General features: G+C 45.9%; 6 protein-coding genes and 1 pseudogene across 8 annotated transcripts; 3 read left to right on the forward strand and 4 right to left on the reverse strand.

Annotated features, from left to right (window-relative positions):
* The first annotated feature begins 124,265 nt into the window (after positions 1-124,265).
* Baiap2l1 (BAR/IMD domain containing adaptor protein 2 like 1) lies at positions 124,266-226,046 on the forward strand. The gene is made up of 14 exons (XM_057764403.1): positions 124,266-124,563; positions 162,192-162,267; positions 167,832-167,918; positions 204,745-204,806; positions 204,906-204,977; positions 207,031-207,168; positions 208,211-208,363; positions 210,865-211,032; positions 211,860-212,007; positions 214,153-214,360; positions 214,846-214,923; positions 216,738-216,930; positions 223,723-223,760; positions 224,368-226,046. Exons 1-14 carry the CDS (start codon positions 124,513-124,515, stop codon positions 224,441-224,443), a joined length of 1,548 nt encoding a protein of 515 aa, XP_057620386.1. The 5' UTR covers positions 124,266-124,512; the 3' UTR covers positions 224,444-226,046.
* Positions 182,571-183,880, reverse strand: LOC130871143 (torsin-1A-interacting protein 2-like). Its single transcript, XM_057764404.1, has one exon. The coding sequence runs from the start codon at positions 183,229-183,231 to the stop codon at positions 182,836-182,838; it is 396 nt and encodes a 131-aa protein (XP_057620387.1). The 5' UTR covers positions 183,232-183,880; the 3' UTR covers positions 182,571-182,835.
* On the reverse strand, positions 226,027-249,111 carry Bri3 (brain protein I3). Of its 2 annotated transcripts, none has more exons than XM_057764407.1 (3): positions 248,985-249,111; positions 234,716-234,818; positions 226,027-226,433 (listed from the first exon to the last, which is right to left on the reverse strand). In XM_057764407.1, the coding sequence occupies exons 1-3, from the start codon at positions 249,109-249,111 to the stop codon at positions 226,301-226,303; spliced, it is 363 nt and encodes a 120-aa protein (XP_057620390.1). In that variant the 3' UTR covers positions 226,027-226,300. The 2 variants fall into 2 exon arrangements, with proteins under 2 accessions (XP_057620390.1, XP_057620388.1); XM_057764405.1 differs by lacking the exon at positions 248,985-249,111 and adding an exon at positions 235,109-235,414.
* A 25,106-nt stretch (positions 249,112-274,217) lies between these two features.
* Tecpr1 (tectonin beta-propeller repeat containing 1) lies at positions 274,218-304,626 on the forward strand. Its single transcript, XM_057764177.1, has 25 exons — positions 274,218-274,360; positions 278,267-278,501; positions 278,601-278,783; positions 278,993-279,115; positions 279,612-279,737; positions 281,668-281,842; positions 281,932-282,032; positions 283,642-283,743; positions 286,514-286,659; positions 288,652-289,157; positions 290,018-290,163; positions 291,146-291,301; positions 291,986-292,135; positions 292,225-292,382; positions 293,697-293,824; positions 294,897-294,999; positions 297,277-297,373; positions 297,496-297,575; positions 298,689-298,745; positions 299,418-299,598; positions 300,026-300,161; positions 301,057-301,149; positions 302,385-302,491; positions 302,609-302,728; positions 303,044-304,626. The coding sequence occupies exons 2-25, from the start codon at positions 278,277-278,279 to the stop codon at positions 303,143-303,145; spliced, it is 3,501 nt and encodes a 1,166-aa protein (XP_057620160.1). The 5' UTR covers positions 274,218-274,360; positions 278,267-278,276; the 3' UTR covers positions 303,146-304,626.
* Positions 304,627-307,285: 2,659 nt separating this feature from the next.
* Bhlha15 (basic helix-loop-helix family member a15) lies at positions 307,286-308,714 on the reverse strand. The gene is made up of 2 exons (XM_057765928.1): positions 308,612-308,714; positions 307,286-307,936 (listed from the first exon to the last, which is right to left on the reverse strand). Exon 2 carries the CDS (start codon positions 307,890-307,892, stop codon positions 307,299-307,301), a length of 594 nt encoding a protein of 197 aa, XP_057621911.1. The 5' UTR covers positions 307,893-307,936; positions 308,612-308,714; the 3' UTR covers positions 307,286-307,298.
* Positions 308,715-310,781: 2,067 nt separating this feature from the next.
* On the reverse strand, positions 310,782-405,200 carry Lmtk2 (lemur tyrosine kinase 2). Of its 2 annotated transcripts, none has more exons than XM_057764478.1 (14): positions 404,789-405,200; positions 377,428-377,552; positions 372,415-372,559; positions 361,471-361,541; positions 357,201-357,319; positions 356,091-356,178; positions 343,551-343,684; positions 335,351-335,435; positions 333,284-333,405; positions 327,546-327,695; positions 323,102-326,045; positions 316,204-316,336; positions 315,589-315,828; positions 310,782-314,290 (listed from the first exon to the last, which is right to left on the reverse strand). In XM_057764478.1, the coding sequence occupies exons 1-14, from the start codon at positions 404,889-404,891 to the stop codon at positions 314,262-314,264; spliced, it is 4,488 nt and encodes a 1,495-aa protein (XP_057620461.1). In that variant the 5' UTR covers positions 404,892-405,200; the 3' UTR covers positions 310,782-314,261. The 2 variants fall into 2 exon arrangements, with proteins under 2 accessions (XP_057620461.1, XP_057620460.1); XM_057764477.1 differs by having other exon boundaries at positions 361,471-361,544.
* Positions 405,201-410,755: 5,555 nt separating this feature from the next.
* LOC130871374 (elongation factor 1-gamma-like) lies at positions 410,756-439,085 on the forward strand (annotated as a pseudogene).
* The last annotated feature ends 8,956 nt before the right edge of the window (positions 439,086-448,041 follow it).

Raw genomic sequence — 448,041 nt, forward strand, 5'->3', positions numbered from 1 at the left:
AGCCGTCACCTGCTGAATACAGTGGCTCAGGGCTTTACTCCCAGCCTTCTGGAGGCTTGGGAGGAAGTTCCTGAGTTCAAGGTCAGCCTGAGCTACGGAGCAAGAGCCTATCTCAATGAAACCAAATAAAAGAGCCAAGGAAAGAGCAGCAGGTAATACTGTAGGACAGTGATTCTCCACCTTCCCAATGCTGTGGCACTTTAATACAGTTCCTCGTGTGCGGTGACCCCAACCATAAAACGATTTCACCACTACTTCACAACCGTCATTTTGCTGCTGTCGTGAATCGTAATGCAAATATCTGATATGTGACCTATGCTGGTCGTGACCGACAGGTTGAGAACCGCCGCTGGGAGCCTTCTTTAGACTGGCATTGAGTATTTCCTTTTCCTGTTCCTATTCCCAACCCTGCCAGCTACCCCCAACTTCCCATGCAGACTTCTGCTGGGTGCTGGCTCCTCTGAGCTTCTGCCTGCCAGGCCGGTTGGCACCAGTCCCACAAGCAATTACCAGTCCTTGCCACTTGCAGCCAGAGCCCCTATCAAGTCTCACCAATGACCACATTTCCAGGAAGCAGGGGGCAGCCCCCCAACCCCTGCCGCCTGGAATTTCACTTTGCTCCGGCGCCAAACTCGGAACTGCGTGGTGTCTGGGCACTAAAACCATTTGTGGGAAAAGGATCAGATGTACAAATGGCTGAGCTCCCTGTTAGGAGATATTTTTTCCCCAACTCGGTGAAAAGGTTTTTTTTTTCCTCCCCCTCCAATTGGCTGCGAGCTCCATTCAATAGCACAAAGACCATATTGTTCTGTGTCATACACACAGGGAGACTTTTCAAAGAGAAGGGTGTGGCTAAAGTGCTGGTTCCCTAAGCACAGGGGCCTGGAGGGTACTCAGCTCCCACGTAAAAAGCAGACCACAGCGGCATGCCTTTGTGATGACAGCGTGGGGGTGGGGGAGGGGTTCACCCAGTTGCTGGCCAGCCAGCCTAGCCTACTGAATGAACCTCGGGTCCCAGAGAGAGACCCTGTCTCAAAAAACAAGGTGGATGGAGCCTGAGGTTGACCTCTGACCTCCACACACATGTGAACCCTGAACACACCTGCATATATACACACCAGTGCTATGACAAAAAGGAAGGCCTGGCCAGTGAGGGGAGAGGAAAACCCTCTGGTGTGACACTGACAAGTCTAGACCTTTGCGGAAAGGCTAACATGAGGACCAGAGGTTACAGCTGTTCCGTCTACGAGCTAAGTAGGTGGGTAAAAGGATGAGACTGAGGAGGGGGAGGAAGGCTGAGGAAGCGAGGGAGTATTAGACCCCTGTGATGTGCTGGAAACAGGCCACTAAAGATAAGACAGACCAGATCCCTCCTCGCCCCAGACTTCCATTCCTGGTTGACATTGAAGGCAACAGGTGTTGAGGAGAATTGAAAAGAAAACAAGCAAAGGAGAGGAGGGAGCTGGATGAGGGGACCCAGGAAGAGCTGGATGAGTGGATCCGGGAAGAGCTGGATGAGTGGACCCGGGAAGAGCTGGATGAGTGGACACAGGAAGAGCTGGATGAGTGGACCTGGGAAGAGCTGGATGAGTGGACACAGGAAGGAGCTGGATGAGTGGACACAGGAAGAGCTGGATGAGTGGACCCGGGAAGAGCTGGATGAGTGGACACAGGAAGAGCTGGAAGAGTGGACCTGGGAAGAGCTGGATGAGTGGACACAGGAAGAGCTGGATGAGTGGACCCGGGAAGAGCTGGATGAGTGGACCCGGGAAGAGCTGGATGAGTGGACACAGGAAGAGCTGGATGAGTGGACCCGGGAAGAGCTGGATGAGTGGACACAGGAAGGAGCTGGATGAGTGGACACAGGAAGAGCTGGATGAGTGGACCCGGGAAGAGCTGGATGAGTGGACACAGGAAGGAGCTGGATGAGTGGACCCGGGAAGAGCTGGATGAGTGGACACAGGAAGGAGCTGGATGAATGGACACAGGAAGAGCTGGATGAGTGGACACAGGAAGAGCTGGATGAGTGGACCCAGGAAGAGCTGGATGAGTGGACACAGGAAGAGCTGGATGAGTGGACCCGGGAAGAGCTGGATGAGTGGACCCGGGAAGAGCTGGATGAGTGGACCCAGGAAGAGCTGGATGGGTGGACCCAGGAAGAGCTGGATGGGTGGACCCAGGAAGGAGCTGGCAGAGGAGGTGCAGGATGTTTGCCTGTCTGTGTCTGTCTGAGACTAGGGCTCACAAGAGAAAGGAGCAGAAAGAGAAGGAAGAAGAGGATGGTGAAGAGGATGAGAGGAAGGGGGAGGATAAGGAAGAGGAGGAAACAGGGAGGATAAGTACTCAGCATTTTGCTAAGAAAACAGCCATGAACATGGTCCAGCCACTGCCCGTCGGTCAATGTCCTTGGAGCTCACATGCCTTGAGACACAGGATGAGGTGATCAACGTGGTCCAGCCCCAGCATGGAAGTGTGAAAGGCTTTTACAAGTGATAATGATCAATTTGTAACAGGACAAGACAGTATGTATGTGTGTGTACATGTGTGTGTGTCTGTGTGTGTCCACAGTCAAAGAAAGAGGATGAGTGTCTACATGCTTCTTGCTTGTTTGTTTGAGCTCAGCTTGTTTTCCCCACTATAACACAGATCAGGACTCCTCGCCCAGCGAAGGGTGCTACTCACAGTAGGCTGAGTCTTCCCACATAAGTAGACTTGATTAATTAAGACAATCTTGCCCAAAAGTGCTCACAGTCCAACCCAGGGTAGGTAATTCTTTAATGAGCCTCTTTCCCCAGGTGATTCTAGCTTGTGTCATGCTGACAACTGAAGCTGACCATCATGATATGTGAGGTACTGAAGAAACTAGGAGTTATGGGCCAGGGCATGGAGCAGCCAGAACAGCATGTATAAAGGCAATGAGACAGGATAATCTTGCCTATGAGCCAGGGAGGCTGGTTTGTTTATTGCAGTAGCTAATGGCCAGGCAGGAGATGTTTCCGGTAAGGCTACGGGCAGGTGCCTACAGATCACAGAGGACCCTGGCCCCCAACACGGTATCTGTTTCATGGAGACATTGATATACTCAAAGCTTTTTTTTGTCAAGAGAACCCCATTCTGGGGCCAGGGTGGTAACTCGGTTGCTTTGCAAGTGTGAGGACCTGAGTTGTACCAGGAAACCATGGTTTTTTAAAACCAGGCATGGTTGCACATGCTTGCACATCTCAGTGCTGGTGGAAGCAGAAATGAGTGGATCCCTGCAGCTAGCTGGCCAGCCTTGGTGAGTTCCAGGTCAGGGAGAAACCCTGCCTCAAAGAAACAAGGTGGATGGTGTCTGAGGAACAACAGAGCAAGGTTGTCCTCCGGCCTCCACGAGTGTGAGCACACATGTGCATTTCTACCTGCACACACGAGTACATCACCACACACACACTCATATACACACACACACACGCCACCATCACCACCACCACCAACAACAACCCAAATACAATGCTTGTCCCACAGCCACGGACTGACAGACAGCATCTGGACTATGCTGGGAGGGAGTCATGCCCACAAGCTCCAATGCAACCAGGACCTTACCGGTGGGCCCTCCCTGCGAGACATGATGCAGTTGTGAGTGCCTAATCTCATGGCAGAGGATAGGAACCAACATGGAGCTTAAGGGCTGCCCCCCCACACACACTCAGCCAGGACCCACTCCTGACCCTGAACTTGTCTGTCATTCTCACTGAAGACAGCCTGTAACTACATGCCAAGTATGCTATTCGACAGGTCCAGAAAATGGTTCCATCTTTCCTGAAGAGACCAGGACTCACATGAACCTGGAAATTTCAAAGCATCTGTACTTGCTCAGAGACCCAAGGACTTGCCAGAATGGATGCAAATTTCCCTTCATTTCATACAATCAAGGAGAGAGTGGGTCCCCAGGCTTGCATTGAGTTCTGCTGCCCTGGGTCTTATGTTATTAAAACTTCATAGAATTCTTTCACAGCCTTCTCCCACGGGACCTTCCCACACTGGCGGGCGCACACTTCGGAATTTATGTTCTTTCTTCTCCCAAATTGAAGATTTCCTGTCTTTCCTTGCTGGGTCTCATTTGGGCCAGAGCAGAACAAATTACCTTGGTGGAATAAGTTCTTACTAACTGCAAGAAAGAAACTAAATCCGCACTTGAAATAAATCGAAGTGGTGTATTGTGGAGCTCATCTGGCTATAACAGGCCGGCGACTCAAGCCTTCAAGACGCTGAGCGGTGTGTGTGAGGGAACGCACCACCTTTCTTCCGCGGCTGGCTGGCCCAGGATGAGGACTCACTGCTTGGCATCCCTGGTTTGAGAAACTGAGGCAATGTTAAGGGGGGATGTCAAAGGCCCCAGGAAGCTAAAACCTAAAGAGGAAAGGCTGTCTTCAAGGAGGACCTTGGGGGATGCAGAGGAGTGGGCTGCTTTAACTCTTATTACCGGTGATTTGGGAAAAGGATTGTGAATTAATTCAGCCTGGGAATGTAGCTGAGTTGTAAAGGGGTTTCCCAGAATCTCGGTGAGGGGCTGGGAGCATGGCTCAGTGGCAGAGATCCTACCTAGCACCATGCGTATGACCAGGTTCAATTTCCAGCAAGACGTAAAAATCGAATTAATTTAAACCACTGGTTATTTCCTTCAAACTTTTCTACTTTCAGATAAAGTCCTACAAAGCAGCACAAGACCATGCTACAAAAGAAGTTGGGTTTCCCCTGAAACTAGGTTTGTCTGGTGGACATGACTTTGGATTCTTTTCATTTTTTCCATTTGACTTTATGTGTGGGTGTTTTGCCTGCATTTGTGTGTGTGTCACATGTATGCAGTGTCCAAGGGTGCCAGAAGAGGGTGTCAGATACCATGGAACTGGAATTTCAGATGGCTGTGAGCCACCATGTTGGTGCTGGGAATTGAATCCACGTTCATCTGGAAGAGCAACCAGTGTTCTTAATCACTGAGCCAACTCCCCAGCCCAAGTTCAGATTCTGAAATCACTCGTTCTTATGAAATGGCAGAAGGGAGGGCAGAGACAATCCCCGAGGCCAGAGAGACATTCCAGAATCCCCCACCTTAAAACTGAGAGTCACCTCCGGGAACTTTAATGTCCCAAAACATCTTCTCCTCAGTTTACCACCAAGACCGTGACCAAAGAGAAAACCAGCTCATCATAACATGCCCTGGACAGACAAGAAAACCAAGGGTGGACAACCTGAGGATCCTTATGAAGCCCCAGTCTCCCATGGAGGCTCAGGAGGAACTGAAGCACACACCCCTAATGCCAGGTTCTCCTTGGAGCCTCTCGGGTTCCTTGTGGCTCCCAGCTCAAGATCCAAAGCCTCATCTGCCAACAGAAGCATCATGGTGTGCCAACACCATCCTCTAGTCTGGATGTTCATAACCTCCCCCCGCCCCAACAGTGTAAAGAGTATATATGGAGCTGAGCATGGTGGCGAACACATGTAATACCAGTACTCAGAGGCTGAGTCAGGAAGACGGCAAGTTCGAGGCCAGCCTGGGCTACACAATGAACACCCTCTCTGAGGACAACAGTGAAAGTGCCTATCGCTTCTAAACTGCATATTTCACAGACGTCTTTCCCCAGTACTTCCTGTGAGCTATTTTGTCCTGGTTACAACTTTCCAATCTCCTGGAGATGGCTTGGCCGAATAAGGAGGTAATCTTTTTTGTTTGTTTGTTTTGTTTTTTTTGTTTTTGTTTTTGTTTTTCGAGACAGGGTTTCTCTGTGGTTTTGGTGCCCGTCCGGGAACTAGCTCTTGTAGACCAGGCTGGCCTCGAACTCCCAGAGATCCGCTTGTCTCTGCCTCCCGAGTGCTGGGATTAAAGGCTTGCACCACCACCGCCCGGCTTAAGGAGGTAATCTTATTGGAACTTGGGGGGCAATGAATCCACGGCAGCATGAGAAGCCTGCAAGTTCAGCCTTTACCAGGGTCCTTCTCTTGAGAGTCATGAGGACACATTATTGTGCCTTAGACACTCGGAGCTTGGCAGAGAGAAGTAGTGTCAGACTCTAGCCACAGTCCCCAGACTTACCAAAAGGTGTATCTTCACCCTTTTGGGAAACCCTAAAACACATAGAACCATAACCTGGGCAAGGTGGTTTATTTTTGTGATTCCAGAAGTTGAGAGGCTGAGATAAGAAGATCTTTAGTTCAAGGCTATCTTGGGTTGTATAGTGAGACTCTGTATCCCCTCCACCAAACAGACAAAGCCAAAAATCCAGGGGCTAAGGGTGCTTCAGAGTAGTAGAGCCCCTGCCTAGAATCCCCCAGTGAGGGGCTGGGGTGTGGCTCAGTGGTAGAGCCCCTGCCTAGAATCCCCCAGTGAGGGGCTGGGGTGAGCTCAGTGGTAGAGCCCCTGCCTAGAATCCCCCAGTGAGGGGCTGGGGTGAGCTCAGTGGTAGAGCCCCTGCCTAGAGTCCCCCAGTGAGGGGTCAGGGTGTGACTCAGTGGTAGAGCCCCTGCCTAGAATCCCCCAGTGAGGGGCTGGGGTGAGCTCAGTGGTAGAGCCCCTGCCTAGAATCCCCCAGTGAGGGGCTGGGGTGAGCTCAGTGGTAGAGCCCCTGCCTAGAATCCCCCAGTGAGGGGCTGGAGTGTGACTCAGTGGTAGAGCCCCTACCTAGAATCCCCCAGTGAGGGCTGGGGTGTGGCTCAGTGGTGGAACATTTGGTTAGGTCCTAGGTTCTGTCCTTGACAATGAATGAAAAAAGAAAGGGGGGGGGGAGAGGAAGAGAGGGAGGGAAGCAGGAAGGAAAGCAAGCATTATCTCTGCTTATAATTGGAGAAAATGAGGGGCAAAGGGAAAAGTGTAACAGCTCTGTCATGATTTATACTTATTCTGCTCTAAAATTACACTCGACCTAGCAAAGGAGTCGATCCACCGCATACCTCAGGAGCATGATTCAGCCTTCTCAATGCTAAAAGTGTCATTTTTCCTCTCCAACACCCTAAAACAAATGGATGTATTTATATCCTTCTCAATCTGTAAATTCTCAGGGTGTGAGTGGGTTGTTTACTTTAAAGACCAGACAGAAGTGAGAAGAATCACGACTGTTCTGCTCCAAAGGTTGAACACTCAGAGCAAGAAGACAAGAGCCTTCGTGCGTGCGTTGTATAACTCACTCTCTGGGAAGAAGGCGGTGGAGGGGGTGTGCTGAGGGGGACATAACCAAACTCCGTTACAGGTAAGTTCACAAGTATTTTGCTTTGCCCATATGAATATGGGCCATAGCCTTGCACTGGGTGCTCCTGCTATCTTTCAAACCTGTCCCCATAACTGGAGGTTTCTCTCCCATCTGCCAGTTCCCAAATATCCTCTCTGACACTTAATATTAATTCCAAACTGCTTGGCCTATTAGTTCAGGCTTTTTATTAACTAGTACTTACAGCTCGAATTAACTCATTTCTAATAGTCTCTATTTTACCATGAGGCTGTGGCTTGCACCTCACATCTTGCTTCTCTGGTGCTGCTGGCGTCTCCCTCGACTTCACCTTTTTTCTCCCTGTATTCAGTCTGGCTTTCCCGCCTAGCTATATTCTGCCCTGCCATAGGCCAAAGTAGCTTCTTTATTAATCAATGGTAATAAAACATGTTCACAGCATACAGAGGGGCATCCCACATCATCTCCCCCTGATGTTCAATTTTATTTCGAGGCCTGGAATTCACCACATAGACCCAGCTGGTCAGTGAGTGTGGATGGATTCCTGTCTCCATCTCCTGAGCAGGAATCCACAGCCTGCACCACCATGTCCAGCTTTTTCGCCTGAGTTCCAGGGACTGAACTCTCAACTCATGACCCTCCTGTTCCAGCCTGCAGATCACTGGCATGTCAGGTGTGCACCACCATGCCTGGTGACCCACGTTACTATCTTCTTAAAAACATAACATTTGATTAATTCTCACCCTTGCTTCTCCCCTTAACTTCTCCCATATCCATCCCAATATCTCACCCCAATATCCACCCATCACCCTCATATCTACCCCTCACTCCCATACATACCCCCTCATCCTCCATATACACCCCCTCACCCCTCATATACACCCCTCACCCACATATACACCCCCTCATCCCCATGTACACACCCTCACCCCATATCCACCCTTGACCCCTTATATACACCCCTTACACCGATATCCACCCCCTCACCTTCCATATCAACCTCTCACCCCTTATATACACCATCTCACCCCATATATACCCTCACCCCTATATACACCCCCCATATCCCCCTCTCACCCCATATCAACTCCATCACCCCCATATTCACCTCCTCACTCCTCCATATATACCCCTCATTTCCTATATACACCCCTCACCTCCCACATACACTCCTCACTCCCATATACACCCCTCACCTCCATATACACTCCCTCACCCCATATACACTCCTCACCTCCATATACACTCCCTCACCCCATATACACCCCTCACCTCCATATACACTCCCTCACCCCATATACACTTCTCACCCCCATATACACCTGTCATCTCCCTCCTATACTTTTTTTTAATAACCCACTTTTACAAGATGTCCACAGATGGACTGAGCTCAGAGGAAACGGTCTCTGCACAGCAAGGCTAGAGACACCCAGGTGTTGCAGGGCATAGATGCCCACAGCAATCAGCAAAGCAGACCCAACAGGCCCCACTTCCTGCGGGAGGCGACACTGAGCAACCTGATGGAGAATCAATGCCTGGTGTACTTCTGGACTGAATGAGTCACAGCCAGACATTAGTAAGAAAATACCTAAAGGCACATTTGGTTTCTAGCTGATTCTCTAGGTGTTGCCTGTTTTCTTTGCCAGGTGTTTGACCATATTATTCATTTTGGGAAGAATAGACTCATGACAACACTATACATACATACATACATACATACATACATACATACATACATACATACATACATATTATATATATAAATTTATTGCATTGTATTTATTTATGGGGTGCATGTCACAGTACTGTATGGAGATCAGAGGACAACGTGCAAGAGTCTACTCTCCTCTTCACCGTGTGGAACCAGGAGATTGAGCTTCAGGTCTCCAGTTTGACAGCAAGCATCTTCACCAGCTGAGCAACTCACCTGCCCACCCAGGTGGATTTTATTTTGTTTTATTGAGGCAGGGTTTCTCTTTGTAGACCTGGCTGTCCTGGAACTCACTCAGTAGACCAAGTTGTCCTTGAACTCACAGAGATCTGCCCACCTCTGCCTCCTGACTACTGGGATTAAAGGCGCGTGCCACCACTGCTCAGCCTGGTTTTTGTTCTTTGTTTTTTAACCACAATCAATTTGTATTGGGAGCCTGCTGTGTGTGTCACTTACACATGCAGCAATTTGCTTTGTTTTGTCTCGCCTAATTGCACCAAACACCTGGCACCTGGTGACAGTTGTTTTGTGTGGTACCAGGAACGTATATAGGCCTGGTGCTACTGACCAGAGATGCTGCTATGTGTGGTACCACGAAGACAGATAGACCTGGTGCTACTGCCAGAGCTACTGCTATGTGTGGTACCAGAAATGCAGATAGGCCTGGTGCTACTGCCAGAGATGCTGCTGTGTGTGGTACCAGGAACAGAGATAGGCCTGGTGCTACTGGCCAGGGGTACAGGTGCTATGAAAATGAGTCCTAACGCGTTCACACCTACCAACCAGCCCCGGGACAGAGTCTGAGCTCAGCAGGTGCTCATAAGCCTTTATCTGGCTGGGGAAGTAGCTCAGTTGGTAGAGCGCTTGGCTATCATGCACAAAGCCCTGGATGGGATTCCTAGCAGTACGTAAACCAGGCATGGTAGCACATACCTGTAATCACATCACTTGGGAGACAGGGGGTGGGAACCATTAATTTAAGGTCATCCTTGACTGTGAAATGAGTTTGAGGCTAGCCTGGGCTACATCCTGTCTCAAAAATATAATAAAAACAACCTTGGCTCAAATGGATAGACGAATGTGTCGGACAGACGGCAAGAACGTGAGTCTTTAACTGCAGCATGGATCAGAAGAGAATTGGAGCAGCAGAGGACAGAACATTCTATTTAATTTTAGATTCTATAGGATGCCTAGACAGGGTCACATGGGATCCAAGCCTAGAAGACTGACCTGTAAGGAGCGGACAAAGGGCTGGGCATGACCGTCTCTGTCTGTCATCCTAGCCCTCGGGAGGCTGGGGCAGGAGGATGAGTTCAAGGCAAGCCTGGGCTACATACTAAGACCACGTTGCAAAAAAAAAAAATGACAAAGTAACATAATGATCTAATGCAATTATAAAACTGGCAGGGGGCCGGGAAGATGGCTCGGTGGGTAAAGCTTGCGGTGCGTGAAGGAAGACCTGTGTTTGGGTCCCCAGCACCCAGGTACAAAGCTGGGTGCTACGGGAGGCAGAGATAGGAGGATACTGGAGGCTCACAGATGAACCGGCATGGCCAGGAAGTGAGCTCCAGTTTCAGAGGGAGATGCTGCCTCAAAAAAATCAGGTGGGCCGAGCGGTGGTGGCGCACGCCTTTAATCCCAGCACTCGGGAGGCAGAGTCAGGAGGATCTTTGTGAGTCTGAGGCCAGCCTGGTCTACAAGAGCTAGTTCCCGGACAGGCTCCGTAGCTACAGAGAAACCCTGTCTCAAAAAACCAAAAAAAAAAAAAAAAAGAATCAGGTGGATAACCAGGCTACAACCTACAACCCCTGAGAAGCTAGATTACAAAGAGGACCCTAAGAGAGACATGCATGGGTGCCCCTGGGAAGGGGAAATAGAGAATATCTGTAAATTGAGAGTGGGGGAGAGGTGAAGGGGAGCAGTAAGGAGAACAGGGGGGAATGGTATGGTTGAGTTGGGAGAGGGACAGAGAGGGAGAACAAGGAAAGAGATATCTTGATAGAGCAAGCTATTATGGGATTAGGGAGAAACCTAGTGCCAGGGAAACTCCCAGAAACTCACAAGGAAGACCCCAGCTAAGACTCCTAACAGTAGTGGAGAGGGTGCCTGAACTGGCCTTCTCCTATGATCAGATTGGTGACCACCCTAATTGTCATCATAGAACCTTCATCCAGTAACTGATGGAAGCAGATGCAGGGATCCACAGCTAGCACTGGACTGAGCTTCTGGAGTCCAGCAGTAGAGAGGGAGGGGCAATAATATGAGCAAAGGGTCAAGACCATGATGGGGAAACCCACAGAGACAACTGACCTGAGCTAGTGGGAGCTCACTGACTCTGGACTGACGGCTGGGGAACCTGCATAGGACTGAACGAGGCCCTCTGAATGTGGGTGACAGTTCTGGGCTTGAGCAGTCTGTGGGGCCACTGGCAGTGGGACTAGAATTTATCCCTAGTGCATGAACTGGCTTTTTGGAGCCCATGCCCTATGGAAGGATACATTGCGCAGTCTTGATACGGGGGGAGGAGCTTGGTCCTACCCCAACTTGTTATGCCAGACTTCGTTGATTCCCCATGGAAGGTCTTACCCTTCCTGAGGAGTGGATGGGGATTGGGGAGGGGTGAGAGAAAACTGTAGTTGGTACGTAAAATGGAAAAAAAAACTTTTAAATAAATATTTTTAAAAAATCAGGTGGAGAACCATAGACAGACTCTTCATCCCCTGGTGAGATGGCTGGGGGGTGCTTTTGAGAGCTTTTGAAGACAGCAGAGCCTTCCTGGGTGCTCAAGTGAAGACCCAGGGCCCCAGATTTTCTTTCTGGGAACCCTACCACCTCTGTTCTCTTTTCAGCCTAGCTGTCTTCCTCCACTGTAACATAAGTAGACACAAACAGGGCCTGTCCACGGACCATTCTAGACGGCTTTACGTAGACACAGGTAATTTGCTTTTAAATAGATAAGTGCCATTTGCATCCTTCTCAGCTTCCTGCAAAGTCTGGTGTTGTGAAAGGGTTCAAAGACAATGAAAGGCAGACAGCCTGTGCCGGCACGCAGTGGACAGACAGACACTCCAGTGTTGTTCTTTTTCGTTGTTGTTTCTGCATTATTACTATTGTGTGTTAATTATACATAACGCTGAATTTCATTATGACATTTTTGTGCTTCTGTACAGTATTTTGATGATATTCATGTCCCATCACCTTCGTTTGTCCCTCTACCCTCTTGATGACTCTCACCTTCCCAACTATCCCCCTTCTTTTTTTCATCTTCTTCGTGTATGTGTGTGTGCGCATGTGTATGTGCGTGTATATGTATGTATATGCATGTGTGTGCATATGTGTGCGCATGTATATGTGCATGTATGTGAGTGCATATGTGCGTGCGTGCATGTGTATGCGCATGTATGTGCATGTGTGCCCACACGTGTGTGTGTGTGCACTTAGGTGAGAGATTATTTACAGGAGTACTGGCAACTTGGCAATAGCCATATTACTGAATAATTAAAATCCAGTGACCTCTACCTACCCATAGATCCTCAGGGAAGGGTGTGGCCTTGAGAGTCCCCTCCCCGTTCATGCTGGACTGGTGGAGAACTCAACCTTGTGCAGGTGACCACAGCCACTGTGAGGCAAGTCAGGCTCAAAAGTCAGCAGCGCACAGCACTCCCCCGCCCCCTTTTCTAGCTCTTCTATCCTTCCTTTCTGCCCCACTCCTCCTCGATGTTCCCTGAGCGCCAGAGTCAGTGATGCAGATGTCCGGGCTTGAGCAGAGCACTCCGTGGTCAGCTATTCTCAGTCCACCCACTCCGCCCCCCTGGGAGACCAGCCGTTCCTCAGCCTTCCTAGTGCTGTGTCTCTTTAATACAGCTCCTCGTGTTGTGGTGACCCCCACACATAATAAAATTATTTTCATTGCTACTTCACTATAATTTTGCTACTGTTATGACTCTTAATGTAAATATCTGTGTTTTTCTGTGAGCATAGGGGACCCTGTGATTGGGTTGTTCTACCTCCCCAAAGGGGTTGTGACCCACAGGTTGAGAACCACTGTTTCCTATATGGGAGGGCCCTCCCTTCCATACAACACATGGCTCTCACCTAGCAACCAGCCCTTCCAGCTCCTGCATCATCATATTTTGACAGCTGCCAGGGCATTCCCAGCAGCATCAAAACAAACTTGTTTATCTCATCTAGAAAGAGAAAATGTATATATTGCTTTTCTTTAAGATCCCTTTTCCCCTGACAGCTTGTCTCTGTTCTTCTTTGCAGTGTGATGTTCTGCTGAGTATGGATTGCTTCCACGTTTCTCTCGTTCCATGCTCTCTCAAGCCCCCAGCTTACCCACCAGTCTCCAAGGATGTATGTAAGCTCTGCCTTAACAAAGCCCCATCACAGTGCCAGGGAGATGGTTCCTTGGTAAAGTGTTTGCCTTGCAAGCATGAGGACCGGAATTCAATCCCCCAGAACCCTTATTTTCAATAAAAAGCAGAGTGTGGCACTGTGTGTGTGGGGGGCACGGGGAGCAGAGACAGAAGGATTCCTGGAGCTCAGTGTCTTGACTATGTTAATTGAGGTGGAAAGACCTGCCCACTGTGGGCAGCGCCATTCCCTGAGCAAGAGATTGTGTAAGAGTAGAGGAACCGGGCTGAGCACTGGTGTGCACGCTTGGATTCACTCATTCCATTCTGCGCTTGACTGTGGAAATCATGTGACTAGATGCTGGATTTTAACTTGGAACTACGAGCCAAAATGAATCCTTTCTCCAGGTTGCCTTTGTTGGAGCATTTTATCACAGGCTCAGAAAGAGAAAGAAGATTCATGTAAAAAGTCAGGGATGGTGATGCCCCTACGATACTACTGCTGGAGGCTGTGGGCACAGAGACAGGAGGATCCTTGGAGCTCGCTGGCCAGCCATCCAAACCAAATGTATCAGTGAGTTCCAGGTACCAGTAAGACTCATGTCTCAAAAAGCAAGGCTTATGGCCCTTGCATCTTCCTCTGGCCTCCTCTGATCCCGTCTGCACCACAGCACTACGCCACGGCCCTGACCCTTCAGGAGGGACGTCTGCAGTTTGGGTAGATGAAGCAAGATGCTCAAGGTTGCTGGCTAGCAGGACACGAAACAAACATTCTAACTCGGGACCTTTCCACCCAAGCCCGGGGTTATCCGCTTTGGGGAAGGGAGTGGCGCGAGGCACCGAGAATTTTATCTCTAACACTTCTTCGTCCTTGTCCCCAAAAGCTCAACAACAGAGTTCCCAGGAATCTGAGGGCAGTCTGGAAGACCGAAGCTCATATTTTACCCAGAACGACAGAGCCCTGTCTCTGTGGGAGAATTTAATCTCAAAGCAGAATGCCCTTGTCGAAGACACCATCCGTCCAGGCAGCTGCAACCCAATAAGCCTCTGATTGAATTAGCCTCGTATGGCTGTGGTACCTAATGTGAAGCTTGGGGAGCGGCTGGCTGGTGCCTGAGCGGAGAAATCTCAGCCAGAAAGATGAAAGACAAGGAAGAAAAACAATATGAATAATATAGCAGAAGGGTCTGAAATGAGGGGATTAATTCACTCCAAGGAGTCTCTCTCTCTCTCTCTCTCTCTCTCTCTCTCTCTCTCTCTCTCTCTCTCTCTCGTTACAGAAACATCTTAAGGACGGATTGAAAATCTTTACCAGGGGTGGGGTGGGGGTAAGAGAAGTTTTCTTGGTAAAGAGATTAACCACAACCCAAGCATTTGGATCTCATGCACTCACAGAAAAAGCCAGGCCTGACAGCGCTTGCCTCTAACCCCAGCACTGAGTGGGTGGAGACAGAAAGATCCCTAGGGCTTGCTGGTCAGTCAGTTTCAGCTTAACTAATGAGCTCCAGGCTCAGTGAGAGACCCTGCCTCAAAAAGAAGATGAGGAATGATGGGGGAAAGATACCAGCCCTTGATCTCTGTCCTCCACACACATATGAACGGACACACTCACATATTCACCTACACCTATTTATTCACAAATGATATATATTACATATACTATGGAATGTTTTACACACACACAGAGAGAGAGAGAGAGAGAGAGAGAGAGAGAGAGAGAACTGGAAGCATCAGCACGGCCTGGGCTATATAGTCAGCAAACCTCCTCAGAAAACCTCACAAACCTCTGTACAAATCAGCCACAGACACTGTGAGCCCCTCAAAGATTGGAGGAGGAATCTACTTATCTCACCTTAGCTATGATGGGTTTGGAAGCTTAGCTAGAACTGGAAGGAGCTAAAGGGAGGGAGGATGAAGGGTAAGGGGATGGAAGAAGTCTGACCAGCCCTCCCAACCTCCAGATTCCTCAGCTCCCACTCACAACTTTCATACAAGATATTGCCCCCTGCTGGTCATGGGGAGTAAATGCTCCCCAGGATGTAGTCAGTCCAGGGTTTCCTTTAGCCCCTCCCCTTACCACGCTGCCCCACCATGACATAAGATTTGACTTGATGAGACAGGAACAAGTACTCATAAGCCCAGATAGTTTCATTTCAAAGCCCACTTTCGATCCTATAATAATGGTAGCCAGCCCTAAGTGGCCAACTCTAGAGTCCTTTCTTCCTGCCTAGGGATGGAACCCAGAGACCCTGAACAAGAAAGGGTTCTACCAGTGAACCCCCACCCACAAGTTTCCTTTTGCAAAACCTGGGCATGAGGTCCAGGCCCTCATGCATGCTAGCAAACGCTTTGACACTGAGCTACAATCCTAACCCTGAGCCTTTCACTTTGGAACTGTAGAATGTCCAAGGTCATAAGCCTCCTAGGCCCAAGGTCACCCAGGAGACCCCAAGAGCTGTTATGGGTGGGAAGCAAGAGCACTGGAGGCCATAAGGGCCATTGACCTGGGCCTTTAAGGACCTAAGCAGGCACACACACACATACACACACATACACACACACACATACACACACATACACACACATACATACACACACATACACACACATACACACACATACACACACATACACACACATACACACACACATACACACACACAGCACACTTACTTTACATCTTCTCGCACACACATGCTCAAGGATACACATGAGCTCAGACTTTCAGTTCATTTGCATACATGGCATCTCAGCCACACATCAACAGTGGCCATACACTCCCCAGCCCCCTGATAAAAGTGTTCACACTCCCACAACTATCACATGGCTGCCAGACTGGTCCTGCATTAGTCTCTCATCTGTTGATGAGACAAAAAATAAGGGAGAAAGAAAGGGTTTGTTTCCAGAAGCGACACAGTCCCTCATGGCGAGGAAGGCGAGGCAGCAGGAGCGTGAGGCAGATGCCTGCATTGCTTCTGTAGCCAGGAAACAGAGAGATGAAGACTTGCACCAGGCTTTTTCTTTGGGGCCACCAAACAGCTCCCAACTCATGACACAAACTTATTATTAGTTACGAATGCTCAGCTGAGCTTGGGCTCATTTCTGGCTAGCTCTTTTAAATTAACCTTCTCCTCTTTATCTACCTTCTGCCTCAGGGCACCTTAGCTTTTCTTTCTATATGCCCTACTTCTCCTGTCTCTTCCATGTCTGGCTTACTGGTGGCCGCCTGAATGGCTGGCCCCAGAAGTGTCCCTCTCTTTCTCCCTCATTCTCTTCTCCTTCTTCTCTCGTTCTTCTTCTTGAGCCTCAATTTCTCCTTCTATGTATTCACTCTGTCTGGCAGCCCTGCCTACCCTTTCTCTGCCTAGTTATTGGATGTTCAGCTCTTTATTAGACCAATCAGGTGCCTGGGGCAGGCAAGGGGAAACAGCAACACATCCTTACATCATTAAACAAATGCAGCATAAACAAATGTAACACACCTTTCCATAGTTAAAATGATATTCTACAACAAATGCTGGTACTCAGCTCACTTCTCCTTTTTACTTAATCTAAGGATGATGCCACCCACAGTTAGGGCAAATCTTCCCACTTCTGCTAATCTAATCTAGACTCTCCCTCACCAGAGCCCAGAGATTTGTCTCTGGGGTAGTTCTGGATCCTGACAAGTAGACATTACTAATGATCACACCCCTATCCATAAATGGACCTGAGGGCTTCAGAGGCTATGTACTGAGATATAGCCCAGTCTGATTCGAATACTCCTCCTAGCCCAGCTTCTGCAGCGCTGAGATTGCAGGCCTTTACCACCTGGCCTGGCTTGTGTTCCAAGAACCACTGCTCTGTGATCATATCTTATAGGACCTTTCCCTATCTACATATTTTTAGGTGGATCATAGTTTAGGTTGTTACTTCCAGTTTTATCCCTGGCTACACTTTATCCTTTTTTTAGTTCAATTAAAATCCTAATTAATATTCTTTGAGAGGAAATAATAATAAAAATAGAGCTGTGCCAGAGAGGCCCCCATCTGCAGAGCTGTGTTGATGAATTATCCACAAGTCCAGCATGGAGAGGTTCTGACTCCAGAGCACAGTTGGCAGCAGCCAGCCTGGGGCCGCTGGACTCCTATTGACTGTCAATCGCAAGACTCACTCAGCTTTTTGGTAATAGATTCCATCTACAAAGACTGATGTGGAACCTGGCACGGTGGCTTGTGCCTGTAAGCTCAGCACTTGGGAAACCCAGAGGCAGAAGGATCAGAAGTCCAAAGACATCATTAGCTACATATTAAGTTCAGGGCCAGTTTAACCTTGTCTCAGAAAACAAATGGTATCTCATACACACACACACACACACACACACACACACACACACGGTCTACACCTGTCAGGCAAGCACTTCATCACCATGCTACAGCTCCAGGCCTGAGTGAGAGCCTGGCCACCCTTCTGTACTCAGTGGTCTATTGTAGAAAATAGGATAACAGCGTCCAGTGAGATGGCTCAGTGGATAAAGTGCTGCTGCTCGAGCATCAGAAGCTAAGATCTGATCCCAAGAACCCTTGTAAAACCTGGGCACTGCAGTATCTCTGTCACCCCAATGCCGGGACAGCAGAGACAGGCAGATCCCTGGAGCTCAATGGCCTGTGCCCTAGCCGAATCAGTGAGCTCCAGGTTTGGTGAGAGACCCTGACTCAAAAAGCTAAGGTAAAGAGGAACTGAGGAAGGCATCCAACATCCACCCCCTGGTCTTCACACATATGTACATATACATGCAATTCATGCCTGTAACCACATGTACATGCACACACACACAAACACATATACACCATACACACATATACATATATATACCACACACAAACACACATATACACCATACACACATATATGCACATATATATATCGCACACAAACACACATATACACCATACATATATATATACCATACACACAAACACATATATACACCATACACACATATACATGTATATACCACACACAAACACACATATACACCATACACACATATATGTACATATATATACCACACACAAACACACATATACACCATACATATATATATACACCATACACACAAACACATATATACACCATACACATGTACACACAAGAAAGGAAATGATGTAACAACCTAACTATATTTGAGAAATGAAAATATTCTAAAGAGAGACCCTTATGTCCTCCTTTAGCTATTAGATTATAGAAACAATAGTCCCCAAGGAGGCAGAATTTCCCCCCAGGAGTCTCAGAATGGAGGAAGGAAAGGCTGAAGCCTTGGGCTAGTCGTAGACAGACCTTGTGAGCTAGGAAATCTCATCCTATGTTAGTGCCCAGAAGACGGACTTGCTAGGGTGCTACTATGCCTCTCTATTTGTTCCTCTTCTCAACAAAACCATACGGACTAAAATTCATTTCTCTGCTCTGCTGTGTGTGTGTGTGTGTGTGTGTGTGTGTGTGTGCTCAGATGTATGTGTCCATGTGTGTACATGCATGTAGAGACCAGAGAACACCTTGAATGTCTAAGGTACCATCCACCCTGTATTTTTTTAAGACAGGGTCCCTCACTATCCCTGAGCTTGCCCAGTAAGTGAGGCTCTCCCATCAGTAAGTTCCTGTCTCCTGACCCTGCCACTGAGGTTACAAGCGCTCACCGGTTCACTCGGCTCTTTCACACGGCTGGCTGTTAGGCATCCAAACGCAGGCCCTTTGCAAGCACTTTACCGGCTGAGCCACCCGACCCCCTCCCCACCCCTGTTTCTCACGATTATGTATCTCTTTAATCACCCTGTTGAGAATGGTAACAGAACCTGGCTTGATGGGGCAGCCAGGGCCCCGGGCTGTAACCTCCGGGGACCATTTAAAACTTTCATGGAACCTCAACAGACCTGGTGCTAGGAGTGGCCAGACACAGACACCACCTTTTCTGAAGAAGGCGATACACAGGTGGGTTTGCCCCACCCCCACCTCATCCTCACCATTTTAAAGACGACTCAATATTCCCCAAACTGCTCCCGGTTGAGCAATTGTGCTCAACCTGGGAGGAAGTTAAAGCTGGACGGAGTGGTCCGCAACAACTATAAAGGGAACCTGGGAGGCCCAGGTTGCCCATCATTAGACAATCGCGTCCAGATTCTGCAGACTGTCTGCTCAGGGTCAGCTCTGGCGGCCAGTCTCCAGCCTCCCTGGCACTGCAGCCTCTGGAGACCTGTTAAAACGGCTGATGTGATTTTCTCACCAAAAATGTAGACCAAGGAAATAAAGATAGAAGGCGCCGGGGCTGAGGAGATGGCTCCGCTGGTAAAGCGCTTCCTCTGAAAGCATGTGGGCAAAGTTCAATCCCCAGGATCCGTTTAAACCCCAGGGTAGTGTCACAGGATTGGGATCCCCGTGCTGGGAAGGTACAAACAGGAGGCTGCCATGTTTGTACTCACGTCCCATGATGCCTGCTTGTCAATTCCAGGCCCATAACCATGTATACATACACAAGCGCCGAGAGAGAGAGAGAGAGAGAGAGAGAGAGAGAGAGAGAGAGAGAGAGAGAGAGAGAGAATTGGACCATGTGGAAAAGTAAAGTCATAGTTAGAGGTGGTGCAAGGGACCATCTGGGCGCTCCCTCCAGATGGGCTGATGGAGGGCAGGCACAAGACCAGATTATGAAATCCCCACTTCTACCAGCCCCACCAGCCCCACCAGCCCCACAAGCCCCACAAGCCCCACAAGCCCCACAAGCCCCACAAGCCCCCTCCCCTCCCCTTGCACTAGCAGCTTGTGGAGGGTAAGACTGAACCCCAGGAGGACCACAGAGACTGAGGGGGAAAAGCATCAGTCTGGCCTGCCCATTCATGCCCCTCCAAGGGAAGGACAGAGCACCCCCACAAGATGCTCAAATGTCCCTGTTGTGTAACCTCTTCCTCTGAACTGGAATATTCCTTTAAGGTTTGGGAAGTTCCTTAAATTTACAAGATTCCCAAGGCGCCTCCCGAAGTTGTGCAAGCATTGGCAGTTGATGAGGAGATTCTGACCAGCTGCCTGCAGACTGTGCAGGAGACTGCAGGGATGCAACCTTTGCAGTCCTTCCAGGGAAAGGGTGGGCTTTGGGGTCTGCAGCTACCTCTGAGTCAGCCGTGCTCCTATAAGTAACCCCTCACCTGTAGTCTCTAAGTAAGCGCATACACTCACTGACTCACCGAGCTAGACGAGGGTAGAACGGCTTCTTTGGTTTGTCATAGCTGGGACAAGTCTTTTCATCCACAGGGGGAACTCACAAAAGACCAAAGTAGCAATCACACCAAAGTCCAACATGATGAACCAATGAATTTATTGGGGTGACTTACAAAAGCAGGGATGACTCAGAGGGATGACTGAAAGCCTCCTGGTGAGGGCTCACAAAAATCCCCAGAGCTCACTGCATGACCTGTAGGCAGCTCAACAGGTCAGAGCAGGTCTTTCAGGCAGCTTCACTAGCCAGAGTCTCCACAGCAATCTTTATTGCTTATATAACCTGGGAGAGAGGGGCTCCTGAATGTAGTCGGTTTCAGGCACTTCCTGAGATTTCTGAGTTGCTTACTTCCTGATTCTTGAGGAGCCTCCCTCAAGGGCTAAATGCTTCAGCTCCTAGGAGCCTGCTGCATAACAGTTCAGGTCTTTCCAGGAAAAGTCACACAATCCCTACCCAGAAAACAAGTCAAAAATGGCAAAGAACAGAAAGGTTACACACAGAGAGAGGAGGGAAGTTGGGAAAAAAGTGGAGAAGGACAACCACTTTCTTGTAACCTTCAGCAAGTGTCATTACTCCTAATTTGACAAGGGAAGAGACAGTTGTTGCTTAGCAACCCCACATAGTCCACCAAAAGACTTAGCTAAAACTTATTTAACAAATAAGTTAAATCACAAATGCCTCCCCACCCCACACCCTAGCTCACTCTCACACACCCTTCCCTCTCTGACTTTCTTTCCTCTCCAGTTCCCTGATAAAATACCCTGACAAGAGCAACACAGGAGAGGAAGCGACTATTTGTGTTGTATCTGCAGTCAAGAAACAGAAATAAAAGCTGACGCTCAGTTCACCTTGTCCTTCTCATTCAGTCTGGGACCCGAGCCCATGAACTGATACCACCCATGTTCAGGGTGGGTTTTCCCACCTCAGTTAACCGACTGAGAAAATTACTCACCGGACAGCCCAATCCATACAATTCCTCACTGAGACCACATTCCCACATTCTAGATCGTGTCGAGTTTAACAAGCACACACACTCTCTCTTCAGATCCTCCTTCTATGCCATCCCTGGAGCTATTTCTTCTACTCTGTCACTTTAAATTAAATTTCTTGATGTTTTTATAATGTCTGCAGTGTCCTCCCATCTTCCCGCCTTTCTGGAATATGCTGGTATATCGCTGCTGCTATAATACTCTGTAATCTAGTAACGTACCCTTGCAAAGATGCCCCGCCATGAATGCAAAGTCCAGAAATGCTTCTGAGATACTTACAGATGTCTCTAGAATGTTCTGTTTTGTTTTTGTGTTTATTTGTTTCAAGATGAAATCTTAAGGCAGCCTTGAACTCACAAGTAGTCCAAGCTGGTACTGAACTTGCAGTGATCCTCCTGCCTCAACTTCCAAGTATTGGAATTACAAGCATGAGTCACCACACTCAGCCTTGTGGTTTCCTTTCATCTTGTTTTTTTTTTTTTTAATAACAAAGTCTTTCTATGTAGCCCAGGCTGACCTCAAACCCACAATCCCCTTGCCTCAGCTTCCTGAGGGCCACCTGGGCACTACCATATCCAACCATATAATGGAATTTTGAACCACCACAGTCAGCTATGTTCTAGAATTTTCTTTGCATCTCACAGGTTAAATACCTATGTAACATGACAGGAACACAAGAAGGAAGACTGACAGACTCAAAACAAAATGTCAAAATTTTTTTTTAAATTGTATTCTAAAAGAAAATCTTTTATTAAAAAAATAATAGGAGAGACCAACGAGATGACTCAGAGGGTAAAGGCTCTTGCTGCCAAGTCTGACAACCTGAGTTTGTTTCCTCAGACCCACGTGGTGGAAGAACAGAACTAACTCCAGCAAACTATCCTTTGACCTATGCGCGTGCACGTGTGCGCGCGCACACACACACACACACACTGTGGCATGTGTGCACACCTACATGGGAAATAATGTATTTTAAAGGTATGAGTGCATATGTGCATATTTGCATGTGTGCAAGTGTGTATACATCGTGCATGCATGTGAGCATATGTGTGTACGTATGTGTCTGTGTGTGTGTGTGTGTGCATATGTGTAGGAATGTAATGTTAGAATCCAAACACAGCTCAGGCCATGGTATCTTGCAGCAGCCCCTTTCTCACTGACAAGCACCCTGCTGAGACATCCTCTGGGGCCCTAGTGAACAAGCTTGCAGGTGCCAAGATCTCCCATATGGGAGGTGAGTTTACATCAGGGGAGGCACTGGCCATATATCCCGTTCCCCACACACTTTTCCCATCTCCTGCCTGGGAATCTCAGAGTCTGGCCAAGGCTTGTGCTGAGAAAACTGCATCTTAGAAAGGTCTAAAAGGAGCACCCCCTTCTGCCGTGTGGCTCTGGTTCTTCTCTTCAGAGACCCCTCCACACTGTCTGTCTCTAGTACTGGGACCTGAACTCTCTGCAGAATTTTGGATAGTCTGTTGTCGATCTGTCGGGGATGTTAGGTCTTCTAACTTCTCTTAAACCCCCACTCAGCAACCTCCCAATGTGTATGTATGATGTGTGTAACATTATGTGTATCTGTAAGTGGATATATGAGCCTGTGCACTGTGTAGAAGCCAGAGGAGGGGGTGGACAGCCTGAACTATAAATCTCTCCACCTTAGCCTGGAGTCAGGTTGGTCTCTGCCCACTTGGCCTCACGGCCCTGGGGTTCCAAGCACACCTGGCCTGGCACAGCATTTTACACATGTACTGGCAGCTGAGCTCTGGTCTTCATGCTTTTCTGGCAAACTGTCTCACCCACTGAGCCGTCTCTCTGCCCCCATGACAGGGAAATCTTTTTTTTTTTTAATTGAAAGTAAGAGCTTTGGCCACTAACACAGGAGCAAGCATTCCCAGGTCTTCCTGATGAGCGCGTCCCAGCATCTTGGAGTGGCTGCCTGGACCGCAGGTGGTGCGTCTTATTTAATTAGCTAATGATTAGCTAAGTGAGACCGGGGCTGTAAGGAGTGTGGCGCTAATTGCCTTTCCTACACAGGCTCACATCCTGCTGTTTCACTTTTAGCGACATTCACACCTGTCACGAGGTGACCCTGGACCAGAAAGGCATGGCCTTCCTTTTCCTCATCCTGCCTGGCCCGCCTTTGCGAGGCACGACTTCCCTGCAGATGAAGGATGCCCAGCCAGACCCACCTTGAATACTGCACATCCAGAAAGTCAAGGTCAGTGCCTTCATGATCATAAGGCAGGGAAAAGGAAGATCTGTGGGTCAAGGACATGGACTTTCTGAGTGGTGGCCTCTTGCCCTGGGACATGTTTAAGATAGCCAGTATAGGATAAAACACCACACCAAACACTCTTGCTTTGGTTTAGATATGGCCTGAAAGCTTGGTCCTCAATGTGGTGATATTAAGGGGAGAGTTTTGCCCCACAAGACCCATGATTTAAACAAAGGTAGTCATGGTGACATACCCATGTATTCCCAATATTAAGGAGATGGAGACAGGTGGGTCTCTCGATTTTCTGGCAACCAGCCATATCTGCTTGGTCTAGTCTCAAGTGGCACAGTCTCAAGTGGCACAGTCTCAATGGCACAGTCTTAAGACACAAGATGGGGCCATCAAGATAGGTAAAGGTGAATGGGGCCAAGCTTAACAATCTAAATGACACCACGGGAACCCACATGGTAGTGGTCCTCCAGCCTCCACACATGTACCATGGCATGTGCATATTCACACATGTACCTACACCTGCACACAAAATAAGCAAACAAAGCATTTTGTTAAAAAGAAAAAGAGGGTTTGGAGAGATAGCTCAACACTGAAGGGCACTTTCTAGTCTTCCAGAGGATCCTAGTTAGGTTTCCAGCACCCATGTTGGGTGACTCACAACTTCCTATAATTCTAGCTCCAGGGGACTCAACACCCTCTTCTGGTCTCCACAGGCATGGGCATACATGTACACACACACAGAGGCACACACACACAGGTATGCACACACACAGGCATGCACACACACAAATATAAAATAAAAGTAAATATTTGTTTATGTATACAAGGAAAAATAAAAATGAATGTTTTATAAAAGGAGGTAGGACCTTTAAGACGTGGGACCTGATGGGAGGTAGTTTGATCATTAGGAACACGGCCCTGCCTGGGAGGAGATGAATGCAGTTCTCATGAGACCCTCACCAGTTCCTGTGAGAGTGGGTTAAAGATAGCCTGATGGGTGACTCTCTGGATTCTAGATCTCTTACACACAGGACCCCACCAATGTGATATCACAGACCATGAGGCCCTCATGACCGAAACAGATGGAGGCTGCCCAGTCTTAGACTTTAAGACTCCTAGGCTGTAAGCTTAAAAAAAAAAATCTCTTTTCTTTGGTTATAAAGTACTTGGGTGTTTGATTATAGCAACAGAAAATATATTAAGACAGAAATACATATATGCATATACATCTGGTGAAAATATTCATATTTAGATGAACATATCTATTTTTAAATACAAATGGCTTCAAGGGTGTGCACATGCATGCACACACACATGCGCGCCAGAAGACAACCTCATCTGTCAGTCTTCAAGTGCTGTCCATCTTGTTTTCTTGAGTACCTTCATGGGCCTATAACTCACCAAGCCCACTAGGCTATCTGCCCAGCCCCAGGGATCTGCCTAGTTCCATCTCCCCAGTGCTGGGATAACAGATGTGCACCAGTCAGCCTGCTTTTTTCTTACCTGGGTTCTCTGGGATTGAATTCAGGTACTCATGCTTGCAAGGCAAGCACTTTAACCAAATGAGACGTCTCTCAATCCGGCATCCTGTTTTGTTCCTTTGGGAAAACATTGCACACATAATTCCCTTATTGATTTCGTTAATGAACACTTCTGCAGGACTTGTTACAGACTAAGACCTTTACGAAAAGTAACCAAGGATTTCTAAATATGACCCATTTACTCATGTAAAGACATCTTGGGGCATGGACTTGGAAAACTTTCGAGAGTATATTGTTTAATTATGCATGTATTTGTGTGTGTGTGTGGGGGGGGGTATAGGTATGTCATAAGGTCACCTTACAATGATGGATTTACCGTGTTTAGCTGTGCATGAGGAGGTCGTCAGGTCCTGCACTATCACCCTCCACCTTATTCTCTTGGGGCAGAGTCTCTCCCTGAGCCCAGAGCGAGGCTTCTGGTCAACAATGATGCTAACCATCCTTCTGTCTCCACTCTCACCCCACAGCTCTGGGTTATAGGCTGCAGCCGTTCTCAGCTTTCTACCTGAGTCCTGGGGATTTGAACTCAGGTCCTCATGCTTGTGGAGCAAACCATCTCACCCATTGAGCCAGCTCCCCAGCCCTGGGCTCACTCTTTGCCAGAGCTGGCATGGCGTTCCCTGATAAGTCAGGAGCAAATCTGTTGCTTGCTTCCTGCTTTTCCTGTTAAGAATGAGGCCGGCCTGCTTTCCCAGAGTCCGTGGCTGTTTGTATGCATTTTCCCATAAACTCCCCACTCGCGTCCTTTGCCCACGTTTCTAGTGGGTTATTTTTTTCTCGGTGATTGATGTGAAGTCTTCATAAAGCAGTGAAATAATTGGCTCATCATGTGTGTCTACCGCAAATGTTGCAAACACATTTTTTTCCTGGTTTCTCGTCTGCCTCTTGGCTTTATGGTATGATCTGCTCCATCAAACAGACAAACAGAAATCTAAAAGATTTGCACTGTTTAGGTAGGAAAGAGCCCTTGTTGCTCTTTAGGATCAGAGTTTGGTTCCCAGCACCCATATCCCCCAGCCCACAACCACCTGTAACTACAGCTTCAGGGGATCCGACACCCTCTTCTGGCTTCTGAGGGTACTGAACCCATGAATACACACATACACATGCGCGCGCGCACACACACACACACACAAGCACACACACATCACACACAAAAAATAAATAAAAGCACTTTTATGTACTTCAAAATTATCAACTTTTCTCTAGTATTTTGAATGCATTTTGCTTGTGATGGCTTCCACAAGTCTGCATGTGCACCACAGAGGGCCTGTGGAGGCCAGAGGACAACATGCAGGAGCCATTTGTGTGTCCTGGGTATTGAACTCAGGTTGTAAGGTTTGGCAGCAAGCATTTTACCCACTAACAAGCCCACTGGCACTCCTCTAGAAGTGATAGGCCTTCTAAGCTAAGGCATCACAGGAACCTCTCATGTTGCTCTGCCCATGTCTTTGCCAGTGGTCCTGGCTTTAATAGCTGCAGTACAACATGAAAACCAAGCAGTTGGACTGGGGAGAGAGTTCAGCAGGTAAAGAGCTTGCTTTATAACTGCAAAGACCCGAGTTGGATCCCCAGGACCATGTGAGAAGTCAGCCAAGGTGGTACATTGGCACGTTCTTGGTACATTGGCACATTCTTGGTACAGCGATGGTGAATTGGGAACCTGAGACAGAAACTCAGATCTCTTCCTGTCCCCACCACCCCAGAGCTAGGCTACACAAGTGCTGTCTTCTGAACCATCTCACCAGCCCCATGAGGCCTCAGGGATACAAGGACAGCCCACTGGAGGCTTGCATGCTTGAAGTGCCTTGTTCTACATACAGGTCAGGTTCCCTGGGGAAAAGCAGACTTCCAAGCAAATGTATGCCAGCCAAGGAAGCAGTTGGGGTTCCTCTGTCAGAGGAACCCAGGGCAGAGGGACCCAGAGCTCTTAGATGTACTACAGACACCCACAGAAATGATTTTGCACTTAGCATCTTGTTTAAAATTCTTAGACTCCTGGGGCTGGAAAGGTGGCTGATTCCCAATATCTGCATTGGGTTCCTCACAGTCACCTGTCACTCCATTTCTGGGTGATCCAGTGTCCTCTTTTCACCTCCATGGCCACCTGCACTCAGATGCAAATAGTGTTGTCACACACGTCATATGAATGAAAATGAAATGTGTTTTAAAAATAATTTAAAGTTTATAGAGTTCTGATAGACACACCGCTTTACACTGCAAACCAATTCAATGCCCAGCACTTTACACGGATTATTCCTACACCCCGCGACAGCCCTGCATTGTTTCCATTGTACAGAATAGGAAGTTGAGGCTCAGCTGGTAAAGGACTTGTCTTGCAAGCCTGAGCACCTGAATCCAGACCCCAGAAGTCAAACATGACAGATGTGGTGGTGCCCTCTTGCAATCCCAGCTCTGAAGAGGCAAGGGCAGGGGAATTCATTCCTAATTGGTAAGCTCCAGGCCAGTGAGAACCCTGACTCAAAAGAAGTGAATGATATTGCTGAGAATGACAGCTGTGGTTATTGTCTGAGCACACATGTTCACACACACACACGCATGCATACATGCTAGAATACACACACATGCATCTGAACACACACATACACCACAATCACTGATTCTAATAGAGTCACTGTTTTGTACTGAGAATCAATTCAGTGTTAAGCATGTCACATAGACTATTTTGTTCCCCATGAAAGCCCTGCCCCCAGTATACGTAAAAGAAAACAGAAGACCTGCAAGAGGGCACAGCGGGTAAAGGACCTTGCCGCCAAGTCTGGTAACCTGAGTCTGATCCCTGAGACCCCTCAGGGAGGAAGGAAAGAACCAGCCCCTGCAAGTTGTTCTCTGACCTCCACACACTTGCCATGGCATGTGCATACCCTGTGCTCATGTGCACACACACACACACACACACACGTATACATACATGCAGACATAATAAATTAATAAATGTAATTTTTAGAAAGACAACAGAGGCTCAGATAACCTGCCCCAATCACAGCTAAGGAAGATGCAGGAAGAGACTTGATTAGGTTTGATTGGCTGCTCTGTCCTTCCCCTCAGCGCACATGGGACCCTCTGAGAGTTAAGCCTGGTGGTGTCACTGGACTGTGCATTGGCCATCTGACTCAAACTTAATCAATAAATTCCTGGCAACAGCTTCCATCCGCAGCTAGCAAGAATCCAAAGGCATTAATGTAATTCATCCAATCAGCATCAGGAAAAAGAGGCTCTTATCTCAGTGTTACTTGGGTAGAGATTTCCTCTTCTCTCCTGTGAATCCAAAGAGCCTAGTTTAAGCTCCTCTGAGCCTCTATTTGGTTGCAGAGTCATTAGTACTCTACAGAAGCCCTCCTGGGACATTTCTAGCCACCAGTCGCAGATAACAAGGAATTATGTCAGCAACTTCACTCTCAGATTGGGAACAAAATGCCACTCTTTCTGGCTATCACTATCCTGTCACTTCTACCACATGACCATAGCCAAACCACCCTGGTGGCTCAGAGCGAGACCTATGTATGAGAACTCAGGATTCAAGTCTCCACTTTTCAAATCATCAGCTGGATGAACTTGAGTGAACAGGCTATACCTCTCAGACCCCATTAGAAAAATGATATTCGTTTTGACTATACACGAAATGGCACATATTTAGATTTTCAGCTTTTCAAAGGTTTTATTTTTAATTATGTGCATATGTTTCTGGATGGGGTTGTATGCATGAGAGTGCAGTGCCCATGGAGGACAGAAGAGGGCGTTGGATCTCCTTGAGCTAGGTTTGAAGATGGTTAAAAGCTCTACAATGTGGGTAATTGGAGTCTGAACTCAGGTCTTCTGCAAGAATAGTATGTGCTCTTAATTGAGCCCCCACTTCATCATGGCATAATGTTTAGAACAGTGTCTCACTTGGAGAATGCTCCACGTGAAAGTAAACTATTGGTTGTCATTGTGTTTGTTACCACTGTTTCAGGGGCTGGGGCTATAGCTCAGCTGGTAGTGTGTTTGCCTAATGCAGTATTGTCAACTTGTCACAATGTAGAATTTCCTGGGAAAGGAGTCTGAATGAGAAACTGTTTAGATTGGGTTAGCCTAAAGTTATATTTTGAGGGCTGTGTATCTTAATTATGTTCATTGAGGTAATGCTCAACAGTTTCCTCCCAGACTGAAACATTCCATCCTGCAGGGAACTCCTTAAGCAGGAGGATAAACAACACAAAATAGCTTCAGGAAATCCCTGAAACTGACCTGAATCACTAGGCCCTTTCCGGCCAGAGTAATTAATAAAAGCTGAGAATCCCTTTGAGACTAGTGGACCAGAGCTGCAAAGAAGACTCTCTGACCAGCCAAGCTGCCTGGAGAAGGTCTGGACCAACTGAGCCACCTGGCAAGGGCACTCTTCCAACTTGTTTATCTCCTGTAGGCTGTGCAGTGCGCCCTAAGTTCCCAGTGTTGTGAGCTGTCACCCATACTGGGATGGGTTTTGGTGACGCTCCTGTAAGTAACCCCTCACCCATATACCAATAAAACTCATTGGTTCACCAAGTTGGTCTTTGATAGTACCGTGTTTTTGGTCTGTTGCAGGTTCCCTATCTGGGGTGAGTATTTGTGTGTTGTGTCTCGCCAGAAGAAGTTTTGTCACCCACCAGGTAGGAAGATCCAGACCACTGAGGATGACACCATTTCCTGGGCACAAGTTCCTGGACTGTATAAGGGTGGAGAGAGTGTGGGCACTGAGCGCTAGCGGGCATGCGTTAATTCATTGTTCTCTGCTCTTGACTGCTCTTGAAGCAAGTAGTTGCTCCGAATTCCTGCCTCCATGATTTCCCCACAATGATGGACTGTGACCTGAAATTTCTCCCTTCAGTTGCTTTTATAGGGTGTTTGGTCATAGCAACAGAAAATGAAACTAAGTCGCCAATGTATATGAAACTCCGAATTTGCTCCCCAGCACCACATAAAACCAAAGCATAGTGGCTCATGCCTGTAATCCCAGCACTTGTGAATTCTGGAGTCAGGAGAGTCAGGAGCAAGGTTATCCTGTTCAGGGCCAGCCTGGGCTACATGAGATCTTGCCTAAAAAAAAATTCATCTCACATATACTTGAGGGTCTAAGGGTTTGATTCAGTGGTAGAGCACCTGCCTAGAATCCCCCAGTGAGGGGCTGGGGTGTAGCTCAGTGGTAGAACCCCTGCCTAGAATCCCCCCGTGAGGGGCTGGGGTGTGACTCAGTGGTAGAGCCCCTGCCTAGAATCCCCCAGTGAGGGTCTGGTGTGTGACTGATTGGTAGATCACCTGCCTAGAATCCCCAGTGAGAGGCTGGGGTGTGGTTCAGTGGTAGAGCCCCTGCCTAGAATCCCCCAGTGAGGGGTTGGGGTGTGACTGAGTGGTAGAGCACCTGCCTAGAATCCCCCCCCCCCATTAGGGACTAAGGCTGTAGCTCAGCAGCAGAGCATTTGCGTAGCATTTGTGAGGCCTTTGGTTCAATTCCCAGTACAAGAAGTAAGTCCCAAACAATATAAACTACTCTATTGATTTAAGCAGGACCATGTTCCCACCCTCGTTTGAGTCACTAAAACACAGTACCACTGTCTCCAAAATATTTTACATAATCTAAACTGGTGTTGGTTAGGAGAGAACGGGACCTTGAGTTTCAGCTCTGAATAGTGCTGTCTAGAGAGAACAACATGACATTTGTACCACATACAATGTCCATCTGTGCCTGCTGATATATGCAGGATTTATTGTCTCCCCTGGAAGAGGTTGGGGAGGCAGCAGCTGTCCGCCATTATTCCAGAGACACAGAGAGAGCAGACATGTTGGTTTCTGAACAAGGGTGGGATAGTCACGGCTCACTGAGTCCAGATGAATGGGTTCCTGAATAATCTATGTTTCTCACAAGCTGCACACAGGTTTGGACTCTTTTCTTATCCCGGAGCTAGTTCATACTAGTCCAACAGGAACCCCCGTTCCCCACCATTGATCCATGTGAACCATGCAATGCCTGACTGCTGGTTTGCCATTTTAAAATGTGTGTGTGCGCGCGCGTGCGTGTGTGTGTGCGTGTGTGTATGTGTCTGCTAGTGTGCTCACTTTTGTGTATTCAGTGAGGCCAGAGATCTAAGTCAGGTGTCTCCCTTGATTGTTCTCTACCTTGTGTTTTGAGACAGAGACCCTGTCTTAGTTAAGGTTTCTATTGCTGTGAAGAGACACCATGACCACAGCAACTCTTATAAAGGAAAGCATTTCATCGGGGCTGCCTTACAGTTTCAGAGGTTTAGTCCATTGTCATCATGGCAGGGCACGGTGCCATGCGGGAGATGTGGTGCTGGAGAAGGAGCTGAGAGTCCTACCTCTTGATCCTCAGGCAACAGAAACAACCGTGACACTGGACATGGTTTGAGCGTGGGCGACCTCAGAGCCCACCCCCACAATAGCACACTTCCTTCAACAAGGCAACAAGGTCACACCTCCTAATGGTGCCACGCCCTGTGGAGGCTGTCTTCTTTCAAACCACCACACTCTCATTGACCCTGGAATTCACCATTTTGGCTAGACTTACTGACCAGTGAGCTTCAGGGACCCACCTGTCTCCTTTACCTCCCTCAAAGGTTTCAGGTCTGTCCCTGGACACCCAGCTTTTTACGTAGGTACCAAAGACCCAAACGCAGGTCCCCCTGTTTGCCTAGCAAGTACTTTACCCTCTGAGCCACTCCCTCAGATCCCCCTTTGGAAATTTTACGAGCAGATTTCAGGCAGTTCTGCCCTTTAGCAGAGCTGGTAGATGAGGCCTTCTGTCTCAATCAGATATCTTACTTAATGGAGCCTTTAGCCATGCCTTACACGGATCTTCTGTGCTCAGAGAGAGATAGAAATAGCAAAATATACTGGCACTAAAACCCTGGTGCCCATAATTTAATCTGGCTGTGATAAACACAAAGGCTCCCTAGGAATGTTGCTGCTGGAGGGTCATAATTGTGGGTATCAGTTCCTATTTGTGCGGTAGCTTTGCAGATCGGCCGGTTGATGGAGATTTCTGGTAAAGAGAAGGCTGCATTAACCATCGCTTGTGATCTATGCTTTCCGCTACCTCGAGAAGCCATGCCTACAAATGGAAACAGAATCTCCGACTGCACAGATATCTGTCTTAATGAAGTCACGCACTGTCCTATTTGTTCACCTTCATGGCCCCCAGTGCTTTCCTCTGTGTCCTCAACACACTGCTGATGGTGGAAGTACTACCAAGTGTTTCTGAGCTCAGCTTACATGAGATCTTGTGGGTGTGGCGGAGGGAGATGCATACTTACCAATACATGCCACAGTGCACATGTGACGGAGGAGATGCATACATACCAATACATGCCACAGTGCACATGTGACGGAGGAGATGCATACATGCCAATACATGCCACAGTGCACATGTGACGGAGGAGATGCATACATGCCAATACATGCCACAGTGCACATGTGACGGAGGAGATGCATACATGCCAATACATGCCACAGTGCACATGTGACGGAGGAGATGCATACATACCAATACATGCCACAGTGCACATGTGGCTATTAGAGGACAACCCCAGATGTTGTTGCTTTCTATGTTATTTGAGATAACGCGTCTTTGCTGTTTGCCTCTGCATACACAAGGCTAGCTAGCCCGTGAACATCTGGCGTTCTGTCTGTCTTTGTCTCCCATCTCACTGCAGCAGTCCTGGGAGTACAGGTGCATATTCTGACACCCAGCTTTAGAGAGGTTCTGGTGATTTGAACTTGGGTCCTCACCCTGTGTGGTAAGTACTTTACCCACTAAGTCATCCACCCCAACCCCTTAAACAAGATTTTTAGCTACATGTATCTCCTCCAGGCAGCCAGGTGTTTGAGAATCAGCAGCTGGCTATCCAGGTCATTCTGCTCTTGCCAACTCTGTGTTAAGTCACTTTTTATTGATGTGACAAAACCCACAAGACAATTTAAAAGAGAAAAGTCTTACCTGGGCTCATGGTTTCAGGGGTTCCAGTCCACGACAGGCTCCTTCTTGGCAATTCTTACTGCCTATGTAGAAACAGAGAGCCCTCAGGGACTTCCTGAGTCTTATGAGCTGCTCACTTCCTGAGTCATAAGGAACCTCCTTCTGCAACTCTCTGAATCTTTAGGAACTGCTCTCCAGGATGGAAAGTTTCAGTTCCAAGGAAATTGCTACATTGTGGCAGAGAGTGACCGTGAGATACAGTACACCAACCTCTAACCTCTATACATACATGTGCACATATGCATGTGAACACACCCATTTTCATTCTTCCATACACACCCAGGAAGAACCTTTCACAAGACAATACCCCCAAATCCTTCGACCAGGCCCCATCTCCAAGTAGCCTCTTGAGTCATGAATATTCATCAGTGGATTTATCCATCAAGGAAGTGCGCACCCTCATGATCCAACCGCCTTTCACAGAGCCAACTGGCAACCACATTTTTAACACCTTAAGGGAGGTGTTTCGATTCAAGTTGTGTCATAGATGGACAAGCTGCATCTTGTCCTTGTGCTTCGTCATCAAGCACAAATCTGCTTCATCAGGCCCCGTCCTTAGACCGCCATGCCGACACTGCAGACAAATACAGCCAGTTTTCAAACAAGCTTAAATTCATCTCACTGAGAAAGGAACATGATACGGCTCAAGACAATTTTAATATCAAGCAGGCACACTAAATTTTATTTTTATTATTCCATGTAGATTGATGTTCTCATTACGTACCACACTGGCATAGGACGAAAACACAAGCGGAAGAGTGTTCGTTTCCGATACTGGGGATCTCATAAAATGGATTAAGGGTGTGATCATCGTACTTACACGCTTTATAGTTAGTTGTTTTCTCCACAGCCAAAAGCACTTTCATTTAATATTAATAAAACAGATGTTTGGCAGAGTGTCACGTGGCTTTTATGTTTGTGAATGGCAGTACCTTCCTCTGAGACCTCCTCTAAGTGCTCACTATCTCCCCAGCCCAGAGGGACAGTCTGGGACAGACACCTGGGCGGGTTGCTGTAGTGCGGGCCTCTCTCATCTTTTCTCACATCCCTGAAGGATGGAGAACTAAGAAGAATAGAAATACTATTTTATCTTCAATGGAGTAAAAAGTTCTGGTGTGTTGTATTGCACAGAACGATTATGTACTGTGTGATTGGGGCCGTGGCTTAGCAGTGCTTGCCTAAAATCCCAGTGAGAGGCTGGGGTGTGACTCAGTGGTAGAGCCCCTGCCTAGAATCCCCAGTGAGGGGCTGGGGTGTGGCTCAGTGGTAGAGCACCTGCCTAGAATCCCCCAGTGAGGGGCTGGGGTGTGGCTCAGTGGTAGAGCACCTGCCTAGACTCCCCCAGTGAGGGGCTGGGGTGTGGCTCAGTGATAGATACTTTGCCTGGAATTCATTAGTGAGTGGCCACAGCTGTAGTTCAAAAATAGAACATTTGCACAGAATCCCCTAGTGAGGGCTGGGGTGTGGCTCAAGAGTAGAACACTTATCTAACAAATACAAATCCCTGAATCCCCACTCCTGGCACTACTAAATAAATAAATACATACATAAATAAAATTTAAGAATATATATGTACTGTAATATCTCCAAACCTATAAAAAGTTTTGTGTGCTTTGACCATAGGTGCCTTAAAGGATAGATGCCATTAATAAGCATATACCTACACACATGCAAATACTCATACACATACATGTGCTAATTAACTTCATTTTTTAAAAGTAGCCACAAAAAAAAAATGCCAGGCAGTGGTGGCACACGCCTTTAACCCCAGCACTTGGAAGCAGAGGCAGGTGGAGCTCTGTGAATTTGAGGCCAGCCTGGTCTACAGAGTAAATTCCAAGATAGCCAGAGCTACACAGAGAAACTCTGTCTCAAAATAAATAAATAAATAAATAAATAAAACCAAAACAAACAAAATTGAACTTAATTTGAATTTTTATGAAAGAGCTGCCGGTGCATGTCTGTAATCTAAGCATATGTGAGATGGGGGCAGAAGGATCAGGAATTTGACTCTCTCTCATCTCTCTACCATCATGCCCAGCTGATTATATACTTTTTAAAGATGAAAATGATCTTTCTTTGGAAAAAAATAACCTTTTAAAAATAAAATAATTTAATAATAAAATGAAAAAATTTAATTCCTTCAAAATCAATTACTTAGTGTCTTAAAGTTAAGAGGTGTGGGAGAAACACATCGCTGCTATATGTCTCTCCATTAAAACAAAGTTTCATTATGAAATGAAATACAGAAATATCCTTGGATCATAAAACTTTATCTCAAAAAATAAATTGTGTTCGCATTTGTAGAGACCCAGGCTGACATGTCGTGAGTGTTTTTTTTTTTTTAAATGAGTGGATGTTTGTGTAAGTTTATGCATGCACACACAGTGCCTGTGGAAGCCAAAGGCGCTGTTGGATCACCTGGAGTTAGAGGTACAGGTGATTGTGAGCTGCCCATATGGGTTCTGGGCCCTGAACTTGGATCTGGTACATGCTCTCAGCCAGAGATACCTCTCCAGCTCTGTCTTCTTTACAAAACAAATTCTACTGACCACTGAGCAGCATTCCAATTCAATCATCAACCTGGGTACTTTCTCTCTTGCCACTACAAAAAAAAAAAATGTTTTCTTTTCTAAAGCATCTGGTTGAATAAAATTCACTGCAGCGACTCTTTGCTCAGTGCTGTGTGATCCCCGCCCCCAGGAGATGAAACCCAAAAGTCTATTTGTCCCAGAGAGAGAACCCACAGCAGAGGAAAGTAACAATATACCAAAGTTCAACAAGTTTCCTGGGATGACTGACAGGAGCAGAGAAGAGTCAAAGGGAGCTGCATCACCAAATCCCACCCCAGATGAGTGACAGCTTATGAAAGCTGGGGACTTGGAGCTCACTGCACTGACCTTGACAGGTCAAAGAGTGTCCATCACAGGCAGCTCAGCAACTCTGAGTCCCCATAGAAGGCCTTACTGCTATACAACCTTAGGGAGGGAAGAGCCTGATGTGTCTAGTAAGTTTCAAGGACTTCCTGAGAATTCTGAGTTGCTCACTTCCTGTCTTAAGGGGCCTCCTTTTAGGACTTCTCGTGTGTTAAAAAGTCCTATTTAGGACAGGCACAGTCTTAGCAAGCTTCAATAGAAATTGCTACAAAACAGACTGAAGACTTTTGCCATGTGTGGGGATGCCTACACTATAATACTCCAGAAGATTTGACACTTGGTGCATCTCAGACGCACACTATAAATAAAAAGGAAAACCCCACACAAGTGACACTGAACTAGAGCTGTCTTGCCTTGGGGCACAGCAGGGCCTCATGGAGAACTCCAGCCAGTGCAAGTCGAAAAGAGATCAGAGTGAAGCAAAAGGACGTTGGGTTTATTTGCTGGCAGAACTGCCTTTCAGGTAACACGGGGAATGACGCAGGGCTAATAATGGGTTAGATTCTATCTGACTTTAAGAATCAGGTGTCTGCACCAGTGATCAGAAGAGGTTCCAGAGAATCTCAAGCCTCAAACCAAAACAACTTCCTCAGGACCTGGAGGCTCCCTCTGGAAGGTCAAGGTATGAGTAGGATTTCTTTGTAAATTTTTACTGCGTGTGTATGTACACAAACGTGTGCATGAGGCAGTGCATGTGTGAAAAGTCACAGGACAACTTTTCAGGAGTCGGTTCTCTCCTTCCACCCCTGGAGATGGAACTCGGGTCCTTGGGCTTGACGGCAGACACCCTACCAGATGAGCCACCTCAAACGCCTGATTTGCAATTACATTATTTATTGGTTTGTTTGGTGTACAGGGTGCACACATGCCGAGGTATAAGTATGGGCATCATAGGACAACTTTAGGAGTCAGCTCTGTTCCCCCACCATGTGGATGCTGGCGCTCGAACTCGGATCCTCGGGTTGGAAGCAGTTACCTCTTACCCAGGCGGTCATCCTCCGAGGCCCCAGGCGGCAGCTTTGATGGATGGCGTGGCTCCTTGGCAAGAAGCCACCGCAGAAAGCTTATTTTTGCAAGGGTCTGACCCCATTCCCATGTGTCACTCTGAACAAGGACTTCTGATCCACAGGGACTCAGACGCCTCTAATTACCCTGGTAACCCGGCCTTCAGTGGACAGACGACTGGGAATCTTTTCATTTGACGCGGAGCAGGGGGCCGGATGTGAGATGGGCGTTTCGGTAACACTCTTAATGAATGAAGGGATGGACAAATGAGCCGGAGCAAGGACACCTCCGCCTCCTTGAAGATGATAAATCGGTCCTCCAAGCAAGCCATAGGTACGGTCGCAGCTGCTTTGAAGGGCTAAGGAGAGAGCCCTGTGGTTGAACTGCCTGCCGCGTAGCATGAGGACCAGAGTTTAAACCCCCAGAGCCTGGAATGCAGAGTGGGTGGAGTGGCCTGCCTGGGATCTCAGCACTAGTTGTGGTTGTGAGACTCCGTGAACAAGGTAGAAGGGGGACCGGGGACCGTTCCTGTTACCACCTCCATGCACACAAGTTCACACATGCATTCACACGTATGCCTGCGCGTGCCCACACGTATGCAAATATGCATAGACATGTGTATATCACACACATACATGAAAATGGAACAAGAAAATAGCTGCCTTTTGAGAAAATCTTTAGATGGGTAAAAAAGGAAGATTTGCTGCTTCAGGGGGTGTTGTTCTCTATGGCCGCGCTCCCAAGCCCTATCACAGGCTCTGGATTGTCCCTTAAAAATGGTTCTCTCTCTCTCTCTCTCTCTCTCTCTCTCTCTCTCTCTCTCTCTCTCTCACTCTCTCTCTCTCTCTTTCTGTGTGTGTGTGCGTGTATGTGTGTGTGTGTGTGTAGAATAGATGGAGACAAGAGAGCACACTTGTACGTGATGCACAAGCGTTTCTACATGGGTGTGGAGGTCGGAGAACATCTTAGGTGACCTTCTGCAGGTGCCTTCCATCTATTGTTTGAGTTAGAGACTCTCATTGCCCTGGAGCTTTGCCATGCAGGCTGGACTATCCCAGCAAGCTCCCTCCCTGAGATTACAAATGCCTTTAACACACAGATCTGGGGATCTGAGCTCAGGTCCCCACCCTCTCCCCAGCACCAAAGGGCTGCCTTGCAGTTACCATAGGTTGTTATAACAAAGTGCACCAGGCTGGGAGGCTTAATTAAACATTAGAAATGTACTTTTCACAAGACTAGGGGCTACAAGTTTAAGGCCAAGGTGTTGATTACCAGGCTTGATGGTGCCTGCTTATAATCCCAGCAGTTGGGAGGCTACAGCACAAGGATCCTGAGTTCAAGACCAATCTCCATTACACAACGAGTTCAAAGCCAGCATGGGCTTCATAGTAAGACCAAGTCTTCAAAACCCAAAAATAATAACAATAAACAAACACGGTAGATCATGTTTGTAATCGCAGCACTTGGGGTGTGAACTCAGAATGATCATGAGTTCAGGGCCCATCTTCATCTACATAGAAAGTTCAAGACCCTGTCTCAAATCAATAAAACTAAAAACAGTAGCAAGAAATAAAAAAGACCAAGATGTCTATATAGATGGATGGTTCTGGGGAGGGGGATGGGCTCTCCTCCTGGCTTACAGATTCTCTCTCTCTCTCTCTCTCTCTCTCTCTCTCTCTCTCTCTCTCCTGCCCCGCCCACTCCCTCTCTCTGTCTCTCCTGTCCTCCCTCCCTTCCATCTCTCCTTCCCTTATTTTTAAATTGTTATTACATTTATTATTTAGTGTGTACACATGGGTGTGCATGCATTTACACACATGCCATGGTGCACACATGGAGGTCAGAGAACTCACAAGAGCCAGCTCTCTGCTTACACCACGTAGGTTTCTGGCTCTGAACCCAGGCCTTCAGGCAAGTCAGCCCGTTGTCTCATCTCTTGTGAGCTCCGATGTCATCCATGATGTCATTATGACCTAATCATCTCTCAAAGGCTCCACTCCTAGAACCATCTAGCTGGGAGTTAAGGCTTCTGTGGGAGAACATGAACATACAGTCTTTAGCAAGTCGAATCTCCATCCCCAGTAGGGCAGCCCCGTTTCCCTGGCTGCCCCCAGCAGATGGAGCAATGGATTGGCTCACATTCGTGGCCTCGCTCCACAAAGAAATCATCTTAAATACAGAAACCACACTGGCCAGCCAGAGACAAAAACACCCTCCCACCTCAAGCTGAAGGCCCGGGGCTCTCTCAGTTTGACTTAATATCCCCTCATCTGCTTTGCCCACCCTCTTGTTTGTATGCTATGCTCTGGTAATTAAATTCTGGGCATTTCCATGACTGCATGAATAGACTGCAAGGTTTGAATCCAACAGCTGTAAGCCTCCTTTACTCCAGGAATCGATCACCATGGCAGGCCCAGGGCACTGGGCACTCGTCCACTCTGACCGTGGAGTCTGCCAAGAGCCTCTCCCAGCTTCCACAGTGTGGAGTTAACAGGTAGTGTGGGAAGCCCGGAGCACTTCAAGGGAGGGAGTGGTGGGACACGATGCTTGCTTTCCAAAGGTAAAAATGGATTCCAGATGAATAATGGAATGGTCTTCAATAATCCATTGGTTTATATTAAAAATTGCAAAACTGATATAAAGTATGAAGGCATGGAAAATAGTGATGATATTTTGGAGGAAATTGAAATAGGTTGGAGGCAGCCCCCACCAGATCGCACCTCGTCAACCACGTGTGCTCCAGATTCTGCATTCACAGCACTGAGACCCCGTCCTGACCCTATTCTCTTTTCTCACCATTGCTCCACTTCTCTGCTCCAGTTCCTTCTCCTACCTCCTGTTTAAACACTCCCCATGGCCATCTTCCCCTCCCTCCCAAGGGGTTCATTCTAAGAACTCTAGGCTACGCCTGAAACCATGGATAGTCCCCACAGCATATACCAACTGACTTTTAGTCACATACACACACACATGAATATATATGGTAAAGCTTAATTTATTAGTTATGCAGGCAAAAGATTGAGAACAACAATAAAATAGATTATAACAATATCCCTCAATGAAAGTTAAATGAATGGCTGTCGTCTTTCTCTTCAAATACCACAGCGTCCTGAACTTGGCTTTCTCATGATGCTCTCAGTGATGCAGTCAATGCCTATAGGATGCGGGACGTGACATGATGGTACAGGTAGACACTGGGCACAAGCAGTGTGATGGCGCAGCAGCTGGTCTGATAACTGAGGTGGCTTCTGAGTGACCAATAGGAGAGTGGTGAAGGCAGCACAGATATGCCGCCCAACCCTTGGTCTGTAACTGGGAAGGTTAGTGAGTGACTAGGGGGAGGGTAGCATAGGCAGTATGGGTGTGCTGATGAAGAAATGGTTCCCATCTCAAGAAAGATAGGATGGACCAGTTCCAGAGGTCATCGGACTACTCAGGAGGACTTGAAGTTTAAGAAATATGAGTTATTCATTTATGGGATTTCTATTGTGATGTTTTCAGGTCGTATTTGAATGTCATTTTGGTTGGTTGCCCTTCCCGTATCAACTGCCCCATCAGCACCATTCCCCCTTAGCCCCTCCTCCCCACCTTTTCCAAAGTTCCCTTATCTCCTCCTGGCAGCTTCTTGAGATCCTTTTCTGTCTCTCCCTCTACCGCCTGATAAGTTGTTGACAAGTCAGCTACTCTTTTTTTTTTTTCCAACCCATGCAGAGGCTGTTTCATCTCTGTCTCACTCAAGGGTCTCAGCGAATCCAAACCAGGACTCCTGGCCTTCAGGGAAACTTAACTCAGCTCTGAGAGCAGCTGCTCCAAACACGATGGCTGTGCTGCGTTCTCCTCCCCCAACCCTTCTAACCCAGCAGGAATATGGGCTTCAAGTCTCACTACCTCCACATCTTAGCCCAGACCACCCTCCTCTCTCTTTTGGATGCTACGATACCTTAAGCGGTCTCTCCCTTTCTGCATGGGTCCCCACTAACATCCATTGTCAGCACATCAGCCAGAACAGTCCTGGGGAATCACACGACAGGGCAAACCAAATACATAACAGCAATTTCAACAGATCAACAGTTTTCTAGGGCAGAGGTTCTCAGCCTTCCTAATGCTGCGACCCATTAGAACAGTTCCTCATGTCATGGTCATACACACACACACACACAATTATTTCATTGCTATTTCGTAGCTGTAATTTAGCTACTGTTAACAAATCATATGTGATATGCAGGATATCTGATATGTGACCCTGACCCCCAAGGGTCACGACCCACAGGTTGAGAACCACTCGTCTAGCGTATCCACTCTTCAAACCGTCACTCAGTAGCTGTCTGTTGTTAGATTTACCGTTGTCCAGCATACCCTGGTACAATTTCAATGTGAAATGTCTGTCACCGGCTCATGTGTTTAAACACTTGGTTCCCAGCAGGTGGCGCTGTTTTGAGAAAGTTATACGTAGCAGTGGGTCACTGAGGAACACAGTAACTAATATGTATCCATATCACTTAGAGAAAAAAAAAAAACCCAAAGCCCATGTAAGGACTACCACTTGCTCCCTAGTCTGGGTACTGATTACCTCATAGAGCTTTCCTCTTTTCCCTGCCCCCAGCATGCTCACACTGCAGGCCCACACACCACTCTCTCTTGTGATGTCTCCTCCTGCCTCCGTGGCTCCTCCTTATCCCCTCCAAGCCTCTGTTCCAATGTTATTTGCCATGAAGATCCCCAGCCATTCTTTGAAAACTGCAGTTCACTTCGGGGACCGAAGCTCAGTAGTAAAGCATTGGCTCCATGTGTACAAGGTCCTGGGTCCAGTCCCTCGTGCTAGTAAATGGATAGATACAACACTAAAAATAAAAAAAATAAAAATAAATAAAAAATAAAATAAAATAAAATAAATAAATAAAAAAGGCTTCTTTTGGTTTTTGAGATTATAATATAATTGCATCACATCTCCCTTCACTTTCTTCCCTCTAACTCTTACCATATTCTCCTCCTTATTGTCTTTCAAAATCATGGACTCCTGTTTCATTAATTGCTGTTTTACACACACACACACAAAACTACAACATGCTCAGTTTGTATCACGTTACTTGTACGGGATGTTTTCAGTACTAATCCTTTAGTACTGGATGACCAATTGGCGTGCTCTTCCCTGGGGAAGGCTGTTTCTCCCGCTCTCAACACCCCTTAGTTACCTGTAGTTCTCTGTGCAGGGTCGAGGCCACATGGGAATAAACACAATTTAAAAATAAAAAATTAAAAAATGAGGAAATAAACTCAGGCACAGTGGTGCACACTATAATCCCAACACTCAGGAGGCTGAGGCAGGATAATCATAAATACCAGGCCTGAACCACAAACGTCTCAGACAAGCAAGCAGAAACTAAATGCTCAAAAGTGAGGAAAGGCCCACCCACGGATATCCACACGGTTTCCTGTAAAATAGGCATACTCGTTTATGAGGCAAGTAAATATTATTTCTGACTCCATGTCCCTCTGTGACTTAGCCTCAAACTAAGTTTCAGATCTGTTTAGCACGTCTGGGGAGCAGATACTGCTAAAATAAATCTCAAAAACGGCATGCCTGGTGGGGCTGGCAGCGGAACCAGAACCACTCAAATTCTGGGCCCCCTTCGTGAGAGCCACAGGGTGCACGGCTGTTCTGCACAGGAACGGCGAAACTTGCATGAGTTCCGGGTCGTCTCTGGTCGTAATAGGGGAGTTGATCTTTTCTATTGCTAGGGACGTTGACAGTCTTTTTATTTTTATTTTTATTTTAACCTCTTGCTGCTGTTGTGGACAGCAGAGTTGACGGATGTTGGGGACAGTAGGCTAGTACACTACCTAGGACCCTGTCCCCATCCTCTCTAAACCCTCACATACTCCTCCTGTGGCGAGCAAGGAGACTCCAAGCCCACTCTCCTTAGCAAATAAATCATGTCCAGAAGAGTATCTGCCCCAAAGACTCTGGTTTTCTTTTTCTTTCTTTATTTCTACCTTCCTTATGTTGCTTTGTACTGTGGGGCGGGGGCACATGTATGATGTACGTGCACACGATGTGTGGGCATGGATTATGTGAGGGGGTGCCAGGGACACAGCATGCATGTGGAAGTCCTCAGCCTCGGGTGCCAATCCTCACCTTCCACCTTGTGTGAGACAGGGTCCCTTTGTTTGCATCGGTGCCTTGAACACTGGGCTAGATGCCCCACGAGCTTCTGGAGAGTCCCGGTCACTACCCCCATCTCAGCGTATGCGCATTGGATTTACAGAAGCAGGCTACTTGCTCCTGGCGTCCTGTGGGTTCTCACAAGATGAGCGCTTTACCCACTGAATCATCTGCCTAGCCACCGTTTCTCATTTTTTGAATAGAGTCTCTCTCTGGTGGCTCAAGTAGCCCGTGAATGCGAGATCTTCCTGCCTCGGTGTCCTGCGCACTGGAATCATAGGTGTGCAACCATATCTGAGTCTCTGTCCCAGACGTATTGGATGTCTTTGCTTCTTTGCCTTGTTCTTCTCTCCTGCAGGGTGGTAAAGAACTTCTACAATTTGCTTATTTGTTTATTGTAGCACTAGGATTGAGCCCCTACCCGTAAGTCTCATCGCTCTCCCCTCACTGGGAAACTGTAGGCAGCTCTACCACTGAGCTGTGCCCCTCACCTTTCACTGGGGGATTCCACTGAGCAACACCCCAGCCCCTCACTGGGGGATTCTAGGCAGGGGCTCTACCACTGAGCCACACCCCAGCCCCTCACTGGGGGATTCTAGGCAGAGGCTCTACCACTGAGCCACACCCCAGCTCCTCACTGGGGGATTCTAGGCAGGGGCTCTACCACTGAGCCACACCCCATGTCCTCTAGCTACGTTATCTAATAACCATATTACCAGCCCTCTGTGATGACTGAGTGCTTGAAACGTGGCCAGCGTGACTGAGAACCAAATTGCAAATTTTCCTTAACATTAACCAGCCACACATGGTCCACAGCTGCCAGATGGATGAGCATCATTGACTCGACACTCTGTATCCTCTCTGTGTGCTGTGCATAAGCAATGAGCAACAGCCTCCTAACAAAAAGTACCGCGTGTAGGTGGGTCACTGGAACAGAGTAGAGGCGGCACTGGATGGGAGAGAGAGGCCTGCAGGCACCTACTGGCATCGTAGGTGACCCTGGGTGGTAATAAGAAGTCGGTCTTCAAATGGCAATAACTCCTCAGCTCTTTGTGAGGCACTGGGAGGGGCTCCTTCCTTCCTTCCCCCATACTCAAATGATTAACTCCTTTGATCTTGGGGAGATCTTGTGTGTGTGACCGCAACTGCCATGAGCTCATGCGCGTAAGAGATCTAGGTTATGTCTAGAGATTGGCTTCTCATAACACCCCCTTTTCTTTTCTTTTCTTTTCTTTTCTTTTTTTTTTGTTTGTTTGTTTTTTTCCAAGATAGGGTTTCTCTGTGTAGTACTGGCTGTCCTGGAACTCTCTCTGTAGACAAGACTGGTCTCGAAGTCAACAGAGATCTGCCTTCCTCTGCTTCCTAAGTGCTGGGACTAAAGGTGTGCACTACCACCTCTGGGAGTATCCTCTGGCTTTTAACATTCACTTCACAGCTGACAGCTGCTGAGCAAGGGAGAGTGATTTTTCTTTGATGGATGAGGCAACCACTGGTGGACTACCGGTGCCCGATGGGTGCCCCCATGACGTGTGCATAAAGACACGCTGATTGGTTATTTGGGCTTGGTTGTGATAGCTATTACTGGTTGTCAACTTCACTGCTTCCAGAACAACTGAAACCCAAAAATGGAGGGTGTACCTGTGAGGGATTTCTGCTCAATTTGAAGTGGGAAGGTTACTTCTAGTCTGGGTCTTTGAAGTAGGAAGACACCTTCAAACCAGGTCTTTAGTCCAGATCTAATCTGGTCCATGACTCCTGTCAGAAGCCCATATAAGGATGTGGAAGATGGAAGCTTTTTCTCTCTGCCTCTCTGCTCTCACCTTGCTAGCGAGTCCATCCCTTCACTGCCTTGGAGCCTACTGCTTCGAGATTCCAGTCGAGACATCCAGCCTTGTGGACTGAGCAAATTTTAGATTCTTGGATTTTATGTTCATAGGCAGACATTGTTGAATTAACTGGACCACAGCCCTCATATATATATATATCCTGACTAATACATTAGTACATTATACTTTTTTAAAAAAAAAAAAAAAGGCATGAAGTTGGGGCTGGAGAGATGGCTCAGTGGTTATAAGCACTGCTGCTCTTCCAGGGGTCCTGAGTTCAATTCCCAGGAATCACATGGTGGCTCACAACCATCTCTAATGGGATCTGATGCTCTCTTTTGGCAAAATGGTGTACATGCAGATAGAGCACTCAGCTCATAAGATAGAAAAGCACAGAGTTAGGAGGGGAATGGAGGGTATGATGGGGGAGGGAAAGCTAGATGAAAGGAGCTGAGGATGAACATGACCAGGACACATTGTGTATATGTGTAAATTTTTCAAAAAATAAAAATGATATCATTTTTTAAAAGTCATCCCTAGAGCTGGGGAAATAGCTTAGTGAGTAAAGTGCTTGCTACACACACATGAGGACCTGAGTTCGAATCCCCAGTACCCACATGAAAAGCTTGGTATGACTGCTTGCCTATGTAACCCACCAATGCCAGTCAATACACAATAACACCAATCATTGGAGCTCCCTGGCTAGCTCAGTTGAATTCATAGGCTCCAGGTTCAACGAGAGACCTGTCTTACAAAAACAAAAACAGGGTAGAGAGATGAGGAGACGGCCCCGTGGGGAGAGAACCAGGTGTCCAAGCACGAGGATTTGTGATTGGACCCCCAACACCTGTATTATGTACAGTAGTGCATGCCTGTGATCCCAGCATTTCTACAGAGAAAGCGCAGGCAGAGACAAGGATGTCACGAGACCATCACATGCCAGCTAGGACAGTGTGCACAGCAGAGAGCCAGAGTCCTCGTCTCAAACAAGGGGAAGGCCAGGACCAGCCCTCCGTCCCCCATGGACACTCCCGCACTCAAACACACGAAACGTGCACAAATGCATGGTGTACCATCGGAAGTACAGAATGTCAGAGCCAAGGAAGAGCACAGACAGCCTGTGGTAGCCGAGAAGATAGTTTTCCTTCTGCAGAAGGTGCATGGGAGCCTCGTAAGGAGGAGCAAGCACACCAGCCAGCCAGGCAGCTGGTCTTTATTCCTAAGGCAAGGGGAGCCTGACCCTCTGTTCTCACTGGCTGAGACCAAAGGTGCTCCCTTGAGTCGGGGAGTTGCAAAGTCCCTAGTTGTTTTTCCCTGTGAGACTGACTTCTGGAACCTTAATCTTAGATACAATCTAAACAGTTATTTCTCTGAAATAGAGGCCACCTAGTTTGAGAGAAAAGACATATGTCTCATGATACACAAACGCACACAAAACAGCGGAGGGAGGCTGAAGAAAACATCCGGAGTTGACCTCTTGGCAACACACACACACACGCACACACACACGCGAAGTCATCCCTGAAGAGGGAACCAAAACAAAATAGGGCCAAGATGCATTAAAATTTGGAGCTCCCAAATCCCAATATCCAGGCTCTTTGGGGTCTTTTGGGTCAGGTGGGAATATGCTCTCTGTGGCCCAGCACCACTCCCGGGAGCCACGGCTGACATGGACCTGCCTCTCCAGCAGCATCCTCACCACTCTGAAACCAGATTGGAATTTACATACAGAGTGGAGCTACTCAAGAGAGGGCAGCCAAGGGCTGCATCAATAATAAATGAGCAGCCGCAGTCTGCTCAGCGAGCCTTCTCGTCCTTCGAAGCACATACACAGTGTCCAAAATTCTAGGACCCGGAGAGACAGGCAATCCTTCCTCCCTCCTCCAGGCTGACAGGGACCCACCAGGCGGGCTTTTGCGTAGCATGGACCCTGCCTCCCAGGGGTAGCCTGCAAAATGGCTTCCTCTGCCTTCCTCATTGACTATCTCTGGCCCCAGATATGGGATCAAGATAGTAAGAGCCCTGTGGCCAACCCCTCTATGGCTTCTCACATCTCCACCCATGATGGGGACAGGCCAGCCTGTAACCATTTGACTCCCCAGTGGGGACAAGGAAGAGGTAGGAAATTGAACAAGGGGACTCAAAGTGAGAGATGGCACCTTAGAAACTGCCACGGCCTAAGAGCCCTTAGTGGGACCTGGGACTCACCTCAGTGGTCTATGAACTGTCCTAGGGACATTTGCGGAAGGACATATACAAATAACGTCCCTTGTTAGCAGGCCTTCCGTCTAGAGGGCACATCGCGGTGTGGCTTTTCTGGGGAAGATGTGTCAAATGTCTACTTCAGATAGGGTACCAAAGACAGAGTTTACCCAAGTCGAACTCAGCAAGCCAGTCAATTTATTGGGGTTTACATACAGAAGCATAGTAATCTAGTTTTGTTCTGCTGCTGTGACAAAACCCCACAACTAAAGCGACTTAGGGGAAGAGAGGGTTTCTTTGGCTTATGCTTCCAGGCCACAGTCCCTCATTGGAGGAGCTCTGTGCACAGTGTGTGTGCATACACAGAGCAAAGGCCATGGGAGGACACAGAGAAAAAGTGGCCATCCTCTGGGTGTGGTGACACAGGAACCTGAAGACAGCACAGAATTATCTCTGAGCATGGAATTCACTCAGAGCCAAGGAAACACAAGAGAGACCATGGAGGACCACTGCATGTTGGCTCACCCACAAGCTCATGCTGAGCTAGCTTTCTTATACAGTCCAGGGCCACTTGCCCAGGGAAAGGTGCCACCCACAAGGCTGGAGTCACCTACATCAGCCAACAGTTAGTCCCCACAGACATGCCCATAGCCTAATCTGATCTAGGCAATGTCTCAACTGATGCTCCTTTCTCGGGGGACTTTAAGATGTGTCAACCTGATGGTGAAAGCTAACTAGAACAACAGGTAATGGATGACTTGGAGGATCATGGGAGACAGCTGCATCACCAAGAATCCCACCCCAGCAGAGTGGGATTGGCCCATGAAAGCTTCATCCCCAGAATTCCTTGCACAACTTACAGAAAGTCTCCTTTCCCCAGCTGTTGCCTTCGCTGATATCACTATGGAAGAGCTTTGTAAATCTTCTAAGTTTCAGAGACTTCCTGAGATCTAGGTGTTGTGTTTGCCTCCTGGGCCTTAACAGACTGTTTCAACCCAGAGGAAATATCTACACAACTCCTCAGCACTCACTATCTTACAGTAGACTGGAGATATGGGCTCAGGGAACAGAAGTCATCTCCTGGGAGGTACTTCCATGAAGCTTATTGGGAAGATGAGTGGTAAAACAGAAGATGGGTTTTTGACTCAGTTTTGTTCCCCAAAAGTTTTCTGTTGAGGCCCTACCTCACAATATGACTCTATCTGGAGAAAGGACCTTTGGGAGGTAATTAAAGTTAAATGAGGTTGTATGGGTGGAGCCCTAAACTCACAGTATGAGTGTCCTTCTAAGAAGAAACACTGAAGCACTGAAGCACCTCCCCCCGTGTGTGTGTGTGTGTGTGTGTGTGTGTGTGTGTTATACAGAGTCAGTGTGTGAGCCTCCTGATATAGGCCCTGTTATCTGAACTCAGATTCTCTGCAAAAGAACAGCAAGTGCTCTTACCGACAGAGCCCTCACTCCACCCCCAAGAAATTTTAATGAGTGAACCGAGTAGAATCGAGGAAACCAAAGACCCACAAGAAAAGAAGTCAACCAGCACTGCCACAGAAGTGCAGTCGAGTCCGACCCTACCCACTAGCAGCTTCTGCCTCCAGTCCTGCTTTCTCCGGGGCGTAGGGTGAGTACCCGAACTGCTCCAGAGGACTCTGTGACCCGGGGTCCCCATGCAGAGAGAGACCATTTAAATCCATGCACTAGGAAATCTTTTCCAGGAAGCATAGTGAGAAGACCCTGACAGGTGACAACCCAACACCTGGAGAGGTGGAGGAGAGCACAGAAGAGGTACCCAGAGGTGAAGATTCTGACTTCACCCCTGGGCATCCGCTCATCACAAGGTCGAAGGACCAGCCAGAGCAGCTTCTGACTATGAAGCCCTGCCACCCAGCTTTTGTGGTCACAAGATTGCCTTACAAACTGGCACATTGTAATCTGGGTTAGTTACATTGTGTCCACTTGACACAACCTGGAACCGCTTGGGCATGTCTGTGAAGGAGGATTTGGATTACAACACCGTCTTGTGTACTGAGGTCCTGGACTGTCTGAAAGTGAGAAAATGAGTTGACCACCAACGTTCACCTCTCTCTGCTTCCTGATGGGCGTAGTGTGATCAGCTCCCTCGTGTTGCTGCTGCCGTGCCAGCATTATCCCAATGGACCAGCACACTGTGACTGAAATAAGATATTTTTTTCTTAAGTTCCTTTTGTCGGGTATTTTGTTACAGCAATGAGAAAAGTCACAGATTTCCTAAACCCTTTGCTATTGGTTTCCTTAGCAATAACCATGAAAGAGCATTTGACACACGATCCCGATACATCCAATCTACTCTCTTAAAGCTTCTGGGGCTTAAGAAGGTCTTTTGCCACAATGCAGTGGTTCTCAACCTGTGGGTCATGACCTTTTTGGGGATCAAATATCAGAGAGTCTGCATATCAGATATTTACTTTATTATTCATAATAGTAAAATTACAGTTATGAAGTAACAATAAAATTAATTTTCTGACTGGGGTCATCACAACATGAGGAACTGTATTAAAGGGTCACAGCATTAGGGAGGTTGGGAGCCTCTGTTCTAATGAGACCACTGTTGAAATGCGAGAGGGGCTCGACACCCAGTTTTCAAAGAATCATTAGAAGTAGAGGAGACAGTACAGTCAATAAAGTGCCAGGTCCCAAACTGTAGGCTTTGGAGAGCTGCCAGGTGCTGGAAGACATCCATTTGCTGGGCAGGAGGAGGTTACCTCCAGCCCCACGAAAATGGAAGCGCCTCCCCTAGAGACACTCTAGACCTCATCCTACACAGCCCTTCCTCCGTTAGAACATCTGCATCCTCTGTAACGCCCTGCTCATGGTAACCAAGTGAAAGACTTCTCTGAAATCCTGTGAGCTGCTCTAGCGTGATGGAACCAGAAGGAATTGTACAAGGCAGAAACGTGTGTGCGACAACCTGGAGCTTAGAAATGGCAACTGAATTTGGGGGATAAGAAGCAGCCTTTGGAGACAGAGCCCCAACCTGTTAGATTTCACACTACATGCAAGTAGACTGTGCTAGAGCTGACTGGAATTAGAAGATACTGTCCTGGTGACGGAAGGAGAATCAGTTGAATGAGGAGAGGCCCATGCCTTCTACTCATAGAACTATGCTGAGCAAACCAATGAAAGAAAAGGGAATATTTATGTGTGGGTAGTTTGGGGGTGGTGTGGGTGTGTGTGCGCGCGCACATGTGTGTGAGTCTGTGTATGTGCAGATACACAGTGAAATGCCATCTTCAGGACATGACAGGGCCATTGCACTCATAAACTCAGGACAACGTTTAACAAGGTTTTCAGTAAGGTGTGGATTCCCGCCTTTGAACCAGCTTTCGTTTTTACATGGGTTCTAGAGATGAAAGTCAAGTCTTTGTGCTTCTGTGGCAAGCACTTGACTGAGTCATCTCTCCACCCGCAGAATGCTTGTTTTTCTGATCCATAAATCACAAGCTCCTTGATCAGCCTTTCATTACCAGGACAATAGTTTCTGTGCCCTAAGCCTCCCCATGGCCATGTACCAGATACCCAGAAATCAGCTCTATATCCCAGAGTCCACCAGCATTGCTGAAACTTCCTGGTCTAACCTATCTCCCCCACCCTCCCTCACATTTGCTAGAAAAAAAAAAATACTACAAAGGCTTAGAAAGAGAGAGAAATATTAAATAATCCTCCTGCCCTAGTTCAGGAACACACCCTATAGACTTCATCTCTGCAAATTTTTATATAGTTTTTCAAATGGTTTTCAATTATGTATATGTATGTACGGGCACACCTGAATGCAGGCACCCTTGGAGCGAGAAGAGGTTTCCAAACTCTTGGAGAAAGTTACGGGCAGCTGTATGACACCTGACATGGATGCAGGGAACCAAACTTGGGTCCTCCCCAACAGAAGCAAGTGCCCTTAACCACTGGGCATTCTCCCAGGCCCACTTTCAGGTGCTTCGGGGAGACCACAGATAACACCTCTTCCATCTGGGAATGACAGGTAGATGCTCCTGCAGCCCTCCAATCGGTCTCCTTCTTAGGTAACTCCAAACCCCTTCCTCCACGCTGCAGTGCAGACCCCTGCCCTCTCCCTCCACACTCCACACTCCAGTGCAGACCCCTGCACTCTTCCTCCACAGAGCAGACTTGAGGTTCGGGTCCCCAGCTCCTCGTGCTTCACTGTCTCTTGAATCAGTGATTTCTCATTTACAAGACTTGTTTGGGGGATCTGCATGCTGCACAGCCTGAAAACCAGACTGATTCAGCAATAGCTTCAGTGTCTACCTCTCCCTCCTCCCAGCTGCCTCCTGACCCTGGTCTGGTGCTTCCCCATGTGACTGTGCCTGGGGAGCCCTGAATCTTGTTTCCAGGGCAACTGTGACTAATACTAAACTTTAAAAATAAATACTTTGAGACAAAGTCTCATGTAACCCAGGTTAGCCTCTCACTATGTAGTTGAGAATGGCCTTGAATTCCTGTCTCCACCTTCTGAGCACTGGATTAGAGGTGTGTGCCATGACTTCTGGTTTATGTGGTGGTGGGGATTGAACTCAGGGGTTCGTGCTGGGCAAGCACTCTACCAATTGAGCTACATCCCAGCCTGGCATTAGGCTTTTATTTCTTAACATTGCTCTCTTGGTGCCAGACTCAGACACCATTTATAAATGAAAACCTGAACAGTAATAATGAACCAAGACAAAGACAGTGGTCACAGCGGCTTAGAAAGTAAAGGCATCTTTGCAGAACGGTGGTAATGGTGGGGTGGGCTGGATGCCACCGAGTACCAAGTGAGGTGGCCAAAAGTACCTGGATTGGGCAACCCCGAGTTCAATGGTGGCTTTTCAGTCAGCACTTTGACTAAGACAACTGGCCACTTGGTCACTCATTGGACAACACATTCAGAAACTGCTGTGGAGGAGACCCCACCAAGGGGGCAGTCCAGGACAAGAAGGGAGGCCAAGACTGGCTGTTCAAAATGGAAGGTGTTCACACATCTTTTGTAGGTAGACAGGGAAGGTCTAAGAGGGAGAAGGTGCGAGATGCCCCTTCTGGCCCCTTCTCATGCAGGCTGCACCACTGCTTCCGGAAGTCAATGAATAAATGATTAAAGAAGATCAGCCTCGATCCCCAGGCTTGAGGCTTGTTTGGCTCTCATTCATATCTTTCTAAGGCTTACCCTGCATAGTTACCGGAGAGGCAACCCCTGTACCCCAACAAAAATAGCAGCTTCACTGGTGTCTTAGATGCTTTCTGGCCAATTTGTAGCGTTCCTTGCCAGCCACTAGTTCTCTTTCCCTTGCTGTAGGCATCAAGCACTCATGCCGTGGACTCTCCTCTTGTTTGGGAAGAGGCCCCGAAAGTCACTATATGAGAGGATGGGACAAAGGGTTGTCTTTGCAGTTACTCATTCTGACTGCCAAGAGCCTGCAGGGTCGGGGCTGGGGAGATGACTTGGTGTTTAATAGGGTTTGCTCTGTAAGCATGAGAACCTGAGTTCAAATTCCCAGCACCTGCATAAAAGCCAGGCATGGCTTCTAACACTTGTAACCACAGCACTGAGGGCCAGAGTCAAGTGTATCCTAGCGAATCACTGGTCATTCAGTCTACCTGAACCATGAGCTTCAACAGAGAGAGGTCCTGTATCAAGGAAATACGTCAGAGAGCTACTGAAGGAGATGCTCAGTGTCTTCCTCTGACCTCTGCATGTGTGCCCATGGAAACGCACGCACACACACACACACACACATATGCACGCACACACACACACACACACACACAAGGGATCTTGCAGGGAGAGGGATGGCAAAGACTGTGGTTTATCTGTCAACAGACAGCTATGTGTTCCAGAAAAACAGACAGCAGAGTCTCCAGAAAAACATTCTCTCTGAGAAGGTTCCTCTTCAGAAGCCAGAGCCCACATCTGAGACACTTTCCTCGGGTACTATGAGGCCGTAAATTCTCCAGTCTCCTTTCCACACTCTGTGAGTTACAGCAGTTTCCCCGACATTCACTATCCATCATTGTTACGGGGGGGCACATCCCGCTGTTGAATTCATTGTCTTCGAACGCTGACTTCATCCCATCTTTAAGTGCTCACCCAGCTGGAATTTCCTCTGACAAACTCCAGGTCCCACTCTGGAATTATCTTTCCCCAAACAGGCATGATCCATTTAGAACTTTATTAGAGTTCTCAGAGAAGGGCCCTTCAGAAGCAATCAAGAGCTCTGTGTATCACCCGTCATTTAGTGCACAGTGAAGACAAATGAACGTTAAATAAAGCTGCCTGTTCTCCCCGCGGTGGAGAAAACTCCGAGGAACCACCCCTGCAAGTTCCCACCATCTCGGCAGGCTCCGAAGGGACTCCTGCAGACCGCTGAATCTGAGGCTATACGGGACGGTGGGAGAGCCAACATCCTGAATCCCCATGTCAGCTCGGGCAGAGGGCTCCTCAGACCCCATGCAAGCCTCCTGCTGCTCCTGTCCAGGTGCTCACCCCCTCCTGTGCCATGTGTCTATACCATGCTCCCAGACACCCACCTAGGACCTCAGCCTTCATCAGCCCCCTCTGCTATAATGAGCTCAGCAGACACTAAAGAAGACGTATGTACTTGAGAGACTAAGACGGGAGGATCGCTATGTGTTCAAGGTCAGCCTGTATTAGTGAGCACGGAGCAAATCAGGGGTACATAGTAAAACTCACTTCAAAGGAATGAAAAAGAAAGGAATGGGGGGAGAATCACTACTTTGTCCTCCCTCCCTCGCTTCCTTTCACCCTCCCCACACTCTCTTCCCCCTCTCTTTTTTTTTCTTTCTAGCCAAGATCTCAATATGTAGCCCTGGCTGGCCTGGAATGTCCCCTCGTGTGTGTGTGTGTATGTGTGTGTGTGTGCCTATGTGTGTATGTATGTATGTATGTGAGTGTGTGTGTGTGTGTCTCGGTGTGCATGACACTGCCACAGAGTGTGTATGGAAGTCAGAGGACAACTTCATGGAGTCCATTCTCTCCTACCTTTAAGGTAGATCTAGAAGTGTAGATGCCAGGCTTGAGCGGTGAGTGTCTTTACCCACTGAGCCACCTCACCAGCCCCATCTTTTCCTTTTTCATCTTTTCTTTCTTTCCCTTCCCCTTCTTCCCTTTCTTCCCTCCTTCTCTCTCCTCTTTCTTCCCTCCTCCCCTCCCCCCTTTCTTCCTTCCTCCTCTCTCTCCCTCCCTGACCCACCAAGGGTTGAACCTAGGACCTCATAAATGCTTTGTCCCAAGCTACATCTCCAGTCTTCTTTGCACTTTTTGAGACAGTGTTTCAAGTTACCCAGGCTGATCTTAACATCAGTCTGTATCTCAGGCAGGCCTTGAACCTGCAAAACTCCAACCTTAGTCCACCGAGGAGCTAAGATTACAGGCCTTCACCCCTAGGCCTAGAAACACCTGCCCTATGCTTGGGATAGAAGGGGATTTGTGCATTCTGAGCAAACCTTCTACCACTCACCCCCACCCAACCCCACCATTCCATCCCTGATTTTCTCCAGGGTCTCTGTCTGGGTTAAAAAGAGAAAGATGCATCCACTCACTTTGTAGCCAGAATACATGAATCCATCAACACTGCATACAGATGTGCAAAGTGTGATTTTATTCCTCTATAAATAAGGCCTGTAAATAACTTGGTCTTCCTCCAAAGTCCCTACCCCATTTGTAGCTGGAAGTCAGAGGAGAAGGAGGCAAGATCTAGTCTAATGCTGCAAGCACAATCTCTTCCAGTGGCCTAACATACCTGCAGAGTGTGCGGTCCCCGGGGGGTCCTTAGCTTAATTTCCAGTACTTTTGGGGGTTGCTTATTTTTGCCATGGAATAAGTTACAACGTTTTCCCATTTGTAATATGCAGAAAATAGTCTCTGAGGTTCTCAGAACAGTAGCCCAACACACAACATTTACTACAGAGACTGAACATGGATGCCCTTTCAATATCGCAGGAGCAGATAATCGCTGTGTTACAGTCAATCGGCCACAAAACTACCATATCCCAAAGGGCCGCTTCAAGGAAGAGTATGAGTCCCTTCATTCAAATCTAAACATTGTCTGTCCAATAAACTGGGTGCTTCAAGATGTGCTGTAAACCCTCCTCATGATAATCCACTCTTCCCGATTCACCTACCAGGCAGCCGAACCGCAGCCTTATGAAATATGAAGCGAGTCTGCCTCTATAACCGGGCATCCATCTTCAAAATTCTTGGCATACAAGTCCCTCCAAGTTATTTTATTATTTCCAAGAAACTGTAACTGAGCCTTTTTATGTACCGTCTGTTGTCGACAGAGTGATCCCACATAAAGCATGTCAACCCGAGACGAGAGTGGCGTCCATCATCCTGTCCACTGTTTTGGGGAGACAGATGTTCTCTGACCATATTCACTGATCATCTTTTTATATCTAGCGTATTTATTTGACAGGGTCTCGTGTAGCCCAGGCTGACCTTGAACTCACTATGTAGCTAAGGATGACCTTGAACTCTCTGTGCACTTATCTCTGTGTGTGGTTATGCATACTCACATCCCATGTGGGAGGCCAGAGGCCCTAACTTGCAGAAATCTGTACTTTCTTTCTACCTTGTGTGCCCCAGGGTTGGAGCTCAGGTCGTCAGGGGATGGTGGGATTCCTGAGTCCTCTTCCTTTTGTACATTTTCTCTTCTTCATGGCTCACAAAGTGAGCAGTTTGGGGCCACCAGGTCCTTCCACCTCAGTGGGCTGCCTCATCTGACACCCAAAGCAGTGAGGTCATTGGATTTATGCTGGACCCAGAAGCCGAGGAGCCAGTTAGCCAACCTCAAAAACCATCAGCCAAGGGCCAGGAGTACAGCTCAGTTGGTCGAGTCCCTGAATTCCACTCCCAGGCCCTCATTAGACTGATGCATGGTTATTCGTAATTCTAACACTCAGGCAATTGAGGCAGGAGGAGCAACAGTCAATGTTATCCCTGATTCCATAGAGAGTTCAAGGCCAACCCGAACTGCACAAGATCCTGTCTCTCCCCATTACTAACCCTTTAAAAGTACAGAACCCTTTTTTCTTTATAAATTAATTGTCTCCTTGATTTGTCAGGGCAGATGAGATTGCAGCTCACCTCTCCGAGCCTTGGGGGTCTTAGTCTTTAAAACACAGAAGGAGAGAAACTGATAGGCATTTTCTGTGTGCATCCAAAAAGGACCAGAAAGGTGACGGAGATGGACAATCTCTGTGAATCACCTCAGGTAACCTGGTGGTTTGAAAGAAAATGGCTCCCAAAGGGAGTGGCACTATAAGGAGCTGCAGCCTTGTAGGAGTAGGTGTGGCTTTGTTGGAGGAAGGGTGTCACTGTGGGGGTGGGTTTTAAGGTCTCATATATGCTCAAGCCACACCCAGTGTCTCAGACCACTGTCTGTTGCCTGTGAGTCAAGATGCAGAACTCTCAGCTCCTTATCCAGCAATGTGTCTGCCTGCATGCCTCCTTGTTTACTGTCCTGATGATAATGCACTGAACCTCTGAACTGTAAGCCAGCCCCAATTAAATGTTTTCATTTGTCAGAGTTGCCATGGTCATGGTGTCTCTACACAGCAATAGAAACCCTAAGGCAGGTAATTATCCTTATTCTTCCTTTGTACCTGTGTGTCCCACAACTTCCTCCCTCTATCCACAGGTCTGAGGATTGCAGATAAACAGTGAATATTTGTCAACTAAGGTCCCCAAAGAGTCACCGCTTCCGTGAAAGGCTCAGCCCCACAGAAAATATTTATGAAATCAGTAGACACAGCCTGCCCCAAACACTCTCCCGCCCTCTAAAGAGGCATCTCCAAATCCTCCCAATGCTCTCAGAAGTAATTTTAAAATCATTGCTTTTGGAAACAAGAGGAGAAGGAAGACAAAGATGGTGATCTAAACCAAAAACAAAGACAGAGGGTGAGTGAGATGGCTCAGTCGGTAAAGGTGCCTACTGTCATGCCTGATGACCTAAGTTTGATCCCTTGAACCAAGATGGTGGAAGGAGAGAACTGATTCCTGTAAGTTGTCCTCTGACCTCTCCACACACATACCATGGCACACATACAAATAAATAGAAGAGATAGATAGATGATAGGTAGGTAGATAGATAGATAGATAGATAGATAGATAGATAGATAGATAGACAGACAGACAGATAGATAGGAGAAAAGATTAACCAGTCAATGAAATATGTTAATTTAAAAATTGGAAAAGACAAGATAGAAAAGGACTCTAAGGACCTTGGAGGTAGAGATGCAGACCATTACCCTAGTGAAAGAAGTGAGAGGTGGGGTCTCTGGCTAGGCTGAGCCCAGGCCTGATGTGGGATTCACCTCTGTATGCTATGAATGCCATTGGTTAATAAAGACATTGCTTTGGGCCTATTGCAGTGCAGAATAGGGCAAGGCAGGAATTCCAAGCAGATAGAGGAGGAAAGAGTAGATGGAGTCAGGGAGAAGCCGTGTAGCTGCCAAAAGAAAAAGACACCAGCGGGAGTCTGCTGGAATCTTGCCAGTAGGCCACAACCTCGTGATAATGCACAGATTAATAGAGATGGGTTAATTTAAGATATAAGAGCTAGCTAGCAATATGCCTAAGTGGTTGGCCAAGCAGTGTTTTAATTAATACAGTTTCTGTGTCATTATTTCAGGTCTGGGAAGCTGGGAACGAACAAGCAGCCTCTGACTACACAGACCTGCAAGGTGCATAGGTAACAGGGAGAGACTGTCATTGAGGAAGGCAATAAAGCGAAGAGTGACAAAGCAGCATGCCTAACGTCCTCCTCTGGCCTGTGTGAGTATGCATGGGTGTGCACACCCCCACATGTATGTTCACATATACTACTGAAACAGGGAGAGAGGAGAGTGAGCAGGGTACCTAACATCCTCCTCTGGCCTGTGTGAGTATGCATGGGTGTGCATGACCACATGTATATATGAACATACACCACAGAGAGAGAGGAGGGGGAGGGAGAGATGAGGGGACAGACAGAGGTTGAGAGAGTTCTTTGAGAAGGGAACTAAGAGAGAAGAGATAGGCATAGGTTTTGAAAACAGAAAAAAATCCACTATGCCTGTGGTAGTTTGAATGCAACTAGCCCCCATAAGCTCATAGGGAGTGGCACTATTAGGAGGTGTGGCTTTATTGGAGAAAGTGTGTCACTGTGGGGGCAGACTTTGAGGTCACCTATGCTCAAGCTACACTTGGTGTAGACTCAGTTTACTTCCTGTTGCCTGCCAAATAAGTTGTAGGGCTCTCAGCTCCTTCTCCAGCACCATGTCTGCCTGCATGCTGTCATATCCTGTCATAATGATAATGGACTGAACCTCTGCACTTTAAGCTAAATTCAGTTAAATTCTTTCCTTTATAAGAGTTGTTGTGGAGCCAGGAGGTGATGGTACACGTCTTTAATCCCAGCACTCAGGAGGCAGAGGCAGGCAGATCTCTGTGAGTTCAAAGCCAGCCTGGTCTACAAGAGCTAGTTCCAGGACAGGTTCCAAAGCTACAGAGAAATCCTGCCTCAAAAAACAAAACTAAACAAAACAACAAAAAAAAAAGTTGTTGTGATCATGGTGTTTCTTCACAGCAATAAAAACCCTGGCTAAGGCAATGCCATTCCTGGGTATCTCCCCCAAAGGCATCTAAGTCAATACATCAGAGAAGTGTTTGTGCATCAACATTTATAGTATCACTATTCACAATAGCTAAGTCATATAACCAGCCTAGATTTCCATCAACAGTCAACAGAGAAATGAAGAGAATATGGTGTATACCCAATGGAAATGTTTTCAGTCATGGAGAAAATAAAATTATGCCATTTGTAGAGAAATGGATACAACTGGAGACTATCATATTAAGTTGGTAATAGAAAGAAAAATATATGTTTTTCCTAGTTTGTGGCTTCTGTTTTTTTATAGTCATATGTCATACATGCATATGTTAAATAAAATTACAAGTTAAATTGTCTAAGGGAATGAAAGGGACTTACTGGAGGGGCAGGAAGTAAAAAGGGACAGTGAATAGAACAGAGCAGTGAGGTTGGAAAAAATATGTTCAACACTTTATATACCCTGGAAGAAATTTTATATATATATATAAATATATACATATATATATGCACACACAAATATCTATCTACATATACATAATATATATATTCATATACATGAAAAGATGACTCAGTGGTTAAAAACACTTGCCAAGCAAGCCTGATGACCTGAGTTTGAGTCCCGGACCCCACCTAAGAAACCAGATGTGGTAGTGCACATCTGTAATCCCAGCACTCCTATGATGAGCTGGGAGGTAGAGATAGGAGAATAACCTGGAAGCTTACAGGTCAGCTAGTCCTGGGTAAAAACTCTAGCAGCAAAAGCAAGAGAGCCCCTGCCTTGACATGGTAAAAGCAATAAATTCCTGAAAACTGCCCTTTATTCACATGCTGTGGCACACATGTATATACACATGTGCGCGCGCACACACACACACACACACACACACAAAGAAAACCCATCCAGGCTGCAGAGTGGAACAAGCTACTATGGCCATCTGAGTAAAACGCGGAGTTCAAGGACAAGGGAGGGAGGGAGGAAGTAAAAAAGGAGAGAGGAATACAAGTTTGGCATATTCAGACATTCTCATCAATAGTCTAGACAGACCTATATTTCTGGGATACGTTGCACTCAAATTCCATGCTGCCTGTGATAAACCAAAGCCCAGAACAGGGCAGTGGCTCCCCTACCTGGCTCCAATAAGGTGACCATTTCCTTGGGATTTCATACCGGCCTGGGTCTGACCCTCCCCTTGCAGGCATAGAAATCTAATTTTCCATTCACTCAGGTGCTATTTACTGAGCAGTGGCTCTGTACCAGATGTTGATTTTTCTGGGCACTGCAAAATGGTTCCATCTCTCTCAGAGGTGACCTGGCATGAACCAGGTTCAAAGCAACTGATGAATAGAAGCCACAGTGCCAATTTAATAAGTTACCCTGAGAAACAGAGCCACTGGGTATGTGAGGTAACAGACTAGTACTCTCTCTCCCAAAGGCAGGCTCTCAGGAGCATCAAGTGGACCATCAATCAGCTGGCCACTCTCTCAGACAGACTGTCTTGGAGACTAACTCAGCTTTCTTCCCCTTAAAAGAAAAGTTGTGTGTGTGTATGTGTGTGTGTGTGTGTGTGTGTATGCGTGCGTGCGTGTGTTCTTTTGTTGACAAGTTTACATGTGTGAGCAGGTACACATGCACATACATGCACACACATGTAGGGACCAGGTGAAAATTTTGGGTGATATTTCCCAGCGGTCATCTACCTTGTTTTTAAATACAGGGTCTCTTGTTGACCAGGAGCTCACAAATTTATCTAGGTTTTCTGGCATTGAGCCCCAGGACCCTCCTGTTTTTTTCTCCCCAGCTTGATGCCCTTGTGGAGGATCAGAGTTCAGTCCCCAGCATCCATGTTGAGCAACTCAAAACCATCTGCAGCTCCAGGTTGAGGAGATTTGCTGCCCTCTTCTGGACACCATGGGTACCTGTACTCACATGCACATACCCAGACAGAGACAATAATTAAAAATAAAGCAAATCTTACAAAATTATATATATGCCCCGTGTTTGGAGGATGCAGCCCTGGAACAGAGTTGGCATGATGGATGGAGAGATAGCCTGGACTCACAGTATGTAAGTTGTATGTGATAGAACATCTAACAGAACAACTAAAGAGGGGGCCAAGGAGATGTCTCAGTGGTTAAAAGCACTTACTGCTCTTCCAGAGGCCCTGAGTTCAATTCCCAGCACCCACCTCCAATGACTCACAACCACCTGTGACTCTAGCCCTGGGGTCATTCTTCATCCCTGGTCTCTGAGGACCCTGCACAGATCCACCAACACAGACCCACATAGAGAGACACAAAAACTGGGCCAGGTGCGGTAGCGCACACCTTTAATCCTAGCACTCAGGAGGCAGAGGCAGGCGGATCTTTATGAGTTTGAGGACAGCCTCATCTATAAAGTGAATTCCAGGACAGCCAGGGCTATGTAGAGACACTGTCTCAACACAAGCAAGCAAAAATATTTTAACCCTTTGGAAAAACAAACTTAAGAAAAGAAGGATTTATTTGGGCTTACAATTCCAGAGACATGGAATCCATCACACACTGGGGAAGACATGGTAGCAGGCAGGGAAGGGACGACAGCAGGAACAGGAAACAAGTTGATCACCTTGCATCCACACTTAGGAATCAGAGAAGAAATAGGAAGTGGAGTCAGCCTGAAAAACCTTAAAGCCTACCCCCCCAGTGATGTACTTACCCTAGCAAGGCTCCACCTCCAAAAGGTTCCACAACCTCCCCCCTAACAGCCCCACCAGTTGGGAACCAAATATTTAAACACATCAGCCTATGAGGGTTTTCTCCTATTCAAACCACCACAGAGGGACGGGCGTGGCAGAGGGTTACAACAGCGGCAATACCAAGAGTATTTCACGACACTGACTCACGTCTCAACACACCATGGAAGCAGAGAGAACTAGATAAGAGGCAAGGCCAACCCACAATTTTCAAATTCTGCTTCAGAACCCCAAGTTTGTCGGCTAAATCGTATGTCCTACAGCTTCCCCAAATCAGCACCTCCAGCTGGAGACCAAATGTGCAAACACAGAGCCGTGAGCCCCAAGGAACACTTCAAATTCAAAGCACAACACGTCTTCTGCATTTAAAACTATATACTGGTGCTGGAGAGAAGTGAGATGGCTCAATGGGAGCCTTTACTGCTTTTCTATTGCTGTGATGAAGGACTCTGACCAAGGTGACCTATAAAAGAACCTGTTTAATTTGACCTACAGTTTCAGAGGTGTAGAGTCCACGATGGCAGAGAAGGAACAACTGAGAGCTTGTATCCTAATCCATAAGCATTGTGGAGAGGGGGGACAGATCTCACAAGTCTTCTAAAGCCTCCTCCAACAAGGCCACACCTCTTAACCCTCCCCAAACAGTTCCACCAACGGGGACCAAGTGTTCAAATGTATGAGTTTTGAGAGCCACTATCATTCAAATCACCACCGTGGGTAAGAATTCTTGCAACCAACCCTGGTGACCCGAGTTCAGTTCCCCAGGACTCACAGGATGGAAGAAGGGAACTGACCCCAGCAAGTTGTCCTCTGACTTCCACATACTGTGGCCTCGGAGTTCATGTGCGTGAGTGCACTTGCACACACATGCTCAGATAGATAGATAGATAGATAGATAGATAGATAGATAGATAGATAGATAGATGATTGATAGATAGATGATAGATAGATAGATAAATAGATGATAGATAGATAGATAGATAGATAGATAGATAGATAGATAGATAGATAGATAGATAGATAGATAGATAGATAGATAACTTTAAAAGAAAAAAGAAGATACAGGGACTGTATCTCTGTTAATAGAATAGAATGTTTACCTAACATGCATGAGGCCCTGGGTTCAATCCCCAGCATCCCATAAAACAGATGTGGTGACACATGCCCTTAGTTCTAACACTCTAGTCCTTAGCTACATAGGGAGTTTGAAGCCAGTCTGGTGTACAAGGAGGAGGGGGTGAATAAGTTGCACTTATGAGATGTGAAGACCCTTCACTGTCACCTAGCTTTCCCCAAGCAGATCACTACCACTAAGGACACCCATTTGGTTGATATTGTCATGTCTTTCCTTCTTTTCAATAAAGAGAGAGACTTTCATCTTTTAATAACACATCTTCCCAGGGACATTTTTAACTTGAAAAAGAAAAAAAAAAAAGAACCCTCAAAACTTTGAAAAATCACATTAAACGTTGAATCATGAATCTCCGTGCCTCCCCCTCAAGATCAAAATACTGTATTTTTGCAAATGACAGAAATATCAAATGTCTTTCCTCAGTCATCTGTCGGTCTGACTGACACGTCTCAGAGACAGACGGCTACGCTGCTTAATTTTTGCCTTTGTATATTTTAATGGGCTATGTGCAATGATTTTGATCTACTAGGGAAGCTTCATACAGCCACACTGACATCATTTATAATTCGACTGATTGTGGCCACCCTACCCGGAGCATTTCTCTCTCATCTCACACTCTATTTTGTGTCCGTTGGTTCCCTTCCTGGCTCACTACTTTGTAAGTCAGGCTCAATATGGGGCCACCCTATTTTCCATTCAAATACAATCTGGTGTGTCTATGGACATGTATAGGAGGGCCTGTAGCTATGGCCCTGTTGCCATGGGAACTGGTGCTGGTTCTCTGGATTCTGTAAACTTCACCCCTACATATGTTTTATTATGTAGTGTGTGAGTGTGTGTGTGTGTGATATGAATGTGAATGTCAGTATTTGCAAGTCATAGTATACATATGGAGGTCATAAGAGAACTTTTTTATTTTCAAGAGTTTATTTTTAAAATGTACTTTTGTGCATATGTGTGGGTCCATGTATATGAATGTAGGTATCTTAGAAGGCCATAAAAGAATGTCAGTATTTCCTGGATCTGGATCTGGATCTGGATCTGGATCAGGTGGTTGTGAGCCACCTGAAGTGGGTGCTGGGAACCGAACCTGTGTCCTCTGTAAGAACCGTTTATGCTCTTCACTGCTATACAGCCCCAAGAGAAAACTTCTGGGAGTCCAAAAGCTGTTTTTCTCTCCTTCCACCTTGTTGAAGAAGCCTCTTTGTTGTTCCTGCCATGCAGGGCAATCCCCTGTCTCCACATCCCCTCTTGGAGTTACATATACATGCCACTGCATCCAGTGTTTATTATCCATGGGTTGGGAGATTGAACTCGAAGTGTCCGGCTTGCACACTTTAGTCCCCTGAGCCATCTTGCCAGTCTAAGCTTCGCCTCTAGGCACTGACCTCTGACACCTCTCGCTTACAAGACCAGGACCCTTCAGCGCCCACAGTAGACAGGACCTCTCCTTCCCTTTGCAAAAGCCACCACCTCCGTGTGCAGCAATCACAGGAACTAATGTATGATTCATGGGCTGCTCTTGGCCTGGGAGTGGGCGCCGGGGGAGAGGAGCAGGAGGCCCAGAGAAGCACTTTGGTTCAGGGAACATTCGTTCACCGATGCACATCTGTGCTGCCTGGAAGTGCATTAAAGAGAATGAAATGTGCTGCTACTTCTAAAATAGCTTTTGAATGTGCAAGTGCCCAGGGAGGGTGAGGAATGGCGGGAGTCTGATGAGGCCCAGGGCTGGGAGAGTGGGTTTCATTCCAGCTTTGTCTTTGAAGGAAAGCAAAAAGTACAGTGTGCACAGGAGTGGCCTCCCTGGCACTTTGGGGAGGAGAGAAGCCCATCTCAGCAACAGTAGGGCCACTAAGAACATGGAACCCCAGGGCTCCATTCTGTCACCAAGCAAGGTGAGGATTCTCTGAGAAACAAGAATGGCCTCATCACCCTGGCTTGTCAGAGCGAGCCCTGTAGCCTTCATCTGACAGCAACCAAGCGGCTCATAGCCTGTCTCGGTCTCAGCTCTGCCATGAATCACCCAAAGGGTCTCAGGGAAAGTCACAAATCCCGGTGACCTAGCTAGCTTTAACTGTCAACTTGACATAGCCTAGGGTCATGTAAGAGGAAAACCTCAGTTGAGAAATTGCCTAGATCAAATTGGTCTATGGGCTGTCTTGGGGGGACTGTCTTAATTGTTAATTGTTGCAGAAGGGCACACTGCGGGCAGCGTCATTCCCTAAGCAGGTGGTCCAGGACTGTATAAGAGAGCTAGAGGGTGAACCGGGATCAGTCAGAAAGCGGCGTTCTTCCAAGGCTTCTCCTTCACGTTTCTGCCTGGCTTCCCTGGGTGATAGACTATGATCTAGAGATAGAAACCAAATAAGCCCTTTCCTCCTCAAGTTCATTTTGGTCCATTTTATGGCAGCAGCAGCAAAGAAACCAAAGCAGCCGGGAGTTGGGGGAAGTGTGTGTTGTTGATTCCAGAACCACCAGACGGTTGTCCACCAGCCGTGATGGACTAAGTGTCAGCGCACATCCAGCACTGTGGAGCTCCCAGAGGACGGCTTCTCAGGGAGACCAGGCTTACAAGTGTATCCAAGGAGAAGCGAAGCAAGAAGGCAAGCAAGGATGAGAACTGGGTCCAAGAAACAGGTGTCCGTTGTCACTCCCAGGGGCGCAGTAGGAATTCCAGTGCAATTCCTCCTAAAGAGAGGAAGAGTCGGGGCTTGGCATGGAGAGCTGGTAGAGTGTTGTCCAGCATGCACAAAGCCCTGGATTTTACCTCCAGCTCTGCATAAACTAAGTGTGGTGGATTGTGTACACGTGTAACCCAGCATTCAGGAGGTAGAGGCAGGAGAATCAGAAGTGCAAGGCCATCAATGAATTGGAAGTCAGCATGAGATACATAAAATTCTGTCCCCTCCAAAAAAAAAAAAAAAAAAGCCTAGCAACACAGCACAGTTGGTAAAGTGCTTGCTACACAGCATGAGGACACACACATGGCTTTTGCATATGTGCTGATGGCAATCCCTTAATCAAATTAGCCCAGCTGAGCTGATAAACTCCTCCCACCATGAATGACAACTGTCTTCCCAGCCACGAGGGACAGAAACCCTCTGAAGCTGTGAGCCTAAACAAATCGTCCCCCTTAGGTGGCTCTGACGGGTATTTTGTCACAGGACATAAACACATACATAAATAAATACATACATACATGCATGCATGCAGACAGACGGACGGACGGACGGACGGACGGACGGACGGACATAAAACACAGACCTTCCTAAACAGCTTTCCCCCTGGGAGCCAACTTTAGTGGTGCCTGGCAGCTCTGCCTGAAGGGAGATCCCAGGGACCAAGCAGAAGCCTGGAGATCTGGCTACCCCTGAGAGCCACACTGCTGCCCTCAGTCACACCCTAAACAGTCCTCAGGGCAGCTCAGCCTCTCTGCAGGTGGGAAGGCCAGAGGCAGGCCCTCCACAGGTACAAAGGAGAGATCAAAGAGAATCCACAAGCACCCAGTGAAAGTGCGATTCTATAAGTAGCTACAGCGTTCCATTATTCATGTCTGCTTGCAGAGGAAGCTTCTAGAACCTGGGCTGAACTCTTTCTGGGCTAGCTGTGCCCAGGGCAGGCCTTGGGAACTCCCTGGGAGTTTGTCCTTTTATATTCTTCTATTTTTCTCCTGCCTGAGCTCCTGGTTGAAAACCTGTGGTTCTGCGCTGTCTCCCTCCTATTAGCTCCAGAGTCCTCCACACGACAGGGACGGCTCTTCTCTAAACCTGGGAGGAAAAGAGACACACGCGCGCGCACACACACACACACACGCACTCACCCACGCTCACACACACCTTTCACTTCCCTAAGTGGGTCAAAGCCCAGTCTAAATCTGCTGCTGTGTGCAGGTGTGTGTGCACACAAGCATGCCTTTGTGGGGAAGCAGGAGGGCAACTTTGGCTGTCATTCCCCAGGTATCCATCTTGTGGTGTGGTGTGGTGTGGTATGGGGTGGCATGTTTGTGTGTATCTGTGTCTGTATGTGTGCTCACACATGTGCATATGTGGAGGCCAGAGATCAACATCCGGTATCTTTCTCTATTGCCCTCCTTATTTTTAAATACATTTTATTAATTCTTTGAGAATTTCAAACATGTATGCAAAGCATTTTTACTATAACCACCCCACTCCTCCCTTTAACCCTTCCCATATCCACCCCCTTCAGGCCTTCTCCCAAATTCGTGTACATTTTGTTTGTTTTTATAACATACTGAGTTCAGTCAGCCCTGCCCATATAGTAGACAACTGTGGGGTGATCTACTGCAGCATCACCGGCCTGTCTCTCCGTCACCCAGCAGCCATTGACTATCAGCAGCTCCTCAGCTAGGGGGACCTGAACCCAGAATCTCACTGTTTCAAATAGACCGGCTGGTCAGCCAGGTTCCAAGATCCACCTACCTCCAGCCCAGCGCTGGGGATACAGACACATTCTGCCATATATAGCAAACCCACCCCCAGTGCTGGGGATACAGATATGCATTGCCACACATGGCTTTTTGTATTAATGCTGGGAATCCAAAATCGGGTCCTTAGATTTATACCACAAGTATTTTGCCTACTGAGCTGTTGTTTCCCAGGCCCCCATCTAGTTTTTATTCTTTTTAGACGGTCAGCCTCAGATCTCCTCTCCTAATGGTGTTAGTGTGGAAGATAGGCTTCCCTCTTGGGGTTCTTAGTCTCGTTAATAAAAGAATTTAGAAATAGATTCAAAATGAAGCTTAAAGATAATTTTATTAGCACCTGTGACATAGTGAAACTCACACCTCCTGTCAGGAGGTAAAATAAATTCAATCCTTTGAGAAAAGAAAAAGAGATGGTTTATTAAGAAAGGGGGGAGGTACCCCCCAAGAGTGAGCAGAGAAATGAGCCCCTAAAGTGTCCAGCCACCCGGCATACAGTCTTTTATAGTCCTCTCTCCTCCCATTTCTAGTGTGAAGGCATTGCTTTTTGTGCACACTCTGTCCATTAGACGAGGCCACTGAGGGAAGGGTTTCCAGGCTTTCTCACATATCAGTTGGGTCCAGCTTTTTCAGTTCCTACTTCCCTCTCAGAGTGGGGCCAGCTCTCCTCCACACCCTGCATCTGTGTCCCGATCACTCTGCATCTGGCCACTCCCCACTACTTCTGACATTAGATAACTTTTGAGTCCCCAGCAAGGATATGACCTGTAAATCATGTGATCTGACCGTGGATGGAAAAGGTCCTGGGGAGTTCATACATACACTCGTCTTTGAGGGCGATGGCACGGCTGGCCCTGAAATGACAGAGGCCTTGCATGCAACACTACATCACCACCATGGAACCGCTCCCCCCCCATACCCCATACCATGTCGACAGCACTACATCTTTTGTGGCCGATCTTGGGTGAGATAAATTCCTAGGATGGAGCTTCATATGGGTCTTTTTCCTACCCCCAACAAGGGCTTCTAACAGTGAGAATTCTGAAGGAAACACAGGCACTTGGCTACCACATGGCAGTACAAAGTTTAACTGTCCCAATGCGTGGCCCGCAGGTATGTACTTTCTTATGTTTGCGTGTGCATATCTGCATGCACAAGCCCGTGTGCACATGCTTGTGGAGGCCAGATGCCAGCTTCTTGTGTCATTCTTCAAGTGCAGTCCACCCAGGAACTGGGCAAGGCTGGCTGGCTGGCTCGTGAACCTCAGGGGTACCCTTTTCTCCACTCAGCAAGTGCCGGGTGTCCCACCCATGCCACCAAATCCAGCTCCTTCACGTGAGTTCCAAGGATCGCATTCGTGTCTCCATGTTTGTAAGATGGCGCTTTACCAACTTAACTATCTCCTCAGCCCCATTTTCTTTATTTCGAGGTGTTCATCAACAAATAAAAGCTAGGTCTTCGGGGACCAAAGAAATGACTCAGTGGGTAAAGTTGCCAACGACCAAATCTGTTTAACACCTGAGTTGGAGCCCAAGGATCCACATAGTGGAAGAAGAGAACCAACCCCTCCAGGTTGGCCTCTGTTGCGGGAGTTCCTTCTGCTCCTTCAGCCAATAGCTGCTGAGATACCAGCCCATTGGTGTGTGGTCTATGTCTCTCTTTAAAAAAGCAGCAACTGTCCTCTGCTGGCTCTCTGGCTTCCAGCGACTAGGCTCCCTTCCTGATTGCGCAGAGAGCTGTTGTCTGGGACGGTGATCTGTAAGTTTTTCCCCCTTAAATAAATAACCATTCTATTAATCATAATTCCAAACTGGTGTGGGATTGTTTGTGACTTATGCCTTCAGGCCTCTTTTCCCCGAACATATGCCACGACACATACATGCATGCACATGACACACATAAACATAAACAAATAAGTAGTTGCAATTCTTGTAAATCTCTGGCTCTTCTGGGTAAGAGAATCTTTCAGTAAAGAAACTGAGGCCCAAGACCAAACACACTGATGACAACTTATGCTGGAGAGGTTGTGGGGAAAAGGGAACACTCCTGCATTGCTGGTGGGAGTGCAAGCTGGTACAACCCCTTTGGATGTCAGTGTGGCCATTTCTCAGAAAATTAGAAAACAACCTTCCTCAATACCCAGCAATACCACTTTTGGGTATATATCCAAAGGATGCTCAACCGTGCCACGAGGACATGTGCTCAACTATGTTCATAGCAGCATTATTTGTCATAGCCAGAACCTGGAAACAACCTAAATGCCCCTCGATCAAAGAATGGATAAGAAAAATGTGGTACATTTACACAATGAAGTACTACACAGCAGGAAAAAAATGACATCTTAAAATTTGCAGGCAAATGAATAGAGCTAGAAAATCTCATTTTGAGTGAGGTAACCCAGACTCAGAAAGACAATTATCATATGTACTCACTCATAAGTGGTTTTTAAACATAAAGCAAAGAAAACCAGCCTACAAATCACAACCCCAGAGAACCTAGACAACAATACAGACGCTAAGAGAGACTTACATAGATCCAATCTACATGGGAAGTAGAAAAAGACAAGATTTCCTGAGTAAATTGGAAGCATGGGGACCTTGGGAGAGGGTTGAAAGGAAGAGGAGAGGCAGGGAGGGGAGCAGAGAAAGATGTAGAGCTCAATAAAAATCAATTATACACACACAAAAAAGAAAAGAAAAGAAAAGAAAAGAAAAGAAAAGAAAAGAAAAGAAAAGAAAAGAAAAGAAAAGAAGGCCTCGACTTCCAAAACCCCTCTCATCTGAACTCCCCAGGACTGGCACAGCCCCAGGAGATTTTTCTGACCAGGAAGTAGTGTCAGCCACCAGCACTTTTTCTCCACCCACATATGACCCTGGGCTCTTCAGTGGGCACCTCTCAAGGTAATGGCAAAATTTATTCTCCAGCCTTTGAATTCACAAAGTGTTTAGACTTCCTTGGTTTGGTGATGTTGTGTGAAAAGCTGGTCCTTCCCATCTGTACGTCCTCCCAAAATAGTAACTCCGATCTCAGTGTGTTCCTCACGATGCTGTCCCTTTGACACAGCTGATATTCTAAGCATGTGGATTTCCTCACTAGCACGACATGCATCAGCTAGGTAACATGTGTGGCACCTGCCACCAGGCACCAGGCCTGTCATGACACAGGGAAACCCTCAAGAGACGTTTCTTGGTTGGAAAAATAAACAGCAAGATGTGTTGTTCTCCTGGCTCTGCAGTTACTGCAAAGTACTTCTGACCACTCAGAGCTAGCACCAGGCTCCATGAGTTTAAGACACAACCTTCAGCAAGATTGTCCCTAACATCTGAAGTTCATGTGTGTCGGGGGGGGGGGGACAAACCTACTCTTCTGACCTGTGAACTCAAGTACAAATTCGGTTCATTGTTTTCCAGAATGACTCACAGAAAGAACTTCAGTAAACTCTATACTCACAATTTGTGTGTGCATGTGTGTATGCATGCATGTGTGTGTGCACACGTGTGTGTGTGTGTACAGGTGCAAATGCATACATGTCTGCACAGTGGAGATGTGGCTGTCTTCCTCGATCACTTTTCTCCTTATTTACTGACACATCATATCTCACTGAACCTGGAGCTTGCTGATCTGCCTTATGTGCTCTAGAGATCTCTGGTCTTCACCTCTTAGCTCTGGGATTACAGACTCATGCCATAGTATCCTTCTTGTTGTTTTTATTTTATTATTTATTTATTTGTTGTTTTGGTTTTTTGAGACAGGTTTTCTCTGTGTAACAGTCCTAGCTATCCTGGAACTAGCGCTGCAGACTAGGCTGACCTCGAATTCCTGGAGATCCACCTGCCTCTGCTTCCCAAGTGCTGGGATTGAAGGTGTGTGCCACCACGGCCCAGCCTGATGTTTTATTTTTTAAGTATCTTTTATTTATTCTTTGACAAGTTCATACATATATACACTGTATTTTAATCATAACCACCGTCTACTCTCTCCTCTCACCCCCCCCCGGATACATCCTCCTTCCACATTTATGTCCCAACCTTTCTTCTTTGTAACTCACTGGCTCCAATCAGCGTTGCTCGCTGGGATTCTGGTTGATCTCCTTAGTCTTAAGCAGATTTGGGGAGGTGGCTGCTGCTTCTGTGAGTTCATGAGCACAACAGCCACGTCACTTCTGGGAGACAGCAGTCCCCAGCGGTCCTCACCACGCTCTGGCTCTTGCGTTCTTTCTGGATCCTCTGCTGAAGCGGTCCCTGCGCCTTGGGAGGAGGGAGCTGATAGAAGTCCCACTCAGGACTGACCACTTCACTGTCTCTGATTCTCAGCACTTGGGGCATCAAGAATTTTTTATGAGGGCTGGAGAGATGGCTCAGAGGTTAAGAGCTCTGGCTGCTCTTCCAGAGGTCCTGAGTTCAATTCCCAGGAACCACATGGTGGCTCACAGTCATCTATAATGAGATCTGGTGCCCTCTTCTGGCGTGCAGGCATACATGGAGGCAGAATGTTGTATACAAAATAAATAAAGAAATCTTTAAAAAAAAAAAGAATTATTACATGGGTTCTGGGAGTGCAAAGTTGGGCCCTGCTTTCACAATGAACCCCTGAGCCATTGGTATTATGAAGGACACGAATCAGAACTGAACTAGCGAAAAATGAAAAAGAAAGAAAAGAAAAGAACAAACAAACAAAAACCACTGGGACCAGGCAGGGTTGGCATATGCCTTTCATCCCAGCACTCAGGAGCCAAAGGCAGGTAAATCTCTGTGAGTTCAAGGTCAGTCTGGTCTACAGAGTGAGTTCCAGGACAGCCAGGGCCACACAGAGAAATCCTGTCAAAAAAAAAAAAGAAAAGAAAGAAAGGAAGAAAAGAAAAGAAAGAAAAAAAAACACTGAACAAAGTATGAGAAGTTCTCGAATACAGAATTCCGTGCCTTACCCATGACATCTGGCACTCCTAGTGTCCACCTACCAGGAAGCTCTCTTTACAAAGTTAGTGTCCCAGGTTTTTACTAGGGTCATCTCATAGACAGACTTTTGGACTCAAATACACATGCTTGGACTCAGTCTCCAGCCAACTCCAGTCTGGTCTCTAGTTCACAGCCCCCCGCTACCCCAAGCCATCTCTTTCACATAAATTCAAGCTCTAACTGGGTTTAAGAATCCCATTTGAAGAGCGTGTGTGTCTGTCACTAGGGAAATTCCAGGAGTTTAGAAGTTTGGGGATGGGGAGGGAGCTCAGTACCAGATGAACAGGAGGACCTGAGTTCAGAGCTCAGAACCCCCATAAAAAACCAGGGGTGACGGCTACTGGCCAACCAGTGCTACCGAATCAGTAAGCTTCAGGTTCAGTAAGAGACCCTGTCTTAAAAACCAGATAGAGAGCAGTAGCGGCAAATCCCTGCTATCACTTCAGGCCTCCATATACACATACGTACAAACAAGTGCACATGCAAGCAATACACACACACACACACACACACTCCAAAAATTTAGCAGTTCTCTTCGGCAATTTTTCCAGACCCCACAAATACATTTTTCAAATTAACTAAAAGAAAAAATCTCCTGAGCCCGGCAGTGGTGGCACAGACCTTTAATCCCAGCACTCGGGAGGCAGAGACAGGCAGATCTCTGTGAGTTCGAGGCCAGCCTGGTCTACAGAGCTAGTTCCCCCACACAAAAAAAAGAAAAAGAAAAAGAAATCTCCCCACCTAACCCAGATGTTTTATGTTGCGTTGTTTAGGGTTGTTATTGCTGTTACTGCTGCTATTTGTGTTTTGTTTCAAGACAGGGTTTTGTATACAGTTCAGGCCAGCTTTGAACACCTTCATCCTCCTGCCTTGGTCTTCTGAGTGTTGAGATTGCAACTCTATATGACCATACCCAGCTTCTAACCTGAATTTTAGGGGACATCTGTTCACGTCTCTTCCAATAGCCAGCCTCCTGATGGGTGACAGCAACTCGTATTTGCAGTGGTTACCGTGCCAACATGCAAAGGCAGAGCAGCTCATTACTGTGAGCTTTACAACCTTCTTAGATGATCCAGACAGCACACGTTCCTCTCTCCTACCGTCACAGAGGAAGGCGCTGTAGCTCAGCACATGGCCTGCAGCCACCCAGACAAGCAGACATCAGAGCCAAACTCCAACCTGAGTCCTCTGACCCAGAGATCGGGACTCCTCAGAGGCCCTATGGAGAATTCACGTGGGAAACCCTGTCCCAGGTGGGCTGTGGCGATGCTTTAGTTGGTGGCGAGCTTGCCTGACAAGCACAGGGGTCCAGGTTCGATCCCTAGTTTCACATAAAAAAAACTGATGTGATGGAGTGCACTTCTAATTCCAGCACTGAGGAGGAGGCAGAGACAGGAGAATTCCAGTCTTGGTGAGCCAGTAAATGACTCTGTCTCAAGAAAAAAAAACCCATCCAATCCATACCTGAGGAATAATCTCTGAGATTGTGCTTTGGCTTCCATATCCATACACGCATGTTCACAGACTCGCTCATACGCACATACACACACACACACACACACACACACTGAGATGAGCCGCTGCCCCAGAAAGGCTCTTCAATTATTCAAATGAAGATGTCAGCACATTTATTCCACCCCATTTACCAAAATGGACATTTCCAGTCTGCATCTGGAAGCAGGGAAGCTGCGTTTCTACAATAACTATCACACAATAGCTCAGACCTGTCGCCCAAAGGGTTTCAGAGAAGCGCTCAGTAAAAGACACCCAGGCACCCCTGACCCCATGCCCATTTCCTGAGTGCTCTATATCTAAGGAGTAATTAGTACAATTTCCGCCCCTGAGTCTTTAACCATGCCAGGCACTCGTCATTTGCAACGAAGGCTACTGTTTGTGCCTGCCTGGTCTGATCACAAACAGCACCTCTCAGATAATGGAAAATCCTTTTAGACTTTCCAGATCATTCTCCTTCAAAGTTTAGCCCAAAAGCAAAAGCAGCCAAGGGTCCCTCTCCTACCTAGTGCCCCTCACAGAGACTTCAATATACTTATTGTACAATATGGACTTGGAGCATAGTTCAGCAGTAGAGCACCTGCCTGGAATCCCCCAGTGAGGGGCTGGGGTGTGGCTCAGTGGTAGAGCCCCTGCCTAGTATATATGAGACCAGAAATTTAACTCCAGCACACACAATTTTCTTCTTTTTTCTTTTTCTCTTTATTCTTTCCTTCCTTCCTTCATTCCTTTCTCTTTCTTTCTTCCTTTCTTCTTTCTTTCTTTATTTCTTTCTCCTTCCTCCCTTCCTTTCTTTCTTTCTTTGCTTTTAAAAGAGACCAACATAAAGAACAGCAATTCGAATGCAGTCTCTACAACAGCAACCAGTCACAATGGTGCACACACATAACCCTGTCATTTGAGAAGTAGTAGCAAGAGGATCAAGAGGTGGAGGTCACCCTTGGCTACATAGCCAATTCAAGGCCAGCCGGCTTATGTGAGATCCTCTCTTTAAATCAGTAAGTAAATGACAAGGAAACCCCTCCGGTACGCTGCCTCACTTTCTGAATGCTTCTTTGGCCCTCACATTCAAGAACAGCTTCTTTTCTCTAGCCCATTCTCTAGGCTGCAATGCGAATTTCATGCAGCAAAACACAGGCAAGCGGTCGCCATGCTTCAGGGTGCCCCTCTGGACCTTATTCAATTCCTTGATGAATATTTACTGGTACCCAGGACTAGTGTGAGGGCTCACCCCTCCCATGAGGTGAGCTTCTGGCCTTCTATGTCCCCATCCCCAATTCCAGTCAAAGCAGGCTCGTCCCTCTCTCACCGCTCAGTGGCGGCAATATGAGAAGGTTCCTCCAGCCGTTGATCATCCAAACCTTACTGTGAGGCTCAGACTTCCCAAGAGCTGAAGAGGAGCAGAATGAGAATTCTGTAATCCTGAGGATCCCATCCCATTCTGGGGTGCTGTATAGCAATTTCCTCTGAATTGGAAGGGGGAGGAGAGGCCTGTGAGACTCCAGGAGAAAACACAGAGGAAAGACAAAACTTGAAAAACTCAAGAGGGCCCTTTCCTAAGGGCGTGGGAGCGGTAAATAACTTCTGGGGAACTGTGACCATCGCAGCTGTCAAGAGGTTTTCTGACCTGTCCAGATGCCTACACAACAGGCAGAGCGACATGCTGAGAGCTCTGGGATGTAGTTTCTGTGAGTTGCCACCTGTGTTGGGGTGAGCTTTTCACTGATGCAGCTGCCTTTGAGTCACCCTGCTCTTATAAGTTGCCCCTCATTCATGGCACTGTAAGTAACCCCAAGAAAACATTGTTGCTTGCTGCTGGAGAGATGGCTCAGTAGTTAAGGGTGCTCAGGGCTACTGCAGAGGGCAAGTTGGTTCCTACCATCCACACGGATGACTCACAACCCACCTTTAACTCCAGACCCAGGGGATCTGTCTGGCACCCTCTTCTGGCATTTACAAGCACCTGCAATGCACATGTAAATACATATGTGCACATGCACACACACACGAGTATGCACACACTGCATGCACACACACAAACATACACATAATAGAAATAAAAAATAGATGTGCTCACCAAGTTGAAGTTTGGTAGAATTGTTGCTTTGGTCTGTTGTGGGATCTCTGTCTGGGGGGTGTGTGTGTGTGTGTGTGTCTGTGTCTGTGTGTGTGTGTGTGTGTCTCACCAGAAATCTCACACAACATGAGGGTTCTGAATGGGAGCCAGCACCTCCAATGCCCAACTGGGATCAATTTGGCAGAGCCACATGGAGTGTGAGAAAGTAATAAGGTCCATTCAGCTGGAAAGCCGGCAGTGCACAACTGTGTCCATTCTCGGCCCCCCAAGACATTTCACACCTTGACACCAATGAAGAGATTGCAGGAAAGAGGATTTAACATTAATTAGCCTTTCCAACCTTGAAGGGGCCACGTGAAAACGTCCCTTGTCTCTCATTGGCATGCCGGAGACGGTGGCACAGGAAAGGAAACCTCCCCGGGAAAACATCTCCAGGACAGCAAACTAAAATCGGTGTGCCTCAGAAGGACATTTGTACTCAGCGGTCACCATGTCCCGCTTGTTTCTGTCAGGATCTCAGTTGGGAGCCCAGGACCGCCTCCAACTCAGAATCCTTTTGCCGCGGCTTCCTAAGTGTTGGGACTGCAGACCTATACCACCATGCTCAGATCAGCAGTACCATTGGAAGGTAGGTCAAGAATGTTATCTCCAGATATAATTCAGTTTGCACTTCCTGACAAGCTCTGGGTGTTCACGATAAATGTTTGATGGCTGGCTGGCTGGATGAGGGAATGCATGTGCTATTCAATGGTCCCATCTGAAACCAACACCCATTAAAGTCTTCCTGGGTGAGGAAGAGTTGTTTATGGAAAAGGGCCAGAACCCAATTTGCAAAACCCCTCTGTTGGCTTCACAATAATTTATGCTCATCTGCGTCTAATAAAATATGGAAGCAATTTTACAAGAACATTTTGTGCTTTAGCGATTCATTTAACTATTTCCTCCTGGGGGCGAGGCATATATTCTCATCCAGATGTGTGGGGAGTTCCATGAATAAATCTGCAAATATCAAGATGAGATGCCCCCGCACCCCTGTTCCCACTATACCCACTCGGAGCCCGGCTTGTGGTTACTGAAAGCATAGGCCTACAGGATCCAGTCCATCCTCCCTTACGGTTTTAGGGGCTGACACGCTCCTCGTACCTAGTCTGCCCCCACCCCCACCCCTTCACGGCTGCGGTGACCTGAAACTGCTGAGAAGATGATGCTCTAAAGCTGTTTTCCTCGGAGAACTTTCCAGAACTTGTCAGGGCCTCAGAGAGATGAGCCACTTTCCACGTCTTCAGCCGTCAACCAGAGACTACTCACGTGCTAAAGCTGCTGCCCTTCGGCCCCGCAGGTACCACACGTGGTCCCTTCAGGAGACTGTGCCGCCTGCGCTAGCTGCCCCTCATCTCCCCACAGGGTTCCGAGCTGATGAATGCCAACTGAGTGGCACCTGCCCCAAGCTGCCTGCCACCCCATTCATAACTTGATTTTCTGGGTCACCAATTCTTTTAATTAAACTTTTCATTTTGAGATGATTGCAAATTCACAGTTGTAAGGAGGGGCTCTGAGAGCCCGTGGCTCCTGTTACCTGTTTGCTCCACAGTGGTGGTGTCTTGCAAAACTATAGTACAATATTGGGTCATTTGTGTGTGTGTGTGTGTGTGTGTGTGTGTGTGTGTGTGTGTGTGGTCATGGAGGGGTGAGTTACTTTTATGTGTGTGTGTGACCAAGGATCAGTGTCCAGTGTCTTCCTCAATCACTTGTCCACCTTTAAAAGAATGATTTATTTATTTTTATTTTATGTGTATGAGTGCTTCACCTACATATATGCACTGCAGTTACAAATGGTTGTGAGCCACCATGTGGGTGCTAGGAATGGAACCTGGGTCCTCTCTGAGAACAAGTGCCCTCAACTGCCGAGCGCTATGCTTAGTATTGTTCTTTCAGCATTCTCTCTGTCTCATAATGTTGATAGAAGTTATATTTTACCCAAACTGAGCTAGGTTTGGGGTTGGTTTCGTTTTGTTCTTGTTTGTTAGTTTTTTTGGGTTTTTTGTTTGTTTGTTTGTTTGTTTGTTTTGTGTTTTTGTTTTGTTTTGAGGCAGGATCGCCAGCCAAGTTGCCCAGACTGGCCGTTGAATTCATTCTTGTAGCCCAGACAAGCTTTTAGTCTGTGATGTTCCTGCTCAGCCTCCCGATAGCCGAGGCTTGTTCCCTGCGTCATGCTTCCTGTGTGCCCTTTACCCTGGGTGTAGCTGTGTGGTACCACTCTCGTGGATGGTTCCATGACTGTCCTTGTGTCACTAGGGAAACTGAGGTATAAGGAATTTAAGTAGCTCTCCCTGACTCACACAGTTTGTAACTAGTAAAGCCGTGGTTCAAATCCAGGCAGTCCAACATCACAGCCTATGTGGAGTGGGGTTAAAAATTGCTTGACAAACACGCGTGTCACAGTCAGTGAGTCTCTACTGAACAAATGAACACCTCAGAGATGTGTGAGGAGAGAAACCTAAGAAGTCCCTCTTATGTCTGCCCCTTACCCACTGAGCCACCCCACCACTGCCCCCCAAGGTCTGAGATCTAGAGATCTGAGGAAGGCTCAAAGCTGCACCACAGAAGGTTCTAGAAGAGTTTTCAAGCACTGTGGCTGCTCTGGATTTCTATGTCCCCTCAGTAAACCTCCCTACCTCTCTCAGCTGAGGCAGCCCTGAGCTCCTGGAAGGAAGGGTTTGCTGTCTCTCGGTAGCTCCCTCTTGCCAGGCTCTCTGGTCCCTACTGTGAGGATGCCTCTGCTTCCTACTCTGCCAGCCTGTGGTCATAGCTCACTTTCCTGTCCCCACAGATCCCAGCAGCATGCCTTGGCATACGGGACTCTTTCTCTATTGGGTTTTGCCTGCATATTTGATAAACATGAGCCGTGTGTTGCAGTGATCAACACTCCCAGGAACTAGAAAGATGAAGGGGGTGCATCAAGAAATCCTTTTTCAGGGAGGTGAGACAGGATTTCACGTAGCCCAGGCTGGCCTCAAAATGATGTAGCAGAGACAACCTTCAACTCCTGCCCCTCCCCCCTGCCCCCCCCCACGCCTCCACCTCTCAAGAGTTGTGATTACAGGCATGCACTAGCATGCCTAGCAAGAATGTATTTCTCTTAAAGGAAAGGGAATGTAACAACCAGTTACCCTCAGAGAGTTCCCAGAAAAAAAGCAATTAGAGGTTCCTGGGTTTGGTGGTCCCACCTGCAATCCCAGTGTATGGGTAGCTGAAGTAAGAGAGGCCAGCCTGGGCTTCTTTGTTGTTGTTGTTGTTGTTGTTCCTTTTTTTCATTTAACATACTTTTATTTATTTATTAAAAAATTTCCGGGAGGGGGCAATATGTGGGAGGATGGGAAGGGAAATGGGAAATGGGGAGCAGGTGGAAATTTTAATTAAAAAAGAATAAAAATAAATAAATAAATGAAAAAAATTTTCCACCTCCTTCCATTTCCCTCCCACTCCCCTCTTCCCCCTCCCCCTCCCCCTCCCTCTCCAGTTCTAAGAGCGGTCAGGGTTCCCTGCCCTGTGGGAAGTCCAAGGTCCTCCCCCCTCCATCCAGGTCTAGGAAGGTGAGCATCCAAACAGACTAGGCTCCCACAAGGCCAGTCCATGCAGTAGAATCAAAACCCAGTGCCATTGTCCTTGGCTTCTCAGTCAGCCCTCATTGTCAGTCACATTCAGAGAGTCCGGTTTGATCACATGCTCATTCAGTTCCAGTCCAGCTGGCCTTGGTGAGCTCCCATTAGATCAGCCCCACCATCTCAGTGGGTGGGTGCACCCCTCGCAGTCCTGACTTCCTTGCTCATGTTTTCCCTCCTTCTGCTCTTCATTTGGACCTTGGGAGCTCAGTCCAGTGCTCCAGTGTGGGTCTCTGTCTCTATCTCCATCCATCACCAGATGAAGGTTCTATGGTGATATGCAAGATATTCATCAGTGTGGTTATGGGATAAGGCCAGTTCAGGCACCCTTTCCTCTGCTGCCCAGGAACAAGCTGGGGACATCTCCTTGAACATCTGGGAACCCCTCTAGAGTCAAGTCTCTTGCCAACCCTAAAATGGCTCCCTTAATTAAGATATCTCGTTCCCTGCTCCCATATCCACCCTTCCTCCATTCCAACCATCCCATTCCCCCAAGCTCTCCCCAATCCTCCCCTTCTCCCTTCTCTCTCCCCATTTCACCTTACCCCCACCTCACCCCCGCCCCCGTGCTCCCAACTTTTGCCTGGCAATCTTGTCTACTTCCAATATCCAGGAGGATGACTTTATGTTTTTCTTTGGGTTCACCTTCTTTTTTTTGTTTGTTTTTTCGAGACAGGGTTTCTCTGTGGTTTTGGAGCCTGTCCTGGAACTAGCTCTGTAGACCAGGCTGGTCTCGAACTCACAGAGATCCACCTGCCTCTGCCTCCCAAGTGCTGGGATTAAAGGCGTGCGCCACCACCGCCCGGTTTGGGTTCACCTTCTTATTTAGCTTCTCTAGGATCACGAACTATAGGCTCAATGTCCTTCATTTATGGCTAGAATCCACTTATGAGTGAGTACATACCATAGTCATCTTTTTGGGTCTGGGTTAACTCACTCAGTAAAGTGTTTTCTATTTCCATCCCCTCAATAGAAGAATGGATAAAGAAGGTATGGCACATATACACCATAGAGTTTTATTCAGCGGTAAAAGACAATGACATCTTGAATTTTGCATGCAAATGGATGGAAATAGAAAACAGCCTGGGCTTCTTAAAAGGGAAGGAAAGGGCAGGAGGAAGGAAGAAGGGGAGAGGAGGGGAGGGAAGGAGAACAGAGGAGAGGCTAGGAGAGGAAGGGAAAAGAGAGGAAGAGAAAAGAGGGAAGAATAGGAGAAGAAAAGGAAGGGAGGGAGGAGCAATAGGCGGGAAGAAAATGAGAAAGAAATGGAGAAGGAAGGAAGGGAAAAGGGAGGGGAGTGGGGAGGACAGAAGGGAGGGAAGGACAAAGCGAAAGGGGGAGGGGAAAGGAAAGAAATTAAAGGAGAGAAAAGTCAGGAAAATGAGTGGGGAAAGGGGGAATTTGCAGGGAGAAGAAGCAAAACCCCTGCCGGGGCAGAAGTTGCTGGCTGGCGAGTGGGCTGCTGCCTAGCCCACTGTCTCTGTCCCTGGCCCGCTACCTCGGCTTTCTGGCCTGCGGCTCTCATCTTAACTCAAGGCCTCAGAGTCAGCTCCAACTTGTGATTCATCCATCGATGGATTTTTCCCTTCCTAGTTTAAAAAAAAAAAAAATGTATAGAATAACTCTGGTTTCTTCAGCAACCTCCTGCTCCCAGGCACTTCTCTCTGCCCCTAGAATGCTGTAAACACAGTTTATGGCTGCAACCCGGTCTGTGTTTGAAGCCTTAGGAGACTGCAGTTTGGTTTGTTGCTAGGTAGCATTGAAGGTGAGCTCTTGAGCGGAGAGCCGCCTCTGTCTCCAGAGGTATCAGATGCCTGTGATGCAATGCTAATGGCAGGAAGTTTTAGACAAATGATTCCATCTGTCTGGGCCATGGATACACTGCACCAGAAAAAAAGAAAACTCTCTCCTGGTTCAATCAAGGTGTGCAAGGAGGTCTACCAGTATCTCAAAAGTAGCTATCCCACCACAGGAAAAAGTTTCAATTGAAGAAATCTCCCTGGTATTATCATCCATTTTTCTTTTGGGCTCTTTTTAAGCTGAATCATTGGATGTGGTTCAGTGGCAGAGCCCCTGCCCAGAATCCCCCAGTGAGGGGCTGGGGTGTGACTCAGTGGTAGAGCCCCTGCCTAGAATCCCCCAGTGAGGGGCTGGGGTGTGGCTCAATGGTAGAGCACCTGCCTAGAATCCCCCAGTGAGGGGCTGGGGTGTGGCTCAGTATTAGAACACCTGCCTAGATCCCTCAATGACAAAGCTGAAGTGCAACTCAGTAGTAGAGCAAGTAGTTGGCTGGAACCCCCTATTGAGGGGCTTGTGGAGTGTGCCTCAATAATAGAACACCTAACTAAAATCCCCCAGAGAGGGGCTTCAGAGGTGGCTCAGTGGTAGTGTGCTGGTATAGCGTGTGGGGAGGCCCTGGATTCAATCATTAACATTAATAATAATTAACAATAACAACAACAATAATAATAATGAAGGCCATTGTCTACATTATTCTTTATGATTTATAAAGCTGTTTTCTAACCCCAGGCTGTGATAAGAGCAGTGAGAGGCATGGGTTCATCCTCAATGTCAAAATTGTTTTGGAGCGGTTGTATTCTTTTTTCTTTTTGTAGTGGCTGGATTGACCCCTAGGCCTTATGTGTGTCATATAAGTTGCTCTACCTCCGATCCATGCCCACAGCCCCTCACAGGGGGAGTCTAGGCTCTATTACTGATTGATACTCTCAGTCCTTGGCTTTTTAAGAAAGAGTCCTGTTATGTAACATCAGCTGGACTTGAACTAACGATCCTTCTGCCTCAGTTAGTTCTGCCTCCACCCCAGTTCCTCTCTGATTACATGTTAGGTCAGGCCTTCTATCCAAAGTCCCTACATCTGAGGAAATTGGGAACTCTGTGGGGTTCAGTTCAGACAATAAAGGCTCAGCACTAGGCTTGGAGAGCCAAGTTTAAAGTCACTTTCACTTAGGGACTTCTCAGAAACATTGAAAGGGCCACAGAAGGGCACTACTAGGTTTCCCATTGTAACAGCCAGGAAAGGTTGCGTTATCTGCAGTAACAAGTAGCATCAAAAATCCCAGTGGGAAAGAAATGAAGGAAGAGAGGGAAGGTAGGAGAGAGGGAGGGAGGGAAGAAGGGAGGAAGAGAGCAGGGAATGGAAGGAGGGAGAAAAGAGAGAGGAATGGAGGGAGGGAGGCTGGGGAGGCTCCCTGATGGTAAGAGTGCTTGCTGTACATGCATGAGGGCCGGATTCAAATTCTTAGCATGCACATAAAAAAGCTGGATGTGGCTGTACGCACACATGTAACTCCAGTACTCTGAGGAGTGGAGACAGGAGGATTGCTGGGACTTGCTGACAGTCAACCTAGCTCCAAGCTTGTAAGAGATCCCAGCTCAAGGGAGTGATAGCGTGGGATGCCCAATGTCCTCCTCTGGCGTCTGCACGAGTGCGCAGGTAATGGGCATGGCTCACATACGTGTATGTGCAAATATACCATAGCAGTCAGGTATAAAGTTTGAGAGAAATACGGGAGGAGGGGACAAGGCATAGGAGGAAGGAAAGATTCAAGGATGAGGAATTCAAGGGAGGAGAGAGGGAAGAAAGGACGGGGAAGGGGAGGAAGTATCCTGTTACCTTTGTTGCCTACTCCAGGCTAGCTAGAGATTTTCTCCCTCTTATCCTAGAACCAGGCCTCTTAGGAACATCCCCTGTTTGGAGCAAAGGTGTTAGCCCTAGCAGAACAAAACAATGGCTTGCAACAGAACAATAGTCAGTCTGCTTCCATTTCCCTCTCAAGGCCAAGTCTCTGGGGAAAGAAGCACAATTCTCCTCAGGGAGGGACAGAGGACTCTGTGGGAACCCAATTTACTGCCACCCCTGGCCACAGTGCCTAATCTCACGTGTGTCCCTGCCATCATAGAAGGGGACACCAAGGTGTGTATATCCAAGACAGTGTAATCCCAGCACTCCAAGAAGCTGAGACAGGAGGATCACAAATTCAATGTCAGCCTGGGCCACATAGTGTGGCCTTTCTATAAAAAGGGAAAGAGAAGAAAAGGAAGAGAGAGGAGAAAGACAATAGAAGCAAAGAAATAAGGGAGGGAGGGAACAGGAAGGAAGGAGGTACTGGTGAAGGGAGGGGAGAGGAGAGAGAGGAGGGAAGAGGAGAGAGGAGGGGAGAGGGGGAAGAGGAGGGGAGAGGGTGAAGAGGAGGGGAGAGGGGGAAGAGGAGGGGAGAGGAGGAAGAGGAGGGGAGAGGGGAAAGAGGAGGGGAGAAGAGAGAGAGGAGGGGAGAGGGGGAAGAGGAGGGGAGAGGGTGAAGAGGAGGGGAGAGGGGGAAGAGGAGGGGAGAGGAGGAAGAGGAGGGGAGAGGAGGAAGAGGAGGGGAGAAGAGAGACAGGAGGGGAGAGGGGGAAGAGGAGGGGAGAGGGGGAAGAGGGGGGGAGAGGGGAAAGAGGAGGGGAGAGGGGGAAGAGGAGAGGAGAGAGGAGGGGAGAGGAGGAAGAGGAGGGGAGAGGGGGAAGAGGAGGGGAGAGGGGGAAGAGGAGGGGAGAGGAGGGAGAGGAGGAAGAGGAGGGGAAAGGGGGAAGAGGAGGGGAGAGGAGGAAGAGGAGGGGAGAGGGGGAAGAGGAGGGGAGAGGAGGAAGAGGAGGGGAGAGGGGGAAGAGGAGGGGAGAGGAGGAAGAGGAGGGAAGAGGAGGAAGAGGAGGGGAGAGGAGAGAGAGGAGGGGAGAGGGGGAAGAGGAGAGGAGAGGGGGAAGAGGAGGGGAGAGGGGGAAGAGGAGGGGAGAGGAGAGAGAGGAGGGGAGGGGGGAAGAGGAGGGGAGAGGGGGACAAAGAATGAAAATGGAGGGAGAGAGAGGAGGAAAAGGGATGGGGAGGAAGGGAAAGGAAGAAAGAAGGATGGAAGAATCTTTTGCACAAATAATTGCTTGTGACTACTTGTCATTAAACGAAACACTTTGCAAGCGAACCATGAGAAGCACTTTAAAATGTCAATTTAAAAAAAAGAAACTAGGGCTGGAGAGATGGCTTTGTGGTTAAAGTGCTTGCTTGCCCTACAAGCCTGAAGAGCAGGGTTTGGGATCCCAGAGCCCACATCAATGCTGTGTGTGTGTGTGTGTGTGTGTGTGTGTGTGTGTGTGTGTGTGCTTGCACAGGCACACTCATGCCTGCCTGTAACTCCAACCTCAGGAGGTTGAGATAGGATTCCAGAGGAAGCTGGCTGTTGAGATTAGTCTCATCGGCAGTCTCTGGGTTTGATTGAGAGACCCTGTTTTAACGAGTCAGAGTGGTTCAAGGATGATTCCTGACACCAACCAGGGCTCCCACCCACACGCTTGTCTACGTATACACAAGCACACACAGTGAAAATGGGAGAAAAAGAAAAAGAACTGTTTCTACTTTCTCATTCAACTGGAATCCATTGAAATCCCAGCAAATCAGACAGTGCCCACCCTGAAACTAAGGCATGCTGGACCACGCATAGAGAGGAACAGAGTTCCTAAGGCTCTAGAAGGACCCACCTTATCCACACCTGGCAGTCCTCCTATTCTGCCTTACCAGCCGTGATGACTAATGTTAATTGTCAACTTGGCAGAATCTAGAATCATTTAGGAGCTGGGTCTGCAGGCACACCTGTGGGGAATTATCTAGATTATCTAGGATAGCCTCTGAGACTGTCTGGGAAGGGATGTCTCCTTGGGGATAAGCGGTATGAAGACCCACTGTGGGCGGCACCATCTCCCTGGCCGGGGATCCTGGAGGACAGAGGTTGTTGTTGGCTGTCTCCCGCCATGGTTCTTCACATTCCTTTGTGAGACAGAGTTTCTCACTGAGTCTGGAGCTCACTGATTGGCTAGAGTGACTGGTCAACGAGCCCCAAGGATCCTCCTGCTTATCCCTCCCCAGTATGGATGCTACAAGTGTGTGTGGCCATGCCCTGCTTCTTATGTGGGTTCCAGAGATCAAACTCGGGTCCTCACGTTTGCCCACGGAGAACTTTACTAATCACCGTGCTGATCTGTGAGGCCAGATTCTACTTTCCTCTCACCAGGCATGGTCTCCTCTTAATACCAAAAGTTTCCTCTGTCTTACTGTAATTTGCTTTGAGATGGCATCTCATCATGTAGCCCAGGCTGACCCACAGCTTGTGCCCCAGGCTCCTCAGTGTTGATGACCGGCGTATTTCCTCACTTTGAACCTTTCTTTCTTCCATCCTTTTCTCCGACTTGCCATCAGAACTGGCAAGTAGCACAATGGGAAAAGCCATTTAATTCACCAGATTAACCAAAAAAAGACCAGGGAATGCCTGTCTAGAGGTCAGATTTGTGCCCTCTTCTTGACCCAGAGCCTTCTATAGAGAGAATCGTGTGTGTTTCATCGTGAAAAGAAGAAAATGACAGTGTTTCGCTATAGTCCAGATTCATTCTGTGAAGAGATCTGACATCTGCCCCGCGGCTGTGGATCTGAAAGCATTCACCTGCACACCAATGTCTGCCCCATTCAAACTCCATCCCAATGAGGATGTCGGGCTCTGCCGTACCCACAAAGGGGAGGAAACCAGACCTGAACCTCATTTCTCTCACAGAGGATGGTCATCCCTCAACAGTTTCTTCAGAGCTAGCTCATCAGAAGGGTCGCTTCTTCATGAATTGTGCTTCCAGAAGGAGCACCCTCCCATCACTGGTCCCCACCAGCCATCTTTTCCTGTCACCTTCAGCAGATAATAAGCCGTGGTGGCCAGAACGCCAGGCTCTCAAGAGCTGACTGTGTTTCTCGTGACAACTCCACATTTGGTGGCATCATATTGGTAGCTTGGAGACAGCCGTGATGGGTGTGTCCATGTCACAGAGGTCCGTTGGATGCTAGAGATCTGGGTTTGAAGGGGTGTTGGTTCAGAAGAACACATCTGTGATGGTTGATATTGGTTGTCAGCTTGACAGACTCTGGAATCACCTTGGAGACAAACCTCTGTGAGGGACTGTCTAGATAGGGTTCAGTGAGGTAGAAGACTGTTGTAGAATATTAGTTAAAGATGTATTATTTATTTATTTAGTGTTTTTTGGTTTTTTTTTTGTTTTTTTTTTGAGAGAAGGTTTCACTGTAGCTTTGGAACCTATCCTGGAACTAGCTCTTGTAGACCAGACTGGTTTCAAACTCACAGAGATCCGCCTGCCTCTGCCTCCCGAGTGCTGGGATTAAAGCTGTGTGCTACCACCACTCACGTGTCACAATTTTTTATGCTATGGAATATTTGTTTAATGATGCAAAGATGTGCTGCATTCTTTCATGCTGCATTTGTTTAACTCTGTGGAGCTGTGTTACTTTGCCTGTCTAAAACACCTGATTGAGCTAATAAAGAGCTGAGTGGCCAATAGCAAGGCAGGAGAAAGGATAGGCGGGGCTGGCAGACAGAAAGGATAAATAGAGAAAAAGTGAGAGGCTAGAGGAGCAAGAAGAGGAGGAAGAGAGAGGACAGCAGGGACCAGCTACACAGTCACACCACCAGCTACAGAGTAGGAAGTAAAGAAAGGTTTATAGAATATAGAAAGATAAAAGCCCAGAGGCAAAAGGTGAATGGAGTAATTTAAGCTAAGAAAAGCTGCAAGAGCTGAGTGGTGGTGGCGCACGCCTTTAATCCCAGCACTCGGGAGGCAGAGGCGGGTGGATCTCTGTGAGTTCAAGGCCAACCTGGTCTACAGAGTGAATTACAGGACAGGCTCCCAAAACTACAGAGAAACCCTGTCTCAAAAATTCCAAAAAAAAAAGAAAGAAAGAAAGAAAGAAAGAAAGAAAGAAAGAAAGAAAGAAAGAAAGAGAAAAGCTGGCAAGAAGCAAGCCAAGCTAAGGCTGGGCATTTATAAGCAATAATAAGTTTCTGTGTGAGTATTTATTTGGGAGCTGGGTGGCGGGCCCCCAAAGAGCCAAAAGAGAGAGAAAAAAAAAACTACAAAAGACCTGTCCTTGTAACATGAGGGCCAGTTTGTTGAGGTTTATGTCCTGCCTGGTTTCTGTCCTCCCACCAGGTCTCACAGTCAGTAAGCCCCAAAGAAATTCACACAGAGAGTATGTATTAATGATAAACTGATTGGCCCATTACCTCAGGCTATGTATTAGCTCTTATAATGTATACAAGCCCATTATTCTAGTATATATTAGCCACATGGCTCAGTACCTTTTCAGCAGGGCAGGTCACATCCTGCTTCTTCCATGGTCTGGGAAGGACTGTGGTGTAGGAGGGTCTTCTTTCTATGTGTTGCTTTCATTGGTCAAATAAAGAAACTGCCTAGGCCTTTTGATAGGGCATAACTTAGATGGGTGTGGTAGACAGAACAGAATTCTGGGAGTAAGAAGGCAGTGTGGCAGACACCATGGCTCTCTTCTCTGAGATGGATGCTGGTTAAACTGATGCCAGTAAGCCACAGTCAAGTGGTGATACACATTAATAGAGATGGATTAAACTAATATGTGAGAGTTAGCCAATTAGGGGTTGGAGATAATGGGCCAGACAGTGTTTAAATGAATACAATTTGTGTGTTGTTATTTCGGGGGTTAAGCTAGCAGGGCACCAGGAACACAGCCCGCCACTCCTCATTACAACAGGAGTGGGGAGGAATGGGCTTCCTCCTTCTCAGTATTCTCCTGTTCTCATTGCCCTGCCTCTACTTCCTGTCTAGTTGACCTGCCTATACTTCCTGCTTGGCCAATCAGCATTTATTTAAAACATGATTGACAGAATACAGATAATTCTCCCGCACCATGTCCTAGATGCTATCAGCAACATCTCATTGCCTGGTGTCTCCGACCAAACATGAAGGAGAAGAGATCTGAGCACCAGTCTTCCTCTGTTTCCTGGCTGTGAATGTCATGAGACACGCCGCCTCAAGCTCCTGCCGCCATGTTTTCCAGCCGTGAACTGTACCCTCAACCTGGGGTCCCAAGCAAACCCTGTGGTTGTCAGAATAAGAATGTCCCTGCTTAGGCTCATATAGTTGAATGCTTAGTCACCAGGGGGTGGGACCTTTTGAAAGGATAAGAAGGATTAGGAGGTGTGGCCTTGGTGGAGAAAGTGTGTCACTGGAGGTAGGCTTTGAGATAAGCCCAGTCTCTCTCTCTCTCTCTCTCTCTCTCTCTCTCTCTCTCTCTCTGTGTGTGTGTGTGTGTGTGTGTCTGTCTGTCTGTCTGTCTGTCTGGAAATCAGGATGAAGCTCTCTACTACTTCTGTACCATGCGTGTCTACCTGCTACCATGCTCTCCGTCATGTTGACTAAATCTCTGAAACTGTAAGCCAGCCCCAATTAAATGCTTTCTCTTCTAAGAGTTGCCAAGGTCATGGTGTCTTTTCACAGCTATAGAACAGTGGCTAAGACAACAATGCTAGGGGATGGAACCCAGGACTTTATGCAAAGTAAGCAAACATTCCACTGAGTTACATCCCAAGAGACAGGCCTGTTCCCCAGGGTCAGCTGACCATCCAGCCCAGCCTAATCTTCAAGTCCCAGGTCTCAGTGCGAGGACACTCAGTGGGTGCCTCCATAGATATGTGTACACACACACGCACCCACACACATATTAATGTAAATACCCAAAACATACAAATATCCATAGCAACAACAAAATGAACCAGAGCAAGGAAAGAGTTATTCAGTGAAGATGGGGCCAGATAAAAGAGCTAGGACAAATGAGGCAAAAGAGGAAGCCGTCTGATGTATCTTTTACAGATGATGGCTGGACCTCGGATATATCCATGAGAAGAGCTAGCTGACTCGGAGTATGGAAAGGCCATCGGCAGTGTGGCTACCAGGTGAAAAGAAGCAAGGAATCAAACAGTGCATCCAGAAGAGACTAACCCAAGGGCAAGAGCAAGGGACAGCCAGGCACCAGATGAACTGGATGAATATGGAAGACTTCAAGCACCCAGTATGACCACCAGCTTAACCCGGGGGGAGTGGAGTTTGGTTTGGTTTTTATTGCTTTGTTTTGCTTGAGACAGGCTTTCATGTTTAGCCTCAAACTTTATATAGCCGAGGGTGACTTTAAACTCCTGGTCCTCCTGCCTCCACTTCCTGAGTGTGGGGGCTGCAGGCCTGTATCATCACACCTGGTTTAAATTTGTGCCAGGGATCAGGCCCAGGGGCCCATGTGAGCTTAGACAAGTATGTCATCAACCAAACTGAAGCCCAGGGGCCCATGTGAGCTTAGACAAGTATGTCATCAACCAAACTGAAGCCCAGGGGCCCATGTGAGCTTAGACAAGTATGTCATCGACCAAACTGAAGCCCAGGAGCCCATGTGAGCTTAGGCAAGTATGTCATCGACCAAACTGCACCCCTCGTCCATGGCTGGGTTGTTGTCGTTTTATGTCTGTGCATTTGTGTGTCTTTGGGATTGTTCGCCACGTGTGCGTTGGCACTCTCAGAGGCCGGACAAGGCTATTGGATCCATGGAACTGGTTACAGGTCGTTCTGAGTCACCTGACACAGGGGCTAAGGGCTGAGCCTGGGTCCTCTGGGAGAACAGCAAGTGCCCTTAATCACTGAGCCCTCTCTCCAACCCCATAGAAAAAAAAAAGGAAGACAGTGTCTTAGAAAGGATTGTGAGGTGCAGGGAAGATTGTTGGTCCTCCCTCAAATTATGCAGAATGTGGGGTACAGGAGGAAGGAGGGACGGGTCAAAGCTTGAAGACCTTGCCTCGAGGTTGGTTGATTTTGAAATCTGCAAGCTAACAGTGCCGTCTAGTGGACCTGGAGAAAGCTGAAGACTAAGCCCCGGATAAGCTAAGCTGAGTCCTACTGAGAATGGATGGAGAGGCTGTGGTGCAGCAGCCTGGTCCTTTGTGGGGATGGGAGTGTGACCGAATTAGCAAGTGCTGGTGAGGTATGGTGGAATAGCACTGGAAGACCCTCAGAGGGAGAGCCATTTCAACAGCTTGTCTGGTATGGGCACATCAGGTAACTGTGGAGTCCCTGCGCCTTCTGGTGGTCCAATTATGTCATGACAAGTAAAAATTCTGCCACCTCTGTCACCCAGAGATTGGGTGGCTGGGCAGCCAGGGTATCCTCTGACTGTGGCTTAACAGCACTAGTCACAAGAAGACAGCCTAGGTCTAACCCACAACTGTGGCCAGTGGAGAAATTCCAACTCACAAGTTTATTATGAAAAGAGTTAGCATGGGGGTTCACACGCTTGTCACCTCAGCATGCGAGAGGTAGAGAGGCAGGAGGGGCGGGAGTTCACCACCAGCCTCTGCTAAAGAAAGAGTTTGAGGCCTATCTGGGCTACATGAGATCCTGTTTCAACAAAACAAATGAAAAGAACACAGAGGCTTTGGGAATGGCTCAGACAGTAAAGAGCTCAATGTACAAGCATGAAGACCTGAGTTCAATACCCAAAACAATAGTTCAGACCAGAGAGATCACCCAGGAGACAAAGCGAATGGCATGCAAGGGTAAGGGCTTCCCAGAACCACATTAAAACAAAACAAGCAAGCGTGGAGACTACCCATAATTCCAGAACTGAGGAGGCAGAGACTGGAGTTTCCCTGGGGTTCACTGGCCAGTCAGCACGACCTAATCACCAAGCTCCAGGTTTACTGAGATATCCTGCCACAAAGATAAGGCAAGGAGTGACTGAGGACCACGGACTCATACGTGCACACATACACACATGCACACTTGAGCACACACTCCCACACGCACGCACACAAATCTTAAGTATTTATAAATTGATTGTAACATGCATTAGAAAAAGAACAAATCTATAAATGTATGTTTATCGTATGTGGTTTAAACTGCCTCCTCCATATTTAAGTTTAAACAAGGAATTGATTTGAACATTCAATATTAACAGATTAATAAAACAGCCTTGGGGGGGGTGTGGTAAAGTCATCTGAGGTCTGAGAAGCCCTGCTTCCTGGGATTCCGGGGGAAATGGAGCAGTGGAGACTCAAAGATGGTCTAAGCAGAAAGTCTTGAGCCGGTGAGAGGGCTCAGCAGGGGAAGGCGCTTGCTTCCACGCCTGATGACCTGAGTTTACTCCTGGGACCCCTGGTGAAAGGACAGTGGATTCTCACAAGTTGTCCTCTGACCTCTATGCACGCATTGTATGCACAAGTGACACACAATAAACATCTAAATAGAAAACTCACATTCTTTCCTTGAACGTTTTAAATGGTTATTCCAGGACATAAAAGGCAATATTCTGCACTTTCTTATCTTCTGAATTATATTGCATATTCTTCTCAATGTCTTACTGTAGCATTCTTAGTTCCTTTAAAATATGAGAATTTATAAAAATATTGCATTTTTGGAATGTGATTTTTTTTTAGAATGTTTGGGGACTAACGTTCTTTCTCCTAGAGGGACCTATCTTCAATTTTATAATGAAAGTCGGTTGGAATATGAAATTCTGCCTATGTAAAATTACCTTAGCGGCAAGTTTTCAATATCTTTTTATTTATAAATGAGTTGTGTTGTTATTAAAAAGCAATTTTATTCAATTATGTTTCTTTTTCATCCTGCCTCATTCCATATAGATTTGGGGAGGTTTAAAGACAGTTATGATAGAAATAAAAGTTGAAAAAGAAAAATTGAAGTGCTAAAAGTAAGAAGTTGCACAGGGCTTGGAAACCCGCGACTCTAACCCCAACCCTTGGTAAGTGGGAGGGGGTGGTCATGAGTTCAAGGTCATGCTCGACAGTTTAAGGCTGACCTGGGCTGTGTGAGACCCACCTCAGAACAAAGCTGCTTTTGTTGGAGTGGAGGAAAGTAAAAGTGAATGTACATGCTCCTCAAAACTGAACAACTAAGTTTCCAGCTCAGCTCTGAGCTCCCTAGCAGCCGAAGGAAAAAAAAGAGATACACAATTTTTCTTTTGAGACAGGGCTTCATTGTGTAGCCCAGCAGCCCTGGAACTAGCTCTGTAGACTGGACTGGCCTTGAACTCACAGAGATCCGCTTGCTTCTGCTTCCCAAATACTGAGATTAAAAGCGTGTGCCACCCTTTCCATACATACTCTTTACATATTTTTAAGATTTCTTTTATGTTTGTGTGTGCCTAAGTGTATATATGTATACCACGTGTGTGCAGTTGCCTACAGATCAGAAGAAGGTGTCAGATCCCCTGGAACAGAATGGTTCAAATCTGCCTGACTTTGGGTACTGGATACCTGCCAGAGTGGCAGGTGCTTTGCCTGATCCAGCTCCTTTTTGTGGATGTTTATAAAGATTTATTGTTGCTCCAATACCCCCATCCCATCCATCATACCCTGCAAGCTACAAGTCCCACTCCATCCCCAAACCCTCCTATCCCACCCCCTGCAACCTCAGTGGAATTCTGAAATACAGCCTGCTGATACACAGAGAGGACCAAGAGGTGAGTGACCACCCAGCCAGTGGGACACCCCACTCTATAGGCCTCCATACCGGGGCAAACCCCCCACCTGCCTCAGCTTCTCTAGTCAGCCAGCAGTGAGTTTCCATCAGGTAGGCTGCAACCACATGGAGAGGATCAAGAGAGGAATTCTGAAGCACAAGCTGAAACTGCACAGAACGGACTGACAGCAGGCCAAGAAAGCAGGCCAAGAGAGACCTCGGTGGTTCCCTGAGACACAGACAGCAACAGTACAGAGCAGACCAAGAACAGTTCCCAAAGACACAGACAGCCACAGCAAGGATTGGATAAAAAGCAAAGACACTGCTGGCACCAATTGGAGGAAGAGATGGGTAGGCGCCAATGCAAGAATTCATTCAACAATCTAAAAAGCAATATGATAACGCCAGAACCCAGTGGTCACACAACAGGAAGTTAATCATCCTAATCCAGAGAAGCAGAAGAAAACAATTTTAAATGTAACTTTATGAGGATAATGGAGACTTTTAAAGAGGAAATGAAAAATTCCCTTAAAGAAATGGAGGAAAAGACAAGCAAAAAAAAAAATGGAAGAAATCAATAAATATCTCAAAGAAAATCAAGGAAAAAAAACAATCAAACATGTGAAGCACACAGTAAAAAACAGTTCAAGACTTGAAGACTGAAATAGAGTCAATAAAGAAAACACAAACCAAGGGAATTCTGGATATTGAAAATCTGGATAAACAAACAGGAACTACAGAGGTAAGCATAACCAACAGAATACAAGACACAAAAGAGAGAATCTCAGGTGTTGAAGATAATATAGAGGAAATCAATTTATTGGTGAAAGAAAACATTAAATACAACAAATTCTTAACGCAAAACATCCAGGAAATCTGGGACACCATGAAAAGACCAAACCTAAGAATAATAGGGATAGAAGGAGAAGAACTCCAGCTCAAAGGTACAGAAAATATATTCAACAAAATTGTAGAAGAAAACTTTCCCAACTTAAAGAAGGATATCCCTATGAAGTACAAGAAGCTTACAGAACACCAAATAGACTGTACCCAAAAAAAGTTCCCTTTCCATACAATAATCAAAACATAAAACATACAGAATAAACAAAAATATTAATAGCTGCAAAGGAAAAGCGACAAGTAACATATAAAGGCACACCTATCAGAATTACACCTGTCTTCTCAATGGAAACCATGAAAGCCAGAAGGTCCTGGACAGATGTGCTGCAGACACTAAGAGATTATGGATGCAAGCCCAGACTACTATACCCAGCAAAGCTTTCAATCAACATCGATGGAGAAAACAAGATATTCCATGACAAAGTCAAGTTGAAGAGTGGGAGGAGTGAGCAAAGAGGTCAAGACCACGATGGGTACAGCCACTGGAACAGTCTACCTGAGCTAATGGGAGCTCACCAACTCCAGCCGGACAGGGAAGGAAACAGCACAGGTCCAAACTAGACCATCTGAATGTAGTTGACAGTTGTGTATATGACTGGGGCAGACTGAGGGGCCACTGGGAGTGGCATCAGAATTTATCTCTACTGCTTGTACTGGCTTTTTGAGAACCCATTCTCCTTGGATGGATACCTTGCTCAGCATATAGATAGGTAGATGGATGGGGGGTGGGGTGGAGGGATAGGTAAAGGGAATGGGAGGAGGGAAGGGAGAGAGAACTGGAATTGGTATGTAAAATGAAAAAGATAGTTTGTTTTCTTTCTTTAAAAAATTATTAAAAATATTTATTCTCATTTATTTGCACATGTTTGTGTCCAAGTGTGTGTGGAGAGTGCATGGGTATGGGGGTTTGAATAAGAATATTCTCGCCAGGCGGTGGTGGCGCACGCCTTTAATCCCAGCACTCGGGAGGCAGAGGCAGGCAGATCTCTGTGAGTTCGAGACCAGCCTGGTCTACAAGAGCTAGTTCCAGGACAGGCTCCAAAACCACAGAGAAACCCTGTCTCGAAAAACAAAACAAAACAAAAACAAAAACAAAAACAAAAAAAAGAGAATATTCTCATAGACTCATATATTTAAATGCTTAGTCACCAGAGAGTAGCACTATTTGAAAGGACTATAATGTTTAGGAGGTGTGGCCTTGTTGAAGGAAATGTGTCACTGGGGGTAAGGCTTTGAGATTTCAAAAGTCCATGCTAAGTTTAGAGTCTTTCTCTCTACCTACAGATCAGGATGTAGCTCTCAGCTACTACTCCAGTACCTGTCTGCCTGTGCCATGCTCCCCACCATGTTGATCATGGACTAAATCTCTGAAACTGTAAGCAAGCTCCCAATTAAACGCTTTCTATTATAAAAGTTGCCTTGGTCGTGGTGTCTTTTCACAGAACACAACAGGGACTAAAGATGGCATTGGATCACTTGGAGCCAGAGGTACAAGCATTTGCCAAATGTCCAGCTTGTTGCATGATGGTTGAGGTTCTGAATTCTGGCTCTCATAATTGCATGGCCACTGATCTCCCTCCCTCCCTCTCTCTCTCTCTCTCTCTCTCTCTCTCTCTCTCTCTCTCTCTCTCTCTCTCTCTCTCTCTCTCCTCTCTCTCTCCCTCTCCCTCTCCCTCTCCCTCTCCCTCTCCCTCTCCCTCTCTCTCCTCTCTCTCTCCCTCTCCCTCTCCCTCTCCCTCTCTCTCTCTCTCTCTCTCTCTCTCTCTCTCTCTCTCTCTCTCTCCCCTCAGCCTCCTGAGTGCTAGGATTCTCTTTTTGTAATTTTCTTTCTCAACATAGAGGAGGAAGCTTGTTGTTTGATTCCTTGAGGAAGAGCGAACTTTTGCAAGGACTTAACTAAAGAAAACAGATCAAAATAAAATGTCTTACTCAGAACTGAGGGACCATTGCTCAGTACAAAAGACAATGTTCCTGACATTCTGTGTGTGTGTTCGTGTGTATCCACGCGGTACACATGTGTATGGGGCGGAGGTCAACCACGGGTACATTTTTCTTTGTCACTCTCTATGTTATTGTTTTTTTTTTTTTGACACAGGCTCTCCTGCTGAATGTCTAGATTGAGGTCTGTCCAGTAAACCCCAGAGACCCTTTGCCCAAGCCTCCTTGGTGCTGAGATTACCAGTGCACCGCTGCGCCTGACATGTTTCTGAGGATCAGGTCCTCCTGCTCACACGGCAAGGACTTTACCGACTGAGCCCTGTCCTCAGCACACTCTGACATTCTTTTTTTTTTTTTTTTTTTGGCTTTTCGAGACAGGGTTTCTCTGTGGTTTTGGAGCCTGTCCTGGAACTAGCTCTTGTAGACCAGGCTGGTCTCGAACTCACAGAGATCCTCCTGTCTCTGCCTCCCAAGTGCTGGGATTAAAGGCGTGCACCACCACCTCCCGACACACTCTGACATTCTTAAAGCAAAGAGCAAATAGCGTCCCCGATGCCATCAAAGGCACTGATAGGCCAGCCACGTTGTTCTCCATAACCATCATTTGAACGTCTCAGAATCCTTCTTATGTATATTACTTAACTTTTGAAAGTCTCTCTTGTTTATTGACTTGTATGTTTGTGTTTATATGTGCACACAGGCTCACACATGTGAAGATCCAAGGACAAAATGGGTATTTAGTTCTTTCTTCTCCACATGGGTCTCGGAAATCGAACTCAGTTCATCAGACTTGATGGCAAGTTCCTTACCAGCTGCACCATCTCACCAGGCCCACCCCTCAGTCAGGAGTCGATGTAAGGGTCCATGACTAACATTTATGTTCCTCTCTCTTTTTAATAAAACGTTCGTGTGTGATATGTATATGTGTTCCTGCGTGTCCATGCAGGTCATGTGTACCACAGCGTGTGTGTGTACAGGTCAGAGAGCCTCTGGTGTCAGTGCTTGCTCTTCAACTAGGTGAGACAGGGTCTCATGTTTGACGCTGTGCACTACAGGCCAGATGATGGCTCAGGAGCTTCCGACAACTCTCCTGTCGCTGCTCACCATGTCTGCATGGGAACGCTGGGATTACAAACCGGTGCTGCCGTGTCTGGGTGGGTTTACACGGGGATCCAGACTCAGGTCCACACACTTGTGCAGCAAGCACTTTACCCACTGGGCCATCTACTGAGCACCAAATTTGCTATTTTTCATTAGCATGTCTTTCTTGTAGAAAATACTGACTCTGTTAGCCACATCAGTCTCCTCTCTACCCTTCCTCATCCACTCGTGTGCTTCCTCATCCACTACTGTCCTTCCTTCTTCCCAAACAGTACCCTTCTACTTTCATGTCTTACTTTAAAAAAGAATCACATTCCACATATGGCATTTGTCTTTCTTAGCCTGACTCATTTTACTTACCACAATAAATTTATCTCATCCATTCTCCTGCAAATGTCAAATTTCATTCTTTATGGCAGATTAATAGTCCATTAGATATATCTTTTTTGTTTGTTTGTTTTGTCTTTTGAGTCAGGGTTTCTCTGTGTAATCCTGGCTGTCCTAGAACTCACTCTGTAGACCGGGCTGGCTCCCAAGTGCTGGGATTAAAGGTGTGCACCACCACCCACCTGACATCATATTTTCTTTACCCATTCATCTGTGGATGAACATCTAGGCTAATTCCACAACTTGGCTCTTGTTAATAGAGTCACAACAAACATGGAAGTAAGGCATCAAACTTTCATGTTTTTTCATTTTTAATTATTGGGGGCTGAGGGTGTGGGTTTCAGAATGTGAGTGCAGTACCCAAAGAGGCCAGAAGAGGGCGGTGGACGCCCTGAAGCGGAAGTTACAGGCACTGCTGAGTCACTTGGCCTGTGTGCTGGGAGCTACCCTCTCGCTCATGGCAAGGGCAGTGCATGCTCTTGACTACTGAGCCATCTCTCCAGCCCCAGACCGTAAGTTTTTACTTCCATCTTTCTATTTGAGACTCCCATGTTTATATTTTTTGATCCCCAGACTTCCATGTCCAGCCCCTTTCCCCACACTGCCACCTCAAAACTAACAGACATTTAAATTCATCATAGCCAGATAGAACTGCTCTCTGCCCCCATAGCTCTAACCTGCTAACATCTAACCTCACTTCCCCCAGTCCCCTCAGCTGATGACAAGTCCATCCTGTCATTTGATGAGAACAAAAGCCTTGAGTTTAAGCCATTCTTTTCCTGATAAGTCCTGAAAAGTTTTGGTTCTATCTTGAAAATGTATTTTGAAATTGTTCCTCTGGTCATTTTTTGACCCTTTTTTGGTCATGTCACAGTGCCACTTGGTAGCTGACACCTGGAAGAAGCAGGACCTTCTTAGTCAGGTCCCCACTTCCATGTTGTCCTTTTCCAGCTTTTCCCAATTGGAACCCTTCAAAAATGCATACTGGGGCTGGGAATATAGCTCATAAATAGGGTATTAGTCTAGAATCCCCCCAGTGAGGGGCTGGGGTGTGGCTCAGTGGTAGAGCCTCTGCCTAAAATCCCCCAGTGAGGGGCTGGGGTGTGGCTCAGTGGTAGAGCCCCTGTCTAGAATCTCCCAGTAAGGGATTGGGTGTGGCTCAGTGGTAGAGTCCCTGCCTAGAATCTCCCAGTAAAGGACTGGGGTGTGGGTCAGTGGTAGAGCACCTGCCTAGAATCCCCCAGTGAGGGGCTAGGATGTGGCTCAATGGTAGAGCCTCTGCCTAGAATCCCCCAGTGAGGGGCTGGGGTGTGGCTCAGTGGTAGAGCCCCTGTCTAGAATCTCCCAGTAAGGGATTGGGTGTGGCTCAGTGGTAGAGTCCCTGCCTAGAATCTCCCAGTAAGGGACTGGGGTGTGGGTCAGTGGTAGAGCACCTGCCTAGAATCCCCCAGTGAGGGGCTGGGGTGTGGGTCAGTGGTAGAGCACCTGCCTAGAATCCCCCAGTGAGGGGCTGGGGTGTGGCTCAGTGGTAGAGCTTTGCTGAGCATGCACAAGGTCCTGAATTCCATCCCTAATACCATGAAAGGGTGGGGGACAGAGAGGCCACGTCATGTTTGTGCTGATGTCCTCACAGCATTCAGAGAGCACACCAAAGTCTTCACGTGGCCACAGGACTGCACAATACTTGGCCTTTGTCACTCTCTGATTTCACCTTCCCTCTGCCCCACTAACATCATCTCCTCGCTGTTCTTTGGACACAGAGATAGCCTTTGTCCTGGCTGCTCTCTTCGCACAGACACCTGTATGGCTGGCTTGTCTTTCCTAACAGCATTTTGTCAACAAAGCTACCTTGCCTTCCTCCGTTGAAAATTCCTTCTTGCCCTGTAGCCCCTTATTCCCCACGTCCTCGGCACTATTCAGCCCCATCACCCCCCCTCCCCGTGTGTGTGTGTGGTGTGATGTGGTGTATATGATGCATACACATCAATGCACACAGATATGCACATCTATGTACTTGAGGGTAGAGGACACTGGGTTCCTGCTCTGTCTCTCTCCACTTTATTCCCTTGAGACAGGATCTCTCACTGAGTCAGCTGGCAATCCCCAGTCATAGTCCTGTGGCTGTCCCAGCAGTACTGGGGTTACAAGGATGTGCGTGGCTAAGTCTAGCTTTTTATGTGAACTGTAGGGATTTGAACTCATATCTTGACCCCCTGAGTCATCCTCCTGCTCCCCTCAAATTTTTATTTTTCTTACTGTTCTGATATCCCTCTAGCCAGCCATATAATCACATGATATTATGTGTTAAATATTGTGTGAATCAGTTGGAGCAGATTAAGTTATTTTGAAGTAACAAATATGCCTTAAAATTGATTTTTAAAAAATGTTTGGCTGGGTGTAGTAGCTGAGGCCTATAATTTCAGCAATGGGGATGCTGAGACAGGAGGATCACTGAGAGGTTCAGGCCTTTGTGGACTTCACAGTCCACAATATTTACAGATGGTCCTCAGCTTATGCAGGTTTGACTCTATGATGGAGCAAAAGTGATATGCTGGGGGGCGGGGAACTGGGCAGTGGTGGCACACACCTTTAATCCCAGCACTTGGGAGGCAGAGGCAGGTGGATCTCTGTGAGTTTAAGGGCAGCGTGGCCTGGTCTACAAGATCTAGTTCCAGGACAGCTAGGGCTGTTACACAGAGAAACTTTGTCTCAAAAAAACAAAAACAAAAACAAAAAAGTGATATTCTGGGTCAGCAAGATGGCTCAGCAGGTAATGCTGCTAGCTGTGCAAGCCTGACAATGTCAGCTTGAGCTGAAAATCCCAAGGTGGAAGGAGAGAACTATCTTCGAAGATGAAGCTGTCCTCTGACCTCCACACATATGCCACTGCATACACTCCCCCCATGTCGCCATCATCACCAGCATCACCACCATGATCACCATCACCATCATCATCACCATCATCTCCACCATCAACATCACCATCATCATTATCATCACCATCATCATCATTATCACCATCATCACCATCATAATCACCATCATCTCCACCATCATCATCACCATCATCATTATCATCACCATCATCATCATCATCATTATCACCATCATCACCATCATAATCACCATCATCATCACCATCATCATTATCATCACCATCATCATCATCATTATCACCATCATCACCATCATCACCATCATAATCACCATCATCTCCACCATCATCATCACCATCATCATTATCATCACCATCATCATTATCATTACCATCATCATCACCATCATCATTATATCACCATCATCATCAACATCATCATTATCATCACCATCATCATCATCATCATTATCACCATCATCATTATCATCACCATCATCATCACCACCATGATCACCATCACCATCATAATCACCATCATCTCCACCACCACCATCATCATCATCATTATCACCATCATCACCATCATAATCACCATCATCTCCACCATCATCATCACCATCATCATTATCATCACCATCATCATCATCATCATTATCACCATCATCACCATCATAATCACCATCATCTCCACCATCATCATCACCATCATCATTATCATCACCATCATCATCATCATCATCATTATCACCATCATCACCATCATCACCATCATAATCACCATCATCTCCACCATCATCATCACCATCATCATTATCATAACCATCATCATTATCATCACCATCATCATCACCATCATCATTATATCACCATCATCATCAACATCTTCATTATCATCACCATCATCATCATCATTATCACCATCATCATTATCATCACCATCATCATCACCACCATAATCACCATCACCATCATAATCACCATCATCTCCACCATCATCATCACCATCATCACCACCATCATCACCACCATCACCACCACCACCATCATCATCATCAACAGGTACGACAGTAAGTAAAGATTTTTCTGCTTGAGGCAGGATCTGAGCCCAATTTGGGTGCTGGACACAGACAAATCAAGTTGGACCTGAGCTCGAAACTCCCTCCCTGCTTTCATAGAGACAAAAGGTGCTGTGGGGGACTAAGGTCACCAATGGCAACCCTGCAGCCAACCCTACATGGTACAATACCAACCTGCCAGGAAAGATATGCCCACTGGTGCCCCGGTAGCATAAAGGCTATGGAGGAAACCAACTGCTTTTGAACTGGACTTGGCCTGCTCTATGGGAAGAAATTCATGCCTAATATTGTCAAAGGTCAATGGCTTGGAAGGTCATAGGACCTAAGAAGGGACCTATCAGTGTTGTTTTGCTAAATGACATGCTATGAAACTGCTTTCTAAATGTGATTACTCCCATAGGTGAGTGCTGCCCTCAGCCTGGCCAGAGTAGCTTTACTCTGCAGTGGTTAGCAGTTAATGCGGACTCAGAACCAGTTCAAGTGAAGCAAACAAGTGGCTATCAAGTGCTCAGGCCTCCGTGGAACATCTATATCACACACCCCACCTCCAAGGCTCAGGGAACACCATGCAAAGGGGGTGGAAAGAACTGCAAAGTCAGATGATGGAGAAGGATGCTGCAGATGATGGAGTAGGATGCTGCAGGTGATGGAGAAGGATGCTGCAGGTGATGGAGAGGGATGCTGCAGGTGATGGAGAGGGATGCTGCAGGTAATGGAGAGGGATGCTGCAGGTGATGGAGAAGGATGCTGCAGGTGATGGAGAAGGATGCTGCAGGTGATGGAGAAGGATGCTGCAGATGATAGAGAAGGATGCTGCAGATGATGGAGAAGGATGCTGCAGATGATGGAGAAGGATGCTGCAGGTGATGGAGAAGGATGCTGCAAGTGATGGAGAAGGATGCTGCAGAATGCTGTCTCCTGGATATGACTTGGCCACCACAGCCAAGGTCACCTGCACGAGATCACTCAGTTTCCCATCAGGCAACACTACTTGAACTTAGTGAGTTGTTAACCAAAACTGGAGAAGACATGAAGAGAGGAGAGGAATGTGTTGCAAGTGTCCAGGAGAGAGGACACACACATAAACCCATCCCCCCACCATGCTCCACACACAAGTAAGTGGATAAGTGTGCAAGTGAATGAAGAATTTTTAAAAATACTTTTGAATGAACACGGGACTGGTAAGTTACATTAATATCTATAACAGAAAGCTCTGGGCTTAAGAAACAACCCAAAACCAAATGTGTATGAGAAAAACACATCAGACAGGCTCTGATGTCTCTTCCTCTCGAGACATATTAATTCCTTTCTTTTTTTCCAAAAAGGAGGTCCTATAATTTCCACCACACTTTCAAAGACACCAAAGACCAAGAACAATTGGTCTGGGGCAGTAAGTAGCTGAGTTGGTAGGATGCTTGCCTAGCATGCATGAAATCCTGGATTCTATTCCCAGCACTGCATAAAACCAGCCGTGATGGCATGTATCTGTAATCTCAGTACTCAGGAAGTGGAAGCCGGAGGATGGTGCTTTTCAGTCCCCTTTGAACTAAAATTATCATTGTCATCATCATCTTCTTCATCATCATCATCATCAAAGGGAGTTCAGATATGTCGCTCTAATACTAGAACCCAGAGGCAACATTAAGTACTAAAGAACAACAGTTAAGTAACCTCCGCATATCACACCCTTCTGTGTTTCTTCAATCTAGTCTTCAGAGCGGGTCACATAAACCCATTGCATAGCAAATTGGTCCCAAAGCTGCCTTGGTCTTGGCAGGTGTGCAGACACACATGCCTTTGCTGCCAGAGTGCCCTCTAGCGGCCGTATGGGGCAGTTCACACAGCACAGCATACACCTACCTCTCTGCTGGGTCCTAGGTGAGTGATAGCTGGGACTTAAAGGATGCTCAACTGCAGACTGGAGAGTAAAGCTGGGTTGGGGGCCTGTCCTTGAAGGCTGAAGGCCAGGCTGGACCTGCTCCTTCTGTGATAGTCCCCTCCCTCCGTCTACAACTCTGACATACTCACGACGTCTGGAGCAGGACTGGGAAGAAATAAGATTTGACAAGTGCCCAGCATAGTAGTGAAGCATACCTGTAATCCCAGGACTCCAGAGACAGGAGGTTTGAGAGTCCCAAAGAAGCCCGAGATATGTGGTGAGATCCTCTTCAGAAATAACCGAGGGCTGGGATATAGTTCAGTGGTTAGGTTCAAACTGCTTAGGTTCAAACGCTAGTATTGATGAGGGGGAGCTAAACAAGTGTGTCTAGGGAGCAACTGGCTTACAGTACCAAACAGTTCTGTCATCAGGAGACTTAACATGGGCCATTGAGATGGAAAGATACTTGTAGCCAAGCCTGATGACCTGAGTTCAGTTCCTGGGACCCACATAGTAGAAGGGAAGAACTGACTCCTGAAAATTGACCTCTCATTTTCACATGTACCATGGAACACATGTACACATGCACACATACAAACATGTGCGTGCACATATACACACAAATATTATTTTAAATCTCTTTTCAATTGTTATTATATGTATTTATGTGTGAAGGTGCGCAGGTAAGCGTGGATGTATATGTGTCAGGAATCAACCTCGTTAGGGACCATCCTGGGTTTTTTGGAACAGGATCTCTCAATGTACCTGGAGCTCACTAAACAGGCTAACAGGCCCCAAAGATTCGTCTCTCTCTACCTCCCCAGAGCTGGAATCACAAACTTGTGCCACCATCATCTTGTTACACGGATGCTGAGGGTCAAACTGTCAAACTCAAGTGTTCAATCTGTGCAGCAAGCAGATAACCAACTAACCTGGCTCCAGAGTCCCCTTCACATGATATCTTAACAAAACAAAGGTAATGCCAAATTTTCACAATGAACTAAGTATCCAGGGCCTAAATAAAGGTAAAACTCTGTAAGCCTCCACTTCCCATCAGGCTCCAACGGGGCTCACAGGTCATGCTACTCATTCTGGGCTCATCAGCCTGGCCCTGGAAGGACAAAAGAGCAGCTGGCACATCAGCCAGGCTGCCCAGGCTAGGCCAGCACTTGGGTCCAGCAGCACTGACAGCCAAAGTCCTAGGCACATCAATGGCATCCACCCATCCATTTCAATGATGGAACAGGGTGGACAGGGCCAGGTCCCTGATCATTCTTAGGCTCTTTCCACGGGATGCTTGCTGTTCCGTGGTAATGATACTGGACCTGTAAGATCTGGGACTTCAGACTGTAACTACACAAAGCTGATGAACACTTACTGGAGCTGCCCAAAGGCACCTTTGCCAACACCATGCAGCCCTGTTATCTTGTTTTAAAAAATTTTTAATTACATTTATTTATTTCAAGAAGGAGTCATGTGTGCCGCAGTGCCTTTGCAGAGGTCAGGCAACAACTCACAGGAGTAGATTTCTCTCCTTCCGTGTTGTGGATCCCAGGATGTAACTAAGTCATCAGGCTTGGCTGCAAGTGCCTTTACTGGCTGAGCCTCTTACTGCCCCCCTAGCTTGGTTTTATTATTGTTTATGCTGGGTTTTTCTGTTCTTGAAATAGAAGTGAAGCAAACCATTTGAAAGCACACAATTCAAGCTAGGTGTGGTGCTGGCCTCTAAAGGTGGAGGCAGAATTACAAATGTAAGGGCAGACTGGGCAATATCTTGAGCTACACACTCTGTCTCAAAAAATAAAAATAAATGGTTTGGGATCTAGCTCAAATGGGATATGTAGCATGCATAAACTCAGGGTTTGATCTCCAGCACTCCATAAGCAAGCCATGATGGGGTACCCCACTAATCCCAGAACCAATGAAAGAAACCACAAAAACAAAAGCAAACTCCCTGAGGTGGTGACTTCTTATTCCCAGAACAAGAAATGTCAGGAAGGCACAGGGGTAAGTAACTAGACAGGACCAACAGGGGGAAGGGAGGACCCACAAGCCCTATAAAATACTCAAGCCACTGTCTGTTCAACTTAATGGACTTCCAACTTTTTATTTCTCCCATCCCAAACATATGAAGCTATTTCTTTCCCATTTTCTGTAGTTTGGTCTTCTGTATTTCCAGGTTGCTCAATTCTTTGTTTCTGCCAGGGAATGAACTTGGCAATCCCCTAGATACTGCCATCACCCGGTTACACTGGGAGGTAGAGGCAGGAGGATCCGAATACTGTGTAGCAAGTTTGAGGCCCTTCTGAGATACATGAGACCCTGTCTCAAAAAGAGAAGTATGCTGGGACTGGAAAGATGGCTCTGTGGTTAAGAGTGCAATGTGGGGGGCTGGAGAGATGGCTCAGTGGTTAAGAGCATTGCCTGCTCTTCCAAAGGTCCTGAGTTCAATTCCCAGCAACCACATGGTGGCTCACAACCATCTGTAAAGAGGTCTGGCGCCCTCTTCTGGCCTTCAGGCATACACACAGACAGAATATTGTATACATAATAAATAATTTAAAAAAAAAAGAGTGCAATGTGAACCAGATGGTGTTGGCGCACGCCTTTAATTCCAGCACTCGTGGTGGGGAGGCAGAAGCAGGTGGATCTCTATGAATTTGAGGCCAGCCTGGTCTACAGAGTGAGTTCCAGGACAGCTAGGACTGTCACACAAAACAGTGAAACCGTATTCAAAGAAGCCCTGTCTTGAAAAAAAAGCGCAGTGTGTGCTGCCCTTGTAGAGGACCCGAGTTTGAGTCCCTGCACTCGTGTCCCGCACCTCACAGCGACCTGTAACTCCAGTTCAAGGGGAACGACACTTCTGGTTCCAATAAGCACCTGCATTCACCTGCACAAACCCACAGAGACACATAGATATACTCATAATTAAAACTAAGCACGAAGCTGGAAAAGTGGGGAAGAGGGAAACGTGCCAGTCATGCGTGTCTAGTATAACCCCAGTGTTGTGCAAACCTCACCTTGAACTTGTCCGAAAACCCTTTTGACATCCAGAAGGGAAACTCCATTCTCTCCCCTGTTGCATAACAAAGAATTATATAATCCTGATGTAAATTGCAGAACCCAGGTCTGATAGGGACTCTTGGTTGGCAAAGGAGAGAATATTGGTTTGAACTGTACCCAAGGACAGAGGCAGGCAGAAATCTAAGGGCCAAAGGTACCCATTAGCTGAGCAGTTGGCTTTGTCTCGTTTTTTGGTTGTTTGTTTATGCTATGGTCTCCTTATGTAGCCCAGATGGCATCAAACTCTTGATCCTGCCCCTTCCCTGAATAGTGGAATTACAGGTGTGCACCACCACGCACTTCCTGCTTACTGGTGTGGCTAACCTTCGTTGTCAACTTGACTTGATTTATAATCACCATGGAAACACAGGTCTGGGTGTGTCTGTGAGGACATTACCAGTCGTGCTGGACTGAAGAAGGAAGTTACTCACCCTGAATGCGAGTAACACTCTCAAGGACTGGAGTGGCTGACTGGCCCACAAGCTTCCAGAGGTCTTCCTTCTTAGTCTCTTCTGGATAAAATGGAGAAATTGAGGGGCTGGAGAGATGGCTCAGTGGTTAAGAACACTGGCTGCTCTGCCAGAGGACCTGGATTCAAATCCTAGCACCCACATGGCAGCTCACAACCGTCTGTAACTCCAGGTCCAGTAAATCCAATGCCTTCGTTTGGCCTCCTTGGACACCAAATAAGGACATGGTGTACAAATATATGCAGGCAAACACCTATATAAGTAAAACAAATCTATTTATTTGTTCATTTGTTTGTTTGACCTCCACGGGTGTGCTGCTATGCCCATATTCACACACACGCATACATCTGACATAAATACATATACGCACAAACATATGTATGTCTACATAGATACATATATGCGCACGAATATAAATGATAGCATCCCAGGGGAGATAGGGCATTGTGCACAGAACAGCAAATCAGTTAATAGACGAGCCACTGCTGAAAGTCCTGTTCCTGCTGTAACCTAGACACGCCTTTTCGCTCATGATTACTGTAGCAGAGCAGCAAGCTGGTCCCGAAGGACTTTTCTTACTCTCTCTTTCCTTGGCTGCTTTGCTGACACATCATCCCATAAAGTTAACTAACACTCACAGATCCGGTGTCCTTCACCTGCCATGTAAGGGGCCAAGCCAGAGACATTTATCTCCAAGGCAAATAGAACTGTGCCCAAATCTGTAACTGGCTGTATTTGTTGATGATGTCATATCTGTCCCAGGCTTTCTGATCAATGTGACTCAAGGGTGACTGGCTGGCTGGTCAAGGTGAGTAATGTGTTGACCCACCCAAACTGGCAAGAATGTGACTCCAGGGTGACCTGGTCCTTGGGGAGCTAAGCTGAGGTGAACCTTACAGTGGAGACTAGGTTGTTGGTTCTAAGAAGTGCCAATAAAGGGATTTTTAGTGTCCCCCAGTCTCACACAACAACACCCCAACAATTCCACATGGGTGAAGCTTATAGTATCTCACTACACTTGGAAAATAGATAAAGTTCTGGTTGTCAGATGGACGGTAGTGGCCCTCACCTCTAAACTCAGTTCTCAGGAGGCAGAGGCAGGTGGATCTTTGTGAGTTTGAGGCCAACCTGGTCTACAGAGCTAGTTCCAGGGCTGTTACACAGAGAAACCCTGTCTCAAGAAAGAAAAAAAAAAAGGATTTCTGGGTGTCATGGCTCAGAGCTGTAATCCCAACTACTTTAGAAGCTGAAGCTGCAGGATATTGAATTCCACACAAGCCTGAGCTATGAAGACAGTTCAGGGGACTGGGATACAGTCATGGTTCAGAGGTAGAGCATCTGCCTAGAATCCCCCAGTGAGGGGCTGGGGTGTGGCTCAGTGGTAGAGCCTCTGCCTAGAATCTCCCAGTGAGGGGCTAGGGTGTGGCTCAGTGGTAGAGCACCTGCCTAGAATAGAATCCTCCAGTGAGGGGCTGAGGGCTTAGTGGTAGAGCACCTGTCTAGAATCCCCCAGTGAGGGCATGGCTCAGTGGTAGAGTGCTTTCATAAATGTACTGGGCCCTGGGTTCAATACCAAGCAATACTGGGTGACAGAACCAGCTCAGCACAGGAAAGTGTTTTGAGTGGAGGCAGCAAAGAAAGAAAGAAAAACAATTCAGCTTCAGATACAGCTGCATAGGAGCTGTTTAGCCTACCAAGAGGGTGGAAATATAAAGAGATTTGATGCTCCAGGCTTGGAGCTTGAAGGTGGGAGGTGGGAGAGAAACTCTCAGGAGCTCTTTCTTTGAGTTGTAATCTCTGTTAACAGTGGAGATCAAAGGTAACCTCAGAGGGGACAGGGCAGGGACAGCTACAGGACCCGTGACCTCCCAGGACCTCCTCCTAACCAACAATCCCAGCAGTGGCTTGGCTTCTCCTGCACATTCCAAGCGTGTACTCACACCTGGTAGCCTGGAGCCTGGACAGCTGTAGCTAGAGACCTGCTCTCAAGGGAAATTTGATCTCTCACTACTCCCTCAGGGTCATTTGAAGTATTGCCCACCCCCACTCCTGGTGATAAGAGACAAGGCTGGGACGCTTTGTGACTAGCCCTGGGTCACAAGGTCAACAGGGAGTAGGCATTTGCCAGACTGTCTTCTTCCGAGTAAAGAATACTTGATGTGTTCTCATAGATCGTTACATTCTGATAGCAGTAGCGTTGTTGTTGATGGTGGTGGTGGTGCCTGTTTGTGCATGTGTGTGTGTTCACCATGTCACAAATGGGACAGATTCTGTCAGCCTACACACGTATACATGAAGTGTGATATCATTGTATCCCCACCCCCTATCCACGCTTAGACCTTCTCCTTCCACCTCAACTCTTTCTTCTTCCCAAATAGTCACCCTTTCTACTATTTTTGGTGCCCCACTATGTTCAATTAGAGTTGCCTGCATGAGCTTGGGTGGGGGTTATTTACTTGAGCAAGGACAACTTACCCATGGCTACACCACTGAGAAAGAGGATCCCCCCTCTCCCAGCAACTAGACAAGCTACCCTGGGAGGGTGTGGCCTCCTGATCCCCTCCCCCTCTATCTGTGATAGAATGTTGATGGGCCCAGTCTTGTACAGGCACTGCTGTGAGCTCATGGGTACAACTGCCATGTCATGTCAGAAAGATGGTGTTCCACGACACTCCTGGGGGAGGTGGCTTCGTATTGTAACCACCCTTAACACAAGCTTGGAAAGGATGCAGTACTAGCCCTTGCTCCCAGAAGCTATGCTTATGTAGAGTAACCCACTGATTCTACACCCTGAAGTCTGCTTAATTCACCATCAATTCAGTCAACTCAGGTACAAGGAAATGCAGACACCCAAGTATTCATCAAACATCTAAATGTCTCAAGACCTAAGGAGCTCTGAAGGATGTTCCATGTCATAAGCTTAAGTCTTACCTACTGGAGGAGCAGGCTAGCCTAGTGAGTACTGTGTTAGTCATGTAAAGCATGAGTACCTGAGTTTGATCCCCAGCACCCACATAAAGCTAGGTGCCACGTCATGTCCTGTAAGCCTAGCACTGGGGAAATAGGAGTCCCGGAAGCTTGTCGGCCATTAGTCTAACTGAATTGTTGAGTTCAGAAGAGAGACCCTGGGTCAAAATATAAAGAGAGCAATTGGGAAGACACCCAAGGTTGTCCTCTTACTTCTACACACCAAGAGTGTGTGTGTGTGTGTGTGCATGCACACATATACACATATACTTTTTGGTTTCAGTCTGGTCTCCTTTTTTTTTTCAGACGAACGCTATTATAGCAAGACAACTCTTTCGGAGGATCGTGAACTAATATAAGGGGCCAGAGATGTGTCATCATTTCACCAAATATTATGCAAGTATCTTCCCATTTGAGGACTTCTAAAAATAGTATTATTCTTGATGCTAATTTTTGGGAAGTCTCAGAGTCCTAATTAGTAAATGACTTGAAGCTAAGTGGGTGGTTTCTCTTTACAAGGATTCTATTTGACAGCTGGGAAAATGGCTCTGAGATCAACTCACTAGAAAAGTGGATGTAAAAAGGATGCCCATAGATTGCAATGAAATAAAAGTACTTTTGATGAGTGTCTTAAAGATATGAACTCAGGGCCAGTAGATGGCTCAGTGGATCCTCCTGAGAAGCTTGAAGGCTTGAGTTCAATCTCTGGACCCAGCTGGTGAAAAAAGAATCAACTCCCACAAGTTGCCTTCTGACCTTCTTTGACCTTCACATGCATGCTGTGGAACCTTCACCCAGACACACTAATAAAGAAATCTAAATTGTAAAGAATTATTTTAAATCGAGCAGTGGTAGTGTATGCCTTTAATCCCAGCACTTGGAGGCAGGGGCAGGTGGATTTCTGTGAGTTCAAGACCACAGAGAAACCCTGTCTGGAAGAAAAAAAAGAAAAAAGATTATTTTAAATATATGAACTCAGACTGGTGAGGTGGCTAAGATATTTGATGCTAATCCTGGCAACCTGAGTTTGATTCCCTGGAACCCAGGTGGTGGAAGAAAAGATTCAGCTCCCACAAATTGTCCTTCAGCTTCCATCCTTGAGCCATAGGACATGATTATCCACGCAAATAAACAAGTGAAATAAAATTTTTCAAAAGAATATCAACTCATAGACTATACAAGATATTTCAGGATAGTCATTGGGTTGGTTTTTGTTTTATCTCAAAACGCTGGCTTCAAACTCAAGACCCTCCAGTGTTGGTGTCTATAGGAATGACATTACACCAGAGAGCTGAACCACCAGCCCAAGTCTCTTAGTCAGCTGTGAAGAGACACCATGACCATGGCTCTTATAAAGGAAAGCATTTCACTGGGACCTGCTGACCATTTCAAAGGTTTAATCCATTGTTATCATGGTGGGGAGCATACTGGCACGCAGGCAGGCATGGTACTGGAGAAGTAGCTGAGAGTTCTGCATCCAGATCTGCAGGCAGCAGAAACAGAGAGAGCTACCTGACCTGGCTTGGACTTTTGAAAATCTCAAAGCCCACTCCTCAGTGATATACTTCCTCCAACAAGGCCACACCTCCTAATCCTTTCAAATAGTGCCACTCCCTGGTGACTATTCAAATCTATGAGCCTATTTGGAGGGGGGGGGTGGTATTCTCATTCAAACCACCACACCAAGCTTAAGGTATCTACTTAAAAAAAAAGGAAATATTTGTTTATTATTATTTTATATGTATGAATGTTTTGTCTGCATGCATGTATGGGCACTATGCACATACTTGGTGCCCAACCACAGGGTCAGAACAAGTGCTGAATCCCCTGGGAATGAGGTACAGCTGTGAGCTGCCATGTGAGTGCTAGGAATTCAGCCCAGGTCTCTGCGAGAGCTCCAAGCGCTCTTAACCAGCTCAGTTAACCGTGAGCTCTTGTTGCTCATGCAGAGGATCGGGATTTGAGTCCCAGCACCTGCATGATGGCTCATAGCTGTCTATGACTCCAGTTTTCAGGGGGATCAGAGGGCGCCATGCACACACAAGGTAAACATACATACATATATGCAAGCAAAATAATCATACATATATAAAATAAATCTGAAAAAAATAATCTATACATGGTGGTATTAATTTGTAACCCCACCACTTCAGGGTAGAGATGGGAGGATTTCAGGAATTCACTGGTCAACCAGTCTCCGTGTTCATAGACTCAAAAAATAAGGTGGAAAGGGATTAAAGAAGACGTCTTGATGTCAACCTCTGTCTTCCATGCAAGCCCGCATGTGTACCTGCACATGCATGAACAAACACATGTCACATGTGTGCTTTCTTTCTCTCTCTTTCCTTACTACTGATGCAAAGCTAGTAGCTGTCTCAGACTCCTGGCATTCTGCATTCCTCCTGTGATGGGCTTTGCACCCTTGAGTTCCCTCCTATGATGGACCGTACCCTTGCATTCCCTCCTGTGATGGACTGTACCCTTGAGTTCCCTCCTGTGATGGACTGTACCCTTATGTTCCATCCTGTGATGGACTGTACCCTTGTGTTCCCTCCTGTGATGGACTGTACCCTTGTGTTCCCTCCTATGATGGACTGTACCCTTGCGTTCCCTCCTATGATGGACTGTATCCTTGTGTTCCCTCCTATGATGGATTGTATCCTTGTGTTACCTCCCATGAAGGACTGTACCCTAACATTACCTCCTATGATGGACTGTACCCTTGCGTTCCCTCCTATGATGGACTGTATCCTTGTGTTCCCTCCTATGATGGACTGTTTCCTTGTGTTACCTCCCATGAAGGACTGTACCCTAACATTACCTCCTATGATGGACTGTACCCTTGCGTTCCCTCCTATGATGGACTGTATCCTTGTGTTCCCTCCTATGATGGACTGTTTCCTTGTGTTACCTCCCATGAAGGACTGTACCCTAACATTACCTCCTATGATGGACTGTATCCTTGTGTTCCCTCCTATAATGGACTGTATCCTTGTGTTGCCTCCCATGAAGGACTGTATCCTTGTGTTACCTCCTATGATGGACTGTACCCTTGCATTCCCTCCTATGATGGACTGTACCCTTGCGTTCCCTCCTATGATGGACTGTACCCTTGTGTTCGCTCCTATGATGGACTGTACCCTTGTGTTCCCTCCTGTGATGGACTGTATCCTTGTGTTACCTCCTATGAAGGACTGTACCCTTGAACAGTGAGCCAAAATAACCTCTGTCATGTTTAGCTTCAGCTTCAACATCACACAACCCTGAGTTACTTGTGAAGGGGGAATCCCGAATGAGGAGCCGCCTCATCGGAACAGCCAGTGGCAACGTCTGTGGGCCATTTTCTTGATTACAAATGATGAAGGAGGACCCAGCTGACTGACTGGTGCCGTGCCTGTGAAGGTGGGCCTGGGCTGAATAAGAAAGGAAGCGAACAAGCTAAGAGGAAGCCAGCCAGTAAGCAGCATTCCTCCAAGGTCTCTGTTTCAGTTTCCGCCTCCAGCTTCCTGTCTAAGTTTCTGCCTTGATGGTGGACTGTGACGTGGAAACGTAAGCCAAATAAACCCTTTCCTCCTAAACTAGCTTTGTGACAGAGAAGTGAACAAAAGCATGTTCCTTCCTTCAGCTGCTTTTGTCAGGGATTACTTCATCACACCAACCAGGAAAATCATGGTTACACCCTTCTATACCGTTCGGATACGTTGGAATATTCATGATGTTTATCTGTGTTGATTTCAAGCCAAGCACAAATTCTTCCAAATTTTAGGAGCAATACAGATGACCCTTGGAAGCCTTCCATACCCTTGGGTTCAGCCAACCGTGTATTGAAAACACTCCGTCTGTACAGAATATGCACAGACATTTTCCCATTATTCCCTTATCTATCCCCAGTTTCTCTTCCTAGTACTGACAAATTTACCATGAGAAAAGCAGCTAAAGGAATAAAATGTCTGCTCTGATTCACAGTTCAAGGGTGCAGTCCATCATGGTAGGGAAGTCAAGGCAGCAGGGCCATGAGCCAGCGGGTCACATCACATCCAGAAAGAGAGAGAGAAAGAGAGAGAGAGAGAGAGAGAGAGAGAGAGAGAGAGAGAGAAGCATACTGCCACTCAGTTCCTGTCTCTACTTATACAGTCTAAGATTTCAGCCAGGCGGTGGTTCCAGCCAGCCATGGTGGGCAGGTCTTCTTATACCTCAACACAATCAAGATCATCTCTTTAGGCTTATAAGCAGACCCAGAGGCCCATCTTGTAGGTGATTCTAGATTCTGTCAAATGGGCAATTAACACTCACATACTAGACAATATAGTATGATAAATTTTTACTTAGTATTCACACTATGTTAGGGATCATAAGTTATTTGAAGATCATTTAAAGCATAAAGGAGCAAACCGAGGCCATAGGGATATAGCTCAGTTAATAGAGTGCTTGTCTAGAATGCCCAAAGCCCTGTGTTCCATCTCAGCACCAAGCAGTACATACCTGCAATCTTAGCACTTGGGAGGTGGAGGCAAGGGTATCAGAAGTTCAAGGTCATTCCTAGCTACGTAGAGAGTAGAATGCCAGCCTAGAATACATGAAACACTAACAAAAAAAAAATGGGGGAAACAAAACATGGTGACGATGTCTATAATCCCAGCACCTGGGAAGCTGAAGCTGAAGACTTGTTTGAGGCCAGCCTAAGGGGTATAACAAACAGACAAATACAAATAAACAAAATACCGCCGATATTAAAGAACAAAGTAAAGCCAGCAAAATGACTCAATGGTAAAACACCCACTGTGTAAGCCTGAGTTCAATCCCCAGAACCCACAGTAAGAAAGGACTGACTACCTTCCGAAAGTTGTCTTCTGACCTCCACGAATGTGCTGCGGCACACCCACGCTAATAAAATAAACATTTTATTATTTGTGTGGTCATGAGTATGACAGTGTGTGGAGGCCAGAGGAGAACTCTCAGGAGTTGTTTCTCTCTGTTCACCGTTTGGATCCAGGGGATCAATCGCAGGATACCGGATTTGGCAGCAAGGGTCCTTACCTGCTGAGTCATCTTACTGACCCAACTTAAAAATAACAGTAATAAAGCTTAAGTTCTATGCAAAGACTAAACGCTTTTCTTCATATGTAAAGTTAGAAGCTGAATATACACAGGAATCCTAGAATCAATTCCCACAGCTCCAAATGGCAGCAAGCTGTGCCACTGAAGAATGTTTTAGCTGCAAAGAACAGAAAGCTAGGAGCTCACTATGTATGGGACTCTATGGAGCCATCTCTCCTGTCAGCTAATTAATCTCTCCCTTTTTATTTTTCTGGTACTGGGGACTGAACCCAGAGACTCATGCATGATAGACAAGTACTTATTTCTGAATCAGTCTTCAGCCCCTCACAGAGGGATTCTAGGCAGGTGCTCTACCACTGACCCACACCCCAGCCCCTCACTGGGGGATTCTAGGCAGGTGCTTACCCCTGAGCCACAACCCAGCCCCTCACTGGGGATTCTAGGCAGGTGCTTACCCCTGAGCCACACCCCAGCCCCTCACTGGGGATTCTAGGCAGGGGCTCTACCCCTGAGCCACACCCCAGCCCCTCACTGGGGATTCTAGGCAGTGGCTCTACCCCTGAGCCACACCCCAGCCCCTCACTGGGGGATTCTAGGCAGGGGCTCTACCACTGAGCCACACCCCAGCCCCTCACTGGGGATTCTAGGCAGGTGCTCTACCACTGACATGTATCCCTACCTTGCTAATCACAACTTGTATTTAACTTTGCTTGTTGCTTGAAGCTTACATAGGGTGATTACCCTTTACAAGCTCACATTTTCTAGAAAGGCACGGAAGCAGATCTCCATTGACTGGCTCTTTGACCAGGATGCATCTTAAAAGCAAAGAGGCAAGAAAAGCACATATTTTCAGCTCTGTAGCAGAAAGGAGGAACTGATCTACGCACCTTATATTCCTGTTTCCAACCTGACTCATGCCACAGTGATAAAGGATTTTAAAGATTTCAAATGCCACAAATAATGCACGGATTGCATGCCTGCAATTGGCGAATGCATCTTAGTAGTGGATGTGGAAATAGTGACGTTCTTTCCGCCATGAATTTATTGCTCCTATTTCTGGGCCCATGGTACTTCCTGACATCATCGCCAAACTCCTGCTAAAACTTTTATGGTGATCAGATACTGATGGGACGATAATTGGCAAAGTCTGCCATTCCGCTCACTCCTACTCAGCAGAGTCTCCATTGATTCCTAAGAATCCTTGCTCTCTTCGGTCAATATCAATATGTTGGGGACTTTTAAAAAGAAACACATAAATTACAACTCAAGGTTTTGCTTAATTATTTATAATTGTATGCATTCGCCCTAATGTTTTCTGCTGAATTTCAAGATCCAAGAGGCTGTTCTATCTTCTCCCTTTCAGCAGAATGATTACTTGGTTATTACCCTTCTAGGTTCACAGAAATTTAGAGTTAAAATTGAGGGATGGTGGTACTCAGGGCCATAAGTCATGGAGGAATGAATTGCTCTAAAAAGGAATTTGCTAGAAATGCCAAGGTCCAGCATGAAAAAGAGTGGCACCTAGGACACGGACACAAATGTAGTTTTTTGTTTGGGGGAGAGGGGAGTTTGAGAGATGGTTTCATATGGCCCAAGCTGGTCTTGAACTCTTGTATCTCATGCCTCCGCTTCTCAAGTGTTAGGATCACAGACATGTAGACTCACAGGCCCACGTACAAACACAGATGAATGGCAAGATGGGTGCCAAATGGAACCTCAGTGTATGTACCTTGTGTCACTATCTTTGCTCTCCTTGAAAGAGAATTGAATGGTACTTGGGAAATGGCTCAAAAGGTAAAATGCTTGCCTGGAAAGCCTGAGGACCTGAGGAACCACATAAAAACAGGAAATGTCCATGCATGTCTGTAATCTCAGAACTGTGGGGGCAGGGACAAGCAGATCCCAGAACTTGGTGGCCAGTCTAGTTAAATCAGTGAGCTCCAGGTTCAGTGAGAGACTCCAAACGTCTCCAAAAGTAAGGTCGAACTGAGCATAGTAGCAATTGTCTTTAATTCTACCACCCAGAAGGGGAAGGTTGGTTGTCTATGTACCTGGCTCAATATATTTTTGCAAAAAATAATTCATGTCAACATTTTCCGTGTCCTCTTTCATTAACCATAGTGACACACATCCATAACACACTGCATAAATAATCCAGCAGTCAGCAGGCTGTATTCTGGCTGGGCGGTGGTGGCGCACACCTTTAATCCCTTCACTAGGGAGGCAGAGGCAGGCAGATCTCTGTGAGTTCGAAGCCAGCCTGGTTTACAAGAGCTAGTTCCAGGACAGGCTCCAAAGCTACAGAGGAACCCTGTCTCGCTCTGGGTGACATAGGTAATTCAGAGTCAGCTATGTCAAAGACCCACTGAAAGATACCATGGTTCTAGAACTTCCTGCTCTTGGTTAGCTAGGAAAAATAACAAGCCTGTGTGAGAGACTTGAGGTCCCCATAAGAAAGTTTACAAGAGGGATCCAATCTTTGGAGTTTGGTAAATAGAGAACATACATTCACTTAGTGGGGAAAGTCTAGACCTTTCTCTGCTACTGTTTGCCCACAGGGGAGAAAAAGAAAATCTCAAGACAAGGCAAAGGAGGTTAGGCCTCAAAGACAGACTTCCGCAAATTCTCTAGGCTGTTTCCCTGCAAGATAAAGCGTAGAGGAATTTTCAAGACAGACCAGTGTCTCTTCCTTTCTGACCTTGGAAGAGCATGAAGAATGTTCAGGTTATCTTGCTGACTCTCTTCGTTAGTGCACCTGGAGACAAAGATTTCACATTCAGATCTCTGCACAGATGACTAATGGGAAAGAAAGGGCTGGAGAGTAAGAGTAACTTGAAGACCGACTCCCTATTCCAGGAGTGAGAAACTGAAGCCCAAGAAGTGAGGAATGCTCTGCCTGTTGCTGTGTGCCGATAAACACAAACACAAACCTGATCTCTCGGCTTCTTGTCCTGGACTTATCAGCCCACACACTATCTCAAGTGAAAACAACAAAGGCCCTTTCAGGTTTCTGGCAGGCAGGATGATCAGAATTTGTCAGGAGACAAAGATTTGAGGTGATGGATAGAATGGCTCAAAATGTTTGAGTACGTGGCTCAGCTTGAAAAAAAAAAAAAAAAACACAAACAAACCCCAAAGGATAAGCTAGGGAGGTGGTTCAGCCAGCAAAGCACTGGCTGTGCACACGTGAGGACCTGAGTCCAGATCCACTCATGCGAACACCTGAATGCTGCGGTGTACGTATGTAATGCTGTGCTGGGGAGAGAGAGGGGTGAGCATGTGGGACTTGTGAGCCGGTCAGTCCAGCTGGATCAGTGAGTCCCCGGTTCAACAATAGAGCCTATCTCAAAAAAATAAAGTGGAGAACAACTGAGGAAGATATTTGATGCCAACTCTGGCCTCCACGTGCACACGTGGTGTGTGCATATCTATGCACCAAACACATACACAGATGTGTACACATGCACGAGGAACTAACTTTGGGCCCCCAAAATGCATGTAAAAGAACCAGGCATGGTGGTATGCACCTGTAACCCCAGTGCTGGCCGCAGGGAGAAGAAAGGTAGATTCCTGAATGAAGATCATTGGGCAGCCAGCTAGGCAAATTGATAAGCAAATTAGTGGGAAAAAAAGTGGACAGCAATTGAGGAAGGACACCTGACTCTAGCATCTTGCAGCTACACAAAAGAGCACTCATGTGCATGTGCTCCTACACACATATGAACACACACGTGCACATGCTCCTATACACACATGTGCACACACATGTGCATGCGCTCCTCTATACATATGAACACATGTGCAGCTGCTCCTATACACACATGTGCACACACTCACACTAACAAATACATACAGCACATACACTCCTTAGTCACACTTGCAGAGTGCTTTTTGTCATAGGTAGTAACATTTACAGTTTCCCAGGATTTGTACAAGGACTTCTGGGCAGTGGTGGCACACGCCTTTAATCTCAGCACTCAGGAAACAGAGGCAGGCAGATCCTTGTGAGTTCAGCCTGATCTACAAAGCAAGTTCCAAGATAGCCAGGGTTACAGAGAAACCCTGTCTCTGAAAAGAAATTTTTAAAAAAAAAAAAAAAAGGTGAAGAGAAACTTCTTTTGGGGACCATTTTCACTCAGCCTGTCCCAACCTGGGATCAGTGTCATCAGAATTAAAATAAAATGCTCTGACAGAGAAGACCTAAAATACTACTTCTGGGTGAATGGCCAGGGACAATCTCTCTGAAAGTGCATCTGAGCAGAAATTCAAAAGACTGGAGACAGTTAAGGGACCAAGGCTGAGAACATTCCAGGTAAAAAGAAAAGCTAGTGAAAACGCTACAAGAGGAACAAGGTTGACAGGGGAAGAAGCGAAATCCCAAAGCTTCCAACTGTGGTTCTTCCCGAGAATACAACAATTTTCAGCTCCATTGTGTAGGAACTGGCGTTTCTATGCAGCTCACCCCTGATGACTGTGCTCGGCAGGGATCTCTCTGGTCATAAAATCTTGTGGAATTTTACAGGCTCACGCTCCAGAGGCGGAGAGCCTCTGAGCAAATGTACAGGAAGTTCAAGAGAAGGCCAACCTGCTTGTTTTCATTGGGATCATCAAGGTCTTACTGGCTAGGCTGGAGGAATGGCTCTTCGGTTAAGACTGCTTGCTGCTCTTACAGAGGACCCAAGTTTGATTCCCAGCACCCATATCAGGCTGCTCACACAACCTGTAACTACAATTCTAGGGTATGGGGGTTTGAAAGAAAACAGCCCCCAAAGGGAATGGCACTATTAGGAGGTGTGACCTTGCTGGAGGAAGTGTGTCACTGTGGGGGTGGGCTTTGAGGTCTCTTTTGCTCAGGCTTCCCTCAGTGTGACTGTCATTCAACTTCCTGTTGCTTGCAAGATGTAAGACTCTGAGTTATTTCTCCAGCACCACATCTGCCTGCACACCGCTAAGCCCCTTATAAGAGTTGTCACGGTCATGACAACTTCACAGCAATAGAAACCCTAACTAAGACAAAGGGATCCGAAGGTCTCTTCTGGCCTCCAATGAAAATCCCCCCCCCCCACACACGTAAATACAAATAAAGTAAATTACCTTTAATCCCAGCACTCGAGAGGCAGAAGCAGGTGGATCTCTGTGAGTTCAAAGTCAGCCTGGTTTACATTGTAAATTCCAGGACAGTCAGGGCTACCCAGAGAAACTCTGTCTTCAGAAAAAAAGAAAGTGAATAAATAAAGTAAAGCCTTTAAAAATAAACAAGAGATCATATTGGCATCACCACTGACATCTTTTGAGTGAATGTGTGTGTTGTCCCCTGTGTATGCACTAATATGTGGGTATGTATACCCATGTGTGCAGATGTGGAAGGCAGAGGTTGATGCCATGTTTCTTTTTCAACCACTCCCTACCTTATTTATTTGTTTATTTATTTGAGACAGGGTCTCCCTGAACCTGGACTTTGCCATTTCAATTGCTCTAGCTGCCCGGGGAGCCCCACCGATTGCCCTGTCATTCTTCTGACCCAACCGTACTTTCAGCCCTGGGGTTATAGACCTAGGTTTTTTTTAGGGGTTGATGGAATTTTTGTTTTTGTTTTGCTGTGTGTGTGTGTGTGTGTGTAGGTGCACAACAAACATTTTACCCACTGAGCCACCTCCAGGTCCTACTATTACACCTCACAAACTATGTCAACATAAACGGGACATTTGATTACTTTAACTGAAGCAAGAGCCAGGAGAGGACACGATAGTTCCCTGCCCATGGGGAAGTGCTTTGCTAAAGTATTAAGAGACTGGATGGCTAAGGGTTGGGGGAAGGTGGATTTCTCAGCACTTACTGCACTGAGAAACAATACGATGGTGGCCAGCCCACCTTACCTTCTACTGAGTCATTTCTTTCTATCGATTGGCTTTCTTCTATTCTTGATGAGCACTGTAAAGTCCAAGAACATCTAAGACCTCACGAGTTCTCAAGCATACCCTTGATGAGTCCAAATGGCCTTTTTGAGATTGAGCCCACCTTTTCACCTATGGCATGATTAGCTGTCCCTCTGTTACAGCTTTCGGCTCAATCTTTGAATTCTGCCTTCTACACATGCATTAAAAACGAGTCCGGTCCAATTCATTCTACCTCCCAACAACCTCCACCCACATACACATACTCAGAGTACCTAGCACTGAGAAAATAATCAATATCCTCTTGCTCCTTTGTTCAACAAAGACCTCCTAGGTTAAATACCTAGTGCTTAGCCTGGAGCTGGGGTTGGAAGCTTTATGCTTGATTCCTAGACAGATTTAAAATAACCGTTCTTTTTTGTTGTTGTTGTTTGGCTGGTTAGCTGGTTGGTTTGATTTGGGTTTCTTGTTTGTTTTATTTTTCAAGACAGGGTTTCTTTGTGCAGCTTTATCCTGGAACTTGTTCTGTAGACCAGGATGGCTTCAAACTCAGAGATCTGCCTGTTCCTGTCTCCCAAGTGCTGGGATTAAAGGCTTAAGCCACCACCGCCTGGCCAGAAGTCTACTACCTGGCTAAAACTGACTATTCCTACTCTAGAGTTATAGTTTGGGGGTTGAGTACCTGCCTAGAATCCACCAGTGAGGGTCTAGGGTATGGCTTAGCAGTAGAGTGTTTGCCTAGTGTGATCAAGGCCCCGGATTCCATTCCTGGCATCATTAGAAAAAAAATACAAAATTGACCATTCTGAAAAGATTTTTCAGGAATCAGAAAGATCATAATGAGGAAGTTATTTCCATAAAGTTGAGTTAAATATGCCCTGATAATCTGTGCAAGGATTTGCATACAATTAAGAACCTGGGTCTCTGATCAAATTCCACCCTTGGCAATCTAACTGGGCCATCTGAGAGCCTCGCTGGCTTTATGACGGCTTGTTAATCTGTCCTCTCTGGCTCCGAACTGGTGCTGCCAGGCTGTGGGGTGCTAGAGGTTAAGCTTCTGCTCTCTCTCCAGCTCCTCGGATGACTGCCTGGCAGCGGAGGGTGGAATGACCTCATTCATCAGAAGGAAGGCACAGTGAGGCGTTCTGAGACAAAAGGTGACCTGCCAAGGTAAGACAAGGATTTTCAAGTCCAAATAAAAGCCAGCAGACACGCTTGATGAACCCTAATATGTAATGGGGATAATTATAGGGTCCTGCTTACCACCCCACACATGGCAAGTGAAGCCCAGTGGCACATTTCCTGAGCCAGCTCCTGGAGATCCATTAAAGAAACAGGGAGCTTCTCCCCTTGCCTACAACCTAGGTCCGATATGTTACTTCCTCCCACACGCAACACGCACGAGCATTTGGTTCCCAAGCCAGATACGTTTTATAGCTTGCAAAAACGTGATAAGACTGCCCCAGAGTCCAAGTGCTTCTGTCTGTTCTAAGTCCAGAGAGCTCATACTTTCCGTGTTTCCATCTGGGCCACACAGTGCTCTCTTTGTGTGTATTTCCTGGTGAACTTTATCCCAGAGCAGTTGAGAAGTTTCAGATCCTAAGAGCTCATAGACAAAGCAGTCGTACCTGGACAGCTTTTAAAACTAAGGCCTCGCTCACTCTTGTTAAGAGCAAGTCTCAAATGCTAGGCAGCGTTTCCTGCTAAGAGGAGGCGGCTGTGGGCGCCTGGAGTCTGGTTTACCTCAGTCCTAGACAGGTCTCCAGCACATGCCCACAGTTGGACAGGGTGTGACTGGGTGAAGACAGAACAGGAAGCACCAGGAGGAACTAGAGAAGTGGCTCCCTGGTTAAGAGCACTGGCGGCTCTTCCAGAGGACCGAGGTTTAATTCCCAGCACCCACATGCTGCTCACCACCATCTGTAATCTCAGTCTGCTAACCTCTCAGGACACCGGGCATGTACATGGTGCACAGGCAAAGTATTTTTTTAATATTTATTTATTTATTTTGTATACAATATTTTGTCTGTGTGTATGTCTGCAGGCCAGAAGAGGGCACCAGACATCATTACAGATGGTTGTGAGCCACCATGTGGTTGCCGGGAATTGAACTCAGGATCTTTGGAAGAGCAGGCAATGCTCTTAACTACTGAGCCATCTCTCCAGCCCAAGGCAAAGTATTTTATACATAAAATAAACACTTTTTTAAAAGCCACACACCTCCATAGCCTCTGCAAGGTGAAAGGAGAGCAGACATCCTCAACACCTCAGCTGATCAGGACTTTAAAAAGTGCTGCAACAGGAGACCGAGATGGGCCAGTCTGGAAAGTGCTACAGTGCAAGCCTAGGGACCTGAGTTCGATGCCCAGAATCCATGTACTAAATAAATAAATTAATAAATAAATAAATAAGCTACAAATGGTAGATTGTAATTCCAGTGGGAAACAGTTGGATCCCTGGGTTCTTGTGGAGACTTGATGACCTTCAGTCTAGCCAAACTGACTACTCCAGTAAGAGACTCTGTCTCAAAAAGAAAAAAAAAGTGGATATCGATTGAGGAATGACGCCTACAGTTGACTTCTTGCATAACACACACACACACAAATTTTTTAACAGTCTTGTGATTTACATAGTTGTAAGGCATGGAATTTTAAGTTATTCTTAATGCTCTGTTATTCCAGGAATCCGATCTTGGCGTCAGTTACGTTTTTGACACATCCAAAGTTTCCAAAACGACAGGTAGCGACTCCTTTCTTCTGTCCATAAGAAGCTGTGTCCTAAGGAACTTGGAGGGGAGCAGACAAGAGTCAACCTGGGAAATCGACACGTGTGTGTGTGTGTGTGTGTATGTGTGTGTGTGTGTGTGTGGAAACCCTCTTCTCACAGTCCCCCAAAGGGCAGAGGGCGCCGAGGATTCGCCTGCGAAGGGCGTGGGCCTCGAGCTTTCAGGGCCAGCACCTTGTGTAGGACCCAAGACCAGAGACCTGGACGCCCTAGGTCCAAGTTTTGCTTAAAAAGTACTGCGAGAGTGAGGGTAGGGGCGTGGCCGGAATTCTGGGAGGGCCACCCCGCCAGCCTCAGGAGAGGAAGCCTGGCCCCTTGGGTCCAAGAGTTTAAGGCCCCCTGACCGATCCCCAGGGTCCTCTGCACCCACGTCGCCTCGCTTCAGCCTCGCCCACCAGCGACTATCAAGACCCCTCTATCCGCTGCCTGCCTGAGCTGAAGCCTCTCAGCCCAATCCATGCTCGCTTCAGCACGGCCCAGCAGTCTGCAGTCTGCGAGGCCGAGCCCACCGGCTCTACCCTCTGTCCGGCCACTCTAGCGGCCTCAGCTGGGGCGGCTACAGCCACCCCGTCCCACCTCTTTTAGGCCACGCCCACCCACCATCCAGGTCACGCCCATCGGGCCGTTTAAGGCGGGGTAGGGGCGCGTCCCCTCCCGCTGGCCTCTCAACTCCATTCGTCCCCACCGCCCCGGCTGAGGCCAAACAGCCCCGAAGGCGGGCCGGGCTCCAGCTCCGCTCTGCAAGCCTCCAGGCCACGCCCACCGAGCTCCACAAGTCTCTTCCCGGTCCCCGCTGCAGCCTTAAGCGAGGCTGCCCCGCCCACTCCGGCCTACCCGGCCAAGACCCCGCCCACCTCAGGTGGGGCTGCCCCGCCCCCTGGCCGCCCAACCCCTCCCACCCCGCCCGCCTCAGGTGGGGCTTGCCCGTCCCTTTGCTGGTCCCAGCCGCGTCAGGCTACGTTTATCTCGCCGCTCCTCGCTGCTTGAAGCGCTGCAAAGTTTTGACATTTTGGCAGCGGAGACGCGCGCTGGCTCTCTCCGGCTGGCGGCTGTGGCGGCGGCCGACTCTCGAGGGCCGCTCGAGTCGCAAGTCCTAGGCGCTCCCGCCGCCCGGAGTCCGGCGGCCACGAGGCCCCGCCGCGTCCTCCCGCGCTCGCCCTCCCGGAGGCTGCAGCCATGTCTCGGGGGCCGGAGGAGGTGAACCGGCTCACGGAGAACACGTACCGGGTAAGCGTGGGACTCTGAGGAGGAGCTCGAGAGCGGTGGAGGGAGGTCTGGGACCCCGTGGAATCGGGGTTCGAGGCTGAGGGCGGAGGAGGGGACTTCAGGGTCCGAGGCCAGGAACGTGCGCCCCGCCAAGCAGCTGACCCTTGTTGCCAGCGGGGCTGGGTCGAGATTCTTTCTCACTTTTGAGATAAAGTGGGGACTTTATATGGGAAAGGTCTCTCCTCCCCCCGCCCTCCCCCCCGGGCTCTCGGAGACGCCCAGGGGACCCGCACTTTTCCCGTGGTGGGGAGAAGGGGGTTGGAGACATGGACAACAATCTGTGGGGTCCTCGGGATCCTTGCCCCACCCCCCAACTTCTCTTTGTGATCAGTGACGGTGCTGGGCTGACCGCTGGGACTAAACCCTTCCCAGATCCAAAAGAGGAGAGAGAAGAAAAAAAAAAAAAAAAAAGACAGGCTCCAGTTTCGGTGAAGAAAAGAAAGCGCTCAAGAATGTAGGGGAGAAACTCCTCCGTAATTAGGAATCCATCGCCAGGTGAACCTGGCTCCGTCAACTCGGAATTTTCTAGGCTACCAGCGAAACTGCTCTTGGGAAGACTTGAAATGCCTTCCCCCCTCTTGGACTCTTTCATACCGTAGCTTTTAAGTTTAATTTGGCTTTTTTTTGTTGTTACCGTTTTGGCAGTTTTATGCGTGTATGCGATGTTAGGATCTTGTTCGCTCGCGTTTGGCTTTTCCTACGTCCATGATTTGGGGAGGTTGTTGGAGTCAGAGAGCACTGAGATTTTAATAAGAATTGACCTAAGCTAGCAGAACGCATGGTGATTGGTCGTTTAACTTGCATGTTATGTGAGAGAATTTTTCCAGAAACAGACATGGGATTAGTGGCCAGTTTAGTAAGTTTAAGTACTTATAAATGAATTCCATTTGAAATAAGATACGCGTTTAATCATATGCTATTAATAGAATACAAAACAACTTTTGTTTTAATTCCACTTAGGCCCATTGAACCCTAGAGATTTAAAGTTCTCTAAATTTACTTGTAGCCATGGTTAAAGCCTACTCTTTGGTCATTTCTGTAATTTATTTTAATCCCTAAAATGGAGTTTAGATTTGCAAGGTCTGAGTGAATTCCTGAAGTCAGAATTTATTGTCTTGTTGGAAAAATCATTTTAAAGCAGCATGAAAATATTTTCAAAATCCATTGAAGTTCAAAATTTATCAACTCCCTTCATCTGTGTATTATAACACTTAATATGGATTATACTTTCTAGGTAGATATTATTATTATTATTATTATTATTATTATTATTATTATTATTTTGGAGGTCCGCAACTGTAACCAAAACTTGTTCCTATTGGTGTGTTTCCTTAATAAATGCCAACTTTTAGAAAAAACAGAAATTTGGATGTTAATTTAAAACCTTATATTTGGGTTGAGATTGTTCATACTTAGATGATCTAAAGGACTGGAGGTATACAGTGCTGATTGAGTATGTAAGTAAACCAGTCTAACTCTTTAGCCTCGGGAGAGACAAGTTCCTCAGATGAGAGTTAAGGGAAAAGTGTAACTGAGGGGATTTAGGTAATTGTTTATTTGTGGGATCTGAGTATCTGCTTTGGGTAGAAAGCCCTAAAGTTTCTCAAACACACCGATTGTTTATCTTGCTGGTCTGGAAAGAAAATGTCAACTTGAGACAAGCAATCAGAAGCTCTACTGCTCTTTTTCCTCACTTCTGACTGAGAAATCTTTGTTGGGGTGTGCCCAAGCAAATTACAGTGCTGCAAATATTAACCACCTTGGCATGTCTTTTTAGCCACAGAACTGGAGCAAGAGGAAAATTGTTGATTTCTTTGTTTTAGTTATCCATATTTGTAAACATAAGGCATAGTAAATTTTTCTTACGCTGTTTTGTTGTTCTAATTTATTTAGAGACAGGGTCTCGCTATGTAGGCCTAACTGGCCTGGAATTTGATATGTAGACCAGGTTGGTCTCAGATTCAGAGCCTCCTTTCTCTGCCTCCTCCCAAGTGCTAGGATTAAAGGGCTAGGTTTTTTTGTTTTTGATTTTTCCTCTTTTTTGAGCCACTTTCGTTTATGTAGTCTAGGTCAGCCTCACTATGTACCCCAGGCTGGCCTCAGCCTCCCCAGTGCTGGGATTGAAAGTGCGTATGGCCACATTGGCTCTTGGTTTTTGAAAGGTTATAGTAGATTGAAGATCAGAGACCCGTGCTTTATTGCTTTCCGTTCCCAGGTGTTGAAAACATGTCTCAAGCTTGCTAAATGTCAATTGATTTTAACCAGCTTTTCCTTAAAAATCACAGTACTAGACAGAAAGTTAGGTTTTACATTTTCTGGGGTGACTAGATGCCGGAAAACCTTTTATCATAATCAAAGCTAAAAACAATTTAAGTGCAATATTGTCAAAATTCTACTGGTGAATGTTCTTTTAAAAACAGATTTCCCTCTGTGTTACCTAGCAATCTACAGTATTTTACTAATAGAAACACAACCTATCCAGGTGCGATTACAAAGGCCACCTGCAAATGAGATTTAATGTCTTGCCTATCTGGGTTTTAGTTGTGAGTATGTTTTTTTTTTTAAATGTATACTCAAATATCTCTTAAATAAAGGAATACATTCTTTGGAGCAATGGGAGGTTGGTAAAGTAGTGTTCTCCTCTATACAGTATCAGATATCCTTAAATACATATTTATACATTGGCTTAGTTTTTTTAAAAACAGTACTTAGACAAATGATTACTGGATAGTTGTGCTAACTCCCAGAAGGATGTGTGTTTTACTGCCTCATAAACAAATAGCATGATACTGAGCCCTGAAATATAAAATACTGTTGATAATTTGAGTTTAGCCAAAGATCCCAATCCTTTTCCCATGCTTAGTATATAGTGTGCTCATTCCCATACTTAGTATATAGTGTGCTCATAATTGCTCTCAAAACTCTCTTGCGATTTTGCAGTTTCCTGATGAATTCATGCTTTAATGGATGAGGATAAAGTTCAAAAAACTTAGCTTAAGAGGAACCACAGCCTGCCTAGCAGTTGGAAATTGTTTGTTTGTTTTTTGTTTTTGTTTGTTTTGTTTTTTTTTTTGAAATAGGGTTTCTCTGTGCTAACAGTTCTGGCCGTCCTGGAACTCAATTTGTAGACCAGGCTGGCCTTGAATTCACAGAGATCCACCTGTTTCTGCTGGGATCAAAAGTGTGCACCATCACACTCCCAGCTCTATACGAGTGAAGGCAGGAAATGACACTCACAAAGGAAAGAGAGAAAGGAACGTAAACAAAATCTTTATCTATTGCCACTAACATAATAAGATTCATTCTATTAAAGAACTAAGGTGCAGTGTATATAGCTTAGGGGAAGAGTGTGTGTGTGTGTGTGTGTGTGTGTGTGTGGTGTGTGTGCATACAAAAGCTGGAGATATGGCTCAGCATTTACTGCTCTTCCAGAAGACTTGAATTTGATTCCTAACACCCATGGAGGATGACTCATAACTGCCTGTATCTCTAATTCAGGAGATCTGATGCCTTTGGTCATCAAGGCACCTACGCTCACATGTGCACATACTCATACAGCTTAACATAATAAAAAATAAGTCATAAGTCTTTAGAACAAACAAAATCAAATATACAGTACATTTTTAAAAGAACATTTAGCACCAACTGTAATTTCAAAAGTTCTTAGATTGTAATCCTTTTCAAGTCTTCGCAAAATTATTTATAGTGCCAAGGAATAATTTTGAGTAGTGTGTGTGTATGCGTGTGTGTGAGCAGTGGAGAACAGAGGTCTACAGCAAGCATCTTCTTCAATCACTTTCCACCTTGTTTTTGAGACATGATCTCTCAGTGAGCTTGGAGGTTCACCATATTGGCTAGCTAATGAGCCCCAGACATCCTCCTGATTCTTTTTCACCAGTACTGGGATTTCAGGTGCACACTGCCTCCTTTGACTTTTTATGTGGTCGCTAGGGAGTTTAAACTAAAGTTCTTTTTTGTTTGTTTTGTTTTGTTTCGAGACAGAGTCACTTTGGAGCCTGGCCTGGCCTGGCAGTCGCTCTCACAGAGAGAGATCCACCTTCCTCACAGTAAACTAAAGTTCTTAAACTTATGCAAAAGCACGTTACCTACCAAGTCATTTCCCAACCCCCACATTTAGTTTTCAAAATAATTATGCCAGGCATGGTGGCACATACCTCTAGTCCCAGCACTTGGGAGAAAGAGAGAGGCAGGTGGATCTCTGTGAGTTCAAGGCCAGCTTGGTCTGGAAAGTGGGTTCAGGCTAGCCAAGGCTGCACAGTAAGACCCTCCCTGTCTCAAGGGGAAAGATAAAATAAAATGTTCACATAAACCAGTCAGTAAATTGCAGCTTTTCAAGAAGGCCTGTTTAATTCTCTTAAAATAACCAGTCTATCTCCCAACCCCACCTTAAGCTACTTTACCTTTCTGCCCATAAAATTTACAACTGTAGAATATAGCATGTGATGTGTTTATTCATTATGTTTGTTCATCTGTCTTTCCTCCCCAACGGGAATGTGAGCTGCACATGGTAAATAACTCTGTTTTGTTGTATTTCAAGCACCTAGAACAGTTCCTGGTTCGAAGGTGTATTTGTTGAACCAGTGCACAGTCAATCAATTTAAGTGTTTAATCCTTTGTTCAGATCTCTGCTCCCTCCCTTGACATTTGCATGAAGTGCTTTGTATCATTATAATACTATCTAAAGGTAGATGTGGATGTTGTGTTACCATTTTTTAAAGATTTTATTTTACCCAACCCCTCACGAGCTACAGCACTCAGGAGAATGGGCCCTGTTCCTCACTTGGGCAGCACAGTAGAGTTGACCCCGTAGACAGGGGCACTGGTAAGCCAGCCCTGAGGGCCTGAGAGGGGTATAGCTGGTACTGCTTCCCTTGTCTACCACCTTCAGCTTTTGAGGGAGCTGACCCTCCCCTGTTTACCAGCTTTACTAAGGAAAGCAGGCTCTGCACCTCGCACAGGGGAACTGACCCTGTTGATGGGGGCACAGGTGAGCTGGCCCCGAGAATATGAGTGTGGGAGGTCTGGTTCTGCCCCCCATATATGGGCTGGGGGAAAGATGTCCTCCTGCCCCTCAACTCCTGAGGCAGGTAGGAGAGCTGGTCCTGAAGTCATAAGAGTGGGAAAGATGCCCCTGCCCCTTCCCCACCATCTTGCAGCACTTGGGAGAGTGCAGGCCTGTACCTCTCCTGGGAAAGCTATGAGCATGGGAGAGCTGTCCCCACTACTCATCTGTCATGTCAAGGTGTGGGTGGGGGAGAGATGCCCCCCTTTACTCCCCACCTTCACCACTGCAACAGAGGAGGGAACTGACCCTTTTGGCAGAGGCATGGATGAGCTGGCCCTGAGGGTATGAGAGTGAGATAACTGGCCACACCCTTCTTGTCTGCCCTGTGGTGGTAAGGATGAGGGAAAGATGCTCTTCCCCCCCATTTGCCCCTGCCACCTGTGGTGGGCGAGGGAACTAACCCTCCCCCTTACCAACTGCAGTACTTGGGAGAGTGGCCCCTACACCTCACCTGGGCAACATAGTAGAGCTGTGTTCGATGGTGTAAGTGTGGGAGAGCCCACCTTGAGAATGTGAAAGCCAAAATGGGCCTTGCCCCTTACTCATTTCTGCAAGGGGTGAACTAGCAAGGGCAATGGTGGAGAGCTCATCTTGGTGGTGAAGACAGGGCTGACCAACCCTGCAACTACCCAGGCCCATAAGCAGGGTTATGAGTTGGCCCATCCCAACATTTGCCCCAACTATGATCTACTGGAGCACACAAAGGGGCTGATCCTGCAGACCCAGCACTATAGGATGTTCACGACACAGGACAACAACAGAATATCCAAGAGGAGTCCCAGTAAGGACCCAGAATTGATAGTGTAGCAGAAACCAGAGGTTTAGCTGCTGCTGCTGCTGCTGCTGCTTCTTCTTCTTCTTCTTCTTCTTCTTCTTCTTCTTCTTCTTCTTCTTCTTCTTCTTCTTCTTCTTCTTCTTCTTCTTCCTTTTTGGGGGGGCAAGAATATATTTATTATCTAAAACTGATTTTCTCAAACATTCTTTTTTTATTGAAAATTTCCACCTTCTTCCCTCCTCCCACTTCCCTCCCCTCCCCCCACTCCCCCCACTACAACTTCTATGATGAGATTTTTTCCTTTTTTTTTCTTTTTAATTTAATTTTTTTTGGAGGGGAGGTTACAAGGGCAAAGGGATGAAACAAAGGGACAGGAAATGAATGGAATTAAGATGCATGATGTGAAAGACACAATAAATAAAAAGAAAGTTTAGAAAAAGAAACAAATTTTTTAAGCCGGGCGGTGGTGGCGCACGCCTTTACTCCCAGCACTCGGGAGGCAGAGGCAGGCGGATCTCTGTGAGTTCGAGACCAGCCTGGTCTACAAGAGCTAGTTCCAGGACAGGCTCCAAAACCACAGAGAAACCCTGTCTCGAAAAACCAAAAAAAAAAAAAAAAAGAAAACAAATTTTTTTTCTTGAATTTTATGTATATGATGTATATGAGTGTTTACCTGAATGTATGTGTGTACACCACATGCATGGCTGGTATCTGTAGAGCCTAGAAGAAGGCATCACATCCTCAGGAACTGGAATTACGGGCAGTTTTGAGTTACCTTGAGGGTGCTGGGAGTTGAGTCCCATCCTCTGCAAGAGCAGTGAGTGCTCTTAACTGCTGAGCCATCTTCAGCACCAACCGTTTTTAAGTTGAGAAACAGACCTGGAGTCTGAGTGACCAGCTTCAGTCATCCCATTGCCTCTGAATAGTGATTGTGTCTGGTGACTAACAAGTGTACACACCAAATACATTTTCATAATTTGGTCATCTAAAATACCACTGAAATTTTCTCTTTTCTGGAAATTCATCTTCATAGACATGTTTTAAACAAACCATTAAGAAATGGAGATACATTTGTTCTCTTACTGTGTAGAGCAAACCATCTGGGCATGTTGTTTCCTTGTTTATCTTCTCAGCTTGAGTTTAGTGGGGGTTATATAAGGGGTCTGCTTGGTTTCCAGAGTGGATAGACAAGTCTAGTATATAAAGCTTTATAAGAACCCTGTCTAACTGAGCATACTGGCTTACTCCTTTAATCACAGCACTGGGGAAGCTGAGGCAGGAGAATAGCTGTGAGTTAAGAACAGCCTTGGCTACAGAGTAAAACACTGTCTCAGAAAAGTAAAAAACAAGTGGTGGAGAGATGGATGGCTCAGCAGTTAATTAAGAGTACATAATGTTCCTCCAGAGGACCCAAGTTTGGATCCCAGCACCCAAGTTGGATGGCTCACAACTCTTTGCAACTCCAGCTCCAGGTATCCCATATCTTCTTTTGGCCTCTTTGGGCACCTGCATACACGTGTTGTGTGCGCACAAACACACACAAATAAAAATAAATCTGTTTTAAAAATCAGTAGTTTTTTTAAAAAGTCAAAAAAAAAAAAAAAGAAAGAAAGAAAAAAGAAAACTGCCCTCTGAGGTATACTTATTTCTGTTGCTCTGTACTCTATTTGGCATCTCTATCTTTTCCTAGAACTCTTCTTCCTTCAGGTATCCTAAAGATAAATTGAGATTTGCAGAAGTCTGGACAACTTGCTCTTAGCTATCCAGTGACTGAAAAGGGGATCTGATATGAGAACCCTGTGCAAGGGAACAATGGGAAGAGTTGCTAGGTTTTGAATATGAATGGGAACAGCCCAGTACTTTAGCTTTTTGTTCGGTAAAATAAATAAAAATAAAGGGAACAAACAATAGTTTGCCTTTTGCTAGCAAAACGTTTTTGTTTCTAAGGAGTTTTACAACTATGGTAACATGGTTGTGCAGTATCCTGTATTATGTGAGAGAAGTTGGGCCAACTTAGAGCAATGGCATCCTCTGTGAGTTTTAGGTAGCTTTTAAGTTTATATTTGTGACATTTTTCAGTACTTAACATTATGTCTGGCCTTGCATAGACTTGCAAAGGAAACCTAGTGTGCATAGAATTAATTGAGAGGTTTTTTTTCTTCAGCATTCCATGTGGATGTTTATTCTACAGTTACAAAGTCAAAATTATCACAAAACTGCACTAACATTGACTTAACTTACCCGTGACACAGGTAGTCACAAAGTAAACACTATGTAACCAGTACCCAGATCAAGAAGTAAACTAAAACAAGCCCCACTGAACTGCCCTTGTGTTATCTTCTGGTCACTATACAGCATGGGAAGTCACTCTTCTAACCTCTAATGGTATTTGCTGTTTTATCTTTTATTCAGTATGGTTATCAGATTCATCCATGTTGGAACATTAATTGTCATTGCTCATTCTTGTTGCTGATTGATATTTTACCATCAGAATATATCACAGGCATTTTTGGGTTGTTTTCAAACTTCTCCAGGATGTCACAAATGATGCTTTATAACACTCGGGTACATGTCTGATAGGCATACACCCTTGTATTTCTTGGGTATGCACACAGGAGTAACTCGACTAAGTGTGAAGCATTTAGATCTTGAAATTTAGTAGGAAGTACTGAGTGGTTTTCCACAGTGGCTGTACTGGTTGACTCCCCCAACTTCCCTGTACTCAGCCTATGAGAGTTCCAGTAGCTCTGTATGTAACCTTGCCCAAAATCGATATTGTTGTTGGTCTTTCTTCATTTTTGCTCTCTGATTGGTATGTGTAAATGAAAATTTGACATTTAAAATGTTTGCCCCAGGTCTGCTGATGGTCTGTTTCTGTGCAGGATCTTATATAGATCTAGTAGGAGATACTGTCAGAGACAGAGTCAGGACCTATCGTGATTTTGGGTCTCGGGCTCTATTGTTAACAGTTTTCACTATAGTAAAACATTAACTCTATTAGAGACTACACTGTCATAGCTGGATACATTAAAAAGTTTTATTATGGAAGAGATGCCCAAGACCTAGATGAGTTCTATTTAAATACACTTGAATAGAATCTAGAGTTTCAGTCAATTGGATTTTCTTACTCATTGAGTGTTAATGAAAGTACCTTTCTATATAACTTTTCTTGGAAATGTACAAATTTTATTGATATGGGTACTGTAAGCTAGTTTTTATTTTTATTTTTTAAAATATTTATTTATTATGCATACAATATTTTGTCTATGTGTATATCTCTTCTGGTGCCAGAAGAGGGCACCAGACCTCATTACAGGTGGTTGTGAGCCACCATGCGGTTGCCGGGAATTGAACTCAGGACCTTTGGAAGAGCAGGCAATGCTCTTAACCACTGAGCCATCTCTCCAGCCCCTGTAAGCTAGTTTTTAAAGGTAGTTGCAGTGAGTTACAGTGTAATCAAGAAATTTCAGTGCTGGTATCTACTAAAGGAAATGTCTTGTGTCTCTATCTGATTCATTCTCTCTCTCCCCCCTCTCTCTATATGTGTGTAGGAAGAGCATGTATGTATATACTGTGTGGATGTATACATATGTGTATGCATGTATTTGGAGACCAGATGGTGTCATCTTCAGTTACATTTCACTGTATTTTTTCAGACAGGGCTTCTCACGAAACCTGGAGCTCACTGATCATGCTAGGCTGGCTGACCAATGAGCTCTTTGGATACGCTTGTCCTTGGGTTTACAGACTTGGCTGCCACACTTGTTTACATAGTGTTGAGAGATCTGAACTCAGGTCCTCATACTTACTTGATAGTTACTATATCCACTAAGCCATCTCTGTAGTCCAGGAAATATTTTGTTTGGTTGTTTTGTGCTTTTTGTTCTGTGTTCGTTTGTTTTTGAGACACAGTCTCACTATGTAAATTCTAGACTGGCCTAGAATTCACTATGCAGCCTGGCTGGCCTTCGGCTCACAGATTAAAGGCCTGTGCCTCACCACACCTGGCCAGAATGTTTCTTTTAATTGGTCTTTATCCTGATTGTATTGTAATTGTATGTACTTGAAAGCAAGTCCTGAAAAGTACACCTTTCTGCATCTCCCACAATGTTTTATGTGTTTGTCAAGAGAATTTTAAAACTATTTTTCTCTTCTTAACAGACTATTTTCAAAGTTTCTATGAAAATTCTAAAAATAAGTCATCCAGAATCTCATAATGCATAGATAATACTAGCTGTTGTAGTCAACTCTTTCCAGTACATATTTCCATGTCAGTGTAGCATGAATAATAAAAACCCAGAGACAGATATTGGGACTTAGGCTGAAGATCAGAGAAGCAAAGCTGCCAAGCACTAGAGAGATCTTACCTCTACCAAGGCTCAGACAAACAAAGGGAAGACCCAGCAATGCTCTCCACCAACCTCAAACTCCACACTCCACCAAGTTCCTGTTTCTTTTCAGCCTCCTCCACTCAGCCATATTGCTCCTGTCTCCACCTCCCTACTTCTGGGATTAAAGGCATGTGATCCCAAGTGCTGGGACCACCTTTGTGTGAGCTCTGTTTCTCTTTTAGACAGATTCTGTGTCCTGTAGCCCAGGGTGGCCTTGAACTAACAGAGATCCACCTGCTTCCGCCTCAGTTTCCCAAATCCTGAGATTGAAGGTGTGTGCCACCACTCCCTGGCCTGTGCGGCTTACTAGTATGGCTGCTTTGCCCTCTGATCTTCAGGCAACCTTTATTTATTAAAACACAAATAATATACCCCTACTGTATTTCTCCTTTTTTGTCTAAAATAAAAAAGGCTATAACTAATATAAGAAAAACTGTATATAATAGTACAATAACTTTTTTACAATATATACAGGCAATAAATATATTAACAATGTCTCGTCCATTTGCATTTACAAATTGAGAGAAAATATTCCATATCTATCCTATCTTGGTGAGTCCAAAGTCATCATTTTGATGACTCTACAGTATTCTGAAATTCTTCATGATTTATTGATCTAGCCCTGTTGTTAGATATAGATCATTGCCAGTAGTTTGCTATTAAGACACTGCAGTGGGCATGACTGCATTTAAAGCTTTACCCCAGTCTAGGTTGATCTGAAAGTTAAATTCCCAGAAGGGAGCTGTAGGTCCAAAGGTTGCTGCATTTTAAAACAAATATGCACCATATAATGTTGTAATATGCGTTGTGTGAGTACACCTTACCCTGAACTCAGTTACAGAGATGTTTTAAAACCACTTCCTTTTTAATCCAGAGAGAGACAGAGATTTTATGTGTTTATAGTAGAAAAACATACCTATCAACGATATATAGAATATAGACATTGTCTAGAACACCTGAGATTTCATTTCTACCACAATTAGTGTAATTTGGAACGTATGGTATTTACAGAGTAATCATATGGCCTTGTGAACAATCAGACCTCTATGTTTCTGTTCTTGTTTTCATCAGTCTTAATTTAGTCTTTTCTGTTTCTCTGCTTTGATTCTCTTTCTGGTTAGTCCCTGACTTTAACAGTTACCTCAAATCTTTGTTGATAAAGGTGAAACAAGTGTAAATGAGATAAAATGTTTCAGTTTTCTCTCCCTTTCTGGCGGTGGGATGGGGCTGGGATTATGTTGCTGGTATGCTTCCAAAACAGGGAGTAAAATAGATGAGCAAACCTTCGAGATCTAAATGGTTGTTTACAGGCTGAAGAATGTGCACATTTGGCCGTGTAACAGCAGGGGGTTGAGATGCCCTCCAGTTTGTTTCAACTGCTTTATTTATTTGCCATCTTGGAGATGAAAGTCCTAAAGTAGTAACAATCCCTTCACTATAAAATGTATAGTAACGGCTGGAAAGTGGACTCTAGTTTAGGTCCTAGCACCCAGGACTCAGCTGCCTATAATTCCAGTTTCTGGTGAACCAACACCCTCTTCTGGCCTCCACGCTCACTGCACTCACATGTACACATGTGTAAACACACACACACAAAAATTAAAAATAAAATCTTTAAAGTAACAAAAAAGTTAAGTGGAAGGCAGCAGGAAATAAACTTGCCCTTTGTACACTCTTACCTTCTTGAGTATTTACAAAATTTAGCAAAATTTACTTTTTAAGATTCTGTGTGTGTGTGTGTGTGTATGTGTGTGTGTGTGTGTGACAGCACACCCAATAAGGTCAGAGAACAACTAGGAATTAGTTCTTCCACTATGTGAGTTCCAGAGATCAAACTTAGTTTGAGTTAGGGTTGGTTAGCAGGTTAGAAAGCAAGTACCTTTACCCACTGAACCGTCTCTTTGGCCCTGAAATGGTTACTTTTATGTTTCACCAAAAATAAGCAGAAATAGACATATAGATTCCATTTCAATTAAATATATTGTAACTGAGGTAAAACTTGTTGCTTGCTACATGTTTTGTAAGTTAACCTTTAAAGTTTAAAATCTTAAAGTCTTATATTTTTCTCTTAAATTTTACATATAGGGATATTTGAGATGCTTACTAGTCTGAAACTACAGTTGCAACAGAAATTAAATTGAAAACATTCAAAGTACAATTCTTAAGATTTTTTTTTTTTGTTTTGTTTTGTTTTGTTTTTTGTTTTGTTTTTCGAGACAGGGTTTCTCTGTGGTTTTGGAGCCTGTCCTGGAACTAGCTCTTGTAGACCAGGCTGGTCTCGAACTCACAGAGATCCGCCTGCCTCTGCCTCCCAAGTGCTGGGATTAAAGGCGTTCGCCACCACCGCCCGGCTCTTAAGATTGTTTTTAAAGTTTTTCCCATTGCCAATAGTTGATCTCTTTCTAAGTTCAGCTGTGTACTCGACAGGTTCAAAACTAGTGATAACCTGTGAAAAGTATGGGAAGTTCATCTGATTAGAGCACACTGCTCAGGACAGACACGGGGATGATAGGTGTGTAGGTTAGGACAGATGAGGTCTCACAGCCACTCCTCTTAAGTGCAGAGCTGGCCCTGTGACTTACTAAAAAGTACAGGCAACATTCCTGTCACTTTCAGATGCTTGTCAGAGTCTGGTTCCTGGGACTGCAGGTGATAGACAGTTTATTTCCGACTGAAAAAAATCCTCAAAAAAAAAAAAAACCAGGAAAATGATAATTCCTTCTACTTATGTTGTGTTATGATTATTTTAATGAAATTTTAGTGATTGGGCTGGAGGTATGGCTCCTAGTATAGGACTCATTTTCCTAGCTTGAGTGAAGTCCTGGAACTAAATAGACAGGGTCTGGGAAAACGACTCAGTGGGCAGGAAAGCTTGTGAAAGCATGAGAAATTGAGTTTTGATCTGGTGTCCTATAAAAACCCAGGAATGGCCACATGTTTGCCTATAACAGCAGCACTGTGCAGGGTGAAGACAGGAGCATGGCAGGAACCACTGGCCACTAGCCTAGCTAGCTCTACTACTTGTCTCCAGAAAAGAAGACAGTGAAAGAGCAGAATACCCCATCCTCCTGGCCTCCATGTGTGCACAGGCATACAAACCATTTACACACAGGTGTTCATACACCGCACACACACATATGAACATATACCATGAACAAATGAATTTTAATTTATTTGTTAGCATGAGTGTCATTACTTGGAGTAGCTTAAGGTACAGGACATCAACCATGTTTGTTAGTACATTGCATCTCTAAGTGTGCAAAATATTTTAAACGTAGAAAACCTGGTTTTTTTTCTTCCTTTTCTTGGTGTTTTGTTTGGTTTTGTTTTCAAGACAAGTTTCTCTGTGTAAGAGCCTTGGCTGTCCTGGAACTCGCCTTTGTAGACCAGCTGGCCTCAAACTCACAAAGATCCCCCTGCCTCTGCCTCCCAAGTAATGGGATTAAAGGAGTATGTCACTGGTGTAGGAGGTCCTTTTGTATTTGTGTTGGTTTTTTTGGTTAATAACTAAAACCTTACTAAAGATCCATCAAAATGTTGTGCCCATTGAGAAGATTTCTTCAGTTAACCAATGCATCTATTATGTTATCCCACATTTGACACATTTGATACTTAATAATGCCATCTTCCTCTGTTTGCCTAATGCTTCAGTTTTCTCTTCTATAAATAAAGACAACAATGTGCTTCAGGGCTGGAGAGATAAATCAGTGGTTAATAGCACATACTGCTCTTATAGAGAACCCAAGTTCAATTCCCAACACCCATGTCAGGTGACTCACAACCCCTTATAACTCCAGTTCTAGGACAACTGATGGCTACTGGACTCCACCAGGCACCTGCACTCACAGGCGCACACATATACATAATTTAAAAACAATTTTAAAAATAGTGTCTACTAATGAGGTTACTCCTAGGTTCAAATGTGATAGTAAGATAATGTCAGGCACATGGTAGGTGTTCAGTTAATGTTAGCCGTAGGAGTAGTGTGTGTTAACTAGACTGCAATCATCATGCAAGCATTTATTTCCTACCTTTTTTACTGCTATTCTCAGTATCTAGAGTAGTAAGTGATGCATGGATTGAGCTAGATAAATATTTGATAAAAAATGAGTGCTGAAATTATCAGCACACATTTCCCCTACGTTAGTTAGCTATATACTCCTTCAGCAATCATCTTAATCCTTCACTGTTCTAAGACAGGGTAAGAACTCAGAGATATCTGTATGTACAGTCTTCAGGATAAATACTGAAGATTGGTACTGATCACATTCTGTAGCACAGTTAAAAACCCAGAGACAGAAACTGAGGTTCAACCTGAAGGTCAGGAAAACAAAATAGCCAGCTACTGGCTCTTACCGCTACCTCAGTCCGATATGGCGATTCTGCCTCCAGGAATCTCAGAATGAGACTGAGTGAGAGCTGTCTCCTCCCATTTTATATTCCTCTCTAGTACTGGGATTAAAGGTATGTACCGCTACTGCCTTGGTTTTATGGAAAATTAGTGTGGCTACTGAGATTAAAGGTGTGTGTCACCACTACCTGGTCTGTAAGGCTGATCAGTGGAGCTGTTTTACTCTCTGAACTTCAGGCAAGCTTTATTTATTAAAGTACAAATGAAATATCACTACAACATTCTGATGACCTAAATTGTTACTTGCTCCTTAACCAAGGGGACTGAGAAAGTGGCAATAATAACAACTGCCTTGTTTCAAGCACCTGTTGTCTGTTATACTTCTACCAAGCTTACCACAAGCATCCAAGCATCAGCTATTTCCTGAATTACCACAGCTGTGCCCAGGTGCTGTGGTCACCTCCAGAAACCACAGTGGAGAATAAAGCAACAGGGTCTGCATAGCTAATGACAGAACAATACTGCCAAAGCGTCACACTTCCAGCTCTTGCCCTCAGCTTTGAGTGCCAGCGATTGATTGTTTCTTTGACCTGTCCCAGAAGGGTGCTGCCTTTTTATGTTCATGTCTTTATTTTTCTTAACTTTCTTTTTCTTTTTTGTGTTTTACTAGGGATAACATCACAGCCTCCTGCATGCTAGCCTGTTTTCTACTGAGCCATACTCCCAGATGCTCTACCACTTGAGCTACATTCCAGTACTCTTTTTACTTTCTCTTTTGAGGTAGGGTCTCATTAAATTTCTCAGGCTGACTTTGAACTCAAGTTCTTCTTGCTTCAGCCTCCTGAGTAGCTAGGATCCCCAGACCTAGTCCGAGGCCTTGATTATCTGTTCATTTTTTTGGATTTTGTTGTTTCCGAATTGGGCAAAAGGAAATGATTATGCTTGAGAGAGTTTTTTTTGTTTTTTTTGTTTTTTGGCAGTCTGTAAGAAGTTTTCGAGACAGTGGATATATGAAAGAAGTAGATGAGAAACAAAAATTATATACTTTCTGGGCTGTGGAGATGGCTCCGTGGTTAAGACTGTACATAATGCCCTTGAAGAGGACCCAAGTTCAGCTCCCTGCACCCACTGGTGGCTAACAACCACCTGTAACTCCAGGATCCAGGAGATCAAAATTCACAAGTACATACCAACACTCAACACAATACACACACATGAATCTTAAAAAGCATATATTTAAAATAGATTTTTATTCTCCCATCCTTCAATTTGAGAATATAAGTAAAGATTGTGAGCTGTCTTAAAATTATTTGATTATCAGCCAGGCAGTGGTAGCACGTGCCTTTAATCCCAGCACTTGGGAGGCAGAAGCAGGTGGATCTCTGTGAGTTTGAGCCCAGCCTGGTCTACAAGAGCTAGTTACGGGATAGGCCCCAAAGCTACAGAGAAACCCTGACTTGAAAAACAACAACAACAAAAAAGTGACTTGATTATCTAAAATTTTTTTCTCTCAATTACAAGGGTTGCAATCTTAATGCACATTAGAATGATCAGTCTCTTTCATGGGGACTCATTAGAGTTATTGCACACATTACTGTAAGAATTGTACTTGGAAGGAACTAGTGAACTTAAAACAACAAACAGTACTTGTATGAAATGAGTGTACTTTGAGCTGATAAAGTTCCTGTTGCTGTTAAGTACTTTGGGGGATTTCTAAACAAATTCAGCCTAGCATATAAACCATCCTTTCCTGCAAATCCATTGTTTGCTTTTTTTTTTTTTTTTTTTAAGTCTTAGTCTGTCACTCTGGCTGGCCTGGTACTCACTATGTAGGCAGACTAATCTGCAATTTATAGAATTCCTCCTGCCTTTGCCCTCCAAGTGCTGGGATTAAAGCTACACCTGGCTTATTGCAACTTTTTATACCAGGACATGACCTTTTAAAAACAGCAAGCAGGCAGGTAAGACTATTTAACCAATAATCTAGTGTACTCCTAGACAGTTATTTGAAACCCATGAATTACTCAATTATTATTTCTTTAATGCCTGCCTTCAAAAAAAAATTGGGGATATGTGTGTATGCAATGACACACTTTTAGAGGTTAGAGGACAATATTCTGGAGTTGGTTCTCTCCAGTTTGTGGGTCCCAGGAATCAAACTTAGATTACTAGGCATAGTGGCAAGCCCCTTTACCTGTGGAACCATCTCACTGACCCCCATATATGACTTTTCTGTGATAAAATTATCTATTTCAAGTGATATGCAAGTAACATTTAAAATATTTGTATGTATACAGTGTGTGTGTGTGTTTGCATCACATGGGTATGTGTGAGCGTGAATGCATGAGAATGAGTGCAGTTGTGTGTCTATCACGACACACACATGGAGATCAGAGGACAGCCTCCCATGTCTGTCCTGACCTTGTTTGGGACAGGTTTCTGTTGTTTGCTACTGTGTAGGCCAAGCTATCTGTCCTGGAAGCTTCAAGGGATTGTCCTATCTTTACCTTCTGTCTCCCCATAGAAGTGCATTGGGATTGCAGACACTGCACTGCACAGCCAGCTTTCATGTTAGTTCTTGGGGGTTCAAACTCAGGTCTTCTTTCTTGCACTGCAAGTAATAAGTTTATCTTCCTAGCCCAATATTTACTTTTTTACCCTTTTCCATCTCCTATTTGGATTGCCTTGGTATTTTTTTTAATATTTATTTATTCATTATGTATACAATATTCTGTCTGTGTTATGCCTACAGGCCAGAAGAGGGCACCAGACCCCATTACAGATGGTTGTGAGCCACCATGTGGTTGCTGGGAATTGAACTCAGGACCTTTGGAAGAGCAGGCAATGCTCTTAACCTCTGAGTCATCTCTCCAGGCCCTGCCTTGGTATTTTTTATACCCATTTTTCTATTTGGCCATCAACTGGATTCTCTTCATTCATCTTATATATGAGTGGAGCTAGCATAGGACCACGCTTGATGTGGGAGTCTAATAAAGGTTGTATAAATGTCTAGTTTTTAGTGTTGTTTTAAGTATCTCAATGTGAGGACTTTACAGAGTTAGTAGAATGAAATTTAAGTATACATGTTCTCCAGTTCTTGATATAATCACCTGTACATGAATTATAAAGAAAGGCTTAGAATAATTCTTCCCTGACACAAATATTAAACTCTAATGTTTAAAGTAAAATACAATTTTTTTATATTTATTTGTTTGTTTGTTTATTTATTTATTATGTATACAATACTCTGTCTGTGTGTATGCCTGCAGGCCAGAAGAGGGCACCAGACCCCATTATAGATGGTTGTAAGCCACCATGTGGTTGCTGGGAATTGAACTCAGGACCTTTGGAAGAGCAGGCAGTAGCTCTTAACCTCTGAGCCATCTCTCCAGCCCAGTAAAATACAATTTTCTAGACTAACCAGATGGTTGTGAAGTCAGAATACCTATGCATGCCTCTCTAAGTTACTTTGGTTATTTAATTTTTGTTTAGGGGGGGACAATGCCTTGCTAGCCCAGGCTGGCTCTGAACTCTGAATTTTCCTGCCTCAGTCTCCCAAGTATTGTCATTATTGGCATATAATACCACACCTGATTATTTCCTTCCATGTTTTTTGTTTTTGATGTTGCTCTTTTTTTAATTAAAATCATGTGTGTCAGCAGAAATATGCCAGTGTGTGTGTGTACCAGAAGACAACTTCTGAAGTTCTCTCCATGTATCATGTGTGTTCCAGGGATCAAACTTAAGTCATCAGGCTTGATTACAAGCACCTTTACCTGCTCAGCCATCTCACCAACCTTTGTTTTTTGTTCTTAAGTATAGTCTTACAATGTAGCCCTAGCTCCTGGAACGCACACTATGTAGACTATGTAGCCTTGAACTTGACATGATTCTCTTGGTCTCTTTACTTCCTGGGTGCTGGAATTACAGATGTTCCCTTCCACATCACCTATATTATTAAAAAATATAATAATTGAGAACCTAGATTTTCTTTTTTCTTTTTCTTTCTTTTTTCTTTTTTTTTTTTCTTTTTTTTTTTTTTTCTTTTTGGTTTTTTTGAGACAGGGTTTCTCTGTGGTTTTGGAGCCTGTCCTGGAACTAGCTCTTGTAGACCAGGCTGGTCTCGAACTCACAGAGATCCGCCTGCCTCTGCCTCCCAAGTGCTGGGGTTAAAGGCGTGCGCCACCACCGCCCGGCTGAGAACCTAGATTTTCTATATTAGTAAGATGATTTTGTTGCTCTGAAAAATAATTTTCTTGGCAGCCCTGAAAATTTTACTCAAAAAGTAGGAATAGCTGTAGCTTTCTCATTCCTACCTCTGTGATGGAGGAGACTTTTTGTTTGTGCTTTATCTTCAGACAAGTCTTTGTTGCCTAAAGAAGTAGGGAATAGGGGATACATCACAACAATCTGTTTCTTTATTGTTTGTTTGAAGTTGGGTCTCATATAGCCCAGGCTGATTCATGTAATAGAAGCTAGCCTTGAATTCCAGATCTTCCTGTCTCCACCTCCCAAGTGCAGGCCTACACCACTACAACTGTTTTATATGGTACTGGAAATGAACAAAGCATGGTATGTAAGCACTCTACCAACTGAGCTATATACTAGTCACCAAAAATTGTTTAGGCAATAGAAGTTCATGGAAGCTGAATTGCACCTGACGATACAGACCTTGTGTTCTGGGTGATCACACTGGCTTGTGATTTCTTGATTGATTATTGGTAATCTCAGGACCTAAGAGGTGCTCCTTTGACTGCTCAAAAGTATTCTTCTGAACAGAAAGCCATCCTCGTACTTCCTGTCCACTGCCCCTGCAGCTTCTTTTCACTCAGGCTATGTGGCTAGAGACAGATCCCTGTGAGCCTATGGGACCTCCTACGTGACCTTTGCACCTAGAAGAACTATTTTTGCAGAAAGAGTTCTGTGTAACCAAAACTGGATTGTGGAAGATGGGAAAATGATGTTGAAGTTATGATGAATGATCAATGGAGGCTTTTCTCTGGGGGCTGGGTGTTTCCTATGGAAATTCCCTATATAAAAGGACACAGTAAGGTTATATTTTCTGGAAGAAAATGTTTGCCAAACACCTTCTCCACTCATAGCTGGAAAGACAAATGCTAATCCAGCAGATCTGACTCAAAATGGATTTGTTGACCATTTTCTGCTAATGGGCCAGATTGATTTTTACTGTGGCAGAGGAGGCAGTTGCTGCAGACAGCGACATGAGCATAAACACTTTACAGGCTGAGAGTACTTTCTGCTCATCCTGAACCAGTGTTCACTAAGGACAGTGGGTGATCTTATCTTGAGACAAATCACTTCGACTGGGAAGACAGCTCAATAGGCAAGCATGGGCAAGCATGAGAATCTAGGTTTGATCCCCAGAACACACACTAATAATAATAATAATAATAATAATAATAATAATAATAATAATAATAATAATAATAAAAACAGGCATGGTGGTGCACACTTATAATTGCACTGGGGAAAAAAAGGCAAGCAGATCTTGGGGGCTCTTTGGCCAGCTGTCTAGTCTAATCATGGGCCTCAGGATAGTGACAGAATGTCTAAATAAATAAATAAGTTGTGCAGTACCTAAGGAATGCCTGAGGTTGTTCTCTGGCCTACACACACACACACACACACACACCACAGCTAGATCATCTATCTGTATGTGGACTGTTTAGCTACAACCAAGCAATAAGCAAGTTCATTGTGCTGTCTCATAGCCTTAAGGATGTAGAGTGAATCTTTAGCAAAGTGATTTTACTTTTCTAAGCTGTCAGTTTCTTTTGTTTTTAACATTTGCTTGTTGAGGGAGTCATATGTGCCATGGTGCATATACGGACATCAAAGGACAACTTTCAGGGATTCTTTCTTACCTTCCACCAAGTAGGTTCCAGAAATTGAATTCAGGTCATCAGGCTTGGTGGTAAATGCCTTTATTCACTGAACCATTCCCCACCTTTCAAAGGGTTTTTGTGTTTGCATCTTTTTTAATGTGTTTTTTTTTTTTTAAAAAAAAGGCTTTATAGAGTTATAATTTACATAGTACAAAATTCACTCGTTTAAAGTGTACACATTCTTCATGCCCTTTTGCTGTGACTCCTCTTCCCCTTTCCCCCAGTTCTAGGCAACCAACACTGTATTTTCTCTCTATAGGCCTGTCTTTTCTGACCTGATGGGGTAGCTGTAATCCCAGCACTCTAGAAGCTAAGAGAGAAAGATTGCAAGTTTGAAGCCATCACGGGTTACTTAATGAGAACCAAGCCAACCTGGGCTGTATAGTGAGACCAGGTCTCAAAATAACAAAAAAGCAATTGTCTTTTCTGATTATTTCATATAGAGTTTTCATCTCTGGTTATTTTATATACATGGCAATGTCCCTGCCTCCTCCTCTTCTGGTACTGCAGATTGAAACCATGGCCTACATACTAGACAAATGTTATACCTTGAAGCTGCCTCCTCAGCCCAATTTGTGGTCTTTTGTGATTGGCTTCTTTACTGAGCATAATAGAATTCATCCATGCTAGAGTATGTGTCTTACTTGATGCCTTTTAATGGTCAAATAATATTTCATTGTACAAATACACCACATTTTGTTTTTATAGTCACTAGTCGATAGACATTTAGATGGTTTCTAATAAGGTACTCTTTTTAAGGGACATGTTATTGGTAATAAGGTGATTTAAATGACAGGAAGGACACAGGGTTTGGAAGCAAAACACAAGGAAAGCCCTGCTATTTTCAGATTTTGCAAGCCTGTTAAACCTTAGTAGATAGAGAACAGAGCCTTGTAGCTTTTATGATTCTCTAGTGAAGCTTTTACTTTGAGTTAATGAAGTTGCAAGCACTGGCCCCATTATCTCATGCTTGATCTTCATGGCTAATTGGCCCACTGGGCAATTGTGTCTGTAGTGGTTGTGCCTGTGGAGCTGAAAGGACAGCAAGCAGGGGATCCAGCATGAACACATACGTCTGTATATACTGACTTCCAAAACTGCCACCTCATTCGCTGTGAGACATTGAGGGTTGGCACTGCTCCTGTTCCTGATAATAGCTGTGCAGTGGGGATTAAACTCACGTCCTTGACCTTAATTCACATGTACTTTCAAATAGGTGACCGGGAATAAACAGATAGGTAATATCATGTAAGTAATGAGAAGATGCAGGAGTGCAGCGAGAGTGAAGGAGAGGAAGGCTGCAGTTGCTGTTGTCTGTGGGAAGAAAAGAGTCAGGGTAGGTAGCTGAGAGATGAGCCGAGACCCAGTGGGCTGGTCTACAGCCACAGCCCTCATCTGGGAGGAGCAAGTACTGTTCCCCCTGGAGGAACTGATTTGGCACTTTAGACTTGCAGTTTATGAAGAACCTGGAGCTCAGTTTTGGGGTGGAGTGTGGAGTTTCAGTTGCAGGGGATGGCCCAGTTTGAAGAATCTCTTCCTCATACCCTGCCGCTAAAATACCAAAAATTAAACATAACAACTGAAGATAAGCCGGACGATGGTGACGCACGCCTTTAATCCCAGCACTCAGGAGGCAGGTGGATCTCTGGGAGTTCGAGGCCAGCCTGGTCTACAAGAGCTAGTTCCGGGACGGGTGCACCAAAGCTACAGAGAAACCCTGTCTCGAAAAACAAAAACAAAAACAAACAAACAAACAAACAAACAAAAACTGAAGATAAATCCATAAATCCATCACATTTTACCAGGAGCTACCTCGTAAAAATTATATTATATTGTGTCTCTTCTGTGTAGTTTGGGGTTTTGTTTGTTTCTGTTTTGAGGTACTGGGGATGAAACCCAGGGCCTCATGTATATAAGACAAGCTCTACCAACTGAGATATAAGTCCAGCTGCCAGATATATAGACTTTTAATACTGACATTGGAAACAGCTTTTGAAATTTTTGTAGCGGTCTTGCCCTTTACCTATCAGGTAGAAAAACAGTATGATAATTGAAAATATTGGCAAAGATGTTACAAAATAGTATTTTGTGTAGCAATTATGGGGTACAAATTGCTGCAGCCAATTTTTCCAGTTTGGTAGTCTATGTAATAAAATCTGTCACATACTCTGTCTCAGAAATTCTGTTTTTACTTAAGTTCTTACCCCTGCATAGAGGAGGCATACAGTTTATTACTGCATTAATGGTAGCACAAGCTTGCAAGAATCGACTTGCCACTCAGTGAACAAAATGCAATGTTTTTATATGACGAGTAGGTGTACATTTGTATGCGTTTCCATTAAAAAGTGCAAAACGTTTTAGGAAGCTGACTTATTCTGGGAGGTGGTGAGTGAGCACTGTAGGGCTGGAAGGTGAGGTAGTCCCCAAGTATCACAGTGACAACTCAGTTTTGGTAAAGCCTTTCAGCTGATTAGATGACATCCATCTAGAACTGCATTTGCCATCTGTTAGAAGATATATTAACCATGTCTACAAAATACTTCTGTGGCAATTTCTCAGAGTTAACTATCTGGATACTGTAGCTCATCCAGGGGAACACCTAACACTGTCACAGTGAGATATTGTTTGTAGGAATAAACTCAGTTCACATATATCCATGTGGCCCTGTCTCAGAAGCATAACCCTGAATGAAAAAAAAAGATGAGTGAAATGAAGTGAATCATACCACAAATATTTTTCTCATTCAAGTATTGCTTCAATATATAAAGCAAAAACATCTCTCTCATGACTAATATATGTGTATATAAAGGTATAAATGATAGACTAGAAAGTTATCAGTAGTCTTGATTACAGATCCCTGTGGACTAGCATGGGGTCATTAAAGCACCCAGTGATTTTTGTCTGCAGTAGTGTAGCTTCTAGCAAACAGGCCCATGAAGACAATGTTAGCCTTTAGTAAATAATTCCTGTCAAGACTAAGTGACTGTGGAGTGTTTTTCTTTTATACCTTTTTAAAAAATATGAGTGTACATGTACATACATGTATGAGATCAGAGGACAGCTTGCAGGATTCATTTCTTCCAGCATGTGGGTTCTGGAGACCAAACTCAGGTCAGTGGGCTTAGCTGCAAACACCTCTCTATCTGCTAAGCCACCTTGCTGGCTCCAGATTCTTTTTTTCTTCCTCCTTTTGTTCTGTTTTTAAAGGGAAAGAAAAGAAGGAGGAGATTAGAAATACTCACGAATGAGTATGGATCATGATACTATTAGAAGGTTAATTACAGTCACAAAAAATGGGTAGTAAGAGTCTAAGAAAATATCAAAAAATGCTGTAGGCTTTTCCATAATTTCTCATAATGCAGTGCTCTGACATCATGAAAGCATTTTTAATCTCAGTGTTTTTCACAACACACTTGAAGAAACTACTATTGAGGTACCAGGGTGAAAGGAAAAGTTAGGCAGTAAGACCTGCTGCCCACAGAATGTTTACTAAGATTTAAGATGTAATGCCTCAGAGTTCCTGAATCTCATCTGTGAAGTGGGATAACTAATAACCATGAGGCTGAGATCAAATAAGATCCAAGTCAAATGTTGGGTATAGAGCCAGGAATATAACTCCATGAGTTTTAACAGCTTTTTCACATGAAAACAATAAATAATCAAAGCTTCCCAGACTGAGTAAAGTAGGTAAAGAACACCTTCAGCTTTCTGTGGTTGGCTCCTTCTCTGGATATTTTGTGATCATGACCTCTCTCACCCTGATAATGACATTTTGAGGTAGGAGAGCTGATGTATTTGTTTCCGTGTTACCTAGATTCCTGACTAAACAGGAATGACCATCTGTTTGAAGACTGACCAATATTTTAGAGCTTTGCTCTTGAAATATTAATCACTATTGGTTCAGTGTGTACCAAGCCTTGAGTATTATGAAGAGTGTGTAAGTGCTCTCTAAAGCTGGGGGTGTGGCTTAATGGCACAGTGTTTGCCTAGCTTGCAGGAGGATCTGGGTTTGCTCACAGAAGTACAGAAATAGATATGTAACAAAACAAATAAGTGTTCCATGATGTTAGATTATCATTCAGTCTTCATGCTTCTTAGGAAATGAAAATTAATCACTATTTACATTTTGTAAGGCTCAGAAAGGTTAATTATTCAAAGTGTGCCTTGTCCCCAACACTTGCAGTTCCATTCATTGTTCCTATGATGGCATGTTAAAGATTACAGACAATGCAAATTGTATATAATGCCATTTGATGGGATAATATGATAGGACAGATTTATGGGAGCCAAACATTATTTATATTTGACAGGGAACATTTATTTATCTTGGTTTTTCAAGACAGGTTTCTCTGCATAACAGCCTTGGCTGTCCTGGAACTCGCTTCATAGACCAGACTGGCCTTGAACTCACAGAAATCCTCCTGCCTCTGCCTCCAGAGTGCTGGGATTAAAGGTGTGAGCCACCACAGGCAGCAACAGGGAGCATTTTTGTGTATACCTATTTGAAAAAAGTTTTGTTTGTTTTGTTTTGCTTTTTGAGACAAGATCTTGCTGTGTAGTGGTTGTCTAGCCTGGCCTCCATCTTTCAATCCTCCTGTCTCAGCCTCCCAAGTGTCAGGCATGTATCACCACTGCTGGCTCAAATAAGTACTTCTGGTCTAGCTTAATGCCTTAAAAAGCCCCATCTCAATTACCCACATTTCCTTGACTATGCTTGTGTCCCACATCCATGCTGGGCGTGAACAATGTGACTCTTGTGACATCTGTTGGCCCTCAAGCAGTTGTGTCTGTGCCAAATTTGCTTACTAATACTTTCCCCAAGGCAGAGGAGGTAATCAAATATTGGCAAGGTTAGGACAGGAACAGCAGCTTCCAGCAACACTCAAGGAAGGAGGAAGAAAAGTTTTCTTCAAATGAAGCATTAAGTATCCCTGGTTAATTCCTGTTATAGATATTCTTGCCACACAACCTTAAAATCTGTCTCTATTCATACAAGGGATTGTATAAAATGACATAAAATTCCAAGCTGTAGAACTTGACATTTATTTAGAGATTTGTAAATCCCTTGAAGATTATCTTCTGTAAATATTATTCACATTTTTAACTGCAAACGACAAAGTACTGAAATATTCAACAATTTTCCCTTTGTCCTGTAGAGATCAATCTCAGAAACTTAAGAACTGTTTAGCTTCATTACTGAGCAACTCATACTCATGTGTTTTAAAAAACTATCAACTAAGTATCCCTCTTAGTTTGTGCATAGTTCTGTGTTGGTAAAGTTGAGGTCTTTTTTATTCTTTAATTTAATTTTATGTGCATTGGTGCTTTGTCTGCATTTGTGTCTGTGTAAGGGTGTTAGATCCTTGGAACTGAGCTACAGACAGTTGTGAACTGCCATGTGGGTGCTGGGACTTGAACCCAGGTCCTCTGGAAGCGTAGTCAGTATTCTTAACCACTGAGCCATCTCTACAGCCCCATGGTAAAGTTGAAGCCTTAAAAAGCCAAATGCTGCTAGGCAGTGGTGGCACACACCTTTAACCCCAGTACTTGGGAGTCAGGGACTGCCAGATCTCTGTAAGTTTGAGGCCAGCCTGGTCTACAGAGCAAGTTTCAGGACAGCTAGAGCTATAGAGAAACCCTGTCTGGGGGTGGGGGGAGCCAACTACTGAGGAAGTTAAAAATCTTAATATTGGGCCGGGCGGTGGTGGCGCATGCCTTTAATCCCAGCACTTGGGAGGCAGAGGCAGGCGGATCTCTGTGAGTTCAAGACCAGCCTGGTCTACAAGAGCTAGTTCCAGGATAGGCTCCAAAACCACAGAGAAACCCTGTCTCGAAAAACCAAAAAAAAAAAAAAAAAAAAAAAAAAAAAAAAAAAAAACTTAATATTGAATACTTGTCTTTGAATTGTTATTTGTACCTATGTGCGGCAGGGGAAATGACATAATCAGACTAGCAAGAATGGGAATAGATTCAGCTTATTTCTGGTTTTTGTTTTGTATTGTTTTTTGTTTGTTTTGCTTTGGCTTAGTTTTTAAATTTTGTTTTTATTCATGTGTGTCTGTGTCTGCAAGGGCCAAAAGACAGCATCAGCTCACCTTTGAATTGGAATTACTGATGGTTGTAAGCTGCCCAATATTAGTGCTGGGAACTAAGTGTAGTAAACTCTAAGCCTTATCTCCAGCCCTGTGGGTTTTTTCATTATATAGCTCTGGCTGACTTTGAACTCACTATGTAGGCCAGACTGGCCTCAAATTTCAGTGATCTTTTTGCATTGGATCTATGCCACCACCATACCTACCTGTCTTACTTTATCTGTTTATTAACTTTACAGTGATAATGATTAAGGACTATATGCATGCTAGACAGATGCTTTACTAGTGAGCTCAATCCCCAGCCCTTTAAATTTTTTTTTTTTATTTTGAGACTTAGTCTTGCTAAATTTCTCAAGGTATCCTTGAACTCTCCCTGAGTAGCTCAGGCTGCCTCCCACTTTGAGTCCTCCTGCCTCAACTTCCAGAGAAACTGGGACTGCAGATGTGTGCAGTCACAGCAGTTTATCTTAAATAGCCATCCTTTCTCCAGCGCTACTGAGGTTTTTTGTTTTTGTTTTTGTTTTTTTAAGATAGAACCAAGCCCTCTTCATACCAGATTTGGTAAAAGGAGAATTATATTACCAGTGGATTAGCTAGAATTTATTTTGTAACTGTAGTTTTTCATGCTTTTCTGAATGGAAAAGAAACATTCTAGTGGAAACTGATTTGGTAAGTTATACTAATTGTCAAGTAGTAACTGTTGAGTACTTACTAAGTTTTTTTTTTTTTTAAAAAAAAAAAGTAGTGTTTCTTGGCTCATTTGTATCTTTTCCATTCACTTTGAAATATCATCTTATGTATTCTTGTTTTTTTTTCCTCCAAATTTGAAATGACGTTGGTCTTTGCTGCTAAGGATCCTCCAGTACAGACTTTGCCACAGCTCTTAGCAAACCTGGCTACAACCCTAGCCTTTGACCCATTGACTGCCTTCCTAAAAAACATGGGTCAATTCAACATACAAGTGCACTGGCTGCTGCCGTAACATCTTGCAGATTTCACAGTACAAAGGCAGTGTTGCTTTTTTGTTCTTGGGTTTAAAAATAACTTGTACTTCAGCTAAAATAACTAGACTAATGGCCAAAAGCCAATATAGAAATGGATTTTCCATGGTTGGAAAGGGCCAACATTTCTGTTGTTAACCCTAAATAACAAAGAATTAAACTACACTTGTTGAATTTATCTAGCTTAAGAATACTTGTTTTCTTCAAAGCTGGTTGTGTAGTCTTAAGTTTCAGTTAAAATCTATGAATTGTTTAGATAGTGATACTTATTTCTTGGGCTTTTAGATAAGATTGTGTGTGTGGATAGTGACTTATGTATGATATTCACTGTTCATCATAAGATATTAGAGTTAGTAAGTATTTCAAGAAATTTTTTATTTTTGTTTTTGTTTTTCAAGACTGGGTTTCTTTGTAGTTATGGAGCCAGTCCTGGAACTAGCTCTTGTAGACCAGGCTGGCCTCAAACTCACAGCCTCCTGAGTGCTGCAATTAAAGGTGTGCACCACCACCGCCTAGCTTCAAGAATAATATTTTTTAAAAAAAATCAAATTATGAGCCAAGTGTGGTGATCACATCTTTAATCTCAGTTCTTGAGAAGCAGGGGCAGACAGATCTCAGAATTCAAGGCTAGCCTTGTTTACATGGTGAGTACCAGGCCAGCCAAGGCTACATGGAGAGACCCTGTATTAAAAGAAAACAATTCAACAAATTATGGGGCCATGGGAAATAGCTCATTTGGAAAAGTGCTTGTTCACAAGCATGAGGACCTGAGTTCAATCCCCAGCACTGGTATAAAAACCTGGCATGGTTGTGTGTTCACAACCAATATTCACCAATTATTAGAGACTCGTGGATGCTTGGGGCTTGCTGGACAGCCACCCTACCCTAATAGAAAAGCCTTTGGATCCAGTGAGAGACCTAGTCTCAAGAAACAAGGTGATAGCTAAGATAGCTAAGGTTGACTACTGGCCTCCACACGCACGCACACACACACACACACACACACAGACATGCACGTACGGACCCACACAGACATGCACGTACGGACCCGCACACACACACACAATCAAATTATACTTTTATTTTTTATAAGTAATATGCTTAGAGAACAAATCTAGTCATCTTTGTATGACTTCTTATATGCTACAGAACAGGTTAGCTATGTAGTGGATTCCTCTTACTTTTATCATATACTCTCAGCTTCATAAGAATATCACAGGGGGCTGGAGAGATGGCTCAGTGGTTAAGAGCACCGCCTGCTCTTCCAAAGGTTCTGAGTTCAATTCCCAGCAACCACATGGTGGTTCACAACCATCTGTAATGAGATCTGGTGCCCTCTTCTGGCCTGCAGGCAGAGTACTGAGACTACCGTATACATAATAAATAAATAAATCTTTTTTTAAAAAAAAAAAAGAATAACACAGGAATTTTAGACATTCATTGCATTTAAAATAGTTTTATTTTTCAATTAGAAAGTGACCATTTTCTAATGAGGTTTTTATTGTTCTTGTTTTGAAACAACAACATATAGTTACATATTTCAGGCTGACTTCAAACTCCTTGTGTAGTAAAGGATGATCTTGAACTTCTGATCTTCTGCTGCCCACCTCCCAAGTGCTAGGATGTAACATGAGGGCCTGCTCGTTGGGGTTTCTGTCAGGCCCGGTTCCCACAGTCGTTATGCCCCAAAGAAAATACACAGAAGTCTATTTAATGATGAAACTGATTGGCCCATTAGCTCAGGCTTTGTGTTAGCTCTTATGACTTATATTAACCCATTATCTTATCTATGTTAGCCACATGACTCAGTACCTTTTTTAGTGGGGCAGGTCATATCTTGCTTCTTAGGTGGTTGAGACAGGACTGGGAGGAATGGGCTTCTTTTTTTCTAGAATTTTCCTATTCTTATCGCCCCGCCTCTACTTCCTGTGTGGTTGACCTGCCTATACTTCCTGCCTGGCCAATCAGCATTTATTTAAAACATGATTGACAGAATACAGACAATTATCCCACACCACTAGGATTACACTTTACACTACCTTGCCCAGTGTATGTAGAACTGGAGATGGAACCCAGGGTTTTATGTTTACTAGACAAATGTTCTACCAAGTAAGCCACATACCCATGAAATTATTAGATTTTAAGAATTATTGAGTTCTCCTAGATTGCTGATGGGATGGCAGAATGACCTAGCTACTTTGCCAACAGGCCTGGCAGCATCTCATAAAGTTAAACACGCACCTACCCTGTGATGAAGCAATTGAATTCCTGCGTATTTATCCTAGAGATATAAAAATTTACATTCATACATAGACCTGTACATGATCATTCATACCAGCTTTAGTTGGAATAACCCCAATCTGGAGACAACCCAAATGCTCTTTGCTATATAAATTGGTAAGCAAAGTGTGATATATCCATACCATGAAACACAGCTAGCACCTAAAAAACAGAAAAGACAAATAGGCTATTGATACACCTACGAAGTTGTATACTTTTAAAAAGGCATTGCACTGAGGGAAAAAACTAATCTCAAAAGGTCACATAATGTATGATTCCATTTACATAGCATTCTCATAAGAGCAGAGTTAGAGGTGGGTGGGGAGGGCTGACTAGGAAGGGACCATCCTGCATTATGATTGAGGTGATGACTGTGCAGATCCATATACATGATAAAATTTTGTACAGATAGTCCTCTCTGAAAACAATAATGAATACAAAGATTGGCCCATAGTGTTGTACAAGTAGCTTTTTAATGGGTTTGAGAATGTACTGTGGTTATAGAAAATGTCATTGTGGGAGCTAAGGGAAATTATGTCTAGGAACAATGTGTTTTGTGGTTTTCATAGTGTGTGTATGTGTTTGCATGTGTATGATGCATGAGTGTAAACATATACATGACATAGTATGTATCAGAAAATGACTTTCAAGAGTTGTTTCTCTTCTTCCACCATGAGTTCTAGAAGTCAAACTTAGGTTGTCAGGCTTGTGCAGCAAGTGCCTTTATCTGCTGAGCCATTTTACCAGCATACATTTGCATATATATTTTTTAATAACTCCTTATGAGGCTTAACCTGTTTTAAATTTAAAGTTTAAAGGGGGGTTAAGAAGAGACTAGATCAATAGCTGCTGTGTCTACAGATATACAGTACTAGGTACTAAGGGTTCATCTTGAAAAGAACAGGAGCCAGAGGCTTTGGGGGCTTCTTGGCCACTTAAAGACCTAGGACAGCTGCCTGCTTCAGTGATACAAGATGGGTGGATTTCCAGTTAGGCTAAGCAGACTCACTATTGTGTTTTTCTTTTCCCTCTGATGGAAACACACACACACCACATAAATCTATATATAGTGCAGAGATCTAAATGGGACATCTGTTGACAAAAAATATAAGGAGAATTTGGGCAATATGGCTGGAGAGATAGATTATTCGTTGGTAGAGTTCTAGCATAGCATGCATGAAATATTGAGTTCTATCCCTAGCACTACATAAATTGGACATAGTGATAATATGCACCTGTAATCCCAACACTTGGAAGATCAAGGCAGTGGGATCAGAAGCCCCAGGTTTTCCTTGGCTACATAAAAAATTTGAAGCTTACCTAAAGTACATAAGACATGGGAGGGAGGGAGGGAGGGAGGGAGGGAGGGAGGGAGGGAGAGAGGGAGGGAGGGAGGGAGGGAGAGAGGGAGGGAGGGAGGGAGGGAGGGAAGCATCATGGGAGTAATAGAGTGGTGGCCGGCTTATAGGTACTCAAAGGATCTATAGAGAAGTATTTGGAGTAAGTGAGCCATTCACCCTAGGACCCTAATGGCCAAGAATAGAGACAAGGGCACACAGGGCTGGTATAGAAGTATGTATGCATATAATGTTGAACTCCCATTCCCTTTCCTATCCCAGCTGACTCTGAGAATAGATCTCTTCTGCATGCAGACCAGAGATTTAATCTTAGGGCATGTTGGAGCTTGGGCCTTAAAAACATCAGAGGTAAAACTCCACAGAGGAATATGGCAGACAGTGATTCGGTATACTCTGGTTCTCAACCCCCATTCATGACTGATAGAAAGGCTAATTATCTGTTGAATGCTCTCCTTTCTACCTGATGACTGGGAATTAGCAATGTCTCTGTAGAAATATTGGCCCTGAGTGCTATCCATGACCAGACTCTCCATCTCTCCATGTACTTGCTGTCTAGATACTGTGATTGAAGTCACTCATCAACCCTAAGCTTTGCAGCAGCAAGAAGAGCTTTACTTGTAAATATCGGCTGACTTATTTAAAAAGAAGTGTGTGTGTGTGTGTGTGTGTGTGTTTACCACATGTGCACAAGTGCCCACAGAGGCCAAAAGAGAACGAGAACATCAGATCCCCTGGGCCTGGAGTTAGTAGCAGTTTTTACCTGCCTGATATGAGCACTGAAAACTGAATTTGAATCCTCTATAAGAGCAATATGTGTTCTTAACCACTGAACTATTTCTCCAGCCCCCAAACTGACTTTAAAGATCACCAGAAGTAGCCAAGATGGTGGTACATGCCTTTAATCCCAGCTTTCAGGGGACAGAGTCAATCTGGTTTATATAATGAGTTTTAGACCATCCAGGGTGACATAGTGAGACCCTGTCTTTTAAAATAAATAAATCAATTGCCAGAAGACAAGCATGGTGGCACACACTTATAATCCCAGCACTCTTGAGACTGAGACAGGAGGATTGTGAGTTTGAAGCAGCCTGAGCTAGAGAGAGAGAATGAGAGACTGACCTTGTCTCAAACAAATAGAGGCTAAAAAGATGGTTTAGTAGTTAAGAGCATTGGCTGCTCTTCTAGAGGACTGGGGTTAGGTTCCCAGCACCCACATGGTAGCTCACAACCATTTGTATCTCAAGTTCATGGGGTCCAATACTCTTCTGATCTTTGTGGGCACCAGACACACATATGGTACAGAGACATACATTCAGCCAAAATACTCATGCACATAAAACAGTAAAATAGTTTTTAAAACTAAATAAACAAAAACATAACACCAGAAATTGGATAAAAGCCTTTAGTTGTATAAAAAAAAAGTAATTAGGAGATGATGCCTTGGGGAATGAGCTAGAATACCAACACCTGCAGTTACTCAGAGAAGACACAGCATCATAAGCCAAAACTATGGTGATTTTAAAAATGGAAAGAGTTAGATACTTAAGAACTCTTAGAAAAAAATTGCATTTATGTATTTTATACATCATCATACATGCATACATATTTAAAAGCACTTTATGACCAAGCAGTGATGACGCACACCTTTGGTCCCAGTACTTGGGAGGCAGAGGCAGGCAGATTTCTGTGGCAGAGTCCAGCACAGAGTTCCAGGACAGCCAGGGTTATTATACAGAGAAACCCTCTATTGAAAAAACATAAACAAACAAGTAAATAAAAAAAATGTACACACACCTGTAATCCCAGCACTCAGAAGGCTTAGGGAGAAGGATCATGAGTTTGAGGCCGGCCAGGGCTACTAAGCAAGACCTTTTCTCAAAAGAAAACAAAAATCAAAAGCTTAAAAAATAAAAGAATTAGGATGGAAGAAGATACCAGAAAGTGGAAAGATCTCCCATGCTCTTGGGTAGGTAGTATTAACATAGTAAAAATGGCAATCTTACCAAAAGCAATCCACAGATTCAATGCAATGCCCAGCAAAATTCTTCACAGACCTTGAAAGAACAATACTCAACTTCATATGGAAAAGCAAAAAACCCAGGATAGCCAAGACAATCCTGTACAGTAAAAGAACTTCAGGAGGCATCACAATCCCTGACTTCAAACTCTACTACAGCGCTACAGTACTGAAAACAGCCTGGTAGTGGCATAAGAACAGATAGGAGGGCCAATGGAACCGAATAGAAGACCCAGATATTAACCCACATACCTATGAACACCTGATTTTTGACAAAGAAGCAAAAAATATAAAATGGAAAAAAGAAAGCATATTCAAAAAATGGTGCTGGCATACCTGGATGTCAATATAGAAGAATTAAAATAGATCCATATCTATCACCATGCACAAAACTCAAGTCCAAATGGATTAAAGGCCTCAACATAAAGCCAGCCACACTGAACCTTATAGAAGAGAAAGTGGGAAGTACACTTGAACCCATTGGCACAGGAGACCACTTCCAAATATAACCCCAGTAGCACAGACACTGAGAGCAACAATTAATAAATGGGGCCTCCTGAAACTGAAAAGCTCTGTAAAGCAAAGGACACAATCAACAAGACAAAACAACAACCTACAGAATGGGAAAAGATCTTCACTAACCCCACATCAGACAGAGGTCTGATCTCCAAAATATATAAAGAACTCAAGAAATTGGTCATCAAAAGAACAAATAATCCAATATAAAAATGAAGTACAGACCTAAACAGAGAACTCTCAACAGAGGAATCTAAAATGGCTGAAAGTCACTTAAGGAAACGCTCAACATCCTTAGCCTTCAGAGAAATGCAAATCAAAACAACTCTGAGATTTCATCTTACACCTGTAAGAATGGCCAAGATCAAAAACACTGATGACAACTTATGCTGGAGAGGTTGTGGGGTAAAGGGAACACTCCTGCATTGCTGGTGGGAATGCAAGCTGGTACATCTTCTTTGGATGTCAGTGTGGTGATTTCTCAGAAAATTAGGGAACAACCTTCCTCAAGACCCAATAATACCACTTTTGGGTATATATCCAAAGGATGCTCAACCATGCCACAAGGACATGTGCTCAACAATGTTCATTGCAGAACCTGGAAACAACCTAAATGCCCCTTGACTGAAAAATAGATAAGGAAAATGTGATACATTTACACAATGGAGTACTACACAGAAGAAAAAATAACAACATCTTGAATTTTTCAGGCAAATGGATGGAGCTAGAAAACATCATTTTGAGTGAGGTAACTCAGACACAGAAAGACAATTTTCACATGTATTCACTCATAAGTGGTTTTTAATCATAAAGCAAAGAAAACCAGCCCACAAATCACAATCCCAGAGAACCTAGACAACAATGAGGACCCTAAGAGAGACTTACATAGATATAATCTACATGGGTAGCAGAAAAAGCCTAGATCTCCTGAGTAAATTGGGAGCATGGGGACCTTGGGAGAGGGTTGGAGGAGGGGGAGAGGCAGGGAAGGGAGGAAGGGAGCAGAGAAAAATGTAGAACTCAATAAAAATCAATCAATCAATAAAAAAGATTTGGGATGTAAAGTTGAGGATTTTTTTTCAGGTGTAGAACATAAAGACTGTGAGAAAATAGAGAAAAGGTAATGTTAGATAAATCCAGAATGCATAAAACCTTCACCTGGCCAGGTGGTATTGGTATATGCCTTGAATCCCAGTACTCAGGAGGCAGAAGCAGGTGGATCTCTGTGAGTTTGAGGCCAGCCTGGTCTACAAAGTAAGTCCCAGGACAGCTAGTGCTACACAGAGAAACCCTGTCCGTCCTCTTCCAAAAAAAGGTCATCGTCTGGGCTCCAAAAGAAATAAAGAAACAAAAAATAAAACACGCATTTTCCAGATTTGACAGACCTGTTTTCCACATGGCTAGAAGTAATCAAGCATCTCATAAAATAAATGGGAAAGATACCAAAAATGAAGCAGACCAGTGTTTGATTTTACAACATAGGGATAAAGAGTTGGCTTCTAAAACAAAGCTTTAAAGAAGGGGAAGTCTGAAGCTAGGATATGGCTCAGTCAGTAAAGTGCTTGCTTGCAACCATGAGTATCTGAATTTGGGTCTCCAGCAGCCGCATAAAACCCAAGCTCAGATCCCAGTCCTGTGCAGGCAGAGACAGTTGTGTTGCTGGGTCTTGCTGTCCAGCTAGTCTAGCTGAATAAAAGACCCTGTGTCAAAACTCAAAGTGAGGAACAATAGAGAAAGATACCTGTTATTGTAACAAAAGTAACAGCAGAATCTTAAACATTCTGAGGAAGACAGGTCAGTGTGTCGTATGCTGCCTAGCAATACAGCAAACAGATGTCAAGGTAAAAGTAGTTGCAGGGATAGGAACAGTCCCCAGAACTCACGTGGTTTAAGGGGAGAAATGGCAACCATGGATTATTCTCGGACCTCTATATGTGTTGTGGCACTTGCAGTTCGTCCTCTCCCTCCTCCTCCACACACAATAAAGAAATAATTTTTAAATTTTTAAGTAGTTTCAGACATGTGGGGCCACAGATACACCTCTCACATTATTCTTACATCAGTTTTGGAGAATAATTGCCAGCAAAATGGAAGAAAGTAGACAGTGTGACTGAGAACTTTTTTGTTTATTTTCAAGACAGGGTCAGGATTTCTCTGTGTATCCCTGGCTTCTTGGAACTCACTCTATTGACCTCAAACTTGAGATCTGCCTGCCTTGGCCTCCCTAGTGCTGGGATTGAAGGTGTGGGCCACCACCACCCAGCTGAGAATAAGAGCTCCAATATAGGCAGCCAGATTGGAGCATGCAAGGATAGCAGCCTGGCAGACTTGGGGGAAGGCAGGTAGGGCTGAGAGAGAGGGCAGAAAGTCTTTGGAGGTTCCAGGAGGGGAAAATGAGATGGGAAGTCAGCTGGCTATTCTGTATGTTTGAGAAATAAAATTGGTAGGCCTGTGCTTGGCCTGACACTGCATGGATTAGGTGGATACATAGAAGAAGAGGGAAGAGGAGCAAGCCAATTATTAATTCCAGGAAAAACAAAAAGGCATTACTAAGAAAGGAAAGTGATCTTTAGTACATTCCTTGAATTGTAGTATCCAATATTTACAGCCACAATAAATACGAGTTGTTGGTTACATCAAAAGGGAGTATAGCAGAAAAGTAGGTCCTCCTGAACTGTAAGAGGTCGCCAGAAGTTAATCTAACATTGGAGATGAGTGAACAGTCAAATGGGGGTACTGAAGGGGATATTAGAAGTATTCTTGGGGGTAATAGCAAGGATGGAGAAAGCATGAGGTGTGGGCTTTTTTTTTTTTGGATTTTTATCACTATTCAATAAGTATAAGTTGTCATTCATCCTCTATTCCCAATTACTAATGCAGAGCCTTTTTTTTTCCCTGAAGGATGTGAAGCTTCTGACTCATTGAGTGTTGACTCATTTTCCATCTTTTATTATTTGGTCCCTACGATACTATATACATGGAAGGAGTGGAGAGACCTGAGTGGTCCATTTGGAATGATGAATATAGGACAACTTGTTGATCCAAGATGGAACAGATAGCTAAGTCATCATATGATAATGTGTTCTTGGTCATAAAGCCAGCACTCTGGGAGTGGCTTATTGCCTGTACTCTATAGGTTTAGACAAAATGAAAGTAAGATTGCCCTGAAGTTTCTAAATACTCGATAACCAAAACATTATCCTTAATTATAAATTAAGTTGAGGTAGCCGTGCAAGCAGACTATTTCATAATGCTAGAGTTACAGCCATGAACAATCTACTTGTACCAGAGAGAATTCTTTGGCCTCCAGGCTCAGAGCCCCCATGGGGTATGGTAGAGTTGTGAATGTCTGCTGCTTGCTTCATTTATAGCAGAGTGTGGGCAGTCCCTGGACAATTGAAAATTGCTGGGTTATATCCTCCTTACTGCTTGTCTGTTGGGTCAGAAAATCAAGCTCATTGGGATTCTTACATCTGCATTATTTGTAGGGTAAGAATTTGGCTCAGTTAGCATTTGTGAAGTCCTAGGTTTGATCCCCAAAACTATAACCTAGGCATGGTGGAACATACCTGTAATTCTAACACTTGGGAACTGAAAGCAGGAAGGACAGAAGTTCAAGGTCATCTTTGGATCCCTAACAAGTTCAGGGCAGCCTGGGGATTCCTGAGACCTTGTCTGGAAAGAAAAGAAAAAGAGTATTTGAGACTTTATTGTTGGTATGTTGTATCATATAGGAATTCTAGGCCTCATAGTGATAGACTCTAGTCGTCCCTCTTTTGTTTATTGATCTGTTTGTTTTGTGTGTTTGTTTGACAGAATGTTATGGAACAATTCAATCCTGGGCTACGAAACTTAATAAACCTAGGAAAAAATTATGAAAAAGCAGTGAATGGTAAGTCTTTTAATTTTTTCTAAATTAATGTAAAGCACATGAAATCTATTAATATTTTATTTATCTTTAAATACTTAACACTGCATTTTAAGAATCTCTCTAAGTGGAATTTTTTATAATTTATCTACAGGATTTGTTCAATGGCAATGCAGGATGGTACTGATGTATTTGAAATGAGTTGATTGAGTAATTGTGAGAGTACTATAAATAACATTTTAACTTTGAAATTGTGTTTTCTGATATACAAAATTAGGCTTTGATGTCAATTCCATGAACTTTTCTACTTTTGTTTTGTTTTCTTGTTTTTTGAGACAGGGTTTATCTGTGTAGCTTTGGCACCTGTCCTGGAACTCACTCTGTAGACCAGGCTGGCCTCAAACACACAGAGATCTGCCTGCCTCTACCTCCTGAGTGCTGGAAATAAAAGCATGTGCCGCCACCACCCAGCTAGAAGAATTTCTTGCCTTTAGATAGATTGCTTTTTTTGTTTTGAGACAGAATCTCACTTTGTAACACAGGTTAGCCAGCCTTTGAACTCAGGAAATCCCCCTTCCTACCCTCCCAAGTGCCAGGATCGCAACTGTGAGCCCCTATAATACCTTGCTGATATATCATTTTTATAGCAACATGAAAAATAATATTTTTAACCTCAATAGAAGAACATCTACGTTAAAAGTTGTGCTTAAATTATCATTTCAAAGTAAGTTCTTCATTGAAACTGAATTTGAAGGCATAAACTTCAACCATTGATCTTTGCCTCTCTTCTGGGACCCAGGTTGTTAGCTTTCTTGAAAAGACTGATAAGCAGCTATTGCTGCACTGCTACTAAGCGAGTGCTGTTAGAATACATTGCTAACCACCCTCAACCATGGACTAGCAAGACAGTGTACTGTCTACACCCTGAGCTGTGGATGGCAAGGAACATGGTAGTCGCAGTCACTGGAAAAGTAGACTGGATGGCTGTGCATTTTTATCTGCAGTTTTCAGTACCAGGAAATAAAAGAGGTCTGGGATCTTGCTTCTCTTCCCAACAATGTCTTTATCTTCTCCAGGCACCTTCCCTCCTCTGAGAGCAAGAGGCTGGCTGGCCTTACCACTGTCCCTTGGTGATTGCTTAATCACTGGGCCACAAAGTCATCACTGTTTCCAGTCCTCACAGGGAAAGCACTATGACCTGTAGAACTGTTTTATTTTTATTTTTATTTTTTTACTGTGTAGCATGAACTGTTTTCTGAGGCAGAGTTATAGACTAAGTGAGCTGCTTGCAGCTTAGCTTCCTGTTAACAAGACTTCTCCCCAAAGGGCTCTTACCACTTCACCACCTCCTAGAGATGGTTCTGTACTTGATAAGTATTCCCAGAACTTCTGCAGGCCATCTGGGTATAGTTTTGCTGAAGCCACTGATAATTTTAGATACATATATAAAGCTCTTGGTAAGAATTTGTAGTACAGATGAGGATGTCAGCCAGAAGTGCAGTCAGTAGATTATAAAGGTGGAGTGCATGTGAATGGCTGACTGTTGTCAACAGGGATCTGCGCAGGAGTGATTGGTGTGGATCGGAGCAGGCAGGAAACCTTACAAGAGCTTGAGCAAACTAACAGATAGGAGATATCAGCAGACAGACACTGCTTCAAGCAGAAAAAATGAGCACTGGGCGCCACACTAAACTGGGGAGAAGTAGGACTGGACAATGTCAGCTTAGCCAAGCATTTGCAGTGTTTATAGCACCAGGCACCTACCCACAGACTTGGTGGCTTAAGATGCCACTTTCTATTTCCCCTGGAGTCTCAGGACTCATTTCTCAGGGGGCTTGACTTACTCTGTCCTCGGGTGATCTTCTTCCATCAAAACCACACTTACCCTTTACTATAGCAGCACTAGCCTTAAAGGCCTAACATTTACTGAGTTCCTGTATAAACCATGCTTGTTGGTATCACAGTGGCCAAAACAAGTTCCATGGTCAGTGTCTCAGGAAACCACAGACTGGAAATCTGGAGGGGTATAGTTCATTGAAACTATTACAATAAAAATCTATCATGAACTCGTGGAATGTGGACTTGTGAGAGATCCATTGAGGCTTTAGTAGAACAATAAAACTATACTTTAAGAAAAATATTATCAGCCAAGCATGGCACTGCCTTGAATACAAGCACTTGGGTGCCAAGGGCAGGTGGATCTCTGTGAATTCGAAGCCAGCCTGGTCTACATAGTATGTTCTGAAGATCACCAGAGCTATAATCACTAAAATAGAATTCATAGGGTTCCTAAAATAGTAAGAAGCAGAAACTCACAAGGTGGGGCAAGTTTATCAAAATACTATTTTATTCTTTATTAGTTTTGGACAAATTACATGGTTTTTAAGTTAATTTAGCTTTATTATAAAAAATCTAATATTTTTTTAAATGTGAAAAGACAAAAAAAATTATAAAAGCAAAGCTACTTTGAAAGACTGAGAAGGTTGCATGGTTTTAAATATAAGTCAACAGTTAATGAAAAAAAACACACAAAAAAAACAAACAAAAAAAGAACAGTTAATGAAAAATAATCTCAATGTGTGGGTGTACACCAGAAATTTTAACTGTTGTGTAATCCTGAATGCAACTCTCCCACTAATGTGCTCTTCGGTTTATCAGTTTACAATTTAAACCTCTCATTTGAACCTCATCTATTGACTTGACATTTTGCTGGCAACACACTTGTTTTTAGGTGGAGTTGCTTCTTCCGAGTTCCAGCTAAAGCACTCTGATTTAGAGCTGAGGAAGTGAAGTACCTCAGCAGGAGCTGTGTACGCAGTGCCTGACTCACATTGGCCTTGGGGACAGCCTGAAGTGTCTCTACTCCACTCCCTTGGCAAAAGGAGCTGAAAACATCACCCACCAGTGTCTTAACATTGTCAGTAGATTAGCTAAGTAATGACTTGAAAAGTCTATATAAATGCTGCCTGTTATTGTTAATTACTCTGTAAGTTCTCCAGTCATAAAATACTAATATAGCAGAACATTGAATTTCTTAAACTTACATGAAGATACAGTAAAAAACCTTAATTTATATTTTAAAAAACTATAGTAAATGCTGAAATATTAAAAAAAAAACTACAGAGGCAAGAATTTGGCCTTTAGCTACACCTATACATGATGAATTATCTGATCTTTTAAATATTTCCCCATAAAAGTCCACCTTTTAGGTCTGGTGGTGTAGCTTAGTGGTAGAGTGCTTCCTTAGCATCTGAGAATTAAAAATACAAATAGGGGCTTGGAGACATAGCTTAGCAGTTGAGAATCTTGCTTGTCTTGCAGAGGACCCGAGTTCTGTTCCCATCACCATCAGGCAGCTCACAATTGCATTCACCTCCAACTCCAGGGGATTCGGTGTCTTCTTCTGGCGTCTGTGGGTACCCGCATATACATGACATATTCACACACAGACATACACATACTTATAATTTTCTATCTTAATAAAAAAAAATAGGGACTTGGAAGATGGCTTAGACGGTTAAGTGCTTGTTTTCAAGAAGAGAACCTGAGTTGCTCTTCGCCATCTATGTAAAAATATCAGGTACAGTGGCACAGGCTTGTAATTCCAACACTTAAGAGGCAGAGACAGGTAGATCACTGGGACTCATTGCTCAGTCAGTCTAGCCTAATTGGTTCGCTCCAGGCCAATGGGAGACCCTGTCTCAAAGGAGATGGACCATGTTCCCAAGGTTGTCCTCTATCTTCCACATGTGCATTCATGAGTGTCTGTAAACATACACAATAAACAAATAACAACCTACTTTTTAGCCTGGCCTGGTGGCATAAGTTTGTAATTCCAGATACTTGGGAGGCTAAATAAAGCCGGGAGGATTACAAGGTCAAGGGTATCTTAGAAAACTTAGTTGAGATCCTGTCTCAAAATGAAAATTACAATAAATGGACTAAGGATGTATCTCAGTGGTAAAGCACTTACTATTCTGTGGGTAAAGAGACTGGGCCAGGAGGCCCTTTTAGTCCAAGTTCTGTGCTCACCAGAGCTCCAGGGAAAACTGATTTCTGTGTATGAAGGCAATCTCTGAGTTTAGAGGAAGAGTAGAGACTTTTTTCCCTCCAGAGTGACACTGATTTTAGCTGAATCTTTTTAAATTGCTTGCCTGTCATACACCATTCTCAAACTGAATTGCCTGTAAAGCAAAAGAAGCCAGGCTGTCATTTATCCTCCCACTCCAGCTTTATTAGAGAACTTTACAGAAAGGGTAGCCTTTAGCTTCACAGGGGCACATACCCTTCGGGGTCAGTTTGAAGGAGAAAACAGTTTTAAAGTTTTTAATTTGACTATTTTAAATTGTGTATATGTGTGTGACTTATGTGTGTGAGGGTGCCCACAGAGGCTGGAGATGTTGGATCCCTCAGAGCTTGAGTGGTTGTGAGCCTCCCAACATGGGTGCTGGGGGAACTGAACCTAGGTCCTCTGCAAGAGTAGTATGCATTCTTAACTGCTAAATGATCTCTCCATTTTTAAAAATATTATTTATTTTTTTAATTAGAGAAACATATTTTTAGCTTCTGTTGCAATAAAACCTTTGCTTGTTTCTGCTGAAAGGAAAAGAAGAATTATTTTTTTAGATAAGTCTGTAATTTTTGGTTTTTTAAGACAGGGTTTGTCTGTGAAACAGTCCTGGCTGTCCTGGAACTCACTTTGTAGAACAGGCTGGCCTAGAACTCACAGAGATCCGCTTGCCTCTGCCTCCCGAGTGCTGGGATTAAAGGTGTGCGCCATGATTGCCCAGCAATGCTATTGTATTTCAAATTTTATAGATTTTTTTTTACCGCAGTAGCAAATATGTTGATTAGTTGTGACTCAGGTTATTTTCTTACAGTATTAGGGATTGAGCCCAGGATATAGTGCATTCTAGGCAAGCTTTCTGCACTGAACCATGCCTCCAGCCCCTCACTAGGGATTCTAGGCAATCATTCTTCATAAGAGTCCCATCAAGTTCCCCAGCGTGGCCTTGAACTTGCTCTGAAGCCTACCTAGGCTTTGAATTCCTCCTGCCTCAACTTTCTGAGTAGCTGAAATTATTGTCCTATACTATCAGACATGGCTTTTTTTTTTATCTTGGGGGGGGGGGTTGTTTGTTTGCTTTTTGAAACAGGGTTTCTCTGTTGCTTTGGACCCTGTCCTGGAACTCACTCTCTAGACCAGGCAGAGATCTGCCTGTCTCTGCCTCCCAAGTGCTAAGATTAAAGGCATACACTAGCACTGCCTGGCATGACCCGCCTCTTTTTTAATAGAAAAAAATATGTGCTTTCATGAGACGGGTTCCTAGGCCACTGTACCCAGTACTACTCGAGTACTGACATGGCTGATCTGTATGTTCCCAAAATGTTTCTGTTCCAGTGTCTGTCTGATGTCAGGAACATACCCTGAAATTGGCATCAGGAGCAGGCAGGGTCTTATAACTTCACCTGCCAAAACAGTCTGGTCTAGAACTTCTTGTAGTCAGAGGCATAATGGGATGTTGAACCGGTGTTATTTCCTCCTTTCCTTTCTGAGTAATGATTTTGTGTATCACATTCCTGTCTAGCTATGATCCTGGCTGGAAAAGCTTACTACGATGGAGTGGCCAAGATTGGTGAGATTGCCACTGGGTCTCCTGTATCAACAGAACTAGGTGAGCTGTCATCCATTTTTACAAAAACCTAGCCTGCTGTCCTAGGAGTTTGATAAGAGTGTTCCAGGGCTGGGCGGTGGTGGTGCACGCCTTTAATCCCTTCACTTGTGGGGCAGAGGCTGAAGGATCTCTGTGAGCTCAAGGCCAGCCTGGTCGAGAGAGTGAGTTCCAGGATAGACTCCAAAACTACACAGAGAAACCCTATCTCAAAAAATAAATAAAAAACTGTGTCAGGTAGCTCAAATCAGGAACACAAAAGGACTGGTTGGGCACTGTAGTTTGAGTTCACCCTGGCTTTTGAAAATGGAGTTGTTTTTGGAGGGCAGGCCAAGCCTAGAGGGGCCTAGGGGCGAGGTAGAGGCCCCTTCCCAGGCCTCTTAGAAACTCTGCTCCTGCCTTTGCTGCCTGGGTTCTGGCCTGTCACATCAGGTCCCTGAAGTTTCAACTTGAAGAACAGTGACCTACATTTTGAACCAAGGCGGGTGAGAAAGGCCTCTGACCAGGCCAAGTGCTTCCAGTGACTCACCTTGTGGAAAATGACTCCTTGACTCCTTTATGCTGTGCTCTTGGCTCCCACTCCTTCCACAGTTGCCCTTGGTTGTGATTTTTCCGGTTTTGCTGGTATGAATGGATCCCCTGTGCAGGCAAGGAGGGTAGCCACACCCTGGGCAGCCCCTACCACAGCCAAGGGAAGCTGGGCTACTATTTACAGAGCTAATGCTGCTGCACTGCGGTCATCTCCTGCAGACAGGGCCACTTTGCCAATAAACCCACATGTCACTCTCATCCTTAAAATTTATGGACTATGTTTTATTGTATGGATGCTAGGAATTTGCTTTAAGGATTCTAAAAAACATAGTGAAGTGTATATGTGTGCCTAAAGTGTGACATGTCCATCTCTATTCGGTGTCTTGAGACTTTTCAAACTTGCCTGAGGAACTTACTGACCCTGCTCAAAGGCTGGAACAAGCTAGGAGCTTGATGCTGATGGCAGGGTGTGGGACAGGCTGGGTTCGTGTTCTCCAACTGCTTTATGCCTAAAAGTTGGTGAAGCAGTAGACAAAAGGCACAGTGTTCATCTGCAGTGCTGTTATATGATGAGGAGCAACACTGCCGTGTTTCACAGAATCCATCACATGTGGTTTTTGAAACCCCAGCTCATGTTCTGTGGATGTGGTATCATGATGACCAGTAGCTCTCTGAAGCACCATCAGTTTAATGACACACAGCTGCCTTATATAGCAGATAGCAATGTTTTAGATATTTGGGGTTCCAGAAACAACTGAGATGATAATAGGTTCCAAAAATAAGCTTAAATTAAAAAGAAGCATCCCATTGTGCCAGGCATCAGGAGAAAAAAGTATGACCCTCACATTAAAACATATGGTGCTCTGACTCACCACCATTCAGCTTGCCATTTTAATGTTTTATGGGTCTTGCCACTGTTTAAATAAGACTTCTGTTCCACACCTTACTTTATTCAGCTTCAAGTTCATAACATTGAATCAGCTATTTCCACAGTAACAGTGTTGTTATAAACACAGCCTTGAAGTTCCAGTTTCAGGGGAAGTATATTGTAAAGGTGAAGGTCCTTCTGTGAAGAGGAAATGGAAGTAAAGGACCTTTCTAATTTACTTTGTTTCAAGTTGTCCTCCTGCTTATGTCTACTGTCTCAGAGCTACTAGTTTTTTGCCCATTTATGGCTTTCCCTAGATAAGAAGTTCACCTCACCAAGCCTTGTTTTGGGGGAGCCTAATAATAACTACTTTTGACTTGCATATTTTCTTTTGATAGTGTTTAAAATATCATACTTTATCCATTTAAGTTCCCAGTATGGAAGAGTAGCAGAAAATTTACATATTTTCAAAAAGTAGAAGAGGAAGAAGGAGAAAGAAGAACTAGAGAAATGTGAATAAAATACTTGGCACACGAGCATGAGGACCTAAGTTCAGATCCCTAGCCCTCCTGTAAAAGCAGAGTGTGACAGCACATACTACAATCCCATCACTAGGAAGGAGGCAGAGATAGGCATCTCCCCTAATAGGTGAACTCCAGATTCGGTGAGAGACCCTATCTCAAAAATAAAGTGGAAAAGCTAGTAATAAAGACACATGATATCAACCTCTGACCTTCACAGACATGCACACATGCTCCCAGGTACCTGTATACACCCCTCTCCCAAAAGAAAGAATAAATAGCCAAAGGTAGATTGTGTTTCCCTCATTTTCCCAACATTTTTATGTGATTTGGGTACTGGTACTCATAACCTTATGAAACACAAAATTTATTTAAAACTGTCTTAGTTTGGTTTCTATTGCTGTGATAAAACACCCTGACCAAAAGCAACTTGGGAAGGAAAAAATATATTTTGTTTATATTTCTATATCACAGTTCATCATCAAGAAACTTAAACAAGGCAGGGACCTAGAAGCAGGAGTTGTTACAGAGCTGCTTACTGGCTTGCTCTTCATGGTTTACTCAGCCTAATTTCTTATACCACCAAAGACCACCAGTCCAGGGATGACACTGCCTACAGTGAGCTGAGTCTTCCCACATTAATCATCAAAGAAAAAAATATACCACAGGCTTGCCCATAGGCCAACCTAGTTGGAGCATTTTATTATTTTTTTTTTATTGAGCTCTATATTTTTCTCTGCGTACCTCCCTTCTTCTCCCCTCCCCTTCAGCCCTCTCCCAAGGTCCCCATGCTCCCTATTTATTTATTTATTTATTTATTTATTTATTTATTTATTTATTTTCTCTTGGTTTTTCTTTTTTTTGTTGTTTTTTTGTTTTGTTTTGTTTTGTTTTGTTTTTTGTTTTTCGAGACAGGGTTTCTCTGTGGCTTTGGAGCCTGTCCTGGAACTCCCTTTGTAGACCAGGCTGGCCTCGAACTCACAGAGATCCGCCTGCCTCTGCCTCCCAAGTGCTGGGATTAAAGGCGTGCGCCACCACCGCCCAGCCTCCATGCTCCCAATTTACTCAGGAGACCTTGTCTTTTTCTACTTCCCATATAGATTAGATCTATGTGAGTCTCTCTTAGGGTCCTCATTGTTGTCTAGGTTCTCTGGGATTGTGATTTGTGGGCTTGTTTTCGTTGCTTTATGTTTAAAAACCACTTATGAGTGAGTACATGTGATAATTGTCTCTCTGTATCTGGGTTACATCACTCAATATGATGTTTTCTAGCTCCATCCATTTGCCTGCAAAGTTCAAGATGTTATTTTTTTTCTGCTGTGTAGTACTCCATTGTGTAAATGTACCACATTTTCCTTATCTATTCTTCGGTCGAAGTGCATTTAGGTTGTTTCCAGGTTCTGGCTATGACAAACAATTCTGCAATGAACATTGTTGAGCACATGTCCTTGTGACATGGTTGAGCATCCTTTGGATGTATACCCAAAAGTGGTATTATTGGGTCTTGAGGAAGGTTGTTCCCTAATTTTCTGAGAAATCACCACACTGACATCCAAAGAAGATGTACCAGCTTGCATTCCCACCAGCAATGCAGGAGTGTTCCCTTTACCCCACAACCTCTCCAGCATAAGTTGTCATCAGTGTTTTTGATCTTGGCCATTCTTACAGGTGTAAGATGAAATCTCAGAGTTGTTTTGATTTGCATTTCTCTGAAGGCTAAGGATGTTGAGCGTTTCCTTAAGTGACTTTCAGCCATTTTAGATTCCTCTGTTGAGAGTTCTCTGTTTAGGTCTGTACTTCATTTTTATATTGGATTATTTGTTCCTTTGATGACCAATTTCTTGAGTTCTTTATATATTTTGGAGATCAGACCTCTGTCTGATGTGGGGTTAGTGAAGATCTTTTCCCATTCTGTATAGGCTGTCATTTTGTCTTGTTGACCATGTCCTTTGCGTCACAGAAGCTTTTCTTAATTTAAGTTCCTTCTTTCCAGATAACTGTGTCAGGTTGACACAAAACAAGCCAGCACAAAGACTAAGGAGAAGCCAGGCATGGGGACACATGCTTGTAATACCAACACTTTGGAAGCTAAGGCAAAAGGATCACAAAGTCAACCTGGGCTATATAGTGAGTCTCTGTCTCCAAAACAGGGAGAAGAACTGGGGCTGATAAGATGGCTTAGCAATAAAGGTGCTTACTGCTGGCTGACAATCTGAGTTCAATTCCAGGGACCCATATGGTAGAAGGAGAGAACTGACTCCTTAAGGTTGTTCTTTGACCTCCATCTATCCTGTGGTCTGTGCCCACCTCCCCCCCACACACACACAATTAATGTAAATTTAGAAAAACTTTAAATGAAGAACTGGAATACAGCTCAGGGGTACAGTACTTGGCTAGCACACAAACACTTCTGTCCCAGCACAAAGACTACAGTATAACTTCAGTAAGACCATGGGTCATTTCAAGTTTTTCATTCAAGTCTCTTGAATTAACTTCTGTTGGTCAAGATGGAGTGGATTTTTAACTATAGATGGTTCTGTTTAGGCTGTTGCTATGTGAATAATTTAGTATGCTTTTGCTCAAACATAACAAATGTCCAGCCTACCGTGATTTAAGCAATAGGCATGTTTATTATTTCATGTAAGACCAGGAGCAACAAGTTCCTGCTTAGTTAATCATCACCAAGAACTCAGATTCTATCTCTTTTTCTTGTCTTCATACCCATTTCCTCATGGCACCAAGATGGCTACCAGTCTGATTATCACATGTCTTCTCATTGTCTGCAAATACAGGAAGTAAAATGTCTTCTCGGGTGTGTCCTTTTATGAAGGAGGAACCCTTGCCCAGAAGCTCCAGCACACACCCTTCTATGTTCCATAACCCAGGTTAGGTCACACTCATTCATTTCCAGCTGCCAGAGAAGATTCCTTGTTGTGGCTGTCTGAGGACTGCAGAGGAGAGGACACAGCTGTTGGGAGACAGCCCTGATAGCAGGCATCTCTGGCATTAATGATCTGGTCTCAGTGGTTTGGGTGAAGGGGAAGACATTTGTGGTGCTTTTGCGCGTTGCATGTGTCTCTGATTGGAATAGATTTTTTTTTCCTTCCCATGTGGGCTGGCATGCATTTGCCCAGCAGTTGTATACATCAGACCTTGTCACTTGTTCTCCTAGGTCCATTCCACTTCTTTTTCCCTAAGACCACAGCTATCCTTCCCATCTGCTTCTGTTTAGAGACAAGAATCTAAGCAGGAAGGAAGAAGGACATTGGGAATTTTTTGTTTCTTCTACCTACTGAGTTTTATTGCTCACCTTTGACTGCCTTATGACCATGAACTCCAGGGTATTTTCCTTGCGTCAGCCTCCTGCTCAGTAGCTGCTTTCCTTTGTGATTCCCTGCAGCCTTGTGATATGAAAATTAAGGGAAAAGAGAAAAGTTAATAACATCACCCATAAGGTTACTACTGTGCACCACTATCTACCGTTACTATATGCCTGTACAGTCTCTTCTAGTGAGTGTGCTGTTAGATACTGTGCCGGTTTTTTTTCTAGCCCACTTTTCCCAGTGAGACATATAAGATCTGTCTCCAGTCACGTTGTAGAAGTAATAGCCCATATTAAGGGCTTGCTGTAAGCTGGGCTCATGCCAGCATTTTCCACACAGTTACCAAATGTGGAGGACATAGGTGCCTTCTATCTTTCACAAGCAAGGCCTAGCAAGTAAGGTGATTTGTCTCAGATTGCTTAGTTAGTTGGCAGTCTGACTTTAGAATCTGAGTTCTTTTTTAAAATTATTTATTTATTTTTATTTTATGCGCATTGGTGCTTTGCCTATATATATATATATATATATATATATATATATATATATATATATGTCTGTGTGAGGGTGTCAGATCTTGGAGTTATAGACAATTGTCACCTGCCATATGGGTGCTAAAAATTGAACCCAGGTCCTCTAGAAGAGCAGTCAATGAATAGTCTTAACTGCTGAGCCATCTTTCCAGCCCAGAATCTGAGTTTTTTACCTCTCTGTACTGGCACTGAAACACATGGGAGAGGAAAGGGCCAGCCCAGGAGCCACTGAATTCTCAACCTTAGGATCCTTTTGGAAAAGAGGTGAAGCCAAGCATGGTGGCACATACTGTGAGCCCAGCACTCAGGATCCCGAGTTCAAGGTTAGCCTGAGCTACATAGTCATACCCTAACTCAAAATGGGAGTGGGGTGGGGAGTGGTAGCTGGCAAAATGCACTTACCATCAAGCCTGAAGACCTGAGTTTGCTTTCTCGAACTCACATGGTAGAAGGAGCAAACCAATTCCTGCAAATTGTCTTTTGACAATCACATGCATAAACACTGTGGCAAGTACTGCCCATCCCCCAGCCTCTCAAATTTTTATGTAATTTTAAAATTTAAAAAAGGGAGAAAATTGTCAAAGTTAATATTAGCGGCAGAGCAGGCCTGGCCAGTGTATTTAGTAGTGACCAGTTCCCCTGAAAAAGGATATTTTCCCTCAGATGTATCTGTTAACAACGAGAGTCAAGGAGTTAGAGACATGTAAATAACAAGTAAGTCACACACATGCATGCCCAACAGTGTCTTTTACTGTTCACCCAAATTTGGGACTCAAATTCTCACTGAAAATGTGGGATGGATTCTTCCACCATCACCCGATGTCCTTAGTCATTCATTCATTCCTGGGTGAGTTTTTTCTGAATGATCTGCAGGTGCAGTGTTCCCTTAGGTCTAAGAACAAACTTAGAAATGACCTGCTTTGCAGAAGTAAGAGATTACCCGCCTTCATGGTGACCACAATGGGTCACTCTCCCTGGAGATGTACTTTGTAGCAAAACAGAGCAAGGCTCGAGAAGCCCAAGATCCCTTTGGAGGTAGACAGACCTAGCTGCCTTCATTGTAGAGTGTACACCATCCAGCTATAGCCTGGGAAAGACCCTGTGTGAAGGACAGTGAAGGCAGGCTTTATCCTGAGACCTCCAGGTGGGAGGCTACCTGTCACTTAGAGACCTCCATAGAGTTTGTGTTGTCAGTTTGCTGCTGTCTATGGGTGCAGCAGAGCTTGAGCAACACTTGACCTTTATGGGTGGAATGGGCGAGCTTAAAGGAGGTGAAGGCCATGCTGTGCAGGTTGTTTGAAGAGGAAATGAGATAATGTGCCTCCCAGCCACTAAAGTATCAAAGACATAAAGATGCCTCTAGTCCCCACTTCACAAACATTTGGAAACTTAACAGACTTCTAGTGTTTGTCCTTGATATTCTTTTCATCTGTAATGTAATGTGAGTTTGTAAGAATATACATTTTTCCATGATGATGCTTTTTTATTTATGTGCACATGTGTGTACACACACAGAGAGAGAGATTAAAATAGAAAAGAAATGGGAAAACAACGGCCTATAACCAAATGTCAATGGAATTGATAAGGCATAGCAGAGTGAGCCAGTTGCCCTGTTCTCTTTCAGCAGAGTCTGCATATGCAACCACAGGAACTAAAAGAAGCCTAGATTTATGGCATAATTGAAGGAAGTGGTTGTGATAAAAAGGATGAAGATGTTTCTGAAAAAATGATGCTAGCAAAATCCCTTCACATGAAAGGAACTCCACAAGACATTTTGCAACACCATAACCACAAAGGAAGGAACATTAGAGGCTTTTTGTGATATCTACTGTGAAATATATTTTTGGTCTTTGTCCAGCTTACCAGCACAGACCTTCTTACCTCTTGACTCTCGGTCTCTAGAGGGTTAAGTCTTTGTATGCTAAGGGGCTGGCTGACAACTGGGACTCCTGAGGCTCAAGATGGAGGCTGTTTGCCAGCAAGTGATTTAACCAGTCATAGTTTCTGTAAGAAGGATTAGGTTGAGGGGAGCCCTGGATAGGTGAACAAAAGTTAGCTCATGGAGCATAGTGCCCAGGGAGGAACTGGGGGCCTGTCCCCTTGCTCTGAGTCTCCCTCCAGGAGTCCTTACTTTCTTTTTCTTTCTTTCTTTTTTCTTTCTTTCTTTCTTTCTTTCTTTCTTTCTTTCTTTCTTTCTTTTTTTTTCTTTTTCCTTCATTTCTTTTTGTTGTTGTTGTTTTTGTTTTGTTTTGTTTTTTTGAAACAGGTTCTCTGTGTAGCCCTGGCTGTCCTGGAACTCCTGGAACTCACTCTGTAGACTAAGCTGGCCTCAAACTCAGAAATCCACCTGCCTCTGCCTCTTGAGTGATGGGATTAAAGATGTGTGCTACCACTGCCCAGCCAAGAGTCCTTTATAATGAACCAGTAATGTTTCCCTGTTCTGGGAGATACCCTTCCCATAGCCAAACCCTTGGAAGACAGGGTGGGAACTCCAGTTTATAGCTGGCGGGTGGAAGTGTAAGAGATGATCTACTTTTTACCAGCTGTGAAATAGGATTAACCTTGTGAGACTGAGCTCTTAGCTGGTGGAATCTGTCCCTGTCTTCAGGTAGACAGTGTCAGAATTGAATTTGAGGCCACACAGTTGTCATCCAATGCAGAACTGCTTTCTGGGTGTGTGTGTGAGCATAGTCACAAAACATTTTGTGTTTTGAAGATATAAGAAGAATTTGAGTTTGTCTTCCCCCCCCCCCCCATATTGGATAATAAACCCACAGCTTTGTACATGCCAGGCGAATGTAGCTCTACCTCTGAGCTACATTATCTATCTTTCTCATACATATCTAAGCATATCCAAACTTAGAAAGGATGTGACAGTTTGTTAAAGCCAGAAAAGATGTTCTAGGTCCATCTCTGAAGTTATGTGAGAAGACAGTAATTATTCCTGAGTAATTGCTTTTGTTTGCTTTGAGACAGGGTCACACTATGTAGCCCAGGCTTTCCTCAAACTCTTGTCCCTCCTGCCTCCGCCTCTCAAATGCTGAGATTTACAAGTGTGTTCAACCATACCTGGTTTACCCTAAACCAGCTTTGAAACGAGAAATCAACTGGTATGGTGGTACCTACTACCCAAGTACTGAGGAGTCTAAGGCAAGAGGATCACAAGTTTAAAACCCATAAATCTGAGGCCAGCCTGGGCTATATAGTAAGACCCTGCTCAAAAGAACAAAAAATAAAATAAAAACAACAAATTAACTTTAGGTCTTAATGTTTCTAGTGATTTAAGTTACATACTAAGACAAAAGAAAGGATACTGGGTACAAAATTCAATTGATAGAATGCTTGCCTAACACACACACAAAGCCCTGGGTTCAGTCCCCAAATAGCATAAAAACAGGCATCGTGGCATATGCCTGTAATCCCAGCACTTTGTTAGGAGGAGAAAGATCATACATTCAAGGTTCTTTCATTTAGATTTATTTACTTATTATATATACAGTGCTCTGCCTGCATATATGCCTGCAGGCCAGAAGAGGGCACCGGATCTCATTAGAGATGTAAGCCAACATGTGGTTGCTGGGAATTGAACTCAGGACCTTTGGAAGAGCAAGGCAGTGCTCTTAACCGCTGGGCCATCTCTCCAGCCCCATATCTGGGGTTATTCTTAACTACACATTGAGTTTTCATACCAGCCTGGGCCACATGAGACTTCATCTCAAAAAAAGGACAAACCTTAACATCATGCAGGTATTTAAACGTGAGTGATCGTGTCAGAGGTTTGATAAGAAAAACTGTTTCTTACTGAGTGCCTGGGCTTAACAGACATTAACAACTGAATTCCAACAACCACAGCACTCTAAGGAAATCAATCCTTAACCACTTGGTGTTGCTGGGAGAAACAGACTCAGAGCTCTGTAGTTTGTAGACAGGATTCAGCAGGTAAAGTGGTCTAATCCATTGTGTTTAATTGTTAAATAATAACTCACAGGATCAAATTTGTGGCTTCAGGCTGCCAGGGTGTGACCTATAGTCACACACATAAAACTTGATACCACATCTACTGCTGAAGTTGTACCTTTGTTCGTAAGGTATATTAAAGTACCTTTAATACATAACAGGGAAGTGCGGTGTAAGACAGCAGGCTTGTCTCTTAAGTAAGCGGCACTCGTTTTTTTTTTGTTTTTTTTTTTTACTTTTTTATTCTTCTCTCATATGTTACTTCCTGACTGAAGTTTCTCTTCTTCCCTACCCCCCACCCACCTCCCCTCTCCTCCAGATCTACTCTCCTTCTGTCTCCTCTCAGAAAAGAGAGGTCCTCCCAGGGACATCAACCAATCATGGCATAACATACTGCTATAAAACAGGCATATCACATCAAGGCTGGACGAGGCAACCCAGTAGGAGGAAAAGGGTCCCATAGGTAGGTGAAAGATCGACCACCCCATTCCCATTGTTAGGAATCCCACAAGAACAGCAGGCTATTCAGCTGTAACTTATGCAGAGGACCTAGGTCAGACTCCTACAAGGCTCCCTGATCTCTGCAAGCCCCCATGAGTCCCAATTAGTTGATTCTGTGGGCCATGTTCTCTTGGTGTCCCTGACCCCTGTGGTTCCTCTTACCCTTCCTCCCACTCCTCTGCAGGACTCCCTGAGCTCCGCCTAATGTTTGGCTGTGGGACTGTGCCATCTGTCCCCATCAATTGCTGGATGAAGTCTCTCTGGTCTCTTTGATGAGGATTCTGCTAGACTCCAGTCCCAGAATACTCTGCAGGCAGGACAAGCTGTAGGTCAAAGGTTTTGTGGCTGGTTTGGTATCCCAATCCCTCTACTGAGACCTTGCCTGGTTACAGAAGATGGCCAGTTCAAGTCCTTCATTACGAGGAGTCTTTGCTAGTGTTGCTCGCAGTTCCTGTGGGTTTCCATTACACTGGGTTTCCACCTCACCTCTGAAATGGCCTCAGTTCTAGTCATTTCTCCCAGTATCACACACATACACACACTTGATCCCTCCTGTTCCCAACTCCACCTGCCCTTAGTCCACCCACAAAATCTGTTCTATTTCCCCTTCCTAGGGAAATCCTTTCACACATACCCCTTAAGTCTCCTCTCAAGTTCCATCCATTTGCCTATAAATTTCATGATGTCATTGTTTTTAACAGCTAAGCAATACTCCATTGTGTAAATGTGCCGCATTTTCTTTATCCATTCTTCAGTTGAGGTACAGCTAAGTCATTTCCAGTTTCTTGCTATTATAAATAAGTCTGCTATGAACATAGTTGAGCAAATGTTCTTGTGATAGATGGAGCGTCCTTTGGGTATATGCCTAGGACTGGTACAGCGGGGTCTTGACGTAGATGGATTCCCAGTTTTCTGAGAAACTGCCATATTGATTTCACAGCACTTATTTTTAAAACTTAGAAAATACTGAAAACATTGAAAGAGAAAACAGAAGATGACCAGGAGAAAGTGTTTTAGAAAATATTTCAAAAAGCATCTGGTTTTTTTTTTTTTTTTTGAAGTAGAAAAAAAGTAAAGATTGTTTGTGCTTATTTAAAATATAAAAACAAAATACAGGCTTCGGGAAATTTATAAACTTGTTTTGATTTTCTTTTTTGGCATCTCACCATTACATAAATTTAGACAGTGTTATTTTGCTCCAAGTTAGTAAGCTAGTCCATTATTTTGAGTTATGACTTTAATTTCTTTTTACATTTTACTTATTTATTTGTGTGTGGGAGTGCACACACACTTGCACATACATGTGTGCATAGACACATGCTTGTATGGAGAGTGGAGGACAATTAGGGGAAATCAGTTCTCTCTTTAAACAGTGTAGGTTCCAAGGATTGAACCCAGCTTGTCAGGTTTGGTGGCAGGCACTTTTAGCCACTGAGCTATCTTCTCAGACCCCAAACCAGCTTCTTAAATTGAAAACAAAATAGATTTTTCTTCTAATCAGTATACTAAAAAACTATGGACTTCCTCTTTTTTTCTTTACTTCTCTTGACTTTGGAGACGGTCTCATGCAGCCCTGGCTACCCTCCAGCTCAAAACCTTCCCATCTTAATTTTCTGACTGCTAGAAATACAAGCATGTACCACTGTACCAGTTTGTGTTTTCTCTTACTGATTTTTTTCCATTCAAAAAATTTACACTTCCTCCCCTCCCATTCCCCTCCTGTTCCCCCACTCACCCTCCTCCCTCCCCCTCCCTCCTTAAGAGAGGGCAGGCCCTGCCCTGTGGGAAGTCCAACACCCCGCCCCGCCCCCCCCCCCCCCCACACACACACATCCAGTTCTAGGAAGTTTTGCTCCAAATAGACAAATAGACTAGGGTCCCAAAAGCTTACTGATTTTCAAATTGATAGTCTTTAGTTTTAAAAGATAGAGCTAGGCATGGTGGCACACACCTTTGATCCCAGCACTCAGGAGGCAGAGGCAATTGTATCTGTGAGTTTGAGGCCAGCCTGTTTTACAAAGTGAGTTCCAAGACAGCTAGGGCTACACAGAGAAACCATATCTCAAAAAATAACAACAAACAAACAAAACAAAAAGCAAAAACAAAAAATCAGAAAAAGAATATGAAGAAATAATTTTTTAAAAAATATGCAAGGTTGGGAAAATGGCTCAGTGGATAGAATGCTTGCCATGTAAGCATGAGGATCTGAATTCAGATTCCCAGCATCTGCCTAGCATTGGGGAAATGTGGAGAGCAGCCAAAGACAGAAGAATCTTGAGGACTTACTAGGCAATAAGCTCCCGATTCAGTGTCTTAAATAACATACCCAGGCACACAACTTGTCTTCATAGTGAGTTCCAGGCCAGCTAGGGCTTCATAGTGAGACCCTCTCTCAATAATAATAATAATAATAATAATAATAATAATAATAATAATAATATGAAGAGTGATAGAGAAAGACACTCAACATCAGCCTCTGGACTTCACACATACATTCACGTGCAAAGAAGCATACTGAGTCATATGTTTAACTGACAGTACGTGCCCATGCCACACACTGTCCTAGCACTGTATACACACTGACACTGCAGTCCCGCGACAACCCTATGAGATGTGTGTCATTAGCATCATATCCCATTCATAAATACAGGAGTGAGTTCAAAGAGTCACTTGCCCAGGTCAGCTAGCTAGCTACTGGTAGTTAGTTGACTAAATCATAGCTATGTGGCTTATTGTTCCAGTTTAATTTTGTTTTGTTTGTTTTGTTTGTTTTTCTGAGACAGGATTTTTCTCTGTATCCCTGACTGTCCTGGAATTTGTTCTGTAGACCTGGCTGGCCTTAAACTCACAGAGATCCACCTGCCTCTACCTCCTGAGTACTGGAACCATCATGTGCTGCCACCATCACCCGTCACCAATTTAGTTTTTTATACATCAGAAAGATAGTTTTCTGATATGGCAGTCAGATGATCCTGTCATCATTACTCAGTGAAATGGAGATACTGTTAAGCACACAGCTGCCACAGGGCCAGAATCTTTGGGACTATTTAAAGCATGACTACTTATTTCAGCATGTGTGTCACACGTGCACATGTGCATGCGTTGGAAATTGGAATTCAATTTCAGGTGTTCAGGTGCAGGTATGGTTCCCCTGAATGATTTTTTTCTTTTTCTTTTTTTTTGACATTTCAGAAAGATTTTATTTCCAAATTAAGACTTGTAAGAAAGAAAGACATGTGCCCCTGCTGTCTAGCACAAGAAACCATACTGAACCCATTTAAAAACAACTATGAGAACACAAGGCAACCATAAGGACCCCAGGGGAGGAAAGAGAAGAACCCGGGTCCTTGATAACATTTCCGCTGCAACTGAAGCACTGGATCACCTAGAATCTTAAGTAGGATTTTAAAATTGTTCAGCGGCTTCTAAGATGTTCCCGGGAGCTTTTTCTAAGTTGCTTAACTCCAAATCTGATTCCATGATTTCCATGACAGGAGAACCCCAGAATGTGGCCAATGCTTAGCAAACATTCTCATGTCTAAGACAAAGCATCCAGTAGACTACTCTTAACTTGTATGGAGTCAAGTTTTACCATTTGTTATACACTACTCTTAACTTGTATGGAGTCAAGTTTTACCATTTGTTATACACTACTCTTAACTTGTATGGAGTCAAGTTTTATCATTTGTTATATACTTCACAGCACAGGTTATCTTTCCATTTCCATGGGAGGATGTAGATTCAGTCACCACAAGACAGTAGAGTCTTTGGTTATATAGAGACAACTAAGTGTAAACTGGTAACATTCTCAACCCTTTTTTTGTAACCTACGTAGGTATTGACAAATAGACTGTGAAAGGACCAGTTATCAATACTATAACACTTACGCTGAGGATAAAATGGTTTTATATAGAGATGTATGAAAAAATTTTATATATACATACACATCTCTCTCACTACTGACCAATGTATAAAAGGAAAAATTTAGAACAATGTAGTGTATTAAAATGTACTAGAATAATCTAGAATCCAGCTACAAGAATGTGTTTTCATAAAAGTTACTGTTCGGAAAACAGTTAATGAGGCATACAGCATGGGGCCTCCCTTCCAGACATTATTTCATTAATACTTAGGAAGGGCAATCTAATTCTAAAGCATTTGTCTGGACTATATGTTAGTTTGACTCCAGGTAAATAGTCTGCAATACTGACTAAGTTTATGCTATAATAAAATGCATAGGTCAAGCCGGGCGGTGGTGGCGCACGCCTTTAATCCCAGCACTCGGGAGGCAGAGGTAGGCGGATCTCTGTGAGTTCGAGACCAGCCTGGTCTACAAGAGCTAGTTCCAGGACAGGCTCCAAAGCCACAGAGAAACCCTGTCTCGAAAAAAAACCAAAAAAAAACAAAAAAAAAAATGCATAGGTCATAGATCACAGAAGCAGACCCAACAAGTTAAGCAGTTGACAAAGTAGTGACAGTCTGAGTCAGATTCAGAAAGGGGGCCTCAGGTTAAACTCAGGGGAAGAGTACTAGCCTAGCATGCACGAGGGCACCCAGATTCAATCCCCAGCACCTTAAAAAAATTATGAAATAAAGAAAAAGAGACAGAATACAGAAACAGGTAACTATTCATCTCCCCTAGGTTATGAACACAAAGCCTGGAGAGTCTGCATGATTCTGTTACAGAAGTCATTTGCTTTGGTCAAGTGTTTTGTTTAAGGTTTTGTCTGTTCTGGACAAGATTAATTGTAATGCAGGATTAAAACCAGCTACTCTGGAGTCATGTATCTTTTTTCTAACCAGTGGAGGACCCAGAAGAAATGGATGGCAAGCTTTCTCAAAGGTCCACCTAGTGAGATTTTGAGGTGCCCACTCAAGTGGGAAAGACCAAGGCAGAACAAGGCTTCTATTAGCAGGATTGTCGGGATAACATTCAGGGCAATAGTCAGCTCTGTTAATACGGTCTAAGAACACTTGGTAACATTCATTTTCAACAAGTTCAGTTTGGTATAACCAATGCCCTAGTTCTAAACTAGGGAACCACTGTTGCCCACAATCAGGGCAGTGTGAATTATCGGAGAACATCTGGGCTTAGAAAGACAACACAAGCAATGTAACAGCAAAAGGCAACAAGGACAGAGAGAGAAAGGCAGTAAGCGACAATCAGTCCTGTTACAGTTCCTTTAGCAACTTCTCAGTTCAACAACACTTGAGTGTCAAATCTGGCTTGCACCTCAATGCAGTTCTTCAAGATCTTGTGGTCTAGTTTTCTCTGTACTCAGAGACCAGTCCAGTCTAGAATTCTATCAGTCACTTACTAGCAGCACAGTTCACAGAATAGCTCCTTCAAATTCCAGCGTCTTAAGGAAAGCCAGACCTCTAGTCTGAACTGTTCCGCCGCAGTATCAGCTGGTGATGGTATCACACCACACGAAGGTACTCTGCTCTGCTGGTAAGATGATTATGCTTGGTGAAACAGACGTTGACGGAGCCAGTGAGTCTCCTGTTGATGCTGGCACTCCTGCCCGATGGCTCTCTACAGTGATGTAGTAGGGTCAGGAAAGCCTGGTGGCGTCCTCTTCAGAGGATCCAATGAAGTCAGTCTTGAAAGGATCGTTATCTGGACCCAGTCACAGAGAAGTAGCTAACGACGTTGCGCTTGCAGAATGTCTGGGAATGCGCCACATACAAATTCCAGTCAAGTTTTAAATCACGGGACAGTCAGGATCAGCGGCGACGACTGTGGTTTTTTTCTTTTTCTTTTTCGAGACACTATGGAGACTAGGATAGCCTCGAACTCACAGAGATCCATTTATTTCTATCTCCTAGGGCTAGGATTAAAAGTGTGTGCTACTATACCTGGGCATGTTATTTGAGGCAGGATTATTCGCTGAATCGGGAGCTTACTGGCTAGTAAGCCCTCAAGAGTCTTCTGTCTTTGGCTGCTCGCCACATTTCCCCAATTGGAGGTAGATGACACATGCACCATGGCATGTGAGTAGAGGCCAGAGGATAACTTGCAAGAGTTGATTTCCCACCTCCCATGTGGGTCTGGGTAATTGAACTTGGGTTGTCAGGCTTGGCAGCAGGTGGCTTTATCCAGTGTAATAAAACACCTGACACAAGCAACTTAAAGGAGGAAGGGTTTCTTTAGGCTCACGGTCTTTGGTCTCTCATGGTCACAGAAGCTGTGGCAGAGTTATAGCAATGAAAGAGTGTGGCAGAGGCTCTTCACATCTTAGTGGATCAGGAAGCAGTGAACTTGTGCCAGAACTAGACAAAGCTATATCCTTCCAGACCCACCACCAGAGACCCACTCTACTGGGTAGGCCCCTTATCCAAAACGTTCCACAGCCTCCCAAAACAGCACCATCAGTTGAGGACTGTGTATTCAAACACATGCACCTGCAAGAGGTATTTCACGTTTGAACCTGACAGGCCACATAGAGGAGAGGTTGTGAGATCCTTAATAGTTTAGCATTTATGCTGCCTGATTCCTCAGACATATATCCTACATTTGAATCTGAAAGAACATCACCTGTTTTTCATTATACTTTCTCAATTTTGCCCATCCTCTGAGTCTTTGCATTTGGAAGCATACAAAACAGAAAATTACCATTTCAACCCATCTTTCACAATTTGTTAAATTGGTCTTTTTTTCTTCTAGAAGACTGGCTCATGGGGGTCAAAGGAATGGCCTATCATGTTGAGGGACACAGTGTTTTAAAAGGTAGTGGATAACAATGTTAGCAAAGATGTAACAAGCGAGGTGTGGTGGTACATGTCTTCAATCACAATGCTTGGGAGGTAAAAGCAAGCTAATCTCTGAGTTTGAGCAGGCCTAGTCTACACAGTGAGTTCAAGTCAGCCAAAGAAACCTTCTCTCAAAAAATAAATTAAAATACAGAGGGGGCTGGAGAGATGGCTCAGAGGTTAAGAACATTGCCTGCTCTTCCAAAGGTCCTGAGTTCAATTCCCAGCAACCACATGATGGCTCACAACCATCTGTAAGGGGGTCTGGTGCCCTCTGCTGGCCTGCAGGCATACACACAGACAGAATATTGCATACATAATAAATAAATATTTTGGAAAAAAAATACAGAAAAACTGAAGATCTCATATATTGTTGGTAGGTATGTAAAATGGAACAGCTGTGTTGCAAAAAAAAAGTCTCAGTTCCTTAAATTCTCATGTGACACAACAATTCTGCTTCTGAGATACTTATGAGAAATGTAATGTATGATCTTAAACATTAATTACAGCTGATGATTAAAAAATCAATTTGTGATCCATCCCTATAATGAAGTATTATTTAGCCATGAATAAATAGAGAACTGATGCATACTGCCACATGGTTGAGCCTCTAAAACATGCTAAGTCAAAGAAGCCAAATAAAAGGACCATGTATTGCATGGTTCCATTTATATGACAGATCCAAAAACATTCATAAACAAACACAAAACAGAATTTGAGGTTTCAAATGAGGATTGGTTACCTAATGAGTAGTGGAATTCTTTTGGTGTGGTAAAAATGTTTTTGGACTAGGCGGTGGTGTGGGTTGCACGGCATTGTGAATATACTAAGTGTAACTATTTACACTTAAGGGTACTTTACTGATAGCAACAATAAGTAAATTGGGTTGGAGAGATGGCTCAGCAACTGAATACACGTGCTGCTCCTGTAGAGGACCCAAGTTCAATTCCCAGCACCCACAGCAGTAAGCTCACAATCACCTGTAATTCCAGCTCCAGGGGATCTGAGACCTCTGACTTCCACAGGCATTCACATTTCCCCACACAAGTGTCCAATCGTCCATATGTCCATGTGTCCGTTTGTCCGTGTGTGTGTGTATAATTTTTTTTATTTTTTTCAAGACAGGGTTTCTCCAAGGCTTTTGGTTCCTGTCCTGGAACTAGCTCTTCTAGACCAGGCTGGCCTCGAACTCACAAAGATCCGCCTGCCTCTGCCTCCCAAGTGCTGGGATTAAAGGCGTGCGCCACCACCGCCCGGCTGTGTGTGTGTATAATTGAAAGTTAAAAATTTTAAAAGAGCTGGCAACCTCTGTGTTCATGTCTCAGGAATGGTTGTGAGTCTGGGTGAAGGTGTCCTAGTGATCCATCAGCAAGAACTCCCAGATGGACAGAACAGAGGAGAACTGGCAGCAGGAACCAACATCTTACCATCTCTTACCTGGGCTCATTGATAAACTTTTTGTGAGACAAGGATGTAAGGAGAAGAGTTAGAGATAGCTATAAAAAAAAATACTTGATTGGCTAAGTGAGTTGACATGGGGTATTGGATTCCTATCTAGGAATCAGTTTAGTTTTGAAACTGCAGTCATCTTTTGCTGTAGACCTGGTCTTCACCTACAATACTATAAAGGGATTATTAAAATATAGACATACATGATTTGATTTGACATTGGAATAAAGAGTAACAAGAGTTACAGAATTTCATGGGAATAGATGATCCCACCTACATGGGAGTGGCAGAGAAACTGAAGTCGAGGATGTTTAATGGGCTACAGAGGAGTTCAAGAATCTGTGCTTTCTCTTAGGGAATAAGGGCGGTCTCCACTTATCTGGGTGTTGGAGCTTGTAGAGAGGATCATGGGAAATAATGTGCAAAAGAAAAGTGGAACCTTGTTTCTTGGTGATTTTGTATGCATCATCTCAAATTGAGGAATTAGAATTAATGGCACCAAAGGTTGGGAGTTATTAGAAACTGACTCATTTTAGGAGTCAAAGTACAAAGGTACAGTACAAATTACTAGATGAGTAAGGAGGCACATTGGATAGCAGACACTTTATAACCATGACCTGCACCTCACAGCCAGCAATCCACTCCTGTGACTCTGCAGGGCCCCAGGACTGAGGCGTCACTCAGGCACAGCTTCCACTTTGGTCAGGATAGGATTTGTGGCACACCATTACATTAATCAATTCATTGTTTTTTCTTTCTCTCCTTCCTTTCTCATCATTCTACTCCTGTTTTGTTGTTTTTGTCCTAACACACACACATACACACGTGCACGTGCGTGCACACATACACACACACAAACATGCACACACACACACACAGAGAGGACATGGTGGTGCGTACCTTTAAGCCCAGCACTTTGGGGGCAGAGACAGCCAGATCTCTGAGATTGAGGTCAGCCTGGTTTACAGAATAAGTTCTCGGTCTACATAGCAAGTTCTAGAACATCCTACAGGGAGAAACCTTGCCTTGGAAAAAATGAAAACAACCATTGTGCTGCACACCTTTAATACCAGCATTTGGGAGAAAGAGGCAGGCAGATCTCTGAGTTCGAGGCCAGCCTGGTCTACAAAGTAAGTTACAGGACAACCACGACTATTACACAGAGAAAGCTTGTCTTCAAAAAACCAAAACAAAACAAAAATCAGGTAGGTAGGTAGATCTCATGTTCAGGTTGACTTTAAACTCTGTGTAGCTGAAAATGACCTTGAACTTATGATCCTCCTGCTTCTACTTCCTGAGAGCTGGGATTACAGGTACGTGCTCCCTTGCCTAGCTAATACAGTGCTGGCAGTAGACACTGGGACCTCATATATGCTAAGTGAACACTCTACCAACTGAACTACGTCTCCAGCCCTTGCTTAGGTCTTTTGTAGCCCAGGCTGGCCTCAAACTTACCATGTAGCTAAGGATGCGCTGGAACTTCTGATCCTCCTCCTTCAGCTTTCTAAGTACAAGCACAAAGATTGCAGATGTGTACCACTGTGCTTGTTTTATATGCTGCTGGACCTCACACATACCCAAGCATCATTCCACCAACTAAGCTCTATCCCCAGCTTTTCTCTAGTTCCTGAGCCAGCACCTTGCTATGTAGCTCAGCATGACCTCAAATTCAAAGCCCTCCCACCTCAGTCTCTCCTAAGTTAGCCTGTACCACCATGTCTGGCTCTGATTAAATATTTTAATTTTATCACTCTTTTATTCTGTACTCAATCCAGCTTAATTTCCCATTCATATTAATGCTGTATAACTTACAAGTCCTCTGGGATGTTGAAAATGACATACTTTGATTTTGTAATGAAAATTAAAACCTACATTCTAAAAAAATTATATCCTGGCTGAAAAATGAACCTAATAAACATCAAATTTAGTTTTTCTCTTTGTTATCTTAAAGTGTCTATTTTTACATAATTAAACCCATGCTATAAATAATTTTGGTCAGCCCTCTTTTTCTAGGGAATCTTCAAAGTTGCTATGTAGCCAAGAATGACCTTGAACTTCTGATTCTTCTGCCTTTATCTCTCAAGTGCTTGGATTACAGGTGTGTGCCACTATGCCTGTGTATGTGATTCGAGGTACCTGGGACTCACCCCAGAGTTTTAGGCATGCTAGGCATGTAGCTCTGCCAACTGAGCCACATCCCAGTGCCCCCAAGCCTTTAATGAGAGGTAAGATTCATTTTGACTATTTCTGAAACTTACATATTTTTAATTTTTATTAATTAATTTTTTTGGTGCTGGTGAACCCAGGGCCTCACACCTTTACTTGGAGTGATAAACAATTTGTTGCCTTTCTTTTTTTTTTTTAATTTGCCACTACTAAGAATTAAACCTAAGACCTCATGAATGCTGGCCAAATGCTCCTCCACTGAGCTATCTTCCCCATTGGTGGTATTCACTCTTTTTGATGGCTGTCTATATTTTACTCTAAGTTTTGCTCTGTTGGAGCTGGATGATAGAGAGGAAGAGAAGCGCTGTGGTACTAAGGAGGGGTGGGACTTCTTTGTTCTTGGCTCATAGAAAAAACTGGACAGAGGAAAATTCATTCTGGGTATTCTGAAAAACCACATAAAACTAAAATACGAGCTGGTAATCAAGAGATAACAGGAGTGTTTTCTTTCCTATTTAGTTTTATAATATTTTAGATTTACTTATTTCACTTTATCTGTACGAATGTTTTGCCTGTATACAGAAAAGTATGTGTGCCATGTGCATGCCTGTTAGGTCCTTTGGAACTGGAGTTATGGATAGTTGTGAGATATCCTATGAGTTCTGGGAATCTGGTCCTCTGAGAAGAATGGACTGCTCTTAACCTGAGTCATCTCTCCAGCCCCTCCTTTCTAATTTAAATGAGCATCTGCTGTCTAGTAAGCCCTGTCTAGTTTTGAAGAACTTCCTCTCAGAGACTTTCTAGTGGATAGTAGACACGTGGTGTATCACATCAGGTGATGATGAAGAGTATTCAGTGATATTCAGCGATGGATGAAAGGATGGAGTGGATGCTGGGCGGTGGTGGCGCACACCTTTAATCCCACCACTCGGGAGGCAGAGGCAGGCAGATGTCTGTGAGTTTGAGGCCAGCCTGGTCTACAAGAGCTAGTTCCAGAATAGGCTCCAAATCTACAAAGAAACCTGTCTCGAAAAAGAAAGAAAGGAAGGAAGGAAGAAGGGAAGGATGGAGTGGAATTGCTTTTGCTAGCAGTAGGCAACCTGTGTTAGGGAAGGTATATTGTGAGGTGGATGTGTGACACAAACATTCCAATGAAAACCTGCAAATATAAAGGTCCTGGGATAGGCCTCTGTCCTTGGGGAAACAAGGAAATCAGGAAGGGTGAGCTCTGTAGATAAAGAAGGTAAGAAGGTAGATCAGGACATGGGGGTGTGGGCCAAGGTAAGAACTTGGATTTTCAACCTGAGTTGGAGGTGTAGGCTCTGAAGGTGGTGAACCTGGGAATGAAATGATCAAACTTAGATTTGTAAAGGCTTTTCCTGGCTTCTGAATGAAGAATAAATGGTAAAGGGTAGAAATGAAGAAGCATGGTACAAGACTGATATGCCAGACCAGGTGGGACAGGATGGTGGTTGGGGGTGGAGGTGGAGACAGAGATAGTTGTTTGCTGGTCCACTGATCACCTTAGAGGTTCTGGGTGCCTGCTTCACCAGTTGGAGATGCTGAGCCTTTCCCTGGAAACCTGAGTCTGGAGACCATTGTGTGGCCCTGTGACCAGGACAGCCCTGTTTCACTAGCCCAACAACAGGGATGCTAACTAAGCCAGTGTTTAACTTCCCTGGATCTGAAATGTGACCGTTCTCAAAGATCACAGTGTGCCACACTCTTTCTTCTTATGGTCTTCCCATTTGATTGTCACTAGGTCCTAGGACAGGTTTCTGTCAGGTCTCACAGGCTCAGCTGGCTGCATAGGACAAGTTAGAGATAGCGTGCTTCTCAGCCAAGCCCAGAAGCCCAGACATCTTGAAAGTCTGCCCTCTGATGAGAATGTGGGGTAGACAACAGTCATGTAACCTCTTTTTACCTGTTTCAGGGCTTCTGCATTTGTAGGTGAGCTAGGAAACCAGCAGACTTCAGTGGGTCCTTGGAGAGGCAATTCTACCACCTTGGTTCACCTCCATTGTTATCCATTCACTCAGAGCCGAAACGTCCAGCCCTTAGCCTGTGTGTGCCTCTATGGTACTGCCTAACTTGGTGTGGGACAATTCTATTTTCTGTCAATAATATTTTAAATAAACACTAATTGGCCGGTAGCCAGGCAGGACGTATAGGCGGGGAAACCAGACAGGAAGTAGAGGTGGGGCAATGAGAACAGGAGTATTCTGGGAAGAAGGAAGCCCTTTCCCGGAGACCTGTCCAAACACTGAAGAAGCAGGATGTGACCTGCTGAAAAAGGTACTGAGCCATGTGGCTAACATATACAAGAATAATGGGTTGATAGAAGTTACAAGAGCTAATAAGAAGCCTGAGCTAATGAGCCAATCAGTTTTATAACTTATCTAGACGTCTTTGTGTGATTATTTCGGGGCTAAGCTAGCCAGACGGCCAGGGAGACAAGCAGGTCCTCCTGTTACACTAACTTTCCACAGTTCTATTTTTAGACAATAATTCAAATGTTCTAGTATTTTGCTTTCAAAATTTTATTACATTTTATTTTGTGTACATAGTTCTGTGTGTGTATATATGGCACAAGTGTGCCATGCACGCATGTAAGAGTCAGAGGACAACTTGTCAGAGTGGTTCTGTTCTCTTCTTTGGGGCGTGGGTGTTCTTGTTTGGTTTGGTTTGGGTTTTTTTTTTTTTTGGTTTTTTGAGGCCGGATTTCTCTTAGCTTTGGAGCCTGTCCTGAAGCTAGCTCTTATAGACCAGGGCTGGCCCTGAACTCACAGAGATCCGCCTGCCTCTACTTCCCAAGTGGTGGGATTAAAGATGTGTGCTACCACCACCTGGCTAGTTCTGTCCTTCTAGTGTGAGTCCTCACATCATCATGCCTGGCGTCAAGTCCCTATGCCCACTGAGCCATCTCATCGTCTCATCAATCCAGAGTATTCCAATGTTGAAACTTTTGCCTCCCACATCCTAGGCAGCAGTTCAGCATTAGTTACTGTGCAGCATGTTGCTAAAATACCTAAAACAATGTAAAGAGAAGGAATTACTGATTTGAGCATGTTTTCAGCAGTGATAGTCATGGGGGAAAAAGCATGAAAGAGCAGAGTAGGCACATCATGGCAGCCAGAAAGCAGAAAAAAAAAAAAAAGAATAGAGGAAGTAATCAAGGCAAGATATACACCCCCAAGCACAGTCCAAAGGACCTTCTCCCACAAGGGAGACCCATGTCCTGTTTTTCATCACTTTCTAGTAATGCCTTCATAGTATTAATCCATCAAGGGATTAATATGTTAATTAAGTCAGAGCCTTCCTGACTTAATACTCTCTGGAAATGTCCTCCTGGACACCCAGAGATGAGTTTTCAGTACAATCAAGTTGACAGTGAAGGTGAACAGTCATAGGTACCCAATAGAGCAAACTTAATTTCCCTTCCCTGTGAGTTCTTGACTCATAGTTGAATCAAGGCTACCTAGTGGTCAGGATCACAAACTCAGAGTCCAACATAAGTCTCACTCTCAATGAAAACCTTACAACTTCTCAAAACCTCAGTAAAATCCTCAGGGGCTAGTGAGATGACTGTGCTCTTCCAAGGGACCCAAGTTCAGTTCTAAACACCCATATAGGCCATTTGTAACTCCTGCTTCAGAGGATCTGATGCCTTCTTCTAGCCTTCCCAGGAACCTTCACATGCACACACACACACACAGACACACACACACAAATAAAAAAAAACAAAAACAGAAATGTATAGTTCCAGATGTAGTGTTTAAGCCTTGAATGAAAATGCCTACAGTTAGTTGACTTCATCATCTAAAATGGGCCATTGTCATCCTCATTCATGATTGATAGCATACCTGTTTTCATTGTTGTCATCACAGTGGATGTATTTGAGTAATAAGGAAAATGAATCGTTAATGTTTATTTGCCACATTTTAAATCATTTATAGAACACACTGCTCTTTTGATGTTGTATTTTACATTAAGGTATAAAGAAAACAATTACCATTTCTATATGAAGACAAACTTGATAAATTTCTTCTGTGTGATATACAGTTTATACATTTCAATAATTTTTTTTCTTTTGGGCCAGCAAGGTGGCTCAGTGGGTAAAAGCACTTTGCATGCAAGCCTGGTGACCTGATCTCCAAAACTCACATAAAGGTGGATGGAGAGAACTGACTCCCAAAAATTACCCTCTGACTTCCATATATGTGTCATGGCATGCATACCCATATACCGTGCATGCACAATAATAATAAAATTAGAGTATTATTTTGGCTAAAATAAAAATAGTACATTAAATTTTGACTGGCAAGATGATTCTGTGGATTTGCCATACAAGCATGAGGACTTGAGTTTGGATCCCCAGAATCCAGATAGGCTGGACATGGTAGTGTAGAAAGAGGCAGAAACAAGAGAGTCCCTGAAAGCTCCAGAGCCAGCTAGTCTGGTGTTGCAACTGCGAAGAACACAGACCTATTTTAGACAAGGCGAAAAAGGTGAAGCCCTACACTTGAGACTGTCTCTGGTCTCCACATATGTATGCTTGCACTCACATGAACACATACACATAGATACATCAGACACACAAACATTTTAAATAAGAAATTCACCTTAAATAATATCACAAATCTTGTGTGTAGCTTGCTATACTTGTGAACAGCAAGTAGGCTAATTGTCTTAATTGTTAAAGTCAAGTGTGAAATATTTAGTTTGCTTTCAGAATCAGTTTATCAGGCTGTCTTATCTAGGGTTTCTGTTGCTGTGATAAAACACCATGACCAAAGAGCAAGTTGGGGAGGAAAGGGTTTATTTATTTGACTTATACGTCAGCATTGCTGTTCATCACCGAAGGAAGTCAGGACAGGAACTTAAAACAGGGCAGGATCCTGAAAGCAGGAGCTGATGCAGAGGCCATGGATGGGTGCTGCCTACAGGCTTGCTTCCCATGGCTTGCTCAGTCCACCTTATAGAACCCAGGACCAGCAGCCCAGGGATGGTACCACCCACCATGGGCTGGACACTCTCCTATTGACCACTAATTGAGAAAATGCCTTACAGCTGGATCTCATCAAGGCTTCCCCTCAACTGAGGCTCCTTCCTCTGATGACTCTATATTGTGTCAAGTTGACACAAAACCAGCTAGTACACAGGCCAGTGACAGAAATGTCACCTAAATCCTGTATCTCTCTTCTGGTTTTGAAAATTTGCTCCTAATTTTTTAGACAATACTTGACTGTTAGGAATACCACTAAATCCTACTATTTTCTATTCTATAGACTGGTATTGTGTAGCTGTTGTGTTCCATACCTCCCTGAGACTTGATTTTTAAAATACCCAGAGGGCTATTGTTAACTATTTTTGTCTTTTCTCTTTTCAGCTTATCTTTTAGTGCTTCCACCTTACAGAATGAATAGATCTTGAATTGTGTCCATATATCCTCTTTACCCCCCACTCAGGCTCCTCATTTTAAACATCTTGCTTTGTATGGTACATTTGTTGAGAGGGCAATTGGTAACAGTACTGGCAAGCTATCATTTGCTAAAGGCTTCAGTTTACATTAAGGTTCATGCTACATTCTCTTAATTTGGCTAAGTGTATACTGTCATTCTGTCACTACCCACAGCCCCTGATAGCCACTGATCTTCTCACTGCCTCTGAAGTTTTTGCTTTCCTAGAATGTCATGTACTTGGGATCATAGAATATTTGAGTTTTGTGGTCTGTGTTCCTCAGCCACCCAAGGTCCATCACTGAACAATGCACATTTAAGGTTACTTCATGCGCAGTGTTTCCCCTTCTGATTCAGCACTGACCCTTCACCACTGTCCCACATCACACGGAAGTACTGTGCTGTGTATCACTAGCCCAGCAAAAGATCAAAAGTGAAAGTTCAAAGTGCAGTTTCTATTAAAACATGTTGCACATTTCTTTCACACCATTAAAAAAAAAAAAAACAGAAGACAGAGACTGTTTCTATCTAGTAATGGGAGCAAGTTTCTCCTCCCCATCTTGGTGGCATTGTTGTCATCAGTTTCAGTTATCCATGAACTAAAACCACTCAGTACCTTGTTTCTGTTAGTACTGTGCAGTCATTTTAACTGAAGTTATTTTGAGAGGGTCTTATGTAGCCAAAGGCTGGCCTCATGCTTGCTCTGTAACAAAGATGACTTTGAACTCCTGATCCTCCTATCTCTACTTCTTTAGTGCTGGGATGATGGGCATGTATCTTCATACCCAGTTTTAGGTGGCACTGGAGCCCAACCACAAGGCTTCTTGTCTGTGTTAAGCAATCACTCTCTGCCTACTACCAACTGCACTACATCCCCAGTCCCTAAGAATAGTTTTTACAAAACTGGGTATGGCAGATGTGCCTATAATCACAGGCTGACATAGGGGTTATGAATTCAAGAACAGCCTGGCCAAAGAATGAAACCCTGTCTCAAAAAAAAAAAAAAAAAAAAAAATAGAGAAAAGGAAGAAGAAAAAATATTCTATTACCTTTATTTCTTTAATGTTATCCTTTTATTAAATGTTCTTTATGTAACTCTGAATTACTGACATAAGACGTTTCTCAGAAAAAAGCCTTAACATTTTCTACAATGAAGTCTACTGGTGACAGATTTTTGTCTGAAAAAAATCAGCTAGGCAAAGTGGCGCTCTCCTAATCCTTGCACTCAGGAGGCAAAGGCAGGTAGATCGCTGTTAGTTTAAGGTTAGCCTGGTCTACCTAGCAAGTTCCAAGCCAACCAGGATAACATAGGGAGACCCTATCTCAGCACACACACACACACACACGTTCATTCTCTCCCAATCTCTCCCCACTCCATGTGAGTGTGTGTGTGTGTGTATGTATGTATGTATGTATGTGTGTGTTTTTTGTGTATTTAGAGGATAATTTTGTTAGACAAATGAATGTTAGGTGGTGAGTCTTGGAATTCTTAGATATTTTACTATCTTTGGTATTTTTTAGTTTGTGAAGCCCTAGCTGCCCTCTTATTCTGTTGTAATACGAGCGGTGGGGCTGCATCCCCGGCACCCAGCCGCCCGCACGGCTAGCTTTACCCGAAATAATTACACGGAAACTGTATTCTTTTAAACACTGCTTGGCCCATTAGTTTCAGCCTCTTATTGGCTAGCTCTTACATATTGATCTAACCCATTTCTAATATTCTATGTAGCACCATGAGCTGGCTTACCAGGAAAGATCTTAGCCTGCGTCTGTCTGGAGTGGGAGAATCATGGCAACTGCCTGACTCGGCTTCTTTCTCCCAGCATTCTGTTCTGTTTACTCCACCCACCTAAGGGTTGGCCTATCAAATGGGCCTAGGCAGTTTCTTTATTAATTAACCAATGAAAGCAACAGATTAGAAAGAAATCACTCCCGCATCATTGTTCACTACATAGCCCAGCTAACCTTGAGTTATGGTAGTCCTACTTCAGGTGTTTTGAGTGCTGGGATTGCAGGGTTAGGGTTATATGCCACCAGGCTGCTTGCCTTTTTTTTATACTATATATTAAGCTGGGCTAGAATTTGCAATCCTCTTCTCTCTGTCCCTGAGTGCTAAGATTCCATGCTTGCACCACCATGGCCCACTTTACCCTCTGGTAAGTGGTTTATGAGAGGAAGTCTGATGTAACTGTTATCCTGTTGCTCTCCAACCTTGCCATTTCCCACCCTCTGGCTTCTTCCAAGAATGTGTGTTTATCTTTGGTATTTAGCAGTTTGTGTGTGATACACTGAGGTGTCACTATTTCAGTGTCTGTTCTGTGTTCTCTGAGCTTTCTGGGTGTGTGAGTTGATATCTGCCTTTAGGTTTGGAAAATAGTCTCCAACACCATTGCTTTGATTTTTCATTCCACTCCTTTTTCTCTCTGGCTTTGCCTTTATTGGTGTTTTACCCTTCTAATTGCACACGACTCTTGGATATTTTGTTCCATTTTTTCGTTCATTCCTTTGTATGTCAGTTTTGGAAGGTTGCACCAACATATCTTTAAGCTCATTGGTTCTTTTTTTTTTTTTTTTTTTTTAGTTTTTCGAGACAGGGTTTCTCTGTAGCTTTGGAGCCTGTCCTGGCACTAGCTCTTGTAGACCAGGCTGGCCTCGAACTCACAGAGATCCGCCTGCCTCTGCCTCCCAAGTGCTGGGATTAAAGGCGTGCGCCACCACCGCCCGGCTGCTCGTTGGTTCTTTTAAGCTCATGTGTCCAGTCTCCTGGAAAGCCAGAACATCAGAGGCATTCTATATCTCTGTTTTTATCATTTTTTTGATTATTTATTCGAGTTTCAATCTCTGAGTACATTTCTTATCTGTTCTCACACGTCACTCAGTTTTCCCAGTGGGATCCTTGGCATATCAACCATAGTCGTTTTGCTTTGTTTTGTTTTGTTTGAGGGCATGTCAGACTCTTACTGTGTAGCCCAGGTTGGCCTAGAATTTACTGTTTCCTCCTCAGGCTGTCCTTAAACTGGCGGCCCTGAATACTGGGACTGTTGGTGTGCATTGTTACACCCAAATAAGTTAACAGTCTTGCAGTTTCAAAATCACCATATCTAAGTCTGGGTCTGATGTCTTCCTTGTCTCTTCAGATTGTGTTTTTCCTCAGTGTGTTTAATTTTGTTAATGAAAATTGAATATACCAGGAAATAGGAACAGTGGAAGCTAGGCTTTGGTAGAATAGTTGTTTATCTGACTAGGAGTTGGGATATATTTAATGTTGGGTGTAGCTGTAACTGTATCAAAGGTTTTTTTATTTTTCCTCTTCTCACAGTGTCGTTCTTGCGGAGTCTGTGCCTTGCAGCTCTTCAGTTGTACCCAGGATCCTTTCCTGGGGCCCTATTGATGATTCCTGTGATAAAGTCTTGGGAAAGGAAAACTTCATTCCTTTATCTTCAGTGGGAATCTTGAGTTGTTTTGTGAAAGTTTTGGACAACCTGAATACCTGGAATTGACCTTTGGAAGCCTTCTTAGCTTTTCTTTCCTCTTAGTGAGAAAGCTTGAGGGGCCTGGGATAACTAGTTGCTGTTCCCAAGTCAGATTAGACTCTTTATTGCAGCAGCTTGCCCTTGAAGGCCAGTCTCTCCACAGAGCCCGGAACAGGGCTTTGGGCTTATTTCACAACAGCTGCCTATCTCTGTTAGGAAAAGCCTGGGGGGGGGGGGGGGTTCCGTCTTTGCAGAGAGCAAACACTGAGGTAAATTCTAGGAAGTATGGAGCTCTTTACTTTTCCTAAGCAATGTTGAAGACGGGCAGTGCTGCTGAGACTCCTAGTTGGCAGCTTTGACCTTGGCTGAGGCGCCCTGCCCCTTGAGCTTTGCAAAGGACTCTTCTCCAGCCCCCACCTTCTTCCTGCGGATTTTGTGCTCCATTACTGAGAGATCAACAGTAGCTTCTGACAGTCTAACGTGCAAAGCCAATTCCCTCTGGATAGTTTATTCTAGACTTCCACATAAAAATCAAGTTGCTTTGTTTTGTTTTTGATTTTTGTTGTTGTTGTTTATTTGTTGGGTTTTTGTTTTGTTTTGTTGTTGTTTGAGACAGGATCTGTTTCCCTATATAGCCCTTGCTGTTCTGAAACTCACTCTATAGACCAGACTGGCCTTGAATTCACAGAGATTCACCTCTGTTTTCCAAGTGCTAGGATTAAAAGTGTGTACCACTAACACCTAACTATCAAAAATTAAGTCTTATTTGTACTGTGTCTAAAAGAAACACCTCCAAAAAGAAGAAAAAAGTCTACATTTATGGTTATATTTTTTTCAGTTTTTTGAGACAAGATCCTATTCTAAAACCCAGATTTGCACCAAACTCAAAAATCCTCCTGACTCAGCCTCACTCCCCACTATGACTGCAGCCTTTTAAAAGAAATTTTTTAATTGTGTCTTTAATTATGTATATGTGTTTTGGGTATGTGAACATGTGAGTCTAGGTACCCACAGTGGTCAGAGGCATCAGATCCCCTTGGGTTGGAGTTATAGGAGGTTGTGAGCAGCTAGTCATGGGTAGTGGGCACTAAAAACATGTCCTCTTCAAGAGCAGTACAGGCTGTTAACTCCTGAGATGTATCTCTAGCCTGTGACTGCTGCTGTGCCCAAGTTAATTATCCCCCCAAAAGAAACTCCACAGAACCGGATTCCGATGTAAAGCACAAGAGGGTTTTTAATATTCAAACTTGAGTTTGAACTGCACCTCTACCACACCAATGCAGTGGGTGAGGGAAGTGCAGCCCAGAGCTGGGGAAGGAGAGAACTTTTAAAGGAAAAATGTCCTGTCATCATGAGACTGGGTAAGAAGGGCGTAGGGTAAGGTAGTTTTTGAAACCATGGGTCAGTTTTTGGGCAGGGGGAAAAAACAAAACAAAGATCCATTAAAAATTGACAAGGTATCTTCAAGGACAGGATGTCCCCTAGGACATCTGGACCTCGTTAAATTTTATGGCCTTGCTCCCTGCCTCCTTAATTGGCTATTTTAAGATATCTGTTCAAATTCCACCATTGCAACACATTTCTGGAGCTGAGATCAGCGCCCCACCCCCCATTATATGACTTAAAATGAAGCCCCTTCTTTATGGAGTTTACAAAGTCAGGTCCTCACAGCTGCAACTTCTATTTGACTCAGAGAAATATTCACCTTCATATCTTTGACTGTGCTGACCATTTTCTAAGAAGTAGGCTGCCCAAGATCTTCTTTAAGTACAACATTGATATCAACTCACCTACCAACACACCTCTTCAGCTCCTATTATCTCCAGCAACCAGGTCTGGGATGAATAATCTTCATCATCATCTTCATCTTCTTTCTCCTTCTCCAAAACTAAACAGATAAATGAGAAGCTGGTGAGAGGACCTAGTGGGAAAAGACCTGTACTCCTGACTAAGTTTGATCCCCAAAACCCACACAGTAAAAGAATGAACTCCAACCAAGTTGTCCTCTGACCTCCACATAGGTGTACACCACACTCCAAATAAATTAATGTAATTTTAAAATCTAAATAGGTGAGTTTCATTCAGTTAAAGTATGGCAGTGTAAACCTCTTATAAATGCTAACTGGAGGTTGAGGGTAGTCAAGACTTTGAGATGTCAGATCTTTATTCTTGCTAGAATACTATCTAAGCCATTTTGCATCTGGTATATATCAAATGTGAGCACACTGGTCATTTTCCTCTCACTTCTGATATAAAGGTACTGTCTGACTTGAAGTTCACTATTGGATTTTTAAAAATATTTCTCTTAGCAAGCAATCTTAGAGGAAAACTTCCAGGCTATGCAATATCTTCTTCCTCATCCTAAGTTTTGCATGTGTTAATGGTTTTTGCTCTAGCCTGTCTTTACTATGATGGTGGCAAAATGGTGATTTCCCAAGTCCAGCAGCCTCTCTTCACTGATTGGTGCTTGACATTTTACTTTTGACAGGAGCATTGTTGTCCCCTGTATTATCTGTTGGCGTGGACTCACAGATTCCTGGATTTTTTCGGGGGGGGGGGCTGATTTATAGTTTATTACCATCCTTAACATCCTTCACTGTTTTGATGCTCAGATTAGGATATCCCACGTTTGACCAAACTGACTCTTGTGACATATACCTCCTTGTCATTTGTTTGTTTGGGGGAACACTGGAAGAATAATTATATGATGACTACAAGACATTAATTAGAACTGTAGCACTTCAGTTGGTTAAGACAAGAATGAGACCCGTTTAAGCTCTGTTTCACACACATGTTGTTATTTGTGGGGTTTTGTTGTTGTTGTTCGTATGGTTAGTTGGCTGGGTTTTGTTGTTTTGGTTTGGTTTGGGTTTTTTTGTTTTTTTTTGTTTTTTTTTTTTTTTCCAGTACAGGGTCTCTCTGTGTAGCCCTGACTGTCTGAAACTCACTTTGTAGACCAGGATGATCCGCCTGCCTCTGCCTTCTGATGCTGGGATTAAAGGCATGAGCCATCAGGCACAGCTTCATGTTGCTATTTGTATAGCACAGTACTGATCAAAGGGGAGCCACTTGCCTGCCTCCAGGGCCTGAGAGCCCTTCTTAGAGGCAGTAGAGCATCTCCAATTTGCTCATGTGTTTGTGGTTAAGTATTGGTGATTTGGATTCCCAGCTCACATACCTGTCTCCTTAGCATAACATCTGTGTGCTTTGCTTTTACCTTCATTGTACTGTTAAAATTTTTATTGTGTTTTGTTTTGTGTGTGGAGGTCAGAAGAGAACCTACATGAGTTCTTTTTTTTCCCTCTACCAACTGGGTCCCAGGGCTTGAAGTTGTTGCCAGGTTTGGCAGCAAACACCTGTACCTTCAAAGCCCTCTTTTTAGCTCTCATTTCTCCACATTCCATTTGCTATCTGTAAAAATGTCAGAAAAACTATCCATTTCCCAGTGACATTTTTGGTCATTTTCAATTCAGCCTGCACAGTATGACTTTAGGCCAGTAGTAGGTTGGCTTCCACACGACTGTTTTCTCGTCTGATTCCACTTGTAGTAACACATAGGAAGTGGCGTGTGACTCAGCCATTACTCTGTACTCTCTAGAAATAACAAATGTGTTGTAATTATCTGTGACCAGATATAAATGGAAAGAGTTGGGCTTGGTTTTCTTTTCTTTTCTTTCTTTCTTTTTTTTTTTTAATGTCTGCCTGAATTCAGCATGTGTTCTTTGCCTCTGTCCTTGTCAGGCTCCATCTGGCTCCTCCACATTCTTACTGTGAATTGGTAAAGACTTATCTCACTGAAACATATTAATAGACCAGCTGGGTGTGGTAGTGCATGTCTGTGATCCCAACACTTGGAAGGTAGAGGTAGAAAGATTGAAAATTTGAGGACATTCTGGGCTATATAACAAGACCCTGTGTCAAAGAAATAACTAACTTCCCAATGGGAGCTGAGTACTTGCCCAACAAGCCAGGCTGTGGGTTCCATCTGCAGTACCACCCAGAAAAAAATATCAATAAAAGTATTTCAAACAAAAAGTATCTCATACCAATAACATTCTTTAAGTTTTGTTATTTAACATTTCAAGGCCACATTGCCTACTGGCCACATGAATATCCTTGCATAACTTTGTTTAAAATATTGGCTACATTTCTTCATAGTTCCTAAAACCTAGGACAATGCTGCTATTTGCCATTATTGCTATAAGCATTATCTAAGTTGAGCTTGTGAATTTGAAATGTGTACATATTTTACCTAAATTCCTTTGAGCCAGCGCTGTGGCTCAGTGGTACAGCACTTGCCCAGCATGGGTGAGTACCCCAGTTCCATCTCCAGTGCTGCAAAAATGTTTAATTTTAATAATAAATTCTTTATTATTGCATCGTTAAGAATCTAATTTATTCAGACTGAGTCACATGGCTGTAATGATACGAATTTCTTCCTGAAATATTGGCTCCGAACCTGAAAAGAAGAAGGAACGGATTGGTGCAGCATGCAGCCACAGCTTCCTGTCAGGGCATGTGCTCTGTTCTGCTCTGTTTGAATCTTGGTTGTGCTTTCTCAGCTCCTCCCTCAATGTTCTCTGAGTCTTTTCCCTTCTCAAATATAATTCATGAAAAGGTAGGTTAGAGGATGAAGAGTGAAGCACCACAGAAACAGAACATTTTCAAACCTGAAGTAATACTTGTTCAATTGGAGAGTAAACATCTGTGGATTGAACCTAAAGGTAGTTTCGTGTTCTGTTTCAAGGTATGCTTTGGCAGCTTGCACAATCATAGCTAAGGTGTGTTTCAGTCAATTCTTAAAACCAAGGACTCCAGTGTTACCCTGGAAGACCAACTTTGGAATGCCACAAACCATGAGGGATAAGAATAACAAGGTCAGGAGTTCCGTCCTACCACCGTGAATGGCCCATTTCATTGAACTTGTCTGCAGTGGCAGAAACCAAACAGGAGTTTGGGCAGGGGGAACCCATGTGTGTTGGGCTGGGTTAGCAAGGCAGAGCACTGAGTTCAGAGCTGTGCTTAACACACAACATATTGCTCTGAGGTCCACATTTGAGTGGGACTGTAGAAACACAGTTCAAGAAGGGTCATATAAGAAAGAAATGTGACCTCTTTGCTTTCCAACAGAATTCTTCTGATGGTTTCAGCCAAAATATTTTTAGATTTTTTTTTTCCTTAAGATCCAGCTTGCCAAGAACTAAGTGCTTAGTTTTCAAATAATTGAACTGGATCTTATTTGTATTTTTTTTCTCTCCAACAAGGAATTGTTTGTAGTTCAAAATAGATATAAAAGTAACTGTGAATGTTTCAGTATCTGAAATGACATAGTGATGTGGTTATATTCTTGGCCAGCTTGCAGGCTTCTCTTGTTTGTTTCTTCATATTAACTTTTGGGAATTTTAGATGGCACCATCAGGGTGGGAAGCTAATGAACATGGTAGGTTAAAAAAAAAAACCTGAATACTGAGCATGATTCTGCCACAAGTCTCCTTTATCCAGCACATTGTCTGGCTGGAACTTTAGGTTCACAGAGCTTAGGGAATAGTGTGTCTCCCGGATCCTGATGGCTTGTGACCTCTCCAGGTTATATTTCTATAGGTGGTTCTCTGTGCCCACCATACCCAAGGTTTACACTGCACTTGTTCATAGAGGCCTTTGGCTTGTAGCTCATGAGTCTGTTTATCTGGAACACCATGGGGAGAGCAGGGAAGCTGCCTTCTTTGCTTTTAGAAAGATCCCAAGCACCATGTAAAGTTGACCCAGAAGAGAACATACTCCAGAGAAATAAGAGCACAAACGAGTCAGGGATGGAGTGAAGGAGGGAGACTCTCCTGAGACGCAGAGCCATCTGGATCTGTGTGGGGACCAAGGAGAGTCCTCCCACTTCTGATGAGTGCACTTGGGAAGTATGTCTGTGACTTCATTCTCCTTAGGGTAGGACAAGCATAGTTGTGGCCTAAAAAAGTAGTGTGAGTAAGGTTCATTCATGTTCTTCCCTCAAGGTGGCCCAGTGGATGGCACCAACGCACAGTAGTGACTCTTCATCATGGGCATGACACCTGGGTGAGAGGTCTTCCACCATGACGGGCTGGCTGGGGACAGGTGGATTAGGAGGCACAGTGAGCTCACTCTTACACATGGAACACCCAAGTCTGGGAGGAGACTGGATTTCTGAGATGGAAGATAAGGGAGGGGCTGGGCTGGCCTGGCAGATCTGAGAAGCAGCTGTCTGCAAATGCTCCTGAAAGTGGAGTTGAGTCACTTGTACAGTAGTGACAGCTGAGGCCATGAGGTCTCTTCCCTTATTCTATCAGGCCCTACTGTGTCATCCTTTCCCATCCACAGCTGTTCAGCTTGCCATAAAAATTCCTTTGGATCTTGCTACTGACCTGTAGAGCAATCCACCAGTGCATTCGGTAGTAGTTTCATAAAGCAGTGGCAGTCGTTCCAAATGAGTCCCTCTGTTTTCCTGCTTGTGTTCGTCAGACCGGTGTGGTGTGGTTTCTGAGACAGGTAGGTTGGCAGAGAGGTTCTTGACCACTCCTTTGCCCTGGAACATTTCACTGTTGCAGAGACTCTGTCCTCCCAGGAGATCCAAAGTGGAACACTGTGGCTGCTACAGTTTCCCCTCGTGCTGATATTTCCCAGAACAAATATAGGAACTAAAATGAGAAAAAGAAGATGCTTTTTCTCTGTAATGAGCAGATAATCAGATTACTCTGAGGATTAGAAAAAATAAACCCTCCGTTACTATAATTAGTTATTGTGTTGACTGAGTTAATCTTTTGTAAGAGAATTCGAAGTTAAATCACAGGGCTGGAGAGACAGCTCCATGGGTAAGAGCGAATACCAGCGCTGCCCTTTTAGAGAACATGAGTTGGAATCTTAGCCCCAGCTATCAGGTCTCATGACCACCTTGTAACTCCAGATCTGACACCCTTGCCTGGCATCCATGGGCACACACATGTGGCACACATTTACGTAATAATATAAACAAAATCAAAAATCTGTTTTAAAAAGTTAAATCTTTATAGGATTTGGCTGAGGGAGTGAGTAAAATAGACCAGTGTGAAACCAAGAACAGAGTAGGTGCTCTTAACCCAGGTAGGAAGTTAGTTCACAGGGTTCCTCTGAACCGACCTTGGGGAGACATCACACCCTATACTTGTCTTGGAGTTTACTGTTTGGATCCTCTAAGGGCAACCTTGTATCTTTGCTTCCACTATTTTGTTTCTATTTATTTATTTGCAAAACCATACCATGGATTCCCCTTATGTGTCTGGTTTTGTTCACAGGCCATGTCCTCATAGAGATTTCCAGCACCCACAAGAAACTCAATGAGACTCTTGATGAAAATGTACGTGGACAGTTGTTATATTTTAAAATGTATTTTTAAAAATTTTGCTTAAAACTCAAATATGATGTGAATTTTTTTAATTTTCATTTTTGTCAACAGTTCAAAAAATTCCATAAGGAGATTATCCATGAGCTGGAGAAGAAGACAGAGCTTGACGTAAAGTATATGAATGTGAGTGCAGTTTTCATCCACCCTGGCCTACACCTGAGCACTCAGCCTAGGAGAACTTTCACACACACACACACACACAGTTTTGTCTGCTGCTGACACCAACTGGAATATATAAAACTAGCATTCCCTTTGGGTTAAGTGGGCTCACTTTTGCCATTGCTTGGTATGTGTGTTACAAAAATAGAGAGGTGCTGGGTGTGGCGGCACACGCCCATATTCCCAACACATAAGGATAATGATGTTGAAGTTAGCCTGAGCTGCACTGTGAGACCCTAGCTTAAAACAACAACAACAAAAACACAGAAACAGGCTAGAGTGATAGCTCAGCAGTAAAGAGCTCTGACCACTCTTCCAAAGGACCCAGGTTCAATTCCCAGCACCCACAGGGCAGCTCACAACCATCTGCAGCTCCACTTCTAGGGGATTTAATGCTCTCTTTTGGTCTTACACACATGGTGCACAGATATGCATACAGGCAAAATATAAAATAAATAAATAAACCACAGAATCAGCAACAACAAAAACACAGGAAAAACTAAAGAAGGAACTCACTCCTGTGAGGGACAAGGAGTTTTCAGAGACCATGCTGGTGCCTTCACTAAGCAGCACCTGGATATCATTGTGCTTAGGAGAACACCTGTGCTTTGTGACTTCTTGCCTGTCACATAACCATCCATCCAAGGCAGTTTGCAGGCCTCCCTTCACCAGCCCTTTGACTCCCAGGACTAAGGTTTATAACATCTTCTCTTTCTGCTTAGGACACTTACTTTCTTTTGTCATCAAACCCCCATCCCCTTTATGTTTTAGTATCGTCTCCCCATGTTACCCTTCAAAATCGTCCTCTCCAGAAATCTTTACAAGATTTGTAGCTATGTACGCACAGGCCATGGGGTTACACACACTTGCTAAGGTGGACTTCAAGTTGTGCCTTTACATTCTATTAAAAAAAAAAAAAAAGACGTGTGTGTGTGTGTGTGTGTGTAAGTACAACTTTAACTCCAACTCCAAACTGTGTGCATATGTTAGTACAGTGTAAATGCACATATACACAGGTTGCAGTTGGAGTTAAAGTTGTAGGCCAACCGACATGGATGCTGGGAACCAAATTCTGGTCCTCTGCAAGAGCAGAAAATGTTCTTAAGCACTGAGTCAACTCTCCAGCCACCTTTTTCCTCCCCCTCACTGCCCTTCACAAGGACTTGTGGAGCCCAGAATAGTCATATTGGTAGCTGATGATGACCTCAAACTCGTTATCCACCTCTCAAGTGCAGAGGTTATAGGCGTGGACCAGCATGCCCAGCTCATTTTCTAATTTGTATTCCTAACAAAACCCTTATCTAGATATTATTATGATCATCTTACAGATTTGATGAGAAGCATGGGTTTTATAGAAACGTAAGTATTGAGCTCACACAGGTAATAAGGAAAGAAGCTATAACTGTAACCTAGTCTCTTAAACACTGTGCTTATACAGCACCCCAAACACTCTTGAGCACTTGCACATGTTCATTGTAGGTCTTGAATTGTAAATCATATAACAGCTGTGTGTGTGTGTGTGTGTGTGTGTGAGAGAGAGAGAGAGAGAGAGAGAGAGAGAGAGAGAGAGAGAGAGAGAGAGAGAGAGAGAGTACATGTGTGTGTGATGCTGGTGATGGAACCCAGGGCTTAAAATACACTAAGTAAGCACTCTGCCACTGAGTTAAATCCCCAGATCTTTAGTATTGTTTGTGTATTCATCAAAGCACTGACTACCCAGTGTCTAAAAAACTTTGAAAAAAGAGGGAATTAAGAAGACAAGACATTTTTATCTTTAGAGAGAGCTGCTTATAAACAGAAACATTAGAACTAACAACACCTAAGAACACACGTGGAATGCGGATCCTCGAGAGTGGATGTGAGAATGGTGTGGACTGGCATTCTTAAGCCCCAGCCAGAATGAAGCCATATGAGTGCGAGGATGTCAAAGCCAGTTAGCTACACACGGTGAAGTGTGAGCAGAAGTGACTCACGGCAGCTTGCATGGTGCCACAGTAAAACAACATTTGACTTACAGGCTACTCTGAAAAGATATCAAGCAGAACACAAGAATAAATTAGATTCTTTGGAGAAATCTCAGGCGGAGTTGAAGAAGATCAGAAGAAAAAGTCAAGGAGGACGAAATGCACAGAAATATGGAAACAAAGAAACTGAGGTGAGCTTTCCCTTTGTCAGTCCTTGTGTGCACAGTGTAAGGGGGGCTTACTTCAGTCAACTGTACCATATCATTCCCTCTGTGCTACTGCTAAGGTGAAATATAAGCATTCCACGCTGAGCATGGTGGCACATGCCAGTAATCCCAGCCCTCTAAAGGCTGAGTTTGGAGGGGACTTAAGTTCTTGTCTAGTCTGTGCTACATGATGAGACCCTGTGTTGAAGAAAAGAAAAACAAAGCATATCTTTTTTTTTTTTTTTGGTTTTTTCGAGACAGGGTTTCTCTGTGGTTTTGGAGCCTGTCCTGGAACTAGCTCTTGTAGACCAGGCTGGTCTCGAACTCACAGAGATCCGCCTGCCTCTGCCTCCCGAGTGCTGGGATTAAAGGCGTGCGCCACCACCGCCCGGCAAAACAAAGCATATCTAATCTGACTTAGTATTGCAGGGTTTTCCAGAATAAACATAATAGCAGATAGAACTTATTGGCATCTCCCCTTAACTCAGGGAAAAGAAGGGGACCTTTGTGATTAACATGACTATCCCTCCTGTTTGTTTGAGATAGGGTCTCACTGTGTAGCCTGGCGGGCCTAGAACTCACAGAAATCTGCTTGTTTCTGCCTCTCAAGTACCAGTATTAAAGGTGTGTACCACCATGTGTGACCTGACTGTCCTCATTTTACCATGAGAAAATGAGGCTTAGGTTAAATCCTATGGTTGGTACCTGGAACTGTGATCAAAACTGAAACTTTCTAGTTTCAAATTATCTTTCAGTAGAAGAGAGTCATTCCTAGAGTAGTTATATGATGCTAGCTACTCAGTGGGGAATGTAAAACCTTCATTAACCTTTCTCTACACATGAGTAGGTATCTTAGTAACGATGAGTATCTGCTCAGGCCAGGTTACAAGTATTTTGTCCCGTGTTTATCTGCATTTAGTGTTTACTCCATAATCAAAGTAAACTGGGTATAAAGATGGCAAGTGATGTATCATGCTGTGCAGCAATCTGATGCCTTCTGTCATGCTTCTATTGTTTACTTTCATAGTATGTGGAGACTGTTACTTCTCGCCAGAGTGAAATTCAGAAGTTCATTGCAGATGGCTGCAAAGAAGCCCTGCTTGAGGAAAAAAGGCGCTTCTGCTTTCTGGTGGACAAGCACTGTAGCTTTGCTAATCACATACACTACTATCACCGGCAGGTGAGTGTGCAACAGACTGCACTAAGTGTGGCAGTAACTTTATCTTATACTCAAAAGCCCTCAAGATTCCTCTCCTTACAGATAAGCACAGTAGAGAGCAATGGACCTTTACAGAAATACAGGTGGAGTGAGTAATCAAATAAATACTTATCATTAATTTCATAATTTATCCATATTTAAAATCCCTTGTAGAAAAAAATGACACATTTGGGGGCCCCAGGTGTAACTCGGTTGGTAGAGTGCTTGCCTAGCATGCACTGGGTTTGATTCCTAGCACACTGCGTAAGCTGGGTATAGTGATAGACACCTGTAATCCCCAGGAAGTGTAGCCAGAAGGATCAGAAGTTCAAGGTCATCCTCAGCTACAGGGTGAGTGAGTTGAGGCCAGCCTGGGCTATGACTCCAAAACAAAACAATAAAAAGACACATTTTTTAAAAAGTCAACTTTTGGTAGGCTATGCATCTCAAATGTCACTGTCTTGACTGGGTCCAATCTCTGGGTGGTTCTAGATGATCGTAGTTTTTTTTTTCCTTTAATTCTCTTGGGGCTATGTAAGCATCCCTAGCTAGCATGATTGAAGTCAAACATTCACTGTTGTTCATAAGCAAGTGATTTAAGAAAGAGTTCCAGAATATGAGAAGTTCTGCTGTAGTAAAAGGAACACGGGCCGCTTCCTGCTGCCCGGCTAGCTTAACCCTGAAACTGTATTCATTTAAACACTGCCTGGCCCATTATTTCTAGCCCCTTATTGGCTAACTCTTACATATTTGTTTAACCCATCTCCATTAATGTATTAGTATCGCCACTTAACTGTGGCTTACCGGCATGAGTCTAACCAACGTCCGTCTGGGAGAGGAGAGCCATGGCGTCTGTCTGACTCTGCTCTTCTTCCCAGCATCCTGTTCTGTCTACTCTGCCTACCTGATTTTCTGCCCTATCAAAAGGCCAAGGCAGTTTCTTTATTGACCAATGAAAGTAACACAGACAGATGACCCTCCTACCTCATGCCCTGAGTGTGCATGTGTCACATTCTGTAAAAGTTTTGTAACTTGAAGGATATGCAACTTCCTAGTCCAAATACTTGAGATCTAAAATGGCTATAATGAAAAAGTGCTGTCTCCGGTGCTCATTTTTGTGTCTGCCCTAGTGTCGATGCATCTATAGATGCTCACGGTGCATTTACATGAGTGAGAGCAATGCCAAGTAGGTTTAGAAGCATGCATACTTCCATGATGAAGGATTCCTGCTATGGCAGAATGACAAGGTCACAGCTGCAGAGGGATAGAAGCAACTTTGAGTTTCCCTCCTATGGCAATGCCCCACTATGTCTGGTAACCTGGGATGTTTTCAGAAAGCTCTAGTTACTGACAAGGTCTTTCTTAGTCTTAACCGTGGATCCCAGTAGTATTTTGTAGAATAGCATAGACCAATCCTGCTTCTTTTTGTACCAGAAGCTCCTTCAGCTATTTGAAAACTGCTTTGTGATTCCCCCTTGTTGCAGATAGTCCTAGTCCTTCCCTTAGCCAGTGCTAGCAAGTGGTCTTCATTATGCCACTCCCCAGCTTGTCAGGGTCAGAAGTGGTTGGTGTGAGTTTAAAAAGAGAACAATGTTGTTGCCATGCAAATAGCTTCAGGGATGGAACTCTGCTTCTTTCTCCAACCAGAATGCTGCCTTGGAGAGGGAGTTCACTGAAAGGTTTTGAGAACCTCTGAGAGTCCTGTTGCAGGAGCAGAGCCTGGTTTATGGGAGCAGGAATGGCTCCTCAGCTTCAGCCTCCAGAGCTGCAGTGTCTTAGCTCTGCCCATTTATTTATCTGTCTTTGTGCTGCCACCCAGCTACTGTACAGAGCCTGTTAGACAGTGACAAGAGCATCCCTAGGCACGTACACATCCCTGCCCGCTCCCTCCCATCCCCACCACTGAACCTACAGACTCTTCCCCACAGGTGGACTTCCTGGAACAGAGTCTGATTCATTTGCCTGACACTTTCACTCCTATGCCTCTTATCACAATAGAGGTGTTGATTTTAGAAGGATTGGTGGGGAGACCGTGATTGTCCTTTCCAGGGCTATCTGGAAAATGAAAGATTCTCATATTGGTTGCTCAGCTCCTCCCGTTAGCTTTTGAATGGTTTTATTGTTTTAGTTTTGAGATGTACATAAGCACACACACATCTCATGCATACTAAGCATGTATTCTGCCTCTGAGCTACTCCCAGCCCCAACAGGATTCTTAATCATTTATGGTCCTGTGTTAACTGGATGTTCTGTATTCATGCTGAGAAAGCAGGTAAGTTCTCATTAGATCCTGAGCCTGCCTCCTCAGCCGTCAAGACACAGTAGGTGTTCATAGTTGCTTAAACTGCCTGCTGAATTAAACTCCAAGCCTCCACTCTGGATACAAGTCTTAATACATCAGTAGAGATGCTGTTTGAGACAGCTTTTATCAGCAATTCAAACAATGCACCTTTGTCTTTAATTTGTTTCTTCTGGATTTATAGTCTGCAGAATTACTTAATTCCAAGCTGCCTCGGTGGCAGGAAACCTGTTGTGATGCCACAAAAGTACCAGAGAAAATCATGAACATGATAGAAGAGATCAAGACGCCCATCTCCACCCCAGTGTCGGGGACACCACAGCCTTCACCCATGATCGAGAGAAGCAAGATGGTAGGAATCAGTCCCCTTTTGTGTGTTTATTAGTAGGAGTCATATTGATCTAGGGGACCGGGACTGATTATGGTGGTAGACACCATGAGCCCTCCTTTCCTATTCCTAGACCCCATTTCCTCACCTTCCCCTTCTTCCTTTACAACTAGAATTGACTGCAAATGTTTTATACTGTTTAGCACTGTTATATTTTAGAAATGTTATTGCTGCTGTATTTCAACGTTATAAATTTATTACCAATGAAGGCATTATAGATGTCTCAGAGAATAGACTAAAAAACTCTGGTACCACTCAGCACCTGGAAGAATGCAGCAGGAGGATCAAAAGTGTGAAGCCAGCCTAGACTACATAGTGAGACCTTTATCCAAATGAAGAAGAAAAGAAATGATATGTCTGAGAATTGCTTCAAAATAATGCAGACTTTGCTTGGGAACCTGGATCAGGGCATACATCATACTCAATTGTTATTGAAGCTATGTGTTTAACAAATTAATATAATACATTCAAAATTCTTTCAAAATATTGTTTTGAATGTAAACGCCTGTAGCCAAGGGAGCCTATCTAGATGTGGTGGCTCACAATTGTAATTCCAGCACTTTGGAGGCAGAGACAGGCAGCTCTCCATGAGTTTGAGGACAGCCTGGTGAACACACAGAGTTCCAGATTAGCCAGGACTACATAGTAAGACTCTAAAATAATTTTTTTTAATTAATGATACTTTTCAAATAATTCACAACTAAGAGTGGGGGTTTCTGCCATATGATAAAAAGCAATCCTAGAATTTTGTATTGGCCTAATAATAGACTAATAAAGATTTGTTTCTACAGATTGGGAAAGATTATGACACTCTTTCTAAACACTCACCAAAGATGCCCCCTGCTCCTCCGATCAAAGCCTATACCAGCCCTTTGATTGATATGTTCAATAACCCTGCAACAGCTGCACAGAGTTCAGAAAAGATAAGCAACTCAGCAGGTAAGAGATTTACTTGATTTCTTTTATGGAAACTTATTCAATTCTTCTAATTAATTTTTAAATATTTGTTTTTTATTTATGTGTATGTGTGGGATAGGAGTGTGTGCCACATGTGTGCTAATGCTCTTGGAGGCCAGGAAAGGGTGTTAGATACCCTGAAGATGGAGTTGCAGGTGATTGTGAGCCACTGAGTACAGATGCTAGAACTAAATCCAGGTCCTCTGCCAAAGCAGGAAGTACTTTTAACCTCTAAACTATCTCTCTAGCTCCCTTTTTACATTTTAAAAATAATTTGTCAAATTTTTTGATAATTGTACTGTGAAGGAAAGGCAGACACACAGGTATAATGGATACATACAGCCGTGGCTTTGAATAACCTACACCTCAAAGAAATAAGCTGGAGCTGAGAATGGACCTCCACGGTAGGACATTTGTCTAGCGTGTGTGAAGGGGAGACCATGAGACATTTGATAAGTGATGTGTTTTTATCACACTAATTCTATCTACTGATAGATGTCTACAGAGTAAATATACTGTTGAGAAGTTTTAGGTTTTTATTTTAATGAGAACTTTCATTTTACTTTATACGCTCTTCTCATCACACAGAACCTAGGCAATATTTTTCTTATTTTTTATTTTTTTACATATAGGTGTTTTGCCATGGGTGTCGGGTGCCCTGGAACTGTAATTACAGACAGTTCTGAGCTGCCATGTGGGTGCTGAGAATTGAACCCAGGTACCTCTGGATGTGCTCTTAACCACTAAGCCATTTCTCGTGCCCCAAGAAGTTTTTTTTTAAAGATCTTTTTTTTTTAAATCATGTGTGTCTATGTGGGGATATATGCACATGAGCACAGTGCTTATGGAGGACAGAAGAGGGGAACTGGAGTAAGAGGCAGTTTGAGCTGCTTGCCGTGGGTGCAAGGGACTTAATTCAGATTCTCCGCAAGTGCAGTATTTGTTCTTAACCAGCGAGTCATCTCTCCAGTCTACAAAGTGTTGTATTTAAAAATAAGCAGGATAGACGATAACAATTTAGTTTCACACAATGTTGCATATCTGATAACTCCCTCAGTACAAATCTGATGGCAGTCAGGCTGCGCCTGGAGAGAACCCACAGATTGTAGTCTTCAGTTGTGGGGGGGATGAGAGATTTAAGATAAAAGATTTCTATAAAGACAACCAGGATTGCTCAGCAAGGGAAAATAATAACTTGTAGTTATTTGCTTTTGAAGAAAGTTAAAGTATATAATTCATTCAAATAACTGGTTCTTTTTGGTAAAAGCCAAATGAAAATCCCTGGCAGATTTAGTGCTGAGATAATTAGAGACATGTTAAGAAATAGCAAAATTTGTGTTGTAATTGTTACAAAGATGCAATAATAAAGCAGGTATTCAAAATCCCCATGCCAGTTTCCCATTTTCTGGGGTGGTACATACCAACCAGCCTATGTTTAAGTTTAGAGACAGTAGTGGCATAGTTCCCAAGTATAGGTGCTTATAGACTCAGCTGCCCCCAGTGGCTATAGCTGCCATTTGCCAGTTGTGAGCTGGACCAGTCTTGGAACTCTTTTGGGCTCAATTCCCTTGTCTGTCAATATCAGCAGTCACAGAGCCTTCCTCTGGAGGCTGGCTAGTGGGGTATAGCATTGAGATTCTTGACATATTCTCAACCAAGGGAACTCAGCAGCTCACATGTACGCGCTCAGGTGAGAAGCCAGAACACCAGCATTTCCAACTTACTCCTTTTTCTTGTAGCACAAGAGAAAGGCAGTGGGTCTAAGCTGTTGCCTCAACTGCCCCTGTGTTCCAAACTGAAAGAGCATGAAGTGCGGGCATTCACCAGTGAAAAAGTGGGCCTGGCTGCCATGGTGTAGGTGCAGCTGCATGCTGTGCTGGGCTTCTCTTCTTACAAGTGTTCTGGGCTGCAGGGCTCCTCTGACCTCTACAAAGGCCTCCAGGCTTGGGGCCTACCTGTTTCCTCCTCGTGGGCAATGTGAAAGGCCTGGAAATAGGCCAGAATTTATGTTTCCATAAAAGGATTGTGTGGGCACGATACAGAAACAAATGGTTTCCTGGGGTTACTCTTCGAACTTGCCTGCTGACATTCTCTGAATTATCATCATTCCCATGCTCACTTCAACAGACACTTCAGAAGATCCCAGTTTACAAAGATCGGTTTCTGTTGCAACTGGACTGAACATGATGAAGAAGCAAAAAGTGAAGACCATCTTCCCTCACACTGCTGGCAATAATAAGACTTTACTTAGCTTTTCCCAGGGGGACGTCATCACACTGCTCATCCCTGATGAGAAGGACGGCTGGCTCTATGGAGAGCATGACACCACCAAAGCGTAAGTTAGCACAAACCTATCTGCACCAGGTTCAAATGGCCCTCACCTCAGAGAACCACTGTTGTTCCTGTAAACTGCAAATTGTCTGTGGGTGTAGGAACCCTTTATTCTTCTTTATAGTTTGGGCAGCTGCTGTTATTACATCACAACCTAGTTTGTGCATGTATAGGTGAACTTGATGCAAGAATAGATTATCAAATCATATTATGTCACTGCTGACAAAAGGCATATTTTTATATTTATTTGTGTGCACATGCATGTGTGCTATACAGTGTAGAGGTAGGAGGACAACTTCCAGGAATTTGTTCTCGTCCTCCAGTGTGTGTGTGTGTGTGTGTGTGAGACACCCATAAAAGCTTCCATTTCATTCAGCCCATTTGTGAGTGGCTAGCCTACCCGAGCAGTCATCAGGATGTCCCTAAATATGAGTACTACCTATGTGCCTGCCTCAAGTATTACAGATGGGTCTTTTTCTTTACCTTTAGGAGGGGCTGGTTCCCATCATCATATACAAAGTTGCTGGAAGAAAATGTGAAGGAAGTGGTGTCTGTGCCTACACCAAGGTAGGGGACTATGGCCCAGCTCTCCGAGAATCTGAAACTTAGAGTTACAACCTAGATGTGCAGCCACGCTGGGATTAACCTTCAACACTTAATAGGAGCCAACTGCTTCTCCTCTGGTCCATGAGCTTCCCTGGCTGTCTGCTATGACAAGGCCCAGCCACCAGCTCCTCAGCCCTCCCTGTCCCCACCAGATGCATCGCTACATCCACAGCGCCCGTCTGCTGTCCCTTATCAGCCCTGACACTGTACAATGGATGCTCTCCTACCCTGAGTTCTTGACCTGCGCTGTCTCTCCTCCGTGGGTCCTTTCTCCAGTCACCACATAGGCACTCGTGCTTCTCGGAATCCATCCTCAGTCCTCCTGTGTTCCCTGGGCTATTTCATCTACTTCTTTTTTCCACATTTCATTTATTAATTTTTGTGGGAGAAGCAGGTGCTATATACAGCACATGTGTAGAAGTCAGAAGACAACCTGCAGGAGTCAGTTCTTTCCTTCCAGGATGTGGGCTGTAGGGCTCAGACTCAGGTTATCCAGCTTGGAACTATCCTCACTGATCAACTCACTAGCCATGTTTCATTTACCTTTATACTTGCAACTACACCAGTGGACCTCCCTTATCACCTCCATGCTGATAAACCCCAATTTTTCAGTCTAGGTTGTGACAATTAAAAATAGGCTTCTTGGAGCTGGAGAGACGGCTCAGTGTTTAAGAATGCATTCTACTGTTGTAGAGGACCCAAGTTTAGTTCTCAGTCAGGTGGCTCACAACTGATAAACATACATTTAAAATCTTTAAAAAAAAAAAAAAAGCCATCTTTTAGAGACAATCCCAAGTGCAGTGAATTTTCTCAACCCTGTGAGATAGGGCTCCACTTTAAAACTAAGGAAACCAAGGCACAAGAAAGTTTTAAGAACTGGCTCAAAGCCAGGCAGTGACGGCACATGCTTCCCTTTAATCCCAGATCTCTGGGAGTTCGAGGCCAGCCTGGTCTGCAAGAGCTAGTTCCAGGACAGGCTCCAAAGCTTCGGAGAAACCCTGTCTTGAAAATCAATCAAAAAAAAAAAAAAAAAAGAACTGGTTCAGGGACACACAGCTAAGAGTACAGGACCAAAACTGAAACTCAGTCATAACTCATCCATACTGAATGTGGCTATTTCTAGCTGGCTGCCCATGGACCCTCAGAAATAACATGTCCACGCTAAACTTTACCATAACTCCCTCGTGTATACTACTCTCCAGCCTCTGGACCCTCAGATGCCATGCTCAGCATCCTTCAGGCCCTTTCCGCATAAACCATCTCCATATGTTCCCCTCTAGCAGAGTCTAAAAATGCCATTGTACCAAGAAGGAAAAACTATCCTTTTAGGAAGTAGGTAAGAGTTGTCTTTTGAGACAGGGTCTCAATACCTAGCAAATGTATGTAAGCATGCACACTTAATGCATATAAACCACTACGTTTGTATATAGTGCAGTGCTGTAATTCCCTCTTCACTTTTTTCCATGTGAATGGATGTTTTGATTTCATGTATGTCTGTGCATCATATGTGTGCACAGTGCCTCCAGAGGCTAGAAGAAGTTCCAGATCCCTGGAACTGGAGTTACAGATAGTTGTGATCCACCATGAGGATGCTGGGAATCAAACTGGAGTCATCTGGAAGAACAGTCAGTGTTCTTAACTACTGAGCTATCTCTCTAGCCCTGACACATCCTTACTACGGTTAATAGTCTTGGCCATGGGATGTTTGGGTCACATGTTTGGGGTGCAAGTGGCATGACCTCATCTAACTTGGCTTCCTAACCTTTGGCTTTAAGCTCTGCACCAGTGAGAAGCATCAGTACTGTGGACCTGACTGAGAAAAGCAGTGTTGCCATCCCACCTCCTGACTACCTGGAGTGCCTGACCATGGGAGCCACCTCAAACAAGAGAGCAGATGCTCCCAAGACAACTACTACTTCTACTTTCAAAGCCCCAGTGTCCAGACCAGATGCCACACCCACGTCTCCTGTGAGTGCTGACCAGAGACCCTAGCTCTGTTCATGGCTGATGGGGGATCAGAGCATGGGGTTCTCTTCTTCAAAGACACATGCTCTCCCCAACTCCCCAAGTCTAAGCCTGCTTTCTTGCCTTTTTACTTTATCTTGTTCAGGACAATTGAACTGTTTGTTTGCTGGGTCTTTTTGGAACTTTCATGTCTCCTTGCTTTTGCCTTAGTCTTTTATTTTCAATCCTCTTCCTCTGCATTTTGTTCCTTTCCTGTTGTTTTCTGAAAAGGAGAGTGGCTAAGCTTTAAAATAGGGACTTTGTGCTGGCCAATGTGCAAACATTGTCTTTAATCCTTAACTGATCCTGAGAAGGAACGTGGAGGGTTTGGTCTCCTAGCCACCTCTTTGCCCTTGGCAACTGCAGGTGGTCTACAGAGCACCTGGCACAGTGTGGGCTCTAGACAAACAGGTGAGGGCCCTGCTCCTTTGGAACTTAGATCCTAGTGCTTGGAAGCAAATAAAAAACCCAAACAGGCTAAAAGCCATGCTGAGAATGAAAATAGGGGCGGTACTAATGGATAGGGCGGCATCCTGGATGGATGTGACAAGTTAAATTTGCTTAATTCAGCATCACAAGATAGAGCCCTGAGAAAGGCGGAAAAAGAAGAATCACTCAGAATGGGGAGCTGGGCCTAGGCCTCCAGGGATTCCACTGAGAGCAGCATGCTGGAATGGCCTTCAAACTGCCTGAAGAGAGCTGGGCTTCAGTGAGTCTAGGTTGTAGGGGGCAAGACCTTCAGCCAGAGCTTGTTGAGAAGCAAAGGCAGCCTGCATCTGAGAGTCAGCCCTTCTGTCCCAAATGCAGGGTACTTACAGAACAACAGGTATCATGGGACAGTATATGTGGTTATGGTCTCTCTGAAGTGACATTCAAGCTGTGACAGGAAAGAGCCACTGTGCAGAAGTTCCTGGAGATGTTTGTGAGGCAGAGAGCAGAAAGTTTAAACATTGTGTGCGATGTCCATACACAGGGAATGGAGCTAGGGGGTGGTGACTGGACTTCCTCCTGATGTTCCTCTCCAGTGGAGGCAGAAGAGGAAAAGACGGAGAAAGGATGGCTGAGAGTCAGATGTACCCAGGCTAAGAGCTTGTGCTTCCTCAGTGTCCGGGGAGAAGGCAAGGCAGGCGCTGACTTGGCCAGTGTGTCCTACCTAGGTTTCTGGTTGCTTACTTAATGGTGAAAGAGGATGATCATCAGCTGCTGTGGTGGGTCCAGGTATCAAGCAGGTTGACAAAGTAAGTGTGCAGAGTGAGTTCGTGTACACCACAGGAAAGCAGGAGGTGGGCCATACCATGCATCCATTAAAGCTGCTGGCAGTGATTGGAAATTGTCACTGTGCTTCTCAGATGCTCAAGTTCAGATGAGAAGTATGATCATGTGTAGAATCATGTATAGCTTATTGATGGCATACATTCTGAGAAATGTATCTTTGGAAGTCTTACTGACTGCAAACTCAGGACATCATACAGTCTATCGTCACAGGAGAGGGCTCAAGCATGACCAAATGGTTGGGAATTAACTGAGGTCATAGTACTGGAGTGGAAGGATTGGGGAGTCGGGGGTGTTTGTGAAGGCATGACTATGGTTGCCGAGACTGTGATCCATACCGGCTAAGGAGGCTCCCTGGGATGTGAATGGGATGGGGTGGTAGCAGGTGTCTCTTTGAAAACAGCATGGAGAAAACTGGAAGGAGGCTGAGGAGTGAGTGGCAGGGAATAGGAAACAGAGCTAGACTCTCGGGAGGATGAGCAGCTGAAAGTGTGTGCACCGCAGCTGAAAGTGTGTGCACCGCTGCAGCACAGCCAGGTGGAACCAGAGCCTGCCCAGCTTGTGTTCACCACGTTTTCCTCACTGACCCTTCCCCAGTGTTCCTCTTGCAGCAGGTACAAGTGAGTCCACGCCTCTTCTATCTACTGCTTGTCTTCCTGTTAGGTTTTACAGTTGTAGGATCCTTTCTGTAGAGCATGTGTGTATACTCCCCATCTCTCAGAAGGGGTGCAATTCCACAGTTCGTCCACAGCAAACACCAATTACAAGGTAACTTTTGTTCAGCAGTACATGGTGCACAAATGCGGATCTCCCAGCACCACTCAAAAATATAACAGGATAAACCCTGTCTCGAAAAACAAAAAAAAAAAAAAAAATATATATATATATATATATATATATATATATATATATATATATAAGGATGAATTTGGTTTGGTTTTCTGAAAGCTAGAAAAATATTAAAGGAAATATGTATATTTCCAGGATATGATTAACACCCAGTTATATTTATTTTTTATACAGATTTAAGTAAATATAGATACAAGGATGGATGATAGCTATTTTCACCTTCTGACCCAACCTGACACCCACACATAGTGGGATCACAGCATTTCTCCTCCCGCAACCAATTGAGCTGCTGCTCCTGGACCCTGCTGTGAGCTGGCCTGGCTAGATCCAATGGTGAAATGGGTTACAGGGCCGTGGGAAATGGAGGAAAGGGGGAGGACAGAAGAATGACAGCCACTTCCTAGGTCTGCAGTGGATTGAGAAACAGAGCTGTAAAGCTCTGTTTATCAGTACAAGGAGGGGAAGGGAGCTGGGAGCTCTGACTGATAAGGCACATTCCACTTCTCCGCTGTTTACCAAGGACCTGATAGGGTACAGGATTGCCTTTCTGATCCAAAGGATAATGGAAAATACCAGCTAGTAAAAGTCAAGTCACTAGAAAATAATGGGGAGGTAGCTCGGTTGTTAGAGAGCTTGCGTGGACTGAATAAAGCTGTGGTTCCATCTTCAGCATGGTTAGCCTGGGTTGCGGGAAGGGGGAGGGGCAGGCACTAGGCTTTCAAAATCCAAAGGTGGAAATACTTCCGTCTCCCTACCCAGGCTTAAATCCCACTAAGGATGTTTACTTTGCCTTCTCTTAAAACAGAGATGGAGCCGAGCGGTGGTGGCGCACGCCTTTAATCCCAGCACTCGGGAGGCAGAGGCAGGCGGATCTCTGTGAGTTCGAGACCAGCCTGGTCTACAGAGCTAGTTCCAGGACAGGCTCCAAAGCCACAGAGAAACCCTGTCTCGAAAAAAACCAAAAAAAAAAAAAAAAAAAACAGAGATGGACCATAACCCCTACATAAATGCAAAGAGCTTCCCAGTTACAGGGTGAGATTAGATGATGGGTTTGTACTGTTTTTACCACTCACAGAAAGAACAGACACTTCTTGAATATTCCAAGATCCTATGCATACCACAGAGAGAACTGCCAATCTTCCACTGACTCTGCCACCAACTCAAACCAGGAGTCCTAGGAGCACAGCTAGGGGAAGCAAAAGGACCCCTGCCATCAGCAACAGAGTAGTGCTGCTTCAAAGAGGGTATCTAAAGGAGCAAGGGCAATGGCCATTTTGGGTTTGGGAGAAGCTTCCTGAATACACCCTGTTCAGATGTTCCTGGATTTTTGGGGTGGTGGTGATGTCCTGCATCACCTAATTTATGGCACATCTAGCTTAGTGAGCCAGCATACTGCAGAGTGCCTGAAGCTGCGTCTCAGCAGTAACTCCAGGATCCCACGGGAAGGGGCTGTAACACATATCACCAGTTCAGGAAAAAACTGTATCCCAAATTCACTGTAGTTTTCATGCCACTGAAAGCAATCACGCCAAACCGCCTTAAGTCTGGACTTGTCTATGTTGGATTTCCAAGTAAACACTTTATTTTTTTATTTTCTCTGCTCCCTCCCCCTCTACCCTCTCCCATGGTCCCCATGCTCCCAATTTACTCAGGAGATCTTGTCTTTTTCTACTTCCCATGTAGTTAGATCCATGTATGTCTCTCTTAGGGTCCTCATTGTTGTCTAGGTCTCTGGGATTGTGAATTATAGGCTGGTTTTTCTTTGCTTTATAAGAAAGCTACTTATAAGTGAGTACATGTGATAATTGTCTTAGTCTGGGTTACCTCACTCAATATAAGTAAAACACTTTATTAAAGGATAACGTACACATGTGCATGAACACATAAGAATAACACATAGAACTTTTTTTTTCACTTTTTTAAAAACAGAGTCATAGGGGCTGGAGAGATGGCTCAGTGGTTAAGAGCACTGCCTGTTCTTCCAAAGGTCCTGAGTTCAATTCCCAGCAACCACATGGTGGCTCACAACCATCTGTAATGAGGTCTGGTGCCTTCTTCTGACCTGCAGACATACACACAGACAGAATATTGTATACATAATAATTAAATATTTTTTAAAAAAACAGAGTCATAGAGTCCACACTAGCCTCAAATTTGTTTTGTAGCCAAGAATGACCTTTAATTTCCAATCCTCTTGCCTCCACCTCCACAGTGCTGAGGTTACAACTTGGTGTCACCAAGGCCAGTTTTACAGTGCTAGTAGTGGCTCCCGGGACCTAGTGCATGCTAGACAAACACTCTACCACCTGAACAGTATTCCTACATCTTTTTTGGGGAGTGGGTAGGGGAACTGAGATATGATCTCATTATGTGGCCCAGGGTGGCCTTGAACTCTTCTCTCTTAGCTTTTCAAGTACTGGGCATATGGGTGTTGGATACCACACCTGCCCTTAAAATGAATTTTCTTGAAGTGATTTGTCCAATCAGCAACAGATTAACAAACAACATTCTCAGATCCTCTGTGCATGCCCCACAGTTACTGTTTTTCCTCCAAGACTAGGATCCCCATGTCGTGGCACTGAGGTCTCTCATAAGGACAGAATGGATGGAAATCAAGAGCTATTCTGTTGGACTTTTGGGCATTTTTACTTGGGGCTATGAGAGGCCTGTCCAGAGTATGTTGGTATCTAGGGCCACATGGACACACTTTACTTTCAACGATTTGCCGTGCTTGTTTCTCTGACTTAGTGTGCTGAGTACTGAAGCATCCTGGCTCCTTAAAGGGCCACTGAACTGGTAGTTCTAGGAGGGCTAACCACAGGCGATGTCAGGTAGAGAGCTTTCTGGTTTCCAGTCAAAGATATGATGCTGTCCTCCTCACAGTCACACAGGATAGGACAGTGTTTTGTCCAGGAGTGTCCAATGGGAAAGTTAGGTAGCCTGTTGCTGCAAGGCTGCTCTTCTGGTCTGACTTCTGGGTGCCAAGAGGCCCCTTGCAGACCGGCTGTTGCCTGGATTGCTGCTCCAGGCAGTCCAATCATGCCAGCAATTTGAGCAGGCAACTGGCAGGACCTCCTGATGCTCTTTAAAAAGAAATCATAAATTGGCTCTTAATCATCCCTATCATAAGAAGTTACATCAGAAATGACTGTCCAGAGACCTGCTAAAGAAGCTGAGTGCCCTGCAGGAAGAAATCACTTTTACGCCACTTCAAGCCTGATTAAGATGTGCCAAGCCAGGCAGTTGCTTTGTGCTTGTGATGAGTATACACTGAGTCCTGAGCTAGATGACTGTGCTAGGGGAGCCTGCCCCTGCCTGATAGAATATCCGCTCACTATGAAAGCGATGCTGCCCTGCAGGAGGCCTGGCTCAGGACCTCAGCCTCAGAACTCGCATTAGAAAATGAGTTGTTTGCTTTGAACCTACATGTGCCCAAGACTGCCTGGGAAGCTTTCTAGGCACCTGAAGACAGCTCTGGTGCTTAAGATGATATTCTACTGCCCTCTGCTGGGCAGTGCTCGGCCAGTGCTCTCTTAGAGGAAGGACAGGAAATTTGAGACTGCAAGATTTTTAGAATTCTGGAAAAGAGGTACAGACACATCAATTCCCCAGCCAACACCCTAAAGATGTATTGGAGGGAGGTGGTATAAGTGACCTGCTGTGAAGCTCAGACCCACACATCTGCAGGATTTGGGTAGGTCCTCAATTTAGAACCCCCCCACCCTTGTCTCCCTGCTTCCCTGGGATTGAGCTAAGTGTGCTACAAAGCCACACCCCAGGTTGTCAGATGGCCAGCTCTAGCAGTCTCCCAAACCAAATTTGCTATTACTTTCATGTCATCATTGAAGATTCCACTCCAAAAATAAAGGCATGGGGCAGGGGAGGCGAGTGGAGGGGGAGCCCACAGTCACTAATACCATACTATAGCTTGGGTCTGAAACACATCTGTGTTTTCCTTTCATGCCACAGTGCTGTTGCTCAGTTTAGTTTGGTATAATTTGGTAAGATCTGAGTTCCTTTGAGCATTCAGGATGTTCCATGCTGACCTGTGTGAGCACTGCTGCCATACTTCAAGGCACTGCTTTACTTCACTTTCTGACACACAAAAGGCCCTTGACAATCTAAAACATTTCCTCTTCTTCACTTCTTTGGAAATAATTTAGACATCAGGAGATGCTTTTAAACATGAATAGCTTTAAAGATTTACTTTTATTTGTCTACATGTATGTTTGAACACGAGTACAAATTCAAGAAGTCAGATGCCCTGGAGGTGCAGGTGCATGTGAGCATTTGTATAGGGACTGGGAACTGACTTCAGGTCCTCCACAAGAACAGCATCCTTCAAGCCGGGTGGTGGCGGCGCACGCCTTTAATCCCAGCACTGGGGGGGGGGAGCAGAGGCAGGCGGATCTCTGTGAGTTTGAGGCCAGCCTGGTCTACAAGATCTAGTTCCAGGACAGGCTCCAAAGCCACAGAGAAACCCTGTCTCGAAAAAAAAAAAAGGAACAGCATCCTTCACTGATAACTATCCCCAGCTCCACCGGGGGCTTTAAATCTAACTTTGCATGTCTTTATCAGTGGGTCTTATAAAAATGTTCCAATTTCAATCCTTCCATAATCTCTTGTCTTTTCCAGAGTGATGCAAATGGGACTGCAAAGCCACCATTCCTCAGGTATGTATAACCTAGTCATGAAGTCAGTGTAATGTTGCGTGCTCCACTAAGGAAGTGGCCAGTATTGTCCCCCAAAGGCCCTTCATGGGGAAGGAGGAAACTGGCTCTAGACGCTGGGGTGTAGAGCAGCATGGTTCAGCTCTAACCCAAGGCAGGTGGTCTATTCCACACGGCTCCTTCATCAGATTCTTGTGTGACCTGCTCTCTAGCTCGGCATAGTAAACCGTCGGATACCTATGTATTCAAGTCCAGGATTTGAATGTAGTGGGAAGATGGCTCAACGAGTACAGTCCTTGCTGCATAAGCATAAAAAGGACCTGAATTCAAATCCCCAACACACATAGAAAAGCAGGATATCACAGTAAACACATGTAACCACAGCACCATAGAGGAAGACAGGCAGATTCTGGGTACTCGATACCAACCCATAAAACAGTGAATTCTGGTCTCAAAATAGAAAGTGGAGTATGATAAAACACCTAATAATGACATTGGCCTGCACATGTGAGCACTACTGTTGTGTGCATACACCCCCATATACATAACATCTAATTCCTGTTCTGAAGCAGTACTTAGATTTTTTTCTTCCTCCTTTCCTCCCCTATAGTGGAGAAAACCCCTTCGCTACTGTGAAACTCCGGCCAACAGTGACAAATGACCGATCAGCACCAGTCATTCGATGAAGATGGAAAGAATCCTGCTAGTCCCTCTACCTGGGTTCTCACGTGCAAGATGATAGGTTGCTAAACGGGTGCAGGCACTGTCGGAGTTTCAGAGGGTGTGCCTGATTTCAATGAACCCCACTTGAGCAAATCAATTTTCTCAGTTTAAGAGAACTGGATTTACACTTTTTGTCTTTAAGGTAAATGAGTAGCTTAGTGAACAGATCAATCATTTGAAATATTTCCTTCCTTTTCTATTCAAAAAGCAGTAAATTTGGTTCAAGTTCTTTTAATTTTTATTTTTAAGGAAATAGCCAGAATAAGGGATAGTCTTATCTATGCTTTTGTGCCTGGCTTTTCTGTAGCTGAATGCAAAAAGACCAGAGTTTTATTTTATAAAGTCTGTGCTTTTAAGTAGCATTATGATGCTCATCTAAGGAAAATATGTAAGTTTGCATCAGAGCGCAAATATAGTAAGCAATATAAGTTATAAAGCAATTATTAAATATAATTTTTAAATGACCCAATTTTAACCTTTTTGATTAAACAAATGTGTAACAATTGAAAATTCCAACCTCAATTGGCAGGCATTGCTGCAGAATGCTGAGATAGTCTACCCACCTCATTGGCACTTGTAAAATTATCTCCAGAAGCTACTAAGTTCAGTGGTTAACAGCAAGGGTCTGTGCACATCTCTAAAGCTTGGTGACGCATCTGAGGGTCAAGTTTCTCCATTTTTCAATCAGGTACTGGCCGTAAATGGCACTTGTGAAGCCTGGTGACTGGTGGTCAGGAGGGCCAGGGCACTACTGCAGCCTGACACTGTCCCACACTCAAGACTTCTGGCTGAGACTAACAGTTCAGGTCACTGCAGAGTCCTGAGCTCAGGATCAGAGTCTATTTCTACCTGCCCAAGGTGTAGACCTATTCTGGAATGGCAACTAAAATCCACATCCAGGCAAGTCACTATCGACAGGAGCTTGCTGCTTACCAGATTCTTGAATCTCATAGAAATCATTTTTCCCAAGCTGGAAATTGGGTTTGTGTATATATGAAACTTCAGTCTTTCCAGCTAGGCCAAGCAGTGCCCAGCTCACATGGAAGGACAAACCTGCTGGCCCCCATCAAGGGCAAGTGGTTGGGCCTGCCCATGTCAACACCCTCCCTAGATCACAAAGTGAGGGTCATGCCCTGTGGTATCTCTGTGTTAGGTAGGTATCCCAGCCTGATGGGGAAAAGGCCAGATTTCAAACACAGTCCCTGTGATCAACACATAAGTAAAGGTTAAGGTAGAAAGCCCTGTGTTTTCACCGATAGAGAACAAGCCAAGTGTGGCTTTTGGATATTTAAAGAAGGGAGTGCACTGAGAACTCACACCCTTTCTCTGAGATGTGCTCTCCCTCACAGGGTCACTTACCTTGGGACTCACGCCCCAGCTCTGCAAACACAAGGGGACTATGGTTTCATGCTGATAATAAAGGAGAGTCTGAAACACATGTTCTGAGCCATAAGTGATACCTTAGGACTAGTAGATAGCCACGGGTGGCCTTTGCAAGTGTGAAGAGGGGCAGTGTGTAAAATCACTGGGCAAGCAGAGCAAGCTACACAATGGTATGAATCTCATTTATTTAAAACAGTATCTCTCACCATTCTCAAATTGAAGACTGCAAAAAATAGAAGCAGTGCTTTCTTGAGTTATCCTTAACCTCGGGAGCAGTTTGCTGCCTTCTTCCACCTCTGCGAGTCAACACAAATGCCAAGTCTATCCCACCACACTTTACAAAACAGTCCTGAAGCTTAATCAAATAAAACTATTGTACACAACATTTACATTAGAAAAGATAGCTGAATGTAGGAAAACTGGGTGTGTTGTTCCCTTTAAGTAAAGACTGCTCCACAGTTGGGGCATCTTCGCTTCCTCAATGCAAAGCAGCAGATGAACCCAAAAGGAAACAGGACAATGGCCAAGAAGATGCCCAGGCAGGTGAAGCAGTACTCCAGGACACCAACCCTGCAGAGAGAAGCACCAAGTTAGGACCCCAAGTCTGATAACCCATGGGACATCACCCCCCCTACACACACACAATCTACACTGGGTGCCTGCCTGACTTGCAGGGGGAATGTGCTGGGAATGGCGCGCGCGCGCGCGCACACACACACACACACACACACAGTGACAGCCCAAGGCTGGACTGCTCAGAACTGGCTGGAGCCAGTATAAACTGCCACCGCTACTGAGGGCACCCTGGGCAAATTCAAAGAACACAATGAAAGGTATCACCTAAGGCAAATACAGGCAAGAACTTTCCATTGGTCACAGTCTTACAAAAAGGGGTGAGCTGGGGCTGGTGAGATGGCTCAGCTGTAAAGGCACTTGCCACAAAAACCTGATGACCCAAGTCCAATCCCCTCAATCCCTGGGACCTACATAAAGGTGGAAGGAGAGAACCAACTCCATGAAGTTGTCCTCTGACTTCTGCCTTCGTGATACAACAGAAAAACAAGAGTGAGCCGGGCGGTGGTGGCGCACGCCTTTAATCCCAGCACTTGGGAGGCAGAGGTAGGCGGATCTCTGTGAGTTCGAGACCAGCCTGGTCTACAAGAGCTAGTTCCAGGACAGGCTCCAAAACCACAGAGAAACCCTGTCTCGAAAAAAAAAAAAAGAAAAACAAGAGTGAAGCAAATGAATCTATACCTCTGGAAAATAAGACACCCCGAAAATGAAACCTACCCTAGAGTATCTGCTGTGCTGGGAACAGAAGCCAGCCAGAGCTTCCTGAGTAGCCAAGTGCTCTGTCCCCAGACCCAGAGTGTTCTCCAGTGCTGAAATACTTTAGGTCTCTTTGCTGTCCTCTAAGGGACACCGTTCAAAGTGATCATTTGGTTGGTGTAAAGACCAGACTCAGGTCAGCTGTAAGTCTACGGGGCTGAGGTGATGGATGGCTCAGTGGTTAAGAGCATTGGCTCCTCCTCTAAAGGACCTGGGCTCAAGTCCCAGCATCCACATGGCAGTTCACAACTGTCCATAAATCTTCACACAGATGTACATGCAGGTAAAAAAAAAAAAAAACCAAAGCACATAAAAATCAATTAATCCTTTTTTTTAAAAAAAGTCTACTTCCAACATGCAGAATGTGAAACAGAAAGACAAAGGACATCATGAAAAACCTGTATCAAGCATGAAAACAGGTCCAGTGACCTAATGCTGTCTCAGTCACATGTCACCTCTTCTCCCCGTGACCCAGACTGGCCTGAAACTCTGGCTCCTCCTGCCTCAGCCTATTAGGACTCCAGGTCTTTGTCACCATAGGTAGCTCAAGGGTCTTCTCTTCATTCACAAAGGTGAGAAGCAGAGCTCCAAAGACTCCTCTGAAAAGTTCTAAACACCAAAGTCTCACTTCTACCAAACAGACTCCCACGCGCTTCTCCCAACAGGGACCCCCATCCAGTGCTCCAGGGACCTCCCATGAGCAGGGCACACTGCTGGGACAGAGAAGGAATTGAGCCAAGACCAAGATAACACGATGAAGAGGGGGGCTGCTGAAGAGACACTGGGTGATATAGGAGCTGCAAAGGTCACAAGGTTCATCGGGGCTATCACAGGGACAGCAAGCTGCCTGGCTGACCCTGCCTACTCTGTTCCCACTGGGTAGGAATGGGGGGTGGAGGAGTTAGCGAGGAGTCCCTCCCAGCATCCTCTTATCCCTCCCCATGGTTTTAGACACAGCAAACTGTCCTTCAGACCACATTGGCTACTCCTTTCACTACTCACGGGGAGAGCAGGAAAGTGACAGCTTAAACAAAAGCCCAAACAGGTGAGAGCCAAAATTGAGGGCTTCCTAGGGCCATGACAAATAAATCCAGATACTCTGAGAATCTTGTTTTCAACTGCTTAGAAGACAAGGCAAACTCCATGCCAGCCTCCCCCATCTATCAGGAGAAGCCTCCAGAAACAAACCTATGATGCACACACAGCACCTGAACCCTGAGAAGCTCTGCAGGTAAGGAGCTCTGGACAGCCAGGTTTGGAAAACAACCTTACTCTCCACTTCTGGGAGCTTTCCACTCCAACTCGTCCAGAGCTTCCAATACCTTTGAGCTAGTTAATACCGCTGCTGATGGGCTAGCCCAGAGCACAGGGGAAACCAAACCCAGTTCTAAGGCAGCATGAATCAGGATATGCCTGCATTTATGTCAGCAAAGCTACCTCTTGTGTAATTTGGGGGTGGGGGCATTAAAACAGGGTCTCTGAAACTCCTTATATAACTGAGGATGACTTTGAACTTCGGAACCTCCTCCCTCCACCTCTCAAGTTCTGTGCCACCAAGGTCTGTCCCTCATATGACTCTTATAAAAGTGTCCCTTCCTAACTATCACATGGTCACCGTGTCACCACACTTCCTTAGCCTATCCAAAGACTGGGCAGGTCTTCTCCACCAGAATGCTGCTGCAGGGCCCTCAGTAACCAGGCTGCTATGCTGCCCTCTGACGGCAGCTGTCCCCAGGCACAGGTGGCTAGGGCCCTGGGCCTAGACATGTTCTGACAGGTAGACGGCCATATGGTCCTGATCCTTTAAGGGCATTTCTGTCTGGGTTCCATCCTTCTATTTTTCCTAGTACTGGTCTGCATAATCCAGTTAGAAAATATAATCCCAGTACTCAGGAAGTAAAGGCAGGAGGATCGGAAGTCCAAGGTTATCCTCACACAGCAAGTTAGAGGCCAGCCTGAGCTACATAGCACGTTGTCTCAAAAGGTTAAGAAGGAAAAGAAGAAGGAAAATTCCCACAAGAGCACTGGGTCACAAGAAGCAAATCTTGCTTTCTGATTGGGTCACCAGGAGCTCTGAAAGAAGCCAGGGGCCTCAAGACCTTCAATACTCAAGAAAAGAGACAGGCACACCTGCCAAGTTACTCCCAAGGGAGATGCAGAGCTCAGAAGGTGCCGGTGGCTAGGCACTGTTAAGATTATGCCAGGGTATAAGGGGTTGGGGTGGGCTCTCATGTTGCCCTGTATCTCATCTACATGAGTGTCCCAGTTGTAAGTCACTGCTGTATTTTGGGGTAAGCCTTCTAGAGTGGCAGCATACCCCAACCCTGCTGTCCCTTCCTCCTAATGCTCCATCCAGACCACAAGCCAGTGTCTCGGATGTAGAACCAGGAGCCAGGATGGCAGATCACTCCTCTGAGCACTCTGTTATGGCTCTTACTAACTGATGCACAATTACCAGAAGTAGCCAGGCCCAGACTCAAGACCCCTCTCATTTTCTGAACCCTTTAACTGTGCTCATAACTTCACCAGCAAGAGAGAGCCACAGCAGATCTTCACATACCTGGGGGGGTCCCTGCAAGCCCCACACTTTCTGTCAGAGACTCAGAGCTGGGAAGCAATGCCACCTTCTGCTGACTCCATAGTCAGGAGTGCCAGACTTGGTACTACCGAGAACTTCATGCTCCCTAGGGAGCCTTCCCCTCAGCTTGCTCTGGGATGCTCAGCTATGCCTTCAGGAAAAGTGAGGATGTTCCTTCAGTCACACCATGTGGGGACCAGTCACCTAAGGATTTTTATTTATTTATTTGTACATCTGCCAGCAACCAAGAGTCTGACTGGAGAATCACATGTCTTCATCCCACAAAAAATAATTTGAACCCAAATTCTAAGCAGGCTTCAATGGACTAGAGGGATGGGGAAGAGAGACCTGTCCCGGCCCTCTATCTTTAGCTGTGAGCACAGAGCACATGCCCCAAGATCCCATGATCTCAACCCACAATTCCAAATGACCAAAGCTCAGGAAGCAGAACTTTTCCTAAAGCAGGAGCAAGCCCAACCTGGATGCAGCTGACCTGAACGTATGAGGTAATTTATTCTGTTTTGTTGTTTGCTCTCTATAGCCCTGACTCTTCATGTAGACCAGACTGGCCTCAAACTCAGAGATTCACCTGCCTCTGCCTCGCAAGTGCGCCACTGCCCAGCCTATTTATAGTCTCACTATATCCACTTAACAGGAAGAGTCATGGCTTACTGCAAAAACACTAACATTTTAACTTCAGTTCTGCCCCAGATCTTAAACGGAACATTGGCAAAAGTTTTAGTTCTAAAAGCCAACACCTGACTCCAGAAACACAATATGGCCTCTAAGCCAACCTATACTCGGCAAAATGCTACAGGCTCCTGAGGTGGCTATAATAGCACTAAGTGAAGACCCTGCCCAAGAGAATAGCTGCTGCCTTCCAGCTTGCCTGTCCCCAACAGCCTCACCTTCTCTCCTCTACAACCTCCAAAAGGCTCTCTACCAGGACAAGTTTCAACTCTTTCAATTGGCTCAGAATCCAAGTCAGGCCTCCTGGCAGCACCTGGACCGTCCCTCCCCCACCCATAACCAGTCACATGGAAAGGGGAGGAAATAGCACAGCGAATTAGGAAAATAACTAACTTTGAAAGCCTTTACTTCTTTAACCCCTAACTGGAGCCTCCACAAACAAGGGGCCACTCAACCCTGACACCTGCCAGATAGGTTGGCCGCAGGAGGGAAGAGGACAGAGGAGGGAGGGAGCCCTGAGCTGCAGGAAGACATGCAACCCTAGAGAGTCCCAAGAGCCAGGTACCTAGCAAGAAAGAGCTACCCTGACCCCTTTTGTGTCCTTACAGCACCCCACCCCACAGGCTGATGAGGTCAGAGCTGCACCTGAGGTCAGCTGTGGACGTGTGGCAGGGCTCCACGCGCAGTCAGGTTCCCTGGGTCTGGCTTCAGCCCTTGGAGGTTCAAGTAAAACTCCTAAGCCCAGTAGCCCTGAGGCACCCTCCAGCCCCTGCAATATTCCTAGAACCGGAAGGACAACATCCCCAGGGAAAGGGATGCAAAGGTTTTCTCCACCAGCTACTGACTCAAGTCAAAGCTCCCAACAGAGCCACCAGACAACAGTCTCCACTCCAGAGAGCAGCACCCTGATGTGGGCAGTTCACCGGGACCTCCCCCAAAATATCCTGCCACCTAGACACAGGCCTCAAAAGCCCAACTGTCAGGCACAGCCTTGAGTATTCACAGTGGGGGGGGGGGGGGCTAGGGCATGTTCCCTTGGGCTCCCAAGACTCAGATTTGTACCATCCACACTGCCAGAGTTGGTAGGGCCCAGACAAGTCTGGGAGACAAAGCGGGTCTCCTTCAGACTTTATACCTTGTCCAGGACTCAGCCAGGACACCAGCCTCCACCTCCTGTCAGGCATGGCCAGCCTCTTGACCTCCTGCCTCAGCCACAGGTGGGGCAGAGCAGGCCTTCCGCCACCCACTATTATTAGAAACCCAAGATTACCACTACCCCGTCTTCTCCAGATTCTCTGCCACCTCATGTTCTCTCCAACACCCAAACCCACATCAGTCCACGGGGGCTTTCATACCAGTGACCCAGGGCTGTATCCAGACTCCACCCTCCCCTGGATTTCTTCCTGCCTCTCTGGTCACCTCCAAAGCTAAATACCCAATAACAGCTCAGCCAGTATGCATGAGGAGTCTGTGCCTGCCAGGCTCTGCACTCACAGCCCTGCCACTCACGCTGTGCATGCCGTTCCCGTTGTGACCAGTGCTCCCAGGGCACAGTGCTCCCAGGGCACACTGATCAGCTTCACCTGCCTGCATCTAGGGACAACCCAGGCCTAGGAGTGGAAAGGCGCCTGCCTCAAGAGAGCCAGGACCTTTGTAGATACACTGTTTGCTGCAGGTGGGGCAGGAAAACCTAGGAGGGCTGGAAGCAGCCCAGATGGGGATGAGAGAATCACTTCTTGCAAATGTCTATAAAGGGAAGATGGAGTCAGGCTGCTTGACTGCTACTCAGACAGGATGGCAAAGTGACAAGCGACACCGGCTTCTTATGCCAAGTCTCACTCAGAGGGAATCACAGGCGTGTGACTTGGACAAATTCCTGCCAAGCCACTAGGGAGGGAAGGGACAGGGCCTGGCAAGCTACATCTGGAAGAAAGAAAGCTTGGTCACATGAGATGTGTCCTATCTCTCAGCCCTAACAAGCTAGGCAGGAGCAGACTCAACCTTTACAGCCTGGATGTCCCAACCCCAGGAACACACACACTCTCTCCCTAAACCAAAGGAAAAGCCGGCCACCCCATCCTGCTGACCTCTGTCCCCTGCTCAGGAGAAGCCCCCACTCCCTGCATGCCTGCTTTTGTAATGATAGGAATCAGCCTTGGAGCCAGGGGCTAGCAGCAGAGGGTACTATGAACAGCCTGCAGGGATTCCAGGGGTACATAATAGCCTGTTCCTCCCAGCAGAGACACAAGTGGCCTGGGACGATCCAAGAGTGGTCACTGCTTTAAGGGTCATGCACCCCCAAACTTGTCCTCAGAGAACCCAGCTTCCTTAATGCTGAATGCCTCCACCCAGAGGCACAGCAGGAGTTCCCAATTCCCAAAGAAGGAAGCACCCACAAGAGCTCAAGACCTTCCTGAGAGGACAGTGGATACGGCCCGACCTTGTCCCACACTCTGCAGGACTGAGGAGCCACAAGCCTGCAGAACACCACAACTCATGTCCCAGAGAGAAAGAGTGCTCTCTACCCAGCAGGAACCCAGCCTGCAGCTGGGAACTCCACAGTTCTGGGTTTGGATTGCCCTGGCTCCCGAGGCTCTAGCAGCCATACTGCCCTGCTGCTGGTCTCCCCACTCCCCTTCTCCAAGTTCAGACATCTGGGCCAAGCAGAGCCTCATGGGAACACCCCTGTCCACTGAGGGAGAAAAAAAACAGCTGCATGTGGTAGGGGCCAGGATCTGGATCCAGTTCCTCATCCAGCTAGTGGCTGGACAAAGCACAGACATGAAATCCTAGAAAGGCCCCTCCACTGCCACGCCTCTCCCCATTGCCTTCCTTCTGCTGGACAGCCAGCCAGCCTAACACCCCCTTAAACTTGAGCGACCATCTAGTATTTGCCATCCTTAGGGCTTTGAGGCCCCCAGGGACTAGCCTCAACACCAACAGGAAGGCTTCCCATTTCCCACCTTGTGCAACTCCCCCTATTCCCAATGGCTCTCTGCACAGGGGACCCCATATTGATTCCCTTGCTCAACAAACCAGAAGCATCTCCCGATCCATGATTCCTCTTGTCTACCCGGTGTGCCTCAAGCCGGAAGGTGGAACTCTTGCAGAGAACTGCCCTCTGGAGGCAGCCAGCAAGACTAAACTATCAGGGTGCCCACCTACAGTTGGAGGGAGCGACTGATTCCTACCCCACTGCCCCTCTCCTCCACCAGCTCCAAAAGCCAGAAGTCAGCCGGGATAATGACCCCACAGAACAGTGCCAGGCAGACGCCCCACCGTGAGTCTGCACTTGGGTCCCCGAATGAGGGCTCTAACCATCCTGCCCTCTCCTTCCCCAGGCACATGATCAGCTCTGAGGGTCGGTCCACTGTCTTCCACCCTCAGTCATCTGTGAAGCCACTCTCGAGTTTCTAAAATCATTAACTTCCCCTTGGCTCCACTCTCCGCCTCTGAAACACACTTTTGAAATGATGTCTAAGTCCAAACAAGGGTTTCTTAATCCCGTCTCGCAGACTTGAACTTCCTCCTCCCAGACAAAGGCTGAAGCCCTGCCCTGCGCATCTGAGGGAGAGGCCAAATCTTACTTGGAAGCCGACTCCTAAACGCCGGCCTCCAACGAACCTGGCTGCATCTCTCGCCTTACATAAAGTCCTCACTCACAAAGTTTCTGTCCGCTCCAGTGTGGGGATATGGAAAAACAAAAACACACTCCAGGCCGGAACAAAGAAGCACCGGGTTTCCTCCTGGGCCAGCTGGTGGCCCGGAGTTGTTAAATCCTGGTCTGCATTCTGCACCCTCTCAGCCTGGCTACTTGGCTCCCCCAAGTCCTTAGGCATACTGGCCGGCGGACTCAAGTCCCAACACCTCCTTAACAGGATTCAACTGTAACAGTACACTAGCGGAAATTGGAGGAAAAACCAAAATAAACCTTGATTCGCTGCGGATCCCAGAACCGGGGAGGAAAGACCATCAGCCTCCATTGTTAACATTCCTGCGTCCCACGCACTCGGGGTGCCATGCCTCCCAAATGCACTCAACTCCCCACAGGAAAAGGGAACCCATTCTTTTGCCGCATAAAGTAAATTCAGAGCCAGGGGTGTGTGACCCCACCTTCTCCCACGGCAGTCCCTCGCCTGCGGGACTCCCTCGCAGACGGGATCCCGGCTGTGACCCCACCCCATCCCACCCCCGCTGGCCTTTTGCAAGATCCCGGCACGTGCGTCGTCCGCCACCCCCAGGCTTAAGGACTTACCTGCAGACCGGGCAGCCTCCGACCACGACGATGGAGTTGGCAGGATACCGGGTGACCGTTCGACTATGGATGTTATAGACCCGGGGGTGGCTGGTGGGGATCCCTGTGGGAGCGGAGCGCAGATGAGCACCGGGCGTTCTCGGCCCTCCTCCTCCTCCTCCTCCTCCCACCCCCTGAGCCCCCGTCCTCCCCGCCTCCAGCTGGGCCGAGCGCGCCTGCGGGTGGGCTCTAGAAGCCAAGCGCAAACCCTCCGACACAAAGTTCACGGCCACCCGGGCAGGGCCTGGCCGGGCAGGGCATTCAGGGCAGCAGCTGCCCCTGCAGGCCCGCGCCGGGACAGCGCGCCGCTCAGCCAGCAGGCCGCTCGGGGACCCCGCCGAGCCGCGGGCCCACCTGTGACGAGGTAGGGGTAGGGCGGCGGCGGGGGCGCGGTGGGGATGGCCCCGTAACCGTGCGGGCCGCACGCGTAGTCGCCCTGGCCGGCCTCCAGATTGTAGGCGGGCGGGCGCTCCTGCAACAGGGGCTTGTGGTCCATGGCGGCCCCCGGGGCCGCGCGCCCGCCAGCTCCGGCCCGGCTCGCTTCCTTCGGCCCGGCGGGGATGGCGGCGGGAGCAGCGACGGCGGTGTCCCGAGCAGCTCGGCCCAGTGAGGCGCGCGCCGGGCGGGGCGGGCGCGCCAAGGGTTCCCCGCCCTCCTGCCGGTCACAAGACCGGGGTCACGTGGGCGTGGTGGGGCGGGGATGTGGGCGGGGTTTGGGGGAGGGCGTCTTAAAGACGCCTTGCGCGGCGGCGGGTGCTGGGGTGGTGTCCTCGTTCGGTCCCGCCCATCTCGTAGGATCTTAGGCTTCCAGAGCGATTCTGACACCCTGCCACGGCTGGATACCCAATAAGATCCTGATCATTTTTAAATGTTTGTTTTAAAAAAAATTGGTTACATTTATTTGCGCGCGCGCGCGTGTGTGTGTGTGTTTATAAGAGCGGGCACGCATTTGAAAGTCAGAGAATAACTTTCGAGAGTGGGTTCCTACTTTCCATAGCTTTCCACCGTGTGGGTCCTGGGATAGATAGGCTGTCAGGTTCAGCGACAGGCACACTGTCCTTCACCCACTGGGCCACTTCGCCGCCGCCGCCCCCCTCTGCTCCCCCCCCCCCTTTGGACGTGGGCTCATGAATCCCAGGCTGGTCCCGACCTCACTACTATGTAGCTCAGGTCTCTGTCTCCCAAAGTATGGGCAACCTTGCCGGTTCCTGATCACCATTTTAAACCCTCAAATTCTCCTCCCCCACCCCCTCGCCCGACCCAGCGCCGGCGTCACCACCCATGGGGAGGGGCCAGGTGAGCCCCACCCAAGTCACGCCCCTGCAATGTAGCTACTCTGCCAACATACTCTCGGATGGAGGTGGGAGCTCACCTGAGTACACGCCCACTAAAACCTACTCAATCGCAGAGTGTTATTCCTCTCCCATTTTGATTAATTAAGTCATTTTCAGGGGCTGTGGCCACTAACTCGAAATAACTGTCCCGCTTGGAAGCACCCTAAACTATGCACCTGTCGTGCGTCCTTCAAGTTCTCTAATCTTTTTTGGCAGCCTGCCCAGGTACATGCAGGGTTTAAGTGGAAACGTGGCTCCCTACAAGAGGACAGTGGCCTGACCCAGGCCCGTGCTCCGGTGCAGTCTCTCAACATGGCCGTTGTCATACCTCTAGCTGAAGGATTCCCAAACATGGTACTTGGTTGGTTGGTTAGTTGGGAAGAGTGGGAGCTGTGCCTATACCTTATATGACAGAGTGCTTGCCTAACATGAAGGAAGCCATGGGTTCCATTTCCAGCACTACATAAACCAGGTGCGGTAGTGCGTGCTTGTAATCCCAGCACCTGGAGATGACGCAAGAGGACCAGAAGTTCAGTGACACCCTCTACTACAGGCAAGTTCAAGGCCAGCGTGAACTACAGGAGACCGAGTGTCAAGGAGACCACGGCTCCAAAACCAACCAAACCAAAAAGGAATATTGGAACATTTAGAACCCTTCCCATTTGCTGTGTGTTTCCAGGCTCTTGCTTTGGCAACGCTTCCCACTTCCTGTCCTTCTTTATGTGATCCGTGTTTGGATCCACGGTTGGGATAACTACAACTTCTTAGAGATTCATTTTGTATTTATTTATTTCAGACTTGTGACACTGCTGTAATCTGCCCGGAATGGGATTAGAAACCTGTGTTGCTACCACTTTAATGACTTTTTTTTTTTTTTTTTTTTTTTTTTTTTGGTTTTTCGAGGCAGGGTTTCTCTGTAGCTTTGGAGCCTGTCCTGGAACTAGCTCTTGTAGACCAGGTTGGCCTCGAACTCACAGAGATCCACCGCCTCTGCCTCCGGAGTGCTGGGATTAAAGGCGTGCGCCACCACTGCCTGGCTCACTTTAATTACTTTTATGTTAGCAAATTAACAGAGGGAGCATCTCCGCTTAGGGCCTCTGACATCCCTAGCCATGGCTTTGACCCAGTTATGGCACCAGTAAGGAATCCCTGGAGCAGGCCTCAGAGAGCGGCTGGTGCCCCCTGTAACAGACTTGTCATTCTTGGACCACTGAGAACATTTTGCCAGGCCTGTTCCGGGTGCTGTGTGCACACAGGATCCACATCTGGGGAACTCAGAAGAAACTTGCATCCCCTTATAACATGTTGAGTTCTTCCAAGCCCATTCCCATTTCCCTCCCTGTTCTGTATGGGTCATTTCGCCCAACATCTCACGAGAACTAAGAGGCTGGCCAATCCCTTGGCCAATAAACAGAGAGGACAACAAGGTTGGGCAGTGGTGGCACACGATCTTTGTGAATTCGAGGCCAGCCTGGTCTACAGAGTGAGTTTCAGGGCAACCAGGAATACACAGAGAAACTCTGTCTTGACGAAGGCAGAGAGAGAGAGACAGACAGACAGACAGACAGACAGAGAACATCAAAGACAAGAATGAAGATGTAAGCCAGGCGGTGGTGGCACACGCCTTTAATCTCAGCACTCGGGAGGCAGAGGCAGGCAGATCTCTGTGAGTTTAAGGCCAGCCTGGTCTACAAGAGCTAGTTCCAGGACAGGCTCCGAAAGCTACAGAGAAACCCTGTCTCAACCACCCCCCCAAAAAAAGAATGAAGTTGTGTGTGTGTGTCTGTCTGTCTGTCTGGTGGAGAATTGGGAGTTCAGAGCCATCTGTCTGTCTGTCTCCAAAGACACCAATGAGTGCTCACCTAGCACATATGAAGCCCTGGGATCCACCCCCAACAATGAATTAACCAGGAAAGATAGGTCAAGCCTCTAATCCCCTCACTCTAGAGGTTGAGGCTGGAGGGTCAAAACTTCCAAGTCCACCCTGGCTAAACAGCAAGCTCGGAGCCAGCCTAAGCTACTGGAGACTGTGTCTCGACAACAATTTGGCTAATGGAGCATGGCTAAGAGCTTTGGAAGAAGCAGGGCTGATGCTTGGGTGGGGCGGGGGTTAGAGACCAAAGGCTTGAGCGGTGTAACCTGCTCTCCAGAGGAGCCTGGGATGCAGTGCCAACCCTATCGTCATGAGAAGTGGGTTCATCCCAGGCTGCTCCACTGTGACCTCCCGGATGGTGAGGATTGCTTCATTAAAAAAAAATCTATATTCATTATTGTTGTGTGAATGACAGGAGGGTGCATGCCCCATGGTATATGTGTCAGTCAAAGGTCAAAGGACTAGCTGTGGACACTTCTTTCCTCTTACTTTTATGTGGGTTCCGGGGACTAAATTCAGGCCCCCAGGCTTGCTTAGCAAATGCCTTTACCCACTGAGCTATCCGGTCAGCCTGAGACCCTCCTTATTTATTGTCTCTGCCTTTTGAAAGCTTTCCTATCAGACACCATATACATTGGTAGACGTCAATTTAAAAGTCAATTTCCTTTTCTCGCAGGCCTGTGTTTGCTGATCAAACCCTAGAGAAAACCACAGCCTCTGGTTCCCTAGGAACGCTTCTACGTAAGGGTTCCATCCCATGAATGTTGGAGTTGCGGGGTGGGATTTCCCAGTGTAGCCTTGAAAAACGTCACCCACCAACAGAACCCTCATACAGCCGCTCACGAATGTGCGTGTGCTAGGGCCACATGCATGCCTGAGGGGACAAAGATGACACAGAATGGGGACACAAAACAGCATCAGGTAGGGGGTCAGAGAGTAAACTGAAAACTGCAGGAGTGAAGAGAGAGGAACAGCCACAGGCAGCAATGAGCCGGGGTGTCCTAGGACTTTGGGGCTCAGTGTCTAGCATAGAAGCCATGGGGAGTGACCCTAGGGACCAGAGCAAGAACCTCCCAGGCAAGGGCAAGAGCTTTCCAGGAAGCACAAGTTACAATCCCAAAATGTGAACAGCAGGCAGTTCTTGCTAAGCCTCTGAGTCCCTTGGGGTGGCCTGAAAGGGTCCCCAAGAGACAAAAGGGAAGTGGATGAAGACACTAGAGTGGAGAAAGCACCTTGAAGGGTCTGACTGACCGCAGGACTGCACGGGTTTGTTTTGTTCCTGTTTGTTTTATTTTCATGACAGGGTTTCTCTGTGTAGCTCTTGCTGTCCTGAAACTCTCTTTGTAGACTGGACTGGCCTAGAACTCACAGAGATCCGCCTGCCTCTGCCTTCCAAGTGCTGCGATGAAAGGTGTGCACCACCACCCCCTGGCAATTACATGGGTTTAAACAGTGGTGAGCATCAGTTTTGTGTATCGGAAGATGAGCAACCAGGGTCTACAGCCATCGCCGTCCTGAAGTCACCCAGTCTCTGAAGCCTGGTAATGGATGGGTGAGAAAAATGGCAGGCAGCAACAAAGGTCGGGGAAATTGAGAAGAAAGGAAAATCAAAGCTACCTATTAAAACTGACCTTTCCAGGTGTGGCAGCACGCACCTGTAATCCCGGCGCTCAGGAGGCTGAGGCAGGAGGATCTAGATGAGCTCCAGGCCAACAAAACCCCACCTGAAACAAAAAGACTGGGCAACTGCCTAGGAAAGCCACCAAACTGGCGGCAGGATGCTCAGAACTGTACTAGATGGTAGGAGATAGATGCTGGCTCCCGGCTGTGCACAGCAGGGAAGCTGTGCTGGGGGAGGAGCCAGACAGATCCTGTTTCCTGCGTCTGTGAACTTGAGCCTAGCAGTTCCCTAAGAGACACCTAAAAAAAAGCTGGGAAGGGGCTTTTGTTTGAGCAGGCTCTGGGAACGGCCCCCTCCTTTTATGGCATTTTGGTCTGTTTTGGTCTAGATTTATGTATTTATGTGTATGAGTATTTCTCTTGCATGTGTGCCTGTGTCCTGTGTGCCTATAAAGGCCAAAAGAGTGTTAGGTCCTCCTGGAACTGGAATTATAGATGGTGGTGAGCCACCATATGGTTGCTGGACTTGGAACTGGACCCAAGTCCTCTGCAAGAGCAGCCAGTGCTCTTAACAACTAGGGTCATCTCTCCAGCCAGTGTGTGTGTGTGTTGGTGGGGGTAGTAGTTTGGAGACAGGGTCTTCTGTAGCCCAGGCTGACCCGAACTCACCCAGTAACAAAGGATGACCTTAACCTCCCTATCTTCCTGTCTCCACTGCCCCAGTGCTGGGATTACAGGCACACAACACCACACCTCGTTTAATATCATCCTTGCTGAAAGGGCTGGGACATTTCATAGTCAGAGTCACTCAGGTACATTACACGTAGCGTAGCGTTGGTGTATGCAGCATGAAATGAGACCGTCACCTGCTTTTGGCGCTGACAATGTAACGACCTGCGGATGGAGTTACTAAGAAGTGATGCCAAGGGAATAAACAGGCTCAAAAGGAGATGGGGAGGCAGTGAGAATGGGGGAGTAGCCAGGCTTGCAGCTGTCCTCCAGTGATGGAGTGGCTAGTTCAGAAGGGGACATTTGACCAAAGACAGACTAGAGAGAGTAGCCATGTTCTGCGCCACATCAGACCTCTGATCCCAGCATGAGGGAGGTCTGGGCATGAGAAGCAAGAGTTCAAGACCATCCTTAGCGACACAGAAAGTTTGAGGATAACCTGGGCTACACGAGACCTTGTTACCAAAGTAAATAATAGATAAATAAACAGATAAAGGAGGAGGTGCTGCTGGATCAGTCAGTAAAGGGAGGGTTTGAGTCTGCATCCTCACAGCCACATAGAAGCCAGAAAATGTGGTGTGCACCTGCGATCCCAGCACTCGAGAGGCAGAAATGGAGCGGGGTGGGCGTGGGCTGGCGGGGAATTCCTGGAGCTCACTGACCAGCCAGCCTGACCAAATGGATGAGACCCAGGTTAAACCAGAGACTGTGTCTTAAAAAATAGATGGATCCGGGTGGTAGTGATGCACGTCTTTAATCCCAGCAGTCGGGAGGTGGAGGCAGGAGGAACTATGAGTTCAAGGCCAGTCTGGTCTACAGAGCTAGTTCCAGGACAGGCTCCAAAGCTACATTGAAACCCTGTCTCAGAAAATAAAGAAAGAAAAAGAGAGAGAGGGGAGGGGAGGAAGGGAGGAAGGGGGAAGAGAGGGATGGAGGGAGAGAAAAAGAAAGTAGAAAGAAAGAAAGAAAGAAAGAAAGAAAGAAAGAAAGAAAGAAAGAAAGAAAGAAAGGGAAAAGAAAATGAAACGGTTAGCTATGTAGAAATAGAAGGAAGAGTTTAGACTTGCTCGCTTGTTTGTTGTGGGCAAACAACAGATCACTTGGAAAGTGATAGGATTCAGTGGGGCAGAGAGAGGAATGATGGGTAAGGGGACAGAGTCCTGTAACAGCAGGGACAGTCCCCTGTAGGGTGGACTGGTCTCCCACAGAAGGAAACGCAAAGGTGCTAGGACATATATCACTCTGTCCCTTACCCTTCCCTCTTATCCCACCCCCTTTCTTCCCTTGCTCTCCTCCCTCTCCCTCCTACCGGGTGCTAGGTAAGCACTCTACCCTGAACTCTATCCCCAGCATGGGGGCGCCCTCCTGAGTGTTGCTAAATCCTCCATGAAGTTGCTAGCAAAGCCAGAAGCTGAGTCTGAGACCAGAGGGGGAAGTGTAAGAAGCAGACGATTATGGGACGCCCCAGAATAGGAGTCTGAGTGGGCAAGAGGAAGAATTACAGTGTGATGGTGGAACCACATGAGGCAGTAATGTAGCCATCCATTCAGCAGGGAAATTTTCCCAAGACATCTGTGCCCCTCCTTCCTGGCCATCATGCTGGTGGAAAAAAAAAATGGACCTTAAGGAATTGGAATGCATTGTGGAAAATGCCCCCCATAGGTGCATAAGTTTGAGTATATGGTCCCCAGTGGGTAGAACTGTTTGGGAAGGATTGGGAGGTGTGGCCTTGTCAGAGGAGGTGTGTCACTGGAGGTGGGCTCTGAGGTTTCAAAAGCCCACACCATTCCTAGTTAGCTCTCTGTTTTGTCATTGTGGATCAGAGGCCAGCTCTCAGCTGCTGCTCCAGCACCATGCCTGCCTGCCTGCCGCCATGCTCCCCACCGTGATGGTCGTGGGCATACCCTCTGACACTGGAAGCTTCTGATAAATGCTGTCCTCTGTAAATAGCCTTAGTGTCTCTTCACAGCAATAGGAAAGTTGACTGAACCACTGGAGAAAGAAAAGGCTGAAGCCCGGGAGACTGAGGGGCACAGTCTTCCTGAAGGACGCACATCGCTGGGGAGGGAACTAAAAAGCCTTGCCTCCTTCCAATTTGCTCTCTCTGATTCCTGCTGGCAGTTAAGGGCATGAACTCTCAGCTTCCTGCTCCAGCTGCCATGCTTGCCACCGGCTGCCACACTTCTCTATCACAATGGAACCCGCTTATCGCCCTGGAACCCTAAGCCAAATACAGTCTTCTCTGTGTTGCCTTGGTCATGGTGTTGTTGCCATAGCAACAGGGAGTAACTAATGCAACTTTTAAGGGGGACACAATTAACTGTCATGTCATTAGCCATGTTTATCATCTTGGGGACTCTCAAGTTACATCTCAAAGGCTTGCTAAAAGATATTCTCTCTTGGGGCTGGAGAGATGGCTCAGTGGTTAAGAGCATTGCCTGTTCTTCCAAAGGTCCTGAGTTCAATTCCCAGCAACCACATGGTGGCTCACAACCATCTGTAATGAGGTCTGGTGCCCTCTTCTGGCCTGCAGGCATACACGCAGACAAAATATTGTATACATAATAAATAAATACATACATACATTTAAAAAAAAGATTCTCTCTCTTTCTCTCTCTCTCCCTTCCCTCTTTCTCTGAGACAAGGTCTCACATGGCCTTCTAAGTAGCCAAAGATGACCTTGAACTTCAAACCCTCCTGCCTTCACCTCCCAAGTGCTGGGATTACAGTTCTGCACCACCACACACAGGTTGTGGTATTGAAACCTGGACTCGGGGCTTTGTGACAGTGGCAGCCAAACACGTTACCAACTGAGCATATCCCCACCCCCTTCTTTCTGACAAGTGAGATGACAGGGTGGCTGCGGAGGTGACTTGCACGGAATCATGATCTGATAAAGAAAAGCCAGGAGACCCTAGGCTTGTGCAAGGCTTAGGGATGATCTTCTCCTGCACTGGAGTTTCTGGTGGGAGTCCTAGAAAGTTACAGGGTCCAGCTGGGGAGGGAGAAAGGCCTTAAGGAAACGTGACGAATTGTGCTGGAATCTTTTTTTTTAATATTTATTTATTTATTATGTATACAATATTCTGTCTGTGTGTATGCCTGCAGGCCAGTAGAGGGCACCAGACCCCATTACAGATGGTTGTGAGCCACCATGTGGTTGCTGGGAATTGAACTCAGGACCTTTGGAAGAGCAGGCAGTGCTCTTAACCTCTGAGCCATCTCTCCAGCCCTGTGCTGGAATCTTTACCTTTTAGCTGGAGAGAGCCTTCAAGCAGGCACCTGGATGAGGCTCCTTTACATCCACGTCCCCATAATACCCCTGTCTTTCCATCCACGTCCCCATAATACCCCTGTCTTTCCATCCCGTCTCATTGGAGACCAGAAGTCAGCCATCCAGGTGTGGCCAGGCTTCTTTCCCTCCAGAGGTCTTAGGAACCTCTGTCATTTCTAGTGCCTGCTGACTCCAGATTCCAGCACACAACAATTGCAAAAGCCTTTAAGCCCTAGCCTCATCCTCTCTGGGCCCCTCCTCCTATAAGGACACCAGCCATTGTTTGCATTCAGGGCTCAAACTTGACATAGAATGGCCTTGTCGTGTCCACACACACGTGGCCAAGCCTTACCCCTCCCAGGGAGCGTCCTCATACAGCCGGGATCCTGCTGCCCTGTGTCACTGGCACGGCTGGAGCCAAGGTATATTAAGAGAGACACCAGTGTCCTCCCTTCAGCTGTGGGGTTATAGAAACAATGGTCTCCGGGGAATTGGGACTTCCCCGCCCGCAGGAGTCTCAGAATGAGGAGAGGGAAAGGCTGAAACTCCAGGTGCCAGCCGGAGGGGACCCTTGTCTTAACCCTTGTTAGACTACCCTGAACAGGACAATGATGGGTCCATGACAAACAGGGGCACACCTTGACCAGGATTTCTTGGCTATGCATAATTCTTGACCCCTATTTAAACATAAACCTCAGAAACTGGAGAGATGGCTCAGTGGTTAAGAGCACTGGTTGCTCTTGAAGAGAACTTGGGGACAATTGCCAGCACCCACAAGGTAGCTCACAGCCATTTCTAACTCCAGTCCCAGAGCATCTGATGCCCTCTTCTGGCCTCTGCGAGAACTGCATGCATGGGGTGCACAGACGTACAGGCAGGCAGGCAGGACACCCTTTCACATAACATAAAAATAATTAAAACAAAAAAAAACTTAAAATGTCCCTGAAAGTGGACCTTGGGGTCCCCGGACCTCTTCATTTGTTCCTCTTCCCAATGTGGCCGTACCGGATAACTCTTTCCTCTGCTTTTCACGGTTATCTAATTAGCTAATGCATCTCGTTAGCTGGTATTGCGGCTGGGTCACTTATCAGGGCTTCTTTAACCCTAAAACCCCCAGTAACCGTGATTTGGGTATGTTGGGAACTGTCCACGGCATGTCCTATGATTTATGTTTTCTGGCCTCTTTTAGGGTCATCTCATGGAAGTAAACATCAGCGTCGCCTAGCGGTTTGCAAAGGAAACTCTGGCACAGACAGCTGTTGCTGTTTCAAGGAACCCTTACCTAAGACTACACCATGTTGCCCTGTACCACCAAGTGTGCAATATGGAAACACTGGTGATTGTGTGGTGTGGTGTGTGTGTGTACGCGCGCTCACGACACGCGCTCACGTGTGTGTGCACCCATGCCTTTGCCCTTGCATTACTAGGAAATGAACCCTGGGCCTCATGCCCGCCAGCTGTTACCACTGAGCTATACACGGCCAGCCCTTTTCCTAGCTGGTATTAGCCATAAGTCCAAGAAGCTAGCCTACCCTTTTTACTATTTTGAGACAGAGTCTCACTAAGTGGCCCAGGTTGTGGTCTTGATCTTACTCTGTAGCCCAGCCAGGCCTTAAACTGTGATCCTCCTGCCTCAGCCTTCTGAGTAGCTGAGATTACAAGTCTGTTTCACCAGACTGGCTGACCACTGGTTCTCTGAGAAATACATTCCTACAGGTTAAGACAGAATTTGTTTCATTTAGAGCGTATCTTCTTTGGGCTGGGGATGTCACTTGGGGATAGGGTGTTTGCCGGGCACTCAAAAGGACTCCTCACCAAAAGGAAAATCAAAATCAAAATAAGGGCTAGAGATGCCACTGAGTTGGCACAGTGCCTGCCTAGACTCAATAAAGCTATCCTCAGCACCTGTCGAGCCATGTGTGGCGGCATGCAGCCATAATGCCAGCACTCAGGAAGTAGAGGCAGGCAGAGGAGAAGGTCAAGTCATCCTCTCCAGAGTAGCTTGCTACCTAATGGATCGGAAGCCAGCCTGGGCTACATGAGAGCCTGCCATCCATAAGTCCTATGTACATTTTTCTGATAACTTTAATTCTATTCTTTTTTTTTTTTTTGGTTTTTCCTACCTATCACACATAAATTTATTTTTTTAGTATTGCCATTTCTATTAAAAAACAAATAAATGCATCCAGGCAGTGGTAGCACACGCCTTTAATCCCAGCACTCGGGAGGCAGAGGCAGGCGGATGTCTGTGAGTTCGAGGCCAGCCTGGTCTACAAGAGCTAGTTCCAGGACAGGCTCCAAAGTGACAGAGAAACCCTGTCTCGAAAAACCAAAAAATAAATAAATAAATGCAACTTTGATTTTGAGCAGTGCATATAAATGTTTTCTAAGAAGGGCAGAAGAGGGAATCTGTGCAGACGGAGGATGTGCTGGCCCCTGCCTGGGGGCTGGGGGTTGTCATCCTCCAGACCTTGACAGTCACTGTGTCTGTCCTCAAATGTGGCAGAGGAAGCCGAAACAAAGATCATGCCCTTCCCTTGCACGCTCTTGAGAAGCACTGATAACCCATCACGTGGGCTTCTTGGCACATACAGGAACTGGGTACCTCACATGGCTGGGACTGTGACCAAAGGAGAAAAAAAAAAAAAAAAAAGGAGAAGGAGGAAGCCTAACGTCAAAAGCCAGTGCTGGAACCAATGACAAGTGCCTGGCTTGGGGAAGGACATTACCAAATATTTGCTGAATAGCAGCTAAATGTTTATCTTAGATAAACACTTAGGGGTTTTATGATAAGCCTGGTGTGAGCTTTACAATTGTACTGGGCAAATATTTCCAAGTATTTTATAAATTAACCATATTGGCTTCTACACGACACACAAAAGTGTCTTTTTGCTGTCGGGTGGTAAGAGATGGCTCCAGAGGTGAAAGAAGCACTGCCCTCCAGGCATGCCGACCTCCCTTTGACCCCAGGACACACAAGAAAAGGCCAGGATGGAGGCCAAGGCCTGAACTACCAGCACTGGGGAGGTGAAGACAGGCAGATCCCAGCCAGCCTAACTTAAGATCCAGGCTAGTAAGGGACCTCGTCAGAAAACACAAGAGCAATCCTGAGGAACAACATAAGGTTAACATCCGGCCACTATGCACTTGCATCCCCACGTACAACTGAACCCGTATGCACACACATACATGCACAAACACATTTACAATCTTTTCTAAGTCACACTTACACATATTCAAATGTACATAATGCCCTTTGTTGTTCCCCTTTCTCTGTGGGCATTAAATCCAGGGCCTGGGCACCCTGGGCAAGCACTCTACCCACTGAGCTATGCCCCGATCTTCCCAGGTTTCTTGATTGAGGGACAGAGGACATTTCAACCAAATTTAGATGTTGAAGCAAGTGAGGTGGAGGGGAAGATCTGGGACTGACATACAATGGGTTCTCATCAATGTTCTAGGCTAGGAGTCTCCTGTATAATTTGGGCAAGCAACTGAGCTCCCTAAACTGGAGACATCAAATCCTTTGAGGATTAGAACAGTTTCCTGGGCTGGGAGATGGCTCATCAGTAAAGAGCCTGCCATGATGACCTGAGTGTTACCTAGGACACATGTTAAAAGCCAGGCATGGGGTAGGAACCTGTATTCCCAGGCTCATTGGCCAGCCAGACTAGGTGGGTTGACAAACTCAAGGCCAGTGAGTGCCTGTCTCAGAAAACAAGGCCTGGGGCTTGAGAGGGAGCTCAGAGGTTGAGAGCACCTGCTACACATCATGACGATCAGATTTGGATCCCTGTACCCACGTTACAGGCCAGGTTTCCCATTGTGCCTGCAACCCCAGCTCTGATGGGAGGTATCTAGGCTTGCTGGAGGCCCTGCCTAGAATCCCTCATGAGGGGCTGGGGTGTGGCTCAGTGGTAGAGCCCCTGCCTAGAACCCCCCAGTGAGGGACTGGGGTGTGGCTCAGTGGTAGAGCCCCTGCCTAGAATCCCCCAGTGAGGGGCTGGGGTGTGGCCATCAGTAGAATGTTTGCTCAGCATGTTAGGCCCTGGGTAGATGCAGAGGGCTGCAAGAGGTTTCTCTGTGTTTAATTTACAGTGGTAGCAGGAAACCAAGCAGAACCTGAAGGGGCACACTTGTGACCAATTAGTGATTACTGAATTTGGTGACAAACATGGATCCTCTTTGTTTGGGGTAAGCAGACAAGGGACCAGTTCCCATGAGACAAATAATTCATGACTTTGGGTCCATAAGGATGTCAAGGACCCAACCTGAAAATTCATAGAAGATTCTTCAAGTGTGGGTGTGGCTAAAGATCCTGATGTCTTTCTCACAGCCATTTCTTAATATGGCAGAGTCACCCAGAATTAATCCCCAAAGTCAGGGGATCTGAGATGGTGCTGGCACGGGGCCTTAGCTTTGGGAAACAAGTGAGCTTGGGGAATCCTTGTGGGAGGGTCTTTGACAGGAGAGGATGCCACGGGCTGGAGAGGTGACTCAGTAGGAAAGAGCACTTAACTCTAATCCCCATATTCCCATATTAAGTCAGGCATGTCGCTGTGCATGCTTGTCCCCACGGTGCTGTGACGAGCAGAGACTGGAGGATCACTGTAATGGTCTGGGTGAGACGTCCAGTGTTGGGCAGACGTTTGAACCCTGGGTCCCTAGTGGTGGTGCTGTTTGGGACATGTGGCCCTGCTAAAGGGAACACATCCCTGGGGGCAGGCTATGAGGCTTCAAAGACTCAGTTTCTCAGTTTGCTCTACTTCCTTCTTGTGCTTCTGAGATATGAGCTCTAGGCTGTTCCTATAGGATGCCATGTCTACTGCCTTCCACCACATCAATGCCACGATGGAACCAAAACCCCAAATAAACTCTTCCCCCTACAAGGTCATGGTTTTTGTTGTTGTTTGTTGTTGTTTTGTTGTTCTTTTGAGACAGGGCTTTTCTGTGTAACAGACCTGGCTGTCCTGGAACTCACTCTGTAGACCAGGCTGGCCTCGAACTCACAGAGATTCACCTGCTTCTGCCTCCCGAGTGCTGGGATTAAAGGTGTGCGCATCACCACCGCCACATGGTGTTTTATCATAACAGTAGACAGTCACCCTGGCTTGCTGGTCCCTAGCCTAGCTCCGGGTGAGAGACCCTGTCTCAAGAGAATGAGATGGAGAGTGTTAGACTAGGTGACCCAAAGTCCTCTGGCCTCTGTGGCTGACACAGATGCATGTGCATACACACATACACATATGTAATACACACACACACACACACACACGCACTGGAGGGGCTACCATGATAAAGGGACTGAGAAAAGAAACACCTGCTTTTCCTGTCCCTTCTCACTCCCACCAAGTGTCTTCCCCAACCAGGCCTCCCGAGCCTCAGCCCAGGGCCTCGTACCTGCTTCCTGCACTGTGGTGCTCATGGCTAGTCCCCGTAAGATGCCCAGGAGTGGCCAGAGGAAGTCTGAGGTCGGGCCAGGAAAAGCCCCCTTACGTTCCAGCAGCTGACAGGCAGTGACCAACATGAAGGAATGACCCCAAAGGCCAGTGAGGCAGAGTCATATCATTGAGAATGCAGGGGAGGCAGGGAGGAACTGGGCAGGCTGGGCCTCGCAGGGGACAGAATGTGGCCTCACAATCCTGCTCTGTGCCAAGGTTCTTAGGTTCTGAGCTCGTTCCGGTGTGCAGGAGGTGACAGCAGCTCAGATATTTCATCCCTCTGCCAAGAGATGTGATACAACCCATGATTCAGGCGGGGACCGTGGAGCCACCATGTGATAAGCTGCCTCCATGCAGTAGAGACAGGGTCCAGTGTCAGCCTTTAGCCCCAGAAAGGTCAGAGTGAAAGGTAAGAGCTGCAGCCTTATGCACAAGGAGTTAGAAATAGCCCCGAGGTTCCATGAATGGAATCAACAATACAACATTATATAACAATTTCATGAGGCCCAGCAAGGTGGTGCGCACCTCCAAATGCAGCACTCAGGAGGCAGGAGGAGAAAGATTTCAACCTTCAGAGCAGCTAAGGCTTTATGAAGGGACTGTCTCCGAATAAATAAATAAATAAACACACACACATAATTACAGTCACACATACACACACACCATACACATACATACCCTGACACACATATACCCACATATACATGCACTCACACACACACATGTTGAAGGAGTGGCCAGCTACGTTCCCGCCCGGATCCCACACGGCTAACTTAGCCCCAGAAATAATAACACACAAATTGTATTCTTTTAAACACTACTTGGCCCATTAGCTCTAGCCTCTTACTGGCTAACTCTCACATCTTGATTAACCCATTTCTAATGAGTGTAACACCACGAGGTGGTGTCTTACTGGGAATATTCTTAACCTGCGTCCATCTCGGAGAGGAGAGCTATGGTGACTGCCTGACTTGGCTTTCTTTCTCCCAGAATTCTGTTCTGTCTACTTCACCCACCTAAGGGCTGGCCTATCAAAGGCCAAACAGTTTCTTTATTAATTAACCAATGAAAGCAACAGATAGATAGATGACACTCCCACATCATTCTGTAAATGAATCGGCGGGCCGTTTCCCACCGTCCGGGAGGGCTCCCAGCCACCGGCTAACTCTACCCAAAATAATTACATGGAAACTGTATTCTTTTAAACACTGCCTGGCCCATTAGTTTTAGCCTCTTATTGGCTAATTCTCACATCTTGCTTTAACCCATATTTAGTAATCTGTGTAACACCACGATGTGTGGCTTACCAGGAAAGATCTTAACCTGCGTCTGTCTCGGATGGGAGAATCATGGCGACTGCCTGACTCGGCTTCTTTCTCCCAGCATTCTGTTCTGTCTACTCTGCCTACCTAATTTTCTGTCCTATCAGGGCCAAGGCAGTTTCTTTTTTCTTTTTTTTTTTTTTTTTTTTTTTTGGTTTTTCGAGACAAGGTTTCTCTGTGGTTTTGGAGCCTGTCCTGGAACTAGCTCTTGTAGACCAGGCTGGTCTCGAACTCACAGAGATCCTCCTGCCTCTGCCTCCCGAGTGCTGGGATTAAAGGCGTGCACCACCACCGCCTGGTGGCAGTTTCTTTATTAACTAATGAAAGTAACACATAGACCCTCCTCCATCACACACACACACATCTTTCCTTCTGAAGATTTGATAATTATGTTTATGAAAATATAGCAAGAAAAGGCAGACTAAGAAGAAAAAAAGGCTCATTTTCCACCATGCACATAGCCCTGGGAACCATGCAAAATAGAAAACTCAAATGGAGAGGTGGGGCTCAGGGGGTATGTCTCAGCCAGCAGCATTTCCCAATGTGGGTTCCACCCCCAGCACCATGCAAACCTGACAGAGTGGTACATACCTGTCATCCCAGCATTTTGGGAAGTGGAGGCTGAAAGATGCAAAGTTCAAGGTCATCCTTGCTCGCACAGTGAGTCTGAGGTCGGTCTGAACTATATGAGACTGTATTTTAAAGGGGGGGGGACAGATGTTTAAAGCTTAACTGCTCTCTTCGTAGGGGAAACGGTAGTTGGAAGGAGCAATTCCTTTTTCCTGGGGGCTGTGCTGGGTGGTTTGTGTGTCCACTTGACACGATAGGGAGTCAGCAGAGAAGAAGGAGCCTCAGCTGAGGAGATGCCCAATGAGATGCCTTTTCTCAATTAGTAATTGATGAGGAGAGCCCAGCCCATGTGGGTGGTGCCATCCCTGGGCTGCTGGTCGTGGGTTCTATAAGAAGGTGGACTGAACAAGTCATGGGAAGCAAGTCAGTAAGCAGCACCCCTCCATGGCCTCTGCATCAGCTCCTGCTTCTGGGATCCTGCCCTGTTTTAAGTTCCTGCCCTGGCTTCCTTCAGAGATGAACAGCAATGCTGAAGTGTAAGCCAAATAAATAAACCCTTCCCTCCCCAACTTGCTCTTTGGCCATGTTGTTTTGCTGCGGCAACAGAAACCCTAGATAAAACAGGGGAGAGTGTGCCCAGACAACAGACAAGGGCTGGGACAGATCTCCCGCGGTGAGGGTGGCTCCAGATGGGGTAGTTTTCAGCGCTCGCTCCCTCTTTGGATCTAGCTTTATCTTCTTCCTTGCCTTAGGAAATTTTAGGATGTCAACTGGAGACATTTATGTGTTCTGTGGTCTTGTTTCCCTTGCAGATTCTTTTTGTTTTGTTCTTGTATCCTGCTGCTCTCAAATTTACAATGTAGCCCAGGAGGACCCTGCAGTCCTGATCCTCCTATTTCCAGCTCCCAATGGCACCACCTTGTCTGAATCATGTGGAGCAGCTGATGGAACCTAGGGAATTGTGCACACTAGGCGAGCGCTCTACCCCTGAGCTCCCATCTCAAGAGCCCCTGGAGAACTTCACAGTGCCACAGACATGATGTCTACCTTCTGCCGTATGACGGTGTGTGTACCTGTTCTCTTGCCATATGACGGTGTGTGTACCTGTTCTCTTGCCGTATGACGGTGTGTGTACCTGTTCTCTTGCCGTATGACGGTGTGTGTACCTGTTCTCTAGACGTGGGTGGTGGAGCCTGATCCTCCCTCCTTGCTTTGATGAGGTCACTGACTGTGTTAGTTACTTTTCTACTGGCTGTGACCAAATACCTCACAAGAAGCACTTTAAAGAAAGGGATGTTTGGGGCTGGAGAGATGACTCAGTGGTCAAGAGCATTGCCTGCTCTTCCAAAAGACCTGAGTTCAATTTCCAGCAACCACATGATGGCTCACAACCATCTGTAATGAGGTCTGGTGCCCTCTTCTGGCCTGCAGGCATACACGCAGACAGAATAGTGTATACATAATAAATAAATAATTAAAAAGAAAAAAGAAAGGATGTTTGGGGCTGGAGAGATAGCTCAGCAGTTAAGAGCACTGATCGCAATTCCAAAGGACCCAGGTTCAGTTCCCAGCACCCACATGGCAGCTCACAACCAGGGCAAAACACCAATACACATTAAAAAAAAAAAACCTAAGAAAGAGGTGACAGAGAAGGCATGGCTCTGTCATGGTGCAGTGGCAGGAGCAGAGACAGCGGTCACACTGCAACCACAGGGGAAGGGGAGAAGTGGGGGGGGTCGCTCATTTTCTCCTTTTCATCCACCTGTATCCAGCTTTGATCTTTCTCTTTACTATTTCTGGAAATACCCTCATAGTCACACCCAGGAGGCAGAGGCAGGAGGGTCTCTGTGAGTTCAAGGCCAGCTTGGTCTACTGAGTGAGTTCCAAAACAGCCATGACTACACAGAGAAACCCTGTTTCAAAAGACCAAAACACAAACAACAACAACAACAAAACCTTGTCTTACAGGCCAATTTTTAAAAACCATTATTTCTGGCACATCTTAAGTCTGTAAGACTATTAAATTAATTCTCTTCAACAGTTTAACCTGCAGTAATACATGTGGTATAAACACAACGCTTGTTGCATAACCAAATAAAGGCATGTGCTGACATTAAAACCACAACACCAAATCCCAGGTTTAAATCTCAATCAAAGAGACGGAGAGATGGCTCGGTTGTTAAGAGCACTGGCTACTCTCATAGAGGACCCAAGTTTAATTCCTAACACCCACGGAGTAACTCACAACTGTCTGTAACCCCAGTACAGTGGATCTAACCCCATCTTCTGGCCTGAGGGCACCAGGTACAAAAGTGCTACATAGACATACAGCAGGCCAAACACCCAAACACAGAAAGGTAAATAAATCTCAATTCCTTAAAAAAAAAAAAAAAATGTAGGAAGAGGGCTGGGGAAACAGTTCAGCGGACAACAGGTGCTGCTCTCCCAGACGTCCCAAGTTGGGACCCCCGATGTGGGTCCCAGCACCTATATCAGGCAGCTAGCTCATCACTACCAGCTCCAGGGGCACCTACATACAACTAGCTAGCAGGCAAAGGTGGATAGGCAGATACACACATACACACGCTAAATGTGTGTGTGTGGGGGGGTCATTTTGTTTTTGTTTGAGACACTGTGTAGCCCTGGCTATCCTGGAACTCTCTATGTAGACTGGTCTAGCCTTGAACTCACAGAGATCCACCTATCTCTACCTCCTGAGTGCTGGGATCAAAGGTGCGTGCCACCACACTCAGCTATAAATGTTTTTTATTTGTATAAACTGAAAATAAATATATAAATATAATATATTTATAATATATAAATATAATTTATTTATATAAATTGAACAGAGGGGTTGGGGTTATAGCCCAGTTAATAGACTAGTTGCCTAACATACAAAGGCCCTGGGTTTGATCCTCATCCTTGCATAAGATGGGCATTGAAACACTTGCCTGTGATCTCAGCACTGGGGAGCCCAAGGCAGGAAGATCAAAAGTTCAAGGTTATCCTTGGCTACTTGACTACACAGCAAGTTCAAGGCCAGCCTAGACTCGTGAGAATATATCTCAAAATATTTGGAGATGGTGGAGCTAAGGAGGTGGGGCCAAGCTGGAGAAAGTGGATGACCGCAGGTGTGTCCTTTGGGGCTCTGCATGGCCCTGGTCCCTTCTGTCATCTGTTTCTTATCCACTATGAAATGAACAGCCTTCTTCTCCCTGAGCTCCACCACCGTGATGTTCTGTCAAGCACATGGCATAAATTCTTCACCTGAAGCTGTCCCTGTGTGGGCTGGTTTTGTCAGCGTGACACAAAGCTAGACATATCTGGGAAGATAGTTTTTGGATTTTTTTTTGTTGTTGCTATTTTAAGACAGGCTTTCTCTGTGTAACAGCTCTGACTGTCCTGCAACTCACTTTGTAGACCAGGCTGGCCTCGAACTCACAGAGATCCACCTGCCTCTGCCTCCTGAGTGCTGGAATTAAAGGCGTGTGCCACCACCAACCAGGGGGAAGAGGGACTCTCCATTGAGAGTCTGTTTCCATAAGGTTAGCCTGTAGGCAGATCTGAGGGATATTATCTTGATTGAAAATCCGCTGTGGGAGGGCCGCGCCCACTGTAGACTGGACTTGTGCCCGTGGTCCTGGGCTGTATAAGAGAGCAGGCTGAGCAAGTCGTGAAGAGCAAGCCAGGGAGCAGGGTTCCTCCACGACCTCTGCTTCAGTTCCTGCCTCCGGTCCCTGCCTCAGGCTCTTGCCCTGACTTCCTTCAGTGCCGACTGTGACCTGAGCGTTGGAAGATGAAGTAAACCCTATTCTCCCCAAGCTGCTTTTGATCGTAGTGGCATTTTATCACAGCGACAGAAATGCTAATTAAGACAAGTGTCCAGAGACCATAACCCAAACCCAAACCGACACACTGAGGAAGATTCACCACACCTGACCCAACTCTGACATACTGAGAAAGATTCACCACACCTGACCCAACTCCCTTTTCTCCAAACCACCTTGATACCTACCCCATCTCTGAACACTCGGCAGTGTGTGTGGAACTTCCCGTTAACCTCAGTTCTCAGGACTGTGCTGACAAGGGACTAAGAGGGGACAAGACACACAAGTGTATTGTGTGCACAGCGGAGAATATGATCACCCGTGAACCCCAGTGAAGCTCAGGATTCGTGTCTTCCTGAATGGGGAAGAGAGAGGAACAATGGTGAGTAAATGGACCAAGAATAAAGAACGAAGGGGCCCAGAAACGGAAATGAATTTGTAAATGGTTTTCTTGGATGTGTGTGTGTGTGTGTGTTCACGCACGTGCCCCTGTGTGTGGTGTGGGGGAAAGATAAGCCGGCACTGGGTATCGAGTGCTGAGTGATGCTAGGGTTTGCTGGCCAGTGCGCACTTGGCTATGTTAATAGGCACCTCAGTTAGCCATCTGTCCCAGTATGTAAGCACACATGGCCTGGTGAGGCCAGAGGAGACAACCTCAAGTGTCATCCTCAGAAACACTGCCCACCTCCTTTGAGACACGGTCTCTCACTGATCTGGAGCTCACCCACTTGGCTAGGCTGGCTCATCAGCAAGTCCCTAGTCCCTCCTGTCCCCACCTATACAGCACAGGGATTGTAAGAATGTGCCACCATGCCCCACTTTTTACACTGATACTGGGAATCCACACTTGGGTCTTCATACTTGTGTACACTTTACCAATGGAGCCAGCTCCCCAGCACCTATAAACTGTTACCTTTGGCATCCGAAGGAGTCTAAGATGGGCATTATCTTTTGACAAATCTGCCTGGGCCCAGCTGCAGCCTTAAGGCTTTTACTGTGTCTGCTTTGACAGATGGAGCCTCAAGGCAGAGAAAGGAATTGCAGAGGCCTTCCCTCACCTGCCCTGTAGGAGACAAAGGATCAAAAGACAAAGAGCTGGGGAGATAGTTCAGTGGGTGACAGCACTTACTTGACAAGCATAAGGATCTGAGTTCAAATCCCCATCACCCACATGACCAAATAAAAATGTCAGGAATGGCCACAGAAACCTGTAACTCCAATGCTAGGGGGCAGAACGGGGCTCCCGATACCCTCCTCCAGCTCCATGTGCGCACGCATGTGAACGTACACAGAACTGGGAGGTTAGAGTACCATGAGTTCTAAGACAACTTCCCTAGTCAGCATGTCAAAGTCCTCCATCTGGGCCACAACCTTCCAGACCCAGGGCTAGCAATTACAGAGCACCAGAGGTACCTGAAGGGCCACACCACGGATAAGCATGGTGATGCTTGCCTACGACTCCAGCACTTCAGGGACTGAGGCAGGAGCATGTCAAGTCAGAGACCAACCTAGGTTATACTGTGAGACCCTATCCCACAGGGAGCTGAGCAGTGAAATAGCAACAAGCTATCCTGAAGTGAACGTTCCTACAATTTCCCTTAACAGACGATCATTACCACCTGGGAGGAAGGCCAGAGACAGGAAGTATAAAGAGAAATTAGGGGACATGCCAGGCGTGGTCATGCACGTCTTTAATCGCAGCACTTGAGGAGAGGAGGCAGACTTCTGTGAGTTCCAGGTCTGCTTTACATACCAAGTTCCTGGACAGCCAGGACTGCAGAGTGAGACCCTGTCTCAAGAAGCAGAGAGAGAGAGAGAGAGAGAGAGAGAGAGAGAGAGAGAGAGAGAGAGGAAAAAGGAAAGAATGAGGGAGAAATATTTCACAAGGACCCCTTCACTCCTAAAGCATACATTCGAGGGGCTGAGGAGATGCTTCGCAGAGAAGTGTCTGCCATGCAAACATGAGGCTCTGAGGTGAAGCCCCTGGATCCACTGCGGGGGGAGAGGCAAGCACTTGTAATCCCAACACTGGGTAGGCAAGACAGGTGGACCCCGGGGCACACTGGCCAGCCAGCTTACTCTATTCAGCGAGTTCCAGGTCAGTGAGAGATCCTGCCTTGAGAATTAAGAGAGCATTCCTGAGGAACAAGAGCCTAAGTCAGCTTCTGGCTTCCACATGGACAGGCACATACAAGCACCTGTACCTACCCATACACACACACACACACACACACACACACAAATCATATACGTGATGACAACAGAAGGCTCAAAGAGAAGGTATTAGTCACCTTTTGCCATGACAAAATGGCTGAGCAAAGGTTTAGTCTGTGCTGGGCTGCTTCACCGCTAACAGCCTGTGGGGAGGGTGTGGCAAAGCAAAGCTCTCACCTCAGGAACCCCAGGATACCGAGAGATCGAGATCGGGCAAGGAAGAACAAGACAGTCCTGAGGGCTGGAGAGATGGGCTGGTAGCTACGAGTGTTTATTGCTCGCAGGGAGAGGTCAGGGTTTGGCTCCCAGCACCCTTAAATGCTGATTTAAGGGAACTGGCTCTGAAGAGCCCGAGGAAAGGGGACTCATAGTCTAGCGGGGCAGTGGTGGTGCATATCTTTAATCCCAGTACTTGGGAGGCAGAGGCAGGCAGATCTCTGAGTTTGAAGCCAGCATGGTCTTCAGAGTGAGTTCCAGGATAGCCAGGACTACACAGAGAAACCTTGTTTTGAAAACCCAAAAGAATAAAATACATAAATAATAAAAAATATAGTCTCCAATGACTCCTATCTCTCGGCAGCCTCTAAGAAGTTACCTTCCACATTTCTACCATTTCTCACAGTCCATCAGTTACGAAACCATCGACGGCTAATCCACCCATTAGATCTGCACTCTTCTGACCCAAGCACGTGCCCAAAGCCTCACTTCTGAACACCGCATTGAAGACCGAGCCTTCAGTATAGCTAAGCCCTAACAGAAATTCAATCATCTTATCTTTAAAACGTGGGCCAGGGAGAAGGCGAGTCAGTAAAGCACTTGGCTTGATAAGGACCTGAGGGTGACCTTGGATTTGTGACCGTCCTGCCTCCATTTCCTGAGTGCCAGGATTACAAACGTGGGTCACATCACGTGCTAGAAAATGAGCCGGTGCATGGTGGAGAGAACTCCAGCAAGGGAGCTACGAGCCCAGCTCCTCATGCCTCGGGGAGACAAAACAATCTAGCTTCTGGGGCTGGAGAGATGGCTTAGTGGTTATGAGCACAAGCCCCTTCCCCAGAGGACCCAGGTTCAGTTCCCAGCACCCACACGGCAGCTCACAACCATCTGTGACTCCAGTTCCAGAGGATCCAATGCCCTCTTCTGGCCTCTGTGGGCACTGAACTCACCTGGGGTACATACATACAGGAAACAGGGTGGGGGCACTTCTTCCAGCAACACCTGATGAATGGATATTTGGAAATATTCTCCTAGACCGCGTATGGAAGCCCGACGCCAATCCGTATCCTGCTCTGTGTCTTCTGCTGGCCGTTTCTCAGCTGCATCCTTCACGATGCATGAATGAACCGTGGAAAGGAAACCTACGACAAAAGCAACTCTTAGAGGGGATTTTAGAACGGATTGGTGGGTTAAGGAAGGACTCGTACACTATTCATTGGCTGCCTAGGAACGGGTGCTTTGGTCATGACCTTCACTTTAATACCTGGCAGCTGGAACAAAGGGAACAACCAGTATCATTGCTAGCTAGTTTCAGCTGTCAACTTGACACAAACCTAGAGTAACCTGGAAGAGGGAACTTCAGCTTATGAATTAATGCCAGCAGATTGGCTTGTGACCTTATCTGTAAGGTATTTTCTTTTTCTTTCTTTCATTCTTTTTTTCCAAGACAGGGTTTCTCTGAGTAACAGCTCTGGCTATCCTGGAACATGCTTTGTAGACCAGGCTGGCCTTGAACTCACAGAGATCCACCTGCCTCCACCTCCCAAGAGCTAGGATTTGAGGTGCCCCGCTGTGGGGTCTTTTCTTAATTGCTAATTAATGCAGGAGGCCCCAGCCCACTATGGGTGTTCCCTAGGCTGTGGGGCCTGGGCTGTGTGAGTAGCTATGCAAGCCAAAAGAAGTGAGACGGTATACAGTGTTCCTCTGTGATTTCTTTTTTTTTTTTTGGTTTTTCGAGACAGGGTTTCTCTGTGGCTTTGGAGCCTGTCCTGGAACTAGCTCTGTAGACCAGGCTGGTCTCGAACTCACAGAGATCCGCCTGCCTCTGCCTCCCGAGTGCTGGGATTAAAGGCGTGCGCCACCACTGCCCGGCTATGAAAATTTTTTTTTTTTTTTTTTTTTTTTTTTTTGGTTTTTCGAGACAGGGTTTCCCTGTAGTTTTGGAGCCTGTCCTGGAACTAGCTCTTGTAGACCAGGCTGGTCTCGAACTCACAGAGATCCGCTTGCCTCTGCCTCCCAAGTGCTGGGATTAAAGGCGTGCGCCACCACCGCCCGGCTTCCTCTGTGATTTCTGCTTTGAGTTCTTGCCTTGGGTTCAGGTCTTGGCATCCTTCGATGATGGACTGTATAACCTACAAGCCAAATGGCATTCTCCATCTCTGGAGTTGCTTTTGGTCCTGGTGTTTATCACAGTAAGAGAAGTAAATTAGGAGAACCAGTCAATGACACTGTGCCCAGAGGATACATGCACACCAAGGCTCCAATCTGCCACGCTGTCTTCATCTCTCCTTCGCAGCAGGTACACATTGATTCAGAGCTACTGGCACTGCGAGGGCAGCCTAGGGGAATAACTCAGTGGCAGAGTTCTGAGTTACACTTGTCCAGCACAAGTCAGGCTCTGGGTTGATGCCCAGGACTGTGAAAAAGAAAGACAGGATAGAGAGATGGCTGTTAGTAATGTGCTTGCCTTGCAAGCATGAAGACTTGACTTCAATCCCCAGAACCCACGTAAAATAACAGGCACGAAGATGCACAGCTATGATCCTAGCCCTGGAGCAGCAGAGACTGGGATCCTCAGAGCTCACTGGGCAGCCAGTCTACCCTAATCAGTGAGTGAGAGAAACTGCCTTAAAACATAAAGTGAAGAATGACTGAAACACTTAGTGTTGATCTCTGACCCATACACAAGCACACAGACACACTCACACATACACACGAAATTGTTTCTCAGCCAAGCATGATGGTACATACCTGTTATCTAAACAGTGAGGAGGCTGAGACAGGTGGAACACCAGTTTGAGGTCAGCCTAATGTACATAGTAAAGTTCATGACAGTCTGGGCTACAGGGTAAGACCTCCACAAGAATCCCAGCACTCAGGAGGCAGAGGTAGTTGGATCTCTGTGAGTTTGAGGCCAGCCTGGTCTACAGAGAGTTCCAGGACAGCCAGGACTGCACAAAGAAACCCTGACTCAAGAAACAACAACAAAGAAAGAAAGAAAGAAAGAAAGAAAGAAAGAAAGAAAGAAAGAAAGAAAGAAAGAAAGAGAAGTGTGAAGGGAGGAAGGGAGCTAGAGATGAGCTCAGTTTGCAGAGAGCTTGCCTAGTGTGCATGAAGTCTCCGGATTACACACCTGTAATCAGAACACTTGGGAGGGAGGGGAAGAGGATCAGAGGTCATCATTGACTACTGGTGAATTCCATTGTTCAACCTTGAGTTCTACACACACACACACACACACACACACGTGTGTGTGTGTGTGTGTGTGTAAACAGTGTCTAGCTTCTTGGGTGGAAATCCTCTATGCCACAGGGTTATAGGAACGACACACAGTAAAACACCACCCACAAGGATTATCCTTTCTTAGGGAGTGTGGGGGTTTGAATGAGAATGGCTCCCATAGGCTCATCTATTTGAATGCTTAGTCACAGGGAGCGGCACTATTTGAAAAGATTAAAAGGATTAGGAGGTGTGGCCTTGTTGGAGGAAATGTGTCACTGGGGATGGGTTCTGAGGTTTCAAAAACCCATGCCAAGCTTCGCCTTTCTCTCTCTGCCCATGAATCAGGATGCAACCCTTAGCTAGAGCTCTAGTGCCTGCCTACATCCCACTAGGAATGGACTGACCCCCAACACTGTCAGCGAACCCCCAGGAGATGTTTTCTCTACAGTAGCGGCCTTGGACATGGTGTCTGGGAATGGGAAAGGGAGTAACCTACTGCATACTGATGGGTGATCTACTATACTTGACAGCTTCTCAGTCTGTTTGCAAAACCTGGCCCGCATTCCAATGTGTGTGTGTCCATTTTGCACTGTTCTTGGGACAGATGGCATGTGCTAATTCAAATGATGATACTATTGAGAAACTTTCATTTTCCTTGGTTTAGGACGACCACAGTGCTGCGTCATCACAGATCTTCAACTCCTCCAGCTAAAAGCTGCCACTGTTTAAACCACCGGTGGCCTCTCAGGAAACGAGATGAAGGACCGCCCTCCCGTTTCTGTCCTGTGCTGCCATTCTAAAAAACAAAACTCTCACAACTAAATCTGTGAATAAACAAGCCAAAACAAACAAACAAGCCTGGCGGTGGTGCACGCGCCTTTAATCCCAGCACACTTGGAGGGCAGAGACAAGCAGATCTCTGAGTTCCAGGCCAGCCTGGTCGACAGAGTGAGTTCCAGGACAACCTCCAAAGCTACAGAGAAACCCTGTCTGGAAAAAAAAATACATATCAAAAAACAAAACAAACAACAATAACAAGGTATAAAAAAAAACAACAACAATAACAAAAACAAACAAAGTATTATCCATCATGGTGGGGAAGTGAAGGACGCAGGAGCTTGAAGCAGCCTGTCATGCCCCGTCCAGCCAGGAAGCAGAGAGGTGAATCCACACTGCTGTTCAGCTCTTCCCCTCCACTGGTACAGTCCAGGATCCCAGCCAGGGGATGGCGCCACCCACAGTGGGCAGGTCTTCCCACCTCGGCACTATCAAAACAGTCCCTACAGGCATGCCCAGAGGTCTAGCTCCCAAGTGATCTTTTGTTTTAAAGATTTATTTATTCATTTTCTATATATCGTTCTGCCTGCGTGTATGCCTGTGCACCCGAAGAGGGCACCAGATCCCATTATAGATAACTGTGAGGCACCATGTGGTTGCTGGGAATTGAACTCAGGACCTCTGGAAGAGCAGCCAGTGCTCTTAACCTCTGAGTCATCTCTCCAGTGTCCCAAGTGATTCTTCATTCTGTCAAACTGACAGTTAACGCCAACTGCACATGTACATAAGTCCCCTATGCTCACAGGGACTTATTAATAAATTATAATAACAAAAGCTCCTAAACTGAATCCACAGCTTATAGAACTACTCTTTTACAGCACACTGTTGGGAGATGAAATATGCCATTATGTGATCTTCTACCCTGTGATTATTTATGCTGGAAATATCTTCATAAAAGCCCTTTCATCCTCATTATGAACTCTTTTTTTTTCAAATAATTTATTTTTACTTTTTGTGCATTGGTCTTTCCCCTGAATATATGTCTGTGTGAGGGTGTCAGGTCCCCTGGAACTGGAGTTACAGACAGATGTCTGCCATGTGGGGGCTGGGTATTGAAACCGGGCCATCTCTCCAGCTCCCACATTAGAAATTCTTTTTTGTTTGTTTGTTTGTTTGTTGTTTTGTTTTTTTTCAAGACAGGGTTTCTCTGTAGCTTTGGAGCCTGTCCTGGAACTAGCTCTTGTAGTCAGGCTGGCCTCCAACTCACAGAGAACCGCCAGCCTCTGCCTCCCAAGTGCTGGGATTAAAGGCGTGCGCCACCACCGCCTGGTAACAATAGGAATTCTTAACTGTCCCTTGTGCCCCTAAACTAATGCGACAGACCTACAGATTTATGTCTCACTTAAAAAACACTGTCCTAGGGGCTCGCAAGCACGAAGACCTGAATTGAGATCCCCAGTACCCACAAAACATCTGAATGTGGCAGTGTGTGCCTGTAACCCCAGCTCTGGGGAGGCAGAAACAAGAAGACTCTGGGGGCTTGTTATCCGTCAGTCTGGCAAAATAGTAAGTTCCAGGTTCAACGCCTCAAAAACTAAGGTGGAGAGAAACAGAGCAAGCTATCCAAAATCGACCCCAGGCCTCTTCTAGCAATCCCTCACACACACAAAGACTGTCCCAGTGTTAAGTGGTTCACCAAAGCCCCTGGAGAGTCCAGGTTAAAACCACTACACGTGTGGCCAATACGTGACCATCCCTGAAAAAAATAAGGCTGTGGATGTAGGCTGCTCTCTCAAGACAGGAGAGAGAACTATAACAATCCTTCCTATTACCTCTGTATGACCAAGTGCTCACAGGCCTCCTGTCTTCTGTTGTACTTTTTACTAGATCCGATACATTGTGTAACCATTTCTCCTCACAGGACTCCTGTCTTCTGTTATACTCTTTATTAGATCCGATACATTGTGTAACCATTTCTCCTCACAGGACTCCTGTCTTCTGTTATACTCTTTATTAGATCCGATACATTGTGTAACCATTTCTCCTCACAGGACTCCTGTCTTCTGTTATACTCTTTACTAGATCCGATACATTGTGTAACCATTTCTCCTCACAGGACTCCTGTCTTCTGTTATACTCTTTATTAGATCCGATACATTGTGTAACCATTTCTCCTCACAGGACTCCTGTCTTCTGTTATACTCTTTATTAGATCCGATACATTGTGTAACCATTTCTCCTCACAGGACTCCTGTCTTCTGTTATACTCTTTACTAGATCCGATACATTGTGTAACCATTTCTCCTCACAGGACTCCTGTCTTCTGTTATACTCTTTACTAGATCCGATACATTGTGTAACCATTTCTCCTCACAGGACTCCTGTCTTCTGTTATACTCTTTATTAGATCCGATACATTGTGTAACCATTTCTCCTCACAGGACTCCTGTCTTCTGTTATACTCTTTACTAGATCCGATACATTGTGTAACCATTTCTCCTCACAGGACTCCTGTCTTCTGTTATACTCTTTACTAGATCCGATACATTGTGTAACCATTTCTCCTCACAGGACTCCTGTCTTCTGTTATACTCTTTATTAGATCCGATACATTGTGTAACCATTTCTCCTCACAGGACTCCTGTCTTCTGTTATACTCTTTATTAGATCCGATACATTGTGTAACCATTTCTCCTCACAGGACTCCTGTCTTCTGTTATACTCTTTATTAGATCCGATACATTGTGTAACCATTTCTCCTGGCAAGGTGACAACTATATGACAGAAGGCCCGTGGTGCTTGTTGGACATCCCCTGATGGACACTGAGGCTAAGACCTGACCTTTGGCTGCCCTGACTCCTGGCTGCTCATTATATTATTTGGACTTTGTGTTTCTGCAACGGATATCTGAGGACAGTAGTTTACTTACTTTCTTTTTTTAAGACAGGGTTTCTCTGTGTAGCTCTGATTGTCCTGAACTCCCTCTGTAGACCAGGATGGCATTGAACTCACAGAGATTCTCCTGCCTCTGCCTCCCAAGTGCAAAGATTACAAATGTGTTGCTACCATGTGTAGGTGTAGTTTAGGGGCTTTGCTTCCTATGAGCCCCCACTTGTGAAGTTGGTGTCTTATGAGCTCATCTCTAATAGCGCCACCTGCTGGGGAACATGCGCCAATACTGGGCCTTTTCGTGGGGAGGTCATATGTTAACAACTTTCCATTTAGTCATTTTTTTCTTCCAGCTTTAAAAAACTTACTGGAGCCAGCAGTAGTGGCACAGCCTTTAATCCCAGCACTTAGGAGGCAGAGGCAGGCAGATCTCTGAGTTTGAGGCCAGTCTGGTCTACAGAGTGAGTTCCAGGACTGCCAGGGCTGCATAGGGAAACCCTGTCTTTAAGAGAGAGAGAGAGAGAGAGAGAGAGAGAGAGAGAGAGAGAGAGAGAGAGAGAGAGAAGAAGGAGGAGGAGGAGGAGGAGGAGGAGGAGGAGGAAGGAAGGAAGGAAGGAAGGAAGGAAGGAAGGAAGGAAGGAAGGAAGGAAGGAAGGAAGAAAAGGCCTACAGGGAGCTCGCCACAAACTTAATCCTAAAAAAAACAAAGCAAACAAGATAATTAACCAAACACATAAGTGGGGCTGGGACACAGGTCAGCACCTGCCTAGAATGTGCAAAGCCAGGGGCTGTCTCCAACACACACCATGCTAACCAAAACTTGATCTTTGATGTTTCCCATATTAGTAGAAAAGACTACAGGTGAGGTTTGGAGAGATGGCTCAGGTAAGTGCTTGCCATGCAGGTACAAGGGCCAGGACTGGATCCCCAGCACCCAGGGGAAAAAGCCAGGTGCCGCCTTGTGCCTGTAATGCCAGTGTGAGTGCGGTGGAAAGAGGAGGGCTCTAGAGCTGCTAGCCGGTCAGGGCAGCCATGGGATGAGCTCCAGGTTTAGTGAGTCCCTGTCTCAAAAAAATATGGTGGAGTAATTGAAGAGGCCACCTGACATTTGATCTCTGGTCTCCAAATACATGCATATACATATATGGACATATAGCCACACACACGGTTTCTTTGACTCCTACCTAGGGATAAAGAGCTCAGCTTGCACAAATCCAGGGCTCCAGCCCCAGCACTGCATAACCGCTCGCAATCCAGCACCCAGGAGGTAGAGGCAGGAGGATGAGGAGTTAACAGTCATCCTGAAGCATGGAGTGAGTTTGGAGTCAGCCTTGGGCTACAGGAAACGGTACTTCAAAGTCTTGTGGGGAGGGAACCAGGGAGTTGACTTGGTCAGTAAAGTGCTTGACACTCTAGCCTGAAGACCTAAGTTAGAGCCCCAGCATCTACATAAAAAGCCAGATGCAACATTGTAATCCCTGTACTAGGAAGCAAAGGCAGGGGGATACCTGAGACTTGCCAGCTAGCAGTGAGGTTCAGATTCACCAAGGGATCACATCTCAGAGGAAAAAAAAAAAAAAAGACGAAGAAGAAGGAATGTGATTGGAAGACACCCAATGCCAACCACTGCCTTACACACACACACACACACACCTTCAACACATGCATACACTACACACATATAATGCACGCAAAAAAAATTTTCCAGAGTGTTCTTATGAACTATAGAGAAAGTTATTTCCCCAGGGTAGGGAGTGGCAAAAGCAAGGCCCCAGCTCTCTCAACAACCCAGTCCCTAAAATAAGGAAAAGGGTCTGGATGTAGGCCAGACACTCAAGGCTTTGACTTCAGATGTGACAAGAACAAAGGGTCTGGAGACTCTCACTGCATCCGTGACTCGGCAGGGTCCAAACACACGAGCCAATGGGGGCCATGTTCGTTGACACCACAGGGACCACGTCTAGACTCACGCACTCTGACATCTCCTCCAGTTGCATTCTTCTGCTCTCCCATGTGTCTGTAAATTTTCTTTTAAGTTTTTCCTCTTCACAAAAATGACTACCACTTTGCTGATCTCAAGACCGGCCTTGGGAAGTGCGGAGGGTCACAATGGATCATTGTGGAAACGCTCACCCGCTGGCTGGGTGACACAGATCTGGAGTGTCCTGCTGCCTAAAATTGCTGTCTGAGGCTCAGCAGGGCAGAAGCCAGGGTTTCGTCAGTCTCCATGGAAGGGTGTCCTGCGCGCAGCAGCAGCCAATGGGACTCCATTGTGCTGGAGTTTGGGGTTGAAAAAAAAATCACCGTTTAGGTCAATGACACGAAGTAAAGCTTGTGCAGGGGGCTGGGGAGATGGCAAAGCTTGCTGTGCAAACATGAAGATCCGAGTTTGGATCCCCAGCACCCACGTACAGACTCAGGTGTGTCAGCGCAGATCTATAACCGTAGTACAAGGGCGGCTGAGAAAGGAGGATCCCTAGTGCTTTCCAGCCAATCTAGTGGGTTGCTGAGTCCCGGATTCAGTGAGAGACCTTTGCTCAAATACTAAGGTGGAGGGTTGGTGAGATGGGGAGTGACGGCAAGACAAAACCAAACCTCTGATATGGCAGCATGTGCCTAAAATCTCAGTGCTCTTAACCGAGTTGGGAGCTGGGCAGAGCAGATTCCTCCAAGTCAGCTAGCCTGGTGTCCAAAGTACAGAACCAGAGGTTGTCTCAGAGTGGAAGGCAAGGATGAACCCCTAACAGTGCTCTCTGACCTCCACAAGGGTGCTGTAGTATGTCCCGTGTTCCCAGAATGCACACGAGATTTAAAAGAGGTTGTGAGCCTGACATGGTGGTACACGTCCTCCATTCCAGCACTCAGGAGATGTCTATGAGCTTAAGGATAGTCTGGTCTACACAGCAAGTTCCAGGCCAGCAGGGACAGTGAGACCCTGCCTCACAAATAAAATAGAACTAAGTTGCCGAAGGGTTGGCTCAGTGATGAGCATTTGCTGCTCTCGCAGAAGATCCGGGTTTGGTTCCTAGCACCCACATGGTGGCTGTCTTACTTCCTTTACTATTGCTGTGACCAAGGCAACTTAGAAAGGCAAGCATTTCATTTGGGGCTTGCTTACAGTTTCAGAGGGTGAGTCCGTGATCTTCATAGAGGGAAGCATGCCCACAGGCAGGCAGGCAGGCATGGTACTGGAGCGAAGAGATTACATCCTGATCCAAACATGGGAGGCAGAGACAGCTAACTGGAATGGCATAGGCTTTTGAAATCTTAAAGGCCACTCCCAGTGACACACCTCCTCTAACATTAAGGCCACACCTTCTGATCTTTACCAAACAGTCCCACTGACTGGGGATCAAGCATTCAAAGATATGCACCTATGGGGACCATTCTCATTCCAACCACCACAATGGCTCACAACCACCTATGCTTCAGGTCCAGAGGATCTGACACCTTTTTCTTTTCTATTTCCCAACTCTTTTAAAAAACGATTATCAAAGCCGGGCGGTGGTGGCACATGCCTTTAATCCCAGCACTCGGGAGGTAGAGGCAGGCGGATCTCTGTGAGTTCGAGACCAGCCTGGTCTACAAGAGCTAGTTCCAGGACAGGCTCCAAAACCACAGAGAAACCCTGTCTCGAAAAACAAAACAAAACAAACAACAACAACAACAACAAAAAGATTATCAAATCGGATGGTGGCGGTGCATGCCTTTAATTCCAGCACTTGGGAGACAGAGGCAGGAAGATCTCAACCTGAGTTCGAGCTCAACCTGGTCTACAGAGTGAGTTCCAGGACAGCCAAGGCTACACAGAGAAACCTTGTATTGAAAAACCAAAAGTCAAACAAGCAAGCAAGCAATCACCATTTAGGTCAATAACACTAAGTAAAACTTGTGCAGGAGGCTGGGGAGATGGTAAAGTCTGCCACGCGAACACGAAGATCTGAGTTTGGATTCCCAGCATCCACGTACTCAGGTGTGTCAGCACAGACCTATAATCAATAGTACAAGGGAGCCTCCCCCAATCCCTCAAAGATGCTCCCCACTTCCTGACTGATCAAACTTCATGTTCTTTCTCTTTAAAAGAAAAAAATCAAAATGAAAATAAAAACAAACAAAATATAACAAAATGAAACAAAAACTCCACACAAAAAAGCACAGATCCATTTTGGGTTGTCAGCCCCCGCTGTGCACGAGGCCTGCCCCGGAATGTGGTTGATAGTGAAATGGACTTTCCCTTCCCAGCAGGTATCAGTTGCAATCACTTCTTGGTTAGGAATGGGACTTTGTGTCCACTTGCCCTTCCTTCTCAGAGCTGGGATTTCTGGTTCCCTTTTCTGACCTCCACAGGCACCAGACACAGCACACACACGGTGTACATACATGCAGGCAAAATGCACACAGTTAAAATATAAAAATAACTGAAAAACAACAAGATTTAAAAAGTAGGGAAGCCAGCTGATGTCCACAAATGCTGCCCTCACACACGTGCGCGTATACACCACAAACACACAAACGCTTATGCAAACAATTATAGAAAACCACAAAAGAAACTTAGTTCCAAAACCTGGTTTATTTGACAAATTACATTTCTTGAGTAAAAACAGAATACAGATGTTTTCATGTTCTGTTTCTTTCCTAGTGAAGAACGAGGCATCAAAGCCAGGGTCCTCCCACCTGACAGACAAGGTCTCCACCACTGAGCTCCATGCCCAGTCCCAGAGAGGCTGTCTAGGTAAGTATGCCACAGCTGGGGATGCGGTTCAGTGGCCCATAGCTGGAGAGGCGGTTCAGTGGGCCACAGCTGGAGAGGCGGTTCAGTGGCCCACAGCTGGAGAGGCGGTTCAGTGGCCCACAGCTGGAGATGCGGTTCAGTGGGCCACAGCTGGAGATGCGGTTCAGTGGGCCACAGCTGGAGATGCGGTTCAGTGGGCCACAGCTGGAGATGCGGTTCAGTGGGCCACAGCTGGAGATGCGGTTCAGTGGGCCACAGCTGGAGATGCGGTTCAGTGGCCCACAGCTGGAGATGCGGTTCAGTGGGCCACAGCTGGAGATGCGGTTCAGTGGCCCACAGCTGGAGATGCGGTTCAGTGGGCCACAGCTGGAGATGCGGTTCAGTGGGCGACAGCTGGAGATGCTGTTCAGTGGCAGGACATTGCCTAGTCAGTGTGCAAGGACCTGGACTGGATCCTCAGTACTGCCAGAAAAACAAAAGCAGCAAACACTGCTTCATGAACTCCAGCTTACTGTTGAGCACACTGGCAGGTACTGCTGTGAGAATCAAACCACAAGCGCGAGCTTTAGCCTCCAAGTGAAAGCACAGGGAGGGGCGGCAGCTGGTGCATGCACACCGGGAGCCCCAATTAAGGGCGAGTGCAAGTTTTATTTGCCTCCTACAGAGTAATTTATCCTCCTACTCCCGACCCTTGTACTTCCAGCACAGACCTTATCGGTTATCCTTCTTAACCCTTCACTGGCCGTCTTTATTCACACAGCTCAAGCCCTTACAGTTGCCTTCCTTCTTGGCTTCTCTCATATCATACATTTCTTTCTTTTCCTGATGCACCTTCTCAGCTCTTGGTGAAAGATCTCTTGGCCAATTCGATAAAGCACTGTGTGTGCTAATACGGAATCTGGAAATGCTGTCAATGCCTGCTCCGTTCACCTTTTTTTTTTTTTTTTTTTTTTTTTTGGTTTTTCGAGACAGGGTTTCTCTGTGGTTTTGGAGCCTGTCCTGGAACTAGCTCTTGTAGACCAGGCTGGTCTCGAACTCACAGAGATCCGCCTGCCTCTGCCTCCCGAGTGCTGAGATTAAAGGCGTGCGCCACCATCGCCCGGCTGGTTCACCATTCTTGAGGGACATGGTAATAAGGTAGGGAAGGTCCTGCACGTTCTCACGCACCCTGAGTGGCTACTGTTGACTTCCAGGCTTGGCCCACTGCTGTCTGTATTTTAGAGGTTTTGTGGTTTAATTTTTTTAATTATTATTTTTAGAAATTAAAAAAAAATGCCTTTGTTTTTCCCTTCCTCTTTTTCCCCAGGGTGGAACCAGGGATGAAGCTCAGAGTCCTGTGGGTTGTAGGCTATATTACCAGTCAAAACTACCATGTTTTACCTGGGTGTAGTGGTGTACAGCTTTAATCCTAGCACCTGGGAGGCAGAGGCAGGCAGATCTCTGCAAGTTCTAAGCCAGCCTGGTCTACATGGTGAGTTCTGGGACAGCCAGAGCTACATACTTAGAGCCTGTCTCAAAACAACAAACACAAAACCCCTTCCTCAGGGTGTTCTGATCACATTAGATATGCCGATGTGGGTGCACACACACACTGTCTGTAACCCTCTTTGAGCTTTCCCCAGCCAAGGACAGATGGACACACACTTTTAATCTCATTTTTATTTATTTTTCATGTTGTTTGTATGTGATCACACGTATATGGGGGGGTCCATTTAGAGGTCAGAGCAGAGGGTGTATTTGGGCTCATACTTCAAGAGTACAGTTCACACTGGCAGGGAAGTGCCAGTTATCAGTTCTGGGAAAGGGCGATGAGCCAGTGTTTCCCCTAAAGTCTTTCCAGAGCTCTCACTAGGCAATGAGCAACGACGGCCAAGTGAACCGAACGTGATTACACAGAAAAGTTAGGAAGGGAGTTTGGTGGTGGAATACTTGCCTAGCGTGTGCAAGACCCTGGGTTTAATCCTCGGCACTGTAAGTAAACCATGGATCCAGAAGGCACAGCAACATTCCGGATGCCACCACAGACTTTCCTCCGCCATCCTCCCAACAAGAGGCGAGCGATAATGTGCCTTTATGGCACAGACTCAGAGCCTAAGCGACTCACAACGTAAGTGACAGAGCTGCAACTTGGTCAAGCAGAGAAGCAGGAAGACTCAAACGGAGAAGAACAAAAAAGTATGGAGGAAGCTAAGAGACTCCGAGGGTTGGGGCGTGGCTAACGACGCTTGCTGGGCAAGCCTAGAGACCAAAGTTTGATCTCCAGAATGCACGTAACGGTAGAGGGAGAGAACCAGCTCTACAGTTATTCTCTGACCTCTACATAGGTACTGTGGGATATCATGCACACACGCCATAATAAAAAAATAAGAATGTCAAAATATAGCAACATGCCAGGTGTCGTGGTGAAGCCTGGAATCTTGGCACTCCTGAGGCTGAGCCAGGAAGACTGCAGGTTCAAGGCGAACCCGAGCTATACAGTGAAGTCCATCCCACCTGGGCAAACCCATGAGATCCCACATCAAAAAAACTAACTAGACAAGCCAGCAATACGTCCCAGAGGGTAAAGGGACTAACAACCTCCTCTGACCTCACATCTGTGCCGTGGTATGTGTGCATGTGTACACAGACATACACATACAAAATAAACCATGTTGTAAGGGAGAAGAAAAGGACCCTAAAACTAGCCAGGGGCTGGAGAGGCAGCTCTGACATTAAGAGCACAGGCTTTGCAATCATGAGATCCAGAATTCAGAGCCAACACTCACTTAAAAGCCAGGTGTCTCTGCAAATGCCCGTTAACTCCAACCCCAAGGTGAGCAGAGACATGAGAATCCCTGGTGCTTACTGGCTTCCAGCCTGAGACAGTGAGTCAGTCCTAGATTCAGGCAGGGCTCTTGTCAGAAGAACAGGCAGAAGGTGACAACAGAGGACATTTGATGCCCTCTTCAGGCCTGTGTGAGCTATACACAAGTGCACACCCGCCCCCCATCCGTGTGAGCTATATACAAGTGCACACCCGCCCCCCACCTGTGTGAGCTATACACAGTGCACACCCACCCCCTGTGTGAGCTATACACAGTGCACACCCACCCCCTGTGTGAGCTATACACAAGTGCACACCTGCCCCCCAACCCGTGTGAGCTATACACAAGTGCACACCCACCCCCGACCTGTGTGAGCTATATACAAGTGCACAGCCGCCCCCACCTGTGTGAGCTATACACAAGTGCACTCCCCCCACACACATCTGCATACACTTTTTCACACATGTACAAAATTAGATCTATACACTAATTAAAAAATAGAGAATTAGAAACGACAACTATGCTTTCCGATGAAGGCTAGAACAGACTTCTGACAACCAGAGAAAATCAACTCTGCAAAATTCAAAAACAGAGGGAGTAGAGGGGGTGTGGGCCCACAGGTCAGGAAACAGCACACAAGCACTGCCAGGGTCCTCGGTGATCTCACCAGTGCCTTTCAGTGAGCAGACTGGGGACAAAGAAGAAGACTACAAGTGTCACAGACAACAGAACCCAGGTCTTCCTAGGACCACGTTAGTCTCAGAGGAACCGCCCCTTTGCCTCTGAGACCTTATGATTTGAAAGAGTTCTCCCCATATCTCCACGCTGAATCCTCCATCTCAGCGGTATAGGATAGATGCCACCAACCGACTCAGTATTCACAAGGAGCCTGTGCTGTTCCTGGAGTTGTCTGTCTCAGCTTCCTTGGAAACCTACCGGGGCCTGGAGAGAAGGCATGGTGGTTAAGAGCACTGTTGCTCTTGCAGAGGACCTAGGTTCATTCCCAGCACCCTCAGAGCGGCTCACAGCGCCAGTTCCAGGGGATCCAGTGCCGGTTTTTGACCTCTTCAGGCAGGGCACGCAGGCACATGGTGCACAGACATACATGCCGAGAAAACTCATACACATAACAGTTTTCGAAAGAATCAAGAAGGAAGGAGGGCGTGTGGTCAACCTTCCAGTGCTGCAGCAAACACTGAGATAACCGACAGAGGAAAGGTTGCTGGGGGTGATGGTGCACGCTCGTGATCCCAGAACTCGGGAGGCTGTGGTAGGATGACCCTGGGTTCAAGGTCAGCCTGGGCTACGTAGCAAAACTCTGTCTCAAAAACAAATGCATAAATGCTTGTTTTGGCTCACAATTTTGTGAGTCCATGGCTCACCGTGTTGCTCTTAAGTCCCTAGCAAGGCAGCATACCATGGCAGAAGCACATGACAGAGCAGAACCGGGCTGAAGCTCTCGGCTTGTTTGGATTACTGGGGAGGTCAAAGTGTGTTGCAGAATGAGGTCCTCGGAGGAAAGCAGCTGCCATGGTCACCAGATGCACGCTAGAGGCCAGACTGCTAATGTTCCCTCAGAGAAGATGGGCTCACCGGACCTGAGCTTTCGGTTGCCTCCCGGCCCCACCCCAGACATTTATATGCCATTCTGCCCCAATTGCATGCGATCTTAGGAGATGCTAGAGTACACAGGGTATAGGGAAGCCATCAGCTGTGATGCATAGATACTATCAGGGGCCCAACTGCAGGGTCACTCGCACTCATCCACGCTCTGTAAGTAAGCCCCATGAACTCCCTGGTTCCACAGGATGAACTCGCGTGCAATCGGTTTGGTAGGTCATTGGGACCTTATGGGGAATAGGAAGACATTTTTTGACCTCTCTCCTGGGAAGGAATTCTTGCAACAAAGTGGGAAGACATCAGCACATCCAGGGAACACTCACACATCGACATTAACATTATGCTCCATCGAGCCGGGCGATGGTGGCGCACGCCTTTAATCCCAGCACTCGGGAGGCAGAGGCAGGCGGATCTCTGTGAGTTCGAGACCAGCCTGGTCTACAGAGCTAGTTCAGTTCCAGGACAGGCTCCAAAGCCACAGAGAAACCCTGTCTCGAAAAACCAAAAAAAAAAAAAAAACATTATGCTCCATCGATCTAGGTTATCAACGGCAAACGCCAAGAGACGGAGCAATAAATACTCTGATGCCACGGTACAGTCATAAAAGTCACGTTTCCAGTCTGTACTCAGAGCTACTTTCTAGTTCCGAGGGCTCCATCGAGTCACGTGTCCTTCTCCGCCGGTCCCGGGCCAGGCGCGCCCGCACACGCCCGTGATCCTCAGGTCACCTTACACTCTGCGCTCCAACATGATCCCGGCCTGCCTCTCCTTCTCGCCTGAGGTACTCGCGTCTACACCGGCCTGCTGCGCTCCCGAAGCCGGGTCCTGAGGGACGGGGGACGCAGCAACCGGCACCTAGTCTCATCAGACATCGCTCTCAGCCAGCCGGCCGGCCGGACCAAGCGCAACCTCTGGAGTGCGCATGCGTGCGACCCAGCGCCGGCGAGCTCGCCGCTGAGCGCAGCGATCTACCGAGGGCTCCCAGGCAGTTGCGTCACTGTGAGTTTGACCAATCAGAGCTGAACTGACCATTGCTTCCGGCCCGCCCTCTCGCCTGAGGCCGGGGGAGGACCCGGCGGTAGCTATAGCCTAGGAGTTGAGGAGCAGCCGCTAGGAACCCGCCCCGCCGGGCGTGGGCCCAGGTAAGTGCAGCGCGGTGTCCCCGAAGCATCGGTGACAGGACCCTGGGGACTCCTTCCGGGGAGATTGGGGCGGCTCAGAGCAGAGGTGCCTCCGGTTTCCCGCTCCCCCTCCTCCATTGGCTGCGTTTGCTGGGACGATCGATAGAGGGAGAGGGACTGTACCTGTGTTCTCTGCTGCACGCCTGCAGGACACCATCCCATCCCTGCCTCGAACCCCCAAACGCCAGCCCCGGGACCCGGTTTACAGCACGCCTCCACTGCAGCCTTAGGACCGCAGCAATCTAAAGGAGCCGGTCGCTGAAGCCTGAATGATTTAGAGAAATAGAGCGTCCAGGGGCCTGTCTGTAGTCTTCTCTCTTGACGTTGTTGGGAGCAAATCTGCTTGCCCTGGGATTAGTGTAGGCAGATGGTCAGGGCCCTACAGCTCCGACATATGCTCCAACGGTAGTGCGGGGACCCACCTGTCGCCCAAGTGCAGGAACTGGATAAAAGCCAGGATGCCTCCTGCCCGCTGGGGCTGGGCGCACTCTATTTATTCTCCAGGGAGGGCCCCCACTCCCATACAAGCTCTGCTATTTCCTGTCTTCTCTTTTCATCCTAATGTCTCTTTGGAGCCAGCAAACAGCTTTAATAGCCAGTGCACACCAGATAGGAGTGGGGGTGTAATAGGAAAAGAGGGAGCCCCAAGGTAGATTTGGGAGAAGTAAACATGTGCGTGCTAACTTGTACAGTGTTGTGGCTTCTAGGGCATCTACCCCCTACTTACCCTGGGCTTGTGCTCTTTGTGCGCTCTCTCTCTCTCTCTCTCTCTCTCTCTCTCTCTCTCTCTCTCTCTCTCTCTCTCTCTCTCTCTCGCTCTTTTGTCTGTGCGGATGCACACGTGGAAGTGGAGGCCAGAGGTCAGCCTGTACCACCTACCTTGCTGTTTTATAGACAGGGTTTCTCACTAGCCTGGGGCAGCTGATTAGGCCAGGCTGATGGCCAGGGAGCCCCAGGGATCCTTCTCTCCAGCTCTGGGATTATAGGCAAGTGTCATTATGCCTCACTTAAATTTTTATTTTACATTTATTTATTTATTTAGTGTGTGTGTGTGTGTGTGTGTGTGAGCGTGCGCGCACATGCGCATGCACGCTTGCCATGTCTCACTTGTGGAAACCGAAAGACAACTTGCAGGTGTGGATTCTCCCCTTTTACCTTGTGAGTCCCAGGGTTCAAACTTAGGTTGTTCAGTTTGACAGAAAGTAACTTTACCCAATCAGCCATCTGGCTGACCACGCCTCCCCTACCCCTAGGACACACTTTTTTTAAAAAACATGAGTTGAACTCAGGTCTTCCTCCTTACAAGGCACTTGACCATCTTCCCAGCCCTCATTGTTTTTATTTTTTTTGAGACTTGGGGCTCACTATGTAGGCCAGGCTACCCTTCCAGGTGCTGAGAATATGGCAGTGTGCCACCACACCAGGCCTTTTTTATTATTATTATTATTATTTTGTCCCTGAAGGGATCTGGGAATAAACTAATCCAGAAAGGCAAATGGCTTTTGTGGTGAGTCCTTTTAACCAAGTTACAGCTGCTTTTAGAGGTTTGTGGTGAAGTAGAGGTCTCTTCCAGGGGAGATGTTCCCTCTCTCCATCCCTTCGCTTCTGCAAAAACAATGATGGTATCTTAGGATCCCAGGATCACAAGACCTCCACACACCCACGTCAAGAGTCCTGTGACCTAGTGACCCAAGCCAGGTTGCATGGTGATCTCACAGGAAGTGGCATGTGACAAGTTGGGGGAGCATCCTGTGGAGGCAGACAGGAGTTGTGGTTGGCCATGAATGTTTAGCCGGTGTGGCCTTTAGCTCCACTGTGACTGGTGCCTGAGTTCCCACTCGGAAGGGAGTTCATGACTACAGCCCCCACTCCATCCTGGTTCTGAGGCCAAGTGTTCTTCCATTAGCTGCCCAGAAGGCTCATTTATGTCTGGGGGAAAATTAGTGCTTAGTCATTTCTCTGAAGGAAAAGGTTTCAAATACAGCTTTACCTTTTTAGCTCAACCTTCAGGCTCGGCTTGCCTTAATTGGTTGTTTATACATCGAATTGGGAATTGTTTTTGGAGGAGTGGGCATTGAGAGAATCTTCCTATGTAGATTCCAGGCTGACCTGGAAGTCCTCATCCTATTTCTACTGCTTGTGTGCTGAACTGCAGGAATGCACTATCTCGGCTGGCTTGAATTTTATTTTCTTATTTATTTATTTATTTTGGTTTTTCTAGACAGGGTTTCTCTGTGTAGATTTGGAGTCTGCCTTGGAACTCTCTCTGTAGACCAGGCTGGCCTCAAACTCACTGAGATCCACTTGCCTCTGCCTCTCAAGCGCTGGAATTAAAGACATGTACCACCATTGCCCGACCCAACTTACTTTCTTTTTTCTTTCTTTCTTTTTTTTTTTTTTTCTGGTTTTTTTGAGATAGGGTTTCTTTGTAGTTTTGGTGCTTAATCCTGGAACTAACTCTTGTAGACGAGGCTGGCCTCAAACTCACAGAGATCTGCCTGCCTCTGCCTCCCAAGTGCTGGGATTAAAGGCATGTGCACCACCACCCGGCTTTACTTTCTTTTTTAAAAAATTACTTTTAAAGTTTACTTGTTAATATTTTGTGTGCATGTGTGCGTGTGCGCATATAATTATAGTCAGAGGGTAACTTTGTATAGTTGTTTCTCTACTTCTGCCTTTATGTGGATTCAGGAAGTTAAACTCACATTGCCAGCCTTGTGTGGCAAATGGCCTTTACCTACTGAGCCATGTTGCCCACCTCTGGCTTGACTTTTCTCCTCAAGAGACTGAAACCTGTTGAGACAGCAAACACCAGTAATCCCAGCACTAGGGAGGCTGAGGTAGAAAGATTGTGGGGTACAGGCCAATCTGGACTATGTAGTGAGACCTTGACTCAAACGTATCAACAAAAACTCAGATGAGCAATTAATGGTTGTATATCAAGTGCCGCCAGTGGCGGTCGCAGAGGTCATGCCGGGTACCGAACAGTGTGTACCGTAAGTTCGCTGTCTGTGTTACCTCATTTAGTTCTTAGGAAGTAGGTCCCCCTCCTGAAGTCTCTCTCTGCTTCAGGTCATGGATGTTCCTCAGAACTTGTCCCTGCCTGCCTCTGGCTTCCTGTTCCGTATCCCTGCCGCTTCCTTTGCAACCTGTATCCTCCTTTGTCTGTGAGGCTCACTGGGTTCCAAAAGAGCCGATCTTGCCCGAGGCAGATGCTCCTATTTTCAGATTTGTTCCATCTCCAGTCCTCAGCACACTGGCAGTTCCGTCTGGAGCGCCCCCGTGCCTGTGGCAGAGTAGAGCAGCCTGGCACAGCCTGGAGGTCCCTAAATAACCTTACCTACTTTCCCAGTACTCTCTCGACAGGGTCTCGGGTAGCCTAGGTGGGCCTTCAGCTCGACTTTCTGAGGGTTGCGTGTTGCGATTACAGGGATGCCCCACCGCATGTAGTCTGTAGGATGCTGGGGATAAACCCCGCTCTTCGTGCATGCTAGGTCATACCGCATAAACGGGGTGTGGCGGAGCTCACCTGTAATCTCAGTACTTGGGAAGTACTGAGGAGGGTCACAAGTCAAGATCATCCTTGCTGCAGAGAAGATCTGAGATCAACCCTGGGGCATGTGAGACCCTGTCTTAAATTTAAAGAGGCAGAGCATCCTATAATGAGAAAGAAGAGGCGAAGAGAGAAGTTTATACTGGGAGACACGCTTTGCTTATGGTTGCTATGGGGACTGCTTGCTCGTCTCTTGGGACCTCATTTTGCCATGCGTAGCATGATACAGCCACCGCACAAGGTTCTCGTGATGTCCCTGGTCCAGGAGTCAGAACACTGATACCGTTTCTCTTGTCCTTGTCTTGTCCCTACAGCGCTGCAACCATGCCCGCCTCTGTGCTGTGGGCGGTGGACCTCTTCGGGAGAGTGTACACCTTGTCCACGGCTGGCCAGTACTGGGAGCTTTGCAAGGATGTCCAGATGGAGTTCAAGCGGGTCAGTGCAGCCACCCAGTGCTGCTGGGGCATCGCCTGTGACAACCAGGTCTACTTGTACGTGTGTTCCAGTGATGTACCCATCCGCCACCGAGAGGAGGCCTATGAGAATCAGGTGTGTGTGTGTGTGTGTGTGTGTGTGTTTGTGGTTGCTGAGGTGGTCCATCCCCATCTGGCTCGTTCCTAACACCATCTCCATGTCCCCTGGCCTCAGCGTTGGAACCCCATGGGAGGCTTCTGTGAGAAGCTCCTGCCGAGTGACCGCTGGTCGTGGAGTGACGTGAGTGGGCTCCAGCATCGGCCGCTGGATGGGGTAGAACTGCCCTCGCCACACTGGGAGTGGGAGTCGGACTGGTACGTGGATGAGAACTTCGGAGGGGAGCCCACCGAGAAAGGGGTAGGTGAACTCGGAACCCTCCGTGGATGCCTTTCGGGCTCAGCTTGCCCCTCAGTGCCACCCTCCCTGTTGGTGTCCAACCTCTGCTGCCTATGGGATTGGACACCCTGTCCCCCTCCTTCTCTCCCTTTGTCCCTTCACCTTCCCATTCCTCAGAATCCACCCCCTCCCCCACCAAGCCAGCTAAGGCTCCAGCCTTGGTATTTCAGGGGTGGACATACGCTATGGACTTCCCTGCCACCTACACTAAAGACAAGAAATGGAATTCATGCGTGCGGAGGCGAAAGTGGATCCGGTATAGGAGATACAAATCCCGGGACACCTGGGCCAAGGTCTTTCTGCCTCAGTGGGGCATGGGGGTGGAGCATAGGGTCCCTGATAGGAGGCTTACAAGAATTGGCATCTTCATTCATCCCCCCCACCGGGGCATAAGGGGACACCATACCCACCCTGGGACCTGGCTTTTGATTTGTTCGCTACCACAGAATCTTGTAACTCTACAAGTGCCCTCATTTGGGAGACGGCCACATAGGGGCCAAAGTTAGCACAGAACATGTCCTTTCTTAGGCTTCCCCTCCATGACCAGGGCTCTCGTCTTGTCCCCAAGGACCCAGCTCAAAAGTAGCGGCTCAGGTCTGGCGTCTGATGAAGGGGACAGAATAGAGGGTACCCATGGCCAGCTCCACAGGCTTGTGGCTGCCTTCTTCATGGAGTCAGGCAGCATGGACCACGCTGAGGATGGAAAGACTGGGGGAGAGACAGGAGAGAGAGGGACACAGCACATGTCTCCAGGTGATGACAGCCATTGATTCTGACCCTTCGTTTCAGATCCCCTCAAAGGATGACCCCAAGGAACTCCCCGACCCCTTCAATGACCTGTCTGTGGGAGGGTGGGAGATCACAGAGGAACCTGTGGGCCGCCTGTCTGTGTGGGCCGTGTCCCTGCAGGGAAAGGTAAGTCACTACCACTGTGCCCAAGATCTGACATGGCAAAGGAGGCCGGCTGCAGGCTGGACTGGTGCCGGGGTTTCCCAAGGTGGGGAAAGAGAGCTCATTGCCTCCTGTCCTTGGAACTGGGACTTCCTGCACAGGTAGAGAGTTTCCAGACTTCACAATACCCTGGAAGCCTTCGGACCTGTCGCTCGTCCTAGCCCACTTCGGGCTCAGATGTAATCAGTTCTGTCTCTTTGGACGGATTCTGGGCTCCCTGCCAGCTCCTTCCTCCAGTCTCCAGGAGGGTTGTGGATGTGTGGGTGGGTGGATGTGTGGATAGATTGATGGTGTGTAGCTCGATGGATAAGGGTGGGTATATGGATAGAGGGGTGATGGATGGATGATGGATGGATGGATGGATGGATGGTAAGTAGATGTGAATAGATGACAGAAAACTTGTGGGTGGGTGGAGAGATGACAGGTGATGGATAGGCTAGTGGCGGGACAAATGGATGGGAAGTGAGTGGGGATGAGGAGTGGGTCGAGTGTTGATTGGCTGAATATGGGTGGTTGGATGCGTGGTGTGTGGGTTGGGGTAGATTGATGGTGGGTGGATGGATGGATGGGTGGGTGGGTAGATAGGTGGATGGATGGATGGATGGATGGATGGATGGATGGGTAGATGGTAGATGTGCAGATTGGTAGGTGATGGATAGATGCATATTTAGAGAGAATTTTTTTCTCAGAGAGTTTCTGAAAAACGCCAAGCCTAGATGGCAGCAGGAACACAGATGGTCCCAAGCATAGGGGTCTGATGCCTTCCTCGTAGTTTTAGGTCTTATTTTATGATTGTTTAGTAACTCCTGCATTAACCAGATTAACCACAAGTCTCCACTGACTTTGGAACAGTCAAAGTGGATTATTTTTAGCAGGCTTAACTTTGGCTGGGGTCATGCTCTCTCAGGTTTAGGGGAAGCACAATCATTTCCTCTGAGCCCTTCTGGAGGGTGGTGGAGAGGGGCCAAGCAGGGTGAGAGCCCTAGCTCAGGACTTCCCACCCGGATGCAAAGAGAAGGTAGAGTAGGGGCCACACACCTGTGTTTGTGTTCCCGAGTGTCAGCTGTGAGCCGGTATCACTCAGTGCCACTCTTGTGCTCCGGAAGAGGTGGCCCCAGGACCCTGTGCTCCGGAAGGGAGAGGCTTGTTCCCTGAAGCTGCCTACTTGGTAGCAAAAGAGAGGCTTGCCAGGGCTGGTCCTGTAGAGCCCATCCTAAGGGTAGATTGGCAAGAGCAGAGAAGTCAGGGCCCCAAGTCCAAAGATGGCTGTGTGGACCCATCCTTCCCTCACCTCCTTTACCCGAACTGAATCAACAGTGTAGTTATGTGCTGTCAACCCCAGCTACACGTCCTATTCTGTAGGCCCTATGCATACATGATCATGCACAAACAATAGCATGCATGCATGCACACACACACAACTACGTTTGGGATTCCCTCTCTCTGGAGTCGGGGTAACTATTATCGAGAAAGTAACAGACAGCAATCCTTGGCAAAGATATGGGGAAAGAGGAACTGCATTGTTTTGGTTGAAGAGGAAAAGAAGTGGACATTTTAGACATTGGGTTTCCCTGAGCTTAAACCACCAAGACCCTGCCTTCGCTTGTGACAGGTGTCCTGGGAGCACATAGCCACTAGGGGGCACAGGTGTCATGGACTGCCTGGGAGGTGCTGAGCGCCCTGTGCTGACTGAGACACTGGAATCTGCTCAGAGATGGTCTCACAGCAGAGACTAGGTCAGCCTTTCTAGACCTGCCACAGCCCAGGCTGTGCACTTTCTCACCAAGGTGTGTATGTGAAGGAAGGGTGTGAGTGTGTCAGAGACCCCATGTGCGGCCTGCGCAGGTAGGCAGGCTTAGCCATGAAAATACCATATTTTCTTCTCCTCTCCCAGGTGTGGTACCGAGAGGATGTCAGCCACCCCAACCCAGAAGGCTCCTCCTGGTCTCTTGTAGACACCCCAGGGGAGGTGGTCCAGATCAGCTGTGGGCCCCACGACCTTATATGGGCCACTCTCTGGGAAGGGCAGGCCCTGGTCAGAGAAGGAATCTGCAGGAACAACCCAAAAGGTAGCCAGTCCCATCACAGGAAGCGGGGCGGTTCCTGTCCAGAATCTTGGCTGATGGGGGCTGCCTGGGGTCTCTTTGGGAACTGGCAGGAAGTTCCTGGTCCATAGTGGAGCCTCCTGGGACTGAAAACGGTATCATGCACGTCTCCGCGGGAGTCAGTGTGGTCTGGGCCATCACGAAGGACCGCAAAGTAAGAGCTGGGGGCTGGAACTGGGGTACGTAATGGTGCCATTTAATACCATGGCTTTCTGTTCCTGTGAGGTCGTCTAAACCTACTGTATAAATCCTGTGAGTTTGCCTTTTCCCTTTGAGATGATATACTAAACTTAGTATGTAACAGGGGCTGGCCTTAAGCTCCCACCCCTCCTGCTCAGATTATAGACATGTACCATCATGCCTGACTGTCGCAGTGCTGGGGACAAAACTCTGGGCTTCATGCATACCAAGCAGCTCCTCTACCATCTGAGCCACACCCCCAGCCCCTGCTGTGAGCTTTTCCCGCTGTTGAAATCATCACCCATCTCCAGGGTATTTGATGCTGGCCTATGGCACGCTCACACACTTCCCTGGATTAAAATGCTGAACAACCACGTTTATTGTTCCATAGGTCAACCATTTCAGATAACTAGATGCCAATAGCCACCCAATTAACCTCAGCCAATTAAATGTCTTTCTCTTCTCCTTTGTTACATTGTCAGAGGCAGGTCCAGTCAAATTAGCTAATTGTATATGCTTTTGTGAAATCTATCTGTCCATCTATCATCTCTGCCTGTCGTGGTGCTGGGAAGGAAGCTAGGGCCTTGTACATTGTGGGTTCATTTTAACTATATGTAGGGGCCACTCCTGTCAACCCAGGACCTTAAAAGAATTTTCTGGAATGAGCCAGTAAGGTGATTCGGTGGGTAAAGACGCCTGCTACCAAGCCCATCGACCTGAGCTCAATCCCCAGGATGCACATGGTAGAAGGAGAGAACCAACCCCCACAGTCTTCTGATCTCCACGTGCAAGCTATGATACATGTCCCTCTCTGTCCCCGTCCAAGTAGATAAGTAAAAATACAACGAAAAGCTCCCCTTGGATTCTGAGGTGGCTCAGTTGGTAAAAACTTGCTTTGCTATCATGAGGACCTAAGTTCCAGCCCTAGAATTAATGTTAAAGTGCTGGGCAGGCTGGTGTGTGCCTGTGATCGCAGTGCTGGGCATGCTAGTGTGTACTAGTGTGTGCCTGTGATCCCAGTGCTGGTGTGTACTAGTGTGTGCCTGCGATCCTAGTGCTGGGTGTACTAGTGTGTGCCTGTGATCCCAGTGCTGGTGTGTGCCTGCGATCCTAGTGCTGGGCGTACTAGTGTGTGCCTGCGATCCCAGTGCTGGTGTGTGCTGGTGTGTGGCTGCGATCCCGGTGCTGGGCGTGCTAGTGTGTGCCTGCGATCCCAGTGCTGGTGTGTGCTGATGTGTGCCTGCGATCGCAGTGCTGGGCATGCTGGTGTGTGCCTGCGATCGCAGTGCTGGGCGTGCTGCTTTGTGCTGGTGTGTGCCTGCGATTGCAGTGCTGGGCATGCGTGCTGGGAGGTGGGAACAGATGGATCCCCAGAGCTTACACACCAGCCATTTAAACTTACTTGGCAAGGTCTAGGCTGGTGAGAGACCCTGTCTCAAAAAAGTAAGGTGGATGGCACCTGTGGAATGACAGATGAGGTTGTTCTCTGCCCTGCACACATGCCTGCATGCTCGAGAACACACACAGACACGGACTTCTGTCTCCAAAGGTCTCCAGGGATACATGCATCTTTCTGTTTGCAGGTGTGGTTCCGGAGGGGCGTCAACTCTCACAACCCCTGTGGTACCAGCTGGATCGAGATGGTTGGAGAGATGACAATGGTGAACGTGGGGTTGAATGACCAGGTGGGTGTGCACATGGCTCTTGGGACTCCTAGCACAGGCTGTCCACCTGCCACCCTACTGTCCTTCTTCCCCAGCCAGAGTTCCAGTTGGGCACAGTGAGGAGTCTGAGGGTTCTCTGGGGCCTGGGGGAGTGGTATGCTATAGACCTGGCTTCTCTGTTTGGCTCAGGGTCACTTAGGACCCTGCAGGGCAGTCTGCTGGTGAGGAAGGGTGGGGTGTGCACCCTAGATATAAGAAGGTAGCATTAAGGAGGAGGACGCTGCTGAATGAGAACATTGGGTTTCTCCTCTTTGACTCTGTGATGCCATATTCTTCTCATGGATGTCAGTATGACAATGCTTCCTTCCTCCTAACAAAATGCAATTTGAGGCTGGAGAGATGGCTTAGTGGTTAAGGTCACTGGCTGCTCTTCTGCTGGACCCGGGTTTGATTCCCAGCACCGTGTGGCTCACGGCTGTCTATTTCCAGTTCTAGGGGGTCCAACCACTTCTTGTGACCTCTGCAGTCACTAGACACATATGTGGTACACAGACATACATTCAGACAAAATAGATACATAAAATAAAATAATGAGTGTTGGAGAGATGGCTCAGTGGTTAAGAGCACTGACTGCCCTTCCAGAGGTCCTGAGTTCAATTCCCAGCAACCACATGGTGGCTCACAACCATCTGTAATGAGATCCGGCTCCCTCTTCTGACCTGCAGGCATACATGCAGACAGAACAGTGTATACATAATTAATAAATAAATCTTTAAAAAACAATAAAAACAAAAACCGAACAATAAAATAATGTTTTGTTTTTGTTTTTGAAGACAGGGTTTCTCTGTATAATCCTGGCTGTCCTGAAACTGGCTCTGTAGAACCAGGCTGGCTTCTTAATTCAGAAATCCTCCTGCCTCTGCTTCCCAGGTGCTGAGTTTAAGGGTGTGCACTACCACCATCCAGACAAAAAATAATTTTTTTTCCCAATGGAGTAAATAGATTTATTTTTTTGCTCAGAGCTGGGAAAACACTTCCCAGCACCCACCCCATATAAGCATATACCTTAGTATATACCACAGTACAGCAATGTCAGCAGCCCAACCAGAAAGTGAAAAAAAAAAGACCAAGCAGCATTTTTTATGGTGAAAAAGTGTATATTTAGAATTAGCCGGCTGGGCTCAGTTTAGATGATTCCAATTTTGTTGGCAACATCCAGAGCATCATAATCAGGAGCCAACCGAACATATGCCTTCTTCTCTCCATCGGGCCTTATAAGGATGTTGACTTTGGCCACATTGATGTCATAGAGTTTCTTCACAGCCTGTTTGATCTGGTGCTTGTTGGCCTTGACATCCACAATGAACACAAGTGTGTTGTTGTCTTCTATCTTCTTCATGGCTGACTCGGTGATCAGGGGGAATTTGATGATGGCATAGTGGTCAAGCTTATTCCTCCTGGGCGCGCTCTTCCGGGGGTATTTGGGCTGCCTTCGTAGCCGCAGGGTCTTGGGCCGCCGAAAGGTGGGCGATGTGCGGATCTTCTTCTTTTTGTGGCTGTGGACGCCTTTCAGCACTGCCTTCTTGGCTTTCAAGGCCTTCGCTTTAGCTTCGGCTTTGGGAGGGGCAGGAGCTTCCTTCTTCGCTTTCGGCGCCATCTTGATGAAAAGCCAAAAAATAATTTTTAAAAAGATAGTGAGGGGTTGGAGAAGTGGCTCAGTGGTTAAGAGTGCTTACTTAGTACTCTTCCAGAGGACCCTGGTTGAGTTCCCATCACCCACATTGGGTGGCTCACAACTGTCTGTAACTCCAGTTTCTGGTGATCCACCACATTCTTCTGGCCGCTGCAGGCATATGCGCTCCTGTGGTGCACAGAAACCCATTCAGGGACACACACACTTATACATAAATAATTCTTTACTACTTCCCTAGTACCACATAAATCCAGGTGTTGTGTATACCTGCAATCCCAGCACTAGGGAGGTAGAGGTAGGAGGATCAAAAGTTCAAGGTCATCCTTGGTAACCTAGCAAGTTCCAGCCCAGCCTGGGCTATGTGAGGTCCTGTCTCAAAGAATAAAACAAGAGACCGGAAGGATGACTGAGCAGCCCAAGTTCTGTTCCCTGCCCATTTGGGGGCAGCTCTCAACCACCTGTAACCAAGGAATCCAGTGCCTTCTTCTGGCCCCCATGGGCCCCTACATTCATATGCACATACCTTCACATATACACAGAAAATACACACATACATACACATATACACACAAAAGTACACACATACCTATACACACATACATACAAAATACATACCTACACATATACACACAAAATATACACATACCTTCACATATGCACACAAAATACACATAATTAAGATTGTCTTAACTAAGACAAAGCCCCGAGTGGACTCTGCCCCAGCTCAGCATCTGTCACCTCTCTGTCTGCTCTGGACCTTGTCATCCCATAGTCCCAGACTGAAGTTTTAGGGACCCAGAGCCAGGCTTCTGATTCTCCTGGATTTGCTGCGACCCCTTCCTTCCCCCAGCCCTGCCAGCCTTTCCTGTCTGGATTTCTGGATTTCTGCATCTCCTGGATATCTTCAGTCATTTAACAACCCCCACCCTAGCCCTGGCAAACACTCACGCGTGCCCCCATATCACCATAAGGGGACTCCTGCCTGCCTTTGCATACCTGTCCTGCAGCCCTGCTGAGCACTCCTGGACCCTGGCAGAAGGGATAAGTGGTTCAGGTGTGTGCCCAACTGCCTCTCAGAAGCTCCCCTATGTGTTCTAGGTCTGGGGGATCAGCTGTGAGGACCGAGCTGTGTACTTCCGACAGGGCGTCACCCCCAGTGAGCTCAGCGGGAAGACATGGAAGGCCATCATTGTGGGCCGAGAAAGCGACCGGTCACATTCTGGCAGCTCATCCAGTCTCCTCAGGTGACGCAGGGCAGCCGCGCCCACAGAGGAGTTGGGTGGGGCAGACTGTCTGTGGCCCCATGGGATACAAGGCCAATGACCTGCAAGAGATCAGTCTTTACCAGAGGATCGTGAGTTCTAGACCAGCCTGAGCTGCATAGGAAGACTTTGTTCCAACTAAAACAAAAAGAGAAAAGAAAAACTTATGTAGCTAGTGTCCTAATCATATCTCCATTGCTGTGATAAAATACTTTTACCAGAAGCAGTTTCGTGGAGGAAAGGGTCTATTTTGCCTTACAGGCCATGGTCCATCATTGAGGGAGTCAAGACAGGAACTCGAAGGCAGGCCTGTTTGCTGGGCCACATATTGAACATTACCTCTGAGTAAAGAAGTTACAGCCAAGCGACGAGTTACAGCCTGAACCGTGCAGGAACGCTGCTTGCCAGCTGGCGTATACGCACATGCCTATATAATAGCCCAGGACCACTTGCCTGGGGAGTGGTGCTGCCCAGAGTGGGCTGGACCCTCCTATATCAATTAATAATCAAGACTCCTCCACAGCCTTGCTCACAGCCCGGTATGATCGAGGCAATTCTTCAGCTGAGAGTCACCTCCCAAATGACTGAATCTAGGCTTCTCAGGTTGACAGGTAGAGCCAATCAAGACAGTAGGTAATGGGAACAGTTGCACAAATTTTAAAGTAGTCAGTGTAGCCCAGAGATGGTAGAACATACAAGTAATCCCAGCAGAGGCATGGAGGCAGGAGGGTCACATTCAAGGTCATCCTTGGGTACTGATGACTATGAAGCTAACACCCTGCTTCAAATCGGCGGCTAGAAGAAAGGGCAGCTTTAGCTGGGCGTGGTAGCATGGGCCTTGTAATCCCAGCACTCGGAGGCTGAGGCAAGAGGGCTCTCTGGAGGACAGAGAGAGTTCAAGATTACCTACAAAGGTAACTTAGCCAGGTCATCTTAAAATACAAAAGTACAGCGGGGAGGTGGTAGCGTGTGCCTTTAGTCCCAGCACTCAGGAGGCGGCCTGGTCTACAGAGCAAGTTTCAGGACAGCCAGGGCTACACAGAGAAACTCTGTCTCAAAAAACCTAAATAAAAAAATAGAAAGGGCTGGAGGTATAGCTCTTTGGCAGACCACTTTCCTAGCCCTGGATTTAACCCTCACTTCTACAACAATAATAATGATAATAATAACAACAATAATAATACCACCAGCAAAAGCAGCAGAAGAAAAAAACCCTCAGATGTATTTTACCCTAATCAAAAAGATACCAGCGAGCTGGTGATGTCGCTCAGCTGGAGCAGTGCTTGTCCTGCACAAAGTCCATGCTCAACACCATGTGACTGGGTGGGTGTGGTGATACATACCTGTAGTCCCAGCATTTGGAAGGTGGAGACAGGAGAATCAGGAGTTTAAGATCATCCATGGTTACATAATGAGTTTGAAACCAACCCCGGGATACATGAGACCCTGTCTCCCAAACAAAATAAGCAACAAGCTACTCCGGTTGAGTGTGGTGGTATATCCCTGTGATCCTAGCATTTGGGATTGCTATAAATTCAAGGGTAGCCTGGGCTACAGAGTGAGTTCCAGGCAATGTGGAATATAGCCTGTCTGTGTGCCGGAGGATGACCTTGAACTCCTGATCCTCCTACCTCTACCTCCCCCGAACTGGGATGACAGCCGTGCACCCAGTTTTATGGGGTGCTGCTGAAGACCAAACTCAGGGCTTCACCCATTCCAGGCAAGCGCTTTGCCAGCTGATCTACATCCCCAGCCCATCTAGAAACAACAGTAAATACACACACGTCTCAACCCTTTGATCTGGGATGGGAGGGGGTCTTCAGCCCCTGGGAAGCACTGTCCACGTGTGCTGTACAGGGGCGGTAGACAAGAGCTCAGTGGGCTTGTGACTTGACTCGATTCACCCAGGTAAATTAGTTGTGGTGGTGAAACACATCTTCCACCAGAAGTGAGTTTGGCCTGTTTCGTCCCCAGTGCCGGCTGCTTCTTCGGGGATGAGGTGAGGGGCAGTGGTTCAGAATCTGCACCCAGCGATACCGATGCCTCCTCGGAAGTCGAGAGACAGGGCCCCGAACAACCTTTCCCCAAAGAATCTTTGGACAATTCCAGGAACCTTAAAGGGAGCTTGTCCAAGGGCCCCGAGGCCAGCAGGAACCCTGAGCCGAGCATGGAGAACGCCTGCCCGGCTGAAAGCGAAGGGAAGGCCCCTGAGGCTTCTAGGGCCGATGAATGCCATGGCCCAGCCTGCACACCAGCCGAGCTGCCCTGGACCAACATTGACCTCAAGGAGCCCAAGAGGGTGTCTAACCAGCCAGCTGCAGGCTTTCCTGAGACGACGGGCCTCTCCTCCCTGGGGCCCTTCCCACTGGGCATGGAGGAGCCCTATGGAGCAGATGACCATCCCCTGTGGGCCTGGGTGTCTGGAGGTGGATGCGCAGTGGAGGCAGGCTCAGTGCTCAAGTGGTTCACTGTCCAGTCAGGTAAGGGGGCTCATGGGACTGGTGTATCCGAAGCGTCCCTGCAGGTATCTGTGGGTGCCTGGGGTATAGGTTAGCCTGAGAACTGCAGCGGGCTCACCAGCCTGCCTGGAGCCTCTGTGTTCAACCTTAGCCAAGGCATCGGACCAGTCTTTGGCCTTCCGAGGCTCCAAGGAGGAAGGCTCACACAACAGTTTGTAAGTTGGAACTTTTTTAACAAGGACAGGTAGATTGGAGCCGGGGAGATGTCTTAGTGCAAGCATGAGGACCTGAGTTCGGATCCCTAGAGCCCGTATAAGAGTGGGGGTGGCAGTGTATGCCTGTAACCCCAGTGCTGGGGGCTGGGGGCTCACTGACTAGGCAGCTAAGACAGTGAGAGATCCGCTCTCAAAAAAAAAAAAAAAAAGGTAAGGCAGAGAAATTATTGAAAAAAGATACTCTACCATCAACACACACACAAAAAGAAGGAAGGAAAGAAAAATACATTTTTAAAGGCTAATTTGGGGATTGTGGTAGTTCCCTTTCTCACTGCTGGGCAAAACACCTGCCAGGGAGGGCTTAGGAGGGATGGTTTATTTTGGCCCATCGTGGTGGAGGGGGTCACATTGCTTCCACAGTCAGGAAACAGGGATGGATACTGTTTCTCCTTCTTATTCAGGCTGGGGCCCCAGCTCATGGGATGGTGCCACCCCACACTCGAGGTGGGTCCGCCCATCACAGTTACCCTGGCTAGAAACTCCTTCACTGGGTCTGGGTCCCGTCAAGATGGACCATCACAGGGACGGGGGTGCAGGGAGCCACATTAGCCTCCCGTCCAGCTGCAGGCAGGATGGCACCCGGCCTGAGGCTCTGGCCTCTTGCAGGCCTGTCCCCCTCAGTGCAGACGCTGTCCCTGTCCATCACACCCGCCCAGACCGCTGCCTGGAGGAAGCAGATCTTCCAGCAGCTCACGGAGAGGACCAAGAGGGAGCTGGAGAGCTTCAGACACTATGAGCAGGCCGTGGAGCAGGTAGGCCAGCTGGCCCTGCCGCACTCTTTCTGTGTGTTTAGAGACGGGGTCTCCCTGTGCCCCCACGCTAGCCCAGAACACATCCTTTAGCCCAGGTTCTTGTCCCATTGGTCATCCAACTGCCTCAGCCTCCTGAGTGCTGGGGTCACAGACACTCGCTGCCACACCTGCCCCTGCTCCTTTAGTGATTGCGTCTTGGCTGTATGCCAGCCCCGATGTGGGGGTTAAGAGTGGACACTTGTCCCACATGCCCAGCAGTGCTTCCAGGCCCCAAGGCAGATCCAAGGATAAGGAATCCAGTTGGTGGTTCATTCACCTATCCTGAAGGACCTGTCTTGGGGTCCCACCACCTTCAGGACACCCTGTGGGTCCTGGGAAGCCAGCATCCTCAGAAGGCGATGGACAGGGAGGAGACAGGCAAACCATGTCAATTTGCCTGTCCCCCTCCAGGAACCTAAACTCCCAATGGGGTATTTTGATGAATTGGTCAGGATGGAGTTGTAGACAGTCACTGCCATCCCCAGGGTCACCCTTCTTGGCATACCCCATGCCCTCAGAAGCAGAGACCCAATCTCGGATGCCATAGTCAGGCCAGGGAAAGAGAAAATAAATAGAACACAAGAAGTCTTGGCTAAGGCCGGCCCGGAAGCTTGGGGTCTGTGCACCCAGGCAGCCTGAGACTTTGATCGCCAGCATTGACTCCCTTTCAGACTTTGGCCAGATGTGACCTTGAGCCTCAGTTTCCCTAACGAGAAGGTGGGCTAAGGATGCGTCCACTCTGGGAGACTGATGAGACAGCTGTGTATCTGGTGCCACCTAGTGTCCAATTGTGGCACTGACATTAATGGACTAGAAGCTGGGAGGGTGGACTCAGAGCACAGGGAAATGGGGAGACCCAGGGCTAGAATAGCTAGCTAGCTCTAGGGCTCTGGGACAGAGCTGCCTGTGACCTCTCCCCTGCCCCCGGTTGTCCGTGCCACAGTCGGTGTGGGTGAAGACCGGGTCCCTGCAGTGGTGGTGTGACTGGAAGCCCCACAAATGGTTGGACGTCCGTGTGGCCCTGGAGCAGTTCACAGGGCACGACGGGGCTCGAGACAGCATTCTCTTCATCTATTACATGGTCCACGAGGAAAAGAAGGTACGGGGTGGGAAGCCCTTGTCGGGAGGAGGGCCGTCAAGGGCCGGTTTTCCATAGAGGGGCACGTGGAGTAGGCCCTTGAGGCGTTTGCTGCAGAACCTGCCCTCACTGGCAAAGCCCAGTGTGGGCACATGTGGCCTCGCCAAACCAGCACCCCTCTGACAACAGCCGATTTTTTTTTTTTAATCCAAACACCACTGTATATTTTCCTAGTCCTTTGTGTTTTGAGACAGAGCCTCACTAAGTTAACTAACTAGGCTGGCTTGAACTCACCAGGGTAGCCCAGGATGGCCTTGAACTCACCATCCTTCAACATCACCCTTCCAGGCGCTGGGGTCACACGGTTGACCCATGCTTGGTCAGACTTGGCCTCTGAGTTGAGACCGGAGTTGAGGAGACGCATCCTAGGCTCATGTGTGCCAGGCAGCCAGCTTAGAGCATGTTTTAGGAGGGGCGGGTGGGAACGGGCTCTCACGCACCACCATGCCTGGTCTATGCCGTGCTGGGGATTGAACTTGATGCATGCTAGCCCTCTCTGCACTGAGCCACAGCCTCAGCCCCAAAGCGTTTGCTCATCAAGGGTAGCTTCAGCACTAGCAAAGGGGTCATGGGGCCCAAGAACGAGGTCTAGATGAGGGTCCCTGCCTAGGGTGACAGCCTCACCGTGTACCCCCATGCCAACAGTACCTGCACGTGTTCCTGAATGAGGTGACCGTGCTGGTCCCTGTGCTCAATGAAGCCAAGCACTCCTTCGCCCTCTACACCCCCGAGAGAACGCGGCAGAGGTGGCCTGTGCGCCTGGCTGCTGCCACAGAGCAAGACATGAACGACTGGGTGAGTGATGGGGTCCCATAGGGCTTAGTGAGAAGAAAGCACCCAGGCCTCAGCGAGCCCAGCGGTGACCAGCTGTGTACCCATGCCAGCTCGCCCTGCTCAGCCTGTCCTGCTGTGAGAGCCGGAAGGTCCACGGACGCCCGTCCCCACAGGCCATCTGGTCTGTCACCTGCAAGGGTGACATCTTTGTGAGCGAACCCAGCCCAGACCTGGAAGCCCGTGAGCACCTGCTACCCTGTGACCAGATGTGAGTGGGCTGTGCCCTGAATGGACCTGGTGCCTGGCCTCTCACACCCCCACCCAGCCCTGAGGCCGCAGATCCTGTGTTTCTAGAAAGGGCTCCCCTAGCGGGACCTGAACCAACCTAGTACAGCTTCTTATTGACCAGCCAGAATAGTGGTTAGCTGTTTTCCTGGGCCCTGAGAACCCGCTGGGCCTGTTCAAGGCTGGGCTCGGAGCTCAGTGGTGAGCTGGGGTACTTGGAGTGTGGCGAATGGGATCTGGTCCCACCCAATGGGCTTCTGAGGCAGAGAAACCACATCTCCCTCACCAGACCTGAACCTGGTGGCTCAGTCCCTTTCCAGTCTGCTGAGACCCTGTAGTGTGGACGCCCTGGAACTAGAGAGGACAGGGAGGAGCTTGGAGTGTCTAAGGGTGGAAGTCTTGGGGGTGGGGCAGAGAGACTCTTGGGAGAGTGAGGATGGGCTCCCATTGCCTTTAGATATACAGGACCCCAGAGCAGGGGCTTCTCTGTTGGGGTCTTTAAAGCCATGGAGGGGGTAGGACACCGAGTATTTCAGTTGTCAGACTATTTGCCTCGAATGTAGGAACCTCAGGTTCAACCCTCAGTACCCCATATACCTAGTATGGCTGCACGTGCCTTTAGCCCCAGCACTCAGAGGTGGAAGCAGGAGGATCAAAAGTCCAGGGTTATACTTGGCTGCATAGTGAGTCTGCGGCCATCCTGGGATCCGTGAGACATGATGCAGAGGTTCTGAAGGGACAGGGAGGAAGAGGATGGGTGAGGACTGCCGGGGAAGCCCCGGACTCCCTTCTCAGTGACCACAGCCCCGCCCAGGAATCATAGACCTAATGTCCCATGGGTAGCCAATGCAGAAAACCAACCCACCTTCCTGCTTTGGAGGCGGCTGTCCCCAGGTAGCCTCCCTAGGATGGCTTGGAAGCCAGCTGGCCACATTGTTCCTTGCACAGAGGATTAAATGGCACGTTCCCTGCTCTTTGCCATGACATTTAAGCCTGGCTGCACCTAGCACACTGTGACCAACCCCAACTCTACTTCCCAGCTCCGAGAAGGGAGCGTTGTGAATTAGATTACTGAGCCCTGTCCCATGGCCAGTGTGGCCAAGGGGTGAGGGGGACAGGGTGAGCTCCTAGGGACACCCTGTCTCTCGTATGCCACTCCGTGCCCTCTCTGGAATTGGTTAACTCAAACAGCCAAGTGGTTGTCTGTTGTACTGTATGGAGGCCTCAGACCTGTAGTATTTGGCCAAGCGAGAGCTGCTGGGTGATTGGGCTGAGTAGCTTTTTATCACCCTTCCAGGTTCTGGCGGCAGATGGGAGGCCACCTGCGGATTATAGAGGCCAACAGCCGAGGTGTAGTGTGGGGCATTGGCTATGACCACACAGCGTGGGTATACACAGGCGGCTATGGCGGAGGTTGCTTCCAAGGTGAGGGTAACCCAAAGCGCCTGAGGCTGGCAAGATCAGCTCCCCAAACCTTCTGACCATAACCTCCCTTAATCCCATCTGGCTACCCTTCCCAGTGCCCAGAGCTGCTGTCCCAGCTGGCTGACATGTGACCTTCACCGCTGCCAGCCTCCACAGAGGGCAGTCCCAGGCCAATCTATGGCACTTGAGAACCCAGAGAGAGGGCCTGGCCTCTGAGATGCCCTCAGGGACTCCACCAGCAGAGCAGATGAACTTGAAGGTTCTAGAACAGCAGCTGTCAAGGTCCTCTAGTATGCTCAGCACCTCATTTCATAGATGAACTCACAGAGTACTTTGGGGTAGCCCTAGAACCCATGCTCCCGGATTGTGCCAAATTCCAGAGTCCTTAAGGAAAGTGAGTCGTCTCCACCAATGGAGTCTCCAAGTTGAGGGTGGGAAGTTGAGACAAAAGAGAATTCTGAGGCGTTTTCTATGCCACGGCCCCGACACCCCATGGTGGAGAAGCAGCTGACCCTGGAGAACTGGAGAACTGTAGTTCACCAAGACCACAGGAACCTCCAACCTCACAGGCCAAAGAACGTCCCTGAGCTTGAGGCAGGGATGACTCTGGTCTCTGCTCTGTCTTTGAGGTCATCCAGACTCACAGAGGTCATATATGTGGGCCAAGGTAGCTTTGCTAATAAGGTGAGCCTGGCAGGAACCTGCTTGGACAAGACAGGAAGACAACGGGGCAACGGGGTCTCTAAGAATGGAGGGGGCCGGGTGTGCTGTGGCCCTGCCATGGGAAACAGAGGCCGGCAGATCTCTGTGCATTCGAGGCCGATCTGGGACATACAGCGAGGCCCTGTCGCAGATCTCTCCCATGGAACCTATGCGGTCCCAGAGGAATTGGGAACACAAAGGAGATAGAAACCCAAGCGAGGCTGGTCTCTTTGAGATCAAATAACCCAGCTCAGCCTCCCTGGCTCTAATCTGTCCTCCCGACAGGTTTCAGACAGAAAGGCCAAGTCCCTGGCTGCAGCCTCAGGGCTACTGTGGCCTGGGCTTCAGTAGCCTCTTCTGTCTTCTGCAGGCCTGGCCAGCAGCACCAGCAACATTTACCCGCAGTCAGACGTGAAGAGTGTCTACATCTATGAGAACCAGCGTTGGAACCCTGTCACGGGCTATACCAGCAGGTGAGTGGTGGGGAAGCTGGGGGAAGGTGCTGTCTGGCCCAGGCCATAGCCCTGACAAAAGCTGAGTAGCAAAGTTTGGCATAGCCTGGAGGTCACTCGATGGTGTGTCTTTTTTAGGTGTGTGAGCGAGTGTGCGCATGTGTGTGCACATGTGTTCATGCAGAGCATGCACATGTTTGTGTGGGCACACGTGTATGTGGAAGCTCAGGTGTCATCTGCACCTCCCAGTGCTGGGATTTCGAGTACGGACCTCCGTACCCAGCGTGTTTTTTTTTGTTTTCTCTCTTTCTCAGATTTATTTTACTTTTAAATGTGTGCGTGTGCATGTGCAAACACGCACAAGTTTGTGCACATGAGCAGGTAGGTGTCCATGGAGGCCAGAAGAGTGCTGAACCCGTAGAGCAGGACTTGCAGGCTGTTGTGATCTCCTAACATGGGTGCTGGGAACTGAACTCAGGGCCTCAGCCAGAGCAATAGGAGCTCATAATCCCTGAGCTGTTTCAGCCCCTGCCCAACTTTGTATATGGGTTCTGTGGATTGAAACTGAGTCCTCAGGCTTGCAAGGAAGTCTTTTACCAGCTGTTTCCATGGACTCTCCTTTCTTCTCAAACCCTGTCTCTATAGAAAGATGGCTCCGGGGGTGGGGTGGGGGTGGAGTGCATCTGGCCAAAGGCCTGAGTTTGTTCACTGCATGAACGGCTACTAACGTGGCCTCCAATACTCCAGCTCCAGGGGATCTGACGCTCTCTTCTGGCCTTTGGAGGCACCTACACCTACACAACTACATGGCACAATCACACACAGACACACACAAACACATACATAACTTTTTCTTGGTTTTTCAAGACAGAGTTTCTCTGTGTAGCCCTGGCTGTCCTGGAACTCACTCTGTAGACCAGGCTGGCCTCAAACTCACAGAGCTTCACCTGCCTCTGCCTCCTGAGTGCTGGGATTAAAGGTGTGCACCACCACACCTGACTGGGAATACATTTTTTTACATTTTTACCTTAAACCTTTGGAACTGGGTCCAGTGAGTGACTCCTGCCTTGTAGTCCAGAACTCAGGAAGCTGAGGCAGAAGGATCTTGTAAGTTCAGGACAGCTTTGGCCACCTCGTGTGGTCCATGACTATAAAGTGAGAGACTATCTCACGACACAACCAAACCAAACCCTTTTGGGAAACCCTAGTAGTGGGCAGTCACAGCTACCCAGATCACCACAGCTACCCAGATCACCACAGCTCCCCAGATCACCACAGCTACCCAGATCACTCAGTGATTGCCACACCAAAGCCGGCACAGGCAGCTTGTGAATGAAGGAACACCATATAAAGCTGACAAGTGGACACTGAAATTTGAAGTCCTAGGGAACTGGAATTACAAATGTGTGCCACCGCCCAACTTTTTAACATGGGTCTTGGGGCTCAGTTCTTCATGCTTTCAGGGTGCATTCTTCGCTGACTGAGCCGTTATGTGCCCCTCCATCCCTAAAGTTTCTCTTCTTATGAGGATGCCTTTATTAACTTAATGGTCACTCTAATGCCATCACAAGTACCTGAAAGAAAGAAGAGAGAGCCAGGCAGTGGTGGTGCACGCCTTTAATCCCAGCACTCAGGAGGCAGAGGCAGACGGATCTCTGAGTTCGAGGCCAGCCTGGTCTACAAGAGCTAGTTCCAGGACAGGTTCCAAAGCTACAGAGAAACCCTATCTCAAAAAACAAAACAAAACAAACAAAAAACAATAGATCTTGACTCTGACTGCACATTAGGTTAGAGCCTTCATGGTCTAAGTAAACCGGAGATGCTCAGAAGGGCTTTGATTGATCTCCTCGGTGTCTCTCAGTCTAAGCAAGGTAGCAAGATTAATCATCAGCCAGGCTACACAGAGAAACCAACAGAAAAGGTTAGCCATCATTTCCGTCTAAGGTCCCATCCGTGGGTACTGACTGAGGGATGTAACAATGCAACATCTCGTGGTTTGGGGCACAACTATTTAGGCCATAGCCTGAGGGAAAGAGAGCCAACTCCCAGACCACACGGTGAGCCATGGCCTCTGTAGATGGCCCAGGCCCTGTGGTAACACAAGGTGATCTCAGTTAGTCTCCCTGCCCTGGGACAATTCTGGTTTTGTCCGCCATCCTTGGTGTGTGAGTGGGTCTAGAGGTGGCTTGTTCAGGGGTTCTGCCATGTCCCCAGCGGGAGTGAGCCCATTACCGGGAGCGGCTGCGCAGAGCGGCTGCTCGGAGTCCTCTCTCACCCTACATCTGTGTCCTACTGCAGGGGTCTGCCCACCGACCGGTATATGTGGAGTGACGCCACGGGGCTGCAGGAGTGCACCAAGGCTAGCACGAAGCCGCCGTCCCTGCAGTGGACTTGGGTGAGTCCTGCCTCCTGTGTGTGCAGGGTCTGCTGGCCCTGCCCCCCATTTCCCAGGTTTCTACTGGTCTGTGGGTTTTGAGGGAGGGCGTCTCCCGTTCATCCTGACTCACTCTTCCCCAGGTCTCTGACTGGTATGTGGACTTCAGTGTCCCTGGTGGCACCGATCAGGAAGGATGGCAGTATGCCAGCGACTTCCCTGCGTAAGCATCTCCCTGAGCCTCTGGGGCTGGGACCCCTTGCCACGCGACCTCTGCCCCAGCCTGGCTGAGTAGCAGAACCCACCCCAATGTTGTTATCTCACCTACTTCAGGGTCAGGGTAGGAGGGACCATGGGGAGCGCTGCCTGTACCCCTGGTTGTAGTCCATGGCTTTGCCCCTGCTGTGCCAGGTCTGAAGGCTCAGACAAGGCCCAAGAGACTCATGGGGGACAAGGCGAACCTTGGAGTCCACTGGGGAGTCTGGGGAGTTATAGGCCAGGCCCTGAGTGACGGGGGATGGGAGGGGCAGCATGAGGGGGAGCATACTGCTGAGGGGGCAGTCGGAGTCCTGGGAGTGAGGCCAGCGCCATCCTGGGAAGCCAGGTGGTCTCTTAGGCTTGGGAGGTGCCTCAGGTGGTAAAGGGCTTGCCTTGCCGACACGGCACCTGGGTTTGACCCTACAACCCACTCACACACGTGTAATTCCAGCTCTGGGGAGGCGAGACAGGAGGATCCCCGCGGCCCACTAGTGAGCCTTCCCTATCTCAAAGATGTCGGGGTTGCGGGAAGCAGAAAGCGCCCAGTGAATGACAGCCAAGATTATCCTCCGGCCTCCGTGTGCCCATACAAAGTCAGGACTGGGGAATCATACTGTATTGGGAGCCTCCGAGGCTGGCTCAGGCCCCTCAGTGCAGATGTCCAAACAGAACAGTGAACCAGAAGGACCTAAGCCAGGGCCCCAGCAGGATGGCTTCTGAGCAGACTCAGGGTGAGAGTCCAGGTCATCCCCTCAGGCGGCAGTGAGGCCTCTCAGACTGACTCTCCAGCCCTCAACTAGACCAAAGGCTCCCATTTCCCAAACACACTCTGCTAGTGCAGGGGAGAGAACAGGCTGAGAGCCGCTGAGCCCACCCTCTGGACCGCTGCTGCCCTGCCCAGGCCTCGGTGGGGGGGGGCCCAAAGCTGCGGTTCAGCCCCAGCACACTGAGGCGGCGGCTGGAGAACTATCCTCTGCTCCTCCGCTTATGTGTCCTAGAGTTGGGTGTGTGTGTGCAGCGTCACTTTCTAGAAAGTTCCACGAAGTGATTGTGATCGCACCATTTCTTCCTCTTACAGCTCTTACCATGGCTACAAAACCATGAAGGATTTTGTCAGGAGAAGGTGCTGGGCCAGGTAAGAGACAGAACTGCAGGGTAGTAGGTTCAGGCCCCCTTTCTTCCTCTAGGTCCAGGGAAGGGGACGCTGGCTTCTCTCGAGCCAGATCTGCTGGCCCAGGAAAGAAGCAGGGAGGGAGGGAGGAAACCAGAGTCAAAGTAAATGTCAACCCAGGAAATGCCCCGGGCTCCCCGCGCTCTGCTTTCTGAAGTGTGTTCTGAAGAACAAATAAGAGAAATGTCACTGGCTGGGCTCTGCCCGTAGGTAGGAGGGAGAGCTGGGAGGAAGGGCAGGGGACAGGTAGGAGTCCATCATTGCCACCCGTTGGGTGCTCCGCCCCTGACCTAAGTCCAGGAGTCTGTGGTTCACCCCTAGCCCTGTCTGGGTTGTTTGTCTCGGCTTCTGCATGCTGGGCTGTGCCTGTGTCAGCAGCAGGCAGTGATGAGCAGTGGCATGGCCGTGGGTCTGCTGTCACACGGGCAGTGATGAGCACGGACGTGGCCCGGGCTCTGCTGTCACATGGGCAGTGATGAGCACAGACGTGGCCCGGGCTCTGCTGTTACACGGGCAGTGATGAGCAGGGACGTGGCCCGGGCTCTGCTGTCACACGGGCAGTGATGAGCAGGGACGTGGCCCCAGAACCTGCTGTCACAAGGATCCCTTGACTCAGGCTCATATTTCCCTGAACAGAAAATGCAAGCTGGTGACCAGTGGGCCGTGGCTGGAGGTGGCCCCTATTGCCCTGGGCGATGTGTCCATCATCCCAGAGAGTGCGCGTGCGGATGGGCGAGGACACAACATTGCACTGTGGGCTGTCAGTGACAAGGGGGATGTCCTGTGCCGCCTGGGCGTATCCGAACTTAACCCCGCGGTGAGCACCAGTCTTCTGATCATCAGGATTCCCTTTTGAGAGGCACCTGGCCTGAGGTTTCCCCAGACCTGCCCAGAACGGGTCTCCATAGTGGGAAGGTGTCATACGTAATCCAAATGAGGCAGGTAGTGCCAAGGACACAGCTGGCATGGAGAGTCGCCATCTCTCCAGGCCTGGGAGTAAAGGGGGCAGGCAGCAGGGTCCAGGTGACATGGTGGCTTCTCAGCACCCTTGGTGACATGCACATGTTGTCATCTTTCCTTTGAGAGGCCTGGGTCGAGAGGCTCAGCAGTAGACCAAGGCAGACTGTAGCTAGGCAAGGTCAGACCACCCTGGACACCCCCGGGCAGGCTTAGGTGCCTCGGAGGAGGAGGCCAAGGTGGTCCCACTGGCCCCTGAGCCGTCTCCCTCACCCTTCCCTCTCCAGGGTTCCTCCTGGCTACATGTTGGCACTGACCAGCCCTTCGCCTCTGTCTCCATCGGGGCCTGCTATCAGGTGTGGGCCGTGGCTAGGGATGGCTCTGCATTCTACCGGGGCTCTGTGTCTCCCTCTCAGCCAGCTGGTGAGTGGCGCCCACCTCCCACCTCTAGCCCCATTCCGATGGAGTATGGGAAGGAAGTTTCCCGTTAAGATGGTGGGTGGGGGCTGGAGAGATGGCTCAGAGGTTAACACTGACTGCCCTTCCAGAGGTCCTGAGCTCAACTCCCAGCAACCACATGGTGACTCACAACCATCTATAATGAGATCTGGTGCCCTCTTCTAGTCTGCAGGCATACATGCAGACAGAATACTGTATACATAATTTTTTTTTTTTTTGGTTTTTCGAGACAGGGTTTCTCTGTGGTTTTGGAGCCTGTCCTGGAACTAGCTCTTGTAGACCAGACTGGTCTCGAACTCACAGAGATCCGCCTGCCTCTGCCTCCCGAGTGCTGGGATTAAAGGCGTGCGCCACCACCGCCCGGCCATAATTTTTTTTAAAAAACGAAAACTTTAAAAAATAAAAAAGCCGGGCGGTGGTGGCGCACACCTTTAATCCCAGCACCCGGGAGGCAGAGGCAGGCAGACCTCTGTGAGTTCAAGGCCAGCCTGGTCTACAAGAGCTAGTTCCAGGACAGGCTCCAAAACTACAGAGAAACCCTGTCTTGAAAAAAAACAAAACAAAACAAAACAAAACAAAAAAGATGGTGGGTAGGTCTCTTATTTATCAGAACACAGGTTGGACCCCAGAGGACCCTGGGCAAACCTGGGATACCGGGTGAGTGGCAGAGCCTGAGGTGGCCTTCCGTGACCCCCAGCTCACACACTGAGCCCAGCCACACATTTGTTCAGTTGGAGTTGAAGTCTGGCTGCAAGGTCTCAGCCTGCTGTGAGCTTCGGGGCACTAGACAGGCCTGGGCCTGGGCTCACAGGTGTGGGGAGTCTCCCAATAACCTCCTGAGTCAGCTTTCCCCTCACAGGTGACTGCTGGTACCACATCCCCTCTCCTCCCAAACAGAAGCTGACACAGGTGTCCGTGGGCCAGACATCAGTGTATGCCTTGGATGAAAACGGCAAGTCATTTGAGAGGCTGCATGGCCAGTGGGGAGGATGGGGTCCCAGGAGGGCCCCGCTATGATCACGACCAGGCCACCAGTAGACTGGAATGACATTCCTTCTCAAAGACCCTTTGGAAGTGTCCAGACCTTTCTGTGTTGTTTCCTTAGGGACAAGGAATTTTAGCCGTTAATGTCACCCTCCGGCACTGTGGTTACCATGGAGACAGGGCTCTGGCGCTCAGCCCAGTCTTCACCCCCAGGAGCCATGCGGGCAGGGTCTGGACCAAGGCAATCAGCAAAGCCCCTCGGATCCTGCATGAGGCCAGAAATGTCAGCTCAGAGCCAGTCTTGGTCTCTCCTCCAACTTACTCAGTTTGTGTGACCAGCCCCAGATGCATCTAGAGCATCATCTAGGAACGCCTGGGCGTGGAACAAGGAGCCCCATAGGCAGCACAGGGCCATTTCTGATCCCTGTGTCCCCTCTGACAGGGCCCTGGCTCATTCTTCTCAAGATCTTACTGATTGTCTTGATGAGATGGGCAGGAAAGGTGGAATCAAGACTTCGGAACACAGGCCTGTAATCCTAGCACTGGGAGGCAGGAAGAGCAGAGTTCAGGCCATCCTCAATAAGTTCACATGAGACCCTGTCTCGAAAGCATGAAGACAGGCGTGGTAGAGCGTGCCTTTGAAGCTCTGTCCTGGAAAGGCTGCGTCAAAAGGATCATTTTGAGGGTGTCCTGAGCTACATAGTGCGATCCCATCTCTGAAACCCTGGAGAAAACACCTAGCACAGTCAGTAGGGCACCTGCCTCACACACACAAAATACCACACGCTGCAGGTGTGGTTTGTGCACCAGTGATCCCAGGATTGGGCAGTGGAGGCAGCAGGATCGGGAGTTCAAAGCTAGCCTGGGCTACTTGAGGCTCTGAAAAAGAAAAGAAAACAAAAACAGTCTTGGAGCCCAGGGGTTAGATCCAGATCCGGTTTTCTTTTTATTTGCTTAAAACATTCTTTGTCCTTGGCTTCTCCCTCAGAGCGGCTGAGGCTGTCAGCTCCAAGAGGCACAATGAGACGATTATGAAGCCTAGCACACAGAGAGACAGGGTTGGCTATGGCCCAGGCTCCTGGCTGTGGGTCATCAAGAGCCCTTGGGTGTGAAGGATTAGAGGGGGAGTTGGGGTTGACCCCACAGCATGCCAACATGGGCCAAAAAGACTTTGCTGATGACCTTGGCTGCTTCTCCGTCCAGGGAACCTGTGGTACCGAGCAGGGATCACCCCCAGCTATCCGCAAGGCTCCAGTTGGGAACACGTGTCTAACAATGTACGCAAAGTGTCTGTGGGGCCGCTGGACCAGGTGAGGGGACAGCGGGTGACTGGCAGTGGGGACGAGGGTGCTCCTCCCTGGTCTATCTCCTGTTCCCAGCTGACCCTGTACAGCTGGGCCAGCAGCTCCAACCAGGTTCTGTTCCAGGTCTGGGTGATTGCCAACAAAGTCCAGGGGAGCCATGGCCTGAGCAGGGGGACAGTGTGCCGTCGCATGGGAGTCCAGCCTCGGGAACCCAAGGGGCAGGGCTGGGACTATGGCATTGGAGTGAGTACACTGGCCATCTGGGACGGTTTTGTGGCACTGTGTGCACCAGACTCGACTTGTGGGCTGGTGGGAGAGTCTTTTTTTTTTTTTTTTTTTTTTTTTTTGGTTTTTCGAGACAGGGTTTCTCTGTGGTTTTGGAGCCTGTCCTGGAACTAGCTCTTGTAGACCAGGCTGGTCTCGAACTCACAGAGATCCGCCTGCCTCTGCCTCCCGAGTGCTGGGATTAAAGGCGTGCGCCACCACCGCCCGGCAGGTGGGAGAGTCTTGGGGAGAAAGAATACTTGGGTTCTAAGTGACATGACTTTCTGCTTGTAGGGAGGCTGGGACCACATCTCGGTCCGGGCCAATGCCACCATGGTACCCAGGAACGTGTCCAGGGAACAGGAGGCCCATGGGCAAGGTCCCGTTTACTGCTGAGGCCTCTCCTCACCCGGAGGCAAGGATGGTTGGAGCCTGAAGGACAAGAACCGAGCCTTTCTTGTGTCGTATGAGAGGGCATCACCCAGGCCCACACACGTTCAGGGAGTCAGGCCCAAGTCGGCTATTTCTGAAGCACTGACAGAACGCCCGGAGATGTGAAACCGCGAGCACGCCCACGCGTGTTGCAGTCTGTGAAGGATGCTGTGGGGGAGGAGTCGAGACGACTACTGCCTGCGCCCTCCGCCCTGCGCCCTGTGCCCTCCGCCCTGCGCCCTGCGCCCTCAGCCCTGCGCCCTCAGCCCTGGTCCCTCCGTGCTAGGCCTCCCAGCTTTCTAGGCCAGAAGCACGGAGCCCTCCAGAAATTCTGGCCCTAGAGAGGCAGATCTGAGGAGGGGCCTTCCTCATCACCCCCAAGTCACCCCCAGGAGAAACAGCCGTGAGGCTCAGGTCTATAAACTTCAGTCTGCGGTCATCCCTTAGCAGATTTTCCAAATGGGGTTTTTGCTTCAAAAATTAAGCAAAGGAGTTGGGCTTAGTGGCTGATGCCTAAATGCCTGGACTCAGGAGACTCAGGCAGGAAGATTGTGAGTTTGAGACTGCCCAGGACTACATAGCAAGACTGTCACAAGTAAACAAACATCCAGATAAGTAAAGCAGGCGTGGTGGCGCATGCCTGTAATCCCAGGACTCAAAAGGCCAGGAGCCTGGGCTACATGAGACCCTGCCTCAGGAACCAGGTGGGTCCTGTCCTGGTTTGGGATCCCTCCTGGGGTGCACTGTAAGGTAGTTTCCATGTAGAGAATCACCACCATGAACCCCGGTTTAGCCCCTTTCAGATGTGGGGGCAGGGCGGCCAGGCCTGGGTGAAGGCCTGTGCTTTGTGGAGGGGTGTGGCCGGAGCCTCAGCCTGTCCTGTGACCCAGGGCCGGGCAGAAGGCCCCTGCTGACCTGAGACAGGAGTTCCAGACTGCCCAGCATGGCCTACCGCTGGCCCCGGCACGAGTGTGTGCTGGCAGGTGGTGTCTCGTGTTTCAGACGCTGCCCAGGAGGTGCCAGAGCCCCATCTCTGTTCATTTTGAGCCAGGACAGGCTGACCCCTAACCGGTTTACCCTGGAATCCTCCGTGTGATGTCATGGTCAGGAAGGGTCACATCCTACATGAGGGGTGTCCCCAGAAGCTAAGAGGAAACTACACCAGGGCCCCATCCCAAGGACACCTGAGGAATCCCATGTCCTCAGCACTTCCAGAGGTGGGAGCAGACACACCACTGTGCAGAGAGGTGTTCGAGGGGTCACTTCCCGTCTGCATGCCAGAGTCAGGGTTCCCGTGTGTTCCTCAGCAGCTGTGACCTGCCACTCTGCCCGCTAGCCAGGGTGACACATCCTTCGCTGCTCAGCACCAGCTGTTCCCCCCTCAGTGACACCAAATCGTCTCAGCTCCTCAGATGTTCTATTTAATAAAAATTTATACAACGGCATGACTGACGTCTTTTTATTAGGATCTGGATTAAAAGGCACAGGTCTCCAGGACCGAAGCTCGGTGGCAGCAGGATCTTTTCATTGAAGATACGGCTGGCGATTTCATTAGTACTTCAAGGGAACCATTAGGGGGAAAAGCCAGTTCAGGTCACTTACGGAATATTTCACCGCAGTGACGGGCAGGGCGCAGGCCGTTCTCTTCATCTTGGCTTTTTCCAGACAGGTCACATTCCGCGTTTCTCTGCCAGTGTTGATGGGACGCTGGTCAGCTCTGGTGGGTCCACAGTCCAGGCGGCCCAGTTGGGGGCGGCTCCATCCCTCTTGTCCAGGATTTTGAGTAAAATTAGCTCCATTACCCAGCAGGAATGAAGAGACCAGGCCTTGGGTGTCGGTCATTTGTTAGAAAGCTTGCCAAAGATGCCACAAGCCCTGGGTTCAGTCCCCAGGGCTGCCCAAACTGGGTGCAGGGGGTACATGTCTATAGTCAGTCCCAACACAAGAGGTAGAGGCAGGAGGATCAAAAGTTCATCTTCCTTCACTACATAGCAAGTTGGAGGTCAACCTAGACTACGTGAGACCTGTCTTTAAAACAAACAAAAACAGACAAGCCTGGGCTTGAGACAGGGAGACAGACCAACAGACCTTATTGGCATCACAGACTTGCCCCCTAGCCTCCCAAGGGACATATAGGTCCTGTCTGTCACCCCTCTGGGAAGCAGGGGGTGGTGTGAGTGCCAGCTCGTGGGACACAAAGCCACCAGGCTGTAGCCCTGCAAGGCGGTGCCCTTGGACAGCCCTAGGCTGTAGGCAGGCCTGAGGGCAGAAGTTTGGCCAGACATCTTCCCTTCCTCGCTGTACTCCAGGCAAGGGCCAGCAAAAAGAGCTGCGCCCTGGCCTTGGCTCATCTGGAAGCCAGCCACTGGGTTTGTAGTGCTGTCCTATCGGCAGAGGCCTTTTGTGTTCCACGGGCAGGTCCCCCAGAGCAAGGGATATCTGGGCTCTGTCTTTCCAACTTGGAGTTGTGCCTGGCCTCGGCTCCCACTGGCAAACTCCCTAACCATTGACCTTTCCCAGTTCCCATCCCTGAATCACAGACACAAAGGCCTTCAGTCTACCCGACCTGTGATCTGTGAAGGGACCAGACCAAAATCAAGTCTCACTAGGATGGAGAAATCAACACCCCCAGGCCCAGTGTCACTATTAATTGTTTTGTGGGGTGCCAGTGCTGTCCCCCTATACCTATGTTCACAGTTCTTGAGAGGCTGAAGCAGGAGGACAGACCAAGCGCAAGTTCAAAACCAGCCTGGACTGCATAATTTGCGACCAACCTGAGCTACGCATTTTAGTGAGATTCCTGTCACTCGAAAGAAAGGGGGGAGGGCAAGGGCCCCAAGGAACTCCAGGACAGTTCTGGGCAGAGAGACAAGAGAGGAAGGAGAAGCCAGCAGCAGTTGACAGCAAAGTGGTGAAGCCTGGCAGAGCCAGTGGGGCAGGAACGCCCCACAGAAGGAAGCTGGGTTTGAGGCAGCTAGGTTGCCAACCACCCAGTCCTGGTTATTAGTGATCAGGCTGGGGGAGGGGCAAGCCTGTCACTCCAGCTTCCGCCTCAGAGAAAACACCAAGAGTACCAAGAGCTAAGTCCCACGAGCCTGTGAGAAAACACGTGGCTAGCCATACATCGGGGCAAAGGCCAGAGAATGAGCCCTACTAAGCATGGTGGTCCACCCCTGGAATAGGGGGGTGCGGATGTGGGAAGTCTGCAGAAGGCCCAGGGCAGGTCTATCTCTTCATAAAGACCCTACCTGGTCCCCACGGAGGGTCTCAGGTCCCAGGCCCCACTCAGACTGTGATCAGTCACAGTCTAGGGCACTGGAACCTTTCCAGAAGTCTCCATTGGGGGGGGGGGGGCGGGGAGAGAACCCACTTATCCACTTAAAGTCCCAGGAGGCCTTTCTAAGCCCAGTTGTTAAGTTGAGCCCAGGACATTTGGGCTTTCAAGATGGCTTGTGCAGAAAGAGCTGCCATCTTGGCTCTGCTATATTCCCTGATGAATTGTGGGTGACGCTTTGGGCCTGGCCTCCATGTAGACCCACAATACAGGAGGGATCTTGGGCTCAGCGGTAGCAGGGACATTTGAAAGTGACGTTCTTTCTGGAATCGTCCTGCGGCCACCACACATAAAGAGAACTGTGAGGAAGGATAGCACCTTCTCATCCTGCCTGTTCTGTGGAAACAGCTGCAGGGACCAGGCAGGCTTTCCTCAGAGATTTGGGCCTAATATGCCTTGATGCTGTCCCCTGGCTGGCTAGGAAAAACTGCCCCAAGTTGATGGCTGAGCCGACGTTCAAGGAAAATGGAGTCACCAGAGATTCAACCTTGGGCTGCGGGATGTAGCTCAGTAGGCCAAGAGCTGGTTTAGCCTGCACAGAGCGCCTTTTCAGTTCCTAGCACCGCACCATACGGTGATGTGTGCCTGTAATCACAGCCATAGAGAAGGTGAAGGCAGGAGGATGAGGAGTTCCAGGCCAGCATGGGTCACACGAGAGATTCTGGTCAACAACAAAATACCCATAGTGTCATCTTCAGTCGGGCTTGTGGCATGGAGGAGCCAGAGCTGAGCTGAGCAGGCCAGATCAGCACTGTCAACCCAGCCCAGAACCCAGAGCGGGTGCTAGCTGCCTTCTCTGAAGCTGTGGATCTGTGTAGAGTACCGTTGCAGGTGGCCCTGGGGCTGGTCCTCCGTGGCACCTAGCGTGGCCCCAGCCACCTGCTGCTGTTGCTGCTGCTGCTGTTGCTGATGATGGTAGTGTTGATAGAGTTTAGGACCTGGCGCAGGACCCGGCCCCTCCAGCCCCGGGAGGCGACTGCTGGACATAGTGAGTATGGTGGCTGTCAGCGACTTGATATAGTTCTTGGCCAGCGTGAGGGTCTCAATCTTGGAGAGTTTCTTGTCAGCCCGCACGTGCGGGATGACCTCACGCAGTGCTTGGAAGGCGTTGTTGAGTTTATGCATCCGTTGTCGTTCTCGCTCATTGCTCTCCAGTCGCCTCTGGATACTATTCTCCCTGCGGCCACCAGACCCCTGTCGCCGGCGGCTGACCTCTGCTCGCGGTCCACCTGCACGGGCCGTCCTACTCCGAAGACCCTTCGACAGCTCAGACCCTCCTGAGCCTGACTGGGGTCTGTCGGGAGTCTGCTCTCCTGGGGTGGCTTCTGTGTCCTGCACTGATGTCCGGCGCCGAGGAGGTCGGTTCTTGGTCTTCATCGCTTGTTTTCCCAGGAGGTGGTGGCTGGAGGAGGCCCTTCGAACTGAAATTGAGAACACAGCCCCTCTGCAGTCATTCAGTGTGCTGGGAGGGGGGCGGGGGGCGCGGAACGGCTGTCTCATAGCTGTTTTCCAATGCAATGCTATCAATAGCCAGTACAGCAGACCACGGGTGCACAGTGACACCTACGCACTTCCCATTCACGCTGAGCCCTGTGTTGACGCACCCATGGTCCTCCTTGATCTCACATGGACACATTTTTCTCCCACTTGCAGTCTCCCTCTTCTCACTGATCTGGGAACCCTTTCCAGGTCCCATGCCCCTTATTATTGTCATGTACCTCCTCAACCTAGGTGACCCTTGACAATTTATTTTAACCACCCAGGAAGAGGTCCCAACCTTGGCTTATGGGGTCCCCCCCCCCACCACTGTCATTTGTCCCAGAGACAGGCAGCACTCAGACAGAATGTCTATCAACAGCTCTCCTGGACATGACACAGGCGCAGACACTCTCAGAACCAGAACAGCTCCCAGGTCATATTGACAGTTGCCAAGGCCCTGCAGCAGCCCCCAGTTCCACCACGTGGATGGCACCAGACAGTCTGAGTGGGAGCCACCATCTGTGTTTTCCTCCCACCCTGAGCCAGACGTCCATCTGGTCCTGCCTCTGGGTCCCCTCCCAGGAGTCCCATCCAGTTCCTCCAACCCCTTGGTTTACCTGGGGATCCGATCCGAGGCCGCACGCGCTGAGGCTGCCCACGGGGGACAAGGACACGTAGCTTTAGCCACCACGGGCGGGGCCGCGGGAAGCATGTAAATGAGTTCGCTGGGCGGGGCCAGGGCGGCACCTGCGGCCACGCCCCCCGCTCTGGGGACCCGTGCGGACCAGCTTCCCCTCTCCCTCTGGGTCTGAGAGCCCGCGGTCTCCACGGACCCGCTGGGCGGGGGAAACCCCCAGACTGCACCTGGCCAGTGCACCTGGCCTGGGGTTAAGGCTCAGAACAGAGTCTAGGATAAGCCACCCCGCGTAATCTTACAGGAACGGCAGCCACATCCCTGAACAAAGCGGGCACGATCTCTCCTTCCCTGCCCCAGAACACCTTGAATTTTCCAGCGGACCCTGCGGGTCCTAAGGACTCGAGAACACAGCTTCTCCCCGCTGGAATATGGTGGGTCAGGAAAGCTACCCAGGTAACTAGATCTCCAAGTGGCAAGGTGTCAGTCTTTGAGAGTCAGAAAATTAGGCTATAAAACAACAAACACACCCGCTGCCTACCTGCTCTATCTAATTGATGGCACCTGCCTGCCTGCCTCGATTTCCCCAGGTTACAAGGGAATTACAATATAAAAGGTTATGTGGCAGGGAGGTGGCTCTGTGGGTAGAGACCTGACATCAAATCTGATGACTGAGTCTGGGACCCACAAGGCGGAAGGAGAGAGCTAACTCCCCCAAGCTGTCCATGAGTGTCATGGTGCTCACAGGAAACAGGTTTTCCTGCTGGCCTTTAACAATTTTTTTTGGTTGTTTTGTTTTGTTTTGTATGTGTGTGTGTGCTCACAGGTCAGAGGACAACTTGCAGGAGGTTGTTCTCCACTTCTACCATGAGTTCCGGGGCTGAAGTCATCATTAGGTTTGGCTACAAGTGACTGAGCCATTTTGTTGGCTGTAGCAGCCATGGCTGCCCTGGAGCTCCTGATCCTCCAGCCTCTGCCCCGAGTGCTAGAATTAAAACTGGGTACTGACACACTCAGCTCAACTTCTGAAAAAAACGTGCTGAGAATTATCTATGTATTCTTTAATCCAGTGAGTGCTGGTTACAGACGTCTGCTGTGGCAGTATGGTACAGGCTTCCTTTCTTTTTCTGTTTGAGACAGAGACTCCATAGCCTAGGCTGTCCTCAGACTCATGGCAATCCTCCTGTCTCAGCCTCCTGGTACAAGGATTATAAGTGTAGTTGGTCACTATGCTCAGCTAAACAGATTTTTCCCCCATGGGCTGATAGGACATGTCAAAATGCAGCCAGAAGATTCTGGGTGAGGTCTCATATTTGGCAGACTTGGGTGCCAAACCTGTGACCCAGCCCGCCCATGGGCAATGTCTGGTAGGAAGCTGTCACCTCCCTCATGTCTCTTGGCCTTCAAGGAGAGAACAGGAGAAAGTCAGAGGTCATGGAGACATCCCACTATTGCATAGGACAGCTATTGTTTGAGACTGGACCTCATTCATTCCATAGCCCAGCCTGGTTTTAGGCTCATGGCAATTCTCCTGCCTCAGTATCCCAGGTGCTGGGGTTAAAGGTGTGTACCATATCCAAGACCAGCTAAAGGCTGTGATGTTTAATGTGTTGGTTCATGTGTGGTGTGGGCGCATGTGCACATGCACGGAGTATGAAGGTCAGAGGTCAACATCAACTGTTACTACTCAGGTGCTCCATCATTGTTTGAGAGGCTCTTTTGGGACAGGATAGGATGCTAGGCTGACCAGTCAGCCCCAGGGATCTGCTGCCTGTCTCCCCAGAACTGGATGACAAGCGTGCAGCCTCCACCCTACCTGGCCTTTCCATTTTTAGACATCATGAGTTTAAAATTGAACATGGCTCTTAGCAAATAAGCCATTTTCCAGCCTGAAGGGCCAGTTGTGAGCTTCTTGGAGTTGTACTTGGGGGCCGGGCCAAGCCAAGGCCTCATAAACCAAATCTCACCTGAACTCCTCAGTAAGTAGAAATGCTTGGATTACAGAAACCACAGCCACACGTGCAGGCTCTACAGTGCTCTGTGACCCATCGTCATGCCCTCAGGACCATGGGGGGCTCAGAGACCCAAAGCACCGCACTAATCCCCCACATGGAAAGAACAAGGAATAAACGTAGCAACGGAGTTTATAAATATATAACTATATTTATTTTGAATATTAAATAGTTTTTAAATTACAAGCAATTTATTGAATCACACTAAGCTTCAATATACAGTAAAAATCTTACAATTTAAAAATGTACACAATTTAAACTCCAAGTTCATTAACTGTTATTTTGCCGTGAACCTTCTGACTGTGTGAAGTACAACCCAGTAGGTGGCAGGCCTGGAGGGTGTGACTGCCCCATCCAGGTCTCAAGCTGTGGACATGATCAAACAGTGGGCACATGCACAAGTCTGGTCATCAAGACCCAGCTTCGCCTGTGCAGGCTTCAGTAACCAAACATGTTCAGCCACTGAGATGGCTGTGGGTGACACAATACTGTCAGAGCATCTTAAGAAGTTAAACCGAGTTTCCTTATGGCCAAACGGTGCCACCGTGTTTGCTACCTAAGGAATATTGAGATGTGTCTTTGAAGTAACCGTGTCTGCCCGTCTCTCGAGGTGGGTGCTCTGAGGGGTAGCACACAGAACCTGACACGTGGTTACACCTGAGATTTCAGGCAATGGGCTGATGTGGGGGGGGTGGTTTGAGGCGTTGCCTGCTTTCTTCCCCAGCCCTGGGGACAGACATGCAATAAGTCACTAATTCTACAAATACCCTATGAGAAATATGAAGAAAGAAAAAAGGTTTAAAAGGGCATTTTACAGCAGGGAGACAGACCTCCTTAGATAAAGCCATCTTCCTAAAAACAGTCGGGCCTCTACAGCTGGAGACAGAGGCCGCTGGTAACTGTAGCCTTTCAGTGACTGACTCTGGCCTTTCTGGGCAGAGTCTGAGTCTCATGGGGAGGGGACTACGTTTTTCCTTCTGACTCATGATCAGTCTTCATATAACAAATGGAGGATAGCAAAGGAAGACATGGAGGGCTCATTATTATTTTATTTTTAAAGAGAACTTCAAAGGTCAGTTTCCAGTCTGAGAGGTGGAAGATGGGCACTTAGGAAGGCAGGAAAGAACCACTGGGTCCAACCCCGAGCTAGCTACAGGACCACTGATTTCACTGCTTATTCAATGAGCAAGTCTGGGAGCCCACCAACCGCAACCAAATTATCACTGAAACAAAACCAGCTGCGTGTGGTGGAGGAATTTGGGAGGCAGAGGCAGGCAGTTCTCTGTGAGTTTGAGGCCAGCCTGGTCTACAAAGCATGTTCCAGGACAGCCAGGACTACATGGAAAAACCCTGTCTTGAAAAAGCCAAAAACAAAAATAAAAAACAAAACAAGACAAAGCCCATATTGGATGGCAAAGCACATGCTCACTTTTCAAAAATGGGCAGGAATTTAATCTATGGAGATGTCTGTATATTGCTTGGGACTTTGGGAGGGTGCACTGACAAGTGTTACACATTAGTCTTCCCTTCCATGCGACACCCACCCCCACCCAACTCAAGATATAAAATGCTTTTGTTTTGGCAATTAACATGAGAGCGATACAGATATAAATATAAATGGGATTGTATTGTTAAAATTCCCTCAACATGGTGATAGATGGCCAGCCCTCAGCCATCAATAAATCTACCCCGGGCTGGCTGTGGAAGAAGGCTATATATAGAGTCTATGGATCCCCGTGATTGTAATCAGTAAATCTGAACTTCTTAAACCTATAATTTGAAAAGAAAAAAAATCTTAATATAACTGCTTCTCTCCTTCTCAGGACTTCTAAGACTGGTAGAAAGAGGTAAAAAAAAAAAAATCAGAAATTTCACACAGCAAAAAAATTCAGTTATGATAATTTTGGCAAAATTACTTTCAAATGCCCTGTTTGTAATATACACGTCATAAGATCCAGTGCTTTCTATGGAGCCCCGGCATGCTAGGCCTGCACCAAGTACGGGAAAAGGAGACTCTCTGTTCTTAATTGTCTTCTGTTGATTGTAAAGTTATTGCTTAGTATAAAAAATTCATGGATCGAATCAAGAGTTGATAATAAAGATCATAATTTGCTATGTAAACTGACGCCGACATCCACACTTGCACTCTGTAGGAGGGCCCAAGTCCCTCTGATTGACATTACCATGTCCCAGTCAGGGCCTGGAGACTCACCCCAATGTCACACTGGAGTCTGGATAGTGGGGTCAGCACCGGGAAATATTGGGGGTGATCAGCCCATGTAAGAGCCACCCCAACAGGTGCAGTTCCCGCTCAACATGGCATTGCCATGGCACTGGCCGCCAACACTTCCTTACATCAAAGTGGACTCCTGGCCAGCAGAGCAAGGCCAGCCTTGTGTTGGGGATACCAGATCCTTCGATGCTGAGGCTATGCTGGAGACTTGAGATCCCTTTCAGAACAAGAGGAGAGCAGAGTTCTTGACACAGAAAGGGAGGCATGTGTGGGTCCCCCAGGGTTGCTGGAGGCCCTGCAGGTGCAGAGCGCTGCCGTCTCCTGGGTGCTGTGGCCTGGAATGGGAAGCCCCAACCCCAGCCATTTGCAAACAGCTCTCTCAGCAGCATCCACACTGGACAAACTGCTCTTTGCACCCACCGTTCCTCATGGGGCCTCAGAGGTCCCCGCCTGCCTGCAGGACATATGAGAACTCTTGCAGGCTGGCCTCTGTGGAGAGGAAGTAGTATGGGCCTCATCTGCCACACCAGAAAATGGCCCTGGGCACTGAGAGCACTCTGAGTTGTGGGTGCATCTCTTATTGGATTTTTACCAAAAGGATTTAAAAGCACAAGAGGCAGGACTGGCTGCTCAGAGAGAATCCACCTTATACAGAAGCATGCTTGATGCATTCAACGAAACTAAGCAGCAGTTCTGAACTCATCAGAAATATTTCCTCTAGGAACATAGAACACAAACACCCAGAGTCAGCATGGCCTGGGAAAGAGTACCTGTGTACACTTCCCACAGGTCTGAAGACAGAACACTCAAAATATCGAAGCTTTACAGTACCATGCAGGATAAACACACGAGAAGACAGGAAAAAAAAAAAAGAAAGAAAACAAAAACCAAAAAAAAAAAAAAAAAAAGCCTAAAAAACAGTGGACAGCACCATCTTGGCCTGCCATGTTTTCCTTGTATAATTTACGATGCTGTACAATACTGGGAGCTCAAACACTCATCCACAGTGCAGTCAGAGAGCAATTAGTGATTTCCTTAAAAAACAATAAATATGGCTCACTTGTGACCATTCCCCTGGTGTATCCCTTTGTGGCACCTGTGCCCAAACTAGAAGCTCAGATGTGGTGGGGAAGACACCCACACAGAAAACAGACCCATGACAGGGGGCGCACAGGTCCCCAACACTCATGCGCCACAGCCATGTGGAAGTGCAGCCACCTCAACAGGATGCCCAGCACAGAGCGCGTCTAATGCACGAGCAGGACAGGCGAGGGCTGCAGAGGGAGCTGGCTTCCTGAGCCTTATGTCAGCCACCAAGGAGTTGATGTCGTCGCTCAGGCGGACATGCAGGAACGCTGCTTGGGCCAGGAGAGTGTGTCCACAGCCGCCTAATCTTTCTCTCCATCTTCACTGCTGCCTATTTCCCAAAAAGAAGCAACATGACAAAGAAGGTCAGCTTTAAGAACTGACTACCCAGATACTAACAGCATGGAGGTGACCAGATCAGACTGGTAGGAAAAGGAGCTGTAGCTGGTGTCTGGCTGCTCCATGCCTTCCTGTGCTGCCTTCCTGTCCCTCCTTCCCACAGCCTGCAGGGTTCTGCACACACAGCTGCTTGGCTCCCACAGTGGCTCCATGGCCACAGTCAGGGGCACTGCAGTAACCTAGTCTGACCTGTGCACCTGCCCCCACAGAGATCCTTAGGCACAGGCATTATCTCATCGGCACAGGTGAAAACTATGTAAACAAATAAAAGCACTTTATATCCTACATTTATTATTTGATCTGTAAACTTCAAATAAAAAATGTACCTATTAACATTTATCTTTCGATCTTGGTATAGGGAAAGAGGCCCATATGTTCAGGTATTGCTCCTTCAAATTGGTCCCTGCTGTGAGTTCCCAGCTTGACCTCTGGTATCGCACGGAGACCAAGACTTAATGGTAAAATCAACACTGCCAGGGAAGAGACGGAGAGCCTGGGCTCCAGTCCAAACCACAGGTCAAGCGTGCCCAGAACGGGTGCCTGTGCAGGGTGCTCCTCTGGGAGGGAAGTGTGACCCGAGGAAGCAGGGCTGGCAGAAAGGGGAAAGAAAACAGCCCTCTCCAGGACCTCCAAGATCTCTAGGGCCAGGCTAGCGGGGCTATACAGAAACGAGCATTGGGAGAGACTCTGAATGTGGGAAGCATGGCCACATATGCACTGTCCAGCTTGTGAGAGATATACCAGGCCAGTTATTTCAGCTACTTGGGAATCTGAGGAAAAAGGATTCAAAGTTCAAAGCCAAACTAGATACAAGATAGGCAGGGTGACTTGGTGAGACTTTGTCTCAAAAACAGAACAAAACAGAGTAAGAAGAGACCTGGGATGAAGTTTAGTGGTAAACGAGTGAGGGGCTGGGGTGTGGCTCAGTCGTAGAGCCCCTGCCTAGAATCCCCCAGTGAGGGGCTGGGGTGTGGCTCATTGGTAGAGCACCTGCCTAGAAACTCTAGTAAGGGGACGTACCTTAACGTTGGAACAACATGCTTAGTATACCTGAGGAACCACACCCCACCACAAACTGAGATTTTCAAGCAAATGAATAATCTACTCAGGAAAGACTAAATAGCATCAAATCATCATTCCTTTGGGTCTTTGATAGATGAGCATTCCTGGCTGAAAGCCATCAAGCTTCTGCCATGGCCCCGCCCCCAGCACATGCAGGGCTCCTCTTACCTCCTTGTTCAATGTCTGAGTCCGTGAGGTGTGTGAGAGAGAAGCTGGCAATGTTGGCAGGAGAGATGGAGAACCTGGAGCAGGGGGACACATGTGGCCAGTTCTGCTCCGCACTCCTGGCCGGTGGGGGAGGAGAAAAGTATTTGGAGGTTTGAAGAGAAGGCTTGGAACCCAGAAGGCTTGTTGTTTTGGACATGAAAGGATCTGGGGAGAAGTCATCATCCCATTCAAAGCCTCCACCTGCAGTAAGAACATCACCCTGTTATCACCTTATGCAATCAATTCTTGATAAGGAGAGGGAGCCCAGGGCATGCGGCACAATCGGCCAACAGATGGCAGAGCAGAAACACAGAGGGAGTGTGTTTCTTCAGGGGGCATTTAAAAACAAGTTATGTTTCTTTCCAACAATGTTAGCATTAGCCAGGCGTGGTGGCACACATCTTTAATCCCAGCACTTTAGAGGCAAAGAGGGGGAGCTTGTTTATATTCCAGGCTAGCCTGGTCTACAGAGTGAGGTCTGTCTCAGAGACCAGCAAACAAAACAACAAAACAACTCCCCAAATAATGTTCCTTTCCCCAGCTTTTGCAACTGATCAACACAGCACAGACAAATACCTTCTTCATCCGTGGAGCTCTCCGAATTCATGCACCTGCCCAGGTAGGGTGAGCCTGATGCTGCTGCTGGGCTGCTGGGTCCAGGACCATGTGCTTCTCCTCCGCAGTGCCCCAGTTCTTTGGTGGGAGTTTCCTGAAAAGCCAGACAAATATTCTAGTTTTCAGAGCCCACTCTCTAACCACACCCAGGTTGACAGACTCATCAGATGAGGTGTCCTAAAAAGAGTTATTTACTTTACATGAGGAAGAAGGCCTCAGGCCTTCAGGATCTAGAGTTACAATGATTATGAGCCACCAAATGGATGCTGGGAACCCGGGTCCTACACGAAAGGACCCATGAACCGTCTCTCCAGTCCTGACCCCCACCACCCTTTTGACACAATCTCCCTATGTGGACCAGGTTGGCTTCAAACTCTAGACATGTGCCCACCTCTCAGCCTCCTTTTTTTTTTTTTAAATTTATTTATTTATTATGTATACAATATTCTGTCAGTGTATGTGCCTGCAGGCCAGAAGAGGGCACCAGACCTCATTACAGATGGTTGTGAGCCACCATGTGGTTGCCGGGAATTGACGTTTGGAAGAGCAGGTAGTGCTCTTAACCGCTGAGCCATCTCTCCAGCCCCTCTCTCAGGCTCCTTTAATCACTGGGGATTAAAGGTGTGCACCAGCAAGACAAGTTCTTTCCAGCACCATTTTTCTTTTCTTTCTTCTTTCCTCCCCTCCCCACCCAAAACAAGGTTTTTTTTTTTTTTTTTTTTTTTTTTTTGGATTTTCGAGACAGGGTTTCTCCGTAGCTTTTGGTTCCTGTCCTAGAACTAGCTCTTGTAGACCAGGCTGGACTCGAATTCACAGAGATCCGCCTGCCTCTGCCTCTGAGTGCTGGGATTAAAGGCGTGCGCCACCACGGCCCGGCCAAAACAAGGTTTCTCTATGTAGCCCCGGCTGTCCTGGAACTCACTCTGTAGTGAGTCCCGGCTGGCCTGAACTCACAGGGATCCACCTGCCTCCGCCTCCTGAGTGCTGGAATTTAAGGTATATGCTACCATCACTTGGCCTCTTCCTTTTTTTAAAAGACAGTATCTTACTATGTAACCCCAGGGCTAGCTCATGCTGGCATCAACTCTTGATCCTTTCAGCCTCTTGAATGATGGGAATACAGGTCTGTGCCACTACATATGGCAAAGTCCAGCCATACCCGGTCCCTCGAATGTACCTCAGGCATCTGTATAAGGCATGTGCAACAGTCCTAAAACCTCCGAGAAGAACACAAACAAGCAGATGCAGGAGGGAAGAGGCCCAGACTTCAGAGTGGCACCAAGCTGGCACTGCATGGCAGACATGTTGCCTTTGGAATGCCCTCGCCTGGACAGGGTTGCTGGAGAAGCCTTTGGTTCTGATTCTAGTAAAGGAAGGGCCCTTCTAACCCTCAGAGCGGGACAACTCAAGAGTCCTTGCTTTCCTTGTCCTGTCACCCCATCTCCATGCAATCCGATGGCTGGTTCTGAAGAGGACCCCTGGTGTTGTATACGATTTCCCTTCTTGTGTGGCAGACTTGGGCACCAACTTTCTGTCTGGAGGACCAAGAGGGTGGACAAGGCTGGGATTACAGGGCTATCATCAAGGGGAGGAGCTTAGAAAAGCAACTAGACAAGAGCTGACCCCAAACAACACAGCAAAGTTGTGAAAACTGGACGGTGCAAGATGAGAGGGTGCCACCAAGTTCCAGCCCGGCCAGGGGCACAGCACCAGGCCACGGAGTCGAAAGAGGAACTAGTACTGCTACCGAAGCCCACAGGACGCTGCTGCTGCTTGCGGCCTGAAGCCAGCTGTGAAGGCCTAAGACAAACACATCAATACTCCCCATCAACCTGAAATGACAGATGCCCTGTAGCATGCCGGGAAGACACAAAATCTAAAGTGACCCAGTCTTCAAGGAGCCAGGGCAACCTCACTTCACAGAAGAAATGATCCACACAGGTGTCAAAGGTCACAAGCACTGGGATTATCTGAAGAGAATTTAGATGGTGAGGTCAAATGCTGTCGGAAAAGAGCTGTCGACTCAGAATCTATGCTCAGGGAAAACATCCTCAGCAGTAAGGATGCGATGAAGAAACGGCTGTCGGTGGGTTCAGGGGAAAGAGAAGCTGAGAAAAGTTGAATGAACTTCTGCAAGTAGAACAAGACACAGACAGGAATCCGGGAACCAGCGCTGAAGACAGAACAAAAGGAGACAGAATCGAATATAAAACCATCTGCCTTGAGTTTTTTCTTTCTTTTCACAAAAACTATCAGATTGCTTTTGTATACTTATTCATTTACTCTGTGCATGGGACTGCATATGCCATGACACACATGTGGAGGTCGGAAGTCAACTTGTGGGAGTCACTTCTCTCCTTCCTCAGTGTAGGAAACAGGGACTGAACTTGGGTTGCTGGGCTTGGAAGCAAGCACTTTTCCTTAGTGAGCTATCTTGCTAGCCTTTGCGTGCACCCCACTGTGTGTGTGTGTTAGTTAAGGCAAGGTCTCACATCACCCAGGCTGGCCTCCAACTAGCTGTGCAGCCAAGGACGACCTTGAGCGTCTGATCCTCTTGTCTCCACTTCCTGAGTGCTGGGATTATGGTTTGTGGACCACCATGCCCATCTTATGGGGGCTGGTATTTATGCATGCTAGGCAAGTACTTTACCAACCAAGCTTCACCCCTAGCTCACACTCATGAATTTCTTAAAATGTCTGACGACTGAAAGTAAAATACACTGCACTATTTTTTTGTCTGTTTGTTTGGTCATGGTGTCTTAGCCAGGCAAGTGTTCTACCACTGAGCTACACCCCCAGATCCTGATGAGATTTTTCAGTGGATGGAGATATAAAGTACACAACACAGTCAGGAATGAGGGACAGTAAGCAACACTCTATACTCTAGCTGAAGAGGAGAAACACTGATTCCAAGTCCACCCAAATAAACGTGATGAACTCCCTGGAAGTATATAACACTAGGGTACACGAACACCCGCCAACACTCTGTTCCGGAGGAAGTAGACGGAATGGGAAGAGCAGAGGCAAGTGACACACCTAAACCCAAGCACAGCACTGAAAACAGACGTTCAGGGGCTAGGAAGATGCTTTAGTCCAGACAGTGCTGCCACATAAGCATGAAGATGTGAGTTTAGACCCTGGGCACCTATATTAGCCAGGCACGGGGGCAAACACCTATAATCCTAGCAATCGCCTCACTAGCCCCCATAAATAGAATTAGTTCATACTAGAAAGATACAAGAAAATTTCCAACTGGAGTCAGCCAGCTGGCTCGGTAGGTAAAGGTGCCTGCTGCCAAGGCTGATGGCCTGGAGACCCACAAAGTGGAAGGAGAGAACCAACTCTCCCAAGTTGTCCTCTGACCTCCACATGTACACTGTGGCATAAGTGCACATATACTCAATAAATAAAAGTGTAATAAATGTATAAAACAAATGCAATAACAATTATAAAAAAGAAAATCTCCAAGTCTTAGAAATTACATAACATACATATAAGACTCTGATGGGTCAAAGACGAAATCTTAAAAGAAAATGGGAAAACAATCTGAGCTGGATGAAAATAAAAATACAATGTATTTAAAATTTGTGGAAAGTAGCCATAGCAGCAAAAAGAAATTTATACCATTAAAGTCTAATAGGAAAAAAAAGTCTCAAGTCCCAAGTTTTTACCTTAAGAATCTAAAAAAAGGGGCTGGAGATCACTGGCTGTTCTTCCAGAGAACCTGGATTTGATTCCCAGCACCAACATGGAATCTCACATCCATCTGTAACTACAGTACCTGGGGAATCTAATGTCCTCTTCTGGTCTCTGTGGACACTGTGTGCGTGTGGTACACAGACATACATGCAGACAAAACACCCATATTCCTTAACAACAAAACAAAACTAGAAAATGAAAAGCAAAATAAACCCAAGCGAGTAGAAGGAAATGCTAAAGATGAGGCAGGAATCAATGAAATTGAAAAGAGAAAACAATAAAGAAAAAAAAAAACCATCATGAAGGCAAAGCCATTCTTTGAAGAGACTAACATATCTTCCAGTGTCTCCAGAAGCTCCCCGAGGAAGAAGGCACTTCCCTAGTCATCCATCGAGCCACTGCCCTGAAATCCCAGCCAAAGACAGCACCAAACAGTAGAGCTAAACAAAGCAACCAGAGAGCCCCAAACCTTACCAACTCTACGAATAAATGAAAGGGAGGTTCTCTTCTGGTCTTAGGAGCCATCTTGGCTGGATGGTTCTGGAGGTCAGGCTTGGGAAGAACCGTGGAAGCAGCAGGAGGTAGGTAGACAGTCACCTGGCCCACCCAGGGGTCAGGCTCAGTCAGGTGTGTTTTTTCACCACGTGCAGCAGTAAATGAAAGGGTTTTGTTTGCTTACTTTTGATCTGCTGCTGGCCACCTAGGGTTCAGCAAATCAGGCGCACACTCTATGGCTGGCCTGTAGCCAAGCCCTGAGAAGCTTGGTAAGAAGGAAGGTGATAGCGTACAGCATCCTCGGGACAAAGGCTGACAGTGGGAACTGGAAGCCTCCACTGTGGGACCCTAAGAAGCTACCTCCCAGAGGCCAAGATGAAGCCAAGGGCTTAGCTTTGAGAACTGAGAAAAAAAAAAAAAAAAACAGTACAAGCAGTATCAAAGACACCAAGGACCCTGTACCTTCTGGCATATAGTGGGAACTACTCTTGGGTGCTATGACTTGAAAGCTTAATCATAATCTGATTCAAGAAACAAATTCAGGGCCCACATGTGACAGTTATCATCTATAACCCCAGCACTAAGGAGACCAAGGCAGCAGCACTATTAGTTCAAGAAGCCTGAGCTACATACAAGTCTCAGAAACAAAGACTAGGGATAGATGGCAGTGACAGTATACTACCAGCCCAAGTCCTGGGATCCATCAACATCCACATAAACTAGTAATTCAAAGCTTACAAAGACCAACAAACAGCCGGGCGGTGGTGGCGCACGCCTTTAATCCCAGCACTCGGGAGGCAGAGGCAGGCGGATCTCTGTGAGTTTGAGACCATCCTGGTCTACAAGAGCTAGTTCCAGGACAGGCTCCAAAACCACAGAGAAACCCTGGGAAAAAAAAAAAAACAAAAAAAAACCCAACAAACAAAGAACACAGAGGAAGGAAGGGGCTGGGGAGATGGTTCAGTGGTAAAGTGCTTGCATGAAAGCCCGAGGACCCAAGTTCAATCCCTCACATCCATGTTAAAAGTTAGGTATCTGGGGCTCAGCAGTTACAAGTACTAGCTGCTCTTCCAGTAGACCTGGGTTTGATTCCCAGCACCCACGCATGGTAGCTCACAACCATCTGTAGCTCCAGTTCTAGGGGATTCCTCTTCTGACCTCTTTGGGATCCAGGCTTGTAAGTGGTACACAGAAGTTTTGTTTTTAATTAAAGCTGCGTTCTTAAAACAGGGAGCCCCTGATTCAATTAGATACCTAGTCTCAAAAAATAAGACAGCAGTCAAGGAAGACACGAGACATGGACCTTTGACTTCTACTTGTGAGCAGACACAAGTGTATGCAGAGAGAGAGAGAGAAGAAAGAGAGCTCTCCAGTTATAAGCTGTTTCATTTTCAAGAAGCCTGTATAGCTACCAAGCCACCAAGGGTCAAAGCAGAAGAGCTGTCCTATTCTCCAGACTCACCCTGCAGGGGCTGGCCACTGTTTCTTAGAGTTCCCTGCCAGCAACTGTTCTAGGCCTGCACCCAAGTGTTGGGTGTTAGTGCCTAGTGTTAGTCAGATTCTAAAATTTGGTCAACTAATTTCAGTGGAATTCTGTTAGGAGATCCAGGAAGAATGCCCAGGACTCTACCTTAACTGAATGCAAATGCCCTGTACAAAATTAATTTCTGCTGATTCTTGGAACATTACCAGTCTCAGATGACTTCCACATTACCATAGTCTGTTGTCTCAACAGCAATTAAAAGACAAGACCACAAAGCTAGGCATAGTGGACACCTTTAGTCCCAGCACTCAGGAGGCAGAGGAAAGTGTATTTCTGAGTTCAAGGCCAGCCTGCTCTGGTGCGTTCTAGTCAGGGCTATACAGAGAAACCCTGTCTTAGAAAAGTAAATAACCATCAATAAAATGAACAAGACCACAGCTGTGATGACACGAATGATGCCCTCCTGGGGAGCCTAGTGTGCTTGTCCTGAACTCATGGCATGCTGAGGGCATGAGGCAGCCAAAGACGTCTGCTTTGCTTTCACTGCCTGCCTCGAGTGCGACAAGACAAGCTGAAGCCGTCACATCCCAGGTGGCAGTCATTAGGAAAAGGTTACTTCTAAGGCTTAGAATCTCAGCGCCATGATATGAGAGGCAAGACACAGGCTTCTCATCAAAGGCATGGACACTGCTTCAAGCTGGAAGGTGATGATGATACAGGTGGATTGGATTGGATGATACAGTGAGGGGAAGTCGGCACGAAGAACAATGGAACCAAAAGGATGGGTGTCTTGTGGAGCCAGAAAACAAAACCAGTGGTAAAGCACCTGCCAAGCAAGCAAGAGGACTGGAGCGCAAGTCCCCAGCACCCAGGTAAATGCCGAGAAGGATGCACCTGTCATCCCAGGACTTTCCAGAGCAAGCTGGTTGAGATGAGCTGAAGCAGCGAGTTCTGAGTTAGGTGAGAGAACCGGCCTCTCTATCATGTGGAAAGTGAACAAGGAAGACACCGACACCAACCTTGCCCCACACACACATGCAAACGCATATACCCAAGCACTACATACATAAAAGAAAATTCTGAATTTTTAAAAACAGAACCAAATCAGGCCACAGTTAGCTTCACACCTTCTTGAGCTTCTTGAAATTCTCTACAATATAAAGAGAAAGAAGTCTGAGATACCTGGTCAAACAGGTAAACGGTGACATCATCAAAAAATGTCACTGCCTTCTTTTCCTTCTTCCAGTCATCTGGCAGCTGCTCAATAGCCTCAGCAGCTGAGGGTTTCAACAAACTCCGCAAGTGCCTGCCATCATCATTACTAACTATAATGGGCACCGGGTGCTCTGTGTCGTCTTCTGACTCGGAGCTAAGGCTGTGCAAGTTGAAGGCCCGCAGGTCCTCGTCCGAGTCATCACTGTTCTCATCTTCCTCATCAGCATCCATCCCATCCTCTGAGAGGTCCAGCACCCCAGACACACAGAGTTTGCCGAGGTACTTCCCTTCGATGTCTGGTTCCTTCAGCTTCGGGCCCTCGAAGTGGCTGGACATGGACTTATCCAGTGTGGAACTTGTGTATGCAAGGAGTTCATTAGTGTTGGTGCCGGTAGAGGCCAGGGTGCATGGGCGATCTTCCTGTGTCTCCAGGTCATCACAGTTGCTAAGTTCTGAATTCAGCAAACTAAAGGGGCTGCTGGCCTCATCATCTACAGGAAATGTCTCTCTGGAAGCATCAGCTGGTGTGGGCTGCAACATTTCTTGTAGTTCTGAGTGACAAGAATTCTGCAAAGCAGACACCTGACTTTGATCTGGCTGGCTCTGTGGGGCTTCCAAACAGCTGTCTCCGACATCAGAACTTTCCTCTGGAACAACAGGCTCGGGTGGGGACTGGCCTTTTACCAAGGCCGGGGCAGAGGCAGAGGCAGATGTCACTGGGACCTCCTCAGGCTTTTTATCTGGCTCTGAGTCATTGTCTGAGAAGTATGCAGAGTCTCGATACGAACTCTGGGTGCCTACTGTGAAGCTCTGAGGGTGGCCTTCAGCACCCCTGTGGCCATCGCCCGCATCTGAGATGACAATGACTGGATTGGGAGGCAAACTGTTCTGGCCACTGTCACCTGCTGCAGTCGTGTCTGAATCAGCAGTGCCCTCAGGTGCAGGGTGCAGGGTCCACTCAGGAGATTCCAGGTTCTCTGTTTCATAGCCACTGTCTGCGGGCTTATCAGGGGGCAAGAGTTTCTGCGGGGTGTGGGAGCCCAGGGACTCTAGCAATGCCTCGTGGACATCCACCGAGTCCAGGGAATCTGGTGTCTCCACAGACTGCTCTGAGGTGGGGATGGGTGTTAACAAACTGTCTTCTAAGAGGCTATCTTGGCTGGTGGAGTCTGAGGAGAGGGCAGATGCCAAGGCTGCATCTTTGGGGGCAGCCTTGTAATTGATCTCATTTAAAGTCTCCACAGTTTCTGAGCTTTTCTCCAGTGAGCTGCCACTAAGAAGGTCTTCTGAAAATGGCTGATTTTGTAAATCCTGTCTGGATTCTGGAAGACTACTTCCCATACTACCCTGACCAGCAAGACCATCATTCACAAAAGTGGAGTCTCTTTTGTTGAGATCCAAGGCCTCCTTGTTTTGGCAAGTGATGTCTGGGGGTCCATCACCCTCATCACCCTCATCATGAGTTTTGGCATCAGTAAGAGTTTCATCTGGGGTAGTCATAGGGCTGGGGTTTACAGCCAGGCAGATGGAGTCCTCAGGGACTCTGACATCTATAAAAGATTTGGTTTCTCCTGGCCTCAGAATTGACTCTAAGGGGCCATTAGAAGGTGCTTCTTCTGTGAGTGAGGCCAGAGGTATCTGCACGTCTGGGGAGGCTTGTGGTGACGTATTGTCCTGAGGCATGACACCTGTACTTGCATGCTCTCTGCTCATGCTTTCCTGTGACAGAGGAAAGCCCAGTGTTGTCTCAGGAAACTCAGCTTCAGAACTCAGAGAGTCTCTCTGGGGTGAACCTAACAGCGTCGAGGTAAAGCCTGCATTCTTAAGTTCTGTTTGGAGATCATTCACTGGCTCCTTGCTAGGCAGCGAGTCTTTCAGAAGATTTTTCTCCTGAAGAAATAAAAAGTTTTTTGATAATTCTTGAACACTCAGTGGATCAAAGTGATCTTGGTGCAAAAGACTTTCTGATAAGCACAGAGGGTCCTGGTCGAAAAGTTTACGGGACTTTTCTTTGTCGAGATGGCAAGTGTCTTTGGGGTCATCCAGGTTCGAATTCAAGGTGGCTGGCTTAAAGTCAGTTTGGACCCCATTTAGTTCCATTAGATCAAATATTTTTTGGTGACTGGGCAGGTCATCTGCTCTGTCAAGGTCACTGGAAATGTTGAAAGGGCTCCCAGGGAGGCTGGCTGCATGCGAGTCCTCGGCAGAGCTGGGTTCTTTAGGGAGGGCACTGCTCTGGAAGAAATCGTCATCTGGACTGGGCTCCTCAGACACAAGGTTCTTGAGGGTCGTGAGCTGGGGTGCTTCAGCTCCAGCCCTTTCTGGGTTATCCACTTCAGTTGTGAGCAGTGCAGGTGGATAGTCCAGCCCTAAGTTGCTGCTGCTTTTCTCTTCCAATTGGATGTAATAGTCACTTCCAACAGAGAGGTTATGGGCATCAAACACAGGAACCACCCCAGGGGCCCTAAGGGGGACTTCTTGGCCACTATCATCTTGTTTGCCAGGGCCAGGATCTGAAAGTGAACTCTCAAACACTTCAACTGGGAAGAACATGCTGGAGAACGACAAGGCTTCGTCTGGGTGACTCCGAGCTCGCTCATCAAAATGGTCATGCTTGGCAGCTTCCCACACATACTCAAAGCTCAGCCCCTGGCTGGTCTCAGTCACCGTGAGGACCTCCTCCATCTCCCGACCTAGCCGGTCCCGGGCAAAGTGGTCAAGGATGGGGAAGGCGGCACTACTTGATGTGTCCCTACTGGTGGTGTTTGGCTTGAGAGCGGTCCACTGCTGTTCAAAGTCGACCTCTGAGTCCCGCTGGCTCTGCATCCGCAGGTAAGTGAGTAGTCGGTGCACATCTTCTGCAGCTGGCCTCTTGTCAGGAGACAGCCAGCAGAACTGTAACACTTCATACCTGAGAGCCACACAATGGACAATTAATGAACGGGACACACTGACTGGAGGTAAAGAATAACCTTACCTCAGAGCCAACTCAACACGCCCTTCCCCAAGATTTCTAGACCTCAACCACTGCCAGCCATGTTAAGGGCTTACCTCAGAGTGATTATGGTGCATGAGGAAAGGAAAGAACACATGATGCACACATTCTTTTTTGATTTTGTTTGCAGGACACTTTACAGTATACAGTTACAAGCTGTCTGCCAGATCACATGTTCTTGTAATAACCTCATAAAAAATATATTTTTTGGTTGCTGTTCTAAATCTTTTTTGTTAATGTTTTGATAGCATTCTAAGAACATGCAAATTGTTTTTTAAAAAAACATGATTCATGCTCTAGCTTGCATATATTTAGTTTTAATGTTTCATTAGCATATATTAACTTTTTTCCTTTTATTTTCCAGACAAGGTTTCTCTATGTAACAGCTCTGGCTGTCCTGGAACTCACTCTGTGGACCAGCCTGGCCTTGAACTCACAGTGATCTGCCTGCCTTCCGAATGCTGGGATTAAGGTGTGCATGCAGCAGCACCACCACCTGGCTAGCACATATTAATTATGCACAATAATGGGTTTCATTATGACATTTTCATACAGGCACCTACTGTATTAGGATCATATTCACACAGCCACCCCCCACCCTCTCTTGCCCTTTCCCACTCCCATAAATCCCATTCTTCCCAACTAGCCTCTCCTCTATTTTCATGTGTGTGTTTGTGACCCAAAGGTGTTCATTAGGGCTGCTTACAGGACTCTGTGTATCTTATCAGTGGCTATACCACTGAGAACTGCCTCTCCCTGGGTCACCAATCCTATGTGTATCAACAGTTAAGGAGGGTCAGGATCCCATGAGCACCCCATCGCAGGGTGCTGACAAGCCCAATCTTGTAGACCACTGAATTCTGAAATGGTTCTGCCACATTCTCGCCTTCAGTTTTCCGAAACATTTACTTATTTATTTAGTCAGGAATGGGACACACCATGGCACTTATTTGGTTCAGAGGGCTCTTTGGAGAAGTTGCTCTCTCCTTCCCCATGTGGTCCCAGGAACCAAATGCTTGCTGGGTTTCGTGGTAAGTACCTTTACCCCGAGCCATCGTGGTAGCCCTGCATTCTCCTCTATTTAGCAGAGATGTGTTTAACACTTTCTGTCAAACATTAGACCTTGTGTGTGCTGGCCAGGGCTCTTCCCGGCACTACACTCACACTCACAGTCCTACCCTGAGTTTCTATTTACTATTACTTTAAAGACTTTAAGTATGTGTGCAATGCAAGTGTAGGTGACAACGAGATAGGCTAATGCACACATGACACTTGCATGATCAACCATGAATAATGTAAAAATGAGGCTGTGAACTCGGATCCTCCTGCTTGAGTGGCAGGCACTCCCTGACTAAGCCATCTCCCCACACTCCTTCCTTGTTTTTGTAGATTACAAATCAGAAGGAAGCTACCAACCATCTATCAGAATAAGGCTGCTCCAGCTGGGGCTTTGGGAGTTTCATGTCCCTCTCTCTAACGACTTGATTGAGAACATCCAGGTCGGAAAGATTTGCATAAGGCTGAGCAGCATTACTGAAGAGTTCCCAAAGTGTCACACCCAATGACCTGTGGAAAGCAAGAGGGTCATGTTGTGGTCTCATTTTTATTTGTAGCATCAGCAACTGTATGAACAAGATATGCATGGAAGTAATTATTTATTAGTAAGATCAAGATAAAACAGCTCTTAAATAATATCCCAATGGCAAAAAAAAAAAAAAAAGCTATTTGGATGACCAGAAGGCCTTCTCATATTTATTTCATCACTATAATAGGGCATAATATAATTGCAAGAATTAAACAATATGATCCCTTGTGATTTTAAAACTTAAAAGAACCAGGCAGTGGTGGCACACACCTTTAATCACAGCCCTTGGGAGGCAGAGGCAGGTGGGATCTCTGTGAGTTCAAGGCCAATCTGGTCTACAGGACAAGTTCTAGGACATCCAGGGATGTTGCAGAAAGAAACCCTGGTCTCAAAAAAACCAAACTAAACCAAACCAAACCAAACCCAACAATGCTGTGGAACAATCCTTCTGTACACTGTCAATATGTATTACTACCACTGGTTAATAAAGAAGCTGATGGCCTCCAGCAAGGCAGGATAAAGGTAGTGTGACAACCAAACTGAGAACACTAGGGTGAAGAAGGGTGGAGTCAGAAGAGACGCCAGGAGACAAAGAGGGAGCAGGATATGCTGAAGGAAAGGTAGAACCACGACCTACCTGGCAGAATGTAGATTAATAGAAATAGGTTAATTTAAGTTATAAGAACTAGTTAGTAATAAGCCTGAGCTATCAGCCAAGTATTTATAATTCATATTCAGCCTCTGAGTCGGTTATTTGGGACCAGACGGTCAGCACAGGAAAACTGCGCCTACAAAGCGACAACAAAAAGATCCCCCACAAAAAAAAACAAAGTTAAAGGTAATTAGTTGAAAGACTGACAGGATGTGTTAAAGCTTGACAAAGTGGTTCAACAATATACATACTCTGAATTCTGAGATGGGGAATCATACTGAATAACTATAAACACTATAAAATAATTCCAAGATACTTTGACATGAGTAAAACCTCACTTCACAATCAGTCCTGTCACCTGTTGTTTTGGTTGCTCCTTAGCCTCCTAGCTTGTGGCAGGTGTCACCACGGTGGGGTACCCTATCTCAGGGTCTATCCAACTACCTCTTTTGTTATTGGTGCTATCTGTAGACAAGTTCTCACCGTGTAGACTGCACTAAAAAGGAATGCCTCGCTTGGTTGTTAATCACAGTGGTCCTCCTGCCTCAGTCAAGTGTTAGGTTTATAAACATGTGATGAACACCCATCTCCCTCTCCCCCGCCAACTTGTCCTTGCACCCTAGAGCTCTGTCCTCTAGAAAGGATTCTGCTTAGTTCAAAGGAAGGCCTTTCCTTCAGAGCCTCCTATTGCTGCTTTCCACTCTTACTGCAATACAGGAATCTCCTGGGACAGGCTCAGAGAACCAGGAATGTCATCTGTAAAGTTTACATTTTAAAAAATTGTATTATTTTATGTACAGAGGTATTTTGCCTGCATGCATGTCTGTGCACTGTTTGCAGGCCTGGTGCCATGGAACCCCTGGGAACTGGAGTTAACGATGGAATGTGAGTGGCCATGCTGGTGCTGGGAATCCAACTCGGGTCTTCTGCAGGAGCAGCCAGTACTCTTAACCACAGAGCCATCTTTTTAGATTCTTCTGGGACAATTCTAAACAAGTAAGTTGGTTCTTAGGATCCATATCACTCTTTTTTGTTTTTAAATAAAAGTCAGGGTCTCGCTATGCAGCCCAGACTGGCCTGGAACTTACTACATAAACTAGGCAGGTCATGAATGCAAAAAGATTTGCGTGCCTCTGTTTCCAGTGCTGGAATTAGGGGTGTGTGCCACCACACATGGCCTGTATCTAACATTTAGTGACAGAGCCAGGTTTGGCCCGGGAAAGTGGAGTTTTTCAAAAGCTCCCTGTGATTTATAATTCTGTCTTCTTCCAGATTTGGGGTGTGGTTATGAGACTGTGGAGATATTTTGTGTCTTAACAACTGAAGCTTGCCTAAAGATCAGAATGCAGAGTTAAGCCACTAAAAGGCCAGACAGTGGTGGCGCACACTTTTAATCCCAGGACTCAGGAGGCAGGGGCAGAGGGATCTCCATTAGTTCAAGGCCACGCTGGGCTACACAAAATTGATTCAGTCCAAAAGAGAAACAGAGCCCACACAAAGGTGATCCCAGCACTTAGGAGTCACCTCCCCTTAATCCCAGCACTAGGGATGTGGAGACAGGAGTGATATGGCTGGGCGGGGAGAGGGATATAAGGCGGGAGGAGACAAGAGCTCAGTGAGTCCGAGGCAGCAGTCTGAAGCAGGCAGTCTGAGGACAGGATCGCCCCTATGGTCTGTGCACTGACAGAGGTAAGAACTTTAGTGGCTGGCCACAATTCTTCTCTGATCCTTCAGCTTTCACCCCGATAGCTGACTCCGAGTTATTATTAACAACAATTAGAATTTGTGCTGCATGAGACTGTTCAATACCGACTAGGAGCCTGTGAGTAACAACAGCACACAGTGGTTTTCTTTGCTGTTTTGCATCCTGGTATTCAATTTCCTGCTGCTACTGTACAAGTGACTGAGTAGAGTCAGCATGTCCCACGTCCACAGAGATCATTTCTCCTAAAGGAGGAAAGAGGATGAAAGCCCTCACGCCAAGCCAGAAGGCAGCACCTTCTCCCTGGCAAAGAATCCTCAGGGGTGTATGATCACTTTCAGTACAAAAATGTTTAAAACACTGGCTATTGACCTTAGAGAGTTTCCAATTTTATTGAAGAAAATAAAGGATCCATGTGAAATGCTAAAAACCAAAAGGTTTGTTTGGCAAGAGACAGAATGAGCCACACTGCCTATCTCCTGCCTCAGGCTTCCACAGCCCTCACTCACCTCACTTCCTTCTCCTCCAGTAAGACATTCTCAGACCAAAGCACCAGGCTCTGCCACCCCCCAACTCTTCAGAGGGCATGAAAGGAAGCATAGGTTCCCCAGCTCCTTAGGCGCACAAGTCTTATTCTTTTGGGAAGAAATGTGTTCTGCTGCTTTCCCCACCTCTGCTCTAAATTCTGCATGAGGTTCCCTCATCCACCTTGGCATGAGCAGGATGGCGGACCCTGCCAGCAACTGTTTTGACAGTCAGGAACAGTGCCAATTCTGCCTTGGGAAACACAGGCTCCATTTTCACGTCAATCATCCTGCTAAACACAATAAAAATGCCAGTGAAGCATAAAAAAAAAATCTTGAAGAATCTAAGGTGGGTAAGAAGGCAAGAACTTCCAGGGTGAAGCTAGTTTTGAGCATACAAAAGCCACCTTTGAGCCCTGGGGCACCTATGCAAGCACTTAGGTTTCTTTGTCTAAGGCTCCATGGAAGAAGGCAATGCTGAGCAGGCCAAAGCCCTGGGTCTACCCAGGTAAAGTGTCCCACAGAAAGACTCTACTTCTGGGCAGATATAAGCCAGCTCCTGAAAGGTAAACTGCCAGACAGGGAGAAAGAAGAGTGACTAATGGAGATGAGTTACAAAGTAACCAGAGTCAGCCTTGAAGAATCATTTTCTGAGAAACATTTTAAGCTCACTCTGCAATGCCCTGTATGTGGCAAGGCACCCAAGTACCCAAAAGAGGCAAATCCAGGTCCTCTATGGGGGAGTGAATCTCAGTCTAGATGCCATGCAGTCTCACAATAAGGAGAGTCAGAGGAAGCAATTCTCCATCCAGAAGCGGAAGGTATTATTTATTGCAATAATTTGACACAGATCACAATTCAGTTATAAAAAACTCTGATAATTAAAAAAAAAAGCAGAGAGATTTAACAAAAAAGACATAGCTGAAAAGAGAATCTTAAAATAGAGAATTAGAGGCTGGAGAGATGGCTCAGCAGTTAAGAATACTGGCTGCTCTTCCAAAGGACCCGGGTTCAATTCTCTGAATTCACATAGCAGCTCACAACTGTGTATGTAATGCCAGTTTCAGAGGATCTGACTCCCTCACAAAGATATACATGCAAAACACCAATGTACATAAAATAAAAATAAACCCTTAAAAAAATAGAAAATTAGTGGGTGGAACATGCGTTCTAAAATCAAAAGGGTGAAATGCAAAAGGTCAATTAAGAGACGTAAGATAAAGTAGGAAGCAACAATAATTAATGTTCATTTAGCCTTCCCGAAGGAGGGAACATAAACAGAGGCAATAGTTAGAGGATGAGGGCTACAGTTTTTCTAGAACCAATGCACTGTATCAACCTATAGATTTAGAAAGTCAAATAAAAAACAAGCAGGGGTGGGTGTATCAATCCAAACCCATACAATTAACACTGACAAACATCACAGGAAAATAAAAAATAGGAGAAGAGAAAAAAAAAAGTCAGAGAAGAATGTTAAGTCAGCCAGAGAGAAAATGTCATATTACCTTCAAAGACTTACAGCTGACTTCACAAAAGCAACAATGGAAGCAAGAGGACAGTAGAATGACATCTTCAACATGCTGGGAGGAAATAACTGTTATCAAGTAAAAACAGTTCAAGGAACGAGAACAAATAGGCAAGTGTGAGCAGTCTGTTACCAGTAGGCCTCACTCAATCAAACCAGGAAGGACACACTTTAAGTAGAAGTAGTATAACCACAGTGGAAGGTCTGAGATCAAACACAAAAATAAACAAAAGAAACACAAGGAAAGCAGTTTGTTATGTGGATAAATCTAAATAGATATTGATGTTAAAAAGTAACATGTTAGCCAGGTATGGCAGTACACCCTTTTAGTGTTAGCATTCAGGAAGTAGAGGAAGGCAGATCTCTGAGAGTTTTAGGTCATCCTGGTGTAAAGAGTGAGTTCCAGGACAACTAGGGCTACACACACAGAGAGAGAAACTGTGTCTTGAAAAACCAAAACCAAAGAAACAAACAAAGTTACATGTAAAAAAAAAATTAAAATATCCAACAATGGCACATAACCATGTGTGTGATGTGCACGTCCGTGTGGAGGAGGGTACACAGCTAAAGAGAAGTGGAATGCTCTAAGTCCCGTACTAGTCAAGAAAGAGGGTTAGAAAATGACGTCAGATCAAGTCTGTGAAGTTCACACACACTGTCTGTAATTTCTATGATTAAAGTACAGGTGCAGAAAGCGTAGCTCCCAAATGAACAGGAAAACAGCTAAAAAAGGAAACCAATCCAAAGCAAAGGTAAGAAAAAGAAAACCAAAAATAAACATGAAAACGACACCCCAAAATGTAGCTGTCATTAAGAAAACCACGACACTGCCTAGTCTAAGATTTGGAGACATCATTTTAGCACCATCTGAAATGACCCTTAAAAATCAGTCTTACATAACAGCCCAAACTCCCTTCAGCTCTCCATTCACTCAGTAAAGATCAAGCATCTACTATATTCCAGGCCCTGTGTAAGCACAAAATGTAAAACAGATGTGGTTCTTGTTTTTAGTAGAAGAAAATGGACAGAAGGTGCAGTGTTCAAAATTGTTACCATGGCTATGGCACATGATATGTCTTTCCTAACGTAATTACTTCTATACTCAAAGAGAAGGGAGTCAGGCCTTTGCTAAAGAAATCAAATAAAATCGCATATCAGATACCTACCAGATATTACTGTATTTAGTCTGCTCTGCAGTCAGGAGTCTGTCTTGAAAGCTGGTCACTAATTCTGGAGCAGTCCACCTCAGAGGGAAAATTTTTTTGTCATCTGTCTCAATGTAATCCTCCTGCACAATCACAAGCACAATGTTCAGAGGAATTCCATGTGAGGGGAGCTTGATAGCTTAAGAGCAAAACGTTTTCAAAAATGCACACCCAATCAAAAACACGGCAGGGAGGAGGGGAAGCTGGCACAAAGAGAGACTTCTGGATGGAAGGAAGGGACGTGGGGTGTTCCTCTGAAGTCTGGAGGTTTTGTAAACCAGTCTCTAAAGCATTACATTTGCTCGATCACCTTTAGCACAGGCTGGCCTTCTGCACTGAGGACTGTGCTGGTCACCACTGCTGATGTTACAGGCTGTTCTCCCAGCACTTACCAGCAGCAAAGTGACGGGTGAGCTACAGACACTAGAAGCCCTCTTCCTTAGCTGTAAATTATGGCTGCACAAAGCCAACCACCTTTGAAAGGGGTTGGAAAGGTAATGCTAGCAACAGCTTCACAGTATGCAGTAAGAGCTTCAAACACTACAGCTACTGCTTGACAGAACACCAACCTAAATTTGCATCACATCTCGGGTCCTCACAAGAACCCACTAAATCACAGATAAACGGTATATTTCTATTGCTGCTTAGAAAACAATGGGGATAACAACAATAAAATTCCTTTTAAAAAATACAATTATTTTATATGTATGAATATTTTATCTGAACGTATGTATGTATGTACACCATGTATGTGTCCAAAGCCCAAGGAGGAGGTCAGAAAAGATCCCCTAGAACTAGAGTTACAAACTGCTGTGAGCCTCCATGTGGGTGCTGGGAAATGAACCTGTGTCCTCTGCTGCAAGAACAGCAAGTGCTTTAACCTCTAAACCATCTCTCTCCAGCCTCAGCAATATCTCTGCCCATGTCCTTGTTCAGCTGAGCTCTGCAAACACATACAGATGAAAATATAATCTACTAATTTATTTTCTTTTTGGTCTATTATAACAGTTTCAAAAGAACAAAACCATGAATATCAATTTTATCAAACCTGTGCTGCAGTTTTACTGACTGTATGGAGAAATATCTACATGACACGTGTGCTTTGCTCTACTAGTGTTAATTACCATTTTGCCCATGCTAATTATAAATTTTACTGTACAGGGCTAGTGAAATGGCTCAACACATAAAGGCACTTATTGCCAAGCCTGATAACTTGAGTTCTGTCCTGGGAACCCACACGGTAGAAAGAAAGAATTGACATCTGTAAGTTGCCCTCTAACTTCCACCCGCTGCCGGGTGGTGGTGGTCCACGCCTTTAGTCCCAGCACTCGGGAGGCAGAGGCAGGCAGATCTCTGAGTTCGAGGCCAGCCTGGTCTACAAGAGCTAGTGCCAGGACAGGCTCCAAAGCTACAGAGAAACCCAGTCTCGAAAAACTAAAAAAAAAAAAATTAATTAAAAAAAAATAAAAATAACTTCCACATGCATGTCCTTGGCATGTACATGCTCACAAACATACATGTCCACATGAAATAAGTACAAAGTTGAAGTATTTTTTAAATTTTTTATATCATTCAGTCAAATTGAATCAATTACAATGAATTGCAAATGTCTTTAAACCTCGGAGTCTTTCAAAAGCTGTCATAAAACCTTGTCACAAAGCCACTGACTGAGAAAAAACAGAAGTCAACGGTACCATGCAAAGGCCTGTGACAGACCCTGCTGTCATGAAGACTGACTCTCACCCCTTCTTCAAGCATGAGTAACATTTTTTTTTAAGTATTTATTTATTATGTATACAATATTCTGTCTGTGTGTATGTCTGCAGGCCAGAAGAGGGCACCAGACCTCATTCCAGATGGTTGTGAGCCACCATGTGGTTGCTGGGAATTGAACTCAGGACCTTTGGAAGAGCAGGCAATGCTCTTAACCACTGAGCTATCTCTCCAGTCCATGAGTAACATTTTTCAACTTAGTGTCCATGGCTGACACTAAGCAGGTTAAGGGGATAGAGGCAGAGCTTTGCTTACCTTGTATCTGCTGAATCCTATTCCATAGTCACCCACTTTGACATTTAAGTCAGAAGTAAGAAAACAATTCCGTAGGGCCAGATCACTGCAAACGGAAGGAGTAAGGCCAGCATAAGAACAAACAGGATCTACAGTCTGGACCTCACCTCACAGAACTGCCGCAGGTTAGAGGCTTCCTTTAGAAACCAGTGTGTCTTCAGCTCTCTGCTTAGTAATTAGTGACCTGATTTTTGTCATAGTTTAAGTTAAACAGCACATTCCTAACTGCATTTTAGACACATAACTAAGATCACTGGTTAAGTATGAACATACCTACATCAGTGGTCTGGATCACAGTACTTAAAGAGTAACTCAGGAAGAACTTTAGAATATTGAAATTGCCTGAATTTTCTTTACAATCTGAGGGTAGGAACAGTCTCTTAATCTGTTAATAAAGGTGCAACTCCAAAGGTTCAAAAGCCACTCTGTGCCCCCACCCCACGTGCCCTCACTTTTCAAAGTTACATAGGCGCTGGTGCTGGGCCCTCTCCAAGAACTCTCTCTTTCCTTTACCTTCCTGGGGAGAAGAGAAGAGTACACAGTCATGATGTACAATTTACAGACAGTGTTCACTTGAAGAACAAGTTCATTTTTATAAAACTGGTACTCTGAAGGGTAGGAAGATGGCTCAGTACCTAATATGCTTGTCTTGCAATCCTAAGGATTTGTGTTTAGTCGCTGGAGCCCACGTAAAAAGGCTGGACATGGTGGCATACACTTGCAAACCCAGAGCTGGGGAGGCAGAGACAGGAGGCCAGTCTAGCCTACTTAACAAGTTCCAGGCTAGCAAAAGACACTGTCTCAAATAAAATGGACAAGAAAAAAACATAGGAGATTGTCTTCTAGCCTGTACACACATATCAAACAAAAGACATACTTCAATAAGTAAAAAACTTCCCCTTCTTTTTTGTTGTTTTTGATTTTCAAAAAACTTTAAAATATTTTATTTATATTATTATTTTTAAATTATGCATATGAGTGTCTATCTGTGTGTGGGTTAGTGCACATGAGTTCAGATGCTCAGAGGTCAGAAGTGGGTGTCTGATCCCCTAGAACTGGAGTTACAGGTGGTTGTGAGTTGTCCAATGCAGCTACAATGCTCTTGCTACACAGGTGTTTCTCTAAGACCTTTTCCCTAAGTGACTCAGTTTTCTCATTTATTTCTCACAGTACCTACTAGTGAGCAGAGGCTGGAAGTAAACTTTACTAGCAGGTGAAGTGTTTCACACTCTCACCATCAACAGTTACAAGGGGCAGCAGCAGGTGGTAGCAACACTGGCCCTTGCACTGTTGGGTCTCAATGGGCACTCTCGGTGTAATGCTGATTTGGTTGCACTAAGTGGTTCTGTATGCTGCTCATGTGTGGTAATTTGCATGGTGCTCTATCGCAAAGCCTTCCAGCCTTTGGTAAAACCTTGGACACTTTCTGACTTCGCTATCATTAACAAAATAAAAACCTACAATCTTATTTTTTTTTAATTTGGTTTATTGTGTGTACAGAAACAGGGGATTACAGATGTACAATAAAAATGTGCACAGAATGTTTTTAAATGTCAGGACTGCTATCTAGATTCAAGGCAATGATGTAATCGCCCTAAAATGCTAACCCTAAGTAGTCTCTGCACCATTAATGTGCAAAGCTATGGAACAGAAAAAACACAAGGTGCTAGTGTGCAACCTGACGTCAAGACTGCTCAGGTCAGGAAACACAACTGTAGCCAGCATTCTCCTTCAGGCTGAAAAACAGGTCTGGTGACAAGGCTGCCCAAGCTTCAGCCCTGCCTGGCTCTCAGAAGGCACTGGCTGGTCATTTCACTTGGCAGCAGGCCCAAGGGTTCTAAGTCACATTTCATCCCCATTTGTTTTTAACCTGGGTAGCTACACATCAGTCTGCCCACCTGTAGAAGGATTCTCTAGTGCAGATAGCTGAAGATGACCAAGGCCCTCCAAATTAACCCATGGCAAGTTTCTATCTACAGGCAGCAGAGTGACCAAGCTCCTGATGAGAGAGTGAGACAGGAGCCAGTTGCCTGAAAGTCACTGAATACTCTTCCGGGAGTTTTGCTTCTGCTATCTATTCAATCTTGGTAACTGTGTTTCTGAGTAAAACAGATCTCTAACTCTACAGAAGAAATACACTCAGAGGGAGCAAATAAAGCTGAGGAGAGTAGAATTAACCATCCCAGCTGACCCTCTCTGTCCCCCTGACTACCTGACTGCAGCAGCCACAAACACTGAGGCTCTGAAGGGCCATGTCTATCACGCTGCGGAACTCAGATGTGTTGGCATTATATCAAGAAACCTGGGGGGATGAGCAGTGGGTAGGGCACAAGCTTTCCTAGAGTGTTAATGGTCTTTTTCCTGCTTATTAGGTCCATCCTTGCTGGTTGAGCAATACTACATTACTGGGTACCTACCACATACCAGCCACCCACTGGGCTCTGGGAATGCAGAATTTTTCCACTGTGAAATTCTGACTAGACATAGAAGACAGTGTCTACAGGACTTTTGGGGACTGGTGATGGGATGAGATAAGGACTCCTGGGTGGCTTTTTCCTTGGTCTCGTCCAACATCAAGGCTGAGCTGGACAGCCAGGACTCTAATGGGTCTCTACAGACTCTAGCTTAGTCTCACATTGTACACTACTGCAAAACTAGATGGAATACTCAAATAAGCAGTCTCTGGTTACTAGACACCAACTTTTCCAGGGCTCTGACCATGAAGGAGTATGAGAGCAGAGGTAAATACTAGGGGCCATACTCCATGCCCACCCAGTTCAGAGTCTAAGCCCAGGGAATAAAACTTCCTAGCGAACTCCAGAATGGAGTCCAAACCTCAACACACAGGGAAAGAAGGACGCTTTGGCAATGTCTATCTAACACCCAGGTTAGGTTGCGGGTATGGCTCAGTTATAGAGTCCCTACCTACAGTGCCTCAGTGGGCACTAGAGAAACAGCTCAGTGGCATACAGGAGGCACTGAATCCCATCCTCAGCAGCGACAAAACACAAAATGAGCCAAACCTTAACAAAACTAAAAATGTTACCTAAAACCAAGGCCAACCTGAGTTTTTAAGGAACTATCTATCTCTAGGGAAGGCTTTGATGGTTCTCACCACAAAATGTGTGCTAGAATCACTCGGGGGCCCCACTTTCCTACCCCTAAACAAAAGACAGCAGGCAGCAGACCAGAGCTGGGCTGAGAATGGACATATCCTAGGAGCCAGTACATATCTGCTGGGCCTCCCTGGGATGAGCTAAGACTTTACTTCTGAGAGGAACCCTGAGGTTTCTGGCCTGTTCCCTCAGGTCCTGGTACCTAGGACCTGCACCATAACCAGCGCTTTTACTAAAGTGCGGTGTCACCAGGATTAACTATCATGAGACAACCTTCCCAGAGCCAGGTCTAGACTAGAAGTCACACTGATCAGGATCAAAGAAAGCTGGTATATTTTCTGTGAGCACATTTGTAATCAGTGGCCCAAGTGCTAGTTAAGAAGGGAACGTGCACTTTCTACCTGGAATGCTGTCCTGATCCAGCCTGGAAAGATGTAGCATTTGGTGCTGTATATGCCCCAAGTGAGGCTGTTAACTTGTAAGACACAGGCATACCAGTAGATGGTGTGTGCCTCAATTTACTGAGTCTCATGTGGTCTAGAAAGGCCTCAAACTTTCTAAGTAGCTTTATCTGCCTCCACCTCCCAAATCTCAGAATTCCAGACATGCATATCCATACCTCGTTTACTTGGGGTTTGGGATAAATCCAAGGCCTGGAGTGTACCAGGCCAGTGTTGTACCAACTGAGCTACACAAACATGCCACATTAACTGGGCAGTAAGGGTGCTGGGCTCCTTCTGTGCCCTCCTAAAGTATAAAGTTTGTTTTGTTTTGTTTTTAAAGTCTTTCTCTGTTCCCTCTACCCTTCCAGGTGGTACAGATTAACAAACTGGAAGGTACAGTATTTCTACAAAGTGTGGACACCAAAACAAATATACAAAGAAGAGTATACACTGTTATGACTACTAAATTGAACTTTCATACTTAAGATATCACAGTACAGACATTCTTCCTGTAAACCGGCCTAGTCATCCTCAGCCATTACTATAACATTCAACAGTACAGTTGGAGCTTACACTAGCTCCCTTGAGAATGTCTGTCTCTCCTATTTGCCAACACTTCAAGTAATACTGGGATAATTATTTTGTTTGTCTATTTGAGGCAGGGTCTCATTATATAGCCCAGGCTAGCCTTTAACTTGTAATTCTCTTGCCTTGGCCTACTGACCACTGGGTACATTATGTTTTTTGTTTTTCTTTTAAAGAATCTTTTTAGCTGGTGTGGTGGTGTACATCTTTAATCAGCTGGCGAGGCAGAAGATCTATGTGAGTTCCAGGTCACCCAGGACTACACAATGAGACTCTGTCTTAAAAAAAGGAAGGGAGAGAAAGAAAAAGCAAAACACACACATGCGCGTGTACGCACACAAAGACAGACAGACAGACACACACACACACACACACACACACAAATCCAACAACCAAAAAACTAGTCCGGTCCAGAAAAGGCTCTCTGGTTGCTATCATCTCCTGGGTGGACGTTCCTGTTGCTTAATAAGTCAGCTACTTAGCCAGCTTGAGCACATACACTGCCCACCAAAGTAACCCGGTAGTACCCTGCTGCTCAGGAGACATTGAAAGTGGAGGGCAGGGGACCCTAGGTCCGGGGTCACCTGTGGGAAGGCAACAGCAGCATGTGCTGTTCACACGGCCTTCAGCAATGCTGTGTATGCCACCTCTGGAACACAGGTTGTCTGAGACCCTGAGATAAGGTTCTTTTTTAAACATTATGTAAAAACAAATTTTAACTAGGGTGATTTACTAGATCATTTTCCAACATAAGGACAACTTCGGGCTAGACAGGTGGACTGGTCTATTTCAACCAAGTCCTCTGACTCAACCAATATTCTAAATCTCAGTTTTAAAATAATGCCATATGGAAGGCTACCCACACAAGAAGAATTTATAAAGAACAGAAGTTTGCCCCACACGAGACTATACCACACAGCCTGTGTGTGTGTGTGTGTGTGTGTGCATGTGTGTGGTGTGTATATAGGCACCTGAGTGTGTAGTTATGCATGCACATGTGTGTGGAGGCCAGAGGATGACCTCAGGAGCTGTTCCTCAGACAATGTCTTACAATGCCACTCCTCCACGCACATCTGCCTGTCCAGTACTGGGATTACAAGTTTGTAATGCCATATTGGCTTTTGTTTTGTTTTGTCGAGACAGAGTTTCTCTATGTAACTGTGACGGTCCTGGCTGCCCTGGAACTCAGACCCACACGCACCTGCGTCTAGTGCTAGGACTGAAGGTGCGTGTCACCACTGCCCAGCTCATACTCGCTTTCTTTAAAAAAAGGAAAAAAATAATAAAATCACGGACTGGGACTGGAAAGGTGGGTCAGTGGATAAAAAGTACTTGCTGCTGTTGCAAAGGAACTGGGTTTCTTTCCAACATTGATATGGTGGCTCACAACTGTCTGTAACTGTAGTTCCAGGGACCTAATGAATGCGCTCTCTGAACTCTGAAGCCAATGCATGTGTGTGGTATGCTTACATACACACAGGTAAACACTCATACACATTACAAAAAATAAAAAGACAGATAAATCCTTTGGACAATAAATTAAAGAAATAAAAACTACAAGTCAAACTTGGTCCTGTCAGCTCTTTACCAACCAAGCTATGTATCACCTACCTAGTCCAAAGCAGTTACTTTAAAAAGCAGAATGTAACAGCTGTCAATAGTTCCAGGGCTCTTCTGTACCGTGGGCCTTTGTTCTTGAATATCATCCAAATCATATGATTTATCTTTATTTGTTTTCTAGTCTCTTAAGACTTTTCTTTGAGGAAGCATGGGAAAACACTACTGTCTATGACAGCTTTGTCATCTTTAAGAACATGGTGGTGAGCCGGGTGGTGGTGGCGCCTTTAATTCCAGCACTTGGGAGGCAGAGGCAGAGGCAGGCGGATGTCTGTGAGTCTGAGGCCAGCTGCAAGAGCTAGTTCTAGGACAGGCTCCAAAGCTACAACAAAACCCTGTCTTGGGAAAAAAAAAAAAAAAAAAAAAAAAGGGCTGGAGAGATGGCTCAGTGGTTAAGAGCACCACTTGCTCTCCCAAAGGTCCTGAGTTCAATTCCCAGCCACCACATGGTGGCTCACAACCATCTGTAATGAGATCTGGTGCCCTTTTCTGGCCTGTAGGCAGAGCACTGAGAATACTGTATACATAATAAATAAATAAATAAATCTTGGGGGAAAAAAAAAAAACCAACCACGATGGTGAACAGGTTTAAAGCACACTTTCTAGTCATCTCTGAGACTTGTTCTAATTATGTCGGTGTGTGTGTCTATGTGTGTGAAGCTGCCATCGAGGCCAGAAGAGAGAGGGCACTGGATTCTCTGAAGGTAATGTTACAGGTGTTGATGAGCTGCCTGCCGTGGGTGCTGGGAACTGAGTTGGTCCTCTGCACAGTTAGCCAACGTGCCTTCTCTCCTCTCACCTTGCACAATTTAGAAATACTTTATCAAAATAATTTGTTTACCACTGCAAGGCAATCAAGAAACAGATGTGGAGGAAAAAGCTAACCACTTCCCTTTTCTGTCAATCCTGAAGTAATGAGCATCTAAAAGAAACAACCCTTTAATTGCTCACCATATCCCCCAAATACAACCAGATGTTTTCTCATAAATGAATAAATAAATAAAAGGACTTATACTAAAAATAAATTATTCTTAAACTTGTTTTTTTTATTTAAAAGTTTTTAAAAATATTTTTTTTTAGTTTTTGTTTTTTGAGACAGGGTTTCTCTGTGTATCTTTGGCTGTCCTAGAATTCACAGAGATGTACCTGCCTCTGCCTCCCCAAGAGCTGGGATTAAAGGTGTGTGCCATCATGCCCGGTAAGATTTATTGTTTATAAAACTGTGTATATGTGTGTGGATCACATGTGTGTGGGTGCCTGCTGGGGGACAGAAGAAGAAAGTAACAGAAGAGGAAAGTAACACTGTATCCACAAACATTCTGCTGCAAAGATGGCTTGTGGTTAAGAGTACTAAGCTAGAGGAATGGAACTATGATCTCAATCCCAGTGCCCCACTCACACCTGTAGCCCCAGCTTTGAGGAGAGGTAGAGACAGGAGAATTACCGGGGACCATGGGCTTTCAGCCTGGTTGAAAAAATGCCAGCTCGGAAGAGCTCCTACCTCAAAGGCATTCTCACTCAAAATGGAGAGTGATCAAGAAGGAATCTGACTCCCTCCTTCTGGCAGGAGTTATTGACTCTACATACACACAAATAAATAAATCTATTTTGAAAAGTTGGAACTCAAAAGCCTAAAGGCAAAAGGAGAATAAAAGCAGGACCAGTCATCTGTGCTAGGACAAAAGGAAGCCTATGGTGTACAAACAGGAAGTGGCTTCTTCAGACCCAGTTCTGACACTTTTAAGACAGCCTGTTCACCAGCCAGAAACCAAAGCCACCACCTAGTGCAAAGTGGTACTGCTAGCCTATAGCGAGTGCTTCCTCAGGACTGCAAACAGACACATAAGGAGATCTTGTGGGTATAACCAGAAGCCTAAAGCAGTCAGAGGCCAGGAGGGAGCCAGGTACACTCACTCCCTACCCTGACGCTTGCAGACTTCTCATACTGCTTATTTTCTAGACTCAGACCACATTCATGCTACTCCCTGACGTTGGTTTAAGTGAAGTCCAACTCTGCTTTTATTTATCAATACTTCTTTAAGCAGAGAGCTCACGTTACAACCTCATCTCTTTGGTTTCTTCCTTCCTTCCTCCATTCTTGCCTTTGTTTTTTGTTTTGGTGTTTTTGAGATAGAGTCTCATGTATCACAGGTTGGTCTCAAACTCACTATGTAGTTGAGGATGTCCTTGAATTTCTTTTTGATGCTCCTGCCTTCTGAGTGTTGGGATTATATATGTGCATTACTATGCCCAGTTTATCATGCCCACTTTTAGGAATGTTAGCAGTCTACCAACTAAGCTGCATCCCATCCCCAGCCCCTCTTCCCAAACCTCACAACCTCTTCAGTTAGCTGTAAGAATAGCAATGTGAAGAGTGTGCCTGTGCCCAGGCAGACCTACCTGTGCAGGAAGTGCAGCTTGTGCATGGCTGCCAACCCTGCAGCAATCTCACACGCCATCCTCTGCAGCAGCATGGTCTGTGAATCGCCCCGCACATGCTCTTGCTCATTGCGCAGGTAAGCCTTCAGGTCGCCCTGTGAAAACCAGCCCGCGTGAGTGACAAGTGCAGCACCCAGACAAGCACTGCAGTTGATCTGAACTATTAGGATGACTTAATAAATGACTTAAAGGTAATTCTAACCAACCCAAAGTATATGTTATTTTGCTTTAAGAATCATTTCTCATTAGTTGTTATACAAACACATACAGGACAAAACAGTAAATGAAATATAGTTGTATAACGATGCACAATTAAATTAAGTGTAGTGAAGATAGCTGGGAACCTCCAGGTTACAAAGAGGTGATGTGGAGAGCTAAAGAAAGTGTGCTATTCACACCACCTAACTTTCATTTCCAGGATACACGTGGTTGGTAAGTGCTTTATCACGAGGTTCCACGGCCACCGTTTATATTTGAGTGAGCCATGGAGTAGAGACTGAAAAGGAAAAAGAGGTGGAAGAGGTGATGAAAGTCACTGAGTGCTAGCAACAACCAGTTCTCACCCAGCTTCCTTCCCCAGAGACCAACATGGGAAAGAACATTCCAGCCACTTGTAGACACTCACCAGTTCAATTCAATAAGCCTAGGAAGAGGATGGCAGTCTGGGCAAGAACAAACCCTAGCCAGACACACTGGCATTCAGCTCCCCAGCTACTCCCATGAGTGCTCTGGGCTACCTGTCTAAGGGGCGTATGTGTGAGGAAATAATTATATTCTCCTTACACAAGAACAGACAGCTATTGACGTGATCTAATCCAAGTGAAAGCTTTCTGGGGAGAGGAATGTGTACATCCACGTTTAAGAGTGTATACGAATTTGGAGGACAGAGGTCAGTCCTGGCACATTCCTCCACCACACCCTACCTTAGCTTCTGGACTGGAGCTTGCTTACCAGGCCTGACTGGCTGGCTAGTTCCAGGGATCCTCCTGTCTTTCTCTCCAGGGCTGAGACTACAAACACAGACATCACTGTCCCTGGCTTTTCTTACTTGGGTTTTGGTAACTGAAACCAGGTATTCATATTTATATGGTAAGCATTTTACCGACTGCACCATCTCCCCAACCCCCAAACTGAAGACTTTTATGATATGCTAGTAAAGTAGAAAACAACTCAAGAACTTTCAGTTTTCTTTAAATCCAACTCAAGAAAAGACTCAGAAGTTCTCCTTGGCCAACTTTCTTGTAACTTACTGAAGACGCGAATTTGTCAGACTCCACCCAAGATAAAATTTTCAAACTTAATATTCCTCCACAGACAGCTGTCCATGTTTAATTCTTGGTACACAATAACGCAGCGTCTAGGCCCCACCCAGGACCTGCATTTGTTTCTATTCCTAGTGTTAGGGATCTACAGCAGGAGGCTTTATAACTGCTACCCATGGTGCATACTTTAAACTTCAGGCATTCTGCAGATACAGAACAGCTGCTTAGGAGAGTTAAGAAATTTGCTCAAGATAATGCCTGTCTCTCATACTTGAAAGGAAGAAGCAAGAGGATGAGGAATTGGAGGTCACTCTTGGTTATAAAATGACTTAAAGCCAGCCTGGAATACATGAAACCCTATTGAAGGAAAGAAAAAAGGAGGGAAGGATAGAAGGAAGGGAGAGAAAAAAATTTTGTTCCAATAAACTATGCTTACATTTTTTTAGTATACTATCTAGCCAAGAAAATTCTAGTCAGCTAACAATTAAACCAATATGCAGATGAAATCAATTTATTCTACAAAAATAAATGTGAGCTAACTTAAGGTTCATCGCACACACCTGTGGAATCCCGAATCCCACCCACAGGTCACATTAGCTTTACAAGGAAGCAGCATCCTTCTCCAGTATACTATGGACACTCAGTCACCACCATCACCGTGCACTTCTAACCATCCAATATTAGCACGCACACCGACACACCACATTCACCCCCAGTCACCCAGCACCACCATGCACACCCAAGCACACAACCAGATCACCAATATCACGCACAGGCAGCACCACTGATCACCATCAGCACTGCCAAGCACACTCATACCCTGCCATACACACTCATACCCTGACATGCACACTCATACCAAACACAGAAAACTTTCTCCCTTTGTTCCTGCTAGAATTCCTCACCCCAATACAAACAGCTCTTCATAAAGGCTAGGCTCTTTCCAGCTGTGCAAATTGGGGGCATGATGAAAGATTTGAATAACAAACTAATTCTGAGAAGTTCTAGCAGGAAACTCCAGGATTATAGGCAAATGGGCTTTCCCTAAGGCAGCCCCTATAAAAACAAAATATAGAAATAGCATTTAAATGCACTGAAGCTTCCAATCAAATGGCTTTTTTTCTTCTTAGCCTCATTGCTGCAGCATACCCAAATAAAGAAAAACCTACTGGCCAGGCAGTAGTGGTGCATGTCTTTAATCCCAGCACTCAGAAGTTCAAGACCAGCCTAGTCTACAGATCAAGTTCCAGGACAGTCAGGGTTACACAGAGAAACCCTGTTTTTGGGGGGGAGAGTGGGAAGTGGGGAAGAGAGAAGAAAGCCCTACTTTCACATAATTATGCTCCCTCTTGCCAATTTGCAAAGCAAACAGCAGCTCTTGGTAAGAAGTTTACAAAATGACTGTGGCTGTGAAATGGAGCTGTTTTTCAAGATCACCTGAAGTATGTTCACTGCCACCCCTACTCTTAAATTGCCTTTTCCAGGTGACATTCCTGAGTGACTCTCAAGATCCCTAAGAGGCCCAGCCACACCTCCCGAGGAAGACGTGTATTGTGTGTGCAGGACTCACAGTTAGGTCTATGGTCCAGAAGTACTCTGGACCTCTCCTGATAGCAGTTCAAAACAACAAACATCTGGAGGCACATGGTGGGCACCTCTTTAGTCTCAGCACTTGGGAGGTAAAGGCAGGATCTCGGTGAATTCAAGGTAGGCCTGGCCTACACAACAAGTCCCAGAATAGCCAGCGTTACATAGAAAGAGACCCTGCTTCAAAATCAATCAACCAATCAATCAATCAACCAATCAATCAACAATAGCTTTCAATTACAGTAAAAGAATTTTTACCTCAAGAAAAGTTCTAAAAAGATTCAGTCTATCTAAAACAAACGCATATTTAGATATTTGGGGAGGTGTGTGCAGAGACAGAAAGACAGAGAGCGCGACAGAGACATGGGAACTGAACCCAGGGCACTCCATTCCCAGTCCTTTTTTGGTTTTTTATTATGAGGCAATGTTTCATTGTGTTGCCTAGGCTGAACCTGAATTTGTGATCCTCTTGACTCAGATTCCTGAGTAGCTAAGAGTACAGGCCTATGCCCATAGGGCCCAGCTTGTCTTACTTATATTTTAATTGTGCTTACTGAATAGACACGGACAATCACTACTGTGTATTCTTTAAGGAAAAATTAAAAAAAAAAATTCACCAAGAACCTCAATGTGTTTTTAATTAAATCTCCTTTATTCAGGTTTTAAAATGTAAGGAAACTCAAGAACGACAATTTACGGACACTAGATGGCAACAGAGAGCTACACCCAGCACTAGGAACAGAAGCACCTTGCAAGGACTTGGAATTCTGAGTGCTCAAAGGTCCTGGTAAACTCCAACACAAAGGTCCAGGGGCCCCTTATATGGGGTTTTGGCAGATCACGGAGCACAATGAATTAATTTTTAATACATTTTAATTTAATGTTACCACAATGTAACAGAAGCAGTAAATAGCCTTATAACTGAAACACAGGTCATTTGTAAAGAACTTTGTTTTGAGACAAAAATCTCATGTAGCCCAGGCTGGCCTCAAATTCAGGTAGGGATAACCCTGAATTTCTCTTACCTTCTAGACTGAAGTGTGTCCCAGCATGACCCTTAATGAAATGGGCATGCCCCAGCTGAAGCATATGGAAGCCTGTATCTGGATGCCATCTTAACATCTCCTGCCTCTTCGTTGTGGCCCTGGACACCATCTCCTCAGGAGTCTTCTTCCAGCTCTATTACTCCATCAGCTCTCAGGGAAAAGCAACAAAACCCAAACCTTTCTGGCTCCTCCTCCTCCTAGCCAGCTCTTGCTACTTTCCTGTTTCTGCCATCCTTCCTGAACGAACTCCTCTCATGGCTGCATCTTCTGGCCTCCTTCCTTGCATGAGCTTCTCTGCCCTCAACATACCTGCACCCACTATTCATCTACAGCTGCTGAACCCCCTTCCCCCACCATCCCCACAGCTAGCAGCTCTGCCAAAAGCTAGCAAAACCAAACAAACAAACAAAAAACCCAAGGGGTCTTGTTCTCCCTTCAAATCTAACCTTTCCATGGGGCGGCATGATGGTTTACTGAGTAAAGGTTCTTAATACCATGCCTGGCAAACTGAGCTCCATCCCCATACCCCACGTGGTAGAAAGAACCCATTCCATGGCACACATGTGCTTCCCCCACCCTGCCCCACACAAAATAAATAAACGTTGTTGTGTTTTTATGGCTGTGAGCTGAACCCAGGCCTTGTTCATGCTAAACAGGGGTTCTACCACTGAGCTACAACCCAGCCCATCACTGGTGGATTCTTGGCAAATGCTCTATTGCTGATCCAAAGCCCTAGCCTTTGATATTTGTATTATTATTTTATTCTCATGCATGTTTTACCTTCATGTATGTCTGTGCACTGCAGGTGTGCATTGCTTGTGGATGTCAGAAAAGGGAAATAGAGTTACAGTGGGCTGTAAGCAGCCAAGTGGGTGTAGGGGATTAAACCCAGCTCCTCTGAAAAAGCAACAAGTGTCCTTAACTGCTTAGCCATTTCTCTAACCCCCAGTTCCAACCTTTTAAGCCCACATTTAAAACGTAAGCCATGTTGCACCACCCACCCCCCAGCACACTGTTGTTTGCAGATGACCATTTTCTTTGTTTACTCAACTAGAAGAAAGCTGTGACTGGGTGGTGGCAGCACATGCCTTTAATCCCAGCACTTGGGAGGCAGAGGCAGGTGGATCTCTTGTGAGTTCGAAGCCAGCCTGGTCTGCAGAGCGGGTTCCTGGTCAGCCAGGGCTACACTGAGAAACCCTGTCTCTGGAATAAAAAATAAAAATAAAAAAAAAGCTGTGAACACAGCTATGTCTTCACCTGTTTCCTACTGTCCCTAAGCCCCACAACAATACTGGACACAGATATGTTTAACATATCTGTTTGATGAGCAGGAGAAGGCAGAAAATTTTTTGGAGAAGCTCCAAATGATGTGCTCCAAGTTCAAGCTGAGCCAGTCACATTCCCATGCCACGCCATGCCAGCATTTCATTAACAGTCTAATAATGATGAACTTAGGAGTAAATCTATAATTTCAGATTTTTATTGGGCTTATAAATTTATGGCTTAGTTACTTTGTACATAAAACATAGTCAAAGATAGCTACCCATGGGAAATATTTTCCTTTCTTTTTCTTTTCCATTTGCACTACAGAAGTGGGCACCAATCTCATTACAGATGGTTGTGAGCCACCATGTGGTTGCTGGGAATTGAACTCAGGACCTCTGGAAGAGCAGCAAGTGTTCTTAACCACTGAGCTATCTCTCCAGCCCCACTTTTTCTTTTTTTATACAGAGTCTCACTTTGAAACACAGCCTGGCCTAGAAGTTCCTGTGTGTAAGAAGCAGGCAGCCTCTTGGCTCAGCCTCCTGAGTGCTGGGATCACAGGCCTGAGCCAATGTACCCAGCAGGCAGCAGGGATTAAACACTGAGAGCAGAAGCTGAGGGCTCAGATCCTGAACCACAAGCATAAGCAGAGAGAGCACAATGGGAATAGCACAGGCTTTATAATTCCCAGCCCACCTCTAATAACATACTTCTTCCACGAAGGCCACAACCTTCTTCATACAGTATCACCAACTGAAGAGCATCCAAACGTCCAGGACTACAGAGACATCTCATTCAAACCATTATTTTGGCACATCATCTGGATGATCCCAATAACATCTAACTGATTTTTTCTATGGACAGTTCCACCACTGTATAGTAAATGCTATTGATTTTACTTCTAGTGGAGGATCTGTATTACTGTAAAGCTCACTTAAAGATGGTCTTTGTTCTTGAAAGGCACATCTCCAGAGTCCTTCCTCAGAGATAATGACAGCTCGGTGGGATGTCAAAAAGACACATGAAATCAATAACAAAGGCCAGTCAAAGCCCAAAAGGAGGCTGGCACTGGCTGGGACGCCCCCTTCCTATGCCCACCTCCAGGTCTAACAGGGATGACAGTGCCCTGAACTTTGTCTAGCTAGGTCACCTGCTCTCCCACAGAGCAATGTGCTACCTCTCTTCAGAAACCCACTTTCTGAAGAGAGTGCTCCACTAGCAAGTAGGAAGCCCTGAGTTCCATCTCTAGCACAGCATAAACTGTGTGCAGTAGTGCTTGCCTGTAATCCCAACACTGAGAGTTGGTAAGAGGATTGGAAGTTCAAGGTCACCCTGAGCAACACTGAAATCCACCTGCTGTCTTAGTGGCCTGGCCGGACATTCAGGAGCACCACTTGAAATGCCCAGCACCCTGCTCTGGAGGCAGCAAGGGACGTGAAAGCACAAGCGAATGTGAGGACGTGCACTCTCTACCCTTCAGCATCTCAGCTCCCAGCCTGCCCTCAAGCATGCTCATAAACCTACCTTCCTACTCCAGACGTGTTCCTCCCAGCAGGTCCGGCCTGTCTCGCCCCCTTCAGCACTACCATTTACCTGACCTGTTGCCATGCTTCCAGGCCTGGGCCGGCCTTTCCCACCTGAAGAAAACCTATCTACTCACTCTCTAAATTTCACTTCCAGGTGAAGCCTCTCTTAAGAGCCCAATCTGAATTTCTATACTTCTCTGGGGGTGTGGCTCAGTGGCAGGTCTCTTACCTAGCATGTTCAAGATCCCTGGTTGCATCCCTAATACAGCAAACATTCTAGGGGAAAAAAGGTAGGACTGCCAAGATGGCTGACAAGATAGTCTATTAGGTAAAGGTGCTTGACACCAAGCCTGATGGTCTGAATTTGACTCTTGGAATCTACACATTGGAAGGATAGAGTTGATTCCTGAAAGTTCTCCTCTGACTTCTACATGTATGTAGGCCACCACATGTGCATACTCCCAAACACATACAACATACACACAATAAAATTAAATTACAACTTTAAAAATAAAACAAAACCTATTCATCTTAAATTTTCTCCCAGCACATCACCATGTTTACCTGAGGTTGAGCAACTTGGGTCTCAGCAGCACTGTCATTAGCCACTTAAATCTTTATTTAATTAGCAGTTAGATTCATTTAAGAAAGTGAAAATAATTACTGGGCTGAGGAAATGGCTCAGCTGGTAAAGTGCTCTGCTGTGTAAACATGATGATCTGAAGTTGGATCCCAAATAGCTACATAAAAACCAGGAGCCTGGAATTCCCTGGAGTTCACTGGCCAGTGAGGGACCTTGGCCACAAAAAAAAAAAAAAAAAAAAAAAAAGTGGAGAAGTGATTTAAGAATACATTTTATGTCAGTCTCTGATTTTCATATGCATATGGGTGCACCTGGAACTGACAGGCCAGGTGAGTCACCTGCAGGCACACTGGCAGGGCAGCCTTATCATGCTGGAATTCCCTGAGCACTAAGCACAGCTCTCAGAGGTCCACACACATTCAGTACATTTTTGGTGGATGAGCAATCCTCAACTGGAACACTCTCACTGCCTTGGTATCCTAGGAGAGCATATGTATCCACTAGGGTGCTAGGGCAAGTTACATAAAACCCTGCAGTAATCTTTCAAGTTCTGTTCCAAGCACGGCCACCATCAAGCATTATAAGCTGGACATTGAGGACCTGCCACAAACTCATTCGGTAGAGCTGTTGCATGCTTTCAGAAGTGTTCCAAGTGTTTTAAAGTAATGCTGGTAACTGTATATGAATTACTTAGATGCAAAAATATTCTCCCTTGGTTACGCAGGAGACGTTCTCAGCGAGCACGAGTGCTGTTTGGTTGGTGTCCATCCAGGCTTACGACCTAAGAGCAGAAGGAGACAGCCAGACTTTTGTGGCTGCAGTGGCTTAGGACCAGGTTTAGGACCAGAGGGTGGCTCCTGCCTTTGGATGACATTCCTCCATTCAATATGGCCTGTTTCTGGGAAAGCCATGAGTAAGCATGTAGGGAACAGGGCTCCACGTACATTGAGGCCACTGAGCCCAGGGGATAGCCCTGTAGTCTGTGCAGGTGGACATCATTTTCAGCTCCCTAGGCCTCCTAGCTCCTGAGGCCACCTGACACCTACTACAGTACAGTCTGCACAAACTGAGCTTAGGGTAGCCAGACTTCAGAACCCAGTGAGGGCCCAATCTGCTGAAGAATCAATCTGGAGGTTTTCTAGGATCAGAAGTGAGCACAAAGCTGGCCCATGGGGACGAATGTCACTTCATCTGAACAGTCTTAAGCCTATATGACACCAACCGCTCTAACACACCAAGCAATGACAGCGCTTGATTGGTGTCCGTTTTGGATTCTCCTGTTTCTACCTCCCATTCACTGAAGGAACACCGGGGTTACAACTACATTCTACCGTACAGCTTTGCATGGTTCTAGGGACTGAACTCAGTTCTTTTTTTTTTTTTTTTTTTTACTTATTTATTTATTTTTATTCTTTTTTAATTAAAATTTCCACCTGCTCCCCATTTCCCATTTCCCTCCCCTCCTCCCAAATATTGCCCTCCCCTGAACTCAGTTCTTAATGCACTCAGAGCAAATGCTTTTACCCACTAAGCCCCAGAGAGTAGGTTTCTGATGAGCCCTCAAATGCAGGTACAGGTGTTCATTTACTGGCCCTGGACTCTCCAGTCTTGTTAGTCACACTCAGCTAGAGGAAGAGGAAGCAAAATTCAAATTGACAGGGGAAACTGAAACAATATTAATCAAAAATCCAAAAGAAGGGGGCTGGAGACATGGCTCAGAAGGGTGCTTCCTGTTCTCTCAGGATCAGAGTTACCCCAGCTCCCACTGCAGCTCACAACTATCTGCAATTCCAGTTCTATGGTGATATTTTATTTATGTTTTAGGGCAAAGCTAAGTCACTAGAGCTTTCTGGTTTTCTGGTTGAACTCCCATATCTGACTCTGGGCTTTTATTATTCATGCTACACAGTTCTAGGGAATCCACTTTCCCTCTAGGCCTCCATGGGCACCAAGTACACATGCAGTGCACACAGACATAAACAAAACACCCAGAGATGTAAAATAAAATTGGGGGGAGGGTCCAAAAGAAGGTAGAAAGAAATTTCCAAAGACTATGCTAACTAGGATAAGCATATAGACCACATGGTCCAGATTAGCACTGCAGGTTAGCAATCATTTAAGCAGAGAAGAATGAATGAGGTACACCTGGCCAAAGAAGTTAAGTCCTAACTACAGGAAAGTCACTTTGACCAGATTATTATCATAATGCTTTACTGTTATAAAATGCTTTGTTTGGGGGTCGGGGGTTGAGACAGGGTTTCTCTGTATAATAGCTCTAGCTGTCCTGGAACTAGCTCTGTAGACCAGGCTAGCCTAGAACTCACAGAGATCCGCCTGCCTCTGCCTCCCGAGTGCTGGGATTAAAGGTGTGCGTCACCACTACACAGCTGTTATCAATGCTTTTAGTCTTCAAGAGAACCCTTTCACAATGACAAACAGGTGAAGTTTTATTAAGTCACACCAAGTCTGTATCTATATCTCTCACATAAGGCATCAAGAAGTATAAAGGAAAACCACTAGAATTATCAGGAGAAATCAAGAAAATGCATAACCAGCATGCAAGGTTCTTTTAACTATTATGTTGTAGTTTTGTGTGTGTGGTATGTGCATGTGTGTGTACCTAGATGTAAATAGACCAGAGGAGGAGAGCAGGAGCCCTCCTCTATTGCTGTATACCTTATTTCGATGAAACAGGGTCTCCCAATGAACCTGGAGCTTGACATTTCTTATCTAGTCTGGTAGCCTGAGAGCCACAGGATCCTTATGTCTCTGTCCTCCTATAGTGATGGCGTTAAAGACATGGAACACCAGACTGATTGTACTTTTATGTTGGCACAGGGGATTTGAAGTCAGATTTTCATGCTTGGACAGCAAATGTTCTTATCTACTAAGCTATCTCCCCAGGTCCTGGGGCAGTAGACTTTAATATACCTCTTTCAACAATGTTAGGACACTTCACAACCCTCACCCTAAATTGAGGAGGATATAGATTTGAACAAAGGTATAGACTAACTCAAAAGCTCATAAAACACACATGAAATAATGTTAGAATACTGACTGGTGTTTGTGTGTTTATGAATTCGTGCATGCATGTGCTATCATATATATAGAGAGACAAAAAACAAAAAGCAAGGGACTGGAGAGATGGCTCTGAGTTAAGAGCACTGCCTGCTCTTCCAGAGGTCCTAGAGTAAAGATGAATGCAACTTAGAAACTAGCTGCAGTTGGCTGGGTGGTAGTGGTGTGCATTCTTCTAATCCCAGTACTTGGGAGGCAGAGGCAGGCAGATCTTTGTGAGTTCAAGGCCAGCCTGGTCTACAGAGTGAGTTCCAGGACAGCCAGTACTGTTACACAGAGAAACCCTGTCTCAAAACAAGCCCCCACCTCCCCCGACACAAAGACAGCTTTGGCATCAACTGACCCAATGTTTAAACAGTAAAGCAGAAAAACATCTTTGCGGTTATAAACCAAGCCATAGGGATCTAGGGTCACACTATGAAGGAATCCAACTAAAGTTAATATCAAACTTATTAACTTCTTTGATTAACTGATTAATTCCTTGGGATTTAACCACCTTTGTCAAGGATAAAAATATCTGAAGTAGATTTAGGAGTTAAAGCTAAATGCACAGCATAGTCTGCTTTCTTTTTTAGCAGCAGAATGTTATCTGTGTGAACTGGGATTTACTTTGGGGCACTCCCACTTCTCTGTACACAGTCAAGGAAGTTTTAATGTTCTAAAAACTGAGAAATCAATTAAAATCTGGCAAATTAAATTACATTTTTACCACTCATTTTTGAAAATAACAAATTATTATGTGTTAAAAGTAGGTTTAAAAGATGAAGTATTCTGCAATGGGGGAAAGATGTTTATTCAAAATTTTCACATTGAAATTGTTATTAAAAGTATTCATACACCTGCATGAAGAATAATCTTTCCAACTATCAATATCCATAGGTTACATGCCTAGGAAAAAAATGCCCTTTTTTGGAAGGAGTGTCTCACACAGCTCCAGCTGACCTCAAATTCATTCTGTAGCTGAGGATGACCTTGAATTCTGATCATTGAATTTGATAGTAAAAATGCATAAATTACTGTTTTCAAAATCTGAAAGGGGCTGGAGAGATGGCTTAGTGGATCAAGTGTGAAGACCAGAGTTTGGATCCCCACTACCCATATGAATGCTGAGTAGGTGTGGCAGCCTGCCTGAAATTCCAGTGTGTGGAAGATTGGAGCAAAATGGCCAGCTAGATTAGCCCTATGTGTGATGTGGGATTCCCCTCTGTATGCTATGAATATGTTTTATTACTACTGGTTATTAAAGAAGCTGTTTCGACCAATGGCTTAGTAAAGTCAGGTGGGAAATCTGAACAGAGACAGAGAGAAAGCAGGCAGAGTCGGAGAGATGCTATGTAACTGCCAGAGACAGACGCACATCCTTACCAATAAGCCACAGCCTCGTGCTGATACACAAATGAATAGAAATGGATTAATTTAAGATATAAGAGCTAGCTAGAAATATGAATGAACCATTGGCCAAACCGTATTGTAATTAATATAGTTTCTGTGTGATTATTCGGGCCTGTTTGGTCAGGAAATGACAAGTAGTCTCCAACTACATACAACTCAGGGTTCAGCAAAAGACTTTGTCTTCATGACTAATATTCTAGAGAGTGACCAAGGAAGACAACTGACATCAACTTCAGGTCTCCATGTGCACCTGCACACATGCCCCACACATGCAAATATGCATACACATACACACAAATACATAAGCAAAAAAAATCTGAATGACTAGTGGTATTCTGTTGGTAAGAGTTTTCATGGGTTACCCTGATGTGTGAAAAATCAATTTCAAAACGCCTGGCTGGTGTGAAGACCTTGGACCCTCAGGAAGGGTATGGAAGATCCACGTTCTAGCTCACCCATATAGTGCTACCTAGTATATGCTTAAACTCCATGAGCCTTCTTTTCAGTCATATGTACAATACTGACAAGTATTAAAAGCTTAATCAGAGCCTGGAGAATTCAACATGGTAGTAACAGTAAACACCTCAGGTTGGGGTTGGGTACACTGAACTCTAGAAAGGTAACAAAGGTGACGAGCTAACACATCACAAAGTACTTCAATGGGTAGACATTAGTGCCCCATCCACCATTTCTGGGTGAAAAAGAAAATAAAAACTGCAAATAACCCTTGAACACTTCAACTGAAATTTCTACTAAAAACTTACCAGGTCGCAGAACTCAAACACCAGAAGGTAGGGAATTGCTTCCACGCACTGCCCCACACACTGAAGAACATTCGGATGCTGAAGAATACTGATAAAAATAAAAGCCACAGCACTGTTCATCAAGAAATATGCTAGTGCTTCGCATTTTAACATCACAATGCTTTCAATTACAGCAGGACAAACTCAAAAGGCCACATCACAACCGAGGATGGTGACACAAGCCTTTAAATTCTAGCATTCAAGGCCAGTCTGGTTTACAAAGCAAGTTCTAGGCCAACAAGTAAGTAACTACAGCAAGTAACTACACAGTAAGATGCTCTCTCAGGGCCTCCTGCATGCTGGGCAAGCACTCTTCCACTGAACCGCACTTCTTGCCCAAAGTGACTCTTGTATATTGATCCTGTATCTTGTAACCTTGGTGAATTTATTATTTTTCCTAGATTTTTTTTCTAGTAGATTCCTTGGGATTTTCTACATAAACGTGTATTTCCCTATCATATCAAGTGTGCAGCACATGTTCAGTGAAGTGTCTGTGTGGTGACTGCCTTGAAATCCATGACAGACAGCTCAAGCATCCCAGTGCTATTGCCTTTTCTTTTTTCTTTTTAATGACTAGGTTTCTTTGTGTATACCTGGCTGTCCTGGAATTCACTCTGTAGGCCAGGCTGGCCTTGAACTCACAGAGATCCACTAGCCTCTGCCTCCCAAATGCTGGGATTAAAGGTGTGCACAACTGCCACAGGTGCAGGCTTATTGTCTTTTCTTATTCAAGTGAAGTGATTGAACAGTTCTTAACTGACTATTGGGCACTGGTGGGTCTAATGAGACAGGATTTTTTGGCAGAAGTCTCAAAGTAGTTTTACAAATTTAATTTTCAGAATCGCAGCCTGGCCGGGCGGTGGTGGTGCACGCCTTTAATCCTAGCACTAGGGAGGTAGAGACAGGCGGATCTTTGTGAGTTCGAGGCCAGCCTGGTCTATAAGAGCTAGTTCCAGGACAGGCTCCGTAGCTACAGAGAAACCCTGTCTCGAAAAACCAAAAAACAAAAAACAAACAAACAAAAAAAAGAATCGCAGCCTGCTTATAGAACATATACAAAGGCTTACTTACTAATAAGGCTCTCCATTTTTCAGGAAAGTATCTTGTTCCTTTGGGCTTGCACTTGCTTTTAACTCCTTCACTATGACTCTTGCTACGCTGGTGCCCGTGTAAGTCTCTCCCAGGAGGACCTAAAAGCAAACAATGATTTTCCTTGTCACTTCTACCAAAATGAGAAAGAAATACGCTGTACTGAGTAGGAAATACGAAGGAAACAAGTAACAGTTAAATGGCCTGTTATCTTGCACACCAACTGACAAAGCTTAGGAAACTCAAACCCTTATCTGGGTATGTTATTGTATGCATGGAACCCCACACTGTGGAGGCTGGTAAAGGAATCTACAGCGTTCATAAAAGGCTAGGCTGTGCTATACAGAGACATCCTGTTGAAAGGACAGAAAGGGGGAAAAGGGGAGAAAGGGAAGGAAACAGAAAAAAGGGGGTGGGGAGAGAAAGAAGAAAAGAAAGGAAGGGAGGGCTGTAACAGAAGGGCCACTTTAAGGCATTCACCAGCTATTTAAACATTAATGTCATATATCTTTTGTTTTCTTGGAAATGCCTTTTTCATGGAAATGAAAACACAACAGCCCCCGCTCTCCTCACGAGCACTTCAGGTGCACTGCTATTGGTCTACACAAGGTGGTCGGGTGACAAACAGCCAAAAGCCATCATCACAAGACACTTAAAAACCCATGGTATTCTGATGACATCAGGCCTTTGACTTGTCACAAAACTTCAGCCAAACCACAGAAAAATACCACTCCCCTGAACTAGAAGGTGAAATGAGCGCCCTCCTAAGAACTTGCTACAAGGAAAAAGTTACATATAGGGCAGCACAAAACATTTCCAAACACAGCTCATCTCGGAGTGATGGTTAGTAAAGAATTATTTAATTAGAAAATTATCAAGACTGACTGACTTCCTTTTCAGTTTCTGAAGAGATGAATCAGGTGGTAAAGTGTTTGCTCTATAAGCATGAGGACCTAGTTCAATCCTCAAAAACCCACCTAAAGAAGCCAGGTGTAGAGGGTGCATCTGTGTAATCAATCATAGGCCTGAGAATGCAGCGACAGGAAGCTCCCTGGAGTTTACAGGCAGCCAGTCTAGCTTAATATAGCCTAAGTGATGAGCTCCAGGTACAGTGAAAGACTCTGTCTCAAAAAATAAAGTGGACAGTGACTGCATGCATAGGAAATATATACCATACATGGAGAGAAAAAAGAGAGACAGATCAAGAGACAGACAGACAGACAGAAAGATCACTTAAACATTTGTATAAGGTAAATTAATTTTAATGACAGAGATAAGAAAAAAGACCTCAACAAAATTAAGTAGCTTTACCAGGATTCTAAGGGCAGAACTTTGAAGAGAACAGTAAATTCTGAATATCAGCTAAATCAGTCTTTGCTAATTAACCAGCCTGATATATACAATAAGCATCACTTCCACCAAGCGGAGGAACAATGGTGGGTACTACATCTGTCTGACTCATTTTGTTTCTCTCTATCACTGTTAGCATTCAGTGTCTGCAAAGACCAGACAACCTCTCCATACCTTTAAAATTTATTTAATGTATGTGGGAGTGAGGAGCACAAGCACACTCACATGCACACATACATAGGCATACATATCACAGCACTTGAGAGGTCGGAGAACAACCTGTAGTCAGCTTTCTCCTACATGTAGGTTTCAGGAACTAAATACAGATCATGAGGTTCAGTGGCAAGCATTCTTGCCTGCTGAGCCAAGGCAATAGATTTCTTTTTTTAACTTGTATGTTTGTGAATGTACATGTGGAGTGTGTGGGTTGCATGTGCCTGTAGATGAGCAGAGGCCAGAGGAGGGTGTTCTCTATCCTCTCCACCTTACTTCTTCAAGGCAAGATCTACCCCTGAACCTAGAGCTAGCATTTTTTAGGTAGGACGGCAGCCAGCAAGCACCCTCCCCTTTGGTGCTGGGGTGCTGAGGTACAGGTATGCACAGGACTATGTCTGGCATGTCGTGTGGGTGCTGGGATTTGAACTCAGGTCCTCATGCTTGTGCAGCAAGCACTCCTACCAGCTGAAGTACTTCAACAGACCTTCCCATCCTCATCTTAGTTTCAAACATGGTTCCTATAATCCAAGCCACTACTCCTACTGATCCAGACCTTGCTAGTAAATACCTTACATTCCAAACCCTAAATTTCGGCCTCCACTTCCCCACAAGTCTCTTTATCTCAAACTTATCTCAGCAATCTAACTATACCTAGTGGAGCCAACTGCCTTGCAAATTCACTAGCCTCCCACCTCCCCCTTGTCCCTTTTTCCTCTCTAAAATACACCAACTTAGTCGGACTTCAGTGCCTGCTAAGTTCAACTAGTATAAAATATATCAAAAGGAGAGATGCTGCCGTTCTAAATGTGTAGGGTTTCTGAGCACCCTGCCCCTAAACTGGGCCATTCTCCCCAATGACTCACCTTCTACTCAGACTTCCTTCCCCTGTTCCCGCCTTGAGAAGACAGAAGAAGTGAACTTTCTCACTCTGACATCCATGGGTACACCCATACCCAGACCTATACCATCTGCCTCTACTTCTAAGACCTAATTCTCAAATGTGCTACTGACCCTACACCTCTTGCTTACCAAGGACTCTGCTCTCACAACTGCCCCCTTCTCTTCAACACCCTGACACAGAAACAGGTTGAAGTTGCTGCTCAGCCTCCAAAATAAAGCACATCTGGATGTGATGGGGCACCCCTTTTCATGCCAGTACTTGGGAAGCTGAGGCAGAAAGGTCGGATACACAGCAAAACTCTTGTCTAAAAATATTATACAAAAAGGGGAAAGCTCACAATGTCTCAACCCTAGACAAAGAACTAAAGGGAACTCAGGAATGCTGAGAGGGAGAAGTAGTTTTCTGCAGGAAGGAGCATACCAATGGGTTATCTAACACCAAATGATCAGCCCTGAAAACACACATACAAGGAACACACAGATTGATGCTTGCAACAGATATGACCAATTCTCTGCTTTCATTTTGGCACTATGCAGTGTAACTTCCAGGCAGATCCCTTGAATAGGTCATGGCTTGACTTCCAAGAAAACCCCAAGTCAAAGCCTTTGGATGTATTCAATGTTAGTGGTCACAATCTAAACTAGTTTAGGTGTTATATAGGGAGGAGAGAGAAAGAGGTGAGACAGAAGAAAGAAAATAATTAAACTTGAAGATTAAAAGTATCTAAAAAGCAATGCCTTTTCTTTTCTTCCAGTTCTTCAACTAATAATTAAATGTTTTTAAAGCTTATGTATCCCCCATTATTCATATGCTGACAACTAACCACCACCGTGATACATCAGAAGGTGGGCTGTTTAGGACAGAAGGGGTTCCAAGCTAGGTACAGTAATAACCACGTGTAGCCCCAGCTACTTAGAAGACCGAGGAGGATCACTTGAGCCTAGGCGTTCAGGACATGATGGCCAATATAAAATGAGAGTCACAATCCACACACATCCCTTCCCTCACCATCTCCAGAAAAAATAAACACAGGACCCAGGCTCAGGGCTCGCAAGAAGGCTCAGCAGTTAAGAGCACTGGCTGCTCTACCAAAGGTCCTGAGTTCAATTCCCAGCACCCACACAGTGGCTCACAACCATCTGCAATGGGATCTGATACACTCTTCTGGCCTAAAATCAAACATGCAGAGAGAGCACCATATACATAAAATACATATATTTTTATTTAAAAAAAAAAAAGAACCAGGCTTAAAGGCAAACTCCTTTAATCTAAGCACTTGGGAGACAGAAGCAGATAGGTCTCTGTGAGTTTGAGGTCAGTCTGATCTACATTGTGCATTAAAGGATAGCCAAGGAAACACAGTGAGACCCTGTCTCAAACAAACAAAACAAAACCCACAAGAAATCAAAGAGAATGTCCATCAAAGATCATTCTGACATGTGAGAAAATGGCCAGAAGGTGTCATTTAAAAACCTTCATCAGATGCCCAATCAATTGGTACCTAGTCTCCAGCACTGCAAGAAATAAAGTTTAGTTTCTTAAAGCTACCCAATTTATGGCATTTTGTTATAGCAGTCTGAACGGAGTAAGACAACCTCCTGGAAAGTTACAAACCCAGCACGGCTGAGCTCAGGCCTCCTCACAGTTGCAAGGGATGATGAGAAAACTTTTGCTAACACTATAGTATCTACAGACAATATGTACTGTCATATATCCCAGTTCCTAATTAGCTTTAAAATGTGAACTGTATAATCAAAGAGTTAAAGAAAATAAGGAGCACATTACCTTTCCAAACCAGCCACTTCCAATTTCTTGTATATAGTTTAGACTGTGTCGGGCAACTTGAGACTTGAAACCTTCTGGTGGAAAAAAAATAAGAAGAGAGTATTAAAAATATAAGCATCTAGGACAGTCAGGAAGAGTCATGGTGGTGCAGGTTTCTGACTCTAGACCTTGGGAAAACTGAGGCAGGAGGATCATGAGTGTGAAAGCAGCCTGGGCTCCATGATGAAACCTTTTATCAAAGCAACAAAAATACATACATACATATAGACACACAGATACATGTACACAGAGACACACGCAGACATACACACATGTATGTAACTAACATAAAATAAAATAAGTAAGGTTTGGAGAAATGGCTCAGTGGTTAAGAGAGTTTACTGCTCTTCCTAAGGACCCAAGTTTGATTCCTAGCACTCACATCAAGTTGCTCCCAATCACCTGTAACTCCATCTCCACGGATTATGATGCTCTGATCTGGAACTGTGGCACTCCATACAGGACACACACACAAAATAATGAAAATAAATCTTTACAATAAATGTCAAATACATAACCTATAAACTAAAAAATACTGGCATAAATTTAATATTTGTGCTAATAGTGTAAAAACAATTAGCAACTTTTTCAAACACAGAGTCTCAAATTTAATGCTGATAACTTATTTTTTATATCTTATTTTTTAACACTATATTATACTGTTGGTTTTGTTTTGTTTTCTTTTTCTTAATACAGTAACTCTGTCATGGGGACACTATCAAGCAGACCAATATAGACATAAGGGGAATCCCAGAAGGAAAAAAAAAAAAAAAGACAAAGGTAGAAAATGGCCTGCTACTGCTACAGGACATGTATCTCCATATCCAAAATGTTCAGCAAACTCCAGTAACACCAGGCTTAGAGACCACACCAAGACCCTAACAATCAAACTGCAAAGAGCCAGAGAATCCTGGAGGGCAGAAATAACTCACTGTGTATACAGGATCCTAAATAAAACTAAGAGCCAATTAGTCATCAGAAATGGAGGACAGAAGGAAGTGGGCTCCCACAATAAAGTGCTGGGAGAAAAAGACCTTCAAACTAAGAATGCTACTATATCTGGCAAAACCACATTTCAAAAACGAAGACGTCTTAGATAAGCAATGCTAGAGTTTGCTACCAACACGAATGCCCTGCAATAAATAAATGCTAATGGAAGCCCTCCAGTGTGTGATGGAACTATAATGAGCAGAAACTAAGAACCGTGAAAGGTGGTGGCACAGCCTTTAATCTCAGCACTTGGGAGGCAGAGGCAGGCAGATCTCTGAGTTAGAGGCCAGCATGGTCTACAGAGTGAGTTCCAGGACTGTTACACAGAAAAACCCTGTCTCAGGAGAAAAAAAAAGAAAGAAAAGAAACTCAGAACATTATGAAGAATATAGGTCCCCACAAGCACAACTGAAGAGTTAAGTACAAAACCAACACCACTGCATTACTGGAACACAGTTCCTCTTTATTTCTGTAGACCAGACTGGCCTCGTACTCAGATCCACTTGCTTCAGCCTCTTGAGTACTGGGATTAAAGGTGTATGCCACCACCACCTGGATTTACTTCTTATATGACTTAAAACATGAATGCTTTAAAAAGTTATAAATGTATATTAACAGACATAAAATGTATAAAGATGTAATGTGTGACAAATTTTACTTGTTTTTAAGACAGGGTCTTATGTACCTTAGGCTGACCTTCAAGTCTGTAGCCAAGGATGGCCCTTGGATTCACTCTTCTACTTGTATCTCCTGAGCGCTGAGATTATAGGCATGCATGACTACAATCAGTTTTATAGTTTATGAGGTGATGGGGATTAAACCTAGGTCCTCACACATGCTAAGCAAGCACTCTACCAACTGAGCCACCTTCCCAGTCCGATCTGTGAAACTGCCATCAATTAAAGCTAAATTTTTTTTTTTATTTTTATGGTTTATTTAACTTTATTTTGTGTGCATTGGTGTGAAGGTGTCAGATCCCCTGGAACTGGATTTTCAGACAGTTGTGAGCTGCCATGTGGGTGCTGGGAATTGAACCCGGGTCCTTGAGAAGAGCAGTCAGTGCTCTTAACCGCTGAGCCATCTCTCTAGCCCCAAAGCTAAATTTTTATAAATGTACAATGTTAATTGTAGTCTTCATTGCAATCATCAATATTAAAAAAATAAACACAAAAGCAAAGAGAGGGTCTGAAGAGACGGCTCAGTGGTTAAAACTGTTTGCTGCTCTTCTGGATCTGGGTTCTACTCCACCCACATGATGGCTCCAGCTCTAAGGGATCGATTCTTCTGCCCTCCAATGGCACCTGCACTCACATGCACATGCCCATATGCAAACATGAACATAAAATTAAAATCATAAAGAGAAATCTTTTCTAAAAGAAAAAATATTAATGTGAAGATTTAAAAAGCAATCCAAACAAATGTGAAGTGATCTTTAAAACAGGTGTCAAGGTTGACAAGATGGCTCACTAGGTAAAGGTACCTACTTGCCAAACCTAATGACCTAAATTTGATCCCTGGATCCCATATGGTAGAAGCAATGAAAAAATTCCCATGAGCTGTCCTCAGACCTCCACATATGCATCATGCCACCCACGTACATACACTAAATAAATACATACATAAATGTAATGTTGGTGCCATGGCTGGGCTGGCGAGACAGTTCAGCAGTTAAAAGCACTTGCTACTCTTCCAGAGGATTCAGATTTGGTTTATATTTATTTACTTATTATTTGTGTGTGTACACACCTGCTTGTTTCTATGTGTACCAGCAGATCTTCTGGAATTGGAGTTACAGGCAGTTGTGAGCTTTCCAACATGGGTACTGGGAGCCAGACCTGAGCGAGACAGCTCAGCGATTAAGAGCACCCACAGAAGACTCAGGTTTGGCTCCCAGCATGGTGGCTCACAACAGTTCTTAACTCCAGATCCAGGGGAGCCAGCACCTTCTTCTGGATTCCATGGGCACTAAACACCCATGCAGTGCACATACACACATGTAGGCAAAACACCCATACACATAGTTAAAAAATAACAAAAATTCTTTTTTTAAAAATTGTTAAGGTGCCATTGCAATTCAATGGTGGAAAAAGGAGCAATTCAGACATTGCTCTTGGTACAGCTAGATAACCACGTGTTATTAATTAAACTCTAAAATCTTATCCTTAGGTTTGGGAACTATATCAGTCAGCAGAGTTTTTGCTTAGTCTACTGAAAGCTGCGGGCTCCACCGCATAAAATCAGGTATGGTGGGACACACCTGTAATCCTAGCACTTGGGGGGTGGGGTGGGGACAGGATGACCAAGAGTTCAAGATCATCTTTGACTACAAGAGTTGAAGGGCTACAGGAGACCACAGATAACTAAAAAAAAAAAAAAAAATCAACAATAAATAAAAAATGCCCTTTTCTATACTATATAAAAATTATATATACAAATTATATAATTTAAAAATTAAATATAAATTATATATAAAAAATTAACTCAAAACTGATCAAGAGGGGCCAGCATAATGACTCGTGGTGAAAGATGCCTGCTAACAAGACTAACTACCAGAGTTGAATGCCCAGAACCTGCATGAGTGAGCTATTGAGCTATCTCTAAATAAATAAATAAGGTGGAAAGCAATAGAGGAAGACACGCAACATCAACCTCTGGCCTCATTACCCACAGGCATGCATGAACTAGCTCTCTCTCTCTCTCTCTCTCTCTCTCTCTCTCTCTCTCTCTCTCTCTCTCTCTCTCTCTGTGTGTTTCTCTCTCAAAATAAAACCAAAAAACTTAAATGTAAAGTAGATAAAACCAGGAGCCATGTTCATCAGAGTCTTTTTCTTATATTTGTCGGGGTTTTTTAATGAAACACTTTGATATCCCTTACTGGAATTTATTTTAGTGGCTACCATGGAGATTATAGTTAGCATACTAAATCTATAACACTGTAATATAATAGGAATTCACACTATGTTAGCTTAACAATAACATAAAAATCCCCTCCTGACTAGCAGGAATATACAACTCTTGAAGAAGAATAAGCTGGCAACATCCATCAAAGGTGTAAGCACAGATACTGACTTAATTCTAAGAAGGAATTCCACAAGTGAGGAATTGTTAAACTTCATGTGTTTGCTTGTTCACTGTAGGGTGAGCACACAGCAAGCATGCAGAGGTCAAAGGACAATGAGTGTGAGTTGGTCCCAAGGGTTGAACTCATGTTGTCCATCAAGCTTTGCAGCAAGCACCTTTACACACTGAGTCATCTTGCCTGCCCACCTACTTACTCTCTTTTTCTTTAAAATATTTATTTATTATGTATACAATATTCTTTCTGTGTGTATGTCTGTAGGCCAGAAGAGGGCACCAGACCTCATTACAGATGGTTGTGAGCCACCATATGGTTGCCAGGAACTGAACTCAGGACCTATGGAAGAGCAGGCAATGCTCTTAACCACTGAGCCATCTCTCCAGCCCCTTACTCTTTAGTTATGTGTCTATCAGGGTTGCCCTCAGAATCCAGGGATATCAGATGTCCTGGATCCAAAATTACAGACAGTTGTAAGTCACCCAACATAGGTGCGAGGAACCAAGTTCAGGTCCTCTGCAAGAATAGCAGGTGCTCTTAACCACTGAGCTATCTCTTTGGCCACCCACAAGATTTTTTTAATAGTTTGAGATTAAAAACAACAAAAATAACTACCAATTGGAGACTGGCTAGATAAACTATGCTAAGAGTATACAAAAATGCAAGTACTACAAACTATAAGCAAGAATAAACAAGATGTTTTTATTGATAAGGAAAGCTCTTCAGGGTATATTGGTGTGAGGGTTGATCTTCACTGTCAAACTGACCAGCTTTGGAATCACCAGGGAGACACGTGCCTAGATATGTCTCTGACGCATTTCCAGAAAGGTTAAATTGAGGAGAGAAAACTCTGAATATGGGCTGGAGTCGCTGACTGAATCAAAAGGGAAAGGGAGCCGAGCTCCAGCATTTATCACTGTTTCCTAATTTGGGACACAGTGTGAGAAGCTGCCGCCTCACTCCTGCTGCTGGACCTTACCCACCACAATGGGCTGAACCCTTAAACTGAACTCAAATAAATCCTCCCTTCCTCACACTGCTTTTGAGTAATGAGAAAAGCACTAACCCAACTGGCAAATCTGTAAAAAAGTACAATGTGAAGTTGGAAGAGACAGCTCAGTGAATAAGAACACTTGCTGCACAAGCTTCAAATCCCCAGCACCCACACAAAAATCCAGGAATGACCCCATGTGCCCAGTGCTATAAGAACAAAAACAGTAGGAGCAATGGGCTTGCTGGTTGTCAGCTTGGCTCCAGGTCTCAAGGGTAAGTCAGAGAGTGATACAGTGGGACACTTGACATTCTCCTCTGCCCTCTGTACATGCATGGATTTGTGATTCTTTCAAACATAGGGGAGCATATACTACACACACAGACAGAGACAGACACTGACAGACAGACAGACAGACAAACACACAAACATACACATAGCACAGCACAATACCAAACAGTACATTTATCATGGTAACTAACAAAGAGGGGGGTTATACAAGTGGGCAAGAAGAGCTATACCTCAATTTGCTATTATCCTAAAGCTGCTCTATAAAAATAGTCTTCTACACTAGGAAGTGGTAGCACATGCCTTTAACACCAGCAGGAGGTAGAGGCAGGCAGATCTCTGAGTTCCAGGACAACCTACAGAGTGAGTTCCAGAACAGCCAGGGCTAGATAGAAAAACCCTGTCTCAAAAAAGAAAAACAAAACAAAACAATAAACAACGAACAACAAACACACACCCAAAAAAACGAAAGAAAAAAAGCCTTCTAAAAAGGAAACAAAATACTTGCTTTGTAAAGTGGGATTAGAAAGTATATGTATTAAAAAAATCCTAGAAGTTGGGCAGTGGTGGGGCATGCCTTTAATTCCAGCACTTAGGAGGCTAAAGCAGAACAACAGCCTGGGTCACAAAGTGAAATCTTGTTGTCATTGTTCCCTGTATTCCTCACTCCACTGATCCCCCCCCCCCCCCAGAAAAACTTCTGGAAAGATATATAAGAAACAAAGAAGAACATTTCATTATAAATGCTTTTCTATGCCTTGATTTCAGGACCAAGAGAATATACTTTGGGTTTACATGGCCAGGTGTGGTGGTGCACACCTTTATTTAATTCCAGCATTCAGAAGACAGGTGTACGCTGATATCTTCAAGATGGAGGCCAGCCTGGCCTACACAGTGACTTCCAGACCAGAGCTAAATCATTAAACCCCCATTCCCACACTACAGAGAAAAAAATAGGTAATGCTTCTAAACTTGCTTGTGAACAGGTGCACACCTTTCATATTTCACAAGTTATCTCTCACAACCAGACACAGTTCACCTATAAAATAGACACCAGACCACTGCCAGTGTTTCCGGTAACTCAGCGAACTACTAACCGATACTTCCATCTGCACTGCCCAACAGTGATGCACCTTGCACATCTTGCACTGAACACTTACCCAGTTGCTCTTAAAGATAAGCCCTAGAGGTGGATCTGCTGGGTGAAGATAAAGGACGTCCATACTCAGATGCACTATCAGGAAGCTCCCCTTTCTGTCTGCACTGACAGTGAGGAGCTGGGACAGCCCAGGTCCTTTCCCTTACTCGCCAAACTACCTGGGACACCCTCTTCCTCCTCCTGGTTACCATCTTTCCAAAAGTCGATATTCCATCATTAATGATGTTCTCCCTGTGTGCACAAACGCATACTTCAATTTTATTCCACCACCATCTCCTTCACACCCTAGCTTACTTGTTCTAGTGGCACAGCACCTTTTTATGGTTAGTTTGTGTATATGTCTGGGTGAGCACATAGGTGTGAAAGTGGAAGCCAAAGAACAACTTCTGGTATCGTTCTCTAGGTATCTTGTAGTTTGAGAGTCTCACTAACCTAAAGCTTGTCAAGTAGACCAGGCTGACTGGCCAGTGAGCCCCAGGGCTCTGTCTGTTTGAGCCTACCCAGTGCTGGGATTACAAGTCTGCACCACATCGCCCAGTTTTTTTTACTTGAGTTCTAAGGTTCAAATTCAAGTCCTAAACAATTTACCAACTGAACCATCTCCCTGACCCGTTACTTTTAATCTCTCTTGTTTTTTTTTTTTTTTCCTTTAAGGCAGGAAAGCCTGTGTAGCCTTGGCTGTCCTAGAACCCACTCTGCAGACCAGATTGTTCTCAAACTCAGATATCTGCCTTCCTCTGCCTTCTGAGTGCTGGGATTAAAGGTGTGTGCCATTACCACCAGGCTCTTTAATTTCTTAAAACACTTGTGTGAACTCTTTTCTCTCTCTCTCTCTCTCTCTCTCTCTCTCTCTCTCTCTCTCTCTCTCTCTCTCTTTGCTACCATCTCAAACTGACTAAATATTTCATTTTATGAACCAGACTTGCCAATGTTTTCATTCGTGGCATCTAGACTTAGTGCCGAGCATGGCAAGTCCTTTTATATCCCAAGTGATAAAAAATATACTTGTGAGTATTCTAAATAAAGAAACATAAAATAACTTCTTGCTATTTGAATTTTATTTACTGATATATCTGAGGGGAGCTGTCTGTAGAGCACACCTGTATTTGTGTTTGCATGCACATCCATGTGCATGTGCTGTGTGTAGGTAAAAGGCCAATGCCACGTGTTTTCCTCTGTTGTTCTCCACCTCAGTTTTTGAAACAATCTCTCAGTGACCCCAGGGCAACAGGATGTCCTTGTCTTTTACATCCCACCCTGTCTTTTACATGGACGTGGGAGACCCAATCTCAGGCCCATACTTGCACAGCAGTGAGCTATTTCCCTACTGGGCCATCTCCACAGCTCCAAGAAGGACTTCAAGGAGGCTTCAAGAAAGAAAAGGTATGGCTACCTGGCTCACTGTACTTTCTTTCATGCCCATGTCTGTTTGTGCTCCAAATCATCCCCACACCTTGAAGGGAAGCTGTTGGTCTCTTATCTGTCTCCACTCTCCAAAGTGATGTTTTTGCATGTGGTTTAAGACACCCAGAATGCCTTTCTTTTTTTTTTTTTTGGTTTTTCGAGACAGGGTTTCTCTGTGGTTTTGGACCCTGTCCTGGAACTAGCTAGCTCTTGTAGACCAGGCTTGTCTCAAACTCACAGAGATCCGCCTGCCTCTGCCTCCCAAGTGCTGGGATTAAAGGCGTGCACCACCACCGCCCGGCTCAGAATGCCTTTCTAAGGTGGTTCTTTCTGGTCGCTAAAGAGTGAAACTGCAAAGATACGGATCTGGAATTCTCAGCTGTCATTCTCTCTTCCAAGGAAAGAATTGCCTGAGAGATGAAACTGACAGGCAAAGACTATAAAAATCTGACTGAATTCGGAGGCCCTGGATTAAGCTGTTTCCAAGATCACCTCCATCTTTTTTCCTCCCATAGTCTGGTCTCTCTTCCACCAGTACTCATCTGAGTTAGGATTCTCCTGCCTGAAACTAAGATGGACTGAGTAACCCAGGGCTTTCCTTAAGTAGAAAAGAGTGAACAATGACATAATCAAGCTGAAGCATTTCTATTTAAGCTTACGCTATCCACAGAGTCCCTGGGGTCCTTTCCAACACCATTCTGACTGATGCCTACCGTTAAGTATTACCATTTAGAGAACTTAAATATACTACATGCCATTTAAAAGTTGCTTTGAATTATTCATTTATGTGTCTGAGTGTTTTGCCTGCATGTATGTATGTGCACCACAAGGATGCCTGGTGTCTCTGGATATCCAAAGAGGCCATTGGGTCCTCTGCAACTCTCCACTTTTATTTTCTGAAACAGGCTCTCTCACTGAACCTGAAGCTCACTGACTTGGCTACACTGGAGAGCCAGCAAGCTCCAAACCCCATGCCTGGCTTTTATGTGGTGCTGGAGAATCTGCACTTAGGTCTTTATTTTTCACAGTAAGCACTTTGCTCACTGAGCCATCTCCCCTGAGTGCCGTGTTTTAGCTTACTTCCTTTATTCCTCCCCTCCCTTCCTTTCTTTCTTTTGATGTCCTGGAACAAGACCATGACCACACTGGTCTTGAACTCAGAGATTCCCTTGCCTCTGCCTCCAGAGGGCTGGTATTAAGGGTGTGTGTCACCAGCTCTACCTAGCTTACTTTTTCTTTTTTCTTTTTTTTTTTTTTTTGATTTTTCAAGACAGGGTTTCTCCGTAGCTTTTGGTTCCTGTCCTGGAACTAGCTCTTGTAGACCAGGCTGGCCTCGAACTCACAGAGATCCGCCTGCCTCTGCCTCCCGAGTGCTGGGATTAAAGGCATGCGCCACCACCGCCCGGCTAGCTTACTTTTTCTTTTAGTCACCACATGCTGTGGTGGTCTGAACGAGAATGTCCCCCCAACCCCACTCCATAGGCTCCTATGTTTGAATGACTGAGCCCCAGTTGGTGGAACTGTTTTGGAAAAAATAGCAGGTGTGGCCTTGCTGAAGGAGGCTTGACATTGGAGGTGGGCTCTGAGGTTTCAAAAGCCCATGTGAGACCCAGTCTCTTTCCTCTCTTTGTCTCCAACTTTCTTTTAGATCAGGATATAACTTCATAATTACTGTTCCTGTCTGTTGCCATGCTCCCATGATGATCATGGACTCACCCTCTGAAATTGCAGGCAAGCCCCAAATTAAATTCTTTCTTCTATAAATTGATTTGGTCACGGTGTCTCTTCAAGGCAATAGAATAGTAACTAAGACAAATGCCTGCAGGAGGATAAATGGGTTTATACTGCCCTAAACATATCCCACAGAGAAGTGGGTACCACAAAAGGCAGGGTTAGTAGCTGCACAGTCTTTTTTTTTTTTTTAATATATATTTATTTATTATGTATACAATATTCTGTTTGTGTGTATGTCTGCAGGCCAGAAGAGGGCACCAGATCTCATTACAGATGGTTGTGAGCCACCATGTGGTTGCTGGGAATTGAACTCAGGACCTTTGGAAGAGCAGGCAATGCTCTTAACCACTGAGCCATCTCTCCAGCCCCAGCTGCACAGTCTTAAACAATCTTCCTTTTACAGTCTTGGAAAACCCTACTTCTTGACCCACAGTTACATTATAACAGGAAATAAAATTTCATCAAATCATTCTATCTAAAGAACTCTATGAAAAAAAGCCAGTCCAATTAGTACATCTTAAGATGGCCCTCCTAAATCAGGCAGCACCCTTTCCTCGTCAAGATTACGTAGTGTTGGTTAGAGAAACCAGCCTACCAGAAACAGCACATGAGCCTTTTTGCGTTTTATATATTTTTGTTTTGTTTGTTCAAGACAGGGTTTCTCTGTGTAAGTCTTGGCTGTTCTGAAACTCTCTTTGTAGACCAGACTGGCCTTGAACTCACTGAGATCCACCTGTCTCTGCCTCCCAAGTACTGGGATTGAAGGTGCATGCCACCACTGCCCGGTGCTTTTTACATTTTTTTAAAGAAAGGGTTTTTGTGTAGCCTATGATGATGACTCCTGATCTTCCTACCTCTACCTCCCAAGTGCCAGGATCATAGGCACTTGCTATGCCTACCTAGTTATACAGTGCTGGAGACAGAACCCAGGGTTTTGTGTATGCTAAGCAAGCACTCTAACAATTGAGCTGCACCCCCAGCCACCATTTCAATATTTCAGGGAGAACTCAGAAAGCAACAGACAGCTTTTGCAGGACGAGTCTGACTATGACGATGTAGTGTCACCAGGAGTAGAAGAAAACAGACAAGCAGAAGAAGAGATGGGCAGCATATATACACACAAACACACACATGTATATATGGATATAGATATGTATGTATGTATATATGTATTAGATATGTACACACACACACACACACACACACACTCAAAGCCTAGAAACAGCTCTCATGGACATCTGGCACGAGGACAGAAGATCTTACCCACAGAAGACTGGAACTGGGATGGAGCTGGAAGTGAAATATTTGGCACTGAGAGTGTGAAGACCTCTGCTGGGGACTGGACAGAGGGGGTGTCTTCTGCTGGTGGTGTGAAATCTATCTCATCATCAAAATTGTCTTCAAATTCCTGCAATCAAAAAAAAAAGCACATATGAAAGCAGGCTGTGAAAGCTGGAACAAGGAGCATTTACTCACTCATTTGGAACACCCTGCCATAGTTTTATCCAACTCATATCTACTTCTAGTAAAAAGCACAAGTAATTAAGCTCACTAACTCAAAAAAGCAAAATAATAAGATGCCTTCCCTTCCCACTCTACTCCCCAAGTGCTAGGACAGCAGGCATGCACCTCCATATCTGGAACAATAAGATTTTAAAGTAAGAAATAAATATTTTATGTAATTTTCTAAACTGACAGTTTAAAGTTAAAAACAAAAATTTCTAAAGATGCCCATAGACCTTAACATGGAAATTCTTGCCCAGGCTTAAAAGTTTCAAGGACTGAAAAGACCAAAAAATTGATAAGAGATTAAACAATTCTTTTTTAAAAAAATCATTATTTACTTTCATAAATCTCTTTACAAACTGGATCAAAGTTAATTTTATTTGAAAATTTTCTAATTGCACTTTCTAACTGCAATGTGATTCCTGCTGAAATAAAGAGCTTTAAAACTCAGATATTTAAGTGAATGAGGAGATGGTTAAGTAGGGGTTAAAAGCACTTGTTCTTTTCTTTTCCTCCCCCCCCCCCAGTTTTTGGAGACAGAGTTTCTCTGTAGTTTTTGGAGCCTGTCCTAGAACTCTCTCTGTAGATCAGGCTGGTCTTGAACTCACAGAGATCCACCTGTCTCTGCCTTCTGAGTACTGGAATTAAAGGTGTGCACCACCATGGCCCAGCAAGAGCACTTGTTCTTGTAGAGAATCTGGGTTCGGTTCTCAGTCCCCACAGCATTAACAGCTGGCTTTTCAAATGTGCCTGTGCACGCACACACACACACGCACAGAGTTAAAAATAAAAGTACCCTGATTAAAAAAAATATTGACACTAGGAGGTGGGTGTGGTAGCACATGCCTTGTGATCCCAGCTACTCAGGAGACCTAGGCTGAATACAAAAGTTCAAGGCCAGTCTCCACTATGGAGTAAATTCAAGGCCAGTCTGGCCAACTTAATGAGAATAAATCTCAAAATAAATAAGTACCATACAGTAAAAAAAAAAGGGGGGGCTTGACTCAGTGGTACTGCACTAGCCTAGCATGTGGCAGAACTTGGGTTTCATCCCAGCACCACAAAACAAAACCAGCTGAGACTGCACCTACCAAGCTTCAGGAACCTTCAGTGACTTGGATGGGCTATCTTGACCCTTCCTATTTTCATCCCTGTGAGCTGGGTGCCCTTTGGCGGCCCAAATGAATTTAGCAAGCCAATACTTGCTTCAGATAATTATCAAGTGTCGTCCCTTGAAGCATCAGAATAGAAACAGAACAGACCGTGAACAAAACTCTTGCATTTTTCTGCTCTCACCCTTCTCACTTTCCTTTTCTGTCACATTCCCTTAGCGACCCACCCACTACAAGAAAAACTACAAATAGTCAAGGGAGACTTCTGACGTGAGCAGACACTCTCAGGCACTGGACATCACTGCTGCCTGCATGCAGGAAAATGAAGCTCTGAACGTTCAATGTGTGAGAGTCAGCGCCGGGTGTGGTGTTGCAGCATTCATTGGTTGAGCCAGCGCATCTTTAGTCAAGGCCAGCCTTAGGTGCAGGCTGAGACAGACACAGGCTCAAAAGGGAAAGGAAGCTGGGCGTGATGACTTAAGCACTTGGGAAGTGGGAGGAGGGGCAGGAGCTCAAGACCACTAAGGGTTACATGAGATTTCATTCAAGAAAAAGAAAGAGCCAGGTGGTGGTGGCACACACCTTTAATCCCAGCACTTGGGAGGCAGAGGCAGGCGGATCTCTATGAGTTCGAGACCAGCCTGGTCTACAGAGCTAGTTCCAGGACAGGCTCAAAAACCACAGAGAAACCCTGTCTCGAAAAACAAAAACAAAAACAAAAAAAAAAAAAAAGGAAGGAAGGAAGGAAGGAAAGTAAATAAAGGAAAAGAGGGAGAAAAAACTGTCCCATTTTTGTGTCTGTGGCAGGTGGGTCAGGACACGCTTGGGTGTTGGCCTTTGCCTTCTACTGTTGAGACAGGGTCTCTGCTGTCCTCTACTGCATATGCCAGGCTAGCTGGTCCTCTATCTCCCCATAGGGGCACGGGGATCACAGACACATGTATTACTGTATTTGGCTTTACACAAGTTCTGAGGATTTGAACTTAGGTCCTCATGCTTACACTGCAACTGCTTTACCCACCAAACCATCTTCCCAGTTCCCAGTTCATAAACCCTCTCTTATTAAAAGGCCTTCATCCATCATACTTTAAAAATGTCACTTAAAATTTGGCAACAATTATGATATACCAATAGATATGCCAGTAGACTCTAAAGATTCAGAGAGATGATACTGTGTAATAATAATAATAATAATAATAATAAAATATTGAGATAAGGCCAAATTGCTTCCTGATCTGTAAATGTCTTCCCCAGGGCTACTCAGCCCCTGCAATTGAGGGGCTCTAAGTCTAAAAGAAACTAACCAACATGCTATCAAAATCAATAAATACTCATTCAGTCACAGACTCTGAAGCTGGAGAGCTTAACACACTGCAGCCTTGCATCAGTCATGGGGCAGCTGCAAAGTGATGTACATTCCCAGACTCTGAGCTGCATCACAATTGGCTCCCTTGTGAATACTCACATTCAAAAACCCAGATCAATCTAAGGCGAGGATGAGGTATCTGGAAACATAAGATGCCAGACTTCAGTATCAGCAACCCCATCAGACTTTTATCTTTGTCCCCAAGTGGCCAGGTTTCTGTGCAAAGTCCGTTGGCAGGACTGATGGCCAGGGGATACAGATTCTCTGTCTATTGCTGTGCTCTCAACAGGGAAGTCAGGAAGTTCCCACAGAAGTGTGTACATCGATGTGAGCCTTGGGGGCAGGGTGCTGATGCAGAAAGCCCACAGGTGTCCAGAGGCCACCACTACCGCAGACTGTGGTCTGGACTGAGGATTCCCTACAGGTCTCCCCTACATTTAGTTTTCTGTGCAAGGCAAAGCATTGAGCCAGGAAAACAATTTACTTCCCTATCTCCTCAGAAGCACCATGGACTCCAAGTGAAGAGAGCACAGAATAAAAATGACATGAGGGGGTCTGGAGAGCTCAGTCCATAAATTTAGTGTTGGCTGTGAAAGTGTTTTGAGACAGGCTGTTCTAGAACTAGCAATCCTCCCCCTCAGCTTCCCATGTGCTGGGATTACATTCGTGCAACCATCACACCCAGCTTATATACTTAAACAAATGTTGTGAGGTCCTAATGTGTCAACACATGGGCAATAAATTCTAGAAAGAGTTCCCAGTTGATCTGCTGGTAGATCCCATCCATCTGTCACTACTATGCCAGATCCTCTGTTATACTGACTATAGATAGGAAGTATCCTAGTAGGAAGTGCTGTTCTCTTTAGGGAATCAAGGTTTAGAGACAAACCTGAGGTTTCCAGTATCCTTCCTCATACACAAAACACTGAGGAAACCCCTTTGCTTTAGTGAGCTAATGATCACAAATTTGCCAGTTTATACAAAAGCCTGAAAGAAACCAAAACCTGCCTGATCTTCTGTGCAGACAGACTATAAATAAATGAATTTGAGCACCACACACTGTTCTTTATTTAAGCAAAAACTCAAGACACGCCACCAATAAGTGTCAAAGAGGTTCCAAGAAGGCTGGGGAGATAGCTTGGTTGGTAAACTGCTTGCTTTGCAAAAGCATAAAGACCTGAGTTCAATCCCCAGTGCTCATGTAAAAAGACAGACATAAACCTGGCAGTGGTGGTACACACCTTTAATCCCAGCATTCAGGAGGCAGAAGTAGGCAAATCTCTGAGTTTGAGGTCAGCCTGATCTACATAGTGAGTTCCAGGAGAGTCAGGGCAACACAGAGAAATCTTGTCTTGAAAAACCAAAAACCAAAACCAAAACCAAACCAAGACATGGTGGTGCACACTTATAATCCTACTGGTAAGGAAGTAAAGACAGACAGAATCCTGAGAGTCACTGGCTAGTCATCCTAGCCTTATCCATGAGCTCCAGTTCCAATAAGGGACCTTGTCTCAAAAAACAAAACAACCAACAACTTGGGATGGCTCCCAAAAAACAACCTATAAGGCTGACCTCTCGCCTCTATATATACATGCACACATAGGAAAGTGTACTTGCACATTCATGTACACACACACACAAACACACACACAGACTCCCTAAGGCAGGGCTGGCAAACTATACAGTTGATAGGCCAATTCCAAGCCAGCTACTTTTGTCAATCAAATTCTGTTGGCACAAAACCAGGTTCATTTGTTAATAAAGCATCTGTCATTGATACAGCACTACAATGGCAGGGTGGAGGATGAAAAGGCTATAAAAGAGAAATTGTGTGGCTTACAATGTTTTGTTATATACAGGACAGGAAAAGTAGAGTCCAGTGACCCTTGCTCCCAAGAGAATGTGATTTATAGCAATGTATCAGATGTTTTAGGGCTGGGGAAATGACTCAGTCAGTAGATTGCTTGCCTTATACACATGAAGAGGACCTGAGTTCAATCTCCCAACATGTAAAAACACTGGATGTGGTTGCAAGATCCAGCAATAGGGAGGTAAAAGACAGACTCCTGGGGTTTGATGGCCAGCCAGTCCAGGCTACTCAGCAAACTCTAGGCCAGTGAGAGACCCTGTCTCAAAAGGGTGTTAATGAGGTGGCACCTTTGGTTGTAGTCTGGCTTCCAGGTATACTCACCTGCGCATGTGAACACATGTGTACATGCGTATACACACACACCCACACATCACTTTAAAAATCAGCAAATGATTTTAAATGTTCACGCCATCTATGCTCACCTTAAAGTCTATTTCTGGGTCCTTACAGCAGGAAACACAGTTTGCAATTAACACTATCAGTATCATTAAACTGCACACCGACAGGATCACAAACAGGGAAGGAACTTCTGCAACAGGTGCTTCCCCTGAAAAAACAGAAATTATGTTAAAATAGAATTCCTAAGTCAGCATTAATTGACTGAACCAACTCCTTTCTTCTAGATATAAATGAAGCCAAGGCTCACAAAAAATATTGCTTCACCACTCTAGGAGAAGCCAAGTACTGGCCAAGCCAACTTTGTATTTTAAAACAACAGTAGATTTGGAGAGGCACTGCAGAGAAAACAGTTTCAGCCCTTTGGCTGAGCTTCACTGATGCTCAGATCTTACATCTGCATGGCATTGTCCCAGTCAGAGGACAAGACTGGTAGATAGGATGAGTTGAGCTTCAGATTTTCCTTGAATTGTCTCCTAGTCTCTTCCAATTTCTGATAGTTTCTCAGTCTGACACTTTCGGAGAGTTATGTGTGGTATGTCTCTCTACCTGGGTGGCTTAATGTTCCCAAGACCATGGAATGATTACAGATATTTGGGAAGAATCTAAAACAGCACAGAAGGGAATGCCTCAACTCCTGCACGATCTAGGGTGTCTTGTCACCATCAAGTCACCATGTGTCCCCTTCTAGACTCCATGCCTTCTGAGTAGATCCAAAGCCCAGTGCATATCCATTGATGAAAATCTGAGGTCTAAAATGAACTGTAAACAGGGACTAAGTTCATTTTCAATAGCCAAAGTCTATTTGTAAAAGCAATACTGATGCCCCCTTCCAGCCAGGACGTGCTTAGGAGCTAGCTGAAGACTTCCTGGAATTGGTTTATGATCCAAGGTTTGTCGAGAATCTACTATAAAGGCTGGAGGGAGGGCTCAGGGAATTAAGAACACTGACTACTCTTCCAGAAGTCCTGAGTTCAATTCCCAACAACCACATGGTGGCTCACAAGCACCCATAATAAGATGTGGTGCCCTGTTCTGGCCTACAAGACACATGCAGACAGAACACTGTAAAATAAATAAATAAATAAATAAATAAATAAATAAATAAATAAATAAATAAATAAATAAATCTTTTAAAAAGAAATCTGGTTTTTGCGAAAGAACTGGGTTTGATTCCTAGGACCTAATGAAGGCTAACAACCATCTGTAACTCCAGTTCCAGGGGATCCTCTGAGGCACTGCATCCACATAGTCTACATATACCCATTCAGGTAGATCACCCATACAAATAAAATAAAAATAAATCCCTTTTTTCCAAATAGGCATCAATTATACCCTGGAACTCACTGAAAATAGATCAGACTGACTTCGAACTAACAGAAATTCTGCCTCTGCCTACTGAGTATTGAGACTAAAGACATGTGCTATCAGGTTCAGTCTTTAACCATATATATTTTGACACAACATCTCTCTCTGAACCTGGATCCCACTAAGTTCTGGAATGGCCGGTCAGCAAGCCCCAGTGATGGCACTGTTCTGTGTGGCACAGCATCTAGCTTTGGTACAAAGGTACTAGGGGTCAAATCCAGGTCCTTATGCTCACTCAGAAAGCATTTTACTGACTGAGCCATCTCCCCATGCGTGCCAGTGATTATTTATTCTTAATAACTCCATGTCATCCTCTGGATACACATAACAAAAATCAAATATGACCCTAGAGAATTGTACAGCTGAGTGTTTTCCTTCCATTATGTCAGATTTTACTGATTTTAAAAACTGGGGGTGGTGGCCCCTTTAATCCCAGTACTTGGGAGGCAGAGGCGAGTAGATCTTTGAGTCCAGTCTACAAAGCAAGCTCCAGGACAGCTAGTGCTGTTACACAGAGAAACTCTGTCAAAACACACACACCCCCAAAACACACATGGTTTGTCCACCATTTGTTTTTCAAGCCAGGGTTTCTCTGTAGCTTCTGGGGCCTGTCCCAGAACTCCCTCTGTAGACCAGATTGGCCTCGAACTCACAGAGATTCGCTTGTCTCTGACTCCCAAGTGCTGGGATTAAAGGTGTGCACCACCACTGCCCAACCCACATTTTTTTTATGCGTAAGTATGTGCAGGTTCTTGTATATGTACATGTGCTAGTGAAGGTCGGAGGCTGACATCAGCAATCTCCCTCCATAACTTTTTCATCTTATCCTTTCACAGAAGGATCTCTCAATCAAACCCAGAGCTCACTGACATGGCTAGTCACCCCAATCCACCTTGAGGTCTGTTTGATGAACACCTGGTGCTCACATGGATTCAGGAGATCCAAACTCCAGGCCTCTTTCTTGAGTGCTTTAAACAAGTGCTTTAAAAGCTACTGGAGCCGGGCGGTGGTGGCGCATGCCTTTAATCCCAGCACTCGGGAGGCAGAGGCAGGCGGATCTCTGTGAGTTCGAGACCAGCCTGGTCCACAAGAGCTAGTTCCAGGACAGGCTCCAAAACCACAGAGAAACCCTGTCTCGAAAAACCAAAATAAATAAATAAATAAATAAATAAAAGCTACTGGACCATCTTCCCTGCCACCCTCCCCTTTTTGTCCAGAAAGGGTCTTACAAAATAACCAAGGCTGACCTCAAGCTTTCAATCCTTCTTCCTCTGCATCCTGGGTGTCAGAATTATGGATTTGCACTATTATGTCCAGCTTACCCACTACATTTGAACATCTCTGAATTTCGAGTACATTACACCCGAAACCAAGTTGGTTTAACCGGCAGCATTCTTTCTTTGTCACAGTACAAAAGGAAAGGTGTGGTTTATAATTGACTGCATCTGAGATTTGATAAAACACAGCATTATTTCATCTGATTGGCACAACACCTGATGTAACTGAACCAGCTCCTCATCATAGATAAGGAAACTGATATGCCCACAGCCTGTGGTGGGAAAGCAGCACTGGAGGCCAAGTGTTAGGAACATGTCCCCACCCTTCCTAGACACCACAGATCTAAAGCCTCCATGAGGTTAATTTTTTTGTCTTTTTATGCCAGTATATGGCCCTGGCTGGTCTAGAACTCAGAGCTCTGCCTGCCTCTGTGTGGTACTAGGGTGTGTGCCGCCATGCCTGACACAGGGTTTACCATTTACACTTACAAAATCCTAGTGTACTTTAATCTGAGCTCACCATCGCCTAAGGGTTTCTAAGCCCCTTCTCCAAACTCCACAAAGATGATATCATTATCTTCTCTTTTAATTTTCAAACACAAACATATTTCTTATAAAACTAGATCACAGGACTGCCTGAAGGCTGGCCCAATGATCTGATTCACACACTGGTCTTCTGTGAGTCATTAAGCAGGCATGAAAAGACATACTCATGTTAACAAGTCCTGCCCTCCTCACCTACCTTCTTTTTTTTATTATTTATTTATTATGTATACAATATTCTGTCTGTGTGTATGCTTGCAGGCCAGAAGAGGGCACCAGACCCCTCTACAGATGGTTGTGAGCCACCATGTGGTTGCTGGGAATTGAACTCAGGACCTTTGGAAGAGCAGGCAATGCTCTTAACCTCTGAGCCATCTCTCCAGCCCCTCATCTACCTTCTTATGTACTTTGTTTTCCTTTCCTTTTTGGGGTGTGTGTGTGTGTGTGTACATGTCATGGTCAGTGCACAGATGTATGCCAGTGTACATGTGCATGTGTGTGTGCAGGTTATCTTGGTGATCCTCAGACTCTCCCTTACCTAGAACTTCACCAAGTAAGACAGGCTAGCTGGCCAGAGAGCTCCAGGAATAGAGTCTCCAGGTCCCAACTTGCCATTGCTGGGATTACACTGGTTCAATGCTGTACTCCACTTTTATATAGATTCTGGGGATCAAGCTCAGGCCTTCCACCCTCATACTTGTAAAGGAAAAACTCCCATAAAATGGGGAAATGAAGCCTTAGACTAGAAGGTGAGCTGGGTTTGCTCAAACCACAGAGAGGAAGTAAATTCTAGAAGCAAGAACCACAACTGAAATCCCCAGGCCCTAGTGGTTAAACCAGAAACCCAGCCTCAAAAAGGCTTCTGGCTGCAACTGTCAGGAAACTATTAAGCCAGTTTCTCTTTAACATGATCTGCCTACAGCATTTAGCAATGCACAAGTCAAAGCAATCATCTGCTATAAAAAAAAAAACCATCAACAGTGACAGGCATGTCACCATACCCTCAGACAGCTCCCTCGGCTCCACAGAGGAAGATAATGAGGGGCTTGGGTTCCTTAATGTACTTCCCCCAAGACACTAAAAACACCTGGCATCTCGAAAGCACATTCCACTGCATTTGATTTCACATTTTTCAATGCACTCTAATAGCTATCTAGTACTTGACTTACTAAGCAGAAAACCTGAGGAACTCTATGAGGTAGATGGGCACCTACTATTTGCTTTAGAGACAGGTAATTTGAGAAGGGCGGTAATTTCCCAGTAATGACTTATGGTAGGTCAGGAGCTGCCACCTGCCTATTAATTTAGCCATTATAAATCCAGCCAATTATCCGATCATGGTGCCCAGAACCTCCAATGAAACCTGTGCGTTTGTGTAATTAACTAGAATTGCCTGGGAGTCGGTTTTAAAGGGTCACAGGTAAGAAGAAATTGATGGCCAATGTCCAAATCCCTGGGGCTCATACAGATTCTCTGTCACTCCTCCTTTGGTTCCCAGCTGATACAATTTTATAAGGAGAATTTCCTCATCTTTGCCAGGTAGTTAACAGGCTAGATGCTGTTTACAACCCAGGAAGGGCATCAACAACAATCAAAGAAATTCCTCACTCAAGTCGAGCTTGAGGAAACCAATGAATTTCTTTTAAAAAAAAAAAAAAGTGTGTACACAAATGATGTATGTGTGTGGGTGCACCTATGGAGGTTATAGCGAGACTTGACGGAGTCAGTTCTCTCCACCTTTACATGTTCCTGGGAAAATTCAGGTCACCAGGCTTGTGCAGCAAGCAATTTACCTGCTGAGCCAGTAAAAAAAGGCTCCCATTGAGTTCCTTGGGGATTATTTTCACAAGTACGGGTGACTCAGCTGCTTCATCAAAAGCCCACCCTGGCATGGGTGACTACTCAGAGAAGCTGCTTCACCACCCCCTAAACTCTAACAGACATATCCCAAACCCAAAATTTGTGGGCCACATGCATCCCAATATAGCTCAACACAAAATCAAACTTAATTAAAATATTGAGACCGAATTTTTAAAATTTATTATTATGTATATCTCTCTGTGTGTGGAGGCCTTTTGGAAGTTGGTTCTCTTCTTCCACTGTGAGTTCTAGGGATCAAACTCAGATTGTTAGAGTTGTATGGAGAATGCCCTTACTCAATGCATCATCACCAGCCTATATTAAAAAGAAATTTGAGGGGGCTGGAGAGATGGCTCAGCGGTTAAGAGCATTGCCTGCTCTTCCAGAGGTCCTCAGTTCAATTCCCAGCAACCACATGGTGGCTCACAACCATCTGTAAAGAGGTCTGGCGCCCTCTTCTGGCCTTCAGGCATACACACAGACAGAATATTGTATACATAATAAATAAATATTTAAAAAAAATAAAATAAATAAAAATAAAAAAAGAAATTTGAAAAGCCGGCAGTGATGGTGCACATTTTTAATCCCTGCACTGGGAAGGCAGAGGCAGGCGGATCTCTGTGAGCTGGAGGCCAGCTTGGTCTACAGAGTGAGTTCCAGGACAGTTAGGGCTGTTACACAGAGAAACCCTGTCTTGAAAAACCAAAAAGAAAAAAAAAAAAAAAGAAAAGAAAAAGATTTGATAAGTTTCTTGCTTTGTTTCTTGGTAACTCAACTGTAGAGTTCTCAAATGTGAACTGTGCAGATGACAATGTCATGTTGCGCTGTCAAAGGATTGGGTACATCTGTGGGCTAATGCCTCCTAAGAGAAACCACATGCAGCTAGGGCAAGAGTGAGGACCTAAAGACCTTCTTCCTCCAAGTCCTCCAACAGAATACTATTAGTGAGGGTTTCCTGTGGCTCATCACAGAGGCTCTGATTTAAGACAGTAATGGCAATGTCATGCCACAGACACCCCAGTCTTCCTTTTCCAGTTTATATTTTAAAATGAGTTGGTTAGATAGCATTCTCTAGTGGTTACCAGGTTAGGAGGTCTACTGTTGTTCTTTTGGGAGACTTGTGAACTAGTGGGCTTAAAATGCCTGGCATGCCCAATCCACTGTAGTTTTCTTTTCTTTCCTCTTCTCTCCTTCCTTCCTTCCTTCCTTCCTTTCTTTTGTGAGACAGGGTCTCTCTGTATAGTCCTGGCTGTCCTGGAACTAGATATATAAACCAGGCTGACTTGGAACGCTCAGAGATTTACATGTGTCTGCCTATCAAGTGCTGGGATTAAAGGAGTGAACCACCATGCCCTACTTATAGTAATTCTTAAAGATGCTACACCTGTCCCACAGGCCAGCAGGCACTCTGAAGAAGTCCGCTCCTCAGCCCTCTGCCAAAATCTCAGCAGCCTTGCGTTGCTGTTTTCTGCTATGTTCCAGGCTTACCTTTTAGACATATGCTGCTTCAGACCTCTGGCCAATCAGTACTCCAAGAGTCAATGGCTTATTTATTTAAACCACAGCCTAAGGCTGGGTATGTAACTCAATGGTGACATGTTGGCCTGTGCTGGCCTAGCATGTGGGAGTTCCTGGATTCAATCCACAGTGGTGGCAGTGGCCGTAGCACAAGTAATAATAAAGACAGCCACCACCCGTCTTAGGCAACTGAACTGCTCATTCACTTATTCACTACTGACATTACAACTACTTTAGAAAACAAACTGCCACTGTTCTATACTGTTGTTGGTTTCTGCCACATGGGTCCTGGGAGCTGAGCTGTCAGGCATGCCAACATCCGTTCTTTTCTACTCTTGAACTAGTGTTTTGTATGACAGGACTACAGCAACAAAGAATCACAAGATGGGTGACCAAACAACCAGAAAGCATTACTTTCCAAGTTCCAAGCTCAAAATCCAGGTGTTGGCAGGACAGTCCAAAAGGCTTGTCCAGCATCCTCTAACTCCCATCACCTTTGCAGGCTCTGGCTGAGCTGCCCTTGCTCTCCACTTGAGAGCCATGGGGCCCTCTGTCTGATCAGATCAATCTTCTTTTACTGCCTTATACTCCACCACCAGGAAACTCTACCTTGCCCATCAGTGAGAATCATCTCTAAGGTCCCAAGGATCTGCCTGCATTTCCCATTACAGAATAGATCACTCAATCTTAAAGGCTCCCTAGAGAGATGGGGTCAGGGACAGGGTTTATATATAATCTACTATTGACTCACCTGGTCCTAGTAAAAAGACTGTCTCAAAAAATAAGGTTCATGGCTCTTAAGGAACAAGACTGACCTCTGGCCTCAACACACAAACATACACGTGCACCTGCAAAGACATGCATGGGACACACACGCACACAGGGGAGGGGCTCAGCTGATGCTTCTACAATGTGATCATTACTTTTCTCTGAGATCTGTGTAAGCTGACTGAGGGACTTCAATACCAGAAAATGATCACCTTATAGTTCTGCAGGCTGAAGCTCAAGGTAGCAGCAGGTTGGCTTCTCCTGCAGCCTCTTGCTTTTGTCTTGGAGAAGCTGCATTCTCATCACACCCTCCATGGGCTTCTTTGTGCATATATATCCTTGCTGTCTCCTTGACCTAACTTCCTCTTCCTGAGGACATTAGTCAGGCTGCATTAAGAGGCTGCCATGATGACCTCATTTGAACTTAGTCACCTCTTCAAAGGCCCTAGGTCCAAATACAATCAGTTTTAGGTGCTGGTGAGGTGTGCACAATTCAAACCCGTAATACTGCAATTGTGAGTATGTGCATATACGTGCATGTTCACGTATATAGGCACATTTGTGTATGCAACTGCATGTGCATATGTACAGAGGACAACCTCAGCTGTCACTCCTCAGGTGCCATCTACCTTTTTTTTTTTTTTTTTTGAGACAAGGTCTTCATTGGCCTGGAACTTGCCAAGTAGACTGGGCTGGCTGGCCAAGGAGTTCAGAGATCTATGTGTTTCTGCCTCTCTAGTGCTGGAATTATAAGCATGTCTTATCATGCCCAGCTTCTTTTACATAGGTTGTAGGGACTGAACTCAGATCCTCACCTGCAAGGCAATCAGCTTGCTGCGTTATCACTCCAGACCCAATTGCTGTTGTCATTATTTTGTTTTTGTTTTTTTGAGGCAGAGTCATGCCACATAGTTTTGACTAGCTTTAAAGTCATAGTAATCTTCATGCCCTAACTTACTGTATGCTGGGGCTACAGATATGTAGACCATCTTCCGCTCTGTTTCCCCAGGACCCAGGGGCTTAGGTCAGACTACCTGACCAGCGAAGAGAACAAGGCAAGCAAAGCTCCTGGGAGGCACTGCTTTTTATAATTCATCTACTTCCTGCTTTCCCAGACCCCCTCATCTTGGGAAGTTGACACAAGAGAAATATGAGCCTATTTGAGAACTGAAACTCAGGGAAACTGGGCTGGTCTGATGAAGGAGACCTAAGCCAAGCACCAACAATCTTCCAAACTGGTCCTGCCATAAAGCCCACATCTAAACTATATAGCTTTGGCTTTTCTTTTTAAGAGCTTTTTCTTTCTTTTTTTTTTTCAAGACAGGGTTTCTCTGTAGCTTTTTGGTGCCCGTCCCGGAACTAGCTCTTGTAGACCAGGCTGGCCCCGAACTCCCAGAGATCCGCCTGCCTCTGCCTCCCGAGTGCTGGGATTAAAGGCGTGCGCCACCACCGCCCGGCTAAGAGATTTTTCTTAAAATATTTCTTTTCTAATTATGTGTATCTGGAAGAGTGGTATATGCACATGAGGGCAGGTACCTGTGGAGGCCAAAACAGAGTAATGGAGCCCCCGGAACTGGAGTATACAGACAGATGTGAGCTACCCAAGGTGGGTGCTGAACCAAAGGTCCTCTGGAAGAACGAGAAGCACCATTAACTGCAAAGCTATCTCTCCAGCCTTGCTTTTCTTTTTAAGCAAGTCAGGACCAAGAAAACCATCGTCCTCTTCCAAATCAAACAAGCAGCTCTGCATCCCAGAGACTTGGTAATGTGAGTCACCCTCACACGGCCTATGGGAAAATGTGAACAATCACTGTGGATCCCACATTTCTGCTTTATACCTCAAAACTGCAAGCTTATCTATCATAAAAGCTTTCTATACACAGAACCTTAAGTCACTAAATGTTTTCTGAGCTCCTAACATAATAATACATCTATTTATAATAGCACTAGGCAATCTAGACTCCCCCGGTGGGTTCTAATATTAGAAAGGGGAAATGAAACAGCGCTAAATACACTCAGTCACACACTGAGGGCCAGTGATGAATCAGAGATTCCACAAGGACCCCTAAGAGGAAGACCAGTGGCCTAGGAACACAAAATAAACGGATCCCACTTGTTCAATAGTGAGCATTAAGGTCACTTTCACTAACAGAGGATGACATAATTTGAGAGCTGATTGAATACCTGTGAAACAGATCATTTTATAGGAAACTGCTGGTTTCTCTCAGCCTAACCCATTAAAACCTATTACTGAGACATCAACTCACCCCTACTTCAAGAACACTAACAAGGGATGTGGAATACACAAAATTACTGCATGGTGGCCTGGTCTGGTCAAAAGAGTATCAGACCAGGTGACTTATGTCAGTCTATTACGCCCTGACCCCCTTCCAACTCAGAAGTAACAGGATGGATATTCTGCTAACAAGGATTTCTTTTTGGGACAGAATGTCACTATGCAGCCCAGGCTATAACTGAACTCCATCTCAGTGCTGGGACTACAGGTGTGTACCACCATGCTAAGCCTATAGTTTACCATCCTGAGTAGAAACAAGTAAATTCAAACAACCTGAGAGGTGAGATGCACTATGAAATAGCAAAGCAAAAATCAAGACACTGTTACTTTATATGGAATGATTGGGTAACATACAGTTGTGTGTGTGTGTGTGTGTGTGTTTGTATGCACGTGTACACACACCATCAAAGGACAACTTGTATGAGTAGATTCTCTTCCATCATGTGGGTCCCAAGAACTGAACTCAGATCCTTAGGCTTGTCAGCAAGAATATTTACCCACTGAGCCATCTCACTAGGTCCAATTTTGTCTTTTTTTAACAGGGTCTCTCAGTGGTTTGGGGCTAGCTAATTACATCAGTCTAGTTCGAGAAATCTGCCTGTCTTTGCCTTGCTAGTGCTGGGGTTACAAGCATGCTCCACCGTGCCCTCAACATGGGTTCTGGAAGTCAAACTCGGGTTCTCATGATTGTGCAGCAAGCACTGTACTGAGTGAGCCATCTCCCCAATCCCAGGGAATGTATGTTTGCTATTAGACTAATCCACATAGGAAATGGTGGTTACTTGATATTGTGAAATATCAATACTTTATCAGCACCTACTAAATGCCAGACACTACACTAAACTCATGCAACCCTACACAACGTCAAAAGCAGGTAGACATTTTCAAGTGAAAAACTGAGCAACTAAGAGACAGAGATGTGTAGTCATAGCCACTGCTCCGTATACTACCTCAGCACTCCCTGACAGGATGGTACAGGGTGGAGCCAGCAGTGCCAGGCTGTTGGTGGATGTAAGGCAGAGAGAAAAGGAAAAAATGGTCAGGGAGAGATCTCAGTTTAGTGTTTTAATCTCTTGTTCAGGAGCAAAGATCACCTGACATTTGAAAAAATATTTAGGCAAAGACAGCAACTTACACAGCAAATAAAAACAGAATGCAAGGAACGGCTATGGAAAGCAAACAACTCCAATCACTATTTCCAGAATTCTAGAGGAGACACTATATTAACGAGAAGATGCTATTTAAAAAGTAGGGGAGCCAGTCATAGCAATGCACGCCTGTAATCCCAGTGTTAGAGAAGCTGAGGCAGGAGACTTCCAACAATAGCTAGCCTGGGCCATATAGGGAGACCAGGTCTGAGAGGGGAGAGGAAGAGTAATAGAAATAGGTATGTGTGTCAGTATCCCAGCTATTTAAGAGGCTGTGGCAAGAGGATTTCCTGAGCCCATGAGTTCAAGAATAGCCTAGGCTGCATTCTTGAATAAATGAATGGGGAAGAAGCCCCTGAAAACTAATATAGAAAAATAAAAAAAAAATAAAAAAAAAAAAGACTCATACCCAGCAGAACAATAAGACAAAAAGTTCAACAGAAGTGAGGCTGGAGAGATGGCTTCAAGATTAACAGCACTTGTTGCTGTTGCAGAGACCCAGGTTCAGTTCCCAGCACCCACATGGTGGCTCCCAACCATCCATAACTGCAGTTCCAAGGTCTCCAGGGCCCTCTTCTGGCCTCTGAGGGTACCAGTTACCCATGTGTTGCACATACATACATGTAGCCAAACACACACATAAAGACAATAAATCAGGGAGGCAGAGGCAGGCGGATCTCTGTGAGTTCGAGACCAGCCTGGTCTACAAGAGCTAGTTCCAGGACAGGCTCCAAAACCACAGAGAAACCCAGTCTCGAAAAACCAAAAAAAAAAAAAAAAAAAAAAAAGACAATAAATCAAAAAATATTTTACATCATCAACAGAAGTAAATCAGAGGCTTGTCCCAAGAGTTTCAAAAGAAAGACAATACTTGGAAGGCAGAGGCAGGAAGATCTCTATGTAGAGGCCAACCTAGTCTACACACACAAGAAGTCAAATTAAATTTTAAAAAGAACAGGACAAACAAGTAAATCTTCCAAAAGTATATGTAGGTAAGTGAATATGAGAATTTTCCAGAACCAAAGCAAAGAAGTGTTAAGATTCAAAGGGCTTGATGAATACTCATGTTAATGAAGGAAATGAATAGGGTGGATGTCCCCTTACGCTCATATGTTCCAACATTTGGTCCTAGGTGCTAACGCTGTTTTGGGAAGTGTGGCATCTTTGAGACATGAGGCCTAGCAAGCAGACATAAGTCACTGGGGTGGACCCTGAGGCTAAAAGCCTGGCCCTGTTTAGTATTCTAATCCACTTTCCTGATCTGTCAAGATATGAGGGTCCTGATACACACATTGCCTGCATGAAGTCCACCATGATGACCCCAGCAGGACATAGCCAAACTGTGAGCCAGAATATATCCTTCTTCCTTTAGGTTGTTTCTATTTGGTATTTTGTCACAGTGATGGGGAAAAAAACTAACTAATAAAGTGAGAGAAGAGAGGTTACACAGGAAAGGAATAGGTCAGACTGCCTCAGAGTTCTCAATGGAGCCAGAGAGCTCTAAGTACAGAACAGAGGATCCTGGGAGACCCAGGACAGTAGGGTAAGTGAAGAATGAGTAAATGACGATTGTATAAAAACTAAAACATGGCAACCAAGGGAAAATAAAAGCTGTCAAAGGAACTTAATAAATCTGTAGTCAGCTATGAATATTTGTGGCCACAGTATACATGCCAAGGGGCCGGGGAAGTGGATCAGGGAGTAGGTCCCTTGCTGAGCCTAACTACCTGAGGGTATTTGTGTGTGCATGTGCTGAGTGTGTGTATGTGCAGGTGCGCTCACTCATGCAGCTGCATCTGGAGGTCAGAGATCAAGACAGAGATGCCTTCCCTGACTGCTTTTCACCTTATTTTCTGGTGTTCACTGGTTAACTAGACGAGCTGGTCAGCCAGCAAGGGAGACAGCATGCCTGTCTCCATGCCCCCTTTTGCCATCTCGCCCATCTGATCTCCAGCCCCTCCAGAGGCTTTTTAAATATCTATCTTGCACCTGGGGAAGATAAACTAAACACTTGCAATGAGCATTACTCTTGGAACCCACAGTAGTCATCAGATTCTTAAAAGGGCCCAGGCCCTTACAGAAGCCCGCAGGTCTGTGATGTTTAAAGGATTTTCATGTTTACAAATGAACATTTACAAGTTTATCATTATGTTTCTTAAAAGGCAGAAACACTCTTATCCTTTTAATTAACTGGTGCAACTTCATTTCAGAGGTGGAAACTACAGTTGTTCTTTCAGGGAGCTCAGCTGTGTCTGCTTGGCACACAGATCTGGGCTCTATCCTCAGCACTGCATAAACCAGGTATTGTGATGCACACCTGTAGCCCCAGCACTCAGAAGGAGTAAGATCACAAGTTCAAGGTCATCCTCAATACTTACAGAGTTCAAGGCCAGCATGGGCTACAGTATGAGAACCTATAGCAAAAAAAAAAAAAAAATTCTAAACCTGGCAGTGGTGGCGCACGCCTTTGATCCCAGCACTCGGGAGGTAGAGGCAGGCAAATCTCTGTGAGTTCAACCTAATCTACAAAACTAGTTCCAGGACAGCCAGGGCTACACAGAAAAAACAAAAAAATCTTCTGGAGGGAAGGACTAGAGAGATGGCTTAAGTGATTAAGAGAGTGAGCTACTTTTGCAGAGGACCAGGTTCAGTTCCCAGCACCCATGTTTGACAACTGCAGCTGCCAGAAGCTCAAGCTCACAAGTCCACAAACACACTCTCTTCCTCTCTCCCCACCTCCTCTCCTTTTGGGACTGGAAAGATGGCTCACTGGTTAATAAAATAGGATGTCGTCCCAGATGTCCAAGTTTGGTTCCAAGCACCCACATTGGACAGCCCACAACCAATTCCAGTTCAGGAGATCCAATACTCTCTTCTGGCCTCGAGGGAACCTACACACATGTGGTATATGACTCACACACATTTACAAAAATAAAAACTAAAATTTTAATTAAGTTATTCTTTTACTATTTTGGTTTCCTGATTTTTCAGTATTGCTTTTCTTTCATCACCTATGAAATTTTGATAGGCTAGACATGGTGGCACACACTTTTACTCCCAGCATTCATTTAGGAGACAGATATTTAAGTTTGAGGACAGCATGGTCTACACAGAGAGTTCATACATTAAAATTTCAAGAAAGCAGGAGGGAGGGAGGCAGGGAGTAAGTACGCACCACAGCTTAAAATCTCACTTCAGTGCTTTTGGGTGGTAACTACAAGTCAATGCTAGAGGATGTGGCTGGAGTTAGATTATGTCATACTAAACGAGCATGCTGCTCAAAGCACAAGGCAGCTCACTTACCCTGATGAACAGGGTGGTCTGAGTGTCAAGAGTCACGCAGGTAAAATTAGCATTGAATTTACAACTTCAATCCTTGGCTCTTCTATCTGTAAACTGAAATCTCAATCCTAAAGTTCTATAGACAAGGACTCAACACTTCAAAACTTTCTCAGTCTCCTGAGTACTTATGGTTCATATCAGCTATAGGATATTCGGTTACATTTTCTCTAGTGTGTGTTTAAGTTCCTGTGTGTGCATGTACACATGGAGTTAAGACCTGTGGAATGTCTTTCTCAATCCATTTTTCACTTTACTTTTAGAGACAGAGTCTCTCCCCGCCCCCCACCGCCCCCCTCACCCTTCCTAGCTCGGCCTCCTAGCACTGGGATTATCGGTACCTATCAGAGATGCTGACTTTTTCACATGGTGTCTAAGGATCAAACTCGGGTCCCCTTGCAGCAAGCACTCTGAGTCATCTCCCATCTCTTTAAGTTTTATTTTCTGTAAAGAAAACTAAGCTGAATTACAGATTTCTGGCTAGTCCCGCTGCAACGATCCTTGGGTAGCATTTCTAGGGGGATATTTTAGTAGCTTTGTTATTTTTTTCACTGCCTTACTAGCAATCAGCATTCGGGTGTTGGCTTTAATAACAGTCTGAGGTAAAAGTCAAGTGAGGCTCTGCTGGGTAACAGACAGGCTGCATCTCTGGAGGGAACAGTTGCTGCCTAAAGTGAGCCAAGTTACAGAGGGGAATTCTGGGCAGAATACAGAGAGGAAGAGAATTTCCTTTCTAAAGCAGCACAGGTTGGATTTATTGAAATCCTGAAGAAAAAATCTGCAATTTGTACAATACTTTAAATTTAGCAATTTTCTTTTTTTAAAACAGGGTCTCAAGTCTGTTGCTTATGCAGGCCTGGAATTACTGGGTTTATGCAAATCTCTCAGCAAATCATCCTTCTGAGAACATAGGGCTAGGGCTGCTGGATTACACCACAATGCCTGGCTTTTGTGGGTCATCTCAGAGGTGACCAACAGTTCACAACACCTCAGTGCTGCAATAAAAAGCTGAAGGTTGTCCACTATGGTGACACAAGCCTGTAATTCCAGCACATAGAAGGCAGGAACAGTATGATTGGTGCAAGTTTGAGGCCAGCCTGTTCTACACAGTGAGCTCCAGGCTAGTCTGGAATACAGAAAGACCGTGTCTCAAAAAAATAAACAAAAATCCTTCTCTATCAAAACTTACTATAAATGTTTCTCAGCAAATACTCCTATTCAAGGTATGTATTTTGCTTTGAAAAAATTCATGAGGGGCTAGAGAGATGGCTCAGCAGTTAAGAGTACTGACTGTTCTTCCAGAGGACCTGAGTTCAATTCCCAGCAACCACATGGTGGCTCACAACCATCTGTAATGAGATCTGGCGCCCTCATCTGGCCTGCAGGCATACATGGAGATGGACTATTATACACATAATAAATAAAATCTTTAAAAAAAAAAAAAAAAAATTCATGAGCCTATGATGTTCTTTTAATTGCATCCAAATAATTACACAATCATCTTTCAGCTTATGAGAATATTTTGAAGCCGGGTGCACGTCTTTAAGAGGCAGGTGGATCTCTGTGAGTTCAAGGCCAGCCTGGTCTACAGAGTGAGTTCCAGGATGGCTAGGCTACACAGAGAAACCTTGCAGCTCCCCCGCCCCCACCCCTTCAAAAAAAAAAAAGAAAAGAGAGAGAGAGAAAGAAGAGAAGAGAAGAGAAGAGAAGAGAAGAGAAAGTAGGGAAAAGCCAAAAAGCCTGAGGGCTAAAGTTCCATTCCCAGAATCCACACAGTGAGGAAAAAGTTGTCTTCCAACACATACTTCATAACACCAGCGCGCTCTCTCTCTCTCTCTCTCTCTCTCTCTCTCTTACACACACAAACACACAGATGAAAGTACAGAAAATAAACTAACTTAAACATTGGGGGGGGGGTGTTTATTTGTTTTTGTTTTTCAAGACAGGGTTTCTCAGTAGCTGTGAAGCCAGTACTGGAACTCATTCTGTTGACCAGGCTGGCCTTGAACTCACAGAGATCCACCTGCCTCTGCTTCCCAAGTGCTGGGATTAAAGGTGTGCGCCACTATTGCCCAGCTAACTTAAACATTTTTTAATATTTATTTATTTATTTGTTTGTTTGTTTATTATGTATACAATATTCTGTGTGTCTCCCTGCAGGCCAGAAGAGGGCACCAGATCTCATTTCAGATGGTTGTGAGCCACCATGTGGTTGCTGGAAATTGAACTCAGGACCTTTGGAAGAACAGGCAATGCTCTTAACCGCTGAGCCATCTCTCCAGTCCCCTAACTTAAACATTTTTAAATTCAAGTTTTTCTCTTGTTTCCTTCAATATCATCAGTTCAAACAGGTCCCAAATCTCTATTTAAATAACTCGTGTGTTTTTATATCTACGTAGAATATCTGTGCTAGGATGGGGGTGCGGAGGGGCAGCAGAAAGTACTTTAAGTACAGGGTTTTAAGAAAACTACAGAATTATGATTTCATGCTGTTGGTTACCCGGGGTCCCCAACATCTGCAATTCTACAAATAAGTAGGTGACTCTGGTGCAAGCAGGATCCTGTTTTATAAAAACACCCTCAGCTCCAACTGAACCAACCTAGAGCTAGGGTTTATATAAAAACAAAACAATTCTAGCAGTGGGAAGGGCACAGGTGAAACAAGACTGACCATAAATTTCAATATGTTGCTGTGGTTCAGATACTATTTACCCTACTTTTGTATATGTTTGACATTTTTCATTAATAAATATGAAAAGCTCCAAAACCAGATTGAAGGCTTGGGATGTAGCTGAGTTGGAAGAGTGTCTGCCTAGTGCACATGAAGTCCTGGGTTTCATCCTAGCACATCTGCAATCCTAGGACTGAACAGGTGCAAACAGGAAGGTCAGAAGTTCAAGGTCTCAGCACTACACTGAGTAGCTCATAGGTGCCAGTAACTCCTGGGAATTCCATACCCTCTTCTGGCCTCCATTTCACACACACACACACACACACACACACACACACACACACACACACACCACCCCTAAAAATAAAATCTTAAAATTAATCTAGAGATACCTGACGTTACGAGGGGGTGAAACATTAATTAACTCTACACAGAGTAAATGTGGACTGAGCACTTGGGGAAAAGTAATTACAGTGGCAAAGGACCATCACTGGCAGGTGATCAGTGAGGGTTACAATGTGCGTACGTGGCATCTTTAACCTGGTAAAAATGCCACTTTAATCTCTGCAATCTTCCTCCTAATCCATAATCCTAGCCTAATCAAAAAAGGAAAAAGAAAAAATAAAACAAACAAACAAAAACACCTCAAGCCAAGAACTGTGCAGTGGCCTGTAATGGGGGGGGGGGGATGAAGGCAGAAGGACCAAAGGTTCAGAGAACGAGAAGTTCAAGGTCATCCTGCACTACAGAGTGAATTTGAGATCCTTTCTCATAAAAACACAGAAAGATCAGACAAACCAGTTATAGGGCATTTTACAAAATACCTGTTTTTATACATGTCAAAATATCAATGCCATCACACACAAGAAATATACTTGAGAAGCCTAAAAGACATGACATCTAAATGTAATGTTAGAGGCCACTAGAGACACAAAGCTCAAAAGCATAGAACTTGCCTAGGGTGTGCAGTTAAGGTCCTATGTCCAATCTCCAGTAAGAGGACAGGAGACAGGAATGTGTTGTCTGAGGGAATACTAAGAAGCTTGAGTTAAGGGCACACCTTCACTATACTAGCACATTAATAATGACTCCTGGTTGGTATAAATATACTAATGTAAGGGGCTAACGATAAGAAAAAGGGGAGAGAAGTGTACCTCAGTAGCAAACACAAGGCCCTGGGGTCCATTCCTAGCACTTGAAAACCAACCAATCAACAACCAACCACACAAAGCCCTTCCCATAATCCACATTTAAAAAGTAATAAAAAAATAAAATAAAAAGTAATAAAATCTAGGTGAGGTAACATGTAATTGTAATCCAAGTACTGAGGCAGGTTGAGATGAGGGTTGCTAACCAGCCAGCTTAGCCTACATGCTAATAATTCCAGGCCAATGAGAAACCCTGTCTCAAATGAAAAATATGAACAGTGCCTGAGAAACATCTGAGGTTGTCTTCTGGCCTGCACATGCTGATGCATATACATGCAGGTATACCCGCAAACAATGATGTATATGTATCCTCATATATATCAACATATGTATACATATACACAAAGCAAAAGCAAAACACCATGCTATAAAAGACCTCACTCCAGTTGAAAGTCAATGTCTGCATGAAAAATCAAGTGTAAAAGAAGATTCTGACCTCCACCACCTCCTGTTATGTATGAAGACTCCGTTGTGGTTTGGGTAATTTAGGACTATCCTCATCATCCTCACCTACACATTGGACTGAGTACCTACAACCTGGGACATGCTATACAAAGCACCAGACACAGCCCTTGCAAGCCAATACAAAGGTCTATGGTAAGTGTAAGTGGTAGACAGGTAGAAGGAATCTATGCTCTTATTTGATCATACAGACTACTAGTAAACTTTCCTCACTGCCTTCCATTTCATGTAAATTTATAGTTTTTCAGTGTACAATTCATTTACTTTAAAATGTTTTGATGTACAAATGTGATCTATACCTCCAAGTGTCGCTTAAGTTAAAATTTTAAAAGGAAAAAATCAAAACCAGGAAGAGCGTCCTTGGAATCCCCTCCTTACTGGGAATCTGTCTCTTTATATGCTATGGAGTGAGTGCTTGCCATGATTCTGTGCTGCAGGGTGCATGCTTGCATGCATGTGTGCATGCATGTGCGTGCGTGCTGTGCTACTTCCACTTTCAATAAAACTTGGCTGAGTGCTAAAAAAAATAATCAAATCCTAAGTTGCAATGTTTTCAACCAGCAACACATAGTTTACTGGGGTAGGAATCTCTAAGCCATGGACCAGAACAAAGGATTTAGGAGGAAGTGGGTTTTACGAAGAGCTTTAAAAAGGAAGATGAGAATTTGCACAGAGTATTTTGTAAACTATAAGCAAGTCAACCAAACTCTTAAGAAAGTGCTGGGGAGAAGGCTCAGTTGGTAAAGTGCTTATTGCACAAGTAGGAGGACCTGAGCTTGATCTTTAGTACTCACGCAAAACAGCCAGGTGCTTGCAATGCCAGCACCAGGGAGGCCCCTGAGGCTCACTGGCCAGTCTAGCCTACTTGGCAAGCTCCAGGCCAGTGAAAGATCGTGTCTCAAAAACAAGGTGGACAGCTCCTGAGGAACAACACTGGGGGTTGACCCCTGCTCACTCACTCTCACACACACACACACACACACACACACACACACACACCACAGAGCAGGGGAGGAGGGAGGTGCTGTGCACACAACCACCAGCCACAGAAGGTGTAGAGTGCAGACAGGAAGAGCTCATACATAGCACACCAGAGGGATATCTACCAAATTGGGGCCAGATACAAGGAGCAAAGGGTTATTACAACCACACTGCACAGTCCTGGCATGTTTATTTGAATTGACAGTACCTTAAGCTTTTTAAAATAGTAAAACAAATACACATTACATAGCAAAATGCAAAATCTGCCAGCCAAACTGTCAAAATTGAAGTGTCATGCATCCCCCCACTCCAGCCAAGGCCCTGGAGGATACAGGAGTGGCCAGAGAAGAACAAATGGCCACATTCAGGTGGGGTGGGACTGAGAGAGGCCCACCATCCTGTTGGGTGTCTGGCCCCTTTCCACTGCTCTCATTTCCCACTTGAGTCATAATAAAATCAAATGAGATTTCAGACTGCTGCACTGTGCTAACCCTTGCCAACAAAAAATTTTAAAACACTGAGGTTATTTTTCTGATATGCCTGTTTTTTGTGGCAAATAACTGAAATGCCAAGGCATGGTTCCAAGTGAGTCACTTGCCACAATTTTAAAATACATCATCGCAATATTTTTGTTCTGCCAACACAGTGATTTTACCATATTTTTCTGGCTTTTTGTTTTTGTTTCTCTCTCTCTCTCCTTTGCAGTTATGGGGATTGACCTCAGGGCCTTAGACTCTACCAGTGAGCTATAGTTCTAGCCCTTAGTCTTACTACGCAGTTTAGGCTGGCTGGACCTCTATACATAGCCCAGGCTGGACTCCGATTCATGACCCTCAGCCTTACCTCGTGGGTGGCAAATTGGAAGTGTGCACTACTAGTCTGGTTTCCTAGTTTTCTTCTTTTATTTTTATTATGTTAATTATGTATAAGTGCGTGACCATGCAGGTATGTGCGCATGAGTGCAGACACCAGCAGAGGCCAGCGGAACCAACTGCCCTGGAGCTGGAGTTAACAAACGGTTGAGAGCCACCTGATGTGGGTGCTGGGCACTGAACTCAAGTCCTCTGAAAGAACAGCAGGTTCTTCCCCTAGTTTGCTCTTAAAACATATCTTTACTTGAAGACCCATCACTTGAAGAATCTGCACCCTAAACAGGCAGTATATTCCAGATCAGAATCACCAGTGCATCTTCTCCTCTACAGACCACACCTTTCTTCAGAACTAAGTAAATAATTTTTTATCACATTTATTTACCTTTTTAATTTTGCAGTGAGGAAGGGATGTTAGTAAGCAAAGGACAACTTGTGGGGGTTTGTGTTCTCCTTCCATCATATGGGTCCTGGGGACTGACCGTGGGTCATCAGGCTTGGTGGCAGGCACCTTCACCAACTGAGCCATATTGCTGGCCCACAAATAAAAATTTTAAAGAGTAAAGCATTGCCAAAGATACATGATGGGGGGGGCACAACCACGACGACACTGATTTAAAATAGAAAACATTAGACCCAGGCTGTTTATTCCTCAGTCTGGCTGAACCATGCAGCCTTTGGGAATAGTTCAAGAAAATATGCAACTGTGTTTGGAATTAAGAAAATTTAGATTGTTCATGGTTCCTTTAAGTAAATTAAAACCAGCAATTGTTCACTTGCAAGAGCTTTAGTCATCACGGAGCTTAAAAACAGGTTTATTACATAAAAGCAGATTAATTTAGATCATCCTAAAAATTTCTAGCATAGTTATCCAACAGAATAACCTGAAGAAGTAACTATGCCAGATCATAGAGCCTGCATACATCTATTGGAATGATTTTTTTTTCTTACAGGGTCTCCATCCACCAAATAGCAAGTTATTTTGAGCAAAGGATTTTTCAAATCCAGTAAAAATAAATATTCCATGTTGAGCAACCACCGCTTAAGAGCTCCTTCTTTGAGGGCTCGGAATGTAGTTCATTTGGTAGGGTACTTGCTTAGCATTCATTAGACCTTGGGTTCAGGCTCTAGCATATAAAACTGGAGGTATACACCTCCAACCCCAGAGGTAGAGGAGGATCAGAAGCTCAAGGTCATCCTCCACTACACAGCAAGTTTGAGGTCAGCATGGGCTATGTGAGATCCTGTCTCAAAAAAAAACCAAAAAGGGGCTGGAGAGATGGCTCAGTGGTTAAGAGCATTGCCTGCTCTTCCAAAGGTCCTGAGTTCAATTCCCAGCAACCACATGGTGGCTCACAACCATCTGAAATGAGATCTGATGCCCTCTTCTGGCCTGCAGGCAGACACACAGAATATTGTATACATAATAAATAAATAAATATTTAAAAAAAAAGTTTTGTTTCATTTGTAATTAGCTAATCCACCTAATTTACAAAGACATCTGAGGCAATGAAGAACTCTACGTTACAAAGAACAACATTAAGCAGACATAGGTACACGATTATAATGCTACCCATCCACCTTCCAACAACCATTTACATAGATTTTATTATTATTTTTTCAAGATTTATTTTATTTTTTATGTGTATGTGTACTATGTGCCCACAGAAGCCAGAAGAGAGGACAGAATCCCATGGCACTAGAGTTACAGATGATTGTGAGCCACCACGAGAGTGCTGGGAATAGGATCCAGTCCTCTGCAAGAGCTAACAACAAGCAACAGCTAAGTCATCTCTCCAGGTCCTGTTTTTTCCTGTTGTTTGTTTTGTTTAAAGTGTTGAGTTCTAGGAAGCCAAGAAAGGGCAGATAACTGGTCCAAGATTTCTTTCTTCCTTTTGTCTTTAAGGTCGTACAGACTGAACCTAGGGTCTCCTGAAGTTTGGGCAGATACTGAGCTATATTCCCACCTCTACTCACTTCCTTCTTTTTTTGAGACAAGGCTTCACTATGGCACTCTGGCTGGTCTGGAACTCACTGTGTAGACAAGGGTGGCTTTGAACTAACAGAAATCAGGCTCCCAGCCCTTTCTTTACTTTTCCAATTTTAAGACTGGTTCTTTTTTTTTTTTGGTTTTTTTTTTTTTGGTTTTTCGAGACAGGGTTTCTCTGTGGCTTTGGAGCCTGTCCTGGAACTAGCTCTTGTAGACCAGGCTGGTCTCGAACTCACAGAGATCCGCCTGCCTCTGCCTCCCGAGTGCTGGGATTAAAGGCGTGCGCCACCACCGCCCGGCTTAAGACTGGTTCTTAAGCTGCTCAAACTGGTCTTGAACTTGGGAGCTTGCTGTCTCAGCCTGATCCATGACTTTAAAGTTAGTGAAACAGAAGAGGAAGATCTCACACCCAGGTTTGACTCAAATCCCACCTTCTATCTAGAATATCATATTCCCTCTACAAATGTTTCATGAATTTTACTTTCAACTGGACTGAAAAGTTCAATTCTTTCATTTCTATGTCCATCCAGAAAGACTTTTTTGTTTGTTTGTTTTGTTTCTCAAGACAGAGTTTCTCTCTGTAGCCCTGGCTGTCCTGGGATTCTGTAGACTAGGCTGGCCTCAAACTCAGAGATCCATCTGCCTGCCTCCCAGTGCTGGGATTAAAGGCGTGAGCCACCAACCACCACCACTGCCACCGTAGCCAGAAAGATGTTTTTGAGGATTCTTTTAACTGTTTCAGAACCTGGATATTCCCTTTTAACATGACAATGTCCTTTTATTATTATTATTATTATATGTACAGCTGTTATCAAAGTGACACAGCCCACAGGGGACAGAGAGGACCCAAGGACTCTCCAAATTTGAAGCGAAGTACGTGATCAGTCAGCACACTGATAACAGCAAGCTTTAAGGATTGGGTAACCTCATTGCTGAGCAGCTACAAAACTGGACAGACTTCCAATTACAGTGCAAAAAGTGTATTTAGTGGCACAAAAATGTCACCAAGTGAAAGGAATTAGAACAATCCTAACCTAAATCCATTTGCAAGCCCAAAGACTCTACTTGAGAAAACTATTGAAAAATACTTATTTCTCAGAAGCTGTGAAAATTAATCATAAAAATTCAAACTTTGGAAAGTATTCCTATATGGTAGGAATCTTGTCCAAGATACGAGTCTGTCTGCTTCATCTAAACTGAGAGTGCCAGATTCAGAAGCCACGATTACTCGGCTGCTGAGTCCCACGGGCTTCCTGAGGGCCTTTATCTGGAACTGCTAAAGCTTCCTCTGTACTCTGTGACCTAATATGCCGCAGAACAATAGAAGTGGGTTTCCCTGTCTAACCACTATCCTAATATTAACAAGGCAATGTAGCTCGGAGGAGTGTGTTCACAGACACCACTACAGGAATCTTTCTTTTCTTCCCGTCCAGATTTATGCTACAATTCCACAGGCTCTTATAAGTACACACACATTTCCTAAAAACAATTTGAGAACCAAATAGAAAAGAACTGAGCTATAATCTTAGTTTGATCACTTAGCAGCATTTGAGGAAACTGTATTTTCTTCCTTCCCCTAAGCTTCCTAGTGAGGCCCAAATTCTCAGTTTATATAATAAGGACTCATACAGCAGATAGGGATCTTCAGGAAAAAGGACTCATAGATATGAAATAGATAAAAGGACATCCTTCAGACACAAAGCGGCCCACAATAAAATTCAACAGGGGCAACAAAATGCCTCCCTGTCACCAAGCACCAGGAAAAGCCAGGCACCGGTCATCTCTGCGCTCACTCCAGGGGCTGAGGTAGGAGGATCCAGATTTGATGGACAGCCTTTGCTAACCAGCAAGACTCTGCCTCAAAAAACAAAAGGAAAATCTTCCGCGAACAAGGCAACACACATATTTACATAGTTTTACTGTGAGCCAAGAAATAAACACCTTCCAACTTCCAATCCTAAGAATGATTCTGAATAACAAAGACATCTTTTTTGTAAGTCAATTTCAATTTTAAAGTTTATATATAAAGGAAGATGCCCTAATGAAGTCCATTCCTTTTGTTGTTGCTGTTTTGTTTTGGCTTTTTTTTGTTGTTGTTTTGTTTTTCAAGACAGGGTTTTTCTGCAAGTTTGGAGCCTGTCTTGGAAGCTCTTGTTGGCCAGGCTGGCCTCGAACTCAGAGATCCACCTGCCGCTGCCCCAGCCTGCCTCACCTTCCCCAAGTGCTGGGATTAAAGGTGTATGCCACCACCACCCAGCAAAGTCCATTACTTTTTTTATACTAACAAAAAAAGTTAATTCAAGAAATAAAGGGCTGGACTTGAGATGGAGAGATGGCTCGGCAGTTATGAGCACAGGATGTTCTTCAGAGGACCTGGGTTCAATTCCTAACACCCACAAGGCTGTTCACAATCATCTATGACTACAGTTCCAGAAGTCCTGACACCTTCTTTTGACCTTCTCAGGGACTGAGAACCCACCTAGTGCATAGTCGCACCTGCAGGCAAACACCCACACGTAAATAAATAAACAACAAACAAATAAAAAGGAAAGGCTGAACTTTTAAGTCACAGCTCCCTTGTTCCCCCATGCAAACAGACAAGCAAAGGATAAAACATTGTGTGTTTGTTATTATTGCTGTTTGGTCTTTTTAAAGACAGAGTCAGCCTTGGCTGGCCTTGAACTCACTTTGTAGCCTACTTGGTTGGCCCTGATCCTTGCATCGATCCTTGTACCTCTGCCTCCTGAGTGCTCAGATTACACCGATGCATCACTATACCTGATTCTTATATTACCCCAGCAAGGCACATCCAACCTTTTTCTGAGAATGGTGCTTGCTCCAAGGTACCAGTAAACAGTCTGACCTTTCCAAAGAATAAAAGCAAGGAACCGGAGGGTTCTGTCATGGGTGTACCCTTACTGAGGAAGGCTAGCCTTGTCTTGTACAGGTCCCTAGATCATCAGACACCCCAGTTATGTTTTCAACACATAGCTGCTATCTTATCTACCATGGATGTCCAAGGCAGAGTCTTCTTTTATAACTAGTGAGCTCACTAAATGGGATTAATGCAAAAGTTACTTTACGTGATCAAAGAATCTCATGGTGGAGTATACAGCATATGTGAGACCCTGGGTTCACTCCCTAGTACAGGAGAGAGATAGGAGGAAAAAAAAAACTATCCCAGTTGCAACATCAATATGCTACCTAGATGGAGGAACAATCCCACAAATATATGTCTGACATATAATACATCATTTCCACACAGTTAAGCTTCAGATACCTGCTAATCCCTTGCCACACATTTAAAGCTATATAGCTAGCCTCCAAGGATCAAAATATGAAAGAAGAATCTGCAAAAGTTGATACAAATCACCTGGGTTTTATTTATGTCAAAAGCTGTTTATTTCTATTCATGAGTTCATAATTTTTTTCCGGTTGCTTTGTTTTACAAGACCTCAACAAAACTCAGCTCTCTGAAATTCCAGTATAAAATATGAGAATAGAATAAAAGGCACAGAAGAAAGGCAAACAAAGACACTTCTCACTTCTCACTCACACACACTCACAATTTGTCAAAATGCATAAAAAATGATAGGCACAATATCTTTTGGAAGCTTCTGGAATCCCCTTGACATACACTCTATCCAGTATGCTACTCTAGTGTTAATTTTCTATTTAAATGTCAATATCTTTACATAGCAACATCACTAACTTCCCATATAATCTTTCCCAGCTTACCTGGTTATTTTCTGCAGCACCCATCCTGGCTGACTATCTGATGACATTCAGTTACCTTATCCATTGGATCAGAACAGAGAAGTCACCAAAAAGATTTGATTCTAAGGCGACAGCAGAAACATAGTGCTACACTATATAGTATAATGACATCACTTAAGGCTCAACTGAAGGGCACTCAATGGCATATAACCTGCTGTGGTTCTGGAAACCACTACATCTCTTCCACTGTAGATTTGTTTGAAACACCTGTACTGACTACAGGCAGTTCTGCATTCACTATTACTCCAAAATAACTCCTGACCTGAGATGCAAGATGGGAAGAGATGGGGGACTGGGGAGGGGAGATCACACAACAAGGTGAATCTAAGCCCTGGGTTTGGCTGTGTCACCTTGAGTATCTCTTTTGATCACCAGGGTTCCAGTCTCCTCAAAGCAAAAGATGAAGAAATTGGACTAAATTCTCTCTACAGTATCTTCCAACCTCTAAAGTTCTTTGAGATTCCAGTATCTCCCCCTTCACTAAAAAGATAAGCAGTAATGATGGGAAGTTAGTCTAGATTTTTTTTCCCCTTAAATTTTCTGAGATGTTTTCTTTGGCTGAAGTTTTTAAAAATAAACTCCAAATCAAAACTATATGCAGTAAATATGGAAGAGCTGAGGGCTGGAAAAGAGAATCAGTCACTGACGCCACTAAAATAGAAATTTCAATTACCCTCAGGCCAATTTGTCAATAGTTACTCAAAAACTGCTACTCCGAACACTGGTTTCCTAAAGCAAAAATATGTATCGTCGTTCCCTTCACATCCCCAGAGAGTCATTCCGAATAACAAATAAATAAATAAATAAATAAACCAACAACCACAGCATCTAAAATCAATTTACAACTTTAAAACACGTTTCAGGAGCCAAGGAAAGTCCACACAGCTCCCCCGAGTCATTGGTTTCATTTAAGGAATGACAGGAGATAAGAAACGGCTATTATAAGAGGCGAGAAAAGCCACAACAGGCAGGTGACATCTGGAAAAAAGGAAGAAGTGTCGGGGACAGAACCTTGAGGGTCCTTGAGGCAACAAGTTTAGAGTGCAGGAAAAGAGTCTCCCAGGGACGTGGGGGAATCCGCCACTGCCACCCCTCACCATCGTCTTCCCCACCCCCCACCGTGTCGCCGCGCCCCCGCCCCCCATCCCACGCCCCTGCGGCAAGAAATCTCCCTAGGATCGCTCGTTTCCCGCGGCCTCCTGCCCTCGGCAGGCCTCCGATCCATCGCAGAGGCTGCCAGACCCCGCAGGCCCGCCGGCCCCGCCGCCGCCCCGCAAGACGCAGGGGCCCCGCAACCCCCGGCCCCGCTCACCTGCACCTGTTTGCGGAAGTGGCGCGGCCCGGGCACTGCCGACGGCCAGGAGCAGCAGCAGCAGCAGCACCGGTGGCGGCGTGGACACCGGCGGCCCCGGCATCTCGTAAACCGCGCGGTCCCCTGGGGCCGGCTCTCGGGTCGCCGCCTTCAGTCAGTCGGTCAGTCAGTCCTCCGCGCTGCCTCAGCGACACTGGCGCCGGCTGCTTCGGGACACACGTCTCTTCGGCCAAACGTCAACTTCGTTCCCGGTCTGCATCTGCCGCTCTGGCCGCGGAACCATCATCATCCTTCCCGCCCGTTTGCGCCGCCGCCGCCCCTCAATAGCAGCAACGGCAGCCACCCTGCGGAGCCGCGGGCCCAGGCAGCCGCGCTCCCGCCGCCATGATGGGCTGCGTCATGTGACGTAGGGCGGAGGCGGGACGCCGTGATCGACACCTGGGTCAGCCAATCGTCAATCCATGCTGGCTTCGGAGGCTCCGCCCCCTCAGCCGGAGGAGGAGAGGGAGAGATCGCTGCGCCCCCTGCAGACCGAGGACTGCGGCGTGGGCAGCAGGTAACCCCGACAATTACTTTAAAATTTAAATTATAGGACGCCATAAAGAAGACCATAAAAATCCACTTATAATTTAATATGGGACTTTTTTGCTCTATTTTTCTTACTTTTCTTTTTATTTTTTTCTTTGCTTATTTTTATCAACGTGGTTCTCAGCATTTTATCACCCAAAACATAGACCGGTTTTGCCTCCTTCAATTTTACTAGGCAGAACTTTCCTAGCCTCTTCACCTTAGGTTGATCCTCGCATCCTTTCAGCTTTCGAGGAGCTTTGAACGTTTTAAAATTCAACTAAACAAGAACCAGAATGTTTCTGACTTCATCACCCAGTGACATAGCTAGTAAGCTCAAGCTGGCCCCTCTGCCAAGACAGCCCTTCCTGTCCCCTCTTGTTCCCTGGCAGACACACTCCCTTTCATTCGGCAAGACACACCTGGAACATGACTTCATCCGTGAGGTCTTCACACCAATTCCCCAAACAATTGAATATCTATGGCCCCCGCCTAACCCGACCCTGGACCAAAAGCCGTGTTTATTGTTCTGTGGCTGTCAGCCCCTTGAGGACAGTCACCTCTCTTAGCCTGAAGTAGGTGTCTTCTAAAGGAATTGTGCTAGATATTTGGTGCTGGGGGGCGGAGAGGGGGAAGAAGAAGACAGCTAGAGAGATTGTTTGCCTTGTTAGCATGAGGACCTGAATTTGATCCCTAGAACACCACTAAAGAAAAACCCGCCTGGCTGGGCGGTGGTGGTGCACGCCTTTAATCCCAGCACAGAGGCAGAGGCAGGCGGATCTCTGTGAGTTCGAGACCAGCCTGGTTTACAAGAGCTAGTTCCAGGACAGGCACCAAAACCACAGAGAAACCCTGTCTCGAAAAACCAAAGAAAAAGAAAAAGGAAAACCCGCCTTGGTGGCGTGTGCTTGCTGGGGAGGCAGAACAAGATGGACCATTGGGGTTTGCTGACAAGCCTAACAAGCCTGCTAGGCAAGTTCCAGGCCAAGAAGAGACCCTACCTCAAGAAAAAGGGGGGACCCTAAGGAATGACACCCAAGGTTGTCTTCTGCCCTCCATACATACACAGAAAGAAACAAAGGTGCACACACATAAATGAATTCTCATGCAAACACAAAAGGCATGGAGAAAGTATTTTCAGTTAAACAGGTCTGAGGCCACTTTGTTGGGGGTGAGGAGACCCTCGTCTCTGACTGATGGTCCAGTGTGTGAGGGAGAGGAACTGATTTGCATCTTATCAGAGAGGACGTCAGCAGTGTGCAAAGATAGAGCTTCTCCCTCTCCCCCATTCTCCAGACTCCCTGGAGCTACCAGCTGTCCGTGGTGCTAACTCAGCACAGGACACAGGATATCTGGGAACACTTGCTGATGATGATTGAGGCGAGTCACACTAAGCACCTGAGGAAACAGGCAGCTGCTGTGTGGCGCTCCCAGCCCGGTCGCCACTTTCTGCTGGTCTTTCTGTGGGAAAGAGAAGGAAGACAAAGGTCTGGAGAAGAGGCATAATTGCCCTGTTGTGCTTTGTGGTCCATCAGGAAGCTCAGCCGCTGCATTCAAGGAAGATGGGAATTCATGCTACAACCTGACAAGAGACTCTGTGAGGAGCAGAACTGGCCCAGGGAAAGCCCTGCCTCGTCTAATCCTCCTGGTAATTAATCATAATTAAGATGCACCCCAACAACGTGTCATTATATGATCACAAAGCAGGTTTTGTTATTATTTGAGTAAGCCCCAAAGTTGAAACACACACAAACACACAACTGTTTTTCCCCTCACATGGGCTAAGGTTCACATTCCTCAGAGGCTATCTAATGGAAACCTTTACCCGGGCTCCCACCTCATGGTTTCTACCTTTGCCCAGCACTTGCCTTGAAGACTTCTAGTTAAAGATTTTACAAGACAAACAAAGGCCTGTTGAATTGGTGAAGTTTCTTCAGGAACGAAAAAAAGCCAGCGTTTAGCCTAATTTAGCATTAGATTCCCTCAGATCAGAATCAATAATAGTTCAGTGTTTCTGTAACTGTTTGCGCTTGTCTACAGCCTTCTCCATGCCAAGTCATCTTTCAGAAGACCCTCCTGGCACTGTGTGTCCTGCCAGCTAGAATTGGTGGAGGCTTGCGTGCTGAAAGATAGGAAGTCTGTTTAGTACAGGGTGTGTTGCAGCTATGGAGATCTGGTACCTCGTGGGTGCCCTAAAGGTTGGCAGAGCTCAGCTGGGTCATATGGGATGTCCAGGAGGGTCCTGTTGAAAGTCATTGGCTGAATCTTTAGGAACGCTGTGGGCCAGTAGTTAAATACAGCCTTTCTCCAAAAAAGAAAGAAAAGCAAAAAGAAAGAAAAATTATTCTGTGTGTATAGGTGTTTTGCCTGCTTGTATGTCTGTCTGTCTCTCTCTCTCTTTGTATACATACATATATATTTGCACTGTGCCCTCAGAGGCCAGAAAAGGCATTGGATCCTCTGGAGATGGGGTTACAGGCAGTTGTGAGCTGCCCAAATGGGTTCTGGAACCAAACCCCAATCCTCTGCAAGAGCAACAAATGTTCTTACCTGCTGAGACATCTCTCCAGCCCTCTTCTTATTCTTCTTCCTCCTCCTCTTCTTCTTCTTTTCGGGATAGGGTCTCATGTAACCTAGGCTGACTCTGAGCTGAGTATGTAGCAAAGGATGACTTTGAACTTCTGATACCCCTGCTTCTTCCTCCCAAGTGGTTGGATTACAGACATTTGCCACCAAGTGTGTTATATGTGGTACTGGGGCTCAAGCACAATGTTCCATGAGCTAGGCAAGTACTCTCCCAACTGAGCTGTGTCTCCAGCCCTCTAAACACAGCAAAATGGAATTATAGGTGCATTGGTGCACATCTGTAATCCCAGCATTTAGGAGGTAGTGGGAGAAGGATCAGGAGTTCAAAAATAGCCTGGGTTACCTGAGACCTTGTCTTAAACAACTAAAGCCCCCAAATTACATTATATAAGTGTACAATTGAATAATTATTTAAAAACAAAGACAGTAGGGAGAAGTGCTTCAACACAACACCAGCGAAACTGTCAAAACTGGCCAGTGAGTTGGCTCAGAGGCTCCAAAACCACAGAGAAACCCTGTCTCGAAAAACCAAAAAAAAAAACCAAAAAACTTGCTGCTAAGTGTGACCACCTAAATTCAGTCCTTGTGCCTCACATAGTAGAAGGAGAAAACTAACTTGAATAAGTTGTCCGCTGATTCCCCCACGTGTGCTGTAGCGTGTGGGCTGTAGCGTGTGTGTGCTTTACACAATAAAACAACAACAACAACAAACCTTTTTGTTAGGCGGTGGTAGCGCACACCTTTAATCCCAGCACTTTGGAGGCAGAAGCAGGTGGATCTCAGTGAGTTTGAGGCTAGCCTGTTCTACCAAGTGAGTTCCAGGGCTGTTACACAGAGAAACCCTGTCTGGAAAAAAAACAAAAGAAAAAAGAAAAAGAAAGAAAATGATGATAGGGCTGAAGAGATGACTCAGTGGCTGCTCTTCCAGAGGACCTGGCTTCAATTCCCAGTACCCACACGGCAGCTCACAACTGTAACTTTTGACAACCTCATACAGACATACCTGCAAGCAAAACACCAGTGTACTTAATACAAATAAATTATTAAAAAGACAGACAGAAAGAAAAATGATGATGCCAGGAATGTAGCTTAGTTGGCAGAGTACTTACCCAGAATGCACAGAGCCCTGGGCTCCATCCTTAGCACTACATAGAACTGGTGTCAGTGTACACACACTCACACACACACACACACACACACACACACACAATCCCAGCATTCAGGAAATGAAGCAGGAGGATCAGAAGTTCAAGGTCCTCTTTGGTTACCCAGTGAGTTTGAGGCCACCATAATGTACATGAGATCCTGTCTCAAAATAAAACACTGACAGCCGTGTGTTTGGAGGTCCCACACTGACAGCCGTGTGTTTGGAGGTCCCACACTGACAGCTGTGTGTTTGGAGGTCCCCCAAAAGGTGTATTCCTAGAAAACTGTCATCATTGGATCTACCTGCATCTTCATAGAAAAGTACAGATTTCAGGGTTTTGCTTGCTTGCATGCTTGCTTGATTGGTTGGTTCGTTAGTTGGTTGACTGATTTTTCCAGACCGCCCAACTAGGGTTTTTTTTTTTCATTCATTTATTGATACAGTTTCTCTGTGTAATAATCCTGGCTGTCTTGGAACTATATTTGTAGATCAAGCTGGCCTGGGTGTTGGGATTAAAGGTGTGCATCCCACTGCCCGGTCTTTTAAAAATTTGTGATTATATTTATTTATTCGTTTTCTGTGTCATGGTATAAATATATGTGTGCCGTGTGGAGGTCAAAGCACAACTTGGGGTCAGGATTTTCCCTCTGCCATTCTCCTGGAGCAAGCCTGGGTCCTTAGGTGTGGGGCCTTTTTACCACTTCTACCATCCCTAAGAACTGCTCTTCATTTCTCATCTCTGGCTCATGAGACTGCGCAAGCAGGAGGTGAAGACTAAGGCAGAGGGGCTTTGGATGCAGGCCCCAATGAGCTCAAGTACTCAGAAGACTGAGGCAGGAGGATCACACGTTTGAGGTTAGCTTGGACTACATAGCAAGATTCCATCTACAAAAACAACAACAAACTAAATAAACAGAAACATTGACCGGGCACTCAGGCAAATCTTAACAATTCAGTAGCAAGACCATATGTTTGCAATGCACAAGGAGGCCAAAAGAAGGTGTTGGATGCCCTGGAACCAGAGTCATAGATGATTGTCAACCACTATTAGGGTGCTGAGAATTGAACCCAGTTCTCTGGAAGAGCAGCTAATGCTCTTAGCCACTGAGTTGTCTCTCCAGCCTCACTCCATAAAGATTTTTATGACTGTCCCTTGCATCTCTAACTTGGATCCTTCTTGCTGTTGCATTACTTTAATCTCTCTTCAGGCAAATTGGGAGAGCAAGTAGGTTAAAGTTTATCCCAGGCCCTAGTTCTCTGCCAGTAGTTAGCTGATTTTATCTGCATGTTTTATCTGCTGGCTTTATCTGCATGTTGTGTTGACTATCCAACAAGTGTGTCTCTGTGAAACTCTTGGCTTCTGCTGCCTTCTACATCCTGTCTAAGGCATGTGACTCCAGGCAGAAGATCATGTGTCTTTCAGAGGTCTGAGCCACCTCCCACTTGGAAGGCGGGGGAGTAACTCAGTATGACAAAGGTTATGTCTAATAAATTAGCACTTTTAATATATGTAATCTATACTGCGACATAATGATGCTCTGCATAAGACAATTACAAGATTTATAAAGAGTACACAACAGACGGCGAGAGTCAAGAATGGAAAATCACTTTAAAAACATATTAGCGAACAGATTCCCACTCCTAACTCCACCCCCGAGTTCATCAGCATGGATGCCTTCGTTTGGAGGTAAGCTTTATTTAACGATGACTTTCGGATCATTTTTGATGTGTCAGACTGCTCTAAGCACTTTATATGTAATCACTCTTTAGTCTTTATCTAATTTTAGGGCATTTTCATCACCCACGAAAGAAATCCTGGAGCTGGTGAAAATGGCTCAGCAGGTAAAGGCACTTGCTGTTCAGACTGACAACCTGAGTTCAATCCCCATGATCCAAATGGCAGAAGAGAAGAACCAATTCGCAAAGGTAGGTTTCTGACCTCCACAGAGCACCATGCCATTGGGTGTGCATGCACACTCACACAGAAATAAATAAAGTGGTAAGAAATGTTACACCCGCTCCCAGCCTTTCCCCACACCACCCCCAGTCCTAGGCAACCTCTAAATTACTTCCTGTTTGGGAAGGGGGGGCGTTGCCCATTCTAGATATTGTATATATATAAAATCATATACTACATGGCTTTCCTTTTTTTCGTAAATGACTTAATTGCTAGTTCCAATTTACAAATGATACAGAAACAGAAGCTAAGTGTTTTGGCCAAAGTAGGCAACAAATGTAGGACCTAGGTTCCCAAGACTTTGCTACGTTTTACAATAACAAATGAAAAAGGTGGGTGAGGTGGCTCAGCAGACAAGAGTGCTTGCCACCAAGCCTAAGGACCTGAGTTCAATCCCTGTGATCCATGTGGTGGAAAGAAAGAACCAACTCCCCTAAATTGTTCTCTGACCTTCTCATATGTCCCCGTGGCATTCCTTGCCTACAGAAAATAAGTAAATAAACATCTTTAAATGAATAATCAAAAGTAGATAAGCATGGGGCTGAAGAGATGGCTCAGAGATTAAGAACACTTGCTCCTTTTGCAGAGGACCCAGGTCTGGTTCCCAGAACCCATATGGCAGCTCACAACCATCTGTAACTCCAGTTGCAAGGGATCTGATGACCTCTTCTGGCTTTTGAGAACACCAGATACACATGGGGTACACAAATATACATACAGGCAAAAGCTCATTAAATAGAAATAAAGAAAATCTTTTAAAAGTTTAGACAGCTAGGTATAATGGCACATGCCTGTAATTCCAGAATCATGAGTTCAAGGCCAGCCTGGGTGCTTTCTGTGTCTCAAAAACAAAAATAAACAAACCAAAGGGTATTTATTGCAGATCTTTTGTAAAAACAAGGCAAAGGCCAAGTTGTTCCGTCCGTGCCTGTCTGGGGAAGAGATTAGGCAAATGTGCTCCGTGGTGGGGTACACTTTTAATCTCAGCACCCCAGAGGCAGAAGCCTCTAAGTTTGAAATCAGCCTAATCTACATAGCAGGTTCCAGGTCAGCCCACTGGTTTCCAGTGAGACCCTATCTAAAGAGAGAAAAGGGCTGGAGATGGGAGAGAAAAGGAGAGATTAGTTTAGAATTTGCCTTCAGGTAAGGCCAAGAGACAGAGATAGTGGTGTTTTCCCCAGGGAGCAGCAGCTCAACAATCTTTGTCTGATTCCAAAGATAGAATCTTTCTGTGTTTTAAATTTCTTTGGCCTGACTAGTAGATGAATTCTTTCCTACACTGAGAAATCCCTATGGTCTTTTTTTTCTTAATCTGTGTGTGTATGAGTGTGTGTGTGTGTGTGTATGAGTGTGTGTGTGTGTATGAGTGTGTGTGTGCACGTGTGTGTTGTGCGTGTGTGTATGTGCTCTTGTATGTAAGTGACACTTGCGAATATACACACATGCCTTAGCTTGCATGTGAAGGTCAGGGGACAACTTTGGATGTCAGTCCTTGCTTTCCACTTTGTTTGACACAGATCCCCTGTTATTTTTTCTTCTGGATACTCTCGGCTACTTCGAATTTCTGCAAAGACTCTGGGCCTCGCCTTCCCATGGATGCAGCCTGTGCTGGATGAGGCTCTCTAGGGGAGCCCAGCAGCAGCCCCTCCTGACATCATTCTCATTCAGGCATTCCGGAATTGTCAGTTACCAGTTACATGTGCACCCTCACAAGATGCACAGCCATGCCGAATAAGACAGACTCAGTCCTTGTTCTCACCAAGATACCATGAAGTTTATGAAGAACATGTGTGCCAGGCAACCGTCCCTGGTGATCAGGGACGACTTCTCGAAGACAACATTTAAGCAGCAATCCAAAGAGACAGAAGGAGGATAAAACAAAGGGAGGTGGGGAGTTGCAGCTGTGTACAGGTTTTTGTTTGGCTGGTTTGGTTTTTGAGACAGGGTTTCTCTATGTAGCCCTGACTGTCCTGGACCTCACTCTGTTGACCAGGCTGGCCTCAAACTCAGAGATCCACCTGCCGCTCCTGGGATTAAAGGCCTGCCCGGCTGTGTGCAGAGCTTTACACTTATTGTCTGTGGTGTGTCAAAGCGGAGAATGTGGTTCTCTGCTAGGCATTCCTGGGGCAGATAAGTGTTGGTGGGAGAAAGGAAGATCTGGGAGTCGGCTGTGCTGGGGGGTGGGGAGGGTAGGCAGAGTCAGGCACTGAGCTTAGTAAAGAGATAAGGCTTGAGGGTTACTTGGGGGTGATGTAGAGTCAGGTCTGGCTCCTCCCACTTGTCCCCTCAGGACACGGGCTCTATTTCCACTTTTAGACCCAGGGTACAAGATACTCCGGGAGTCCTGCCTTTTCTAAGATCCCCGTGGAAGCCACAGAGCGACAATGCTCCCTCCCATCCCTGTTTTAATTGTTGGTTTCTGCGGAGCCGTGGGCTTTTCTTGCAAAGGGCACAGATCCTCCTCATGTTTGCTTTTCCCCAGTTGATTCCACAAGCATTCAACTAACCCGGCGTGTAGCTGTAGTGTGTCGTGCTCCAGACACTGAGGTGAACAAGATAAGGTCGCTACCTTCGAGGAGATTACTCCGAAGACAGGCAGAGCACAAGCCACGTGGGAAACCCCACCCACCAGTCACAGAGCCTTCACCCCAAGCCCATAAAACCAGGCTGACACTGAATGTCACCACCTGCTACGTTGCTTCCCGCCAAGGCAACTGGGCCAGACTGGGCAGGGCAGGCGTAAGCCAGCATGTAGGCAGGTGGGACAAGGCTTCTGGGTTCATGCCTGCCACTCGGTGCCTACCACGTCACCCTGTGGCACACGCCCAGCCCTGGACTAGTGGGGATTTCAGGAAGGTAAAACTGAACCTACAAGCAAAGCAAGACCTGGAGAGACAGGATCTAGAATTGTATATGGTCCACTCTTGGGGAATCTGGGGCAAGGTACTTGGGTAACCTCCTAACAAAACGAATATATCCAGGCGTATATGAGGAACAGAAAAAAGGCCCATTCTAGACCAGGGGCATGATTGAGTGGTAGAAGACTTGTCTAGACTTCCCCGGTGAGGGGATGCAAGCAGGGCTCAACAGGAGTACATTTTCATAGAGTTCCCCAGTGAGGAATCGGAGATGTAGTTCAGTGGCAGAACCCTTGCCTAGATTCCTCCAGTGAGGGGGCTGAGGATCCACTTGGACCTGCCTCTTTTTTTTTTTTTTTTTTTCCTTTTAGACATTTACAGGGTCTTGCTGTGTAGCCGAGGCTGGGTACAAACTAGCCATTCTCTTGCCTCAGCTTCCCAAGTGCTGGCACTGCAGACATTACACTCAGCCTCCGCCTGGTCCTCTACCGTACCGTCCGTTTTCATCCAAGAGTCCCCATGGTGGTCTCAGGGAAGCCTGTGAGCTTCGGGGGTGAGGGTGGGGTGTCTCAGGAGAGGAAACAAGTTCTGTCTTCCCCACAACACAGAGGCCCGCCTTAAAAAGTGACAAAAATGGCCTGATGGGGGTGGCCTGCACCTTTTATCCCAGTACTCAAGAGGCAAAGGCAGGCAAATCTCTGTGAGTCAGAGACCAGCCTAGTCTACAAAACGAGTTCCAGGACAGCCAGGGATACATCGAGAAACCCTGTCTTGGGAAAACAAAACAAAACAAAAACAGTGGAGAAATGACACTTGTGTGACCTACTTATATAGAACCTGGAGTCAAAGCTCAAAGGAACTGACAGTGTCAGGGCAGCCACCGTCGGAACCTGCCTGTGGTTCCCTTTAGGACTCAGAGCCCAGCAGGAAGCTTTGTCTCACCAGCAGCCCCCACCCCTTGTGGCTGGGGCTAAAGGTGACTTTAAGGCTAAAGGAGATCCCAGGTGACTTCCTGTACCTCCCGTTGCCCCGCCTGTTTGTGTCCAAAGGTATTTATTAAGGTAGTTCCTGCATCTGATAACAGGATGGGCCGGAATGAGTGGTTCTTTTGTAACACTCAGTGGACTTATTTAATAGCCCAAAGAGGTGTGGCTATTTCTTCCTATTAGACATAAGTATGCTTTGCTTTACTCTTCAGTGCTGGGGCTAAAATCCTGAGTATTACAATCTGCTAGACATTAACTTTACCTTTAAGCCAGGCCCCCAGTCCTTCACTGGGGAATTCTAGGCAGGGCCTCTACCACTCAGTCACACCCCAGCCCCTCACTGGGGGACTCTAGGCAGGTGCTCTACCACTGAGCCACAACCCAGCCCCTCACTGGAGGATTCTAGACAGGGCCTCTACCACTGAGCCCAGCCCATAAATAGGATTTCCCTATCTCCTTGTTCACTCTGAATTATAGCCTTTGTTTTTGAGACAGGGTCTCACTACGTAGCTCTAGCTGCCCTGGAACTGGTCTCAAGCTCACAGAGATCAGCCGGTCTCTGCCTCCCAAGTGTTGGGATTAAAGGAGTGCACCATTACACCAGGCTGGGCTGGATAGTAGCCTTTGCTAAAAAGGCATGTGTGCCTTGGATTGGATGTGTGCATTGTCTTGGATTTCCCACCCAAGTCTATATTCTTCTCAGGAAGCTCTGATACCTAGGTGTCCCAGGAGCACGTCAAGTGTCTCTTGGGTGTTATGTCATCACTCTACAAAAGAATCCTCGAGGTTGGAGCTGTGCCCATTTTCCAGATGCAGGGGCTAGGGAATCATCCCACAGAATGACATGTTTTAGGTCAGTGTCTAACACACAGCAGGAAGGAAGGGCTCCTGGGGAGGCTGACCTTCTGCCAGTGATGTCACTTGGGCTTTGAGCCATCTGGCTGTCTCCTCCACACTGTTTCTGCCTGGGATGGGGGTGGGGCAGAGACAGTCCCTGCCCCCACCTGCTCCCTCCTCCTGGTGAAGGGTTAGAGTTCAGTGTACCCAGGCAGGCCCGTGGAGACTTTGAGGATAGACTACGCAAAGGCAAAGGGAACCTGAACACCAGAAGGCAAATTTATCCAGATTTCCATCTTATTTATTCCCATTTATTGTCCAGGAAGGTGTCAGGTGACAATGTGGCATACTTGCAGTCCGCAGGTCTTGCTCAACAGTCCCAGATTCCTTTAAGAATACTCACTTATGGGTGGGGAAGCTAACTCAGTGGGCAAAGAACTTGATGCATAAGCATTCCGGCTTTAGTTCAGGTCCCCAGCATCCGTGTTAAAACTAGGTGTGGCGGTGCGTGTCTGTAAGTTCAGCCCTGGGGCGCTGAGGTGGTTGCTATCCGGTGTCAACTTGACTGTATCTGGAATGAACTACAGTTCAGAAATGGTCTGAACCTGTGGTCTGGATCCTGCGGCCGGAAGACAACAGCCTTTGATTCAGATCTTGAGCCCAGGAGACACAGCCCCAATCTGGGCCCCATGGTCTACTGGAAGCCGATATAAGGACAACGGAAGAAGGGAGGGCTCATCCATCCCTTCACTGACACTGGAGCCTGATTCAAGATTCCAGCATGTACGAAGACCAGCTGAGACACTCAGCCTTGTGGGGCTGAGCAACTACTGCGTTCTTGGACTTCCCATTCACAGATAGTCATTGTTGGATTGCCATTCCAATAAATTATATGCATATATATGGAGAGGGGGGTTCATTTCATAAGTTCTGCAACTAGAGAACTCTGACTAATAGAGACAGGAAGATCTCTGGGGCTTTCTGGCCAGCCAGTGTAGACTAGTCAATAAGCCCCAGGTCCCACTGAGAGACCCTGTCTCAAAGCCTAAGGTTGTGGGAGGGCTGGAGAGATGTCTCCGCAGTTAAAAGCACTCGCTACTCTTGTAGAAGACAGACGTTTGGTTCTCAGCACCCAGAGGGCAGTTCACACCCATCAGTAACTATAGTTCCAGGGGATCAGGCACCCTCTGCTGAGCTCAAAGGGCTCATGCAGGCAGGCATGCATATGAACAAACACATTAAAAAAAACTAATGGGTGGAGGGCAATTGAGGAAGACTCTCAACATTAGCCTCTTGCTCTCATTCACACACGTATGGGAACACACACACACACACAGAAACACAGGCATACATTTGTGATAGTTCTCCAACTGCAATGGTTGAGAAATAGAAACCATAAGCTAAACACAGTGGCCCACACCTGTCATCCCAGCACACTGGCAGTGGGAACAAGAGGATCGTAAGTTCAAGACTAGCCCAGTTACATAGCAACTTCATGGCTAGTGTAGGCTACATGGATAGGGCCTTGTCTTAAACAAACAAACAAGCAAGCAAACAAACAAAACCAAAAACCTCACAAAACAGAAAAGAAGAATCATGCAAATATGACATATGACCAGACAAAGAATGACTATGTCAACAAGAGACAATACCTCATCTCGTTAAGTAAAATACAGCATGAGCCCATACGCATATGCATATTCATGTCCACACATGCATATTCATGAGGACTGGAAGGAAATCATAGAAACAGTGGGTTTTGGGGGGGGGTTTGTGTTTTTTTTTTTTCCCTAAATAACTTTTTTCTCATTCTTCTACTAATGAACCCGAATTATTTTATAGGCCAAAAAGAGGTTTTCTGAGCTGGGTGTGGTGGCGCACTCAGGAGGGTGAGGTAGGCGGATCACTGTGAGTTCCAGGACAGCCTGGTCTCCAGAGTGAGTTCCAGGACAGCCAGGGGCCAGGGCTACACAGAGAAAGAAACCCTGTCTCGAAAAAGACAAAATTAAAAAAAAAAGAAGGGTACTGTGCAGGTGTGTGTATGTGCCTGCAAGTGCATTTTATGATCTATTTTATTTGCAATGAAGTAAAGGTGTTGGTGGGGGGCACATGAATGCAAGTGCCTATCAAGTCCAGACGAGGGAGTCAGGTCTCCTGGAGCTGGAGTTTTAGGTTGGCTGGCACGAGTGCTGGGAACGGATCAGGGCTCTGCCGACCGGTGCCTGCCCTTTCCTGAAAAGCAAACCCCTCCTGTCCCTTCCTTGTGTTTTTAAACTGATGGACGCTACAGAGGAGGTTTTTTTTTTAATTTCCAGCAAGAGCAAAGGCTTGGTCACCAGCACACCCGCATGACTAGAGAACTTAAAATTATGCTTTTTTTTTTAAAAAAAAATCATAAAAACCAATCCAGATGGCACCAATACAATGTTATTCATTTTTGCCATCTCTATTCACAGCCAGGCCAGGCCATGTTTTCTTTCACATCTTGGCCACAGTTGTCTGATTATTCACTGCTGTTCACAAGAACTCACTCGCTAGATCTGCTGCCTCTTAGGGAGTGTTAAAAAAAAAAGTGCCCTTTTTAGAGAGATAATTGAATCGGCTGAGGGAAGCAGAGCGTTTTATTTTTGGTGGAAATGGTTAGCTACATTCCACTGAGTCTCTCGATCCCACTTGGATTGTGAGCGTCTGCTCATCATTCGTGCCCTCTCAATTTCATTATTTCAGCGTTGCTTCTGAGCAAGGTCCAGAAGCCGAGAGAAGAAGCTCTAGTTGTCCTATTTAAATCCGCGTCTCTGTGTGAGACGCGTGATCAATAGCTACCGCAGAGGTGGCCTCTTTGGAGATAAGGAGTCTCGTGGAGCACACTTGGAAATCCCAGAGGTCTGGAGGCTGAGGCAGGAGGATTGCACATACAAGAGCAAGCCAGCTTGGGCTATACAGTTAACTCTCATCTCCCAAAATGGAACAAAACAAACCAACACACTGTAGAGCACTCACCTAGTATGCGTGGTGCCCATGGTTTGATCACCAACGTGGCGAAAAGGAATGAACTGGGCAGTGATGGCACATGCCTTTAATTTCTGCACTCAGGAGGCAGAGGTAAGGGATCTCTGTGAGTTCAAGGCCAGCCTGGTCTGCTGCAGAGCAACTACCAGGACAGCCAGAGCTACACAGAGAAACCTTTTCTTGGAAAAAAAAAAAAGAAAAGAAAAGAAAAAGAAAGAATGAAGGAGGGAGAGATGGAGGAGGAGAGTAAGAAGGGAGGAATGGATGGAGGGAAGAAGGGAAGGAAGAAAATGAGGAAAAAGGGAATAGAAGAGACTGGAGGGAGGGGAGAAGAAGGGAGGGAGGGAGAAAGGAGAAGGAGGAAGAAAAGGGAAAGGAAGGAAAATAGGGAGGACAGAAGGAGCAGGGAGAAGAGGAAGGAAGGAAAGAGGGTGGAGGAGGGGAGGAAAGGAAGGGAGGAGGGAAAGGAAGGAAGGAGAGAGGGGGACGAAGGAAAGGAGGGAAGAAAAGAAGAAAGGAGGGAAGGAGGAACAATAAATCTACCTGATTCTGGAATACCTAACAAGCCAGGTACCCGGGAGGCAGGGGAGGAGGGATCTAGGTGTCCAGACCCAACCAACCAACTCGCTTATATTCACAGATGAGTTGGCTGGCTCTTTCACAGCAAAACAGCCAGGGACAGAGTTAGTTCTTTTTCTCAGTATTGACTACAATTACCAGTAAACTTGCCGAGGTGATGGGATGTTTGGGCGATGTGTTACTTGGTTTGAATCCTCCTACCAAGATCCAACTGAACCTTAGAAGATACAGTGGCTGTAAGAAAACACATTGTTACTGTTTTGCAGTCTATCATTTTTGGTTTTTTTTTGTTTTTTTTGGTTTTTCGAGACAGGGTTTGCAGTCTATCATTTGAATCTTTATTGGACAGGATCGATTTTAAAAATTGTGCGTGCGTGTGTGCATTAGAGAGAGAGAGAGAGATTGATTGCAGGTCCTGTATACAGCTCACCTTTCACCTTATTGGAAGGGTCTTTCTTGTATTTTCTGGGCTCTGTATACTGCAGACTAGCCTGCTCACGAGCTTCCAGGTTTGTTTTGTCTGTTTTTGTTTTTTCGATACAGACAGGATTTCTCTCTGTAGCTTTGGCTGTCTTGGAACTCACTCTGTAGACCAGGCTAGCCTTAAACTCACACAGAGATCTGCCTGCCTTTGTCTCCCCAATGCTGGTATCAAAGGCAAGCACCACCACCACCCAGCCAGTTTTTCGTTTGTTTGTTTTAATTTTTGTTAGTTTATTTTTTATTTTATTTTACTTTATTTTATTTTATTTTGGTTTTTCGAGACAGGGTTTCTCTGTGGTTTTGGAGCCTGTCCTGGAACTAGCTCTTGTAGACCAGGCTGGACTTGAACTCAGAGATTCGCCTGCCTCTGCCTCCGAGTGTTGGGATTAAAGGCGTGTGCCACCAACGCCCGGCTGTTAGTTTATTTTTCATGTGGGTTCAGGAGATCAAAATCAAAGCTAAATATTTTATCCTCTGAGCCATCTCCACAGTCCCTGTGGTGGTTTGAATGAGAATGGCCCCCATAGGCTCATAGATTTGCACGCTTAGTTTCCATTTGAGGAACTCTTTGGGAAAGACCAGGAGGTGTGGCCTTGTTGGAGCAGGAGTGTGCTGTGGGTGGACTTTGAGGTTTCAAAAGCCCAGGCCAGGCCCAGTCTTTCTCTCTCTCTGCCTGCTGCCTGCAGATAAGGATATAAAGCTCTCTGCTGCTTCTCCAGCACCATGCCTGCCTGCATGCAGCCATGCCTCCCACCATAATTATAACAGACTAACCCTCTAAATCTGTGAGCAAATCCCCAGTTAAATACTTTTTTTATAATAGTTGCTTTGGTCATGGTGTCTCTTCACAGCAATAGAAAACTAGCTAAGACAGTCCCCTCCCCACCCCACCTTCAGATAGGATCTTGCTGTGTAGACTAGACTGGTCTCACACTTGAAGAAATTCTCCTGCCTCAGCCTCCCTACTGCTGGAATTACAGGCAAGAGACACAACACCTGGCTCACCTCAGTCCTTTCCAAGGCTGAATAATATTCCATTAGGTAGGTATGTGTCTTAGTTAGGGTTTCAGTTGCTGTGAAGAGACACCATGACCACAGCAACACGTATAAAGGAAAACATTTAACTGATGTGGCATCTTACAGTTCAGAGATTCAGTCCATTATCAGCATGGCCAGAAGCATGGTGGCATTCAGACTGACACCTGGCTATATCTTGGTCAGAAGGCAACAAGAAGAAGACTGAGACCCTGGGGGGTATCTTGAGCACAGGAGACCTCAAAGCCCACCCCCACAGTGACACATTTCCTCCAACGAGGCCACACCTACTCCAACAAGGTCATAGCTCCAATAGTGCCCCTCCCTATGAGCGTATGGGGGCCAGTTCCATTCAAACCACCGCAGTATGTCATGTTCCACTCATTCATTCATCTCTCCGTGGGGCTTACTCGTGTATAGTATTCTGCTGTAAGCATTCATGTGCTAACTATCTGATTGTGCCCCTGCTGCCAATGACTCTGAGAACATATTCCCAGGAGTGAAACTGCCAAGCAAGTAGACATCTTATTTCGTGTGTATGTGTGTCTGTGTAGGAGTATGTGCAAGTGTGTCCAGGTACCCGCGAAGGCCAGAGGGGATGCTGAATCCCTTGGGATAGGAGTTATAGGTAGTAGTGAGCTATCTAACATGGGTGCTGGGAACTGGACTCTGGTCCTCTGAGCCAGACTCTTAATTTTGTGTGTTTGTGTGCACATGTACGTGCTGGTTAGTTCTTATTGTCAGTTTGACACAAACCTAGAGTCACCTGAGAAGAGCCAGCCTGACCTGAAGACACCTGTGGCTGTATCAGTGAGAAACTGTCTAGTTGAAGTAGGTCCCCGTCCACCGTGGACGACATCATCCCTGGGCAGCTAGCTGAGCATGAACCTGAGAGGGAGTGGGCAAGCCAGTAAACAGCATGTCTTTTATTTGTTTGTTTGGTTAGTTTTTTTTGTTTTGTTTTGTTTTGTTTTGTTGGATTTTCGAGACAGGGTTTCTCTGTAGCTTTTGGTTCCTGTCCTGAAACTAGCTCTTATAGACCAGGCTGGCCTAGAACTCACAGAGATCCGCCTGCCTCTGCCTCCCAAGTGCTGGGATTAAAGGCGTGTGCCACCACCGCCCGCCCAGCTTATCGTTTCTGTCTCAGTTCCTGTTTAAGTTTTTGCCCTGCCCTCCCTTGGTGATGGACTATGGCCTGAAACTGTAAGTGGAAATTAACCCTTTCTGTTCCTAAGTCACTTTTGATCGTGGTGTTTATCAAAGCAACAGAAGCTAATCTAGAACAGCGTATCTATGGGTGAATATGTTATGCGTGTGAGAGTACATGGTCAGGTAGCTACACATGTTTGTGCATGTGAATGTCCATGCATTCATATGTGTGTGGTGGCCAAAGGTTAGCCATGGGTGTTGTCCCTCAAGAGCCATTCACCTTATTTTTTTTGTGTGTGTGTGTATGTGTGTGTTTGTTTATTTGAGACAGTTTCACTATGCATTCAGGATGGTCCTGAACTCATCTTACAGCCCAGGCTGGCTTTAACTCATAACAGCTTTTTGTCGTTGTCGTTGTTGGTGTTTTTTGCTGTTGTTTGTTTTTTGAGGCAGGGTTTCTCTGTGTAGCCCTGACTGTCCTAGAACTCGCTCTGTAGACCAGGCTGGCTTCAAATTCACAGAGATCCACCTGCCTCTGCTTCTGAGTGCTAGGATTAAAAGTGTGTGCCACCACTGCCTGGGTCATGAGTTTTCTTGTCCCAGGTTCCCAAGTGCTGGGACTACAGGCATGTGTCACCAGACCTGGTCATTTCTAAGACAACCTCAATGGCTCCCATTTCTTCCTTTTTCTCTTTTTCCTTCTCCTCTTCTTCCTCTTCCTCCTCTTCCTCTTTCTCATCTTTTGTGGATAGCGTTGAGGACCTAACCTAGGACCACTTGTACATCTGGCAAGTGCTCTGTCTCTGAGTTACAGTCCTGGTCCTCCCCTTGTTTTTCGAGATAGGGTCTCTCAGTAGCCTGGAACTCACCAAATTGGCTAAATCTGCTGGCCAGAGAGTTCTAGGGATCCCTTTGTCTGCACCTCCCCGCACATGACAGGCATGTGCCACCGAACCCAACTCTTTTTACATGAGTTGTAGGAATCAAACGTAGGTCCTCACACTTGTAAGGCAAACACTTTCTCAACCGAATTATCTCTCCAACTCTAAGCACATCTTTCTTCCTTCCTTCCTTTCTTTCTTTCTTTCTTTCTTCTTCTTCTTTTTCTTTCTTCCTTCCTTCCTTCCTTCCTTCCTTTCTTTCTTTCTTTCTTTCTTTCTTTCTTTCTTTCTTTCTTTCTTTCTTTCTTTCTTTCTTCTTCTTCTTTTTCTTTCTTCCTTCCTTCCTTCCTTCCTTTCTTCTTTCTTTCTTTCTTTCTTTCTTTCTTTCTTTCTTTCTTTCTTTCTTTTGTTTTTTGTTTTTTTCAAGACAGGGTTTCTCTGTAGCTTTGGAGCCTGTCCTGGAACTAGTTCTTGTAGACCAGGCTGGTCTTGAACTCACAGAGATCCGCCTGCCTCTGCCTCCTGAGTGCTGGGATTAAAGGTGTGCGCCACCACCGCCCGGCTCTAAGCACATATTTCAACAGTAGAAATTAGGCTTTTCCATGACTCCTAATTCTTGGCAACAAACTATGCCCCTATACGGTATAGCTAGAAAACTTAAAAAAATACAACAGGGGCCTGGCAAGAAGACTCAGTGGGTAAAAACACTTTCAATCAAGCCTGTTGTGGAATATAACTTTAACTATGTAAAGGTGTGTGTTACATTTTTTTATGCTGCATTTATTTAACTCTGTAAAGATGTGTTATATTTGGTTCACTTTGCCTGCCTAAGGCACTTGATTGGTCTAATGAAAAGCTGAATGGCCAACAGTTAGGTGGTAGAGGGAAAAGGCAGGGCCGGCAGGCAGAGAGAGTAAGTAGGAGGAGGAATCTAGGCTGGAGAGAGAATAAGAGAGAAAGAAAAGGAGATGCCTGGGGCCAGCCAGCCAGCCAGCCATCCAGTCAGAGGAAGCAGGAAAGCAGGACGTAGAGAATGAAGGGAAGGTAAAAAGCCCGGAAGGAAAGCACAGATGAATAGAAAAGAACTAGTGGGACAAGCTAGGCCAAGGCCGAGCATTCATAAGAAAAGTTTCTGTGTCATTACTTGGAGGCTGGCGGTCTGAGGAAACCTGACAATCTGAGTTCAATCCCTAGGACTCATATGGTAGAAGGAGAGAATCAATTTCCAAAAGTTGTCCTCTGACCACACACACACACACACACACACACACACACACACACAAATAAATGTTATTAAAATACTAAGAGCTAGGCTGGTGGCGCACACCTTTAATCCCAGTATTTGTGAGGCAGAGGCAGATGGACCTCTGTGAATTCAAGGCCAGCCTGGTCTACAGAGGGTGTTCCAGGACAGCCAGGCTACACAGAGATACCCTGCCTAAAATAAATGAATGAATGAATGAGAAAACAGCAGCATCAAACCCCAGACTGTCAGTACGAGTCAGATAGTTCTCACTGGATGTTTTTCTACTTGCTTGGTTTGCTTGGTGACAGCATCTTACTATGTAGCCCAGAGTGGCTTCGAACTTGCCATCTTCCTGTGTCAGGCTCACAAGTGCTAAGATTATAGGTGCGTATCATTGCATCCTGCCAAAACCCTCACTTTATGGATGAAGAAACTGTGATATCCACACTCTGCAGTGGAAAGCCAGTTATTTTGTCCTGGCCTTGAAAGTTGGGTATAACTGCTTATCTTATCCTCTTGGTGATAAAAGAAAATAAAACAAATTTAAGGGGAAAGTTATGAGGGACATTTCCTGCTGGGCCAGAAACTGTTTGCTGCCTGTTAGAATGGACTGAAGAATGGCAAGAAATACATTAAATTCAAAGTGATAGGCAATATAAAGCATACAGGATATAGCCGATTAAGTCATAATCTTAGCCACAATCTATCATAGATGTCCTCTACACAGAAGCTCCATCCAACAAACAATCAACTAGGATTCTGGCTTGGAAAACTATAATCAGCCTGGAGTATGTATAGTCACTGATCATTCCGGCTACCCAGCAACATCACAGAAGCCTGGTGATCATTTTTCCCTGCTCCCTTGCAGCTAAGAATCCTTTTCCTTGCCTTTCTTACAGCTAAGGATCATTTCTCTGCTTCTCTTGCAGCTAGGGATGATCTTTCCTACCTCCCTCACAGCTAGAATCTTGCCATATGGCAACCCAAGGCTAAGAGAAAGAAAAGTGCCAGGCATGTCCATATCGAAAGAGGTTGGCTATGATTGCATCTAATGACGGAGAGAGAAAGAATCAGCCTGTATGCTATCTGCATCAGCAGCAGTGGCTCTTTTGAACTAGTTTGGATGTGCTTCAAGACCTGTTTCTTCCTGAGTAGATGCCAAGCCAGATTCTCCGGGACTTTTAGATTACCCAGTATTCTTTAACACGTTCCTTTTCTGCTCAGCCCAGTTAAAATTAGTTCTGTGGTTACAACTAAGAATTTAGACTGATTCACTAGACTACTTGATGTCGGTTAGCCTTAAGTTCAGCTGTGAAGATTCGGAACACCCTCCACCCACAGCCCTGCCAAATAAGACTGTCTTAAATAGGAAAGCTTATCCTTTTCTCTCTTGGAAGCCAGGATGAGCAGTTTTGGGTAGGCTGGCAGCACCAAGGCCTCAGGTGTCCTGAATCTTTCTGACTGCTTGTTCTGCCATTCCTCAGGAGTGGCACTATCCTCATGGAGGCAACTAGAACTCCAGCCATTGTGTTTACATTTCAAGGGTTGCTTTGTTATTTTGTTATAAATGTATTAGGTTGTGGTGGTACATGCTTATAATGCTAGCACTTGAGAAGTTCAGACAGGAAGATTTAAGCTCAAGTCCCAGACTTTACATTGTAATAAAGGTAAAGATTATCAGCCATCTTTTTTGTTTTATTTATTTATTTACCTACTTATTTTATTTTTTGATTTTTCAAAACAAGGTTTCTCTGTGGCTTTGGAGCCTGTCCTGGAACTGCTGTTGTAGACCGGGGTGGCCTGCATCCCGAGTGCTGGGATTAAAGGCGTGTGCCACCACCACCCAGCACTGCTGGGCTATATTTTTTTGAGACAAGGATTTACTCTAGCCCAGATTGACATAAAATTTGCAGCAATCTACCTGCCTCCGCCTCCTAACTGCTAGGATTATAGATGCCTGGCTAAGCCTTGAACTCGACACTCTTCTGTTCCAGTCTCCAAAATGCTGGGATTTACAAACTGTGCCATTATGCCCAGGTGACAGCCATCCTTCTGTGTGTGCACAGGCCTATGTTTGTGCATGTGGAAACCAAAGGCCAAGGCAGGTGTCTTCCTCAATTGCTCTCCTCCTTGTTTGCACTTTAGAACTTTATTTTACAGGCTGGAGAGATGGCTCAACAGTTAGCTAAGAGCCCTGGCTTATCTTTCAGAGGACCTAGGTTTGATCCCCAGCACCCACATGGTGGCTCACAGCCATCCATAACTACAGGTTCAGAGGATCCCATGTCCAAGGGATCTGGCCTGTAAGAGCACTGCCCACATGTGGTACACAGACATATGTGCAGGTAAAACACTCACTCATGTAAAATAATAAAACAAAAATTTAAGAAACAAGATTTATTTTACTATTATTTTAATTATGTAGCTGTGTGTATGTCTATGTGTGGGTATGTGCACATAGGTGTAAACATCTTGGGATACTAGAAAAGGATGTCAGATCTCCTGGAACTGGTGTACAGGTACTTGAGAGTCACCCAGTGTGGGTTCTGGTATTGAACTCAGATCCTCTGGAAGAGCAATATTCAATTTTAACTGCTGGGCCATCTCTCACCGTATCACATCCAGCCATTATGTGGGTGCTGAAGATCCAAAATTAGGCCTTCATACTTGCAGGACATCTCTCCCATCCATCTCGTTTGTTTGTTTGTTTGTTTGTTTGTTTGTTTGAAACAGGGTCTTACTATGTAGACCAGGCTGAACTCTAACTCACAGGAATCCACCTGCCTCTGCTTCCTGCATGCTGTGTTTCAAAAGTGTTTGCCGCCACACTGAGCATTTGACAAACATCTTTTTTTTTTAATATTTATTTATTTATTATGTATACAATATTCTGTCTGTGTGTATGCCTGCAGGCCAGAGAAGGCACCAGACCCCATTACAGATGGTTGTGAGCCACCATGTGGTTGCTGGGAATTGAACTCAGGACCTTTGGAAGAGCAGGCAATGCTCTTAACCTCTGAGCCATCTCTCCAGCCCCTGACAAACATCTTTTAAGGAAAGACCCAGAAGGCTCAAAATTTAGTTTCATGACTTTGTGAATTGTCTTGAAAATCTTTAAGTTGGGTAGTTTGAAAGGGTGGCTTGAACTCAGGGATCCGCCTGCCTCTGCCTCCCAAGTGCTGGATTAAAGGTATGCGCCAACACGGCACCCAGTCAAATTCTTTTTTTTTTTTCCCCTTAAATCACCCTTGTCAGGCATTTATCACATTGATGAATAAATTGCTAATATACTCATTTAACTTGGAGCAAAGATTTGACATCCTGGACCCTGGCATTTGAAGGCTGCTTTTATGTCTATTTCTATTTGTATTTATTTATTTGTATATTGATGTGAAAGATGGATTCATTCATTTATGGACTCAAAGCTGAAAGACTATTAAAGGGTGGGACCTTGGTGGAAGAAGTAAGTCATTGGACAGGAATGCCTTTAAAAGATCTTTCTTTTCTTTCTTTCTTGAGACAGGGTCCCATATAACACAGGATAACCTTGAATTTATTATGTAGCCAGACCTTGAACTTTTTTTGATTGTCCTGCCCCTGCCTCTTAGGCGCTGGGACTATAGATGTGAACTGAGCACTCTATTCCTGGTTTGGCGGTCATAGCCACCTCTCTCTTTCAAAGAAATCAGGTCTGTCCCCACCCAACTCCAGCAATCTCTGAGAGAGAGACAGAGAGAGACAGAGAGACAGAGAGACAGAGAGAGAGAGAGAGAGAGAGAGAGAGAGAGAGAGCTGATAAGCAAGCAAGCTGTGACCTTACAGCCCCACCCTGTTCAACTTCTCAGAGCCAAGATAATTTTGAGTCTCACTAGATTTACAGTGCAGTTCTGACCTCTAGCACAGAAACGAGGTCACAACTTCACACACACATACTGTTCTCTCTCAAAAATAAAACAAAACAAAAAACAACTAACTCTAAGAGTAAGAAACTTCTCGTTCTTTAAGGCCCCACCACGCTGCCTATAACTCTTCGAATGTTCTGGGAACCAAAGGGCCTGTCTCCACCTTTAGGAGGATTGTGTTATTTATGGCACAATGCCTAATCTTTTGGTTATGAAAGAAACAGAAGACTCTTTGCTATCAGGACTCCTTGATGGTTGTCTGTTCTAATGAAGCCCCTCCTTGGACCTGAAGGCTTGCTCTCCCACTTCATGGCTACCTATGGCCATGATGCTGGATTAATAACTCTATGATAATTAGTTTTAATTGTCAACTTGGCACAATCTAAAATCACCGGAGAAGGGATTCTAAATGAGGGAGTGTCTAGAGATTAGGTTGGCCTGAAGTTCTGTCTGCAGAGGTGGGGTGGGGTGTGTTTGTGTGCGTTTATCTTGATTATGCCTACTGTGGGTGGCATCATTCCCTAGGAGGAGGATCCTGGACTGTTTGATGGTGCAAAGTGTGACCTGAGCTCTAACATGCCTGCATTTATTCATGGTTCTCTGCTCTTGACTGTAAATGTGGCATGACTAGCTGCTTCAGGTTCTGTTGTGAGGTACTCCCACCAGAGAACACACAGACACGTCTAAATCGCCAGCCAGCCGCTACAAGGGGAGCCCGCCCAAACCATGCAGCCCAGAGCTACTTTGTTCTTTGCCTTTTATGCATGAAAAACACACCCTGTGGACACACTTCGATTAGCAAGGACAATCAGCGAGAAATCAAAGTACAGAAACCAAAAACAAGTAGACTTAAGGACTCTCCTGAATCCTGGGACTGTGGACTAGGTCTCGGGTGCGTTAGGTCTTCATTCTGACTTTGGCAGGTACTGGGGCCTATGTGCTGGATTCTAAAGACAGAACCTCAAGTGTCTCAGGCTGGCCTCAAACTCCCTATGTAGCTGATGATGACACTGAACCTAAGATCCTCTGCCTCCACGTCCTGAGTGCTGGGATTATAGGCATACACCCCTCCCCTGTTTATGCTGTGCTGGGAAGGGAACCCAGGGCTTTATGAATGCTAGGCAACCATCTACCAGCTGAGCTTCATCCTTAGCCCTGCTTCCCTTTTTTGTTTGTCTTGTTCATTTTTTTTTTTTTTTGAGACAGTATCTGGGAATATTACCCACCCGGGCTACCATCAAACCCTTTGATTCAAGCGATCCTCCTGCCTCAGCCTCTCAAGTCATGGGGACGACAAATGTGTATCACTGTACCCAGCTAAACTGTTATATACAGAATAGCCAAGTTTATGTTATGTGAATTCTATCATAAAATGATAAAAAGGAAAAGGAAAGAAAGAACCAAGGCTTGGAGGTGTAGTATTTGCCACAAATCCCCCAGCGAGGGGTTGAGCATGTAATTTAGTGTGTGATGGCTATTCTTGGTTGTCAACTTGACTACATATAGGATTAACTAAAACCCAAAAATATAGGGCAAACCTGGTGAGGGACTTTTGCTTGATTTGAAGTACAGAAGATCTACTTTTAATATGGATCCATGAGGTAGGAAGATGCACCTTTATTCCAGATCATCTGAGCTGTGAAAACCACCTCTCATCTGGGCTACGCTTTCGGCTGAAAACCTATATAAAGACACGGAAGAGAGAAGTCTTTGCTCTTTGCTTGCTCTCACCTCACTAGCAAGTTCACTCCTTCTCTGGCATCAGAGCCTCCTTCTTTCAGATGCCAGAGTATGCTGAAGACAGCTGAGACATCCAGCCTTGTGGGTTAAACAACAACTACCGGATTCCTGGATTTTTCATTCATAGCCCAACATTGTTGGATTAGCTGGACCACAATCTGTAAGTCATTCTAATAAATCCCCTTTCTAATCCCTGATGGCTTACTTTTCGGCAGCACTGACATTCCCACCCCTTCTCTGCAGCATCACCATGGTGGCTGGGACCCTGTACATACATCTTCAAGGCCCTTATTGCTGCTCAGCACATGAAGTTCTCAGGCCCACGTGCTCTTCACATCCGCCCACTTCCACGTTGGCCAAACCAGCTGCATTCCCCAGTTTCTCCAAAATTTTCCTGCGGGAAAGGTTCCAGCATTTGAGGGTGATGACCGATTCTGTGTGTCTGAGAGTAATGCCGTTGCTGTTATATAAGAAATGGGGAGCTCTGGGGAGCTATGGGGAAGAACTCCAGAGGCTTGGGTGCCAACGGTGACCTGGTGACACTCCAGCCAGTACCTGGGTGTCCCCCACTTTGGGCATCAGGCACCACCATAAACAGACCCTTGAAAATGCAAAAGAGATGAGGTGCATCCTGGGACTGCCGGGCACTCACTTGAAGACAGGGACTTTTCTGTAGGGTGAGCCAGTGACAGTGGCTAATATCGCAGTTGTCTGCACTATGCTTGGCTCTAAAAACGGGTCGTAGAGCTTTCTTTTCACCAGACCTTCCCCAGTGCCCACCAATGTCTCCTTCCCTGCATTAACCAGGGGCCTGCTTCAGGGAAGTCTTGGAAGAGGTGAACCTGTGAGAGAAGATGGCCCAGTCCAATGCTGAGAAGTCTGCAGAAAGCCAGCCTAAAAAGGATACCTCAAGGAGAGGAGAGGGTTTACCGCAGGAGAAACAAAAGCCCTCGGCTGAGCAGAAAGAGGGAGAAAGACAGCTGTCCCAGCTCTAAGGAGGAGACGATGAGCGTGAGCAGGCACTGGCTGCTGAGCCTGAGGTCAAAGACCCTTCCTTCACTTGAAGGCGCAAGTCATAAACAATCCCACACCAGTTTGGAATTGTGATTAATAGGGTGGTATTTATTTAAAGGGGAATAAACTTACAGATCACGGTCCCAGACAACAGCCCTCTGCGCACGCAATTGGGAAGAAGTCTAGTCGCCGGAACCGGAGCAGGAAGTAAAGAGAGAGAGGAGGGAAGTGGCCGCTTTTTTTAAAGGGAAAGATACCACGCCCCAATGGGCTGGTATCTTGGTGGATATTGGCTGGAGGAGCGGAAGGACCTCCCGCAACACCTCCCCCTTTTATTTAAGTAAGAGAGTTCTAAACCTACTATGAAATTATATACAATAAGTACAAATATCCTATTCTAACTAGCTTAGGTCTTATATAATAAATAGCTTGGCTAAGTCATGAGTCGAAAGTAACTACATTTATATAGTCTTCAACCCCATCGAAGATCTGAGAAGGGAAATAATGTTACCTGAGTAATTAGGAAGTGCAATCAAACAACTTCTAAAACATGCAACAAATCACAGAGACAACTAGCTACCTGGGCAATCACCCAAGGTCACGTTTGCAGCGTTGAAGCAACCAACTTTGGCTAAGGCCTAACATAACTGACACACCATTTTCAAAGGCAAGAAACTTGTCAAAACTATCTTACCCTGTCTTGGCAGGATATGACAGTCCTGTTTTTTCCATTCACAGATACTCTGTATTTCTGTCAGTGGTTGAGGTATGGGCATTTCTTTACCCAAAGGCCAGTTCAGCCAAGAAGAAAGGCTCCGGGTGGAGTGTCTTTGGTGCTCAACATTCTCTCGGGAATAGAGCGGTGTTGCCAGGAGCAATTGTGTCTCACTACCACAAAACTCTGAGTTAGATTAAAGGCCATTTTCTACAGCTCTTTGAAGAGGTTGAAGATTATCTATCTATACTGAGTATAATCTCTATGTATCTAAAGAACCTGATTAGTCTAATTATAAATGACAAACTTAGAATACTATTGATCTATATAATTCTCAATACCTATCTAACTTAAAGACTAAGACAATAAATAACTGTGAAACAAATGAGGACAATGACCTCCAAATATAAGCAATGTACAAATATACATTGCAGTATGGTAAATATATATCAATACACAAGCAATATGTAAATATCTTAATCAGAGGTAGAAATGTACACTGCAATATGGTAAATATATACAATATATATCAATACAATATATGTCAATACATAAAAATGTTTTTAAACAGAGGTAGAAACATGCATGCATACAATAGTCAATATAATTTCACTTTGTATCAATATATAAGAATCGATACCAATACATTTGTCTCAAAACAATAACTCACAAGTACCAACAAGTACCAATCTATTATCCCTCTTTTTTTTTTTTCAAATGATCCCTGAGCTTATTATAAAATTCCTTCCCCAACCCTCAACCATATACCAATTTATAATCAACCCCTAAATGATGTCCCTAAACCCAAGGGCAAACTTTACTGGGAGAGGGGACGTCGTCCTCTAGAGTTACTTCCAGCTGTCATGGGGGCGACGTTCTTTCTGGGGGATCCTGTGAAAGTAAAATGATGGTTAAATTTCAAGATCGATGTCTTTTAAAATTGCAAATAGTCTCTGAGTATTTTGTGCAGGTCTGGCCAGAATGTTGTATAAGAGGTGCACCATTTCAGCTAACCAAGTTGGGATCGTCTTGTGCAGCTGGTACCCAAAACAGGTCTTGTAGTAGCGCTATCGGTATCATGACGTCATATCAACCAGGTGGAGTCGTTGTTATGGGGCCCCATCTTCTTCCTGGAAACTTCAAATGTCACTTCAGGAAAAACTCATTGTTCATTGTGAAAAACTTAAACATCAGTCATATAGACATACACACACACACATACACACACACACACATATATATTCAATGAAAGGAATGATAGATATATTCAATGAAAAGTATGATAGATATGAAGAAAAGCAAAGATGTTTTCTAAACTCATATTTCTTTCTGTCCCCTATCATGGCTCTTGACATGAGACAGAAACTCCAGAAACTCTGGGTTTTTCTCTTACCAACAGGCTTGGAATTGGAGAGGGACTGAGCCAGAGTCCAACTTCAAAACCAGCTCTATAAATTTAGAAATATGGTTTAGTATATTTTACTTACACAACTTATTCAGTTTTCTTAATAGTTCCTATTGGGCAAGTATTTTTCCATCTGTCAGTATCCAAACATCCAGGATCCCTTGAATTTTTCAAAGATGAGTGTTTTCCTGTGGAGATAAGAACAGAACCCTGCCCCCATTCTATATGTTTTTCTTACCACCTGTAGGAATATCATCATTGTGGATGAGTTGTCATTTCTCCTTTCCAAGAGGTTTCTCCTCTTCAAATCGAACCTTTATTAATTTTGATGGTATCCACAATTTTTCTTCTCCTGTGGAAACAAGAGCAAAACCCCTTCCCCAACGTAGCACATCTCCTGGCTTCCATTGAGAGGTCAGCACATCTTTGAAATAAATTGGTTGATTTAGTTCAGCAGACTTTTCCATTATCCAATGTCTTTCTGCTGCTGTCGTTCCTTTCTCATTAGCATTAAGAAAATTCAAGGTCAATAAAGCATTATGTAATCTATTTCTGGGGGTATTTTCGGTCCCTTTCTGTTTGTTCAGCATATCCTTTATAGTACGATTTGATCTTTCTATAACTGCCTGACCTGTGGGATTATGTGGTATACCTGTAATGTGTTTTATATTATAATAAGCAAAAAAGCGTTTCATTTTCTTAGATACATATGCTGGACCATTGTCTGTCTTTATTTGTGCTGGTATTCCCATGATGGCCATAACTTCCAATAGATGTGTGATTACTGAATCAGCCTTTTCTGAGCTCAGGGCAGTAGCCCATTGAAAACCTGAATACGTGTCTATGGTGTGGTGTACATATTTTAATTTACCAATTCCATAAAGTGGAACACATCCATCTGCCAGATTTCATTTCTCTTAGTACCCTTTGGGTTACTCCCTGCAGGCAACGGTGTTTGATTATAGAAGGAACAAGTAGGACATCTCTTTATAATGTCCTTAGCTTGTTGCCATGTAATGGAAAATTCTTTCTTTAGGCCTTTACTATTGACATGATGCTTCTTATGAAATTCTGAGGCCTGCAACACGCTTCCAATCAATAATTGATCAATCTCAGCGTTGCCTTGTGCTAGAGGACCAGGCAGACCTGTATGGGACCGGATGTGTGTTATGTACATCGGACAAAGCCTGTTCCTGATTATGTCTTGTACCTGGATAAACAATGAAGTCAACTCTGTGTCATCTGGTATAAATTCAGCAGTTTCAATATGCAAGATAACTCTTTCTGCATATTGTGAATCTGTAACTATATTAAGAGGTTCTTTAAAATCCCTTAGCACCATAAGAATGGCATGTAATTCTGCCTTCTGGACAGAATTATAAGGGCTTTGTTCCACCTTACTCAATTCATCTGACTTATAACCTGCTTTCCCTGATTTATTTGCATCAGTATAGAATGTACGGGCTCCAGTTATTGGAGCATCACGTACAATTCTAGGAAGAATCCAAGAAGTTCTCTTTATTAGGTTAAGTCTACCACTTTTGGGATAGTTGCTATTAATTTCTCCCAAAAAATTAGCACAAGCTCTTTGCCATGGTTCATTGTCTTCCCATAACTTTTTTATTTCTTCAGTAGTAAAAGGCACTATAATTTCTGCTGGGTCTATACCTGCTAGTTGACGAAGTCTCAGTTTACCCTTTATAATTAATTCAGAGACTTTTTCCACATAAGTTTTTAATTTTTTACTTGGTTTATTAGGTATAAATATCCACTCTAAAATAATATCTTCCCTCTGCATTAGAATCCCTGTAGGAGAAATTCTGGAAGGCAATATGACTAGGATGCAGCTAAGATTTGGGTTCACCCTATCCACATGTGCCTCCTGTAATTTTTCCTCAATCATTGTCAGTTCCTTTTCTGCTTCAGCTGTCAGTTTTCTTGGACTATTCAAATCTTTATCACCATCTAAGGTTTTGTTTAAATGAACTATTAGATCAGGTGTTATCCCAACAGCTGGTCGTAGACTGGAAATGTCTCCTAACAATCTTTGGAAATCATTAAGAGTCTTTAACCTGTCTCGCCTAATTTGTGCCTTTTGCGTTTTAATTTTCTCTAACCCTATTCTGTAACCTAGGTAATTAATAGAATTTCCTCTTTGAATCTTTTCAGGGGCAATTTGTAATCCCCACCTAGGCAAGACTTTCTTTACTTCTTCAAACATCCTTTCTAAAGTATCTTTATTTGAATCAGATAACAAGATGTCATCCATGTAATGGTAAATTATGGACTTGGGGAATTGTTTACGAATTATTTCCAATGGCTTACTTACAAAATATTGGCACAATGTAGGACTATTGAGCATACCCTGTGGGAGGACAGTCCATTGATATCTCCTATTAGGCTGAGAATTATTATAAGTAGGCACTGTGAAGGCAAATTTTTCTCTATCCTTTTCTTGTAACGGTATGGTGAAAAAACAATCTTTCAAATCAATAACTATAAGAGGCCATCCTTTTGGTAATAGAGAAGGCAAAGGAATTCCAGATTGTAGTGGGCCCATAGGTTGAATTACCTTGTTGACAGCTCTTAAATCTGTCACCATTCTCCATTTACCGGATTTCTTTTTTACAACAAACACAGGAGAATTCCAAGGGCTGGTTGATTCTTCAATATGGTGAGCATCTAGTTGCTCTTGCACCAGCTGTTCCAATGCCTGTAATTTATCTTCAGCTAGAGGCCACTGTTTGATCCATATTGGCTTCTCAGTTAGCCATTTTAAAGGTAGGGCTGTTGGTACCTCTAAAGGTTTGGTATTTGCTGTATGTTCTTGTACAGCCTGAATGGCTGGTGACCTTTTCCCATAATATCTCATCATGTCCTTCCCAGAATTATGAGTTCCTGGAACTACAGGAATGTTAATCTGGGTATTCCATTGCTGTAGCAGGTCGCGGCCCCATAAATTTATTGCGATATTGGCAATATATGGCCTTAGTCTTCCTATTTGCCCTTCAGGCCCTATGCATTCAACCCATCTTGTGCTTTGTTTTACACGAGATAGGGTTCCAATTCCCAGGAACTGAACATCTACCTCTTGAAGAGGCCAATTCGGATGCCAAGATTCTGGAGTAATAATACTTACATCCGCACCTGTGTCCAATAAGCCTTCAATAAAAGTGCCATTTATACAGACTCTTAGCTTTGGTCTTTGATCATTAATAGAAGTCTGCCAAAATATACGTTTACTCTGTCCTACTGGGTTTTTTGACTCATCCTCCACGCGTAATTCATCATTTAGACCAGTAATATTTTTTACAGCAGAAATTGGAGCTTTTAATTTTCTTGGTGAGGCACGTTCTCTACTGTGACTGGGAATGACTGGGCCACTGTTGGCTTGGGGGCCTGCGAGAGGCCCCTCAAGGAGTTTCCCGACTGTATCGGGTTGCCTTGTCTGTCTGTTGTTGACCTGCATTCGTTGGACCAGTGTCGGCCTTTACCACATCTCCTACATATACCTGAAGGCCGAGGTCTCCTATTTTTGTCATTCCCAGAAGGGATATTATTCCTAGAAATCCTTTGCCTGCAATCCCTTTTCAGATGTCCTAATTTACCACAATTAAAACACCTGGCAGTTTGATGTCTCCTCATTGCTTTGGAAATCGCTTCTCCTACCCAAGATTCATCATTATAGCTAAACGTCTCAACATTCATTGTATGCTGAATCCATTCATCCATAGGTGCTGATCTAAACTTTAAAGGCCCAATTATCTTTTTGCATTCTATGTTTGCATTCTCAAAAGCTAGAGATTCAAGAAGTAGTCGTCTAGCTTCTGGGTCTGTTACCCCTATGTCCAGAGCCTTAATTAATCTTTGCAAAAAGTCAATAAAGGGTTCTCTCTGTCCCTGCCTAATTCTGGTATATGATTCAACCCTTTTTGCTGGATCTTGTAGCCTATTCCAAGCATTTAAAGCTGCTTAGTGACATAAACACAGTACTTCATCATCATAAAGAGCTTGGACCTGTGGGTCAGCATATTCTCCTACACCAAGAATTTGATCTTGGGAAACCTCCACACCTTTTGCTCTTCCTTGCTGTTCCATATGTTTGGATTCTTCTCTGAAATAGATTCCAAACATCAAGGAAGGTCCATTATCTAAAACTGCAGACACTAACTGATGGAAATCGTGGGGGGTAGCTCTAGCATTAGAAGCCCAAGTCCTTATCATTTCCTTAACATATGCAGAGTGCAAGCCAAAGGTAACTATAGCTTGCTTAATTTCTTTTAGATCATTCATTGCTATTGGCATCCATCTAGCTTCTCTGACTCCCTTTGAGCCTTTAGAAGTTGACGCTTTGTCAGAATGAATTACAGGGTATGTCGCTAAAACCCTGGGTAAGCCAGATCTAATAGCTGGTGGTGGCATTGTATCCTGTCCTTGTGCCTTCTTACTCTGTTCACCAGCTCCAATAATTTCTTCAATCATTTCAAGTCTTTTTATCATTGTCTCTCTTAAATCCTGAATCTCCTGAGCTACATGTGTTTCTAGTGATTTCACTGAGGTATCAATTTTTTGGTCCCCATTCTGCACCTGTGATTTCAAAGCTTTTGAATCCTGAATCTCCTGACCTGTATTAGTTTCTGGTAAAGATTGCATGGTTCTTAGGAGTGCCATAATTTTCCTAAATAATAGAATATTCAAAAGAATACTGAAACCTAGTAACCAGTAAATTAAGTTATCTCCATAGTCGTATAAACCTTGCATGAAAAAACCCATTGTTTTGGTAGTCAAAATAGTAAAATTCATGTTGGAAACGAAAACTGCCATATTACCTATTATCCAGCAGGTGGCGCTGTTCCCAAGTCGCGACGAAAACGGGGTCCTGTTTCAGTGTCCGCCTAGTATTTGTTAAAAACTGGGAAATGCAAGTTGCTCAACAAAGTAAATGTAATTAAATCAATTCCGTACACGGAACCATAAACCCAGAATCCAGGGGTAGAGAAGAGTAACCCGGAAGCTGTGTATGCCTCCACGTGACAGAGTCGTCCCAAGGGGTTGCAGCTTTCCGCAACCGGTAACCGCGTGCTCTGGTTCGCTCCGCTTAAGAGCTGTGCTTGCAAGGGAGATTTGAAAACGATTCAGAAAAGAGCAAACCACGTGGGCAGAGACTACGCGGTCCTGTGGAATTTAAATCCACGTAGCGAGGCAAACGATAGGCTGCGTGGGGACTTGAAGTCAATCTGAAGTGTCTAAAGGGAGAATATAAAGAACTGCAGCAAGAAAAGCCACTGCGTGATGATTTATGTTAAACTGCTGGCTCCACGCACAAGGCACAGGCCGCAAGGCACAGGCCGCAAGGCACAGGCCGCGGCCGAACTGGCGGCCAGCAGCCGAGCGGGAGAAGGAGGGGTCCTAAAACCAAACGTTGGGTGCCAGATGAAGGCGCAAGTCATAAACAATCCCACACCAGTTTGGAATTGTGATTAATAGGGTGGTATTTATTTAAAGGGGAATAAACTTACAGATCACGGTCCCAGACAACAGCCCTCTGCGCACGCAATTGGGAAGAAGTCTAGTCGCCGGAACCGGAGCAGGAAGTGAAGAGAGAGAGGAGGGAAGTGGCCGCTTTTTTTAAAGGGAAAGATACCACGCCCCAATGGGCTGGTATCTTGGTGGCTATTGGCTGGAGGAGCGGAAGGACCTCCCGCAACACTTCACTCACCTGCCCAAGAGCCCCTTCGTGTTGGATGAGTTTAAGCGTAATTATGCCAACGGGGACACCCCCTTCTGTGGTGCTGCCATATCTGGGGGAGCCCTTTGATAATGATGGCTGGTCCCTGTGGCATGCTGAGCACCACTTCCCTCAAGAGTTTACCCAGGCCTTCATGAGTTGCAACCTCATCACTGGAATGTTCCAGCCGTTGGACAAACTGAGGGAGAATGCTTTTGCTGGTGTTACTCTCTTTGGAACCAACAACGGCTATAGCATTTGGGTCTCCGGAGGCCAAGAGCTTGCCTTTCCGCTGAGTTCAGATTGGCAGGAGGACAATGAGTCATATACATGGCAGAAACTGGATCCCGGTATCGAGGAGACCCAGACCCTGGTTTGAGAGTACGTTTCCTGGGGTGGGGGGCTTCCAGCACATGGCTAAAGCTGTCAATCAAAGCAAGATCTTCATCCAAACATGTCTTGCTGGTGCCTAGTTGCCTGTACCCACCCTTCAAGGGAGATGAGGGACATTAAAGGAAAAACATTGAGAACAAAAATAAAAATCTGTCTCATACACACACACACACACACACACACACACACATTCATTCTGTAAGTTCTATTGCTCTGGAGAGCCCTGACTAATACACAGTGGCAGAGGATCTAAGGGCACAGTTCAAAGGCAGAACACTTTCCAAGTATGAGTAAGGCCCTGTGTTGTCATTACTGGAAAAAAGGAGGAAGTGGGGGGAGAAAAGAGAGTATGGGAAGTCAGGGAAAGGGAGAAAGATAGAGTACCCCCTACATGGGCTTCATAGCAGCAGGGAAATACAACATTATGTCAGTGCGACCCGCTTGCAGGCAGCTAACTAGAAGCTGGCATCCTACATAGTTGACTACGGGAGTATGACTGGCTTTCTCCATTAGCCCCAAGCTGGAAGTCAGGGGTGGGGTGGGATGAGGAGGGAACTGGCACTAGTCCAGGGCTGGCCCTTTGGGACTGAGGCTGCAGAAGCTGTATTTGGCTTCCTGGTTAGTCGACGCAGGTGTCCTGTAGAGCTCCATTGTCCTACAGGGTCTGGTGACTGCCCCTTTGTGTGCACAGGGATGTATCTCTGAATGGGGGATGTAGGTAGTAAACACATCAGTCCCTACACAATGCGGTGCCCAGACAGGCCAGGTGCACAAAGCATTGGGCGTGATTTCTTGCATTCATGAGGTGGTGGTGTTACTCAGTTGGTAGCCTTGGGTTCAACCTCTAGCACCACATGAAAAGCTGGACCTGGTGGCAAATGCTTGTAATCCCTGCAGAGTCCCAAACAGAAAGATCAGAAGTTCAAGATCATCCTTGGCTACCCAGCCTGGCCTACGTAACACTCTGTCTCAAGAAGCATTGCTTACACTTCTAAGTCTGCATCTGGGCACACGGATATTGTACACATCAGCTCCTCAGTCCCTTGCTTGGAGCCTGCACGTCCAGGCAGGACACACTCAATGAGGCATGTCTGTGGAACCAACCAGTTGCACAAACATGTGGGTTGCAGGGTCTCCTTAGGGTTCATTTGGCACCTCCTCCTATCCCCGCCCCTCCCTTCTCTTCTCCTCTTATCTCTTCCATGACCTTTTGCACCTTTGCCCACCAGAACAGGGCCCGCTTGCAGCAAGTCCTTGGGGCCCCCGCCCACCACAAACCCTAATTATTATCCCTCTAGGGGCCAGGAGTCCGAGCAAGACTTTCTGTGTGGCTGGAACACCCCTTCCTGAAGTAGTCACCTCAGAAACCACGTAACTTCCCCATCCCAAGAAGCACAGGTTCTCTGAATGTGCACATACAGAGGAGGGGGCACCAAGAATTCTTCACGCCCCATGGAGGATGTTGAAAGAAGTAAATGGGTCCTGTTTTTCATCAGCCAGCAGTATGTAAAATCCCTCCTTAAGAGAGGGGGTTAATGGCCCTTCATTGTGTGTGTGTGTGTCTGCGTGTTCATAAGCATTCATGAACATGCTGATGTACGTGTGGGTGTGCCTGCCTGTGCACACATGTGCGGAGGTTGGAAATAAAATCCTGGTACTTCCCTTTATTGCTCTCCACTTTATATTTTGAGTCTGGGTCTCTCAGTCACCTACTAATCCGTTTGGCTTTTAGATGGTTTCTGGGGATCCGAACTTGGGTCTTCATGCTTATACTGCAAGGGCTTTACCAATTGAGCCAACTCCCAAACTCCTCATTCAATTTGTGTACAAGACAAAAGGAAAACTGGGAAAAACAAATCCAGGCCTACACTTCTGAGGAGCGTTTCCTCTGGACCAAAGGGATGATCTTCTATATTGCCTCTAGTCCAGAGACAACAACTTCCAGTCTTAGTTCTTATGAAAGAATTTGATCCTTAGGACAAGGGTAGGGCTCACAACTTGATTGTGGTTTCCCAGGAAACTTCCCATCACGTTGGATGGGAGAAGCAGGAAGTCCCACACCCAGCACAGAGTCAATTGTGGAGAAAGGCATAGTCCAGGCGCAAGCATTACCAGAGATTTTAGGATCAAAGCCTGGAGCCTGGGAATCCTAACAATATTCTAAAGAGACTCAGAATAGATTCAGCCACCTGTTCTCTGCAAATGAATTAAAAGGACAGGAGTCAGGAACAGAGAACGGAGATTTAGCCGATCATCGGGAAGAGGGATAAACAGATCCAGCGATACTCACCAGGTCCATGAGGGTTAGGTTTAAACAGACGGCAAGAGTTATTCATAGCTACGCCTTCCTGATCCAAGTGTGGTCCTGCCCATCACTGACCCAGCATTGTCTCGGCTCCAGTCTCCACTGCAAGATGCTCTACTTGTCAGATGTGGGTGCCACCTATTCCTAGGAGACAAAGTGGCCCTCTGCCTGGCACCTGGAGTTTCAGCCTTTCCCTCTCCTCATTCTGAGACTCCTGCGGGGAAGTCCCAATTCCCCGGAGACCATTGTTTCTATAACCCCACAGCTGAAGGGAGGACACTGGTGTCTCTCTTAATATACCTTGGCTCCAGCCGTGCCAGTGACACAGGGCAGCAGGATCCCGGCTGTATGAGGACGCTCCCTGGGAGGGGTAAGGCTTGGGCACGTGTGTGTGGACACGACAAGGCCATTCTATGTCAAGTTTGAGCCCTGAATGCAAATAATGGCTGGTGTCCTTATAGGAGGAGGGGTCCATAGAGGCATGAGGCTAGGGCTTAAAGGCTTTTGCAATTGTTGTGTGCTGGAATCTGGAGTCAGCAGGCACTAGAAATGACAGAGGTTCCTAAGACCTCTGGAGGGAAAGAAGCCCGGCCACACCTGGATGGCTGACTTCTGGTCTCCAATGAGACGGGATGGAAAGACAGGGGTATTATGGGGACGTGGATGGAAAGACAGGGGTGGGTGTTATGGGGACGTGGATGTAAAGGAGCCTCATCCAGGTGCCTGCTTGAAGGCTCTCTCCAGCTAAAAGGTAAATATTCTAGCACAATTCGTCACGTTTCCTTAAGGCCTTTCTCCCTCCCCAGCTGGACCCTGTAACTTTCTAGGACTCCCACAGAAACCCCAGTGCAGGAGAAGATCAGCCCTAAGCCTTGCGCAAGCCTAGGGCCTCCTGGTTTTCCTTTATCAGATCATGACTCCGTGCAAGTCACCTCCACAGCCACCCTGTCATCTCACTTGTTAAAAAGAAGGGGGTGGGAATGTGCTCAGTTGGTAGCATGTTTGGCTGCCACAATCACGAAGCCCTGAGTTCAGGCTTCAATACCATAACCCATGTGTGGTGGTACACAGCTGTAATCCCAGCACTTGGGAGGTGAAGGCAGGAGGGTTAGAAGTTCAAGGTATCTTTGGCTACCTAGGAGGTCAGAGGAGACCTTGTCTCAGAAAGAGGGAAGGGAGGAGAGGGAGAAGGGGAGATAGAGGGAGGGAAAATGGGAGGGAGGGAGAGAGAGAAAGAGAATATCTTTAGCAAAACTTGAGAGTCACCAAAATGCTAAATGTGGCCAATGACATGACAGTTAATTGTGTTCCTTTCTTAAGAAGCGGTATTAGTTATTCTCTGTTGCTATGGTACAACACCATGACTGTGGTGGTTTGAAAGAAAAGGGCTCCCAAAGGGAGGGGTTCTAATGGGAGGTGTGGCCTTGTTGGTATAGGTGTGGTCTTGTTGGAGGAAGTGCGTCACTGTGGAGGCTGGCTTTGAGGTCTCATATGTATATGCTCAAGCCATGCCAATGAGTTAGTCTACTTTCTACTGCCTGCACACTGCCATGCTCCTTGCCATGCTGATAATGGACTAGACCTCTGAAACTGTAAGCCTCCACCTCAGTCAAATGTTTTCCTTTATAAGGGTTGCTGTGGTCATGGTGTCTCTTCACAGCAATAGAAACCCTAACTAAGACAATGACCAAGGCAACATACAGAAGACTGTATTTGGCCTTATGGTTCCGGAGCGATGAGAAGGTTCCATTGTGATAGAGAAGTGTGGTGGCAGGTGGCAGCTGGAGCAGGAAGCTGAGAGCTTATGTTCATAAGTGTAAGCATGTGTCAGGGAGAGCAAACTTGAAGTGGACAAGGCTTTTCCTCTCAAGACCCTCCCCCAACAATGCACTCCCTTCAGGAAGGCTGCACTGCCTGCATCTCCCCAAATCATGCTGCCAACTGGGGAATAAATGCTCAAGACTATGAGGAGCATCTCTCAGCCAAACCACTACAGAGGTCCATACCAAGGTCCCGCCCTTGGTATGGACGAACCATAGTATATATGCTTATATACTATGCTAAAACGTCTTTTAATAAAAGCCAGGCATGGTGTACACCATTAATCCCACTACTCAGAAGGCAGAGGCAGGAGGATCTCTGTGAGTTCAAGGACAGCCTGCTCTATGTAGTAAGTCACAGGACAGTCAAGACTATGAGAGACCATGACTCAAACAAACACAAGTAGACACAGACACACATACACACACACAGACACACATAATCAAACAAATAAAAAGGCAATAAAATGCCTTTTAATAAATGTCAACTCTTCTTTGCTAGACACGCTCTCTGGTGTGCCGTATTATTTTTCATGAGCATCTTTTTTTGGGGGGGGTTGGTTTTGGTTTTTGGTTTTCTGAGACAGGGTCTCTCTCTCTCTCTCTCTCTGTCTCTGTCTCTGTCTCTGTCTCTCTCTCTCTCTCTCTCTCTCTCTCTCTCTCTCTCTCTCTTGCCCTGGCTGTACTGGAACTTACTTTGTAGACCAGGCTGGTCTTGAACTCACAGAGATCTGCCTGCCTCTGCCTCTAGAGGATAGTATTAAAGGCGTGTGCTACCACAGCCCAGCGCACCTTTCTTTCTTATTCCTTCTGTCCATTCTTTTCTATTTTTAAGGCTTATTTATTATTATTTTATGTGTATGAATGCCTACACGCACATGTGTACATCACATTGTGTGATTGGTATCTGCAGAGGCCCGAAGTGCACATCAGATCCCTGGAAACTAGAGTTGCAGACAGGTGTGAGCCGCCATCTGGGTGCTGGGAACTGAATGCAAGTGCTCTCAACTGCTCAACCGTCTCTCGAGACCTCTTTCTTCTTAAAGAGTAAGTGTCAACTCTACTTCGCACTGCCTCATCCTAAAATGCTTTTCTGTACCAAAACCAAGGATTTGTTTTTTTCTGAGTTGAGGTCCCCTAAAAAGTAAATGGACCTCCTCATGCTGAAGGTAGTGGGGTGGACCCTGTGCCTCTGCTTCTGCCACCCTGCTAACACACTATCGGGGGACATTTCCATTTTAAGTCACACATTTCCCCTTTAATGTCTTTTATTAGAGTGGCCGCAGGAAAAGCTCTATACTCTGTATTTCCATGTGGTAAGTATGTGCATTTGTGTGTGTGTGTGTGTGTGTGTGTGTGTGTGTGTGCGCAGAGGCCAGAGGATGATGTCCTATGTTTTTCTCACTTTCCAGCTTTTTGTTTAAGACTGGTTCTCACTGGACCTGGACCTCGCTGACCAACAAGTCAGAGGGAGTCTCCTGTCTTGGCCACCCCAGAGCTGGAGCTACTGGCAGGCACTGCCATACCTGGCTTTTTACATGGGCCCTGGAAGCCTGAACTCAGGTTCTTCTGTCTTCATGGCAAGCACTTTCCCAACCCAGGACACTTGTTTTCTTGTCATTTCTAATCTGTCCCTCCATTTTCATCCTGGCAGCTGGAGGGCTCTCTGCTCATGTCCCTTATCCACAGCCACTGGTTGAGGTCCCTTTTCTCCTGTCCATATCCTCTCCTCTCTCTCTAGACTCTACCCCACCATCTATCATTGCCAAGTTTCCATTTCTAGAAACGTTTGTTCCAATAATAAGTTACTAAGTTTATTCTTACCTTAGCATCCTTATGGCCATTGTCCCTTCATGTTGGGTTCCAGTCTTCTGGATCCGTAGTTGATTTTGGTCTCCCAGGAGACATAAGACTATATGTGGAGACCTTGGAATTCACGCAATCTTCAGGAGGAAGATGAGAGGGGTCCAGCATATCTAGTACACAGAGGGTCATTATTCTGTGGTGGACAGGAGGGTCACCTCAACATGAAGGACAATCCCTGTCTAAAGTGTTCATAGGAATGACAGAGGTTGGGAGACCTAGTTCTAGGTCTGTCTTTCATTGTTGTTTTGGGGGTTGTTTTTGTTTGTTTTCTGTTTGTTTATTTATTTGTTTGTTTGATTGTTTTGAGACCGGGTCTCATTGCAACTCAAGGTGACCTCAAACTCAGTGAGTAGCCTAGGATGACCTTGAATTTCCAATCCTGTTTTTACCGCTTAAGTGCTGGGATAGCAAATGTGCCCCACCACTGGTTTACACGGTGCTGGGATTCAAACCCAGAGCTTCACGATGCTAGGAAAGCACTCTAGGAATTAAGTTGCATCCCTAGCCTTTCCCCCTTTTGTTCTAGATCTTTCCATAGTCCAGTCCTGCCTTTCACATCCCAATTCAAATGCCGTCTCCTTAGGGAGCCTTTCTCAGCATGCATTCTAAAATTATTTATTTTTTGTTCATTCTAAGTTTTAGTTATGTGCATGTGTGTTGGGTTATGTGCAGGTGCATGCTAATGCCCTTGGGACCCCGCAAAGGGTGTCAGAGCCCCTGAAGATGGAGATGCAGGCAGTTGTGAGCCACCAGATTATGAGTGCCAGGAACCGAATGAACTAAGGTCCTCTACAAGAATGGCATACACCCTTAATCTCTGAGCCACGTCGCTCTCCCAGCAGCCTCTATAAACTGACCTGTTATTCTCAAGCTACTGATTTCACTTTCTCCAGGCCCCTCCCATCGTCTGATGTCATCTGCTTGTTTATCTTCATCTGTTAGCGTCTGTTTCCTCCCCCATTGTTGCTGGGATATCCCAGTGGATTTTCGCAGGCATAGCGGATGGAAATTTTTACTGCCTAGCCATCCCTCTGCCAATCCTCACCCTCACAACCCTCGGGGAGTCATTAATTGAAGGTTTGCTCCTTTCCATTTAGCCAACGGATATTTATCCCCCTCTCCTGGGTCCTCGCGTGGAGGTAAGAGCTGTGGGCTGGGACTGGTCTGAACAAGCCTCACTCCCCTGGTTTACTCTCAAATCTTGCCAGTGCCGTGAGAATGGCTGTGGATGTGAGGCTGGCCTGGTTTCCTGGGCCACAAGCCGCACAGATGCTGGCAGCCAGGCCACTGTCCCAGGGTACATCTCACCAGGTGGTGAATCTTGTAGAGGTTCTGACGCATCCCTGGACCCAGAACTGGTCTCACAAATCCACACTTTCTCTTTTCTCATGGCCTCAAAAAACCAGAAGGCTGTAATGGGTTCATCATGTCCCTTCCTGTGCTGAGGTGCTGATCTGCACCTTCGAGCGTGTTTGCATATGGAGATACGTTTTTGTTTTAGTTTGGTTTTCTGAGACAAGGCTTCTTATATAACAGTCCTGGCTTGTTCTGTAGACCAGGCTACCCTCGAACTCACAGAGATCCACCTGCGTCTGCCTCCCGAGTGCTGGGATTAAAGACATTCACCACCACTGCTTGGCTTGGTTTTGGCTTTTCAAGACAAGATTTCTCTGTGTAGCCCTAGCTGTCCTGGTACTCGTTCTGTAGACCAGGCTGGCCTCGAACTCACAGAGATCCACCTGTGTCTGCCTCCTGAGTGCTGGGATTAAAATCGTGCACTACCATGGGCCAGCTGGACACATGGTTCTTAAAGAAGAAATTATGTTACATGAGCCTACAAGATGGCTCAGTGGGTAAAGGTGCTTGCTACCAAGCCTGCCTACTTAAGTATGATCCCCAGGGTACACATGATGGAAGGAGAGAAATGACTCCCACAGGTTGTCCTCCGACCTGTGTGCACATGCATGTGTGTGCATGCACGCTCTCTCTCTCACACATACACACAGCAAATAAATAAACAAATGTGATAAACCAGTTTTAATGAGAGCTTGAAGTAATTGTGCACACTTGTAATCACAGCACTCTGGAGGCTGAGGCGAGAGAATGAGAGTTCAAGGCCAAAACCCAAGACCCTGTGTCAAAAAAAATCATGCTTAAGAAATGTATACGGGGCTGGAAAGACGACTCAGCCTGCCACCAAACCTGATGACCTGTGTCCAGTCTCCACAACCCAAATGGGAGATGGGGAGAAACAACTCCGGCAGGCTGTCCTCTGGTGTCCACTTGCCACATGGTGTACGTCCATGTACACGTCCATTGTTACACATGTGCACACTCGAACACATTCATGTGTGAGGACACGTCTGTACACACAATAAATAAATGAGTAGCTGTTAGCCAGGCGGTGGTGGCACACGTCTTTAATCCAGCACTTGGGAGGCAGAGACAGGCGGATCTCTGTGAGTTCAAGGCCAGTCTGGTCTACAGAGTGAGGTCCAAGAAAGGCTCCAAAATTACAGAGAAACCCTGTCTCAAAAAAACAAAGCACAAAAGCAACAACAATAACAACACACACACACATATGCCTATCTGGATACAGGGAAAATACACCAAGTGAGAAAACATGTATCACAGAACACCTACGTCACGTCATGAGACTGGGGATGCGTGTTTGCATAGCATGGACAAAGCCCTGGGTTCGAGCGCCAGCACGGAGAAAAACCAGGAGTGGTGCCTTGCAATCCTAGTACTCCAGAAGGGGGGTCAGAAGTTCAAGGTCATCTTCAGTTATATAACAAGTTAAAGGCCAGTGTAGTAGCACACACCTTTATTGTTGTTTTTTTTTTTTAAAGTTTATTTATTTATTTAGTATACAGTGTTCTGTCTACATGTATGCCTGCAGGCCAGAAGAGGGCACCAGATCTCATTATGGATGGTTGTGAGCCATCATGTGGTTGCTGGGAATTGAACTCAGGACCTCTGGAAGAGCAGTCAGTGCTCTTAACCACTGAGCCATCTCTCCAGCCCTAGCACACACCTTTAATC

Source organism: Chionomys nivalis, chromosome 3 (assembly GCF_950005125.1).
Source record: "Chionomys nivalis chromosome 3, mChiNiv1.1, whole genome shotgun sequence".
Classification (NCBI taxonomy): domain Eukaryota; kingdom Metazoa; phylum Chordata; class Mammalia; order Rodentia; family Cricetidae; genus Chionomys; species Chionomys nivalis.

What these genes read in the sequence shown, in the direction of transcription:
- LOC130871143 (XM_057764404.1), bottom strand. Translation starts at nt 183,231, where the DNA reads ATGTTCTCCGATAATTCACACTGCCCTGATTGTGGGCAACAGTGGTTC.
- Baiap2l1 (XM_057764403.1), top strand. Translation starts at nt 124,513, where the DNA reads ATGTCTCGGGGGCCGGAGGAGGTGAACCGGCTCACGGAGAACACGTAC. An exon ending in TCCTGTATCAACAGAACTAG is followed by an intron (nt 167,919 to 204,744) that starts GTGAGCTGTCAT and finishes TTTTGTTCACAG; the next exon opens with GCCATGTCCTCATAGAGATT. An exon ending in AAAGATAAGCAACTCAGCAG is followed by an intron (nt 212,008 to 214,152) that starts GTAAGAGATTTA and finishes TCACTTCAACAG; the next exon opens with ACACTTCAGAAGATCCCAGT.
- Tecpr1 (XM_057764177.1), top strand. Translation starts at nt 278,277, where the DNA reads ATGCCCGCCTCTGTGCTGTGGGCGGTGGACCTCTTCGGGAGAGTGTAC. An exon ending in CTGCTACCCTGTGACCAGAT is followed by an intron (nt 292,383 to 293,696) that starts GTGAGTGGGCTG and finishes TCACCCTTCCAG; the next exon opens with GTTCTGGCGGCAGATGGGAG. An exon ending in GCTGGGACTATGGCATTGGA is followed by an intron (nt 302,729 to 303,043) that starts GTGAGTACACTG and finishes TTCTGCTTGTAG; the next exon opens with GGAGGCTGGGACCACATCTC.
- Bri3 (XM_057764405.1), bottom strand. Translation starts at nt 235,250, where the DNA reads ATGGACCACAAGCCCCTGTTGCAGGAGCGCCCGCCCGCCTACAATCTG. An exon ending in CTACCCCTACCTCGTCACAG is followed by an intron (nt 234,819 to 235,108) that starts GTGGGCCCGCGG and finishes CCGCTCCCACAG; the next exon opens with GGATCCCCACCAGCCACCCC. An exon ending in GGAGGCTGCCCGGTCTGCAG is followed by an intron (nt 226,434 to 234,715) that starts GTAAGTCCTTAA and finishes TTCTCTCTGCAG; the next exon opens with GGTTGGTGTCCTGGAGTACT.
- Bhlha15 (XM_057765928.1), bottom strand. Translation starts at nt 307,892, where the DNA reads ATGAAGACCAAGAACCGACCTCCTCGGCGCCGGACATCAGTGCAGGAC.
- Lmtk2 (XM_057764477.1), bottom strand. Translation starts at nt 404,891, where the DNA reads ATGCCGGGGCCGCCGGTGTCCACGCCGCCACCGGTGCTGCTGCTGCTG. An exon ending in AAGCTGCACTTCCTGCACAG is followed by an intron (nt 335,436 to 343,550) that starts GTAGGTCTGCCT and finishes TTCCGTTTGCAG; the next exon opens with TGATCTGGCCCTACGGAATT. An exon ending in GAGCTCCACGGATGAAGAAG is followed by an intron (nt 315,829 to 316,203) that starts GTATTTGTCTGT and finishes TTCTTACTGCAG; the next exon opens with GTGGAGGCTTTGAATGGGAT.